This window comes from Mustela lutreola, chromosome 1 (genome assembly GCF_030435805.1).
Source record: "Mustela lutreola isolate mMusLut2 chromosome 1, mMusLut2.pri, whole genome shotgun sequence".
Classification (NCBI taxonomy): Eukaryota; Metazoa; Chordata; class Mammalia; order Carnivora; family Mustelidae; genus Mustela; species Mustela lutreola.
In genome coordinates, this window is record NC_081290.1 from 78,970,668 (window position 1) to 79,547,383 (window position 576,716).

Consider the following 576,716-nt stretch of genomic DNA (forward strand, 5'->3'; position numbering starts at 1 on the left):
CTATATAAAACAAAATATGCATGTTTCCCATGTAGCTTAGAGAAATGATTAAATCCATATCAAGGACTGCCCTCTGTAATATAAAAATATTTAGTTAGAAACAAAGTAATCTTGTTTAATTGTATTATGAATTGTCTCAGGAGAGAAAAGAATGTACACATCTCATAAAAGAGAAAAGATTAAAAATCTTGAATGTTTCTTTTTCTTTCTCATCTCAAATTACAGAATGATCCCAATTTTAAGAATTTTGCTAAACTCCCATGTCACAATAGGCAATCTCTCCCAAAACTATTGGTAAAATTTTCAGGGATTGTAGGTTCTGGGCTAATGGACTATTTGTTACTATGTTCTGAGCAGGCAGTGTGACCAAAATTACTATTAAGGGAGTGGGAAATATTTTCTTCTGAGAGATATTTGAAAGATATAACACAAACAATATAACTTGGGCTCAATTAAACTAAAGTGATAATTTATTATAGAACTGGCAGTGTTAATGCATACATTACAAAAAAAAATGTTTGGGATAATATGCTAGTCCACAGCAATTTAGGTTATCCTACTTTACTAACTTAAAGAAATATCTTTAAAATTATGTGTACAATTAAGGATTCAGAAGCATGTGGAAGTGAAACTATGTTCAAAATATTTCTAATTTTTCTAGAATTCTTTTGTGTTTATGCTGTTTTATAGATTTTCTCAAGTAAAGCTTGATTATAATACAAATTTAAAGCTATTAAATCAAAATTATACAATTACACCAAACTCATGTTTGCCAATATTAAAGCATCTATAATGTGGCCATATTGGAGAAGGTCCCCAGCTGATTATTTTTCATGGTTTAAAAAAAAATCCATTGAAAATGAGAGCATGTTAATAGATTTTGATCAATTGTTAATATAAAGGACGCCTGGGTTGCTCAGTGGGTTAAGCCACTGCCTTTGGCTCAGGTCATGATCTCCTGGGATCAAGTCCTGCATTGGACTCCTTGCCTGGGGGGGAGCCTGCTTCTCTCTCTGCCTCTGCCTGTTTGTGCACTTGTGCTCACTCTCTCTCTATCTCTCTTTCTGACAAATAAATAAATGTTTTAAAAATTTAAAAAACAAAAACAAAAAAAAAACTTTAAAAAATTTGTTAATATAAATCTAAATTATAGAACATTGCTTACAGCAGTAGGGGAGAGAGTTCTGAATAATTGTCCACATCATAAAAATTTGTCTTAAGATAAATTTGTCTTGAAATTTTGAGATCTACAACTTTCCCAATGGCATTACCTATCTCATCCCCAAGTACATATGAGCTTATGATTCTATATTATTTTGTGACATTGTGTTTCATTTGTTTTTCCAGATTTCCAAATTGGTAACAATTATTTCAAAACATTATTTAGAAAAAAATAGTAATAGTTCAGTAAATATATAGCTAGAAAATATCAGACCAATATTTATCAGTTATTCCAACTATAATTTCCTGTAGTAGGAAAGCAGAATATCTTAATGTATTTTAACAATATATAGATCACTAATATATTGGTTATATATCCTTAGTAATATATAGCAATAATATAATAAATTCATATAGATAGTACTATATCATTAATCCACACACAATTTATTTTTTGGATACCCCAGTTCTCTACTTAATATTAAAGGAATAACCCAAAACAAGTCATATATTATTACTAAAAATAAATTATATATTAATGTTACAAAAATAACACAAGGTATAAACTGAAGTGAAAATTGTAGTCTATGCTTACATAACTGATCATCGAGAAGGAAGTTATTTTCAATTCACTTTGTCTTTTTCTTATTATGCAAAATTATTTTTGGCAATATTTGTCTTTGAAATGTTATAGAATTCAATAATTACAAATTTTTGCAGAATTTATAGATTTAATTCATCATTTAAAGAAAATTTTAAAATGTTAACATTCTCTATTTAAATGTTAACATATAAACCTGTAATGGTGTTGGACTGATTGATGTAACCCAAGTGTGATGCTAATTGTGCTGTTTATAAAAGTAAATAAAAAATCCATGACAAGTGACATACTAAAATATGTTGAGATGCTACCACTATCTGGTAGAATTATAGTTGCCTCCATATCCTTGTTCCAATTAATTTAAAAAGAGTTGAAAACAAAAAAAAGGTGCTACTACATTTAGTGGCAGTATTTTAACAAGTTATTTTCTTTTCTGCACTTCTCCCACGTGGCTCATTTAAAAGGAATGAAGGATGATACTCTGATTAAATATATGGGGTATGAAATAACGGTTTAATCTTAAATCAAATAAATGCATAACAATAGTAGAGTCCTTGTGATAAAGATAAATTTAAATCGTATTTATCAACCTACAGTTAAATAGCTTAAATTGTTATATGGTTCATATGACAAATATTTAGAAATTCTATCTAAATTACTATAAAACCATTATAATATTAAAAATCAACATTAAAATATAGAAATAAATGAGGTTTACATCTGAGTCACACATGCATATTGCCACATGTATGAAGTCTAAGTTAATATCTCAAATCTGTAACTTGTTCAATTATATGAAAAACTATGAACTCACATACAAATTATGTCTTCCTTCATTTGTAGCATCTACTTTCACTGATACTGATGTTAACTGTATCACGACTTTCCACAATTGCTAAGGCTGTATTTTTTTTTTTTAAATTTAAACTTTATTTCTATAGATTTTGGATACTAGCCTTTTATCAGATATGTCATTTGCAAATATTTTTTCCCATTCCTTGAGCTGCTTTTTAGTTTTGTTAATTGTTTCCTTTGCTGTGCAGAAGGGTTTTGTTTTGACAAAGCCCCAATAGTTCATTTTTGCTTTTGTTTCCCTTGCCTCAGGAGACGTATATAGAAAAAAGTTGCTATGACTGATGTATTTTTAACTCTATATTTCTGATCAATGGCACAGAAACTTTCATATTTTTGTATTATGTAGCTTCTTGAAAAAACTCAAGTTAATTCATGATGTATCATATGACATGCTCCCCCAACTTGAATCCATTCTAATTATCTCAGCATATCCCTTAACCTAAACTTTATACTCCATGCAAACTAAGTTGATTACTATTACTTCAAAACATTTCATACATTTTTTATTTATAAAAATATTTTTCCTTGTTCAAAAATACCTTGCCCTTTGTATGTTTGCCTGTAATAGATACCACTGGTATTTAAGAAATATGTCAAATTCCTCAACTTGTATGAGATCTTTCTTTTTTTTTTTTTAAGATTTTATTTATTTGTCAGAGAGAGAGAGAGAGAGAGAGCACAGGCAGACAGAATGGCAGGCAGAGGCAGAGGGAGAAGCAGGCTCCCTGCTGAGCAAGGAGCCAGATGTGGGACTTGATCCCAGGACGCTGGGATCATGACCTGAGCCGAAGGCAGCTGCTTAACCAACTGAGCCACCCAGGCGTCCCATATGAGATCTTTCTTAATGTTTACCCTATTCTTGCTAGTATTAAAACTTCTCTCTGTCCACAATATTTCCTATTTTGAAATGTTTATAATCATGCCTTTTAAATTACTCATTTTTTCCACATTCATCATTAATCATAATAAATTATATTTTGGGTGTTCTCTTCTATACCCTAAGCTTTTCAGGTCAGGGATTGCAAATTATTTATAAAATAATATGATAATATCATATTATATTATTCACAATATCTTGAATAACATAGATAAGAACTGGAATGAGCTAAGGAGTTTGTTTAAAAGATGATATTTACTTGATTTTTCCTGTTCTCCACACAAATAATCATAATGATTTCACCGTATTCAGTTATCTATCCATAAAAATGCCAACTCCCTTATCTTTGAATGGAAGTGGAAGACTGAACATATATTTTGGTAGGAAAGCTGTATATATTCTTGCTGTCTTGTGAATATAGACTTATTCACATTCTGCACACTGGACCTCTGCTCTATATTTTCCATGTCGCACTTTGCTAAAACTATTGATTATCAATGAATCCCATTTAAGATGTAGTCATCCCAGATTCTAACTAAATCAATTACTTGCTTAAAATACATAATTATTCATTTTGACAAAAGAACTAAAATTAGAAATCCTCTGAATTGTGCATTTACCAAATACAATTCATAATACCACATATCCACGTATTTGCCTTATTTCCAGGTAGAGAAATAATAGCAAAGGCTTCTGCTGTCCTCAGGGCCTTTTTTCTTTTTTTTAAAGATTTGATTTTTATTTATGAGAGAGAAAGAGAGACAGAGATCATGAGTGAGAGCATGAGTTGTTGAGAAGGGGCAGAGGAAGAGGGAGAAGCAAATTCTCTGCTGAGCAGGGAGCCTGACACTGGTCTCAATCCCAGGGCACCAAGATAATGACCTGAGCCAAAGAAGACACTTAACTGACTAAGCCATCCAGGTGCCCTTGTCCTCAGGGCCTTGATGATAGGCCACTTTACTGTTCTGATTACATTTATATGAGGAATCCTGAGTGGTCTTCCTATTTTCCAAAAGAGACTACCAAGCTGTGTACCAGTGAGGTCCATAATGAGGTTGGAGCTGGGGGAGTTCTGGTTACATGTTTCTGGGTGACAAATCTGGGGAAGTCACGGTCCCTCAGGACATACTTTGAATGATGGGAGAGTAAGAAAAAAAAAAAAAAAAGAGTGTTGAATGAAGAGTTCTTGTATATTGCCTGTGTGAAGTATGTGGAGAGACCTCTTTCTGATGTGGAAAGTAGTATTTTATCATTGCGATTATTTAGAACTGATGGAGGATGATGGTACTAAAAAGAAGCCCATTCTTACTGCTTGAACATGGGGCAGAGGGATGCCCTTTCCATCAGTGAGTGCCACTATTAGGAGACCACCCTAACATTTCTGCTTGTTAATCTGTAATCAGCCAAATGATTCACTCCTATTTGCTCACCAGCTTCCCATAACTTTTGTGCCTTTTATTCTTACTTCTGGGATTGCACTCCCTAGTAAGGAGTCATATACAATATCTTGGTTCACCATCTTTTGTCTGGAAAGCTGAGGTTAAACTGTCAACAATGTCATTTACCCAATTCTGCATTTGTTTATAGCTTCACCTGCTACCCTTCTTCATATGTACAGAGTCTCTCCACCCTGAAAAACTCTTTTCTAATAAGGCATCATTCCTATTTTAATATTTTATATCTTTCTTGAATTATCTGTTTTGTCTGATCTACCCAAGAGCTATCTACTCTGTGCAAATAACTTGGCTAATGTGCTCTTATTGAGAGTAGTGGGGATGGAGGAGTAAGAATGAACAACAACCTATGGGCATAGGATATAAAAAGAGTATCATGATTTACTTTGGCTGTTATAAAGAATAGGGATAAAATATGATTACTCAAGAAGAGTAGCTAAGGGTAGAAATGTGATGTCTCCCAACACCAAAGGCATCATGTCCAAAGGTAAGAAAAATAAGCTGGAATAATGTCAGGTCCTATCTTGCTTTCACAAACTGAAGAACATTTTGGGTGTGGTTTTGAAAATGAGTTTTGAATAAACATGCTTATGTGGGATTTTTTCATCTGCATATCCACCATGAGTGTTTCTAGGGATTAATGATTTCATCTCTGATGCCTTAATTGACCTTCTCTTCCAACAGACACAGTAGCGACCAAATATGGACCACATTCTGCTGTATTTACTCTTGGTAATAATAACTTTTTATTTCTGTTATTATCTCTTATAACAAATGAGCTACTTGAGGATTGACCTATAGGAAACACCAAAATAAGCAAATATTGAGTGGAAATACCATTCTTCATTACCTTTATTTTTTGCATTTATTCTTATTCACTTACAAATATATAATCTGTTCAAATTCATTGGGTATTAGTAAAAAAAATGGACCTAAAGGATCTTAATACTTATCACCCACTACTTCCCACAATTTATCACAAGGAAAGATTTTTCAAAAACCTCAACTCAATCTCTGAATCTGGAATGTTCCTTTGCAATTTTCCTCATCAACACAATTAGTTTCAATCTGTCAAAATATTCAAAATGAATACTTTCAAATTATTTTTACCATGTATTCTTTAATATTAGAAACATTTAAAAATTAAGTTCCAGGTACTTTTCTAAGTACTTTGCCTCTATTACCTCAATTAGCTCTCACAAATATATGAGGAATCCTGTGTGGTTTTCCTGAGAAAAGATATTATTATCCCCTCACTTAACAGTTGAGCAAGTTGGAGTGAAGTTAAGAAATTTGTGGGCTACACATGTGCTAAATTTTTAATTCAAACTCAGACAACAAAACACCAGAACTTCTGTACAATACTACTCTCGGATAACATCTCATTAACTACTGTGGAGCTCTGTGCCACAAAGAGTTAATATTCGATTACCAATATTTCAGCAACAGGGAGGAAGTTTAGAAACATGATTCTTCATGGGAAATTTTAATTTAGAAAATGTAAGTCAAGGAAAATATAATTAGCAATTTAACCTACAAGCTTTCTTTTTCTTTTTTTTTTTTTTAAAGATTTTATTTGTTTATTTGACAGACAGAGATCACAAGTAGGCAGAGAGGCAGGCAGAGAGAGAGAGAGGAAAGCAGGCTCCCTGCTGAGCAGAAAGCTTGATGTGGGACTCTATCACAGAACCCTGGGATCCTGACCTGAGCCGAAGGCAACAGCTTAACCCACTGAGCCACCCCGGCGCCCCAACTTACATGCTTTCTAAATGATTTTCTCATATTTTATTTATAGTATGTCAGCCTAAGTAAAATTTCCTATAGTTTAAGTAAAACCACATTTTTCATCTTTGCTGTGAAATTTTCATCAATCATGTACCCTTAATTGACTTTCTTCCTTAAAAATAATTAAGGATTTTGAATGGTAGTGAAGAAAATCATGAAGAAGTATAAGAATTATGATTCAAAAAAAACCTGTCTTGATTTGTTCTTAGATCATTAGGAGATGAAATCCAAAGAGCTTGGTGAAAGACTTCAAACTAGAGATTGCTGCTGCCCCTCAGAACAATTTGTTACTTAAACTGTAACCCCTGGAGGATTTTACTAGTTACCAAGCACATTTAGATATGGCCTTAAGACATACATATACTGGCAACAGGTCTTTGGGGAGAAGGATGATGTATGACCGTGAAGCTGGGCAGCTGGGGATGCGCGGCTCGCTCAGGGCGGAACGCCGCCTGCTTCAGGGAAGCCGCGCACCCGGGAACGCCTGGTCAGCTCAGGATGGAAGGAAAACCTAAAACCGCCTGCTTCCCTTATCCTTTATCGCTCCGTTCTCTTCCCAGAAGCAGCCATTGTTAGTTAGATGAGTCCTTTGAATGTGCTTGGTTAACTATGAATTTTATCCTCCTTCTTGCTTGTCTGCAAGGCGGGATTAACGTTTGACCTTCATGGATCCTTCTATTGGCTATTGTTTTCTATCCAATAAAAGTGAGACTGTGGAGTTGCTCGTGGCAGCAGTCCTTTTCGACTGTTGTCCCCTGCTCCCAGTCTCTTGCAGCTGACTTGTTTGTGCCTAATTCTTCTCTCGTCACCGAGTGGAAGTGGTAAGAGATGAAAAAGAACTTTCCAGAATTATCTCCAACGTTCTGCTCCATTATGGATGCAGAAAGCTACAGAGATCACTCCAATTTTAACAGAAATAAACTAAATAATTTATAAATTTGTAACTTGACTTGTGTCCATCAAAGGCCAGAGAACAAACAAGTAACCCGAATTTCTGAAACCAAAAAAAAGACAAGAAAACCAAATAACTGAATTCTGACGAGAGAATAACCCCATCAAGAAGAAACAGAACATGCAAACTGTCGCCCTTATTAAAGAGTTTAGGAGTAAGAGGAACCAATCACCTGTCACACTGGTAAGTCTTATTTAAACTAAAGACTAAGTGTGGATATTGTATCAATCTGTAATTGTGAGTTGCCCTAGACTCAAGGCTTTTTTCGGTGGTCCCCACCATTGCTCACAAGAAAGACTGGGAAGGAGCAAGCCTGAGAAAGCCTTGCTCAGTGCCACAAAATGCAGCTGATTGTTGGTATTTGGGATAAGCAGAAAATAAATATCACCAACTTTCCTACTCTCCTGCAAATCAAATCCTTAAGCTCCTGGGAGAAGACAGAAAACATTCTAAACATTAGGTAAAAACTTAATGTGGAGGAAGGGTAGAAGGAGAAACTCCTTTTCACTGGGAGATAACCAGGAAACCACTACACTGGCCTTGGATCCTATATTGATACCAAGCTCAGATGAGCTACTGATGAGAGATGGGCAGAAATTCCCCCCCCCAAGTACATCTCAGATATAAGGCAATATTTAGAGAGCTGAGAAATCCCACCCTCCTAAGCTCAAGGGCAGAGCACTACCTAACATTTAAGCAGGAACTGCCCAACTGAGATTACACCACACATGCTTAACATAAAGTAATGAATGAAGTCATAAAAAAGAGAAGTTGGCCACCCGGAGGGAAGATAAACAGCATGAAGACTGACCCATCTCAAGTGCAGCTATTTAAACTTGTTTGGAAACTGAGAGTGTGGAAAAATCACTGAGGAAAGCAACTTTTGGAACTTCGCTCAGATCCTCACTACCCCACCTCTACAGAAATGTGAAGTCTGAGGTACACTTATGATAAGAATATCAACAACAAAACCCAAATCCAAGTGAACTCATGGGTAGATTGATTACTTTTTTCACATTAATGGCCAAATGGAGGAAGCATTTCCAGGATTAAATATCAGTTGTCTCAATTACTATTGCCTTACTTTTTTTTTTTTTTTTTTTAATATTTTTTTATTTTTTATAAACATATATTTTTATCCCCAGGGGTACAGGTCTGTGAATCACCAGGTTTACACACTTCACAGCACTCACCAAATCACATACCCTCCCCAATGTCCATAATCCCACCCCCTTCTCCCAAACCCCCTCCCCCCGGCAACCCTCAGTTTGTTTCGTGAGATTAAGAGTCACTTATGGTTTGTCTCCCTCCCAATCCCATCTTGTTTCATTTATTCTTCTTCTACCCACTTAAGCCTCCATGTTGTATGATGCGGAGAAAGGGGAACCCTCCTACACTATTGCCTTACTTAATGGTGTTTATCATTTAATGAAAAGTATCAAATACACCAAAAAAGAAAAGAAAGAAAAACAAACTTTTCCAAAGATAAAGCAATTATGAAAATAAGACATGACAATGATGTATATGTTGGAATTATCAGAAAAGGTCTTTAAAATAGTTTCAATTAATATGGGAGGTAGTGAAGGTAGGGGGTGGCATGCAGAAAGGGGTATATAATTTTAACAGAGAGATGGAAGATATATGAAGGGATCCCATGTATGAAGATGGCCAGTATAAAGTGTTCCAGTTTTTAAAATGAAAAAAAAAAAAATTAAAATAAACCACATCTAAAAGTCGTGGTAAAACAATGATGGATTTCAGATCTAAAAGAAGAAAGAATAATACAGACAAAATACTTGAAGACAAAATAAAATATTCCAATTATTTAAAAATTATTTAAAAAAATCAAATCATATATTAGCTCAGAGAATGCTAACCAGCATAAATTCTAAATTTGAGTCATATAAAATATTCATGAACTTTCTAAAGAAACGATATCTTAATTTGTTATTTTCCCAAAATTCACCTAGATATAGACCATTATAAGAATAAAATCACATTATACTCCTTTTTATTTTTTGTTTGAAGAAATCAACAAAATGATTCTTAAAGTTTGTGAAAGAGCATAAGACCTTGAGTAGCCAAGGCATTTTTGAAAAACGAGGATGTATTTGGTGAATTTGCACTACCTGGTCCAAGATTGGGAAACAAAGCTACATTCCAGCTAAAGACTGCAGTAAGAACTAGTGTGTGTTAGCCTAAGGACAGACATATAGATTTATGAGGCATAATAGAAAGCTCATAGGGTGGAGGAGGGTGTGGGGACACTGGGACCTCAATTTGTTTTTCCAAATAAAGTTGGAAAAACAGGAAAAAACAAAGAATAGAGAGTTCAAATATAGATGTGCACATATATGATCTTTTTTTTTTTTTTAAAGGAAGATGCTTAGACCATCCAGTGTTGAAAGGATACTCTGCAATAAATGGTGTGGGTGGAAAAAATTGGATAGCCATATGCAAAGCAAAAACCTTCAACCCAGATTTCTCACCATATCCAAAAATTAACTCCAAGTAAATTATAGACCAAAATGTAAAACCTGAAACTGTACAATTTCTGTGAGAAAGTATAGAAGACAAATTTTGTGATATAGTTTTATGCAAAGGTTTCTTAGATAGGATATCAAATGTACAATCCATTAGGTAAAACAGTTCATACACTGAACTTCATTGAAATTAAAAATGTGTGGTATTTGAAAGCTAGTCTATTAAAACAAGAAAAGACAAACAATAGGATGGGAGAAAATTTTTGCAAAATACATAAATGATAAATGTCCACTATCTAGACACCATAAAGAACTCTCAAAATGGACACATAAGGGCACATACAACAGAAAATTTGAACAGGCAATTTACCCTAAAAGATATCAAGATGGCATAAACATAAGAAAAGATTCTTGACATAATTACTCACTTGGGAAATTAAAATTTAAATCACAAAGGGATACCACTACAAACATAATAGAATGGCAAAACTTCAAACAAACAGACAAAAACACTGAAAGTAGCAAGTTCTGGCCTGGAAAGAATTTATATCCTCTAGAACTCTCATACACATTGAAGATTTTTTAAATGCTAGGCAGTTTTTTGGTAAAATTGAACCCAACTCTCCCACCCCTAGGTGTTTTACCCAAGAGAGATGATTATTACATATATTTGCATAACAATCAGTACATGTGTATAAAGAGCTTTATTTATAATTGCAAAATTAGGAATGATCCAAAAGTCCACATCTGGAGTATGGATAAAGAAATGTGACACATCTGTACAATATAGCATTCAGTAATAAAAAGAACATGTTTACTCATACCTGCAGTGATAGAAATGATTTTAAAATGCTATACATATATTTGGGTTTTTTGTTTGTTTGTTTGTTTGTTTTGTTTGTTTGTTTGTTTGTTTTGGAAAAGGCAAAACTATAGGGACAAATAGCAGATTGTAGGTTATCAGGATCTGGAGTGAAGGGGAATATGATAATAAAGGGTAAAGGGAAGTTCTGAGGTGAATAAATATTTTCAGTTGACCCAAATTACCACTAAATCCTTATAGATTTAGTTACTTCCTAACTTGAATTTAAAAAATATATATATTTTTGGTTGTGATTTTTTTGTTTGTTTTTTATATATTTCACATTATGTTCTTAACATCAATGTTGCTTCAAATGTTTCTTCTAGAATAGTGAATACTCCTTCCTTTCTAAAATCTGTTAGCTACTTCAGATGTATACTCCTATAGTATTTTTCTATCCTTGTTTTATAGTCTATTTCATTTGCTAATGTAATTATCCATTTCTTTCTCTATATTTAATATTCTTGAAGGCATGTACTGTGAATGCCTTGTTCATTACTGATGTTCCTTATTCAGCTTAGAAATCTTCACTTAGATGATTATTGTGTTAGCTGGATATGTTTCAAGTGATAACAAGAAATTCAGATTTTTACGTATAAAAAAAGTCTAGCAAGTTAAAAATTGATTATTTTGTGTCCGAATTTATATATCCATTTATTTAATAAAGGTAACTTGAAAAAGGTGTCAGTGATTAAATAACTGAGTCTCTCCAAGATCCAAAAGTCCTACAAGATATGTAATTTTTACTGAAGACTAACCTTTAGGAGATATTGGTTAATAAAATGCACCTGTACCACACTCCATAGTCCACGCAAAACTGATTTAAAATTATGAAGTGAGCTGAAAGTATGTGGTAAAATGGAGTCCCCTAAAGGAATATTGTTGAGAATATTTAAATAAAAAAAGATATTAAATCTGAAGTTTTTTCTAGTTTTACTAATAAATTATTTTTATGATTCTAAATGACTTCTGAACCTCTGTATGTGTGCTTCTGTGCATACGTGTGTACACTCATGCACACACACACACACACAAATTCTATATGCATTAATATCCATTATATTGATTTTTTGACAAAAATTCATAAAAGCATCATAGCTTTGTCATTAAAGACATAGACAATGGAGATAAATGGACTGGAATTGAGCCATGACTGTAACATTTGTTAATAAGGTAGTCTTGAAATCCAAACCTTGATTTCATCATCTGTACAATAAGAATGGCATTAACTGACTAGCCTTATAAAATTATTTTTAAAATTATTTAGCATATTTAATTTTAAGTGAATGCTTACTATGTTAGCTAAAACTTTAAAACCTAAGTGTAAGCATTGATTTTTTATCATCTCTAATTTTGTATTTGTTTACTATATTATACACATTTTGATATATTTCTCAATATATTACAAAAAATATATTATAAAATTTAAAAATGGCAGGCTTATAGGATACAAAATAAACATGTGTTTGCCTTTGTTAAATCTAAAGAGCTAATATTTAAAGAAAATATGGTATTATAATCAACAAATGAGGAAATTTTTCTAATAATTACTTTTCTTAAGAATAAGACTGTCTTTGAAATATATACTACTTCTTTGAGTTTGAATTAAAGGATTTTGGGAAAATATTGCAGCATAAATGTAAAGTTATCTATATAATGAGTCACAATGAGGATAAGGCTATAAAACAAACCAACTTATAAACAAGTAAAATGTACATTTCTAACATGAAGATATTTCTCCGTCTCAAAAGACTAAAAAAAAAATTAAATGATAATTGCCTTTATGCACAAGACCCAAAGAAAAATGAGTAAGTGGAAAGGGAAATCAATATTATTTGAATATTTATAATGCTCTATTTGAATACAAGTGTTTCCATATGTAATACTTATGATTGTTCCCTTATTTCTTTCGATGTTACTTACAGCTTATTTTTCTTTGTACCCCATTATTAACATTTTGTTGGATAATCCACATTCTGAGTAATATTAAGAAGTATGAAGTATCAACATCAATCTTTCCTGGGTTACGTTAGTATGTGTACATAAGTCCTATGTCATCAGGCCTATATCTTCACTGTGTGTCAAGCTATATGTATTACGCAAATTTGTACTCTTGAAACTGTACTAAATAATGGAAGTTCTTAGAGTTGGAAAAACCTTTACTTAAAGCAAGTATGATGAAATGTAATTATTTCATATCTGACTGGGGAGATAATCTGGTGTTTTGTTTGCTATTTATATATTTCACATTATATTCTTAACATCATTGTTGCTTCAAATGTTTCTTCTAAAATAGTGAATACATACTCCTTCCTTTCTAAAATCTGTTAGCTACTTCAGATGTATACTTCTGATGTGTAATATGATAACTCCTCTAACATCTTTTTAGCAAGTTTTCTCTGTATCACTTATCTTTATTTCCACTATGTAAATAGCATTTATGAGTACTGCTATACAATTGTAAATGTTTTAAATGCTGATTTAAAAGGCAGAATCCATGGCCTTAAATGATTTTTAAAGATTGTTAATTTATGTGATAGGGAGAGGGAGAAATAGAGCAGAGCCAGAGAGAACATGAGTGGGTGAGGAGGTAGAAGGGAAGGGAGAAGCAGACTCCACGCTGAACAGAGAGGGAGAGGGAGCCTAATGCAGGGCTTCATCCTAGAACCTGAGATCATAACCTGAGCCAAAGACAAGCCGTTAACTGACTGAGCCACACAAGGGCTCTGGATTTAAAAGATTTACATTCATTTTGGTTTTATCTCAGGAATATATAGAATTGGAAAGAGCATCACTCCACCCTTATGCAAAGAAAAAAAATCCAGACAAAATGCAGATTGGGGACTACTTAAAATCATCAGCTGATATTTCAGAGCAACCAAATAATCTTAAATTTAAGAAGACATAGACTCCTGTAGGGAGGTATAGGGCAAAACACTACATTAGAAAACCAAAGGATGTAGGATGCTGGGTAAGAAGAATAGCTAGAAGAGTTGGTGAATTGACAGTGATCAATAAAGGACTCTCAGAAGTTTATGAAGCCCCTAGTGGCCACAGATTTAGGAGGGATAGCACCTTCTTGTGGGCCTTTTTACCATGAACCCCCACAAAATCTCACAGAAAAGGGAAGTGCATGCTGAGAAAATTTGCCTCCTAAAAATGGCTTGAAGTAGGGGAATAATAGCTGTTGTGGGAGGGGGGAAAAAGCTGCATAAGAATCCTTCTTCAGGATCAACTATGGAGGAAAAATGCTTTAATCCATAGGAAGAATAACAAAAACTGTTACCTTTAAGGTACTGGGAAGAACCATTATAAATGGGAAGGGTGATTTCTACCTCTGAGGGAGGAGAAGATATACCTCCTGGGACCAGAACTACAGCTGGTGGAGGAAGGGTAGGATTTTGATGGACACTCCCAGATACTTAGGGAAACAGTGGTAGGCTGAGTGTTAATCAGAGCATCAGAGAATACCCCTGTCCTGTCCCCCAATCCTAGCCTACTGAATATGGAATAAAAGTGACAGTGGAATACTGCTATGAGATTTGGTAGAGACACACTACATTTGTCAGGATTCTCCAGAGAAACAGAAAAAAATAATATATATAGAGAGAGATATGAGGATATTTATGATAGGAATTGGCTCACACAGTTATCAAGGCTGAAAATTCTCATGATCTACATCTGAAAGTTGGAGAATCAAGAATGCCAATTATATAATTCTGTTGGAGTCCAAAGAAATGTTAAAGAAAAATCTTCAGACTAAAAGAATATAACAGACAAAATTATGAATTTATAGAAAGGAATTAAGAGCACTGGGAATGGAATAAGTAATAAATGCGGGTAAGAAAATAAAATCAGTTTTCTCTTTTTTAGTTATTTAATTATCTAAAGCAAAATCATTACAATGGATTATTTGTTCATAGGACATAAAATATATTATAACAGTATTATAAAAAGAAGAATTGAGAATATATTGTTGTATATTCCTTATAGTATACAAGAAGCTCTATAATATTATTTGACTATGGTTAGTTAAAGATGAATATTGAAACCTTGGGGCAATCACTAAAAATGTAATTTAATATTGAAGATGAAATGGTATGATTAAAATGACCAATTTGCTCCAGAGAATCCAGAAAATGAAGAGAAAAAAACAGAAAGAATAGGTGGAACAAACAGAAAATAGCCTACAAAATGATAGTTTAATTCAGATATATAAATAACCAAAGTAAATGTGAATGACTTAAATGCAGCAACAAAAGAAAGGCAGAGACTGTTACATTGGGTAAAAAGCAAGAATTATCAATAAGCTTTCTATAAGAAAAACACTTTAAATAGAAAGACATGGACAGGTGAACAATGAAAGGATAGAAATGAAGGAACACATGACCCAAAAGTAAGCAGGAGAGTCAAAACACCTCAGAACAATGGTTATTATTAGAGATGAAAAGAGATGTTACATAATGAAAAAATGTCAATTTCCCTAATGTCATAATAATCCAAAGTATGCATGTTCTAGAAACACACACACAAAAAAAAACAAAAACTAATAAAACTGAGAAGAAATGGAACACAATTATAGCTGAAAACGTCAATGCTACTCCTAACTGATAAAATGAGAAACCAGAAAATCAGTAAGAAATTGAAGGCCAAAGAAGATAGTATCCCTACAATCTCTCAGCTTCTGTAGCAGGATAACAGCCTAATATATATATTTTTTTTCTGTTGGAGTCTAACATTGTTAATGCATGATGACTTTAGATAGTAGTTTGATTATTTTCAGTTCAGTTACTTCCATACCAATCCCCTTTACAAAAATATGAAACCCATGAAAAAGGATGGATAGATGTAGAGAGGTATAATATTTGTTTGATCCCTAATGCCTGGCACACTGAAGTAACTTAAGTTTTCTAAGACGGAATGTAGGAAATCTACATGCATTTCATGTGATACATATGAAAAGAAAAGAAAAGAAAATATGTCTTATTTTAATGTGTAAATTTTCAGTGGTCAAAAGACAGATGTTGCCTTTAAGCTTAATATCCATTTATCATTTTCAAAGTGATTCTTATAATGTTTGTACCTAGAAATGTCACGTAAGTATACTTTATTGTATTGAGTTTGGTTATTTTCTTTGTTATAAATTAGAATAAATTACTGTTCACTTAATGTAATGAATTATCATCTCTTGTTTTCCTCTAAACATTCAATTTAATGAATTAAATGCAAAATTTCAAATGCATTATAATTAAAAGTAAGTGTAAATATAAAGATAAAAGAGGATGAAAGTTAACTTCCACCAATATTTCATACCAAAATACATTATTTGCTTAAAATAGAGATTAAATTGTATATATATGATAATTGCTGATGGACAATAACATCATGTATCATGCTACCCTGAGGCTTAACAATAAATGTAGGGCTAGTAGTCATATTTTTTTGTCAATTTTTTATACATGTTACTTCTGAGGAGAGACCCAATTTCTCTAAGTAGAGTGAAATAAAGAACCTACTGTTGTTTCCCGATTTAGCACTAAAAAGTTATAATTCAATCACCTTGTTTTTTAATCCATCTTTATATTCAAAATAGACTGTCATTTTATGAATTATCCACTTTCAGAATCACTCATTTTTATCTCTAAGTATCCAATTATTTGACTCAGTAAAGAAATATTCACTAATATTAATATAAGAACTTTATTATAGTTATTGGAAAACATGACTTTTTATGAAAGAATACTTTGATATTTTAATTATAAATATAATTATTACAAAAGATTCAGCATATACTTATTGATTTTATGACATTTCAATCTATTAAAAGATATGAAGTAAAGTAGAAAAAAATTTGATCATTGTAGCTAGCCAATAGAACTGACTGGCTCAAATATCTTATCAAGGATATATGTATGTATGCATGAATCTATCTATCTATCTGTCATCTATCTATATATACATAAAGAGAGAGATAGAGAGAGAAAGAAATAGAGAGATGGAGAGAGGTCAGTTGCAATAAACAAAACACTTAAAACAGAAATTGTACCATTTCTTAATCCACTGAAAAAGTCTAACAAGCGTCATTCAACTAAAGTGTAAAAATTTCGATGTAAAAGAGAAAAAAAAAGAAATAACTTAGGAGTCAAACATCTTAATAAACTAACCTGTTATCTCAATTGGTGTATAGAATGAACAAAGCCTGCCTAAACAACATTCGTTTAGATATTTGGTTTGATAAGATTTTTCTAGGCACTGTAATCTTAATTTTTTGATTTAACCAAAAATTAAGATATATTCATTGTAGGGGCACCTAGGTGGCTCAGTGGGTTAAAGCCTCTGCCTTCCGCTCAGGTCATGATCCCAGGGTCCTGATTTCGAGCCCCGCTGAGCAGGGAGCCTGCTTTCTCCTCTCTCTCTGCCTGCCTCTCTGCTTACTTGTGATCTATGTCTGTCAAATAAATAAATAAGATCTTAAAAAAAAAAAAAAGATATATTCATTGTAGATAATCTGAAAAATATCAACTGATTTCCCCCAGAATACTGTATTATGTGTCCCAGAACCCTATCAATGTGATATTTTTGTTTATAAAGTTCCAATAGTTTTTAAAAATCATTGCTACCATAATACAGAACATAAATATAGATGATAGATGATAGATGATAAATAGATAGATAGAATCTTCAGGATCCTGAAATAAACTTCCAGTTCCTCTTCACTTAAAGTAAGATGCAAGACTTACTGTGTTATGGTTAAATATATCATCTCAAAGAAAGTTTGTCTGGTTCAACAAGAACTATTTTTGCTTAACATGGTCACATCCGCAGCATTCTGTGTTAATCAAGCCGTGGTCACCCTATGCCAATGCATACTGACCTTTCAACAACTTAGATCAGTACCTTTGTCATAGGTTAAGGTAAAACTTAATTTAGCTTATACACTTATTAAAAGCTACCTTTAGATCCAATGCCATCTTTGACTCTTGTATTAATATCAAAAGAGTCTTTACTTCCCAATGTACACTATAAAATACTGCCTTCTTGTTTATTAAATTACAAATATTTCTTTCTCTCTTTTCACAAGGTACTCCTGCTGCTCATCCCATCTTTTTACTAAGATCTTCTCTCAGTCAGTGTCCTTTCTTATATCTTCAATTAGGTTAATTTATGTTTATGTTTGTAGAAGAGATTTAGTTAATGGAAGTATAGATGTTATGTCATTTTCCTGCAGCACCATTAAATACCAAACCTTTCCACAGACAGATTAGACGTGATCCTTTTTAACTTACAGTAGACAGCTCCTTTTTTTTTTAATTGAGGAATAGTTGACATAGATATTATATCAGTTTTAAATGTACAACATAGTGATTTGACAGTTCTATACATTACTCAATGCTCACCACAATAAATGTAGTCATAGCAAACATTTTAAAATTAATGTTTTTATTTCCATACATTTCCCCTTACTTATTCTAAGCATACCTGTCAATTCTTTCAACAAGTTCTACCAATATGACACATTAAATTAGAAAGACAAATATCATATGATTTCATTTATATGTGGGATCTAGAAAACAAAACAAATGAATAAACGAAAGTAAAATAACACATAAATACAAAGAATAGGGGCAAATGGGTGGCTCAGTGGGTTAAGCCTCTGCCTTCGGCTCAGGGTCCTGGGATGGAGTCCCACATTTGGCTCTCGGCTCAGCAGGGGGCCTGCTTCCCTCTCTCGATCTCTCTTTCTGCCTGCCTCTCTACCTACTTGTGATCTCTGTCAAATAAATAAAAATAAATAGATAGATAGATAGATAAATACAGAGAATAAACTGTTGTCAGAGGGGAGGGACTGGAGGGATGGGCAAAATGGGGAAAGTGGAGTGGGAGACACAGGCTTCTAATTATGGAATGAATAAATAATGCAAATAAAAGGTGCAGCACTGGGAACATACTCAATGGTATTGCAATGGTGTTGCATCGTGACAAATGTTAGCTACACTTGGGTTGAGCATAACATAATGTATAGACTTTTCTAATCACTATATTGTACAAATGAAACTAATGTAACTTTGTATGTCAACTATATTCAAATTTAAAAAGTAAATTTCTTTTTCCCTAAATTTATAATAGTAGTGAGGGAATAAAAACGTTCTCAAATCAATTCACTGTGGAAGTTGAACACACAATCACTTTTCATGTAGAAAATAGACAAAAGGGAGAAAAATGGCCTATGTTCTCATTATCTCCTCTTGAATTTTACAGAGACATCAAATGGCCATCTCTAGATTCGCATGCCTCATTTCCTGATAAACATCTCTGATAAAACACCTATTGTCTAAGGCATGGTTTTAGGAAAGAAAAATTGTGTAAACAAGTTCATATGGAAGAGTTCATTTACTTCTCTAATTTGTAGGTTTGGAAACCTGATATGGGAGAAGAATTGAGTCAAAGCAGTCTAAGATTGCATACTCCTCAAGGCTCTCATTTTCTCAAAACTTGTAGGCGCTTAATTAAATTCCCTTCCCATCATTTCATCAGTTGGTATAACAACATATTTTTTTCATAATAACAAAGTTGATAAAACTGTGCTAATAGCTCAAAATATTATGGATACTAATTTCTTAAATTTATCTACTTATTTTATTCATTAGCAGTGGACATGAAGTAATTATAATTTAATCTCTTATTGTATGAGTACAGATGCAGTATTATACACTAAAGTAGATATAGTTTTGATTATGTAATTATGATTCAGGATCAAGCCATTCTCACTGATTCATAGAGGAATTCTTCAAGAGGAATAGAAAGTGATATTTTAGAATTAGTGTTTTTATAATTTTATTTTTTCATGGAATGCAGGCATGTCTTGTCTAGATTCTTAGTATGAAATTCGACATTTGTTGGGTGTGAAATGCATGATACAGTTCATTATTGATTTATTATCACTATCAAGTAATTTCCTCACCAGGGAATAGTAAAATGCTTCCTCTCCTATCAATTACATTCAGCTGTGCCGAAAATAAGAATTTCACAGCAACTTCTTACCAATACTAAATTTACTAAGGACAAGTAAATATTCTAAATGTCATGGTCACTGTATATATACTTTAATCATGTCTTTAAATATTCTTTTAGTTTTCTTTTCAGTCTATTTTATTTTCCCTGAAAAAAATGATGTGCTTAGAATTAGTCAATGCAATAAATTGAACTGGCCCCTCTTGGTTCATAAAATATTTACCCTGTCCTGAAATGTCAAAATATTTTAGCCTCGTGTTTTCAAAAGCTATGATTTATCATGCTGTCAGAGGTGAAGAATTAGGTTTCCTTCTTGAAACAGATAATAAAAACAAACTGATATTTTGAAATTTGGTATCTTAAAAGCCATGAAACCAAATTTCATTTCATGTTTTTGGCCGTATTATGTAATTTCTTTTGTATTAATAAAAACTATTCCTGACATACATTTTAGTCCTGAAAAATAAACGAAAACATGGTTGAAATGCTAAGCTTCGCTAAAGAGAAGTCATTCTAATTTGTGGAGGTTCTACATTTCCTTACATTTAATAGCAATTCCCTTCACACTCAGAAGGCCATGTGCAGTGATTATAGACCACAGTGCGGAATAAACTTTTCCTTACACTCCACTAGCATTTCATATATATTTTTTCTTTAACCCACTTATATATAATAGACTTAAAGGAAGAATGGCTTTTCAGATATCAAAAGGCAGTGAAGCAGCTAACATAGAATTTCATAAGGTTTTTGCTGGGTGGCGGAGCAGTGATAGTTGCATAAGTGGAAGCATTGCTGGGTGCACTTGGCGTTTATCACTAATTCTAGTGCAGGGTTCTCTTTGGTGCATGGCCAGTTTTCTCATCAGGAGACAACAGTAAACTGCTTAATGAAGATTTTAATGATTATTTTAGAAGAGTGAAGTACTTGTGGTTATTTTAATATTTAATGTTGAAGTATAAATGATCATGCATACTTCTAGAAATATATTTGAAATTCTGGTTTCAGATCTAATAACTAAATTAAGAAATATTTTGTGCAAAATATGCAAACAATGAATCTTCGGACACTACATCAAAAAACAGTGATGTACTGTATGGTGACTAACATAGCATAATAAAGAAAAAAAAAGAAATATTTTGTTGTTTCAGAACAAACAAGAGGCATACTTTTCCAGAGACATCTTCAAAATGAAGGAGATAAATCATGTTAATATTACAAAGAAATTTAATCAAATATATGTAAATAATCTTAAATGAATTTCTAAATATTATATTCACTGTCCATCATGTGTTTTTTTGGCTAAATAAAAATCCCAAGTTCTTACAAAACATTGGTATGTTATCTTTAAAATACAATTAAATACAGTAATATACTTATATATTAACATATCTATAATTTTCAATTATGGTCTTAAGAAAATACTTTATTTCAAGGAAAGTGTCATCATAATAAATTTTGGAAAGATTTATTTCAGCAATAAAAATAGTAAATTTGGATTATACATTGAAAGTGATCATATAATCTGCAAACATATGTTGAGGAAGAATATGCTATTTCTTGAAATACCTTTCTATTTAAAAATTACATTGTAATCTTTTTAAAAACCTGTTTCTATGAGTAAGTTTGTAAAGTTATTTTAGCTGAGTCAGTATATATTTGACAATTACTTCATCTATCCATATACGATTGAAATTCCATCACCTGATTCTCATTGTTCTCACTTGTGGTTAGGCTTATGGGTATTACTTACAGACCCAGAAAAAATTAGCCCTATGAGTTATGATCATGAGTAAGATATGTAATCTGAGTCTCAGTTTTCTTATCTCTATATCAAACATGTTGGAATATATGAAATACATAGACACTACATACTCACCTAGTTCTGCATGCCTATAATTCTTAATTATTTACATCTGTGAATTTCATGTTGTATTAGAAATGAGAAATATGATGAGACTAAAAGTATACTTATATTGTCAAGTTTGTCATTTTTTAAAAGATTTTATTTATTTATTTGACAGAGATCACAAGTAGGCAGAGAGGCAGGCAGAGAGAGAGAAGGAAGCAGGCTCCCTGCTGAGCAGAGAGCCCAATGCGGGGCTTGATCCCAGGACCCTGAGATCATGACCAGAGCCAAAGGCATAGGCTTAACCCACTGAGCCACCCAGGCACCCCAAGTTTGCCATTTTATTTTGAAACTTCACATTACTATTTAAACACTCAAAAAAAAAAAATACTGTGTCTAAAACAGATATGAGGAAACTAGTTAACAATACTAACTTACTTTTAAAAATACAAGTATGAAATTATATTATTTAAAAGAGGTTTTTCTTTTCCTCTAACTATATGCACATGTGCAAACATGCCACATGCATGTAAACGTGTTCTCACATGATGTGGACACTTAATCCTGTCTCCCACTGTAAATTTTACTTTGTGACTAGAGCAAGAACTCCAAAGTGTAAAAGCTAAAAGGTATCTTCTTTTTATTTATTTTGCTTCATTTTTTTTTCTTTAATGATTCTTTAAGACTTAAAAATGTTGAAAGTGACCATGCTGTAGGTGCTGGGGAAAAGGGAGCACTTTTGTTTTATTAACGTCAGGCAAATTAAGAATCTATGTTTCTCCACATATTTAAATAGTATAAACAATATCTAAAGCTCTAAATGCCAGTTTTTGTGTCATAAACTCTTACAATGCAATATATTTCCAAATGTACATGTTTTTACCATGACTTTATGTCTTTGCTCATTCTTCTTCAAATTTTCCCTCATGTTTCTTAATGCTGTTTCTTAATGTTTCCTGGTTTAATTTAAAAAATATAACCATAGTACTCCATGCAACATGATTCTTAATATCAAATATTGTAGAACAGTTTTATTATGGAAGTCAAGAGTTCCCTCCACCATTCATCCTCTCCTAACCTCACCTCTCTAGAAACTTCTTTAATTATTTCTGCATTTAAGTCTTTGCTGACTTTCTCCTGGGAAGACTTTAATTGTCTTCCATTCCCTATTTTTCCCTATTCCATTTAGTCAGAGGACTCTGTGCAAAGTCAGAAACTTCCTTTTCTAGTCTCTCTGACTGCTATATATGGCCATGTGACTAAATTCAAACCAAAGAAATAGAAGTAGCTTCTGATAATACATTTTAAAAATTACTATGACTGTCCTCTATTTCTCTTCTTTCTTTATTCCCAAGAAAAACAAATATGGTGCTGGTGAGCCAGCAGGTAAGGGAGTTACCCTGTAGATGATCAAAGCAATAAAATAACCTGGATATCCTCAGTGAAAATAACCACTTATGTGACCTGGCTGTCTGCCTGCACTAGACTGTTATAAGAAAGAGAAATGCATTTCTAGCATATATAAATGTCATTTAAGTATATGATTTAACACATTTAACACATTTCCTAATTAATGCAGAAACTGGTATTTCATTTCTTTTTAATTTTAAGGGATTTTATTCCATAGCACAAAGAAGAGATCTGAGATAATATAAATGATAATATTATAAAACAAAACTAACACATTGTTTTACTAAGTGGCATAACAAGTGGGATATTGCCATAACAAATACTTTGAATTTAAAAAAGAGAGAGAAAGAAAGAAAGGAATGGAAAGGAAGGAAGGAAGGAAGGACCTGAATTGATTAAATAACTAGAGAGTGGACTGCACCAACATATTTGGTGGAAATGTGCCTAGGGGGTACCTGGGTAGCTCAGTCTGTATCTGCCTTCAGCTCAGTCATGATACTAGGATCCTGGAATCCAGCCCTGCATCAGGCTTCCTGTTCAGCAAGGAGTCTGCTTGTCCCTCTTCCTTTGTCCCTCTCCCTGCTTGTGCTTTCTCTCTCTCTTCTCTCCTTCTCCCTCTCTCTCAAAAAGAAAAAAAAAAATCTTAAAAGAAAAGAAAATGTTACCTGTGATGACTTAAACCAGAGAACTTGATCTTTGAAATAAAAGCAGCCTTCTAAATTTCTCTTGCTGAAAGGGTGGGAGTGGTGTGTTCATAGGAAGAAGAAGGTGTTTAGACACTGAGCAGTAGGAGAGTGGATTGTAGAGGACACCACTGACTATTCCTAATGTCCTCCCCCCCCCCTTTTAAAGTAATAGAGTCACTTGTGTTTTAGAAGATATAAGCCATCCCAGGTAGAAACTATATTGCCCAGCCTCTTATACCCATATATGTCCATGAAATTGAATTTTGTCCACTGGAGCCTGAGTTAAATTTTCACGGCATGTTGTCTAAAAAGGAAGTTAGTTGCCTTCTGCATCTTTTCTTTCCCCACCCATATGTTAGTACACTACTAGGTCAGCCCTAATTAAACAGATTAGCAGGATAGCATCCCATGGTGACTGGAAATAGAGATATTAGGAACTTGGGTTCTTGGAAGATTTTGCTGAGTAAAAAGACTTACCTAATTTCAAATATCTTCCTATTTTTTCAAGTGAAAGTGAGACAGAATAAATCTCTATTTCCTCTGAGCAAATATACATTTTTATCATAATTTGACATATATTCTTACTAATACATAAATGCTTCTCTAAGTATTAAAAAGATTTTTTAAAAATTATCATCTGGAGACTTAATCTCTTTCCTTCCTCCATTGATAGATAATGATATAATTGACATACCTTTTTCACTCCTCCCACCACTTCAGTAGCTAACTCTATATTTCAAAGAGCACGTTTTATTTTCTATTTTGTATTCCACTGCCCACAACAGTATTTCTGCTTCACTTTTCTAAGCTAAAGAGATTAGTCCTCCCTGCCTGCTATTCACCTTCCCTCCCAAATACCAATTCTCAATCCTACAAATTGTGTCTTTTATATCTTCCATGATGATAATGGTTTCATTCTCTTTGTAACTTTAATTTAATCTTTTATTTCAATTTGGCTTTCAATTTTGTGACTTTAATTGATTGAAGGAGTTGAGACTAATTATTTAAATTTAGAATTCTATGACTATGAAAGTGCATTCACTTTTAAGGAAAATACTACACTAGCATTGGATTTCTCTAGTGCATCGGTCTAATGTCACAACCCCTGTACCACTAAAAGAATGTTTCTAGCAATAATTTGGGATTTCTTTTTCTTAGAGATTTCTTTGCTGGTGAATAGATTTACAACATAAATTATTTTTTTTAAAGATTTTATTTATTTATTTGACAGAGAGAGATCACAAGCAGGCAGAGAGGCAGGCAGAGAGGAGGAAGCAGGCTCCCTGCTGAGCAGAGAGCCCGATGTGGGACTCGATCCCAGGACCCTGAGATCATGACCTGAGCCGAAGGCAGCGGCTTAACCCACTGAGCCACCCAGGTGCCCCTACAACATAAATTATTTGATAGAACTTCCTTTATCACTGTCTTGAGGTGAGCCTACTCTGTCCTTTGATCTTTGTTCTTATTCCCTAGTTGCACTGGGAACAAAAAAAAATCCTGAAGTTATCATCAAAAAAGTTAAGTGGGAATAAAGTTATGCATTCAAATTATTTTCTCTTAAACTTTGAAGAAATTTCTCCACTATCTTTTAATAATAGCTACTTGAATAAATTTCTTAACAGTTTGGTTCTTGTTCCATTATACTTATTATGTGTTTTAATTTGTTTTGTTTTCGAAGCTGGAATATTTAGTTTTGTATCTTTTTATTAGTGTATCAATGTATATTTTGATAAATCTAAAAGTTTTTTTTAAAGATGAATATCTTTTCTTTGATTTTCTTAAACACTTTTCTATTTTAAGTATTGTGCCATTCATGCCTGGGATTTTTTTTTTTTACAATTTTATTCTTGATATTTTTTTCTCCATATTTTCTTTCAATGCCTTTGAAATTTCTAACATTTAATTCAGATCCTATTTATTACTTGAAGTCATTCCAGACAAGTACAGCCTACCTTTGCTTCTTTTAACCTCTAAACATCAACGGGATGAAATTGGATGTGTCTCTATGTGGAGAGATGTGGGTGTACATCTCAAATTCTAACTGTAGTTTTACTTCTATAACTGAATTACAAGATCCTTGAGACATTCATAATATCTTACTCCTGTACTTATTTTATAATTTCCTCTGCTAAATCCATTATGATATACAGTGACTGACAAACATAGGTAATAAAAAATACCTACTTCACAGTTGATGTTAAATGGTTTATGATTCTTCTTATTACATTAGAGATGCACTATTATACCAAATTTTGCTTGGCATATTGCTGACCTAGGAAGTGTTAAATACAGATCTTGTCAATACTACATTGAACAATGTTTCTCTTGTACACCCAACAGTCTTTTCCTCAGTAATATCTACTAATCTCCTGTGCATCCTTCAAGATAGTTAGATGTTATTTGCTCTCTCAAAGTGCAAATATAGATTTTCTTGATGATATAATATTTGAATAATATACCACTCAGTTTAGTAGTAATGATGTTTTACTTAAATCCATCCTTTTCATATATATTCAGGGTGGTTCCTTGGTTTACTGTTTTGTTCTTCATTCATTAATACTACTAGTACCATTAGGTCCTTAGCAGAAATTGAAGACACACATTTGGAATGAAAACAATTTAATAAAAGGAAAACAATTTAGCAAAGAGTAAGCAGGAGATAGTTTATTAATCATGGAAAATGTCATATTTTAAATGATCCAGGTTTTCTCCACATAAAATATACTGATGATACTAAGCTTGTTTTTCAGGTCACAGGCACCTGTTTTCTATGCTCTGTCTTCTGTAGTCAGCATTATACTACCCACAGTACAGACTAAGTTCATTCAGGCAGTGTGAGGAAGTTCTACCCTTGCTCCTGTGCATTAGTTTCCTAGGATTGGCCTCACAAATTAACACAAACTTGGTGCATTAAAACACGGAATTATATTCTTTCTTAGATCTGGAAACCAGAAGTTTAAACTCACGGTATTGTCAGGGGTGTATTTTCTCCATATTGTCTAGGAGGTATCTGTTTTCTTTCTTTCCTTCTTCCTTCCTTCCTTCCTTCCTTCCTTTTGATTTTATTTATTTATTTGACAGAGAGAGAGAGAGAGAGAGAGAGAGATTGAGAGAACACAAGGAAGCAGAGCGTCAGGCAGAGGGGGAGAGAGAAGCAGGCTCTCTGCTGACTAGGGAGCCCGATGTGGGACTTCATTCCAGGATTCTGGAATCCTGACCTGAGCTGAAAGCAGCCACTTAACCAACTGAGCCCCTGTTTTTTAACCCAGTCACCCCTGGTTTTTGTTTCTTATATCTTCTGGTGGTTGTCAGCTTTCCTTCACCAGCAGTTACTGCACTCCAGTCTTTGCCTCCCTGAGCACAATGCTCATTGCTTTTCTTTCTCTGTGTCCTTTATAAGGAAACTTGACATTGAATTTACATCTAGTCTGAATAGTCTAGATGATCTCTTTATTTCAAGACCCTTACCTATATTTACAAATACCCCTTTTCCAAATAAAGTAGCATTCACATATTGCAGGGATTAGGGTGTGGGTATATCTTTCTGAGGACCACCACTCAACCTCCTATACTCTAATATCACTTACTAAACATTCTCTACTTTGACAAATACATAGAGAGGTGTTTATCCCCTTTAGCAATATTGGAATGGAAATGAACCTACAACACATTTTTAAAAGGGACAGAAAGGGGGTATTTCAATTTCTTTCTACAGAAATTACTGCACTACCAGGGATTTAGAGGTATCATTTCTAGCTTTTTGTCTAATCTTCTCAATTTATAGGACAGGAAAATGTTAAAGAATTTTGCATTACCCTTTGCTCCAAGCTTTCACCAATATGATATTTCTCAGTGTGAAATTCTGTCCCTGACAAAATAAGATCCATTTCAGTTTTTTTTTTCCTTCTTAACTCCTTTTTTTTTTTCTGTCACATTTAAAACCACTGTTTTTTCAATTTAACTTAGATAATTCTTATAGTTACAATATTAGTCATCATGTCTAACAATTTTAATAATACACAGTCTAATTGGATTACTATTTACTTATACTATTTTGGTCCTATTTATCTATTTATTTATTTATTTATCTATTTGGGTCTCTCTCTTTTTTCTTTCTTTTTTTTCCCCCATCTTTTGTGGAATATCATCTTAGAATGGCTACCAAAAATCAAGAGATGATAAGTCTTGGTGAGAACATGGAGAAGAGGGAACCCTTGTACAATGTTGCTGAGACTGTAAGTTGGTGCAGCCACTGTGAAAAACATAATGGAGGTTGCTCAAAAAATTAAAAATAGAGCCACCTTATGATCCAGCAATTCTACTTCCAGATATATATCCAAAGGAAACAAAATCACTATTTCAAAAAGATACCTTTACCTCCATGTTCATAGCAGCATTATTTACAATAGCTAAGACACAGAATAAAACCAAAGTGTCCGGGGCGCCTGGGTGGCTCAGTGGGTTAAGCCGCTGCCTTCGGCTCAGGTCATGATCTCAGGGTCCTGGGATCGAGTCCCGCATCGGGCTCTCTGCTCAGCAGGGAGCCTGCTTCCTCCTCTCTCTCTCTCTGCCTGCCTCTCTGCCTACTTGTAATCTCTGTCAAATAAATAAATAAATCTTTAAAAAAAAAAAAAAAAAAAAAACAAAGTGTCCATCAGTGGATGAATGGATAAAGAAGTTGTGATATATATTGGGAATTTGTTTAGCCATAAAAAAAGAAGGAAATCCTGCCATTTACAATGACATGGGTGGAACATGAAGGCATCATACCAAGTAGGATAAGTCACACAGAAAAAGACAAATACCATATGATCTCACTTATATGTGAAATGTTAAAAAAAACAAAACAAAACAAAAAACAAAAAACAAAACCTAAACTCATGGAAACAGAGAAGATTGGTGGTTGCCAGAGAAGGGGCAATGGGGATAGGGAAAATGAGTAAAGAAGGTTAAAAGTCACAAAATTCCAGTTTTTTATATGTCAATTATATCTCAGTAGAATTAGAAAAAAAATTACCTGCATAACAATATAAAGTTTATTTCTCACAACACAGTGAATTAATCAGTAGTTTGATGCCTAGTGCTGTGAGACAATTCAACCTAGTGCTTCTATGTGTCTTGTGACAGGCTTTTTTCCTGCATTAACATCATATATATATATATATATATATATATATATATATATATGTTGAAATGCAATTGACAAAAAACATTATATTAATTTCAGGCATACAGCATACTGATTCAGTATATGTATATATTGCAAAAGGATTATCATGACAAGTCTGGTCTAATTAATATCCATCACATGTGTTGTTTTCTGTAACGTACAAAATTACACTTTTTTTCTTTTTTTGGTGATGAGAGCTTTTAATATCTATTCCTTCAGAAACTTTAAAATATGCAATTCAGTACTAACTATACTTGTCATGCTGCATATGATGTATTCTGGATCAGAGACATTTATATGGCAAAAACTTTAGAAGCTAGTAATTGTCTCCTTCAGGGTCAGAGGGAAAATAGGGAACTTAACCATGGTAGTCAAGATAATGTCTCTTTTTAGAGGGAAGGTTGGGCTGGTTTGCCAGCAACAGCTTTCTAAGATTGTTTAGTTTCATTTTGTTTTGTTTTATCTGCAGTGTTTCTCATCTGTGATACAGACACACTGTATACAGCATTGTCCTAGGTACACCTCTATATTGACCCTCTGAGACTTGAGGGACAAGGGATCTGATGAGAACATGAAGTTCGTGCTTTTTTTTTTTTTTAACCATAAGTAATATATTGCCTAAATTGATCTTGGTTCATATCTCCTTAATGGCCAAATTTTTAGAAGGATAGCAAGCCAACTTAGCTTCTGCCAGCACACAGTTGCTTGAGATTTGCTTAACACCTAAGAAATGGCTCTTCTTTATGCAATTATTCAGATACTCAGATTCTTTCCATATAGTTGTTCTACCATATTCTGACCCTAACAGCCTTTTGCTTGATTGTTTTGTCTAAATGGCAGATTAAAGAAAGTAAAAGAATGGGAGGGAGAGATCTAGATAAAAAGCTTTAAAATAAGTTCATCACTTCCATCAATGTTTTACTAAACAGAATATGGTCACATAGCTTTATTTTCATGTATGGGAAGTGGGATATAATACCTAGTAATAAATATGACAGAGGGAGGAAGACAGATATTTGTAAGTGCTAGCAGTCTATCATAGTCACTATTAGATATTATCAGAAATAGCCTATTCCAAGATATTACATTGCAAAATTTGCCAATCTGTGGTAAAATCCCAATGAATTATCAATATTCATATTTTTTATGAAACTTCAATTTGAAGAATCCATGTGTGCTAAATCTTGCTTTAAATTTTTTGATCTTTTTAAAAAATTTGTTGGTTTATAATTACCATGTTATATTAGTTTTAAATGTATAGCATAATTCAATATTTGTATGTATTGCAAAATGGTCATCACAGTAAGTCTAGTTAATATTTGTTGCCATACATTGTTACAAATTTTTTCCTGTGATTAGGAAAATCTTTTGATCTTTAAGTCTTATCTTTCATTTTTTTGGGCACTCAAACAGTCCTATACTATGATAATCCTTAAAATTCAAAGGCACCTTAAATCCATTGATTCTATGACCTTTTCACCTTCTTTAGTTACCCCACAATCTATTTCAGCTCCTGGAAGATTTCTCCTCATTTGAGTGAAACTATTAAAAAAAAAATTTTTTTTTTAAGCTCACTGCACATACTAACTTTTCTTTTATGACACCTTTTAATCCATGCCAATGTAGGACAGTTTCACCCCTAAGCTCACTCAACCACACAAGATTTTGTTAAGATTATGAATAATCTCCATATTTGAAAATCCATGGGCATTTCTCATTTCTAATCTTTCTCAAACTTTTATCAACATTTGACATTTTCTTCACTTCACCCTTGAAACACTGTCTTTTCTTAGCTTCTAAGATAGTTATTCTCAGCACTCTTCTTTCTTAACTAGCCATTCCTTTCTAGCCTACATTTAGACTTTTTCTTAATATCATTAACCTCTAAATATTGGAAAACCTGATATTCAGTTTTTGATCCTCTTCTCTGTTCTCATTACATTCATTTACTGGTTATTTTACCTAATCTCATGGCTTTGAACATGCAATTTCCACACTGATGATTTGCAAATTTATATTTCAACTCTGGATCATTCTCATAAATCAAAAACTCATATATACAACATCTGCAATTGATCTCTACCCTTGAATGTGTAATGGACGCTGTTCTCTTGCATTTTTTCTTTTTTTTTTTAAGATTTTATTTATTTACATGACAAAGATCACAAGTAGGCAGAGAGGCTGGGGGGGCGGGGACAGGCTTGCTGCTTAGCAAAGAGCTCGATGTGGGGCTCAATCCCAGGACCCTGAGATCAGGGCCTGAGCCGAAGGCAGAGGCTTAACCCACTGAGCCACCCAGGCGCCTGTCTCTTGCATTTTCTAATCCATGTAAGTAGCAACTTCACTTTTCTAGTTTTTCAAGCCCCGAGTCATGAAAAGTTATCTTTGACAGTTCTCCTTCTTTCACATTACACATACAATTTAAAAGCAAATTTTCTTGGGGCACCTGGGTGGCCCAGTTTGTAAAGCAACTGACTCTTGGTTTTGGCTCAGGATATGATCTTAAGATGGTGGGACTGAGCCCTGAATTGAGGTTGAATTGTGCTGAGCTTGGAGCTTGCTTAAGATTTTCTCTCCCTCTCCCTTTTTACCCTCCAAAATAAATAAATAAATCTTTAAAAAGGAAAAAAAAAAAAAAAGAAAATTTTGTTTAGTGTTTTCAAAAAATTTCCAGAATTAAACTACTTTTTTTTTTTGCTCCTACTATTCTTGTCCTTAATGTTGGGACTACACCAGTCTGGATCTTACTGGATAACTGAAATTATTGCTTACTGATGTCTCTCTCACTCTTCGTCTTTATTCATCTAGAGTTAATTCTTTTTTAATTTTTATTTTTTTAAAGATTTTATTTATTTATTTGATAGAGATCACAAGTAGGCAGAGAGGCAGGCAGAGAGAAAGAGAGGGAAGCAGATTCCCCACTAAGCAGAGAGCCTGATGAGCAGAGAGCCCAATGCGGGGCTCGATCCCAGGACCCTGAGATCATGACCTGAGCCTAAGGCAGAGGCCTAACCCACTGAGCCACCCAGGCACCCCTAGAGCTAATTCTTAAAACACAACTGATCATTTTTTATAAGCATAATACATATTTTCCACTTTTTTTGTTCAGAATCCTCCACTGGATTTCCATTTTATTTATTAAAAACCATAATGCTAAAAATGGCCTACAAATCTCTTCACAATCACACAATTATCTGACACCATTTCCTTTTTTTCTGTGAACCCTATTTTTCTCAAGGTATACTGTTCTAAGCCATGCCTTATTGTTTTTTGACCATGCCAGACATTCTACTGTCTGAGAGACTTGGTTCTTCCCTCTTGTTAGAAAAATATTCTTTCAGTTAGCTTCATCACTCAGATCTTGTACCTTATTCTTTGCTCGAATATCACCTCAAAGATTATCTCCGTGATATCTTGTTTAAATTATAGCTTACTCCTACACTTTTGTTTTCCTTTTCACTGCTCTGTTTTTATCCATAGCACTAATCACTATCTGTATTACATATTATACATTTGCTTGATTATTTTTATCTTGTACTAAAATATAACCTCTGAGATCAGAAATATGATTTGTTCACTTTTATACTTGACATATACAGAGTGAGCACTAAAATATATTGAATGGAAGAATACTTTAAATACTCAGAATGCATTTATTTGAAAATAATTTCTCATATTTTTTCTCTCTTGAATAAAAATTAATCAATCTATGTAGAAAGTAAGAAATGACTGGTTAACAACAACAAAAAAAATAGGAAAATAACCTTTATGTTAGCACATTTTTAATTAGAATAGAGAAACAAATGTAAGACCTCTAAGTGAACTTATACATTTTTAAAGATGATAACTTTTTTTATAGGTCAAGAATCTTGTTTTTAATTGTCATAGATTTCATAATTATAAACATGTGAGATCCATCATGAACAATTTACTTTATTATTTTCATGGCTATATATTTTTTGTTGCAAAATATATATGTTTTCATTTCTATAATCTTAAAAAAAAAAGAAAGAAAAAAAAGCTCTTTTGCCTAAAGGCGAACTCTAGAGAAAACAGGTTTAAAAAATTTCAATATGGGGGCACCTGGGTGGCTCAGTGGGTTAAGCCGCTGCCTTCAGCTCTGGTCATGATCTCAGGGTCCTGGGATCGAGTCCCACATCAGGCTCTCTGCTCAGCAGGGGGCCTGCTTCCCTTTCTCTCTGCCTGCTTCTCTGCCTACTTGTGATCTCTGTCAAATAAATAAACAAAAAATCTTTAAAAAAAATTTCAATATGAATAATGTGTAATTTTTATTATTGCAGTATGGATTTTAAAAGTGAAATTAACTGACAAGGGAAAGAAAGGAATTAATGCATGGAAAATTCAGATTAAAAAAATGGAGATAAGTCTGGCAAGTTTCAAAGTTTCATCATCCACTGTAAAAAATATACCTACAAATAAAATGTTTATTTGATTTTGCTCATAAAATATAAAAATAAAATTTTATTTTAAACATAAAATAATTCAAATATTTGTGACCTCTAGCTTTATGAACAAAATACAATGAAGTATAAAGTTGAAATTATGTCCAATTATCTTTATGTAAACAGGGAATGAGCTAGTTTGATATGGAATGTTGAGGCTTAGTCCTTCTTACAGAGTTATATATTTATTGTTGATGAGATTTTTTGCTTATATAATCCACATAATTGTTTCCAAAACTCCAATTGTTACTCATAGCTATTATCACTCACTCCAAATTTTCTTATATCTTGAAATATCTTCCTTACCAAAATGTTTTTGCTTATTAAAATATTTTTTGTGGAATTTTAGTGTACATAAATATACTTTTGATGTAAGAATTTTCTCTCTTCTAAGATAATTTGCCCCACCTATGGTTCTTCTAAGAAAATCTGGTTCATCCGACCCCCCCATAGATTTTAGGATAAACCTAAGCTGGCATATTATATAAAGCTGACATTTTTTTTTTTTTTAACTCTTTGCACACATTTAGAGCCAAGAGTAGAGTAGAAACATAGCTAGAGTTTCATTTCTGGAATTTGTAATTGGGTCACTGAATTAATGAATCAATGATATTTGGACTGACTTGCAATGGTAACTTTTAAGGTCAAAATGACTTAAGAAGTTTGAAAACCAAAGCTGTTTTAATGGTTTAGTTTTTTGTTTTTTTTTTAATGGTTTAGTTTTGTGGAAATAGAGTATTGATCTTCATAACAGTTAGAATCAGTTGTATGCAGAAATAATAAAATATAGAGCCACTAAGAAAGAATATTTAATTATCTGATTTCCATTTTCTCTTTGGTCTTGCTAAACTTCCTGAATCCAAATTTATGAGATTACTTTGTGTGTTATAATACACATTCCTCTTTAATAGGGCACATTTGAGTGAATTTTTGTCTCTTGATTAAGAATCTGTCAATGAAGGGGTGCCTGGATGGCTCAGTGGGTTAAAGCCTCTGCCTTCGGCTCAGGTCATGATCCCAGGGTCCTGGGATCAAGCCCTGCATCGGGCTCTCTGCTCAGTAGGGAGCCTGCTTCCTCCTCTCTCTGACTCTCTCTGCCTACTTGTAATTTCTGTCTGTCAAATAAATAAATAAAAATTAAAAAAAAATCTGTCAATGAAAACTTGTGATTGATGTTAGGTTATAACTTACCTTAAACATTTCTTTATCCCCACTGCATAACATAGTGCCAAATAATTAGTAGATGCTAATAAACATTATGTAACTAGTGAATGAAAGAACGGACTAATTGTATAGCAAACACTGTTGGTTACACATTTGTGCTAAAAACAATTTATTGTTTCACAAGTTGCACTAGCATTGGTCTTCTGTTTGATGATATTGAGGATCCTTCATAAAGAAGTTGAAACTCACCACATCCTAGTTAGCTCAGAGGGAGAGATTCTAGTCTTTATTGGAGAGATTTTCTTTTAGGTTTGTTGCCATCTTATGGTAAGGACGGCATCAGTTTAAAAGGTTTACCTGCTCAGCTCTCATGAACTTTTGACCTAGTTTTTCCTTATCCTTCATGCCTCTTGAGAACAAGCTTTGAAAGTACAATGTGAAAAGCCTTGTATGCCTAGCTTCTTGCTTTGACAGTACAATGTGACAAGCCTTGTATGCCTAGCTTCTTTTTTTTTAAAGATTTTATTTATTATTGGACAGAGAGAGAGATCACAAGGAGGCAGAGAGGCAGGCAGAGAGAGAGGAGGAAGCAGGCTCCCCGCTGAGCAGAGCGCCAATGTGGGGCTCGATCCCAGCACCTTGGGATCCTGACCTGAGCCGAAGGCAGAGGCTTAACCCACTGAGCCACCCAGGCGCCCCGTATGCCTAGCTTCTTGCTTTCTACCCTGGGGTTGCCTTGTTGGTGCCGAAGAGAGAAATGTAGTGGTAGACTGTCAGCATACATTCATTCATTTGATTTGCCTGAACATACTGCTGGCCTCGGCTGAGTGGACCTCCATGGTTGTATTCAGCTGTTGTTTGGAGGCAGTGGAGACAGTAACCCTTAAAAGTGCACAAGGATTGAGGACTCAGTGGGTGATCTTTGAGCAATGGTGAATTGGAGGCATGGATATATTCTCCTTGTCTCCACAGTCTAATATTATTTCAAGAAATAACGATAATGCTCCCTCTCTGCACACCTCCAGTGAAACCAAACACTCTTGTTAAAAAGCTATGCATTATGTTTACCCTTTCCCAACCATACTTTTTTTCATCCTCCCTTCCTGTTTTCCTGTACTTATACCACTCAATAAAGTGCTAGCATATATGATTTCTGGTTCAGGTTTTGTTTTCTAAGGAAACTGGAAAAAAATATATATGTGTATGTATATATTTATATATGTGTGTGTGTATGTGTATATATATATACATATATGTGTGTGTGTATATACACACACATATATAAGTATTTTATTTATTTATTTGACAGAGATCACAAATAGGCTGAGAGGCAGGCAGAGGGACAAAAAGAGAAAGAAGTGGACTCCCCACCAAGCTGAGAGCCCAATGCGGGGCTCGATCCCAGGAGTCTGGGATCATGACCCGAGCTGAAGGCAGTGGCTTTAACCCACTGAGCCACCCAGGTGCACCTAAGGAACTGAAAAAATATATATATCAAGCAAAATTCATATCACATGAGTGAATCTTAATGTAAACTATGGACTTTGAGTGATAATGAGATATCATTTTAGGCTCATCAATTATAACAAATGTACAGCACTGATGGAGAATGTTGATAGTGGAAAGACTTTGTGAATGGGGTTAGGTGATATATGGTAAATCTCTGTACCTTCAACACAGTTTTGCTCTAAACCAAACACCATTAAAAAATTCCATTTAAAAAATTCACATTGCTAAGGTGATAAATTGAGTAGCATTTCACTATCCATTATTTGCTGCCACTCCATGAACATAAGATATCTTCTTTACCTTGTTGAATTCAGGAATGTCCATATGATTTGCTTTCACAACTTAAATATGAGTACAAGTGAAATACACAATTTCTGGAAGAAGCTATGAAAGCAAGATCATACTTTAGCATGTTCTCCTTCATCTCTGAATGAAAGCAGGCAATATTTCAGAAAGACATTATTTTGCCAGTTTGGAAGCAAAACCAAATACATTATAGGTCAGAACCAGGACCAAATTGTAATGAATCACTAATATGAGAAGGAAATAAATTTATGTTTTATTACCCTCTGAGAACTTTTGAGACTGTATAACACCAAAAGTCTGTTTTGCCTTAACATAAAACTAAGGCATGTGGAATTGGTTTTGAAACAGGATAGGAGATAATCAGGAAAGAGTTATGGAAGGTAGAAGGAGAATAATTTATGATATACCATGGCTATGTGTGTGAAAAAACAAACAAACAAAAAACACGAAAAAAAACTGATGTCCTATATAACTTGGAAGGTAAACAGTATATCTAATGGTGCTTAATTTAAAGTGAAGAATAAGAAACAAATAGGAAAGCAATCAAGGATATGACCGTTATAATGTCATAAAAAATTAGGATGATACCTCTTAGTACTGACAGTTAAATGCTTTAAGAAAACTTGCCTATGACCAAAGCAAGGGAAAATAGCTCTTTCACCACCAAGGAGAGCCAAGTGTCCAGTGCTTTCTTTAAATGTAGCCAAAATAGAAAATGAGAAAAGAAAACAGTTTACAGAGGATGAAAATAAAAATCAAAAAAAGGAAATAAGTGGAGGAACACTTCTAACTGGTGAAATCAGGGTCAAATCAAGGAACATTTCCTACTCCCAGGGTTAAGTTACTTTTTTATATCTGACAAATGGAATTTCAGAATTTCTCCAAGTAGAAGATTACTGTAGGTCTTTCATTCTTCTAAAGTCTGAATGAATTGTTTATTGTGATTATCTTATCCCTGCCTTACTTCTGTTTATTGAACATATAAGATGGGATAAATGACTTCTTAATTCATAGAATTATGGATCAAATGAGGACTCTCTACTCTCAAACCTGAAGAAATTATTGTGATCTATCCAATATTTTTGCTTTTTGGCCAAAGATTTTAGTGACTCAGTATAACCCCTGATTGCAGGGATGGGTAAGTGGAGGTGATATTCTGCCTGTGGGAAAAGGAAGTAACAAAATATATGGTGACCAAAAATATGCACTTTTATAAACTTCATATTCTTCAAAAATATCTGATCTTCCTTCCTATTGGAAGATCAGATATCTATACCATATTAAACAGATTACTCATAGAAGTGACACACGTCACTTCCAATCAGAAGCTTTAAGCTCTAACACATAGCTTTCTATATTCTCTCTCTCTCTCTTCTGCCTCTGTAATTGTGGAAACACTTAATGGAATATAGCCTTCTTAGCCCCCATCCATAAATGTTCCAGAAGAAGAGAGGCCCATATCTTGACATGTAACATAAGTGAGAAATATACTTTATTGGCTGAAATCTTTGAGATTTTTAGGTTGTTTATTCTTTTATGACATAATTTAGCCAATCCTAACTGCTATTCCATCCCTCCCCTACCCCTATGTGCCTTATTAAAATAATAAAAGCTAATTTAATTGAATAAACATTCCTCAGAGGATGTCATTAAACTCTGGTCAGGGGTAAATCTAATTATTGTAAGCCAAACATAGCAATCTTACTACTCTCATCAACGTTTGCTTTTTTTCTTGGGCATTTGACAATATTCTGGGTAATGAGTTGTTAAGGAATTTGGCTCATCTTTCTGAGAAAATATCTTTTTAAAAATGAGATACATCTAATCTAGGTATATGTCGGACATTTTGCTAGGTACATTTTTTTACTAAGCAGGATGTTTAAAACTTCAGCAGGCACCTTGCAAACATTAGCAGAACTAGTGAAAATTCAAAGCCCATACTGATCAATAAAGTAGAACAAAAGATGGAAGGATACTGGGTCCTTTGTAATATCATTGACTCATTGTATATATTCACCAACTCAAAAACTGTTCTACCATAATCCCTTTTGTCATGTAAATTAATAGTTGTATGTTGATTAAACTGGGTAAATTGAGATTTAGTTTATCTTGCCAGACATAAGTTAGATGAGATAAAGAGAGCATTTCCATTGAATTATATATATTTTGATTTTAGTATATGTGCTGTCGAAGCAAGCACGAATTATATATATTTTGAAAAAGTATTTAGCTTATAGTCTTGTCAAGTGTAAATGCATGATTCTTACTGATCTATTGAAAAATACCATACACATCCATTTTTTATTATATTATTAAAAGTAAATTGGTACTTAAATCTAGGAACCACCAAATTAAGGTTAAGTAGTAACCATATATTTTTTTTTTAGTAACTACATGTTTTGAAGCTATTATGTTCTTACAGATTTCTCCTTATAATCTATGAATTTAGAGACTACTTAGTTAAAAATCAGTCAGATATTTTTTAAAAACTTCTGGGAAAACTTTTTGATATTTTAACAGTTAAAACAACCTGGCTGGGCTCTACTGTGTTAATTTTTTTTTTTTTTATGATTTTATTTATTTATTTGACAGAGATCACAAGTAGTCAGAGAGCCAGGCAGAGAGAGAGGGGGGAAAGCAGGCTCCCTGATAAGCAGAAAGCCTGATGGGCTCGATATCTTGATACCAGGACCCTGAGATCATGACCTGAGCTGAAGGCAGAAGCTTTAACTCACTGAACCACCCAGGATCCCCTACTATGTTAATTTAAATTAATGTCTCTCAGTAGCTCTTTGACTATGTAACTATTAAAAATTAGTAAGTACTAAGAATCTTTAGTAGTGGCCCCATTCATCCATCTGCAAAACCAGAAAGTCACTCAGGTCCTTCCCATGTTACATCTTTTCACTCAGTCTTCAATCTTTCATTTCTCCATTCTAAGAATTCATGTGATTAGACTGGGTCCATTTAAAAAATACAACATCACTTCCTTATGTTAAGGTTTTAAACTCAGCTGATTATCAACCCTAACTCCATATGCAACATTTATTCCCTTTGATGAATATGTAGGTAAGATATATAAGGTATACATACATATTCATATATGTATATATACATATTCACAGATCTTGGGATTTGAACATAGACATCTCTGGAAAGTTATTTGCCTAATACAAAATACAAAAAAAAAAAAAAAAAAAACGTAATTCAGGAAACTGGAGAACACAGCATTTGTTTGTGTATTTCTACTTAGTGTAATATATTCCAAAAACAAATACTGATAAATAGACCTTAATTTTCATTCTTTTTCCTATTATTTTTTCCTATTACACCTATCATGGTGTTGTTACCATTATATTCGAACTATTTCACGTATATTTTTTACTTGCATATATTTTATACATACTTATAAACAAAGAAGCAATTATATGTATGTTGTTGACTACAATGATTTTGCAGAAGAGATAACTATAAATATCAAGAAGTCTGAGTGAGGCCAAGAAGCCAGTGAGTCTCATGCTCTGTCCTCATAGCCTCCTACCATTATGGAGTACCTCAGGTTCTGTTTGAAACAGGACCAAGGACCAGGTTTTCTTTTGCCTTTCTTTCTTTCTTTCTTTCTTTCTTTCTTTCTTTCTTTCTTTCTTCCTTCCTTCCTTCCTTCCTTCCTTCCTTCTTTCCTTCCTTTCTTTCTTTCTTCCTTCCTTCCTTCTTCCTTCCTTTCTTTCTTTCTTTCTTTTTTTTTCTTTCTTTTATTTTTTCTTTCATTCTTTCTTTTTTCTTTTGTATTTATTTATTTATTTTTAATTTTTAAGTTTTTAGTTTTTCTTTGAAATCAGGATTGTAGTTTTTTTTTTTTTTTTAATTTGTTGGTTTGCTTGTTTTTATTCCTTTTCCTTTGGAATCAGGTTTATCATTTTTTTTTTTTTTTTTGGTTTGTCTATTTATTTCCTTTAAAAAATATTTTATTTATTCATTTGAGAGAGAGTGTGTGAGAGAGGAGAGGATCAGAGAGAGAAGCAGATTCCCTGTTGAGCAGGGATCCCAATGCAGGACTCAATCCCAGGACTTCGAGGAATTTGAGCTGAGGGCAGTCACTTAACCAACTGAGCCATGCAGGCACCCAGTTTATTTCTTTTTTTGTTCCCTTTCCTTTTCTCTTTTCTTGGATCAGATTTTTTTTTTTTAATCATGCTTATCTTTACAAACAAAGCACACCTAGTTAAAGATCCAAACATTCCCCACTGCAAGTAAGGAGGAACTCTGCAGATGACTGACCTGTGGGAAAGAACAGCTAAACCAAAACAGCAGAGTGCACATAGCATACACCAGAGATATTTCCTGAAGCCCCAGGCCCTAGATAATGTATAAACCCTTCTAAATATAACATTATTCTTAGGGTCAAGAAACACATGTGTTTCATAACATGCAAAAGACAGGAAACTAGACATAATGACAAGACAGAGGAATTCTCCCCAAAAGAAATGTCAAGAAAAAGTCACAGCCAAGGACTTGCTTAAAACAGATATAAGCAATATATCTGAATAAGAATTTAGAGCAGTCATAACAATATTAGCTGGGTTTCAAAGAAGCATAGAAGACACCAGAGAAATCCTTGCTGCAGAAATTTTAAAAAATGGAGTGGATTTAATCACAATGAGGATGGAAGGAGCATAGGATCAAACAGTGACATAGAAGATAAAATTATGGAAAATAATGAAGTTGAAAAGGAGAGGGAAGGACACTATGAGATCACTTAGGGAACTCATGGACTTCATGAAGCACAATAACATCTGTATCATAGGAAGTGCCGAAGAAGGGTAGGAAAGGGGGAAGAAGGTTTATTTGAACAAATGATAGCTGAGAACTTCCCTAATCTGAGGAAGGAGATAGGCATTCAAGTCCAAGGGACACAAAGAACTCCCCTTAAACTCAACAAAAGCAGGTCAACACCAAGACATATAATAGTGAAAGTTGCAAAATATAAGGGTAAAGAGTGAATTCTGCAAGCATCGAGGAACAAAGTCCTTAACCTACAAGGGTAGACACATACGATTAACAGATTAACAGATTAACAGACACATAAAATTAATTTGACACAAAAGATTAAATGGGAAAAATATGTACCCACGAACACTGTATCCAGCAAGGTTGTCATTTAGAATAGGAGAGATAAAATGTTTTCAAGGCAACCAAAAACTAAGAGTTCACAAACACTAATCCACTTTTTCAAGAAATATTAGTGGGGACCCATTGAGTGGGAAAGAGAGACCAAAAGTGTCAAAGATTAGAAAAGAGCAGAGACATTCTACAGGAACAGTGACTTTACAAATAACACAATGGCACTAAATTCATATCTATCAATATTCACTCTGGATGTAAATGGATTAAATGTTCCAATGGGACGGGAACACACAGAATATCAGAATGGATTGAAAAAAAATAGGACTCGACAATATGCTGCTTACAAATGACTCATTTTAGACATAAGGGCACCTTCAGATTCAAAGTGAGGAAATTGATACTGATCTATCATGCTAATGGACATCAAAAGAAACCTGCAGTGGCCATATTTATATCAGACAAAATAGATTTTAAGCTAAAGACTGTATTAAGAAATGAAGAAAAACACTATATCACACTTAAGGGGGATCTATCCAACAAGAAGATCTAACAATTGTGAATGTTTATGCCCTCAATTTGGGAACACCTAAATATATAAATAAATTAATATCAAATGTAAAGAAAATCATTGATAATAATATAATAATAATAGGGAACTTTAATACCCCACTCCAGCACTGGAATGCTCATCTAAGCAGAAGATCCACAAGGAAATAAGGGCTTTGAATGACACACTGGGATTGATGGACTAAAAAAAAAAGCAAATAAAGCCTAAAACCAGAAGAAGAAGGGAAATAATTAAGATTAGAGAAGAAATAAATTATATAGAAATCAAGCAAACCATAGAATAGATAAATAAAGCTAGGACCTGCTTCACAGAAATAATTAATAAAATTGATAAACCCCTGACCAGACTTATCAATAAGAGCAGAGAAAGTACCCAAATAAATAAAATGAATGAAAAAAGAGCGATCACAACAAAACACCAAAGAAAAACAATTATAAGAGGATATTATGAGAAATTATATGGCAATAAATCAGGCAATCTGGAAGAAATGGATAAATTCCTAGAAACATATAACCTACCACAACTGAAACAGGAAGAAATAGAAAACTTGGACAGACTGACAGCCAGCAAAGAAGTTGGAGCAGTAATCAAAAAGCTTCCAACAATGTTTATAGCAGCACTATCAACAATAGCCAAATTATGGAAAGAGCCCAAATGTCCATTAACTATTGAATGGATGAAGAAGATATGGTATATATAGAATGACATATTATTCAGCCATCAAAAACGAAATTTTGCCATTTGCAATAACATAGATAGAACTGGAGTGTATTAGGAGTGTATTATGAAGTAAATCAGTCAGAGAAAGACAAATATCATATTATTCATTCATAATGGAATTTAAGAAACAAAACAGATGAACATAGGGGAAGGGAAAGAAAAATAAAATAAGATTAAAAACAGAGAGGGAGGGGCACCTGGGTGGCGCAGTGGGTTAAGCCACTGCCTTCGGCTCGGGTCATGATCTCGGGGTCCTGGGATCCAGTCCCACATCAGGCTCTCTGCTCAACAGGGGTCTGCTTCCTCCTCTCTCTCTGCCTTCCTTTCTGCCTACTTGTGATCTCTCTCTGTCAAATAAATAAATAAAAATTCTAAAAAAAAAAAAAAAACAGAGAGGGAAGCAAACCATAAGACCCTTAACTATAGAGAACAAACACTAATAGTTGCTGAAGGGAGGGGCTAAATGGGTGATTGACATTAAGAAGGGCACCTGTTCAGATGAGCAGTGGGTTATATATGTAAGTGATGAATCACTAAATTTTACTCCTCAAACCAATACTACCTATATATTAACTAACTTGAATTTAAATAAAAAAATCAAAATTTACATTATAAACACTGTGATGTTAGAATTGATTGGAATAAATCATTATTTTATAATGTTAATAATAAAAATTCATGAATACTCACATACATCTTAACTGCTGTTCGTCCATTAAAAACCAAGAAATACAAAACCCCAAATAACAATGATTACCCTAATGCTTTGTAATTACTAAATATCATTGTCCATTAAAAAGCAAAAAATAAATAAATGAATGAATAAATAAATAAAAACAGGAATTGTTAATTCCATGTCAGGTTATACCATGTCAGATATATGTCAGGAAGCATATAATAGGACCCTAAGATATTTTCTTGTGCCAGGAAAAAAAAAACATTAAAAATAATTTGGCTTTATCAGGAAGACACTGGAAATAATATGAGGAGAATACCATTGAATCTCAAAAAGAAAAAAATGTCTCTTTGACTGAACTGACTAAACTTCATTTAATATATTTATAAAAATGAGTTCTTAATGCTATAGTAGACAGAGAAACAGAGATAATAAAAAAGGACAACTTTTGATGTAATTAGTCTTCTTTGATAAAATTGGAAGGGGAGGTGAACCATGAGAGACTATGGACTCTTAAAAACAATCTGAGGGTTTTGAAGGGGCGCGGGGTGGGAGATTGGGGGAACCAGGTGGTGGGTATTACGGAAGGCATGGATTGCATGGAGCACTGGGTGTGGTGCAAAAATAATGAATACTGTTATGCTGAAAAGAAATGAAAAAATAAAAAAAAAGAAATTTACCCTATTTTTTTGTATATAGTATATTTCAAAGTAAATATAAAGTCATGGAGTTCATGAGAGAGAAAAAAATCTTCATTACAGAATAATTTTAATTAATAATTTTGCAAGTAAATATTGTATTAGAAAAATCATCATTTTTAATCCTCTAAATAATTTATTGATTCAAGACAAGATTAAACCACTAAATGTAATTTAGTTGAAACTAAATGTAATTGTTGAAACAATGCAGACATGAGGCTGACATTCCCTGAACCACTCATTTAGTCACAATAAATATTCTATGTGTTCCTGGATGTGACATGATATGAAAATCACAAAACCATGTATGAATATTCTAGGAAAATAATGAAACACAATTAAATCTCATTAAGCTTCTGGAGTTAATATCTTCTTTACTGCGAATACAAAAGCAGGAGAACCAGCTAAGTGACAGAACGAGTGACGAAAAAGATGGATCCAGAATGTGAGACATTCAACAGGAAAAATGATCCAGTTTCTTCAGTAAGCTGGTGGCATAATAAAAAAATACAAATAGAGGTTGATGGGTTTAGGAGAGACTTAAAAAAACATAAAAAGTAAAAAAAAAACATGCATATGAATTAGATAAAAGATATTAAGAATTATTAATTTTATTATTATTAATTATTGTTTATTAATAATTATTAATTTAGGTATGTCAATGGCATTGTGCTTAGGAGTAACAAATGTCCAGGTTGTTCAGAGATGCATAATGTCTGGGACTTGGTTTGAAATATTGGGCAAAGAGATGATGTTAGTTTATAAGTGAATATATCAAAATATAGAAGCATGATATGTATATATTATTCTAAAATATTGAAAATATATGCAATAATTTCTTAGCAAAATATAACCTTTCAAATAAGATACACAAATAAATGCAAAACGCTTATGACCTACAACCATCAATGTTATTTCCCACAGAGAAAACAACTGGCTTAGTCAGTTTTCCGGGATACTTCTATAAAACATTCAATGAACATAAAGCATCACTTTTATACAAAATCTTCTACAGAAAAAAATGAGATAGAACACTCTCTACTTTTTTTTTTTTTAATATGCTAGCAAAACTTTGAAAGCAAACAAGGCAAGATAAATGTAGGAAGTGAAACTTATGGGCATTCTCACTTAAAAATATATATTCAGGGCACCTGGGTGGTTCAGTTGGTTGAGCGACTGTCTTTGGCTCAGGTCATGATCCCAGACTTCCAGGATCGAGTCCCGCATCAGGCTCCCAGCTCCTTGGGGAGTCTGCTTCTCCCTCTGACCTTCTCCTCTCTCATGCTCTCTCTCACTCATTCTCTCTCAAGTAAATAAATAAAATTAAAAAAAATTTAAAAATATATATATATTCAAGGGCACCTGGGTGGTTCAGTGGGTTAAAGCCTCTGCCTTTGGCTCAGGTCATGATTTGGGGGTGCTGAGATCGAGTCCTGCATCGGGCTCTCTGCTCAGCAGGGAGCCTGCTTCTCTCTCTGCCTGCCTCTCTGCCTGCCTCTGATCTCTATCTGTCAAATAAATAAGTAAAATCTTTAAAATATATATATATATATATATATATATATATATTCAAAATTATAAATACGTGCAAATATTTATAAACAAAATCTGGCAATGCAAGAATCTTAAAACCATTAGCATGTAAACTTCTCAGGTCTCCATTTAATTAATTAATTAATTAATTATTATTATTTTTTAATTTATTTGACAGAGAGAGACATAGTGACAGAGGGAACACAAGGAGGGGGCATGGGAGAGGGAGAAGCAGGCTTCCCACTGAGCAGGGAGCCCCAGTGCAGATCTTGATCCCAGAGCCCTGGGATCTTGACCTGAGCTGAAGGCAGATGCTTAAAAACTGAGCCACCCAGGCCCCCAGGCTTTCCATTTTAAAATGTGTGTGCTGGGGCGCCTGGGTGGTCAGCAGGTTATGCCTCTGCCTTCAGCTCTGGTCATGGTCTCAGGTCCTAGGATTGAGCCCTGCATTGGGCTCTCTGCTTTCCCCCCTCTCTCTCTCTGCCTGCTTGTGATCTCTCTCTCTCAAATAAATGAATAAATAAAATCTTAAAAAAAATAAATAAAATGTGTATGCTAAGTTGCTGCCCCAGGATACATGAAATCGACTACACTGAATTAGACTTTACTGTGAATAGAAAGTATAAACATAAAGGAAATAAGATACTATCATTATAATGTAACTTTGTAGTAGTTTGTGGTAATTATAGGACTTATTAATATAATATCACATACTAACTTAGCATAGAAAGTACTTCTTTAACAAGATAGAAGGGCAGAAAATATAAGGGAAAATATTAATGTATATATTTACATTGAAATTGCAACTTTCCAGTCATCAAAAGATCCCAGATATATGACAAAACTCACCTATAGAGTTAGAGAAGATAACTTAAACACATAACAGTAATAAGTTATTGGTTCCTAGAATCTACAAAGAAAGCTTAAACCAAAAAAGGAAAAGATAATCAGTAAATGGGCAAAATACCTGAAGAGACAATTCATGTATATAAATATTAAAAAATTTGCTAGATTACATGAATATGAGGGAAATGTAAATTAAATCACCATTTGCTATTCATCAAGTTACTAGAAATTAAAAATTTTGACAATATCAAAAGAGCATATGCAACAACGAAAATGCTTATACAAAATTGACAGGCATGTTCATTTTAACAGCTGCTTTCAGAAACACCTAAAATGATCTACAGTAGCAATGCAGATCCTAAAAATTTTACTCCAGAGGGGATATCTGTAGAAACTTTCCTAAATGAAACAAGGAGATATGTAAAAGAAGAATGGTCAGAGTTGCATTATTTTTAATTCTGAAAACCTGGAAACAACATATCTTTCCACAAGAAAATGAATTAAATAAATTTTGGTATATTTATATTGTTGGTTAGTTCATGGCAGTAAAAATTAGGTATTAACTGATGAGCTTCCTAAGACAGTGATCAAAATGGTAAGATTTAAATTAATGAAATCTGTGAATAATTGAGAGGCAGGGAGAAGTTGATAGTAATTTGAAAGATTAAAATACATCAGGTAAGTTATTTTTATTTAGTTTAACTTTTATTCATATATTTACTTATTTAAATATATTATTGAACATATAACTTGAAGGAGATACAGTGAAAGAGTTTTTAGAAAGTGTCTTAGATATGAGACAATTTCATAAGATTAAAGGACTATATATGGGGTGCCTGGGTGGTTCAGTGGGTTAAAGCCTCTGCCTGCGGCTCAGGTCAGAATCCCAGGATCCTGGGATTGAGCCCCGCATTGGGCTCTCTGCTTAGTGGAGAGTCTGCTTCCTCCAATCTTTCTCACTCTCTGCCTGCCTCTCTGCTTACTTGTGATCTCTGTCTATCAAATAAATAAATAAAATCTTGAAAAAAAAAGGCTGTTGTATTTCTCAGAATGTTTTTGTCTCAAGAACTTGACTGCTCTTTGAGTATTTTTTTTTTTAAAGATTTTATTTATTTATTTATTTATTTGACAGACAGAGATCACAAGTAGGCAGAGAGTCAGGCAGAGAGAGAGAGAGAGGAGGAAGCAGGCTCCCTGCTAAGCAGAGAGCCCGATGGGGGGCTCGATCCCAGAACTCCGGGATCTTGACCTGAGCCGAAGGCAGAGGCTTTAACCCACTGAGCCACCCAGTCGCCCAGAGTATTTATTTCTTAAGTGTTCAGTTGTTTTCATGTTCAAATACTTTAATAAAGATTAACAACATGAAATAATTTTAATGGTAGTATCTTTTGTATTTATGCAAGTTTTCTCTTTCTGTGAAACATAATCAAACATTTTAAAGTATATTTCTTATTGCACCGCAGGGCATTGTATTGGTATGGTCTAGCAGCCAGTTCTAAATGGCTTACCTCATACATACTTGGCAATTCCAATGCTTGTACTGTAGGAGAGTATCAGATTGCTGGGGTTTGGATTAGAAAGGGAGTTGGACATTGAGCAGTGATCTGCTTACTGTAGCATTAATTCTAATATCCTTAGCAAAATTCTATCCCTGGTGTATCTCTCTCTGGGAGGCAAGCAGCTGGAAGCTGTGTTCTTTTTCACTGTCTCCCCCTTTTAAAGATTTTATTTATATTTGAGAGAGAGAGAGAGACAGACAGAGAATGATCAGGCAGAGAGAGAGAAGCAGACTCCTCATTGAGCAGTGAACCAGATGTGGGACTTGATCCCAGGACCCTGGAATCATAACCTGAGCTGAAGGCAGATGCTTAACCAACTGAGCCACCCAGGTTCCCCTCACTGCCTTTTTAATAGAAAAACGGGATGACTTTTTCAAAATTTTTTTCCAAAGATTGTAAGTAAAGTTGATTTCTTTGATTTTAACAACACAGAAATTTTAATTGTGTAAGTCAGGTTTCAACCAGAAACGCAGAACCGGGTTGAAGGATAGTTAAGAGATTTGTTGTAAGGAATTGGCTTTCCTGATTGGGATGATGGCTAGACAATCTGAGATTCACAGAGTGGGTGGTGAAGAGAAGTCATAAACAATAGTAAATGAATGAATATGTCTATGTTCTGATACAATTTACTTATGGACGCTGAAAATAAAATTTCATATAATTTTAACATATTATGATATATTCTCCTTTTGATTTTTTTGTTTTGTTTTGTTTTTAAGATTTTGTTTTTATTTATTTGAAAGAGGATGAGAGAGAGCATGAGAAGGGAGAAGGTCAGAGGGAGAAGCAGAGTCCCGGTGGAGCTAGAAGCCCAATGCTAGACTCAATCTTGGAACTCTGGGATCACAACTGAGACAAAGACAGGTGCTTAGCCAACTGAGCCACCCAGGCGCCCTTGATCTTTTTTTCCCTATTTAAAAACATAAAATATAAATAAATAAACAAACAAATAAATAAATAAATAATAAAAATAAGAATAAAAACATAAAACCACTAAGTGCATGGGTCATAAAAAAAAACAGGTAATGTGTCAGAAATGGCCTTTGGGTTAGTTTGCTGTCCTGTTGTCTATACCAAGAGTTCTTAAACTTGATGATCTCAGTATTCACTTAAATGTTTAAAATTGTTAGAGAACTTTATGTGGTTTATATCTACTGATGCTTACTATATTAATACTAAAACAGAATACTTTAATTCTACTTGCAATAATAAATCCATTACATTTCAATATATTTTTAAAATTAAACACTAAGTCTATTTTCTAAAACAACAAAAAACAATGGGAGTGGTATTGTTCAGTATTTTTGCAGATTTCTCGGATACTGGTTTTATAGCAGACGGCTGATTATCTTATCTACTTCTGTGTTTTGTCCATTGCACTATCACACTCTGTGGAGCCTCCATACAGCTGAACTGTACACTCATGGGAGAACAAGAGTCAAAAAGGTGAATAACTTCTTAACATTATTGTGAAAATAGCTTTGACCTTGTTCCTCTGCAAGCATGTAGTTTTTGTTAGACTGCTTTGCTAAAACAAAGCAGCCAATGTTATTATTGAAAAATGATCTTGCCATGTTAACATTTGCCTTTCATTCTTCCTTCATTTTATATTATTCAGAACCCATATTTTCCAAGAAAAGAACACTTTCACACTGCCAGTCTGGTTATTCATCCTCCCATTTCTGTCCACATTCACCACCACAATTATTCAGATAATACTTTGTACTCTACCCTTTAAATCTTCTCCTTTATTGAGAAATAGAATCATGTAATAGAAAATTTATATTTATCTTTCCTTTGTGTTCCAACATCATCCAATTTTTTGTGATTAACCATTTTCATTTCTTCCCCCTCATTTTGAGAAATATGAAGAGCTTTCTTCATTTCCAAGGCCAATTCTTTTAGGCTTTGATGAAATTCATATTCTGTCATCTATTTCCTTTTCTCTTCAGATTTATCTTTCTTTTTCCTCCCTCGCTGTTTTTTTTTCACCATCTGTAAGCTAACTTCCTCATATTTTTTCACTACCAGATCTAAAAACAAAACAAAATAAATAGCATGCATTTATTTATTATCACATTTTCCATAGTAGCTTGTTTTCCTTTCTTTTTTTTCTTAAGACTTTAGTTTTAAGTAATCTGTACACCCAACATAGGGCTCAAACACATAATCTGAAGATGAATAGTCACAAGCTCTACTGACTGAGCCAGCCAGGCATGCCTTGTTTTCTAATATAGATTAATATCTCCCACCAATATATCAAAAGTTACCAAAGATCCCCTATTGTATTCACTCATCTACTAAGGCAGTAAATAGTTAGAGATTGTCAATTATGTACTAGGAAGTTTCTAGTTGGTAGAGATAAAGTATCAAAAAAGCTGTAATTCTCTTCTTCATACATTTGGGACTTAGTTGAGACAAAATAAATAATATTAATTAATTTAAGGAAGTTCACTAATAGAGATACTGAAGGTATGTATTTGACCCATGGAGTCAAATTCTAACATCTAACTCCTTCCCCTTTGACTTCCAGAATGAAGCATCCAGATTTGTCTTGTGGTGTTTTCTCTCTGTTTTTTGTTGACTCATATCTTCTGTAGCTTCCAGAGTCATGCCTTCAGGCTCCCCTGAAATTTTTTTTCTCTCCTTTTTTTGACTTCTGCTGCAAATTGACCTAAATGGATTTGGGATTTAAAAAAATAAAATAGTTTTATTTATCTATTTGAGAGAGGGTTAGAGTGAGAGGGATCACAGTGGGAGAGGGAGAAACATACTTCCTGCTGAGCAGGGTGCCAGATCTGGGATTGATCCCTGGACCCGAGATCATAACCTGAGCTGAAGGCAGATGTTTAACTGACTGAACCACACAGGTACCCCTTGATTTGAAGTTTTAACAATAGCCAGTTCTTTGGGTAAATAACAGTAGATTCCAATAATCAGAATTAGGTGGAAGTGGAAAAGGCTTTCCTTTACAACTTTGCTTACAAGTAGTGAGGATGGTATAACAGGAGTAAACTTTAGATTAAAATTTGCCAAATGTATAAAATGCAAACACTTCTTAGAAGAAATAAAGGTCAGGAGGAGGAAAAATGCAAGTACATATCTTTTCTCCTAATTAAGAAAGGTACCCACTCTCAGGCATACAAACATACTATGTAAATTCTTAGATAAACCTGGGCTAGGTCAACCCTCTGGTTGTGTCAAAAAATGAGTCCTTGTTGAGTGGAGGATATATGAAAGCATAACTCCAGATTCAAGAGAATAGCACTAAATTAAAGATAGTAGAAGAATAAATGAAACAAGATGGGATTGGGAGGGAGACAAACCATAAGTGACTCTTAATCTCACAAAACAAACTGAGGGTTGCCGGGGGGAGGGGGTTGGGGAGAAGGGGGTGGGATTATGGACATTGGGGAGGGTATGTGATTTGGTGAGTGCTGTGAAGTGTGTAAACCTGGTGATTCACAGACCTGGGGATAAAAATATATGTATATAAAAAATAAAATAAAATAAAATAAAAAAAAAAAAAAAAAAAAAAAAAAAGATAGTAGGATGCCGGGCAGGCCAAAATCTTTATAATACAGTCATACTTACATGCATTAATTGCCACTCATTTCATCAGCTGTAAATAGGTCTACAAACTTTTATTCTAATTAATGACTCTTTTGTAGAGTCTTTGTAATATGATTTAAATCATTTATGTAACTATCTCTGAAGTATGGATTGCTATCTAGATTATTTAATATAGTAAGTAGGTATGCAGAGTATGGGTTGCTGATTGGGCTATTTCAAATATTAACTATTTTGAATGGACTTTATGTTGTTACATATATGTATTTATTTGTATTGCATTATTTATGATACCATGTTTTATAGTAAAGTTATATATCTTACAGCAGCATACTTCTGTAAATGTATTTTTTATGTCAAGATCTCAAAGTCTATTAAATCTGATTTTACCCCTCATGTAAAGTTATCATTTAGTGCTTTACTATGAGATAGTAGCTAAGAGTACAGGTTTTAGATTCCAACATACTGAGTCAACTCCAAACTCACTTAGATTTTTGTGTTACAAATAACTTAAAGCTCATTAAAAAAATTAAAGATTTTATTTATTTATTTGACAGAGAGATAGTACAAGTAAGCAGAGTGGCAAGCAGAGGAGAGAGAGAGAAGCAGATTCTCTGCTGAGTGGGGCTCCATCCCAGGACTCTGGAATCATGACCTGAGCTGAAGGCAGTCGATTGACCAACTGAACCATCCAGCCACCCCTTAAAGCTCATTCTTAATAAAATTGGTAATATAGCCATTTATGTGATTATAGAATATATCCACAAAATGGTACCTCTTAAGAGCTAGATTTTGTAGCTGGACGAATATAAACATTAAAATTCTATATTAATATTATGACAATGTTTTAAATTAATACAGATATTAATAATAAGTAATACTATACTGACATCACTTCTGTACAAACAAAAAATGTTTTATTTTTGACTAATGAAATCTACTTTTTAATTTGTTTTTACTTTGAAAGTAATAAAGCCTGAGCCACATTTTAATAAAGCATAAGTACTTTTTACATTGTGTTTGTGCATTTTTTGTGTGTGAAAACAATGTATTTATAGTTAACCAATTGCAAGCTTAAGACAATTTTAGGAGGTGATTATCTTTTATGTATCTATATAGAACAGTCTCTATTTAGAAAAAAGATACAATTTGATGAAAGGGATTTTGCCCTGGTATTTATAGACCTACCTGACTTTCTATCTTGTTTATAACCTTATGTTAACTTTCATAAGGTAATTAATCTTTAATCTGTGAAGAAAATATATCATGCTATAAACAGAAATATTGTGGTGATCCAAAATAGCAACTGACCTACAAAAGCTATATTTCCTTTTCATATGAAAATCCAAGGTTTATGGGAACAATTAGAATGCAATATGTTTTGCTCTCCCAAATGTACTGTATGCTATTCATTTTGATGTGAATGACAAACCTTTTCATAGTTTCAAACAATGCCTTTTGGGATATATTTTATGATGCTTATGTAAAATATCTTGCAGATGCCTTATTCCTTTAACATTTGCAAAATTTGTGTTTCATCCTCATGAGTCTTCTGTTTTGTTTAAGGCCGGATAGGGTAAATGTTGGTGCAAACTCATTAGCATCAAAAAATACCAAGTTAATCAGATAGTAATTCAAAAGCAAATACACATGGTCGTGTTATAGAGTTACTTAGATTTACTTTAATACTCAATAGATGATAAACATCTTCTACAATATGTGTTCAAATAGTTTTTCTTAACTCTGTTTGGAAATATATAATTCATTTATTTTTTAATAATTATCATATTTAATTAACTTATTTGACATATTTCCAATAACTTTTACTTAATTTGAAAGTGATCTCTGGTTTCTGATTTTTAGGGAAAGAATGTTTTTATTGATGTGCTTTAAATACAAGGAACTAGTAACACGGAAGTATTTTCATTATGTCAATTTCATTAATATCAGCTTAATAAAATGACAAGAATAAAACAACATATTCATGTAAATATCAATATTAGAAAATGATCTCCATGATCTTTTGCTTCCTTTGAGTATGTTCTTTTTGGCACTAAAAACAAACATAGATTTCTAATTCCACGTATCACCAAGAAGCATTATCATTAAAAACCAAGCTAAAATTGTGCATGTATTAAGCGTCTTTAAAACCAGTTCTTTTCATTTTGTCTGCAGATATATCTTGAACTGTTGTAAGGAATAGTAAGGAAACATGAACTCCTGAGGTCTGAATTTGAAGACCGGTCCTATCCATTGCAAGTTGCAAGAAGTTCGGCTATCATCTACTATCCTTAAATCACAGTGATCTTATCCAACAAAAGCAGGTCACAGCTACCTTGATGGATTGTTTTCATGTTTAACTATCAAAATTTAGGTAATATATCTAATATATTACTAGTAAGTACTCAATATTGTTACATGGTATTCCATACTTTTTTTTTTTTTTAAGATTTTATTTATTTATTTGAGAGAGAGAACGCATGAGAGAAAGAAAGGGCGCAAGCAGGGGAGAGAGGTAGGGGGAGAAATAAACTTCTCCCTGAGCAGAGAGCCAGATACAGGACTTGATCCTAGGACCCAGGGATCAAGACCTGAGTCAAAGGCAGACAATTAACAGACTGAGCCATCCAAGTGCCTGCATACTTTACTTGTTTACACTCGTTAGCTTTTATAGAAAAATCAGCAAATAATACCCAGAAAGTTTGACAGAAATTAAAACATAACTTATTATTTATTCTGGTAGCACTGGTAACATGTACTTCTATTTTTTCCTCTTCGGATTCTAGGTTGTAAATATAGTATATATATACACCATATACTAAATTTTATACATAGTTTTATATATATATTATATATAATATATATATAATCTGTATAGCATTTTAAAATTTAAATATTATAAAAATGGTATATTATATATATGTATATATACATATATAATATATCAAAAATATATATATATATACAACTCTTGTCCAAGAATGGATAAATGCTTATTATATTAATCAAAATTTGAACCACTCTCTCTCTCTATATATATAATATACCAAATTATTATATATATAATTATATATAATAAATTATTATAATATATGTAATATATTATAATATATATACATATTTTATAATATATGTAATATATTATAATAATTTATTATATACATAATTATATATTTATAATATAATATATATAATATATATTATATATTATATAATATATAATATACCAAATTATATATATATTATATATAATATACCAAATTATATATATATATATATAATAAGCATTTATCCATTCTTGGACAAGAGTTGTATTTTTGATAGTTCTATAGTATCTTCAGGTGGGGAAATCAAAATTCAAGTTGTATGATTTGAAAAGCGTGGTTTGTATACCACTCTTATATGATATGATATATGATATCACTCGTCTTGAAAACACACACACATACACATAAATAAAAGTGAGCAAAGAGAAATTAAAAACAGGACTGGGGATATCCGACAGAAGAAACCTGAATATAATCTTCCACAATCTAAAAAATTCTTGTTAGACATACTGAAGATATGGAGAAGAATGTTATGATATATTAAGAAAAACAGGTATACAATGAAAAATCTGAAACTCTCTAATTCAGAGGGGCAAGAGTTAATGAATCTAGAACATTGGAGAGGCAGAACAACTTCACTTAGAAGTCCTTTTAATGTGATAGAATCATAGATTTCAAAATGGACCCTGTAATTTGGTGCTGAAGCCCACGTAGAGATACAGTGGGATGAAAAACCCTGTCAATGGCAGAAAGTCACATTGACCTAAATTGTCCCTAAATTTCTGGACTTCCCTTGAGTTGATAAAGCACTTTGCTGACTTGGAAGCAGTTTCCAATGACCTGGCAGGATCTTGACATATTGTTGCATACCTCTGTAAAGTTAAAGAAACACCACAGCTTGAGTCTAGACATACATTATGGACATGCCCCAAAAGAGCATTGATTTAGAAAGAGAGTCCTTAACACAATAGATTCAACGAATACAGAAAAGTAGTCTAGCTGAAAATATCTTTAATATTTTTTAAAGATTTATTTGCTGATTTGAGAGAGAGAGAGAGAGAGAATGAGCAGGGGCAGAGGAAGACAAAGGGGAAAAGAGAGAGAGAAGCAGACTCCCCACTAACTGCAGAGCCCGACATACAGCTCAATCCCACGACTCAATCATGACCCAAGACAAAATCAAGAGTTGGATGCTTCACTGACTGAGCCACCCAGGCGCCCCAGAAGGAAAGAAAGTTTCATTAAATCACCTCCCATATCAATTAATATGCTGAATCATATAAATTTTAATATTTAGATCCTTCAACATTTCAGCTGAAAATGTTTGTTTTATAGATTAATAATAATTAATCTCATTATATAATTAATAATGGGAGGAAGTAATGAGACACATGCATAATTAATGTAAAAAATATCTAACCAAGAAAGATTTCCATTAGTAATGGGAGGAAGTAATGAGACACATGCATAATTAATGTAAAAAATATCTAACCAAGAAAAATTTCTCCATTCAATGACAAATATAAGGATGCATCATGGGCCCTATGAAAATGTAAAATAGATTAAGTCGGCTTTACTTTGAAATAAGACCTTTTTACATAGACACAAAGAATATCATTGCCTCTCTCTTCAATTAGAGAATTTGTGACTATTAAATTTTATAATTTTCAAATAAATTTTATAATTTTTGACATATCTTAATAATTTAGAAGGTTTCAACTAAATATATATGTGTGAATACACATATATTTGTCACATATTTATATTTGATTCAGGTTCCCAGAAAGCCTTATGAAGCCAAGAGTGACCTCAGCTGACTTTTCATATACATTATATGTTAAATCCACTCTTAAACAATGTTTCATTTCATAAACACTTTTTGTGCCGTTAATGTATAGTTCAAGAAGGCTCCTGAGTTTTCAGAAATATAAATACAGAAATGAGAAAGATAAATTTTCCTCAAAGAAAAGAACTTTACATGAATACATATGGAGGTAGTCTTGCAAAGGTGGTGTATTCCACACCCTCCATAATCCATGCACATGAAACATTCAAAATTAGCCTCTGTAGTAAGTGTATTAGTTTCCTAAGACTGTCATAACAAAGTTCCACTAAGTGGATGGCTTAAAAGACAAAAGAAATGTATTCTTTCATTTCAGAGATTAGAAGTCCAAAATCAAGGGGTCAGCATGGTTGTTTTGTTCTGAGGGCTCTGTGGGAAAAAAGATAGTGCCATATTTAAATGTACATAAGGAATATGGGTTAATTCAAATATCATTAAAGTGATTTCAATCTGGGCATTGTATAACAAAAGCTTAAAGTATAAAAATACGTACCTGTGCTTCTATTAGAATGGAGAAAATTGTTGATTTGTTATCATTGAAGAATTACCAAGATATAACACTATCAGTTTGCAGATTCTATGAATTTCTGACTTAAAACCCTATAGTAGGGACACAATTTTCATTATAATAATTTAGACCAAATTTGACACAATGCACCTTTGTTTTAGGAAGTTCAGAAAGATTTATTTCATGGCATTTCTAGAATTTTCTGTATATAGGAAAACAGTCTCACAAGAAATTGTTTTAAACTGCACTATAAATTCTTTCTATAAATGTTCTCAAGAGCATATTTTATGGAAATTCTTGTTTATTTTAGCATAATTGTTAATATTGATTGAAATTCAAATATTTAAGTATTTTTAACTAGAACAGAGATACTTCAAATGAAACATTATAAAAATGTGTATTTTATAAAGAAAAGGCATACCAAATACCTACTTGAATTTATTGATTATATATATTGTCAAGTGTACATGATAACTTTATTGACAAAATTCAAAACATTAATGGGGATAAAAAAGTAATGATTGAGCAACTAAAAACACTTAGAATAATTTGGTCTAAAAAGCATTATATTGGAGTTTATAACTAAATGAGGTATAAAATTATTGAGAACGCTTGTCAGTTGTCGAAATGGAGGAATCATATATGTGGTAGAAAATGAGTATGGCCTTGAAATACATGGCATCTTATGGACAACAACCACCACAAAGTGAAGGAAACAAATTAAACAGTAATTCCACTCAAGATTTAGCATTTTCCATTAACTTAAATTCGTAATCACATTGGCTGTCAGGGCCAGCTAGCTTACTGATTACATAAGATACATTTCTCTTTTCACCACAACGAATACAAAGGATCACATTTTAAAGTCACTACGAGTAGTCTTTAAAAAAGATAGTGTCATAAATTCATCATTTTTAAGATATTAATTTATGTTGAAAGTATTTTAGTTTCTTTTATGGTTATTGGACAGTCTTAGTTTTCTTCCTCTTTCTGAAACAATTATGATAAAATGGGCATTGTTTAAAAATCAACCATTTGAATTATATGCAAATATTTTATTACCATGGAGTTGTGCAAAGCTTTGGTTAATTACTATCATTCTCCTCTGTGTTATCAATTTCTTTATCATTTCTAATTTTTGTGTATTATTCTTATATTCAATTTACTTTTTATAATTAAGGTGGAATATTATTTACCCCTTTTTCTGAAAAAGCAGATCCTAGATTTATGTCTTTATTATTTTCAAATTCATTTACTTCTGCTTTTCTCTTTATTGCTTTTTCCTTCTGCTTACCTTTGCTTTGTATTATTATAATTTTTCATATTTCATGAATTAAGTGGTGATTCATATTTTTTCTTGATTAATAGTGAAAGTATTTAGACACCTCTTTTGCCACAGCCAATTTCAAGGAGACATATATAATTCATACCACTTGGGACAATATTGTAATTTAGAAAACAACTTAAATGGTTAAAGTTGCATGGAGCAGTGGGTGTGGTAAAAAAATAATGAATACTGTTATGCTGAAAATAAATAAATTAATAAAAAAGTTGTATTATATAACAGCTAAAGTTAAATAACAGTATTGATTGCTTACACTGGCTTAAGTATATAAGTGCCTTGTATATACAATGATAATATTTAGGGTAGCCCCATGAAGCAGTTACTGTTCTAAACTTACGTTGGTGATGTAACTGAGGCATAGACACATCAATACCTTGCCCAGGATCACCAGTTATAAAACAGCAAAACCACCATTTGTACCCAGCTTGATGATTCGTCTTATGTGTCAGCATTGCTAGGCTATGGTTCCTAGTTGTTTGGTCCAGCACTAATCAGGATGCCACTGTGAAGGTACTTTGTAGATGTTATTAATGCTTGCAATCAGTTCACATGATTAAAGGAGATTGCCCTCAATAAAGTGGATGGGTGTCATTTAGTCAGTTGAAGGCCATAAGAACAGAAACAGATTTCACAAAGAAGAAGCAATTCTTCTTGAGACTGTAACAGAAATCCTGGCCGGAGTTTTTGGCTTGCTGGCTGCCCTATGTATTTATGAGCTTCTACAGTTGCATAAGCCAATTGGCTAAAATAAATCTTCCTCATTCTCTCTCCCACCTTCACTCTCTCTTCCTTGGTCTCCCTCCTGCTCTTTCCTTCTCTTTCTCTATTTTATTATCTCTCTTGCTTTCTCTCTCTCATCATCTATCTATCTATCATGGATCATCTATCATCTATGTATCATCTGTTATTTTACTCTGGAAAACACTTGCTGATAAACGCAGCTAACATTTTTCTTCAGGTTCTTTGACTGCCTTGTTGGAAAGCTATGCTATTTGTATTACTTCTGTTAACTAACAAGATCACAAATGCCTCGCTACAGGTAGCAAGGTCTTGCACATTGTACTCTGCCATCACTCCCAAGTGTTCATACTACTTATCTATTCACCCAATATTAAGACACAGATCAATCTAGAATTCCATTTAAAAACTGCTCTTTCCTGTGCCTCATCAGATTATTTTAAAAGAGAGGTTTTGCTTCTTTTTATACTTGCTGCTTATTGATTAGTCAGGTTAAAAAAAAAAAAAGGATCTCACTCAAGTTCTGTATATATCCTTCAGTCATATATTGACTAAGATAAAAATCTTGTTATGGCACCCTCACATGGAACATTTGTCCTGGACTTAGCAGTGGCTTACTTCCAAGTCATCGTTTCCAATCTATGCTCATTCTTTCCATGAACTGTGATAAGAGGCAACAGATAACTCACCCACCCTTCCTCAGTCTATAAACTGATACCCCTATAAATTCTACTTGAGGGGAAAATATGACAGATGTCACACTGTCTCTTCATTGAGCTATCTTAGGAATTTGATATATCTGACCATTTTTTCTATATTGAAATTTTCTTCCTTTGCTATCCATGATCCAGTCAAGCCACACTGTATTAGTTCTTTTAAGACCTTCTTCTGTTCACCTGTAAAATAATCATGTACTTTCTTCTCTATCAGGACAATTTTATGTATTAACATGGCTTCAGATATTACTTATATCTTAATATCTCCAAGCAAAACTGAAACTGAAATACTTGTCTCAACGTATATTTCTTGTTGGTTTGTTCATGTCCAGCTCTATAATCTGTACCAACTGTATGGCTCAGTCATGAATATATACCTCTTACTAGCCATTTTCAAATGATAAGTCACTTTAAGCTATGTAAAAAAACAAATTCATCATCTTCCCTCCATCTCTAGTCCATTTCCATCTTGTTCTCTCATTTTTTCATATCTCAGAAAGTATTATGTACCCAATTTGATAAGCCAGAAATCTACAAAGGAGAAAAATTGAAGAAGACAAATAGTCTTCGTTCTCCTGTTTTCCTCACAGCAACTGAATCACAAAATCTTAGCTAATTCACATCCTAATAACTTGAATTTTTTGATTCCTCTATGTACACTGTTCTCAATATAGACTAAATATTTATCATATTCTGATTGAGACCTTGCAAATCTTTTGTCAATTTCATGTTTTCCAATCATACCTACTATGCCTTCTCTTCCGCTGCCTCAAGGTTTATTCTGACATGATTATACTAACTCCCAGGTTAAAATTATTTAATGTTAAAAGATAACATTTAAACTCAAGATATAATCTAAATTTAAGAAGTTACAAGACACCATTTAAACTTTATTATGATCTGATTCCTCACTCCTATCCTTGGTCTTTAGACCCAAGTAATACTATAAATCATGGTTTATATTAATTTCTTATTGCTGTCATTTTTATTAAATTTGTTTTAAGAAATGGACTCTTCGTGGTCTCTTAAAACCAAAAAAAGATAGAATTTTATTTATTTTATTTTGTTTCATGATGAATGAAAGTAAACCAGAAACCTATGTGAATTAATTGTAATAAAAAATAAGGATTCTGGGATCATTTATTTCATTTGCTCATATATGGCAGCTTGATTTACATAGAATTCTTGACATTCTTGTCTTTTTTAATGTTCTAGGAAACTATTACTATTTAGGCTCTTCTCCTATAATGTAACACTTTTTAATGTAAGACCAATTTAGCTGCCAGAGGAAATAAGTGGACAAGAAATTAGTTGATAGATCTAGGAAAGAAGCTCCACTAATCTAGAGACTAAAAGGATAAGTAATTGTAATTTTGGAAGCTCCTCTCTTAGTTATGATGAAAATTGGCAAGTGAATGGGATTTCTGATCACTTTATTATAGTAATATAGAAGTCTAAAACCCAGGATAGTTTAGTAGTTTAATTCATCAACTTAAAGGGAAAAAAACAAAAAAACAAAAAACCTTGAGAGTAAACAAAATTATATTTGGATATGAACAGGTTTAATATAGTGGTCTTGGGTTTTAAGAGAATAACAATATTGGGGAGATGTCTACTACCCCTATCAAGGTCCAGAATATACACATTTTGTGTTTTTTTAAATATTTATAAAAATGTTTGGGTAAACATTACTGAAGGCTAATGTGCCATCAAGGCCAAAATTATCTGATGATCAATATGAGATAATAGCTGTCACCATGATGGACTGTGATTGCTAAAGACCTTCAGGGACCCAAAGTCATTCAGGATGCAATTAAAAAAAAAATAGCTTAGGAAGAGAACACACTATAATGGTAATGATGGGGGTGGGAAACAAAAATGTTTTCTTCCCTTTATGTTTTTTTTCCCCCTAATTCATTGTATGACTTATAAACATTAAGGAACAAAATATGCAATACTATAAGTAACTTTTATATTAAACAACATTTTATCTTAAAAATAAGTAATTTTAAAACTATTATGAAATAGGAGGAAGATGATATGCTGCAGAGCTTTACAATATATCAAATGCTTTTTCATATTTTTCATATATGAAAAATGATACTCATGTGTGCCCAGATATTTAACATTTTTAATTCACTAAAACATGAATTTAAAATACCAATTGCATTGAACAAAAAATGTGTCATTATTTTGACATAGAATTATGTTTTCCAAATACATTGAAGATATGCATTTTAAAAATGTAAGCTTTTATTAAGAGCAAATTAACTGAGGAAGGAACTTGACTCTGCAGGAAAATTAAACTGTGTCCTTAGGATTTAGTTGCAAATTTTAAAATTGTAACTATATATACACACACACATATATATATGTATGTATATATATATATATATATATATATATGTATATATATATATGTGTGTGTGTGTATATATAGTTACAATTTATATTATATATATATATAGTTACAATTTATGTTATGTTATATGTCTATATATATATATATATAGACAGAGAGAGAGACAGACAATAAAATTTTACATATACTTTTTTATTCAATCAACAAAACTTAGAGCTTAGATGTTAGTGGTTATTTTAAATTCTTGCAATAAAGTTAGAAAGAGAATTAGTTTTCTTTTTAAAGATTTTTTTTTTTTAATTTATTTGACAGACAGAGGTCACAAGCAGGCAGAGAGGCAGGCAGAGAGAGAGAGGAAGGGAAGCAGGCTTCGCTGCGGAGCAGAGAGCCGGATGCGGGGCTCGATCCTAGGACCCTGGGATCATGACCTGAGCTGAAGGCAGAGGCTTTAACCCACTGAGCCACCCAGGCGCCCCGAGAATTCAGTTTTCTATATGAAAAATTCTAGGGGCGCCTGGGTGGCTCCGTGGGTTAGAGCCTCTGCCTTCAGCTCAGGTCATGATCCCAGGGTCCTGGAATCGAGCCCCGCATCAGGCTCTCTGCTCGGCAGGGAGCCTGCCTCCTCTCTCTCTCTCTCTCTCTCTCTCTCTCTCTCTCTTTCTCTCTCTCTGCCTGTTTAAAAAAAAAAAAAAAATTCTAAAGAAGTTCACTTCTTCAGTAGAGAAGTCCCGTAAGTGAGCATGGCACAACTGAGTTATATATTCGTCTTAACAGCTTTGAAAAATTTCTTGTTTAATAGTTTAGAATTTGTGACATCACCATACCAGGTGAGGATTTCCTTTTTTTCCTTTTTAATCTCTTTTTAAAAATTTCATCTAAATATACCTGGATCCTTGAAAATTTTTAGCGAAATATGTAACTCTTCTTATATATTTGGTAGCTACCATCTCATGAATGCTGTTAAATTATGGTCTATAAGAATGTGTCCCTTCTCCATTTCTTAAACTATAATCTCTTAAAAATATTATTCAAAATACTATTTGTTTAATAAGTGATTAATCACCCCCAAGATTATTCTTCTTTCTCTATATTTTATGTTTTGTATACTATTCACACTTTACTGTGTTTATATGTCCCAAGCATGCTTGTCCTGCACTTAGATATTCAGTAATTATCTAACCAAATGAAATTTCAGGGTTCCCAAAATAGATACTTCTGCTTAAAACTGGAGGTAGGGGTTAGCACATAATTCTTGTTCTTACAATAAATTTTATTTATAAACTATTTCTATGAACTATTTATCTACACATTGCTCTTATATTTGCTCTTAAGTTGATTGGTGAATTAGGTTCTTTGATCATAAATTGAGTTCATTATATGCTATAAATTAAGAATTACATATTTCAGTGATGATATAAATTATATCCCAAGTGCATAGCTTTTAATAATGTAAGTGCTAAATGAATAAAGTAATTAAAATCATTTCTACTATCTAATATAAATTATGGTATAATTTAGCTTCGGATTTTCTTCTTGTGTTTCCTAAAACTTTTACTCTAAAGTCTTGAGCCTGCCTATCTTTTCAAAGAAATTTACTTGTGGCCGGAACTTTAAAAATCCCCAATATCTCTTTGTACTCATTTTGAGTTTTTGATGGTAAGACTTTCTCACTCCGGTGGAATGATTTTACTAATGAATTACTTAATACTATGAAAAAACTAAGAGCACAATATGTTATAAAATTATATATATATATATATATTGGGAAAGGAAAAACTAAATATAGAGCAGATAGAAAACAACTGTATTGAAACAGAACATAAACTGAATGGCAAGTGGGGTTTCTGGGTGGCTCATTTGGTTGTGTTGGCCTTGGGAGGTCTTGGATCGTGATTTCAGTGTTCTGGGATAGAGCCAGGCATTCAACTCCCTGTCAGTGGGGGGTCTGCTTCTTCCTCTCCCTCTTGCCCCCCACCCTGCCAAAAAAATAACAACAACTGAATGGCAAGTAAAATAACATTAGCCTTGAATTTCAAACACAGTGATCAAACTTTTTCAATTCTATTAACAGCTCTAAATATGTATTTTTATTAACCCTGCCTTTGTTCAGCTTTATAATCTAGAAGTAAAATGTCACAATCAAATAGATGTGTTTTACAATGAGATTTTTAAAATTACAACTTCATCATTTATCTGTTCAAAAATTCTCCCCAAATTATGGTTTGTTTCATCAAATTACATTTATTAATGACATGAATCTTAAACAAATGATGGCTGAAACTATTAAATCAGTTTTAGCTTCAAAATTCTGGTTGATGAATTAATACAATTTTGTAGAATATACAAATTTGTATAACTGATACTGGTATCCCTGCCACTGTCCTGTTATGTTAGATTTTTATTATTTTGAAAAAATGGTAAATAACAAATGCTTTCTGAAAGTTTCTTTCTCTTTTAGGTAGAGTCTTAAGTTCAGTAACTATTTTCTTTCTTGGGATTAGAAATAGAAAAAATATGATAAATCTTAGAGGTGTATTTTTCTCTCAATCTTTATAAAATGTCCATTCAACTTCAATATAATGTCCTTCAATTGATAAAATTAACTAATTTGTCTCTTCTCAATAATGAATTATTTCATCAAGTTGATATTGAAATATAAATGTAGGCATAAATTTCTGATATTTGTTGGTTCTTTTGTAATATTAGTCTGTCTTGATTTATCATTTATGATTTTAATTTGAGATTTGAACCTAGATATATGCTAATGAAATGACTTTTTCCCCCAGATGATATTGTATGTTGTGATGTAGTTCTAACATCAAAATGATCTAATTTTCTATGAATACAGCAACATTATTTTGACATTTCTTATACTGTTACTTATTTTTTAATTTTTATTTGCTTTTGTTGCTCTGTTTCTTAGAGAAGAATTTTAAGGATTTATTTTATGTTCATACCTTGTATTTTTAAAAACAAAAAAATACATATTTGTTTTCCCTTTGGCTTATATGATTAAATTCTTCTTCTACCTTTCTAAATTAATGATGATCTGTTAACTGAGTTTTGCTTATATATCTGCATTCTAATATGACCTTTTGATTTATCTTAATAATATATTACTGTATTTTTCATAAAAAGATAGTGGCATTTGCCACAAATAACTTAAAAAATGTATTCACAAATCACTTGTAAATATATTCATAGGTCAGAATGTTAATGTAAGTAATTTTATCATCTTAAAAATAGTGAATAGGAAATTTTAATCCTTTGAAAATGAATCTTTTATTTGTCCCATTATCTACTTTAAAGACAATTTTGAGGGTCCATCCTGAAAGTTTACTTTTTAGAACATTTCTGGGTTAAACCCTAAAGGAATGCTTTTCTCTGCTATTACCCTTGTTTATCATCCCTTTGATTTTATTTAACACATTATCTGACAACAAGAAAAGATCCATGACCTTAATCTTACTGAACCTCCTTTATCCATTAGGCAAATGCCTAATTTAACAAATGAGTCTTCTGCTTGCCCTAAAACCAGAAAACTCATTTTTCGTAAAACTAATCAATGAAACAAGTTTAGAGGCTCAGATCCTCCCCCCTAAACCCCCAGGGAAAGAAACATTAAAAAAAAAGAAAGAAAAAAGGAAAAGGATTACATAAGGGCCATGTTTAAACATGGAAAACACATTTTAAAACTATGAATCTAGAGCATATAAAAATTCTGAATATTTGTATTCAGATGAGTATTGGTACATGAGCACCTGCCATTAGAATTCCTATGCTTATTGCTTGAATTTTATTTTTATTATTTGAAGATTAACAAACCAGTAGATAATATATATGTACCTACAATTGTGCCTGAGATATTTTACATTTTTCATCGAGACACATTAAATTAACATTACATACAGTCGCCCTGATATGTGTATGATGTAAAACATTTTTTTGCTGTTGTTGTTGACAAAAACTTTCTTGCTCATACTCTTTCAATTTTAAAAATTGGAAGAAAGATTCTGGTTCTATCCTGAATAAGATGCACATATCAGTTTGTTTTTATATTTCCTAAGTAATCACTGACTTCATTGGCTTACAAAAACAAACAGAAAATAAAACCAATTTTACAGAGATTTAAATTTAAACAACAGCAATAAATCATTGAAACATTATATAAAAGATTTTACCTTGGATGTCATTAACACAGGAAGGTGTTCAAGTCATGATCCCACTTCTCATGAAATTTATAGCTTTGTTAGAAATTATAAGCATATATACAAATTACCATTTAATAATAAAAATAAGAGTTTCTGTTAAGGATTAAAAACAAATTGTCTAGGACCGCTAGAAATCCATAGACTAAAATAGCACTTTCTAGTGATTTTTGTACTCTTTTAATTACCATTTCTAGTTCTCATTCTTTCCAATAAAGCCTTTCTTATGTTCATTAAGTATTTTTCGTTGCTCTACAAATAAAGGTTGAGAGGGGCATTTATTTTACTGATAAATATTGAAAAATGAAAAATAAGAATTTATCTCATAAGACTAAACTTCACTAAGTACTAAAAAAAAAAAAGACCTACTGGGAAATGGAGACTCTGGGATGCACTGATTCCTACAAAGACTTGAACTGGAAACTTATTCATGATCTAAAGTATCTCCATGGAGTAGTTTATTACTTTAACTATATGCCTTCCTGTTAAATGAAATAACATTAAGAATAATAGTTATGATAAACTTTAATAACATCAACAATTAGTAATTCATAGATTACTACTAAAGAAACTCATCTTTACAAAGAGTTCTCTCTGAATTTCCACCCTGCCCTGCAAATCAAAGCAGAACAAGTACAACAACAAAAAGCTGCTCACTTTCCCTTGCATCTTCTCTTGACACTCTGTTAGAAACTTGAATTATCTCTTTCTTCCCTCTGAAGTCTTCATGTCCTCACTGGGCAAGGATCTTGAGACATAGCACTAAGTCATTTACCAACCTGGGGACTGACTGGTCAAGTCACTTATGATAATCCACGCTGAGTATGATGAACGGGTTTTGTGGTGGAGAAAGTCTTAGGGCTATGGGCAGAACAAATCTACAAGAGGATTCAAATCAATGTCTGCCTCCCACCAGTGCCAAGGCTTTTTAAATATCATGCTACACTGTCTCTGTGAGTGGTAATGTCATTCACATTCAAGATTACATCCAATAATTGGAAGAAATGATTTTTACAATTAGCACCTTGATCTCCTTCAAGTGGTGCTCTTTATATATTTAAAAAGACTGGTTTAGATGTTTCCATAATACATTATTTATAAGTGTTTTGGAAATATTTTTCTAATCATTTCCTCACACACAGTCTTCCAACACACTGCTCCTTGAAGGGAATTAATTTTGTAGTACGTGTATACCTATATGTATATTTTGTATATTTATATCTCTAATACTTGGACCAGGTCTGTAGTTGCTATTTAAGTGTTTGGTAAATGACTTAAAATTTAATTTATTTAAGGGGGAAATGTTTTTTAAAAACTTGCTCAAAATAAGTATTTTATAGACTGTATTCCTACATAAATAGAACTTCCCCAGTACTTGAAGCATAGGGTCTATTCCATGTGCACCTTTAAGCCAATACGCTGAGAATGAACATCTGAAGGTACAAAGGGAATTTATGCCTATCACATAACTTGGAAATGGCATGGTAAACATGACTTAAATATTTTCTTTTATAGCTTCCTATATTGAAGGGTCTGTGCATTGACACTGTGTCAGTTAACACAGCAGATATTCCTCCTAGATTAAGTGTCACAAATACTGAATTTCCACAAGGAATAAAATTATATTTTATTCACATGCATTATTCCTAAAATTTGTGCAAATATTTATAAAATTTATTGTCTCTTAATTAGTATGAAAACTATTAAAGATTTATGTACATGTTGTTTGTTCATTTGTTGTACTGTAATTACACTCTAACAAATTTAAAAAATAAATCTCTTGATGAGAATTAATCTTGATAAATAGGGCCTTACTTTTATGACTAAATAGTATAACCTTGAACTTGACATTTAATATCTTTTCCTTTGAAAAACAATGATTTTCTATGATAAACAATGTTATTTTTATTTTCTCATCAAGGTATTTAAATCTTAGTGGTTTTGTGTTTCTGTGTAGCTTTACTAAACAGATCACAAGTTCTTTGAACTCGGAGCCTATATTTATTATAATTTTCTTTCATGCCAACTCATCTGTATTCTGTATTCAACACAGAATAAGCATACAATAAATGATTGTTATTTACATAACTTTACATCAGGATGCTATTAAGATGGGGGAAATATATGTTTACAGGATTTTCAGGCAAAATGCCTGGTTGAAACCTCAAAAAATTGGTGATGCACTATCTGTTTTATATCTCTTGAAAAAAAGTCAACAAAAGTAACATTTTTTATAAAGATTTAATTTATTTATTTGAAAGAGAGGCAGTGAGAGAGAGCATGAGCGAGGAGAAGGTCAGAGGGAGAAGCAGACTCCCCATGGAGCTGGGAGCCTGATGCAGGACTCAATTCCGGGACTCTGGGACCATGACCAGAGCCGAAAGCAGTCGTCAAACCAACTGAGCCACCCAGGCGTCCCATCAAAAGTAGTATTTTAAGAAATGTTTTTAGATCATGTAGTTTTATAAGCTAAATATTTTTACAAGTATATGTATTAAAGATTAATCATTAGGGGAATTTATAGTTAAAACACTTGAGATGGGGAGGACAAGGTGGCGGGGAAGTAGGAGGAGGCACCTTTTCAATCTGTACCCTAAAGTGAGCTGATTACCTACCAAAGAACTCCGATCACCCATGAAATCAGCCTGAAATCAGAATTATACACGTCTGGATCTCTACAGGGGCAGAAGATGCCAGTAGGCAGGTAAAGCGGAGTGAGAATGGTGGACAGATATCGGAAGATAAACAAAAGGGGGAGGGAGCCACCAGAGGTGACTGGGTGGAAAGTAATACCCCAATCCGAGAGTGCCCTGTGTCTGGGTCCAGCATTAACTTGGAAACTGGTTGAAAGCACTCCAAAAGAGCAAAGGATCATGAGGGGGGATTGTGGGAATCAGGGTGGCTAGGGAAAGAGGCTTAAGTCCCCAGTACCAGGACAGCCTCCCCTGGCATTGGGCCAGAGAGAATGCGGCGGCGAAACCAGGCCTTGGTCCCTGAGCTGCCAGCGGGCCCGAGATTGCGTGGGGCCTGGTTTCTGTGAGCGGATGGGAGCCACGCCAGATGACAGAACACGCGAGCCCTGCTACAGAGCCTGAGAGCCTGAGATACACGTGCCCTTCATCCTCCCTTGAGAGAGGTACAAAGGCCCAGCCGGTGCTCTTTGACCTGCACCATTGTTTCAGAGCCTAAGACGGGTGCCCGAAACTCTCCCCTAAGAGAGGTGGGGGAAGGCCCAGCCTGGTGCTTTCAGACTTGTGCCCCGTTCTCAGAGCCTGAGACATGCGTGTGACCCATAGCCTCCCCTGAAAGGTGCATGCAAGCCAGGCACTCTTAGACCCAGAAAGACCACGCCCTCCCAGACTGGGCCAGCGGGGAAATCTGTCACTGCTTGGAACCTCTCTTGTGGTCTGGAGCTGCCCAGACAGCCGCCAATGCTGTGGTTTTGGGTACAAGCAGAAGATCCTGCGTCCCCAGGGACCACGACTAGGAACCTGCTCTACTAGCAGTCAAGGGGGAATTTATGTGGGCTCTGCAACACCCACAGAAGAATAGACTGAGGCTTCTCTCTGAGAGGGAGGTCAGGGTGCAGTTTGCTTTCCTCTAAACCTATAAAAACCATCAAAAGCGGTCAAGGCGAGAGGAAAAAAAAAAAAGTGAACAAACATAAAAACCTCCAATACTACTCCAATAGGTAAACCAATTTTTAATCCCCCTTTATCTTAGGAAAGTTGAGTCCTTTAACAAAGATATCAAGATACATCCAGAGAATCAAAACAACCTTCCTCGCCCACACTGAGAATTTATAACCACTCTCCCATCTTTTTCTTCCACCACTGTTTCTGTGTTTTTGTGTTTGTCCTGATAATATAAATCTTAAATTGGGGTTCTTTTTGACGAGGTTATTCCTTTATTTGCATATATATTTTTTTTTCTCTTGTTATATACTTTTATCAGTCTTTTTGTTTGTTTTTGTTTGTATACCTCATAAATCTTACCTTGGGGCCCATCTGGGCTGAACCTTCTCTTTCATCTTCCCTTTCTTTCCTGTCTCTTTCTCTCTCTATTTTTTTTTCTTTTTCTTTTCTTTTTTCTCTCATTTGGGTGGGGAATCCTGATTGCTCAGAAGTGTTCCAGGGTGTACCCTGACTGCACACCGGTCAATACATCCAGCTACATCTGTGCAGTCATCTCTCACCAAAATGACTAGGAGGAGGAATGCCCAAAGAAATAAAATACAGAGGATGGACCTTCTGCAACAGAGCTAATGGCTATCAACATAGACAATATGTCGGAAAGAGAATTCAGGCTAACAATTATCCAGGCAATAGCTAGGTTGGAGAAAGCCATAGATGACCAAACAGAATTGATTAGGGCCAAGCTGAAAGCAACCAGACAGGATGTTCAAAATGTTAGGGCAGAGCTAAAAGTTACCAGGATTGAGGTTCACAATACTCTCAATGAGTTCCAATCTAATCTAAATTCTCTCAAAGCGAGGGTAACCGAGACAGAAGATAGAATTAGTGATCTGGAGGACAAACAGATAGAGAGAAAGGATCAAAAGGAAGCCTGGAACAAACAGCTTAAAAACCACATTTCATGGTATCATTTATTTCCTTGATTCTGTTTTTGTGGTTTTTAAGCTGTGCTGATTTTCTGCTTTGGTGATCTATTTCTGAGAGAGGCATGTTAAGTTCTCCTACTATTAATGTATTCATATCAATATGACTCTTTATCTTGATTAACAGTTTCCTTATGTAATTGGCTGCTCTCATATTAGGGACATAGATAATTACAATTGTTAGATCATCTTGGTGGATAGTCACTTTAAGAATTATGGAGTGTCCTTCTGTATTTCTGACTACAGTCTTTAGTTTAAAATCTAATTTATCTGATTTATCCCAGCCTTCTTTTGAGGCCCATTGGCATGAAAAATGCTTCTCCATCCCTTCACTTTCAGTCTGCGTGTATCTTTAGGTTCAAAATGGGTCTTTTGTAGACAACATATGGATGGGTCCTGTCGTTTTATCCAATCTGCAACTCTGTGCCATTTTATGGGTGCATTTAAGCCATTCACATTGAGAGTGATTATTGATAGATACGTTTTTATTGACATCGTGTTACCTTTGAAGTCTTTCTTTCTGTAGATTGTCTCTATATTTCTGTTCAATGCTATTCTTAGGATTTTTCCTCTTTTATAGAACCCCCCTTAATATTTCCTGCAGTGTTGGCTTGGTGGTTGCATAGTCTCTTAAGCCTTGCCAGTCTTGGAAACTCTTTATCTCTCCATCCATTTTGAATGTCAGTCTTGCTGGATTAAGTATTCTTGGCTGCATGTTCTTCTCTTTTAGTGCCCTGAATATATCTTGCTAGCCCTTTCTGGCTTGCCAGGTCTCTGTGGACAAGTCTGACGTTTTTCTGATGGGTTTTCCTCTGTAAGTAAGGAACCTCTTTGTCCTAGCAGCTTTCAAGAGATTATACCTACAATTATGATTCCTCAATTTGACTATCAGGTGCCTTGATGTTTTTCTGGAATCTATACTCTTGAGAGAAAATTGTTAATCAAGATAAAGAGTCATATTGCTATGAATACATTAATAGTAGGAGATCTTAACATGCCTCTCTCAGAAATAGATCATCGAAGCAGAAAATCAATAAAGAAACAAGAGCATTGAATGACAAATTGGACCAGATTGACCTCATAGACATATACAGAACATTCCACCCTAAAACAACAGAATACTCATTCTTCTCAAGTGCACATGGAACCTTCTCAAGAATAAACCACATACTGGGTCACAAATCAGGACTCAACTGATACCAAAAGAATGAGATTATTCCCTGCATATTCTCAGATCACAATGCTTTGAAACTGGAGTTCAATCACAAGGAAAAGTTCAGAATGAACTCAAACACCTGGAAGCTAAAGACCACCTTACTTAAGAATGCTTGGATCAATCAGGAGATCAGGGAAGAACTGAAAAAATTCATGGAAACCAATGAGAATGAAGACACTTCAGTCCAAAACCCATGGGATACAGCAAAGGCAGTCCTAAGGGGGAAATACATATCCACTCAAGCCTCCCTCAAAAATATTGAAAAATCCAGAACACAGCATCTGTCTCTACACCTGAAAGAGCTGGAGAGTCAACAACAAATCAAACCAACTCCACACATAAGAAGGGAAATAATCAAGATTAGAGCTGAGATCAATGAGGTAGAAACCAGAGATACAGTAGAAGGTATCAACGAAACTAGAAGCTGGTCTTTTGAAAGAATCAATAAGATCAATAAACCCCTGGCCACACTAATCCAAGATAAAAGAGAGAAAGCCAAAATTAATAAAATTATGAATGAAAAGGGAGAGATCACAACTAACACTAAGGAAGTAGAAACATCATCAGAAGTTATTATCAACAGTTATATGCCAATAGACTAAGCAACCTAGATGAAATGGATACATTCCTGGAAAACTATAAACACCCAAAATTGAACCAGGAAAAAATTAACAATTTGAATAGACCAATATCTAGTAACAAATTGAAGCAGTGATCAAAAACCTCTCAAAAAAAAAGAGAGCCCAGGACCTGACGAATTCCCTGGGGAATTCTACCAAACTTTCAAAGAAGAAATAACACCTATTCTCCTGAAGATGTTTCAAAAAATTGAAGCAAAAGGAAAACTTCCAGATTATTTCTATGAAGCCAGTATTACCCTGATCCCCAAACTGGGAAAAGACCCTATCATAAAGGAGAATTTCAGACCAATATCCCTGATGAATATGGATGCTAAGATTCTCAACAAGATCCTAGCAAACAGGATCCAACAGCACATTAAAAAGATTGTCCACCATGACCAGGTGGGATTCATTCCTGGGCTACAGGGATGGTTCAACATTCGCAAATCAATAAATGTGATAGAAAAAATTAATAAGAGAAGAGAGAAGAACCACATGGTCCTCTCAGTTGATGCAGAAAAAGCATTTGACAAAATCTAGCATCTGTTCCTGATTAAAACGCTTCAAAATATAGGGATAGAGGGAACATTCCTGAACTTCATCAAATCTATCTATGAAAGACACACAGCAAATATCATCCTCAATGGGAAAAAGCCTGCAGCCTTCCTGTTGAGATCAGGAACATGACAAGGATACACACTCGTACCATTCTTGTTCAATATAGTATTAGAAGTCCTAGCAACAGCAATCAGACAACAAAGAGAAATAAAAGGTATCCAAATTGGCAATGAAGAAGTCAAACTCTTTCTCTTCGCAGATGACATGATTCTTTATATGGAAAACCCAAAAGACTCTACCCCCAAACTACTAGAACTCATAGAGCAATTCAGTAATGTGGCAGGATACAAAGTCAATGTACAGAAATCAGTGGCTTTCTTATACACTATCAATGAAAATACAGAAAGGGAATTTAGAGAATTGATTCCATATACTAGAGCACCAAGAACCATAAGATACCTGGGAATAAACCTAACCAAAGAGGTAAAGGATCTGTACTCAAGGAACTACAGAACACTCATGAAAGAAATTGAAGAAGACAAAAAAGATGGAAGTCCATTCCATGCTCTTGCATTGGAAGAATAAACATTGTTAAAATGTCTTTACTGCCTAGAGCAATCTATATTTTTAATGCCATACCAATAAAAATTCCACCAGTATTCTTCAAAGAACTGGAACAAATAATCCAAAAATTTGTATAGAATCAGAAGAGATCCTGAATTGCTAACAAAATGTTGAAAAACAAAAACAAAACGGGGGGGGGAGCATCACGTTACCTGATTTCAAACTTTACTACAAAGCTGTAATCACCAAGACAGCATGGTACTGGCATAAAACAGACACATAGACCAGTGGAACAGAGTAGAGCCCAGATATGGACCCTCAACTCTATGGCCAAATAATGTTCGACAAAACAGGAAAAAATATACAGTGGAAAAAAGACAGTCTCTTCAATAAATGGTGCTGGGAAAATTGGACAGTTATATTTAGAAGAATTAAACTCGACCATTCTCTTACACCATACACAAAGAGACTCAAAATGGATAAAAGACCTCAATGTGAGACACGAATCCATCAGAATCCTAGAAGAGAACATAGGCAATAATCTCTTCCATATCAGCCACAGCAACTTCTTCCAAGATATGTCTCCAAAGGCAAAGGAAACAAAAGCGAAAATAAACTTTTGGGACTTCATCAAAATCAAAAGCTTCTGCACAGCAAAGGAAACAGTCAACAAAACAAAGAGGCAACCCACAGTACGGGAGAAGATATTTGCCAATGACAGTACAGACAAAAGGTTGATATGCAGGATCTATAATGAACTCTTCAAACTCAACACACACAAAACAGACAACCATATCAAAAAATGGGCAGAAGATATGGACAGACAATTCTCCAATGAAGACATACAAATGGCTATCAGACACATGAAAAAATGTTCATCATCACTAGCCCTCAGGGAGATTCAAATTAAAACCACATTGAGATATCACCTTTTACCAGTTAGAATGGCCAAAATTAGCAAGACAGGAAACAACATGTGTTGGAAGGGATGTGGAGAAAGAGGAATCCTCTTACACTGTTGGTGGGAATGCAAGTTGGTGCAGCCTCTTTGGAGAACTGTGTGGAGATTCCTCAAGAAATTAACAATAGACCTTCCCTATGACCCTGCAATTGCATTCCTGGGTATTTACCCCAAAGATACAGATGTCGTGAAAAGAAGGGCCATCTGTACCCCAATGTTTATGGCAGCAATGGCCACAGTAACCAAACTGTGGAAAGAACCAAGATGCCTTTCAACGGATGAATGGATAAGGAAGATGTGGTCCATATATACTATGGAGTACTATGCCTCCATCAGAAAGAATGAATACCCAACTTTTGTAGCAACATGGATGGAACTGGAAGAGATTATGCTGAGTGAAGTAAGTCAAGCAGAGAGAGTCAATTATCATATGGTTTCACTTATTTGTGGAGCATAACAAATAGCATAGAGGACATGGGGAGTTAGATAGAAGAAGGGAGTTGGGGTAAATTGGAAGGGGAGGTGAACAATGAGAGACTATGGACTCTGAAAAACAATCTGAGGGGTTTTGAAGTGGCAGGGGTTCTGGGAGGTTGGGGGAACCAGGTGCTGGATATTAGAGAGGGCACGGATTGTATGGAGCACTGAGTGTGGTGCAAAAATAATGAATAATGTTATGCTGAAAATAAATAAAAAATAAATTAAAAAAAAAAAGAAAAACAACACTTGAGACGATGGCATCAAATAAATAAATCACTTTGAACAGAGCCAGAGAAAATTGATCAAGAGACACTTAAAGTAAGCGCTTTTATTTTCCCATGTATTTCCACCAACTAAGGGAAGGGAACTAAGATTGGTTTAGGTGCATGTTGATGGGTATATTGCTGGACAGTTGCTACTATGAAAGTATAACATTACTTATGTATTAACAAGAATACAAGATTTTAAATTTTTAACAAATACCTCTTTTCCTTTGCTTCTTTATTGCCAATTCTCTGTTTTCTTACTTTATTGCTCATTTTCTTGATATTATTCTCTTGCTTTATTTAAAACAAACAAAAATATCACACTAGGGTGTCTGGATGGTGCAGTAAGTTAAACATCTGCTTTCAGTTCAGGTCAGAATCCCTAAGCCCTGAGATGGAGCTCAAATGGGGCTCCCTGCTCAACAGAGAATCTGCTTCTTCCTCTCCCTCTGCTGCTCACCCTGCTTGTGAATTCATGTGCTTGCTCTCTGTGGCAAATAAATAAATAAATAAATAAAATCGTAAAAAAAAAAAAAAGGCTATCACACTTACTTTACATCATGTCCTACATAAAACTGCATGTGGTAGACCCTAGAAATATGTGATTGAATCTGGAGGCACTGTGCTTGTGAATGTAGCATAAAAAGGTAAAATTCAGAGCCCCAGTGACTAGCATGAAGACCACAGTGGAACAGGTTGCCACACACCCCACTCTATATGTAATGGTAACAAACACCTTAAACTGACAAAGTAAGTCCTGCAGCATCAAAAGTACTATAAAAAACGTAGGAGGAGCTCTGTTGTCATAAGGATTATTTCCCCCTTTAAAAAAAAGTATTCAGGAAGTTGAACACCAAACTATAACCTAAGAAAGTATTGATTAATCAGTGAATGGTCTAATAAAATCCTTAAAAACATAGGCACCTAAGAATATTGATTGCACATATTCATGCTCAGAAGTTTGTGCATATTTGATATAGACTATAGAAATGATGAGACCCTAGTGGGCTTGAAAACGACTCCTAATTGAAAGTGATCAGTGTGGTCCCCCTCCAGCCCAATGCTTAGTGAGAATATTCTCTTACTGAAATTTAGCCAGTGGTCACTGAGCCTCTGTGGAAACTATTTCATGATGATGAATTCTATTCCACTGCTTGACAGTTCTGTGTCTTAGAATTCTGTCTTTCTCTGCAAATTAGGATTCATGATTATAGTTTTGCTTTCAAAAATGAGTCTAATTAATTTACTCATTCTTTGTAACAGTTTGTCCCAAATTTAAAAACCTCTAACTATAATTTTGATGTTTTGTAAAATCAAGAAAAAAAGAAAATATTTTAAATTTACATCTTATAATGTAGCCAAAACCTGACAAGAGGTATTTTGATAAATGATCAACTAAAAACAGACCACTATAATACTAATTACATATTGATACTGATCTTATAACTTTGTAAGAATTCAGCATAAATGTGGGTATGCAATCTTCTTGGAGTAAAGAATCCCTGATGGAGTGTCACATAGTTTATATTTCTTCTATCAAAACACATACAACTTTAGTAAAATTTACTATTTGCTATAACTGTACCATAATTAATGTTGAAAAAAATGTTCTGTATGTCCTAGATTGGAAGATAGAAATTGTGTCTATTATCTTACAATGTCAATGGGAAGGACACTGGTTGGCACCATAGCTAATGGAATATTGAATGGGTACACCATTGCTAAGAAAAAAGACAGAAAAATACACTGTTAATTGAACTATCCCTTCTTTATCAGAAATGAAGTGGTGTGGAAAACAGGAGCCAAGAGCCAGTGAATATAGCAGCAATTGTTTATGAATTTGTTAACTAAATTTTTTGTTAAATGAATTTTTTGTGATATAATGCTAGGTTATATTCTTGAAACAATTAACAACATGTAATAGTATATATTTGCATCAGATTTAGAACAACTTTATTATAATTTTAGCATTATATACCAATAAACTACTTTACTATTTATTCTTGAATAAATGCATCTCTGAAGTATCATAATATCAATCACTATGCTAAAACCAATTGGCAAAACGTATAATTGTTCAATAAAGTTCTGACCCCAAGGAAAGCAATCTAAAAGTTCGTGAATTCATTCACCCTAAAATATTTTACCTGCCTTTCAGTCTGAGAAATTAAAAGTTCTCTAAGAAAACACTTCAGGATTATAACCTCAATTCACTTGTACTGGATGATTTGAAAAGTAAAGCACTAAACAAAATCTTTCCAGGAATAGATGTATTTAAGAAAACTGTTTTAAAATAGACTGTGTATAAGCCTCTGAATTTCTGCAGGGTCTCTGCAATCTTAGAGGTGCATGTACATTTTATTTTTTAATATTTAAATATCCTCATTAATTAAATAATTTTTTATCATCCATCGCAAAATGTTTATTCACAAAATATATGTGTTTACCTTACACTGTATTTAAATTAAACTAGGGAAAAAAATGTTCTGAAGATGTGTCAGAAGTTCAACATGATGACCTAGTTCAAGGTTTCATTATCTGTACTCTTTTCTAATATTTTAGGGATTATCACTATGCCTCATGCAAAGCAAGACAAATCCTATGTTGGGCTATACTTGATGGAAGCCTAGAGGCATAGCTCACTCTTCAGGTGAGAAAATACTAATGGTAAAACTAGAGAACTAACATCATTACATAGAACAAGAAAGAATTAATTCAGGACAATATTATATTTATTTGTCTTAACAGTTCAATTACTATAAGATTATTCATTAATTTAAAAAGATTATTCATTATATCATTAACAGTAAGCATTCAAGGGGTATTCCTTGAATGTGGGTACTAAAATGAAGCTTCTTTTTATTTATGTTGAGATCTCAACAAACTCTGGAGAGTAGCTCCTGACTGACAAACTAAGGGAAAGGACTCTGTTAGCTCAGAGCTCAGCTCAGGACCTTGACTTGTATTCTTACTTATGCATTTCTATATTGAAACTCTTAAGCTAAAAATTTGAAATACATTATTCTGAACTGGTGCATGCATGCTGTTTATGCATATGTATATATTTCTATCCACTTTTTATTTGTGCATAGTGTAAAAACTAAAATATATCAGTTATTTACCTATTTTTCACTCAGCAAATTACTGGAGAAAAATTCTGACAAGTTTCCTCCTCTTCTCCACTTAAGAATGAAAAAACATAAAACTATTTACTTCTGTTGTCAATAAGAAGAACATTTAATGTATTTACCAAGGAAGGACTATTTTTTTCTCCCTCGAATTAAGAGTGAAGAGGCCAGGCCAGGGAGGAGGTGTGGACAAACAATAATAGAGACAACTTGATGTATTACTGGGCTCCAAAACCTACTTCTTTGAAAACAGAAAGTCATAAGCCTTTAATTTTCACCAACTCTAAGCTTTATGATTCTATGAAGAATATTTTTGAGAAAAATAAAAGTACTTTGGCATGTATCTTGTCAAAACCTCATTATTTTTCAATAATCCTTCCCCCCCTTTTTTTAAAGCTCTTTAACATTTCCAATACATTAAAACTACCAGTCAGCAATAAATTGGCAAGGATATGTTTATTTTTTAATTCTGCAATAGATAGCCAAAGACTTTTCTCCACTTATGAAGAGTGTAGTAGTTGTTAGGCCTAAACTGCCATTAGCTGTTATCATGAGCTGCTACTCATGTGGTGAGAAGTAATTGCTTTGCCTATGATTTAACATAATGATTCAGGAAACTCACTTATTTCATTTTTTAGAATCCCCAAATACCACTTCTCTTACATCATGATAGTATTATTTTCACATGAGAAGAGAAGGCTACTGAAAAAGAAAATTTTAAAATTAAAGCTTTTATCCTTAGAAGACACATTTGAAAAAGTTTAACCTTAAGGAAATTTAAAGAAAAATAAGCCATTGATTCTGAAGAACAAAGTATGAGTATTTTAAAATTTGAAGTATATTATCAATAGAAACAGATGGGACTAACTACTGAATTGAGTATATTTCAAATGAACTCATCTAGTCATTACCAATTTAATCACAAGGGCAAACCATACACATACAATATGACAATCTCAAGTGTACATATTAAAATTCATCTTCCAACTTTTGCATTCTTTAAAGGCAAACATTTTTTTTGGTTATAGCTCCACAATAGCTGGTACACAGAATATCACTGCTAAATATTTGTTAAATATATGAGCTAACCTATTAATTTCGCTCTGAGACTTATCTTTATCTTTCCTACAAAGATTGTAAATACGCATGTTGGGAGAGAAAGAATAAACTAGATTTCAAATTTATCATTTCATTAATTTATAAAATATTTATGAAATATATTTATTGGAGAGCCTGGGTGGCTCAGTGAGTTAAAGCCTCTGCCTTCGACTCAAGTCATGGTCCCAGCATCCTGGGATGGAGCCCCGCATCAGGCTCTCTGTTCGGCAGGGAGCCTGCTTTCTCTCTCTGCTTGCCCCTCTACCTACTTGTGATCTCTATCTGATAAATAAAATCTTTAAAAAAAGAAATATATTTATTTACTTTCTTTGTATATTAATAAGGATTAAGTAATCATAAAATAATATGTGTATATATACATACAAATAAATGTGTATATATAATCATATATGCTAAAACTGTGATAGTATAAAAGAAAATTTAATATGTTCACATAAGCCATTTACTTCTTTGTATTACTAAAGGTCTTAATATACTTTTTTATGTATTGATTTGATAGAGAGTGTGCAATAAAAAGCACACAGGGAGAGGGAGAGGGAGCAGGAAGTTTGCTAGCTCCCTGCTGGGCAGGGAGCCTGATGCAAGGTTCATACCCAGGACACCGGGATCATGACTGGCTTAGGGTCCTGTGTTTGAGTCCAAGGTAGACTGCTTAACCAAATGAGCCACACAGGTGCCTCAATCGAAGTCCTAATAAATTGTTATAGATTCATGCCCATAATTCCTTGACAGCTCAAATATTTTATTCTCTACAACTTCAAGCCACTTTAAAAAAATTACTGAAATTGCAGAGCAATATTAATTTGAGTTTCTAGTTTTCATAATTGAGCAACAGAAAAAATTAAAACAAATTTAAATACAGAATATTTTTGATTACTTTGAATTATATCCCTAAATTCTTTGTAGAATTATTTTGAGAGTGTATTTCCATACTATTGTTTTGGAATATTTTGAGAGTGTATTTTGAGAATGTATTTCCATACTGTTGTTACCACACTGTCATTTTCTCACATTCAATGTAAATTAAAACAGTATAAAAATGATGAAGCTAAAAAAAAAAATGATGAAGCTACATAAAACACTAACACTCGCATAGCTAATTTTTGATACTCATTTTCTCAAAATAAATTATTATACTTGTTAATTAGTATTGTCCATACAGACCCTGCAGCAGTCACTTTCTCCCAAATAGGGCTCTTAAAGGAAGTGTTTTCCAAATCAAAAACTAATGATTTACTATGTGTTGACTAATTGAATTTAAATTAAAAAGAAATAAAAAAAAAAATAAAGTCAGTGACTATAATCTAATGCCACCAGAGTCTTAAGTTATATCTCTCACTTAATTAAAAATTCATTTTGATACATTTAAAAACAGGAAGCTGTTTAGATTATATGATTAGATGTCATACAGAAAACTGTGTTTAAATTAAATACTAACATAAGAAATTTTAAATGTTTAAATATGCCAGCCTGACTATAAGTCATAAACATAATAAACTTTAAATTTAAAAATGATTCATGTAAGGAAAAGTAAATGGAAAACACATGTTTTTTTTTTTTAATTTTTTAAAAAATTTACTTGACAGACAGAGATCACAAGTAGGCAGAGAGGCAGGCAGAGAGAGGGGAAGGAAAGCAGACTCCCTGCTGAGCAGAGAGCCCTATGCAGGGCTCGATCCCAGAACCCTGGGATCATGACTTGAGCCGAAAGCAGAGGCTTAACCTACTGAGCCACCCAGGCAGCCCGGAAAATATGTTTTGTAAGTCGCATTGATTATAGTTTTTCATGCTTGTATTACAAACTATTCATTTTAGTGATTCCTTTAGCTGATGAGGTCATCAATTAATTTTTGAAAAACTTGTAATTAGAAATTTGCCATAGGATTTTACATGTGTATCAACAACTTATTGTAAGGAATTTTGTCAATAATTCAAGTCAGAACAGTTAGATAGGGCCAAGTACTTGATATCCTATTATGCAAGTTAGGATATCTATGTAGGATGTGCTACAAAATTATAAAAGAAATTCTGTCTGATTTAGTAAACACTAATCATTAGCTTTTCAAATGACCTTAGTTGAAAAACAGGAGAGAGAATTCCTTTGGAAACAGTTCTAAGGTATCTTTCACAATATTCTGGAGAAAGCCAGGGAAAGGCTTCTTCCATACCGAGGTCAAAGGGCAGGATGTCTCCAGGATTACCTGAGTGGCATAAGCAATAATGTGGGAGCTGAAGCCAACTCAGCCTGAGGTGGAAGACTAGCACAAGACAGAGGGTTGAGCTGGGGGAAAGCTTCAAATCCAGACAAAAGTTGGGGCTGAGGAGGGAGGAGCAGGGAAGTTTGTTTTCTGTAGACCAGATAAAAGCAATGCTGGAGAGAGCCTTCCTGGAGCTGCCTTGATAGACCACCATTCCAGACTTCCTTGGACGGGGTAAGTGGCTGAATGGGAATTTGGGAGAAGGTCAGGTGCAACGTAGCCACTGAGAGTGGCAGGTGCAGAAGGAAACAAGTCCACTGCCTGGGAAATGCATTCCTACAATTCATGCATTTTGACAGAAACACCTCGTAATCATTATGTGATACTGAAAAAAGAAAAGGAGAAAGCCACACTGCACAGTAAGCAATAAATATTATACTTCAATGTCTAGATAAAGCAATGTTATATTTTCTCATTTGTAAAATTGTGTATAAAATTCAAAAGTAAAATACACAAATCTGAAAGTTTACTTAAGTATGAGTATTTTATACACATTTTATTAATGGGTATTTAAAAAAAAGAAAAGATTTTCGGGGCGCCTGGGTGGTTCAGTGGGTTAAGCCGCTGCCTTCGGCTCAGGTCATGATCTCAGGATCCTGGGATCCAGTCCTGCATCGGGCTCTCTGCTCAGCAGGGAGCCTGCTTCTTCCTCTCTCTCTCTGCCTGCCTCTGCCTACTTGTGATCTCTCTCTGTCAAATAAATAAATAAAATCTTTTAAAAAAAAAGATTTTCAACAAAACATGTAGTCACATATTTTTTCTTTGTCCAATTTTATATGTGCTGAGGACTCACAGCCACAGATACACAATGAAGCACACATGTATGAATGTTTGCCTCATGAATTTAACTAAGCCAGCTTTTAGTTTCTCCTTCTAAAAATAAAATCCAAGTAACTAATAAAACAAGGGGGCATATAGATATTCTTGTGTATTTAACTCATTCACCCTTGAGTGAACCAAGCAATTGAAGAGCCTAGAGATATTTGACATTCAACAATTCTAAAAAAACTTTGTAACTGCTAATGATTTTATTGTCACTAAATTAAATCTACCTAAGGCAATGCCCTTTTGATTGTCACAGCCTTTACATTTTCTTTCTTCAAGCTGAATAAGTTTTTGCTAATATTGTGTAAACTCCTTAGTTTTTTGCTTGTGTGTGTGTGTGTGTGTGTGTGTGTTTTTTTACAAAGGATGTTTTTTATACATTGGGGATTTATAATTAGAGTATTTCTAAATTATTTTAGTTTCCAAAGTTCGTTTCTAAATTTCATCTGTGATAGAGAAAACTGCAATGAAGCATTTATGGATAATTTTCTTTGAACAATATATTAGGGCTGAAAGAATAGTATTCATGTTCATGAACTGAACATTCTATCAGAAGTTTTACAAAGACAAATTAGGTTAACTATAACCAATAACTTATTTATGTTTATTATATCATGACAATATACATCAAATATATTTTCTTCAAACTGAGATTTCTTCAGAATATAAGAGTAATTTAAGGGGAAAATATCACCACTGAGATAATAAATACAATTTTATAATTTAGAGTTGAAATATAGTCTAAAATATAATCAATTTTGCCTTCAAAATCTTGATTAAATCTTTCTTATAAAGTAAACTGTCACTTTACATATCCAGACTTCTTGCACTTTTTCCAAAATTTAGCTCACTTTCATGGAGAAAACAAAACAAAACAAAAGTGCTTCGAAAAACATGTTAGAGTGAGGCTAATTTAATTATAACAAAAATGGTATTAATTTGGTGAAAATTATTTAATACTTCCTCTTTATTTTGTATCAGAAACAGGAAAATTTGTATTTTTATTGCATTTGTTATTGCATTGTTTTATCTTCATTTCCACATTGTTTAACTTAGCAGTTACAAGGAAATCTTTACCCGTATAAAATACTACTCCATTAGTTTCAAAAAACATCATACAGGGGTGTCTGGGTGGCTCAGTGGGTTAAAGCCTCTGCCTTTGGCTCAGGTCATGATCCCAGGGTCATGGGATGGAGCCCCGCATCGGGCTCTCTGACCAGCAGGGAGCCTGCTTCCTCCTCTCTCTCTGCCTGCCTCTCTGCCTACTTGTCAAGTAAATAAATAAAATCTTAAAAAAAATCATAATACATTACACATGGTAGTAATATGTAATGTGTAACTACTATGTGTAAGGCAGTCACTTCGGCTTAGGTATATGGCCTTAATGTTGATTCCTTGTTTTTTTTTAAATTTTGGTTCTTACAGTTAAAACTAGTATAAATATTTATCCAAATCCATGGAATATACAACACCAAAAGTGAATCTCCATAGGTGATAATGATGTATTCATATGGATCATTAATTGAAGCAGATGTACCACACTGGTGAGGGGTGTTACTAGTTGAGGAGGCCTGGTATGAGTGAGGACAGGGGCTGTCTAGGGAAGTCTCCATAACTTTTGCTGTATTTTGCTATGAGTCTAAAACTGCTCCAAAAAAGAAATTCTTTCTTTAAAAAACATAAATACAGTTTAATATAGTGTAAGTAAGAAATGAAGTTAAATCATACGAAAATAGTTCTTTTTAAGTTTTACATAAAAAGTATAATACTATATATATATATATATATATATATATATATATATATATATCAGATATCAGAAATATGTATCAGGAAATTGGCTCCTTCAGATTTTAGTAGATTCATTTTTTAATAGAAACTGTATATTTACTTTCCTTTCAGTATTTGTCTATAACGTAAAAGTATAAGCAAACTGAGGTATGCATTTGGCCTTAAAAACTAAATCCTCCTAATGCTTTCAACATAGTGTTTTCCAAAAGAACGTAGCCACATATGCTCAAGCCGTCATTATATATTCAATTGCAGTCGAGGTTATTCAGTCAGCAGAACAACATCTTGTTGGCAACCTTGCTGATCTGTATAAAAGCCAATAAATACTGAATGTAGTGGTATTATCTGAGAAGAGCAATCTTGCCCAGGACACAGAGGGATCATTCCTATCTTCCTTCAAGTGTTTTCATGAAATATTTATGGTGCCGATACACCAGAAGTGGATTTCAGTTTAATATCTACTCTCAACTGTAACTGTGTTGAAGCAGGCATTAGTCTTTCCGTGTAGGTTTTGAAAATATGATTTCAACTTGCAATGATAAATCAAGTCATACAACTATTAATTATTTGTAATGAATGGAAAAAAACAAACACTGGCATAAGAAATTCTAATTAAATAATTGATAATATATGTCAAATTAATTTTTACATTATTTGACATTACTTAAAAAGAAAACTCCCCCATCTCCAGACCATAATGGACTCAGTAACAGAATGATCACAGACCTTGGTTAAGTAATGCAGCCCAAATGCAGACACAGATTGAAAAATAGATATAACCTTCATGAAATGTGAAGTTTATCTCGAAAAATTAAAAGTATATAAAAGATAAACTGAACCAGACAACTCCAAAACATCTTATATAAGATGCATATAAAAATGCATTCATGTATTGCACACTTTAATAAGCCAATCAGTTCTAAACTAAAACAAACAAAAATACCTTACAATTTAGTGTTCCATGCATGCTGATACAGCCTAATACCCCTTTTAATCTCCCATAGAAACTCTTGAGATGTGTTCCAACAATAAATCCAGGGAAAATCAAAGTTTATATTTACAGATAGGTAATTTTCTATTACATCAATGATTATATTTCAATATTTCACCACCTTCTAAGGCATTTTGTTCTACTTTGAGGATAAGTAACAGGTATTATTCTATCTTTCTATACTGGTTCTTCTTTTCTGTACATTTTTTCTGCTACCATCTGTGTTTGTGTATGTGTGTGTGTGTGTGTGTGTGTGTGTGTGTGTGGTGTGGGAGCAGATTACGAAACACAAAATGCTCTTAAGTCTTAGGACAATACAGCAAGCAAAGCAACATATACACATATACTTTGGAACTATATACCTTTACCTGCCTTTTAATCTAATGAATATCTGAATTCTAAAATATGTTGATTGTTTTATCATCCTCCCACATTGTTTCATTCAATTTGATATCTATGTATTATGACCTCTTTCAGAAAGATGACATTAAAAAGCCATACAGGAAAATGAGCAGTGGCTTGAGAGTTGAAATAACAGCATTTTTGTCTGAAATGAACAACTGACTGACAATGTGACTTGGGGCAAGACAAGTTACTGTGGCTAGGCTTTAACATCTACTAAAAGAAACAGAGTGGAACTAGATAATAACTCAGATATTCTAGTAATTGGTATCTGTGAAATATATATTTTCCATTCTTATTCTATCAAGGACATATTAAAAACTCCTCCATCAGTTATTTCTTCACAAACAGACACACACTCATAGACACCCTCATCACGACTTTTAAAGTACTTACACTGCAGCCTTTGGATCAGTAGTCTGCTATTGATATGCTTCATTTTTGACTTATTAAAACTCTGGTGTAATATAAAGATAGTTTGTGATATTGTTATGGTTATAAAGAGTAAAAATCAATTTATATGCCATTATTTTAAAAACAAACAAACATAAAAACCTTACCTGGTATACTTCTTCCAGTAATGTTCTCCCAAATCCATAAAATTTAAGTTTATTTATGAATAGCTTCCTACACACACTAGGCACAGTGATACAAATGCATTGAGTAGATAAAGATTCCCTGTTATTCTTCTACTAGTAAATACTCTTAAGTATGTTTACCAGGATATCATTTGTCCTGATAAAGATAAGGAATAGGTTAAAGAGCTGCCGAACCATTTTCTTTCAGTCACCAATTTATCAGGGAACAAGACTGATTATGAGAGAAAAGTATAAGGATGGACTCTACAAGTGGGCTCAGAATCTGAGACAGTTTGTGTCCCATCTCATGTTCACTGAGGACAACTACTGGTAAGGATCTTCACCATCAAATAAACAATATGACCTATTTTGTTGATACCAATAAGTCATTCAAATGCTTGTTGAAAGTCTCTGAAACAGTGTGGCCATCATAGCAATGATGAAATTTATAAAAAAAAATCAAAATATGCATGTCCTTTTATTAACAGACATAAGTGAACTGATACAGAAAATTGCCCAATCTGTCAGCAGTGGAAACCAGCACTTCCAATGTGATGCCCTAGTATAGAAGAATCAGTCATCAAAGAGAAAGGAGGATTTTACTGAACCTCGCTCATCCCAGCAAGAGACAGCAATCTGCTTTAATTGGGTTGACAGTGATTCTCAATGTTGGTTTCCTTTTCCTAGATAATGTATTTGGAGACCAGAAAAAAAAAAAAGTTCCTACCAAATGTTACATCAACATCAATATTATGCCACTTAATTTTGCTTTCTACATTTTAAAACAAAAAGATAAAAACAGAAAAACAAAACAAAACAAAATGTGGCACTGGGATATAATTCATGGGCTTCAGCTACATTGACACATGTACCCGCCACAAAATAAATGATACATCTTCCAGCTATCTTCAAAACAGCTAGCCTAGTAGAATAATGTGGATATCTTATTGAAGACATTTCCTGTGTCGACTGGGACCACTATTGGAATATTGGAATTAGGGGCTTTATCATGTACATTCTTTTTTTTTTTTTTAAGATTTTATTTATTTATTTGTCAGAGAGAGAGAGCGAGCACAGGCAGACAGAGTGGCAGGCAGAGTCAGAGAGAGAAGCAGGCTCCCTGCCGAGCAAGGAGCCCGATATGGGACTCGATCCCACAAAGCTGGGATCATGACCTGAACCGAAGGCAGCTGCTTAACCAACTGAGCCTTCCAGGCGTCCTTTATCATGTACATTCTAATTGAGCTGCATTTAGAAGATACTATTTCTTTCATAGTCCGAATATAAGGATCCAAAGACAATGTGTAAAAGGTGTTTTCTTGCAAAATAGCTTGATTCCATCCCTCTGACTTTGAGATCCGCTTCCTGAAAAGTATTATAATTCACATAGAGGAATGTTTTCAAAAGGCGGCACAGTGGGCTGCCCGTTTAGACCTGTTCATTTTGGACATGTCACTGAGCCAGTGGGCAAAAAAGAATTAAAGTGTTACCTAGTGTGATCTATTCCCAGATGACCAAGTGAAACAAAAATAAATGATTAAGAATATGAACTCCTGAACCAAACTGCATGGATTCAAGTCCCAGGTAAATAACTGTTGGCAAAGGTATTTAAGATATCTGTCACAATTTTCTTCTTTATAAAGTGAGGTCATCGATAGGTGAATTTGCAAATCACTTTGAAAAGTGCCTGGCACATAATAAATTATACATACATATTTACTTATGACATTAGCACAAATATTAAAGTAAAATAATATTGCCTCATTTGGGGAAATAAGGGGCATTTATGAAATCAAAGTAGTCTCCTTTGGTGCACCAAATAATGGTAAAATTATTGCAATCTTATCCAGATAAGACCACCAAAATTCAGACTATTCAAGAAAAAAATGGATTAGTTTCACAGGGAGGCAATACATAACATCTGAGATTTAGAAGAAATGTCAATGGGTAGAGTGAGAATGGAGAAAGAAAAATGTAAATTTTCATTATGAACACATGATCAATTTTGGATAAAAATCTCTACCAACCTTAATACTTTATTCTTTGCTTCTCTCTGTCTCTCTCACTCTCTCTGTCCTTTGCTCTCTTTCTGGCCCATGCATATCCTGTATCCAGTACACTCTTACTCTTTTTGTTTCTCTTTCATAATATCATCATTAACAACAACAAAATCATCATCCCTTCTTTTTCATCACCTCTACAAATTTATTTTCCTCTTTTATTTTCCCTTGTAATTTTATAGAGAGTATGTTATTTATGGATTAATTTACAATGTAATACACTTGCTAAATCATATCAAGAGAGGTATCTAATTGAAACAGAGGAAGAATGGTAGTGCTGCTCTTGTTAAAGACATTTAAGTTTGAGAAGAAGAATGTGGATGGAACACAGCACTCTAGATGAATTTTGAACAGTGAAATGTGGAAAAAGAAATGATGTCCATTTCAATGTAATAATGTTGAGGCGGAAAGTAACTAACTTTATGAGCATCTTCTTTGTCAGGACATCCAAAGTATTATCTCTTTTAACTCTCAGTAACATTCCTACCAGGAATAGAAAAATATATTTCTTTTGTTATCAATATCAATATTTATTTGTTATCAAGTCAAATAATGAGTCAAGTGTTTATTTTATCTTCACTTAGGGAAAGCTTATGACAAATCTTCATAATGTGTTTTCATCCTCATTTATAATGGATGAAAAAACATAGTTCCTATAGTGTGTAACATAATTTGACCAACGTCATATGGTTGCAGACTGGAAAGGTTTATTTTGCAAACAAAATCAGCTGGCATTCAAGGTCTGCCTTGTTGGGCACAGCAAAGATGGCGCTGGCCTAACTTCTCTTCCGGCTAGAAAAGGCGCCACTGTGGCAGTATTGGCGGTTTCGGTTCCGCATATCTCTGATATTTCCTCCTCTTGCCCAACACACCCTACCCAGTTACTGACTACGTAACCAAACCCCATAGGCTCTCTCCCCGCTGACCTCATTTCCCATCCCCTACCCAATATAAGCTGCAACCCCGCTCAATAAAGTGAGATCCTGCTTCGACAGATCCCCCGAGCCTGGTGTTGTCCATTAGTGCGTCCGGGTTCGCGACACTCGCCATCCCGCTCAGCCCCGGGAGGGGGCCTCCGGCTGGTCCGGTCGCCTCCACCCCTCCGAGGGAACCCCAACACTGCCTGTCATTTTTCTACTATTCCATGCCTCCTTGAATGATGTGAAATTAGTGTTAAGCACCATATTACAGGAATAGCAAAATTATTTTGTAATTTTCTTGTAGAAAACTAGGAAAAAAAAAACATCATAAGACAGAAAAAATATTATGGAGAAAAGCAAACAATTTTGAAACTCACCCAATAGTCAAGGAGAAGTAAAACCTTATTTACAGTTAGAGTTTAAAAACATGAAAGGGAGATGGATCTGAAGATAGGGTTTGTCGATTGTCAAGGGGCAGTGGGCTTAGAGTTAATGAATTTATTCTGGTTTGGTATCCTTGCTGGGACTGAGGAATCAGCAGAGTTTTTAAGCTTAACCCTGACTGTGTAAACATAGTCTTTAATCACACTGTAGGAAAGAACGTAAATAAGAATACAATTTCATAGTTAGAAATCTAGATTGCATATGAAGGAAAAGCAGATGGCATGTCCTAAATCACAAGGGAAAGGCAAGAACATTTTATTTTCAAACTGGAGATGTAATAAAAATGTTTAAAAAATAGTTCATTAGTGCATCACATTACTTCCCACTCGTTAAATCAGTTCATCGAAGAAAGCAACAGGCTCACATCTCTTGATTTTAATCAAATGGGAGCAATCTCTTCTAAATACGTTACTGAATATTTACCATCTATTATTAAACAGGAAGACTACCTTGGGCAGATGTCAAAGAGTTATAAATATAAAAGAGATTTATACTGTTACATGTATTTGACTTAATTTTATTTATTTTAAATATCATCAACGCTTTTTCTTCTTTTCATTGTATCAGTAGAAAAAAATGAGGGAGGATAATTTCTTTAATTTTAATTTCAAATGTAGGAGCATTTGTGCATTTAAGCTCTTTTTTCTTTTTTGATCTTTTAAATAATATACATGTGAATAACCCTAAGAATTTTAACAAGAAAAAGGCAAATTAAAGGATAAATCTTGGCCTGGTTTTTCAGTTTAACCTGTAAAAGAACTTAAAAAAAAAGTGTCTTTTGATGAGGGAGCTGACCTCTTTAGTTAAGTTTGTACCGTTTGGATAATGTGGGATTTCCCTAAAAGGTAGATAGGGTGCAGTTGGAGCCTTCAGGGGGCAGTATAAAGCTTCCTGTTTGTGGGAGGAGTAAATGCAGGTCCTGAAGGAGGGGCGGTGAGAGGATGGAGTGGGCTGGGCCTCAGGGGAAGCTTGGAGAATGACAGAATCAAGCTCAAGATGTTGCTGCCACTATCACTCTTCCCAGAGGAAGCCGGATATCACAAGATCTCTGGATTTCAAAGGGTGAAACAGAGGTGTCTTGGGACGAAAATGACCTGGATGCCCAGGTACCAGAAGCCCCTCATCACAGCCTCATCCCTAAGGAGTCTGGCTCAGGCTACCTATAAGGCAAACTCCAACCTTCCTCAATGTCTAACCTTTCTCAACTCACCCAAATCATTGTGGGGGCACCTAACCCTGGGTAGACGCAGGAGTATTAAGAGTCTGAGGCCAGAAAGGGAATGTGTACAGTGCATGCACAGGTTCTAAATCTATAATCTTCTAAAAGGCTTTAGTCCAGTGAGATTCATAGCTGGACTACTGACACACAGAGCCATGGATAATAAACTATTTTTTTTAAAGATACTAAATGTGTAGTAATTTGTTATAACAGCAATAGGAAGCCATATTAACAGTCCAAACTATTAAGTTTAGGCAACAAAGAGACTTTGAGGTTTTTAGGAAAATAAAACAATATAATCTAAGCTCTTTTTAGGAGATATGAGACATTTTTATTTCCCTAACCAGAATGCATTCCACTCTTGTCTTCCCAAACAAACCTAATTTTTGTTCATATATCCTTTTCCTTCTTTCCAGTCCAAAAACCTTTACTTCAGGGTCATCTAAATAACATAAGAGTAATCTTACTACCTCCTATTACTGAATATGTGAATGAGCAGAAAATGCAATTCTTTTAGTGGGATAGAAGAGATAGGTGGTAGGTATCTAAAGAGATTGATCTTAGTCCTTGGGATGAGAAACCTTTTCTATATTGAAAGTGAAAGGGGCAGGAACAACTATATTTCATGTTCTTTATACCTTTGAATTTTTTTTCTTGTTTGAATTAATAAACTATTTTATTTGTAATTGAGTTTTGCTTTTATTTAGATTTCTGTTTTCCAGTTTTAAGTACCTAAAGGAAGAAATATTCATAAAAACTATACTGGGAAAACTAAGCAATGACTTAAATTAGATGTATATACCAGTTTGTCTCAGTGAGGCACATTACAATGGTTCTAATCACATATTTAAAATATTGTCTGCTATGAATATTTGTAAATGTTTACATACACATATTATTTCCACAAGTTTCTCCTTTATAATAAGTATAGTAGTGTTAGTTTAAGCAGTTGTATCTGTTGTTATGTATTTCTGTTGTTATAGAATTCTGCTATTATCTTCCTGTGTCAAACAGAATTAATGCTCTTCTAAAAACATTTTTTGATAGCTTCTACAATTTTTTCTGACAAGGAAAAGATAATTATTATTTTTGGTATCCCCAAAATATTATTTCAAATTTTGCTAAACATGGTAATTTTAAGAAATATACATGTTTAAAACAGTTATGCAATTTGTCTAGTTGTCCTCTAACTCAGTATTGGGAACTTTAAGTCTTGTATTTGTTCTTGAACTATAAGTGTATCAGCTTTATTACATCAATTAATTCTAGTAGAGCCTGGAAACTCACCAGTCCTCAGTCTAATATCCATATATAACTGTACTAAAATATAATTGTGAGCAAATACATATTTAAGTGTTCCCATATGGAATACTAACATAGGTGTTGCATTTTTTTCTTTAACATATTTATTCCTTAAAACATTTATTATGTGGTATAAAACAGTATTGATTTCTTTTTAATTTAATGTATTTTTATTTTTATAAGATAACTCTCAAATTATATTTCAGTTTGTTTAGAATCCAGGGAATGTAACAGGTAAGAAAAATATATACAGAAGATATCTTAAGAGAATCATAAGGAAGAGAACATTCTGAGAAGTTTTGAAATTCAATTGATGCTAAACTCTAAAAGTCCATACTTTTTTTCAAAGTTACTTTACACCCATAAACCAATTTGAGTAAGAAAATGAAGAAATTTTATAGAGCTATAGAATATGAGAGAAATTAAATAGGAAGAGAGAGAGAAAGAGGAAGGAAAGAAAAAAAAAGAAAGAAAGAAGAGAAAGAAAACTGTGCTACTTTATCTGATTTCTTGGCTGAAGATTTTAAGTAAAAGAACACTTTTATTTTTTCCTATTCACCCTTAGTTAGAACTACCTCTCATACAATTAAAATTATGTATTTATCTTTATTGCAGCCTATATTGTCTAGCCTGATATTGGCGAGTTTAACTTCCAAATTTGCAAAAACATTTTCATTTGTTCTGGTCTCATTGTACTTCTGTGCTCACAAAGTCAACAAATTCTTCAGCAGAGGTACTACTAAAAAATAATAGCAATATAATTTTTTAGAAGCACCTAAATATCTGTGATGTTTGTTTATCTCTTTGGAAATTAATGAGGGATTCATTTCCTCCCCAAATGATGGTCATGTAACTCAAAGCTTGAGAAAATTATCAATATCTTATCTAAATTAAATTTTTTCTCTATGATCCAACTTCTTCTTACTGAGTATTCAGTTATTGTAGTAAATTTACTGCTGTTCTGAAGACTGAGGAAACATTTAAAAATTGAAAATATCATTTAAAACAAACTTATTTGACATCCTATTAAAGAAAATAAATTGTAAGGAATGGCATGAGAACAGAGCAAAGATGAGAATGAGAATTAGAAACTCATGTAGGTTGCACAACAGAGGAGACCATCAATGTAATGAAAAGGTAACCAACAGAATGGGAAAATATTTAAAAATCATAAATCTGACAAGGGCTTAATATCACAAAACATATAGAGAAATCATACAATTCAATGGAAATTAAAATTTAAAAGAATCTGATTTACAAAATGGAGTAGACTTTTTTGTCAAAAAAGACATACAAATAGCTAAGAGATACATGAAAATAGTGTTCAGTGTCATTAATCATCAGGGAAATGCAAACCAAAACCACAATGAAGCTATTACCTCACTCCTGTTAGAGTGACTACTATCAAAAAGACAACAGATAACAAGTATTAACAAGGATATAGAAAAAAAAAAAGAAATGAAATGAAGAGAAAGGAAAAGAAAAAGAAAAGAAAAAAAGAGAAAGGAAAAGAGGAAAAGAAAAGAAAAGGAAAGAAAAGCCTTATACACTGTTTATGGGGATGTAAATTGATGCAGCCAGTATGAAAAATGTATGGAGGTTCCTCAACAAATTAATGTTAGAAATAGTATATGATCCAGAAGTCCTATTTCTGAGTATATAGCCAAGGGAAATGAAAACAGTTTTGAAAATATATCTGCATGCCTTTGCTCATTGCAGCATTATTCACGATAGCCAAGATACGGAAACAAACTATCTGTTCATCAATGGATGAATGGATAAATAATAAATTGCATGTATATACACATATACACAATAGAGTATTATTCTGTCATGAGAAATAAGGGCATTCTTCCCATGGAATGACATGAATGGAACTTAAAATCATTATGCTAAATCAGTCAGAAACACAAACACTGTATGGTGTCACTTATATTTGGAAGTTTAAAAAGCCAAGCTCATAGGAACAGAGACTAGAATGGTGGTTACCAGGGGTTGAGGGGAAAAGGATAAGGGGATAATTGGTCAAAAAGTACAAACTTGCATTACAAAATAAATAGGTCCTGGAGATATAATGTAGAGTTTGGTGACTCTAACTATACTGTGTTATATATTTAAAAGTTGTTAAGTGAGTAATCTTAAAAGTTCTCATCACAAGAAAGATTTGTAATATGTGAGGTGATGGATGTTAACTAACCTTATTGTAGTGGTCATTCCACGGTGTATACACATGTCAACTCATTATGTTGTACACCTTAAATTAATATAATGCCATTTGTCAATTATATCTCAATTAAAATAAGTCATGATAAAAAAGGCATGATAATTCATGAAGCTTTGAACTTCAATAGATGTTAAACTTTAAAAGTATGTACATTTTTTTTTTCAAAATGACCTTCATCCATAACACAGTTTGAGTAAGAGAAGGAACTTTATAGAGCTATAGAAAGAAAGTGAGAAAAATATGTGTTTTCTGGTGAGTAAAGTTATCATTTAAATCTTCTCAGAATTGTGAATTGAAGCAATCCAGCATTGTTTGATACCAGATTACTTATTTAATGCATAGTTCTAAATGCTCTCCTCTAATCATGTGACCCCTAACTGTAACATGAACAAGTATATTTTCTTTAAAACAAACAAACATAAAAAGAAGTGAAGTTTAGCTTCTATACTTTCTTTCTTTCTTTCTTTTTCTTTTCTTTTTTTTTAATTAATTTTTTATTTTTTATAAACATATATTTTTATCCCCAGGGGTACAGGTCTGTGAATCACCAGGTTTACACACTTCACAGCACTCACCAAAGCACATACCCTCCCCAATGTCCATAATCCCACCCCCTTCTCCCAAACCCCCTCCCCACATTAGGGAATCATTTACCACCTTTTGAAAATCAGTTTTAAATATTTGAGTAGTGTCAGACACTTTATTTCTTCCAAATTTTTCCTTAAGACTAGAAGTTTGCCCCTATATAGTTCATCTTTATATACAGCCAACTGTATACATGTCTACATGAGAATGTGCACTGTCAGTAATACACTATGATAATGCAATTAGAAATTATGCTAAGATTATAAGTGGACTTTTTCAATTCAACTAGTTACTTAATTAACAAGTTTAATACTTTCTACTGCCCCAGAGTAAGACTCGATATTAGATATATTTGTGGGTATAGATAGATATGAAAGTTACCTATCTTCCATCCACTCCTTTACAAATTACTGTGAGAGAGAAATAAGTCTCCAGGTTATTAAAACAAAACAAATAAAAACTTAAATATATCTTTTTATCATTATCCTTTTGACAAAAATGAGATCATAAAAATAACAATTTCTTAAGTAAATATAACATTTTACATAATATGAAATGACAAGGAAAAGAGACACACTTTAGTGTTATAAAGTTTTTTCATATCCATTATCAAGTGATGTATATTTTCATAACTCCACACATTAAAATCCTATGGTTACATAATATTCTTAATTGTTATTCAACACAGAATATTCCTTTTATTCAAAATCATAGTGAAAATTATACAAACACTTAACAATAAATGTAAGTTGGGGGCACCTGGGTAGCTCAGTGGGTTAAAGCCTCTGCTTTTGGCTCAGGTCATGATCCCAGGGTCCTGGGATCAAGCTCCACATCAGGCTCTCTGCTCAGCAGGGAACCTCCTATCCCCCTCTCTCTCTGCCTGCTTCTCTGTCTACTTGTGAGCTCTCTCTGTCAAATAAATACATAAAATCTTGAAAAAAAAAACAATAAATGTAAGTTTACTTCAACTATTCATACAGAAAAAAATATCAGAACAAACATAACATTTCAAATTTTAGAATCTTTTTGTAGACATTCTGTGTTTGGAGATTACATTTTATGATGCAGCTAGTTTGAAATGGATAGCTACATTTACAACAGCTGTATTGGTATGGAGAATAGCTGGTAATAAAAAGACTTCTTGGCAAGCCACTTCTCCTATTAAATAGAGAATGCAATGCGTTTGGCATCTATACTTTAAGTAATTTGTAAGAAAACATATTACTTAGCCAGCTGTAGATTCTACTATTTCAAGAACAAGATTATAAGTCATTAATCAATTTATAGACATAAATACACTATTGTTCAAAAATCAGTATTTAAACACTAGAATCAATAAATATAATTAAAACAATAGTTTACTACATTCATTTATTTGTCTTCCAGCTGTTTGGTGAAATTACTGAAGCATGGAGCCAAACAGCTAATACCATACTTAGTTTTGTTTATTGAAATAATGAAAGTGTGTTAATGACAAAGTGCAAAAATACATAATAGAAATTAATGTACTGTGAAATAAAATTTTGTTTGAAAATCAAGTGTACAGTAAAAGCTTGTCTTTAAATGATTTTTGCACAATGTAAATTTAACAATTATTAAATCAATTTTATTGATGTGTATCTGCAAATTATACCCCATGAAAAATGATAGCAATATGCTCAAGACAGACACAGTCTATTGTATGGAACTAAATTAATTTTAAACAGTATTCAAAAGTTATTTCATATAATCATAGAAAACAGGAGTTTAAAAAATCTTCATATACTATATTCTTTGTAGTGTTTATATCCATGTATCATTTAATCTCATTCTAGTATAGTTACTTATGCATAATAATTCCCTCATAGAAGTTTTATTTTGATTCAAATTAAAATAAATCCTGACTATCTCATATATAGTATGCACATCATAAACATATATAGTACAAACACATATAGATAAACTTGGAGATATATAATATTATTAGATTTTATATATAGTATTATTGATAAAGAATATCAGATTACTAATTTTAACATTTTTGAAATATTATCTAAGGTATAAACAACTTTATAAGTCTTCAAAAATACAGTTATATATATACAGGCTACAATCTAAAAATATGTTAACAAATCACTAGAAGAATCTTAAATAAATAAAGTATATATCTTCATCAGTATTGATTAAAATATTACTTAATAAGGTTTTGTATGAAGTACTCTATAATCTTAAACATCAAAAATATACTTCTAATCTCACCATTATTTTTTCCCCCTAGGGATGTGAAGACTTAATAAATGTCAACATTATGAAAGGTTCATTGGTATCAAATTATGGAATATATCCACTTCACTTCAATTAAATGTCCAAATAGAACAAATAGAAATAAATGTTCATTATCCTAAAATTTGTATGGAACCTCAAAAGATCCTGAATAGCCAAAATGACCTTGAAATAGAAAAACAAAGCTGGGGAGATTACAATTCTATACTTTAAGTTATATTATGAAGCTGTAGTGATGAAAACAGGATGATACACAGAAACAGACACATAGATTAGTGGAACAGAATAGAAAAGCTAGAGATAAGCCCATAACTATATAGTCGGTCTTGGACAAAGTAGAAAGGATTATTCAATGGGAAAAAAACAGTCTCTTCAACAAATGGAGTTGGGAAAACTGGACAGCAACATGCAAAATAATGAAATTGGACTACTTTCTTATCCCATACAAAAAACTAAATTCAAAATGAATGGAAAACCTAAATGTGAGATAGGAAGCCATCAATATCCTAGAAGAGAACACACACCTCTTTGACATTAACTTTAGCACCTTGTTTCTAGATATGTCGCCTGAGGCAAGGGTAAAAAAGCAAAAATAAGCTATTGGAATTTTATCAAAATAAAAAGCTCTGTAGAGTGAAGGAAACAATCAACAAAATTAAAAGTCAATTTATCCCCAGGTCTGTGTATATAAAAAATATATGTTTATAAAAAATAAAAAATTTAAAAGTCAATTTATGGAGTGTGAGAAAATATTTACAAATAACATATCTGATAGAGTTAGTTTCCAAAATCTATAAAGAGGTTAACAATCTCAACACCCCAAAAAACAAATAATCTGGTTAAAAAATGAGTAGACGTGAATAGATATTTTTCCAAAGAAAAATACAGATGGCAAACAACCACATGAGAAGACACCCAACATCACTCATAATCAAGTAATACAAATCAAAACTACAAAGAGATATAACTTCACACCTGTCAGGATGTTTAAAATCAGCAACACAAGAACCAACAGGTGTTGGCAAGGTGTTAGAGAAATAAGAACCCTCCTACATTGTTGGTTGAGAATGCAAACTGTTGCAACCACTCTGAAAAACAGTATGGAGGTTGCCCAGAAAGTTAAAAATAAAACTATCCTACACTCCCAGCAATTGCACTACTAGGTAGTAACCTAATGAATACAAAAATACTAATTTGAAGGAATACATGCACCCTAATGCTTATAGCAGCATTATCAACAGTAGGCAAACTAGAAATGGAAACATGCCAAGTGTTCACTGACTGGTGAATGGATAAAGATGTACATACACACACACACACACACACACACACTCACATGAATATTACTCAGCCACAAAAAAGAATGAAATTTTGCCACTTACAACATGGATGAAGCTAGAAAATACTGTGCTAAGTGAAATAAAATAAATCAGTCAGAGAAAGATGAACACCATATGACTTCAATTAAATGTGGAATTAAAAAAAAAAAACAAAAAAAACAGAAAAAAAGAGAGGGAGGCAAACCAGGAAATAGACTCTTAACCATAGAGTTAGTTTCCAGAAGGGATGGTTTCCAGAAGGGAGATGGATAGGGATGTGTTAAATAGGTGGTGGGGATTAAGGAATTCACTCACTGGGATGAGCATGCATGTTGCTTGGACGTGTTGAATCACTATATTGTACACATAAAACTAATATTACATTGTATTTAACTAACTAAAATTTGAATTTTCTTAAAGCAAAAGCAAAAATAAACAGTGGGACTACATCAAATTAAAAAGCCTCTGCACAAGGAAATCATCCAAAAAATCAAAAGACAACCCACTGAATGTGAGAAGATATTTGTAAATTGCATGTCTGATAAAGTGGTAATATTCAAAATATATAAAGAAATTATGTGACTTGGCCTTGGGAGGAGGGGCAAGATGGCAGAAAAGTAGGAGGCCAAGTTTGAATTGGTCCTGTAAAGTGAGCTAATTATCTATCAGAACACTTTGAACACCCATGAAACCAGCCTAAGATGTAGGATTATATACTTCTGAGTCTCTATGGTGGCAGAAGACTCCAGCAGAGAGGTTAAACAGAGTGGGAATTGGACTGATACTGCAGGATGAACAGAAGGAGGAGGGAGACGCCAGAAGTGACCCAATGGAAAGCAATGCCCCAATATGAGAGTACCCTATGGTTAAGGACCAGCATTAACTTGGAGTCTGGTTAAAAATACTCAAAAGGAGCAAAAGATCTTGAGGGACAACTGGTGGAATTGGGGAATCACAGGCCTAGCCCACAGAACCAGGAAAACAGTCAATGGTGACTATCCACCCCAGAGAGAGTGAGGTGAAGCCCCCAGACTGTGGTCCCTGAGCCACTGGTTTTCCAGATTTCTGCTGCTTGCACCAACGCTGGGCTAGGCACACTCCCTCTGGCACCTGTGAGGAAGTCTGATGTGTATGCCAGTCAGTGGTCTCTAGTACCACAGCCGTTTGCACTCTATACACTCACTGTGTGACGGGGTTCTGAACTGCATTCCCCACCACAGGGTCCCCATAAAACTGTAAAACCTCAATATCAGGGGAAAACAATAAATTAAGTTCCCAGTATCACCCTGAAACCTGTATATTTCATAGATACAACTTTTATTTTTATTTTTATTTTTTAAATATTTTATTTATTTATTTGATAGACAGAGATCACAAGTAGGCAGAGAGGCCCACAGAGAAAGAGGAAGGGAAGTAGGCTCCCTGCCGAGCAGAGAGCCTATTGTGGGGCTCAATCACAGGACCCTGGGATCATGATCTGAGCCAAAGGCAGAGGCTTTAACCCACTGAGCCACCCAAGTGCCCCACAACTTTTATTTTTAATTCATTTTCACTATCCTTGTTCTTTTTAATTTTTTTACCTATTTACCATTACAATGAGAGGTTCAATATAACACATTTTCCATAGTAATCTTTTTTTTTTAAGATTTTATTTATTTATTTGACAAAGAGAGATCACAAGTAGGCAGAGAGGCAGGCAGAGAGAGAGAGAGGAGGAAGCAGGCTCCCTGCTGAGCAGAGAGCCCGATGCAAGACTCGATCCCAGGACCCTGAGATCATGAACCCGAGCCGAAGGCAGCGGCTTAACCCACTGAGCCACCCAGGCACCCCCATAGTAATCTTTTAACTTGAACTTTTTTTCATACATATACCTGTGTTTTTTCTTTTGCTTTTCTATTTTTCTTAGTGTACATATAGATATAAGCTTCAAGGTAATGTTCTTTCCCTAATCAATACTACCCCTATATATAAGCCAGTTTTAATACCCCTTTATCTCTGGAAAGTTTAGTCCTGTAACAAAGATATCAAGGTACACCCAGGACGAATCAAAATAACCTTCCACCCCCACATAAACGATTTATAACAACCCTCCAATATTTTTCTTCTTTCAGTGTTTCTGTGTATTTGTTTTTGTTCTGGTATTATATAAATCTTATACTTGGGGTTTATTTTGACAGGTTATTTTTTGTTGTTGTTGGTTTATTTATTTTTTTTCCTTGTCACTTACTTTTGTCAGTCTTTTTGTTTGTAAGCCTTGTAAATCTTACCTTTGGGGCCCATTCTGGCTGGGTCTTCTGTCTCTCTCTCTCTCTCTTTTTCCTGTCTCTTTCTCTCTCTCTTATTTTCTTTCTTTTTTATTTTTGGTGGTGACTTCAGATTGCTCAATATTGTTCCTTGGTGCACCTTAGCTGGATCATGGTTGATATATTCAGCTACACATCCCCTCAACCACCTCTCACCAAAATGACTAGGAGGAGGAACACCCAACAGAGGAAAAATGCAGAGATGGTGCCCTCTCCACCACAAGTATTGGATATGGACATAAACAGTATTTCGTTAAGGGAATTATCAGGGTAACAATCATCCAGGAAATGGCTAGGTTGGAGAAAACCATTAATGACAACATGGAATCAATTAGGGTAGAAGTGAAAGCCACCCAGGAAGAAGTTTAAAATGCTATCAATGAGACCCAATCTAATATAAATTCTCTACAAGATAGCATAACTGAGGCAGAGGCTATAATTAGTGATCTAGAGGACAAACTGATAGAGAAAAAGGATCAGGAGGAGGGTTGGAACAAATAGCTAAGAAGTCATGAAAACATAATTAGGGGAATAAATAATGGCATGAAACATTCCAACATCAGAATAACTGGAATCCCTGAAGGGGAGGAGAAAGAAAGATTAGAAGATATAGTTGAACAAACTGTCCATGAAAATTTTCCCAATCTGGGGAATAGAACCTGCCTTCCTGTCCTAGAGGCAGAAAGACTGCCCCCAAGATCAATGAATCTAGAAAGACCTTGAGACACTTGATTGTGAAACTGATGAATCACAATTTTAGACAAGAGTCTTTCAGAGCACCTGGGAGAGGAAGATCCTTCAGAATAATGTCAGACCTGTCCTCAGAAACCCGACAAGCCAGAAAGGGCTGGCAAGACATATTCAGGGCACTAAATGAGAAGAACATTCAGCCAAGAATACTTTATCCAGCAAGGCTGACGTTCAAAATGATGGAGAGATAAAGAGCTCCCAAGACTGGCAAGGTTTAAAAGAGTATGTGACCACCAAACTGGCACTACAAGAAATATTCAGGGGTTTTCTAAAAAAGAAGAAAGAACCCAAGAATGTCATAGAACAGAAAATTACAGAGACAGTCTATGGTAACAAGGCCTTCACAGGCAACATGATGTCAATAAAAAAAATATCTCTCAATAATCACTTTCAACATGAAGGGCCTAAATGCTCCCCTCATAAAATGGCAAAGGGTTGCAGATTGGATAAAATGACAAGACACATCCATATGTTGTCTATGAGAGACCCATTTTGAACCTAAGGATACATCCAGACTGAAAGTGAAGGGATGGAGAAACATCTTTCATGTCAATGCGCCTCAAAAAAAAAAAAAATGCTGGGGTAGAGATTCTTATATCAGATAAATTAGATTTTAAACTAAAGACCATAGTCAGAGATAAAGAAGGACACTACATCTTTCTTAAAGGGTTTAATCAAGGTAAAAAGTCATATTGATATGAATGCATTAATTCAGGGATCTTAACATGCCACTCTCAGTAACAGATCATCCAAACAGAAAATCAATAAAGAAATAAAGAAACAAGAGTGTTGAATGACACATTGTATCAGATGGACCTCACAGATATATACAGAACATTCCACCCTAAAACAAAGAATACTCATTCTTCTTGAGTGCACATGGAGCTTTCTCAGGAATAGACCACGTACTGGGTCACAAATCAGGGCTCAACCAGTACCGAAAGTTTGAAATTATTCCTGCATATTCTCAGACCACAGTGCTTTGAAACTGGAACTCAATCACAAGAAAGTTTGGAAGGAATTTAAACACTTAGAAGCTGAAGACCACTCCGCTTATGAATGTTTGGATCAACAAGGAAATCAAAGAACTTAAACAATAATGGAAAACAATGAGAATGAAGACACTTTGGTCCAAAACCTATTAGATACAGCGAAGGTGGTTCTAAGGGGAAATACATAGCCATCCAAGCCTCCCTCAAAACAAACAAACAAACAAACAAACAAGAAACTGAAAAAAAAAAAAAAAAAAAACAGAACGCACCAGCTCTCTTTATGCCTTGAAGAATTGGAGAATTGGAGAATCAACAATAAATTAAGACACCCCCCCACACAAGAAGGGAAATAATCAAGATTAGAGCAGAGATCAATGAAATAGAAATAGAGATACAGTAGAACACATCAGCGAAACTAGAAGCTGGTTTTTTGAAAGAATCAATAAGATCAATAAACCATTGGCCAAACTAACCCAAAAGAAAGGAGAGAGGACCCAAATAAATAAAATTATGTATGAAAAGGGAGAGATCACCACTAACATGAAGGAAATAGAAAATATCATCAGAAATTATTATCAACAGCTACATATCAATAAGTTAAGCAACCTAGATGAAATGGATGCATTCCTGGAAATGTATAAACTTCCAAAACTGAATCAGGAAAAAATTGACAACCTGAACAGACCAATATCTAGTAATGAAATTGAAGCAGTGATAAAAACCTCCTAAAAAACAGGAGCCCAGGAGCTAATGGATTTGTGAATGTTGAACCACCCTTGCATCCCCTGGATACATCTCACATGGTCATGATGGATGATATTTTTTAATGTACAGTTGGATCCTATTAACTAGGATCTTACTGAGAATCTTGGCATCCATATTCATCAGGGATATTGGTCTGAAATTCTCCTTTTTGGTGGGTTCTTGCTATTTTTGACAATATGGATGGACCTCAAAGGCATTATGCTAAATAAGTCAGAGAAAGACCATAGGGTCTGTCTTATAATATGAAATCTAAATGCACAAACACATGCACACAATCACACACAAGCATATAGATACAGAGAATAGACTGGTGGTTGCCAGAGGCAAGTGGTAGAGAATAGGAGAAATGGGTGAAAGGCATACGAAAAAAGGAAACACAATACCATTTAAACATATTATTCAAAAAATGATCAGAGACCTTTCCCTTTGAGGAAAATATTTTTGACTGTATCAATGTGAATATCCTGGTTGTTTTATTGCACTAAATTTTGCATGATTTTACCATTGGAGAAACCAAATAAATGTTTTAATATTATCTTTCAATATTATTTCTTACAATTATACATGATTCTGCAATTACCTCAATAAATTGTTTTTAAAGATTTATTTATTTATTTTAGAAAGAAAGAGAGCATGTGGTTGGGAGGAGCAGAAGGAGAGGGAGAACGAAATTCAAGCAAACTCTGCACTGAGCATGGAGCCCTACATGGGGCTTGATCTCACAAACATGAGATCACAACCTGAGCTGAAACCAAGAGTCGTGACTCCCAACTGACTATACAACCCAGGTGCCCCATCTCAATAAAAATTTTAAGTAAAGAATGACACTAATAAGAAAACAAGTAAGTAATCCACAGACTATGACAAACTATTTATAGAATGTGTATCTGGGAAAGGACTCATAAAAAAAAATATTAAAAAAAATATCAGAATCTTAACATATGTTTTGTACCTTTAAACATTTATTATTATTATTATTATTATTATTATCATATTATTATTATTAGATATAAAGCACTAGCATGGAGTGTGCGGGGTGTGGGCAGAGGAAAAGCGAGAATCTTAAGCAGGCTCCATGTCCAATGCAGACTTAATCTCAAGACCTGGAGATCATGACCTGAGCCAAAATCAAGAGTCAGATGCTTAACTAATTGAGCCTCCCAGTGTTCCCTGGATCATACTTGGAAGTGGAAAACTAATCACTAATCTTCATTACCAACTTTAAAATAAGTAATGAACTCACATTGTACATTCAAAGAATGACTGTAACCAAAACCTTGAATCTTTGAGTAAATATCACAGACAATATTCTTTTTTGAAAAATGTATTTTAAAATAATATCTTTAAAATAAGAATTAGCCAACCTCTACCACTCCCTAAGTCTATACTTGAACTTTCAACACATGTTCACATTAATCCAGTTGAACATATTTTCTGAGTCTTGAAGGTGTTAAGAATTAACAGATTAGCAGCTTAGTTGAAAAAGGGTATTAGGAGAATGAAATTATTTTATTTATTTATTTTTTTAGTGACTGTAAAATAAATACTGTTTTACAGGACCCGTTAAATGACATGTAAAAATTAAGAGAATGAAAATAATAGAAAAAGCTGTTATTTAAATTAAAGTTTATGAATGAACAGGAACTGTATTTTTTGTTTTGTAAAATCCATCTACATTGACAATATAAACTCTGTTCCCTTAATATTATAACTATTAACTTATATTTTCAATGTTTAATTGCTTTCTAACATTCCAAACTGATTTTTATCATTTTGCAATAGAATGCTATGAAAATACTTTTCAATGTGCTTGATAAAAATGAGTATTATTAAAATAGTAATGCCATATGAACATTTCAGAATATGAAGACAAATTAAAATTAGAGATGAATGGGGCATCTGGGTGGCTCAGTGGGTTAAAGCCTCTGCCTTTGGCTCAGGTCATGATCCCAGGGTCCTGGGATCAAGCCCCGCATCAGGCTCTCTGCTCAGCGGGGAGCCTGCTTCCTCCTCTCTCTCTACCTGCCTCTCTGCCTACTTGTGATCTCTGTCTGTCAAATAAATAAATAAAATCTTAAAAAAATTAGAGATGAAATATTTTATATGCATTAGTCAATCATCCTTACATCTCTACTGTAATTGTTGCCATCATGTAAAAGGCTTATCTTAATTTTTCTTATAATATTCTAAAATAAATGATTGGTGAGGGAGATTTTATTATATTGACACCTCTGAGGGTGAGTGTAGGCATCAGTTACCAGAAATGACTAAAGCCAGGATGCTCCCTAATTGAATTTTTCCCTGTTATCAGGAATTTGTCTGTTCTCCTTCTCCCAAACATGGGTCCAATTACTGGAACTGGGGTTGGGATGGAGGATTGCTTTGTAAAGATTCAAATTAGAGGATAGAATATACCATTACTTGGTCTTTAGAGCTGCAGAATAAACAGCAAAGACATAGATGGAACACCTTTCTCTTACTTGCATTTTGAGACCTTTTTCAGGGACACTGGAAACTTAAAAGCTTGAGAGAGACAAAGGGGAAAGGGAGGCAAGAAGGTACTCCTTCTTCGACATACATGGATACCCCTTGATTGGTAAATATATACAGATTTACATTGCCCAAGTTTCCAGTTTGCACACCCCTTCTTAGGTTAATTTGGATTTGCATTCTTCCCAGCAGTTTCTTCTTATGCTGGCCTAAATGTGGCAGCCCAGCAGCTGCCTTTCTGCAATGTATTCATGGTCTTATTATTAGACCTACAACCCTGATTTCATTTACTTATTTATCCCCAAGTAGGCTTTCACTCAAAGACATCTCATTTGAGTACCCAGGGACTAGAACAGGATGGAAATTACTGTAAGAACTCAATAAATATCTATTATTGATGAATTGATGAACCAGTGAATTTCTTTTGATCTCAAAGAATAGATAAAGGAGCCTTAAGAGAAGCTCATTGGTCCAAAGGAAAACATTGAACACAAAAATCGAATTGATTTATTATGCAGATTCATGCAGGCTAGAATCATTAAAAGTTTAAAACACTGTTAAAAATTAATTCTTTCTTAGTGTAGTATTATATTCTATAATATAATAGTATTATATTCTATACCACTATGTTAGTAGTTTTCAACACCATCTCAAACAGGTTAGTTTAATTAAATCTTACAATTTTTCAATGTTTCAAATTTGATCATGATAAAAACATATCTGCAATACCAGTTTTAAGTTCAATTGACTGGAGGAGGGGATGCATGAGTGGCTCAGTTGTTAAGCTACTGCCTTTGGCTCAGGTCATGATCCCAGGGTCCTGGGATTGAGCCCCACATTGGGCTCCCTACTCAGCGTGGAGCCTGCTTCTCCCTCTCCCTCTGCCACTCCCCCGTCTGTGCTCTCCTGCTCTCTCTCTGTACAATAAATAAAATCCTAAAATGAACAAACAAAAAGGTCAGTTGACTAGGATTTTATAGTCCATAATCACAAAGAAAAGAAAAAGACAGTTTGTGCAAAGCTACTCTAATTTTTTGAAAAGGGTATTTTCCCAATTTTTTTTTTTTATTATGTTTGGTTAGTCACCATGTAGAGCATCATTAGTTTTTGATGTAGTGTTCAATGATTCATTATTTGCATATAACACAATTAAGATGAACCAGCAATTTTGATACATAAGCTTCAATAAGGTTGACCAAGCTGGTATTTTATTTCTATGATACCCATTTTCAGTAAGTAAAAATTACAATAAGAAGATAATGCATATTTGCAGGTGGATGAGCTTACTGCAAGGATGTGTGACATCTTCTGAAGACACAGAAAATCTTAGCAGTCAAGGTGAATATGTCCTTGACTCAACATTTAGTTACAGCAAGGAGGAGAGAAAAGGGAAAAGAAAAAAGTCTTATTAGGACAATAAGAAAGAAGAAAGATTTATCATTCATCAGTAAAACAAGTGCATTTAGAGGAGGCCAGTGACACCTATATTCAGTTAGACTGAAAGAAACAAGACTATCTTCACAATAAGAACACATTAAATCCAGATAAAAGATGAGGCTTTAAAAACCAAGCTGACATTATTCCATAAAATAAATTCATATTGAACATACATTTTTTTCTTATAAGGGAAAATACAGCTTTAAATATGACTTAAAAGATATAAAATTATATAACAAAACTATACATAGACAAAATTTATAAATTTGGTAGACATTTTGAAATGTAACAATGTAAAAAGATTATATAGATTATAAACATAAAAATGTTAAAGAATAGATATGGAAGCAAGTATCAAAAATGTTTTGTCTTTTTCTTTATTCTATCACTTAACTTGTCCTTTCCTGGCTTCTTCCCAGATTTATACATGTTTATTATCCCTCAATTAAATAAGAAGAAGCAGAAGCAGAAACTTCAACCTTTCAACCCTTTGTCCTCTTCATATACACCCTGATGTTTCTTTTTCCTTTAAACATATTGAAAAATGTACTTACAATCAATTCAAATAAACAATTTTTCAACTCTTACTTTGCTTTAATAACTGCATATATAAAGACCTTGATGCTTATCATTTAAAAACACAGACAAAAATATATAGTTTCCATCTAGAGGGAAAACCAAAGAGAGTAAATACAGTAAAGATTCACTTAATATGTGTTGGAGAGGATGTGGAGAAAGGGGAACCCTCTTCCACTGTTGGTGGGAATGCAAGTTGGTGCAGCCTCTTTGGAGAACAGTGTGGAGATTCCTCAAGCAATTAAAAATAGAACTTCCCTATAACCCTGCAATTGCACTCCTGGGTATTTACCCCAAAGATACAGATGTAGTGAAAAGAAGGGCCATCTGTACCCCAATGTTTATAGCAGCAATGGCCACGGTCGCCAAACTGTGGAAAGAACCAAGATGCCCTTCTATGGACGAATGGATAAGGAAGATGTGGTCCATATACACTATGGAGTATTATGGCTCCATCAGAAAGGATGAATACCCAACTTTTGTAGCAACATGGATGGGACTGGAAGAGATTATGCTGAGTGAAATAAGTCAAGCAGAGAGAGTCAATTATCATATGGTTTCACTTATTTGTGGAGCATAACAAAAAGCATGGAGGACAAGGGGTATTAGAGAGGAGAAGGGAGTTGGGGTAAATTGGAAGGGGAGGTGAATCATGAGAGACTATGGACTCTGAAAAACAATCTGAGGGGTTTGAAGTGGCGGGGGTTGGGAGGTCGGGGTACCAGATGGTGGGTATTATAGAGGGCACGGATTGCATGGAGCATTGGGTGTGGTGAAAAAATAATGAATACTGTTTTTCTGAAAATAAATAAATCAATTTAATAACAAAAATAAAGTTATGTTTAAAAGAAAAGATTTACGTAGTATATTTGTTTTTTTTTTGTTGTTTTTTTTTTTTTTTTTATAAACATATATTTTTATCCTGGCAGTAATTGCATTGGAAGATAAGGGTTTGGGTGTTTTTTAGGCAGCTTGAAATTTGCAATAAGGAGTCACAATAGGCTTTGTAAAGATGCAATATTTGGATAAATATTTTAAGGAGATGAGATGTTTAGTTGTGTGGATCATTTTGGGAAGAACATTCTAGGCAGAGAGAATCCCTTGCACAAAGGTTGAAAACATGATTTTGGTTAAGGACTTAAGCATAACAAGGAGTCCAGAGTGCTTAGGATGGAATAAATCAGGAGAGAAGAAAAAACAAAAAAATAAGCAAGGAAAATGTAGAATATGATAATGTAGGCCTTTTTGAGCCTGGCAAAGTCCTTACCTTTCACTTTGAATGAATTAGGAGCTCTTGAAATGTTTTTTTTTTTTTTTTTTTTTTTTTTTTTGAGCAAAGAAGTTACGTGATCTAATTGCATCTGTGACCAACGAAACTGAGCATGTAATTGTGTGGAAGAGTAAACGAAGCCGGGAAGAAGTCTTTAGGCAATCACATTTACAGACATGTGTGCCAGAAACATGGCAGTAGCTGTGAGGAGATGGGAAGTGGTCAGATTTTGGAATTATTTTGAAGGTCAAACAAATAGATTTTTGGAAAGAAAGGGTGTTAAAAATGTGAAAGGAAAAAGGAGAATCAGGAATGTATCCAAAATTTTTTCTCTAAACAATGATTAGGAAAAAAGTTTCTATCAGCCAAGTGGAGGGAAATTGTGATAAAACAGATTTGGGGTAAAAAATGATTAGTTCACCATTGGATATGTTAATTTGGAGATGTAAAACAGGAAGTTGGCATTACATGTGTAAAATTCTGCAGTAGTGTTGGAGTTAGAGATTGCAAGACACCTGCTAATAGGATTATAAATATTATTTAACAATTAGATTCCCATAATATTAATTATTTCTAATTTATTCCCTCCAAGTAGTTCTCAGCCTATTAAGATCACTCCGTCCTCATCAAACTCATATTTCATTTAAGTCATTAATATTTTTTTATGAAAATCTTAATTTTTCCATATGAGAACATTTGGTAAAGCTTGTTTATATTTTAATTATTTTTCTCTCTAAATTCTTGAAGGCTAGACCTTGCTTATTGTACTTATCATTATACCCCTGTAAGTATACTACAGTGGATATTAAATATTTATTAGATAAAGATATAGTTTGGAAATATTACCTTACCCTGTGAAATTTTGTAGTCTTATTTTCAAATTAGATGTATTTATGTTTTTAATTATATAACTAACTCATCAGTTTATGAGCATTTTCTTTTTCAAGAATAACCATCATGTTATAATGTGGTGACCCAATTAGCTTGCCTATTTGAAACATAGAATGCATTAATATACTGATAAGCATTCTGTTCTACTAGACATGTTCACTTTTAAAATATACTAAACTGGAGTATGCTTGTTCATTTGTTTGTTTTGTGAGGTTTATTTATTTATTCATTTGACAGAGATCACAAGTAGGCAGAGAGGTAGGCAGAGAGGCAGGCAGAGAGAGAGGAAGGAAAGCCAGCTCCCTGCTGAGCTGAGAGCCTGGTGAGGGGCTTGATCCCAGGACCCTGGGATCATGACCTGAGCTGAAGGCAGAGGTTTAACCCACTGAGCAATCCAGGTGCCCCTGTTTTGTAAGGTTTAGGAAAAGTCAGCTCATTGCACAATTTTCTCAATAATAATAAAAATAAAATAATAAAAATAAAAATACTAATAATAGTAATAATAGCAACAACAAATTCCTGCTGAATTCTGTGTACCAAGAAATATTCAAGTCACTTTAGATAAATTAAATAATGTATTACTCACATACGTTTATGAAATAAAAATTAAATGATTCCCGTTTGACAGCTGAAAAAACTAAGGTGCAAGGGAGATAATTTTGTGACTCACCACAGTCACATAGGCAGTAGGTGTCAGGATTGATATTTGAATAGAAACAGTCTGGTTCCTTCATGGTCATGACCCACTGCAGGTTATCGAACAAGAAGGTAATAGAGAAAACTGAGATGAAATGCAAAGGATTAGCTTTTTTTTTTTTTTTAAGATTTTATTTATTTATTTGACAGAGAGAGATCACAAGTAGGCAGAGAGGCAGGCAGAGAGAGAGGAGGAAGCAGGCTCCCCACTGAGCAGAGAGCCTGATGCAGGACTCGATCCCAGGACCCTAAGATCATGATCTAAGCCGAAGGCAGCGGCTTAACCCACTGAGCCACCCAGGCACCCAAGAATCAGCTTTTTTAAAAACTGAATCAGAATTGCATCTGTGCCTGAGGCAAGAGAGGTGACCTACTATAGAATTGGGACTGACTCACCATTAAGACCCAAAATGAGCATCAGGATGGTCATAGATCTCTGTAGGCTCTCTCACTTTCCCATGATCTTTGTGGAAAAGTACAAACTATCCTACTGGGCCAGAGGGAAAAATAAAAGAATTATTAACTGTCTTAAGTTAAAGTAAAACACTCCAGTGATGATTTATATTGTCCAATTCACTGTCAGATGTCTGGACTAGGTTGGCCAATGATTAAAATTAGTGCAACATTTCGAACTTCCAATAAGTTAATTCCACTTTGGTATAGCATTCTTGTCTCTTGTGAAAGTGACAAAGTGATAAACACTTTGTTTTTCAAGTTTTTATTTTAATTTTAGTTAGTTAACATGCAGAGCAATACTAGTTTCAGGTTTTAGTATTTAGTAATTCCTCACTTACATTCAACACCCAGTGCTCATCACTACAAGTGCCTTCTATAACCTATTTAGCCCAATTCCCCAGCCACCTCTCGTGCCTCCTGAGGGTGCACAGACAAGTCAACTGCAAGAGAATGGGAGCATGAGGTGACAGCAGAAAAGACTGTCACTCTGAACAACTCCTCAGTCTCATATTTATTAGAAAGTGAGTAACAATCAACAAAGCTGGATTAGATTACATATTGACCATGAGTCTTGTAAATACTAAGGAAGAAAGGCAAAATATGTCTGGTGACATAGTACATGACCGATAGTGAGCAAGCCCAAATGAAAGGATTGTCTGACTAACAGCTGATGCTCTCTGGGGTATGGGAGATAACAAAAATGAAGCAGGGGCTCTCCATTCTGAGCGAGCCAAATGTTCCCAGCTGCTCAGCTTCAAGGATGTACATCGTCCTCTCCCCCAGAGACAAGTACATATTTTTCTTAAGACTATATCTAAGCATGCTTGGCAACTACTATAATTTTTCATAGGTTATATTTTAAACAGTACATTGTTCTGAGGGATGGTTACACACTTCCCTTCCAGTTTGTTCTCTATAGTTAAGAATCTGTTTCCTGGCTTGCTTCTCGTTTTTCCCCATATGTTAATCTGTTTGTTTTCTTTAAATCTGTTTTGTTTCTTAAATTCCACATATGAGTGAAATCATATGGTATTGGTGTTGTTCTGACTGATGTATTTAACTTATCATAATACTCTCTAGCTCCATCTACACCTTTGCAAATGACAAGATTTCATTCTTTCTTATAGCTGAATAATATTCCATTATATGCACACATCTTCTTTATCCATTCATCAGTGGATGGACATTGGGGATCTTTCCATGATACGGCTATTGTTGATAATGCTGTTATAAACTTTGGAGTGCACATAATCCTTCAAATTAGTATTTTTGTGTCCTTTGAGTAAATACCCAGTAGTGTAATTGCTGGATCATAGGAGAGTCCTATTTTTAACTTTTGGAAGAAACTCCAAACTGTTTTCCAGAGTGGCTGCACCCATTTGCATTCCCAACAGTGTAAGAGGACCCCCCCCTTTTTTTTACTGCATCCTCACAAATACCTGTTGTTTCCTGAGTTGTTAATTTTAACCATTTTGACAAGTGTGAGGTATTATCTCATTGTAGTTTTGACTGCTCTTTCCCTCATAATGATTCATGTTGAGCATCTTTTTGTGTGTCTATTGGACATCTGCATTTCTTTTCTGGAAAAATTTCTATTAATGTCTTCTGCTTTTTTAAAAAACAAATTGTTTTTGTGGGTGTGTGTTAAGTTTTATGAGTTCTTTATATATTTTGGATAATAACCCTTTATGAGATATATAACTTGCAATATTTTTTACCATTCCATATGCTACCTTTTTGTTTTGTTGATTGTTTCTTTCACTATGCAGAAGCTTTTTATGTTGATGAAGTCAACAGGTTTTTTTTTTGTTTGTTTGTTTTTTTTTTTTTTTTGCTTTTGTTTCCCTTGCCTCAGGAGACCTATCCAGTAAGAAGTTACTATAGCGATATCAAAAAGGTTATTGCCTGTGTTCTCCTCTAAGATTTTTATGGTTTCAAGTCTCACATTTAGGTCTTTCATCCACTTTGAATTTATTATTTTTGTGTCTGGTTTAAGAAAGTGGTCTAGTTTCATTCTTCTGTATGTTGTCCAATTTTCCCAACACTATTTTTTAATGATACTGTCTTTTTACCATTAGGTATTCTTTTCTGCTTTTTCAAAAATTATTTGACCATATAGTTGTGGGTTAATTTCTGAATTTCCTATTATGTTCCATAGTAATGAACCCTTTATATTCCATGGAATTGCAAATGAACATTGCTACTTCTTGCCAAGTTGCTGTTTGTAGGATATTAAAAACTACACACTAGTGCTTTTGTGTTCTAACTGTGTAGTGGAATCATGATGAAGATTAAAAAAAGAAATGCAAATGCACAAATACCTCCACAGGGCTCCTGGTTCAGAACCTCCTGTTAGATTTCTGTCTGCACCTGATCCCCAGGCATAGCCAGATTGAAGATGACTGTCTTAAATAGCTAAGCCTGCTGGTGTGGACCGATAAATAATCTTAGAACACAGATGATAATTGGTAAAAGTGTTTCTTGTTATGAAAAGATGTAACAGATTAAATAAAAACAACAACAACAAACCAGAAAGCAGTTTTAATTATTTGGGTGGGAGAAGATTTGGCACCTGTGTGAAAAATGACCCTGGTTAAACTCAAAGTGGATTAAGAAAAAAGAATGAGTCAGAGAAGTTAGCATAATTATATGGTTTACCTAAATAGAAATCAAAATCCCAAATGTTTTGATTAAGTCAGACTGGAGAGGCTGAAAGTTCAAATTCAACAATAAGCTCTCGTGCAAAAATGTAATTTTGATGTATATGTTTGGATCCAAAATATGAAGGACAGGCATATTTTTTAGTAGATCTTTGCTTTCCTTTCCTCACAGAATGTCTATTATGAGCTGTTGTGGCCCCTTGCAATCCTGAATAAACTAACATAATAGTTTTTTCTCAAATATAAAATGAAGATGAATTAGAAATATAATTATAAATATATAAATCTTGTTTTTATCTACTTTCTTTTAATAATCTAAGTTTTTATTTAAGATAAATTTAGATTTTTCAAACTCTTGGAGGAAAATCCCCTCATTCAATTAAAAAGGCATTCTCACCATTTTCTTCCTTTGTATTACATTTCTTTGGCCTGAAACCAATGCAAATTTCCTGTTATATACTAAGTTTTTATGTCTGGTATTAAGACTTTTAAATCATATTCATATTATTTCTGACTTGAAAGTAGGGTTTTAATCTTTATTACCTTTATGTGTTTTCCTTACCTTTTGTTTCTGTTAATATATGTACTTTCCACTTCTGATGGAACAACTTTACCTAAAATTACAAATCTAATAAATGTAACAATAAAATACAAATTTCTTTTTTTAAAAAAATATTTTATTTATTTATTTGACAGAGAGAGATCACAAGTAGGCAGAGAGGCAGGCAGAGAGAGAGAGAGGAGGAAACAGGCTCCCTGCTGAGCAGAGAGCCCTACGCGGGACTCGATCCCAGGACCCGGAGATCATGACCTGAGCCGAAGGCAGCGGCTTAACCCACTGAGCCACCCAGGTGCCCATAAAATACAAATTTCAATGATGAAGTGATATAGAATGAGGATAATACAATACATTATTTATTCTCATGTCATTAATCTTGGATTGGTTCATATTAAAGTGTTCAGTGCTTCTTGTGTGGATATATAACAGTCAATAAGAGATGCAAGACACACATGGCATTATTAACAAATAAAAATAAAAATAAACCACAACACAAACCAAAACTTTCTTTTTTTCTTTCCAGTTCAAAGGATCAGCGAGATTCTGCCACTTTTTCACACCGTGAAATCAGAGAAGAATGAAGATAACTCCATCTTGGCTTATGTCACTAAGTATCAGTTATTTGTAAATGGATGAGTTGAAGATATAGTCTTTCTTCATCAAAAATTATTTTTGGGATATTGAAAGAAGATAAAATACACAATGTATCTTTCTTATTTTAAAATTGCTTGAAACATTTGTATCATTACAAATATTTCAAAAAATGAGCCCTCTATCCCTACACTTTGAAGAGTTTTGATCAGGAAGGGATGCTGTACTTTATCAAATGCTTTTTCAGCATCTATTGAGAGTATCACTGCTGTGTTAGTTGATCTTGTAAAATACCAGAATAAGTCTGACCCAATCTTCCATATCATTTGGCTAATAGGAAATTAAGCTGTTATTTGCCTACACCACTGGTTAGTATAAAGGTCTTGATAGAGTAAGGGGGAAAGCCCCTGTGGTCTTCCATTCATAATACCTACTGAAGTTCTACTGTTTCTATGCTAAGAATAATCACAGACTGCCAGGCATCCTTTTGAAATGGTAGTCTTAAATATATAATGATCAAACTCCCAAAACATACCATAAAATCATTTCTTACCTCTCCTGAATGATTCGGGGAGGCAAACACAGGTATACATCACACACAAAATCAACTGTCTCCTTCCTCACTTGAGGGAATTTTTAGATTTTTTTTTCTTCATAATATAACTATATTAAAATGTCAGCCTCCACCTTCCTATCCCATGCCCCACAAACATCACACTTTTCACAACTCTTAGGACAATATTCTAAAATATTTATACTTCCTGAAACAAGACAGGAAGATACGTGCTTAGAATATTAAAAAAAAAAAAAAAACTCAATATATAAAAGCTTTTTAAAATCTTTGTTACTGTTATTCTCATTGTTATAGCAAATCTCCAGTATGAGTTCTAGTATGTAAATTGTGTAAGAAAACTAATTTCTTGATGGTATTAATGTGGTGTTAGGTTCAGTTTTCATATGACCTTATCTTTCCTGTGAAAGTGGTATCTTTTATTTTACAAAAAAAATTTTAACTCAAGATTATGAACAAACCACTTAACCAATTCTGAAGAGGTGAAGAGAATGCAAACACAATTAATTTAGCTTAGAGTAGTGTAAGCAAAAAGATTTAGAAGATTGTGAGTAAAATGTAGTTCCCTTATGCTTAATCTTAATTTTTATCCTCTTAAATACCTGCCTACTTAATACAAGTATTGTGACTAGTCACAGAAGAAAATGCTTTTGGCTTTTTATAAAATGTAAAAGATGATTTAGCATGTATTTATAAATAGCTTTTCGCTTCATAGAACGTTGTTCAAATTTATGCTCACCATACTGTATAACTGAACTTCTCAAATGACCATATTTGTGTGATGAACCAAGTGAATGCTTGCAGACATATGAAGAGAAGATCAGAGTACTGGAACACTATAATTCAAATCTTATGGCCCTGCTGATCTTGTTTTAAAAATATGTCTACAGTGAAAGAAAAACTAGAAGCTGCCTAGTTTATGGTCCCAGTAATATCACATTTGTTTTTTTTAATTTTTGGATTGAATTGTTCATTATGAGAATTTATGAATGTAACAAGATTTTTTTTTTAGTATTTGTAATTGTTTAAGTCTTTTTGCCTGTTGATGTGGGCAACAACAGAAAACTAGTAATGACTAGGACAATGTTAGTAAAGACAGGGATTAAAAGTTAATAGATTAAATACCTTTTTAAACTACTTATAAATTTATAGAGACATAATCTACGTACATGACTGAGTGAACACACACACGCAGACCCACAAGCAAAATAGTGCATTATATATATGCAAAATAGTGCATATATATAACATATTTATTGATAAGCATGTATCAAAGGTATTCATTTCTGCCTCATATAATTTTAGCAATCCCATTTCATGTAACCATGTTATTGATCTTAATTTTTTCCATAATTTTCACTTGCTTATTACTTGCGAATTTTCAAGCATACTTAAATATTTTATTAAACATACATTTTAGATAGGTGCAACCTGTTTCAAACACAGATTTAATGTTTCTCAGGATGGAAATTTTAACAAAAAGTCCATGTAAAATTATCTTCTTCAGGCACAGAGAAGCAGTGTTCAAATGTTTATAAGCATCCACAGAGCTCACCACATGCACAGTGATGTGATCATTTAGAAGTTCAGTTATGGAGAGGAAGCAGAACAGCACGTTCAATAGGTCCAATCGTAAGCGGAACTGACACAGCCTGATATCCATCAGCAAGCTCTGTGTCTAACTCTCTGTTACAGCAGTCCTTCTGTTACTCTACATTTAAAGAGAATATCAAATAAAGTTCAAATGCATATTTAAATATTTAGGAAGCTATTTTACTGGTAAAATTCCCCTTATGGTATTACAAATACTTAGATTTTAGAAGAATCTAAAAAAAATGATATTCTAAAAGAAAATACTGCTTTATCTTTGAAGCAATAAAAAATTGTGAAACTTTTGATGTTGGATTGCTTCAACAAACTATTATGTAGTACCTAGGGCCAGAGTGGTTGATTTTAAGATGCCATCATATTTACACAGTTTCAACTGTATAAGAAAACATACATTTTTTACAAAGTAAGCATATGACAGCAGCCAAAAATATACCAAAGGAACAGAAGATACAAAGCAAATAGAGCTTTATCACAGTAGTATATACATACTTATAAATTTACATACGAATTTAAAATTTAGTCTTTAATGTATATAAAATATCATGGGATTCCACATTTCAAGAATATAACATGATTGGCTGTAGGCATATAAATTATTTGGATAAACATAAGGATAGAACAAGTAGCTATCAGTAGAAATCAAAGGGAGATTCAAGTTAGCAACTCAAAATGCTACATTGTAGAATCATTATATACATATAATAATGCTAATATGGCTACCCTATTTTGGATTGAATTTTTATATATTCAACCATGGACTTTCATAAACAATGTCATATTTTACAGGACTTATATCACACCAGTTTTTATTTCTTATTCTGTGAAATATCCTAACTACCAAAAATAGAATACTTAGATTCCACAAAATATTCCATTTGATTTCCTTTTTGACACAGCAGCTAGTTATGCTACGTGATGTGGGAAACAAAAGTAGAAGAAAAATTATTAAACTTCCTACTACTTACCAGCCTATTGACAATTCCTTGAAACAGGTTGAGTGACATTTCTCTAGGGACTCAACCTCCTTGATATTAACTTTGCTAAGGGCAAAAGACAATCTTAGCATCACCCTCCATGATCCTGTAAGTCTACTTTAATATATAAAAATTCCTGGGGCGCCTGGGTGGCTCAGTAGATTAAGCCGCTGCCTTCGGCTCAGGTCATGATCTCAGAGTCCTGGGATCGAGTCCCACATCGGGCTCTCTGCTCAGCAGGGAGCCTGCTTCCTCCTCTCTCTATGCCTGCCTCTCTGCCTACTTGTGATCTCTCTCTGTCAAATAAATAAGTAAAATCTTTAAAAAAAAAAAAATTCCTTTGGAAATTTCCTTTATCTCTAACCCCCAAACAAGCATGTGACCAATGATATATATCTGAAGGGTCTCATGACTAATGTTTTATTGAACAGTAAAAGTGACCTCTTCCCAATAATAACTAACCCCTTCAGGGTCCTGGAAACCTTGTTTTCAAAATTCCTTTGAGATTTACACTATCCCTAATCCTTTCCCAACTTGAAAGTATATAATGGGCCACTCCTCATGACTGAAATATGGTTCTTTCTGTCCACAGGTCTTGTCCCTGTTCTTTAGTAAAACCACCTTTTTGAACAAAAGATATCTCAAGAATTTTCTCTTGGTAATTAGAAACCCAACATCTTCCCTACATCATTATGTATTTTAAAAATCCTTTATATTCTAGTCTTCTCAGTGTACTAATAGGTTGATTAATAGCTTTCATAAGCTCTAAGAATGTAAGGTGTGACAAATGTAAAGAAATCCGTTACCACAAATATTCCAAAATACTCTCTTAACAAAGGGGTTCCCACTGTAAGTCGAATACAAATTGTTCACAGTTTTAGGGAAAATACACTTAGCCTGTATGCAACAATTTCACTGCTAGAAATTATCCACCACTATATTTGAAAAAGCACACCAATGTATATGTAAGAGGTCATTCATTTTATTATTTGTACTGGAGTGGAGGTAATACTAAACAAACAAATGTTCATTAATAGAGAGTTGGTTATCAAATTTTGCTACATTCATTCAACAAATTACTCTGGAAATGTTAAAAATAATGAGGTGGAACAAATTTAGAGTAGGAATGGAAACCATCTTATAAACACAATGGAGTAGATAAAAATATTTTTTTATGGAGAAATAGGCAAAAATGTTTTCAATAACATGAAGAAGAAGTACAGGCATCATTAAAAAGCTGTTGGGTGACATTCATTTTCATGTCATACTTAGTGGATTGGCTGACCACACCTACCATCCTATGTGTTCAATTCAAAACTATTTATTTTTAATTTCCAGAGTGACTATCAGGATAATGAGACATTTTAATATTTTCTTTCATATTGTTATTTTAAATAAATATTATGTTTAAAAATTAACAAATAAGATGCTAATCTAGAGCATAGATTTATATTATATAAAAGAATAAAATCACTATAAAACTAGAAAACTAAAACTAAAATAAATATTTTTTATTTATTTTTATTTTATTTATTTTTATTTTATAAAAATAAAAAATATTTTTATCTTTTTTATGTTCTTTTTATTAAAAAAAAATCTATAAATCCACCACCTCGTACCCCAACTTCCACCTCTCCTCCACTTCAAACCCCTCAGATTGGTTTTCAGAGTCCATAGTCTCTCATGATTCACCTCCCCTTCCAATTAATCCCAACTCCCTTCTCCTCTCTAACTCCCCATGTCCTCAATGCTTTTTGTTATGCTCCACAAATAAGTGAAACCATATGATAATTGACTCTCTCTGCTTGACTTATTTCACTCAGCATAATCTCTTCCAGTCCCATCCATGTTGCTACAAAAGTTGGGTATTCATCTTTTGTGATGGAGGCATAATACCCCATAGTGTATATAGACCACATCTTCCTTATCCATTCATCTGTTGAAGGGCATCTTGGTTCTTTCCACAGTTTGGTGACTGTGGCCATTGCTGCTATAACCATTGGGGTACAGATAGCCCTTCTTTTCACGACATCTGTATCTTTGGGGTAAATACCCAGGAGTGCAATTGCAGGGTTATAGGGAAGTTCTATTTTTAATTGCTTGAGGAATCTCCACACTGTTCTCCAAAGAGGCTGCACCAACTTGCATTCCCACCAACAGTGTAAGAGAGTTCCCCTTTCTCCACATCCCTTCCAACACATGTTGTTTCCTGTCTTGCTAATTTTGGCCATTCTAACTGGTGTAAGGTGGTATCTAAATGTAGTTTTAATTTTAATCTCCCTGATAGCTAGTGATGATCATTTTTCATGTGTCTGATAGCCATTTGTATGTCTTCATTGGAGAAGTGTCTGTCCATATCTTCTGCCCGTTTTTTGATATGATTGTCTGTTTTGTGTGTGTTGAGTTTGAGGAGTTCATTATAGATCCTGGATATTAACCTTTTGTCTGTACTGTCATTTGCAAATATCTTCTCCCATTCCGTGGGTTGCCGCTTTGTTTTGTTGATAGTTTCCTTTGCTGTGCAGAAGCTTTTGATCTTGATGAAGTCCCAAAAGTCAATCTTCGCTTTTGTTTCCTTTGCCTTTGGAGACATATCTTGAAAGAAGTTGCTGTGACTGATATTGAAGAGATTACTGCCTATGTTCTCCTCTAGGATTCTGATGGATTCCTGTCTCACATTGAGGTCTTTTATCCATTTTGAGTTTATCTTTGTGTATGGTGTAAGAGAATAGTCGAGTTTCATTCTTCTACATATAGCTACCCAGTTTTCCCAGCACCATTTATTGAAGAGACTGTCTTTTCTCCACTGTATATTTTTTCCTGTTTTGTCGAAGATTATTTGACCATAAAGTTGAGGATCCATATCTGGGCTCTCTACTCTGTTCCAGTGGTCTATGTGTCTGTTTTTATGCCAGTACCATGGTGTCTTGGTGATCACAGCTTTTTAATAATGCTTGAAATCAGGTAACGTGATGCCCCCCATTTTATTTTTGTTTTTCAACATTTCCTTAGCAATTCGGGTTCTCTTCTGATTCCATACAAATTTTTGGATTATTTGCTCCAGCTCTTTGAAGAATATCGGTGGAATTTTGATCAGAATAGCATTAAAAGTATAGATTGCTCAAGGCAGTATAGACATTTTAACAATGTTTATTTTTCTGATCCAAGAGCATGAAATGGTCTTCCATCTTTTTGTGTCTTCTTCAATTTCTTTCATGAGTGTTCTGTAGTTCCTCGAGTACAGATCCTTTACCTCTTTGGTTAGATTTATTCCCAGGTATCTTATGGTTCTTGGTGCTATAGTAAATGGAATCGATTCTCTAATTTCCATTTCTGTATTTTCATTGTTAGTGTATAACACCTATTCTCCTGAAGCTGTTTCAAAAAATTGAAGCAGAAGGAAAACTTTCTGACTCTTTCTATGAACCCAGCATTACTCTGATCCCCAAACCAGGCAAAGACCCTATGAAAAAGGAGAATTTCAGACCAATATCACTGATGAATATGGATGCTAAGATTCTCAACAAGATCCTAGCCAACAGGATCCAACAGCACATTAAAAAGCTTGTCCACCATGACCAGGTGGGATTCATCCCTGGGCTATAAGGATGGTTCAACATTCGCAAATCAATCAATGTGATAGAACAAATTAATAAGAGAAGAGAGAAGAACCACATGGTCCTCTCAATTGATGCAGAAAAAGCATTTGACAAAATCCAGCATCCGTTCCTGATTAAAACACTTCAAAGTATAGAGATAGAGGGAACATTCCTGAACTTCATCAAATCTATCTATGAAAGACCCACAGGAAATATCATCCTCAATGGGAAAAAGCTTGTAGCCTTCCCTTTGAGATCAGGAACACGACAAGGATGCCCCTCTCACCACTCTTGTTCAACATAGTATTAGAAGTCCTAGCAACAGCAATCAGACAACAACGAGAAATAAAATGTATCCAAATTGGTAAATGAGAAGTCAAACTCTCTCTCTTTGCAGATGACATGATTCTTTATATGGAAAACCCAAAACACTCCACTTCCAAACTACTAGAACTCATACAACAATTAAGCAATGTGGCAGAATACAAATCAATGTACAGAAATCAGTGGCTTTCTTATACACTAACAATGACGATAGTTTGTTTCTTATGGGATTTTTAATTCAGTTCTAGAAGTTTAAAAACTTGAGTCTCCTATTTCTTCATATATTAATATTTAAAAACCTTACATAATAAGAAAAATTATTTGCTTAACATTTCTATTGTCTAGGGAAAATGACTATGAATATTGAAAAAAGTCACTACCTTGTAGAACTACAATAATTTTACAGATTAGAACAATAAAAATAATAATTTTCATAGTGTTGATTATCATTTCAATTCATGAATTTCATCATTTGCATACACTTTACAGACTTCTGAATTCAGACTTTTGCTTTACTAATTAAGTACTTTTTAACATTTAAGAAAGAAATTGAGGCTATTTTGCAATTGGTGACACATATTAACATCATTATGCAAAACTGAACTTTTTGTACAACTATATTTTTATGACTTTCAGTAATTTCTAAAGGTTTCTATAACATTCTGTTAAAGTTATTCTGTTCCAATTCTGAATTGGTAACAACTAATACAAACTATTTCTTGATTTCAATAAATATATTTCTTGAATAAATAAATATTAATGAAATTACATATGTACTTAAGTAAAACTGAATTAGCTATGAACATTTATCCAAACTGCCCTAATCTAACTCTCAATTATTTTTAATAAATATCCATTATTCAGAACACTGAAAGATCTCGGATTTTCCCATAATTATAAGCTAAAAATATAGTTGGTTAGTTTTCAGAGATGCTTTCATAAGGCACAACACAGCTGGATCAGAAACAAGTACCTCCACTGTTCACAGCAAAATTTGTAGCAATAGATTCTTGTGGGTAATGTTTCCAATCCCAAGGGACAGCACAGGTGAACTGAGATAAACAACTGTGCATCCAGAGGGTTGCATTATAGGAATGAAACACTATGAGCTGAGGTCATCTACTACTTTTATTGTAAACCCACTCTTCATCTGGAAGGGAGGCATTACATCAAGATTGCATACTGCAAGCACTTTTTCTGAGAAATGGCCCATGTAGAGTACCCAAGGCTTTGCATTCTCTTTTTCTATTTCTTTTTATGAATGCTTATGGCAACTTTATTCATAATAACAAAACCTAGACACAATCCAGACATTCTTTAACATATGAATAAACTTCTCTGGTACATCCAAATCATGGAACACCATTCACCAGGAAATACAAAAGTGATTTAAGAGAACTATGCTGAGTAAAATATAAATCCTGGGGTGTGTGGGTGGCTCAGTCAGCTAAGCATCTGCCCTCCATTCAGGTCATAATGTTGGGGAGCTGGGATTGAGCCCTATGTGGGGCTCTCTGCTCAGCGGTGAGTCTGTTTCTCCCTCTTCCTCTCTCCTCATTTGTGCTCTATTTCTTTCTCAAATAAATAAATAAAATCTTTTAAAAAAATAACAAAATGTTACATACAGTATGATTCCATTTATAAAATATTCTTAAAATGACAAAGTTATAGAAATGGTTAGTGGTTGCTAGAAGTTAATGTGAAGGTAGATAAGAAGGAAGAGGTATGGCTATAAAAGGGCAACATGAAGAATCCAGCTGCTGATATAAATGGTCTGTATCTTGACTATATCTATGTCAAAATCCTACTTGTGATAGTGTCCTACAGTTTTGTAAATGTCACCTTAGGGGAAATTGAGTAAAAAGTACATGGAATTTTTTTGGTGTCATCCTTTAAAATGGCATGTGAATCTATAATTATCTTAAAGTAAAGAGTTTGAGTTAAAAAACAATGTGTGCCATCTTTTACAATTTTGGGTAATCCTCCAAAAATAGAAGTCATTATTTTTATTCCCTTATATATCTTTCACTAAAGAAATGGTGAAAGGCGAGAAAAAAAGGGACATGTAAGAATTTGCATTAAATTCTCAGCAAAATAGTTATAACTCACAGGATCTTGGAAAAATCGTCTCACTATAATTATTAACATTTTTTATTCAAATTAAGAGAGTTTTATTATATGACTCACACAATATTTATGTTGTGTCTCTGCCATAAAACATGATCAACATATGATGAATTCAGTTATTTTGGGTCTTCTGGAAGCTGTTTTAATGTATGACTATAAAAAATGTATAGAGTATAGAAAAATGTCAGTGATATGAAACTCAATTCTTTTAAAAATTAATTAGGAACAGGTTAAAAAAAAACAGAAGGGAATCATAAACCAGTAAGTATTAGAAGCACCATGAATAACCTAGCAAAGAGCAACTGAAAGTAGCAGCAACTTTTTTTAAAAACTAAAGACAGCCAGGATCAAGGGAGGAAATGTTATCCCTAGTGACGTTAGAGGATTCACACATATCAGTTACACTTAGAGTTTGGATTAAATGTGTGTCTAAAATGAAAACTACATGCTTCAAATAAAAATCACCCTAGGTTCAACACAAGAAAATTAATGACCCCAAATCAGAAGAAAAAAAATAAAAAAAGGATCTTTATTAGTGGGTTTGGTGGTTGGTTGTCCACAAATGTGTTGAGGTTGGGAAAAAAAAAATGTGGAAAGAGATAAAAATGAAGGTGTGAAAGGATATAAACAGATTACAGGAAACGAATACCAGTTAAAGACTCAGTGATCTGTTTTCTCTGATCGGGAACATGTGGTTTTTATTTCTTTATGAGGAGAAGAGAATGTAAAAAAAATGTCATTCAAGATGTTACTTGCCTAGCAGCTGTCATTGCAACTCTTAATCCTTTATTAAAATTCTTATTAAATATTAAAAAATATAATGTATCTTAACACTGAAAAATAAGACTAACAGGAAGCATAATGCCAAAGTCCATGTGATATTGCCATTGAGCAAAATGCAGAAATACTTGATTAATATAAATTTACTGAAGGCTTACTTATTGAAACAGACCCATATGAGAGTAGAAAGATCCTTTAAACATTCCTCCTATTTGCTAAATGATACACAAATGCCCTGCTTATACTAACCTTCAACAGTTTAATCACCTCACTTTATAAAGACTTTATTTACTTGGCAGAAAGAGAGCACAAGCAGGGGGCACAGCAGGCAGAAGGAGAGGGAGAAACAGGCTCCCCGCCAAGCAGGAAACCCATGTGGGGCTCAATTCCAGGACCCTGAGATCATGACCTGAGCTGAAGGCAGATGCTTAACCAACTGAGCCAGGCAGAAACCCTGTACCTCTCTTTATTTCTAAGTGCAGTGTTCATGAGTCACTCCATGGCTATTTCAATTCCATATTTCTATTTTCAGATAAAAACATTGGACTTCAGTGCAATTTAAGCAGATGCAAAAAACACAAATGTTTAGGACAGGTGCCAGGTCTGCATCTAATAAAGCCAAAAACAAACACACAAACAAACAAACAAACAAAGAAAAAACAAATAAAAATGTAAGAATAGTTATCTGCCAAATGGAACATCCTGTATTGGGGAACAGGGAAAAAATTTCCATAGTATTTCTACACAGCCTGTGGCCTTTTTTATTCTAGACTCTCATTTCAAAGATATCACAGACAGTCTTGGAAGATAAAGGAGTGTCTCCTTTGGGAGAAGCAGCAGCTATCTTTCCTGACCAAGATAATAATAGGTCTTTCTGAGGCAAGTACCAGGCCTATTTGCTAGCAGCTTTCTTATAAGATCTGGCATTTGTTAATCTTGGGGTTCCTCGGGTGTAACACAAACACATTCTCCTGGATTTGCCCTGCATGACCTTCATGCAGGGCAATGGAAACCTATGTGGACCTCAAGCAAAGGCTACCTGCACTGCTGCAAGAAATAAATTGTTTTGCCTTTGACCCAGAAGTTTCCTGTGTTTCCTAAGCATTTATAAAACTGTGGCAAGCTAATTTGTTAACTTGAAAGTAGGTGAATGTCATGCCCATTAGAGTTCTAAACACCCAGAAATCCATGAGGCCCATCTCTTCTCACCTCCTCTGCTTTGTCCATCTTGCCAGGCTCCAAAGCCTTTTCATGTGTCTGAACAGATGATCAAAAGGCAAGCGTGTCGTCTGTATCTTGGCACCTGTTTCTCTATAAACAGGAGATGTAAGAACATCTTATTGTCTAATTTGAATCCTTTTCAGTGCAAAAGAAAGAAAATGCAATGCTCTGTGATGCCTGCCCTGTCTCTAACACTTGGACCCATCTTTGGGAGCTGGAAGAAGAGAATGCAAATATCCCTTGTGATGGAAGGAATTTACATAGAAAGCCATCATAGCGCTCTGCTGGATGTCATCTCTGCTGCCTGGAGGGATGTATACCCTCCCACCTTCCACACTACTCCATAGTCAGGGGTCCGAGGCATTCCTGGACAGGCTTAGCATTGGAATCCCTTTCTCAGCTTGAACTCAGTATCGTGGTTTTGGGACCATAGGATAAGATAATATATGTCTGGAGTAAGCATTGCCCTTCCATCAGGGATCTTCTTTTGGAAACTAAGAAAAGAAACAGTGCAATTGAGAGTGGGGCCTGACACTCCTTTTACACTATGAAAATAGGGAGAGAAGAAATGTGTCAAATCTCCAAGAGTGGATCTTAGTCCCTGTGACTGCAGGAGGAGGAGAGAAATTGGTTTCTCCCAAAGGCACCATGCACACAGGTTCTACCTTTCCTCCTTTGAATCTATGTTACCAATGAGTTCAGGATGGACACTTCACAGTGGACAAGAAGTGAGGCATAGCTCAAGCTTTGGAGTGAAGCTGGAAGAGGATAGAGAGAAGTGGATACATTGTCGCCACTTTCCCAGTCTCCTTGAGGTCCTCCTGAGTCCAGAAGAAATAGCTCTTAAGTCCCTAAACAGTTTTGGGCAAAAGAATAGACTGTAGGACTCACCTTCAATTTCCCAGAAGTATCCTAGAAAATTTTTTAATATCAGAAATAATGATTTTTAAAAATGTTCAATGATAATCACCTACCAGTGTTTAAGATACACAAAATGATTTGGTAATACATTTTTTTAAAGATTTATTTATTTATTCTAAAAATAGAGAACACATGTGAGAAGAAGGGGAGGGAGACAGGGAGAGAGAAGTGGATTCTGTGCTGAGCGGGAAGAACCACACAGGGCTCAATCTCAGGAGCCTGAGATCACGACCTGAGCAGTAATCAAGAGTTGGACACTCAACTGACTGAGATGCCCAGCACACTGTTGATTCACTTATAAGTAAAACTTTCCTGAACAGGGGTGCCTGGATGTCTCAGTTGGTTAGGCTTCTGACTCTTGATTTCTGCTCAGGTCATGATCTCAAGGTCATGAGATTGAGCCCCATGTTGAGCTCCGCACAGGGCGTGGATTCTGCTTAAAATTCTCTTCCTCTCCCTCTTTCCTCTTGCTTTCTTTTTCTCTCTCTCTGTCTTAAAACAAACAAAAACAAAAAAACAAAAAAACAAAAAAAAAAAAAAAAAAAAAAAGACAGCCCACCCAAAAACAAACAAACAAAAAACTTTCCTGAGCAGTCTCTTAGAAATTTCTTGATCTATGTTAACAAAGGTAGCATGACTCTATCAATTAAACTGATCTATATAGCACCTGTCAATGAAAACTAAAGGACTATTTCATTGAAAAACATAGATGCAAAACTACCAACTGAAAACTGGCAATCCAAAAATAAAAAAAAGAAAGAAAAGAAAACTGGCAATCCTCTTGCTATAAGTCCAGAAGATCTTAAAAGAAAATTCGTCATGACCAATTTTAACTCAGATATAATTTACAATAGGAACGGTATTGTGATTGCATTTTGTATAAATACATAAAAGGGAAACAGAAATGAAAGATTTACAATTAACTCAATAAATAAAGCACTGGGAAATTCTACATCCCTTCCTTATCATTACAGGAATTGAAATAAATAAATATAAATAAACAAGTAAATAAATAAATATCAGGAAAAATGCCTCTAACCAAATTCTAAGATCACTGTTCCTATTTTATTAAAAAAAAAAAGTGTTCATTCACTTTGGCATACAAATATTCTGTAATATCTTTCATTTTAAAATAAACAAAGGTCATTCTTAACTCTACTTCTCTTGACAACTGTAATTCACCCTCTTCTCTCCTTTCTAGCAATGATGCTACAAAATTTGTATATCACTGCCCATTCTCTTTTGATGTCTCTAATTAGCCTTTGGTACTGTTCTTTGGTACTTTTCTATACTATACTTTGGTACTATTCATTCTACTGCTTTGTACAAAGCCACAAATGACTAAGTAGCATGGTCAATCTTCATTGTTTTTCTTCCTTAGTTTATGTAATTTTTTTTAATCTTTCTTATTTCACTTGTTATATTTGAGTTCAGATATCAAACTTCCCGATGTTTCTCTCACTTCAGTGACAACTATCCTTTGCTGATTAATCTTTCTACTTATGTATCCTGAATTCTGGAGTGCTCCAGGATCTAATTTCTAAATCTTGTTTCGTGTATACACAGGCTTTGATTGGCATGATTTGATTTTGAGTCTTTAACAACTATGTGTTAATAATACTCAGTTTTACATATCCAGACCCAGACTCTCTTCCAGACTAGATTCCTACCCACCTGCCTACAAGGTATATTCACTTGAGGTCTAATATGTCTCTTAATCTAGTCTGACCAAAATAAATCTTGGTTTTCCACCCACAACCTCCACCAGCTTTTATATCCTGTTACCTGTTTGTGATACTCAGTTGCTGAAGAAAATTGCTTGAAGTTGGTGGTGACTCCTTTCCCTCACATCTTAAGTCAAATCTAGTATCAAATCCTATTTTATTTAGCTTCTACATGTCTCAAAGTATTCTCACCACCTCACTCAGTATCTATCACTCTTCTAAACCACTGTCATCATACGATAATTTCTTAACCATTGTTGCCTTTCCACACTAAATTTTACACATTATAGCCAGAAGAATCCTCAAAAAATGATGCTCATAACATGCCATCTCTTGTTTAGAACACTTCATTGGCTTCCCAATGCTCTTGGAAGAAAAATCCAAATCTTTTACCTTGGTGTAAGGAGACCCTTCATGATCTGTCCTGGATCAATGTTCTTAACTCCTCTCTTACTCTCCTTGTCACTCTCCAGCTATCATCTTAGGAGTCCTCAAATACAACAGGCACTTTGCATTGGCTGTGACTTTCAGTGCTCCCTCCACCTGTTCTGTCCTGTCTAAATATACAACTTTGCTCCAGATATTTCTGCAGTTCTGGTTACAGCTTTATGGTTAGCTCACCATCTGAACTTATAGCACATACAATTTTACTTAGTACCTTATTCATTCATTCATTCGTTCATTCATTCATTCATTTAAATATGTCCATACCACTGAAATGTAAGCAGTGTGACACAGGATATGTGTCAGTTTTCTTCACTATTCTATTCTTATTATTCAGATAGTGATGAACATGATATTAATCATTCCCAAAAATGTCAAAAAATAAATGAAGTAGGGAGTTTAGACAATGGTCATATCATGCGGGACCCTGATATGGAGCTTGGATTTGATTCTCAGTGTGATGAAAATTTTGAAGTGGTTTCAGACATGGTTTGATTTATGATTTTTGAAACTCATTCTCACATCTTTTCAGAGCAATCTGGAAGAAAGTGAATGGAAACAGGGAGCCTATTTAGAATGTTCATTTAGTGATTTGGAATATTTATTTTCTTACTTGAAAAAAATAAATGTTTATGATATTCTTATACCACAATAATTTCAAAATGGATTAAGTATTAAAAATAAAACCATAAAATGTGAGAAAAAAGTATAGAAATATTTTTATAAAGTCAGAGTAAGAAGTGGCTTTCTAGGTACGTCATCAAAGATTGGAAAAGTTAGAGAGTTTTTTAAAATAGAATTACAAAATTTTAAAATTACTGTATCATTAAATTATCATAAGGTAACATAAAAAGTAAATAGCAATCTATCTGAAAACACCTGGAATGCATTGTAAATAAAAGAAGTTAATGATATAAATATTTTAAAGATTCTTATTATTTCTAATCACTTATATACCAAAGAAAAATGATCACAACAAACAATAAAGGAGATTCAAAAGTTTTTAAATTTTTAATGAACATGTACAAATAACGTTAAACTTACTGCTAATTAAGATACATATTAATATAGCAAATTAATTCTATTTCTAATTTAATCAACTTTAATTAAACAAAAATTTACTCAAATTATATCATTTGTTGACAAGGTAAGAGTGAAATTAAAAATGACTTATTTATAATATAAATATGAATTGGGGCAAACTTTCTGGAAAAACCATTAGTATTAAGGAAATTAATAATCAAAATTAATATAAATTTTTAAATTGAAGACAGTCTTGAACATCCAGACAATATGCTTCATCTATTTATAGGAAACTTTTCTAAGGGAAAAACCCAGAAGACTGAAAAATATGTGTGTAAGAGGACACTGATCACAACAGTTTAATGGATAAATGGAAAATTAATGTATGGTTAAATTATATTAAAATTAAAGTACATATTTTATAAAAAGTGCATGATAAATTATAGAAGGGGATTATATTCAACAATAATGCTTTAAAGATGAAGATGAGTATCTATGTATATGAGGATAATATTCTATTCCAACCTCTATTCATTTATAAATAACATATTTGGTATCTTAAAGAGAATACCTTATCAGTTTATGATCTATACTTTTTTTTTTAATTCAAGCATGATTAACTTATAAAGTATTATATTAGCTTTAGGTGTACAATCTACTATTTTTTGATGTTCTGCTGTTCAATTTATTCTACTATTCTGTACATAGAAAGTCTTTTTTTTTAATAGACTTTATTTTTTAGAACAATTTTCATTTTGCAGCAAAATTGAGAGGAAGGTACAGAGATTTCTGATCTGCCTACTTCACCTACACATGCACAGCCTTGCCATTATTAATATTTCCCATCAGAGTGGTATGTTTCTCCCTGCACAGGTTTTTGTGTGGAAATGAGTTTTCAAATCTTGTGGGAAAGTACCAAGAGGCACAACTGTAATGATATCTCATTATTGTTATAATTTGCTTTTCCCTAATGACATATGATGTGGGGCATCTTTTCATATGCTTATTTGCCATCTGTATGTCTTCTCTGGTGAGGTGTCTTTTAATATCTTTGGCCCATTTTTAAATCAGGTTGTTTGATTTATTATTGTTGAGTTTAAGAATTCTTCTTATGTTTTGAATAACAGTCTTTATCGGATATTTCTTCCACAAATTTTCTTGCAGTCTGTGGCTGTTTTTATATTAATGTATAAGCAATTACTAGCACATGTTGAAAATAAGGTGGAATATGTCATGATTAGTACACTAAAGACAACAAACATGATAGTTACAAAATGCTGTAAGAGAAATAAAAAGTATTTACATTTAATTTTGAATAATGGGCTGAACTTCATTTTGATTAGTGAAAGGCATTCTATAGGTGGATAGGGTTTGAGATAAGGTAGAAGTAAATATTCTGGGAAACTGGTGTATATACACGTTTTTGTGTCTAAATCATCTTAGTGCTAATAAAATGGTCCCACTATAACATTCAGGTTTTTATTCTGAATATATTTATAAATTGATATAAAATATAGAGTAGACAGAGACCTGTAAAGAAAGGTGAAATCTTATGGAATCCTTAAATTTAAGAATGCATTTTGTTTTATTTTTGAAACTTTGGTTAGCATATTGAAAAAAAAATCAGTATTAGTTATTTACCTTGTAAGTGTCATAGTGGTTAAGAAATTCTGTTAACTTTCTTGTTTAAGATAATTGTCTTAATGCTCTAGTTAAGAGTAGGATGTCATTTCTAGTGATATTTTGGTGATAGCAGTATTCTATAGGCAGAAAGAAAAATTTTGATAAATGCTGTTGAGGAGTTTAAGAACTACTATTTTAACCTCTCTGATTTCAATAAGAATGCATTTGGACTCACAACACAAAATGATAGACAATGCATATTAATCTTTCTTTGGAAATAATATAGCAAATAGAGCAAATGCATACTCCATTAAAGTAAATTTTTCTTCCCCTCCAAATGTTACTTCATTCTTTCCCCACCTGACTTACCCTTCTTAATCATCCTGAATAGCTCCTTAATCAATAGTTCTGTTTATTCTATCTCCTCCATATCTCATATATCACTTTTTTTCTTCCCAATATCACTGAATTTCTAGTCGTGCCCATGTTTCCTCAAAAAAAGAAAGGGGGAGAGGTATGCCAAGGTAGCTCAGTGGGTTAAACCCTCTGCTTTCAGCTCAGGTCATGATCTCAGGGTCCTGGGATAGAGCTCCACATTGGGCTCTCTATTCAGCAGGGAGCTTGCTTCCCCCTCTCTCTATCTGCCTGCCTCTCTGCCTACCTGTGGTTTCTCTCTCTGCCAAATAAATAAATAAAATCTTTTTAAAAAAGAGGGGGGATAACCTCCTCTAATCTAGCCTACTCTTGAAACTATATGAGGTGACTTTTCTTTTCTTAGGATAATACAACATAAACTCCCCACTGAAGTAAAAAACGCTTTTAAGTAGAAAGCATTAGACTTTTATGGACAACAATGATTTGTGCTTTTCAAAAATGGTATTTGAAATTTAAATTTAACATGGAAACATCGTAGAGTAAGTTATATTACTCTAATTGGGTCAATTTCCAAATATGGTACCTGTATTTCTATAAAATAGTATTTTGGAGAATTCTTTAACAGGTGATTTACTCAATTACATCATAAATAAACTACAAACAATGCTATGAGGTCATTATCTCCAACAAATATCCAATTCTGAGAACTTTCTTTAAGGTTAACAAAATTTGTTCATGTGCAAACACTTTACCAAATATATTTATGCAATCACTTAGGTACATAAAACCCCTTAGCATTCTCCCACACATTTTGGATTTTATAAAATAAAAATTTAGTTATTATGTATGTAGTGGAAATTTGATGCGGATGGAGAGAAATAATGCTTGAAAAGCATTCCTTCACAATTTGGTAAAATAAGGATATTACTGAAATGGAGAAGCTGGTGAGATAATACTAATTCCCTAAAAGTAACCAAAGCTCTAAAGACTGGTAAGCTGGGGAAAGACAAGCTGTTTTATTTTTTAATCAAATAATTTACATTATTAAAAAATGTTAACATTATTTAAATTCACTCTACTTGAATGTATGAAATATAAAAGATACACTGTTCATTTATGTCTTAAGAACACTCAGTTCAATGCAGTAAATTAATTTAAAGCAGCTTTTTATGAATATAGAATAGAGATACTAGCTTGAGCATTAATTTGTTCTTCTTACCTATAATGGTTTTAGGTAAATTGAAAAGATGTATTTAAAATGTATACTATTGTTTTTCCTACTTTTCCTTTTATTTTTAAAACAAAAGTTGCATTGCAGCAATTTCCCCCATATAATGTTCCAAATCTCAGGTTGTGGAGTTCACTTTTCTCATTTAAAGGTGTGAATATTACTGCTATAACTGGTTTAGCCATCTGTAGATCATAACACAGCTGTCTGAATTCTACCTGTGGTGGTAAGTAGCTGTCTTTCTGAATTAGCTCTTATTACTGACTGTGGTGACCTCAACTTTATATTGATTTGGCCGCCATTAAATGAAGAAGACTTCTATTATCTGCTGTCTTGCCCATTACTATGAGTTTTCAAAATATTTTCTACAATATTGGTAGCAAATAATTTCATTCTCTGAAGAATCATTTAACTTGACAGAAAGAATTTCAGAATGCAATAAGTCAAGAGATGAATTCTTAGTTATCAAATACCTTTTAGAAGGAAAAGCATTTGTTCAGGTTGACTGCCTCCTCTAGCAGAATAATTCGTGTATTAACTATATTAAAATGTGTTTTATGAAAGATATTTAACAAAAAAGATAAGTGTAATTATTGAAATATTTTCCATTGATATTACTTTAATTGCATTCCCATGTATTAGAAAATATCAATGTTATAATTTTAATTTATATAGTATAAAATGACTTTTTAATATGCAGTTGTTTGTATTTTTATACATGCATAGAGTCTAGTAACCACAACTACAGGCAAAAAGAACAGAACAATTCCAACAACCCAAAGAATTCTCTCATTCTGTCCCCACACTTTTCTCTTTTCTAGAATGTCAATTATATAGAATTATAGAATATGTCACCTTTTGAGTGTGGATTCTTTGACTTAGCATAATGCTGTCAAGAATTGTTTATGTCACACTGGGTGTGGTGCAAAAACAATGAATACTGTTACGCTGAAAAGAAATTTAAAAATGTTTAATGTAAAAAAAATTGTTTATGTCTCGGTTATATAATAATCCACTGAGTGATGTAACACAGTTTGCTGATCATTTATCCATTAATGCATATTTAAGTTGTTTCCAGGTTTTGGCGATTATCAATAATGTCACTCTAAAACATTTGTGTTTAGGTTTGCACATGAACATAAGGTCATTTCTTTGAAATAAATACCTAGAAGAAATGAGAATCCCTGGTGATTCATTAGTATTTTTAAATTTAAAAACAAAAACAAAAACTCTCACACCACATTTCAGAGAAACTGTCATTTTTTCACCCTTACTGTTTTCTTTTCTTTTTCTCTTTTCTGACTCTAAGCATGGGGCCTGGCAGATTTCAGGTGCTAAATAAATGATTGTTGAATGTAAATATAATAAACATTTACAAAAGTTTAGTTTTCCTATCATGGTGTATTTTGCTTAATAACAAAACAGCAATGGAAAGACTTGCTTTAAGAAATTTTGTTTAGGGGCGCCTGGGTGGCTCAGTGGGTTAAGCCGCTGCCTTCGGCTCAGGTCATGATCTCAGAGTCCTGGGATTGAGTCCCGCATCAGGCTCTCTCCTCAGCAGAGAGCCTGCTTCCCTCTCTCTCTCTCTGCCTGCCTCTCCATCTACTTGTGATTTCTCTCTGTCAAATAAATAAATAAAATCTTAAAAAAAAAAAAAGAAATTTTGTTTAAATAGAAAAGAAATGTGTGTGCCTGGGTAGTTCAGTCACTAAGTGGCTGCCTTCAGCTCAGGTCATAATCCCAGGACGCTCATCAGGCTCCCTGCTCAGCAGGAAGCCTGCTTCTCTCTCTCCCATTCTCCCTGCTTGTGTTCTCTCTCTCTCTCTCTCTCTCTCTCTCTGTCAAACAAATAAATAAAATCTTAAGAGAAAATAAACAGGAACTAAACGATTTAAGAGTCACCACTGTGGCCAGACCATGAAGAAGAGGCTGCTAAAAATCACACAACTTGTTAAATATTGAGAACTTCAACAAAGCATTTTACATTCTCAGTCTGAGTGGCTTATCTTGGATTTTTACTACACTCTCTAACATCTGCCAATTTGTCATTTTGAGGAAGGACTCTAGCTCTAAAAACTAGTATTTTTCTCCTCCAATTGCAACTAATTATATAGATGACTTTGGCCTCAGTTTTTTTTTTGTTTTTTTTTTTTAATCCAGAAAAAAGGTGATTTCAACTTAATCATTTTTGTGGTTCTTTGGTATTCTAAGTACATATAAGGTTTGATGCTTTTATTTACTTGGCAAATAAGTTCCAGTCAATGAATAAAATATCATGATCTTCAAATATAACTTAATATTGTTGAATGACTGCTGAACAATGAGGTATTGTTATTGAGGAAAGTAAAAATGATAGCTTTGGTAGAAAGAAAGAAATCTTTGGAATTAAATATGAAATTTAATAACCCCCATTTGCTTCTTTTTGGCCACAAGAGCTTGGATAAGTTCATTAAGATTTTGAAGATTTAGATATTCTATATCTAAAATTGAGACAATTTGACATAAATCGTGTTGGCTGCCACTAAAATTAAACATTGGTTTTCTTACATTATGTGTGCCTGCTAAGTAGCATAATGTATTGTTATGTGCATAATAATAGACACCAACAACTATTTTAATGAGATGTAAGTTCATGCCTTCCAGATATATGGCTCCCAATGGTAGCTTCTAAGGGTGCTCAGTGTCTCTTAAGATTTATCTATAGGTTCTTGGCCCCTTATGGGCCAGGTGATTTACTTTCACCCTCACCACCAGGAATCCTGGCCTGTTTTAGGTCGTCCTTTCTAGCTCTGTAGGTACAGCTATGCGCAGACCTTTAGCAAAATAGTTTCAGTTCTCCAAAGAAAAATCTAGAAACATATATTTGGTACACCCGGTTTTGTCACCTGTTGCTTTTCCATGGTTTATTTCTGCTTACCCTGAGGTGAAATATAGTGCTGATACTCCCTGTGATCTGGTTTAAGCCTCAAACGCTCAGATTTTTTCCTTTCTTGTCTGTCATCTGCTATAAAATATGTCCCCATGGACAATTTCAGACCTCAGGTATGCAAAGGACTTGAAAATATCCCCAGAGGCCTTGCAGTTTCCCATATAAAACTCAAAGCCATGAGGAAAAGCAGATTCCAGCCAGATGAGATCTGGGCATTCCATAGGTCTTTCATGCAAATATTCAGACTAATCTCTAAAATTGCATGTATATTTAAGGTTATTGCACAGATTACATTTAATATACCTGTGCTCTCCATCTGCTATATACCTCTTGGGGGAATTGACACTAAACAGTTGGGAATTCTTTTTTATCAGCCATAGTGTTTTATAGCTCATAAAGTATGAATGAAATAAACCTTTTTAATTTTAATTACATATGAGAAATTTATACTATACAAGTTCCGGGAAAGTTATATGTCCCTTGTTTAGGAGTGATAAATTACAAAGGCAAAAACTATACACAGGTATGCATACCCCCAAATCTACCACCTTTCAGTAAATTATTCTATTCTGCTGACTTTGTTAAAGAACAAAAATTATTTTAAAAAATATGTAGCATCAATTCAGGCAGAAGAAAGATAGGAATTCTATCTTCCCACACAGATGTCAAAAACATTTAAACAGCTGTCAGATCAGTTCAAACTGTCATCAGAAGTGACCTTAAACCAAGTTTAGTTTTTAAATGTTAAAAAAAAAGAACTGAAAAAACAACACAGTGCCGTTATGCAGCTGTCTGAAATATTAAATGAAAGAATGAACATCTGTTCAGTTGCTCTTCAAACTTTAATGGTTTGGAGAGATATTCTGTTGTCTCAGATCTTTAAGAACATCTGAGGCCCATACAGCTTCAACACCTGTGAAAGATCTCTGAAATCATACATTCCCACTTCAAAGTCTTTGACTACTATTCTTTGCCAAACATATGCCAACAAACAACAGAACAAATTATTAATAATATTTATGATATCTAAGATCTTCTTGCAGTGTATAGTTTAGAGAATAAAATTCTTTGGACTTTTAGTCACAAAAAACATGTTTTCTTATTAATGTAAAATACTACTAAAACAGCAATCTTGTAGCAAGTGATTATCAGTTTCATTTTCTGAACACTAGCAATTTAAAATTACTTATTTCAAAAAAATTAAAAATCTAAATAAAATTACTTGTTTTCAGAATTAGTTATACATATGGTGCAATAGTTTTAAAATGCAGTCCTCTTCAATATTATTATTGTAAGAAAATTATTTAGAATTGAAAAAAAAATCTGTGCAAAGAAGTATTAGGTTTATGTTAAAGAATTATGGGAAAAAGTTTACCTTGATAATATAAATAAAAAGCTTCCAGAACTACATTTGCCTAGAAAAATGAACATGTATTTCCTGTTAATGTGTTTTTGAAACATATGAAACATATGCATTTATTTGAGTGAGTATATTTACATGTATGTGTAGGTTATAGATTTTTCTATATTATAGCTAGCTATACAATATTCTAAATTTAAAATGCAAAATCTACAATAATCCTTGGTCCAAGAGATTCCATTAGATCTACTTGTTATTTAATGGAGAAATTTCCATTTCCAGGTGCTTCTTCTAACCTAAAAGTACCTTCATTTTTCCCATTGAACTTTTGCATCTTTGATGAGAAATCATTCAAGGAACTATTTAAAGCCAGAATTGCTTTAGGCTAAATTGGAAGTTAGGCATTTGTATGCCAATACACATGACAGTTCTGAAAAGGAAAATATAAATATTCCTCTTGAAGTATATAAATAAGATTTTAAATGTCTACCCAATTGAAAAATGCTAGTGGAAAGACGGAATGTTTTAGAGGGAAATTGTACCTTTACTCCAATGTCTGGACACATAAAGAACATTTCTTTGCATCAATGTGAGACAGCAAAATTAGATTTCTCCATGCTCCTGAAGATGCAAGTCTGTGGCTCTTAACTCTGGCTTTACATTAAAAATGATAGCAGGAAACATTTCTAAAACCCAAGTATCCATGTTATGCCTCTGACCAATTAAACTAGAATCTTTGCCTGAAAGTAGCTTCAGGCATTCCTGAAGCTTCAGATGTAGCTATAATACACATCCAAGTTTGGAAATAATCTGTAAAAAATGTAAAACAATAATCATGTATCAAGTGTAACCAGATAGGCATGTTTTGTATAAATTTATGTCTATTTGTAGAACCTACAAAAAATATGTTTTTAATTCATAAATATCTACATAGTTTTATTTTCTTGAGATCTATTTATTCTTGGTTGATGGTTTATTTTATAATTATTCTTATATAATATTTAATAGTTTAGAATAACATTTCCATCTAACTGGTAGTAAAGTTGCCTTATAAAAATGTTTATAAAAAAATCACTAGTGATTTCTAAAATTAAATATAAGAATTAGACAGCTGAAAATAACTGAAAACCAACCTAGTCACCATCAATACTGAGTTTTTAAATTCACATTTGTATTAAACTCATATTTGTATGGTATACGCACAAGTATGTTTATAATGGCACAAGTCATTCTTTTTTTGTTGTTTTATTTTATTTATTCTTATTTTTTGGAGAGAGAGAGAGCACACACATCTGTGCAGAGGAGGTGGGGGCGGGACAGAAGGAGAGAGAGGAAATCTTAAACAGGCTCTATGCCCTTGCACAGAGCCTCAATGGAGCTCTTAACTCAGGACCCTGAGATCAGGACCGAAGCCGAAGCCAAGGTGATCACTTAACCGACAAGTAACTCTTAAATACATTGTTCTGTAATGCATTTATGTGATATAATCATTGAATAGTGTTACTAAATAACTTATACACTATAAATTCATTTTAGTAAAAAAAAATAGTAGAAGATTTAGATATGTACATGAGAAATATACAGAAGCATTTTAAGTATATAATTATATAAAATATGAATAATCAGTATGCATGAGAGGTTGGATTTTTGGATAGTTTTTCTTCTTCATTTTATAATTTTCTAATATCATAAGTATTTGTTTTGCTTTAAGGTGATATTTTAAAATAATTTTTACATTTCACAAAATTCAAATATTGAGTACTTCAAATCCTCAAAGTGAATTGCCAATTATAGCAGTTTTAAATCCTCACTAATTCAGCTAATTTTCTCTGTTTTATTTTTTTTTAGATTTATTTATTTATTTATTTGACAGACAGCGATTACAAGTAGGCAGAGAGACAGGCACAGAGAGAGAAAGGGAAGTAGGCTCCCTGCTGAGCAAAGAGCCCCATGTGGGGCTCCATCTCAGGACCCTCAGATCATGACCTGAGCTGAAGGTAGAGGCTTAACCCACCCAGTCACCCCAATTTTTCCTGTTTTAACCTAATTTTTGTCAGTAAATGCAGACTGTACACAAGCAAATTGGCTTAAAAACAATAATAACAGATGACGATTGTTTCATGACAGCCCTTTCAAATTACTCCATTTGACTAAACCTCTGGAAGTCAGAAGAAATTTGCTGTTATTTATTATATTCTTCACATTTTCTTGCATGGACACAGGTACATTGTCAAAGATACTGAGATTCAAATTGCTTAAAAGAATATATATATTTCCTTGAATAAACTGTGTGGTATTTTTGCTATAGTACTTTCTCTTAGGTTGTTGGAAAAGATTATGATTGTACATTTATGATCTTGTTATCTGAGACACTGCATCTCATATCAAATTATTGTAATGTTCTGCTGTTTTTTCCATCCTAAAAGATGTATCTCTATGAAATTCCCTGATTATTTTCCTAGTCATATTTTCAACCATGTTAAAAAGTTGATATACAAAACTTCATTTTATTCTTAGATTAAGAGGGAGAAAGATATTTTCTTCATGAAGATACAGATATTTAGAAGATTTTGGTAATACTACAGTGTATGTCAAACACTAAAGCATATAATAGCCTGGGTGGCTCAGATGGTTAAGCATCTGCTTTCAACTCAGGCCCCAGGGTCTTGGGATCCAGCCCCATGTTGGGCTTCCAGTTCAGTGGGAAGTCTGCTTCTCCCTTTCCCTCTGCCTCTCCCCCTGCTTGTGCTCTCTCTATGTGTCTCTCTCTCAAACGAATAAATAAAATTAAAAAAATAAGATATGTAGTAATTTTAATATATTTCTTAGTTAATTGAGCAATTTATTAAGAAGCCAATTTTCTAATTAATTAAAAGCATTTTATTAATGTTAAGTGTGGTGCTCATATCTATTCTATATATAGCCTGTCAGTAACACTATCCTACCATCTCAGAGACAACCAACCAAGAAATAAAACAAAAATGAAATAAAGCATACTCACCTAAAGGTGACACATTTCTGTTAAAAAAAAAAAAATCCTGCTTGTTTTTAAATTATTTACTATAATAGAGTAGATACGGTCTCTTGAATATACATTTTCAATTAAAATGCTAAATGATTCTATATAGAACAACTAAATATTTAGCAATGCTAGGTAATATTTTCATAGGTGGTGATATTTTCAAGTTCTATTATGTTTTCTATATGAGTGAGTCACAAATTATTGAATAATAATTATTCTCCTCACATGGTTTTATTAAGCCTTACAAATTAAAGATTTTCTAAATTAAAGAGTCTGTGACAATTAATAACATTTAAAAGTGGTTTGCATTTTTGTCTTTCATAATCAAAATTTGCATACTAAAATAAAGCAGAAGCAAATTGTACAATCTTTTATAAAGAGACACAAAGCTAGAACTACTATCAGAGAACATAGTGAACTCTGTTTTGAATTTGAACTCCCCCCAAATTCAAGGTACTTGGATTAATATTTTTTCATGTTTCTCAGAAAAGGGAAATAATCCCATCAACTAGCAATCTAAAGAGCTGCTTAATTTTACATAGCACTTGCAAATATGTTTTTATGATTGCTTAATTGTGTTTCTTTAGGTTTATATTTGCAGTATTTAAATTCACTCTGTCTTACAAGGAGACAAAAACATTGAAAATTAATTTCATATACCTATAAACCATGCTTCCAATTTCTAAAAGCTCCTTGAATATTTGTTCTATAATTTTTAAACTATTCTTTTTTACTCTTCCTTAAATTTGGTTCAGTTACAGTGTAAAGACTAAAGGTTAATAATATCAAAGAATAAGATGCTGAATCTTCAACATCAAATATACTGTGTTTTACTCTAATTTAATCACAGTGGTCTTAATAAATAGGGAAAATCAGCTAGATACTGGGCAAAACATCGAAGGATTTCACAGTTCATTGTTTTTTAATCTGATAACTTTAAAGATATTATCTTGTGTTTGAAGTAATAGAGGTATTCTCTTCCCCTTTGTCAATAAAATTTGAAATACCAAACTGGATTGTTTGCTTTATTCTCTTATATTGGAATATAGATTAAGGACCTATATGTTTAATAATCACTTGTATGAAAATTTCAGAATATCAGGGCACCTGGGTGACTCAGCCCTTAAATGTCTGTCTTTGGCTCAGGTCATGATCCCAGGCTCCTGGGATATCATGGGGCTCCTGCTTAGCTGAAAGCCTGCTTCTCCCTTTGCCTATGCCGTTCCGCCTGCTTGTGATCTCTCTCTCTTTCTCTGTCAAACAAATAAGTAAAATCTTAAAAAAAAAGAGAAAATCAACAGCACCTGGGTGGCTCAGTGGGTTAAAGCCTCTGCCTTTGGCTCACGTCATGATCTCAGGCCATGATCTCAGGGTCCTGGAATCGAGCCCTGCATCTAGTTCTCTGCTCAGCGGGGAGCTTGCATCCCTTACTCTCTCTCTGCCTGCCTCTCTGCCTACTTGTGATCTCTGTCTGCCAAATAAATAAATAAAATCTTAAAAAAAAAAAGAGAGAAAATCTCAAAATATCCAAATACTAAGACAACACATATAGAAACACACACACTAACATGTATACATGTATGTATATAAGTATGTCTAACATCACATATAAATAAATATAAATCTACCATCTATCCCTTTTATGGTTATAAATCTATGTGCATGTATGTATGCATAAACACACACACACTCACATACATAGGTATATATATATATTTTTTGTCTTGCACAGTTTTTTGCCTTCCAAACATTTTTGAATAAAGTTTTATGATTATAGTAATAAATTTAAAACCAAATACATAGAAAAAATAAGTTTTCCTTTTCCTTAGCTAGACAACACAAGTATATGATAAAGTGAATTCTAAAGAAAACTCTCCCTTAGTTATGACACATATAGTTTACCTTAACCTTGTATTAAACAAGTTATTCCTTTTTTTTTTTTGAGATTTTATTTATTTATTTGAGAGAGAGAGAGCGTGTATAAGATAAGAGAGAATGAGAATGAGAGTGATGAGTGGTGCAGAGGGAGAAGAGAATCAGGCTCCCTGCTAAGCGGGAACCCAACATGGGTCCTACTACCAGAACCCTGAGATCATGAACTGGGCCAAAGGCAGATACTTAATCATCTGAGACACCGGATGCCCCAGACTAGTTTTCCTTTTGTATTTTTTCCAAATAAGTTACTATTTGCTATAATATCTATGTAGTAAAAAATTTGACAGCTCGTTAGCAGATGATCTAATGTCTGCACATAGAGCACAGTATGGATTCAATCTTGGCACCTGTGATTAAATGCCGTTTGGAACACATTTCCTCAAGGACACCTTGGAAGAAATTGTTTTATGTAAATTGGATATATGTACTATTTAAGGAAAATTGTGGATTGAGATCACAGAATGGCAGTACCAAAATATTTGGTAATTGCTTACTATGTATTTGCAAGTACTGCTTTATTGAAACCAGTAGTATTTGGCTCTATGCGTTGTTGTCACTTATTCCTGGCACTTCATATTTGTTGGCAGAGCTTAAGGTTTGAATGGAAAAACAATTTAGAAAACTGTCACATCAAATTGGAGAGAATTATCTAAACATAATCTAGTTAGAGCAAGAAGTTGCAACAATTAAAAAAATATATGTGGCAGCATAGCTCTCATGGAAGAAGAAAATGGTTTGTCTTCAGTGGAGTTTTACCATAAGGCAAACCTTGCCTCACTAACTACGGTGTTTTACATACAGAAGCAGCATTTTATCCCAGTAATAAGAATGAAAATGGAGAGTTAGGAAAGTAAGATGTAGAAAATAAAAAATATACTAAACATGCAGATATTAGGCACAATTTGAGACGTTAAATTGATGATAAATTATTAAAGGAAATGTATCTAATCCAAGAAACTTGAAACTCAATGGCTGTGCTGTACTTCTTATTATAATACACTGTTTTTTCAAGATTTAATCATAAGACTTTGTATGATATTAAAAAGTGAATTAAAATGATGACTATGTAAAAAAATACAATGCTCAGGGGCGCCTGGGTGGCTCAGTGGGTTAAAGCCTCTGCCTTCGGCTCAGGTCATGATCCCAGGGTCCTGGGATCGAGACCCGCGTCGGGCTGTCTGCTCCGCCGGCAGCCTGCTTCCTCCTCTCTCTCTCTGCCTACTTGTGATCTCTGTCTGTCAAATAAATAAATAAAATCTTTAAAAAAAAATACAATGCTCGAATTTGTGGTTTTAATTGAAAATACCAAAATCCCCTTCAGTTTAATTTCCATGAAATCTGACTATTTAAAAGCAGTCAAAAGTGTGATTGAGAGCTGTTGTTGCTACTTAAAAACTGTACAGATTATAGGATTTCCACAGGTGATATCCAAATTATCCAATTATCTTCTGAACGCTGACTGTTAGGCAACATTCCAAGGTGTATTGAAGGCAGCATCCTTTCCTCACATTCACGACTCCTATTTTTTAAAATATTTTATATATTTATTTAACCGAAAGAGATCACAAGCAGGCAGAGATGCAGGCACAGGGAAAGGGAGAAGCAGGCTCCCCACCCAACAGAGATCCCAACATGGGGCTTGATCCCAGAACCCTGAGATCATGCCCTGAGCTGAAGGCAGAGGGTTAACCCACTGAGCCACCCAGGAGCCCCCTATATGGTGTTTTTTTATATATACAGATTTAAACAGTGATACTATGGAGGAAGTATGACATACAAAAGCCCTGAAGTTGGATAACATAGTCAAGGGGGAAATAAAATTAGCAAATAAGACATTAGGAGAATAATGCCTAACATCTCCAGGAAAGAAAACATCTACAGGAAAGAAAATAAAAAAAAAAAGAGAGAGAGAGAAAGAGAGAATTCTCATAACACATTTTTAAGACTCTATCAATAATATAAATTTGTTTCAAGAATTAAATTTTTTGACTATAAGTTTTTTTCTTCCGTATAAATAAGAATTGGGTGATTATTTCCCTTTCTTGGCTTCTTTTGAGGACTGAACCACTGACTTTGCTGTTGTTTTTGTTAATACTTCCTATCCTATTTTGAGAGTACACACATAACATGAGTCATATACAAGGGCCTAAGTGCATTTTGATGAAACAAAACTAGAAAGATATTTGGTTGAGAGAATGCAACTTCTAGACAGGGAATTTTCACATTGTTTATTTAAAGTAAAAGTCATCGGGCACCTGGGTGGCTCAGTGGTTAAGCCGCTGCCTTCGGCTCAGGTCATGATCTCAGGGTCCTGGGATCGAGTCCCGCATCGGGCTCTCTGCTCAGCAGGGAGCCTGCTTCCTCCTCTCTCTCTCTCTGCCTGCCTCTCTACCTACTTGTGATTTCTCTCTGTCAAATAAATAAATAAAGTCTTTAAAAAAAAAAAAAAAAAAAAAATAAAGTAAAAGTCATCAAATATATATTAGGAAGAAAAACCATTATGTAAGCTGTGTTGAATGGAAATTTTTTTCATCTGGGTATTAAGTTCACTGAAAGAGTTTGAAGACTGGGAAAACAATGAAATGACACAACAGTAGCTTGGGCATTAATGTTATATTTACTAGAAATTATAAGAATCAAGAAGGAAAGTGTTGAATAATATCAGGGAGGCAGATTACAGATAGGAGAACAAAAACTTTGAATTATGTCAAAAATTTCAAACTTGGATGATTAGGACAATATCAGTGTCATTTAAAAATAAATATATGGGGGTGCCTGGTGGCTCACAGGGTTAAAAGCCTCTCCCTTCGGCTCAGGTAATGATCCCAGGGTCCTGGGATCAAGCCCCACGTTGGGCTCTCTGCTCCACAGGGAGCCTGCTTCCTCCTCTCAATCTGTCTGCCTCTCTGCCTACTACTTGTGATCTCTGTCAAATAAATAAATAAAATCTTAAAAAAAACATATATGCATGGAAAAAAATTTCAGAAAAGATGATAGGTTCAATTTTGGATGTGAATTTGAGACCTTTAGATAAAGACTTCTATCAGACTGTAAAATGATCATTTTGAGAGTAAGTCATAGTTGTAATTATAAACATGGGATTCATGCACACATTAGTAGATTTAAAGCCCTGAAGTTGGATAACATAGTCAAGGGGGAAATAAAATTAGCAAATAAGACATTAGGAGAATAATGCCTTAAAGAAAATCAAATTTAAAATATAGGAAAAAATACAGAGAGGTGTTTTGAATTCATAAATCCATATATTTTCCTGAGAATTCTACACATTCATGAAGCTTCAGAACATATATATTTCATGTTTGTTTTTAATTGCTACTATCAAAGATGGTATATTTTCATAAAAATCAGTTTACAAGAACAGCATCATCTTTTTATTAAGTTTATTATTAAAGAAATTATAGAAAACTAATAAATTGGACTTAGCAGAATTTTTCCCAAACAACAGAAAAAGAATTTCATTACAAGTTTTTAGGCTATGACATAAATATTATAAGATATAGTTATGTGTTATTAAAAATGGATTAATAATGCATAACAAATGCTCATATTTCTCTAATTAATTGACATACAAAAGTAAAAGCATGGTTAAGAATTTACTCAGAGGTTTAACTGTAAATTAAAAACAAAATGATAAATCATAATATAGTTTTTAGTCACTAGAATCATAATCATATTACCAAAAAATTAATATAAAATTCTCCCTACCATTAGGGATTATAACTTTAAGAAATTATTGAGTTTCTATTTTAGTAATAAAAAAGGAACTAGGAATAGATTGAAGTCCAAAGATTTGTATTTTGAAAATTCTAAGACATTAAAAAAAGAAATTGAAGATTATGGAAATAAATGGAACTATATACCATGCTCATGGATATGAAACAAGATGGGATTGGGAGGGAGCCAATGGCACTTTTTAATTGAACTAGAAAAAAGAATCCTAAAATTTGTATGGAATCACAAAAGAACCCAGTAGCTCAATCCATCTTGAGAAAGAAAAGCGAAGCTTTTCTATCTATCTATCTATCATCTATCTATCTATCTATCTATCTATCTACCTATCACTCTGCTTGATTTCAAACTATCTTGCAAGGCTATATTAAACAAAAAAGTATAGTACTGGCACTATAATGACACAGATACAAGAATAAATGGAATAAAATAGAGAGTTCAGAGATAAACCTGCATATATACCATGAATTAATCTATGACAAAGGAGGCAAGAATATACAATGTGGAAAAGACAGTCTTTTCAATAAATTGTGTTGAAAAAACTGTTCACAACCAAAGAATGAAACTGAACCATGATCTTACACCATATACAAAAATAAGTTCAAAACAGATTAAAGGCTTGAATGTAAGATGTACAACCAGAAATCCCCTAAAATAAAAATAGGCAGTAATCTCTTTTACATCAGTCTTAGCAATATTTCTTTGGATCTGTCTCCTCAGACAAGGGGAACAACAGTTAAATAGGATCATATCAAACTAAAAACTTTTAAAAACAGTGAGAAAAAAACAGAACAAAGCAAAACATGAGCAAACCTAAAAGGCAACCTACTGAATGGGAGAAAACATTTGCATATCATACATCTGATAAGGGGTTAGTAGCCAACATATATAAAGAATTTACACAGCTTAATACAAACAACCCAATTTAAAAAAAAAAAATGGCAAAAAACTTGATTTTTTTTTTTTTTCCAAAGAAGACATGCAGATGGCCACATGGACAAATGCTCACAAAATCAATAATCATCAGGGAAACATAAATGAAAACTGCAATGAAATACAGTTTATATCTGTCAGAATGACTATTACAAAAAAGACAAAAAGTAATTAATGATGGTGAGAATGAGGAAAAGGAACTCTCATACAGTGTTAGTGGAAATGTGAATTAATGCAGCTACTATGAAAAATAGTATGGAGTTTCCACAAAAAATTTAAAATAGAACTAGCACAATATGTTCTAGGAATTCCACTTCAGGGTATTTTTCCAAAGAAAATGAAAGCACTAATTTGAAAAGGTATGTTTATCCTTTTGTTTATTGAAGAATTATTTATAATAACCAAGACATGGAAGCAATCCATCAAGCGATGAATTATGCATTAATAAATGAGTGGACATAGAAGATGGCATATATACATACATACATACATACATACATACATACAATGGAATAATACTCAGACAATAAAAAATGGGTGAGATCTTGCCATTTATGACAACATGGATGGACCTAGAGGGTATTATGGTAAGTGAAATAGGTCAGAAAATGACAAAACCATATGATTTTACCTATGTGTGGAGCCTAAAATATGAAAAAAATGAACAAACAAAACAAAAAGAAACAAACTCCCAGATACAGGAAATTGTTGGTTTTTAGAGGGGGATATGTTGGGGGTTGGGCAAATAGGTGAGGGGGAGTAAGAGCAATTAACTTTCAGTTATAAAATAAATAAATAATGGGGGAATGTAGTCAATAATATTGTAATAAATTTGTATGGTGATTGATGGGAACTAGAGTCACTGTGGGGACTATTTAATAATGTACAAAACTTTCAAATCACTATGATGTATACCTATAACTAATAAATTATGTTTCAATTATGTTTCAATATAAATATAAAAATAGTAGTCATCTTCAAGAATTTGGAAAAAAATACTGGAACTAGTTGGTATCTGGTTTTCTTTTAAACTATAAGGCTTACAAAGCCTTGATTGAGTTCTGTAGCTGAAAATGTCATTTCACATTTAATAGCCATGATGGAAGTCCTATACGACATTTATCCACCATGGATACCCTCGAGACATATTTATCCCGCTGTCAAAAAATATTTACTTTTATCATAAGCTTGTCACTCTACTGTATTAAATGCATGAAAAAGATTTAGAAATTATGAAATCTTTTGTAAATATAGTGGTCCTTGATATTTTGTAACTACTTTGTTGTAAAATATTTTTAAGCCAAATATTAATTCTAAAATATTGTAAAACAAGAAAAGTGAAAGAAGGGAAATCTAAATTTGAAGGTAGTAGGGTTTTTGCTTTTGTTTTTGTTTTGCTTATTGATAAGACAATTCATCTTGACACTAGTCAGTTTTACAACCTAGGGTTGCATAGTTGTTGTATCTATCTCTTTGACAGTGTTATAATTACCTCAAGTACATAGAATATTTCTTTTATAGACTGTAAATACCAGAAGAAAAACTCTCTTTAATGGAAATAACTACTTGAGAAAATGACCCTGAGAATATAGAAGGGTAACAGCCTTAACTGTGTGCTCTTGATCTAGGTGTAGTCTGCTTTTCAATAAATAAATAATTAGGGGAAAACATAAAACAATGAGAAAAGGGAGAGCAGCTTAACCAACAACAAGGGCCAAATGAGCCTGTTAATGAAAACATTTGATTAATATTGCCTGTATACCCATTTATCCTAGCTTGCCTCAGAACAAATCATATACCTGACGTTTTGAACTTTGGTATTTTTTTCCAGTTTTATTGAGAAATAATTGGCATGTATCACTGAATAAGCTTTAGGCATAGAGCATGATGATTTGATTTACATATATTGTGAAATGATTACTGAAGTAGGTTTAGCAACATCCATCACCTCATACAGATAAAATAAGAAGGCGGGAAAGAAGAAAAGAAAAAAAAAGAAACAAAACATCCACGTTATGAGAACTCTTAGGGTTTATTCTTTTAAGTTTTCTTAACTTATCATATAGCAATGTTCTGTGAAGTGTGTAAACCTGGCGATTCACAGATCTGTACCCCTGGGGCTAATAATACATTATATATTAATAAAAAATTTAAAATATGAAACATCATATAGCAATGTTAATGATAGTCATCATGTAGTACATTACATCTTCAGTATTGATTATCTTATAACTGGAAACTTTTACATTTTGACCACCTTCCTCCAGTTGCCCCATACCACTCTCTGCTGTCTTATAATTTCATGTCTGATCTCTTTCTCTGAATTTATCTTTTCTTTTCTTTTCTTTTTTTAGATTCTACATATAAGTGAAATCATACAATATATGTCTTACTCTGTCTGACTTGTTTTATTTAGCAAGATTCCTCCATGTTGCCCCAGATGGTAGGATTCCTTATTTTTTTATGGCTGGAAAATTGTCGTGTGTGTGTGTGTGTGTGTGTGTGTGTGTGTGTGTGTGCACGTGCTATATATCACAACTTCTTTATCAATTCATCTATCAGTGGACATTCATATTGTTTTCATGGCTTATCTATTGTAAATAATGCTGTTATGAACATAGGAATGCAGCAATCTTTTTGCCATAGTGCTTTCATTTCCTTTGGATATATTCCCAGAATTCAATTGCTAGATCATTTCTATATTTAATATTTAGAGAATCCTTCATACTGTTTTTCACAGTACCTATTCCAATTTTCAATCTAACTGTGCACAAGGGTTTCATATTCTTCATATTCATGCCAAAATTTGTTATCTCTTGTTTTTTCGATGATGGATGTTCTTACTAACAGACCTGATGTAGTATCTCGTTTTGGTTTTAATTTGAATAACTAATGACTAGTGATGTTGAGCATCTTCTCATGTACTTTTTGGTCTTTCATATACCTCTTTTGGTGAAATTTCTATTCAGGTCCTTTTTCCATTTTGTGATTGGGTGTTTTATATGCTATTGAATTATATGAGTTCTTTATGTATTTTCTATGAATTCTTTATACATTTTGGACATGAATCCTTTATCAGATATGTAGTTTGCAATTATTGTGCATTCCACTGATTGTCTTTTTACTTTATTGATGCTTGATATTGCTGTGTAGTATTTTTTTTAATTTGATGAAGTCTCATGTGTTTATTTATTTATTTATTTTTAAATTTTGTTGCTTGTGCTTTAGGTGTCATATCCAAAAAATCATTATCAAGGCCCATGTCTGCTGCCTCCTGATGGCACACAGGAGAAAAATGAGGCACAAGCCAGTCAACTGCAAGAGAATGGGAGGAAGGGACAACAGTTTAAAAAAAAAAAAAAAAGTCACCCTGAACAACTCCTCAGTCTCATATTTATTAGAGAATGAATAGCAATCAATAAAGCTGGAGTAGATTACACATTGACCATGAATCTTTCACATAAGTGAGAAGAAAGGCAAAACATGTCTGGTCACATAGTAAGTGACTTACAGTGAGCAAGCTCAAATGAAAAGATTGTCTGACTAACTGCTGATGATCTCCAGGGAAGGGGAGATAACAGAAAAATGAAGCAGAAGCATGTGGCGTTCCACTCTGAGTGAGCCGGGTATCCCCAGCTATTGGGCTTCAAGGACATCTATCGTCCTCCCCCCAGAGGCCTGTTGCCAGTATATGTTTTTCTCAAAACTATATCTAAGCATGCTTGGTAACTAGTATAATTTCTCATAAGTTATATTTTAAGCTATACATTGTTCTGAGGGATGGTTACACTTGTCAAAGAGCCTTATCCTTAAGTGTTCTTCTAGCATATTGATAGTTTCAGGTCTTACATTAATGTCTTTAATCCATTAAGTTAATTTTTGTAAGTTATATAAGATATAATTTTGTTTCATTTTTTTAAAGGAAGTGGACTTTTTTTTTAAGATTTTTAGTTATTTATTTGACAGACAGAGATCACAAGTAGGCAGAGAAGCAGGCAGAGAGAGAGGAGGAAGCATGCTCCCCACCCAGCAGAAAGCCCAATGCGGGGCTCGATCCCAGGACCCTGAGATCATGACCCAAGCTGAAGGCAGAGGCTTAACCCACTGAGCTACCCAGGTTCCCTAAGATTCTTTACTTCCTTATTTAAACCTATTCCTAAGTATTTTTTTTTCTTTTTTCTTTTCATTTTTTAAAAAATGATTTTATTTATTTTTTTGACAGAGATCACAAGTAGGCAGAGACAGGCAGAGAGAGAGAGGAGGAAGCAGGCTCCCTCTGAGCAGAGAGGCCGATGTGGGGCTTGATCCTAGGACCTGGGATCATTTCCTGAGCCGAAGGTAGAAGCTTTAACCCACTGAGCTACCCAGATGCCACAGTATTTTATTGTTTTTGATGTCAACATAAAAGGGGATTAATTAATTCTTAATGTGCAGAAATGCTACTGAATTTTGTATGGTAATTTTGCCTGCTGTGCTTTACTGAATTCATTGATTAGATCTAAAAATCATTTTGTTGTGTCTTTAGGAAGCTGTTTCAAAAAATAGAAACAGAAGGACAACTTCCAGACTCTTTTTGTTAAGCCAGCATTACCCTGATCACCAAAGTAGGCAAAGGCCAATCCAAAAAGGAGAATTTCAGACCAATATCTCTGATGAATATGGATGCTAAGATTCTCAACAAGATCCTAGCTAATAGGATCCAACAGTACATTAAAAAGATCATCCACCATCACCAGGTCGGATTTATCGATAGGATACAAGTGTGGTTCAACATTCAAAAATCAAAGGGATAGAATAAATCAATAAGAGAAGAGAGAAGAATGACATGGTTCTCTCAATTGATGCAGAAAAAGCATTTGACAAGATACAGCATCCATTCCTGGTTAAAATGCTTCAATGTATAGGGATAGAGTGAACATTCCTCAACTTCATAAAATCTATCTGAAAAGCCCACAGTGAATATCATCCTCAATGGGGGAAAGCTGACAGCCTTCCCTTTGAGATCAGGAACAGGGCAAGGATGTCCATTCTCGCCACTATTGTTCAACACTGTACTAGAAGTCTTAACAACAACAATCAGACAATAAAAATAAATAAAATGTATCCAACTTGGCAAAGAAGTCAAACTCTCTCTTTTTGCAGATGACATGATACTTTATATGGAAAACCCAAAAGACCCCAAACTACTAGATCTCATACAGCAATTCAATAATGTGGCAGGATGCAAAATCAAGGTATATAAATCAGTTGCTTTCTTGTACACTAACAATGAAAATATAGAAAGGGAAATGAGAATCAATACCATTTAGCACCAAGAACCATAAGATACCTGGGAATAAATTTAACCAAAGAAGTAAAGGATATGTACTCAAGGAATTACAGAACACTTATAAAAGAAATTGAAAAAAACACAAAAATTCAAAGAGAATGTACAAATTATGTTGATTAAAATACCTTTGAACAGTTCCTTTGCATATGTTCATTTAGAAAAGAATAAAATAAAAGTATTAAAATCTTGCACTGATACTGATACACTTCAAAAACATTGGCACATAATATATATATTTTTTCAATTTATTTGAAATTTTTTTGCAGCAACAAATTTGAAGAGCTATACAAATCCAGATCTTTTAATCTACTGAGTTTTTGTCATTCTCATTAATATATAAACATAGGGGGTACTTGGGTGGCTCAGTGAGTTAAGCCTCTGCCTTCAGCTCAGATCATGATCTCAAGGTCCTGGGATTGAGTCCCGCATGGGGCTCTCTGCTTGGCAGGGATCCTGCCTCCTCCTCCTCTCTCTCTCTGCTTGCCTTTCTGCCTACTTGTGATCTCATTCTGTCAAATAAATAAAATCTTTAAAAATATATATATAAACTTAGGATGTGTTCAAGATAGGGAAGAATATATATCCAAAGAGGTGTTCACTTACCATTCTTTATAAACGTGAAACAATAAAAGATAATCTATAAATAAAATTAAATTTTCATGAATAAGAGACTAGTGTATTTTTTTTTCTGGCTGTTTTTTACAAATGGGAGATATAAGTATTTTCCCATTGATGAAGCACAGCAAAAGGAAGGAGGAGGAGAAGAAGAAGAAGAAGAAGAAGAAGAAGAAGAAGAAGAAGAAGAAGAAGACAGCAGAGGAGAAGGAGGAGGAGGATGGGGAGGAGGAGGAGGATGGGGAGGATGGAGAGGAGGGGGTGGAGGGGCAGGAGGAGAAGAAGAAGAAGGGCAAGGGGAGGGGAAGGAGAAAAATATGAAGAATGAGGAGGAAGAGGAGAAGAAAGGAGGAGGAGAAGAAGAAGGAGGAGAAGGAGAAGAAGAAAGAAAACAAGTTTTCTTAGGAGTGGTAAATTCAAGATGGCTTGAATTCAAGGTTAGTTAGACTAATTAGATTTATTCTATATTCTAAAACAGAATGCATAAAATTACATATTTTTTCTAATATTCTTTTCTATAGGAAAAATAGTTTCCCCTCCATCTGAGTTGTTTCCAATTGCAAAACATTGGAAAATATATATTCCATAACAGAATATTGATAAAATATATACTTTATTGATAAAATATATATTTTATTACATATATGGAATGAAATAACAAATAAATATCTATATGTAGTATAAGAATATCTAGTGGCATTGGAATATGTAACCATATTTTCTTAACTATAAATTAAATGTATATCACATTTAATTATGATCACATTTTTGTTGATAAGAAATTTAAAAAATATGGCTATTTGGATGTGGTTGTCCATTTTACTACACAACATTGTTAAGAATAAATCATCTCTGACAAGTACTCTGAGTTGGAGGACTCTGCTATCCACAGGACCAGATGTAGGATTTGCAGGCTTAGAGCAAAATGAAATCACAGACTTCCTTTTTCAAAAATTATTGAGGATTTCAATACAGCAGAACATAAAACCAAGCATTGGTCCCTCAGGCAAGGTCTGTATAATACAATATTAATATTAATACTCAGTTGTATTTTTGAAACTTGAAAAACATGATAGTCCACACAAATTGAAGTAGAACCAGCAAAACTGCAATGGCTAACCATGCTGGTATAGATAAATTTTAGAAAAATAGGAATTTGAGAATGGGTATATTATGCAAGACAAAAAAACCCCACCTTGTTTCTATGGTCCATGGGAGGGACTCGGAGATTGCTTCCTTTACCATAGGAATAAGGAATGTTCCATTAAAAAAGGCTACAGGCTGGGGCTCATAATGAGAAATCCTGTTAAGGAATTGTGCTTCCTGTTATTAATGCAGATGATAAGATTTCAAAATAAAAGAGGCCAGGTATTGGCCTTTAACTGTCAGGTAAATATGGATAAATGTATTTTATTTTATTTTAATATTTTATTTATTTATTTGACAGAGAGAGATCACAAGCAGGCAGAGAGGCAGGCAGAGGGAGAGAGGAGGAAGCAGGCTCCCCGCTGAGCAGAGAGCCCGATGCGGGATTCGATCCCAGGACTCTGAGATCATGACCTGAGCTGAAGGCAGCAGCTTAACCCACTGAGCCACCCAGGCACCCCGTTTATTTTATTTTTTTTAAGGTGTATTTATTTATTTTAGAGGGGGAGAGGTGCAGAGGGAGGGGAATAATATCAAGCAAACTTCCCACTGAGCATGGAGCCCATTGGGGCCTCGATCTTACAACTATGAGATCATGACCTGAGCTGAAATCAAAATTCAGACTCTTAACCAACTGAGCCACCCTGCTGCCTGTGGATAAAATGTATTTTAATAAATGACAAGTTTGAATTAGTGGTTTGTTGTTTCTGGCCTTCAAGGACTTAAGAAGTTACTTAAGGAGTATAGTGCTCTTAGGGGCAAGAAAAATGGCTTATTTGATGAATCCAAAGAAATAGGGAAATAGACACCTAGCCCAATAAAATATCTCTATAAATTTATCATGGGAGACACACAATGGATGTACATTCTGTCTCCTTTACACTTCTGCTATGCTTATATTTAATTTCTGGAACTGATTTTCAAAAAAGTTTTCCTTCTTCTACAGGAGCTGAGATGTTCTTAAAATGTTCCCTCAGAAGCCTGGCTATTACAGCATCTGTGCAGTAATAAAATAGAATAGAAGCTATTCTATTAGATTCAAATAGAATAGAAACTCAGATCAACCCATTTTATTTTTATTCAAAAGCTTCTGAAGTTATTAAAAAACTTAGATAAGTCTAAAATTTTTAAATTACATTTGAACTATAATTTCCAGTGCTGGAACTCTTGAAAAACACAGTAATTCAGTTTTCATCTAGAATTAGTTGCACCATAGATTGGAGTCTTTCTACTTTAGATGCACAGTCCCTCAGTGCTTAACACTTCCTTAACTTACACCAGTAATGAAGTTCTTTTCTCCATCTGACTAGTGAGTGTTCTATTTCCAGAATCTCATCAGAATCATCTTGGAAGTCTACTTTCTATATTTTTTATATAAAGCATCAAAATGTTTCTTCCTAAAGCAGGGATTAGAAAAATAATTGGCTGTAGTTAATTTGTCAGATGATCCCCAAAAGCAGGATTTAAGGAACAGGCGAATTGAGGAAGGAAAATGCATTGCTGTAGGCATTGTAACCATCACCATTGCTGGTTTGTTATTACCCCTAAGGTATCTATAAAATGCAACAGGAATTGGTGACCTAAAGCAGAAAACTATGAAGCATCTATGACACCCATCCCATTACTGAAAGTTTCTCTCTTGGGTAATCCCTATATTTTCTGCCTGCCCTTAACCATGAATTAGACTCATGCTGATCTAGAGTTTGCTGTGAATCAGAAAGCAGAAGTCATGGTGCACACTTGAGATGTTAGTACCACGAAGTGAATCTGATCTCTCAAAAGACTGACCACCACAGCTGAAACTGAAATTAGATTGGACTGGAAGGCTGTAACCCCTATGATAACCAATGATATCTGTTCTACCTCACTTTCAGTATTCTAAGGTTGTTTTTGTCTGTTTTTTATAGCTCACTAAATTATTTTTAGCTCCTCTCCCATTCTTGTTTTTTCTGGGTTAATGCCATTTGATTCCTTTACTTTTGTATTACTTGGTGTTTTGGAATGAAGAGAGGTGATTGAAATAGTAGAGATAATGAAGAACTATGTATCTCACTGTATGTTTTGGGAAAGGTCCTAGAGCAAAACCTTCAGATTTTTTTTTTTTTAAGATTTTATTTATTTATTTGACACAGAGAGAACACAAGTAGGCAGAGAGGCAGGCAGAGAGAGAGAGGAGGAAGCAGGCTCCCTGCTGAGCAGAGAGCCCGATGCGGGACTCGATCCCAGGACCCTGAGATCATGACCTGAGCCGAAGGCAGCGGCTTAACCACTGAGCCACCCAGGTGCCCAAAACCTTCAGATTTTTAAACCATTTCTTCAGAAGCCTTTTATAGGTGAGCTGTAAAATATTATGTGCAAATACAGTTAATTATCAAATACTAATATTTACAATCTAGATTCTGCTGTCTAAAAAAAAAATTCAAATAGTTCATTCAATTTACTCCCAAATACAACCAGAACATACATTATCTCTCACCATAAAAAATAAACAGAAAATAATTTAGATCTTACACTGATAGATTTATTTTTCAGAAAACAAAGTGCCATTTTACAAAGGTAAATTTAAATTCAAAATAAAACCCAAGCAAATATATAAAAGTTTTTAAATGACCATTCTAATTTTGTCTTATATAAAAATATATTTTGTAACTGCTCCATAATGCAAAATTATTCAAGATGAGAAATGCTATTTTTGCTCAAAATCACTATGACCTAGTTCATTGTACGATGAGAGGAACATTCTTCAGAAAAATAAAATATATTTCTATGAAGTTATAAAGTTAAATTTATGGAAATGATTTATAATTTGCTGAAATACATTTGACACTGTGCATTTGTTAAATATCCAGTGGAAATATTTTTCTTTACATTGTTTTAGAACAGATAAAATGCCTCAGGGGAATTGCCAAGCTTTCTCTCTTCAACTGACAAATAATTTTATGGCAATAGCTATTAAATTTCTTAAAAACATCAATTTTATATCAAGTCCTATCAAGTAGATGATTTTAATAAAATGTTTATTGTTATTTTTGTTTCTAAAGGTCATAAAACTCAAATATGAAGTAAAACAAAGGAATTGTGTTGCTAACAAAACAATGAATAATTTCACTGAACTCTCTTGTTAAATATCTTGGGCTTGACACATTGTTGGTTATAATGACAAGTTACATAGAATTACAATACATGCTCACTTGGCTGATATTACAAATGATCAGAATGTTTCAAGCAAGAGAATGCTAAAAATTCATGCCAAACTAAATACTGTATGGAAAGAAATTTATTAAGATTTGCACTATGATTTTTAATATGTGGAAATGCTATTAATTATGGAAATACACATTGTATAATCTTACCTTGATAAGGATTTCAAAAATACTAAACAAATACATCAGAAATAAAAGTGTTTGAGTGGCACCTGGGTGGCATGACAGTTAGGCCTCTGACTCCTGATTTCGACTCAGGTCCTGATCTCAACATCATGTAATGAGCTCTATGTGGGCTCTACCTTAATGTGGTCTGCTTGAGATTCACTCTCCCTCTCCCTCTACCCTTCCCACACATGATCTATGTCGGTGCCCGAGCAGCTTGTAGCGCATGCCCGGTGATGCTTCTGGGCTCCGCCATGCCCGCTTGTTGCCTCCGCCGCCGCTGCCTCAAGCCGTTGTCGCCGCCGCCGCCAGGTGGCGACAGTGCAGAACTGCTCCGGCTGGGCCCGCGGGGGGCCCCGAGCGCCACATGACTTTTTCGGTGCCCGAAAGTAAACACGCCATTAAGATGGCGGCTGGATGCGAGCCAGTAGGCGGAACTTAGGATTATGTATCTATGTGGCTGCGAGTGATTGTTTGTGCAACCTTGGTATGTATAGACATGCATGGGCTGGGGGAGAGGAGGATCCCAACAGCTACGCAGAAATAAAGCTTGCTTTGCTGAGGTCTCCTGGTTGTTCTTGCTGGCGAGAGCAACAAGTGGTGCCGAAACCCGGGAAACCCGAAACCTACACCAAGGAGTTCTCAGTGAATGCAGCGATCTGGTAAGTGTGCACAAAATTTCAGATAAGAAAGTTCCTAAGTATAGGACGAGAAGTGAGAAAGTTCCTAAGTATAGGACGAGAAGTGAGAAAGTTCCTAAGTATAGGACGAGAAGTGAGAAAGTTCCTAAGTATAGGACGAGAAGTGAGAAAGTTCCTAAGTATAGGACGAGAAGTGAGAAAGTTCCTAAGTATAGGACGAGAAGTGAGAAAGTTCCTAAGTATAGGACGAGAAGTAAAAGGGTTCCTAGGCATAGGACAAGAAGTAATGGGATCAAAGTTTACTAAGATGGGAGGATTGCTGACGGAGGTGCTTAAGGCTAACGGCACTCCGCTAGACTCTAACCATAAAACGGTTAAAAATGTTATCAAAGAGCACGTCAGAGAAGCCTCTAAGGCAGGATCTAGCAGAGGGGGAGAAAATTCAGAGGAGAGCTCCTCTGAAGATGAGCTTGGAGAAGCCATGACACACTTAAAATTAAAAGAAGAAGTCCCTAACGAACCTTTAAAGGGAAAGACATACAAAGAAGCCGGGAAAAAATATGACTCCCTATCGCCCTCTGTCAGAAGGTCAAGAATTCCTACCCCTGAATGTAGGTCTATAGCGCCACCTGCAGAATGGCTGCCACCATATAACACTTCATGCTCCCGAGGGGCATGCGATTGTCCAGAATGTAGAAATGCAGGATGGAGGGACATTACGGACTTTACTAAACCCTCCCCTCTTGCATACCCAGTGTTAGAAGATCAAAATCAACAGAGGTCTCATCAACCACTAGACTTCACACTTATTAAACAGTTTAAGGAAGCAGTCACTACTTATGGGCCACAGGCTGCTTATACACTTTCACTTTTGGAAGCAGTTGGTAGCATGAACCTTACCCCAGACGATTGGACTAACATGGCAAAAGCAACTCTGTCTGGTGGACAATACTTGATATGGAAAACTGCTTCAATAGCTATGATGCAAAAAATGGGATACATACCAGGAAAAGGGTTAGGGAAACAAGAGCAAGGTAAAATAGACACCATCCCTTTCACCTCAGAATATAAGGGGCAAGGCCTGGGTTTTCGGGAAGGGCCACTGAGGCAATGAAAATAACGTGGAAGACAGATACACCCTGCTGGGTGCCTCAGTGGCCCCTTACTAACGAAAAACTATCAGCTACTAAAGCCCTGGTACAGGAACAGTTAGAGGCGGGTCATATGAAACCTTCTACCTCACCTTGGAATATACCTATCTTTGTTATTAAAAAGAAATCTGGTAAATGGAGACTTTTACATGATCTTAGAGAAATTAATAGGCAAATGCAGAACATGGGATTACCCATGATAACCGCCTTACCGAGAAACTGGCCATCAGTAGTGGTTGACATAAAAGATTGCTTTTTCTCTATCCCTCTGCATCCTGAGGATACAATTAAATTGGCCTTTACCCTACCTTCTATTAATCATGCAGAGCCTAACCAAATATATGAGTGGACTGTCCTCCCTCAGGGCATGGCTAATAGCCCCACTATGTGTCAATTATATGTTTCTAAAGCCATACAGCCTATTAGAGAGACTTACCATGATTTAATGTGTTACCATTACATGGATGACATATTGTTGTGTGGATCTGACTCTACTACAGTTTCGGAAGCCTTAGTAATGTTACAAAAGGAGCTAAATTCATGGGGGTTAATTATAGCCCCGGAAAAGATACAGGCTTCCAACATCAAAGACTATTTAGGCATGAAACTATACAATACCATGGTAAAACCTTCAAAAGCCTCCATTAGAACTGACAAATTACAAACACTCAATGATTTCCAAAAGTTATTGGGGGACATAAATTGGATCCGACCCTACCTGAAAATAACTACAGGAGAATTACAACCATTGTTTGATATTCTGAAGGGTGATGCCCGTCTAGACTCTCCTAGAAGCCTTACTCTGGAGGCGAAACAGGCTTTGAAAATTGTGGAGGACAGGCTTGCCTTGACTTCAGCAGATAGATGTGATCCTAACCAGATAGTCCAAGCCATAGTGATTCCATTCCCTTCTTCACCTATTGGAGTGCTATGGCAAGGTGTGCCCTTACAATGGCTGTACCTCCCAAACACTCTTCCTCGGATAATCACAACATATCCAGTTGCAGTAGCCATGCTAGCTAACAAATTGATCACTGCTTGTATTTCTACTCTTGGAATCATACCTGACAATTGCATCATGCTGTATACTAAGGAACAGATTCGCCTACTATGTGCTACCCTAGATGATTGGGTGATACTGACCACCTCTTACTCAATAGAATTTGATAATCATTATCCTTCACACCCACTTATAGAATTCACAAAGGGTATTGAATTCATACTACCAAAAATTAGTAGATCGACACCACTAAAAGAAGCCTCTACTGTCTTTACAGATGGAAGTAAAGAGAGCACAGGAGCTTATATCATAAATGGAATCGTGAACCCAGTCATAGTTCCTGCCAGGTCGGCTCAACAAGTAGAGCTACTAGTAGTGCTCCTAGTGCTCCAAAGATTTTCAGACACTCCCCTAAATATTATTTCTGATAGTCAATACGTGGTAAATGCAACAAAAAATATTGAAACAGCCATCCTCTCCTTAAGTGATTCACCTATTCCATAGATCTTAAGGCAACTACAAGAGGTTGTGCAACTGCACACTGCACCATTTTTTATAGATCACATCAGAGCCCATATGAGCCTACCAGGACCATTATCCGAGGGCAATGCTCTAGCAGACCACAATAGTCGTTTCCAACTTATTTGCCCTACCTTAGAACAGGCAAAGCTGTTCCATAGCAAATGGCATGTGAATTCTAATACCTTAAGATATAGATCCCATATCACCAAAGAACAGGCAAGAGATATAGTAAGGACCTGTGGGAATTGTGCCACATTACTCCCTCAGCCTTCCTTAGGGGTGAATCCCAAAGGCCTTCAAGCTAATCACCTATGGCAAATGGATGTCACACATGTACCTGAATTCGGGCAAAAAAGTACGTACGTATATCAGTGGACACTTATTTGGGTATCATAATGGCTACTCCCCTCATGGGGGAGAATTCAAAACAAGTCATCATACCCTGCCTACGATGCTTCACAGATTGGGGTATCCCAAAACAAATAAAGACAGATAATGGACCTGCATATACATCAAAATCTATCCATCAATTCCTAAGTCAATTTGGTATAGTCCATACTACAGGTATACCTTACAATCCACAAGGTCAAGGAATAATTGAACGCACCAATGGCACCTTCAAACGATGCTTACAAAAAATAAGAAAAGGGGGAATAGGGGATGACTACAAGTCATTTTAAATTTTTTGTCCTTGGACCATAATGGTACATCTGCAGCAGACAGGCATGCGGTGGTTACGGAACGCACTCTAGCCCAGGCAAAGTGGAAGGATATACTCACGGGCCAATGGAGAGGCCCTGACCTGGTCCTAAGATGGCACCGAGGTTCTGTTTGTCTTTTTCCACAGGATGCCCAAGTGCCTATCTGGGTCCCGGAGCGACTGATTAGAAGAATCGATCAACATGGCCGGCCCCGTCCTGATGCTCGGCCTGATAGTGATCCTGGCGACACCAGCATCCCTTCAACAGATGCACCAATGGGCAATAGTGAAAGCCTGGCCGTTCCCCATGCCACTGACGAATGAGTCCGCCATCCTCCCTCCTGTATACCTACTTTCATTCCCATGCCCATTTCTGTAAATCCTAACAATTCGCCTGTATTGCTCTCAAGACATAAAAGAGACTTTGGGATCACTGCAGCCATTATTGCGGCTGTAGCAGCCTCCGCAGCTGCAGCAACTGTAGCGGCTGTAGCTCTCACCACATCTGTAACAAGTGGACATTCTCCAGAAACTATTGACGACTGGATGCATCCAATCACTTTCTGGACTTTGCATAACCTCCGTGGCCTATAATGACCTTTCTATTGCTGCTAATCTGTCAAAAGAGTTAAGCAGATGAGATTGACATAGCTCCATTACGGGATTGGGTATCTGTTGTAAATCCTTATGTTCCGCCGTTTTGCATCATTACATAAACAACAATGTAGGCAACAATTGGCGCTAGTACAAGCTTGCATGGCACTGGAAGCTGGTACATTTCCCCAAATCTGGCTGGCAGCACTAGATCGGTAGTCGATGATGGGTAAGATTGGCTGCATGCACATAGCAACCTAAGCCAGGAGTTCTCCAACCAGGGGGAATTATCCAATGACGGGTAAGCATGTTCATGGCAGCTCACAACCTAAGACAGGTACGATCTCCTGCCTTGCATGCCTAATATAAAAGAAAAGGGGGAGATGTCGGTGCCCAATCGGCTTGTAGCGCATGCCCGGTGATGCTTCTGGGCTCCGCCATGCCCGCTTGTTGCCTCCGCCGCCGCTGCCTCAAGCCGTCGTCGCCACCGCCAGGTGGCGACAGTGCGGAGCTGCTCCGGCTGGGCCCGCGGGGGGGCCCCTGGGCGCCACACGACTTTTTCGGTGCGGGAAAGTAAACACGCCATTAAGATGGCGGCTGGATGCGAGCCAGTAGGTGGAACTTAGGATTTTGTATCTATGTGGCTGCGAGTGATTGGTTGTGCAACCTTGGTATATATAGACATGCATGGGCTGGGGGAGAGGAGGATCCCAACAGCTACGCAGAAATAAAGCTTGCTTTGCTGAGGTCTCCTGGTCGTTCTTGCTGGCGAGAGCGACAGATCTATCTTTCTCTCTTTCTGTCTTTCTCTCTCTACCAAATAAATAAATAAATCTTTAAAAAAAAAAAAAAGTGTTGAGGTTCCTGGGTGGCTCAGTTGAGTAAGTATCTGCCTTTGGCTGGGGTCATGATCTCCGGGTTCTGTGATGGAGCCCCACATTGGGCTCTCTGCTCAAAGGGAAGTCTGCTTTTCCCTCTCAGTCTCTCTCTCTTTTCTCTCTCTCTCTCTCTCAAATGAATAAATAAATCTTACAATATAAAAAGAAAGTGTCTGAATTCATGACTTATCATTATGTATTGTGGAAGGTTGGATTCTCCAGGTAGCAGACTCAGAGGCAGAAAATGACACATGGAAGTTTATTCAAGAATATTCTTAAGGTAAAAATCTCTGGAGGTGAATGAAAAGAAGCAAGATTGGGCAATAGGGGAAGTTAGGTTGCATTACAGTCTTTACAAAAGCCTCTGTCAGTTTCAGGGATATTGCTGAAACTGGAATGGCTCATTCAGAGTAATTCTGAACAGGGGTGAGAGGGCTAGCCCTTTGTACACTCATTTAAAGTTGCCATTGGTACTCATCTAAAGACAACATAACCTTAAACAAAGCTATTTTCCTTAAGTGAGACAAATTGGAGTGCTCCAAAGATCATTAAGTGTGAGGAAGATGCCATTTAGTTCCCATAAAGGAATCTGATAATGCATCACACAATCCTTTTTGCGACACTGGAGTAGAACGTATAGGAGTTCCAGAAATGTAGTGTGCTATTTTCCTAAGACAGAAAGTTTAGTGGGAACAATCATGTCCCCTGTTACTGTAGTTGGGTTCTGGGATTAACTGGCATGCATCCTTTCCTACTATCTCCCTCCCCATTATCTATTCTAGGTTCCTGTCAGACTCAAGTAACAATTCTGCCAGTATCAGTGGTTAACTGGGGACTTGATCCAGAATCTCATTCATCAGTGGAAGAATATAATATTTGTAGCATGTCCAGCTCATTCTGGTCTTTTTGGATGATGTTAAGACAGAAGGTAGAAGAATCAACATAGCTCCAGGCAATATTATAAATGAATACTGAGGTCTGTTCCAAGTAAATACAAACTGTCTCAGATCCTTTTTTTCTGATAGAAATGGAAAAGAACCAATTTGCCAGATCAATGGCTACATACCATGTACCAGAGGCCATGTTAATTTTCTCTAGCAAATATATCACATCTGGCACAGCAGCTGCAATTGAGTTATTACCTGGTTGAGTTTGCAGTTATCCACTGTCATCTTGCATCTGCTTTTTGTTTGTTTTGTTTTGTAGTTTTGTTTTGTTTTGTTGTGTTGTGTTGTTTCTGGAGCCAGATGGTAAATTAAATAAAGAAATGATGAATTCTAGGATCCTTTAGGTCTTTAAGAATTGTACTAATTTCTTTTATTTCCCCAGGATTCAATATTGTTATTTATTTCATTGGTTGGGGAATAGTATGTTTTTAATAACTCTATTTATTTATCTGGTCCTGAAAACAAACATGAATTTTCTGAATTAGATATCAGACATTATTACAGCACTAACAACACTGATTTCCTGTACTTCTATCCTTTACCATTTTAATATCTATTAACAAGCAACTTAGGTGATGTTGTCAAAATGATAATCAGATTATGTCACTCCTCTATTCAAAGCCCTGCAACAGAATTCCATTTTACTCAGCATGTATTTTCTGCACTGACCTTTACATTTCTTTGTGATTTGGATTTCTGAATCCCTTCCTGTTACTCAACCCCTAATGCCACCCACTCTAGTAACTTTGGACTCATTGATTTTCCTGTAGATCATCAGGCTTGGTGCCAACTGATTGGGACCATTGGTCCCAGTAATTAAGACAGCTGGTACTTTTTTTTTTTCCCTTAAACAATGTCTTTTCAGTGAGGACTACCGAGAGCATTTAAGTTAATATCACAACCTGTTCTTATGTTGTTTAATGATAAATACAAGAAATTATTTTTCTTTGGATTTGCCATTAATTCTTAATATTGTTCTAATGTTACAAGTCACTGATCACAGATTACATCAGAAATCACTGATCTCATAAATATTTTATATTTTTCCTCAATTATATCTTTATTATATATCATCTCTCTAAAGGAACAACTTTTATTAGAGAATGTAATTAACTAAACTAAGAGGCAGTCTGAATGTATTGTTATTTCATTTATTTTGGAGTCTGAATTAGTTTCTCACTAGTTTCTCTCCACAGCAAAATAACACAAACTGGGTGGCTTAGAATAAAAGTTATTGTCTTCCAGTTCCAGAGGCTAAAAGCCCCAGATCACAGTTTTGGCAAAGTCATGATCCTTCTGAAACCAGTAGATGAATCTTTTCTTTCTTCTTCCTAGCTTTTGGTAGTTCACTGGAATCTTTGGGGTTCCTTGGATTGAAGATGCCTTACTCCAAACCTCTCTCCTCATATGGCTTTCTGCCTGTGTCACATCATCTTTTCTTGTGCATTTCTCTATGTTCACATTTCTTATCTTTATAAAAACATGGGTCATATTGAATTAAAGCCCATGCTAATGACTTCATCTTAATTTGAGTGTCTCATAAGGACCTTATCTCCAGAACAGTCAGAATCTAAGGATTGAGGATTTCAACATATATTTTTCAAAAGATTTTATTAAAAGATTTTATTTATTTATTTGACAAAGAGAGGGAGATCACAAGCAGGCAGAGAGGGGGGAAGCAGACTCCCTGCTGAGCAGAGAGCCCGATGTGAGGCTCAATCCTAGGACCCTGAGATTGTGACCTGAGCCAAAGGAAGAGGCTTAACACACTGAGCCATCCAGGTGACCCTCAACATACATTTTTCAGGAAATATAATGTAACCCTTAAGAAGGTCTATACTGACAATGGCTGACCTAAGGAGTAAATATCAAATTCATCTTTAAAAAAGATGAAACAAGGAAGACCCATTCTATATTAGCAGATACAATAACTTCTAGACTGCATTAACTAAATCCTTCTTCAGAATATCTTCCCCTACCTGCTGAGTGTTGTCTGCAGTCAGCCCGTGGCTCTCAGCTTTCTTGCAAAAATGCTTCATCTAAAAAGAGTTGTCTCACCCAAGATCATGCCCTCTTGAAATAAAAACTCAGAATAGTGAAAGGTTGATAACAAGGGTATGGATGCCAAGTCCTTTTGCCTACAACTCAGAATAATTCTTATCTGCAGAGCTTCCCTTGATGCCACCTGAAATCTTCATTGAAATGGTGTCACAGTCCTAGTTCTCTATTTGCAAGAGATAAACTAGTGTGATATTCTGTTAGGGAACTTACTAGCAGATATAAAATGAGAAGATTTTGAGACAATATTAGAGAAGAATACAGAATTAGTAACAATGAGCACTTGAAATTGGGTTGCTGTTGCTCAGCAGAATTGATGCTTTGAAAAAAAGAGAAGAAATAAATAAGAGTGATTAAGTCCTTAACATGAAAGCCAGAAGGACTTCTTGTTAGTATATAAAAAAGACTCTCAATTTCTGTAACCAGGAGGAAGGAAAACCTGAGAACTTAATAATTGAAGTAGCAGAGCTCCATAGAGACTTCCTCTTCCAAATTATATATATCGGAAATGACAAGATCAGGACCTTGTTAAGGAAGAATGAGGTCCTGACACATGGGAATGGAAACTTTGCATTGGTTTGCTTCCAAATTTTGCATCTCCAGATTTTCCTAAACTCTGAATTTATAGCAAAGTTCTAATCCTTTCTAGTAAGAGCTAGTGCCTCTCAACTACTGTCAATGTTTAATCAACAGAAGTCAAATAAAGAAAATTTTCATAAGAGGCAATGTGGGAGACTGCTCCATTAGTGTCATGAAATTGTTTAATAAAACATGGCTTCCTTATGGGAAAAAAAAAAAAAGTGGGCAGTCACCAGGGATAATACTCAGTTTATATAATGAAAAACAGTCAGATTACTAAGGGCAATTACTTAATAAAGTGCCATGACTTCTTGCCTAATTTTCAACTTTGAGCTAATATTCATACATAGGATACAGTGATTGAGGAATATCTGGGTCTTCAGGAGGAAAAATTACACCATGACCCCTGTGCATGGTAATTATCCCACCATTCCTTTCTCAAAATGACCGATGGCTATTTGCTCAGATTTCAAGTTTACCATTAATAATATGTTGTTGCACACCAGAGTGTTATGCTAAGCCCAGTTAAAATGGAGAAATATGAGTCATACAGATATATAAGCATATGGTGTGGATGAGGCCAATGGTGGGTGAATCCACTGGGTCTGCAAAACCATCACATGGCTATCTCTACATAGAAGTTAAAGTGGCCCTTGATGCCCTACACAAACAGAGTGAAATGGATGCTGCTTAGGTTCCACCTTTCAAAATGACACTCACATACAACTTGTGCCCATCCCTAGCTTGTAATCATGTAAAAAGGAAATTTTAATAAGGTTTGTTCTACATTGCTAAATTGACACAGTACAAAACCCACCAACATTTATCCTTTTTCAACTTGGTATCCCCATACAATTCTTTTAAGAAAGTTTAACTCTTAAAAGTCAAGAGTCTTAAAAGTCAACCCTACTTTCAATTGTATGATGCAAGCAACTCTCATACAACTTGAAACTTACTAATTATCTCTATATATCATACATATATCTCCTTCTCACCAATCACTCTATCCATCTTAGGGTGATGGTCATTATTCTTCTAGCTGAATAATAATCACCTTTAGATATCCTACAATTTAAATACTGATGGATATGTTTAAGCACTATTGACTTACATTAGAGAGTATGTGAGTGATAGAGGGAAAAACAAAAATTAGTTGACATATGAACATTATATATTCATATCAAAATAAAAAGGAAATATTTTATTATGGTCTTTCTTTCTGCCATAGGTCACATGGTCATAGCTGGTATTTATAACATCTTCCACAACCCCTTCTTTAGAGTATCCTTCCCCCCATTAAATTAGTATAGCATTTCATTGAGTTGTATCAAAAAACATGGCCAAACTGAGGGACTGTCTAGGGGATATCATGCATTTTTCTGTCTTAATGAAATGTCTTTGATGACAGATTGGGAACTTCTATTGACCTCCAGAACAACAGGACCTGACTTTAAGATGATTGGAAGGAAAAAGTTTACTAAGAAATTAGAAATAGTAATAGCAACAGAAAAAATTTTCCTAATGTACCTATGGCTCCCTACTTTGATACCCAAACTCATCAATTCTTGATATAGGAGAAATATCACTGGGTATTGGTGTATGATTAGAACATACATATACCATGTTCTGGAGGGTACTACTTCAGCACCACAAGAAGCTGCTAGCTGATGTCTTAAATGACTCTCTAAAAGATCTTTCTTTCTTTCTTTCTTTCTTTCTTTCTTTCTTTCTTTTTTTTTTAAAATCAGAGTAGGTGCTTCAGTGTGAAGGGAATGAATTAAGACCAGAGAACTTCCTAAGCATGAAGCCATTTCCACACTTTATTTTCTATAAAACGAACTGTTTTACAGGAAGCTATGCTATGTAAAATACCATGATGGTGAATAAAACATTCTGTAAGTCCAAAGGTAGTGGTTTTGTCAAAAGCTCTCTGAACAGGAAAGGGAACCTCATATTCAAAATAAGCTCCTATTCACATGAGTAAAAGTGTTGTTCCTTTCTATGACAGAAGTGATACAGTTTGTTTTTGGTTGTTCCATCTAGAAAACAGTGTCAAATCTGGGACTCACGTTCGATACCAGACATTGAAAAATTAGCTACTCTGTAGTGCTTACAGCCAAGTATGTCCTGGTCAGAAGTCTATGTATAATATAAATTTGATAGGCAAAGCTCAATGTTGCTATTACTATACTGTATCCATAATACAAAAGATTGTAGCTTCCAAGAAAGTTTTGGACTTTAAAACTGTAGGGGTGGGGCACCTGCGTGGCTCAGTTGGTTAAGCATCTGCCTTCTGCTCAGGTCATGATCCCAGAGTCCTGGGATCCAGCCCTGCATGGGGCTCTCTGCTCAGTGGAGAGCCTGCTTCTCCCTCTCCTTCTACCTGCTACTCTACCTGCTTATGCTTTTTCTCTCTGTGTCAAACAAATAAATAAAATTTATTTAAAAATAAAATAAACCGGGCGCCTAGGTGGCTCAGTGGGTTAAGCTGCTGCCTTTGGCTCAGGTCATGATCACAGGGTCCTGGGATCGAGTCCCGCATCGGGCTCTCTGCTCAGCAGGGAGTCTGCTTCCTCCTCTCTCTCTCTGCCTGCCTCTCTGCCTACTTGTGATCTCTCTCTGTCAAATAAATAAATAAAATCTTTAAAAAAATAAAGTAAATAAAATAAAATAAAATAAACCTGTAGGGGTTTTTAAGGTTTACTAAGACTTATTTTTAGTTACTTTTATATTTTCATTCATATTTTCTCTTTATTAACAATTGTAAAACATTACACTTAATCCTCTTACCAGTATTTGCCCTGACCTCGTGCCCATCACAGAGATATGCACACACAGAAATAAGCCCACAATCCACATATCCTTACATCCACTCCTCCTACACCTAGATCCAATCTAACTATATATTCATTTTTATGACATCACTAATCACTATGTTTATCATAGTGTATAAGTAGCTGAATATTATTTATAACTAATTCACTTGATGTTGTTTGTTCATAATCTTTCTTATTTTTCTTCTTGAAATATTGATTGCACTTTTTTATATTTTGCTAATTTAAAAAATGTGTTTTACTTTTAATGTAACATTTTGTTTTAGAGATGTTGTTAAAATGCTACATTATTGGTGTGCTTTGGTGACCCAGTCATTAAGTGTCTGCATTTGGCTCAGGTCATGATCACAAGGTCCTGGGATGGAGCCCCACATTGGGCTCCCTGCTCAGCTGGAAGCCTGCTTTTCTCTCTCCCACTCTCCCTGCTTATGTTTCTTCTTTCACTGTGTCTCTTTCAGTCAAATAAATAAAATCCTTAAAAAAAACTACATTATTAAACAATATAATCCATTTGTCAGAGTTAGTCTTTGCTAACACTTTAGTGTGTACACTTATAAAATTGTTCCCATGCACACATGCATATATGTGAATTATATATTTCTTGTGTTCCAAACTATGATAATGATAAACATACAAACAGAAGTAGCACAGCATGATTATGATTACAATTCTGAAGCCAAACTACTTAGTTTTAAATCATATTTGTCCCTTTTTCTTTATATGTAAAATAAGATAAATAATAAGTGCATATAGTTTAAAAAATATATGTAATTTTATATAATTGTATAGTGTACATTTAATATATGTAATATACACATATGCACGTATATATATATTTATACATGTACATATGTACTAAGCACTAGATCAGTGCTTAATACATAATAACTATAAATTGTTGTGAATCTATTATTCTGTACACTTGGTTTCTTAGTATCATGGACAACTTTCTGTCAAAATGTATAAATGTATCTAAAAATAAATAATCTTAATTATCACATCCTGAAAAGCACCCCAAATTAGATAATGTTCATATAAAATTACCAGGAAATTATATAAAATCAAGGGCAATGTACCCTTGAGATTCTCTGGTTTTCTTTGTGAAACTCTATCTGATCTACTGTTAAAAGAGGACTCTTTTCTGATAATCAGTCAACAAAAATAGTGATGGGTTCTGCTAGATGGATTACAAACAGAATTTGTGAGGCAGAATATTAAAAATTTTAAGCTTCAACACTAGCTATTCATATTATAAATAAACACATGGGGAATATATCACAGTATAAGTAAATCTCTTCTAAAATATAAACAATAGAGATTTGGAGAACTAGGGTAGATTTGTCTCCAGCTGAATGCCTGCCATGGGCCATTTCTGTGTCTCTCCAAGGCTTGGGTGCTGGACCTGCATTCCTTACCACCTGGCCACAGTCTTGAAGCTTGGGGATAGATAAATAGATACTAAATTAATATATAATCTATATATCATCTACATCTATAGTTATATCTATCATCTATCATATAATCTATTATCTATCTATATTATAGTTCTATCACCTATTATCTATCTATCTAGTAAAAGAGATTTATAAAGAATTGGCTCATATAATTATGGAGGGGAAGTTCCACCATCTACTGTCTGCAAGCCACAGACCCAGGAAAACCAGTGGTATCAGGGATGTAGTGGCAAGTTCAAGTCTGCAACCTTGAGAACAAAACCACTGATGGTTTAAGTCACAGTCCGAGAACAGGAGAAGCAGTCAGGGGAAATGTGTTTTCCCTTCTTCTGCCTTTTTTATCTATTCTGTCTCTGTGGATTAGAGGATACCCACCAACAATCTGCTTTGCCTAGTCTACTAACTCAAATGTAATTTCATTCAGAAACAACCTCACAGACATACACCAAAGTAAATGTTTTACCAAATATCAGGGTTTCTCATAGCCTAGCCAAGTTGGCATATCAAAATGTTCATCACAGTAGCCTTCTGCCAGAGCACATGCTATCTCTACAATCCAAAGAGGTAATCATAACTTCTGCCTCATTCATAGTGATAGAAGATACAATGTTTGGTCACTAGCCCTTTACTTTAATAGAATTTCTTGGCATGTCCCAAACCTCCAAACTCTTAAAATTTCAATGAGAGGACAAAACATTTGTAGGATTTACCTTTCACTTCCTTGCATGTGTATTTCTCATTAGGGCATCTAGAGTACTTGTTATCCTGTTTTTTAGATATAATCAGCAAGATGTCATGCATCAATACAGTGGACCACTGTGGGTTATACGAAATGTTAAGATGATAAAAGCCTGTTTGAATTATTTTATGACAGTGTGGATCAGTTAACAAAACTCTGGTGCAAAACAGATTATGTAAAGTGCTGGATTTATTTTTATCTTTTTTGTTCATCATGCATTATCCAGATCATTAATAACCTCATAAAAATGTCCAAAGTCTGTATTTTACTTTCAGTGCAAATACCACAAAAGCTGTGATGGAGGCTATTGTTTGTTTGAGTCATAACTGAGGTTACTAATTGACTAAGTCTTCTGGCTTCTTTTGCTACTTTGGATGGTGATGGAAATCTGAAGTAAATGTGGACACAATGAGCACCAATATTCACACACCTTTAAGTTTTTAAAGGTGAAGAGGATGGGAGCATATATTTTAGAGGACTCCAATTAACTTCCTTTCAAATCATTCTTAATTGAAAGGTCAGTGGGCCAAAGTGAGAGCTCTGTCAATTACTAATGTATGTCTCCTAATCAGCTACATGGCCATCAAAGATGAAAAAAGTGAGAACTTGTGGGCATTTTATTTATAGAAATAGACAGTAGATAGACTAGGACTCCATTTATCATCTAGTTTCCGTATGCTAACTATCTTCAAACAAGTCTATTATTTATCCTCAGATGCCAGTGTCATCTCAGAGTTTCTGCTCTACTACCTTCAGAAGGTCTGCATGTTTCTCCTCCAAACTCATAATATAAATTACTCAGATAGATAATCACAAATCTGTTTGGAAGGATTAGAGAAATCCTAGACTTATTTGTAGCTGGGTTTCAGGGTCATTCTTATAGAAACCATGCCTCCATTCCACTCTACAAATATTGGGCTCAGGAGCTACTCATATCCAGTGACTGGTTGAGAAATCATGATTCTTAATTTTGACAATTGACATGAGACTTCTATTTACCAATTTTGATTTTATTCTCCTGTTCTAAAAATCAATGATCATGTCACCTTCTAATTTTTTCACTCCTTGAAAAACTGTTGTCTGCTAGCTATTACTACATATCCCTATGGACACAGGGACTTTGGCTGCCACTTGATCTTTGTTGTCTCCTACAGTAGCTATTTCTGCCTTGCATTGCATGTTTGCATGTTTCAATTTCTGGTCTTCACTAATCAAGAACTTTCTCATTCCCATTAGCAAAAATGCTCAAGTATATGGATGTCAATATTATTTCTGGCTTTCTGAGAACATCAACCACTTAGCTACTCAGAGAGGTTGGTGTACCCGCACTAGTGCTCTCCTTTTGCAATAATAAGGTGAATGTCTTCTTAGCCCTTCTGAGGAATATTATCAGTTTGTGCATTCCCCGATTATATGTAATAAATTCATTTTAACCACACCATATCCCTGTATATTCTAATGTCTTCTTCATACTCTCCAGGATAGTTTTGGTATCTCCACTTCATTACTTTAGGCCACTGACATGCAAAGCTTCAAAGAGCCATCCCACAAGAATATTACAATATATAATATTCTTGCCAGGATTTAAATTCCATGTCATACTGCCACTTTAATAACCTCTTCTCTATCCAGCCTCTTATTATACTCCCTGGTTCAATGGCCTCAAGAATCACTCCTGTATGTGTTATCAATCAGCAGTAACTATTAATGTTTTGAGTAAGTTCTGTTTCTTCCAGAGCAATGAATGTCTGGCCCAACTCAAACTATTCTGTGCCCTCGACATTGTTAGAGGTATAGAAGCAATTCAAGGAAGAAAGGGGAGGTGTTGAAGAGGATAATTCTTATCAAATTATGAAGTATCCACATAAGATGAGTTTGTTTGTTTGTTTTGTGTGATATTCAGACAAAAAAGGAAGATTTTTCTGTCCAATAGAGACAGGTTGCATATGCTGGTCCAAAGGTTGTAAGACTGTTAAGGTTTCTCACATGCATACATACTAATGACTTCATCATCGGTCTCAGAAACTCAGCCACATTTCTAGTCAGGGATTGATTTGACATGGATTTTCTATGTGTATCTATCAATGCCATCTGTTATATTAGGCTCATATTTAGGGCTGATATTTCTTTCTTTCTTTCTTTCTTTCTTTCTTTCTTTCTTTCTTTCTTTCTAAAAGATTATTTATTTATTTATTTATTTGACAGACAGAGATTACAAGTAGGCAGAGAAGCAGGCACAGAGAGAGAGAGGGAAGCAGGCTCCCCGCTGAGCAGAGAGCCTGATGTGGGGCTCGATCCCAGGACCCTGGGATCATGACCTGAGCCAAAGGCAGAGGCTTAACCCACTGAACCACCCAGGCAGCCCCGAGAGCTGATATTTCTTTATTGGTTACCAGTTGGATAATCAACCCAAATGATGTGAGTGGGGTATTAAAATCCCCTACTATTATTGTATTGCTATCTATTACATTTAAGTGTTCCTATGTTGGGTGTATGAATATTTAAAAACCCTGTATCCTATTGGATTGGTTTCTTATCATTATGTAACAATTTCTTTGTGCATTTCTCCTCAGTCTACCTCATTGCAACATAAATTTCTCAAGAACAGAATCTTTGTTTCTTCTCTTCACTGCTATATCCCTAGTTCCTAGGAGAGAAGTGGCATATATTCAGCATTCAGTAAACACTGAGCCTAACCCCCACAACCTAACTGAATCCTATATAAGAAAATAATTAGGGAGACCTGGGTGGCTCGGTGGGTTAAGCAACTGCCTTCAATTCGGGTCATGATCTCAGGGTCCTCAGATCTAGCCCTACATCAGGCTCCCTGAGCCTGCTTCTATCTCTTCCTCTGCTGCTCCCCCTGCTTGGGCTTTTTCTCTCAAATGAACAAACAAAAACTGTAAAAAACAATAACAGATAATTAAAGGAGATGCAGTTAAGCAAAGCAGGATACATAATACCTGAGCATCAATGTCAAATTATATAGAAAAATATGTATTCATTTACACATAGGATTATTTTACAATTCCAAATTGTTGCCAATATTTCTATTATAGTCAGGGATTTAAGGTAACTTTAATTTATTTTGTGTATATATCTTATCTTTTCTACATTTAGAATATATTATTAATTTAAAATATATAATATATTTTTAAATTAATTCCAAGTCTGATTTTTATAATTAATTTGAAAGATAATGTTGGGTCTGTTATCAAAGCAATGAGACTGAGACAAAGTTACGCAAAGCCTTATTCTATGCCAAGCATTAGAAGTCAGACTGACCAGCCAAGGCCGCCTCTGAAGAGAGCGACGCCCCTTGGTCTTACAGGCTAGTTTTTATAGGGCACAATCGCAGACATCTGCATATGTAGCTTTGGCTGATTGGATGTCTCCTATCTGTGTGTTTTAGTAATGGTTACCTGGAACCAATACTAATAACTGTTGAGGCGTTTATTAAACAACAAAATGATCTTGTTTTAGGTATGTGTTTTAGTAATAGTTACCTGGAACTGATATAAACAAAATGGCCTTGTTTTAGGTGTGTGTTTTAGTAACAGTTACCTGGAACTGATATCAATAACTGTTGAGGCATTTATTAAACAACAAAATGTCTACCTAGGAAACATGGAGTCACTAAGGCTAAGTAGGCCCAGGCAGGCCCTAGGGGGTTAACATGTTTTAATGTGGAATCGACCCCAACAATAAATTGTTAACCTACATTTGACATATTGTTTAAAGAAGAGCACAAATATGAAACAGACATTCTTATGTATGATTGATTATTTTGGTGGTCAAGAAAATATTTATAAACAAACCATAATCAAATCCAATAAAATCAACTAACATATTCCAGACATTAATAAGATTTATTCCTGTAATGGAATATTAGTTAAAGTATTAAGATTTTCATGTTATTTTTGAGAAATGAGTATCCTTCACTTCTATAAAAATGCTAGATTAAAGTTCTTTATAAATTGTTTCTTTTTATCTTGTAGTGTTGGTTATTATACTTTAAGGAGGACAACAGACTAATGACATTTTATCCTCAGTTTTGAGTGAGATTTTAATAATCAAATCAAGTTTATTATTATTACTATAAATCTAACTCTTAATGGAAAGTATTGTATTTTTAAAAAGTATTTTATTTATATGAGAGAGAGAAAGAGAACAGAGGGAGAGTGAAGGGGGAAACTGACTCCTCACTGAGCAGAGAACCGGATTTGAGACTGTCCCACCCTGAGATCATAACCTGAGCCAAAGGCAGATGTTCAATGAACTAAGTCACCCAGGTGCCCTGAAAGTATTGTATTTTTTTATTGTATATATATATTACTTGTCTGGATACAAAATGTTTTTCATTTGTTTAGTAAGGACACAACTTCCATACATTAAATAAAAAATAAAATTATTATGAAGGGAGTAATTATTCATATAATCACCACAGCTCACTGTCTTTATGATAATAATTTAAATGTTGATTTTGTTGTTCTATATCTTCCTTTAGTAAGATGAATAGAAAGAAACATCTCATTCATACAATTTTCAATTTTTGTAAAAATGGGATATATTTAAGAATCTTTAAATAGTGGCATATAAAGATTAAAACTTTTCCTTCATATCTCCAGTATCTGTTAAATTATTTTTGATAAATTAAATGTAGGCATTTTGATGAATTCCTCCTTTCCTGGAAACATATATCATATTGCATTCAGGATTAAGTTGGACTTTTAGAATTTAATTAACTCATTTTAAATGCATATGACTACTAGTAGCACATAATGGAATGTATATACATATATAAGAAAGAATAGATCCCTCTGGCCTTTGGAATTTGAATAACTCAGTTGAGTAAGCCCTACTTATTATTCCTAGTACAAACACCTATATCTCTCCCACTTGGAAAATCAAATATAATTGCCATGCTAAATATAGTAGGTACTATATCTATTAAATCTAACATGTTAGTATGGATATCCAAAATGTTAGATTATTAATTATAAATGTTCAGCTTTAAGTGATTTTTTGAAATATTAATAATGTTAATTTAAATATGTCTGAATTGTTAGTGTTCTGGTGGGTGGCATGTTTCTTCTAATAAAAAGTTTAGTAAAATTATACATGATTATGAGTGACTTCATATACAAATATAAAACTCATATTTTAAATTAATTCAGAAAAAGGAGAGAAATTTTAATAATATTTTGGATATGAGATAATTGACTCTATTTTTTGAAATTCTACTCTTTACAGTTGGAAAATGATATGATCATCATAGGAAAACTGAATTTATTAAGCCTATAACATTTCATTTTCTAAAATAGTATATTATGACAGCAGACACAGTATGTATGTACTGTGTGTGTGTGTGTGTGTGTGTGTGTGTGTGTGTATGCCCTAGAAGAGAAAACAAGGATAAAAAACATCATTAAAGGGATTTTAGGGGACTTAAAGAATGTATTAGAAGTAATGTTCAACCTACTATTAAAAGACATTTATTCATTCCAGAATTATTCATTAAGGACTTATTCTGGATCAGGCAATGAAGACCCAACAGCAAAAAATAAAATAAAATAATAAAATAAAATAAAATAAAATAAAATAAAATGTGAAATAAAATAGAATAAAATATTGGTATGATATTCCCTATTCATTCTCTGTTATAAGATCCAGTGTGGACATCAAATGAGAGGAAAAGTACAATAATTTCAACAATGCTAATGCCTGTAATTTTTAAGAACAAGGAGCTGTGGTTATAATTTATGTTAGGAGAGGAAAGGAGAAACCTCTATTATCCAGGGACTTCATCAGGATTAAATGTATTCAATTATTTAGATCCTGAAAATACCACAAGTTGAAGACAGGGAAAAGGAAAAGAAAGTTATTAGAGTTAGAACTGTTAGTTCAATTAACACTATATTGTCAATGTATTTCAGTATCTTTATCTTTCCTTTTTTAAATTTTATTTTATTTTTTCAGTGTTCCAAGATTCAATGGATCTTGCACCACACCCAGTATCTTTATCTTATCCCCATTCATGAAATTTCAGTTATTTGAGAACAAGTTCTGTATTTCCTGTATAGCCATAAGTTTGTACAATATCCACACTAAGAATGCCCTAAATACATATATGCTGGAGGGGGTAAAATAATGAACAAATATTTTTATTGTTTTTATATAAGAAATACCTCATTATTTTTGTACATAAGGAATTTTGTGTATTTAAGAGGTCCTGATTCTAATTACAACATAATTCTCCAGATACTGTGTACTTTGACAATAAATATTATTTATTCTAGGATTTATCCAATTTATTATGTGTTATAGATTATATTATGTATGCCCAGTGTGTATGTAAACATTTTATTTACTCAAAAAATGTATAAAAGTGCTAATTACTAAGTAACCAGGAAAGTGTATTTCTCAGTACATATCATGTAAAGTAATGCCTTAAACTGATACTGCTAATTATTGTTATACCTGTTGCAATTGGGTGACCTCAAAAAAAAAATCTAGTTTTTAGAGTCATTGTTGTGAGGACATGGAAGGGTGCTGTTATAAACTGAATGTGTCCTTTCAAAATTCGTGTATTAAAATTGTACTACCCAATGTGATGGTATTAGAAGGCAGGGTCTTTGGTAGATAATTAGGAGTACTAAGGCCACAAAGATGGAGTCCTAATGGATGAAATTAGTGCACTTATAAGAGTCACAAGAGATCTCACTTCCCTTCTCCTTGCTCTCTGTCTTGTGAGAATAGAACAAGGAGGTGGTCATCTATAAATTCAGAAGAGAGCTCTCATTAGATTCTGACCATGCTGGCACCCTGATCTCAGACTTCCAGCCTTCAAAACTTGTGAGAAATAAATTTCTGGTGTTTGTAAGCCATCCAGGTTTTGGTACTTTGTCATAGCAAACTGAAGTGACTAAGATAGATGCTTTATACACAGAAATATGTGGTCTTTTGATTCTCATTAACGACACCTGGAAGAGCAAAACTAACATAAAATAAAATTCCATTTTTTTATATTGTGAAATCACAACACTACTATAAATATGAATTTTATGACTCAAAGGCAAAATTACCCATGGCAATTATATATCCATTTTTATTCTTATTTATGGCCTTGTACTATTAGATTGAATTGTAAACACCTTTCAACCAAAATATACCTTTATATCACTATAACACATTGCTCGAATACCCAATTAACACTATACCTTATACAATTCTTGATATTATTAGTTAATTAAGATTTCATACTAATTTCTTATTTACTGTTGTCCTACTCCGTTTCTGTCAGAATTTTCCCATAGTCAAAACTTTCTGCAAGTTGAATTTGTACCATTTTTTAAAAAAATTTGAAACCTGCACAAACACATTTTTTTTAAATTTTTTATTTTTTATAAACATATATTTTTATCCCCAGGGGTACAGGTCTGTGAATCACCAGGTTTACACACTTCACAGCACATTTTTAACTACATATTTCTGCTCACATTTTTTTTTGCATTTTCTCCCTTCTTAGCACCCTGATATGCCTAATGTAATGAAAGGAAATGTTCCCAAAGATGATATTAAGAAAATGTTTTCATATTAACACTCTAATTTAATGGAATTTATTATCTATATTTAAAAATCCATGGACCACTTACATTTGTCATTAGTGTGGAGAATTTTAGGTTTTCTAGGTTTCTAGGACTTTCATAGTTCTACCCTTTCCATGAAACTATACTAGGTATCCAACTATCCCAGTTGTTTTATAGGTGACCTGAAAGTGTCCCAAATAAAGAAACACTTATATTTAAATAAATACATAGTACAATGTCCTAAATGCTTTGATGATAATTTCTACCAATGTGGTTTCTCAGTCTTTGGATAGAAAGCCCTTCTGCAACTTCTCACATGCAGAGAGCTCTGTGCAATACAATTTTTTACAATCAAGCTCCAGCCATCATCTGTGCTCCTTCCTCCCCCTTTGCTATCTCACACATTTTCAAGGCTTTGGGAGAAGAGTTTCTTTCTTTCTTTCTTTCTTTCTTTCTTTCTTTCTTTCTTTCTTTCTTTTTCTTTCCCCTTACCTTTTGCACTAGAGTGATTGTTTCCACATTGGTAAAGGATAGATGGAAATGAGATGGTTAAGGAAAAATGGAAATAAATGGATCATGAACCTGTTAATACTTGGACCAATATGACAGAGAAATAGGTAAGAATTGCTGGGGGACCATAGCGTTTAACAATCTATTAAACTCACTAAACCTTTAAAAATATTTGCTTTTTATTCTTGATGACACCAGTGTTGGGCTTGTCTTCTTATTTGTTCAGGCTGCACTGAATACACTCTTCTAGCTGTCTATCTACATCAGGGAACATTTGTCTTCACCTGACATGAACATTTAGCTTTCCCTTAAATGAATTTATAACTCACAGACTCCTTAAAAAAAGCTTTTTGCATAAGAATCACTGAGTTTCTATTTCCCCTGACCAAACTGCTCAGCCCTTTTGTGGTCTTTGCTGATTCCATTTGCTCTGATAACTGTCTCTCTCTCTCTCTCTCTTTTTTACTTTTCAGAATTCCATAGATTACAGAATAATTTCTACACACTACTATATTTTTAAATATATTATTTCTATACATTATGAATTTTTCTTTGCTCCTCAGAAAACTATTCTTGGTCTATTTATCTGTTTGGAGTGTAGCTATAAAGATGAAGATGATACCTATATTTAATTGGATGGGCTCTACTGATGCAGAATTAAAAAGACAGAAGATCTCAAAACTGCTCTTCCAATGTACTTTTAATTGATTTCACTCTTCTCCTCGTGGATATTGTCTTTTTACTATAAAATAGTGCTCTCACACACCTCACATGTTTTTGAAATGATGCTTCTTTGTGAAGCCCTACAGTCCCTGATGTTTAGAATGCTTCCTTACCTATTATTTTTATAACTTGAATATAGTTAATTTGTTTTATTTCAAACTAAGTTTCTCTATATTTTCCCTAAAGTATTTATATAATCTTGACCTTTACCTTATGGATGGGAAATGAAATATATAACTCTGTTTTCAGATGTTATCTACCTTATAAAGCAACAATCAAGAAGAAAGATCAACTCTAATCTTCAAGAAACTTATGTGTTAGACTGATTTTTTTAATTACCTTGGTAACCCTTAATATGTTGGGAGAAATGTGAAGTTTTCTGATACTAGGAAATCACCATTTTTCTTGTTCTCAGCTTTCCATGGATCTTTCTCAACAGTCACCAACATAACCACAGGGAAAAAAAAAGAAAAAAGATTACTAATATTTCTGAGTCATAAAATACATAAATTGATATCTACCACTATACACCAACTTTCTTTTTTAAAAAGATACAACTGAGTCATAGAGATTTTCATATTTACATATATACAGCCATATAAATATGCTCTCTGGGATTCTCTCCTTATACACAGTTCATAATTAACTATAGCCAGGACTATTACTAATATGACAATTACTCATTCTTGTATATTTTCATTCCTAGATCACATCTGTTTTGACATTTCTTTTATGTTTATTATTAAAAATATAAACTTCAATATGTTGACCTCCATTGATCTTCCAGTTTTTCTCTCAGATAATTTAAAAATTATATAATCATTACATGTAATAAGGAAAAGTAACTATATTACCAAATCAATATAAAATATGTCTATTATTATAATATTAAAATATTATTGGGTTTTTGAGAGCTGGAGTTTTAAAAAATAATGCATTTATTGAGTATTCCTTTCGATTTTCAAAATAAGTATACAAAATTACAAACACATACATATACACATACATGTGCACATTTACATAAATACATGTGAGTATATATTTTCATATAGATGTAATAACATGGATATGATATATATATTATCTTACTCCATTATATCTGATGAATAATAACATGTACAATAAAAGTTCAGGTCACTGTTTCCTAAATTATTTTCTTAAAAGTCACAGTAAAATGGATATTCTATTGCCTGCAAAAAGCAAAAAAACAAAAAAGAAAAACATTTTAAAACCTCAAACTAATTAAACACAGAAAGGTTTTATTGAACAAGAAATTCCCATACAGCACATAATATTAAATCTAACCTGTGCATTAGTTATTTAATATTAATATTTTTTTCTATTTCTTTTCTTCAGGTTTTGAAATAACATTCAATATCAAAATATAGCCAACCTTATATATCTACACTGATGACATGCTAAAAAGGTAAATCATAGCTTACGTTTACGTTTCTAAGTGCTCATATCTAAGACATGTTGACTTGCTATTTAGAGAGATTTTTATTAGTGACATAGATGAGATACTATACTTTGAGGAAAATAGTCAACAAAACGTTTGCTTTTCTCACATGAGAAAAATTTGAGTTTGTATTGTAAATCCTACCTCATATGCCCTTCTCTGTTTTTTTTTTAATTAAACAGATCTTTTGCTATAAATTGTGATCGAAATACGGTTTTAACTTTGTTTTTCCCTGTTTCAGATTTTCACTCTAGTGTTCAAAAAATAACATTACAAAAATTCTAGAACATTGAAAATATTTCTTGGCACAAATATATGTATATAATATATTTGTCAATATGTTACATGTGTCATTCTACCCTGGAATAGGAAGGAATGATATAGTTCCTCTAACTTTCAATCACCCCACCATACTCTATTATCTTTGTAGAATATTCTTTCTTTAAAAAAGGTTTGTTTGTTTATTTATTTATTTGTTTATTTATTTATGAGAGAGTGTGTGTGCACAAGTAGGGGAGGGACAGAGAGAATGGGGAGGGAGAGATTCTCAAGCAGATTTGCCGCTGAGCATAGAGCCCAATAGAGGCCTCAACCCCAGGACTCTGAGATCAAGAGCTGGGTGCTTAACTGACTGAGGCACCTTGGTATACCCATTGTAGAATATTCTTGTTTTATCAAACTATTACTTCTCAAGAATGTGCTAAATTATAAGGGATTTAATTAAAATACATGTGTGTGTGTGTGTGTGTGTGTGTGTGTGTGTGTGTGTACTTAGTGCTTTCTCTGGGTCCATTCTTAATTATAGATCCTCTGGTTTGTAAATAGCCATGTTCTCATACGATGTTGAATCACATTGGATTGTTGAAAACATTTCCTTTTATCTCATCAGCAGCTCTTAGCTCTATCCTCAAATAATTGGATTTTGAACTCATTTAGGGCAGGAATGTTCTTTATTAATGTTCTGTGCTCCATGCAGTAGGGTAGGCTGTAGTTTAACAGAACATGCACATTGTGTATGAGCTATGTTTGGTTTTTATAGCTAACTATGAGCTATCATACACTCTATAGGGTGCATGCAAGTAGCTAAGGATTTTCTTCCCATCTCCCTAACTTCTCAATGTTCTACATTTCCCTTAGCGCAGGAGCCATCAATTGCCATTCACTCTACAGAACAGTAGAAGGAGTTGCAGCACAAAAATGCGTGGCAAATTTGGTCAAAGTTCTAGTCAGCATTATTATCCAATTATTATCTAGGATCTCTACAGAAACTTTTCTCCAACACACTAGTGACTCAGTGGAGTCAAGTAACTCTTTTTTCAAGGAACTAAAACCCACTCATTTTCTCATTTCAAATTTTAAAACTATGCCTGCATCAAATATTCACGATAATAGGAAAATTACAAAGGATAAAAGAAAAATTACATTTGATATAATTACTACAAAATATAATGAAGCACTAGACTGCCAAATTCAAAGCACAACCTGAAGGAGGGTGATTTTTAAATTTTACTTAAAAAATAGTAAAGCCTAGTGTAAATGTTATTTTCACTTGATGCAAATGCATACTTAATTCTACAATGAAACATTCATATGGTGATCATAAAAAGGTATTAATCATAGTCTGAGAGGACAGTATGATAATAATTCTTGTGCAATATACCATTTTCGTTAACTACAAAAAATTTCCCCACAGCTATGTCCAGATATAATACTTCTGTAGAAAAGATGCTTTAAAATTTCAATAAATTCAGATCATATTTGCTTTTCTATTAGAGAAGTGGAATTCAATTTCTATCTTGAAGCAGTAGTTATTACCTTAAAAAACTATGCTGATTTCTTCATACGTAATTACCTTCTGTTCTTGACATTCATACCAACTTATAGTGTTTAATCGAACTTAAGTATAGAAATTATACTCCCTAAATCATAGAGAATTCAGGTTTTTTGTTTCTACTGTCATATTAAATCTAATATTCCAGGGGCACTTGGGTGGCTCAGTGGGTTAAAGCATCTGCCTTCAGCTCGGGTCATGATCCCAGGGTCCTGGCATTGAGCCCCACATTGGGCTCTCTGCTCAGCAGGGATTCTGCTTCCCTCTGTCTCTCTGCCTGCCTCTCTGTCTACTTGTAATCTCTGTCTGTCAAATAAATAAATAAAATCTTTAAAAAGAAAAAAAAAAGCTAATATAGCTTTAATTTCCTGTACTCGCACTCACTCCGTGTATATATTAACCTTGGCTAAAGTTGATCATGCTTTATTTGTATTAAAATTATAAATAATCTTTGAATTAAATGAATGATTTTTTTAAATGTGTTTGCCATGGTTTTGGGATTAAGAAAATAAAGGAAATGTGACATATCTAGGGGGTGCTCTAGTGCTCTAATACTGAGGATTTTCAAAGATCAAGTGGGAAAAGAGAAAATGACATACCAGATATACTTCATTAAATCTGTAGTTATTCACAGGAAAACTTTTTTTATTTGTAGATAAGTTTAGAATCACCAGATATATAGATAGATAGTCTCTCTCTCTCTCTCTCTCTCTCTCTATATATATATATATATATATATATATATATTTATTTATTTATTTATTACTGGCACAAGTTGAGTTTATTCAGGAATAAACAATGGGGTGCCTGGTTGGCTCAGTCCAGTAAACATCTGCCTTTGGCTCAGGTCATGATCTCAGGGTCCTGGGATGGAGTCCCATATTGGGCTTTCTGTCAATAGGGAGTCTGCTTCTCCCTTTCACTCTCCCTCTCTCAAATAAATAAATGAAATCTTTAAAAAAAAGAAATAAAAGAGAATTACAATCTGGGAAAACAAGTTGTGACAAAACCATACACAAGTGTGGGGGGGGGGGGGAAGAAAGGTACCCTTTTTTAAGGAAAAAAGGGCTAAGTGGGGAAAGCTGGTATAAATTAAAGGTCCACTGGAGTAAGTTGGGAATTTAAGTATGGTGGCTTTTCATTGGCTGAATCAACAGACACTTCTAAAATTGTAGTTGCAAATTCCATTTTGCTGTACATTAATCTAGTAAGATGTATTGGTTTAGATATAAAAGGTAATTGTTCCAGTTAATATATTTTTTACAAATTCAGTTATATCATATTTTCCATTAAAATTGAAAAAGTTTTAGTTATTACTCATTTCAGTTTCTACAACTTCAGCATCCCATAAAAATATTACAGGTTAAATATATATCCTTTTAGGGGTCAAAATGAGTCCATAGGAATCAACTGTTCTAATCAACATTTTTTACATGCCTTCATAATTTAAAAAAATAATAATTAAAAAATTAATTCTGGTGTAGTTGATATAGAGTGCTGTATTAGTTTTAAGTGCACAGTATAGTGATTTAAAATTCATATATTACTTAGTGCTCATCAAAGTAAGTGTACTCTTAATCCCCTTCACCTACTTCACCCATCTCCCCAACCCACCTCCCCTCTGGTAACCACTAGTTTATTCTGTATAGTTAAGAGTATGTTTTTTGATTTGTCTCTTTTTGTTCTTTGTTTTTCCCTTGCTTTTTTTCTTAATTTCCATATGAGTGAAATCATATGGTATTTGTCTTTCTCTGACTGGCTTATTTCGCTTAGCATTATACTCTCTAGATCCATTCATGTTGTTGAAAATGACAAGATTTCATTTTTCTTATGTCTGATATATACAATGGACTATAATGGACAAAGAAGATGTGCCATATCTATCAATAGATAGATAGATAGATACGGCACATCTTCTTTATCCACTCTTCTATTGATAAACACTTGAGTTGCTTCCATAATTTGGTTATTGTAAATAATGCTGCAATAAGCATAGGGGTACATATATCACTTCAAACTAATATTTTCATTTTGAGTAAGTACCTAACAGTGAAATTCCTGGATCCTATGGTAGTTCTATTAATTTTCTGAGGAACCTTTATACAGTCTTTCGTAGTGGCTACATCAGTTAGCTTTACCAGCAACAGTGTCTGAGTGTTCCGTTTTGTCCTTGCCAACACTTGTTTTTTTTTTTTTTTAGCTATTCCAACAGGTATGAGGTGACATCTAATTGTGGTTTTGATTTGTATTTCCCTAATGATGAGTGATGTTGAGCATCTTCTCATGTTTTTGTTGTGTATGTTCTCAGACTTTTAATTATTTTCATAATGATTCTTTTTTTCCAATTTCAAAAAATTTATGACAGCCTCTTATTTGACTATCTTTAAGTCAGCATCATATTCTGTGGTCAATTTTCCACAGAGTGCAAAAGGATAAAATAAATTTGTGATAAAAGAATGCATAAATACGTGTAACAGGATGTTAAATTGGAATTTTGTATCAGTTTGTGCTCCAGTCTAAAAATAGGAGGTGTCAACCACTCCCACATTTGAAACTTAGGTTCTAAATCACTTCTTTGGGATTTGCAAAGGAGCTATCCAAAAGTCAAATCAGAGAAAACTAGGTGACAAAAAACTTCCAGTCTATTGAATGAGAGTTAGAATATCTGAGAGGGAATCACATGATTAAGAGGATTTTATTGGCACTAGTTAATCAGTATATGCTGTGAGTCCACCTTTCCTAGAGCATAGAAGCTTAGCATGGATTTTCCCTTACTTCAAGGAAACCCCTAAGAAATTTGATATGAATTTTCTATGGTTTGGGACTATTAAGTAAGTAATGCTGAAGCAGTCTCAAAGTCAAAAGACCGAGTGAAGTGACCTTTGGGTTGTAGGCTGAAAATAACTACAAACCCATTTATAGCAGGACAAAGTTCTGTAATATCATCATACTGGATGAGAGAATTACTCTGGCATTTTTTTTTTTTTTATGATGACAGCTACCTGAAAAGGTAAGGAGAATTCAGCAGAAATAAATTGGGCTTATTCATTTACACCCCAAGAGAAGAAACAGCTACCCAAAGAGGCATGATAAAGGGGATTCTCAAAGGCCTTAAAGGAATCCCAGAAGACAATAGTTTTTCAATCTCTGACAAGCTCAAACTGATCATAGAACCAATAAGGTAAGACATACCTTGATTCTTTAATCTTTCTTCCTTATCCTGCTTTGATGTAAGGGTTTATGATAAATGTTTAGCATAGGAAAGAGATAGAAATACAAAGCAGAAAAATGAAAAAGGCAACTAGACTCCTTATTTTCATTAAAGGTTTCTAGAGTTAGTTCTGACTACAGAAAAAGATGTAAAAAAAGAAATGAAAAAAAAAAAAGAAACAGACATATTATTTTTAAATAAAGTGAAGAATTTTGACTGTTTAATGGGACTGCATGTTTAATGACAATTATAATTTTTTTGACTTGAAGTGAATAGAGGATTGTCGTTTTCTGAGTAAAGTTATAAGTCATGGAGTCTGTCTTGGATCTCATCCAAGTCCTGAGTAATGAGACATCTAGCTTCACAGAGCATGTTGAAACAAGTATAAAGGTGAAAAAAAAATAAGGTTGCTTCTGTTATTTCTTGGGTTCATTTATTCAAAGTGAAATTCCTCAAACTTGAAAATTGAAGCTATTAAGATGGATACTAAGGACTTGGTTATTAATTTAAACATTTATTACTTTAGGCAACTTTATAATTAGAAGCAAAGAGTTGATTAGTGTCAACAATTTACAACAAATAATTTATCGGGCGCCTGGGTGGCTCAGTGGGTTAAGCCGCTGCTTTCAGCTCAGGTCATGATCTCAGGGTCCTGGGATCGAGTCCCGCATCGGGCTCTCTGCTCAGCAGGGAGCCTGCTTCTCTCTCTCTCTGCCTGCCTCTCCATCTACTTGTGATTTCTCTCTGTCAAATAAATAAATAAAATTTAAAACAACAACAACAACAAAAAAAAAAACAAATAATTTATCATAGATTTGATTATCTACTACTAGCATTGTAATTTCATGGAATTGCATCTTTTCTAAATTTTTATGTCTCTTAAAATATTTTCTTACCCAGGTATCTTATGGTTCTGGGTAAGAAAATATTTTAAGAGACATAAAAATTTAGAAAAGATGCAGAAGACCATTCCATGCTCTTGGATCGGAAAAATAAATAAAAAATAAAATAAATAAAATAAAAAATAAATAAAAATAAAAAATAAAATGAAAAATTAAAATGTCTATACTGCCTAGATAAATCTATACTTTTAATGCCATTCTGATCAAAATTCAACTGGTATTCTTCAAAGAGCTGGAGCAAATAATCCTAAAATTTGTATGAAATCAGAAGAGAATGAATTGCTAACAAAATGTTGAAAAACAAAAATAAAACTGGTGGCATCATGTTACCTGATTTCAAGCTTTACTACAAAGCTGTGATCACCAAGACAGCATTGTACTGGCATAAAAACAGACACATAGAACAGTGGAACAGAGTAGAAAACCCTGATATGGACCTTCAACTCTATGGTCAAATAATCTTAGACAAAGCAGGAAAAAAATATACAGCGGAAAAAAGACAGTCTCTTCAATAAATTGTGCTGGGAAAATTGGAAAGCTATATGTAGAAGAATGAAACTCGACCATTCTCTTCCACCATACACAAAGATAAACTCAAAATGGTTAAAAGACCTCAATGTGAGACAGGAATCCAACAGAATCCTAGAGGAGAACATAGGCAGTAGCCTCTTCAATATCAACCACAGCATCTTCTTTCAAGATATGTCTCCAAAAGCAAAGGAAACAAAAGCAAAAATAAACTTTTGGGACTTTATCAAGATCAAAAGCCTCTGCACAGCAAAAGAAACAGTCAACAAAACAAGGAGGCAACCCACAGAATGGGAGAAGATATTCACAGATGACAGTACAGACAAAAGGTTGATATCCAGGATCTACAAAGAACTTCTTAAACTCAACACACACAAAACAGATAATCATGTCAAAAAGTGGGCAGAAGACATGAACAGACACTTCTCCAATGAAGACATACAAATGGCTATCAGACACATGAAAAAATGTTCATCATCACTAGCCATCAGGGAGATTCAAATTAAAACCACATTGAGATACCACCTTACACCAGTTAGAATGGCCAAAATTAGCAAGACAGGAGACAACATGTGTTGGAGAGGATTGGACAACTTGGATTCGCACTGTTGGTGGGAATGCAAGTTGGTGCAGCCACCTTTGAAAACAGTGTGGAGATTCCTTAAGAAATTAAAAATAGAGCTTCCCTATGACCCTGCAATTGCACTACTGGGTATTTAACCAAAGATACAGATGTATTGAAAAGAGGGCCATCTGTACCCCAATGTTTATAGCAACAATGGCCACAGTCACCAAACTGTGGAAAGAGCCAAGATGCCCTTCAATGGATGAATGGATAAGGAAGATGTGGTCCATATACACTATGAATTATTATGCCTCTATCAGAAAGGATGAATACCCAACTTTTGTAGCAACATGGATGGGACTGGAAGAGATTATGCTGAGTGAAATAAGTCAAGCAGAGAGAGACAATTATCATATGGTTTCACTTATTTGTGGAGCATAACAAATAACATGGAGTACATGGGGAGGTGGAGAGGAGAAGAGAGTTGAGGGAAATTGGAAGGGGAGATGAACCATGAGAGATATGGACTCTGAAAAACAATCTGAGGGTTTTGAAGGGGCAGGGGGGTGGGAGGTTGGGGGAGTCAGGTGGTGGGTATTAAGGAGGGCAGGTATTGCATGGGGCACTGGATGTGGTGCATAAACAATGAATTCTGTTACACTGAAAAGAAAAAAAAATTCTTACCATTCTAATATTTCAAACAATTGACTCTCCATTCTAATCTTTATATTTGGCTATTAGAAATTTTTCCAAAATTAATCTTATTAATTTTAACAAATGCTATGATTTCTTTTATCCTTATAGCTATTTAATTTATTATACCTATTTTTATGCTCATGCAGTTTTTCTACATAACATGCTGTAGTTAGTGAATTTACTTCATCAGTAGATTATGATGATTAAATATCTACATTTTTAAAAATTTGATTTATCTACTATTGTGTACATTATATTACATGCTTGGTAATCAAATTAGTATTTACAAAGCATACAACTGGCAATGCCAGTATTGCTTAAGTTGTCTCAAACTTAACAGGGCCGTTTGTCTGTTTGTTTGTTTGCTTGTTTTTTATTTTTGTTTTTAGGGAGAGAGAGAATAGAGAGGGATGGACAGAAGGAGAGGGAGAGAGATAATCCTAAGTACGCTCTATATTCAGCCCAACATGGGACTTGGTCTCACAACCCTGGAATCATGACCTGAGCCAAAATCAAGAGTCAGTTGCTTAACCTGAGGAGCAACGTAGACACCCCTACAGTGAATATGCTTATTTGAATAAAGCCTTGTTTTAATGTGTTTTATTATTCTTATATAAGCTTTATGATTGTCTTTTAATTATCACTTCTTTGATTAGTTAACTTTTTCATAATTAAGGTCAAATTATTGACATTTTGATGAGTTATTATAATTTTATTAGTTTTGCAACTAACAACTTAGTCAACCAACAAATATCTCAACTACTTATAAATTTAAGAACTGAGAAGATATCTAGAGGAAGAAGAAGAATGAAGTTGTAGATTAACTTTTTATAATGCCAGTATCTGAAATGTATTTTAAAATAATTTTCTCATAGCTTTGTAGAAGGCCAGTGAAATTTGCAAGCAAAAATTGACAAGGTCAATACTCAGTTTTATTCTGATTAATCTACAGGCAGGGTATATATTTAGAATATATATATATATATATATTAGAAATATATATATATAATAGAAATATATAATAGAAAATTATTTAGAAAATATTCTAAATATATATATGGAAATACTAGAATAAGAACACTTGCAAGGCCATTGGGTAGTATTAGAAGCTAATATTATCCAGGATTAGGTTGATAGCTACTTAAATTTTAAAACGAGAAATTATTATGAATAAAGAATTTGAAAAACTTATTTCTAATTTTATTTTTTATTTTTTTAAAGATTTTATTTATTTATTTATTTGACAGACAGAGATCACAAGTAGGCAGAGAGGCAGGCAGAGAGAGAAGAGGAAGCAGGCTCCCTGCTGAGCAGAGAGCACGTTGTGGGGCTTGATTCCAAGACCTTGAAATCATGACCTGAGCTGAAGGCAGAGGCTTTCACCCACTGAGCCAACCAGATGCCCCTGATTTCTAATTTTAAGAGATTAATAAATACATTTCATTTATTTTGCTGGAACACTAAATGTTAGATACGAATATGTTTATGTAATTATGCTAGTAAAGAGAAATTAAATACTAATAGGAACCTTCTAGAAATCATCTAAGGAGTTCCTACTGTGGGAGCAAGCCTCATTCAATTGAATTAGGTCATTCTCTGAATCACTTTTTGAAGGATTGGTCATTCTGTGCAATTGTGGGAGGATAAATTTTTTATCTTGTTTTGTAGTCTGTCTATACCTACCTGAAAGTTCTGTCCTGTCTATACTTTGCCTAGTCTTATTCCATGCCACTAATTGCTGACTCTGCAACATAACCTTGTGTTAAACGAAATATTCAAAAACCATTTAAGTCTTATTCTTTGTGTGTCTTTTGATAAGTTAAAAAATTACAAAGCAATTGAAGCCTTATAAATAATAGGAGAAGGGAAGAAGGAGGAGGAGGAAGTGGAAAAGAGGAAGGACTGTGAAGAGAAGTAGTCCAGGGAATCTAACTCTAACACCCACACATTATGAAAACAAAAACAAAATCTAACAAACAAAAAAAATAGATGCTTAGAAATCAATACAAAACAATAGAAGTTTGGTTTTCCAGGTGCATTAAAAACAGCACAATTGGCTTTATTTATTTTTTCTCTTTCACTGCAAGAGGAGATTGGCCTCGGTTGCATCACTGAAAAAAATCTTCCATTTTTAAAGAAATCCTAAACTTCACACAGATCATCATACGAGAATGTAACATCTAAATTTAGGGATATAATAGGGGAAATGGGCTTTTGGAGATCTTTATTCCAAGCTGAACTCGGGTTTAAAAAGCAGCAGAGTGTAAGACTTCAGGTACTCTCACAGCTGGGATTTATGCTTGGGTGGACATCATTTTTCTACCCCTAATGAGAATGTCATTGTTTGCATCTTAAAGGGACTGTTGCTCTAATGACAACATTTAGCAATATTTCATTATCCATTCCTATTTTTATGATATGCAAGATTTTTAAATATTTTGTCACAGAAGAGAGACAGAAAGAAAATCCCTTTAGTTATACTTCACTTACTCCTTAAATGACATAGAATTGACATTCATGCTTTGGCTTCCTTTTGCTATATATAATAATTTATAGTTCTCTATAATTATATTTTGCTACAAATAGTCTTTCATTTTCATAGCTTGGGATATCAAATGTTGGACTATTCTCTTTTTGAGTTTTTAAATGAAATAACCAACTTTTTTTTAATACAAAGGTGAGCTTTACTTACATTTTCTCTTAGAGTAAACTTATGAAACTGGCTGATATGTACAAGACCTATATCTTAAATAGAATTGCCTCATTTAAAATTTATCTTTTCTTTATAATTTTTCATTTGTTATTATTTTATTATTATTTTGTTTTTTATTTGCATTTAATTGATTACTATCTGTTATTTATATTATTTGCCCTTGTCAATTTTCTGAGGTTAATAAGTATTAACATTATTGACTTGACTTATTCTACTTAACATGATAAATATCAGAAAACAATTAGCTCTTTTCTGTAGTTGTCTTCTCTACTATTACTCCAACAACACCACCAATTCTGGACTCTTGGAAATATATTTAATATTTTATTTTGACATATATTTGCTTAGCATCAAGGAAACTGTACAAGTTACCTGTTCACATGTAAGCTCACCATTAGTAAGCTCACACAAAACATTAAAATATTATTTTCAGTTTTATAGATTGCATTTTTATTACAAGTTGTTGTTCAAATCTACCATACATTTTATAGGTGGGAAATAAATAAACATGGACAGCTGAAGCCTTTTAGGAAGGATTTTACATTCGACATTTTGAAGTAAATTTATTTCCATTCATCATTTTGATGATGGACACATATGAAGAAAGAGAAGAAATTTCTTTTCATGTTAAAAAACATAATTTAATTCTATGAATTAATCTTTGTTCAAGATAACAATTATAATTTTTTATGAAGATTTTATTTATTCATTTGGCAGAGAAAGAGAACACAAGCAGGGGGAGCCTCAGGGAGCGAGCAAGGAAGAAGCGGGCTTCCCATTGTGGGAAGTCCAATGCTCGTCTCCTCCCAGGACCCTGAAACTTAACTGACTGAGCCACCCTGGCACCCCATCATTTACAACATTTTTAGATAGCTATAAAATTTGAATTATGTAACATATATATAAATAAATAATTTTAAATTTTAATTATATTATTAGTTTTAATAAATTATTAAAAAAAAACTTGACACAATGAACTGAAAGGCAACCTAGGTTTGTCTTGTTGTGTCTTATTTCTTCCTATTTTCCCAGAGGTAGGTCTCTAATCTTACAATTCTAGAATATCTTGTACCCAAAAGTTGTCTGGTGTCATTATATAATGAACATGTTTTTCTATATATTTTATAACTTTGAGTGAACACAAAAAATACAAAAAGCATTATTTGTTAAGTTATAATATTTCATAGCTATTAAATCTTTTTAACCCATAGTGTAAAATAAATATTTGTTTTTGTTGCTATTATTTTTGATAATCCTACTGTTCTTTAAATTATAGTCAAGATTATCAACATTAATAGGGCTCTATTTATTTAAAGCTTAAAAAAACTTTTCAAAATCACTTACTAGAATTTGCACAAACACAGCACAGTGTGATAATAGAATATCTCAAGTAGTCATGCTAATCAGAGGGTATTTCTGTGACAGGTTGAAATGATAAGCCACTTACTCAACTCTTACTGGAATATCTTCACCATAGCATTGTTGTTTACTTACTAAGGGTGGTACCCATCCTCCCTTAGAAGCATTTAATATCTAGCTAATATACTATTATTTGAGTAAGAATTAGAAACATTTTCACTGTTTACTTCGAGAATCACTAGTCACACAGTGCGAAAAACCATATTTAATGGCAGATATTCACTATTTATCCATTTCAAAAAATGTTGTATGCTAATATCCAGAGACACATACAGCCAACTTCTTTTAGAGACCTGATTTTTATTTAAGAATATAATCCTTTATCATTAATGACAGAAAATTGATGGAACAATCTTATTACTGAGGAAAAGATGACATCTTTCTTTCCACTTCACCCTCACCAAAAATTGAGAGATACAAATATATGGTTTTATGTGTACTCTATAGAAGTGTCCCATTTTACAAACACCATATATTCAACTGCAGGAGAAGTATTCTGCCTTCAGAGATGTGTTAAGTGCTACACTGTCTTTGTGTCAATAATGATAAGAACAAGTACTATGAAGGCAAAAAAGTGCATACTTTAAACAGCATTCTTAGTGCTTGCTTCAGCAGTACATATACTAAACAGCATCCTTAGGTTAAGATTTCACGGACTAAATTTAGTCATCTCTTGGGTGGATTAATCGATCTGTGTTGGTTGTTAAGATGTCTTTTCTTTTATTTATTGACAATATGTACAGATATAAATAGTCCTGAGGTTTCTATAAATGAAGAGGATCTGATGATATTGCTGTAGGATTTGAACACAATGTATGTATTTATACTTCATACATCCTTTTTTAATAATTAATATTCAATAATGTGGATCCTGGTTCATAGGATACCATATAAACATAATAAAAGAGGCATAATAAAATTAACTCATGTAATGGTTTTCATCAAGAAATACCATATATGAATTTAAAACATGACATAATGCACCATATGAATAGTACGGTTATAGATATTAAAGTAGGTAAGATATTTTAAAAATATTTAATGAGAATGATCAGTAAAAGTAATCATTTTTATAGTGCATTTTAGAACCTGTAAAGAATTATGAAATGTCAGAAGTCAGCAAACTTCTGTCTCCGAGTCAAATCTTTTGTATCATTTATTTTTAGAAATCAATTTTATTAGAAAACAGTCATACCACTTTTTTTTTATATATTATCTATGACTGCTTATAGTATGTCGGCAGAGTTGAGTAGTGCAACAGAGACCATATAGCTTGCAGAGCCTACAATATTTACTATCTAGCCCTTTACAGAAAAATTTTGCTAGGCTTTGTTTTTTATGTCATTAGAATAATAATATGTATTTAATTATTTTACAGAAGAAAAACATAGAAGAAGCTTCATAGTTTTGACAAAGTAGTAGCATGAGTTGACACTCATTTTTACAATTAATGATAAATCCTGGATAAAATATTTCAAAATATATAATCAAAGCTGCTTTTTTTAAAATAATCAAAGCTCTTAAAAGAAAAATCCACAGATTCTAGAAAGAGTAAAGGAACTGCAAATCAAATTAAAAATATGAAAACTGATATTGCACAAGCTCTGGAGAAGAGGGTACCAGTACCAGGTGTGAACATATGTTATCATACAAATGTTAGGTTTTTATAGGAATTTTGGCACAGGTGATGAAATCTGCCTTTGTGTTTATTACAGGCAAAGAGTTAGTCTGTGACCAGTTTTGTAAAACCATTGACTTTCACTGGGAAATCAGTTGTAATTTAAAGTTACAGTAAAGTTATATAATATATAAATAAATGTATAAATAAATGTATTTATATTCACAGACTTCTCATCATTTTCTCACATGATAGAAGAGTGTAGGGATCCCTCTGGAGATTCTTTTATGAGGCACTGTCCTATTCATGAGGGTTCTACTCCTATGCCTCAAGCATCTACCAAAGGTCTCACCTACCTCTACTATTGTCTTTGGGAATTAGAATTTCAACATATAAATTTTGAAGAGGGGGGAAAACATTCAGATCATTTATATTTATATATATATTTAATAATTTATATATGCATAGATAATATAGAAGTTATATAATAATTTACAGTATTTAAATTGTATTTTAAATATAATTATATACAACTGTATATAAATCCATATATATGGATGTATTTATATATATGTATGTATGTATATATATATGTGTGTGTGTGTGTATATATCTATATCTATATCTATATATATAGATATATTTCAGTCAGGAGAAAATTGAACCCAGAAAAAAGTACTGGATAAAAGATGCAATAATGAGCATGAATATTGGTAAAAACACATACATAAATATAAAGAAGTATTGCTTATGAGAATGTGGGAGGTTTAAAAAAAATAAAGGAGAACATGTGTAACCACATTTAAGTAATACAATAGGACTAAATCTAAACACAACATAATCACAATAAAGATACATGAATTAAATGACACCAAAACCAATCTAGATTTTAAAAATCACATGCAACCCAATGCTTACAAAAAATATTGTGAAACATAATTATTCAAGAAGAATAAAATTAAAAGAATAGATAAAGACATGTCAGACAAGTAATCAAAGAAATCTGGTATGGCTACACTGATTTCAGTTAAATAGAATATAAGGCAATCAGAGTAAAAGTTTTTGTTTTTTTGTTTGTTTGTTTTTCTCTCACCCACACAAATGCAAGTGAAATCCATGGGTGTTTAGGCATGAGATCAACTATTATGGAAGAAGGAATAAAAAGTTAATATGCTCTTTAAGAACTCCTCCCAGAGGGGAGATAAGATGGTAGGGAAGTAGGAGGAGGCGCCTTTTCAACCTGTCCCCTAAAGTGAGCTGATTACCTACCAAAGAACTCCGATCACCCATGAAATCAGCCTGAGATCAGAATTTTACACGTCTGGATCATTACAGGGGCAGAAGACGCCAGTAGGCAGGTAAAGCAGAGTAGGAACGTCGGACTGATATCGGAAGATAAACTAAAGGGGGAGGGAGCCACCAGAGGCGACCTCTTAGAAAGTAATACCCCTAATACGAGAGTGCCCTGCATCTGGGGACCATCATTAACTTGGAGACTGGTTGAAAAAACTCAGAAAGAGCAAAGGACCCTGGGGGTAAATTGTGGGAATCAGGAAGGTTAGGGATAGAGGCTTAAGTCCCCAGACCAAGGACAGCCACCCCTGAGCCAGAGAGAGTGTGGCGGAGAAACCAGGTCTTGGTCCCTGAGCCGCCAGCATGCCTGAGAGTGTGTGGGGTCCGGCTCCCAGGAGGGGCTAAGAGCCTTGCCAGCCAGCAGAAGCACAGCCTTTTTGCACTCTTCACGCAACCGCCATGCCGTGCTATCAGAGCCTGAGTTGAGCTGCGTACCCTCCCATGAGAGAGGTGTGCGCAGGCGCCAGCCCAGTGCTCTTGGACCCAGAGAGACCAGGCACTCCCATCCCAGGCCAGTGGGAAAATCTCAGTGTGCAATCAGTGCTTGGAACCTCTCTGGCTGTCTGGAGCTGCCCAGAGAGCTGTATAGTCTTGGGTACATACTTGTACCCAAGACTACATGTGTCTTGTAGTCTTGTGTCCTGTGTCCCCAGGGACCACAACTCGGAATGTGCTCTGCCAGCAGCTGAGGGGGAACTTAATGTGCTCTGAAGCACCCAGAGGGGAACAGACTGAGGCTTCTCTCTGAGAGGGAGGTTGAGGTGCAGTTTGCTTTCCTCTAAACCTCCAGAAACCATCAAAAGCTGTCTAGGAGAGAGGAAAAAAAACAAAACAACAACAAAAAGAACAAACATAAAAACCTCCAGAAAACAAAAGCCTGAAAAACCGGTTTCCTCAGAGCCCACCTGCCTTGAGAGGGGCAGGAGAGCTTAACTCAGGGAACATTGCCTGAAAACCCATGTGGCAGGTCCATCCCCCCCACCCCCCCACCCCCGAAAAGCAACAATGAAAAAAAAAAATGACAAGAGAACAGCCACCACTGCTTCATAGATACAAATTTTATTTTTAATTTGTTCCCACTATTCTGGTTCTTTATTTTTTTTTAATATATAGATAATATTTTAACCTATTTATCATCACAGTGAGATGTCCAGTACATGAAATTCCATAATAACCTTTTAACCTGAACCTTTTGATACATATAACCATGTTTTTCTTTTTCTTTTCTATTTTTTAATTTAAAAAAAAACCCTTAGTTTAGTTTATTATTTTTTTATTTTTATTTTTAAATATTCATATAGAGTTAAACTTCAAGATAATCCCCTTTCCCCAATCAATGATACCCCTATAGGTAAACCAATTTTAAACCCCTTTATCTTAGGAAAGTTGAGTCCTTTAACAAAGATATCAAGATACATCCAGGAAGAATCTAAATAACCTTCCTCACCCACACTGAGAATTTATCACCACTCTCCCATCTTTTCCTTCCACCAGTGTTTCTGTGTCTTTGTGTTTGTCCTGATAGTATATAAATTTTATTCTTGGTGTTCTTTTTGATGAAGTTATTTTTTATATATATATATATATATATATATATATATATATATATATATAATTTTTTCTCTTGTCATATACTTGTATATACAGTATATACGTATACTCATATACCAGTCTTTTTGTCTGTTTTTGTTTGTATACTTCATAAATCTTACATTGGGGCTCATTTGGGCTGAGTCTTCTCTTCTATCTTCCCTTTTTTTCTCGTCTCCCTCTCTCTCTTTTTTTTTCTTTTTCTTTTCCTTTTTCTCTCATTTGGGTGGGGACTCCTGATTGCTCAGAAGTGTTCCAGGGTGCACCTTGACTGCACCACAGTCAGCACATCCATCTACATCCATTCAGCCATCTCTCACCAAAATGACTAGGAGGAGGAATGCCCAACAGAAGAAAAATTCAGAGGATGAAATTTTAATTTACAACAGAGCTAATGGCTATCAACATAGACAATATGTCGGAAAGGGAATTCAGGCTAACAATTATCCAGGCAATAGCTAGGTTGGAGAAAGGCATGGATGACCAAATGGAATTGATTAGGGCAGAGCTGAAAGCCACCAGGGATGAGGTTCACAATGTTAGGGCAGACCTTTCATGCCACAATGTTAGGTTCACAATGTTCTCAATGAGTTCCAATTTAATCTAAATTATCTAAAAGCTAGTGTAACTGAGACAGAAGATAGAATTAGTGATCTGGAGGACAAACAGAGAGTAAGGTTCAGGAGGAAGAATGGAACAAACAGCTTAGGAGCCATGAAAACAGAGTCAGGGAAATAAATGATGCCATGAAACGTTCCAACGTCAGAATTAGTGGAATCCCTGAAGGGGGAGGAGAACAAAAGAACTCTAGAAGATATAGTGGAACAAGTTCTCCATGAAAATGTTCCCAATCCCGCGAATGGAACCAGCATTCATGTACTAGAGGCAGAAAGGCCTCCCACCAAGATTATAGATTCTCAAAAGTCCTCGAGACACCTAATAGTAAGAATCAAGAATTATAATTGTAGGCAGGTCCTCTTGAAGGCAGGTAGGACAAAGAAGCTCCTTACATACAGAGGAAAGCCCATAAGAATAACGTCAGACCTGTCCACAGAAACCTGGCAAGCCAGAAAGGACTAGCAAGATATATTCAGAAAACTAAATGAGAAGAACATGCAGCCAAGAATACTTTATCCAGCATGTCTGACATTCAAAATGAATGGAGAGATAAAGCGTTTCCAAGACCGGCAAGGCCTAAAAGAGTATGTGACTACCAAGCTGACACTGCAGGAAAATTTTAAGGGGGGAGGTTCTATAAAATAGGAAAAGTCCTAAGAATAGCATTGAAAAGAAATATAGAGACAATCTACAGAAAGAAAGAATTCAAAGATAACAAAATGTCAATAAAAACATATCTATCAATAATCACTCTCAATGTGAATGGCCTAAATGTACCTATAAAATGACACAGGATTGCAGATTAGATGAAATGACAGGACCCATCCATATGTTGTCTACAAGAGACCCATTTTAAACCTAAGGATACACCCAGTCTGAAGGCGAAGGGATGGAGAAGCATCTTTCATGCCAATGGGCCTCAAAAGAAGGCTGGGGTAGCAATTCTTATATCAGATAAAATAGATTTTAAACTAAAGACTGTAGTCAGAGATACAGAAGGACACTCCAAAATTCTTAAAGGGCCTATCCACCAAGATGATCTAACAATTGTAAATATCTATGCCCCCAGTAAGGGAGCAGACAATTACATAAGAAAACTGTTAATCAAGATAAAGAATCATATTGATATGAATACATTAATAGTAGGAGATCTTAACACGCCTCTCTCAGTAATAGACAGATAATCAAAGCAGAAAATCAATAAAGAAACAAGAGTATTAAATGACACATTGGACCAGATGGACCTCATAGATATATACAGAACATTCCACACTAAAACATCAGAATACTCATTCTTCTTGAGTTCACAGAATAGACCACATACTGGGTCACAAATCAGGACTCAACTGATACCAAAAGACTGAGATTATTCCCTGCATATTCTCAGATCACAGTGCTTTGAAACTGGAGCTCAATCACAAGGAAAAGTTTGGAAAGATTTCAAACACCTGGCAGCTAAAGACCACCTTGCTTAAGAATGCTTGGATCAACTAGGAGATCAAAGAGGAACTTAAACAATTCATGGAAACCAATGAGAATGAGGACACTTCAGTTCAAAACCTATAGGATAAAGCAAAGGCAGTCCACAGGGAGAAATACATAGCCATCCAAGACTCCCTCAAAAAATTTGAAAAATCCAGAACACAGCAGCTGTCTCTACACCTTAAAGAACTGGAGAATCCATATGACATCTGACTCTCTCTGCTTGACTTATTTCACTCAGCATAATCTCTTCCAGTCCCGTCCATGTTGCTACAAAAGTTGGGTATCCATCCTTCCTGATATTCCATAGTGCATATGGACCACATTTTCCTTATCCATTCGTCCATTGAAGAGCATCTTGGTACTTTCCATAGTTGGGCGACTGTGGCCATTGCTGCTATAAACATTGGGGTACAGATGGCCCTTCTTTTCACAGCATCTGTATCTTTGGGGTAAATACCCAGGAGTGTAATTGCAGGGTCATAGGAAAGTTCTATTTTTAGTTTCTTGAGGAATCTCCACACTGTTCTCCAAAGAGGCTGCACCAACTTGCATTCCCACCAACAGTGGAAAAAGGTTCCCCTTTTTCCACATCCCCTCCAACACATGTTGTTTACTGTCTTGTTAATTTTTGCCATTCTAACTGGTGTAAGGAGATATCTCAATGTGGTTTTAATTTGAATCTCCCTGAGGGCTAGTGATGATGAACATTTTTTCATGTGTCTGATAGCCATTTGTATGTCTTCATTGGAGAAGTGTCTGTTCATATATTCTGCACATTTTTGATATGATTGCCTGTTTTGTGTGTGTTGAGTATGAGGAGTTCATTATAGATCCTGGATATCAACCTTTTGTCTGTACTGTCATTTGCAAATATCTTCTCCTATTCCGTGGGTTGCCTCTTTGTTTTGTTGACTGTTTCCTTTGCTGTGCAGAAGCTTTTGATTTTGATGAAGTCCCAAAAGTTTATTTTCGCTTTTGTTTCCTTTGCCTTTGGAGATATATGTTGAAAGAAGTTGCTGTGGCTGATATTGAAGAGGTTACTGCCTATTTTCTCCTCTAGGATTCTGATGGATTACTGTCTCACGTTGAGATTTTTTATCCATTTCGAGTATATCTTTGTGTACGGTGTAAGAGAATGGTCGAGTTTCATTCTTCTACATATAGCTGTCCAGTTTTCCCAGCACCATTTATTGAAGAGACTATTTTTTTCCACTGTATATCTTTTCCTATTTTGTCAAAATTAATTGACCATAGAGTTGAGGGTCCATATCTAGGCTCTCTACTCTGTTCCACTGGTCTATGTGTCTGTTTTTTTGCCAGTACCATGCTGTCTTGGCGATCACAGCTTTGTAATAAAGCGTGAAATCAGGTAACGTGATGCCCCCAGGTTTATTTCTGTTTTTCAACATTTCCTTAGTGATTCAGGGTCTCTTCTGATTCCATACAAATTTTTGGATTATTTGCTCCAGCTCTTTGAAGAATACCGGTGGAATTTTGATCGGAATGGCATTAAAAGTATAGAGTGCTCTAGGCAGTATAGACATTTTAACAATGTTTATTCTTCTGATCCAAGAGCATGGAATGATCTTCCTTATTTGTGGAGCATAAAAAATAGCATGGAGGACATGGGGAGTTATAGAGGAGAAAGGAGTTGGGGTAAATTGGAAGGGGAGGTGAATCATGAGAGACTATGGACTCTGAAAAACAGTCTGAGGGGTTTGAAGTGGTGGTGGGGTGGGAGGTTGGGGTACCGGGTGGTGGGTATTATAGAGGGCACGGATTGCATGGAGCACTGGTTGTGGTGAAAAAATAATGAATACTGTTATGCTGAAAATAAATTAATTAATTAAAAAAATAACTGGAGAATCAACAACAAATCAAAACAACTCCACACTTAAGAAGGGAAATAATCATGCTTAGAGCAGAGATCAATGAGGTAGAAACTAGAGATAAGTAGAACGTATCAATGAAACTAGAAGCTGGTTTTTTGAAAGAATCAATAAGATCGATAAACCATTGGCAACATTAATCCATAATAAAAGAGAGAAAGCTCAAATTAATAAAATTATAAATGAAAGGGAGAGATCACAACACCAAGGAAGTAGAAACAATCCTCAGAAGCTATTATCTACAGTTATATGTCAATAAGTTAAGCAACCTAGATGAAATGGCTGCATTCCTGGAAACATATAAACTTCCAAAACTGAACCAGGAAGAAATTGACAATCTGAATAGACAGATATCTAGCAACGAGATTGAAGTAGTGATCAAAAACCTCCCAAAAAATAAGAGCCCAGAACCTGAAGGATTCCCTGGGGAATTCTACCAAACTTTCAAAGAAGAAATAACACCTATTCTCCTGAAGCTGTTTCAAAAAGTTGAAGCAGAAGGAAATCTTCCAGACCCTTTTTAAGAAGCCAGCATTACCCTGATCCCCAAACCAGGTAAAGACCACACCAACAAGGAGAATTTCAGACCAATATCTCTGATGAATATGCATGCTAAGATTCTCAACAAGATCCTAGCAAACAGGATCCAACAGCACATTAAAAAGATTATCCACCATGACAAGGTGGGATTCATCCCTGTGTTACAACGATGGCTCAACATTAGCAAATCAATCAATGTGATAGAACAAATTAATAAGAGAAGAGAGAAGAACCACATGCTCCTCTCAATTGATGCAGGAAAAGCATTTGGCAAAATCCAGCATCCGTTCCTGATTAAAACGCTTCAAAGTATAGGGGTATAGGGTGTGGTAAAAGTATAGGGATAGAGGGAACATTCCTGAACTTAATTAAATCTATCTATATAAGACCCACAGCAAATATCCACCTCAATGAGAAAAAAGCTCACAGCCTTCCTGTTGAGATCAAGAACACGACAAGGATGACATTTTCATCACTGTTGTTCAACATAGTACTATAACTCCTAGCAACAGCAATCAGACAACAAAGAGAAATAAAAGATATCCAAATTGGAAGTGAAGAAGTCAAACTCTCTCTCTTCGCAGATGAAGTGATTCTTTATATGGAAAACCCAAAAGATTCCAACTCAAAACTACTAGAACCCATACAGCACCTCAGTAACATGGCAGGATACAAAGTCAATGTACAGAAATCAGTGGCTTTCTTATACACCAACAATGAAAATGCAGAAAGGGAAATTAGAGAATGAATTCCATTTACTATAGCACCAAGAATCATAAGATACCTGGGAATACACCTAACCAACGAGGTAAAGGATCTGTACTCGTGGAACTACAGAACACTCATGAAAGAAATTGAAGAAGACACAAAAAGATGAAAGACCATTCTATGCTCTTGGATAAGAAGAATAAACATTGTTAAAATGTCTATACTGCCTAGAGCAATCTATACTCTAAATGCCATTCTGATAAAAATTCCACCAGTATTTTTCAAGGAGCTAGAGCAAATAATACTAAAATTTGTATAGAATCAGAAGAGAGCTCGAATTGCTAACAAAATGTTGAAAAACAAAAATAAAACTGGCAGCATCTCGTTACCTGATTTCAAGCTTTATTACAAAGCTGTGATCACCAGGACAGCACGGTACTGGCATAAAAACAGACACATAGACCAGTGGAACAGAGTAGAGAGCCCAGATATGAACCCTCAACTCTATGGTTCAATAATCTTTGACAAAGGAGGAAAAAATATACAGTGGAGAAAAGACAGTCTCTTCAATAAATGGTGCTGGGAAAATTGAAGAGCTATAGGCAGAAGAAAGAAACTTGACCATTCTCTTACACTGTACACAAAGATAAACCTGAAATGGATAAAAGACCTCAACGTGAGACAGGAATCCATCAGAATCCTAGAGGAGAACATAGGCAGTAACCTCTTCAATATCAGCCACAGCAACTTCTTTCAACATATATCTCCAAAGGCAAAGGAAACGAAAGCGAAAATGAACTTTTTGGACTTCATCAAGATCAAAAGCTTCTGCACAGCAAAGTAAATAGTCAACAAAACAAAGAGGCAACCCACGGAATGGGAGAAGATATTTGCAAATGACAGTACAGACAAAAGGTTGATATCCAGGATCTATAAAGAACTCCTCAAACTCAACACACACAAAACAGAGAATCATATCAAAAAACTGGCAGAATATATGAACAGACACTTCTCCAATGAAGACATACAAATGGCTATCAGACACATGAAAAAATGTTCATCATCACTAGCCCTGAGGGAGATTCAAATTAAAACCACATTGAGGGGGCACCTGGGTGGATCAGTCAGTTAAAGCTTCTACCTTCGGCTAGGGTCATGATCCCAGGGTCCTGGGATCGAGCCCCACATTGGCCTCTCTGCTCAGCAGGTAGCATGCTTTCTCCTCTCTCTCTGCCTGCTTCACTGTCTACTTGTGATCTCCATCTGTCAAATAAATAAAATCTTAAAAAAAAAAAAAACACACATTGAGATACCACCTTACACCAGTTAGAATGGTCAAAATTAGCAAGACAGGAGACAACTTGTGTTGGAGATGATGTGGAGAAAGGGGAACCCTCTTACACTGTTGGTGGGAATGCAAGTTGGTGCAGCCACTCTGGAACACAGTGTGGAGATTCCTCAAGAAATTAAAAATAGAGCTTCCCTATGACCCTGCAATTACACTCCTGGGTATTTACCCCAAAGACACAGATGTAGTGAAAAGAAGGGCCATCTGTACCCCAATGTTTATAGCAGCAATGGCCATGGTCGCCAAACTGTGGAAAGAACCAAGATGCCCTTCAATGGATGAATGGATAAGGAAGATGTGGTCCATATACACTATGGAGTATTATGCCTCCATTAGAAAGGACGAATACCCAACTTTTGTAGCAACATGGATGGAAGAGATTATGCTGAGTGAAATAAGTCAAGCAGAGAGAGTCTATCATATGGTTTCACTTATTTGTGGAACATAACAAATAATATGGAGGACATGGGGAGATGGAGAGGAGAAGGGAGTTGAGAGAAATTGGAAGGGGGGATGAACCATGAGAGACTATGGACTCTGAAAATTAACCGTAGGGTTTTGAAGGGGGCGGAGGAGTGGGAGGTTGGGGGAGTCAGGTGGTGGGTATTAAGGAGAGCAGGTATTGCATGGAGCATTGTGTGTGGTGCAAAAACAATGAATACTGTTGCGCTGAAAAGAAAAGAAAAAAGAAAAAAAAAAAAAAAAAAACTCCTCCCAAAGTTGCACACAGTGCTGTCTTTTTTGTATCCCTTAACCAGATATTAGTGGTATAGACGCATATACAAAAGGGAAAGGTTGGGAAATGTACTCATATTCTGGAAAGCCAGTATCCAGTTGGATGTCATTCAAGGTTTTCTCTTACCATGGAGTATTAGGTAAACAGATACTTTAAGAAAACAAGGAGGCTGTCATAGTCACAATAACATATTAAGACAGAAACAATAACATATTAAAACAATTAAACTGCCAGAAATCAAAGCCTTTGAAACTAATTTCATCAGTAGCAGAATGTATATTTAATCTTGATTCTTCAATCCATTTGCCCTAATGAAAACTGCATTGTTTTCATAGGTTGGCAGATATATCTCTTTGGGTGCCAAATACACTCTTTTTTCCCAAACATACTAGTTTTTAATTTTTTGTTATTCTAGTATATTATATTAACAGCTAATAAAATTATAAGACATACATACAAAAAGTTGACACAGTTGCCAAAATCAGTGTTAAAAACAGATTGATGTTTCTAGAAACATTATCTAAGTATTTTAAATAAAGAGATGTTGGTTCCTGGTCCCCCTTTCCTCCTTACCTAACTTCAGGAAAGGGAGAAAAAAAAAAAACAAAGCCAAGTGTTAATTGCTTTTTTCTTTTTTTAAAGATTTTATTTATTTATTTGACAGAAAGAGAGAGCACAAGCAGGGGGAGTGGCAGGCAGAGGGAGAGGGAGAAACAAGCTCCCTGGATGAATAGGAAGCCCAATGGGGACTCCATTCCAGGACCCTGTGATCATGAACTGAGCTGAATGCAGACACTTAACCAACTGAGTCACTCAGGCACCAACATCCCCCTTCATTTTTTTTTTTTAAAGATTTTATTTATTTACTTGACAGAGAGAGATCACAAGTAGGCATAGAGGCAGGCAGAGAGAGAGAGGAGGAAGCAGATTCCCTGCTGAGCAGAGTGCCCGATGTGGGACTTGATCCCAGGACCCTGAGATCATGACCTAAGCCGATGGCAGCGGCTTAACCCACTGAGCCACCCAGGCGCCCCCCCCCCAACTTTTTTAAGAGTTCATTGCTTTTAAACTTACCTTAAGTATGTTTATTGTTAGAGACTACACATAAATGAGGCCATAGAATGTTTAAGATTATTTCTACTTTTTTATTTGTAACTTCCTATTATAAGGAATCACATATTGAAAAATATTTGAATCTGTACAAATATGAATTAGTACATAAAGTGAAGGTAATAATAGATGGAAATGTCCTAGCAAATATGAAGGTATGCTCATATGTGAATGAATGTGTGTCTGTAAGTGTATATATAATATTATTGTTTGGAAAACATACACATCTTAGTCATGGGTTCCAGAACAATGTGATTAGAATGCCGCTAATGTGTTCACAACTTCATTTGAAACTATAATATGTCTTGCAAATAATAAAGCCATTCAATTTAAAAATAGCATTTTGTCATTTCAATAACTCCTAAAATACTTTTTTTATTTTCTGTTTTAATAAAAGAGGTATCTCAAAATATTAAAAAATTTAGCTGGAGGGACAAAATGTACTGTGAATATATGTGACAAATTTTATTTTTTCTGAGATATGTATAGGCTAGCTGCTGTCATTATTAGAATCTCCAAGTATAATATTTTCAGTTATTACTTTTACTGACACATATTATGAAAACTGAGTACACATACACTGCAGGACTTGGTAAAAAGAGATATACTTCAAAGAAATCATATCAAACTTTAAAAAGTCACTTATAAGGTTAAAATATAAATACACTATTAACAAAGAGATATTATCTTACTATGCAAAGCCTCTTCAAATTTAATTTATGGCTAGTTTACTTTATGCCACTGAATGAATTTTATTTTGTATATTTTCATGGTTTCATTATTCACCAATTTAAATAAAGCAGCAGCATTATCTATACTGTTGTGTTAAAGCATATAACTAAAACACAGCCAAAGTCTTTCTCATTAAGAACAAGTTCTTAACCCCTTCTCCATAAGCAAGATGGTGTAGTCTTTAAGGCTCTAGGTGGTGAATTAAATTTTCTGGCTCTTCTGACTCTGTAATATTAAAGTTATTGTAAGGCTCTGAGCAAATATTTACACATATGTAAAATGGGGAAAAGAAAATTCTCTTCATAGGGATAAATAGTTAAATGAGATGGTACATCCAAATCTCCTATTCAGGATCTTATAAGTAGAAGAGACTCAATAGATACTAAACTAATATTAATATCCAAAATATTAATCTAATTAACTGATCACTTTCTCTCTTGTGGTGTTTCCATCAATATTGAAATATACTTGGTTATGGTATCATATATGCTGTTTAGGAGAACACAACCAAAAATAAAGTTAATGCTACTGAATGAACTTTTTAATAAATAGTAATGTGTACTCTATTCTATAGTAGATAATATTTAATATTGCATTTATTACATAATAAATTTAAGATTAGAATTATTGTAAGATGCTGGAAAATTATTATTGGTTTTATATGAAAAGTATGTATTTAAAATGAAACAAAAATTAAAGGTAAATATTTAATTAGCTTTGCTGCAGATGGGTATTTATGCATTAAACATGAAATACAGAAAACACAGAAAATCTAAAGTTTTCTATATGCAGAAAAATATAGACATTGTATAGTGTATATATACAAAATATAGATTCTATATACAGAAAAATATAGATACATTCATTACAACTCAAAGAGGTTAAGATAAATAAACACAAAAATGAATTAAATTAAAATTTCAAATTATGAATAATATTTGCATCATACCTGATATAAACACCCAAGGTTGAGAAACACTCTTATTAGCTAACACAGAAAATGGATAATTGAAAGGATAGAAAGTTCAGTGTATGTTTAGAAAATTCACAAAAATTTTCAAAAAAATAAGCAAAAATAGGAGAAATTTATTTCATTCTACTGGTATTCATAGAAATGTAATATAAAATAATGTTAGATAATAATGTTAAATATAGAAAATAATGTTAAATAGTGTTTGAAAGTTTATTTTCTATATGATAAGGCATATTAATATTGACAAGAACCAGGTTCGATGTACTGTTCTTTAGAATTTGTGATAGCAATCACATTTCAGAAGTACAACCTTTCGGGGCACCTGGGTGGATCAGTGTGTTAAAGCCTTTGCCTTTGGCTCAGGTCATGATCTCAGGGTCCTAGGATCGAGCCCTGCATCGGGATCTCTGTTCAGCAGGGAGCCTGCTTCCTCCTCTCTCTCTCTCTGCCTGCCTCTCTGACTACTTGTGATCTCTGTCTGTCAAATAAAATCTTAAAAACAAACAAAAAAAGAAGTGCAACTTTTCAATTCAGTACTATGCAGGACTAGTTTTACAAAATGTCCATATCCTTTGATATTGTGTTGTGGTCAGCATAAAATATTGATATGCTGGTCTCATTGTGTAAGTAATTATAGACACTATACACTGCCTATATAGATACACATGTTCAAATATAAATTATAAAAATATGCACACCAACACAAAATGGTAATTATTTTATTTAGATGTTAGTAATTTTAGTCTTTTTATGCATTTTGCAATGGCAGAAAATTATTTTGCACAACAACCATATATTCTTAATCTTGTAATTATAATTAAACTGTAAATATATTTTCATTTGGATAAAAATAAAGTTAAGGAGTCATATATAAGAAATATTTAAGTTTATTAAAAATTCCTGCTTTAGAAATACAAGATTAATGGTATATAAAAAATTTTGTGATTGTTGGTAAGATTGAGACAAATGCATGCATATTTATCTTTTAATAGATTTTAAGTTTGATTTAATGAAGTTTAATATTGTGCTTCATAATACACCAGTATTTCCTATATAGTATGAAGGATAATAATTGGAATATATGGTCCAATTCACATTCAATTAGTGATCTACTATTTTATACTAAAACTTGTGCTGTTGCTAAATCTTTTAATTTGTGGAGACTGTATTCTAATTAGATTTTATAATGATAATTCAAAGAAATTATCTAGTAAAATCTCTTAGTTATTTTTATTTCCCTTTAGAAAAGGGTTATTAATTACTGAATCTATCAAATTCCAATCTGTACAAAAAGGCTAGCTACTTTGGTGACTTAATAATTAAAAGAAATGACCTGAAACTCTTACTATAATTTAAAAACTTAAAGATGCATTTGATGTATAAATATAGCATAATATGATTAGCATTATTGTTGGAAACTTTTTTTTCAAATACTAATTCTTAAAAGACACCAATAATACAGATAGTTGCAAAAAGAGGAACAAAGTTTTAGATTCAAAGTGTCTAATTAATATTATGTGAATAGAAATTTTTAAAAAATTAACTTTTCAAATAATGTCAAATTTTGAAATATTAGTAAATTGATAACAAAATGATTGCAAGGATGTTGCAAAACAGGAAACTGCATCACTTGTAGAAAACACAACAGTATTCTAGATCATTTCAGAGTACATATGAGAAAGTATAAAGTTCTGTATTTTTACTTATAGAAATTTATTCCATAAAATTATAAGTGATTATATATTAATTTAACCTGATGCCTATTTGTCATCACTCTGGTTATTAAAATGAAAATATGGACATATCCAAAGGTGAGAAAACTGGTTTATAAAAAATTAATTTAATCTTTAGGATGGTCTGTCATATTGTTAATCTAATCATTAAACATTATGCACCCCAGGGGTGACTGGTTGGCTCAGTTGGTTGAGTGTTTAATTCTTGGTTTTGGCTCAGGGCATGGTCACAGGGTCATGAGATTGAGCCCTGAGGCAGGCTCCATGCTTGATGTGGAGCCTACTTAAGATTTTCTCTCTTCCTCTGTCTCTCCCCCTCTTCTCTTGCACTCTTTCTCCCTCTCTGTCTTAAAAAAAATAAAATAAAATAAAAATTTTAAAAAAAAGTGCACCCTATGCACGTTTAGGTTCATTGAAGCATCATTTACAATAACCAAGATATAGAAGCAACCTACATGTTCATTGATGGATGAATGAATAAAGAAAATGTTTATACATATATTATATATAATACACACACACACACACACACACACACACACATATATAACTGATTCATATATTCAAAGTATTTATTGATTCATAAAAAGGATATAATCTTGCCATTTGTAATGACATGTATAGACCTAGAAGGTAATATGCCAACTGGAGTAAGTCAGCAGAGAAAAACAGATACCATATGATTTGACTAATAATGAAATCTAAAATAAAACAAAACAAACAACAATAACCAAAAGCATAAATACAGAGAAAAAAATAGTAGTTGCCAGAGGGGAGGGCAATGAGGGAAATAGGAAAAATAGATGGCAGAAATTAAGACATACAAACTTTCAGTCATAAAATAAATAAATCACAGAGAAAAAAGTAAAGGAAATATAATTAACATACCATAGTAATATATGGTGACTAATGGTAAATACACATATCATGGTGAGCACTGTGTAATGTATAGAATTGTTGAATCACTATGTTGTACAACTGAACCTAATCTAGCATTCTGTATTGTCTATATTTAAATATTTTTTGAATGCTTACAAATGAAATCTCAATGGAATGTTTAAAAAGTGAAAAAAATAAAATTGTAACAATTGGAAATTTTTGTTCAATATGTGTTTTATTTTTGTCTATCAATAATGAAAATTTATACAATTATAAACTTATTTAATAATATATAAAGATGCTTCCTACACCTTAAATATGTGAACTCCTAGCTTACAAAATAACATACACTTTTTTTTAAACCACATTTATTTTTTTAAAAAGATTTTATTTATTTATTTGAGAGAGAGAAATCACAAGTAGATGGAGAGGCAGGCAGAGAGAGAGAGAGAGAGGGAAGCAGGCTCCCTGCTGAGCAGAGAGCCCGATGTGGGACTCGATCCCAGGACCCTGAGATTATGACCTGAGCCGAAGGCAGCGGCTTAACCCACTGAGCCACCCAGGCGCCCAAAATAACATACACTTTTTTTACAATGTCTATGTTTACAGGTATATTTAACTTAAAAAAGAAAAGATATCTTCTTGCCTGTGCATGGCATAAACAAAAAGCATAAACATAAGAAATGAAAATGAAACATAATTGTTTTGTTAAAGTTGTAAGTGACTTTTTTCATTTTATTCTCTGGGTCAAATATGCATTTATATTTGAATTCTCTTTAATAATTTGTTATTCATATGCAAAATTTACTTATTTAGGGTAAACATTCACTCATAATTACAGAATGGTATTAAAATAATAAATTGCTTTCATTTAAATCTTAGTTAATAGGAAACAATAGCTTAAGTAAAATTAAGTTTCATGTGCCATTAAGTTCAGTTTTGACATGGTGGGTCTCGGCAGAGTTCTAATATATCTAAGTATTACTAGAATGATCTAGAGGCTAGAAGTAGTTACTTTTGCCAGGATGGCTATGATAATACACCTGTGGGTGATGGATAAAACATTTTTTCAAAGTTGAGGAATTGCCACAGAATTACATTTTCTCTTAGACAATATACCTTTCCATAAACAAGACTACTGGCAGTAGGAGAAAATCCAAGAAAATGCAGCACAGAAACTGTAATCATAATGTTATATGTCTGGGACGCCTGGGTGGCTCAGTTGGTTAGGCAGCTGCCTTCGGCTCGGGTCATGGTCCCAGCGTCCTGGGATCGAGTCCTTGCTCAGCAGGGAGCCTGCTTCTCCCTCTGCCTCTGCCTGCCATTCTGTCTGCCTGTGCTCGCTCTCTCCCCCCCTCTCTCTCTCTCTGATAAATAAATAAAATCTTTAAAAAAAAATAATGTTATATGTCTTCTCTCTATCCTATTACTCTTTGTCTTCATTTTTCATTTTCCATAGACATTGCATTATCTTCATATTAACTCTTGTACAAAGTGAAAGGTTTGTGTGTTTGTGTTTGTGTGTGCATGTTTGTATTCATGATTGTAGTTTTAGACTCTTGGGTAAAGAAATCCTGATCTGTAAAATATAAATGACCCAGATTACTGCAGGGCGTCTTGCATGGTATTAACACTTACCTCCATAAAGCAAACCTGAGTAAAGAAAGATTGTCACAGCAGCTGTGACCAACATCTGTGGGAGCAGAAAAGAATTATAAATAGATACCAGATGAAATGAAGACAGAAACTGGATCAGGAAGCCAAAAAACTAAATATCAAGTACTTCATTTTAAAAAAAAATCAAGTTTTAGCTTCACCTTTTAAATTTAGTTAATTCCTGAATATGGACAGTAATCATTCACCTGCACAGTAATAAGGTTCATACAAAAGCAATTTTGGATATTGTAAACATAAAGTCACAGAAGGATTGATCTAGAGTGAAATAGTATTAAGAAAATATTTAGAGCATATTCTGTATGCATTTACATAGTTGTATATATCTCTTCATTTCTCAACTAGCGTAAGAAGGAAATCTTTCTAAGACTACTACAGTCCAAAATTTCAAGGTAGATTTAACTCCTTGATTATTCTCTGAAATCATAAGTGCTGCTTTTACATTTTTGTGAATTAAATCTCTTCAACATATAGAATTAACTCATTATTTAAAATGATATTAAATAATACACATTTTTATTTGATTAATGTCATAAAGAAGAATAAAACCTTTCATAATTATAGAATTTTTTCTTAGTGTCTGAGACTCTGAAAAAGGAAGTTAACCTTTCTGCAAAGGCCACTGAACTAATTTTTAAGTGATCAGTCATCCAAGAAATCTGAAAGTTCTGGCTTTATTTGTTCAATGAAAGGAGATAGAGCTTCCCATATTTATTTCATATTCTTAACACATGACAAGGAATTCTTTATACATGATGTGACTAAAATTGCTTACTTTCAACTTCATAAACCAATGATGCTAGTTTCCCCCTATAATATCTGTTAAATATTTCAATACTTTTACTCAGAATAATGGTGAATGAAACCAGTGGAATCAGTCCAATCATAGAAGTGTTTTCTATAGTAACTTTTTTTTTATGATAGTCCACAATTTTAATGATCTTTATATCCACTTGTTAAGAAGAACAGAAAAATTGTATATAATCATATTATAGTTGGGTTTATGAATCTTCAAATATATTTTAGAATGCCCTCAATTTACAGTTGTGAAAAAACTTGAAGGTCTTAGAATGACTACTATGTTAAGACTAGTGCCAAAGACTGACTTTCAATCATTCAATAAGTATCAATTATTATTTCAGGATCTACCTTAAAAAACAAAAACAGAATTTTATAACTTGTTATTACATTGACAACTTTGTGCAACTATCGTTGCTATTTGTCTATAATAATTTTTACCACACTAAACAGAAACTGAGTATCTATTAAGCAATAATTCACCATTCTTTCCAAGTCCCTGCTAAATCCTTAATCTATACTACTTCTATGAATTGATTTATTTTAAATATCCCATATAAGTGGAATCATACCATATTTGTCCTTTTATGTCTTGTTCATTTGACTTCATGCAATATTTTCAGATCCTTCCATATTGTAACATGCATCCGAAAGATGCATTCATTTCTTTTACAGCTGAATGATATTTCTGTGTGTGTATGTTTTGTTTATGTGTTTATCAGTTGATGGACACATTTCTACCTTTTTGTTAGTGTGAATAATTTTGCAATAGATCTTTTTTATAAATCCCTATTTTCAATTTTTTGTGTATATACCTGAAAGTCAAATTGCTGGATCATGTGATAATTCCATGCTTTACTTTTGAGGAACTATCAAATTGTTTTACTCAGAAGCTACACAATCTCACATTAGCACCACATCCTTGCCAATACGTCTTATTTTCCATCTTTCTTAGTCATCAATATTACAGGCATCCTAGTAGATGTGAAGAGGTATGTCATTGATTTCAATTCTCATAATGACTAATTATGTTGAGCACCTTTTCATGTGCTATTAGTCAGTCGTATGCATTCTTTGGAGAAATATCTATTCAAGTCTTTTGTCCATTTTTTAACGGGCTTCTCTTTTTGACATTGAATTGTTCTTTATGTATTTTGGATATCAAATCCTTACCAAATATATGTGATTTATAAATATTGTCTCTAATGCTATAAGTTGTATGTTTTGATTACAGTTTAAATGTGTTTTTTATAAAGTAATTCATGTGAGATTTTTAAATTTAAAATTGACATTGTAAAAATATAAAACTACCAAAGTAAGAGTAAAATTGATTAAATATACAAGCTAATATAATTTTTAGAATTGTTAATGAGAGTACAAGCTGTATTTGAAGAAATTCTTCTTGGATCTCCTTCTGTTAGAAAGAGACTATTCTTATTTTCCTGAGATATATTCATATTCAGTCATTCTAGTAAAATGTTATGAGTCATATTGATCAACCATTTTTTATGGAAATTCTGCTTAAAGAAAGAGATGCTCAGGAAGTATACAAAGAATGAAAAATTCTGGCATTAGCAAAATATAATTCTGTTACAAGCATTTAGAAAAATATAAATAAAAATTGCCTTTACATGATGACTAATATAGTAGAAAATTATCACAAAGATATTATGTTAAACAAATAACATTATGTTAAACTTTAGAAGTACTACTGTTAAATACAGAAGAAAATAATGTGGCTATTAATCACTCGATGTTCAACATTTAGCAGAACATACAAGCAAAACTCTAAAAATAAAATATATATTACAGTATATAATATAAATTACTACATAAATAATATTATGCATAAGGACTACCAAATGAAAACATTGCAGAGAAAAGTCTCTATTTTCATATGTTCAGATGCTCATTTCACCATTTCAGCCATCTCTGTGACAAAAAAAAAACCAACTAATTAAATAAAATAAAACATCACAATACATATGCTGACATTTCTCAAGTCTGGGTTAGGTAGTTTTTCATTATTTAAGTGATTAAAGCAGAAGTTCTTAAGGTCAGAAAATATTCTTGTTCTAGTTTTAAAGGGTTCATAGATTTACTCTGTCCCAAAATAAAATATAATTAATTATTTGCAAAATAAGGATAAGGATTATTTTCACAGCATTCTGAGGAAATACTTTAAATACTTTTGCATTGATGTAAATGCTCCTTTGTAATTACATAAAGTAAATATATTCTATCCAAAGGTGCACCCTGTGCCATGAATATATTTGATAATCTAGAAAAACAGAAAATATTTTCAGTAGAAATTATATTCTACAATAGGTTGGTTTCCTGGGAATTTGGGGAACAAAAATAATTTTAAAATAATATTCATAGGGTGCCTGGATGGCTCAGTCATTTAAGAATCTGTCTTTGGCTCAGGTCATGATAAAGTGTCCCCCATTGGGCTCCCTGCTCCCTGTTTGTAGCCTGCTTTTCCTTATCTCTCTACTGTTCCCCTGCTGTGCTCTCTCTCTCTCTCAAACTCTCTGTCAAAAAAAAAAAAAAAATCTTAAAAAAAACGCCCACAATATTTATAAAATGGACCCAATCATACAGTGAAGAAATTACTATCATTTCTGTTGTTCAGGTGACTAAGCTGTGATTTGGAGACTTTAAGTAATTTGTTTAGAAATAAAGAAATGGTGTACAGTCAAAAAGAATTCAAATGAAAACAAGCCTAATTCTCCTCACAGTCAGTGCTTCTATAGATTTCATTGTTATGCAACAATTAAGGACATAAAACATGTTTTGAGAGATAAAAAGATCTCACTGAAGATTTCTTATGCCAGAATAAAAACAGACAGAGAAGGGCACCAGGGTGGCTCAGTGGGTTAAGCCTCTGCCTCAGGTTGGGGTCAAGTTCTCAGGGTCCTGGAATACAGCCCTGTGTTGGACTCTCTGTTCAGCAGGGAGCCTGCTTCCCCCTCTTTCTCTGCCTGCCTCTCTGCCTACTTGTGATCTCTGTCAAACGAATAAATTTTAAAAATATATATATTCTTGAAAGGCATGGTTATATTTCAGTCAAGAGAATGACAGACTAACCTGAAAACAAGGGAATAGACCGCACTTTTGCACTTCCTTGGTTAGACACTTCAAGTAAAACCTCTTCTAAATTGTACCTTGGCCTTCATGGGAATAAAGTGGTGGTGAAAATACATTTAAAAAATTATTTAAAAAATGTTTTGATAAATAACATCCATCTATAGTGAATATCATATGTAATGATGAGAAATTAAATGCCTTGTCCCTACCATTGGGAAACAAATCAAGGTTGTCTCTGTCATCACTTCAATTTAATACCAGACTGATGGGAAAATTTAAGAAAAGAAAAAATACACATGCTGGGAAGGAATAAATAAAACTGTCTGTATTCAGGATGATACAGTAATGTGGTGTCTGTGTAGAAATCTGCAAGAATCAACACAAAAACTCCTGACACTACTGAATATTGGATGGTTGCAGCACACAAGGTTAACTGAGAAGTTAATTGGTTTCTTTTGAATTAGCAATAAAAAATGAATTTGAAATTCAAAACACAACATTATTTACATTATCACAAAATATAAATTACTTAAATAAAAAACTTCAAAAATATGTACAGTGTCTATTTGAGGAAAACTTCAAAATTCTGATTACAGAAATCAAAGATCTCACTAAATAGAGGAGTATTGTGATCATGGATACAAAAACTTAGTATTGTTAAGATGTTAGTTTTCCCCAACTAGATCTGTAGATTCTACACAATCCTATACAAAATGCTAGCAAGTTATTTTGTAGATACCAACAAACTGATTCTAAGATTTATATGAAAAGACCCAATGATATTTAACACAATACTGAAAAAGAAGAAAAATAGTCAGAGGATTGACATTACCAAGCTTCAAAACTACCATAACCAGCACAATGTGGTATTGAGAAAGAATAGACAAATAGATCAATGAAATAAAATAAAAAGCACAAAAATAGACCCACACAAATACAGTCAACTGATCTTTGATAAAAGAGCAAAGACAAATCAATGGAGAGGTCTTTTCAGCATATGGTGCTGGAGCAGCTGGATATCCACATGCCAAAAAATAATAATAATCTATACAGACATTACATATTGCATAAAAATTACCTTAAAATGAATCAGAGGCCTAAAATGTAAAATGAAAAGCTATAAAACTTCTAGGAGATGATAAAAGAAAACCTAACTGACTTTGGATGTGGAAATAACTTTTAAAATACAACATTAAAAGCATTATCCATGAATAGAACAGTCGGCAAGTTAGACTTCATTAAAAAAAAACTAGTTTGTAAAAGACTCTGTAAAGAGAATTAATTAAGAGATAACAGACTAATTAAGAAAAACATTTGCAAAACACATATCTGATAAAGAACGGTTATCCAAAATATACAATGAACTTAAAACTCAACAATAAGGAAACAAAAACAAAAACAAAAATCCAATTAAAACTGGGCAAAAGATCTGAACAAAAGCCTCAGCCAAAAATATGTACAGATAACAATAAGCATAGGGAAGGAAGCTCATGTATCATATATCATTAGGGAATTGCAAACTAGGAGGACTATACCAATACACACTTAGAACAGCTAAAATCCAAAAACAAACAAACAAGAATGTGAAGCAGCAGGAAATCTCATTCATTGCTGAAGGAGTGTAAACAGTAGAGTGACTTTGGAAGATGGTTTAGTAGTTTCTTAGAAAGCCAAACAGACTTATTGGATGACTTCGTAATCATGTGCCAATTTGGTTGAAAATCCATAGCACATTACTAAATGAAAGGAAACGGTCTGAAAAGGCTACATACTGTATGATGCAAAGTATATGCCATTCTGGAATAGTAAGACTATTGAAATAAAAGACAAATAGTTGCCAGCAACTCAGGGTTCAGGGAGAAGATGATCTATATGGTAATGGATTTAACTTGATCTAATTGTAGATTACATCACAATGGAATATAAAGAATTATTTACAGATATGTGCATATATACAAAGCTACGTCTATATACACTTTATTCTGTCAGCTAAGAGGTCTTGAAGGAAAATGACACCCTGGTAGCAATAAACATGCCTAATACCCAGATCTTGATTTTTAATATCATTAGGTAATAAAAAGAATGAAGGCACTGTAGAGAAACACTGAATTTAGGACTGGTATATGACATATTTAAGATAACCCTTGAGCATGTTGTAGTGCCAGAAAGTAAGGAAGTGCTCCAAACACACATACACACACACACACACACTCAAACACACACACATACATACACACACACAAACACACATGGGGTATGTCAAAGAGGCACAGGATACAACTGAAATAGCACCTAATGGCCAAAGTGAGAACAATTTGTGAAACAAAATAAATATAGCATTGTTGGATTTTAATCCAAAGTAGAAAATAAAATATCCACATGCTCATACTTCTATAAACAATTTATTAAGTTAGTTACTAAGGGAGAAGAGAAAATATCCTATGCAGAATTCCAAAAATAGTTATGTAGACCTTCACTCTAAATGAAAGAAAGCATATTCCCTATCCCTTAGGTGTGGACTGCACATAATGACTTTCCTCCAAAGAATATAGTGTAAAACTACAGTGGAGAGATCTGGAAAACACTACTTTATTCAGGTGATAAAGGAACAGGTTGATAATGTGTGCAATGGATTTGATGTGTTGAAAATTGTATATATCTGTTTCCTCCCAACAACCCATAATCACAGTCTACTAATGAGAAAAACACCAGGAAAATTCCAATAGAAAACCATGCTAGAATACACTTAATACATCTCAAAACTGGTAAAGTCAATCAATGCATTTCTGAGAAGTTTTCATAGCCATGAAAGCCTCAGAAGACATGAGAACTAATGATATGTGTCATCCTGGATAGGATAATGGAACAATAAAAAATACATGCTGGGGGGAGGGGGATTGAGAAAAGGGGGGTGGGGTTATGGACATTGGGGAGGGTATGTGTAATGGTGAGTGCTGTGAAGTATGTAAACCTGGTGATTCACAGACCTGTACCCCTGGGGATAAAAATATATTATGTGTTTATAAAAAATAAAAAATTTAAAAAAATACATAAGCTAAAAATCTAAGGAGATATGGATAAACTATGAACATTAGTTAATTATGACATACCAATATTTGTTAACTAATTATAGCAAATTTACCATATAAATATAAGATGCCGATAACAGGGAAATTTTTGTGTGTGTGTAAGGGGGGGCATATGTGGGAACTCTCTGTACTGCTTTCTTAAATTTTCTGTAGAGTACTGATCTAAAAATAAATGTACTAATGAAAAAAAAACTACCCTTATTCCACCACCTTCATGCAAATACAGTTTATTTTTCTTTCCCAACAATAATCTATTATATAGTTCATAAAGATACAATGGGAACAAAAATTGTAAAACACACATAACTTCATTTTTTAATGAATCTCCAAATATTAGCTTCATTACAAGGAGACAAATCTGCATTGGTAAGATGAAATAGAAAGTTTACATTTTAACAGATCAATTGGCAAATGCACAAATCAACATGGCAAAAGAACACTGAATGTTTTTTCTGGGGGACACACCATTATTTGAGGGCTTTTGGGAAATTTGGAAATATCCATACATACATAAATCAAATCATATTACATTATACAAATATAAATTGCACTTATATTCAAGATACATATATAGTTAGTGAATATTATAATGAAATATTATAAATGAAATGTATATATTATAAATGAAATGTATGTTTTATTTTATTATTAATCCTATCTAGAAAACAATTAGAATTGTCAAAGATATGGTTATATTTCCTCAATTATTTCATATTGCAAAGATCAATCATCCATTACAATAAACTCCAGTTTATATACCTCTTTACACATAATATATAAATTTTCTTAATCTGTATGTAGATCAATGATATATTTTCAGTCTTTTGTTATAATTTGAATTTAATAGCAATAACAGTTTAATTTTTACTTGCTTACAAATAGTGAGTTAAAAAAACACTCTCTTCACTCTCTTAAGAGTGTTTTTCTCAGTTATCAGTCTGTCAAAAACTCTATGTAGAACCTCTCTAAAAATTGTCTCATTAAAAAAATCATTTCAATGTAGCACACTAAGTCAGTAATCTAACTTAGCTGCGTTATCTTAATTTTTTCTAATGAATATAAGTTTTCCTTTATTACCAGAGCACTGTGTATTCATATATTAGGAGGTAGACTTAACAAATCCTCTCTTCCTAAAAACCTTGTCAGCCCAACCATTAAGAAATTATGGTGCTTTTTTCTCCCAGTTAAACACAACATTTTGTGTATATAACATGATACTTCAGCATATATGATGATAAATTTCATATGGAGAATGCAAGTCTTGGGAGAAAGATGATAAAAGTTGAATGAGGAGTTTTTAATATAAATTTGCAGTAATTTATGCATAATAGTAAGGGTCTCTACATTGATTAAAAATAAAAATATATAATATTCATATATTAATAGATATATTTTGAGTTTACTATGTAGTTATGTACTTTAGTGTAATTGTTCTTAATGATTAGAGACCATGGTTTTATACTTGAAACAAAATTTTTATCTATAATATGTATGTTTTATATATTCATCAATCACTTAAATGTGTTATATAATAAATGTACTATTGATGTAAATATGTAATATGTAGTATAAATAGTATTATGGTTGGGTACTTTTAAATTGCATGATAGATATTTTAAAAGCAAAATTATACTAGCTACATATTCTATACCTCTGGATATTCAAGACATATTGTATTTATCAAAAACTGAAAGTCACTGGGGAAATTATCTATTTTATATACTCTTCAGAAACTTTTGATTCAATATTTATAAACATACATGAACACTAACACATATATATTTACACATATGTATTCCAATCAATCATTTTGTTGATTTATTTCTGAAAATATGAATTTACTCTCACTGACAGAAACTGTGGCTGACCTATGTTGACAAAATAATTTATTACTTTGAGTTCTTAGCAGTGAGTGAGACAATGCCTTCACTTACCAAACATTTTAGTGAGATTTCAGCTCTGAGGACTGTGAAGGAAGCATTGGTGATGATTCCATTATGTTGAGGATTAGGAGATTGGCAAAGAGAAGCTCCCGGCTCTCAGAGGCAGTAGAGGCAGGAGCCATAGCTCAGGACAGTTTCTTCCATGTCTGTCCGTTGCAAGTTTCAGTGCCTGTGTCTTAAGATAGCAGTGAAAGGGCTTTCCCGAGCATTGTGGCAACATGAAACAGGTACTCTTATTTATGTAGGCTCCAAGCTGGATACTATAGCTCAGCTAGAGGTTCTTTGGACTATGTAATACCCTTAAATAAATTCATTTCTTTCATGGGGGGAAAAAAAGAGATGAGTGAGATGGGGAACTGGAGAAAATACTGTATAATTGAAAATTACACATATTTTCTTTTCTAATAGTATTCTCCTTGTCCAATGCTTTGCAACAAGGGAAGTAGGGCTCCCTTGGGGGTTGTGGGACAATAGCAGCAGACATTTTTGGTTGTCTTAATTTGAGGGGGGTTGCAACTGACAACTAGAGTTTAGAGGGCAGATATGAAACGTGTTGCAATGCACAAGTGAGAGTTCTGTAACAGGAAAATTATCTGTCTCAAAGTTCAACAGCATAACGTTGGGGAAGTCTATTGTATAGGAAAAAGCAAAAACAAAAACAAAACAAAAGAAACAAAAAAAAGGAGGATAAAAAAAAATAGAGCATTGCTCCTATAAACATTCGGGTGCACGTGCCCCTTTGGATCACCACGTTTGTATCTTTAGGGTAAATACCCAGTAGTGCAAATAAGTCAAGCAGAGAAAGACAACTATCATATGATCTCCTTGATATGAGGAAGTGGTGATGCAACATGCGGGCTTAAGTGGGTAGAAGAAGAATCAATGAAACAAGATGGAATTGGGAGGGACACAAACCATAAGTGACTCTTAATCTCACAGAACAAACTGAGGGTTGCTGGGGGGAGGGGGTTTGGGAGAAGGGGGTGGGATTATGGACATTGGGGAGGGTATGTGCTTTGGTGAGTGCTGTGAAGTGTGTAAACCTGGTGATTCACAGACCTGTACCCCTGGGGATAAAAATATATGTTTATTAAAAAAAAAAAAAGTCTTTGAAAAAAAATAAAAATAAACCACAAAAAAAAAAAATAGAGCAGATGGAATGTGTCAAATGGCACTTAGACATTTTTGGAAACAATACATCCAATATTAAATTTGTAAGTTTTATGCAATAAGCCGTCTGTTGGCTCCACAAAGCTTAGGTAAAATCTACTATAGATGTGATTAATAGGTGACAGCTTATTTGACATAGAACCAAACAGCAGAAGGACAATGGAGTCTTTAAACTCATAGGTAGATGTGTTCATGAGATTGTAAAAACCCAGGAATGGCAAGACTTGGGGCAGCGCTACGGTTTCTAACATCTATGGAATGGACATTTAATTCCTTTATAAATATAAAGGTCAGTGTGATCTCTACAGGCTGATATTGATGTGCCTGGAAAATGAGAGGAATCAAAGCAATAAGCCAGGAATCATGTGAAGTAAGAGTACTTCCATTCACTGCATTAAAATAGTCAATTGTCAGCTTTTAGCTTTTCATATATGTAAACAAATTAAAATTATAGAATATTAAAATATGATAGTAATAAATTAAATACATCTTTGAATAAGCTCAATTTGGCAATACAGAGACATTTGTTTTTAAAATGACCAAAATGTCAATTACACTTCTCAGTTACACTATGTAGCTAACATCTATTGGTTTAAAAGTGTATCAAAGAATAAATATCAGTTGTTTATATGATTTAGATAACATTCAATGCTTTATAGTTATCATGCAAATGTAGACCTGAAAAATTAGCTTATTCTTTTCATTAATCGTTGTTTATAAACAAGGTGAACTATCATAGAGTTTTAAATCCTACACTCTTGGGCGCCTGGGTGGCTCAGTGGGTTAAGCCGCTGCCTTCGGCTCAGGTCATGATCCCAGGGTCCTGGGATCGAGTCCTGCATCGGGCTCTCTGCTCAGCAGGGAGCCTGCTTCCCTCTCTTTCTCTCTGCCTGCCTCTCTGCCTACTTGTGATCTCCTTCTGTCAAATAAATAAATAAAATCTTTAAAAAAAAAAATAAAAAAAAAATAAATCCTACACTCTTATTTTTAAAATGTCCTATTCTTGCAGTGCCAAAAAAAAAAAAAAAAGAGTAATGAGATGGGAAAAGGATAATACAGTGTAATATACATCCATATTAATAATGCAATGTACTCAAAAAGGTAGTAAAAAAATCAATTAATTTTTATGGCTGTTTTAAGATTTCAATCTTAAATGGTTATTTTCAGAGTTATGTGTAAATGTTAAAATAACAGTGTTAAAGGCAGATGGTCTCTTTTAAAGCATATAAACTGCATACAGATTCAATAATACTTTAAAAATATTCACTTAACAAAACCCTTTGTAACTATCAGAAATCTGAACATAGTTTAGCTAGAGATGGACAAAACACCTATACTTAAAACAATTAATTTGAAAATTACATTTCTTATCTATCTCTAATTGTCTCAGCCAACACATACCACAGATACACAGTTCAATGATCACATCCAGATTTTTAAACAGAATGCAGGTTAGATTATTTTCATTTTTCTCTTTAAAAATTGTAATAATATGCAGGCATCCATCAGTATAGGGCTTAAAAGAATTTAAAAAATCCAAAACATGTGGTATCCATCCAAATACTAAAGAAGGTATTTGATTTTTGTGAGTACAGGAACTTAAGTTTTAGATTCCTTTAGTCCATATTGAAGAAAAAATAAAGTGAAAGTATCATATAGCGTATCTACATTGTAACATTTGAATACATTGCGCATTTATCTGAGAGGGCTCTCAGATATTATTTCAATCATTTTTTGTTATTTGAATTGATAATTTTGACTACCAAGAGACTGCAAGACAACTCATCAAGATCAGGTGGATTTTTTATTAATCTTTTGAGGCAATTTTCTCCTCAGTCATAAGATTTCATCTATCTTTCTGATCTTGAGTCTTTGAGATGTAAGCCAATCTTCTCACTTTAATATGCACACACATCACTTGAGGACTTTGTTTAAGTGCAGATTCTGATTTAGTAGGTTGGGAGTCGGGACTGAAATTGTGTATTTCAGCACACTCCTGACTTATGATGACTATGCTTCTCCTTCACGCTGACATTGCATTTTTGTTAGACAAATTGCAAAATGAAATGCATGTAAACTACTTAGCACCATGTCTGATACAGGAGACAAAATAATATGTATAAGCTACTAGCTAGCTCTCATGCTTTCAAAAGAATGTATAAATAATGGATGCTAATTTACTCATTATTAAAAATAATTACTGTACCTGTTATCATTTTGCATATGCATCTTCTCCTTTTCTCTGATCTTATTTGTTTTTCTTCATAGTTATTATTTTAAGACTTAAATGAATAATTTTCTTTTTCATATGTATTACTTATTAAGAAAGTCAAATTAATTTGTGGGAAATTTGATTTTTCTCTTTTCTTAGGACAAGTATTATTGAACTGTCATTATTTTATTTCTGAATCATGATATGAAAATATGGATTGCTCCTTTAATACTATCTTTCATATCTCCTTCATTCCTAAAGATACTTCTTGGATTCCTTTTTTTTTTTTTTTTCCTTTTGGTTCCAGTGATTGTCACCATGAAAATTGGAAGGAGTGAATTGATTAGTAGATTCAATAAACTTTGACATTCTCTCCCTCAATTTAGATGCCCTGGATTTTTTAAATAATAAACTTTATTTTTAGAGAAGTTCTAGGTTCTCAGCAAAATTGAGTGGAAAATACAGACAGATCCCATGTACCTTTCAACCCCACTCATGCCTAACAACCTCAGCTATCCACATTTCTCACCAAAATGGTGCATTTGTTACAACCCACCCACCTATATTGACACATCATTATCACCCAAAGTTCATCATTCACATTAGTATCACTCCTGGCATTGTACGTTCTATGGTTTGGACAAATGTATAATGACATATTACAACCACTTTAGTATCATACAGAATAATTTTCCTGCCTTAAAAATCTCTGTGTTCTGCCTATTCATCGCTCCCTCCCAGTAAGCCCTGACAACAGCTGATCTTTTGCTGTTTCCATAGTTTTGTCTTTTCTGGAATGTCATGTAGTTGAATGGCTCTATTGTGTAGAGCCTTTATGATTGGATTTTTTACTTAGTGATACGCATTTATGTTTTCTCTGTGCCTTTCCATGGCTTGCTAGCTCTTTTCCTTTTAGCACTGAATAACATTCCAGTGTCTAGATATATACTATACACTGATATAAATGTATTTATATATACTATACATTGATATAAATGTATTTATTCCTTCACTTCCCGAAGGACTTCTTGGTTGCTTCCAAGTTTTAGCAATTACAAATAAAACTACTATGAATATCATGAGCAGATATTTATTTGGATATGTTTTTAATGCCTTTGGGTAAATACCAAGGGGCATGTTTGCTGGATCATATGGTATGAATATGTTTAGTTCTGTAAGAAATCACCAAATTATTGGGGCCCCTGGTCCCAATCATGTTACACTGATCTTTTTAACTATTACTTTTCCAATATCGTACTGTCTTGATTATTTTAGCTAGTTTTATTAAAAGTTTTATACTTGGGATATAGATTTTTTGTAAAACTAACTCCTTTACATTTCATATAATTGTATAAGTTTGTATTTGTTTTCTATAGTAATGTAATGTTATAAAAAATTAGCATCTTAAAACAATATACATTTATTATCCTCAGTTTTATATGTCAGTAGTATAGGCAGGTGCAGATATATGAATCCCTTGCTTTAGGGTCTCACAGGCTGATGATAAGGTATTGGCAAAGCTGGGTTCATTTTTGGGAGCTCATAAAGAGAATCAGCTTCTTAGCCCATTCAAGTTGGTAGAATCTAACTCCTTGTGGTTGTACAGCTCTGAGTCCTCTTCACTGCCAACTGGGGATTGGTCTTAGCTCCTAGTAGCTGCCCACATTTCCTCTTGTGAGGCCCCTCTGTTTCACAGCCAGCAATGGAATCTTTCTCTCATTTCAAATCTTTCTCATGTTTTGAATCTTTATGACTTTCCTTCTAGAGAAAGTTTCTGATTTTGAAATGTTCACCTGATTGGGTCAGAACCACCAAGATAACCCTTACTTGATAGCTGATTTACAAAATGCCAGCTTATCAGTAGGTTAAAAACAATGGCATAGGATCTTAGGAAGGCTTTTTTTTTTTTTTTAAGATTTTATTTATGTATTTGACAGACAAAGATCACAAGTAGGCAGAGAGGCAGGCAGAGAGAGAGAGAGGAAGATGCAGGCTCCCTGCTGAGCAGAGAACCTGATGCTGGGCTGAGCTGAAGGCAGAGGTTCTAACCCACTGAACCACCCAGGTACCTCCTTTTTTTTTTTTTTTTTTAAATAAATCTGCCTACTATAAACTTTATTGACAATTATAAAATACATACATATCTATGTTTTGCTTTTTATCCCCTTCCCCCAGACACACCCAGGGCAGGGGTGGAATTGTTTATATCCCTATGGTATTTTTATATTCTTTCAGCTCCATAATTTCTCTTGGAAAAAGAGCTAATTAGAATTTATTTCATTTTCATTTCATATAGCCAATGTCATTATTTTCTTTTTTCTTTTTCCTTTGGGTATTAACTTTACTCTTTATCTTTGTAACACACAAGATTTCCCTCTGCCTTCTCATTAGTGTTTAGAAGAATGCAGAAATCTTATTCTCATTTTGAAAATCAACATTGGTAGCAGGGAAAGGGCTTAAGCAATATAGAAAACTTTCAAAGAGGCACAATTTCTTCTCAATGTTGTGTCATCCTTACACCAGTAACCTCAGACTAAGTTTAAGTTCCTTAAGCCTACTAAGAATTTGCAGAATGAAATACCATACACATGATATATATATATATATATATATATATATATATATATATATATATATATATCAAGAGTATTAGTTAAAACACTGTTAACACTATTGATTAAAACCAAGGCTCTCAAATTTTAATAATTTTCAGAATCATTTGAAAATCTCATTAACAATGTAGATTCTTGGGGCACCTGGGTGGTTCTGTCAGTAAAGCCTCTGCCGTCTACTCAGGTCATGATCTCAGGGTACTGGGATTAAGCCCCACATCAGGCTCCCAGCTCAGCAGGGAGTCTGCTTCTCCCTCTCCCTCTGCTGCTCCGCCTGCATATGTTCTTTCTCCCTGTCTGTCAAATAAATAACATCTTAAAAAATAAAAAAAGAAATGTAGATTCTTTGGCTCCATTTCACAAAAATTTCTACTGTGAGAACAATGAACTGATATTAATGCAAGTGATAAACACACAGAAACAATGCCCTGGCCTCCATGTGCGCACACACACCCATGTACTCACACACACCCATTTATACAACACCAGAACAGTGCTCGCTTCGGCAGCACATATACAACACCAGAACACATGTATGCAGTCATATCAAGTGACAACCTTATTTCTCAAGTGAAATTATAGTTTTATTCTACATATTTTATGTTTCAAATTTTCCGTGGAGCTTTTGTTCTGATCCCTGGAAGCAGGACTGTAGACCACACAATTATTATTAACTTCTGTCCAGCCTCCAGTATTCCTCCAGTATTCCTGAACACTATTAGTGTTCAGGGAGTATGGTGTTCAAAAGATAGATGACACTGGGAATTGAAGATAAAGCCAAATGTACATTCATGAAAGGCTTGTGTGCTTCACAAAGGACTTTAAACTTCAATCCACAAAGAGAAAGATGCTTCAGTTGGTTGAGCAAAAGCCACTCCCTATAGGCCTGTTATGCAGGATTTAATATATAATGAATGGCTTGCGTGTCTCTAGGAAAAGCTGGTGGGCCGGAGGTTAGAGAAGCTGCCAACAAAGGCCAGGCTAACAGTAAAAATCTTCCTCTGATGTGGTAGCAGGTGGCTCTCAGAACTTGCCACACTCCTGCAATTCTCATGAATAGCGATAAAGCTCCAGGACTTCTCTGCTGCAGCTAAGCAAGTTTTTTGTAGGAACTCACCAGTAAAGCACGGGAATTTCATGTCTGGCCACCTTTCTGGTTACTGATGGGGCCTGTGGACTTTGGGCTCCTAGTCTTCCTTCTCAACCTTTCTCTCAGGATTTCTGGAGTATGCATACATTGTTGGTTTCTTTAAATACTCCCCTCACTATTTTAATTGGATTTTCTATTACATTTTTTTCTTTAAATGACCAATGTTAATTGTCAATCTCCCCTTGCCACCCACCCCAAGGCCCTAACTGATGGCCTTACACTTTTATTTATGCCTTGCATTATAATTAAAAATCAGAAATGATCTATTACAATGACTGGGATAATTAAATCATTTATTAGTATATTAATTGAAAAACTCCAGTTAACCCAGTAGACACCAAAATACAACAATCTTAAGGAAACTATTTCATATGGTCTTTATATATTAGAAATATAGTTCTAAAACTTTAACAGTTTTTTTTTTTAAACAAATTGTCAAAAAACCCTTTGCACGTTCCTGATAAATAATGAAGATATATGAATCTAATTTTTAAAAATGATCATGAATATTAATAATAAATAATTTAAAAAATTAAAATGATCATGAATAAAAATGTTGAAATAACTAAATATATCGTTCATTTTTCACTGATTTTATAAGAAAATGTTCCTGATAAAGTAGAAAAATGTGTGAAAACAGTTATAGAAAATGTATATATTAGTGTATTTTTCACTTTTAACATACAAAATATTCTCTAACAAATTTATTTCTTATGTTATTGTTTAAAAAAATGTAATAGATTTTTTTAGATTTTTATATTTGCTTTGTCTATGTGGATGAAAGGATGAAAAACAGTGAACAGACACTCAGAAAAAATAAATCACCTTTTCTTTTCTGAATATATGTATAGCGTTAGGAGAATCAAAGTTAGAATCTAAAGAGACAAAACTTCATCCATGTTCATTGTACTAGTAGCTATATTAAAAAGTTTTTGGTCATTGGGGCACCTGGGTGGCTAAGTGGGTTAAAACCTCTGCCTTTGGCTCAGGTCATGATCCCAGGGTCCTGGGATCAAGTCCCACATTGGGCTCTCTGCTCCACAGGGAGCCTGCTTCCTTTCCTCCCTCTCTGCCTAGTTGTAATATCTGTCTGTCAAATAAACAAATAAAATCTTTAAAAAAAAAAGTTTTTGATCATAATCTGGTACAAATTTACACAAATCATGAAAAGTCTCTAATTTCATTATCAGTTAGGAAGGACATACTAATAAGGCCTAAGAAAATAACAAAAAATAATCATACTTAACTACATAATGACAGCTTTGAAAAATAGTCAAATTTTATTAGTTTTCTATGGTTGCTGTAACAAACCACCAGCAATTTGATAGCAGAAACAACAGAAATTTGTTTTTATTTTACATTTTGGAGGGCAGAAGTTTGAAATCAGTATCACTGGGCTGAAATCTTTTTTTTTTTTTTTTTTTTATACTTTTTTAATTTTTTATAAACATATATTTTTATCCCCAGGGGTACAGGTCTGTGAATCACCAGGTTTACACACTTCACAGCACTCACCAAATCACATGCCCTCCCCAATGTCCATAATCCCAACCCCTTCTCCCAAAGCCCCTCCCCTCAGCAACCCTCAGTTTGTTTTGTGAGATTAAGAGTCACTTATGGTTTGTCTCCCTCCCAATCCCATCTTGTTTCATTTATTCTTCTTCTACCCACTTAAGCCTCCATGTTGCATCACCACTTCCTCATATCAGGGCTGAAATCTTAAGTGTTGACTAGGACTCGCTCCCTCTCAGGCTCTCAGGTAGCCTTAGCAGACAATCCATTCTTTTACTCCCCAGATTTTGATAGCTGCAAGCAGTCCTAAACTGAGCCTTGCCAAGATACATGTGGTTACATTTAGGCCCACCCAGGAAATCCTAGATAACCTTCCTGTCTCAAGATCCTTACAAGTAAATCACAGCTGCAAAATCTTTTTATTGTTTGTTATCACATATAGTAGCTTTCACACATTCCAGCGATTAAGATGTGTGCAAATTTTGGGAAGTCATTGTATAGTTTACCTTCACATTCTTTTGTCTTTGAATTCTTAATGACTATCAGACAACAGGACAAGAGTTACATAGTAGTTTAATTTTAACAAGTATTTTCACAAAAATGAATAAATAGAGAGACTAAATAACAAAACATTAAGAATTTCAGGCATTTATATAAAACACTTTGACATTAGCTTTATGAGACTCTTTTTTTTAACATTTATATCAAGTCTATGGGTCAAAAGTAAATCATAAAATTCAATACAGAAATTCACTCTTCTTAAATAGTTACAAAGTTGTATTTTAAAATATCCTATCTTATTACAGATATTATATTGTATTAATTTTTCCATGATGCTTTGTATTGGGTAAACATATTATTTGTTTCTATGTTTTCTTTGGGGCTAGTTTTTCTTTTTAAATTTATATGTGTGGAATTCAATGCAATCAAAGAGATCAAATTACATGGATGTTCTAAGCTTACCTACTCTGAGTTACCTATATCACTTATGTTAAAGTTTTCCTCTTATAAAAATTTGTAAGGTCTCTTTCTGCCACCTAGTTTCAAATCTTTGATAACAATTTTAATAAAGTGTGAATTTGAATAATTACCATCTTGTATTACTTTTTAATTTTTAAAAATACCTATTACTTTGCCAAGCTATATTTGAAAGCTCTATTTTTAATTTATATATTCCTTATATAACTTTACATTTTAAAACACAAAAAGCAAAATTTTTCTCTAAATGCACACATCAATGCAAAATTATATGAAAAGTCTCTGGTATAGTGACAAGTTTAAGGAATATATGTTTTCTTTTCTGCTTCCTTTGTAAGCTACTTAAAGTGTATAAGAACCATATTCTAAATTTGCTATTATTAATATATTAGAATAAAATATCCTACAGGAAAGTTTAAATGTTACTGAAATATTTCAATATAATTCTCCTTCTGAAATATTTAACAATCAGAGAAATTTTAATAAAAATACACTGTGTTTTTAGCATATGAACTCTTTTTCTTTCATTGCAGAAGTAGATATTTATATGTATAGGGAGGGCTATTGAAGAAACAGTTTTTGTCTCTCTACCCCTTCACCAATTCCTTGGACTGAGCTGAGGCCCCACAGTGTCCCTGACTTTCTGTGTCATCCACTATTAGCACTGAGAAAGACTCTTGACATTCATGATCACATTATTGTGGCATCCTCTCCATGTCCTGAGGCAGGTTCAGAAGATGTAATACCAGACCCACCTTGAACTACTTATATTTTTTAAATTACCTGTTTATGCATAAATATGGACAAATATTAGAAAGTAAAAATAAATTAAACTCTAAAGTAATCTTTAAAAAGGCATACATACATTGTATAAAAAGTGTTCATCTACTCAGGTCCTTCACAATATATCTAAGATATGATATATTGTAAGTAAAATTTGCTAAGATCTATTATAGGACAGATAATGAAAAATGGCCATGTGGCTCATTTATTATACCTTTTTGAACATCATTTGTTGGGAGAAATTTAAAGGAACAACTTCCTATTGTCCTATCACATGTGGCACAGAACCCAGAAAACTCTCAGACTGGATGTCAGAATACATGAGTGGGTCATAACCTCTGCTCAGTGGGATTTCAGGTTGCTCAACTGAGGAATCATTAACCTTTTGTCTTATATAATTAGAGACTTACAAAAAGTAGTAATAAAATATGCTCTAACACTTGCCTTTGTTAGCTTATTGTCCATGGTTGGTTAAACAGAGGCTGAAGGACAGATTTTGAAATGACCAGTATTGTTTCTCTGAAGCACTGAAACTTAGCTGGATTCAACAGAATTTTTGCAGGAGGCTAACTCTTTGGGAAACTGACATACAATACTCAGTCTTAAATGAAATAAACATTACCTTACATCAATATTTCAGAAACATAGAATACTAATAGCACTGAAATATATATATATATATATTCAAATAACCATAACTAAACATTAATAAAGCTATAAAATAAAATAAATAAGAAAAGGAGAGAAAGAAAAGAAAGGAAAAAATAAAGGTGTGCTTGCCAAATTGCGATTTCTTATTCTTGTGGTTTTTTTTTTTAAAGATTTATTTATTTATTTGACAGACAGAAATCACAAGGAGGCAGAGAGGCAGGCAGAGAGAGAGGAAGAAGCAGGCTCCCTGCTGAGCAGAGCCTGATTATTCTTGGTTTTATAGATAACAGGAAAACCAAATATATCAAATGTAAAAAGGAAAAAAAATAAGTATATGTAACAGAATATTTTCAATAATTTGACTGATAATATTTCCTTGTTCGAAATGGTATTTTGGTATCATTCATTATTTTTTTTTCACTTCTCTACACTTCACATGCATCCACTTTGCTCTAACTTACCTGCAGCAGTTGCTAATATAATCCAAGTACATTCATCTTTTGAACATAATCAGCCTTGTAGAGCTGGGTTACAACTAACATGACATCAATGCTGATAGGCTGACTGCATTTCACTACCTCACTGATGTAGATCATGTCTTGCCTTATGATGTAAAGTCTGGCTCATAGATTACCGCTGAGGCTAGTCAAGAAACTGGATGGATGTCTGTGGCAAGTTCAACTTTCAGAGTCATAAAGAGTAGGGACTACACCATTACTCTGAAGATCTGGAAGTTGAAGACACATCAATGAAAATTATTGGTTCATGTATTTTTCTAAAGTAGGAGACCTATTTTATTTCAAAGATGATATCTACCAAATTGTACTAATACAATAATTATACCTGTTCACTTGTACATATATCTAAGTCCCATGGTACATAGAGCAGATATTTGTTTTAGGTATGATACTACTATTTTGAAGATCAGTTTATAAGAAAGTTTCTTTTAACTTGTACATTTGCAAGACATAGCTGAGCTGAATTCTTTATCACTGTGCATTCTAATAGAATTCCACTATTGCCTATTTCCCACTGAGTTTGAAAAGAATAGTCTTTTGTTATGATAAAATGCTCTTGATTTTGTGTAGAAAAGGATGGTACAATTTTGTGGCAATGCAATTTATGTTAACAACATAGATGAGCCTGTAACTGCTCTCCCATTAACATTGTTGTTTTTCTCTGTTCACCATTTTCTAAAAAGTCCACCTTTAAGGTTGGAATATTTCATACTTGTCTCCAAACAAAATGTGTCTTTCTTTTTTTATAAAAATTCACTTATGTCAGTTGAGCTGTTATTCTGGGTAAGGAGATGGGGAGAAAAAAGTCATTTCTATTTTCTCCTAAAGGCATTTTATTCATGAGCAAAGTTAAATGGCAAAATCTTATTTTTTCTACAAGTTTGTTCATAAGGATAAATGTTACTCCACTTGTAAGAAATAGCATATGATAGTGAAAGTGCTGACTAATTTAGTCCAAAATAAAAAAGTCCATTGAAGTAAAGTAGCATTTTCTTTTTTCTTAAGGTGAGTAATTAAAAAAAGTCACCTATTTAAAACTGATTAACTATAAAACTATAATCCAATTTTACCGTGCCTGTGATTTTCATTTTGTAACCTTAAAAATAAAATAGATTTTAAGATATTTTAATAAATTTATAAAAATAAGACATATACTGTAAAATCATTGTATATAGACTATATATGCATTGATTTTATTGTAGTCTATATATAAGATACGTGTGTGTGTACACACATACTGTCAGTGAGATTAGAAAGAAGATGGCTTGAATAGGTTTTAAAGTGATAGAATTAAATTAACATATAATGTAATTATAGGAGAAATTTGAGAAAGAAGGGAATCAGGTGAATGGGATATAGTTAGTGAATAAGATGCCCTTAATATGCCTTTCAATTTGGCTAACATTAGATAAGTTTCTTCCTGACTATAGTCTTTTGACCTATCTTTTCTTGGAACATTTACCTTAGATGACTTGTCATTGTAAATTTTTTCTCTGACCCCCTTTAAAATATATATAAATCTCTTCTTGCTAGATTTAGGACCCAAGGAATGTCTTTCTTAAGGACCCAAGGCCTTCCTTTGAAATATAATTATCAAGAAAGATAGAGCCCATCTCCTAGTCTTTGTGAGAGGCACAAGCCTAACTTCCTTGGGTGCCAGATAGCAAACAGAAATAGCATAATCATAGAAAGCAGCATTTGCAAACTCAGAAATAACTGAAAGTGTTCAGTGCATTCCACTGATCAATCTCCACCTCTGCAGTATGTCCTCCAGTACTTTCCTACTACCTTAGCCTCTATGCTTAGAACACTCCTGACTTCATGTCCGTGGGTGTCGGTGGAGTTGAATTAAATCTCTCTCTCTTATTCCAACAGCCTTAAATAGTCTCCCTTGCTTATTTAATTTTGTCTGATGAAAATTTTCTCTGACATTAGTTATACAGGAGATTCAGACAAAAGCAACACTTTTTTTTCTCTTTTTCTTTTCTATGATAATGAGTGGATAGGAGGCTTATTTCCTATAACAAATGCCATCTATTCAGTTAGTATTAGGGATTATGGTGAATTAATTGCAAAACTTCCCACAATTATTTATCCCTGTATCAGTGTCTTATTCAATGTGTATTTGCAACTTCCTCTCTTAAAAAGAAAAGCCTAATTCCATACTCTCTAAGTTGGAGCTTGCTTTGTGATTGCTTTTGCCAGTGCAATGTGGTGGAAGTGATCTTTTGCAAGTTCTGAGGCTAGGCTCCAAGAGACATCCATATTATTTTAGGATGATGACACTGCCATGGAAACTAGCCTGAACTAGCCTGTTGAAAGATAAGACACCATTTGGAAGAAAGCTCATTTTCCCCACTCTTGGCTCCCTGAACAGTCCTGAGCAGCCATTCTTAAACAAGTGAGAAAAGCCCACCAAGATAAACAGAGAAACCTAAGTGACCCACAGCTGAACAAGGATGCCTGGCTGAACCCAGATGAGACCAGATAACCATTTAAAAAAATCAGCATCTAAATATGATTTTTAGACTTGATATATTTATCTTGAGCTTTATAAAATTAAGTATAAAATAAATGTGATTTGATATATGCATGATTTTATTTTTAGAAACTGGTTCAATGGGGTGCCTGGGTGGCTCAGTGGGTAAAAGCCTCTGCTTTCAGCTCAGGTCATGATCTCAGTGTCCTGGGATCAAGCCCCATATCAGGCTCTTTGCTCAGCAGGGAGCCTGCTTTCCTCCCTTTCTCTCTGCCTGCCTCTCTGCCTACTTGTGATCTCTGTCTGTCAAATAAATAAATAAAATCTTAAAAAAAAAAAAAAGAAACTGGTTTAATTAACTATTGTTTTCTATCTGAATATCTTTGTGAGTTTAGATAGAAGTATGAAGAGAATACTTGCATCACCTTTGTCAGCTTATCATCTAAAATTTTCATGTTTTCTCTTGGCTAGGCAATCTTTATATTTTCTTAAGAAATTAGAGAGAAAATTAAATGTGTGTGTGTGTGTGTTTGTGTGTGTGTGTGTCTGCACAGGTCCATGCATTTGTAAAGTAAGTTGTTGGTCAACTGTGACAAAGATTTGAAATTATGTTTGCATAATTGTGTCTTTCTTACATGTATCCAGCCTCCTAAAAATACTTATCTCTCACCCACTGACTCCAGAAATAATTTTTTTGTGCCTAATATATGTCATGTTCAGTATTATTTACTGAGGATACATTTGAAGAAGATATACATAGGCATTGCCAATTTTATGGATGAGATTTACAATAAATAAGCATGCATGACCATTTTAACTCCGATAATTTAATTGTGAAAAATGTTATGTGAAATACAGCATGCAATAAGATTATATAACCTTGGATGCCTTCGGTGGCTCAATTGGTTAAGCAACTACCTTCAGAGTCTTGAGATCAAGCCCCACATCAGGCTTCTTGCTAAATGGGAAGCCTGCTTCTCTCTCTCCCTGTTACTCTGCCTGCTTGTGCTCTCTCTGTCAAATAAATAAACAAAATTTTTTAAAAATTATATAACCTTGCAGGTCAAGTGGTGTAAGAAAAGCTGTATCTATGTTTTTATATTATTTTATGTTAATTATGTTATATTTATGTTTATATACTATACTAAAACACCTGAACAAACAAAGATTTATGATTATGAGCATGTCAACTGAGTATTTTTGGAAAAGACAATGGAAGGCTTAAGAATTCTAAATGGGAAGAGACATTTAAGGAGCATAAGGGAAGAACGTAACAGGGTAGAGAAAGGAGAAACATATCAATGATTTATACTGGAGAGGTAGGCAGGTAACAGATCACACTGGACTATATATATGACTTAAAAGACCAACAGCTTAACACTTGAGCCACCTGTTCTTCATGCTGAGAAATGATATGAGTTTAAGATTTGCCAATCTTGTGATATAAAGAATTTAAGGCTTAACTCTTACCTTTAAAGACCTAATAGTCTCATAGGGGAGATGAACATATTTCTATTTTACTTATCATCAGCTGAAAGATGAATATATTTAGGCACACACATATACATATCTTTTCTAAAGGGAGATGCAAACAACAAGTTCACTTTAAAAATATTTAGCAAATTTAGCTTTAATAGTCCTCTTTTCTGTATCAGTTTGGATTTGGGATCAGATTATCGCTTGCCTAAAAATAAAGATAAGTTGGTTATAACTAGAAGCAAATGCTGTTGTAGGAGTAGCACTCATGTTGGCATTTTACATAGAGGCTGGTATTGAATTTACAATTATACTATATTACCAAGTGTATAATAACTACTCTATCAAATAATTCAGCAAGCAACTAGGCAGAGTTAGGCAAATCTATTTGTGAGTTTGCCAATGAATCTGGCAAAATGCTATGAATTCACCAGACACATTTTATTATCTTCATGGGCATGGAGATAAACTATGTTTTTCAGCTTTACTAACATAAAAAGTCATGAAACTGAACTTTGACCAAAGGATACATGTGATGAATGTCCCAGGCTACATGCCTAAGACCTGTTGTGAGGTCCTGTGCTCTTGGTTTTTGGCTGGCTGAATACAATAAATATAGTGGAGAACTGCGAAACCTAATGGATGAGGGATCCACTTAATATGCTTTGGATTGTAATATGAGAGAGAAATAAACCATTTTATTGTGGCATAACCCTTGACGTACTGGGATTATCTGCTACCACAGCATAGTGTACTCTAACCTAACTTTTGTAGGGTGGGTTAGTAGAAGGATTTGATTAAAATGTTATTATTACTATTATTATTATTGCCTAAGGAACCCATATTTTACATAGCTGATGGTCATCTGTATCTATGTGTTATTTCTCAGAATTCTCATGAGAAATTTACATTCAGAAACTCACAGATTCAAAATTTGGGGAGAATTGGGAGGAATGGATAAATTAATGAGAACTTAGTGGATTTGTAAAAAAATGAGTTCTTAAATGTGAATGATATATGATTACATTTTGGTTTAAATTACATGCTATTATTTTACACAACTACAGTTAAAATTATGATATATTGTATATTGTCTGCAGTAAGTATAAATGTGAAATTTAAGATTTTTCCAAGTGCTTTACCAGCTTACAAAATTGTCTTTTGTAGCAACTTTTCCTCAAGAGAATTTGAAAGATTTATTAGTTAATTAAACATTCTGGATGGTTAAGTAACATAATGTTTCCATTGATTTTTCAGGTTTAATTAACTTCAGATTTGGAAAAAAAGTTTTTTTATTTTATATAAAATTCATAATTATTCTACCTATAAGTTAATGTTGAAATAGAATAGTAAGCTGGTGTTCCAATAGAATAAAAAAGAATAGTAAAAATATAATTGAGTTGGAAATATTTTATGTGTAGTATTCAGTGAATTAAAAAAGGATTTATTGCAATTTTTAATTAAAATGAGAAAAGTGTATTGTTTTTGCACCTGGCACATAGACTGTGTAACAATTGTCCTTTAATGCCATTGTATTACAGACGGTGTTATCCTAAGTTTAAATGTAAAGCATTTATTTCGAATTTAATTGCTATTTTAAATGTAATAACTGCATTTAATATGACGTAATTAACTATTACTATTAAGAACATGTCTCATTTATTATTTATTATACGCTTATCTTAAAGAAAATATGTGAATGTGTGTATGTATATGTAATTAAGAACATATATTTAAAACATGGTGAAATCATTGGGAGAATTGAGAAGTATTAAAACTTTTCTTTCTCAATCCACACATTCTTGATGTGGTACAGCTTTCAAAGGGTGTTGTACATCTTTGGATAAAGGAGAATTTGATAAGCTTTTGCTATGTAGAAAAAATGACAATAATATTATAAAATAACATTGACAAAAAGGTAATAATTAAAGCTGATTTTGTTTCTACAATGACTACAGATCCACAAGAAATGCAAATACCTGATTTATAATATAAATAATTGTAATCAGGGACATTTCAATGTCAAATTAACATAGAATGGTATACAATTGTTATGCCCAAATTCTGAGACCCCCCAAAGACGACCACCAGAGTCCAGAGTCAAAGCCAAACAGCAAGGGTCATTTATTACGAGTTCAAACCCGGACCTCCACACACTCGTTGCCGGTGATGCGAAGAGGTCCTGAGCTCGGGATCACAACACCTTTTATACATAATTTTTGGGGAGGCAGGGACTTAGCACACATCATAGTATCTTGTAGCAAATCGCCACATACTGCGGGAAAATCAAAAAGGAACTATATAATATGACTGGCCCGCTACAGAGTGGGAAAAGCTGGGGAACAGATTATTGGTTAGGTCAAAGGGCTGTCGTTCTTCAAACTGCTTGGTTGGCACCACTAGGGTATGTGTCACCTCAGGATTGGCCAGGATCTCCCTGTCAAGCCGGGGGGCATCAGATGGTTATTATCTCTTGGCCCAGAGCTGGGTGGGGGGTCCAGGAGCAGTCATTCTGTCACGCCCAATTCTGGGTGGGGGATTCTCTGGCACCTGATGGCTGTTATCTCTCAGCCCAGAGCTGGGTGGGGGTTCGGGAGCAACCACTCTGCCAGGTTCAATTCTGGGCGGGGGATGTGTGGTTACAGAGTGTCTATAGAAAGTCTGCTGGTATTTTTCCATCTCCTCATGGGTTAGCAAGCAAAGGTACAGAAGCAGAACTAACAGTTAGGTGTATAATGGTCATAATTTTATTCCCTAAGCATCTCACAACATGTACTATGAAATATTTAGAAAAATTATCAAAGAGTCACATTAATCTCCCCTATTTTTCTATTTTTTTTTGAAAGATATATTTATTTGTTTTAGAGAGAGAGAGAGAGCATGCAGAAACATTAGGGCCAGGGGGAGAAGGAGAGAGAATTTCAAACAGACTTCTGAGCTGAGTGCAGAGCCTGATGTGGGGCTTGATCAAATAATCCTGAGATCATGACTTGAGCTGAAACCAGGAGTCAGAAGCTAAACCGACTTTACCACCCAGGCTCCACTATTATTTTTTTTTTTTAATTTGTTAGCCAGTAATATTATTTAACTATTATTTCTTAGATGAAGATTTTGCCTTCTCATGAAGCTACTACACCTCAGCACCATTAGTGTGAGTTACTACATTCCTTTTAACACCACTATATTTGTCCAGGACTTACAGAAATATACAAAGATTCAGCCTTCAGAATGGGTTTAACAGATCAGGGAATTTGGGTAGCCCAATTCCTTAAATATCTCCCTTTGGCTCAGGCTGCAATTCCAAAGTCTTGGGATGAGCCCTGCATCAGACTCCTTGCTTTGTGAGAAGCCTACTTCTTCCTCTCCCTCTGCCACTCCCCATGCTTGTGTGCTCTCTCTTTCTCTCTCTCTCTCCCTCTTTCTGTGTCAAATAAATAAAATCTTAAAAAGTAAAAAAAAAAAGATTGGTTTAACAAATCAGAATATTTGGGATAGAGTTGTATTAACTGAGATTTATTTCTATTTCACTCTTAAAGACAACTGAAAATATCAACATTTATCTGAAGTTAGTTTCCACAACTATCTAAGACAGACCAACCACTATAATTAATTTCGATGTTCTTTAGGGATATATAATGAAGCATAATGTTACACATAATATTATATCTTCGGGTAGCTAGGTGGCTTAGTCGTTAAGCATCTGCCTTCCATTCAGGTCATGCTTCTCGCTCTCCCCCTCTCCCTGCTTGTGTTCCCTCTCTCACTATCCCTTTCTCTGTCAAATAAATAAATAAAATATTTAAAAAAAATAAGACAAAAGTTGTTTCATTAAAAAATAACAATATCATATCTTCATCATAGACAGCAAAAATTGTTATGTTACACCTTTTTAAAATAATGTGCAATATTGTCTCTTGATTTCCTATGACTTCACTAGAAGTGTTAGGACTTCATAAGTTATAAGAACTAACCTAAACTGCAAAACAAACAGAAACTATTGGTTTTTAAAAGAGTGCCCCCATCCCTTTATTTAAATTTAGGCAACTTTTACAACATCACTCTTACAATCCATGTAGTTGATTTCTTTTCAATTTATGTTTCTAAAGTTGGGAAGGAAAGTAGAAAGTCACTTGTGCTGTTTTTGTTTTGTTTTGTTTTTTCCTTGCTTTTTTAATGAATCTGTTTTTGTTTTTGTTTATTTGTTTGTTTTTTTGTTTTTTAAGGGAAGATAACAAAATCTCCAGAGTGTTAAATTCCATTTAACAGTGTTTCCTTTCATTTTCCTCATCAATTGGAAAAAACCACAATATACTGTAGATTGCAATCATTTTTCCTAAAAAAGGGATACAACACAGTGACTTATTTAAATTTTAGATTGGTGAAACAGCTAAACCGAAAGTCTGGTAATTCGAAACTCCTCATTTAGAATGTAATGGTTTGCCAAGTGCCAGGCAATCGATATGTCAATCGTTGAGTACAACTGAAGACAGCTTAAGGGAAAGATAAATATCACCTTCTAATAATTCTTGTTTTCTAAGGATACTCCATAGGACACTTTTTGTACCTTAGAACACATGTATTTCATAGCATGTAGAAGAATTAACACTTTAAATTATGATTATGTTAGTGTTAATTATATCATTTTTAGTTGTAGATTTATTTATCCATTCATTCATTCATTCATTCATTCATTTATTCATTTGACAGAGATCACAAGTAGGCAAAGAGGCAGGCAGAAAGAGAAGGAGAAGAGGCTCCCCACCGAGCAGAGAGCCCGATGTGGGGCTCGATCCCAGGACCCCGGGAACACAACCCAAGCAGAACGCAGAGGCTTTAACTCACTGAGCCACCCAGGTACACTTAGTTGTAGATTTTTTAAATGATAGATCTTTTATTTATTTATTTTTTCAAGATTTTATTTATTTGAGAGAGAGAGAGAGCAAGAGAGCACAAGCAGGGTGCCACAGAGGGAGAGGGAGAAGTAGGCTCCCTGTTGAGCAAGGAGCCTATGCAGGACTCAGTCCCAGGACTCTGGGAAATTGACCTGAGCTGAAGGCAGATTCTTAACCTACTGAACCACCCACGTGCTTCAGGATAGATCTTTTAAAGGGTAGATCTTTTTTATAGACCCACAGGTCTATGGGGACTTGTGTTTGTTTGTTCATTTACCTGTATTTTGATGTTGAGCCTATCCATTGATTTATTTTTAATTTTTTAATTTTTGTTCTGGGATGTGTGTATGTGTGTGTGTTTCACCTAGAGTATGTTTCACTTTTAAGTTTTCCATTTGGTTCTTCATTATTGTATCTTTTATTTTTCTATTGCAACTTCTGATTTATTTGCCAAAATTTTTAAATTTATCTTATTTGTATTTGTAATTGTGCATAAAACCATTTTCATGAAAGCTGACTTACCATTTCTGTCAACTAATTCTTCTTAGTCATTCCATCTACTGATTTTCTTCTTTTCATTTATTTTGAGGTCTTTGTGGTTCTTGCTATACCAGTTAGTTAAAATTTAATCCTGGACGTTTTGGCTATTATTTTATGAGTATTTGGATCTTATTTATGCCTTCTGTTTTAGCTGACTTCCCCTGACACAGCTCAGGCAGGAGGAGTGTTGTAATCTCATTTCTGCCTTTCTGTTTCTGCCAGATGTCCATGTGCCCCTCTTAGCCTACTTTTTATCTTTTAATTATTATTAATTTTTAAGATAAATGTAATCTCCAGGGTTTTTAGTTGTACTTGATGAGAAGAATAGCGAAGAAGATATCTACTGAATCTTACCAAAGTTGAAAGTCTCTACTGTTGCCTTTTCACAACAGAGGTAACAGAAAAATTTGCACAACCAGAGCTCAGACACCAAGGCAAATATCTACCATATGAGATATAAGATAATATGGGTAATCAATCATTTGAAAAAAAAAAAAGGCACAAATCGCCCAAAATATTTTATTCTATAGAAATGAAATAAACCATCAAGAAGATAAAAGATATGTCACTTTATATGTCTATGAACATGGTTTCAAAATTAAAAAAGCATATATCTTTATAAAATGTTCTATTATCAAATTCAAAGTCATCATAAGAGGTATATATTCATATCTTTAAAATATTTTCAAGTACAGAAAATCTATTAATTTGTAGGACTTCAATAACCATTAACATTTAATTTTAAAAGAAATACACAATGCTTTACCTAACAAAGAATAAATATGTTATTTGTATCTTTAGTTCTATAATATTTATGAAACAGGACACATTCTGGGCAAAAAGCAGTAAATTATTATTAAAATTTTTGCATTCAGAATGTTTTTAAAGGAGATATCACCTGAGTTAAGCCTTGAGATGATTATAACCTTAGCTTCCAGCTGAACCTGAAACACTCAGCTAAGCCACACCTAACTTCCTGACTCACAGAAATTGTGAGGTAAAATGTGTTTTGTCTCAGCTTTTGAATTTTAGGATCATTATTATGCCACAATAGTCAACTAATTTAATTGCTTATAACCTAATTAAAAGAAGTGTTAACATGAGAGATTATGGACTCCTTGAAACAAACTGAGGATTTGGTGAGGGTGTGGTGAGGGGATATGTTAGCCCACTGATGGGTATTAAGGAGGGCTGTATTACATGGAGCACTGGGTGTTATATGCAAACAATGAATCTTGGAACACTACATCAAAAATGGTGACTAATGTAATAACAATAATAATAATAATAATAAAGAAAATCTCAAAAAAAAAAAAGAAAAGAAGTGTTAAATATTGGTTGAGGATAATAAAAATAGATTTTTTTTTTCTAATCCAAGTTTACAGATCTCTGAATAACATGAACACATCCTTTTGGCTCCCAATTAAGAATTCCTATTTTAGGTCTACTCACTTAGAATGAAATAATTTCACCTGTTTAAACTATTTAAATGTGCCTAAAATAACTATATTTAAGTATTTTAACTTCTAGAAAATAAATTAAGAAATTCACACAATGTCAGAGGTAACTAAGATGGATTTGATGATGTTGCATCTTAATTTGCCATTTTCTTCATTAGGTGAATATCTTTTTAACAGAACTTTTTTTTAATGAAAAATAATTTCTCTTATTATAGCAAATGTCACTTGAGTAGGTTACCAACCATGATCAGAATTTTTCAGAAGATGCATATATAAGTTAAGGGTATAATCATGACAAAAGTTTCTTTGAAGACCTGGGTGTTGTGATTGGTTATAGAGAGAACTGATAGTTACCAGCTTAAAGATAAAACTCAGGCAAAGACAAATAATTGAGGTAACAGATATATTTAAGGAAAAATAAATGTGATTAAAAATTTGATCAGTTTTGGGGTACCTGGGTGGCTCAATCATTAAGCATCTGACTTCAGCACAGGTCATGATCCTAGGGCCCTAAGATCAAGCCCTGAATCTGGCTCCCTGCTCAGCAGAAAGCCTACTTTTCCCTCTCCACGCCTCTCTCACTGTATCTCTCTCTGTCAAATAAATAAATATCATACTCATACTCATACTCATACTCAAAGGGTCTGTCCACAAGAAGATCTAACAATTTTAAATATCTATGGCCCTAACATGTGAGTAGCCAACTATATAAACCAATTAATAACAAAATCAAAGAAACACATCAACAATAATACAATAATACAATTAACACTCCCCTCACTGAATTGGAGAGATCATCCAAGCAAAATATCAACAAGGAAATAAAGGTCTTAAATGACACACTGGACCAGATGGACATCACAGATATATTCAGAACATTCCATCCCAAAGCAATAGATTACACATTCTTCTCTAGTGCACATGGAACATTCTCCAGAATAGATCCCATCCTGGGTCACAAATCAGGTCTCAACCAGTATCAAAAGACTGGGATCATTCCCTGCATATTTTCAGATAACAATGCTCTGAAATTAGAACTTAATCACAAGAGGAAATTTGGAAACAAACCAAATACATGGAGACTAAACAGCATCCCTCTAAAGAATAAATGGGACAACCAGAAAATTAAAGAAGAATTGAAAAAAATTCATGGAAAGAAATGATAATGGAATTACAATGGTTCAAAATCTGTGGGACACAGCACAGGCAGTTCTGAGAGGAAAATAGATAGTGATACAAGCCTTTCTCAAGAAACAAGAAAGGTCTCAAATAGAAACCAAAAAAAAAAAAAAAAAAAAAGCCCCACGGGGGGCGGGGAACAATAGAACAAAGCAATGAAACTAGGAACTGGTTCTGGTTCTTTGAAACAATTAATAAGATTGATAACCCCTGGCCAGACTTATCCAAAAGAAAATAGAAAGGACCCAAATAAAATCATGAATGAAAGAGGAGAGATCACAATCAACACCAAAGAAATAAAAACAATTATAAGAACACATTATGAGTAAATCCATGCCAACAAATTTGATAATCTGTAAGAAATGGATGCATTCCTAGAGACATAAAAACTACCACAACTGAACCAGGAAGAAATAGAAAACCTGAACAGACACATAACCAGTAAAGAGATTGAAAGAGTCATTAAAATCTCCAAACAAACAAGAACGCAGGGCCAGACTGCTTCCCAGGGGAATTCTACCAAACATTTAAAGAAGAATTAATACCTATTTTCCTGAAACTGTTCCAAAAAATAGAAATGGAAGGAAAATTTCAAACTCATTTTTGAGTTGGAAAGGAAAATTTTCAATTCATTATGAGACCAGCATCATCTCGATCCCAAAACCAGACAAGGATCCCATCAAAAAAGAGTACTACAGACCAATATCCTTGATGAACACAGGTGCAAAAATTCTCACCAAAATACTAGCCAATAGGATTCAACAGTACATGAAAAGGATTATTCACCATGACCTAGTGGGATTTGTTCCAGGGCTGCGAGTTTGGTTCAACATCCACAAATCAATCAATAAAAGAAAGATTAAGAACCATATGATACTCTCAATAGATGCTGAAAAAGCATTTGACAAAGTATAGCATCGCTTCCTGATCAGAACTCTTCGAAGTGTAGCGATAAAGGGCACATACCTCAATATTATCAAAGCCATCTATGGAAAACCCACTAAAAATATCATTCTCAATGGAGAAAAACAGAGCTTTTCCACTAAGGTCAGGAACATGGCAGAGTTGTCCATTATCACCACTGCTATTCAACATAGTACTAGAAGTCCTAGCCTCAGCAATGAGACAACAGAAAGAAATTAAAGGCATCCAAATTGGCAAAGAAGAAGTCAGACTCTCCTTCTTTGCAAATGATATACTTTAAGTGGAAAACCCAAAAGACTCCACTCAAAATCTGCAAGAACTTATACAGAAATTCAGTAAAGTGTCAACATATAAAATCAATGCCCAGAAATCATTGCATTTCTATATAGCAACAACAAGACAGAAGAAATAAACATTAAGGAGTCAATCCCATTTACAATTGCTCCCAAAACCATAAGATACCTAGGAATAAACCTAACCAAAGAGACACAGAATCTCTACTCAGAAAACTATAAAGTACTCATGAAAGAAATTGAGGAAGATGCAAAGAAATGGGAAAACATTCCATGCTCATGGATTGGAAGGACAAATATTGTGAAAATGTCTGTGTTACCTAAAGCAATCTACATATTTAATGCAATACCTATCAAAATCGCATCCATTTTTTTCAAAGAAATGGAACAAATAATCTTAAAATTTATATGGAACCAGAAAAGACCTCAAATAGCCAAAGGAATGTTGAAAAAGAAAGCCAAAGTTCGTGGCATCAGAATTCCAGACTTCAAGCTCTATTACAAAGATGTCATCATCAAGACAGTATGGTACTGGCACAAAAACAGACACATAGATCAATGGAACAGAATGGAGAGCCCAGAAATAGACACTCAACTCTATGGTCAACTAATCTTTGACAAACCAGGAAAGAATGTCCATTGGAAAAAAGACAGGCTCTTCAACAAATGGTGTTGCGAAAATTCTGCCACATGCCAAAAAATGAAACTGGACCATTTCCTTATACCACACATGTAAATAGACTCAAAATGGATGAAGGAAATCAGTGTGAGAAAGGAATCCATCAAAATCCTTGAGGAGAGCACAGGCAGCAACCTCGTCAATCTCAGCCACAGCAACTTCTTCTTAAAACCATTGCCAAAGACAAGGGAGCAAGGACAAAAATGAACTATAGGGATTTCATCAAAATCAAAAGCTTTTGCACAGCAAAGGAAACAGTAAGTAAAACCAAAGGACAACTTACAGAATGGGAGAATATATTTGCAAACGACATATCGGATAAAGGGCTAGTGTCCCAAATCTATAAAGAACTTAGCAAACTCAACACCCAAAGAACAAATAATCCAATCAAGAAATGGGCAGAGGACATGAACAGACATTTCTGCAAAGAAGACATCCAGATGGCCAAGAGACACATGAGAAAATGCTCCACATCACTCGGCATCAGGGAAATACAAATCAAAACCACAATGAGATACCACCTCACACCTGTCAGAATGGCTAAAATAAACAAGTCAAGAAATGACTGATGCTGGTGAGGATGCGGAGAGAGGGGAACCCTCCAGCACTGTTGGTGGGAATGCAAGCTTGTGCAACCACTCTGGAAAACAGTGTGGAGGTTCCTCAAAAAACTGAAAATAGAGCTACCTTACGACCCATTGATTCCATTACTGGGTATATATTCTAAAGATACAAATGTGGTGCTCTGAAGGGGCACATGCACCCGAATGTTTATAGCAGCAATGTCTACAATAGCCAAACTATGGAAAAAACCTAGATGTCCATCAACGTTTGGATAAAGAAGAAGTGGTATATATACACAATTGTATACTATGCAGCCATCAAAAGAAATGAAATCTTGCCATTTGTGATGATTTGGATGGAACTAGAGGGTATTATGCTTAGCAAAATAAGCCAATTGGAGAAAGACAATTATCATATGATCTCTCTGATATGAGAAAGTGGAGATGCAACATGGGAGGTTTGGGGTTTAGGAAAGAATAAATGAACAAGATGCGATTGGGAGGGAGACAAACCATAAGAGACTCTTAATGTCACAAAACAAACTGAGGGTGGCTGGGGGGGGGGGTTGGGAGAGGGTGATGGGGTTATGGACAATGGGGAAGGTATGTGGTATGGTGAATACTGTGAGGTGTGTAAACGTGGTGATTCACAGATCTGTATACCTGGGACTATTAATATATTATATATTTATAAAAAATTTAAAAAATTAAAAAAAGGAGATTCCTATAACTATGATAAATATGATATACACTAAACCAGGAGAGATAAAACCAATATTTACTCTTATTGAATAATTGCATGAACACAGAGGGGAAAATTTTGTTTTATTTATTTATTTATTTATTTATTTATTTATTTAAGTGACTTCCATGCCCAGCATGGGTACTGATCCCACAACCTCTAAATCAAGACCTGGAATTAACAAACTGATCCATCCTGGCACCCCCTTACTCTTCTTTCAAAACATATTGTAGAAAATCATCCTTATAAGAAATCTATTTTTGTTTGTGGCCTATACCATCTTTTCTGTATTGATAGTCCATTTAAGATTCAGTAATATAATCTGTTAGGCACAAAAGTTAAAATATGTTTAGAGGTAGTTCATTGCCATTATCAAAGTAAATTCTTGCGTCATACATAATGTAATAGTAAAAACTGAACTATTATGAAATATAAGATTTTTAGATATAAAGATTTTTTCCAAAATATTTCTATTTCTAATCTAAAATTTGATCATTTTAAAAAATATTATTGAATGACTGGAACTTTTCTAAATAAAGATAGAGGGGAGACTGGGTGGCTCAGTATAAATAAATAAATAAATAAATAAAGATAGATGTTAACCTTATAGATATGTTTAGGAAGAAAATAAGGAATACAGCAGTAAGAGTCACAAAATATTTCTGTTTCAATATTGCCACTGTTATATATAGGCCATTTTTCTTAAAGGTTTTATTTATTTATTTTATAGAGTGAGAGATCACAAGTAGACAGAGAGGCAGGCAGAGAGAGAAGGGGAAGCAGGCTCCTCGCTGAGCAGAGAGCCTGATGTGGGGCTCAATTCCAGGACCCTGAGATCATGACCTGAGCTGAAGGCAGAGGCGTAACCCACTGAGCCACCCAGGCTCCCCTATATAGGCCATTTTAAATAAATTTTTGTTGTTGTTAATAATAGGCAAAAACAAAGAAGCAAAAGCCTCATGTTCTGTTTATTCTTACCATTTTCCTGACATCATGCTAAATTTGAACTGTCATTATGTAATGTATATAAAATCTTCATTGTCTCTAAATTATATGAATTTATACAAATATATGGACTATAGACTATACATAGGCTGTTTCTGTTATACAGTTGCTTTATTTCAGAATTGAAAGAGTTACATTGAATGTACAGTGTTTTGTGTAAAATGTCGACCTAGTAGCAATTATGATTTTTCTTACTTTGACATTAGAAACTATTCAATTACAATAGAAAAATAAATGCAGTAATCTTATAATTCAAAGTATGTAACACATTTGACAATTTCAACTATTTTAAAAATAAGTACACATATACTCAGAAATATGTTTACATTATCATTATCTTTCATTTCAAAGTATTTACATTTACTCACACATGACACATACACAAGGTCCAACATACACACACACACAAACACACACACACACACACACACATATATTAAAAGATTTTATGTATTTATTTGACAGACAGAGATCACAAGTAGGCAGAGAGGCAGACAGAGAGAGAGGGAGGAAGCAGGCTCCCCTCTGAGCAGGGACCCTGAGGTGGGGCTTGATCAGAGGACCCTGAGATCATGACCAGAGCTGAAGGCAGAGGCTTTAACCCACTGAGCCATCCAGGTGCCCTGGTCCAACATATATTTAAATTAATGATACCCTAAACATTGTTAAAACATTCACATAGTCTTTCTTGGAAAAGAATATTTGGGATATTTCAAAGAAACCTGCTGTCAATTGAGAAGAGTAAAAAATAATAAAATATAGAAATAATTAGCAAGTAATTAGATTACTGCACAAAAAATCAAACATGTTATTATGCAATAAACACTTGATAATTTAGAACTGTGATTTTTTTTTTTAAGATTTTATTTTTTTAAGTAATCTCTACACCCAACCTGGGGCTTGAACTGACAACCCCAAGATGAGATCAAGAACTGCATACTCTATCAATTGAGCCAACCAGGCAACTCTAGAACTCTGATTTTTGGTATCATCTTCTGAGAAAAATCTTATGTGTTAAGCAGTGACAACAATTCTTTTTTTTTTTTTTTTTTAATTTTTTATTTTTTATAAACATATATTTTTTATATACATATATTTTTATCCCCAGGTCTGTGAATCACCAGGTTTACACACTTCACAGCACTCACCAAAGCACATACCCTCCCCAATGTCCATAATACCACCCCCTTCTCCCAAACCCCCTCCCCCAGCAACCCTCAGTTTGTTCTGTGAGATTAAGAGTCACTTATAGTTTGTCTCCCTCCCAATCCCATCTTGTTTCATTTATCTTCTCCTACCCACTTAAGCCCCCATGTTGCATCACCACTTCCTCATATCAGAGAGATCATATGATAGTTGTCTTTCTCTGCTTGACTTATTTCGCTAAGCAAGATACACTCTAGTTCCATCCATGTTGTCGCAAATGGCAAGATTTCATTTCTTTTGATGGCTGCATAGTATTCCATTGTGTATATATACCACATCTTCTTGATCCATTCATCTGTTGATGGACATCTAGGTTCTTTCCATAGTTTGGCTATTGTGGACATTGCTGCTATAAACATTCAGGTGCACGTGCCCCTTTGAATTACTACGTTTGTATCTTTAGGGTAAATACACAATAGTGCAATTGCTGGGTCATAGGGCAGTTCTATTTTCAACATTTTGAGGAACCTCCATGCTGTTTCCCAGAGTGGCTGCACTAGCTGGCATTCCCACCAACAGTGTAGGAGGGTTCCTCTTTCTCCGCATCCTCGCCAGCATCTGTCATTTCCTGACTTGTTTATTTTAGCCATTCTGACTAGAGTGAGGTGATATCTCATTGTGGTTTTGATTTGTATTTCCCTGATGCCGAGTGATATGGAGCACCTTTTCATGTGTCTGTTGGCCATCTGGATGTCTTCTTTGCAGAAATGTCTGTTCATGTCCTCTGCCCATTTCTTGATTGGATTATTTGTTCTTTGGGTGTTGAGTTTGCTAAGTTCTTTATAGATTCTGGACACTAGTCCTTTATCTGATATGTCGTTTGCAAATATCTTCTCCCATTCTGTCAGTTGTCTTTTGATTTTGTTAACTGTTTCCTTTGCTGTGCAAAAGCTTTTGATCTTGATGAAATCCCAATAGTTCATTTTTGCCCTTGCTTCCCTTGCCTTTTGCGTTGTTCCTAGGAAGATGTTGCTGCGGCTGAGGTCGAAGAAGTTGCTGCCTGTGTTCTCCTCAAGGATTTTGATGGATTCCTTTCGCACATTGAGATCCTTCATCCATTTTGAGTCTATTTTTGTGTGTGGTGTAAAGAAATGGTCCAATTTCATTTTTCTGCATGTGGCTGTCCATTTTTCCGAGCATCATTTATTGAAGAGGCTGACTTTTTTCCATTGGACATTCTTTCCTGCTTTGTCGAAGATTAGTTGACTGTAGAGTTGAGGGTCTATTTCTGGGCTCTCTATTCTGTTCCATTGATCTATGTGTCAGTAACATGCTGTCTTGATGACGACAGCTTTGTAATATGCTTGAAGTCCGGAATTGTGATGCCACCAACTTTGGCTTTCTTTTTCAATATCCCTTTGGCTATTCGAGGTCTTTTCTAGTTCCATATAAATTTTAGAATTATTTGTTCCATTTCTTTGAAAAAGATGGATGGTACTTTGATAGGAATTGCATTAAATGTGTAGATTGCTTTAGGTAGCATAGACATTTTCACAATATTTATTCTTCCAACCCAGGAGCATGGAACATTTTTCCATTTCTTTGTGTCTTCCTCAATTTCTTTCATGGGTACTTTATAGTTTCCTGAGTATATATTCTGTGTCTCTTTGGTTAGGTTTATTCCTAGGTATCTTATGGTTTTGGGTGCAATTGTAAATGGGATTGACTCCTTAATTTCTCTTTCTTCTGTCTTGCTGTTGGTGTAGACAAATGCAACTGATTTCGTGCATTGATTTTATATCCTGACACTTTACTGAATTCCTGTATAAGTTCTAGCAGTTTTGGAGTGGATTCTTTTGGGTTTTCCACATAAAGTATCATATCATCTGCAAAGAGTGCTAATTTGACTCCTTCTTTGCCAATTTGGATGCCTTTAATTTCCTTTTGCTGTCTGAGTGCTGAGGCTAGGACCTCTAGTACTATGTTGAATAGCAGTGGTGATAATGGACATCCCTGCCGTGTTCCTGACCTTAGCGGAAAAGCTTTCAGTTTTTCTCCATTGAGAATGATATTTGCGGTGGGTTTTTCATAGATGGCTTTGATGATATTGAGTTAAGTGCCCTCTATCCCTACACTTTGAAGAGTTTTGATCAGGAAGGGATGCTGTACTTTGTCAAATGCTTTTTCAGCATCTATTGAGAGTATCCTATGGTTCTTGTTCTTTCTTTTATTGATGTGTTGTATCACATTGACTGATTTGCGGATGTTGAACCAACCTTGCAGCCCTGGAATAAATCCCACTTGGTCGTGGAGAGTAATCCTTTTAATGTACTGTTGAATCGTATTGGCTAGTATTTTGTTGAGTATTTTCGCATCTGTGTTCATCATGGATATTGGTCTATAGCTCTCTTTTTTGGTGGGATCCTTGTCTGGTTTTGGGATCAGGGTGATGCTGGCCTCATAAAATGAGTTTGGAAGTTTTCCTTCCATTTCTATTTTTTGGAACAGTTTCAGGAGAATAGGAATTAGTTCTTCTTTAAATGTTTGGTAGAATTCACCCGTGAAGTCGTCTGGCCCTGGGCTTTTGTTTGTTTGGAGATTTTTAATGACTGTTTCAATCTCCTTACTGGTTATGGGTCTGTTCACGCTTTCTACTTCTTCCTGGTTCAGTTGTGGTAGTTTATATGTTTCTAGGAATGCATCCATTTCTTCCAGATTGTCAAATGTATTGGCGTAGAGTTGCTCATAGTATGTTTTATAATAGTTTGTATTTCTTTGGTGCTAGTTGTGATCTCTCCTCTTTCATTCATGATTTTATTTATTTGGGTCCTTTCTCTTTTCTTTTTGATAAGTCGGGCCAGGGGGTTATCAATTTTATTAATTCTTTCAAAGAACCAGCTCCTACTTTCATTGATTTGTTCTATTGTTTTTTTGGTTTCTATTTCATTGATTTCTGCTCTGATCTTTATGAGTTCTCTTCTCCTGCTGGGCTTAGGGTTTCTTTCTTGTTCTTTCTCCAGCTCCTTTAGGTGTAGGGTTAGGTTGTGTACCTGAGACCTTTCTTGTTTCTTGAGAAAGGCTTGTACCGCTATATATTTTCCTCTCAGGACTGCCTTTGTTGTGTCCCACAGATTTTGAACCGTTGTATTTTCATTATAATTTGTTTCCATGATTTTTTTCAATTCTTCTTTAATTTCCTGGTTGACCCATTCATTCTTTAGAAGGATGCTGTTTAGTCTCCATGTATTTGGGTTCTTTTCAAACTTCCTTTTGTGGTTTAGTTCTAGCTTTAGAGCATTGTGGTCTGAAAATATTCAGGGAATGATCCCAATCTTTTGATACCGGTTGAGTCCTGATTTAGGACCGAGGGTGTGATCTATTCTGGAGAATGTTCCATGTTCAGTAGAGAAGAATGTGTATTCTGTTGCTTTGGGATGAAATGTTCTGAATATATCTGTGATGTCCATCTGGTCCAGTGTGTTGTTTAAGGCCTTTATTTCCTTGCTGATCTTTTGCTTGGATGACCTGTCCATTTCAGTGAGGGGAGTGTTAAAGTCCCCTACTATTATTGTATTATTGTTGATGTGTTTCTTTGATTTTGTTATTAATTGGTTTATATAGTTGGCTGCTCCCACGTTGGGGGCATAGATATTTAAAATTGTTAAATCTTCTTGTTGGACAGACCCTTTGAGTATGATATAGTGTCCTTCCTCATCTCTTATTATAGTCTTTGGCTTAAAATCTAATTGATCTGATATAAGGATTGCCACTCCTGCTTTCTTCTGATGTCCATTAGCATGGTAAATTCTTTTCCACCCCCTCACTTTAAATCTGGAGGTATCTTCGGGCTTAAAATGAGTTTCTTGGAGGCAACATATAGATGGGTTTTGTTTTTTTATCCATTCTGATACCCTGTGTCTTTTGACAGGGGCATTTAGCCCATTAACATTCAGGGTAACTATTGAGAGATATGAATTTAGTGCCATTGTATTGCCCGTAAGGTGACTGTTACTGTATATGGTCTCTGTTCCTTTCTGATCTACCACTTGTAGGCTCTCTCTTTGCTTAGAGGACCCCTTTCAAGATTTCCTGTAGAGCTGGTTTGTTGTTTGCAAATTCTTTCAGTTTTTGTTTGTCCTGGAAGCTTTTAATCTCTCCTTCTATTTTCAATGATAGCCTAGCTGGATATAGTATTCTGGGCTGCATGTTTTTCTCATTTAGTGCTCTGAAAATATCATGCCAGCTCTTTCTGGCCTGCCAGGTCTCTGTGGATGAGTCAGCTGCCTATCTAATATTTTACCATTGTATGTTACAGACTTCTTTTCCGGGGCTGCTTTCAGGATTTTCTCTTTGTCACTAAGACTTGTAAATTTTACTATTAGGTGACGGGGTGTGGGCCTATTCTTACTGATTTTGAGGGGCATTCTCTGAACCTCCTGGATTTTGATGCTCGTTCCCTTTGCCATATTGGAGAAATTCTCCCCAATAATTCTCTCCAGTATACCTTCTGCTCCCCTCTCTCTTTCTTCTTCTTCTGGAATTCCAATTATTCTAATGTTGTTTCGTCTTATGGCGTCACTTATCTCTCGAATTCTCCCCTCGTGGTCCAGTAGCTGTTTGTCCCTCTTTTGCTCAGCTTCTTTATTCTCTGTCATTTGGTCTTCTATATCACTAATTCTTTCTTCTGCCTCATTTATCCTAGCAGTGAGAGCCTCCATTTTTGATTGCACCTCATTAATAGCTTTTTTGATTTCAACTTGGTTAGATTTTAGTTCTTTTATTTCTCTAGAAAGGGCTTTTATATCTCTCGAGAGGGTTTCTCTAATATCTTCCATGCCTTTTTCGAGCTTGGCTAGAACCTTGAGAATTGTCATTCTGAACTCTAGATCTTACATATTACTAATGTCTGTATTGATTAGGTCCCTAGCCTTTGGTACTGCCTCTTGTTCTTTTTTTTGCATTGAATTCTTCGGTCTTGTCATTTTGTCCAGATAAGAGTATATGAAGGAGTAAATAAAATACTAAAAGGGTGGCAACAACCCCAGGAAAATATGCTTTAACCAAATTAGAAGAGATCCCAAATCGTGAGAGGGGAGAAAGGGGATAAAAAGAGGGTCAAAAAGGAAGAAAGAAACAAAAAAGAAAAAGAAAAAAAAAAAGAAAAAAGAATTAAGAAAAAGAAAACAAATAAGAAAAATATAAAAAAGAAAAAAATATATATTATATAAACTAGTTAAAAAACGTTAAAAAAGAAAAAGGTAAAAGTAAAAAAAAAAAAAAATTTAACCAGAAGGCGAGAAAAAAAACCAATAATGAAAAAGAAAAAAATTAAATTAACTGCAAGACTAAAAAAAATCACAGGGAAAAAGCCATGCGTTTCGTGCTTTGCTTTCTCCTCCTCTGGAATTCTCCTGCTCTCCTTGGTATTGAAACCGCACTCCTTGGTAGGTGAACTTGTTCTCAGCTGGATTTCTTGTTGATCTTCTGGGGGAGGGGCCTATTGTAGTGATTCTCAAGTGTCTTTGCCCCAGGCGGAATTGCACCACCCTTATCAGGGGCCGGGGTGAGTAATCCGCTCGGGTTTGCTTTCAGGAGCTTTTGTTCCCTGAGTGCTTTCCGTAGATTCCTGGAGGACGGGAAATACAAATGGCGGCCTCCTGGTCTCCGGCCCGGAGGAGCCAAGAGCCCAGGGCCGCACTCCTCACTGTGCCCTCAGAGAACAGCGCCTGGTTACTCGCATCTGTTTGACCTCCGGACGCGCTCCTAGCTCACCGAGCCTGCGACCAGTTCAAGGTAACACTGATCTGTGAGCTTACTGTCAGCTCTGTCTCTGTAGCCGGCTTTCCCGTTCCAATACCCGCAAGCTCTGCGACACTCAGACACCCCCGACCCTTCTGTGACCCTGCGGGACCTCAGGCCACGCTCACCCCACGTGGGCTCCGCCCCAGTTTAGGTTCTGGAGTGATGTCCCTCAGCGGAACAGACTTTTAAATGTCCTGATTTTGTGCTCCGTTGCTCCACCGCTTGCCGGGAGCCGGCCCCTCCCCCCGGGGTCTATCTTCCCGTTGCTTTGGATTCACTTCTCCGCCGGTCCTACCTTTCAGAAAGTGGTTGTTTTTCTGTTTCCAGAATTGCTGTTCTTCTTCTCTTCGATCTGCTGATGGATTTTCAGGTGTTTGCAATCTTTAGATAAGCTATCTAGCTGATCTCCGGCTAGCTGAAGTAGTCTCGCCCTGCTACTTCTCCGCCATCTTGACTCCTCCTGGTTTTCATTTTTGATGGAGATGGAAGACAACACATTTTCCAGTTGAAAGGACACATGATATAATGAGTTAATATTAATTTTTAAAAATATTTTATTTATTTATTTGACAGAGAGAGAGAGACAGTGAGAGAGGGAACACAAGCAGGGGGCAGTGAGAGAGGGGGAAGCAAGCTTCTTACCGAGCAGGGAGCCGGATGTGGGGATCGATCCCAGGACCCTGGGATCATGACCTGAGCTGAAGGCAGATGCTTACCAACTGAGCCACTCAGGCTTCCCAAGTTAGTATTAATCTTAATCTAACAAAGATAGCACATTTGGCAACAATTACAAATATAACTACTACTTCATTGAATTTCTAGTAGTCTATTATCTTTTTAAATTTTTTTTTTAATGTCATCCTTTAAAATCAATTTTCTTTCTTTCCTCCCTTTTTAAAGGAGCAGAATGATAAAATAAATGTGAATAGGATGAGGTCTCTTTTTTGAATTCTTTAAGGTTTAAGAATGTTAGTGAACTCTACCACCGTTTTCAGAATATGATATTTTAGATACCCTCTTGGCCACAGTGGGACAATTTCAGGGTCTTTTCTTTGGCTTTCAATTATAATAGGGTTTAATACCACAATCTAAGGTTAAATGTAGCTTCTGCCAACTACTCATTATGTTGTATTATATATTTTGGTAATGATAATATGATGTTGGATGCAGTGGAAAAATCTGTCAGCCATATTTGAATTAGTAATCCATTTCTTCACATAGTCTGTATAGACTCCTAAAAGCAGAGTCATCAGGATGCTTTTGACTTCAGGTATTATTGTGAATTCAGACTCTGTATATAGAGGTCTTCAACATGTTGAGGGATTTTATTTTGTCATTTTATTTTATTTATTTATTTTTTTAAGATTTTATTTACTCATTTGTCATAGAGAAGTGAGAGCAAGCACAGGCAGACAGAGTGGCAGGCAGAGGCAGAGGGAGAAGCAGGCTCCCTGCCAAGCAAGGAGCCGGATGTGGGACTCGATCCCAGGACACTGGGATCATGACCTGAGCCGAAGGCAGCCATTTAACCAACTGAGCCACCCAGGCATCCCTATTTTGTCATTTTAAATGAGTAACAATGTTGATACCTAAAAGAAAGAGTGCGGTGAGTCGTTATTGTAAATAATTGCCTTAGAAGTCCAGGATTTTTACGTATGGAGACCCATCTTCTCTTTGAGATGATGGAATCCACATCTGAAAACTGTCTCAGGTACTGTAATGAATTAAGAACTTTTTTTTTTTTAGATTTTTTTTATTTATTTGACAGATAGAGATCACAAGTAGGCAGAGAGAGGAGGAAGTGGGCTCCCAGCTGAGCAGAGAGCCCAATGTGGGGCTCGATCCCAGGACCCTGGGAACATGACCTGAGCTGAAGGCAGAGGCTTTAACCCACTGAGCCATCCAGGCGCCCCGAATTAAGAACTTCTTTGATGGGCATATCAATAGACTAGATACAGTTGAGGAAGGAATCTCTGAGCTTGAGGACACCCTAACAGAATCTGCCAAAACATAAAGAAAACAAAGGCAAGAAAAATAATAAAATACTTAAGGACTGAATGATAACTACAAAAGGTATAACATACACATGGAATATTATTTAGTTAACACCTGAAAAATTAAACAGGGACAGCCATAACAAAATATGTATGCAATCTATAAGAAAGAAACTATAAAAACTCTGATGAGTAGAAACAAAGAACTGAATAAATGTGGAGATACTCAATATTCAAATATAGGAAGACTCAATATTTTTAAGACATCACTTCTTCACAGTTTGATCTATACATTCAACATAATCCTAATCAAAATTCCAACAAGTTATTTTTTGGGTATCAGGAAACTGATTCTAAAGTCTAAATACAGAGGCAAAAAATTGAGAAGAACCAATAATATATTGAAGGAGAAGAACAAAGTTGGAGAATTAACACTGTCTGATTTTAAAATTTATTATAAATCTACAGTAATTGAGACAATGTGGTATTGATGAAGGAATAGACATGCACGTTAATGGACCAGAATGGAGAGCCTAGAAATAACCTCATGCATACATGATCAATTTATTTATGACAAAAGAACCAAGAATATACAATGGGGGAAATGAGAGTCTCTTCAATAAATGATGTTGGGGAAACTGGGTTGTCATAATACAAGAGATACAATTATATCACTATCTTATTCATTCTCAAAAATCAACTCAAAAGGAATTAAAGACTTGAACATAAAACCTGAAATGATAAAATTCCTAGAAGAAAAGAAAAGGAGTAACTTCATTGATATTAGTCTTGGCAATGATTTTTTGGATTTAGCTCCAAAAACAAAGACCTAAAAAGCACCTAAAAATAAATAAGCAGATTACATCAAACAAAACAAACAAACAAACAAAAACCATGAAAACACACACACACAATCATCTGATCAGTAAAGGAAACCATTAACAAAATGTAAATGTCACCTATGAAATGGCAGAAAATATTTGCAAACCACATATCTGCTAAGTGGTTAATATCCAAAATATATAAAAGAAACTCATATAACTCAATAACAATAAAATACCCTGATTAAAAAACAAAACAAAACATAGGATTTGAATATACATTTTTTTTTTCCAGAGAGGACTTTAAAAGGCCAAAATGGGGGCGCCTGGGTGGCTCAGTGGGTTAAGCCGCTGCCTTCGGCTCAGGTCATGATCTCGGGGTCCTGGGATCGAGTCCCGCATCGGGCTCTCTGCTCAGCAGGGAGCCTGCTTCCTCCTCTCTCTCTGCCTGCCTCTCTGCCTACTTGTGATCTCTCTCTGTCAAATAAATAAAAATAAAAAAAAATCTTAAAAAAAAAAAATAAAAGGCCAAAATGTATGTGAAATAGATTATCTTCTTACAAAGTAAGGATCACAAAGGTAAAATACTTGGAAATCACTTGTAATGAGAAAATTCCAAGCTATCAGCACTTTTTGATCATTTTCTTTGTACGAGACAGTGCAATTCTGAAGAGTAGAAATGTGCTACAAGTAGTAGAGTCAATCATATATAAATTCAGTAATTGCAGAATTAATTATTGATTCTCATTTTTTGTGATTTATTCAGAGAGAATATCAGAGAGGATAAGTAAAGTTTCAGATCTCTGAAATAGTAAAGATGGCCAGGTAAAATAATTTTAATGGTCTTGAATCAGAAGACCATATTTCACATACCATAAAAGAAGAAATAAGGGAGCAGGAGATAAGAAAATTCCAGAGACTGGGAAATTTGAATGAGTTAAAGGAAAAATAAAGACAACATGAGATGTTAAGAATTCAGAATTTGTGGTTTGAAAGTTGTCTACTATTTTTACACTAAAATTTTATAAATACTATGTTTAATTGTCAGACATATATTTTATTATGTTCTTTTTATAAATGAGAGTGAGTGCCTTTTGGTTCTTTGGCTAATTAGCTACCTGGCTAATTTACCAGGTGAAGTTGCTAAGGATCTGGTTTTTCTGATTCTAATCTCTATTGCATATTATTGCTGTAGTTTTGTTTACTTTGTTTCTCCCTACTCAATATTTTAAGGCTTGATTTGCATTCTGAAATATTTAAAATACTACATTCTTTTAGGTAATTTTATTATAGATATTAATATTTACTCACCCTCTCCACCATTTTATTTCTGTTCTTATTGGTAATTAACAAAGGTATTCTTAATGTTAACTAGCTGCATGTATAGCCATATTTCTAAAGTTGCAAGACATACTTGGAAATATGGAAACCTTTTTATACCATCACATTTATTCTGATTTTATCACTTTGGGTGTTATAAAAATGGTTTGTTATAATGCATTGTTTTATTTCTCCATTACAATTGTTTCCAGATGTGTACTGTAATTAATATTTCACTTACGGATATCTCAAATTACTGTTTGCTTTTGAATATTTACAGCTTAAAAGATTTTTTTTTGCAGACAGAGAGGGGAGTATAAATCACAAATACTTAAAGAAGACTTCACTTTAAGAAAACATTACAAGAAAAATTGAGAAAACAAAGCATTTCACGCTGAGAGATTTCGAGTAGTTGTGTATGGGAGAAGAGGAAGATATTTGACAACTTAGCAACTTCTAATTATGCTCTTGTTCTTGTTGTTATATTGTATTAAATGATTTCCAGATCTCCAACACTTCCACTTTCTAATATCAATTCAAACATTATGTATGGGTGAAAACAAATTGATTTGCTGTTATTCATATCTATTTCCTGCATGAGTACAAATAACTGAGAGCTGAATTCCTTGCTATGGAAATAGCATTGCAAGTCATATTTTATAACGCTGTGGAGTTTTCAGAGGAAATGATATGTTGACTCAGTCAATTTACCCTATAAATTGGGGATATAGACTTAGATATACATAGGAATTAAAAAACAAGAAATAATTCTTGTTACTTAATTTTAATAAGAATTAGAATCTGAGACAAAACACACTCTAAGACATTTACATAGAAAGCCACAGAAATTTTCCAACAAGAAATAAATTTTGTAACTTTATCTTTAGTAGAAAGTCTGGCTCTTTGTGACTACCCCAATGCGATTTTATTTAAAGTGAACCTAAAATATACTTATATATTTTAATATATATTTTAGTCATGGGAATAATTGTGTTAGAATATATCAATGTGTTTATGTGTATGTGCATGTGCATATATTTAAGTGTAGAGATATAGCTACAATTCAGTTGTATGTACATGTTTATGTTTTACATATGTATATATATTATGGTCCATTTATGATGTATCAAACTATTCATTTCTCCATATGTGTACATATTGACAATACAAAAACATATGTAATTTTATTATATAAGTTATAGTAAAATACAATCTTGTGATATGACACAATCCTTAGTATTGCCTGGCATATATGTTTTAAATGATTTTAAAGTGCATTTAAAAGATGTAAAGTGTAGCAATTATAATTTATCTTTTACAAGTTAAAAGAAACACCAAATTGAAAGATTCAGTCTACTCAGTTATTAAGGATACCAGGATGAAAACAATAGTGGTCCTTAGATATTATATATTTTTAAGGAAAATGTCAAGGATTATGAAATATTTATATAAATAACCATTTAGAGAAAACATTGGCTAGTTTTTTGTTTTCACTTTCAAGTATTTTTTTTCTTCCTTACATGGCTTGCTTTTAAAAAAATGAACAGCATATATCATTAACAAAGAAAGTAAAGATGAAATATTATAGTCCATATACAGGAAAAACTCACTATAGTCAATGGTGATTTTCCATTTAAAGATTATAGGATTGCGTTTAGAGACAGAACAATTTAATGTAATATATTCCATGAATACATAATTTTCACCAGGTCAGCCCCTTCTTTTTTTATTCTCTCTACAATACCCAAATGAGCTCTTTGCTTTCTATTTCGCATCAAAGACAAATTACTTCCTTGCTGTACTCAGAAATAGAAGAATATAATGAAACTCAATGTCATTTAGCAAGGCATCAGATTACAAAGATGGGTCTCTTCAACTAGCTTTAAAAAAGTTTCTGAGCAGATAAAGAGCACCTGTTTTGTTCCTTTCTTGGCTGGAAGTGGTATGAGAGGTGATGAAATTACAAGAAATTGCCAACCAGATAATTTTTGTAAACATCCAGGAAAATAATTCTCAAATGTTTTTGGTATCGCTGCTCAATTATACAGGACAAAAATCTACTAATTTTTTAAGTGATAGAAATATTGATTTTCATAAGTTAGTATATTAAAATATAAACTGGAAGTCACTGAGATTTTTAAGTTTAGAAATTAAGTCAAGTTTCTCTCTGTCATATAATATTGCAGGACTCCCATGTAGTGCATTTATTCTAAAAATAGATGGGAGTCCCAAAGATTTTCTGGGAGAATAAATCCATTTTTGAGCTTAACTTTTGCTCTCCAGGTTTTTCAGTTGTTTATATTATTTTTTTTCTTAAATAAATAACTACTGACTTAGATTTATTGTTACTATTTTTTTTTTTTTTACTAGATTTTCAGCAAGTAGGTGAGTCAATGTCTTAGAATTATTTTGGCCTCTGGTCTCTTAGAGATTAATACATGAAAGTATGGTCTTCTGGCATAAACATGACATATTTTTGTGTTCAATAGTTATAACATGTATTCCAGCCAATCTTTTTATTATGTTAATTTAATTAGTTATCTGCTGCTCATTATTTTGGGCCACAATTCTTTAAATATGTTTCCTATTAATTCAAAAGAAGCTTTTCTTTTTGTAGTCTAGTGTAATTCCTGTTCCTTGTAACTATTCCTACTACATTTAAGGTTATATTACCAGTTGGACTACCATGATTTTGAGCAACTTCCACTCTGATAGTTTTCTGACCTGTGCTTTGATAAATAGAAGTAGATATTCATTTTCCAGTTGTAGAGTGATTCTTTTCTAAGTAAACTCTGAACTACAAACAATTTCAATTATTCAAAATATTTCATCTATTTAGTTCCTTTTTCATATTCAAAATAATGATTTTGTATATGATCCTTAGTCATTTCATTCATTTGGCTTTTTGTGGAGACTGTTGGATACAGATGAAATTAATTGTTCTTTTCATATCTCTTACCATCCTTAGCAACAAACTATTTTTTTTACACATTTTCCCCTCTGAAAACTTATCTGTACATTTTCTTTTTGAAGATGTGATTATGGGGCCTTTGCCTTCGGTTCAGGTCATGATCTCAGGGTCCTGGGATCAAGTCCGGCACTGGACTCTCTGCTCAGTGGGGAGCCTGTTTTTCCTTCTCTCTCTGCCTGCCTCTCTGCCTACTAGTGATTTCTGTCTGTCAAATAAATAAATAAAATCCTTAAAAAAATGTGATTAGGGGGGAGGAGTCAAGATGGCGGAGAAGTAGCAAGCTGAGACTGCTTCAGCTAGCCGGAGATCAGCTAGATAGCTTATCTAAAGATTGCAAACACCTGAAAATCCATCGGCAGATCGAAGAGAAGAAGAACAGCAATTCTGGAAACAGAAAAACAACCACTTTCTGAAAGGTAGCACCAGCGGAGAAGTGAATCCAAAGCGACGGGAAGATAGACCCCGGGGGGAGGGGCCGGCTCCCGGCAAGAAGCGGAGCAAACGCGCACAAAATCAGGACTTTTAAAAAAGTCTGTTCTGCTGAGGGACATCGCTCCAGAGGCTAAACCGGGGCGAAGCCCACGCAGGGTCAGCGTGGCCTCAGGTCCTGCAGGGTCACAGAAAGATCGGGGGTGTCTGAGTGTCGCAGAGCTTGCGGGTATTGGAACGGGAAAGCCGGCTACAGAGACAGAGCTGACAGTAAGCTCACAGCTCCGTGTTACCTTGAACCGGTCGCAGGCTTGGTGAGCTCGGAGCGCGGCCGGAGGTCAGGCAGACGGGAGTAACTGGGCGCTGTTCTCTGAGGGCGCACTGAGGAGTGGGGCCCTGGGCTCTCGGCTCCTCCGGGCCGGAGACCAGGAGGCCGCCATTTGTATTCCCGTCCTCCGGAAATCTACGGAAAGCGCTCAGGGAACAAAAGCTCCTGAAAGCAAACCCGAGCAGATTACTCACCCCGGCCCCGGGTAAGGGTGGTGTAATTCCGCCTGGGGCAAAGACACTTCAGAATCACTACAACAGGCCCCTCCCCCAGAACATCAACAAGAAATCCAGCTGAGACCAAGTTCACCTACCAAGGAGTGCGGTTTCAATACCAAGGAGAGCAGCAGAATTCCAGAGGAGGAGAAAGCCAAGCACGGAACTCATGGCTTTTTCCCTGTGATTTTTTTTAGTCTTGCAGTTAATTTAATTTTTTCTTTTTCATTTTTTTTTTTTCTCGCCTTCGGGTAAAATTTTTTTTTTAACTGTTACCTTTTTCTTTTTTAACGATTTTTTACTAGTTTATCTAATATATATATATTTTCTTTTTTACATTTTTCTTAGGTGTTTTCTCTTTTTAAAAATTCTTTTCTTTTCTTTTCTTTTTTTTTCTTTTCTTTTTGTTTTTTTTTTTTTCTTTCTTCCTTTTTGAACCTCTTTTTATCCCCTTTCTCTCCACTCACGATTTTGGATCTCTTCTAATTTGGTTAAAGCATATTTTCCTGGGGTTGTTGCCACCCTTTTAGTATTTTACTTGCCCCTTCATTTACTCTTATCTGGACAAAATGACAAGACGTAAAAATTCAACATGCAAAAAAAGAACAAGAGGCAGTACCGAAGGCTAGGGATCTAATCAATACAGACATCGGTAATATGTCAGATCTAGAGTTCAGAATGACAATTCTCAAGGTTCTAGCCAAGCTCGAAAAAGGCATGGAAGATATTAGAGAAACCCTCTCGAGAGATATAAAAGCCCTTTCTAGAGAAATAAAAGAACTAAAATCTAACCAAGTTGAAATCAAAAAAGCTATTAATGAGGTGCAATCAAAAATGGAGGCTCTCACTGCTAGGATAAATGAGGCAGAAGAAAGAATTAGTGATATAGAAGACCAAATGACAGAGAATAAAGAAGCTGAGCAAAAGAGGGACAAACAGCTACTGGACCACGAGGGGAGAATTCGAGAGATAAGTGACACCATAAGACGAAACAACATTAGAATAATTGGGATTCCAGAAGAAGAAGAATGTGAGAGGGGAGCAGAAGGTATACTGGAGAGAATTATTGGGGAGAATTTCCCCAATATGGCAAAGGGAACGAGCATCAAAATTCAGGAGGTTCAGAGAATGCCCCTCAAAATCAATAAGAATAGGCCCACACCTCGTCACCTAATAGTAAAATTTACAAGTCTCAGTGACAAAGAGAAAATCCTGAAAGCAGCCCCGGAAAAGAAGTCTGTAACATACAATGGTAAAAATATTAGATTGGCAGCTGACTTATCCACAGAGACCTGGCAGGCCAGAAAGAGCTGGCATGATATTTTCAGAGCACTAAACGAGAAAAACATGCAGCCCAGAATACTATATCCAGCTAGGCTATCATTGAAAATAGAAGGAGAGATTAAAAGCTTCCAGGACAAACAAAAACTGAAAGAATTTGCAAATACCAAACCAGCTCTACAGGAAATCTTGAAAGGGGTCCTCTAAGCAAAGAGAGAGCCTACAAGTGGTAGATCAGAAAGGAACAGAGACCATATACAGTAACAGTCACCTTACAGGCAATACAATGGCACTAAATTCATATCTCTCAATAGTTACCCTGAATGTGAATGGGCTAAATGCCCCTGTCAAAAGACACAGGGTATCAGAATGGATAAAAAAACAAAACCCATCTATATGTTGCCTCCAAGAAACACATTTTAAGCCCGAAGACACCTCCAGATTTAAAGTGAGGGGGTGGAAAAGAATTTACCATGCTAATGGACAGCAGAAGAAAGCAGGAGTGGCAATCCTTATATCAGATCAATTAGATTTTAAGCCAAAGACTATAATAAGAGATGAGGAAGGACACTATATCATACTCAAAGGGTCTGTCCAACAAGAAGATTTAACAATTTTAAATATCTATGCCCCCAATGTGGGAGCAGCCAACTATATAAACCAATTAATAACAAAATCAAAGAAACACATCAACAATAATACAATAATAGTAGGGGACTTTAACACTCCCCTCACTGAAATGGACAGGTCATCCAAGCAAAAGATCAGCAAGGAAATAAAGGCCTTAAACGACACACTGGACCAGATGGACATCACAGATATATTCAGAACATTTCATCCCAAAGCAACAGAATACACATTCTTCTCTACTGAACATGGAACATTCTCCAGAATAGATCACACCCTCGGTCCTAAATCAGGACACAACCGGTATCAAAAGTTTGGGATCATTCCCTGCATATTTTCAGACCACAATGCTCTAAAGCTAAAACTCAACCACAAAAGGAAGTTTGGAAAGAACCCAAATACATGGAGACTACACAGTATCCTTCTAAAGAATGAATGGGTCAACCGGGAAATTAAAGAAGAATTGAAAAAAATCATGGAAACAAATGATAATGAAAATACAACGGTTCAAAATCTGTGGGACACAACAAAGGCAGTCCTGAGAGGAAAATATATAGCGGTACAAGCCTTTCTCAAGAAACAAGAAAGGTCTCAGGTACACAACCTAACCCTACACCTAAAGGAGCTGGAGAAAGAACAAGAAAGAAACCCTAAGCCCAGCAGGAGAAGAGAAATCATAAAGATCAGAGCAGAAATCAATGAAATAGAAACCAAAAAAACAATAGAACAATTCAACGAAAGTAGGAGCTGGTTCTTTGAAAGAATTAATAAAATTGATAAACCCCTGGCCCGACTTATCAAAAAGAAAAGAGAAAGGACCCAAATAAATAAAATCATGAATGAAAGAGGAGAGATCACAACTATCACCAAAGAAATACAAACTATTATAAAACATACTATGAGCAACTCTACGGCAATACATTTGACAATCTGGAAGAAATGGATGCATTCCTAGAAACATATAAACTACCACAACTGAACCAGGAAGAACAGACCCATAACCAGTAAGGAGATTGAAACAGTCATTAAAAATCTCCAAACAGACAAAAGCCCAGGGCCAGACGGCTTCCCGGGAGAATTCTACCAAACATTTAAAGAAGAACTAATTCCTATTCTCCTGAAACTGTTCCAAAAAATAGAAATGGAAGGAAAACTTCCAAACTCATTGTATGAGGCCAGCATCACCCTGATCCCAAAACCAGACAAGGATCCCACCAAAAAAGAGAGCTATAGACCGATATCCTTGATGAACACAGATGCGAAAATACTCAACAAAATACTAGCCAATAGGATTCAACAGTACATTAAAAAGATTATTCACCACGACCAAGTGGGATTTATTCCAGGGCTGCAAGGTTGTTCAACATCCACAAATCAGTCAATGTGATACAACACATCAATAAAAGAAAGAACAAGAACCATATGATACTCTCAATAGATGCTGAAAAAGCATTTGACAAAGTACAACATCCCTTCCTGATCAAAACTCTTCAAAGTGTAGGGATAGAGGGCACATACTTCAATATCATCAAAGCCATCTCTGAAAAACCCACCGCAAATATCATTCTCAATGGAGAAAAACTGAAAGCTTTTCCGCTAAGGTCAGGAACACGGCAGGGATGTCCATTATCACCACTGCTATTCAACATCGTACTAGAGGTCCTAGCCTCAGCAATCAGACAACAAAAGGAAATTAAAGGCATCCAAATCGGCAAAGAAGAAGTCAAATTATCACTCTTCGCAGATGATATGATACTATATGTGGAAAACCCAAAAGACTCCACTCCAAAACTGCTAGAACTTATACAGGAATTCAGTAAAGTGTCAGGATATAAAATCAATGCACAGAAATCAGTTGCATTTCTCTACACCTACAGCAAGACAGAAGAAAGAGATATTAAGGAGTCAATCCCATTTACAATTGCATCCAAAACCATAAGATACCTAGGAATAAACCTAACCAAAGAGACACAGAATCTATACTCAGAAAACTATAAAGTACTCTTGAAAGAAATTGAGGAAGACACAAAGAAATGGAAAAATGTTCCATGCTCCTTTTTGGATGAATAAATATTGTGAAAATGTCTATGCTACCTAAAGCAATCTACACATTTAATGCAATTCCTATCAAAGTACCATCCATCTTTTTCAAAGAAATGGAACAAATAATTCTAAAATTTATATGGAACCAGAAAAGACCTCGAATAGCCAAAGGGATATTGAAAAAGAAAGCCAACGTTGGTGGCATCACAATTCCGGACTTCAAGCTCTATTACAAAGCTGTCATCATCAAGACAGCATGGTACTGGCACAAAAACAGACACATAGATCAATGGAACAGAATAGAGAGCCCAGAAATAGACCCTCAACTCTATGGTCAACTAATCTTCGACAAAGCAGGAAAGAATGTCCAATGGAAAAAAGACAGCCTCTTCAATAAATGGTGCTGGGAAAATTGGACAGCCACATGCAGAAAAATGAAATTGGACCATTTCCTTACACCACACACAAAAATAGACTCAAAATGGATGAAGGACCTCGTGTACGAAAGGAATCCATCAAAATCCTTGAGGAGAACACGGGCAGCCACCTCTTCGACCTCTGCCGCAGCAACATCTTCCTAGGAACAACGCAAAAGGCAAGGGAAGCAAGGGAAAAAATGAACTACTGGGATTTCATCAAGATCAAAAGCTTTTGCACAGCAAAGGAAACAGTTAACAAAATCAAAAGACAACTGACAGAATGGGAGAAGATATTTGCAAATGACATATCAGATAAAGGACTAGTGTCCAGAATCTACAAAGAACTTAGCAAACTCAACACCCAAAGAACAAATAATCCAATCAAGAAATGGGCAGAGGACATGAACAGATATTTCTACAAAGAAGACATCCAGATGGCGAACAGACACATGAAAAAGTGCTCCATATCACTCGGCATCAAGGAAATACAAATCAAAACCACAATGAGATATCACCTCACACTAGTCAGAATGGCTAAAATAAACAAGTCAGGAAATGACAGATGCTGGCGAGGATGCGGAGAAAGGGGAACCCTCCTACACTGTTGGTGGGAATGCCAGCTAGTGCAGCCACTCTGGAAAACAGCATGGAGGTTCCTCAAAATGTTGAAAATAGAACTGCCCTATGACCCAGCAATTGCACTATTGGGTATTTACCCTAAAGGTACAAATGTAGTGATCCAAAGGGGCACGTGCACCCGAACGTTTATAGCAGCAATGTCCACAATAGCCAAACTATGGAAAGAACCTAGATGTCCATCAACAGATGAATGGATCAAGAAGATGTGTTATATATACACAATGGCATACTATGCAGCCATCAAAAGAAATGAAATCATGCCATTTGCAACAACATGGATGGAACTAGAGCCTATCATGCTTAGCGAAATAAGTCAAGCAGAGAAAGACAACTATCATATGATCTCCCTGATATGAGGAAGTGGTGATGCAACATGGAGGCTTAAGTGGGTAGAAGAAGAATAAATGAAACAAGATGGGATTGGGAGGGAGACAAACCATAAGTGACTCTTAATCTCACAAAACAAACTGAAGGTTGCTGAGGGGAGGGGGTTTGGTAGAAGGGGGTGGGATTATGGACATTGGGAGGGTATGTGATTTGGTGAGTGCTGTGAAGTGTGTAAACCTGGTGATTCACAGACCTGTACCCCTGGGGATAAAAATATATGTGTATAAAAAATAAAAAATTAAAAAAAATTTTTTTAAAAAGAACCAAATGGAAATGCTCAAGGTGAAGAATACAATGACTGAAATGAAAACTGAAAAGGTTAGCAGACATGACCAAGTGGAGGAATCTGTGAGTGCTGTTATAGGGGAAAGGGGTAGGGGGAGAGGATAACAGGGTGATGGGCATTAAGGCGGGCACATGATGTAATGAGCACTGAGTGTTATACACAATTGATGAATCACTGTAACTCTACCTCTGAAACTATTAACACACTACATGTTTTTTTAATTGAATTTTTAAAAAATAAAATAAAATAAAATTTAAAAAAAATGTGATTATACACATACATATGTTCATTTGTGCACATTTCATGGCTTAGGGTTTCATGCAGTGCATAGATTAATTTTCAGTAAATAATATCAAGGTTTTTTTATAATAATACCAAGATTAATATATATACAAGATTAATAATATATAAAATGTATTGAATGGGTCTATGAGTGATTCTTGTTTTGTGACTCAAGCACAGTGATATCTTTATTATATATATCCCCCTAACTAAATCTTTAAAATAGAGAAAAAAAATCAATGTTGTTAATTTAAAAATGACAGCCTGGAAAGAAATGTTTTTTATTGAAGCACATGGTCAAGTTTATTTTACTTATTTAGTGTTTATATAGAATCTTTCATGTATCAGACACTATTTGCTTTACAAATATTAACTCATTTATTCCACATGACAATTTTAAGAGGTAAGCTATTATTGTTACTGTCCATTTTTTATAGATAAGGAAAGTGAAGCACTGAGAAGTCAAATAAATTATACAAGATCTCATAACTACTATGTGGTAAAGCATGGATCCAAACCTGGACAGGCTTGCTACTGAATATACATTCTCACTCATAATGGTATGCAGCCTCTCTTGGCTTAGTCCTGATAGAGCATATACTTACACAAATAGCACTGGCTTTTATGTTTTAAAACAAATAATGGCACCAGAGATCTTGGAAGCATTTGGAGCCCCTAGTTATACAAAGATCTAAAAGACTAAGAAGTCAAAGGCATATTTACATTTTCTTCTACAAATAACTGTGATTTCCCAAAAGAGAGAAGCTGGTGTTAGATGGTGCAAATACAATTACTGTGCAACCAGGGGCCCCTGGGTGGCACAGTCGATTAAGCAGCAGACTCCCTGTTTCTCCTCAAGCCATGATCTCAGGGTCCTGAAATGGAGCCCCAGGTCAGGCTCACTGCTCAGAAGGGAGTTTGCATCAGATACTCTCTCCCTCTCTCTCTGCCCCTCCTGCTCATGCTCTCTCTCTAATACTAAAATAAAATAAAATAAAATAAAAACTGTGACCTCCCTGAATGGCATGATAAAACCTAAGCAAGAGTCCAAACAAACACATGGTATGGGAAAAAAAGAAATTGAATTTGCTCTGGAATTAGCTGGTCTTCTCATGCGGCTCTAAACTAGAGAGAACTTGATCTGATAAATCTATGGACACAACTATTAAGAGGGAAAGAAAAACAACAGCAGAGGGAGTTTCCACAGAAAATAATAAAAGATAGGTGGCTCAAACTCAAGTCCCACAGCTTGGCTGGGAAATGTCATTCCCATGGAACTTTCTTCTCAGGGAACACACTAAAAGAACCTCTGTCTACTGGAAAGTTTTTTCCTATTAGACATTTATTTCTGCACTTCTTACCTGGACTGCCTTACTCTTTCAATATGAAACTTTTGTTGGACATTGCCTTATAACTTTCTAATTGTTTTTGTTTTCTCTTCACCCCTCCTTACTTATACTTCAAGACCCCCCCTTTTTTTTTAAGATTTTATTTATTTATTTGACACAGAGAGAGAGAGAGATCACAAGTAGGCAGGAAGGCAGGCAGAGAGGAAGAGGGAAGCAGGCTCCCTGCTTAGCAGAGAGCCCTATGTGGGGCTCCATCCCAGGACCCTGGGATTATGACCCAAGCTGAAGGCAGAAGCTTTAACCTACTGAGCCACCCAGGCGTCCCTCAAGACCCATTTTAAATTCCTTCTGAAATCCTTTCATATTACTTGATTTAATTTATAGATACTCTCCTGTCTGAATTTTTAACAGAAATAATACATTTATAATTTAACTGCTTAAATACTGAAAAAGTTCAGAATAACTGCTTAAATATCTTAATTTTAACAGGTCCACTTTTAAGCTACCTGTATCCTTGGATAAATGTGAAGTGTATTACTCACAATAGTTTTTGAGAAAAAAATAATTTTTTATCTGATAGTGCGACTACACATGCTATAGATACTCTAAAAGGTATGGTACAGTCTACTTCTAAGTCTTGGACAACATACTTTATCCTAGCAAAACAGTAATTTTATTTATCATTTATCAAAATGTAGGTACTATTTTGGTAGGCAGATTAATAGACTCCATATATGACCAATTTCTAATCTTCAGAACTTGTCAATATAGCTTACATGTCTATGATTCTGACACCAATTCTAATACGTGGGTTTTTCTCCCATATCAAGTATATCTCTGATACCAGATAGGGATATCCTGCTATTCAATTCAATTCTGACACCATCTACCTGAAGATAGATCCCCCATGTTAAGGGCTCAGTACTACAAGACTGTTCTACTCTAGTTTTCAGATGCTAATTTCAAATTCAGGTTATGCCTGTGCTTCCTATCTATGGGCTGTAGCCCAAAAGTTCCAATGACCCCATCCCTGGGTTGAATGAATTTACTGTGGCAGCTTATAAGAACTAAGAGAAACATTTTATTTATTATATTATCAGCTTATTATAAAAATCTATAATTCAGGAATAGCCAGATGGAAGAGATAAATAGTGCAAGGTATGTAGGAAGGGGTACAGAGGTCTCAGAAGCCTGTCTTTGTGCTTTATGAAACTTTCATTGTAGAGGAATGATTGATTAAATCATTAGCCCCTGGCAATTCCCAGTGCCTTTCCTCTCCCTGCAGGTCCTGGGATGAACTGAAAGTTACAACCCTCTGATCAGATTGTTGGGTCACTGGCAACCCACCCACCTTATTAATATAACAAAATATACTTTTCTTCCCAGCCCCTTCACTAAGGAGATTCAAAGAGCTTTAAGAGTTTTTGCCTGGGACAGGGGAAAAAATGCATATTACTTATTATAAATCATAGTATCTCAATATAAAAAAAAAAGACTTTGCAGGAACAATTAAATAAAAGCTCTTGAGATGCAGACTTAATCCTGGATTATTTGGGCAGGTCTAATCTAATCAGACATTGTAAAAGCTGAGAAACTTAGCTATAGTCAAAAGAAAACAATTCTCTGAAAGATGCCTTGTTGCTGGCTTTGAAGAAGGAAGAAGACAGTGTAGCCAAGGAGTATGGAAGGGCACTAGAATTTTTCTGAAAAAGGCCAGGGGACAAATTCTTCCTGTGTTCTCCAAAAGAAACAGAATTCAGTCTATACTGACTTTAACCCATTGGGAACCTTATGAGACTTCTGACCTTCAAGAACTGTGAAATAGTAATATGTGTTGGTTTAAGTCACTAAATTTATTGTAATTTGTTAGGGCAGCAATACAAATTTAATACAACAATAATGATGATAAAAAATGATTGCCACACCAAACTATGTAAATACTGTGTTGTTCCTTTTGTATAGGTTGTTAGTTTTTTTTTCTTTTTTTTAATATCCTATCATTACTTCAATCCTGTTTTGGTACTTACCTAATGCAGTATCATAAAATTTTATCATCTATACTTGAAGCAAGGTAAGCTGGAAGTGGGGTGTGAGATTTGAAAAACATTACTTCCAGATTTCACTTAATGGGCAGTACATTGCATGACAAGTAATTCCATGAATTTTCCTGGGCATGTTCATGAAGTGTATCTTTATTTCTGCCTATCTATCTATCTATCTATCTATCTATCATCTACCCCTTTATCTATTATCTATCTATACATATATTTCTATTGACAGGCTTGATGATGGTATCTTGACACCTGTACAATATTGAGGATTTGAATCTCTTATGCCTTAATTGAAAAAAGTTTTGTCTAAACAGTGAACCTTTCTAGTTTGACACTCTTGTTACCATTTGTATACCTTTTCTTATATAAGTAACCAAATCTTTCTCTCTTTCATTTACTTAATATCCTCTCTCTTTTCAGACATGGCATTTTTCTGAAATAGGTCACCACAATGCAATTTCTTATATTCTCTGTCAGAATTGCAGTTAAATGTGACTAAACTCTAGCACATACAAATATGACTACATTCTTGCTAATAATCATGTCATCTCGTGTTATCTATCACAAAGGCTGACTCTGACCAAGCAAAAGTGACTAGCTCCTTTTTATCCATGCTGTTTCTGATTTTAAACTCTGTAAATCATTCTTCTCTTTTGAGAGGATAGGACCCCTTGTTCTATCTGTCTATCTATCTATCATCTACCTATTCATCAATCATCTATCTATTAAGAATTAATCTATGGAGGGCATCTTTGTTCTTTCCACAGTTTGGAGACCGTGGCCATTGCTGCTATAAACATTGGGGCACAGATGGCCCTTCCTTTCACTACATCTGAATCTTTGGGGTAAATACCCAAGGAGTGCAATTGCAGGGTCAGAGGGAAGTTCTATTTTTAATTTCTTGAGGAATCTCCACACTGTTCTCCAAAGAGGCTGCACCAACTTGCATTCCCACCAACAGTGGAAGAGGGTTCCCCTTTTCCACATCCCCTCCAACACATGTTGTTTCCTGTCTTGCTAATTTTGGCCACTCTAACTGGTGTAAGGTGATATCTCAATGTAGTTTTAATTTGAATCTCCCTGATGGCTAGTGATGATGAACATTTTTTCATGTGTCTGATAGCCATTTGTATGTCTTCATTGGAGAAGTGTCTGTTCATATCTTCTGCCCATTTTTTTGATATGAACCAAGATGCCCTTCAACGGACGAATGGATAAGGAAGATGTGGTCCATATAATACTATGGAGTATTATGCCTTCATCAGAGAAGACGAATACCCAACTTTTGTAGCAACATGGATGGGACTGGAAGAGATTGCTGAGTGAAATAAGTCAAACAAAAAGAGTCAATTATCATATGGTTTCACTTATTTGTGGAGCATAACAAATAACATGGAGGACATGGGGAGATAGAGAGGAGAAGGGAGTTGGGGGAAATTGGAAGGGGAGGTGAACCATGAGAGACTATGGACTCTGAAAAACAATCTGAGGGTTTTGAAGGGGCAGGGGGTGGGAGGTCAGGGTACCAGGTGGTGGGTATTATAGAGGGCACGTATTGCATGGAGCACTGGATGTGGTACAAAAACAATGAATACTGTTATGCTGAAAATTAAAAAAAAATTAAAAAAACTGAAAAAAAAAGAATTAATCTAGGGAGAAAGTCATGAAAATAAAATAAATTATTTTTAAGCTAAAGAAATTTTGGAACTTTTCTATTCACTTTTACATATACAAGCAAAAAACAAACTTGACATCATTTATTTGTACTATTTTATGTAACATATTACTATTTAAGTGTATTCATAGTCACAAAAGAAAAAATGGCAAAAATATACTAAAAGATATATTCAAGAGTACTCTTTAAAATTTATAAATAATGAAATTTTAATGTGTGGTTTTATTTTATGTATAAAATGCAAACACAAATGTTCATCACTAAATTTATTCCTTAAAAAATGTTTAATTAGAGAGTGTCCAATAGTGATTAGAAACAAAGGCATTAGTGTCACATTATTAGTTTAAAATCTTGGTCCTGATCTTGACTTGCTCTGTGGTTTAGTATAAGCTTCTATGTATTCGCTCCATAACCTAGTGCCTTGTTGAGTTACTAGAAGATTTGAGTGAATTAATGCACATTAAGTCTTCAGTATAAATGTGAACTATTATGAACTATTCTATAATAAAGAAAAAACTAAAATAATATGAAATATCAGTTGAAACAGATATTAGATGTACATAGTAATACACTGATAAATTAATGGGTAAGAATTTAAAAATCATGTTTTTTGCACTAGAGTAGCATGTGAAACAAATATGATGTGGCATAATACATTAATCTGCCTTAGTATCAAAATAAGTATTACTTTGCCATTTACTATCAATAAAGAACCACCACAAATTCCCTAGAAAGAGTGAAAATTCAAAACCCATCCAGATAAAAATTGCTTTTATATTGATGCCATCTCTAGGGATATGTTTGGAATTGAATTTTCTTGTTTTTGATCACCCTGACATTATTGTTCATTGGAATGAACATGAGAAATTGCTCATCAATGACATATAAAATTTTTTAAAAGATTGGAATTTAAAACCCATCCCTGGAGCTTGCCTTAATATTGAAGCAATTTCATAGCCAGGGTTTGAATTTAAGTCCTCATGGATTTTAAGTGAGAATTGTCTTCACATTGCTTACACAATAAAATGGGACCAAATATATTTATATAGTGATACAGAGACTCTGTGAAATTCAGATTTTTCAAAGGAAATAAAAAATAATATATTATGTATGTTCTTTCATATTTTCCTGATAAACTTTATTTTTATTTTAATGTTCAAGCTTATAATAAGAATTAGTAATAGAATTAAAGATAAGCATATGCTTTATGAAATCTTAGATTTAAAAAAAGTTATATATCTAGTTTCTCATATATTCCATTCTTCAATCTTATTTTTGCTGTAATTTGCCCAATTTTAAGAAACTATATAAAAATCTGAGGGAGATAATTAAATCTAAGATGATATTTCATATCAACATTGCATAATTTATATATAAATTATATTTAAAATGAGCACAACAATAGTGAAAAAATGAAACTCTAATCTTTCGGCAGACATAAAAATGATGCTAAGGCAATAGTTATGTGTTCCTTTAAAAATTTTTTAAGTGATCTATTTCATAGTGCATAATGTATTTATTTAGTAGCATAATATATCCATATTTAATGCATAACAACATATCATTACTGATATATTAAATTGATATATTTTCTCAGTTCACTGTCCTTAACACTAAATTAGTAAAACTGAATTTTTAAAAAATCTCAAAAATACAGACTAGAAATGCTATGAAAATGTTTCTTTTATTATATATCTACAGGTTTTATAGTAGGCAACATGTGTTCAATGTGTATCTCTAAGAAACAAGCTTGAGACACTAATGCCTCAAGCCATTGAAAGGGACTCAAGGTTAATAATCATTAACTCAATATTTTTTTACCACATCTTAGACACACTTATTGTCACAGCTATTATAACAGCTATTATAAATGAAACTAACACTCAAACAGATAACATAACACTATTTCCTAAAACATTTTATAGTAAATATAAATAGAATAGAAAGAGATATAAGTACTATTCAAAGAAGTACTTTTCAGGAAGAGATAGGGGCCACACACTAGCTAAAAAAGGAATAATAAAAAAAGTCAAACCAATGAGGTCTGTTTACACTGAAACACAGCATGAGAGAAAAAGGGGGTTCAGAAAGGATAATGTGGACAAGTTGTCGTTACACAGAAAGGCTTATTACATTTACACTCAAAGTTCATGGTACTTTTGCACTGAAGTTACATGAAGAAGACATGAGGAGAAGGTTTTAAGCAAGTAAATTACTTGGCTTAGCTTATATTTTAGGAAAAGTTTTGTAACTAATCTGTGTGTGTAGTCTGTTAGGAGTTTATGGACTGAGGGAGGTCAGTTAAAAGACTACTGTAGTGTCTAGAGGAGAAAGTAAAATCATGAAAAATAATTTTTTCTATTAAATTAGAACCCAATGGATAACCTTTTTGAGAAAATATAAACTTGGTAAGAGTAGAGCTAAGAATTGTGACACTAATATCCAATACTCAACCCCAAAAGACATTTTTTCCTCTTATGTGATAAATTCTGGTCTCTTGTTTTGTTTCTGATTCTGATTTCCTTCTGAATGACCAAAATAGTTAAATACATGGGCTTCTAAAAGAAACAGTTTCAAAATTATGGAAGAGTTTTTAGGAAGATAGATCAATAATGAATTGCAAGTATAATTTATCAGAATTCTCCCATGAAAGTGAAGTAAAATGGTCATCATGTTAATGTTTGTGAAGTCATTTCATATTTATAAAATATCCAATTCTGACAATATACAGTGGTTATGATTTACTTATAGTTCTAGAATAAATCAAATAATGTTCGGGGTAATACAGCACAATGAATAGAAAGGCACAATTCTTCAATTAAAATATTGTCCTTACCATTGGGCAATTGCATTAAATGGGGGGAGTCCTTGGGGCAATTAGCATCTCTTAGCTTCCATTTCCTTACCTATAAAATTGAGATAATAAGTGTTCTTTTTTTCAGCAGGTTATGGTGAGGATTCATCACAGAGTATCACACGCAGGAATGACAATAAGTACCAGCCATGTTATTATTTACAGGTTTTATATCACCAATATTCTGTTTTGTCATGAAAGTTAATGCATTTACAGCTTCTGGGAATTAAGATGTGGACAGTCATTGGGGAGTCATTATAGTAAATTACTCATATCAATATAGAGTGTTTTCATGATTCTGACAATGATAATCTCTCTTATGAGAGTTATGTCATTTAAAAACAATTTCAGTTCTACTCTTCTTTTTGTTTCTTGAAAGACTAACAAATATCCTCAAGAAAAAAAGTATGTCATAAACATATGCACAGCACAGATAACACGAAGGGTTCATGGAAAAACTTAAAGTTTAACTTAAACCCAGTTCTTTCTGATACATGTTCATGATGTTACAATTAATGGGATTTGTTTTTCTTATTTACGGTAAATATAAATTATCTATTAATTTTCTCTTTTATTGGTAAGATGTGATAATTTTTTGAACAAAAATAACTAAAATAAAAGTGAAGAAAGACAAGTTTGCTTCTAGGGAACACATGAGAAATCTGCTTTGATTGCAGTTCAAATGCTTATCTAAAATTTCCTACTCAGTACTTTCCCTAATTACTTTATCATTTTAGCACATTTAAAACAGAAATGTTGACCCCATTTTTTATACATATTGGCTTATGTTCATAACTGTCCATGTTTTGGACTTCTCAAACATGTGAATACAGACCCTAGTTAGTAGTCAGTGGTTTGATGACTGAAGAAAAAGGCAAAAGAAAGTAATTTTCTTCCAATGTTAATTTTAGATAAAAGTTTCGCAAAATCTCACTTTAATGTCAAAATTGAAAAGATATTTCATGAAATATGATGCAATATTTATTGTTTTTCATTATAAAGGGTGTCTTCTGATAAACACATGCTTGTAGTATGGCCAATAATGTTGTAATTTTGAGAACTATACATGGGTGGACATATGTTTTCACTACTAATAGGGTATCTTTAACAAGAAAAACTCCAAAACCAAATCCCTAACAAATTAGAAAAAGAGAAAATGCAAAATACAGAAATAAATTATTTATAGGTATCATAAATGGCTAACTCAAAAAAAGGATGAAAAGGGCCAGGATTCTGGAGATAGAACATTAGAAGGATGAGCTAATTATCTGCAGTGTCATAGTACCTGTTGTTTTTTCAAATCCGTATGTTCATAAGAGGATTTTGAAATAGCAGAGCCTACTCCTTTAGGAACAGAAGGAAAAAAAAAGGCATTTTTGATGTCTTTCAGAGAGAAAATGCTTCCTTTTCACAACACTTTTTAACCTCTTTGCTGTACAAAGAGGTCTAAAAGCTAAGCTGAGTAGAATTTTGGCAGCCATGCCAAAATTCATAGCAGTCATGCCATGGCACTGCAGAGACAGAAACTAGAATTTCAGTCTCCCTGGGGGAAAAGGTCAAAGCGAATGTGCTGAGATCTCAGGAGGAAACCAATCAACCCAAACTTCATTTACTTTGGACAATTATTAGCTTAAGGTAATAAGCTTTCAAATCATTTTACTTAGTAAAGGAAATAAAGAAACATCTCTAGAGAAAGATCACTTCATTTAGGACCTAAACATTTATAAAAAGATACTGACACAAAATTAAAAAAAAAAAATTACTCAGCATTCGAATGGTTTAGGGCCATATGGCCAGAAGTTGAGGACTATAAGAAAATAAACAAACAAACAAACAAAAAAACAAAAAAACAAATAAAAAAATTAAAAATAGACTCACACACGGTCCAGTTATGTAAGATAGCACTCATGATTTAAAATATAGTTAGTATGTCAAAGGAAATAGAGAACCCATCATTTTCAAAACTAGTTAAAAGTATGGAGAAAATTAAATATAGAAATGTTTGAAACATATCAAATAAAAATTTTGGATTTGAAAATCTGTATTTGAAAATCAGAATTCATGGAAGATGGTTAGGACATGAGAAAATAAAAATGGGATTTTTGAAACTGAAAATAGACAAATAGAAAATATCTACATTGAAAGAGACAAAGAAAAGAATGCTGATTTAAATAACAAACATAGGAGGAGGAGTCAAGATGGCGGAGAAGTAACAGGCTGAGACTACTTCAGCTAGCCGGAGATCAGCTAGATAGCTTATCTAAAGATTGCAAACACCTGAAAATCCATCGGCAGATCGAAGAGAAGAAGAACAGCAATTCTGGAAACAGAAAAACAACCACTTTCTGAAAGGTGTTTTCTTTTTTTATAAATTCTTTTCTTTTTTTGTTCTTTTTTCTTATTATTTTTCTTTCTTCCTTTTTGAACCTCTTTTTATCCCCTTTCTCCCCCCTCACGATTTGGGATCTCTTCTAATTTGGTTAAAGCATATTTTCCTGGGGTTGTTGCCACCCTTTTAGTATTTTACTTGCCCCTTCATATACTCTAATCTGGACAAAATGACAAGACGGAAAAATTCAACACAAAAAAAAGAACAAGAGGCAGTACCGAAGGCTAGGGATCTAATCAATACAGACATTGGTAATATGTCAGATCTAGAGTTCAGAATGACAATTCTCAACGTTCTAGCCAGGCTCGAAAAACGCATGGAAGATATTAGAGAAACCCTCTCGAGAGATATAAAAGCCCTTTCTGGAGAAATAAGAGAACTAAAATCTAACTAAGTTGAAATAAAAAAAGCTATTAATGAGGTACAATTAAAAATGGAGGCTCTCACTGCTACGATAAATGAGGCAGAAGAAAGAATTAGTGATATAGAAGACCAAATGACAGAGAATAAAGAAGCTGAGCAAAAGAGGGACAAACAGCTACTGGACCACGAGGGGAGAATTCGAGAGATAAGTGACACCATAAGACGAAACAACATTAGAATAATTGGGATTCCAGAAGAAGAAGAAAGTGAGAGGGGAGCAGAAGGTATACTGGAGAGAATTATTGGGGAGAATTTCCCCAATATGGCAAAGGGAACGAGCATCAAAATTCAGGAGGTTCAGAGAACGCCCCTCAAAATCAATAAGAATAGGCCCACACCCCGTCACGTAATAGTAAAATTTACAACTCTCAGTGACAAAGAGAAAATCCTGAAAGCAGCCCCGGAAAAGAAGTCTGTAACATACAATGGTAAAATATTAGATAGGCAGCTGACTTATCCACAGAGACCTGGCAGGCCAGAAAGAGCTGGCATGATATTTTCAGAGCACTAAATGAGAAAAACATGCAGCCCAGAATACTATATCCAGCTAGGCTATCATTGAAAATAGAAGGAGAGATTAAAAGCTTCCAGGACAAACAAAAACTGAAAGAATTTGCAAACACCAAACCAGCTCTACAGGAAATCTTGAAAGGGGTCCTCTAAGCAAAGAGAGAGCCTACAAGTGGTAGATCAGAAAGGAACAGAGACCATATACAGTAACAGTCACCTTACGGGCAATACAATGGCACTAAATTCATATCTCTCAATAGTTACCCTGAATGTGAATGGGCTAAATGCCCCTGTCAAAAGACACAGGGTATCAGAATGGATAAAAAAACAAAACCCATCTATATGTTGCCTCCAAGAAACTCATTTTAAGCCTGAAGATACCTCCAGATTTAAAGTGAGGGGGTGGAAAAGAATTTACCATGCTAATGGACATCAGAAGAAAGCAGGAGTGGCAATCCTTATATCAGATCAATTAGATTTTAAGCCAAAGACTATAATAAGAGATGAGGAAGGACACCATATCATACTCAAAGGGTCTGTCCAACAAGAAGATTTAACAATTTTAAATATCTATGCCCCCAATGTGGGAGCAGCCAACTATATAAACCAATTAATAACAAAATCAAAGAAACACATCAACAATAATACAATAATAGTAGGGGACTTTAACACTCCCCTCACTGAAATGGACAGGTCATCCAAGCAAAAGATCAGCAAGGAAATAAAGGCCTTAAACGACACACTGGACCAGACGGACATCACAGATATATTCAGAATATTTCATCCCAAAGCAACAGAATACACATTCTTCTCTAGTGCACATGGAACATTCTCCAGAATAGATCACATCCTCGGTCCTAAATCAGGACTCAACCGGTATCAAAAGTTTGGGATCATTCCCTGCATATTTTCAGACCACAATGCTCTAAAGCTAGAACTCAACCACAAAAGGAAGTTTGGAAAGAACCCAAATACATGGAGACTACACAGTATCCTTCTAAAGAATGAATGGGTCAACCGGGAAATTAAAGAAGAATTGAAAAAAATCATGGAAACAAATGATAATGAAAATACAACGGTTCAAAATCTGTGGGACACAACAAAGGCAGTCCTGAGAGGAAAATATATAGCGGTACAAGCCTTTCTCAAGAAACAAGAAAGGTCTCAGGTACACAACCTAACCCTACACCTAAAGGAGCTGGAGAAAGAACAAGAAAGAAACCCTAAGCCCAGCAGGAGAAGAGAAATCATAAAGATCAGAGCAGAAATCAATGAAAAAGAAACCAAAAAAACAATAGAACAAATCAACGAAAGTAGGAGCTGGTTCTTTGAAAGAATTAATAAAATTGATAAACACCTGGCCCGACTTATCAAAAAGAAAAGAGAAAGGACCCAAATAAATAAAATCATGAATGAAAGAGGAGAGATCACAACTAACACCAAAGAAATACAAACTATTATAAAACATACTATGAGCAACTCTACGGCAATACATTTGACAATCTGGAAGAAATGGATGCATTCCTAGAAACATATAAACTACTACAACTGAACCAGGAAGAAAAAGAAAGCCTCAACAGACCCATAACCAGTAAGGAGATTGAAACAGTCATTAAAAATCTCCAAAGAAACAAAAGCCCAGGGCCAGACGGCTTCCCGGGGGAATTCTACCAAACATTTAAAGAAGAACTAATTCCTATTCTCCTGAAACTGTTCCAAAAAATAGAAATGGAAGGAAAACTTCCAAACTCATTTTATGAGGCCAGCATCACCCTGATCCCAAAACCAGACAAGGATCCCACCAAAAAAGAGAGCTATAGACAAATATCCTTGATGAACACAGATGCGAAAATACTCAACAAAATACTAGCCAATAGGATTCAACAGTACATTAAAAAGATTATTCACCACGACCAAGTGGGATTTATTCCAGGGCTGCAAGGTTGGTTCAACATCCGCAAATCAATCAATGTGATACAACACATCAATAAAAGAAAGAACAAGAACCATAGGATACTCTCAATAGATGCTGAAAAAGCATTTGACAAAGTACAACATCCCTTCCTGATCAAAACTCTTCAAAGTGTAGGGATAGAGGGCACATACCTCAATATCATCAAAGCCATCTCTGAAAAACCCACCGCAAATATCATTCTCAATGGAGAAAAACTGAAAGCTTTTCCGCTAAGGTCAGGAACACGGCAGGGATGTCCATTATCACCACTGCTATTCAACATCGTACTAGAGGTCCTAGCCTCAGCTATCAGACAACAAAAGGAAATTAAAGGCATCCAAATTGGCAAAGAAGAAGTCAAATTATCACTCTTTGCAGATGATATGATACTATATGTGGAAAACCCAAAAGATTCCACTCCAAAACTGCTAGAACTTATACAGGAATTCAGTAAAGTGTCATGATATAAAATCAATGTACAGAAATCAGTTGCATTTCTCTACACCAACAGCAAGACAGAAGAAAGGGAAATTAAGGAGTCAATCCCATTTACAATTGCACCCAAAACCATAAGATACCTAGGAATAAACCTAACCAAAGAGACACAGAATCTATACTCAGAAAACTATAAAGTACTCTTGAAAGAAATTGAGGAAGACACAAAGAAATGGAAAATGTTCTATGCTCCTGGATTGGAAGAATAAATATTGTGAAAATGTCTATGCTACCTAAAGCAATCTACACATTTAATGCAATTCCAATCAAAGTACCATCCATCTTTTTCAAAGAAATGGAACAAATAATTTTAAAATTTATATGGAACCAGAAAAGACCTCGAATAGCCAAAGGGATATTGAAAAAGAAAGCCAATGTTGGTGGCATCACAATTCCAGACTTCAAGCTCTATTACAAAGCTGTCATCATCAAGACAGCATGGTACTGGCACAAAAACAGACCCATAGATCAATGGAACAGAATAGAGAGCCCAGAAATAGACTCTCAACTCTATGGTCAACTAATCTTCGACAAAGCAGGAAAGAATGTCCAATGGAAAAAAGACAGCCTCTTCAATAAATGGTGCTGGGATAATTGGACAGCCACATGCAGAAAAATGAAATTGGACCATTTCCTTACACCACACACGAAAATAGACTCAAAATGGATGAAGGACCTCAATGTGTGAAAGGAATCCATCAAAATCCTTGAGGAGAACACAGGCAGCAACCTCTTCGACCTCAGCCGCAGCAACATCTTCCTAGGAACAATGCAAAAGGCAAGGGAAGCAAGGGCAGAAATGAACAATTGGGATTTCATCAAGATCAAAAGCTTTTGCACAGCAAAGGAAACAGTTAACAAAATCAAAAGACAACTGACAGAATGGGAGAAGATATTTGCAAACGACATATCAGATAAAGGACTAGTGTCCAGAATCTATAAAGAACTTAGCAAACTCAACACCCAAAGAACAAATAATCCAATCAAGAAATGGGCAGAGGACATGAACAGACATTTCTGCAAAGAAGACATCCAGATGGCCAACAGACACATGAAAAAGTGCTCCATATCACTCGGCATCAGGGAAATACAAATCAAAACCACAATGCGATATCACCTCACACCAGTCAGAATGGCTAAAATCAACAAGTCAGGAAATGACAGATGCTGGCGAGGATGCGGAGAAAGGGGAACCCTCCTACACTGTTGGTGGGAATGCAAGCTGGTGCAACCTCTCTGGAAAACAGCATGGAGGTTCCTCAAAATGTTGAAAATAGAACTGCCCTATGACCCAGCAATTGCACTATTGGGTATTTACCCTAAAGATACAAACGTAGTGATCCAAAGGGGCACGTGCACCCGAATGTTTATAGCAGCAATGTCCACAATAGCCAAACTATGGAAAGAACCTAGATGTCCATCAACAGATGAATGGATCAAGAAGATGTGGTATATATATACAATGGAATACTATGCAGCCATCAAAAGAAATGAAATCTTGCCATTTGCGACAACATGGATGGAACTAGAGTGTATCATGCTTAGCGAAATAAGTCAGGCAGAGAAAGTCATCTATCATATGATCTCCCTGATATGAGGAAGTGGTGTTGCAACATGGGGGCTTAAGTAGGTATGATAAGAATAAATGAAAGAAGATGGGATTGGGAGGGAGACAAACCATAAGTGACTCTTAATCTCACAAAACAAACTGAGGGTTGCTGGGGGGAGGGGATTTGGGAGAAGGGGGTGGGATTATGGACATTGGGGAGGGTATGTGATTTGGTGAGTGCTGTTAAGTGTGTAAACCTGGTGATTCACAGACCTGTACCCCTGGGGATAAAAATATATGTTTATAAAAAATAAAAAATTATATTAAAAAAAATAAAAAAAAATAAATAACAAACATATGTAGGAAATAGCAAAAATAAAGTGCAGAGGGAGTGTTCTCAATGTATCAGGATAAATGGTAATCCTTTAAGAAGTATGTATTGGAAATTATCTTCATTACTTTGGGTATATGCAAATGTTTATTATGATAAAGGAAAGGTAAACAATTTTAATATGTAATGTTACACCATTCTTAACATTGTTTTCAATAGTCAAAAATTATATGAATTGAAAATTATGAATTAAGTTAAAATCTCACTTGTATTGACAAAATTTAAAGAGGTCCTACATTTCATATGCCAAATATCATAATAATTTCATTCTGAATCTATTAGAAGGATTCACAAGAATTCTGGGACATATTTGTTAAATAATGTAAAAGATGCAGACTGATACACCTGTATTTTATTTGAGATTCCAACTGACTATAAGTAGCATTCTTGTTCGATGGCATGATTTTTTCCAAAATAGTGAGATATTCTTGGTAAACATATTTTTAAAAACAATTTTCATGTTAGGTTTAATTCTGAAAATGCCAATGAATATTAAAACTATTCAAATTATGTTATTTGGATCCAGGAACAAAGTTAAATTTTAGGTTCGGATAATTTGCTCAAGGGACAGGACAATTCTCTTTTATGTTGAATTGTCCCAAACCCAGGACATCTAGTATTTCAAGGATAAACAGCCACCAGAATAAATATCAGTTGGGCCCCTTCAATCACTAGGACAACAAAATATCAACTTACAAATTTCCAAATGCTCCACAGGACATGGAAACTCCCTATCTTCCCAGACCCATGCTAAGAATTACTCTCTTTGGGGGTATTTTAGGTCAATTTTCAAGGGGCTGAAGTACCTTAATTTCTCAATCATCATCTTTTAATCTTCTCTCAAGCTCATTCAGTGATTTGGAAAAAAAAAAAAAAATAGGTGTATATTGAAAACATGGCCTCATTCCAAGTAATTGTTAATCATCACCACCAGAATTCAGATCTTTCCACTTAGGCTACCAAAGTAACTACTGAATCCTTTTTTCTGCTTTTCCCTAACTCCCCATTGGATCCCCAAATAAATTCTCTATGAAACAAGAGGAAACTTCCTTTTTTTAATCTTTAATTACATTATGTCCCTTCTTTAATCTTCTCTCTTCAAAGTCTTTCCTTCCACTTGTATAAAATTATAAATTCTTCATTTGTCTTTCAAGTGCCACAATAACTTGCTTCTTTATACTTCTGTCAAACCTATGTTCTATTGTTCTTCCACTGATTACCCACAGACACATTGACCTTCATATTCTCCATGCAAACATGAGGTTCAGGAATCCTGGGGTGCTCCCTTTCTTCCCAGATTCCTAAAATGTGCCTTCCTAAGTTATACACTTGGGTAGGTGCCTTGTTTGAATCAAGTCAGGTCAAATAGCATCTCTTCTGTCTAAACCAGAACTCAATCCACTTAGCAAGAATAATTTTCCTTCACAGAACCTATTATTAACTGGCATTATATAATGTATTTATTTATTCATCTGTTATATTCTGTATTCTCCTCTAGATGCAATCTTCAAAAGGCAGAAAAATGATCTGATTGTAATCTGTTATATCCCTGATACCGAAAATACTACCAATAAATGATATGCATTTAAAAAATGTTAAGTCCTGGTATAAATAAGTTACTAGTCTCTTTTCTCTAAACTTCAGGAAAAATAGTCTAATTCAATGAATATTAAAAGTATAAGATATTTTCCTTGAAATGATTTCCAATCTTTCTATTAAGAGAAAAGTTCTTTCTCTTTCTTTTCCCACTTGACTACACAATATATCATTTTATGAGATCATAAAGTAATATATATTTTTAGTCCCAAGAAGAATTTATCCATTCTGAAACCTTTAGTCTGATAGCTATTGTTTTAATATTTGCTAAAGCAAATCTTCTAAGCCTCTTCTATTGGAAAGGTTTTTTTTTTAATGCTTTATTTGTATTCCTCTTTAAATGAGTAAAGGGAATAATCTGTCCACAAAAGACTTAGAGTAACTCTGATTCCAATGGAAAATTGAATATTTTTAATAAAATATTGCAGTATGTTATTTTACATTTCATGTTATGTGATCTGTAATATAAAAATTCCTGTCTGGGTATTAAGAAACAAGAACACCCTGAAAATATCCTTCAGATCACACAAAGGTAATGCAAAGTCAATAAAATTGCTTCATAATAATTTTGAGACTTCCCAAAGGTTTTGGCAGAGAGTTAAGTTTTTCATAAGATGAGAGAATATGTCCTATGCAGAGAAATTGAATCTATGAGTCAGAAATGCATAGTTTCAGAAGCTTGTAGTATTCTAATCATGACTTCATCATTTCACTTATTGGAACTGTCACAGATCTATAATAATTTAATCTTCCAATCATTGAGCTATCTTACCTCTAAATAATACAATTCTACTTTTCCACAGAGATATAAATTAAAGAACAAGATCTTTTAAAATAGATAACAAAGAGAGAAAGAAATAGTGTAGATGATAACAGTCTGTCAATCCATAAACTTTGAGTGGAGATGTCCATAATTCAATACTCATTCACCAATGAGGACATTTATTTTTTTATTATTATTATTACTAAGGACAGGAAAAGATAGGTTTGCATGTGTACTTACATTAAAATAACTAACTTGAAAAAGAAATTCTCTAAGTAATTTTAACATGTACTGCAGTGTAAGTTTTATTTTCTTTTCTGATTTTTACATTACTTCCCCGAAGATACTGACTTCCTTTATGAAAACTGAATAACTTCATTTACTTAAACCACCACAGGGAACAACATAAGAATGGCAATTTCAGATTATCATAGTTTTTTATTGTTGGTTTAATGCTTACAATTAGCATGTCTGTGCTCTGTGCCAAAAGTTGTTCATTCGTTTGCTTGTATTTTTGTCAGTGAGTAACTGAAAATTTCAGAAATACATACATAACATTTATTGTAATTCTGTTAAAAGTATGAGTCCAAATATTATAAATTAAACTATTATTTTCTCAAGAAATAAATACCAACAGTGAGTGCTCATATTTTATTCATGATATGTGTGTGTTTGCAGCATTACGAACTTTGAGTCATTTTCTTTTTAAATTTTATGTCAAATAAAGTTTAGATTATGTAGTAAGTTATATTTTAATGTGCAATTTTAATGCATAATAAGAAAACTATTCCTTTTAAGATAAACTCACCAACTATAATTTAATAGTAAATCAAGCATAGCATTTGTGAATATGCATGTATAATTAATTTACATAAGTTAATATGTTCTTATTATTTATATATTAATTATTATATATCACTTATTTGTTAAAACTGCTCAGAGACTAAGACAAGTATGAATTTATTTTAATTGGATTATTTAATATAATTTAATAAATGTTTATGCTCTAATAAATGTTGCTTTAGTTTATAAATAAATTTTATTTTTAAATATTTTTAAAATTTTTATTTATTTATTTGAGACAGAGAAAGCACAAGCAAGGAGGAGGGTCAGAGGGAGAGGGGGAAGACGACTCCCTGCTGAGCACGAAGCCTGATAGTGGGTTTGATCCCAGGACCCTGAGATCATGACCTGAACTGAAGGTTGCCGCTTAAAGGACTGGAGCCACCCAGGTGCCCCTATAAGTTCATTTAAAAACTTAATGTCTATAAAACCTTAGAAAGAGTTATCAGTGGGAAAAATCCATAATTTTTGTTAAGTATGTTAGCTATATATATTTTTGACTTCCTAGAAATTGACTCAATATCACAAATCCAAAGGTTTAAGATATATCTACAAATATATTAACGTATACAGGAAAGTAATATTTAGTCAGTTGTTCATACACCAAAAAAAGTATGTCTTAATTATTTTTATTTTAGCTCATTTGCATTTGGAAATATTTATAATCTAAGTATTAAATAATTGGTATGTATTTAAATTATTACTGTGTGCAATCTGCAATGATGAATTATTATTAAGTCTGGATACTGCCCTTCCAAAGATTACTATTTAGTTAGTAAGACAGAATACACCCTTAAAACATTTAATACATTAAAATTTTATGAAAAACATATTTAATTAGAAAATAGCATCTAAAAATGTTAACTCACTTTTAAGGGACTTTTAAAAACTTTCTTTGACAATGCAAGTTTCTGGGTAGCAAGGATATTTGATAACTGCTTTATAATATTTCTCCTATAATGATGCTCAGCTTACAAGCACTTTTTCAATGATGAAGGCTTTGGTCAGCATCCCTGCCTCCCACTACACATTCTTTCACACAAAAAGAGAAAACTGCAAGCTTATATCTCAACATATCTCAAATCTATTTCCACTGCTAAGATGATAAACTTCTAATTTTATTTCCCATTCAGGTTTAAAGCTTTATTTAGTTTCTAAGTAGCAAGAAGTCTACATTTTATTGCCTGAATTATGCAATGAAGTGGTAAAATATCTAAACTCCCCCCTTACATACAAGTGTAAGAAACAAAAAATTGGGTAAGAGATGGAAAAATCTCAGCACAGGCGGGAATATAACACAAATGTGGGTGAAGGGCTCACCCTAAGAAAGGATCGTACTCTGTTCTGCCCTAGTCCTCTTTGTCACTGCTAATTCAGTTTTGAACTTCTGCAGCTCTCTTATAAGAAATTATACTTAAATATTGTTTGTACTCTTTATGGAATTTTAAAGTTTTCAACAAGTGAAAATATAAATACATTTGCACCATATAATAAATATGAGATTATCCAATGATAATACATTATTATAAGAAGAATTTTTCTCAAATTATTTAATTATTTTATATCTGCATAAAGATATTTTGCCTATACAATCCATCTATGTATAAGAGATTTTCTCAAATTATTATTTATTTGATGTAATTTTTACATGGACAGTTAAATTCTCAAACTGCCAAGCAAAATATTGTTTGGCAAGGTGACACCGTTGAGAAAGAAATGTTTTTAGTATTTGAAGAAGAAATTATATAATCCTTTGCAAAATTTGTTAAATATTCTAGCTCAAAAATAAGCTTTGAATTTCCCTTCAATTTTGAAAAATTGAGAAGTGATTTTCTTGAAATATAATTATAAATAACAAAATATGTAAGTAGAGTATAATTGAGAAGCTTGAAGACCCTTAATTATAGTGGTGCAAATGTGGCATTATAAAACTTGAATTGCAGCCTAATTATTACTTCTTTTTTTCATCTTAAGAAATTGCTGACAAATGGTTTATAGTTTTAACTTAAGAAACTAGAATAAAATTTAGAATTAAAGATACAGTGGCTCAAAAAGCATGTTGACGTATGCTATTTAGCTCTGAAACATATTATGAAATTTTAAAAAACACAGCATAAATTTGTACTTGAAGTGTATATGTGAATCATAGTAAGGAAGAACACATTTTTATTAATTAAATAGAACACTTGTAAATTCTGATTTTGCTTTCTATGGCTTCTCTTTCTTATGAGTAATTGTATATGGTGTGTGTGCATAAATGTCAATTATGTTTATGCTATTTCTTTTTTAAAAAAATTTTATTTATTTATTTGACAAATAGAGATCATAAGTAGACAGAGGCAGGCAGAGAGACAGAGGAAGGGAAGCAGGTTCCCCGCTGAGCAGAGAGACCTATGCAGGGCACAATCCCAGGACCCTGAGAGGCAGAGGCACAGCCCACTGAGCCACCCAGGCGCCCCTGTTTATGCAATTTCTAATTAATATATGTTAAATACCTCTATATATTATCTGTATATTTATTAACTACATATTATGAATGGTATTATATCAGATATACTTAGCACTATATAACAAAGTGGTTTATGCGGATAGAAATTCTAACACAATGTAATTTTTCACATACTATTTATTGAAATATGTATGCATGTACACACACACACACACAGCACAAATATGGTCAGTTTTGTAAAGTATTTAACAATTTTCTCAATCAAATATACAATCTTCTTATCACTCTGGAAAGTTTTCAACAAAAACGTTGCAGCTCTATGTTGTATGAATTAGGTATCTGTCTTTGTGATTCTATATCAATTTTTCTGCATTGCAATAGTAGACTTTTGCATTTGTATAGATAGACAGGTACTTTACTATCTACTCACATTTGGTTGTCCTTTGCCGTCAATTTTCAGTAAAAGACTGATCAAACTTTTTCTGTAGACACTGAAAATTCTAGATATTTACTTTCCCAGTCTGCCCTGTATTTAGTGCATGAGGACTTGTGATCTAGGCCTAGATCATTAACAGCTTCAGTGCCAGACTTTGAATTAAGAACTACTCTGGCAAAAAAGGTACGGTAAAGAACCCATGCTGACAACTGTAGTGAAAGGACAAATCCATTTTCTAGAGACAGCAGTCCAGCCACCATGACTTAAGTGCTGGTGGTACTGGTGGGCAGTCAGGATGACTTTTACTCAGAAGTTTTCTATCCTATGACTTTGCTTTAAGTTGGGCTTTGTGGCCTCCCTTCATTCCTATTTCCCAACATATTTCCTCTATTCTTCCAGATGATTCTCTAAGCTTACCAAAGTCTATGAAATACTTTTGATTCAAATCAGCCAGTAATTTTTTTGTTGTTTGTGTCTAAGGACACTGAATAGTATAAATAAACATTTCTTCGTGGTAGCAGAAAAAGAGGTGGAGGGGAGTCAACACATGTTTCAGGAAATAAGGAGAAAATATGTGGTCTGTAAATGACAAACTACCCCAGAAGAAAAAGATTTTTCCTTCATATGCAAGTGATAAGGAGGCATAGGAAAAAGTGAAGGAGAGAAAGATAAGAACAATAATTGATCATACAACACAACTGAAGAGACAAAATAGATTACTTTCCCTGGGAAGAAATAATGAGGGCCAACATACTAGCTTCAAGACCAGTTGGAATCATGTGTGCCAGAAAGAGCCAACTAAAGAGATAAAACGCATTTCTTCAGTCTGACTTTGGGGCGGAGGGGAGTGCTCCTGGCTAGTCACATATTTTGGGCAGATGTGAGGCATCTGTTGCTTACACCTGAGAAAGCTAATTAGCTAATTAAATTCTTAGGAGGAGCAGGGAAACACGCCTGAGGTACAAGATTCGCCCCAGCTGAGTTGTATGCTGTAGTACCAGAATTAATGCGAATTTAAAGCTCTCTGACTAGGAGGAAGGAAAACAAGTGAGGATTTTATTTCAAGCTGTAATTACAGAACTTAAGTAAATTAAAAAAAAAAAAAGGCTACTCTATTAGCAACAAGGAAAACAGTGCACAATTCCAGTTTTCTATTAATCGGCTTTATTATTTTAAATAAACATCTATTCATGGCAATGTTACTTTTTAATATTAGGCAAATGTTATTATGTATTAGATTTCATTTATTAAATTTAAATCACTATATATTGGACAACTTGATTATATAAAAATCTAAATGCATGCTCTTCAAGTATACCCATATGTAAAAAATAAATTTGGCCTTGATTCCCTTACACTTATTAGAGCACAATGTCAGCTGTTAATTCAGGCCACCGAGGTTAGCATCTTTATGTTGCCATGACTGGGTTTTGTCTATTGGCTCCATAGAAGGCACACTGACATGAAATACATATTTCTCTCATAATTCACATAATTGGAGTGAACTCAGAATGCTAAAATTGCCCAAGTTACAAAATATAATTCTACTTTACACTAAAGTTCTTGACTGAATCCCTTATTAATGGGATTTTCTCTTTGTACATTAAATGTAAAAACATGCCATTATAAACACTATGGAGACAACACTTAGCACTATGCAGAATGCACTGGTTAGAGAAGACTGAACTGTAATTTGAATTATTCAAGTTTTGAAGTACAAACATGTGAAGATTAGTTCAGTGTGTCAACTTGTCTAGGCAACAGGTTACCCAGATATCTACTTAAAAATTATTTCTAAAGGTGTCTATGAGGGGGTTTCAGGAAGAAATTGATGTTTGAATGTTTAGGACTGAATAAAGCAGAGGGTCCTCCTCCAGGTGGGTAAGCATCATCCAATCCATTGAGGGCCTGAATAAAACCAGAAGGTAGACAAAGGGAGAATTCACCCTCCATGCCTGATTTCTGAAGTGGGAATGGGTCTTCTGCCTTTGAACAGGACTTAGGCTATCAGCTCTCAAGGTTCTCAGGCTTTCAAACTCACACTGGAATACACCACCTGCTTTCCTGGGTCTCTGGGGTGTAGGTAGCAGATCATGGAACTTCTGAGCCTCCATAATAATATGAGCCAATTCCTCATAATCCATTGGTAAATAAATAAATGTGTATACACATATATACATATATGTATACACATGTGCAGGTATATATAAATATATATGTAATGATATATATATCATTAAATTTATCATTATATATAAATATACATGTATATACATATACATATGTACATATATGTATCCATCTATCATCTATCATCTATTATCTATCTTCCTGTCTTCTATCCATAGTTTAATATAAGGCTCTGTTTTTTTGGAGAAATTTGAATGATACAGAACATGTGTAATTTTGTTTAAAAAATATAATCTAACATTTAGAAGTGTTGTAAAGTGCTAGCTCAACAAGTGAAGCTTTAATAAGGCACATGTTAATACTTCAGTGTTTTGATCGCAATAGAAATGTTAGAACTGAAGCAAGGCACCTGTAACCAAAATGAAATTTAAAAATTGTATTTTATATTAGGTTATATTGACTCACTACAATTTGTGAGAGAGTGAGATAATCTCATTTGTAAGCTAAAAAAAAATACATTAAAAACACCTACACCTTAGGGGAAATAAATGTTTAATTACCTTATAAATAAAACTATGAAGTTTTTTGTTGTTTTTCCTTTATTAACATATTTTTAAATTTTCACTTAAGTTTCTTGAAAGGGAAAATATCTATTCAATTTTTTGTTTATAATAAACTGTCCTTTCATTCTAATTCTGATCATGAAATTTCCAGGAATCTTCATATAATAAAGGGAAAAGAATACTACTGACGATGACTGCTTTTGTCATTAAAATAATATATTCTTTTTTTTTTTTTTTTTAAAGATTTTTTTTTTTTAATTTATTTGTCAGAGAGAGAGCGAGCGAGAGCAAGCATAGGCAGACAGAGTGGAAGGCAGAGTCAGAGGGAGAAGCAGGCTCCCTGCGGAGCAAGGAGCCCGATGTGGGACTCGATCCCAGGACGCTGGGATCATGACCTGAGCTGAAGGCAGTTGCTTAACCAACTGAGCCACCCAGGCGTCCCTAAAATAATATATTCTTGTAAAATGTATTGTAAAATGACCCACTGTGCCCTTTAAAATGCTTAGGCCTAATGCAATATAGCAGTGCATTTCATTCGCAAGGTCAAAAAAAAAAAAAAAAAAACAGTTTAGAAAGAAAGTGTGTAAACCTGGTAATTCACAGACCTGTACCCCTGGGGATAAAAATATATGTTTATAAAAAATAAAAAATTAGAAAGATATTTTTTTTTAGTAACCTCTTATATATCACACAAGCATTACATTGAAACACAACATTAAATAGCTATAAATTTATGCAATTTATAATTTTTCATAAAACACACATATTTAAAGACATATCTTTTAAAGTGGGCCAGAAATTATTGTTACTGTGTCTCCTTAATGGCTAGTAATTAAACAGTAATGTAAATATTCTTCAAACTTCAAATATGTTACGACAAGGAATACTCGAAAAAAAGTTTACATTTAATAATGTGAAAATAAAAAGTGCTATATTTATTTTTTATTTTTAAGCTAATCTTAAAATCTGGATAAAATTTAAGTTTTAAAATGTAAATACTACAAATTGTATTAACAGAGCAACCAAAATTGCAACGTAATTTACAAGATACACAATTTGCCTAAATATTGAAATGATCTTGCTCTGGCATGTGCCAGATAGATTACTTTTCTATGAAATTGGCAAGTGGAAACTTGTTTGTCAGTAATATGGTTAATAGCTACCTTTTTTAGAGTTTGTATAAGCTGTGAAATAGATCAATTAGAATATGTCTGAGAGTTATAAGAAGAGGAGATTCTCATTTTTTTCCAATGAGTTCATGGTACAAATGGAAATGAGAAATTATAGGATATTTTCTACATATTAAAAATCTTGCCAAGCTGGCTCATTGTTGCACATAAATCTACATAATATTCGTTATCACTGATTGCCTAGATGCCACAAAACGGCTTATCTTTCTGTTGATTTTTTAAAATTGCAACCATTTGCAAATATCCAAATATATTATTATATTGAATTATTTTTTAAAATCTTTATTCTACACTTGGGATATGGATTCAGCTGTGTTTTCAAGTTAAAATGACCTTGGCAAGCCATTAACTTTCCAGGGTTCAATTTTCCTATTTCCAAGATGTGATAACAATATACCTGACTCTGTTTACTTTGAAGAGAGTGAAAATAACATAGATAAGGTAGATTCTCCCAGGGCCTAAAATAGCTGCGGATAGTAAATGAAATACTTTATAGAAGAGGAATTAACTTTTCCCAGCCACTAAGTAAACTTTGACTAAGTTACTCTTTCAAAATTGTTATAGAAACGCAAAGAGCAAAAATACAAATACAAGCACAACATAAAAATTAAATTAACCATTAAATTGCTTTCAAACTGAAGACCAAATCCTGTGCTATAAACATAAACCCAAGAAGAAAAAGGCAGGAAGGCAAGAAATGGTGCTAATGAAAATTTAGTATTAAGTAATATACTAAAAGAGTGGTTTATAGTGTACACTGTCACATATTTAATTTAATTGGATTTTCCTAATAATCACCTGAAGAAGTGTCCTGTCACGTTTGTAGCAGATATTTCATGTACCACCCGATGCTCCTACAAGAAATCTGAGTCTTCCATTGCCTACATTGTAGCTAGCTTGGAACCTCCAGCTCCTTGTCAGAATTGTCTCAACTTTTTTTTTTCCCCAGCAATGCCATTTATTTTCTTGTTTATTTTGAAATAATTTTAAATTCACATAAAATTTGCAATAGTACGAAAATCTCCCATATAAACTCTACTAAGCTTTTGCATTGTTAAAATTTTACCTTATTTGCCTTAGCATTTCTTTCAGTTCTATTTCCCTTTTCTATATCACTTGAGAGTAAGCTACAGACATAATGTCCTATTAACCTTTAATACTTTATATTTACAAAAGAATTATCCTTCTTTTTTTTTTTTTAAAGATTTTATTTATTCATTTGACAGAGAGAGATCACAAGTAGGCAGAGAGGCAGGCAGAGAGAGAGAGAGGAGGAAGCAGGCTCCCTGCCGAGCAGAGAGCCTGATGCGGGACTCAATCCCAGGACCCTGAGACCATGACCTGAGCCGAAGGCAGCGGCTTAACCCACTGAGCCACCCAGGCACCCCAAGAATTATCCTTCTAATGAAAATACAACTATCAAAATTAGCAAATTAACCAATATTACCATCTTGTCAACCAACTGCATTCAAATTTTACCTATTGTCTCTGTATTATTTATAACTTCAAGAAATGTGTGTCAGCATGTCCTTTAACTCCTCAATCTGAAATAGTGTCTGAATCTTTCCTTGTCTTTCATGATTTTGATATTTTTGAAGAATATTATATATATATATAATATTTTATTCTATATTATATATGTATATTTGATATTTTGATATAGTTCATATTTTGAAGAATATATAGATATATGGATTCATAGACATACAGACATACAGATATAGATAGATCTTCATTTTGATGAGAAGAAACCATTCAGGTTCTTTAGCATACTCCCATCATTCTCTAAATTTTTTCTTACTTTCTGGTAAAAGTTATTCTGAGCTTATATATTATTTTTTATGACTTGTAAATGGAGTCAACCATTTCTCCAAGGACCTTTAGTATTTGTTGTTTGTTTGTTTTGTTTTTTAAATTTCTAAGTAGAGAATACTGTTTAGAAATCAAATACACAAATATGCATATTTCTATATTTATCATTAAGTCTATCCATCTGTCTGTATGTCTATCTGTCCATCTATCTTCTAACTATCTTAAAGCCATAAATTCACCCCACTTCCTCTAACTGCAATTTCATACCACAGGATTTTCCCTCATACCAACTTTTCTGTATTTCTAGGGTGATAAATCTGGCTCTAATCATCAAAGAAGTATTATTGTTTGCTCAGTCTCTCCTATATTTGATCAATCTTTTGCCACATCACCAGAAAATTCAGCCCTGATCATGCTTCATAAACTCTACCCTGGCACATCTTCCGAAACCATGATCCAGACAAGCCATGGACATACTATTCTCCAGGTGACCCTCAGCCAATGCATAATGTGATGGTGATTACTGAGAACACTCTCTTCTACGTATGGCTCCCAGACAATGACTAAGCAGAAAAATGCATAATGGCATACTTATTTCCATCCTATTTGTATACTTCTAATGTGCAGGTTTTGCTTCAGGTCTCCCCACTAGGCTTGTGGTCATATATCACAGTCATTTGCCTAACCCTGGGAGTCCTCCTTCCTCCCTTTTCTTTTTGTAGGTGTTACTCCCAATAATATCTGTATGCCTGAATTCATGCCCTTCTCTTCTTTCTAGAGAACTGAAATTATGACAAGGGAGTGGGCAAATCTATCATGACTTTCATGGAATGTAAATAAATTAAGAATTATTGTGAAAAATCTTATAAGCCAAGAATTTGCAGGAAGTGAATGCCTCCCTAGTTTCTAATCATTTTATAGAAAAGTTTGTATGCAGGCAAGGTAGAGTTTGAATTGTCATGCTATGGAAAGATTTTAGTATTGAGAAGTCTTCAAAGCCCCATAAACCTCTAGAGAAAGAGCAAATACAGAACAAACACTGATAAGAAGTGGGATGTATTTAGCTATAGAAAGAGGAAGAAATAAGTGTACACACTCTTCAGAGTACTACCACACAGGTGCAAAATCTAGATAGGTTTCCATCAAGGATAGAATAACTATGGAATAACTAGTAACATTAGCCTACCCCCAATAAACTATAAAGCCAGGTAAAATATATGAGGTAACTGCTTTAAGGTAGTAACAAAAAAGAACACAAGACTGCTATATCTGAGAAAAGAGAAGCAGACAAGTCAAGTCCCCTAATAATGTCAGATCTATGCCTGCAAAATATTTCTCACCAGCAATTCAGAGAACTGGATTACAAATATAAAAATTATATATATAAATTGAGGAGGCACAGATCAGAGTTTGGGAAAGTAGATTGGTTTTCATCTGCAGCAGCATCCCAAAGTAGAAAGCTGCATAGAAAGGTTGCCCAAGACGTCCATTGGGATCCCCTGTGAGATAGTGAGAGAGAGCTACCATTTGTGTGTATGGAGTGAGACAACTAAATGCTTCCCAAGAACAGCTGCTGCAGAGCTAATGGAACACAGGTGTGTAAATTTGTCATGAGTTTGTATTGTAGGAGCCTACTTAGCCAGAGCTACTCCTTCTCGGTTAACAGCCATTTTGTTGTTTATGCAGTAAAACTTAAACTGACCCTGCCCTCCCTACCCAGGGGAACTTACTTAAAAGCAAATCTGGAAAAACAGTAAAATATGGTCGACCAGTCCCTGATAATAGAGCCCAAATACAAGGATGGGTCAGGTCAGGTGGAGATAACAGAGCTCAGAATGCAAGGATGAGTCAGGCCAAGTGGAGACAATCTCATTGGCCAGGCTCAACCACGTGGCCTTTGCTCTGTAAAAGCTCGTCTGTGAGGCTGGGGGTGGTAGCTCTCTCTGTAAGAGATGGCCCTAGCTGGTTGGTTTGATTCTCGGTGCTGGCCTGAAATAAAGCTTTGCTTGACCTTTCACTTTGTATCAGTCTTGCTCCTTTGATCATGGACCCCATCAGTACTGCCACAAGTTAAGGATGTTTATGTTGAAAATACGAGAGTTTTAATGTGTGTGAATTATTCCTCAATAAAATTAAGTAAAATTAACTTTATTGTTGCTGATTTAAAAGTGAGACATGCTAAATTAAAGAAATGATTTTTTTTTTAATCATAATACCTGGAAGTAAAGTGACCATTTGAAAATTAAATTTAGGGCCCCTGGGTGGCTTCGTCCATTAAGTGTCTGCCTTCAGCTCAGCTCATGATCCTAGGGTCCTGGGATAGAGTCCTGCATCAGGCTCCTTGCTCAGTGGGGAGACTGCTTCTCCCTCTGCTGCCACTACCCCCTGCTTGTGGTTGTTCTCTCTTGCTCTTTTTCTCTCTCTTTCTCTCTCTGAAAAATAAATAAAATCTTAAAAAAAAAGAAAATTTCTTTTTCTTTTATTTTTTGAGAAAATTTCTTTTTCTTTCTTTTTTTTTTTTTTTTTTGATGCAAAGAGAGAGGAAGACATGCACAAGCAGGGGGAACAGTAGGCAGAGAGAAAGGGAGAAGCAGACATCCTGCCAAGCAAGGAGCCCAACACGGGACTGATCCCACCTGAGCCAAAGGCAGATGCTTAACTGCCTGAGCCACTCAGACACCTAGAAAATTAAATTTAGTAACCCTTAATTCAAAGCTAAATGGGTATCTCCCCCAACCTCTTGCCCTACCAATCTGTCAATAATATATTATTATATTATCATATATTAATTATAATAAAGTATTACTTTCTGTGTGATATTATATATATCTCAATAGATACTCAGACACACAGACACAGTCAATTCTTGTTATCTGTGGTAATTATGTTCTCTGAAGTCACCAGGAACACTGAATAAGAGTACACTGAGACTTTCTTAAGTGAAATATAGAGTTAGGTCCTTGAGAGCCTCTAGTCTCCACATTTTCATCAACTGATCAATATATAATCTTGTTTTATGTGTATTTCTCCTTAAAGACATTTTATTTAATCCTTAATGCTGATTCATTAATATTGAATGCATAGCCAACTGCACTATAATTCATGTGCAAATAAAGTCAATCTAACATATGTATTTTCTTTGTGCTTAGGAAAACTAGATAGTACTTTAGCACTACACTTGGGGAACATTTTAAACAAATCCCTGACAAAAGGTATAACAATCTAAATAAAGAAGACATTAAATAGACCACAGAAAGAACACATTTATGGTGTGAAACCTGAAACAAGAAGTATAGATGCAGATGGAAATGTGCATGTGATTCAAATTTTTCATCTCTTTGCATAGTTCTGTAAGTGATCAAAAAATGCCAATGGAATATTAATTTGGGAGATAAAAATAAACTTTAGTAAGTTAAGAAAATTTACAAATATGGAATCCATGAATGATGATTGACTGTATAATATTTACATGTGTCAATGTGTACTTTAAAAAAATTATGTATTGATTTGACAGAGAGAGAGAGATCACAAGTAGGCAGAGAGGCTGGCAGATAGAGAGGGGAAAGCAGGCTCCCTGCTGAGCAGAGAGCCCAATGCAGGCCTCAATCCCAGGACCCTGAGATCATGACCTGAGCTGAAGGCAGAGGCTTTAACCCACTGAGCCACCCAGGTGCCCATTGTGTACTTTTTTTATTGAAGAGTTGCAATTCCTTTACCAACTTCTCTTTATGGGAGCAAGTGTCTTATATATGAAAATCAGTTACTGACAGGCCTCTTATCTTTTCCTGAGAACCTGTTGGCCACCTTTCCTTCAGTGTTTGACAGAATATATACCTTAAATGGTTCTTATATTACCTTTAATAAGGTTCTGGGGCATACCAACTCCCTTCTTTTCATTTTACTCAACCTAGATCTGGAGATATCATGGAATTGGATGTATTCCTGTCTCCATAAAGCTTTTGAATGACTCTAAACACTAAATTTTATAATTTGACAGTGTGAACTTCCTGTTTTGGCTTCATCACTTAAAGAAAAAAAAATAAACTTCAACATTCTATTTGTATAAAATCATACATTATGAGCTGCTGGGTTATTGTGTTGGTTAATTTTATGTATCACTTGGCATGCCATAGAACTCAAGTATTTATTCAAACACCAGACCAAATGTTGCTGTGAATGGATATTTAAAAGATTGTCATTCATCCAAGTAGACTTTTAGTGAACCAGATTACCCTCCATAATGTGAATGGATATCATCCAACCAGTTGAAGACTCAGATCCCCTAAGGAGGAGAAAAAGACTCAGATCCCCTAAGGAGGAGAAAATTCTGTCTCTAAATTGTCTTTGGTCTTGAACCACATCAACTCTTTCCCTGGGTCTAGAGCCTGCCCTACAGATTTCAGACATGTCAACTCCCACAGTTACTGAACAAATTCCTTAAAATAAATTTCTCTATAAATACATATATCCTATTGGATATTTTTTCCTCTGGACAACTCTGACAAATACAGTCATTAAATTCTTAATGTGATACAGGCATTAAAACAATTTTGTGTAAATGGGATTTCGTAAACATTAATAATGTTTACACATAGGCTTTTAGATAGCACACATGTGTGAGCATGCACACACACACACAGACACACCCACACTTTTCACTCTGGATTGCAGAAGAAAAAAAGGAGAGTTCTTATGTATACTGTCTTCGGTCATTAACTTCATATATTTCTCTGAATATCCATATTATTTTAATTAGAAAATGTTATGGGAGAGCCATTATAACTTATAAAGTAAGAAACTCAATCTTTTCAGTAACCAACTTTTCATATTTGTTTGGTACTTCTACTCTTTTATTTCTTTTATGGCTGCAATTTTTCATCTACCTATTCAATCTGGAATAAACAAATTGGTCATCTTTTAACTATTACTTTTTTTTCAATTGGGTATGTGTCAATCAAAATTTATTTAAAATATGAATTTGAATTTGGCTTGACCAAAAAATGTATTTTTTAAAAAGATTTTATTCAGACCTGTACCCCTGGGGATAAAAATACATGTTTATAAAAAATAAAAAATCAAAAAAAAAGATTTTATTTATTTATTTATTTGAAAGAGAGAGAGAGTAGGAGGAGGAGAAGGTGAAGGACAAACAGACTTCACACAGAGCATGAGCCAGTTTGGGGGGGGGGGGTGATCTCATAACCCTGAAGTCATGGCCTGAGCTGAAATTAAGAGTAGGACACTCAACTGACTGAGCCACCCAGGTGCCCCAAAATGTATTTTTTAATACTATGAAGAGTTCCATAAAACCAACTCATCTAGTCAGTATTTTTTCAATGTCTATTCTGATGGTAAACACTTACTGAATAGCATTCCAGTGAAACCCAGAGTGAAATGATACTATGTATTTATATATAGTCATGTTTTTAAGCACCCGTTAAAATGATTAAAGAACATTATTTTCTCTATCTTATTATTTTTAAATTAATTTATTTATTTTAGAGAGAGAGAGAGAGAATATTAGGGGGAGCAGGAGGAAAGAAAATCTCAAGCAGACTCTCTGCTGAAAAAAGAGCTCACTGAGGGACTCAATCTCAGGGCATTGAGATCCTGACCTGAGCCTAAATCAAGAGTCAGACACTTAACCAACTGATTCACACAGACACACCTGTTTGGCTCTAATTTAAACAATTTTAATGTTAATGTAAAGATTTGTAGAGTTCTTGTAAACATCATTTGACATAAAACATGTAAGTCATCTATCTCACTCCCTTGCAGATAATAAATATTTTAATGTTTTAGTGTTGTTTCTGGCATGGGTTGTTTTGAACTGAGACTCCTAGTAAAAAGAAAAATCAACTCTGAAATATCAAAAGAGTATCAAAAAGTGTCTGTTTGATGGCATTAGAAAACTATGAAGCAATGAAGATTTGCAGGACCAAAATGAAAGGAATAGAAGAAGGCATGAAATGTCAGCCTGATATTTGGCACTGCTAGCTCCTTGAGGTATTATTTGATTCAAAATGTGTAGCTAGAAGCCTGATGAACTGGTCAAACACCTGTTAGTAAGAAGAGGCTTTAAAGCCATATGGAGCTTTCAACAGTCTCACTAAGCAGGGTACAGCTTAGTATCTTCTAAAAAGTTTAGTGTCTTCTAAAGTTTAGTATCTTCTTTTTTTTTTAATTTATTTTTTATTTTTATAAACATATATTTTTATCCCCTAACAAGAAGAGACTATAAAAAATAAAGACTTAGAATGGAAAATAGGGAATAAATCACCATAGGCAGAAGTTTATTAGACTGATAACAATACTTCATGGAGACTTAACCCAAGATTCAAAACTAGTTCAATGCCTGAATAGATCAAGGTAATTTATTCCTACCATCTTCTATATAACATTATCCCAAACCTCAAGTATTTTTACATCTTAATATGAAATATTTGATAATCCAAAAATTAAGTTACATAAATATATATGAATTGACACTAAACCAAGAGAGAAAATTAAATCAACCCAAAGGAGGTCCCAATGTAAATTTATCAGATATATAATTTAAAATAATTTTATTAGTATGTTTCAGATAATAAATTACAAGGTAAATTTTTTCATCAGAGAAAGAGAAATTGTAGAGCAATAGTTAAACATAAATTCCAAAACTGAAGATAGAATAACTGAAATTCAAATTGTATGGGTAGGTTTTACCACAGATTTTTGAAAGCCAAAGAATTGACTGGAAGATATATCAGAAGAAAAAACACAATCTGAAGTTCAGAGAGACAATTATAAGATTAATTTATTATTTTCTTTATGTATTTTAGAGAGTGTGTATGTGTGTGCGAGCAGGGAGAGAAGTAGAGAAAGAGGGACAAGCCAACTCCACACTGAGCACACAGCCCAACTGGGGCTCCATCCTTGCACCCTGGATCACAAACTGAGCCAGAAATTAAGAGTTGGGTGGTTAACCTATTCTGCCACTTAGGTGCCCCTATAGAATTAATTTAAAAACCAACATACGTGATACATAAGATACAGTGAATTAAGCATATGTGGTATTGGAGTCCCAGAGGAAATGAAAGAGATGAGAAGTGATGAGAGATGAGAATCATTCAAGAAATGATGATGGATAATATGCAGTACACATGATAAATTATATAAAGAATATTAATCTGGTCACAAGGGTTTATATTTGCATGGTTTCCATTACAAGAATTTCCAAAGTGACCAAAATTAATCTATGACTCTATATGTTAGAATTTAATTTACTTCTCAGGGGGAGGATTAAGGTAATAAATTGTGGGGAGTAAAAAAAAATCTGATTTGATGGTAATGTCTTATTTTGTTAGTCTGTTGACTTTATTATGATTCGTTTAGCTGTACACTTATGGTTTTATATGCTTCATTATGTGTATGTTATAACTGTGTTCAACTGTGATTGAAATCATTAGTATCTTGTCAAAACCTTATCTCTGGAGAACCCCAGAAATATAAATGGTGAAAAACTATTTCCCATTTATTTATTGTCCATAACTTGTTAGCCCTCTTTCTAGGTAACAGTTTAATATTAATTCAGCAGAAGCTACTTTTAATTTATTCTCACCAAGTGCTCTTACGCTTGAGAGTACATAAGGAGAAAGCTTCTAAAACTAAATGAAATTTCAGAGAATCTCATATAGGTTGAGAATTAAATCCTTTCCAAACTTCTTACCTTCTATTTCCACCAACCACTATTTTTCCTTTCATCTTCATTCATTTCATCCTGAAGTGGCAAGAAAATTTACATGGATAATCTTGCATCTCTCTGAAATACAATAATGCATACTGAAAAATACGTTCACTGGTATCAAGAAGTTAAATTTTAGTGAACATAACACAATTTCTTAAGATTTCATGTCATAATCAAGTTTATAAATTTGACAAGTTTACTGGATAATCTCAACCATAAACTTAATCTTCACTGAAGCTTTGAAATCAAATCTTGACCTGAGCATTCAAAACAAAATCAGAGGTTGAGCCAATTAAAATGTATCAGTTGTATGTTATAAAACAAATCAGAATAAAGACAAAATTCACGATAACTTTGTATATTAGCTTGCTTTATATCATTTTCTAACTGTAATCTTCCATGCATTTTTACATATTAATGTAATAAGTAGTGACTAAATGTAAAAGGAACAAAAGGTATTTTTTTCTTGTTATTCTTTGTCCTCAGGAAGATGGGATGTTTACGTGACAACTCAGTTTTCCAGGTGCGGTCAGTTTGGATATCCAAAGAATCTCTTTTGATTCATGCAGAGTCATGTATGAACTACTTGAGATTTGGATAAAAATGGATTTAAGATTCCTCATTTCTCATTTAGAGATAATTGCTTTAATAACTTACTCTCCAGCTTCTCTTCAGAAAATCATCTTTCTAAATTAGTTGGCTATTGAAGGTCCTCAGGTGCACACATGTCAAATTTAGTATTAACTGAAGTGTATTCTCTATTAGAAGAAGAAATTCCATCTGTGCTTATATTCAATGTCTGGCTACTGAAATATATTTAGTCTCAGTATCTGAATTACTCTCACAGTGAACCAAACTTACAGGATGACAAGTTAAAAATTGTTTCCTTTTTGCCATCAAAAGAAGGTATAAACCTCCAATAAATACTTGGCCAATATTTAGAGCATTCAAAATTATGACTTTATAATGAAATATGTAAATAACAGGTATATGAACATATTCAAAAAAACAGGATCTTTATGCATTTCTTTAGTTATTTCCCAGGGAATAAGACCTAGGCCAGTACTATGCAATCTACTTCATAAAATACTTGATTTTATTTAAAATATGCTGCAACATGAAACCTGTAATTGTTGTAGTGGATATTTCTCCTCAAGACTCCAACTCATGACTGCTGCCCCAATATAGTCAGAATTTAATAGGTGAATAAAGTTGGCTGCTTTAGAGTTGATAGCTCCTAAATGCATTTATAGAATCTCACTCTTCTCATCTGCATTGAATGTTGATGCTTTTGGTTTCAAAGCTATACATCCAGAAAAGACAGACTGACCCAGTGCCCATCTTTCTAGGCATTGCATTCTTGGTTTTTCTATCTCTCACTTGTAAGCCTCTCTTCCTTCTAATTTTTATTTTAATAGCAGATAATAATTTATTCTGCTTTCATAATGTTTAACAGTTTACTATAATTCTTATTGAAAGTTGAAAATATATTAATATAAAATAGGTATCATTCTTCAAATAAGTGGATAATAGCTTCTCAGATATGAGGTGCATAGCTTGTCTTCATTTATTGCCATATTTTTATAATCCTTTCAACTAAAAGCATAAAAAAAGCACCTGTTATGATGGGCGAACATATTGATTTATCTAAGTATATGGCTTATGGAAACGGACAATTCATGTAATCTTATACACAATTTGACTACCAAAGCACATTAGGCATATAATAAAATATTTATATTTACACATTTTAGATTTTTCCTCTATAAAATTGCCAAGATATTAATCTGAAAAAGTGACACTGTCATTTCGGTGATCCAAAATGGTTTTAAATATAAAATAAACTATCAAAATCACATTTGTAGAAACCCAAACGATACAAATTCTTTCATTTATGGCTCTTTCACTAAAGAAAAAGAAATGATTTTACTTCTCTTAAGATTATGATGCTATCTGTCTTGCATATAAATAGTTCTCAATTTATTTTGCTTTTAGCATTAGGACTTAAATAGTGTTTGGCTAAATAAAAATAGGAGTTACTGGGACGCCTGGGTGGCTCAGTTGGTTAAGCAGTTGCCTTCGGCTCAGGTCATGATCCCAGCGTCCTGGAATCGAGTCCCACATCGGGCTCCTTGCTTGGCGGGGAGCCTGCTTCGCCCTCTGCCTCTGCCTGCCATTCTGTCTGCCTGTGCTCGCTCTCTCCCCCTCTCTCTGATAAATAAATAAAATCTTTAAAAAAAAATAGGAGTTATTGAATTCTAAAACTTTTGTATACTAAAAAGAAATATTAAAACTTTTTTTATGTTTCAAGGTTTTATAAATTATGGTTGGTTAACATATAGTGTAATATTAGTTTTAAGAGTAGAATTTAGTGACTCATCATTTACATAAAACACCCAGTGTTCATCGCAACACATGCCCTCCTTAATGCCCATCACCCATTTAGCCCATTCCCTGCCCACATCCCTTCCAGCAATCCTCAGTTTGTTCTTTATAGTAAAGCGTCTTTTATGGTTTGCTTCCTTTTCTTTCTTTCTCTTTCTTTCTTTCTTTCTTTCTTTCTTTCTTTCTTTCTTTCTTTCTTTCTTTCTTCTTTTCCCCTATGTCCAACTGTTTTTCTTTTCTTTTTTCTTAAATCACATATAAGTGAAATCATATGGCATTTGTCTTTCTCTGACTGACTTATTTTGCTTAGCATAATGCTCTAACTCCATCCATGTCATTGCAACAGACAGTATTTTATTCTTTCTTATGGCTGAGTATTATTACATATCTTCTTTACCCATTCATCAGTCAATGGACATGTGTGATTTTCCCATAATTTGGTTATTGTTGATAATGTTGTTATAAATATCAGGGTGCCTATGCCCCTCTGAATCACTAATTTTTTTTTTTTTTTTTTTTTTTTATCCTTTGGGTAAATACCTAGTAGTGCAATTGCTAGGTCATAAGGTCTATTTTTAGTTTTTTAAGCAACCTCCATACTGTTTTCCCAGGGGCTGAACCAGCTTACATTCCTACCTACAGTGTATGAGGGCTCCCCTTTTTCTGCATCCTTGCCAACATTTGTTGTTTCCTGGGTTGTTAATTTTAGTCATTTTGACAGGTGTGGAGTGGTGTCTCATCTGTCCAGTATTCCCAACACTATTTGTTAAAGACACTGTCTTTTTTCTATTCAGTATTTTTTCCCACTCTGTCAAATATTAGTTAACGATATAGTTGTGAGTCCATTTCTGGGATTTCTATTCTGTTCCATTGATTTATGTGTTTGTTTTTATGCCAATACCATACTGTTTGATGATTAAAGCTTTGTAATATGGCTTAAAATCTGGAATTGTGGTGCACCAAACTTTGCTTTTCTTTTTCAGTATTGCTTTGTTTAGTTGGGATCTTTGGTGGTTCTGTGCAAATTTTAGAATTGTTTAGTCTAGCTCTGTGAAAAATGCTCATGGCATTTTCATAGACATTGCATTAAATGTTTAGATCGCTTTCAGTAATATAAACATTTTAACAATATTTGTTCTTCCAACCCATGTGCATAGAATTTTTTCCATTTCTTTGTGTCTTGTTCAATTTCTTTTGTAAGTGTTCTATAGTTTTCAGAGTGAAGATCTTTTACCTCTTTGTTTAGTTTTATTCCTGGGTATCTTATGGGGTTTAGTGCAATAGCGAATGGGATTTGTTCCTTGATTTTTCTTTCTGCTTCCTCATTGTTGGTGTATAGAAATGCAACATATTTCTGTATGTTGAATCTGTATCCTATGACTTTGCTGAATTTGTGTATCAGCATTAGCAATTTTTTGGTGGAGTCTTTTGGGTGTCTACATAGACTATTATGTTGCCTGTGAATAGTGAAAGTTTGACTTCCTTTCCCATTTGGATGACTTATTTCTTTTGTTGTTTAATTACTGAAGCTAGGATTTCTAGTACTATGTGAAATAACAATGGTGAGAGTGGACATCTTATTTTATTCCTGACTGTAGAGGAAAATCATTCAATTCTTCCCCATAGAGGATATTAGCTGTGGGTCTTTTATATATGTCCTTTATGATGTTGAGGTATGTTCCCTTCACCTCTACTTTTTTGAGGGTTTTTAATCATGAGTGGATGTTATATTTTGTCAAATGCTTTTTTTGCATCTATTGCATATCTATTGAGAGGATCATATGGTTCTTATCCTTTCTTTTATTAATTTGGTATATTAAATTAATTGATTTATGAGTATTGAACCATCTTTGTAGCCCAGGAATAAATCTCATTGATCCTCATGAAAGAGTCTTTTAATGTACCATTGGATTCAAGATGATAATATTTTGCTAAGAATTTTTGCACCCATGCTCATCAAGGATATTGAGTTGTAATTTACCTTTTGTGGGGTCTTTGTCTAGGTTTGGAATCAAGATAATGTTCTCCTTGTAGAGTGAATTTGAGAATTTTCCTTCCATTTGTCTCTTTTGAAACAGTTTGAGAATAGGTACTATTTCTTCTTTAATGTTTGGTAAAATTTCCCTGGGAAGATATCCAACCCTGGACTTTTGTTTGTTGGGAGATTTTTTATTACTGATTAAATTTCTTTACTGGTTCTGGGTCTACTCAAATTTCCCATTTATTCTTGACTAAGTTTTGGTGGTTTGTACATTTCTCAGAATTTGTACTTTTCTTCTAGATTTACCAGTTTGTTGGTATATATTTTTTCCTAATATTCTCATCGTTGTTTATATTTCTGTAGTGTTGGTTGTGACTTTTCCTCTCTCAGTGATTTTATTTATTTTTGTGATTTCTCCTTTATGTTTGATAAGTCTAGCTAGGGGTTTATTAATTGTATTAATTATATCAAAGAACCAACTCCCACTTCTATAATCTGTTTTACTACATTTTTTATTTCTGTACCATTTATTTCTACTCTATTCTTTATTACTTCCCATAGTCTGCCAGATTAAGACTTCATTTGCTATTCTTTTATGGGGGGGGCATTTCCTGAGTACACAGAGCTTACTGACTTCTGCTTTAATTCTCTTCCTGAGGCATAAAAATTAGTAAAATAAAAAATAGACTTACTAGCCATTAAGCTGTGGTGGCAGAACTAAGAATTGAAGAAGAAATCATAGCTTACCTAATACTGCTACTATTTGCAAAGTGTACAATCTATATCATAAGGGATTACCTAAACTCACAATAGTGCATTTATATCCATGCATATATAGATCACTGATATACCTAACAATAACTTCACAGAATTATGTTTCTGAAAATAAAGGAACTAATTCTCCCAACAATTTGACTGGTTAACAAATTCTGTTCATTATAACTCATATAAGTGAGGTCCAGCCTTCCATATAAGTACCTTTCCTTGACTCCCCCATGGGATGCTTCATGGCTCTCTTTCTTTCCTTTCTCTATTGCTTCTAGAAACCAAATATCCAACTTTGGTTAACCACAAGTATTACTAGTGGTTTTGTGGTCAGTGTGCTTTAACATTTAGAGATCCTATAGAAATTTGTCTGAGACTCTCACTGCCTAGACTGGGGCACTTGATTGACTTAGTAACAGTGTGCAAATATAACTTTTAGTCTTCACCTGCTTGAGGCACCAGAGTAAATAAATGTATTGTAATATATTCATAAAACAGCATGTTAAACATAATGGCAATAGAAAACTACAACAATAAACAACAACAAATTAATCTCACAAATAAAATAGAGCAATGTCAGACACAAAAGAATATATGCTGAATTATTGTATTTATATAAAGTCTTCAAATAAGCAAACATAATCAATACTGTTAGAAGTCAAAATGGTGATTATCTTTGGAGGGGAAAAGTAGCTAGAAGAATATTTTGGCAGGCTTCTGAATTCTTGTCAAATTCTATTTATGGGTCTGAGTTCTGGTTACACAGCTGAGTAGATTATCTTTAAAATTATGTTTAATGAATTGTGTACTTTTATGAATATGTGTTATATCTCAATAAATGTTTAGTAATAAAAAATAAAAAAACCAAAAGCCCAAAATAGTAATATATTTTATCACCAAGATCTGCTCTACAAATAAAGGCTGTATTCTTTTTAAAAATGTTTATTTGATTTGTATCAAACATTATTCAAATTTGAAGAACCAAGCGTAATAATTTAATAAAATTTTAGTTCACCAAATAAAAAAAGAAGTTAGATTCAACAAATTAGTATAGGTTGTCTCAAGATACCACACAGTCATAAATCTTATTTCAGAAATTTAAAAATTAAGTATAACACATTTCCATACAAATATAAATCTACCATATAGACATTTGTTATTTTCTGATGACATGTGCATGTTTTGACTGAATTTTAAAAACAATCATTTTGCTTAGCTGAAGACACAATTCTCTTTTTCTTCTTAAGCCATTCCTTATCATTAAAAGCACCGATAGGAATGAATATCTTGTCAAAGTCCTTCTATATACCCATATATCGAATACACAATTACTATTTGTGTGGAATTCAGATTCTGAATAATGTATTTTCTGTCAATAAAAACCAGCTATTGCCTATGTCATATAAGGCCTTGTAAACTTCAAAACCTTTTCAAATTATCATAACAACAAACATTAGTTATTATAAACTAAATATGCTTATTTTACCAAATAGTTCATTTATAAATGTCTTACTTATTTTGACTGTTATATTTTTTAAATCTTCAAAGTGATGAGGAGCTAATCTCCCCAAAATAATTGTGTTTAAGAGGTCTGCTCTTTAATACACAATCAAATTTATACCTGATTGAACCCAGTTCTGACATATTACCAAAGATCTCAAAATATAGTTACTACATGGTCTTTAAAATTAGCATTTTTTTTTACTTTTTTGGTAACTGGTCATATTATGGTTACACAGCTGAGTCAGTTTATGGGTACTTGACTGCAATGATCATTCGGGCATAGTATATAGGTTTTATCTACCATTCTGGTTAATTTTAAGATATTTGGAAGTAAATACTAGAAATCATAGCAATAGGGCAAAGTAAACTGAAGAGTTTATCTTGTACACTTTCCATTGCCATAAATCAAAATGATGTGTTGCTTAAGTAACCAGCTAGGTGTGGTTAGAAAATGACTGCTACTGCCCACTTGGTTTATCACAGCTTAGCATGCTTCCTTGATTATGTCAAATATGAATGGAGATGAAATCATTTAAGGACAATGGGAATGAAATCTTTAAAAAGTAGATTTTGGTGAACTTTACAATGAGGCAAATTAATCTGGCAAGATATGTTGATCGGAATCATTTTTTAAAAGATTTTATTTATTTATTTGAGAGAAAGGATGAGCACAAGCAGGGTTTGCTGCATAGAAAGGGAAAGAAGCAGGTTCCCCATTAATCAGCCTGATATAGGGCTCAATCCCAGGACCCTGGGATCATGACCTGAGCCAAAAGCAGATGCTTAACAGACTGAGCCACTCAGGTACCTCATGTTTATGGGAATATTTAAGACACATCCCAAAAGAATTTTATTAAATTTTGAACAAACCCAATTGTAGCTGCATAACACATGGTACTCTGGGTACATATAATTTTTCCTAAGGGAAACATTTCATTATTCTGTAAAGACAACAACATATATGGTAGCTTGATTATCTCTGGCATAGTCATAGAAAACATCCTGCAGATATCTTCAATAATGATTCAGGCAGATAAAAATATTTCCTATAGGCTTTGAGTCTTTACATCTGGACTCTGAGCTTTGGTGCAAAGTTGGTTGGATCCACTGTTTGCTTATTTCTTCTTGGCTTACCTTTTGAATTTGGAAAGCACAACTTGAAGCAACCTCCCTTAGAAAGGAGTGTAAAAGAGATAAGGAATTGGGTCACAATGACGTTAAATATCCTGAATGTGAAGCAATCAGCAGGTGCTGAGAACCAGTGTTGAATCAAGTTGTGTGGCACCAGATATCTCTTATAGAAGCATTCCAAGGTGCACCTTTCCTGGATCATGGTTAATACATTCAGCTACATATATCCTCAGCCATCTCTCACCAAAATGACTAGGAGGAGGAATGCCCATCAGAGGAAAAATTCAGAAACTGTACCCTCTCCATCAGAGCTATTGGATATGGACATAAACAGTATGTTGGAAAGGGAATTCATGCTAACAATTAGCCAGGTGATGGCTAGGTTGGAGAAAACCAATAATGATAAAATAGAATTGACTAGGGCAGAAGTGAAAGCCACCAGAGACGATGTTGCTATCAATGAGTTCTAATCTAATCTGAATTCTCTAGCAGCTAAGGAAACCTTCCAACATCAGAATTACTGGAATCCATGAGTGGGTGGGGGGGAGATCCTGGGGAAAGGGAGAGAAAGAAAGAAAACTAGAGGATACAGTTGAACAAATTCTCCATGAAAATTTTCCCAATCTGGGGAATGGAACCAGCATTCATGTCCTAGAGGCAGACAGGTTTCCCCCCAAAGATCGTAGGATCTAGAAAGACCTCAAGACATCTGATTGTGAAAATAATGAGTCATAATTTTAGACAGGAGCTCTTGAAAGCAGCTAGGGGAGGAGATTCCTTATGTACAGAGGAAGGCCTATCAAAATAATGTCAGACCTGTCCACAGAAACCTGGCATGCCATAAAGGGCAGGCAGGATGTATTCAGGGCAATAATGAGAAGAACATGCAGCCAAGAATACTTTATCCAACAAGGCTGACATTCAAAATGGATGGAGAAATAAAGAGCTTCCAAGACCAGCAAGGTTTAAAAGAGTATGTGACCACCAAACCAGTGCTTCAAGAAATATTTAGGGGAGTTCTATGAAAGAAGAAAAAACCCAAGAGTGTCACAGAAGAGAAATTTACAGAGACAATTTATAGAAACAAGGACTTCAGAAGCAATATGATGTCAATAAAAACTTATCTTTCAATAATCACTCTCAACATGAACGGCAAGGTTTAAAAGAATATGTGACCATCAAGCTGACACTACAAAAAATATTAAGGGAGGGGGTATATAAAAGGAGAAAGAACCCCAGAATGTCATTGAACAGAAATTTATGGAGACAATCTATAGAAATAAGGACTTCACAAGTAACATGATGTTAATAAAAATGTATCTCTCAATAATCACTCTCAACGTGAATGGCCTAAACACTCACATAAAATGGCATAGTGTTGCAGATTGAATAAAATGACATGACCCATCCATATGTTGTCTATAAGAGACCCATTTGGAACCTAAGGATACATCCAGACTGAAAGAGAAGGAACCATCTTTCATGCCAATTGGCCTCAAAAGAAGGCTGGGGTAGTGATTCTCATATCAGATAAATTCAATTTTAAACTAAATACTGTAGTTGGAGATACAGAAGGACACTACATCATTCTTAAAGGATCTATTCACCAAGAAGATCTAACAATTATAAATATGTATGCCCCCAATATGGGAGCAGCCAACTACATAAGACAACTGTTAAACAAGATAAAGAGTCATATTGATATGAATACATTAATAGTAGGTGATCTTAACACACCACTCTCAGTAATAGGCAGATCATCCAAGCAGAAAATCAATAAAGAAACAAAAGCATTGAGTGACACATTGAACCAGATGGACCTCATAGATATATACAGAACATTCCACCCTAAAACAAGAGAATACTCATTCTTCTCGAGTGCACAGAATAGACCACATACTGAGTCACAAATCAGGACTCAACTGATACCAAAAGATTGAGATTATTCCCTGCATATTCTCAGACAACAGTGCTTTGAAACTGGACCTCAACGACATGAAAAAGTTTGGAAGGAATTCAAACACTTGAAAGCTAAAGACCACCATGCTTATGAATGTTTGGATCAACCAGGACATCAAAGAAGAACTTAAACAATTCACGGAAACCAATGAGAATGAAGACACTGCTCCAAAACCTATGGCAGACAGCACAAGTTGTCCTAAGGGGGAAATACATAGCCATCCAAACCTCCCTCAAAAAAAAAAAAAAATCCAGAATATACCAGCTCTCTATACACCTTAAAGACCTGGAGAATCAACAACAAATTAAGCCAACCCCACACAAAAGAAGGGAAATAATTAAGATTAGAGAAGAGATCAATGAGATAGAAACTAGAGATTCTGTAAAGCACATCAACGAAACTAGAAGTTTGTTCTTTGAAAGAATCAATAAGATCAATAAGCCATTGGCCAAAATAATCCAGAAGAAAAGAGAGAGGATCCAAATTAATAAAATTATGAATGAAAAGGGAGGAATAATGACTAACACCAAGGAAATAGAAACAATCATCAGAAATTATTATCAACAGTTATATACCTATAAGTTAAGCAACCTAGAAGAAAAGGATGCATTCCTGGAAACCTATAAAATTCCGAAACTGAATCAGGAAAAACTGACAACCTGAATAAACCAATATCTAGTAATGAAATTGAAGCAGTGATCAAAAATGTCCCAAGAAACAAGAGCCCAGGACCTGAAAGATTCCCTGGGGAGTTCTACAAAACTTTCAAAGAAGAAATAATACCTACTCTCCTGAATCTGTTTCAAAAAATTGAAGCAGAAGGGCAACTTCTAGACTATTTTTATGAAGTTAGCATTACCCTGATCCCCAAACCAGACAAAGACCCCACCAAAAAGGAGACTTTCAGACCAATATCCCTGATGAATATGACTGTCAAGATTCTCAACAAGATCCTAGCAAACAGGAACCAACAGCACATTAAAAAGATAATCCACCATGACCAGGTGGGATTCATCCCTGTGTTTCAAGGGTGGTTCAACATTTGCAAATCAATCAATGTGATAGAATAAATCAGTAAGAGAAGAGAGAAGAACCACATGGTCCTCTCAATTGATCCAGAAAAGCATTTGACAAGATACAGCATCAGTTCCTGATTAAAATGCTTCAAAGCATAGGGATAGATGGAACATTCCTGAACTTCATAAAATCTACCTCTGAAAAACCCAGAGCAAATATCCTTAATGGAAAAAAGCTGACAGCCTTCTCTTTGAGATCAAGCACATGACAAGGATGACCATTTTTCCACTGTTGTTCAACATAGTACTATAACTCCTAGCAACAGCAGTCAGACAAGAAAAAGAAATAAATGGTATTCAGATTGACAATAAAGACGTCAAACTCGTTCTCTTTGCAGATGACATGATACTTTATACAGAAAACCCAAAAGACTCCATGCCCAAACTACTAGAACCCATACAGCGATTCAGTCATGTGGCAGGATACAAAATCATTGTACATAAATCAGTTGCTTTCTTATATACTAACAATGAAAATATAGAAAGGGAAATGAGAGAATCAATTCCATTTACTATAGAACCAAGAACCATTTATACTTGAGAATAAGCATAACCAAAGAGTTAAGGGATCTGTACTCAAGGAACCACAGAACACTCTGTAAGAAATTTAAGAAGACACAAAAAAGATTGAAGACAATTCCATGATCATGGATCAGAAAAACATTGTTAAAATGTCTATACTGCCCAAAGCAATCTCTACTTTTGATGCCATCCCAAAATTCCACTGGCATTTTTCAAAGAGCTGAGACAAATGATCCTAAACTTTGTATGGAACCAGAAGAGACCCTGGATTGCTAAGGAAATGTTGAAAAAGAAAAACAAAACTGGGGGCATCACATTGCCTGATTTCAAGCTTTACTATAAAGCTGTGATCACCAAGACAGCAAGGTACTGGCAAAAAAAAAAAAAAAAAAAAAAAAAAAAAAAAAGACACATAGACCAGTGGAACAAAGTAGAGAGCCCAGATATGGACCCTTAACTTTATGGTCAACTAATCTTCAACAAAGCAGGAAAAATTATACAGTGGAAAAAAGACAATCTCTTCAATAATGGGACTGGGAAAATTGGACAGCTATGTATAGAAGAATGAAACTCAACCATTCTCTTACACCATACACAAAGATAAACTCAAAATGTATAAAAGATTTCAAGATGAGACAGGAATCCATCAGAATCCTGGAGGAGAACATAGGCAGTGACCTCTTCAACACTGGCCACAGCAACTTCTTTCAAGATATGTCTCCAAAGGCAAAGGAAACAAAAGCAAAAATGAACTTTTGGAACTTCACCAAGATCAAAAGCTTCTGCACAGCATGGGAAAAAGTCAACAAAACAAAGAGGCAACCCACAGAATGGGAGATAATATTCACAAATGACACTACAGACAAAGGGATGATATCTAAGATCTATAAAGACCTCCTCAAACTCAACACACACAAAAAAGATAACCATGTCAAAAAATGGGCAGAAGACATGAACAGACACTTCTCCAATGAAGACATACAAATAGCTTACAGACACTTGAAAAAATATTCATCATCACTAGCTATCAGGGAGATTTAAATCAAAATCACATTGAGATACCACCTTACACCAGTTAGAATGACCAAAATTAACAAGACAGTAAACAAGTGTTGGAGAGGATGTGGGGAAAGGGGAACGCTTTTACACTGTTGGTGGGAATGCAAGTTGGTGCAGCCACTTTGGAGAACAGTGTGGAGATTCCTCAAGAAATTAAAAATAGAGGGCGCCTGGGTGGCTCAGTGGGTTAAGCTGCTGCCTTTGGCTCAGGTCATGATCTCAGGGTCCTGGGATCGAGTCCCACATCAGGCTCTCTGCTCAGCGGGGGGCCTGCATCCCTTCCTCTCTCTCTGCCTGCCTCTTTGCCTACTTGTGATCTCTCTCTGTCAAATAAATAAATAAAATCTTTAAAAAAAAAAGAAATTAAAAATAGAGCTTCCCTATGACCATGCAATTGCACTCCTGGGTATTTACCCCAAAGATACAGATGTAGTGAAAAGAAGGGCCATCGGTACCCCAATGTTTATAGCAGCAATGGCCACAGTTGCCAAACTGTTGAAAGAACCAAGATGCCCTTCAACAGACAAATAGATAAAGAAGATATGGTCCATATATACTATGGAGTATTATGCCTCCATCAGAAAGGATGGATACCCAACTTTTGTATTAACATGGATGGGACTGGAAGAGATTATGCTGAGTGAAATAAGTCAAACAGAAGAGTCAATTTTCGTATGGTTTCACTTATTTGTGGAGCATAAGGAATAATAAGGAGGACATGGAGAGATGGAGAGAAGTGAGTTGGGGGAGTGAGTTGGGAGGTGAACCATGAGAGACTGTGGACTCTGAAGAATAAACTGAGGGTTTTGGTGAGGAGAGGGGTGGGAAGTTGGGTGATCCTGCTGGTGGGTATTAAGAAGGATACATACTGCATGGAGCACTGGATGTGGTGCATAAACAATGAATTCTGGAACACTGAAAAGAAGTTTTTAAAAAATAAATAAAAATTTAAAAAAAAGAAAATATTTACTCTAGTCTCATGATTTTGATTAGGAAAAAACAAAAAACAACAACAACAAAAAACTTGTTAACCAAAATAACATCACTAATAGGAACTATCTTCCAGGGGAGATAGAAGACAGTATGCAGATACCAGAAAGCTTTAAGTAAATGGAATAACCAAGTAAAAATTCAAAGGAACCTCTTACCTATCAAAAGTGTTAGAAGCTGGGTTATAGCCTTAGCCAGTAATGCAAGTTGATATTCAAATCAGAATAGAATTTGCTATCTTTAAATTTCAGTGCTTAATTTGCTACAAAATCAAGTCAATTACAATGTAATCAAGTCAATGACCTAAACATAATGGGTAAGAGTGTAATTTATCTTCTCTGATGTTCAGCTGTGAAATTAAGCGCATAAAGATCCAATACTGTATCACCATTGTGGGATGGTATATGGGCTAGTATCTGTAAAATTTATACTATAAGATCTGTGATACGGCTATACATATATGTACTATGTAGATTCCAGAATTTATTGAACAATGGTTTCTGGTAACCACCACAGTCACTGTAACTATAAGGTACATGAAAGGAGGTCTTAAGGGGTTGGGGAGAGGAATGGAGAATAACGTGATAATTTTAAATATTGTGTCAAACATTTTTTTTCTTTATTCTGTAGATTTGCAGTATAACAAAGAGTATGAAACTTCACTGATAAAATTAAGTCTGTGAAATATGAAAACAATGATTCTCAGTATAAGAAAATATTTTAGTGACTTGAGTTCAGGCCTCCAATTAATGTATTATTGTGGAAACTGAAGATTGGTTAGAAAATAAATTAAATTTAACCTTAGAAATATGACATACATACTAACTATTTTATTAATCTATATTTTAAATATTTTTAACAGTGGTTAGTGGAAATAAAAGACTGCTTAAACTGGAATAAAAAAAAATAGGGCTCTGAAGGGATATGGTCAAAATTAATGTGCTTCATAGAATGAATTCCTACTCTCCACTGGGTGGTTAAAATCCTCTTTTTTATGTTAATAGGCTCCTTTGTATGAGAAAATATTGCAGAAAGACAAATAATAATAAGATGCTTAAGGAAAACGTGTGTCAAGGGAATCCCAGGTAAGAGGGTACACTTGGAAAACAGAGGAAGTGAAGAATAAAATAGCTAACCTGAAATCTATTTCTGTCCTGTCCTGACTACCAAGGAGTGAGAACATAGGTGACCAATCTAATCTCCTATTAGTATGTTGTAAATAGACTAAAAATATTTGGCTTGTCCTTGTAAATACATCTTGATACTATAACTTTATGCACATGTAGTCACCCAGAATATATTGCATAAGCAATACAGACATCCAGGATAAGCAATGAAAATATTTCGTAATTTAGCAACTCCTTGTGAAGGAAGTAATAACCTCTGTATCACATTAGAGGCTACTTGGCTAGAAAGTGCATATTCACTATGAAGAGATTCTTGGGAGGCCCTGAGTATATTCTAGTCTCTTCCTTCTTCCCATATGCTACTAAATTGCTTATATTCTTGAAATAGTAGAAAATCTTGATCCAAGGTAGTATCTCCAATTCATGTAAATTTACTTTTAACATATTAACTCAGAGCTCAAAGATAAATGGAAAATTTGGAGAACATTTTTGTTGGTAATGGCTCAGATAAAGAGCTAATAACTTAGATGTTTAAAGAAATTTTTAAAGTGAAGAAGAAGGACACCTGCCTAGCTTAATTGGAATAACATGTGATTCTTGCCTGGCATTGTAAATTCAATCTCCGCATTGGGTATAAAGATTACTTAAAAATAAAATCATGGTGGGAGGCAAGGGGGGAGGGAGAGGGTGGTTGGGTTATGAACATTGGGGAGGGTATGTGCTATGGTGAATGCCATGAAGTTAGTAAACCTGGTGATTCACAGACCTGTACCTCTGGGGCTAATAATACATTATATGTTAATTTTAAAAAGTCATAAAATAAGGTAAAAAAAATTTAAAAAACTTGAAAAACAAAAAGACCAAACATCAGGGAAAGAGTGAAGAAAGGGACAACATATATGAATAGCCTATACATTTATAAATATATGCTAAAGGATGTTGAATCATAAGAGATTTAAATTAAAAATGTATTATTTGGGGGGCACCTGGGTGGTTCAGTGGATTAAAGCCTCTGCCTTCCGCTCAGGTCATGATCCCAGGGTCCTGGGATCAAGCCCCACATTAGGCTCTCTGCTCAGCAGGGAGTCTGCTTCCTCCTCTCTCTGCCTGACTCTTTGCCTACTTGTGACCTCTCTCTCTCTCTCTCTCTCTTTCCAATAAATAGAAAATATCTTTAAAAAATTTAAAAAAATAAAAACATTATTTTTGACATAAAGTGGTAAAAATTTAAAAAACAAAAACAAAAACAAAACCTTGGAAAACACTCTATTTGTGAGGCTATGGAAAAATAGCCAGGCTAGTACATTGTCAAATGTACATTCACCACATTGCCAGTGGTGAAAAATGCTGTAACTGTTCTAAAGAGGATTGGGTAACATTCATCACATTTACAGATGCATTAATCATTTCACCAACCAAATTTACTTCTAAGAGTTTATTATGAATATATGCCTTTAACAATAGTAAACATTATATCAAGTATTTCTATAAGACACCTATTGCTGCAGAATATATTGGAACAAAGTTAGTAGCTAAAATCCAGCATGCACTACTATCTCACAGCTTCTGTGTTAGGAATCCAGTGGTGACTTAACGGTTCCCTCTGTTTTAGGATTTATCACCAGGTTTCCATTATGAGTGGGACAGTACTGAGATCTCAAGGAAGACTAGACTGAGGAAGGATCACTCCCCCTTCCAAGCACACATGATTGTTAGCAGGATTCACATGCTTATAGCTAATGAGTTGAGAGATTCAGCTCCCCACCAATTCTTGATAGGAAGCCTTGAGTTTTTTGTCCTGTGAGTCTCTCCATTACATGCTTTCACTTCCTCAAGGTGTAAAAGCTAAGGAGGTAAGAGACAGAATCAATTAGCAAGATGGAAATTCAAATCTTATGTAATGTAATAATGGAAGTAAACACCCTATTCCTTTGTCACATTCTGCTGGTTAAAAGCAGTGATGATTTACTGTTTCAGCTCTGCATGTAAAGAACTTGGAAGTGAACACTCAGTCATTACAAACAGAAAAAACTGAGTAAACTGAAAATCAACTTTGTTTTTTGTATACACTAAAAAACTAAGGTTGAGAGATGAAAATGGAGTGAATATAGGGATGGGAGTAAGACTTCACTGAATATGGATTTCTAGATTGTGCTGCACTTTGCACTAAGTAAGTATTTTTATAATAAAAATAATTATGAAGAATGGATAAATACATGCTAGGGTTAAAAGCAGAAAATGAAACCTGTAATAATACAAAGTTGGTGACTTTTTCCCACAAAGAAATAATGTCACCAACTCTGGGACAAAGTACACTGACAGTGACTATATACCTTAGTGGAATTTGGAAAGGAAAAGGGAACACTAAAATTTACCTAATATATTATTTTTGATCCATGTTCAAATACTTTCCACAACTCTTCGAAGAAAGTCTTTCTTACCTCACTTGGGTCTGAACACTCTGCTCTGGAACACATTCTTGGTATATATCTCCCTCATACTGTCTGTGTGCTGGCATCTCAGATTTCCTCTGGATGAGAGCACCCTCTTCACCATGCTGAAAGTCCAAACAGCCATGTAGGTTTATCTTTTTATGCATGTGGCCACATTTCTTTTGTGGCACATGAATTTCTTCACTTTTTCTTTCTAAACTCATCTAGCTTAGTGGTAATGAGAACTATTCCTAGATAACAAATAGTCAGAGTTGTAGATGCCCCAGGCTAAAACAACTAGATATTTAAATACAGTTATTATTTAAAAGATGGAAGAAAAGCCTTAATATTATAGTACAATTATCATATGATTTTCATGCATAAGGAAAGAACAAAGAAGAAATATCTTTGTGTAATCTCTCATTTTGATATGTAAGATTTCCTAATCCTCCCGTACCTTTTTTGATTGTTCTTAAGTGAATAATATTTTTTTTCTCAGAATGAGTAACAGGTGAATTTGTATTCACCTGAAAAAAATATATATCTATACACACACACGTGTATAAAATCATATTGAATATACATATGCATATTATATATGTATACATATATACACATATATGCATATTATATATACAATATATGTGTATATTTATATATCTTCAAAAGATAGAAATATATAAGATATATATTATGATATATATGTAACCATTGTTAAACAGAATTTGTTGAATCAGAACTCTTCAAATCAGAAATAAACATGCTTAAACTAAGTAATGTCTTATACTATGATTTTCTTTCTAAGAAATTTGAGATTTGTTTGTTTCTGTCATAAATTTTGTTAAGAATTCTATAAATGGCCTCAAAATATGAGTTTGGAAGTTTTCCTTCCATTACTATTTTTTGGAACAGTTTCAGGAGAATAGGAATTAGTTCTTTAAATGTTTGGTAGAATTCCCCCGGGAAGCCGTCTGGCCCTGGGCTTTTGTTTCTTTGGAGATTTTTAATGACTGTTTCAATCTCCTTACTGGTTATGGGTCTGTTCAGGCTTTCTATTTCTTCCTGGTTCAGTTGTGGTAGTTTATATGTTTCTAGGAATGCATCCATTTCTTCCAGATTGTCAAATTTATTGGCGTAGAGTTGCTCATAGTATGTTCTTATAATAGTTTGTATTTCTTTGGTGTTAGTTGTGATCTCTCCTCTTTCATTCATGATTTTATTTATTTGGGTCCTTTCTCTTTTCTTTTTGATAAGTCGGGCCAGGTGTTTATCAATTTTATTAATTCTTTCAAAGAACCAGCTCCTACTTTCGTTGATTTGTTCTATTGTTTTTTTGGTTTCTATTTCATTGATTTCTGCTCTGATCTTTATGATTTCTCTTCTCCTGCTAGGCTTAGGGTTTCTTTCTTGTTCTTTCTCCAGCTCCTTTAGGTGTAGGGTTAGATTGTGTACCTGAGACCTTTCTTGTTTCTTGAGAAAGGCTTGTACCGCTATATATTTCACCTTGATCCCAAAACCAGACAAGGGTCCCACCAAAAAAGAGAGCTATAGACCAATATCCGTGATGAACACAGATGCGAAAATACTCAACAAAATACTAGCCAATAGGATGCAACAGTACATTAAAAAGATTATTCACCACGACCAAGTGGGATTTATTCCAGGGCTGCAAGGTTGGTTCAACATCCGCAAATCAGTCAATGTGATACAACACATCAATAAAAGAAAGAACAAGAACCATATGATACTCTCAATAGATGCTGAAAAAGCATTTGACAAAGTACAGCATCTCTTCCTGATCAAAACTCTTCAAAGTGTAGGGATAGAGGGCACATACCTCAATATCATCAAAGCCATCTCTGAAAAACCCACCGCAAATATCATTCTCAATGGAGAAAAACTGAAAGCTTTTCCGCTAAGGTCAGGAACACGGCAGGGATGTCCATTATCACCACTGCTATTTAACATAGTACTAGAGGTCCTAGCCTCAGCAATCAGACAACAAAAGGAAATTAACGGCATCCAAATCGGCAAAGAAGAAGTCAAATTATCACTCTTTGCAGATGATATGATACTATATGTGGAAAACCCAAAAGACTCCACTCCAAAACTGCTAGAACTTATACAGGAATTCAGTAAAGTGTCAGGATATAAAATCAATGCACAGAAATCAGTTGCATTTCTCTACACCAACAGCAACACAGAAGAAAAGGAAATTAAGGAGTCAATCCCATTTACAATTGCACCCAAAACCATAAGATACCTAGGAATAAACCTAACCAAAGAAACAGAATCTATACTCAGAAAACTATAAAGTACTCATGAAAGAAATTGAGGAAGACACAAAGAAATGGAAAAATGTTCCATGTTCCTGGATTTGAAGAATAAATATTGTGAAAATTTCTATGCTACCTAAAGCAAGCTACACATTTAATGCAATTCCTATCAAAGTACCATCCATCTTTTTCAAAGAAATGGAACAAATAATTCTAAAATTTATATGGAACCAGAAAAGACCTCGAATAGCTAAAGGGATATTGAAAAAGAAAGCCAACGTTGGTGGCATCACAATCCTGGACTTCAAGCTCTATTACAAAGCTTTCATCATCAAGACAGCATGGTACTGGCACAAAAACAGACACATAGATCAATGGAACAGAATAGAGAGCCCAGAAATAGACTCTCAACTCTATGGTCAACTAATCTTCGACAAAGCAGGAAAGAATGTCCAATGGAAAAAAAGACAGCCTCTTCAATAAATGGTGCTGGGAAAATTGGACAGCCACATGCAGAAAAATGAAATTGGACCATTTCCTTACACCACACACGAAAATAGACTCAAAATGGATGAAGGACCTCAATGTGTGAAAGGAATCCATCAAAATCCTTGAGGAGAACACAGGCAGCAACCTCTTCGACCTCAGCCGCAGCAACATCTTCCTAGGAACAACGCCAAAGGCAAGGGAAGCAAGGGCAAAAATGAACAATTGGGATTTCATCAAGATCAAAAGCTTTTGCACAGCAAAGGAAACAGTTAACAAAATCAAAAGACAACTGACAGAATGGGAGAAGATATTTACAATCGACATATCAGATAAAGGACTAGTGTCCAGAATCTATAAAGAACTTAGCAAACTCAACACCCAAAGAACAAATAATCCAATCAAGAAATGGGCAGAGGACATGAACAGACATTTCTGCAAAGAAGACATCCAGATGGCCAACAGACACATGAAAAAATGCTCCATATCACTTGGCATCAGGGAAATACAAATCAAAACCACAATGCGATATCACCTCACACCAGTCAGAATGGCTAAAATCAACAAGTCAGGAAATGACAGATGCTGGCGAGGATGGGGAGAAAGGGGAACCCTCCTACACTGTTGGTGGGAATGCAAGCTGGTGCAACCTCTTTGGAAAACAGCATGGAGGTTCCTCAAAATGTTGAAAATAGAACTGCCCTATGACCCAGCAATTGCACTATTGGGTATTTACCCTAAAGATACAAACGTAGTGATCCAAAGGGGCACGTGTACTCGAATGTTTATAGCAGCAATGTCCACAATAGCCAAACTATGGAAAGAATCGAGATGTCCATCAACAGATGAATAGATCAAGAAGATGTGGTATATATACACAATGGAATACTATGCAGCCATCAAAAGAAATGAAATCTTGCCATTTGCGACAACATGGCTGGAACTAGAGCGTATCATGCTTAGCGAAATAAGTCAAGCGGAGAAAGACAACTATCATATGATCTCCCTGATATGAGGAAGTGGTGATGCAACATGGGGGCTTAAGTGGGTACGAGAAGATAAATGAAACAAGATGGGATTGGGAGGGAGACAAACCATAAGTGACTCTTAATCTCACAAAACAAACTGAGGGTTGCTGGGGGGAGGGGGTTTGGGAGAAGGGGGTGGTATTATGGACATTGGGGAGGGTATGTGTTTTGGTGAGTGCTGTGAAGTGTGTAAACCTGGTGATTCACAGACCTGTACCCCGGGGGATAAAAATATATGTTTATAAAAAATTAAAAAAATCATAAAAAATAAATAAATAAATAAATAAATAAATAAAAGCTAAAAAAAAGAATTCTATAAATGGAATAATAAATTCAATGTTTCTTGAGATTAACATGAGTTATTTAAGTATAGAGTTAGAAGATAAGGTATGATAATTTCAATTTGTATATGTGTGTGTATGTGTGTATATATGTATATATATATAAAGTCCTCATTTGTTATAAATGTTTTTGAATTGCAGTTAAGAAAATGGGTTGCATATAAATACTAATTTGAATTATCCCTATTTATTAATCGACACAGCTGGTAATTTATTGAGATCTATGTGTCAGGAACAGTTTCAGAGTTACAGTTGGATTGTCTAATTTGATCCTCACTACCACTCCAGTGCATGATTACTTTTTCATTTTTATGTATGAGAAAACTTCGAAAATTACTTGCCCAAGGTCTCACAACTACAAAAATAAATACTAAGAGGAGACAGTTATATTTGCTCAGAAATTTTTAGCAACCACATTATAATCTCACAACATCATTTCTTCAGTCCCATATGTGTTTATAAATTATTTCAGAATCAATCTAATAGTTATTAGTACTTATTCAAATTATTTATACCAAATTGTAATAAAATAATAATTTATATTTTTACCAAAATATATGACTGTTTAAATTTTTGAGAGCATTACATTTATATATCTGTGTCTCATGTAAGAAAATAAAACTATGGGGTGCCTGGGTGGCTCAGTGGGGTAAAGCCTCTGCCTTCAGCTCAGGTCATGACTCAGGGTCCTAGGATCAAGCCCTGCATTAAGCTCTCTGCTCAGCAGGGAGCCTGCTTCCTCCTTTCTCTCTCTGGCTGCTTCTCTGCCTACTTGTGATCTCTGTTTGTCAAATAAATAAATAAAATCTTTAATAAAAAAAATAATAAAAGTATGCATCTCTTACTCTCTATGTATGATTTTAGAGGTCTCAATAGACCACAATTTTCTTTCCTACAAAATAAATAATATCAAATTGATTCTGTAATTAATTCACATCATGATTTGCTTATGTAACTTACAAAATGAGTACCTATGAAAAGGAACTATAAAGAAAACTAGAGGTAGAGATTAGAAGTTGACACACTGGTTTATTAAAGAGAAGTTAGGTGAGTATTTTGTCTCTTAGTTGATGATAATGATAGACGGATGACAGATAGAAAGATCGTAGATAATAAATGATAGATAGGTGATAGATGATAGATAGATAGATAGATAGATAGATAGAAGAGTATAGATATAGATAAAATTACTCTCATTCAGAAGTGCTTAAGTATGCCAACCATGTTTTCCATTACAGGGATACAACCAATTTCAGTTATTTGATTAGCATCAGAAATCAAATGAAAGAGCTAAGACAGAAATAAATTTCTTCACTGATAGACCAGCCACTCTGTTTGAAGTTGTCTGAATTTGAATAGTGAAACTTACCATGCTGTTTAATAATTACCATAATAAACAATGCAAATCAAAAAACATTCTGCCTACAAAAGATAACATACAAAAAATATAGGCAATAATTGTAAATCAGATACTCTAAGTAAAACGAAGGCATGCAAAAATATTTTTTAGAAAGGAGACATCAGGCTTAAGCAAAGGTAACAAATCAAGTCCCTTCACACAGCATGAAGGTACAAAACAACATTCAATTCTGCCTTTCTACATCAGGCTTTATTTATTTATTTATTTTTCTTCCCAAGGTCTGAACCTTAATAAGAAATGGGGGCAAAAATCCTAGGGATGCATATTTTACTGAACTAATATTAATTGAACAAATAGAAAAAATAATCTGAATTATTTTCCCCTTTACAACACTTTCTCTAGATTAAGTGCCACCTTTCAAAAGTTAGTAGATAATGAGCTTTGATGTGCTCATTTTAAATTTGTCAGTTGGGAATTAATTGCACATAATATTTTATGTAGCATTAAATGCAAATGATTTTATACTTCCAATTATCTCACCAACTAGATGTAAATTAGAAAAAGCTCTTCTAACTTAAGTAAATTTTTGTTTTAAAAAAAGTTACATTGTTTGGTATTTTGCACCTAAAACCTTAATATAAGACTAACTCAAATACTATAAATCAGGAGAAGATAATTTTATAATGTTAGAATTTCCAGATGTAGATTATCCTCAAAAAAAAAAAAAAAACAAAACTTTTTTTTCTCACAGTAAATCCAGTATTTTTTTTTAACAAAAATGACTGTAATGAGAGGCCACATGAATTAAAATTATGAACAGAACATCAATAACCAAATCAGCTACAGTAAATATACATTTGTGATTGTAGTAATTATCCTTACCCAGCATAAAATAAAAAGTTAGGCAGTTACAGAGTTTCTTAGTCAAAAATAAAAAAAGAAAGAAAGAAAGAAAGAAAGAAAGAAAGAAAGAAAGAAAGAAATACAAGACTTTGAGAGTATTCTTTTTAATACTTCCATTAAGGATAATTTCATTAAAAACAGTATTTCTACACTTATTTAGTATTTCTATACTTTTAAAACTTCTTAGCTCAGATAATTAATCAAAGATGGGATTTGTGCACACCAAATTTTTCTGCATTTTGAATTTTAAAAAGCACTCTATCAACCTTATTTTTTTAAAAACATTTACCTTTATACTATTGTCAGAAGTCACCATAAAACTTTCATTTAGCATATTTCATAAAAATAAACACAAGAATAAAAGCTTTTCAAGTAGATTTGTAAAGCACAATTTAAATACTATTACAATTTTACATACTGCATTGACTTGAATTCACAATTACATATTCAGATAATATTTGTGACAATTTTATTAGAGATCACTTGATTTGTATTACTGTAGAAAAACACAATTGCGCCTGCTGTATTTCAACAATAATCCTTCAACCTTCACAAAGAAATACAAAGAGCATACTTGAAAATGAAGTAGCAGAATATTCTTTTTTCATGTGTCTATGTCAGGTTTTCTAGGGGAAAAAATAAAAACTGTATAATCATGCACACACAAACCACCCATCAGAAGTTAGTTTTGTGACTATTTCTATATGTTATGTTTCATCAAAGTTACTTACTAATATATAAATTTTGTAACTATTGACCACCTTATGTGGTTTAAAAATCACTAAGCCCTCATTTGTTTGTTTTATTTTGTTCATAAATATAGAAAGGGTAAGAAAACAGATTTAGAAAAGTCATATTTTTATTTTGTTTTGTTTTGATCAAACAATATCAAGCAATAATAAATATAACATTGATTTTAAGGCTTAGACATGGGATTTGTGTCAATGATGGCAGAGGAGTAGCAGGCTGAGATGACATCAGGTAGCAGGAGATCAGCTAAATAGTTTATCAAACCATTTCAAACACCTACAAATTCAACAGGGGATCAAAGAGAAGAAGAGCAGCAATTCTAGAAACAGAAAATCAACCACTTTCTGATAGGTAAAATCTGTGAAGAAGTGAATCCAAAGGGACAGGAAGATAGACCCTGGAGGGAGAGGAGGGTTCCCAGAAAGTAGCGGAGCAATGGAGCACAAAATCAGAACTTTTTTTTTTAAAGGTTTTATTTATCCATTTGCTAGACAGAGATCACAAGTAGGCAGAGAGGCAGGCAGAGAGAGAGGAAGGGAAGGAGGCTCCCTGCCAAGCAGAGAGCCTGACGCGGGGCTCAATCCCAGGACCCCGGGATCACGACCCGAGCCGAAGGCAGAGGCCTTAACCCACTGAGCCACCCAGGTGCCCCCAAATCAGAACTTTTAAAAGTCTGCTCCACTAAGGGATACTGCTCCAGAGGCTAAGCATGGGTGGAGCTCTCATAGGGAAAGCATGGTCATGGGTCCCCATGGGTTCAATGAAGGATCAGGGGTATCTGAGTATCACAGAGCTCGCAGATATTAGAGCAGGGAAGCCAGCTACAGAGACAGACCTGAGGAGTGAGTTCTCAGCTCAGGGTTACCTTAAACCATGACCCATGGCACAGTCAGACCACTGATCTTTGAGCAGGGACCCCTGCTCAAAGGGGTCAGATCCGGGGAGACCTCCCTGGAAAAGTAGCAGTGGTCTGCTGGGTTTGGAGACTCCAGGTGGGGCTGTGTACACAAACACTGTACTCTAGTTGGTAAATTCATATCTTAGAAGTATATAGGTTAGGAATTTTGAAACTACTTAAATGTATACTAAGATTGAACAAATACATAAATATAGATAAAGAGGGGCAGGTTTCTCACTATTAGAAAGGCTACAATGAATTCTGTGGTGCTAAATTAGAGTTAGAACTATAGTTTGAACTCTTGTTTACTTTAATATATATATGAATAGATACAGAAATAAACATAGATATGTGTATATGTAGGTTAGCAGACATATATTTCTTAGCTCTGTCCACTAGAGGGTTGGGAAGAATTGAAACCCTAGAAACAATGAACACACTTAGCATCCAGGTCTGGCTCTCTAAATCTCATTGTCAGTAGAAGGAACCAGAGCTCCTTGAAGAAATGGCCTGTACTAGCGATGGGGTAAGGAAAACACAGGGACTGGGGGCTTGACCATCTTGTAGATTCAAAAAAAAAAAAAAATCCTGCATCAAAAGACACACAGTCGAAGGACAAGTGAGTTCAATAAACAGCCAGAGGCCAGGTAGACGGGAGTGATTGCGCACTTTTCTCTGAGGTGCACTGAGGAGTGGGGCCCTGAGCTCTCCACACCTCCAGGCCAGATATCAGGAGGCTGCCATTTTTATTCACATCTTCCATAATTCTACAGAAAGCATTCAGGGAAATGAAGCTCCCGAGAACAAACCAGAGCAGATTACTTAGCCTGGCCCCTGGAAAGGGCAATATGAATCCGCCTCAGGCAAAGACACTTGAGGATCTCTACAACAGACCCCTCCCCGCAGAAGATTAGCAAGAAATCCAGACAAGACCAAGCTCACTTATCAAAGAGAACCGGGGAATTCCAGAGGAGGAGAAAGCAAAGCATGGAATTCATGGCTTTCTTCCCATGAGTCTCTAGTCTGGCAAAGTTAATTAATTTTTTTAATTTTATTTTTTCTTATTCTATTTTTTAACTTTTACTCTTTCCACGTTTTTTAACTAGTTTATCTTAAAAATAGCTTTCATAAAAAATCTTTTTGAATGTTTATTATTATAGTCATATTTTATCCTTCATTGTATCTAACTTTATTTTTTATATACACATAGGGTTTTTTGTCTAAAAATTTTTTTGATACAACCTCTTTTAATAGATCAAAATATACCATAATCTAGTACAGGGCATAGTTCTGTAGACAGAAGAAAGAGAAATTAAGGAGTCAATCTCATTTATAGTTCTACCCAAAACCATAAGATAACTAGGAATAAACCTAACCAAAGAGGCAAATAATCTGTCCTCATAAAACTATAAAGTACTCATGAAAGAAGTTGAGGAAGACACAAAGAAATGGAAAAATGTTCCATGCTCATGGATTGGAAGAACAAATATTGTGAAAATGTCTATGCTACCTAAAGGAATCTACACATTTAATGTTATCCCTATCAAAATTCCATCTATTTTTTTAAAGAAATGAAACAATCCTAAAATTTCTATGAAACCAGCAAAGACCCCAAATAGCCAGAGAAATTTTGAAAAAGAAAGCCAAATTTGGTAGCATCACAATTCAGACTTCAAGCTCTATTACAAAGCTGTCATCATCATGGCAGTATGGTACTGGCACAAAAACAGAAACATAGATCAATGGAATAGAATAGAAAGCCCAGAAATAGACCCTCAACTCTATGGTCAACTAATCTTAGACAAACCAGGAAAGAATGTCCAATGGAAAAAAAGACAATCTCTTCAACAATTGGTGTTGGAAAATTGGACAGCCACATTCAGAAAAAGGAAACTGGACCATTTCCTTACACCACACAAAAAAATATACTAAAAATGGATGAAAGACCTCAATGTAAGAAAGGAATCTATCCAAACCCTTTAAAAGAACACAAGCAGCAACCTCTTCAATCTTAGCTGCAGCACCATCTTCCTAGGAACATCACTAAAGGCAAGAGAAGCAAGGGCAATAATGAACTACTGGGACTTCAACAATATCAAAAGCTTTTGTATAGCAAAGGAAACAGTTAACAAAACCAAAAGACAATGGGCATAATGGGAGAAGATATTTGCAAAAGACATATCAGATAAAGGGCTAGTATCCAAAATCTATAAAGAACTTATCAAACTCAATACCCAAGGAACAAATAATCCAATGAAGAAATGGGTAGAGGACATGAACAGACATTTGTGCAAAGAAGACATCCAGATAACTAACAGACACATGAAAAAGTGCTCCACATCACTCGGCATCAGGAAATACAAATCAAAACCACAATGAGATATCACCTCACACCAGTCAGAATGGCTAAAATTAACAAGCCAAGGAATGGTAGATGCTGGCCAGGTTTTGGAGAAAGGGCAACCCTCCTACATTGTCAGTGGGAATGCAAGCTGGTGCAGCCACTCTGGAAAACAGCATGGAACTTCCTCAAAAAGTTGAGAATAGAGCTACCCTATGACCCAGCAGTTGCACTACTATTTACCCTAAAGATACAAACAGAGTGATCCAAAGGGGCACATGCATCTGAATGTTTATAACAGCAATGTCCACAGTAGCCATACTATGGAAAGAACCTAGATGTCCATCAACAGATGAATGGATAAAGAGGAGGTGGCATATATATATATATACAATGGAATACTATGTGACCATCAAAAGAAATGAAATCATGCCATTTGGAACAATGTGGATGGAACTAGAGGGTATTATGCTAGCGAAATAAGTCTATCAGAGAAAGACAATTATCAAATGATCTTCCTGATATGAGGAAGTTGAGAGGCAATGTGGGGGATTTCGGGGGGTAGGAAAGGAATAAATGAAACAAGATAGGATAAGGAGTGAGAGAAACCATAAGACACTCTTTTTAAAAAATTTTTTAAAATTTATTTTCAGCGTAACAGTATTCATTGTTTTTGTACCACACCCAGTGCTCCATGCAATACGTGCCCTCTCCAAAACCCACCACCTGGTTCCCCCAACCTCCCACCCCTCACCCCTTCAGACACCTCAGATTGTTTTTCAGAGTCCATAGTCTCTCATGGTTCACCTCCCCTTCCAATTTCCCTCAACTCCCTTCTCCTAACTCCCCTTATCCTCCATGCTATTTGTTATGTTCCACAAATAAGTGAAACCATATGATAATTGACTCTCTGCTTGACTTATTTCATTCAGCATAACCTCTTCCAGTCCCATCCATGTTGCTACAAAAGTTGGGTATTCATCCTTTCTGATGGAGGCATAATACTCCATAGTGTATATGGACCACATCTTCCTTATCCATTAATCCATTGAAGAGCATCTTGGTTCTTTCCACAGTTTGGCGACCATGGCCATTGCCGCTCTAAACATTAGGATACAGATGGCTCTTCTTTTCACTACATCCGTATCTTTGGGTAAATACAAAGGAGTGCAATTGCACGGTCATAGGGGAGTTCTATTTTTAATTTCTTGAGGAATATCCACACTGTTCTCTAAAGTGGCTCCACCAACTTGTATTCCCAGCAACAGTGTAAGAGGGTTCCCCTTTCTCCACATCCCCTCCAACACATGTTGTTTCCTGTCTTGTTAATTTTGGCCATTCTAACTGGTGTAAGGTGGTATCTCAATGTGGTTTTCATTTGAATCTCCCTGATGGATAGTGATGATGAACATTTTTTCATGTGTCTGATAGCCACCTGTATGTCTTCACTGGAGAAGTATCTGTTTATTTCTTCTGCCTATATTTTTATATGATTGTCTATTTTGTGTGTGTTGAGTTTGAGGAGTTCTTTATAGATCCTGGATATCAACCTTTTGTCTGTACTATCATTTGCAAATATCTTCTCCTATTCCGTGGGTTGCCTCTTTGTTTTGTTGACTGTTTCCTTTGCTGTGCAGAAGCTTTTGATTTTGATGAAGTCCCAAAAGTTTATTTTTGCTTTTGTTTCCTTTGCCTTTGGAGACATATCTTGAAAGAAGTTGCTGTGGCTGATATCGAAGAGGTTACTGATTATATTCTCCTCTAGGATTCTGATGGATTCCTGTCTCACGTTGAGGTCTTTTATCCATTTCGAGTTTATCTTTGTGTCCGGTGTAAGAGAATGGTCAAGTTTCATTCTTCTACATATAGCTGCCCAGTTTTCCCAGCACCATTTATTGAAGAGACTGTCTTTTTTCCACTGTATATTTTTTCCTATTTTGTCGAAGATTAATTGACCATAGAGTTGATGGTCCATATCTGGGCTCTCTACTCTGTTCCACTGGCCTATGTGTCTGTTTTTATGCCAGTACCATGCTGTCTTGGTGATCACAGCTTTGTGGTAAAGCTTGAAATCAGGTAATGTGATGCCCCTAGTTTTATTTTTTGTTTTTCAACATTTTCTTGGTGATTTAGGGTCTCTTCTGATTTCATACAAATTTTTGGATTATTTACTCCAGCTCTTTGAAAAATACGGGTAGAATTTTGATCGGAATGGCATTAAAAGTATAGATTGCTCTAGGCAGTATAGACATTTTAACAATGTTTATTCTTCCAATCCAAGAACATGGAATGGTCTTCCATCTTTTTGTGTCTTCTTCAATTTCTTTCGTGAGTGTTCTGTAGTTCCTCGAGTAAAGATCCTTTACCTCTTTGGTTAGGTTTATTCCCAGGTATCTTATGGTTCTTGGTGCTATAGTAAATGGAATAAATTCTCTAATTTCCCTTTCTGTATTTTCATTGTTAGTGTATAAGAAAGCCACTGATTTCTGTACATTGACTGTGTATCCTGACATTTTGCTGAATTGTTGTATGAGTTCTAGAAGTTTGGGGGTGGAGTCTTTGGGTTTTCCATATAAAGAATCACTTCATCTGCGAAGAGAGAGAGTTTGACTCCTTCATTGCCAATTTGGATACCTTTTATTTCTCTTTGTTGTCTGATTCCTGTTGCTAAAACTTCTAATACTATGTTGAACAAGAGTGGTGAGAGTGGGCATCCTTGTCGTGTTCCTGATCTCAACAGGAAGGATGCAAGCTTTTTCCCATTGAGGATGATATTTGCTGTGTGTCTTTCATAGATAGATTTGATGAAGTTCAGGAATGTTCCCTCTATCCCTATACTTTGAAGCGTTTTAATCAGGAAGGGATGCTGGATTTTGTCAAATGCTCTTTCTGCATCAATTGAGAAGACCATGTGGTTCTTCACTCTTCTCTTATTGATTTGTTCTATCACATTGATTGATTTGCGAATGTTGAACCATTCTTGTAGCCCAGGGATGAATCCCACCTGGTCATGGTGGATAATCTTTTTAATGTGCTGTTGGTTGCTGTTTGCTAGGATCTTGTTGAGAATCTTAGTATTCATATTCATCAGTGATATTGGTCTGAAATTCTCCTTTTTGGTAAGTATAAGGTCTTTGCTCGGCTTGGGGATCAGCATAATTCTGGCTTCATTGAAAGAGTGTGGAAGTTTTTCTTCTGCTTCAATTTTTTGAAACAGCTTCAGGAGAATAGCTGTTATTTCTTCTTTGAAAGTTTGGTAGAATTCCCCAGGGAATCCATCAGATCCTTGGCTCTAGTTTTTTGGGAGGTTTTTGACCACTGCTTCAATCTCGTTACTAGGTATTGGTCCATTCATGTTGTCAGTTTCTTCCTGGTTCAATTTTGGGAGTCTATAGTTTTCCAAGAATGCATCCATTTCATCTAGGTTGTTTAGCTTATTGTTGATAGTAACTTCTGATGATATGTTTCTACTTCCTTGGTGTTAGTTGTGATCTTTCCCTTTTCATTCATAATTTTATTAATTTGGGCTTTCTCTGTTTTCTTTTGGATTAGTGTGACCAATGGTTTATCAATCTTATTGATTCTTTAAAAACGTCAGCTTCTAATTTTAGAGCTATGTTATACTGTATCTCTGGTTTCTACCTCATTGATCTCAGCTCTAATCTTGATGATTTCCCTTTTATGTGTGGAGTTGGTTTGATTTGTTGTTAATCCTCCAGTTCTTTAAGGTGTAGAGATAACTGGTGTGTCCTGGATTTTTCAATTTTTTTGAGGGAGGCTTGGATGACTATGTATTTCCCCCTTAGGACCACCTTTGCTGTATCCCATAGGTTTTGGACTGAAGTGTCTTCATTTTCATTGGTTTCCATGAATTGTTTCAGTTCTTCTTTGATCTCCTGGTTGATCCAAGCATTCTTTTTTTTTTTAAAGATTTTATTTGTTTATTTGACAGACAGAGATCACAAATAGGCAGAGAGGCAGGCAGAGAGAGAGAGAGGGAAGCAGGCTCCCCGCTGAGCAGGGAGCCTGATGCGGGGCTCGATCCCAGGACCCTGAGATCATGACCCGAGCCGAAGGCAGCGGCTTAACCCACTGAGCCACCCAGGCTCCCCTGATCCAATCATTCTTAAGCAAGGTGGTCTTTAGCTTCCAGGTGTTTGAGTTCCTTCGGAACTTTTCCTTGTAATTGAGCTCCAGTTTCAAAGCATTGTGATCTGAGAATATGCAGGGAATAATCTCATTCTTTTGGTATAGGTTGAGTCATGATTTGTGACCTAGCATGTGGTCTATTCTTGAGAAGGTTTCATGTGCATTTGAAAAGAATGAGTATTCTGTTGTTTTAGGGTGGAATATTCTGTATATATCTCTGAGGTCCATCTGGTCCAATGTGTCATTCAATGCTCTTGCTTCTTTATTGATTTTCTGCTTCGATGATCTGTCTATTTCCGAGAGAGATGTGTTAAGATCTCCTACTATTAATGTATTCATATCAATATGGCTCTTTATCTTGATTAACAGTTTTCTTATGTAATTAGCTGCTCCCATATTGGCAACATAGATATTTACAATTGTTAGATCATCTTGGTGGATAGTCCCTTTAAGAATTATGTAGTGTCCTCCTGTATCTCTGATTACAGTCTTTAGTTTAAAATTTATTTGTCTGATATGTGAATTCCTACCTGGCCTTCTTTGAGGTCCATTGGCATGAAAGATGCTTCTCCGTCCCTTCACTTTCAATCTGAGTGTATCTTTAGGTTCAAAATGGATCTCTTGTAGACAATATATGGATGGGTCCTGTCATTTTATCCAATCTGCAACCCTGTGCTGTTTTATGGGCGCATTTAGGCCATTCACATTGAGAATGATTATTGATAGATACATTTTTATTGACATTGTGTTATCTTTGAAGTCTTTCATTCTGTAGATTGTCTGTATATTTCTGTTCAATTCTATTCTTAGTATTTTTCCTCTTTTATAGAACCCCCCTTAATTTTTCCTGCAGTGTCAGCTTGGTGGTTGCATAGTCTTTTAAGCCTTGCCGGTATTGGAAACGCTTTATCTCTCCATCCATTTTGAATGTCAGTCTTGCTGGATAAAGTATTCTTGGCTGCATTTAGTGCCCTGAATATATCTTGCCAGCCCTTTCTGGCTTGCCAGGTCTCTGTGGACAGGTCTGACATTATTTTGATGGGCTTTCCTCTGTAAGTAAGGAGCTCTTTTTCCTAGTGGTTCTCAAGAGATTATATCTACAATTATGATTCCTCAATTTGACTATCAGGTGCCTTGATGATTTTTTGGAATCTATAATCTTGGGTGGAGACCGTTCAGCCTCTAGTCCATGAACGCTGGTTCCATTCACAAGATTGGAAAAATTTTCACGAAGAACTTGTTTCACTATATCTTCTAGAGTTCCTTATTTCTCCTCCCCTTTAGGGATTCCAATAATTCTGTTATTGGAATGTTTCATGGCATCATTTATTTCCCTGATTCTGTTTTCGTGGCTTCTAAGCTGTGTGTTCCAGGCTTCCTCCTGATCCTTTCTCTCTATCTGTTTGTCCTCCAGATCACTAAGTCTATCTTCTGTCTCAGTTACCCTAGCTTTGAGAGAATTTAGATTAGATTGGAACTCATTGAGAACATTGTGAACCTCATCTCGGGTAGCTTTCAGCTCTGCCCCAACATTGTGAACATCATCTCTGGTCGCTTTCATTTCAACCCAAACAATCCTGTTTGGTCATCCATGGCTTTTTCCAACCTAGCTATTGCTTGGATAATTGTTAGCCTGAATTCTCTTTCCGATATATTGTCTATGTTGATAGCCATTAGTGCTTTTGCAGAAGGCCCATCCTCTGCATTTCTTCTGTTGGGCATTCATCCTCCTAGTCATTTTGGTGAGAGATGACTGAATGGATGTGGCTGGATGTATCGACTGTGGTGCAGTCAAGGTGCACCCTGGAATGCTTCTGAGCAATCAGGATTCCCCACCCAAATGAGAGAAAAAAAGAAAAGAAAAAGAAAAAAAGAGAGAGAGAGAGAAAGAGAGATAGGAAAAAAAGGGAAGATAAAAGAGAAGGTTCAGCCCAAATGGACTCCAAGGTAAGATTTCTGAAGTACACAAACAGAAATAGAGAAACAAAAAGACTGATAAAAATATATGACAAGAGAAAAAAATGTATATATATAAGCAAATAAAGGAAGAACCTCGTCAAAAGAACCCCTATTATAAGATTTATATACTATCAGGACAAACACAAGAACACAGAAACACTGGTGGAAGAAAAAGATGAGAGAGTGGTAATAAATTCTCAGTGTGGGCAAGGTAGGTTGTTTTGATTCTTCCTGGATGTATCTTGATATCTTTGTTAAAGGAATCAACTTTCCTAAGATATAGGGGGATTAAAATTTGGTTTACTTATAGGGGTAGCATTGATTGGGGAAAGGGGATTTTGTTGAAGTTTAACTCTATATGAATATTAGAAATAAACTAGGAATAAACTAGACTAAACTGAACTAAAATTTAAAAAAATTAAAAAATATAAATGCAAAAGAAAAACAGAAATGTATGTATCAACAAGTTCAGGTTAGAAGATTATTATGGAATTTGATGTACTGGAAATCTCACTGTGATGGCAAATAGGTTAAAAAATTATTTATATATAAAAAAATAAGTGAACCAGAATAGTGGCAACAAGTTAAAATAAAAGTCGTCCTATGAAGTACTGGTGGTTGTTCTCTTGTAGTCTTTTTTTTTTTTTTTTTAGTTTCCTGGTTGGTTTTCTGGGGGAGGGGCCTTCCACGTGGGTTTTCAGTCAATGATGTTCCCTGAGTTAAGTCCTCCCGCCCCTCTCAAGGGGGTGGGCTCTGAGGAAACTGTTTTTTTTCAGGCTTTTATTCTCTGGCGGTTTTTATGTTTGTTCACTTTTTTTTTTTTCTCTCACCTTGACCGCTTTTGATGGTTTTTGTAGGTTTAGAGGAAAGCAAACTGCACCCTGACCTCCCTCTCAGAGAGAAGCCTCAGTCTGGCTACAGAGCCCAAATAAATTCCCCCTTGGCCGCTCGCAGAACAGGTTACGAGTCGCGGTCCCTGGGGACTCAGGATCTTTTTTTTGCTTGTACCCAAAACCACAGCAGCAGCAGCTGTCTGGGCAGCCCTAGACTGCCAGAGAGGTTCCAAGCAGTGATCGCACACTGAGATTTTCCCACTGGCCTGGGCTGGGAGTGCCTGGTCTTTCCAGGTCTAAGAGCTCAGGGCTTGTACACACCTCTCTCAGGTGAGTCTCAGGCTCTGTTAGCATGGCTCAGCATTCTGCCATCTGGCGAGGCTCCCAGCCCCTCACAGGAGCTGGACCTCACGTGTTCTTGGGTGCGCTGGTGGCTCAGGAACCAAGGTCTGGTTTCTCTGCCGCACTCTCTTTGGCTCAGTGCCAGGGGAGGCTGTTGTGGGTCCCGGGACTTAAGCCTTTGTCCCTAGCCACCCCAATTCCCATAAATTCCACCCCCCATGATCCTTTGCTCTCTTTGAGTGTTTTCAACCAATCTCCAAGTTAATGCTGGTCCCCAGATACAGGGCACTCTCATACTGGGGTATCACTTTCCAATCAATCACCTCTGGTGGCTCCCTCCCCCTTTTGTTTATCTTCCAATATCAGTTTAATGTTCCCACTCCATTTTACCTGCTCACTGGTGTCTTCTGCCCCGTAGAGATCCAGATGTGTATAATTCTGATCTCAGGCTTATTTCGTGGGTGATCGGAGTTCTTTGGTAGGTAATCAGCTCACTTTAGGGTACAGGTTGAAATGGCGCCTCCTCCTACTTCCCCATCTTGTCCCCCAATCTCACCATAAGAGACTCTTAATCTCATGAAACAAACTGAGGGTTGCAGAGGGGAGGGGGTAGGGAGAGGGTGGTTAGGTTATGGACATTGAGGAGAGTATGTGCTATGGCTTGTGTTTTGAAGTGTGTAAACCTGGCAATTCACAGACCTGAACCCCTGGGCTAATAATACATTATATGTTAATGAAAAAATTTAAAAGAATTCAAAAAATAAAGGCTTAAACATTATTTACTCTAAACAAATACATAATGCTTTTGATTGCATTAAAGCAAGCCTGGTTTTAGTTTTATATGTACCCCCCAAAATATGCATTAAAAACAACTTCTAAACATTTTATTCAGGTATTTTCATCTAAATCTTAAATTCCCATTGTCTATACCTTCTAAGTGCACACTCATAGAAATTATAAGACCTAAGCACCTGGGTGGCTCAGTCATTAAGTGTCTGCCTTAGGCTCATGTCATGATATCAGGGTCCTGGGATTGAGCCCTGCCTGGGGTTCCTTGTTCTGCAGGAAGCCTGCTTCTCCCTCTGGTTGCCACTTCCCTTGCTTGTTCTCTCTCTCTCTCTTTATCTCTGATAAATAAATAAATAAATAGAATTTCTAAATAAATAAATTACAGACACAAAACTCATTCAGAATACAAACATCTGACTTTATAGCATATGAACTTTCCATTCCTATGTATCGCAGAATGCTCTTGAAAGAAGTTGTGCTAAATTATACTCCCTTGGATGAACCTGATGTTGGGTATAATGGAGGGCACATATTCCATGGAGTACTAGGTGTGGGGCATAAACAATTAATTCTGGGACACTGAAAAGAAATTAAAAAAAATTAAACTCCCATTATTTTCCATATTTCTCATTTGTATTAACTATAATATTTGTAATGAAAATTTTTGCTTGAAGTATCAGCTTTTAAAAGATATGTTGAATTTCCCCTTGGTTGTCTCTATTTTGTCAAATTTTATCCAACAAACTGGAACACTTTTGTTATTTACACTCTGTGTTTTTATATATACTTATTTTTTTTCAAATGTCTCTATTGGTAGCTTTTACGCTTTCCAACAGTCATTCTATTTTTTTTTCAGAAGCCTGAAATTTACACTGATATATCTTATGACTCTAATTTTGCTTGATATCTTTTAGTTTTTTGAGTATTTTACTTCCTTTTTAAATTTTTTAAAAATTTCGTTGTAAGTAATTTTAAGATAACAATATCCCCTTATAATTTTTCAAAGTTTAGATGCCAACTTTGGACTGTAACTCTTTGAATTAGGTATTAAAATTTAATTAATTAATTAATTAATCAGAAAGTTTTTTTAGAATATACTGAATTCTGTAGATCCACTTCTGAGAGGGAATTTCATAAGCTTTCAGACACACATAACTTAAAATACTTGTTTAGAATTCTTATATACCCTTAAACCTCTGGTTCATTATTAAATTCTAAAAGAACATGCTACTAATAATCTCCAAATAGATAATACAATTCAACAACATCACACTTAGTAAAAAAGAAAACAAAACTTACAATTCATAATAATCTGCTCACATAAATGAATATTACAATGACTTTTTTTCATAATCTAAATTCAGTGAGATCACTATCACAAAATTTTATATGTATTGCAACAAAAAAATGTTCAAATTTGTAACTACAGCTGTCACAAATTTTATCTATATATAGAAATAATCTTGTCTATGTTATTAGTTGTCTTGGGGGAGTCAAAAATTATACATGGATTTTACACATATATAGATTTTTCAGCTGAGTAGGGTGTCAACATTCCTAAACCCCACATTGTTCATGGGTCAACAGTAATGTTGTATACCAATTATACCTAAAAAGAAAAACAAGCAAGCAAACTCCTTTACCTGCCTTCCATCTGGTAGTTTTCTATACAACCAATGTCATTGGTTTACTAGTGTTCAGATTTAATACATCACATTGGAACACTTAAAAGCACATGTTAAACCATTGCTCCTGGAAGATGTTCATTCTCTAGTAATGATAGAGTCTTGTGTACCTAATTTGATTTCTGGGGCCCAATTTCCTAAAATGCATAATAAAAGGGCCTTGGAAATCTTTAAAAACAAACAAACAAAAAAAAAAAAAAGAAAGAAAGAAAAACAAAAACTAGTGTTGTCTAGAAACTTCATTGAATACTCACCTATCCTTACTCTCTCTCCCAATATTTTATTTTTATAATTATTTCCAAATTTTAATCTATTATATTATTATTTCTCCATTTAGAATCTTTCTTTATTGTATTCAGTTAGCCTGCATGTAATACATCTTTAACTTTTGATGTAGTATTTAATGATTCATTAGCTGCATATAACACCTTCCTAGATGTATTAGAAATGGAAAAACATTCCATACTTATGGATTGGAAGAACAAATATTATTAAAATGTCTATGTTATCTAGAGCAATCTACACATTCAATGCAACCCCTATTAAAATACAATCAATATTTTTAGCAGAGTTGGAACAAATCATCCTAAAATTTGTATGGAACCAGAAAAAGACCCTGAATAGCCAAGGAAATATTGTAAAGAAAATAAAAGCTGATGGCATCACAATTCCAGACTTCAAGCTCTATTACAAAGCTGTAATCATCAAGATAGTATGATACTTGCACAAAAACAGACATAGATCAATGGAACACAACACAGAATCAAGAAATGGACCCTCAACTCCACTGTCAATTGATCTTTGACAAAGCAGGAAAGAATACCCAATGGAAAAAAGACAGTCTCTTTAACAAATGGTGTTGGGAAAATTGGACAGCCACAAGTAGAAACTGAACCATTTTCTTATACCATAAACAAAGATAAACTCAAAATTGATTGAAGACCTAAATGTCAGACAGGAATCCATCAAAATCTTAGAGTAGAAAACAGGCAGTAAGTTCTTTGACCTCAGCCACAGCAACTTCTTGCTAGACCTGTCTCCAGAGGCAAGGGAAATAAAGGCAAAAATGAACTATGGAGCATTCATGAAGCTAGAAAGCTTTTACACAGCAAAGGAAATAGTAGACAAAACCAAAAGACAACCTACAGAATGGGAGAAGATATTTGCAAATGTCTTTTCAGATAAAAGGCTAGTATCTAAAATCTATAAAAAAAACATATCAAAATCAACACCCAAAAAACACATAATCCAGTCAAGAAATGGGCAGAAGACATGAACAGTCATTTCTGCAAAGAAGATATCTAAATCGCCAACAGACACATGAAAAGGTGCTCAACATCATTTGGCATCAGGGAAATACAAATCAAAGGCACAATGAGATATCAACTCACACCAGTCAAAATAGCTAAAATTAACAAATCAGGAAATGACAGGTGTTGGCAAGGATGCAAAAAATGGGGAACCCTTTTACACTGCTGGTGAGAAGGCAAGTTGGTGCAGCCACTCTGGCAATTATGGAGGTTCCTCAAAAAATTGAAAACAGAGCTATCTGATGACCCAGAAATTTCACTACTATGTATTTATCACAAAGATACAAATGTAGTGATATACAGGGGCACATGCACCCAATGTTTATACCAGCAATGTCTAACTATAGCCAAACTATAGAAAGAGCCCAGATGTCCATCAACGGATGAATGGATAAAGAACATATGGTGTATAAATACAATGGATTACTACTTTGCCATCAAAAAATGAAATATTACCATTTGCAACAATATGGATGGAACTGGAGGGTATTATGTTAAGTGAAATAAATCAATCAGATAAATAATTATATGATTTCACTCATATGTGGAATTTAAGAAACAAAACAGGATCACAGGGGAAGGGAGGTAAAAATAAAATTAGATGAAATCTGAGAGGGAGACAAACCAAAGAGACTCTTAATCATAGGAAGCAAACTGAGGATTGCTGAAGGGGAGTTAAGAGGGTAAATGGGCAATGGGCACATGATGTGATGAGCACTGGCTGTTATATGCAACTGATGAATCACTGAACTCTACCTCTAAAACTAATAATGCACTATATGTTAATTAATTTAGTTAAAAAAAGCTATTATCTTTACCCTTTTTTACTCAAGCACATTTGTTAATATAAACAATTATAATGACTTTATTTTGTCCTTATTGAATAATCTTATATTTCCATTCTAAAATAGGAAAAAATATGGAATACCTGCATAACTTGATTATTATCTCAAATTAGCATTCTCCCAAGGGAATGGAAATTCCATGTCTTTTAGTTTACCATTCTCCTTTTCATGTCATTTTTCTCAGCTTACAAAACTTTGAACCTTGTAAGTAAAAATTACATAATTCTGAACCTATATTTTCTGAAGAACTCCATAAACCATCTGGTATTCTTGAGAGGAACAAGAAGAATCTCCTCATGGAAGAGGTAAACAACAATGGTGTTTGTAAATCAGGAGTCACAAATGTTATTTGTATCAAAGGTGAAGGAGCATTTCATAATATCAGACAGGGAGGTATTAGTGGAAAATACAATGATGACTGGAAGCAGAAGAGAAATTAACCAAGATACATTAATTTTAAAAAAGAACAGAAGTTTGTTTAAATCTGATGAATAGAAGAGAGTAAATCATTTTAACAATATAGGATTTATTGGGGTGACTGGATGGCTCAGTTATTAAGTGGCTACTTTAGACTCAGGTCATGATCACAGGTTCCTGGATTGAACCCCACCCTGGGCTCTCTGCTCAGTGGGGAGTCTGTTTCTCCTTCACCCTCTGCCTCTCCTCCTGGCTCGTGAACTCTTCCTCTCTTTCTCTGTTACAAAAATAAAATGTTGAAAAACAACAACAATAACAACAAAAAATATAGGATGTATATTACTGACCTGATACAGTGGATTCATCCTTCCTTATAAACATAGTTCAAACAGCCAGTGACTAAGAGTGAAGTCAATACAGAAATAGATACTGAGAAGTCTGGTTTCTACCCAGTTCCCTGAAAATAACATTAATTTAGTCGTTGATATGTCATATAAACATTTAGGTTAAACCTAACCTCTTAGTTGTGTGTGTATATGTATGTTTATACACACATTTTCATTAAAGTGTTGCTTCTATTAAACTATTTTCAGAGGACAAGAATCATGAATATTTCATTTCCTTTATTCAGCTTCCTTGAGAGTGCTATGAGATAAGCACTTATTAAATGCTGTTGTTATTATCTTGCTTAATAATGATGATGAAAAGGGAATATAAACACCAGACACTTGCTAGAGGTAAACAGGCTTCCTGTACATTGGAATATTCTGCTTAGTTCAATATTCTGCTAATTAAAATGAGAGGCATTCTCTTTGATAGTAGTCTTTCTTGAAAACTTTTATGGAAGTGTATTTTGAAACTTAAATTATTGAACATAACTAAAGTTCACTTTAATAAAAACCAAAACACAGTCAGAATACCTCACTTAACAATGCTGATATATTTTTACAATTATGAAAGACATTACCTTTTACATGTTTAATTAAAAAAATTAAGAATAGAATTCGACATGATAAATTGAAATGATTAGTAGAAATTTATTCTATTACCAAAATAGAAAGGGAGATTGAAATCTTAAACAAAGGTAATCCATCTTTGAGATTCCTTTGGCAAATAATCTTATCTCTACCTTAATCACCTTTTTTGTAATTTTGCAGAACTCTTCTCATTTGAATTATTGCTTCTTCTACATTTGTTAGCCTAACTATTTTTTAAAAATATTTTATTTTTATTTATTTGTTTGAGAGAGAAAAACAGCAAGAGAGAGCATGAGCAAGAAGGTCAGAGGGAGAAGCAGACTCCCTGTGGAACTGGGAGCCCAATATGGGACTTGATCCCAGGACTCCAGGATCATGACCTGAGCTGAAGGCAGTCGCTTAACCAACTGAGCCACCCAGGAAACTCAGCCTAACTATTTTTATTATATTATGGCATGTAAATATATAAGAATGTGTTAAACTTAAGAGCTATAAATCCTTTTAATATATAGAACAAATAAATCGATTTAAACTTAAATACTTAGAATGTGCTTAATCATATTTATATGGCACAATTTATACTATCATAAAATCTACAATATTAAACTATTTCAGAAATAATTTCCACTACTTCTCACATTTTAAAACATTTTTGGAAGCGCCATGACAGGTTTTTTTTTTTTTTTTAATTTTATAAGCAAAAACACTGAAGCACATTTATTTTAACTTTGTAAACTCTTAGAAGTTTCATGTGTTTTTGTGGAAAGAAAGAATCCTTTGTCAATCACATAAATACTATTTCTGGCTTTCAAACATTTTCTATAAACAATGATACTCCTTTTATTTTACAACCTATTAGCATGAGAAAATCATGCAAATGTCCTTGTGACTAAAATGTAAAGCTCAGCATACAGAGAAACTAAAATTTATTCTATTTATGGAAAAGCTTATTTTCTCCTTCAAAATTCACATAATAGGTTTTCAAAATAGATATGCTTAATCTTGTTTTTCTGTCATTCGGAACAGTAATACATATGGTTCTTAAAAATAAAGTGTTAACGTTGACATTTTAGAAAACAAACACATCTCATTCATGCATTTAAGAATTCTTTACAGAAATTCAAACTCTACATATACCTGCAGTAGTGTCTTATTTCAAAGGCTTATTGTGGTACCTTTAAATGTAATTGTGCTTAATGCTATAAAAAAATAGTATCAGTGAGATCATTCCCATCTTTTTTTATACTGTGAAAACTGAGTCTTTAAATGTATACTGAGTCTTAAAATTATTCATTGTAATGCTAACTCAGCTTTATTATCCTCTAACACCTTTCAAAGTGGAGATGAGCAAGGGAATGTCCCTTTGAAAAGAGTCAGCTGGCAATGAATTAGAAAAGGATATACTTGAGAGATCAGTCAAAATAAATGAAATCAATCCAGTACTTTTTTTTTTAGACATTGCTAAAGCAACAAAAACTCTTTAGTACAAAAAAATGCCATCTGAATCAAAGTGACTTATAAAGTCAAAACCAAAACCAAACAAACAGAAACAACAAAATAAACCTATAATTGTTCACTGCTCATTTAAAACGATTAGTGTAAAAGCAACTATACAGGGAGCCTGGGTGGCTCAATTGGTTAAGCAACTGCCCTCAGCTCAGGTCCTGATCCTGGAGTCCTGGGATCCAGTCCTGGGATGGAGTCTGGCATCTGGTTCTCCCTCTGACCCTGCCCCTTCTCATGTTCTCTCTCTCAAATAAATAAAATCTTAAAAAATATATATATTAAACAAAAGCAGCTACACAATTTCTGATTAAGTTCAGTTTTAACAGTTATTGGATAATTATAACAATGTTTATGTATACTCAGTACCAAACACAAATGGCTAAGCACCATTTGGTACATAATTAAACCTTCTCAACATCCATATAAAATAAAAAAATATTAGGTATATTATTTTACAGATGTGTAAAATGAGGCTGAGACACATTAAGTAATTGGCAAAGAGCTTAAATCTTAATCTGTCTCACAAGATTTATAGCTATTATTTTATATACTGAGCAGTTATCATAGATGATATTCAGCTTAATTTAAAAAAATTTCAGGTGGCAATTCCAAATTAAAATTGACAGCTGATGTTTAATCTGATTCACATAGCTATGATTTAACTATGCACATTCACAGTATACTTAACCAATGATAAATTTTGACACAAAGATTTATCTGAACTATTAAAAATAGTTATTTGAAAAGTAGTGGCAACTTTCAAAATATCTCACCTTCTTTCAATTCCAGACGAAAGTTGGTCATGACACTTTCTTTTCCTGATACTACATAACATTTTAGAGTGTTTAGTTGTATGAACAAAATTTTAAGTTATTCAAGGGCTTTTCGCTATATACTTTCTCTTCTGCATTCTGTATGATGTCAGGAACTCTGTGGGTGTCTAAGAAGGATTAATTGGTGTCAATGGCAATAATAACTTCTATTATCTCCTTAAGTATTGATACCATTAAGAAGGTGATACTTAAAAGGATCTAACTTTATAATTTCTAACAATGACCAGTGATTTAATATGAAACAGAATTTTCAAGTGAATAAAAATAGAAAATTAGCATAGGATAAAGATTACCAACTGTATCATAGTCTTTTTTTTTTTTTAAGATTTTATTTATTTATTTGACAGAGATCACAGGTAGGCAGAGAGGCAGGCAGAGAGAGGAGGAAGCAGGCCCCCTGCTGAGCAGAGAGTCCGGTGCGGGGCTCCATCCCAGGACCATGGGATCATGACCTGAGCCAAAGGCAGAGGCTTTAACCCACTGACCCACCCAGGCGCCCCCTGTATCATAGTCTTAATAAATTGAAGTTACAATTACTCAGACCTATGCTTGGCGAAGGATATTTGGTAGGCATTTACAGATACCCATTAAGCAAATCTATTTATGAAAGGTGTAATCACATAGAAGAAAATCAATATGGTAAAAAGAACACTGGATTTGGAAACAAACTGACTGTGAGTAACAGTTGCATTATTTGTAAGTGAAACATCTTGATCATATTATTTAGGCTTTAGCCATATTTATTTACTTATCAGACAAGATCGGGCGCATTCAGGGTGGTATGGCCGTAGACTATTTACTTATCAATAATGGAAATAATCACACCTTACCTCACAAGCTTATCTTTATGTCTCAATAAATTAAATAACAGATTACCAAATTAATAAAAATATCCAGCTACATTAAAAGGTCCAGTTATATTTTAATATAATATATATACTATATTAAATACATATTTAATATAATATATAATCCAGTTATATTTTGTATATAATATATATGTTTCCTGTGTGTGTGTATATGGAGGTTTTATTAGGATTCTAAAGAAAAGCCAAAAGGTGTCTGAGGGTGAAGAGGGTAAGGGCTTGGAATTGGCAGGTAAGGTAAAGAATCTTTGAGAAAAAAATTTACAAATATTCTAAGAATTGAAGGGTAAATAAAATCAGTCAATCATAAAAAAAAAAAAAAAAAAAAAAACCCTTCATGTGCAGCTTTCCAAGCAACATAAACACAATGGACAAAGGGAGGAAGGGCTTTACTTAATTCAGCAACAGAGTATGAAGAGTACTAGGGTAAAAAAGATGTAGGACAGGGAAATCCAAGAAGGACTTTTCAAAGAAAATAAAGCACACAAGATTGAGACGGTGTGAATGATAAGCTAGGGGGAAAAAAAAAAAACTTAAAAATTACACCAAGAGATTAAATGAGACAAGACAAACATTTCTTTGAAGATGTTGCTATAAAGATCAATAGTGACATTAATAAAAACAGCTCAGGAGAAGTATTGCAGAGAGATGGCACATTTCAGTTATTTAAATACTGAATGTGGTCTATTTCTTCTGAAATATGCAGAAAAGACTCAATATACAATAAATAGAGGTTGCAATTAAAACAAAACAAAATTCTACTAAATGCATAACTGATGGGAAATGTATCATTGCAAGAAAGTAAGGAATATCTCAGAACTACTAACTGGAAATTGGTGTTTGAGCCAGTTAGGGATAGACTTGGAGATTGAATTTGGCTTTTTTTGGTAGTCAAGAGGCCTGGAAGTTTGCAGCGCTTTTGTCAAACAGATGAAGTGAATCAAGGCAGGAAGTGGGAACTAAGGTGACAAAATAAAAACTCAATTTTCCAACGTCTCACTGATTCCTGACCAGAGACAGGAAAAGAGCAGAGATTTTGTTATCTATCTTTGAGGACTTCAGAACATATAAAAATCGTTAACATCTGTACATGAGCTCTATTCTAATACTGCAGAGGGATGGGAAGAGAGCAGATGCAGATCAAGAGAGAGAAAGCAGAACAGATCTTATCATTTTGTTCCCCAGACTACTCCAGGGAAAAGACAGAACACAAGACAGGACCAGTTAGGGGGAAGTCCTGGAACCAATCACAAAGCAGAGTGAGAAAGAATCCTGAGCACAAGTCTTTACTGGGGTTTCCATAAGAAAGGAGGGGCGAGACAGGGTAAGTCCATTCAACATTGGCTACTTTGAATTATTTTGGGGCACACTGGGGCTTAGAAGCTCCCTTCTTGTCTGTTACTTGAGCCTAGGGCAATGGGGGCAGGAGTATAGTGGCTAAAGTGTGAGAATCCAGTAAGGGAGTTGGTTAGGAGTGTGGATTTAATTAGCGGCTCAGTTTAGAGATTGTACTGGCCTCTAGCTAGGGCCTCAAAACTGAGTCAAGGCAGTATCAAAAACAAAAACAAAAACAAAAACAAACTATATTATAAGTACATAGTACAAATAAGAATAAAATTTCATTATGATAATAAGAAATTGCAGAACACCAAGGACAAAAACAAAATCGCATACATACCCAGAGAAGAAACAAGAAGAAATTGCAAGAATAATATTTATATCAATAATCCTTTTTCTGGATTCAGTGTGCAATTAAACTAAATTACAAAACAAATAAATATATGAGTTTATAAGAAATGGTACTTATATGTCAGACATTTTGTTTTAAAATATGACATACAGGACACCTGGGTGGCTCAATGGGTTAAAGCCTCTGCCTTCGGCTCAGGTCATGACCCCAGGGTCCTGGCATCGAGCCCCGTATCAGAATTTCTGCTTGGCAGGGAGCCTGCTTCTCTTCCTCTCTCTGCCTGCCTCTCTGCCTACTTGTGATCTGTCAAATAAATAAATAAAATCTTAAAAAAAAATTAATTCTGGGAAATAGAAAGAGACAAAATTCTCCCCAATGTTTTTTCCTGATGCTGTAAAACTTTGAAACCAAAACCAGATAAGAAAGTGTGAAATAGAAAAGTTAAGCTAATCTCTTGGATGATTATCTATTTCTATGTTTATACACATTGCAAAGCAATTCCCAAAAAGGTATCCCATCTATTTATGAAAGACTTCTAGCAAACTAGAAGAAAATTCCATAATTTGATGAATCTTTCTCCATTTGTCCAAGCAACAAAGGACTGTTACATAAAACATGTTTTAAAAATTCCTGTGAGGGGGGTAAAATTCTTGTTGGGTCAAAAATCAGTGGAAGAGGAAATCCAGGTGGTCAGTACATATAACAATCAGGTAAATACAAATTTCAATTATGATGAAATATAATTTATGCACACCCAGTTGAACAAAAAAGTTGAAAATCTGACAAATAATTTTCACTCCAAGGGATGTATTCACATTCTCACAAGAAAAAATATTATATGCACATTTATTAAAACTTTCTCTTTTTTAGAGCAAATAAGAAAATAATCAAGTAAAAATAGATATATAGTTCTATAAATAGAAACAGAGCTACATCTATCAAGGAAGATATACAGATCTGTATGCCATTGGAACATGAATTTCACTTTTTATAAAATAAATTATAGTAATTAATAAAAAGCAATCTCTGATATTGTTTATTTAACAAAAAAATAATGTCTGATAAATCAAATATTAAGACAAAATAATTTCATTCTGAAATACTTAATAATTATACTCCCTTCAACACAAGTAATTTTTTTTTCCCAAGAAAAGGATATAATGGTAGAATTCATCTTTCAAATTGGAAATATGACATAATTTTTCTTTAGTTTCTCTAGGTAAAAAATGTATTTGTATTCATCTCTAAGTTGGTCACTGAAGTAAACAAATATCTTCATTATTAAAATTTTCTACTTAGGAAAGAAACAAGCTATAAGGTCAATGAAATATTATGAGGAAACTTCTATGCATATTTATACATGAAAGACACCAAACCAAAAAGCTATATACTATATTATATAATATATAGAGCATTTTGGAAAAGGGAAAACCATAGAAAGAGTTAAAAAAAAATCTCTTGACAGGAGTTCCTGGGCAGTTGGGGCAAGATGAATAGGATCGACAGGGGTTTTTAGGGCAGTGAGACTATTCTATATGGATAGAATTATGGATTCTACATAATGGATACATTATGTATTGGTAGAACCCATAGAACTTACAATACAAAGAGAGAATCCTAATGTAAACTATGGACTTGAGTTAATAATGTATCAATTTTGTTCATCAGTTGTAATAAGTGTATCACATTAATAAAAGAGATTAGGGAAAAGGGAAACCATACTTGAGGATATACATGGGAATTTTGCACTTCTTGCTCTATTTTCTATAAAGCTAAAGCCATTCTGAAGAAGTCTATTATTTAAAAACATAACACACATATTCTAAAAGTAGATAAATAAACTATCATTATATAATACAATCATGTGGAAGAGATAAAAATACACTCACTAGGAAAAATAACTTTTATTTTTATCATGTCATTAAGAAATATGAGTAAATAATATGTATTGTGATGAATATTATGGGTATCCTTTGAACAATTTTTTCAGTTGGAATGTGTTTGAAGATAATGTGAAATAAAATCTTCAATTTCAACGTTTGATAAGCCTAAGCTTTATGTGAAGAATGAATCTACACACATTATATATGCACACCTGAAAGTAAAAAAAAAAAAAAAGGAGGCAGATACTGTAGATATTTTTAGGCATGTGCAGATGGCACTCACATTCATTTTAAGTTCATTTAATTCAGTGTGATTACTTTATATTTTGCACTGCTGAGAGTTGTTAGACCTCCTTTGTTTGTCCTAAGCATCTCTGTCCATTTCTGCACAACAGAGCTCTTCCTTTATCAACTTTTCAGGTGAACTAATTGTGTGTGTGTGTATGTGTGTGTGTATAAAATATATGTGTGTGTATATATGGATATATGGATATATACACTATGTATATATTTATGCATGTGTATATATTTACATATATATAAATTTATATTTATGCTTAATATATTTATATATTTATACACTTGTGCATATATGTATATTTTGTCTGGAGGACTACTTTCTTTTTTTTTTTTTTTTTTTTTTTTAAACTATTTTTTTTTTCTTTTTTTTTTTTTTTTTTTTAATTTTATTTATTTATTTATTTGACAGAGATCACAAGTAGGCAGAGAGGCAGGCAGAGAGAGAGAGGAGGAAGCAGGCTCCCCGCTGAGCAGAGAGCCCGATGCGGGACTCGATCCCAGGACCCTGAGATCATGACCTGAGCCGAAGGCAGCGGCTTAACCCACTGAGCCACCCAGGCGCCCTGGAGGACTACTTTCTGAACCCTTTCTTCATTCATTCTAAAACTTTGGGTTTTCATACTTTTTAAAAACACATCAGTGCTGAGAATTTTCAAAGGCTCTGACATTATCCTCTTCCATGCTATATTGTCATCAATTTTTTTTTATGTTTTATGAACCTTTGTATTTCTTTCCACCTAACTGCAGTATATTTCTAGTTGTTCTCAGAACATGTTTTAAAAATCACTTTCTGTAATTACTTACTCAATATGTTGATCAGTTGTGTTCCATATGTATTCTTTATTTGCTTCTCACCAGTCATCTCAAAGTCATTTTCAGCCTCTCATTGTAGACTGCTTTTAAATTTGAATAGAAGGAACATAAATTTTATTTTCTTGCCTTTTAATGGCACAAGTTTTGATTTAACTAATAGTATGAAATTGGTAAACATTTTCTTTCCTTGATCGTCATTACTTCAGCTTTCCCTGAAAAAAATATTTCCTAAACTACTTTTTACACTGAGCAAATAATTAAGTGACTCCATTTTTTACCCAATTATTGTACTTGGATGCGAGGGGGCAGTGATATAGTGGTTCAGAATGACAGCAATAAAGCCAACGTGTTGAAATGAAAGTGTATCTCTGTTGTTCTTTAGTGATTTCTCAGGAAAATTACTTGCCTTCCTGTGCCTCAGTTTCATATGAAAGGGAATAATATCAGCATTTACCTTTTAAGGTAGAAAAGAAAAATAAAATTTGGGTTTATATGATTGATATGTTTGGCATATTATCTAGTGTCTAAAATTGTTCAATGGTTGTGGTCTACTTATAAGGCCATAGCCATGATTATTTTAAATGTATATTTTATGTAATCTGGAATACTGTTTTCTATAATATATAATATTCTCGTACAGTCCAGGAGTTTAGATTTCTGTGTCCCTCTTTAAACCATCTGTACTTTGAAGATCACTAGTGGATACATGCTGAGAATTAACTACTCAAGAATTTTGACTTGTAGGCAAGTCTTCATTATGGAATGTGAAACAACTGGTAATGAGACTGGAAGTCATATTTTTGGGGCATCTGCAAAGTTCTAAAGATTGTAAAGCTTATCTATTAATCTTCATAAGCAATGTATGAATTTTGTGTCATTACCTCTTCATTACCAGAAAGAAAATGGATCTTTTGGTGAAGAAGTCAGATTGGAGTTTTGGAGCTTTGATTTTTCAATCCCATGTGCTATCTGCCTCACTACTGTAAAAATAGTCACACAAAGTTCTAAACCCCTGCAATATAATCATCTAGAAAGAGCCACTTAGTCTATATTTTATTTTACTTTATAAAATGTTTATATTTTATTGATCTTAACCATTAAACATTTCAATTTGGGTTTTCACTAAGAAACAAAGTAATAACATTTCTCCACTCCTGGTCTAATTTAGAAGTGCATCACCAATCTCTACTGAACAACAGGTTAGTGATTATCTACAAGGCCAGCCTTTCTAGGTATTCTGCTCCGTAGTAGGTCTATGTATCCAAGTGATGTGAATTTTAGTGTTTTCAAAAATGTATTATCTGTGTTATCATACTTTCTTTTCATGTTATTCTATTAAATTTTATTCATAATATTGATCCATATTTTTTTTCTCTCTGCATTTTTTCTTTTATTTATAGAGGCTGCTGCTGGATAATTGACACATTACAAAATCATAAATGTTGAGTGTTTGGAAGTGCATGAAAGCCATCTGGACACCATTCTTGTTATTATCTCAAAACAGAAGAAAGAAAACCATGAAAATAATATTGCTATGAACCGAAAGCAATCATTGTTTTTTAAATGTAATTAAAATTTTTGCAGACAGTTTTCCATTCTTGAAAATTCTATTTGCCTGCCTGGTATTCAAATAAAAACAAATGAAAGTCACGAGACACCACACAGATTTCACATGCTGCCATGGCCGGTCTATTTTAACACAGGTGCACGGTTGTAGGTGCTGTGTCATATCTGCCATGATAATGGTTTTCTCAGGGCTTAGTGAAGGCCAAGGGAATGTGCTTGCTTTACTGAGAAATCCGTGAGAAAAAAAACATTTTTTTTTATACATTTTCTGCTTTTTTTTTTTTTGATCCATATTAATAGTTGAAATTGTTTTTTTGTTTTGTTTTGTTTTTGGATTTTTTTTGGATACAGTACTTTATTTTTATTTATTTTTATTAACATATAATGTGTTATTTTTTTCAGAGGGACAGGTCTGTGAATCATCAGTCCTACACAATTCACAGGACTCCCCTATAGCGCACACCCTCCCCAAGGTCCATCGCCCAGCCATCCCATCTCTCCCACGCATCTCCCCTCCAGCAATCTTCAGTTTGTTTCCTAAGATTAAGAGTCTCTTATGGTTTATCTCTCTCCCTGGTCTCATCTTCTTTCATTTTTCTATACAAATAGTTGAAATTTTAAAGTCACTTGTTTCTGTCACAAGTCTGTACTTCCATTGCTTTTCGTTTCTCCTTTTGTGGTTTCTGTTTCTTTAATGACAGCACTATTATTTAATTAGTCCAGTAAGAATTGTTTTTAAATTATTTATTTATTTATTTTAGAGACAGAGCATGAGCAGGGTAAGGGGTAGAGGGAGAAACAGATTCCCTATGGAGCAGAGAGTACTCTTTGAGGCTCAGTCCAAGGACTCTGGGATCATAACCTGAGCCGAAAGCAGATGCTTAACCAACTAAGCCACTCAGGTGCCCTAGAAAATTTTGAATTACCTTCTACTTCTCTTAAATTAACTGAAAAACTAACTAAGGTACCAAAAAACCCCTGTGTCTGCCATTTCCACTGGGCTGTGTCTCTGAAACAAGTTCCCCACCTTTATGCTCTTCCAATAGGACTTTTGGTTCCCATCTACTCGCTTGCACATCCTTCTTCCTTGTCACCAACAGAATGCCACTGTGAAAACACACTGGTGGCTGATGTCCTAAAAGAATTGTTTCATTGGTTTGGAAGAACTCTCATATTTTTATCATTTCACCCATTTTTGTTTTATGTGCTTACCTTCAACTACTTTTTCAACAATATTTTTGCTGACATTACTAGATTAATAAAATCTCCATTCAGTGTTATTAGCCAAAGTCATTTACATGTCCAATCCCAAAGTCAAATCAGTGATAAAGAGTATCTCACCCATACTAAGAAAAGTGTCAAGGATGTGGTTATATAATGTATGTATAATGATATTAGAGAAAAATAAGAATTTGGCCAATAATTCTATCTGTACCTATACGATGCTATGGACTGACTTGTGGTACCTCAAGGTTCATATGTTGAAGCTTCAACTCCAAATGTAATGGTATTGTGAGATGGGGCCTTTAGGAGATAATTTAGTTTAGAGAGTTCGTGAGAGTGGTGCCCTTAATGGGATTACTGTCCTTATAACTAAAGTTATCAGAAAGCTTAAGGTCCCTCCCCACCTCTGCCCTGTGAAGACATAATCAGAATGAGGCTCTCTATGGAGCAAAAATAGAAATCTCATCAGAACCGGATCCTGACACTCTGGTCTTGGGTTTCTAGCCTCCAGAACTGTAAGAAATTACATGTCTATTGTTTAAGCCAGAAGATTATTATTATTATTATTATTATTTTTACATTCTGAGTTGACAAAAACAATGATGAAGAAGCCCAACATCATTAAGGGGCAAAAGCAGCCTGAGAAACTGGATAATTGGTTTTACATTTTTTCTATAAAATGAAAAAAAATAAAGCAAAAATGTATATGGGTTCCTACTACCTTCATAGTTCTACTGATGACATAATACTAAAAATAATTAACCTTAATTTAGTAATTACTCTATGCTAGTTCCTGCACTAATCAATTATATGTATCAATTTTCTTATTTTTCACAACCTTCTGAGATATGGCCCTCTGTTTAACTTTACCTTACAAATGAGAGAACTGGACACAGAGGTTAAGTACCTTAAGGAGGTCAAACAACTAGTAAATAGTAGAGTCAGGATTCAAACCCAGGTGTTACACCAGTACTGCACATCTTATTTCTTATGAGTTAAAGCCTCAAATTCATACATTGCACAGAAGAATTCCAGTGTCCTCATAATATTTCAGTGATCTTTTTAAAACCTAGACTGCAAAAAAAAAAAAAACCAAAAAACCCAAAACAAAACAAACAAACAAACAAACAAAAAAACAAACTACATCACTTCATGCTACCTTAAATCATCCCAGTCTCATGATTCTCCTGAGCCTAACTTCACCCTCTTCCTTCTCTACTGTTCTCCTTACTGCTGCACAAACACAAAGATTGTTCTTGCCTCAGTATCTCTGAATTTGCTGTTTCTTTCTTCTTGGAATGCTTTCTTCAAACATTTATATACAGTTTCTCTTAATTGATATGATATACATTTAAAGGCTTATTCTTTTGAAATTGATATTTCTTAATGTCCTATAACCTTGATTTTTCTTTATGCAATTGACCTAGAAACTTTGTCATTATCTATCCTACTAATCAAACTTTATGGTTCCTCACAACATTTATTACTATCTGTAATATTGTTCATTTTTTATATATCTCTTAGTACACTAAGGAACGGGAATTGTATTTATATGGTATTGCTTAGTGAGAGTAGCAATTGGCAAAGAGTAGTAATTTAGTAAATATTTTTTGCATAAATGGATATAAGACAAATGCAATTTATTTTTTTCTCTAGTTTAGTTTTTTCTAATCTTCTCCTATTAAAATATAAGCACCATAGTATAAGGAACTTGCACAGCTTCTTCAATACCAGAGACCTATTCTTTAAAAAAAGTATGTGTGTACATAGTGTATGTTGAATCAATATTTAATGAATAATGGATATACAAATATTATTTCTTCACTTTTTGAGACAAGAAAATTGACAAAATAATTACTACTATAAAGCAGAATCAAGACAATCTCAGATCTGATTCAAATTGTTTTTGTTGCATGATTCTGGGTAAGGGAAAGTTTACTTTCCTGGAAACACAGAGCTTTCTTTCTTTCAAGAAGAAAAATAATGATATGTCTCAGGGACTATCCCAGAATCAAGATTTTTAAAGGCTAGATCCTTAATGAGGATGATTTTGGAACAGCGCATGACCAACAGTAGCCATGGGAAGGTGTTCTATAAAAGCGTAATAGAGTCTGAAGAAAATAGTTTGGGCGAAGAATTGAAATTATGGTGTTTTAGAAATTTAGTTGTTCTGGTGAAATTCTCATACCAGTTTAGAAATATGACTTAACAGTTTCTTGTTTGTAACTCCAGAATTTGTGTTTTTACTATTCCATTTACTACATATTTAATATATTTTCTGTATAAAATAATACTCTAAATATGAAACTTTTGAGTTTGTCAAAAAGAATTTTCCCCCCCAAATTTGTGTCAGTGTAGAAGAGAACAGTGGGTCCTGTCATGTTTTTTAACATCCTCAAACGGTAACACCTGATAGAATAAGTTCTTCACACTGTAAAGTGACCCCTCTGAAGTAAAACTTCTATTCTAAATGATAAAGAAGGCTACTGTTCCAGACGATTTCTCCCAGCTTTTAAGGCAGTCCTTACACTTATTTTATTCTCTCCGAGTTTCTTAAAACATACAGAGATATCTGCACTTCTTGGGAACACTCTGTCAAGGTTCTAATGGGTTTGAGACACAGTAAAAGACAGCTTTGAGTGGGACCAAAACAAGAGTGATAATTTTTTTGCAGACCTATCTTCTGCTAGGCCAAATATGAGGTATGGCATTAAGTTAGTAAGAAAAACAACTAGGGCTGCTGGGTGGCTCAGTCAGTTAAGTGTCCAATTCTTGATTTCAGCTCAGGTCATGATGGGCTCCGTGCTCAGTGACGAGTCTATTTGAGATTTCTCTCCTTCTCCCTCTCCCTCTGCTCCTCCCTTTGCTCTCTTTCTCTCTAAAATGAATAAAATATATCTCTAGAAAAGGAAAAATAACTATAAATCATAATCCTGATACCAACACAGTTTACAAATTGTATATATAGATGAATCATATCTATCCTTCTGTTGCGGATAGTATATTCCAAAGTAGGAAGAAGGATAAGTGCTAAAAGGTAATAGAAAGCGGGAGATAATTTCAGAAGGGCTGGTCAAAGAAAGCCTCATGAAAGATCACATGTCAGCTATGATTTAAAGGATTTCAGAATTCAAACAGATGTGCAAAATATAATCTACTAAATTTAAAAAGTTCCACAGTATTCACTAAATTATACTAAGATGACTCCAAAGCATTAACACACTTTGATCCTTGGTTATCTAGATTTGAAACAAAAGAAGCTTAAGTTCAAGAATTATCGTGTTCTGGAAAAATTGTGATGAGAAACCAAAGGCAGTACACTCTCCCAAGGAATAAGAATATTTCATGCTTATTATTTCATACTGCCTATGTCCTATAGAGAAGACGTTGGTATATAGACTTAAACATGTCTTTAACACAGATATTTTAAAGTCTATCGACAAAGTACAGTTGGGGGTTTTTAATTACATAGTATTGCTGCACTTGTGAAAACAAGGTAAAATAATTAAGGTGGAATAGTTGGTTGGGTTCTGCCATAAGCTTAAGATTAATAGGAAAAGTATTAAATCTCCTCTTTTGTAAACACAGACTTTTTTTTTTTCCCTGAAAGCTCTTCTCACACTGTTTATGTTGAATCTTTTAAAAATAAAGGAATACCTGGGCAATAATTTAAACAATCCTTAGTAAAGTGTTTTCTTATGATACTAAAAAGAAATTCAGAGTTAGGGAGGTAAATCATGATAATAATTTTCTATGTAGCTTCATGAACACAAATAATGGCCATAGTCAAGAAATATTTACTCAGAAATAATTTTTTATAAACAGTAATCATTTGAATTCACCAAAAGATTGATATGTAGAAATTAACATAAGTAATCTATTTTGAAATTCCAATGGAAAACCAACCTTATATTTATTTATAATTTATGTATCTTATAGTGTTTCAAATGAGAAAAAATATTTTATTATAAAAATAATTTACATTTCTTATAAAAATGATAAATTATTTGAGTGTAACTTCAGTGGAACAGGATAAATATCTGTGACGTAGCAAATAAATCACATGCTACTAAACATATCCAAACTGACCTCAATTGCTTACAATTAACTGCAGACGACGTTGAGTGTTTGGCTTGCCAATTACTTGACAGAAGGAAAATTGTAGGCTGGCAGTGAGCATACACTGGCATCCAACTTTCTGGGACTCCCTTCTTTAGAATGCATTAATTGTTACTACCAGATTGTATTTACTAACAAGATTTCAGAGTCTATCACACATAAGATCTACATTTGTATCTGTGCCATTTTTCTTGTTATACTCATACATATTTCAATATCATCTGTATGGTCACACAAGAAAGGAATGATTCAGTTGCTAACAAGCCAAAATGTCATCACGGAAGTGTCATGTTCATATCAATACTTTAAAAAAAATTTTTCCCCAAATAATCATCTATTTTAAAATTATTTTCCTTTATTTTGATAAATTCATTTCCATTTCATGTTACATCCAGTTAATTTATCACAAGAAATACGTTGCAAAATTTGGAAATATCGTTTTGGCATGTCCATGAGATTGTTTTATTGTAATTCATATCAGTTCCTTGAGTAAAAGAAATTAAGTAGAATTAAAATATTAACTTCATATTTGATCATTTATTTCTCAAAATGAAAATGTTGAACAGAATACATAGCAACTAATGATAGAAACAGTATTAAAAAGAGACAAAGAAAAAATACACTTTATTTGAGGGAATAATTCATACTATTACAGATTTTGGGTTTTTTAAATTTCTGTTTAATAAATGTGTTAAAAATTAAATGTCCTCTAATTTTTAACAGATTTTATATGCTGAAATAATCTTAGATAACCTAACTATCCCCTTATAAAGCTTAGAGTGTATAAATATTCTCCAGAATGTATATCTAACAGAGTTGTTAAGAATTGAGATAGCTAGTTAATTTCCTTTTTATGTGATTTCATCTACAGCTTATTTAGTCCCCAGTTGCAGCCCTTATGTTGCTTGGTAAAATTAGTTCCGTCATTTAATAAATTCATCCTTAATGCTACTCATCTTGGGAAACAATACACAAAGTTGCCCATCGATACTTATATTGAAATCTACCATTTGCTTCCTCTGTCAATGTGTCATAGAGGGTCTGATAATGTGATTATTGGTCTTTTTATTTTTGCACAGTATTTTTTTCTTTGGCAAAGTTGACGTTCATATTGATCAACTCTGCAATTCATTTTGGATTGAGTATATATTGTTCATAAAAAGTATCCCTTCATTTTTCTTCAAGGAATGACTGAACATGAATTGAAAATTTTAGTTTGACAAAGCCAAATGACAGCACTACAGAAATACTAAGCTACATTTATGTGAATTATGAGAAAAGTAATAAGAAAAGAATACAAGTTGACATACTATTTACTTTTTAATAAAAATAACTAGAACCATTCAGTTATTGTAGATAACACAGATCTAATTATGTATTATTGAATATACCATAATAAATTATAATTTTAATTAATCAGTCAAATTCATTAGCAAATTATTTGTTTTGAATCATAAATTCATTCATTTATATCATACATTCACGAAAATTATATATACATATACATATGTATATATAATTTATTTATTGACAGACAGAGAGACAGCAAGAGAGGGAACCCAAGCTGGGGGAGTCAGAGAGGGAGAAACAGGCTTCCTGCCCAGCAGGGAGCCCAATAAAGGGCTCAATCTCAGCACTCTGGGATCATGATCTTAGGCAAAGGCAGACATTTAACAACTGAGCCACCCAGGCACCCCGAAAATTCTATTTTTGAATGTTTGTTCTATTTCTCATTTTTTCATCAAAATGATTGCTATTTTTACATTAAGTGAGATTATAAAGATTATGGAGATTAAGCAATGTTAATTTAAATGTTACTTTGAGGCTTTAAACTTCTTATACATTGATGCTCCATCAATAGCATGCCACTTATATTCACTAATATCAACTTTAAAAATGTTATGTGGTTGTTGAAGTTAACATATATTATTACAAGTTTTAAAATTACAAGTCATGGGGCGCATGGGTGGCTCAGTGGGTTAAAGCCTCTGCCTTCGGCTCAGGTCATGATCCCAGGGTCCTGGGATTGAGCCCCACATGGAGCTCTCTGCTCGGCAGGGAGCCTGTTTCCTCCTCTCTCTCTCTCTCTCTCTCTCTTTCTTCCTGCTTGTGATCTCTGTCTGTCAAATAAACAAATAAAATCTTTAAAAAAAAAATTACAAGTCATTTAGAACAATTTTTTTTTATTTTTGTGAACCTATCTTTAAAGATGATTTTGATCCATATAATAATACAAAAATAATGTTGAAATATCATTTTATAGAATAGATGGGCTGATAATAGGTGAAAATGAATAGAGATGACCACACTTTTCTGTTGTTGTCATTATTATTCTCAAGGCAATAGGATTTATATCTCTCCCACCTAAGACAGTTTATCTCTTATTGTATATTGATGGTGGGTGGGTCTTTGGTTGTTTAACTAAGAGAACACAAAAAGAGTAGCACTTTCCTTGAGCCAGTTATGGGCCTGGCTCTTATTAGACCTTGATGGCCTGCTTTTTTTTTTTCTTGAAGTACTTGCAAGAGGCAACTTCTTTCACAATCATGTTGCCAAGATGTGAGAAGCACAAGACACCCATGTAAATGATTTTGTTGACAGCCCCAGTTAGACCCAGTTCCCTATCATTAACCATCAGCCCTGTGATTAAATCATTTTGGAAGTGAATTCCCGAGTTCTAACTGGCACCATGTCTGCTCAAGTCCTGTCCAAGTGATTAAACTGTAAAAATATTTAAAAAAATTGTTTGTTTCAAACCACAGGTTTCGTTTTTGTTATAATGGACTCTTTAGTACTTTAAAACAATTTTTCTGGTTTTTTTTTTCATCAAGTATAGTTGACACAAAACTAAAAATTAACTGTAAAAACTGATGTAAATCTTCGTTCCAAAAACTTTTCCTTTATACTCCATTCACCTACCTATTTTCTGCTTGAAGTATGTATTCAATGATACAAATATTATCTTTTTCTTTTCCTTTCTAATGTCTGTTTGCTTCCTTTTTTATTGTTCTGACAACTTTATTTTAATTTTTTCTAACTTATGAAGAAAAATAATAGATCCCCTTAATATTCAAGTTCACATTTTATAACATTAAAATAGTATTATTAAACCATGTACTAAATTTTAATAGCAGGTAAGTTTTGTAGTGTCAAAATTTTCATACCAACAATTACATAGTTGTTTTGATCAGTAGTTCACTACATAGTAATCTCTAATTAGGTTTTTGTAATACATATTTTTGCCTTTTAATGGAGAAGGAATATTACTTTGTGATTTATATCATAGTAAAAGTCATTATACATTTAAACTAAGAATTTAGTCATATTATGCTGAGACTTTAAACAAAGTAGATGACAAGAAATGCCTTATAAATATCTAATTTAAATAGGAAGCTTATAAAAAGGATTTTAAAATGTTTTCAAATATTTCCTTGTCAATGTATTAGTTGAAAAAGCAGGTTTTTATTTAGCATATTTTTAGATCAATTAGTTTTCTTGATTTTTATCTAAATTCCCAGTTTGTAGATCAAAGCTGTAGAATATATATTGACCAAATTAGGATAATATGCTTGATTTTCATCTGAGAGAAAATTATTGTAAAATAATGATTTTGGATATAATGACATTATCTAACATCTGCTTGAAATGCATTATAAGGTCTATGTAGATCATCCATATTTAAAGTTACTTAAAATATATAAGAAAAATAATTTCAAATAATTAAGATATTTATTGTTTTTAATATATAAAAAACCTGAGCAGGATCACCTTTGTATAGTTTACTATCTATATAACAATGCACAATACTGGGGAGAGGTATAGGCTAAAAAGTCAAATTTTCAGAGCCAAGTCAAGACGTAGAGTGTTTTTATTCTAAACATTGACAAATAAGCAACAAAAGGAGAAGACATTTGAATTGAGTTTAACTGAGGCAAACATTACTTCATTACTTCATAAAGGAATCATAACTATAATGAATTCATCAAATGGAGAAAACAGGGCAAAGTTTTGATGTGAAAAGAGGATTCTGATTGTCTAATGATAGATGTAGAAAATAATATAATAAAATATAGAGACTCAGACTCATGAGGTGATGATTCTTAGTTATCAATTAAAATAGATGACTTACACTTACTTTAAAAGATTGTACTTACAAGTAGTAATCATTTACCTTAGTTTTGGGGGGAAAAAAAACTGCAGAATCAGAGACTTAAGTAATAATCAAATAGATGTGATATAAAATCCAGTCACATGTGACATGTTTTTAATATGAAGCACATACAATAATTAGTTTGTTAAAGTTAGATGTTGTATGCTACACATGAATTATTTCCAAACACTAGTTTAAAACTTTTAGTCAAATATCCTTTCTGTGCCTTTCACATTATCTTGTACAACAGAATTCATGATTTCAAGGCACTGTCAAGTATTAAAAACAACATTAAAAGCATTAAACTTTAAAATTTAATCTTTTTTTTTAAAGATTTTATTTATTTATTTGACAGACAGAGATCACAAGTAGGCAGAGAGGCAGGCAGAGAGAAAGCAGGCTCCCCACCAACCAGAGAGCCCGATGTGGGGCTGGACCCCAGGATCCTGGGATCATGATCTGAGCTGAAGGCAGAGGCTTTAACCTACTGAGCTACCCAGGCACTCCTAATCTCATTTCTGATTAAAGTCTCTCCCTCTTTTATTTATTATCAGTATTGTCAGAAATTATGAAGGGAGATGAAATGCAATTGTCTCTCTTTCCTCTAGTAGGCTTTCTTCTCTAGAGTGTTGGAAGCCAAAGGAGAGAAGACAAATATCCTTTAGTAAGCAGATATACTCCTTGGGGTGCCTGGGTGGCTCGGTGGTTGAGCATCTGCCTTCAGCTCTGGTCATGATCCCAGGGTCCTGGAATTGAGTCCCACTTTATGCTCTTTGCTTGGTGAGGAGCCTGCTTCTTCCTCTCCCACTTCCCCTACTTGCATTCCCTCTCTAACTGTCTCTGTCTCTGTGTCAATAAATAAATGAAATCTTAAGAAAACAAAACAATCATGCAAAAACAAAAACAAAATCACAAACAAAACAAAAAACAGATATACTCCTTATGGCAGTACCTGGTTATCAAGGTAATGTTGACTGGTCTCTGTTATGTCCTTGATATATAGGAGATGTCCAACAGCCACATGACTCTAAATGCCAGTAGTGTAAAATTTCCAGAGGAATGTGGAGAAGGCCTTCCTAATACAAAGTTTTAAAGAGGGCTATCTGCTTAGACCTAAAGTCTTTTGTCCTTCCTCTCTTCTCTTAGTTACACTTACAGAAAAACTTGCAGAAAAACTTACTAAGTTACACTTAGTTACACTTGCAGAAAAACCTCACAGTTTTTCTTGGTAGGGTTTTTTTTTGTTTTGTTTTGTTTTGTTTTGTTTTTTTTTTTTTTTTTGTTTTGTTTTGTTTTTTTAGTGATATGGGGGAATATCTAATTCAACTGAAACACAATTGAATTCCATGGCATCTCTAGGAAATTTCCTCATCCTTGCCAAACCAAATAGTGAGAACACACTTTTCCTAAAATATTTACCTCCCCAAACGTCTCTCCTCAGCTCACTCTCTCACTCTCTTTGATCAAATAAGCATTGGCATCAGTTTAGCTTACCCTTTATGTAAGCAGTTCTCAAAACTGGGGATTCTATATCAGGCCTCCTTTGTTCAGGCACCCTGGTATCTAATGAATAATTTTGTTTCAGTTCTTCACTTTTCCTCAAATTCTTCTCTACTTTTTTTTTTTTTTTTCCTGTTTTCTATGTTTTGGTTGGGTGTGAATAAATACGGGAGTTGAACTGAAGGTTGGAGAATTTGCTTACCAATTGTTTAAAAGTTCCTTCAGAAAATGTGCCCATTGGTTTCAGTTTAATTTTAGTTTGGAGTCCTAGTAGCAACTATTGGAGACTCTAGAAGGGTGTCAAAATGCATCTCATTTTAGACTTTTAAAAAGATTTTATTTATTTGACAGAGAGCATGCTTGAGTACATGAGTACATGCTTGAGTACATTGTACAATCATGTAGGGGCAGAGGGAAAGGGAAAAGAAAAAGAGAAAGAATCCCAAGCAGATTCCATGCTGAGCACAGAGCCCAATGCAGGGCTGAATTTCATGACCCTGAAGTCATGACTTGAGCTGAAACTAAAGAGTTCAATGCTTAACCAACTGAGTCACCCAGGTGCCCTTCAGTTTATATTCTAATTATATAGTCAAGAATACTTAATTTTCAGAACATGGATTCCTTGCTTTAAGTCCACATTTACTGATTAGCTTGTATAGTTCAAGAGTGATACAATTCCTTCCTTCATGAAGCCTAGGTTCCAGAAGTAGAAAAATACCATTAACATCATAATAAAACACAAATAGAAATTGATTTTTAATTTGATTATACATCATGAAGATAATAAAATCGATGTGATAAGAGAAGAGTGACTGTGATAGAACATTAGGTAGGGCTATCGGGAAAGGCCTTTTGAAGGAAATATCTGGGTTGAGATCCAAAAGATATACAGAAACTGGTCATACAAATATAAGAAGATAAAACCTTAGTGCACATGTTTATCATAGAAGTAATGTTGATATGTTTCAGGAAAGAAAAGAAGAACCAGAAGGATCATGAGGCTAGAACTTATGGCTTAAGAATGCATTGAGAAAAGATCAGATAGATGGCTGATTTAGAATCAGTTGACCCTGATAAAGAGTTTAGGTTTTCCTCTAAGTGCAAAGAAAAGTTACTAAACATATTTTAGGTAGAGGTTTTGAGTTATGTTTTGAACAACAGAATGAATTTTAAAGGATAAAGACAAAGGTAAGGAAGACTTTGGAAGAGAGAGATGATGACAATGGAACTAAGAGAGTAAAATAGAGAAAGAAGTGGATTAGAAATACACTTGCTAGAAGTTCCTGGGTGGCTCAGTGGGCTAAGTGTCTAACTCTTGATTTCGGCTCAGGCTATGATCTCAGCTTCCTAAGATCGAGCAGCATGTCCAGTTCTGTGCTTACTGTGGAGTCTCTCTAAGATTGTCTCTCCCTCTTCTTCTCACTCTCCTGCCCTGCACTTTCTCTTTCTTTCTGTTTCTAAAATAAATGAATAAAAAACAAATAAATAAATCTTAAAAAAAAGAAATATACTTGCTAATGTATTAGAACACAAGAAGAATGCACACATCTTTCTGTGCATATGAATATAAGATTACGGGAAAGAGAAGGAGTAAAAATAAGTAAAATATTTGAACCTCTGTGTCTGGGGCATTCCATTTACATAGATAATGATGAACAGTTGAAGAAAAGATTCATGGATATACAAAGGAAATAAAATGGTTTCATTGTGCATATATTACATTTGCACTGTCCATGAAATATTCAAATGGAGAAACAGGACATGAACAACTGAAAAGACACTGCCAAAGAAATGCCATAAATACCAGTAAGAAGATGAAGTTAGAATTTTAAATGAATTACTAATGGCTGATGAATTACTAATGGGTGGCAGGGGAGTGTGATGTTACTAGAGACTTCAGGCATTGAGTACTCTCACACTCTTACAGGCTCTTCCTCCAAAAACCTCATTAGACATTTTATAGGATGATTAGGGGAAAATGCTGAGAAGTCACCAGCCTGAACTGGCTGAGAATGAAGAGCAGCCACCACAAGAACTCCACTTACACACATTTTACCTATTGCCCACGTGGGACAGAAGCCTATATATACAGGGGAAATATAAGAAATTGGCTCTTGCAATTATAAAGGCTGAGAAGTCCTAAGGTTTGCAGGTTTGCAGGTTTGCAAACCAGCAAACTAGAAATCCAAGAGAGAGGATAATACTCTTCCAGACTAAGTTGAAGGCCCGAGAACAAGAAGAGCTTATGGTTTCAGTTCCAGGCCAGCTGGCAGGCTCAATCAAGCCTAAGAAGATTCAGTTTTTTTAGTTCATATTCAAAGGTCAGAAAAGATTCATGTCCCAGCTCAAGCTATCAGGCAGGAAGAATTTTCTCTTATTTGTGGAAAGATCAGGTTTTTTGTTCTATTCAGGCCTTTAACTGGTTTGGTCCGTGCCACCCACATTAGGGAGAGCAATCTATTTTACTCATTCTACCAGTTCAAAAGTTTTCTCATTTCAAAAACCACCTCATAGGTGGTATACCTATGTATACCTCATATACCCAGAATAAAGTTTAACCAAATATCTATCTAAGCACTCCATGACCCAGTCAAATTGACACCCAAAATTAATCATCATGGGAAAAACAAAAACATTCTTGCATTAGAAATCTAAGAATTAGGGGCGCCTGGGTGGCTCAGTGGGTTAAAGCCTCTGCCTTCGGCTCTGGTCGTGATCCCAGGGTCCTGGGATCGAGCCCCGCATCAGGCTCTCTGCTCAGCAGGGGTCCTGCTTCCTCCTCTCTCTCTCTCTCTCTCTGCCTGCCTCTCTGACTACTTGTGATCTCTCTGTCAAATAAATAAAATAAAATAAAATAAAGAAATCTAAGAATTAGAAGACTAGAATGCCTGAGAAAATCAATGGACAATCTCTGCAGTTGGGAGAAGGAAACAAGGGAGAATAGCAGCAAAATAGCTATCCCTGATGGAGGACTAGAAATACATGTTAAACCAACCAGTTTATTCGACTGAATTGTGAAACACCTGTGAAGGACATACCTCCCAGTTACAGCTGACAGCGTCTGCCTAAGACAGAGACATAATCGTAACCTCAGAAAACACAAACGCACACATACAAGCACACGAACCACCAGCAGCACCATAGCACTCATAATAATTTAGTAAAAACAGGAATGCAGCTGTGACAGCTGCAAGATACAGATTCTCTTTAGGGAAGCTATGTTGTGAAAAGAGGCAAAAATAAAATACCAGTATGTCTTTTTCTCTCCTTTCCTAGGTCACCCAGTATAAGGCAATACTTTAGACATATAGCAACTTCGCACTTTCTGTGAAGCTAACATATTTCTTTTATTTATTATCTCTCTATATATAATATTAAAAGATATTTTTAATATGAAAATGACTTTTAGCAAGTAAATCATTGCTACAAATATTAAATATAAAATCTGTTCATCTATAGATGTAAAATATATTCGATTAAAGAATGTTTCATCCTGCTGTGCTTTCTAGAACACTAAAAGTATATGCTTCTGATAGATAACCTATAATTTATGTTATGGATGTTATTTGTGCATTTCTCCATGCTTACTTCTAAATTTTATTATGACACTGAGAAATACTACCCTTTGGAAAAACCTGAAAAATTAAAAAAAGATAAACAAGTCAATGCAGCCACAAGGGGGAAAAAATGAGAATTCTATGCCACTTCCAATTAATTTAAGATTATATAAATTTTTATAGGATTTATGTATGTCTACATTTAACTTCCTCAGTGTTCAAAATAGCTTACCTTCAAAACTTCAACTAGTGACAAGAAATATTATGAAAGATTAATAAGTATATTTAATATAGCCAAGAAATGGGCTTCTTTATCAAACTTTGTAATTATATAAATGTGTAATACTTTCTTTAAAACATGGCCTTATATAATACATTTATCAATTGACATATAGATAGTTGTCAGTATAACAGTATAATTTAAAGTCATTTTATGCAATATATTAATAATTAAATAATTCAGTAGCAGTGATTTGATAAATTTTTAACAACATATTTGCTTGAAATTTATTAAAGGCAAATATTTTCTACTTTTTAATATTTTACATGGTTATTTAAATATGATTTATTTTATTTTTTACTATGAGGACTGAAATACACCATAGATGCATTTTTTCCTTGATTTTTTCATATTCTGAATTGGTGAAAGTCATATTTAGTTTGAAGTTATGGCAGAGATGTGACCTGAATAAAGGAAATCTATAGAGAAATACAAATCTACGGTGGTTGTTTTTACAAATTTGATTAATTATAGAGCTACTTATTGAGGCACAAAAAGGGAATGAGGCAAATGTCATAATTTGATTTCCACTTTTGGTATTATAACGTAAGTTTATCTAAGAGAAAAAGGCACTGAGTAATTATAGTTGAAAAATATAACTGTCTACTCTTAGCAGATGTAACTGTGAATCACAAACTAGTGTGCAAACACTGTTTTTCTTCCTCTGAAACTCAAAGTCAGTTCCCAATTTAAAATTCTCAGGCACATGGTAAGTTTTCTTAACATAATATTACATTTTTATAAATCACATAATAATCAAATTTTTATCAACTACTGCCAGTTTTAAAAATGTAAGTTAAGGAAAATCACTTAATAGTAGAAAAGCTTTATCAGTACAAAATCTTTGGAACCTGGTTATACTTAGTTTAACGTAGACATTAAAACATTTATTTATTTATTTATTTATTTTAATGACATATTATTTTATTTTTGGTGAAGGTCCAGACCAGCACTGTCTAGTAGAAGTTTTTGCCATTATGGTAGATCTGAACATTTAATCATGACTACAACTATTAAAATACTGAATTTCAGTTTATTTTTAATCACTTCATATTGAAATATAAATAGACACATGTGGCTAGTAAATACTGTATTGGACAGCGCCAATCCATGGTATAATTTGCATAGCTGGAGTGCTATTGAGTCTAGACCACAGTATATATCATGTTGTTTCTTTCCTTTTTTTTTTTTTTTTAAGATTTTATGTATTAGAGAGAGAGAGAGTTCATAAGTAGGCAGAGAGGCAGACAGAGAGAGAGGGGGAAACAGGCTCCCTGCTGAGCAGAGAGTCCAATGCGGGGCTCCATCCCAGGACCCTTAGACCATGACCTGAGCCGAAAGCAGAGGCTTTAACCCACTGAGCCACCCAGGTGCCCCTCATGTTGTTTCTATTATATAACATAGTCCTGTCAATCTTGGTAAATTCCTTAGATATCCTAATACAACATCTATTGAAAATTAATTAACAGAATGCAAACTGACATAGATAATCCATCTAATAATGGGAAGACAATGTATTCTATTCCTCCATTCATCTTCAATCTACCTCTGCATAGAGTAAAGACATAAAGAAGGGAAAATCAGTTAAGGGTCTGCCTTCAGTTCAGGTCATGATCTCAGGGTCATGGAATCATGCCCCATGTGAGGTTGCCTACTCAGTGGGATATCTGTTTCTCCTATTCCCTCTGCCCCTACTCATGTGCTCTCTCTCTCTCTCAAATAAATAAACAAAAATTTTTAAAAAAGGAAAGTCACTATTGTACTTAGAGTCCTTGAGAAATATAAGATATGCTTAGATGTATAAATAATGTAATAATATTTTGTATTTTTTTCTAAAAATATTTTGTACTTGTTTGTATTTTTTTCTAAAAATACAAAATAATATTTTGCATTTCTTCTATGTTTTTTCTTTTTTTAATTTTTTTAATTTATTTTTTAAATTTATTTGACACACAGAGAGAGCACAAGTAGGCAGAGGCAGGCAGAGAGGCAGGCAGAGAGAGAGGGGGAAGCAGGCTCCCTGCTGATCAGAGAGCCTGATGCGGGACTCGATCCCAGGACCCTGAAATCATGACCTGAGCCGAAGGCAGCGTCTTTACCCACTGAGCCACCCAGGTAGCCCTTCTTCTATGTTTTTTCTGTAAGTTATCCTATATTGTCCTTAAGTGTTTAGTCTATTAAAATGTATATCCTAATTTTGGCACTTCTTAACCTGGGGATAAAACGTTGATTTTTGTAGTTTTTTTTTTTTTTTTTAATGTTTTAGGTTTAGTAAACTCATATGTCATATTTTGAGAGCATATATTTAAAATGCAATGTATTAATTAAATAAAACATATAATTAATTCATCTACATAAAAAAGATGATATTTCAAACCATTTCCATTTAGCTAACCATATGACAAAAATGAAGAGCTATAGGACTGTCAGTAAGTGGTGAGCTGAAATAGAACCATAAGAGTGTATGTTATAAAAATATGCCATTGATTCCCTAAAAAGAACTTTTATAAATAATACTGAACTGTTCTTGTATAAACCTTCCATATATAGATTTTAGATAAAGTTGACAACCAAAAACAGGGAATGATAGCCAACTTTCCCTATTAGATAGCAATATTATTTTTTTAATGAAATGCCATGCAGACAAATATCCAGTACAATGAACATTACTTATTTTTTTTCCTTGTTACTATCTGAGCTGCAACTGTTCATGAAATAAAGTTTTATCTCTCAATTTTTTATTGTTCTGTAAATACTTAATATCTTAATATTCTAGTCAAATTAACTTTTAACATTATACCATTGCCATCTTGTGAATAATATGAATTCTGAAATTATCTAATATTTTCTTCTTAATTTTTCATATATTATAAAAATAATAAAAAATGTACTTCTTTAGATCTAGTTAAGAAATTTGGAATTATTTCCCTCATATCTAATAAAGATAAAAGAGCCGCTTGAACACTTAACCCAAGTTATTATTATCAGGAAATTCCTTGAAGAGTTCATGTGAAAAAGAATCAATAGGCCTTCAATGTACTAATTTACTGTCTTCTCTGCTTTAGAGAAGCAGAAAAAAGTACAAGAGAATCACTACACAACAATGATTATGTCTCAGACCTGTCTCCTTAAGAAGTAGAAGAGGCAAACTTTTTTACCCTGTTCTGTACAGAGTACATAAACATAACATGTATGTAAAAAGTATATTAAACTGTATTTATAAAAATAAATGTTCAAACAAGAAGGAAATAAATCAATTATCAAACACTTGGCATCACCAAAACATTTATTTATTTATTTATTTATTTATTCATTCATTCATTCATTCATTTATTTTTAAGATTTTGCTTATTTATTTATTTATTTATTTGTCAGAGAGAGTGAGAGCGAGAGCGAGCACAGGCAGACTGAGTGGCAGGCAGAGTCAGAGGGAGAAGCAGGCTCCCCACGGAGCAAGGAGCCCGATGCGGGACTCCATCCCAGGACGCTGGGATCATGACCTGAGCCGAAGGCAGCTGCTTAACCAACTGAGCCACCCAGGCTGAATGAATAAATAAATAAATAAATGTTTTGGGGATGCCAAGTGTTTGATAATTGATTGATTGATTGATTTATTTCCTTCTTGTTTGAACATTTATTTTGCTTACTTATTTTTTTAATTTATTTTTTATTTTTTATTTTTTTATAAAAATGTATTTTTATCCCCAGGAGTACACGTCTGTGAATCGCCAGGTTTACACACTTCACAGCACTCACCAAAGAACATACCCTCCCCAATGTCCATAAACCCATCCCCCTTCTCCCAACCCCCCTCCCCCCAGCAACCCTCAGTTTGTTTTGTAACTTTTACTTACTTATTTGAGAGAGAGAGAGAACACAAGCAGGGGATGCAAGCAGAGGGAGAGGGAGAAATGGGTTCCTTGTTGAGCAGGGAACCTGATGCAGGGCTCCACCCCAGGACCCTAGGATCATGACCTGAGACAAAGAGAGACATCTAACGGACTAACCAGATGCCCCTCCAAAACCATTTACAGAATACACAGATCTATTAAGATAACAGACCAAAAAAAAAAAAAAAAACAAAAATAAAAAAAAAAAAACAAAAAAAATAAACAAACTTTTCTTCAGTTTAACTATGGAATGCTAAAGAACTCCTTACAATCTTTTATTTCTAATCACTATTTTTATTTTTGGCAAGTCATATGTTTCTAAGCTTTTATCCATGTGCTCACAATTCTCTTCAGACTAAAAACAAATAAAAGATGAGAATCTAGTTTTAAGGATGTGGCTAAAAACGTAATTGAAATAATAAGCAGATAGTATATTTTACACACCACATAGTAGGATTTACTTGTAAGCAATTGGTAGTAAAAGCTTAATACAGTTTTGAAACTGAGTGATTTTTCCAAGGCATGATTTCTACTTTTAAGAGGCAAAGTGTAAACCTGGTGATTCACAGACCTGTACCCCTGGGGATAAAAATATATGTTTATAAAAAAAAAATTTAAAAAAAAAAAGAGGCAAAGGAAAAAGAAATGAATTTGATATGGAAAAAAGTTTCAAGTTCTAATTACTTTGAAGTATTTTTTAAAATATAAATTAATACAAGTATATATTATACAAATTTATAAATAAAACAACTGATTAAAATTAACATATAAAAGCTACAATTTATATACATGCTAGTCTATGTCATTGGTTCAGGGCTAGTTAATTTGACACTGACATACTCATTTAAAAGAGATTGTTTCTCCAGCCTAAGCAATTAAATCAAGCACGGGCATGTGAGAATTGGTTCTGTAAAGTAGGAAAAAAGCAAAAGCAAAACAGAGATGATTGAGGTAGGCTTAGATGACTAATTCAAATGTCTCCAAATTCCTGTATCCTAACTAGTATGTAGTTTCATTTAAAGACTTAAATTAATCCTGTAGACTAAAATAGACTTTATTAGGATCAATAAATTAAAAACAAATTGCTATTTCATTAGGATACAATTACCATAAGTATTAACATATAGTAAGTTCAAAAGTAATACCAGATTAAAGAACTCCATCAAATTAACATCAGATAACTTCTGAAAAGTTAAAAACCAGAGAAGACTTCAAACACTCGTTCACTAATATTGAAGGATTTCTGAACAATGTTCATGTCTGTATCACTTGAGATTAAGAAGCACAACATAGCTAATGCTCAATAAATAGTTGTGAATTGACCAAATGACTAATTAGAGTTCTAATTTTGGAATAAATTGTTCATTTAAGAAGTGCTTTGGGGAGTGTTATATCTTCTAATTATTCTGGGGTGATGTGTGCCACCCATGGTAAATATCTTTTGGATTTATATTTCATAAGAATGAAATATTATTAATAATAATTACTTTCATAATAAAAGTTAACCTACATTTTGATTAAACATTATCTTTTTTTTAAAGATGTATTGAAATTTTATTAGGGTTTATCTATATAATCTGTTTTTATTATTTATTTTTTATCTTTAGTTTTAAAGTAAAATTAAACAGTGAATAAAGAACAATTTCAACATTGACATACTTATTTTTAGCTTATTCTTATTTATTTCTTTTAGTGAAGTGCATGATGTAAGGAAAGATCAACAGAGTACTTTGCACCTATGTGTGTGCATGTGCATTTGTGTGTGTGTGTGTATGTGTTTATTTTTTAAAGAAATCTGAGATCATAATGTGGAGGAAAAAGAACCCTCATACATCATTAGTAGGAATACAAAATTATGCAGCCACTTTTGTAGATAGGTTGACAGTTTTCTACAAAGCTAAATATATTCTTACCCTACAATCCAGCACTCTTTGATATTTACACAGATGAGCTAGAAATTCATGGGACACCTGAGTGCCTCAGTCAGTTAAGTATCTGCCTTCAGCAGATCATGATCTCAAGGTCCTGGGATCCAGATGTATAAATATAAATTTATTTAAGTAAATAAAATCTTTGAAAATAAATTGCTACAAATTCACTATTATTTTATTTTTAAGCCTTTATTTATTTATTTATTTTAAGATTTTATTTATTTTTTTGTCAGTCAGAGGTTACAAGTAGGCAGAGAGGCAGGCAGAGAGAGATTGGAGGAAGCAGGTTCCCCACGGAGCAGAGAGCCCCATGTGAGGCTCGATACCAGGACCCTGGGATGATGACCTGAGCTGAAGGCAGAGGCTTAACCCACTAAGCCACCCAGGTGCCTCTATTTTTAAGCTTTTAAAATGTACTAATTTTCTCCCAAATTATAAAATTTGTTAAGGTATGTCTGAGGTGTTCTGCTGTTGTTTGTTTGTTTGTTTTGTTTTTAAGTTTTTATTTATTTAAGAGAGAGAGTGATAGAACATAGCTGGGAACAGGGAGGGGCAGAGGAAGAGGGAGTGGAAGAAGCACACTCTATGTTGAGCAGGGAGCCCTTCATGCAGCTGGATCCCAGCACCCCGCTATCATGATCTGAGACAAAGGCAGACTCTTAACCAGCTGAACGACCCAGGTGCTATGTTTTATTTTTAAAGTCATGATGTTTACATAATGGAAGCTGATAAATTAAAAAGAGAACATCAGTTTTATAGTTCAACAAACCTTGATTTTAATACCATATTAGTAGACATATTATTGGTCATAATTATAATCTTTCTAACCATAACTGGAATAAATATGAAATAAAGAAAGCTTTGTGGTTATTTTGTTGTTTTCCATATAGTATGCCCTCTTTTAGGGACTATTTTAGCATGTGAAAAAATAAAACAAAACACATTTTTGAAAAATTAAGACAAAATATAAACAAATTAATTTTGCTATGAATTTTAACTTAAAAATTACTCCCAGAGTGGTGCCTGGATGGCTTGGTCAGTGAAGTCTCTGCCTTGGCCCAGGTCATGATCTCAGGGTCTCCTGATCTCAGGTCTATGCATTAGCCCTGCATAGACTTCTGCACTCAGTAGGAAGCCTGCTTTTCTCTCTCTCTTTGTTCCTCCCCCTGCTCATCCTCTCATTTCTCAATGTCGCTTTCACTCTCCTAATTAGATAAAAATAAAAAATATTTGAAAAAAAAATAAGAGGAATCTCCATACTGCTCTCCAAAGAGGCTGCACCAACTTGCATTCCCACCAACAGTGGAAGAGGGTTCCCCTTTCTCCACATCCCCTCCAACACATGTTGTTTCCTGTCTTGCTAATTTTGGCCATTCTAACTGGTGTAAGGTGATATCTCAGTGTGGTTTTAATTTGAATCTCCCTGATGGCTAGTGATGAAGAACATTTTTTCATGTGTCTGATAGCCATTTGTATGTCTTCATTGGAGAAGTGTCTGTTCATATCTTCTGCCCATTTTTTGATATGATTGTCTGTTTTGTGTGTGTTGAGTTTGAGGAGTTCTTTATAGATCCTGGATATCAACCTTTTGTCTGTACTGTCATTTGCAAATATCTTCTCCCATTCCGCGGGTTTCCTCTTTGTTTTCTTGACTGTTTCCTTTGCTGTGCAGAAGCTTTTGATTTTGGTGAAGTCCAAAAAGTTCATTTTCGCTTTTGTTTCCTTTGCCTTTGGAGACATATCTTGAAAGAAGTTGCTGTGGCTGATACCGAAGAGATTACTACCTATGTTCTCCTCTAGGATTCTGATGGATTCCTGTCTCAAATTGAGGTCTTTTATCCATTTTGATTTTATCTTTGTGCAGGGTGTAAGAGAATGGTCGAGTTTCATTCTTCTACATATAGCTGTCCAGTTTTCCCAGCACCATTTATTGAAGAGACTGTCTTTTTTCTACTGTGTATTTTTTCCTGTTTTGTTGAAGATTAATTGACCATAGAGTTGATGGTCCATATCTGGGCTCTCTACTCTGTTCCACTGGTCTATGTGTCTGTTTTTATGCCAGTATCATGCTCTCTTGGTGATCACAACTTTGTAGTAAACTTTGAAATCAGGTAACATGATGCCCCCAGTTTTATTTTTGTTTTTGAACATTTCCTTAGTGATTCGGGGTCTCTTCTGATTCCATACAAATTTTTGGATTATTTGCTCCAGCTCTTTGAAGAATACTGGTGGAATTTTGATCGGAATAGCATTAAAAGTATAGATTGCTCTAGGCAGTAAAGACATTTTAACAATGTTTATTCTTCCATTCCAAGAGCATGGAATGGTCTTCCATCTTTTTGTGTCTTCTTCAATTTCTTTCATGAGTGTTCTGTAGTTCCTTGAATATAGATCATTTACCTCTTTGGTTAGTTTTATTCCCAGGTATCTTATGGTTCTTGGTGCTATAGTAAACGGAATCGATTCTCTAATTTCCCTTTCTGTATTTTCATTGTTAGTGTATAAGAAAGCCACTGATTTCTGCACATTTACTTTGTATCCTGCCACGTTGCTGAATTTCTGTATGCGTTCTAGTAGTTTGGCGGTGGAGTCTTTTGGGTTTTCCATATAAAGAATCATGTCATCTGTGAATAGAGAGAGTTTGACTTCTTCATTGCCAATTTGGATACCTTTTATTTTTCTTTGTTGTCTGATTGCTGTTGCTAGGACTTCTAATACTATGTTTAACAAGAGTGGTGAAAGTGGGCATCCTTGTCTTGTTCCTGATCTCAACGGGAAGGCTGCAAGCTTTTTCCCATTGAGGATGATATTTGCTGTGGGTCTTTCCCCCAATATTTATAGCAGCAATGGCCATGGTCGTCAAACTATGGAAAGAACCAAGATGTCCTTCAATGGATGAATGGATAAGGAAGATGTGGTCCATATACACTATGGAGTATTATGCCTCCATCAGAAAGGATGAATACTGAACTTTTGTAGCAACATGGATGGGACTGGAAGAGATTATGCCGAGTGAAATAAGTCAAGCAGAGAGAGTCAGTTATCATATGGTTTCACTTATTTGTGGAGCATAACAAATATCATGGAAGACAAGGGGAGTTAGAGAGGAGAAGAAAGTTGGGGTAAATTGGAAGGGGAGGTGAATCATGAGAGACTATTGACTCTGAAAAACAACCTGAGGGGTTTGAAGTGGCGGGAGGGTGGGAGGTTGGGGTACCAGGTGGTGGGTATTATAGAGGGCATGGATTGCATGGAGCACTGGGTATGGTGAAAAAATAATGAATACTATTATGTTGAAAATAAATAAATTAAAAAAATAATAAGAAAAATATTCTTGGAAATGCACCTGCGTGATTCAATTAGTTAAGCATCCAACTTTAGATTTTGGCTCAGGTCATGATCCCAGGGTCATGAAATAGAGCCCTGAGTCAGGCTCTGAGCTTAGTATGGAATCTGCTTGAGTGTCTTGCTCTCTGCCCTACTCCTATGCCCTCTCTCTCTCTAAAATAAATAAATACATCTTAAAAAAAAGTATTCTTGGAAAAATTTACATATCCTTTTGGTATATTGATGAATGACTTACTGTTGGGAGAGAATTCTCCATGGGTCTTTATCATTTCTGCCTGACTTCAGAGTAAAAGGCATTGACCCCTTAAATCTAGAAAATCTTTCCAATGCCGTTGGTATTTTTTTAGCATTTGATTTCTTATTCCAAGATTCAACAGAAATTCCTTTGCATCTTTAGGCATTTAACTATTTAATGTCCCTCTAAATAATATCTTCATTTTATCATCTTAATACAACTATAATGTGTGAAACATTGTTATGCATTTCCACAGGAATTACACAAATAACCATTATGGTGGTTTTAAATATGCAGTTGCTTGGGGTACCTGGGTGGCTCAGTGGGTTAAGCCTCTGCCTTCAGCTCAGGTCATGATCTCAGGGTCTAGAGATAGAGCCCCGCATAGGGCTCTCTGCTCAGCAGAGAGCCTGCTTCCCCCTCTCTCTCTGCCTGCCTCTCTGCCTACTTGTGATCTCTGTCAAATAAATAAATAAAATATTTAAAAATATATGCAGTTGCTCAAATCATTTATATACATACAAAATATTTTTTAAAGTATTTATAATCTCAAAAATTTATTTTTGTTTTATAACTAACTTAATATTGTAGATTTGAGTGAAAGAAGAGTTAACAGTATTATTTGAAACTTCCATGAAAATAACAGATAAAACATAATTACAATCTTCTGCATGATTAATAGGCTAGAATTTCATTTTTAATTTCATCATACAGTATGTTAACTGTGATCTTTTGGTTAAATAAATTTAATTTCCTAGGAGATCAAGCTACTACAACATGTATGCATTATCTGAATACCTATTATTATTTTAAATTTTATATCTACTGAATTTGATTAATGGTTTACTTTGATTGGCTTTATTTTCAAAGGACCTAACTGAAAATTTTTTTATTTTATTAAACATCACTGCTTGACCAGATCAAGGTAGTGATGAGATTCTGTTAATGGTGTTTTGATATATATACTACAAAAGTGAAAATACAACTTGATGACTTTCATATTATTGTCCATAGTTTTAAGAATTTTTTTTTAATTATGGTAATATAGAATAGATTCTAAATAAAAAGAAAAAAAGAAGATTTGAAGAAATGTTTACAGAAACATTTCAACCAAGGATGTAGAGTGCAATTCTTAGGAAAATTTGGACACAAGCTATAGTTCTTAAAATCTTAAAGCTAATTAAATCTATTTCAATCCATCTTTAGTAAAATCTGGGCAGAGTGGATCTGTACTTTTTCAGTTTTATGTATTTTTAGAAAAGCTACTATTAGACTAGTTGAATTTCTGAGTGATAGTCAATTTCTCCACAAATCTCTGTTTATGTCAACACATTTCAGAATCGAATGGAAATTAAGAAACATTAATATAAATAGCGTCGAAATTACATATTTGCATATTATGTTTATATATATAATATATATAATACATACATATACACATACATATACATTCATATGTTTGTTGAATGAAGGTATTCATTAGTTTATCCTCACTGCTATATCAGAAAGCAAAAAGACAAAAACCCTTTCATTAAGCTTATATTTTATCATATAGATAAGCAAGTAAGTATTCCCAGAACCAGAGGAATGATAAAAAATGTAACTATGATTAGCCCCAATTAACAGCTATAAATCAAATAATTAAAATGCCTTTGTTCTTGCTTTGGCAGCACATATACCAAAACTGAAATGATACACATAAAAATAAGCATTGCCCAGTACATAGCAAATTCATGTTTTTCCATATTAAGAAAAAAAGAAAATGTTAACTATATGAGGTGATGGATGCTTTCATTAGCTATATTGGGGCAGCCATTTCACAATGCATATCAAATGTATATACATAAAAATGTATATCAAAACATCATGTACACCTTAAATATATACTCAAATTTGTCAATTATACCTCAATAGGGATGAGGAAAAAAATTACTTTTGCTGCTGCTAGTACTCACTCTGGTATAACAAAGATGGCACACCAACATTTATATTTTTCCATTTACTATACTCTTTTACCTATGTTATCTTGCTTCATATTTACAATAAGCTGATTAGATATGTATCATTTTATTGAAAAGAAAAACCAAAGCACAGGGGGTGGGGAGATGGGATAACTGGGTGATAGGCATTAAGGAGGGCACTTGATAGAATGACTAGTGGGTATTATATGCAAATGATGAATTACTGAATTCCTTGTCTAAAACTAATAATACACTATATGTTAACTAATTGGGCTTAAATAAAATAAGTAAAAAAACAAAGGAAACAAACAAGCAAAAAACTTTCCAGGATAGGAAAGGAAAACGAAACTAAAGTCAATCTAATGTATCAAAAATAAAGAAGAAAAACTTGAAGATTATCAATCAGAAATCAACAATGTATTAAAAAATATGACATCATGGACAGAAGGTTTATTCCAAGAAACCCTGGAAAGTGGTGATGGCTTCATACTAAAATACCAATTAATGTGATGCACTGAAACAAAAGACTTAACAAATATCAAAATATAATTTAATGCCGTGGTCTTAAAAAAATAAGTCTTACATTTTGCCATCTAGAAATAAAAGAGAATGTGTTTAACTTGATTTCTTTTGGAAAGCATCATGCTTAACAAGGAAATGCTAAAGTATATCCTATGAGATTGGAAATAAGGGAAATATCAATGTTATAAATAATACAGATTAGAGATCTTAGACATGGCAGTTATTTTTTCATAATAAAAATGATTGGATAAAAGAAAACAAACAATTGTATCATAGAGGTTATTATTATCCACACAGAAAATTCAAGATGGTCACTTTGGTGGCTCAGTCCATTAAGCATTCATTATGTAAAAATGAATTGCATTTCTGTATATGAGCTACAAACACAAAGTAAAACACCACAGATATGACTTATAATGGAATTTTAAAATCAAGTTATTAAAAATAAGTAAAAAAAAAAAAAACTATGGTGAGTGCTGTGAAGTGTGTAAACCTGGCATTTCAAAGACCTGTACCCCTGGGGCTAGTAATACATTATATGTTAATTAAAAAAAAAAAAAAAGTTAAAAAGTAAGTCTAACTGAAGCATGCCAGATCTTGTGGAAAATAACAAAAAACCTTATAGATAATTATTTAAGATGACCCAAATACACTGAGAGTTCTGCCATCATTAGACTGACAAAGAAAAAGAACTTAAAGAAGTAATTTCTCCTTTAAAAATATATCTGTAATATCAATGCATCCCAAGTAAAAGCTCTGTTAAGATTGCAACTTAAACAATATCAAGCTAATTCTATACTGTATGTTAAATATAAAAAGGCTCAAAGTTAATGTAAGTTTCTTAAAGAAAACAATACATTAGGGAATGTGTTATAAAATATAATAATATATAATATTATTATATGTGTGTTAATATATGTGTGAATATATAAGTGTTGTATTAGAAAAGCAAAAGACATATAGATCAATGGAATGGAATAGATCATAAGAAAAATGTTAGTATGAACACATGACATTTGGGAGAGCTGATATTCTAGATCAATGATGGAAGATGGATTTGTCAATAAGTGTTGCTGGTAAAACTGATTATGCAAATGGGAAACAATTAAAATGGCCTTTAATTCACACAATATATAACAAGTTCTTCCTTGGGGAATAAATATTTAAGTGTAAAACCTAGGCAAAATTTTCTCTTGGCTTCAGGTTGTTACTGCTATTGTTCAATATCTTCTTGTTCTTTATGATTTGTGGGGTGTTGTTTTTATTGTTTCTCATCAAGGGTGCTGAGTTATTGGCTTCTTTGCATAAAATTGATGTTGGGTTTACATGTCCAGCTTAAGCATCTGTTTTCTAGATAGAACTTCAATTAGAATTTGTGTTTTTAGTCTCACTTTTCACTCTATTTTTTTTTTTTGCTTTTATCTACTTTTTCTTTTTTTCTTTTTTTTTTTTTTTTGCTTTGTTTAACCCTTTAAATCCAGTCTCCCAGGTGGTTTGGTTCCCCCCACTGTACACTCATAAATTTTAGTTCTTTGTGTCTGTTTTCTCTATTCCTTTATATTTTTTAATAATCTTCATTCTTCTTTCCTCCTCCCAGAAATTTGCTGAAACCTTTTGAATGCTTAAGATTTTTCTCATTCCCTATGTTGTTCTATTTAATTTCCTTTTGTACTTTATTTATAGCCTTTTATAGCTGTATGGGAGATGTAGTCATATTTTTTCAAACTGATTGTAAAAATATGTTTTTTTTAAATGCAAGTAGTGATTAAATTTCTGATAATTGAACAATAGTTGAGTATGATGAATTTAATTTTCATTGACATTTCCTTCTTAACAAGAAGAACTGGTGTTCTCTTTCCCTACGACTGTACTAAGAGGCAATACTGTGATGTTATCACCATTAAATTGTTCAGATATAGAATATACTTTGCCAAGAAATTAGAGATCATTTGTTCTCAGGATCCTTCTATTAAAAACTCACAATAAACAGCTGTATAAATAGGAGTTATCACCTTTATTTTGCATCTTGAAAAATATATTTCAAATAGCTATCCTAATCTGTGTATAATTAATTAAATATACTTTTTATGATGAAATGTTTAGAAAGTAGATGAGATTGAATTATCATATCCATAGAATATGGATTCCATGAAATGAAGGAAGTTTGATGGTCTTCAATGATTATTTATTCTGATAAAGGTGTGATCACATGTCTCTACAGACCTCTTTTTTTTTTAGTAAAAAAACAAAAACAAAAATGAAGTAAAACTAGTTGGTAGCTTTATTTAGTTTTATAGAGAAGTTTAGGTAAGACTTTGGGCAAGAGATAGAGTTGTGCAAATGGAACCCGAGTGTATTCCAATCCCTTCTTACTGAAACTAATTCCTAAGTCCCTGAGTGTTAAACAACAGTTTCCCTTCATCTTTGCTGCAAAAAATTCTAGACTCTGCTAAAATGTCAGCCACCAGAATGATGTGTGTGTTTTACCTTTTATTTTTTAAAAGTTAACTATACAGTTGACTCTTGGACAACATGGATTTGAACTACATGGGACCACCTATATATAGATTTTGGTTGTTGTTTATTGTAAGAATATAGTACATAATTCATATATTATACAAACTACGTGTGAATCTGCTGCTTATATTATTGGTAAGGTTTCCAGTAAACAGTAAGCTATCAGTAGTTTAAGTTTTGGGGAAGTTTAAAGTTATATATGGATTTTCAGTTGTGTGGAGGCATCAATCCCCCTCATTCCTACACTGTTCAAAGGTTACCAGTATTTTCATATTTGGCGAATATCTTAGTTTTGTATTCAATTTTCTAAGTAGTATGTATCTAGTCACTATCTTACTCAAAAGTTTTTAGAGATAAAAGAGCAAAATATGTGGCTTTTTAAATTTTTACCATTTTGCCTGGTAAAAATCAATGTAAATTTTTTTTTTTTAATCTAACTTTTTCGGGTTATAGTCTCTTCTCTAGTTTCTTATATAATATATTGCTGCTTCAAAACTGATTTAGATAGAGACAACAATAATATTAGCTATTTCTTATAGCATCTGAATACATGTAGCATCTGAATCCCACTTCTTCTGGGAAATTTATTACCCTTTAAAATAATATTTATATTTCTATAATACACCAAAACATTTTGCATACTAAAATAATAAAACATTCTTAGTAGCTTTAAAAAGTCATATGATCAGAAAGAAGAGACACAGGCTGAATTTCTATGTGAACAGTAAAGCTATAAATACTTATAAAACAATTCTTTTTTTTTTTTAAAGATTTTATTTATTTATTTGACAGACAGAGATCATAAGTAGGCAGAGAGGCAGGCAGAGAGAGAGAGAGAGAGAGAGAGGGAAGCAGGCTTCCTGCGGAGCAGGGAGCTCGATGCGGGGCTCGGTCCCAGGACCCTGAGATCATGACCCCAACAGAAGGCAGCAGCCCAAACCACTGAGCCACCCAGGCGCCCCCTTATAAAACAATTCTTAATGAGACCCAAACAATGTGACATAGAGTCATTCTATCAATGAAGGAAGATCAATCCTAAGATAAGATGAACATGAATTTCTACTCCAAGAGCTTTTTTTTTTTCCCCCTTAAATGATATTAGAGGGGTGCCTGGGTGGCTCAGCCTCTGCCTTCAGCTCAGATCATGATCTCAAGGTCCTGGGATCGAGTCCCACAACAGGCTCTCTGCTCAGTGGGGACCCTGTTTCCCCCTCTCTTTCTGCCTGCCTCTCCGCCTACTTGTGATCTCTGTCAAATAAATAAATAAAATATATATTTTTTAAATGACATACAGAAAATGCTAATTCTTGGATTTAGACTACAGTCTTGCTACATATGCTACCTAAGTGTTATGGACTGGATGTTTGTACCTCCCTGAATTCAAATATTGAAGTCCCAATCCCCAATATGATTGTATTTGGAGATGGGCATTTGAAAGGTAATTAGGACCCTTATGATGAAACCCCCATGAATAGAATAACTGCCCTTATTCAGAAAAAAGCAGAAGAGAGATGATCACTCTCCACTATGTTAATACCTAGCTATCTGCAAGCTATTATCAATAATTAAATCTGTTGGCTCCCTTAATCTTGGACTTTCCAGTTTCCAGAACTGTGAGGGATAAATTTCTATTGTTTAAGCTACCCACTCTATATTTTTATAGCAGCATGAACTAAGACAATCTTTCAGAATATTTATTCTTTTTTTAATTAAAAAAAAATTTGTGAGCATAATACTCGACTGCAAGAAAGCTGTCGTCCATTTTCTGAATTGATCAAATATGCATATTTTACATTTAAAGCCATGTCTTCTTAAGTCCAACATTTATGTTATTGCTTTTATAAATATTTATTCTATATTTGATAAATAAAATGAATAATATAAAAGTTATGGGCTAAAGTATAACATTTCAAAAATGTCAGAAAAAAAGGTTAAAATTCCCAGTCTTTTTTTTCTATTTTTTTTTTTTTTTTGGTCTTTTTTTTCTAGTCCTCCAAATTGGATAACTTTTATTTTATTTATTTATTTTTTTTGGTTACACCATTTCACTTAAAAGGACAAAGCATAAATCAGACAAATATTATACACAAGTTTTCTGTCTCCTGTTTTATTCCAGTTTCCACAAAATGTATTATGTAAAATAGATTTGAAAATATATATTTTACCATAATCATTTATTTGATTGTAAAAAATAGAAACATCAGTATAAAATATAAATAGATAATAAGCTTTACATGTGAGTTTCTCTATCTTTTCAAGTGGATCAGGTAGATGGATGGCACTTTAAATAATGTGTTAAATTTAGAGAGAATACATTAAATAGGAAAGAAAGTCATGGAAAATAGGAAAGCCTTTCCATTAAGGGTTTCAGAGATGAAATGTTCTATTCAGAAACAAACTAAGCCTAAAATGAGAGGTTTAAAAAAAAAAACACATACACTAAAAGAGATAGAGAGTAATTAAAGGTAATTGGCATGTTATTATTCTTAAAAGGTTCCCTTTTCTGTTCTAAGAATACCAGGGAACAATTGAATAGATAAAAAGCGAACTATAAATTGCCAAATAGATCTTTTGTATAATAATACATCTCTCTAGACAAAAGATATTTCAAAACCATAAAAAAGAGGGAGGTGTATTTGCCTGACTGGCCCCTCATCTTGCCTGACCACAGCGAAGTTGCTTCAGATTTTTAAACTCACAGTGTTAGAAGCCATCTTAATAGGTTAAGAGGGAATCAGAAGTGAATGTGATAAACTTGAAGGAGCCCAGGTGGTTGCCAGAACTTAACATTAGGTGAATAGAAAATCACTTGATAAATGAAATTGAAAGCTGAATTAATAATTTTATTTAGGAATACCTATGGCAGATTGAGGCTGTTAACATTATTGATCCAATCTGAGAAGCCCTCCCTCTTGCCCTTTCTCTCTCCAAATCCCGCATTTTTTTTTTTTTCAGAACTGGATCAATACAAATTCTCATTATGAAGCCATTTATTTACTACTCTATCCTTCAATGAACTCTTTTGCAAAGACATCTATCCCACCCATAGTCAATACAGTGGCACATTAGTCCTGTTTTATCTTCAGTTTCTCAGACCAAATAAGACTCCTTCAGATGTTTATTCTAATTAATCTTATTTAATCCAATTAAAATATAATCCTTATTCATGCCTTCTCTCTAAAACAATGATCCTTCTGATCCATGAATTTTCCATGTTTATTTAAAGATTGTTTTTATGTACCTTCACTATTCTATTTTGAAGGTAAAAATTGTTTTTTTCCACATTTTGTGTATTTGTATCCATTTTTCTTTATGATTTAGTCCCTGAAATCTCCCAATATATTTTGTCTGGGGACATCAAAACTTGTTAAATAAAAGGAGCCATATTGAAGAATTTGAGTAAATAGTTTTTCTTCATGCTATACATAATAGGGACGTTTATTAAAATTAAAGTGTTCTTGGGGCGCCTGGGTGGCTCAGTGGGTTAAGCCGCTGCCTTCGGCTCAGGTCATGATCTCAGAGTCCTGGGATCGAGTCCCGCATCGGGCTCTCTGCTCAGCGGAGAGCCTGCTTCCCTCTCTCTCTCTGCCTGCCTCTCCATCTACTTGTGATTTCTCTCTGTCAAATAAATAAATAAAATCTTTAAAAAAAAATTAAAGTGTTCTTCATAGAAACTGCCTTATCATACCACTTTTATACCACTTAGTTATGACACTTTTTTACTGTTTTATTGCATGCACTTCTAATCATTTTTACAGATTTAAGAGGTATAACATCTATACAAAAATGGCACATATTTAATAAAATTTGACAAGTTTGGACACATGTTGATACTTGTGATACAATCACCCCACTAAGAGTAATAAATAAACATATCCATAACCTCCAAAAGTTTCTTTGGATTTTTTTTTTTTTTTGTCATAAGAGCACTCAAAATCTACCCTCTTAATACACTTTTTAGTGCACTACATCATAATATTAACTACAGATTCTACATTGTACAGCAGACAACTAGAATTTATTCAATCTTGTATAACTGTAATTTTATACTCATTGAACAACGTAAACTGAAATGGCTCTTAAAATAACTCACACACAGGATCCAAAGTTATTTAGGTATGAATGAAAAACTGATTGATATGTGGCTATTTTGCATTTAATCTTAAACTTAATGATGATAAAGTTCATATATTTATTGTCGATGACATTACAATAACCATAAGGTGCATTTCTTTCAATGTTCTAGGATTGTGTTGAAGCTTAGTGTAGGAACATAAAGACAACCATAATCTACTATCTTATATATTGTTGAGCCCAAACACTCGATCTGGATTTCAGATGTAAGAGTTCAGAATATATCAACCCAAAAGGTGCTACTTTGGCATATTGATTATTTTGAATGAAAGGTACTTGAGAAACAGCTGGTGCAGGGAGACTCTGGCCCTCTTTTGTCCCCCTAAAAACAGGAGACATATTTTGAATGTAGAATGCATCCTCCCTGTACCAGAAAGTTAGAAGGCCTCCTTATCACCAAGTGACAGGGAATTTAGGGCCAAGCAGTTTGCATAAGTAACTTGTTATTTTGAAGAACTAACAAGTTTTACTTTACAAAGTTTTCCCCGAATCTAAGCCCAATTCACTTTATCTTGTTAATTCCTCACAAATTTATTGCTCCTTTGTCTAAAAAGTATAAAACCTTCCTGCTTTGGTCAATTCTAAGAGCCTTCTATTTTGGGAGGGATTCTATATTTCCATATGTATTAAAGTAATTTTATTTTTTTTCCCGTTAATATATTTTAGGTCAATTTAAATTAGTACATCAAAGAACCTAGAAGGGAGGAAGAGAGACTTTTTCTGCACCGATGATTTAGTGCCCATGTGAGGCTCTCCACTTGCTAGACACCCTTTGCTCTCAGGCTGCTGTGGCTTAAAGATCTGGGGACCTCTAGAAAGAGGTAAACTTTCTTACCACATTAGCTTTCCAGATCTGTGCCTGCAGAATCCAGTGGAAGTGAAAATGGTAAGAGGTTTGTTATTGCTGTTATTGTTGTTTTGTCTTGTTTTTTTGTTGTTGTTGTTTTGTTTTGTTTTTGTTTTTGTTTGTTTTTTGCTTTTTTTTTTTTTTTTTAATTGTAGATTAACAGGAGAAAATATTTGTATGAACTGGGTTCCTGGGTATGGTGACCCTGAGAAAGATTGTATTACGAGTATTCTTGTTTTCTACTGATCTCTTTCATCCCAGAGATGGCCATTGTTTTCTTTTGTCACTGTTTTTTGTATCTTTTGTCAGAATGAGGGAAATCATAAGGTAGAATGCAGGCATAGTTCTGACAAGCCTGCAAGCTGGCCTCACAGAATGGTGAATTCACGGTTCGTATCAGACAAGTGTTTGTTTTGATATATTTTGTGTCTGTTTAGATAGAGTCATTATATAAAAATGAGATGAACTTTTCCTTTCTTCTGGTTCCGTGTCCTGAAAACTTGGCTTTGTGACCACTGAGAATACTCTTTCTGGCCTCCACCAGCCAGAAGGTACACATGTCACTTTGCATCTGGCAGCCAGCCAAATAAGCTGGAATCTGGGATACAAAGTGACAAACAGCATTCTCTTTGACCATGCCAACTATCAGGGGGGTTGTTTCAAGGGGTCTTAGTTTATAAAGGACCTTTATCATCTCAACCTTCGTTGTCTCATTAGTGCTGGAAAAATCCTATTCAAGGAGAGGCCACCCAGTTTCACAAATTAGCAGGTCTGTAGCTAGAGGCATCTCTTATTCTCCTGGAAAACTGGAAACACCATTTTGCTGACATTCAAACTGCTAGTGATAATGTAGGTTTTTGCTTTCTTAGGTTAACTCTGGAAGTGAATTTTCTAGATCTTGTGAGAGCTGCCTATTTTGTACCATCTTTAGGGACACCCCTTGTATCCATAGCTGAGACATAAAAGCCTTTTTGGTTTGAGTCACCATTAAGATTAATGTACCTCTGAAGGACACCTGGGGGCTCAGTCAGTTAGTTGTCCAGCTCTTGGTTTCATCTCAGATCCTGATCTCTTGTCATGAGATAGAGCTCTGCATCAGGCCCTGCACACAATGGGGAGTCTGTTTAGGAATTCTCTCTCTCTGCCCCACCCACAATGCTCACTTTCTTTCTCTTTCTCTCTCTCACTCTCTCTCTCTCTATCAAATAAATAAATCTTTTTAAAAGATTAATGTATCATTGAAGAACTTATGCATCAATAGCCCAGCGATGTACACTTTAGGTTGAAAGAATTTCTATATCTGAAAAAAAAAAATAGGCAGCTATTATCCTTAATAATTATCTTATTGGTATCTATGGAAAAATCAAATTAAAAAGAGGACACAAAAAGTGTAATGTCTAGCTTAGGGATTTCCTTAACAAAATGGAAAAAAAAAAACCCCAGAAATTAGAATAAAAAAATTAAATTTGTATCCTATGTAAGTTCCCCTTCTCAAAATCCAGCCCTGTCTCTTAACCAAATTCCCTTAGCTCCCCAAACTCCTCCAGTTTCATAGAAATTTCTTTTAATACCCAGCTGGATTTTTAAATTTCCTATTCCCTAGAAGATTTATGGAGAACATTCCAGTCTGATCTCCATGTCCACTGAACAGATTATTCATGTAAATGCTGAGAGGCACATAGTAAACTTAGCAGAAGCACCCGGGATATCAAAGAGATTACTGCCTATGTTCTTCTCTAGGATTCTGATGGATTCCTGTCTCACGTTGAGTTCTTTTATCCATTTTGAGTTTATCTTTGTGTACGGTGTAAGAGAATGGTAAAATTTCATTCTTCTACATATAGCTGTCCAGTTTTCCCAGCACCATTTATTGAAGAGACTGTCTTTTTTCCACTGTATATTTTTTCCTATTTTGTCGAAGATTAATTGACCATAGAGTTGAGAGTCCATATCTGGGACCTCTACTCTGTTCCACTGGTCTATGTGTCTGTTTTTATGCCAGTACCATGCCGTCTTGGTGACCACAGCTTTGAAATAAAGCTTGAAATCAGGTAACGTGATGCCCCCGGTTTTATTTTTGTTTTTCAAAATTTCCTTAGCGATTCAGGGTCTCTTCCGATTCCACACAAATTTCTGGATTATTTGCTTCAGCTCTTTGAAGAATACTGATGGAATTTTGATCAGAATGGCATTAAAAGTATAGATTGCTCTAGGCAGCATAGATATTTTAATAATGTTTATTCTTCCAATCCAAGAGCATGGAATGGTCTTCTATCTTTCTGTGTCTTCTTCAATTTCCTTCATGAGTGTTCTGTAGTTCCTCAAGTACAGATCTTTTACCTCTTTGGTTAGGTTTATTCCCAGGTATCTTATGGTTCTTGGTGCTATAGTAAATGGAATCGATTTTCTAATTTCCCATTCTGTATTTTCATTGTTAGTATAGTAGAAAGCCACTGATTTCTGCACATTGACTTTGTATCCTGCCACATTGCTGAATTTCTGTATGCGTTCTAATAGTTTGGGGGTGGAGTCTTTTGGGTTTTCCATATAAAGAATCATGTCATCTGCGAAGAGAGAGATTTTGACTTCTTCATTGCCAATTTGGATACCTTTTATTTCTCTTTGTTGTCTGATTGCTGTTGCTAGGACTTCTAATACTATGTTTAACAAGAGTGGTGAAAGTGGGCATCCTTGTCTTGTTCCTGATCTCAACGGGAAGGCTGCAAGCTTTTTCCCATTGAGGATGATATTTGCTGTGTGTCTTTCATAGATAGATTTGATGAAGTTCAGGAATGTTCCCTCTATCCCTATACTTTGAAATGTTTTAATCAGGAATGGATGCTGGATTTTGTCAAATGCTCTTTCTGCATCAATTGAGAGGACCATGTGGTTTTTCTCTCTTCTCTTATTGATTTGTTCTATCACATTGATTGATTTGCGAATGTTGAACCATCCTTCTAGCCCAGGGATGAATCCTACCTGGTCATGGTGGATAATCTTTTTAATGTGCTGTTGGTTCCTGTTTGCTAGGATCTTGTTGAGAATCTTAGCATCCATATTCATCAGTGATATTGGTCTGAAATTCTCCTTTTTGATAGGGTCTTTGCCTGGCTTGGGGATCAGCATAATGCTGGCTTCATTGAAAGAGTGTGGAAGTTTTCCTTCTGCTTCAATTTTTTGAAACAGCTTCAGGAGAATAGGTGTTATTTCTTCTTTGAAAGTTTGGTAGAATTCCCCAGGGAATCCGTCAGGTCCTGGGCTCTTGTTTTTTGGAAGGTTTTTTTTTTTGTTTGTTTGTTTTTTTTTTTTTAGATTTTATTTATTCTTCAGAGAGAGAGGGAGAGAGAGCGAGCACAGGCAGACAGAATGGTAAGCAGAGGCTGAGGGGGAAGCAGGCTCCCTGCTGAGCAAGGAGCCTGATGTGGGACTCGATCCCAGGACTCTGGGATCATGACCTGAGCCGAAGGCAGCTGTTTAACCAACTGAGCCACCCAGGTGTCCCTTTTTGGGAGGTTTTTGATTACTGCTTCAATCTCATTACTAGATATTGGTCTATTCAAGTTATCGATTTCTTCCTGGTTCAATTTTGGGAGTTTATAGTTTTCCAGGAATGCATCTATTTCATCAAGGTTGCTAAGCTTATTGGCATATAACTGTTGATAATAACTTCTGATGATTGTTTCTACTTCCTTGATGTTAGTCGTGATCTCTCCCTTTTCATTCATAATTTTATTAATTTGGTCTTTCTCTCTTCTCTTTTGGATTAGTGTGGCCAGTGGCTTATCGATCTTATTGATTCTTTCAAAAAACCAACTTCTAGTTTCATTGATTCATACTATAGTATCTTTGGTTTCTACCTCATTGATCTCAGCTCTAATCTTGATGATTTCCCTTCTTATGTGTTGAGTTGGTTTGATTTGTTGTTGATTCTCCAGTTCTTCAAGGTGTAGAGAAAGCTGCTGTGTTCTGGATTTTTCAATTTTTTTGAGGGAGGCTTGGATGGCTATGTGTTTCCCCCTTAGGACCTCCTTTGCTGTATCCCATAGGTTTTGGATAGAAATGTCTTCATTGTCATTGGTTTCCATGAATTGTTTCAGTTCTTCTTTGATCTCCTGGTTGATCCAAGCATTCTTAAGCAAGGTGGTCTTAACTTCCAGGTGTTTGAGTTCCTTCTGATCTTTTCCTTGTGATTGAGCGCCAGTTTCAAAGCATTGTGATCTGAGAATATGCAGGGAATAATCTCAGTCTTTAAGTATCTGAGTCCTGGTTTGTGAACCAGTATGTGGTCTATTCTTGAGAAGGTTTCATGTGCATTTGAAAAGAATGAGTATTCTGTTGTTTTAGGGTGGAATGTTCTGTATATACCTCTGAGGTCCATCTGGTCCAATGTGTCATTCAATGCTCTTGCTTCTTTATTGATTTTCTGCTTCGATGATCTGTCTATTTCTGAGAGAGGCATGTTAAGATCTCCTACGATTAGTGTATTCATATCAATATGACTCTTTATCTTGATTAACACTTTTATTATGTAATTGGCTGCTCCCATATTGGGAGCATAGATATTTACAATTGTTAGATCATCTTTGTGGATAGGCCCTTTAAGGATTATGGAGTGTCCTTCTGTATCTCTGACTACAGTCTTTAGTTTAAAATCTAATTTATCTGATATGAGAATCACTACCCCAGTCTTCTTTTGAGGCCCATTGGCATGAAAAATGCTTCTCCATCCCTTCACTTTCAGTCTGAGTATATCTTTAGGTTCAAAATGGGTCTCTTTCAAGACACATATTCAAAGGCAAAGGAAACAAAAGCGAAAATAAACTTTTGGGGCTTCATCAAAATCAAAAGCTTCTGCACAGCAAAGGAAACAGCCAAAAAAATAAAGAGACAACCCACGGAATGGGAAAAGATATTTGCAAATGACAGTACAGACAAAAGGTTGATATCCAGGATCTATAATGAACTCCTCAAACTCAACACACACAAAACAGGCAATCATATCAAAAAATAGGCAGAAGATATGAACTGACACTTCTCCAATCAAGACATATAAATGGCTATCAGACACATGAAAAAATGTTCATCATCACTAGCCCTCAGGGAGATTCAAATTAAAACCACATTGAGATATCACCTTACAGCAGTTAGAATGGCCAAAATTAGCAAGACAGGAAACAACATGTGTTGGAGGGGATGTGGAGAAAGGGGAACCCTCTTACACTGTTGGTGGGAATGCAGGTTGGTGCAGCCTCTTTGGAGAACAGTGTGGAGATTCCTCAAGAAATTAAAAATAGAACTTCCCTATGACCCTGCAATTGCACTCCTGGGTATTTACCCCAAAGATTCAGATGTAGTGAAAAGAAGGGCCATCTGTACCCCAATGTTTATAGCAACAGTGGCCACGGTTGCCAAACTATGGAAACAACCAAGATGCCCTTCAACGGATGAATGGATAAGGAAAATGTGGTCCATATACTCTATGGAGTATTATACCTCCATCAGAAAGGATGAATACCCAACATTTGTAGCAACATAGACGGGACTGGAAGAGATTATGCTGAGTGAAATCAGTCAAGCAGAGAGAGTCAATTATCATATGGTTTCACTTATTTGTGGAGCATAAGAAATAGCATGGAGGACACGGGGAGATAGAGAGGAGAAGGGAGTTGGGGTAAATTGGAAGGGGAGGTGAATCATGAGAGACTATGGACTTTGAAAAACAATCTGAAGGGTTGAAGTAGTGGGGGGGTGGAGGGTTGGGATACCAGGTGGTGGGTATTATAGAGGGCACGGATTGCATGGAGCACTGGGTGTGGTGAAAAAATAATGAATACTATTATGCTGAAAATAAATAAATTTAATTAAAAAAAAAAAAAAAAAGAAGAAGCACCCGGGATAGATTGTAGAGCTCACTTCACTATCCCATGCAGCTCCTCCTACTTTCCAGGGCTCTGTAATCTGGCCCTTCCAACTTCTGGCCCTCCTATGCAATAAGCTTTGTGGATGTAAATGGGATCCCCCACTGTTAAGAATTCAAGTCTCCTAGACAGCAGCAGATATATTAAATTATAAAGTCTTTTTACCTCTACTTTCAGAGTATCCCACAAAATTTAGAGAAGAATTAGAAAAACTAGTGATGGGATGCCTGGGTGGCTCAGTCAGATGAGCATCTGCCTCAACTCAGGTCATGACCCAGGACCCTGAGATCAAGTCCCTCATTGGGCTCCCTGCTCCTCTTGGAGCCTCCTCCCTTTGCCTTTCTCTCTCTCTGTGTCTCTCATAAATAAATAAATAAAATCTTAAAGAAAAAAATAATGACCATTCCCAAACCTACTCACAGACATTTTGGCTGCTAGAGGATGTTCTTCTCACCTATGATTATTCTGTAATTAACAGAGTAAGCCAGCTTCTCCTCTAGGGAAAATGTTCCTCAAAAAGGAAAGAAATGACAGAAATTTCTCCCTGGCCTTCCTACAAATGATCAGGAAGTAGATCATCAGGAGGCTTATGCTCAGAGGCTGCAGAAAGTAATGATAAAGATTTGTTTTTTCCCAAAAATGAATTGGCTCAATGTTGAATCTAAATTCAAGAAAAAAAAAAAAAGAGCAAAGGTCTTTTTTGAATGCTTTATACAGAATTTTTGAAGGTATAATGCATTAAGTCCTAAAACTCCAGAACATAGAAATCTTTTGATTCCCACCTTACTAAGAAATCTCCCTGATTTAAAAAAACAAAAACAAAAACAGAAACAAAAACAAAAAGCAAACAAACAAACAAAAAAACATGATTTAATGTAATTGGGTGGGTGGGTCAGCTCCTTGGTATTATTTTAGGCCCTTACCCAATTCTTTGACGAAGTAAAAGCAACTGACCTTGTCTTAGAAATCAATCTTCACAAAACCAGAAATGCAGCTCTAGAAACAATTCAAAGTTCACCCATCTTTATCAACCCCCAAACCTTCCCTATTATCTCAGAATGCTTGCTGAGCATTATTATGAAAGATCAGGACATTGAAACAGAATTATTCTAAAAAAGAAGGAAAAAATATACAGTAATTACCTTGGACTTCTGATAAAAGACAAATGTAACACCTAACACCTTTAGGAGAAAACATACATTCTTTCTCTGTCTATTGAAGACATAAATTTTACCACATCTTTGAGTTGTAAATATCCAGGAAATGGTTGAAACACCTCCCACAATCTCCTAAGACTGAGAAAGTAAGAAAGTAAGAAAGAAAGAAAGAGGTCTTTTAAAATACAAACAATTATAAAATCTTCTTTGCTCAAATCTTTTTCAACATTTCCTTAGCAATTTAGGGTCTCTTCTTGTTCCATATAAATTTTAGGATTGTTTGTTTCAGCTCCAAAAAATGCCAGTGGAATTTTGATTGGGATGGCATTGAAAGTATAGATTGCTCTAGGCATTATGGACATTTTAACAATATTTATTCTTCTGATCCATGAGCATGGATTGCTCTTCCATCTTTTTTTGTGTCTTCTTCAATTTCTTTCATGGCTGTTCTGCAGTTCTTTGAGTACAGATCCTTTACCTCTTTGGTTAGGTTTATTCCCATGTTTCTTGGTGCTATAATAAATTGAATCAATTCTCTCATTTTTCTTTTTATATTTTCATTGTTAGTGTATAAGAAAACACTGATTTCTGTACATTGATTTTGTATCCCGCCACATTACTGAATTGCTGTATGAGTTCTAGTAGTTTGGGGGTGGAGTCTTTTGGGTTTTCCATATAAAGTTTCATGTCATCTGTGAAGAGAGAATGATTTATTCTTTACCAATTTGGATACCTTTCATTTCTCTTTGTTGTCTGATTACTGTTGCTAGCATTTCTAATATTATGTTGAACAAGAGTGGTAAGTGTGGACACCCTTGTTGTGTTCCTGATCTCAATGGGAAGACTGTCATTTTTTTCTCATTGAGGATGATATTCGCTGTGTGTTTTCATAGATAAATGTTATGAAGTTGAGGAATGTTCCCTCTATCCCTATACTTTGAAGTGTTTTAATCAGGAACAGATGCTGGATTTTGTCACATGCTTTTCCCAGATCAATTGAGAGGAGCATGTGGTTCTTCTCTCTTCTCTTATTGATTTATTCTATCACATTGATTGATTTGTGAATGTTAAACCATCCTTGTAGCCCAGGGATGAATCCTACCTGGTTATGGTGGATGACCTTTTTAATGTACTGTTGGATCCTCTTAACTAGGATCTTGTTGAGAATCTTGGCATCCATATTCATCAGGGATATTGGTCTGAAATTCTCCTTTTAGGTGAGGTCTTTGCCTGGTTTGGGGATCAGGGTAATGCTGGCTTCATAAAAATTGTCTGGAAGTTTTCCTTCTGTTTCTATTTTTTGAAACAGCTTCAAGAGAATATATTCTTTGTGTTTTTTTTTTTTTAAAGATTTTATTTATTTATTTGACAGACAGAAATCACAAGTAGACGGAGAGGCAGGCAGAGAGAGAGGAGGAAGCAGGCTCCCCGCTGAGCAGAGAGCCCGATGTGGGACTCGATCCCAGGACGCTGGTATCATGACCTGAGCCGAAGGCAGCGGCTTAACCCACTGAGCCACCCAGGCGCCCCAAGAGAATATATTCTTTGAATGTTTGATAGCATTCTCCAGGGAATCTGTCAGGTCCTGGGCTCTTGTGTTTTGGGAGGTTTTTGATCACTGTTTCAATCTCATTACTAGATATTGGTCTATTCAGGTTGTTTGTCTCTTCCTGATTCAGTTTTGGAAGTTTATAGGTTTCCAAGAATGCATCCATTTCATCTAGGTTGCTTAACTTATTACCATATAACTGTTCATAATAATTTTTGATAATTGCTTATATTTCCTTGGTGTTAGTAGTGATCTCTCTCTTTTCATTCATAATCTAGTCCATAGCCTCCGTAATAACGCTTGTTGAGGGCAAATAGAAATCTTAAGTCTTCTCTACAATTTTAATGAAATCAAATGAACCTTATTCCAAATGATAGAAACACAACTTAGATTCAACTATTATTTATGAACTAGTGAGTTTTTTTTTTTTCTTGTTCCTGATTCATGGCTAAAATTTTAAAAACAAAAGCCATAAGGTCTGTTTTCTTCATTCTTCTAAATGTCTGTGTATGTCCACAAATGTATGTTATGTATATATTTTTCTACCTCTAGATGGCATTGACAAATTAATTTATTAAAAAAAAAACCTGTAGTTAATTAACTTAAAGAAAAGTAAGCCCTTATCAAATTAAATATTTATAGATTTTCAAAAATCTATTGGAAACTAACCCAAATGTTTTTCAAGTTCCCATGATCTGGGATACTCTTTGGTAAATAAATCTAGTTAAGTTTGTTGGTTTTATTAAAGTAGGCATGTCTGCAGTGTTATCAGTTTTAAATATAGTGCAGACATATAACTTTTATTCTATCTGGGTTAGCTAGTTAAATACATTTATGTTATCTCTGTTAAAAAATGCTCTCTTATTAATTTTATTTTTTTAAATGTTTTCAATCTTGCCTTGCATCTCTCTAAAGAGACACTCCTAAAAAGTTATTTTCTGTATCAATTCTGATTCTTTGGATATTAATTTCTCTGTTTGCTATTTTTTTCACTTTTTCTTTCTTTTCTTATAAGTGTGATAACTTTTGGGCGCCTGGGTGGCTCAGTTGGTTGGGCAACTGCCTTTGGCTCAGGTCCTGATCCCGGACTTCCAGGATCGAGTCCTGCATCAGGCTCCCAGCTCCTTGGGGAGTCTGCTTCTCCCTCTGACCTTCTCCTCTCTGATCTCTCTCTCACTCATTCTCCCTCAAGTAAATAAATAAAATCTTAAAAAAAAAAAAAAGTGTGATAACTTTTGATTTTTCACACGTCTTTCTGTTAACCAGAGCTTACCTCCAGAGGTGAAGAACTGTGAACCTCCTGTGAATTTGGTTCATAAGTATCGCCGTCCAGCAGCGATAATAACGACCCTCCGTCTGGTTGGGTTTCAAAAAAGCCCTTTATATCATATGGCCATCGCTTATATAGGGGAGCTAAGCCAATCAGCATAGACAGCGATATGTATCCACCAATCTTAAGTTTGTTACCAAGTACCCACAGCATAGCAATAGTTCAACAGCCAATAGGTAGTACTTCCTGTTTACAATCAGTCACTCTAGACACACCTGGCAAATCGCCAGGCGCCATTTTGCAAAGTTCTGCGGTTGACGGATCTCCGGGCCCCTGGAGCATCCACCCTCGACACACAAGGAATAACCATCCTTGTTTTCCAGCACTGATGCTCTCTGTTCTTCCTAGGTTTGCCAGTTATTGAGGTTCTGCCCTGTTCATCTTACTGATATTTGAAGACTCCTCTTGCCAACTCTCAGTTTTATTATGCTAAAGTAATGTCTTATTTTATTTTTTTAAAGATTTTACTTATTTATTTATTTTAGAAAGAGAGATTGAGGGAAGAGGTAGGGAGAGGGGGAGAGAGAGAATTTCAGGCAGACTCTGCTCTGAGTTCAAAGCCCGATAAGGGGCTCAATCTAATGGTCCTGAGAGCATGACTTGAGCTGAAACCAGAAGTAGGTCACTTAACTTACTGAACCACCCCTCTTCATTTTTTTGATAAATGGCATTTCCTTTTTTCATATTTAGGTTTCTTTCTTCACCAACTCTTTTTGTTTCTGAGATTTTCCCATTCTCAATTTAACATGATAAACAGCAACAAATACTGGCATCAAAAATCTTCACCAATCAATTATATCAACTATTTAAGAAGGAATAATATAAATAACAAGTAAACTCAAGCAAAATAAATGAGGAAAACTTCCCCATTTATTTTGAACACAGAATAACCATGATGATCATGAAACCTGAAATTGACAAGGAAGGAAAATTATAAATCAATTCATTCACATACTTAAATTTCAAACACTGAATAAAAGTATTAGAAAAAGAAAACTAACAATATACAGAAGTGGTTAGTATATAATCAACAATTGTAGGGTTTTTAATAATGTTCTTTACTAATTTTTCTCACTGAGCATAAAAGATGTTTTGAAACAGGGTCAGATTTCAGGGCACCTGGGTGGCTCAGTGGGTTAAAGCCTCTGCCTTCTGCTTGGGTTATAGTCCCAGGGTCCTGGGATTGAGCCCCACATTGGGTTCTCTGCTTAGCGAGGAGCCTCTTCCTTCTCTCTCTCTCTCTCTCTCTGCCTGCTTGTGATCTCTGTCTGCCAAATAAATAAATAAAATCTTAAAAATTAAAAAAAAAGAAAAAAATAAAGAAAAAGAAAAAAACAGGGCCAGATTTCTTAGTAAGTATATAGATCTCCTCTTTAGTCTTTTACCCTGGGAAAGTGTCACAAGATCCTGATGAGTTAAGCTAAGTACTAATGAGGCACCCATACATGAGGGACAAAGAAAATGGGTTTTTCCTCTGCCACTGAGAGAAAGGAAGTTGCTGTCCCTTTTCCCGTTTGAAAAGTCTCTTTCTTACTGTAACCATGAAGTATGTAAACAAAATCTATCCAAAAGCCAAGTGATAGAGATTTCTAGGTACCATGTTTTATCTCTTCTTGATTTTTAATACATTTTAAGAGAAATTAATTATTTATTTGAGAGAGAGAGAAAGTACAAGTGGGAGAAGGGACAGAGGGAGAAGGAAAGGGACAAGTAGACACCCCACTGGGCAGGAACCTGATGCAAGGCTCAATCCCAGAACCCTGAGATCATTACCTGAGCTGAAGTTAGACACTCAACTGACTGAGCCTCCCAGGGGCCCTAAATATAAACACCTTATAACAATAAGTAGTAATATAAATATTTTTGGATAAAATGTTTGGATATAAACATTTTAAAAACAGTCCCATTTCCCTATTCCCAGAACAGTGATATTTCAATTTTTCCTATATAATAAATAGGAAAAGGCCCAAAGTCAACGACATATTTTGGAGGAAAGGAATTACTAATATTTATGTAACTTGAATTATTCTAGTTTTTGTCTTTTATATTCCAGAAAAAAAAATATGACCTGATTTTGTTTTTCTAGAACAAATCACTTCCCTTTTTTTATTGAATAGATTAGTTGACTACTAAGATATCACTTTTATTAATTTAGTTTGGAGTAGGATGTGATTCTATTTTATTTAATTTTCAGAAAACGTTTCCAAAACCAAACTTTTGATTTCTGTTGGTATATATGTCACTGTGTTACATCTAGATTTTTCTTTACTCTAATGTAGCAACCCAAATAATATTTGACTACGAATGACTTGTGAAGCAAATTGAAAAGTATTTATGTTATGGGACGCCTGGGTGGCTCAGTTGGTTAAGCAGCTGCTTTTGGCTCAGGTCATGATCCCAGGGTCCTGAGATCAAGTCCCACATCGGGCTCCTTGCTCGGCAGGGAGCCTGCTTCTCCCTCTGCCTCTGCCTGCCTCTTTGTCTGCCTGTGCTCGCTTGCTCTCTCTCCCTCTGTCTCTTACAAATAAATAAAATAAAATCTTTAAAAAAAAAAGAAAAGTATTTATGTTATATTATACAACTTGATGAAAATGCACTAAACTCATGAGCTTCTAAAGATTTGTTAATGCCTGGAAACCCTGTATGGAGACATCCAGGAAAAAGTCTTACAGTATAAACTATGCAATAGTGAAAAATCAATAAAGCATACCAATATTTTCATAGGATGACACAATCTGGCCCTATTAATCTTTACTAAGTAAATAATCTCAAGTGAAACATGATTTCCCAAAACAATATTTTTATATCAAATTCAGTTAAGTTCAATGAAAATTTATTGAATTCTCTAAGTTCTAGATATCATGATTCATCCTGTCCTGTTAATGCTAAGAATCTCTTCCTTCTTTACCTTGAATTCACAGTGTAAAGGGAGAGAGGCTTAGATAGGTACTCAATGAAATATGATAAATAACATGATCATAGTACTTTTTCTTAGTTTTCAGATATTAATTTTTATTTAAAAACAGTTCTTTAGAGAGTGATCAGTTTTTTCTCCTTAGATATCAATAAGAATCTACTTGCTTTGTTTGGTAAAAATGAATTAATTAGAGTTTGTTCAGACATATTCTGTTGAATTACAAGGTTATGTTAGATAATACCATTATGATAAGACATCCAGAATTTATGACTTTCTTCTCTCTGAATATATGTTACAAATATGCATATGTTATATATACATATCAGGCATATGTCATATAATATATATTTATTAATTTTGAAGAACACAGTATTTTTTTAAATAAAATTTCTTGAGGGCGCCTGGGTGGCTGAGTGGGTTAAGCCGCTGCCTTCGGCTCAGTCATGATCTCAGGGTCCTGGGATCGAGTCCTGCATCGGGCTCTCTGCTCTGCAGGGAGCCTGCTTCCTCCTCTCCCTCTCTCTGCCTGACTGTCTGCCTGCTTGTGATCTCTGTCTGTCAAATAAATAAATAAAATCTTAAAAAAAAAATTAAAAAAAAAATAAAATTTCTTGATTAGCCATTAAATGCCAGAATGTGCTAACTCAAAGTCCACCACAGTTGCATACACTGGTATAAGAGGCATGTGACACACACACTAAGAGATTAGACTAATTTCTCAAATCCAAACCATTACCAATATTGAGTTAAACAGGAAAAGGTGACTTCCCTATTTAGAAAACTTGAGACAAAAATCAATTCTTTGCCCACATTATTGTTGAACCATTTATTTTCTTGTAAAATATAATACACTTTAATTACAAAATATTGCCAATTTCTGTGCTCAAGTGTCAGCAATATTTCTAGCTCTGGTAGTCATTACTTACAGTTGTAAAGACCTTCTTGCCAACACAGTGGGGTCTGGTAAACGGCTTCATATGACTAATTGCTGGTAATGCATAAGTTATTTGAAATTATACTGAAATAACTAGTCATAAGTGAGACTTTTTCCAATTCTTTCAGACTTGTAGTGAGAGACTTAAAAGCTCAAAATAACAAATAAATGCTATATTATCAAAGGATATACCAAGAGATTGTGATAATGTCATTGTGCCCTTCTGTTTTTCACTTATTTCCAGAGGTTATATTTTCAAAGAGATTCTTTTGGATAGGATTCCTATCCTATGTATGCTCTTGCCTCACTTTAGTAACAAGTGAAGAGGGCTGTAAGGAAACATTCAACAAACGTGACATGTTTCTGGGGAGATGCAAGGACTGATATCTGTCTCATGCCTATGAAAGCTTAAACATGAGAGTTTGTAAGCAGACTGAGTCAAACTGAGTTTGTGTGTATATTCAAGGATTGATTGGGTCAGATGACGGTATCTGAGATGGTAGCTGGAATTGGTTTGCCTTGAAATAATCACATCTAAGAGAAGTGTTTGGGATAACCTGGTAATCCTAACAAAGGAAAAATTCCAGTACTGACTGCCTAAACATCGGGAGATGAGAGCAAACTGTAAGGGGCAACTCAAAGGGACATTTTTTTTAAAGATTTTGTTTATTTGACAGAGAGATAAGAGCACAACGAGGCTGAGAGGCAGACAGAGAGAGAGGGAAGCAGGCTCCCCACTGATCAGTAAGCCTAATGTGGGGCTGGATCCCAGTATCCTGAGATCATGACCTGAGCCTAAGCCAGAGGCTTAACCCCCTAAACCACCCAGGCATCCCAAAGAGGCATTTTTTTTTTTTTTTTAAGAACAAGGAATGTATTGGTGCTGTGGTTTCTTTTTTTTTTTTTTTTTTTTCCCTTCAGTGTTCCAAGATTCATTGTTTATGCACCACACCCAGTGCTCCATGCAATATGTGCATCTCCTTAATATCCACCACCAGGTTCACCCAACCCCCCACCCTTCTCCCTTCCCAAACCCTCAGTTTGTTTCTCAGAGTCCACAGTCTCTCATGGTTTCTTAACAACTGTCACATATTTGTGGTCCACTTTAAAGAAGAGCTAAAAAGTAGACATTGCACCATCACAAGGACACTCCTGCACAATGAAAACTACATGGGTTAAGCAAGATTTTTTATGTCCCTTTCTCCCTATTACTACCCTGTAAGAGCCAGAAAGAACATAGAAATTGGAGAAGATTTAACAGTAAACTGTACGAAGGTAAAAATCCCTTTGCTATTTGCCTAGTCTGAGGTATGACTGAGTTCGGAATGCAGCATAGTTTGGAATTAGATAAAAGAAATATTATTGATATTCAAATTGACCATAAACTATAAAATTAGAACCAATACTATTTCTTAAAACCTAAGAGTGACTAAAAACATTTTCCAAATATCAGTGTGTGAGGAGAAGAAGAGAGATTGTTTTAGCATGAATAAAGGAGAATCCCATGAAAAAAAAATCTACTTTTTTCAAGGATTCAAACCAAAATAGCTTTTTCAAAAACAAATTGTATACCCAAATTAAAATATATATATATATATATATATATATATATATATATAAAATTCCATTTAATGTTTCTTTTAATATAAATAAATATGCCCTAATTATTTGATAGGAAGTCTTGGGTCTTAATTTTGTACATGGATTTATTGAGCTTTGTTTCTTTTATTTTTGGTAATAATATTTTTAAGTTCTACTTTTTTGGCAAATTTTAATTATATATGTCATATATAATATATAAATATTATATAGTTATTATTTTAAAAATATATATACATATATAATATGTATACTTGACATCTTTATCCAATCTTCTATTGATAGATACTTTGGTTGTTTCCACAGCATGGTTATTATAAAAATTGCTTTAGTGTATATGGGAGTGCAAATATGTCTTCAATATCCTGTTTTCATTTTCTTTGGATATATATTGAAGTGAAATTGCTGGATCATATAATAGGTAGTTTAGTTTTCACTTTTTATGTCAATTCCCCTAATAGTTGTGTCAGTGGCTCCAGCAGGGTATAATGGTTGCCTTTTCTCCACATCCTCGCCAACACTTGGTTAACTCTTGTATTTTTGATGATAGCCATTTTAACTCATGTGAAGTGGTATATCACTGTGGTTTTGAATTTCATTTCTCTAATGACCAGTGATGTTGACCTTTTCATGTGTCTGTTAGCTATTTATATGTCGTCTTTGGAAAAATGTATATTCAGTTCTGCCCATTTAAAATCAGATTTTTGTTGTTGTTGTCCTTGAGTTATGAACATTCTTTATTTGAATTTTGGATATTACCCCTTATCAGACACATGATTTTGCAATTATTTCCTTTCCATTTTGATCATTTTATTTGCTGTGCAAACTGCAGATTGAGAATTATTGTTATGCAAAGATATTGACTGTTGTCAAGTGTTTTTTCTACATCTATTGAGATGATTAAATGATTTTTATCTGTCATTTTGTTAATGTGATTTATCACATTGTGATCTGTGGATGTTGAACCATTCTTGCACCTGGAATGAATCCCACTTGATCATGTGTATGAGCCTTTCAATGTATTGCTGAATTCGGTTTGTTAGCAATGTTTCTTTTTGCAATAGATATGGTCCATGTTTTTTAGTGCTGCTTTCTTGAAGCAGACCAATTAGTTGGAAATCCATAAAAAGTAATATATATGCAGAATTTACCCACCTTCCATTTAAAAAAAATATAAAAAAGCAAAAAAGGAAACATAAGCATCTGACTCATAAATCCAATTTTTCAGCATTTTTAGTAGCTTATGTTTAACAATTTATGTATACTTTCAAACTCATTTATCTCTATTTTACATAATAGCTACTTAAATTATCTGGTTGCAGTAATCATTATATCTGATATAAATATATTTGGGAACAAAACAACCAACTTTTGGCATACAAACAAGCAGTAGAAGAAGAAATGTGTGAGCATATAAGATAGGGCTAGCCCAAAAAATGTGCTCTGCCAGAGGCCAGGCAATCCAGTGCATTATTGAACAAGTACTGGCAAGACATTCAAATGTACTTTATGTCTTGGATGCAAATATGAAGGAAATAGATAGTAATATTATAAATAAAAGTGAATATTTTACCAGATGTCAAGAAAAAAAGCAAAAAGAAGCAAAATGACATGGGAAATGTAGAGACTTTGGGGTAGGATCTGCTTTGTGTTTTGTTTGTTTTTTGTTTTTTAAGATTTTATTTATTTATTAGTCAGAGAGGGAGAGAGAGCACACAACCAGGGGAAGTGGAAGATAGAGGGTGAAAGAGGCTCCCCGCTGAACATGGAGCTCAGTGCAGAGCTTAAGGGAGAGCTTAACCGACTGAGCCACCCAGGCATCCCATGGGACTCTTTCAGGATGTGGAAAATCTGACTTAGTTGTTTAGAAAAGTAACTCCTTCTCTCTCTCTCTCTCTCATCTTTTTAATGACTTACTTATTTATTTTAGAGAGGGAGAGAGAGAGCAAGGGGAGGGGCAAAGGGAAAGAGAATCCTAAAATAGTCTCCCCACTGAGCATGCAGCTCTACACAGGGCTTGATTCTAGACCCCTGAAATCATAACCTGCACTGAAATCAAGTCTGCTGCTCAACTGACTGAGCCACACAGGTGCCCCAGATAAGTAATTCTCTTGATAAATTTGTCACTAGAGAGTATATACAAATAAAACCAAGCAGCACATGAATTTGTCTTTCTTTTTTAAAAAGCCACATGTGATCACTGAGACAAGTATTAGAAATGAACATTCATTCATTTGTTAATTACTTTATGTGGGTGATCTTTGATTTTTTAATTCTTCAGTAATCAATCATCTTTACTTTAATAGATCCAGTTAACTGAGGGAAAAATAACACTTAAATATCAATAACAACACGATATTTTTATGTGAAACTTTCAAGAAAAGAAGTGAAAGAATATATTAAAAAGGCTGTTATCTGTCATTTTCAACTGGTATTTCAATTAAATATTTCTTCATGTCCTCTGCCCATTTCTTTCTCTTTTTTTAAAGATTTTATTTATTTATTTGACAAAGAGAGATTATAAGTAGGCAGAGAGTCAGGCAAGGAGAGAGAGGAGGAAGCAGGCTCCCCACTAAGGAGAGAGCCCAACACAGGGCTCGATCCCAAGACCCTGGGACCATGACCTGAGCCGAAGGCAGAGGCCTTAACCCTCTGGACCACCCAGGTGCCCCCTCTGCCCATTTCTTGATTGGATTATATGTTCTTTGGATATTGAGTTTGATAAGTTCTTTATAGATTTTGGATACTAGCCCTTTATCTGATATGTCCTTTGCAAATATCTTCTCCCATTCTGTCAGTTGTCTTTTGGTTTTGTTAACTGTTTCCTTTGCTATACAAAAGCTTTTGATCTTGATGAAGTCCCATTATTTCATTTTTGCCCTTGTTTCCCTTGCCTTTGGTGATGTTCCTAGAAAGAAGTTGCTGTGGTTGAGGTCGAAGAGGTTGCTGCCTGTGTTCTCCTCAAGAATTTTGATGGATTCCTTTCTCACATTGAAGTCCTGCATCCACTTTGAGTCTATTCTCATGTGTGGTGTAAGGAAATGGCCCAGTTTCATTTTTCTTCATGTGGCTGTCCAATTTTCCCAACACCATTTGTTGAAGAGACTGTCTTTTTTCCATTGGATATTCTTTCCTGCTTTGTTGAAGATTAGTTGACCATAGAGTTGAGGGTCTATTTCTGGGCATTCTATTCTGTTCCATTGATCTTTGTCTGTTTTTGTGCCAGTACCATACTGTTTTGATGATGACAGCTTTGTAATAGAACTTGAAGTCTGGAATTATGATGCCATCACCTTTGGCTTTCTTTTTCAAAATTCCTCTGGTTATTTGAGGGCTTTTCTGGTTCCATATACATTTTAGTACCATTTGTTCCATTTCTTTGAAAAAAAATGGATGGGATTTTGATAGGTATTGCATTGAATGTATAGATTGCTTTAGGTAGCATAGACATTTTCACAGTATTTGTTCTTCCAATCCATAAGCAGAGGACATGAACAGACATTTCTGCAAAGAAGACATTCAGATGGTCTACAGACACATGAAAATGTGCTCTACATCACTCAGCATCAGGGAAATACAAATCAAAACCACAATGAGATACCACTTCACACCTGTCAGAATGGCTAAAATTAACACATCGGGGAATGACAGATGTTGGCCAGGATGCGAAGAAAGGGGAAACCTCCTGCACTGTTGATGGGAATGCAAGCTAGTGCAACCACTCTGGAAAACAGCATGGAAGTTCCTCAGAAAGTTGAAATAGAGCTACCCTATGACCCGCAGTTGCACTACTGGGTATTTACCCTAAAGATACAAATGTAGTGATCTGAAGGGGCACGTGCACCCGAATGGTTATAGCAGCAGTGTCCACAATAGCCAAACTATGGAAAGAACATAGATGTCCATCAACAGATGGATGGATAAAGAAGAAGTGGTATACACACACACACACACACACACACACACACTATGCAGCCATCAAAAAATGAAATCTTGCCATTTGTGACAATGTGGATGGAACTAGAGGGATTATGCTTAGTGAAATAAATCTATCAGAGAAAGACAGTTGTCATATGATCCCCCTGATATGAGGAAGTTGAGAGGCAATGTCGGGAGTTTGGCGGGTAGGAAAAGAATAAATGAAACAAGATGGATCGGGAGGGAGACAAACCATAAGAGACTCTTAATCTCACAAAACAAAACAAACTGAGGGTTACCTGGGGGAGGGTGGTAGGGAGAGGGTGGTAGGATTATGGACACTGGGGAAAATATGGGCTATGAAGTGTGTAAACCTGGCGATTCACAGACCTGTGCCCCTGGGGCTAATAATACATTGTGTGTGTGTGTGTGTGTGTGTGTGTGTGTTTGGTTTTTTTTTTCAGGCCTAATAAAAAATCCTACCAATTAAAACAAGTGCAATTTTGTTTTCATTGGCTTGAAATTGAAATTTGCCATTATTTCAAATCATACTTAATTTAGTTTTTCAAGATTGGAAACAATAAAGAAATGTATGAAAAGAGAGAAATTAAATAGAAAATAAGATGACCATTGAAGTAATTGGCACGAATTTGTTGGATAGAGCCTGTATATTTGGTCTTTTTTTTTTTTTTTTTGGTTCTACACATTTCTCTCTCCTAAACTTCATTTGTGAGGAACTCAGCTATAAAATCGGTCAGATTGTCAGTGATAATTGTAGCTATGTATGGCAGTGCCTGTTGCTTTATGGGAGTTATAGCCGGGATTGTCTTCATACATATATACATATATCTAACATTTATTTAACAACTCTATCATATATACCACACACACTTATTTTTCTACATTATTACATATTTTACTATAATATAGAAACTATTTTTAGAAGTATTAGTAAGTCTAAATATTAAACAGCAGAGGAATTAAGTATCTCATATGGTGATCATGTCACATGATATTAATGAACAAAGAAATAAGTGATTCATCATAGGATAAATTTGAGACAAGACCGAAAAAAAAAACAAAAACCCTACAGTTTTGGAGGTGAAGTGGTCATTTAATTGTGAAGCATTTCAAGTAAATTATCATTCAATAAAACATTTGTCACATATAACAAATAAAAATTCAGGGAAATATGTTTTGGTTGACGAACCATAATTGGCTTTAGAGACTATCTTTGTCTTTATTATTTTATACAAGTATCTATTCTTAAATCAAGGAGAAAGAAATAAAAGGAAGTAAGTTTTTTAATAATGCAAAGAGCTACTTTTTAAAGTAAAATTTTAAGTATTTTTATATAATCATAGTTAGAAAACGAAGTGGAAATCAGTATGTGATTTCAGACGGTTGAATATTTTTATAAACTATTAGAAAGAAAATATGTCCAAGCTTCCTGTTTTAAGTTGCTGAGAGTTTTAGACTCAAAGGTAGCTATTGGTATGGTAAATGCCTTTTAAAATGGAACTAGAAAGTACATAGGCAGACATAGTTTTTAAAATATGAATTTAAAATGGTCTGTAGTTAAACAATAAAAAACCTGACTTACCTATAAACTAAAAGAAATCTAAAAAATATTTTAGATTTAAAAAACTGTAAAACTTAACTGCAATATCAAATCCTTTATAATACTAATAAAGGTAATTTGAGACATAGTACACTTTAAGAAATATCTTTGTAAATAATGTTTACTAAAAATGCAAATGTAAACCTATGTAATATGGCATGTAGCAAATATAGATCATTTAGAACATCATGTTGATTACTTATGTTTTTTAAATTATTGTTCATGGAACAGTTATACACGTAAGCAAGAAATTTTAACAAGGACAAACTGGAGACTTCAAATATTACTTTGAAAGTGTTAATAGTCAATTGAAAAATGATTCAGTACAGCTGCTGACAAGTAAAATATATCCTTATAATTAGTATTTTATGTGATTAATGTACCTAATACTTACATAAATATCTGTTATATTTCTGAAAGGAGCAAGTGAGATTTCTACTTACATTTATTCTTCTACTTATATTGGCATATTTATGGGCCAGATTTATGTGATAGTTTCTCTATTTCATCTTTTATCTTTTAAAATTGTATGCAGACCTTAATTGTGAAAAGAGTTCATTGCCCTGGAGACTGGAAAATAGAAAGTATGTCCATCCACCCACTACTAGGTAAGGCAGAGCAAAGAGATCCAAGCTACTGACTTATTTTACACTGCACCAACTTAAAAAGTCAGAGAAAATGAATGGAAACAGCTTTCATGGTTAGCAGATTTTGGATTAAATCTATCACAGTTATTAATAAATGTGCTTCATTAGACATATTACATAGCCTATCCCAGTTTCAGCGAATCCTTCATTTAACCCTTCATTCAATTTAATATAGTCCTTATTTACTTCCTGCCTATGCACCTGCCTGTTTTCATTAATGAGTAGCTACTCTATTCAGGCATTTCTGTCAGTTGTGAGGGACAAAATATTACACAATTTTAACAAAATCCTTGTCCTCATGAAACCACATTTACTCAGCAACTAATTAAATGTTAGTGCCAGTTTATGAAAAAGGGGAAGAAATTGATTAGAGTCAAAAATTATAATGAGATGTTCTTTAGACATTCAATCTCTAATATCAATAGACTTTTTAAAATGAGAATGTGGACATTATGAGAGAGGACATACATTTAAGAGTCCTTGGTTAATCTGGAATATTAAAGATTAATGACTCTCAAATTCACCTAAGCTACCTAAATTGAATGCATGAAGGGAAGAGAAGATAACTAAGAATTTATTTGTTGGATACTTCTGTGTAGAAGAGAGTTCATGGAGAGAATAAAGGTGAGACTGAGAAGGAGTAGACATTGACATAAAAGAATATGAGAATAGTGTGGGGTCTGGGCAGTCCAGTAAAGCAATAATTGTAAAGAGAGAGTAGTATATTCTGCCAAATATTGTAGAAGTACTGAAAATAATGAAAAGTAAAAATTGACTAGTAAGTTTGGTAAAATGGAGAGTGTTGTTACTCTTATCAATGTTAGTTTTAGTGAATTGGCAGAATTTAAAAGCTGGCTAGAATGTGTTAGGAAAAATTAGAAAAGTAGAAATAGTAAATATAGAAAACCCAGAAGAAGAAAGACTAGGACAAAGAATGGGGTTAATGCTGGAAGTTACCAGGATAACCTGGTATGAACGGAGAGTAAACTTTATAATTCAGAATATAAAGAGAGAATGATTTATGGATGGAGGACTTGAACAGAGCAAGAGAGGATATTATCCAATGTATATGTAGGAGAGAAGGCCTTGGAATAGGGCAAGGAGAACTAATTTATCATAACAAGAACAAAGGCAATGTTTGTGGGTGGGTGGGAGTACGACTCAAAGAGGGTGGTAGATGCACGAACCGGAATATTAGGGAGTGTCTTCTAAATGCTTTCATTTTGTCAGCCAGTCATTGGAAGTGTCTACTAGCAGAGAGTTTTGAGCTAAAATCAGACATTAGGAAAGGTTTTCACTTCCTCAGTCTATGGGGGAGGAAATTACCAGAGCAATAGATGCGGATAATCACACAGTTTTTAGTATTCACTCAGCATTATTTGATGAGCAAAAATATCTTTGAGAGAATAAAATAGGATTTTCCAGTCATTTAACAAATACATGGCATGTTCTCCCCTGAGAGAGTCTCTATCATGAGTACAATTAACTCATGCTCTAGACTGTGCTGGTTAAAAAAGGGCTCTTCCAGTGGAGAAGTTTGGGTTAATATTGCTCAATTTGAAATAACCAGAAACTTCGATTTATAATATAAATGTGCATAATTTATGATCTAAATGTTCTGTTACAAACCAGTAACCCTTAGCTAATTCAGACTAATTGACAAAGAAACCAGTCAGCGTAAGTGGAAAAAAAAATATATATATATATCGTGAATTTTATTTGAACAAACCTGTTTTTTTCTAAGTGTCTTTTGAAACTAGTGTCAGTCTAGGAATGATACTTAGTAACAGTCATTTGTTTATACATGAATATTGCCAAAGACTTCATACAGACTGTTTATAAACTACTCAGAGATTTTAAAAGAGAGTCAATATTATTACTACTCTGTAAGAATGGAATCCAAAATTCAAACTGAGTAATATAATCAAGTTTGTATAGCTGGCAAGTTACAGAGCCAGAATTAAATATAATTCTGTCTGAAACTAAAAACTATGTTCTTTTCACTACATGCATTATGCTACCAAGCACATGAGTTACTTATTAAAATAATAAATTAATTGTGAATGTATATTAATAAATTAAAATATGACACAATTGTAGTGTGTTTTTATTTATAATGATCACACAAGTCATATGGCATCTAATACTTGCATCCTTGAAAATAGCTTATTCTCTGAAGATATTTTTTATTTCTCCTCCAACATGTTTGTTTTAAATTTAATGCTAATATGATATGCTTTAACCTGAGCAACTTAAATACTTTATCAGTGGAATCTCAATTGATAAAATTTTGTTATTCAATTGATTCTATATTGAGATTCCTGTTTTGTCCTGCAATCCAAACTGTAATAGGTTATTACAGAAAATTGCCATTCTGAATCAAATTTTTTCAAGTTTCGTCAGTGAAGTAGCTGTAACAAAAGTTATATTTAAACCTAACACTGCGAAGTTAAGTGTCAGAGGCAAGGAGAAACTATTGTATTTGCTTTGAGCATTTCCACATTGTAATAAAGGATATTGGATGCAATTCAAATATAACTTTATTTGAGGATAACCCCAGGCATTCTGTGTCTGTATTTCTTGTAATTTGGACTGGCTATTGGAAACTCATTCAGTTTTGCCTCAGAGCACTCACTAACATCAGACCAAAAAGCACAAAAACTATTATGTGATGATTAGCCTCTTTAGACCAGTTACAACAGGTATGGGCAATTGCACAGTGCTGATGACTCACAAAAAGAAAAAAAAAAATCGGAAGGACTGACATGTGAAAATAATTACTTAAACTAAAAAGAAACTTGCATAGTTTAGCAAATAGATTTGAAGGCAATCAAAAAGGCTTATGAATCATATAGCCTTTTAATATATTTTTTCTGTATAATAGGACTTCTTTTCACCTTTTTGACTGCAAATATTTTGGTTAGTCATTCAGTTACACTTGTTTTTGTATCCCTAATAGAACCTATCCTGATGGTTTGTACATTAATAATCACCGTTAAATATGGTTGAGTTGAATTACATTTAGTAGCAGTTCAAAGGTATTTTTGGAATTTAGTAGCAGTTCAAAGGTAGTTTTGGATGGATAAATGAAAATGTTATAACCAGGTAAATTACTACTGTAGCACTTCTTGATAATAATATCATGAGGCACCTTTAGGAAAGATAAGAAACAAAATGGAGGAGTAAACAAAGAAGTAAGTTCAAATTTGGAATTTGATAGACAATGGAGATTGCTTTTTAGGTCTAAATATTGAAGGATTGATCTTTATGGAATTTCAAGGTCCCAAGTCATTTGTGGAAAATTTATCAAATATTTTAATCAAGAGATTAAAATGTTTGACAATTAGAAAACTATACAAGTAAGATATTTGTTGAACTGTCCTGAAAACATAGAAATAGCCATATGTCTTAGCCTAATGCATGAAATCATATGGCTAATATCAGGAATTTCTATTTCCATCAAGAAATTTTGGTTGTCATTGAAAAGATATAGTCAACTTCTGCTACTTACTTATTACTGTTCAGTATATAACTTAATGAACTAAACGCATTTATTTTTGTAATTGATAGAAATATGTCTTGTCCCAGGTAAAATTGCAATTTGGGTCAATTTTTTTCTTGGGGCACCTGGGTGGCTCAGTTCATTAAGTGTCTGCTTTCCACTCTGGTCATGTTCTCAGGCTCCTGGGTTAGGCTCCCTGCTCAGCGGTGAGTCTGTTTCTCCCACTCCCTCTTCCTCTGCCCCTCTCTTCTGCTTGTGCTCCCTCTCCCTCTCTCTCAAATAAAGGAATATAATCTGTTTAAAAAATTCTCTTGATTGTCTTTTTGTTAATATTTCTTTATGTTGCCCAAATAAAATCTTATTTCCACAAATCACTCCTTTATTTAAGAATCTTTTTAGTGAGGCCAAAATTTCAGTGATATGATACAATAGAAATGTTCTATTCTCCTCTTAAGGGCTGTGTCTAGAAGTATCCCTCAGATTGAAATTTTCTTTTTATTTTTCAGATTTCTTTGGCATGATACAATATTTGTGACTGTTAAGTATTAAAATAAGTAGGCAAATCTTCTAATAACTGAATAGAATTTTTCTCTGAACCATTTCTTAGGTGTTACTGTTGTGGTTTCTTATTATTTAATGTTACCTATTAAATACTATAAAAAGTCAAACAATAAGCTTACATAAACTAATATTTAACATAATACTAATAAATTTAAGAATATATAAAGCAAAAAAATGAGAATAAATAACATTGAAGTTTCCCTATATTACTTGATAAAATTTAGGATACAGTCTCAAGAAAACATTTTTTTTTTCCTTCTTCTGCATCAGCTCATCTACGAACCAATTTATTTCTGAAATAGGCCCCCAGGGCAGATTGGTTGGTGACTGTAATGGGGACATCTGACTGGCCACTCAAGGAAATTGCTATGGACTTTTAATCTTATTTTGATTAAGTTCTGTGTAGATTGTGTCTGCCAGGCTAGCACTAACATTACTGTTTCTGAGCTCCTTGGGCTGCTGCTGGACTGAGACTCATTTCTTTCTTTCTTTTTTTTTTTCCCCTTTTCAAGGTTATGTTGAAACAGTATTACCCATTTCTTATAAATAATATATTCTTATGTTTTAAATTGTGCTAGAAAATGTAATGTTAATAAAGACAATATTTAACAAGTCACAAGTTTATGAAAGTCACTTTTTTGAGGAAAAACAGTTTCATGTTAAAAAAAGAAAGAGAGAGAAGAAAGGAAAATTACCTTAGGAGAAAACCACAATATCTTCATGTGTTTGAAGTTGCAAAATGATTACTCTTCTAAGGCAAATAAATACATTTTAAAAGTAACTAATCAAAGAGATATTAAGTAACCAGAAGTGTGGATATAGGAGATTTAATTTTTTATCTGCTTTCAGCAAATCAAAATACATACAGAATCAAAATAAAGAAAACTTGATGTGTTCTATTTCAGAGCTATCACAATATAAACAATTAACTGTTGCCTTCCATCTTATAGCAGGTAAACACTAGTTAGTTGCCTACTCAAGTCATTCCTCTTTTTTACTTCTAAGTAGAATCCTGGTATTATGCCAGCATAATATGATGCCATTTAGCATTGATGACTCAGGGGAATCTCACCCCATCCCAAAGGACAGAGATGGATAAGCCCTTTCCCATTGTTAGCTCAAAGATGCCATAGGAAACCAGACTTGCATCATAAAGTTCATGGCATTTCTCCTGGATTAATAACGATTCATGGGTGGGCAGGTGACCTAATTTGGCCTGATCAGGTCAAGAGATGGACTTTTGTTTCATTATTGGAGCATAAATTTCCTGCCTCTTTTCCACATGTGAATAACAAAACATGCTGCATCCATTAATATTATCAGAAAAAAAAAATACTTGGTATGAAATACTTCCTTCTTTAGTACATGATATCAAAATTCATTTATTGTTAAAACAAGGTTAGAGTCAATGTTTGTCACCTCTCTTGAAAGCATTTTGATATTTCTAACCTCACATATTACTTGTCAGATTAATCTGTGGTTTAGAGCAAAACTTCTCAGTTCTTACAGTAGTACCCTGATGTGAAAGGTGTGTTAGAGGAGAGGCAACATCTGATCTCAGTAACAGTTAGTTAATCAGGGGACTCCTGATGGCCATAATCTTTAGGTGACTTGTTTCCAGTCCTGAACTATACTCTACGACTATTATTAACTTATTTGAAAGCAGTACATTTTGAAATGATAATGAAGTATTGGTCTAGAGCTTCTGATTTATAATTCAGAGCAATTCAGTGGGTCATAGTTGAGTGGGTAGGGAGTGTTCTAGTTATCTCTTCATGTATAGTAGTTTCATATATTGTCCACACTAGAAAAACCTAATACATTTCCAGTTTACTCATTCAGAGTTTGGTGAGGTCCAAAAATAGTTTACAGCTCTATAAGAAGTAATAGTATACAGTGTGAATTATTCTATAAATATTTAATAGTCAATATTTGTTTGCAGTTTTATGTATCAACTAGCTTTATAGGGAATTAATTAAATTTTATAGTCGATTTAAAAGTTAATAATATATCAAAACTGTTGTCCCGCAAATTAAAGTAACAGCAATCGTAAGTTTTCTTCTGGTTTATTCTCTAAGGATTAGTTTTAAATCACTGCTAAACTACATATTTTCTTTTTCAACAACAACAAAAAAACTCTTCCCAAGTTAGTTTTAAGGTCCATTATTCCTAAGGAGATGCATTCATTAATATGAGATTAATCTGTTACTAGGTACTGACATTTTCATCAAAACTGTATGCAAAAGGGCACCTGGGTGGCTCAGTTGTTAAGAGTCTTCTTTCAGCTCAGGTCATGATCCCAGGGTTCTGGGATCCAGCCCTGTGCTGGGCTTCCTGCTCAGCCGGAAACCTGCTTCTCTCTCTCCTACTCTCTCTGCTTGTGTTCCCTCTCTCTCACTGTGTCTCTCTCTGTGTCAAATAAATAAATAAAATCTTAAAGATTTTATTTATTTATTTGACAGAGAGAGAGAGAAAGATCACAAACAGGCAGGCAGAGAGAGGAGGGGGGGGGGAAGCAGGCTCCCTGCTGAGCAGAGAGCCAGATGTGGGGCTCCATTCCAGGACCCTGAGATCATGACCTGAGCGAAAGACAGAGGCTTAACCCTCTGAGTCCCCAGGCACCCTAATAAATAAAATATTAAAAAAACACCTGTATGCAAGGCTATCTGAAGGTATAAAGATTAAGTTCCATTTTCAAATCAGTGGGTAGTTGTAGAACTCAAAGTTCTTTTTTTTTTTTTTCCTGCAGAGCTATATTTTAATCTTCGAAAACATTGTCCAAACTTATTTGCATATAAGTTAACAGAATTGATGACATAATATGTAGCCTAAGATACTACTAATTTAAATGCATCGAGAATGTTGAAATTTCAAAAAACAAAATAAGCCCCAAAGCCTCCATTGTGGAGTATGGAAAGAAAATTTCTACATTAAGAAGTAGGAAAAATAGTCATTTGTATTACTTTTAATCAGCTCAACTGACATGATTCCTCGTCTTGGGGTTGTCTCATTTTCTCACTTCATACTAGGTCCAAGAAAGCAGTTACAAATCTCTCATTTCTCCTTTTTTTAATTTTAAAATATAATTTATGTTTTTAATTGGTTTTAAAATTTCAACTTAATATATCAGAAGTGACACTCTCTCTACACACACACACATACACACATCATCATCATCATCATCATCATCATCATCATTCTGTATATCTTTAAACTCCATCTCTTTGTACAGAAGTGATTGCTTGAGAAATCTCAGATTCACAAGGCTGCCCCTGACTGTGAAGACCCTGGTATCTAGATTCACCCTGTAAACACTGCCAAGTCAGCAGAGCCACATGTTAGTCCTTCTGGAAATTCTTTAATGTAAACATGAGTAAAATCTTTCCTTTAGCTTCCATCAGCTTACCTGGGATAGACTGTAACTTTCAAGGAATTTTGTAGAGACCTAGAGGTCAAGAGAGAACAAAAAGAGAAATAAACTTAAGAAATAATTTATCTATAAGTGTGTGCATGAACACGTGTGTGTTTTCGTGTGTGCTTTTGGGCTCCACATACAGGACTTTAAAGATGCGTTCATTGTATAGTTATAGTTTCTGTGTTCCTATATTATGCCTTCTGATACATATATTATGAGAACAATTAATTTAACATTTCAGGGCAGTTTGTACTTGTTCTTGTAGACACCCAGTTAATGGTGTCTTCACAAACACCAAGATGGAAATTCTCTCCCTACTTCCCACATATAGTTTCTCGAAGGGTAGTGGAAGAGCAATGGATTATAATTTCTATAAATTTTAGTAGGTATTATTCAAATGTTAAAACTTAATGGAAAAAGGGGATCCCTGAAAAAATTCTGATATTTCAGAAATAAAAGTGTACTTTCATCACCAAAATGATCAAAAGAATTGTCTGTCAAAGCAAACATGAAATGGTTAGTGGAACGCAAGGAGTTTTAACATCTGTTGCAAGTTGTCAACCGTGGAGGAAACAGGAAATAAAGCAACAACTTTTATCTCTTCCTTTGTAGAGATATTTGCAATTTCTCTTTCTTTTTCCTTTTCTATTTCTTTCACTCATACCCATATAATACAGAATGCATTTGAAGTATTTACAATTTAAGCCAGAGTTTATAGAAAAAAGAAAGCCAAACATGAAAGAAGTTGAAAAGCAATCTATATTTTCTAGTGGTCCTGGACCTGAAGATGAATATGGACCTGATGTGATTTGGCATTTTCTCCTTCAGGAAACGGTTGAGTGTGATTTTGGTTATATAAGGAATAGTTTATGTTAGTAACTGCAATTCCTTCCTTCCTTCCTTCCTTCCTTTCTTGCTTTCTTTCTTTCTTTTTTTTTTTTTTTTCCTGTTTGAAAGAGAATATGTTTTCTTCTAGGATATGTGGGCATTTGTCAAGCTTCCAACACATTCTTTTTCTTTACTTTTCTTTTTTTTTTTCTTTTTCACATTTATTGAGCTGAAACTGACATGTAACTAGCCTGAGAAAGAAGTAAACCTTGCCATTTACCACAACACAGATGGACCTTTAGTTTATTATGCCAATCCTTTCTTTCATTTAGGAGTTCCACCACAGAGTCTTCCAATTTCAAAGCTCTTAGTGAATAGATTTTCCTCTTTCCACGTCCTGGAAGTTAAACCCTAGAACAGACTTAAATATGATGGGTTAGTGCCTCACTTCTAAGATTTTTGCCCAGGGAAAAATTAGGTGCAGAGTCTGAAATTATTCATGGTGACCAGACAGATATGTACAACCCAAAGTTAAAACAAATGACCAGAGCCCAGCAGCCTTAGTACAAGTGCATGTGCAAGATATACCAACAATGGTCAGTGGCAAGGGGCCAAAGGCTATATCACAAGCAGATATCATCTTATTCTCTTCCAGATATCTCTCCTTTTCCTGACATCTGATTTGAGTTTTTCTCTGGTTGCTGTCTGACCCTGATTCTACTGCTTTTTTTTGTTCAATTCTAAGAGGTTTTTGTTTGTTTGTTTGTTTGTTTGTTTTTGCCTTTCCAGTACATCTACTTTGCTTGCTTGACATTACAAATAATTTCTATTGTTTTCAATCAATAACACTAAAAATAAAAGGTATTGCTAGCACACTGGATTGAAAACTTTTAAATTCTTTTCTCTGTTTTAAGAATTCTTCTAGTCTTTTGTATATCAGTGCACATCTTTGACTCTCCAGTTGAGGCAGTATGCAATAAAACAGTGTAAAAAAGAGCATTTACCAAGGTGCCTTGGTGGCTCAATGGGTTAAGCAACCAGCATTTGCTTTGGCTCAGCTCATGATCTCATGGGCCATGGGATGGAGCCCCGCAAAGAGCTCCATGCTCAGCAGGGAATCGGCTTGAGATTCTCCCTTTCTCTCCTCCTGCCCTTCCCCCAGATCTCTTGCTCACACACTATTTCTGGAATAAATAAATAAACCTTAAAAAAAAAAAAGAAAAAGAAAAAAAGAAAACAAAAGCAAGAAATATAATTTACCTGCTGGACTCTTCAACATTAAAAAAAAAATGATCTAATTATCAATGTATAACTTGGGATTATTAAAGCCAAGAACAAAATTAAGCTCTTATATAAAATAAGGGCATTTGAGCACTTTATTACCCTATTTCCCTATCTCACATGATCCTACTTTCTTATGGATATCTTTATTTCCAAATATCATTTAATATTTTAAAATTTCCCTGCCAAGAAATTTTCATATTGAGAACAGTTTACAACCTTATTTGTATGTATTATTTTGTATTTGCATTACTTTTGGAAATCAAAATGTGCTATCTATAACTAAAAAAAGGTATTTTACAAATTTTGTTTAATTGTGTTATCTGAGGGATCTCTGTTACTTTTTGGTCCACGTTCAAGATGGGCTTGATGGGTAAATATTCTAAACTTTTAATTATCTGTGAATAACTTTATGCTATTTCCACATAGACATTAATGGTGAGGTTAAGAATAAAATTCTAAGCATTTCCATAAAAGTGACTAATTTCTTCTCAAATATCTCTAAATGATTTTATAATGTCTCCAAACATTTGGTGTTCTACAAATAAAAGTCTGGATTCAATTTAATATTTTTTTCTATTAAAACTGCCATTTTTAAATATCTTATTTGTTTGAATTTTTGTTTAGAAATTTAGATTCTGCAAGATACCAGTAGGTGTCATAATTAAAATAAAACAAAACAAACTTCGCTAGGAGTAATTTGTGAGATTTTAATTGCTAGACTTGTTGATTTTAAAAAATTCCCAGGGGTATCTGAGTGGTAAAGTCATAATCTCACAAAACAAACTGAGGGTTGCTGGGGGGAGGGGGTTTGGGAGAAGGGGGTGGGATTATGGACATTGGGGAGGGTATGTGCTTTGGTGAGTGCTGTGAAGTGTGTAAACCTAGTGATTCACAGACCTGTACCCCTGGGGATAAAAATATATGTTTATAAAAAATAAAAAATTATTAAAAGAACCCCCCCCCCCAAAAAAAAGAATTTAACCCTTGGTTTTGCTTCAGATCATGATCCCACGATCCTGAGATTGAGACCCACATGGACCTCTGTGCTCAGCAAGAGTCACTTAATATTCTCTTCCCTCCCCTTCTCTCCCCACCCCCACTATCTCTCAAAATAAATAAATAAATTTTATTTATTTTTTAAAATAAATAAATAAATAAATTTTTAAAGGATTTAATAAATGAATGAATGAATAAATAAATATCCTGTATATTTTTTCAATATTATGTTTGATAAGTTTACCTGTTCCAATTGTCTTCATTGCTGCCTCAATAATGCCAAAAATTCTTGGATTATATTCAAGTTTTAGACTGCTATCAACTTAATTTTTTTAAGATTTTATTTATTTATTTGACAGACAAAGATCACAAGTAGACAGAGAGGCAGGTGGAGAGACAGAGGAGGAAGCAGGTTCCCTGCTGAGCAGAAAGCCTGATGCAGGGCTCAATCCCAGGACCCTGGTATGGAGACCTGAGCCAAAGGCAGAGGCTTTAACCCACTGAGCCACCCAGGCGCCCCTATCAACTTATTTTTTTTTTTTAATTTTTTATTTCTTTTCAGTGTAACAGTATTCATTGTTTTTTGCACCACACCCAGTGCTCCATGCAATCCGTGCCCTCTCCAATACCCACCACCTGGTTCCTCCAATCTCCCAACCTCCCAACCCCCACCCCTTCAAAACCCTCAACTTATTTTTTAATCTTTTAATTGGCAGGTATTTTTTATACACAGTGTTAAAGGGCTTCATACATTTGTAAAACCAAGTTAATATTTATGTTATTATTTCAACATTCCATAATAGTAATTCTGACATTTACCACCCCAAACCAATGTCAGTTTAGTATGTTTTGACTGTTTAAAATTCTGTATTATCTTACCTATGTGTAGTTTCTTTAACTTTGAAATTTCCTATTTTCCTATTTCCATCACTATTATTTCTTCATATGGCATTTTTTCTTTCTTCCTGTTTCATACAATTCACTTCCTCTTGCAAGCTATTGCAATGAATTTCTAATTCTTCTAACAAAATCTGGAATTTTCAATAGATTATTTTCAGAATCATAATTAAAATGATTTTTTTCTTTTTGCACTCTTTTTGTATTCTATCAGGCAAATGTTTTCTTTATATTTACTGATAAAATGATCTATTATTGGTATTTCCTATTAAGAATAATTATGGAATCTATGTTCTTCATCTTCCTGTTATTAAGGTTCTTCATTTACAAACAATAGAAACCAACTCTGACCAACTTCAGCAAAAAGAACTAATTGGAAACATACTGGTAGGTTTATAGAATTGAGTGACAAGATGAAAAACCAAGTCATGGGAAGGATAAGGGCAGGGAAGAATTAGGCCTTCAGCAGCAGAATTGGTTAATTTATTTCTTTGGCACTGGAATCATATCATGGAGCTCTCATTCTCTTCCAGTCTGTAAGGATCTGCTAACAATGTAAATTTTCAGGCATTCCATTGGCCTTCTGTAGTGACTCATCCTTGTTATCAGAGAAAGGGATCTATGTTTGGAAACCCATTAGAAGAACAAGGGGGAAGATGTGCTGGTATCAAAAGAAGGAGATATCAAAAGTGATGTTAGAGCAAATTTCATCCTATGCATTTCCCTCTTTTCGGATTTGACTCCCTTTCAGTTCCTATCAACTTCTTTTGTTTTTAATTTTTGTTTTATTTTTTTGATGTAGTGTTCCATGATTCATTGTTATCATCTTCTGATAGATCATTATGGCTTTGAAGTGTTATTTATTATATTTTGTCCTAAGTCCTTGTTTGTTATCTGTGGGAGGATATAATCCTTACATACTATGTCACTGTTATTAGAAACAGAATGCCCATGTGAATTTTATTTATTTATTTTAAAGATTTTATTTATTTATTTGACAGAGAGAGAGATCACAAGTAGGCAGAGAGGCAGGCACAGAGAGAGGGGGAAGCAGGCTCCCCGCTGAGCAGAGAGCCGGATGTGAGCCTCACTCCCATGACCCAAGAGCATGACCTGGGCTGAAGGCAGAAGCTTAATCCACTAATCCACCCAGGTACCCCTGTTTTTTATTTTTTAAGGTGAATTCTAAAGTACTTATGTGCAGGGTTTTATATGGGTCCATTATATTAAGTTCTTTTATTAGGTAGTTCAACTGTCTATATTCCTACTAACATTTTTTTTTTCTTCTGGTTATATAAATTACTGCAAAATTGGGTTAAAAATTCTACTGTGACTGTGATTTCATTGTAATAATGACAATTTTTACATTATTTATTTTGAGACCATATTGTTATATTCTTCACAAAATGTCCTCATTATCTCTATTAATTATTTTCCCTCAAAGACATTTTTGTCTTATATGAATGTGGCTATGACAGCTCTCCTTTGGCTAGCACCCTCATGTTCCACCTTCTCCCCAAAGCTTTAATTTTGAACTTCTGTTTTCCCGTACTTCAAATCTATTACATACAGAAAGACTGCAGTGAGGTTATATTCCTCTAGACTTCTGTCTGTTGTGGTTAGTTGACTCATGGAAGCTTTTAATCTGTTTGTATAAATTAAATTACATGTGTATGTGTGTTAAACCTCTGATCCTAAGTTATGATAATTGTCTGTCCAGCTTGATAAAATTAGTTCTTTCTTTACATCTCTTCTTCTTTATTTCTATTAATTTTTCTAGTTTAGATATTGCAATTCTGTTTCTGTCTTTATTGGCTGCTCTAGAAATTAAATGCATTTTAATTTTTAATTCTAACCTTAGTATATTACCTCTTCCCCTTCAATTATATAAAAACTTTAAATCATAATTTTTATACCAACCACCTTTTACAAAATTGTACACCTTAGTTTTCTTTTTATACTATTTAAAGAACTCAGAGGTGAGTTTTTGCCTAAAAAGTCAAAGACTATTTTCCTTCAATTTGAGTTGTATTTTTTAGATTTCATTCAGTGAAGTTTTACTGATGCCAAATTTCCAGTGTTGGTTTGTATATCTTAAATAGCTATTTCACTTTCATCATTGGAATATATTTTGATGAATATAAAATTTGGCATTTTTAAAAATATTGCAGTTACCATTCTACCTTATTGGAATTTCATTTTTTTCTGCTGAGAAATTAACTTCACTCTAATTATTGTTTCTTTAATCTGTCTTTTATTTTCAGGCTGCTTTTAAGATTTTTCTTCTGTCTTGTTTTCTGCAGTTTGCTTTTCAACGTTCTCACCTTGTTAGGAATCTCTCAATCTGCTTTACTCTCTTTATTTTGCCTTTCATCAGTAGTTAAAGAATATTAACCATGATCTCTTTAATTATTGCTTTTGTTTTTTTAACTCTGTCTTCTGGGAAGAGTTAGAAGTATATTAGAGATTTTAACTCTATTCTCTGTATCTTTTAACTTTTCTTCACTATTTTCTTTCCTTTTATTTCTCATTATTGCACTTCAGTTATTTCCTCGTAGTTTTCTGTTATTTTTTGTAGGTATTCTTTTTTAAAAATCTGCCATGTTTGATTTTATATTTCCCTACATTCATCTTCAAGGTTGTATTTTGTTCCTTCAAATATTGTAAGCATAATTATTCTTTAAATTCTATCTGTTAATTCTAGGATTTGAAGTTATATTCTGTTTCTCATGCCATTTGATTTGTTTCCAGGTATTCTGTTATCTTTGAACATATGCTAATTCTTTGCTCTCCTTCATTCTCTTTCTCTCTCTCATGCACAAACACACATACACACAAACACAAATATTATAATTCACATACTTGTGTCAGACAAAATTCTAAATGATTTATAAAATTAATCAATTTATTTTAATTATCAATGTTGACCTACAAGTTAGTTACTCTTATATTCACTTTACAGTTGAGGAAAACACAAATAATAAATGACTTGGCTAAGTTCACACAGTTAATTCATGTAAATAATTTCTAAGTATACCTTGAGGTCTATGTGAATGTAATTTCCTCCAGAAGCTTTGCTTTTGCAGGCATTACCCATCCCAGGCCACCTTAAACTGAGGTCAAAATTTGAGTCCCTGGACAACCTAGTTTTGATCCCAGTCTACAAGTACGTTCAAAGACTGTTCTTTATTATGCCCTTCATTGAACTCTGTTAGTTTTTAATATTCTAGCTCAGTGTAAGTAGGTCTCTGGCCAGACTCTCCATTTTATATTTTTCATAGGCTTTAGCTTTCAGCTGAGGATTCCATTAAAACAAAAATTCATGTGGACTGGCTGGGAACATGAACTAATTTTGTGCTAAATGTCCTTCCTCAGATTCTATCTTTTCTCACTGTTACTGTGTGTTTCTTATAACTTTTTTTCTTCTTTTGGCTTTCATTGGATTGATTGAATAATTCCTTTTTTCCCTACATATACTCTTGACTTAAAGTAAATCACTATCCCTAATTTATTCCTTGTGACACAAATATCTCATAATATGTAAATCCTGATTTTTTATTTCCCTTTACAGGCATTATCCGGATCTTCATTAATGAGTGACAAAGAATGAATTTGTAAGTTTCTGTGTCCTCCTCTTCTGCCACCCAGAAAAGTTAAAGCAATTGGCTGTGTTGGTATTAAATCTTTTTGGTATTTCTAGCAGAGGTTCTTTTCTTTGATTTCCTACAATTTTAGGTATATGTATATATAGAAATAACTAATAATTTTAATATTAGCATTTGTTACAGAGATTTTTCAGGTAAATTAGCCTTCTATATAGACTAAATATAATTCTAAAGTCTAAGTTGTATTCCTTTAGATATAAAACTTGAACTTCTTAATAAGCATTAGAAAAATATTTGAAAGAAGAGTGTTTAGTATGTATGATGATATGTTATTCACTGACGTAAATAACAATTGTATAGTCAATTTGAGTTTCATTTGAAGGTAGACCATGAGATTAAATACAAATAATGCTTATTTAAAAAATAATAATACATTGTACAAGTTATCTGCTGCAAGAATAAGTACTCCTCTGTAAGTGCAATGTCATAATCATTAGAACAATATTTTTTATATATATATATATATATATATATATATATATACACATATATATATATGGGGACTTAATCTGATTGGTTTTTGAAATAGTAATTCTCCAACACAGTCTCTCAGCATGTTATATTTACACAAGAGAAAATGCTTTAATCATAAGAGTTTTAATTTATCCTGGTAATTTCATAAGAAAAATGATTAATTACTTTGGAGCAATCAATTTACAGATAATCATAGTTTCTTTATTTAAGCCACGAAAAAAGAGAAATAAATATAAGAAAGCCAAGAATAAGGTTATGCATAAGACATATAGAACAATCCAGTTTTTTAGTTAAACTGAAATCAATTGTGAAATAATTCCTTAGACACTGCTAAAACCTACCTATTTTTGCTGGGTTAACTAATAATTATCTTTTTAAATTGAATTGACTCAACAAAGCAATGGAATTTGAATCAAACATATGATTTTGGAAAATAAGTGATACATTTAGAGTGTTGACATTTAGAAAATGCAAGTTTTGTGAAATTCGTAATGTGTTTTAGAATCATAAATGTTAAATAAATAAGACGTTGTATTTAATGAAATAAAAACAAGAATATTTTAAGCACTTAAAGGCTCAGGCAAAGTTCTATTATAAGTACTCCTTTTTCAGTCAAGATCACAAACACTTCAAATTGCTTCAACTAATAATATGTACTTACCTTAGAGATCTAGCTTGTGCCTCTGAACCCTGGCTTGACCGTAGGAACACATGGTGAGCTTTATAGTACTCACTTCTAGCCTGATCACTCTAGCCTAATCAAAACAGATCTTAAGTTTGTTTGGGTTTTTATTTTTTTTTAAGATTATATTTATTTATTTGAGAGAGAGGTAGAAAGAACAGGAGTGAGGTAAGGGGTAAGAGGAGAAGCAGACTCCCTACTGAGCAAGGAATAAGACGCAGGGCTCTATTCCAATCCCCAGACTCTGGGATCATGACCAAAGCCAAAACCAAATGTTTAACTGACTGAGCCACCCAGGAGCCCTGAAACTAAAGTTTTTAAAAAGTTTAAAATGGATAGTTTAAAATGTTTCATATTATTCTAATAAATGTGTGAGTTTGAGAAACAATGAACATAGCTAGGCTATATGTAATGAGCACCATACAATAGTTACTTAACCTGCCTGAAATATAAAGAAAGAAAATACTCATGACATTGACATAAACACAGGAATTCAGACCTGGCAGAATTTGTTTCTCATTTATTTACAAATAAGTTCAAAATCTGAATTATACTTATAGAAATTTGTAACAGAAAATGCCATACAGTTATTTTTTGCATAAAATAGGTATGCTAATTTACACCTTTGAATTTGACTTTCAAACTATCTCTACAGTGCTTAAAGAAAATTGATGATAATGTGTTTTCAAGTCACTACTTATATGATAAAATGAGAATTTTCTTTAGGTAAAATAAGTTAAAAAAACTGATTGGATGTATCAATTAAAGATACAGGGGTTTTTTGCACAAAATACAGCAAAGTTGTAATTTTACTTATTACTATGGCAGATATCTACTTTGGCTTCATTTGCAAAGGGTCCCTGGATAGCCTCCATGTTTTACCAGTAATTTCTTACCATGCTTGAAAAGATTTGGCTTTTCATCTTCCTTATTTTATTATTTACCTTCTTACTTAAAATAGTTTGCTCTCTCTTTTGCTTCCAGTTTTTAACATTTTCATCTAAAGGGAAACAAGTAATATTTTTTTTTTGTTTTTAAGAGAGGCTTTCATAATCCTCCTAAAGTAAAAATAAGCAGTAATATGGTTTCAAAATATCAAAGTACCTTTCTAGTAATTCTACTGAAAATAGCATTATGGATAAGCAACATAAACAGTGGCAGCTCCTAAAAATAATAAAGGATGACATCAGCAGACCAGAAAATTTATAAATTTTGAAATACATGAAGCATATCATATCCAATTGCTGGATAAACTAATCATTTTCTGTTACTGAATTTAGGTCACAAAGCCTAATGCCTGCTAATTGGCAAGTGGACATGTGTCTTTAAGAGCTGCCCAGAAATTTTACGATATCAGAGGATAGATCATTGGCAGCAAGAGCATTTTTTTGTTACTTGGAAAAGAAAGAAGTAAATAATGTTAATCTAGAAATTCAAAATTATTCTATTTAATAGACAATGACCATGTTGGTTGAAATTCAGGTTAAACGTGCTAGAAATTACCTAATATTGAGAAATATGCTGCTACAGCCTCCAAGGAGACAGCAAAAAATGGAGGAGGTAGTAATTAAATGGAAGGAGTATTTTAAAGGAAAAAGCAAAGAAAACATACAGTTTTCTGAATGTTTCAGAAGAGAAATTCCTTTAAAAGTTCAACCTATTCTAGGGTTTTTAACTATAACTTTTTAAATACTATAACTTTATACACTAATTTTTTATATATATATATATTTTAAGATTTTTATTTATTTATTTGACAGAAATCACAAGTAGGCAGCGAGGCAGGCTGGAGGTGGGCGAAGCAGGCTCCCTGTTGAGCAAAGAGCCCGATGTGGAACTAGATCCCAGGACCCTGAGATCATGACCTGAGCCAAAGGCAGAGGCTTAACCCACCAAGACACCCAGCACCCTAATTTCATAATTATAACTAATTCATTATTCTGTCAGTGCAGCGATAAAAAAAAAAAAAAATAGAGACTGGATGATCTGAACAACAGAAATTTCTCTTCTCACACCTCTGCAGGCTGGGAGTCCAACATCAAAGTGCGAGCAGTGTCAGTGTCTTTTTTGGCTTGCAGATGGCTTTCTTCTGCTGTGGACTCACATGGCCTTTCCTCTCCTCTTCCCAGAAGAGAGACAACTCTGGTGTCTCTGGTGTTAAGAAAACACCAGTCTAACCAGATCTAGGCCCCAATTCTTAGACTTCATTTAACCTTAATTACTCTCCTAAAGGCCCTTTCTTGAAATATTGTTACACTGAGGTTAGAGCTTCAATATATGATTTTTGAGGGGCCAAAAAAAAAAAAAAAAAAAGGAAGAAGTGCACATAGAGAAGAAGAAAATGAGTGTTAATTTTGTTTAGTTAAATTCAGTCCTATAGGACTCATATCATGTGACTTCTGACCCCCTGAATTTCTCTCCTTCACTCTATAAATTAATCCTGTGTATTTTTTATATATCATGATAGATGTTTAAGCTAAATTAAAGTGATATTCTTTCATTGTTTCCAATAGTAGTGTTTTATAACTTAAGGGTTGTTTCTGCATGTGATAACAATATTTTACAAATTAAGATTTTTTTTAAGGATTAAAGTGATATCTAATCAAAGCAATGGAATAATGTGATATCTACTCTTGTGGCTGGCTTGTTTTATTCAATAGTGTGTTTATGAGTTTCACAAAGCTCTTGCATATATATCATTTTTTTTATTGCATTACATTATGTGCATGTACAATAATGTATTCATCCATTTCATTCTTTTTTTTAATTTTTAAATTTTTATATACATATATTTTTATCCCCAGGGGTACAGGTCTATGAATCACCAGGTTTACACACTTCACAGCACTCACCAAAGCACATACCCTCCCCAATGTCCATAATCCCACCGCCTTCTCCCAAACCCCCTCCCCCCCAGCAACCCTCAGTTTCTTTTGTGAGATTAAGAGTCACTTATGGTTTGTCTCCCTCCCAATCCCATCTTGTTTCATTTATTCTTCTTGTACCCACTTACGCCCCCATGTTGCATCGCCACTTCCTCATATCAGGGAGATCATATGATAGTTGTCTTTCTCTGCTTGACTTATTTCACTAAGCATGATACGCTCTAGTTCCATCCATGTTGTCGCAAATGGCAAGACTTCATTTCTTTTGATGGCTGCATAGTATTCCATTGTATATATATACCACTTCTTCTTGATCCATTCATCTGTTGATGGACATCTAGGTTCTTTCCATAGTTTGGCTATTGTGGACATTGCTGCTATAAACATTCGGGTGCACGTGCCCCTTTGGATCACTACGTTTGTATCTTTAGGGTAAATACCCAATAGTGCAATTGCTGGGTCATAGGGCAGTTCTATTTTCAACATTTTGAGGAACCTCCATGCTGTTTTCCAGAGTGGCTGCACCAGCTTGTATTCCCAGCAACAGTGTAGGAGGGTTCCCCTTTCTCCGCATCCTCGCCAGCATCTGTCATTTCCTGACTTGTTGATTTTAGCCATTCTGACTGGTGTGAGGTGATACCTCATTGTGGTTTTGATTTGTATTTCCCTGATGCCGAGTGATATGGGGCACTTTTTCATGTGTCTGTTGGCCATCTGGATGTCTTCTTTGCAGAAATGTCTGTTCATGTCCTCTGCCCATTACTTGATTGGATTATTTGTTCTTTGGGTGTTGAGTTCACTAAGTTCTTTATAGATTCTGGACACTAGTCCTTTATCTGATATGTCGATTGTAAATATCTTCTCCCATTCTGTCAGTTGTCTTTTGATTCTGTTAACTGTTTCCTTTGCTGTGCAAAAGCTTTTGATCTTGATGAAATCCCAATAGTTCATTTTTGCCCTTGCTTCCCTTGCCTTTGGCATTGTTCCTAGGAAGATGTTGCTGCGGCTGAGGTCGAAGAGGTTGCTGCCTGTGTTCTCCTCAAGGATTTTGATGGATTCCTTTCTCACATTGAGGTCCTTCATCCATTTTGAGTCTATTTTTGTGTGTGGTGTAAGGAAATGGTCCAATTTCATTTTTCTGCATGTAGCTGTCCAATTTTCCCAGCACCATTTATTGAAGAGGCTGTCTTTTTTCCATTAGACATTCTTTCCTGCTTTGTCGAAGATTAGTTGACCATAGAGTTGAGGTTCTATTTCTGGGCTCTCTATTCTGTTCCATTGATCTATGTGTCTGTTTTAGTGCCAGTACCATGCTGTCTTGATGATGACAGCTTTGTAATAGAGCTTGAAGTCCGGCATTGTGATGCCACCAACGTTGGCTTTCTTTTTCAATATCCCTTTGGCTATTCGAGGTCTTTTCTGGTTCAATATAAATTTTAAAATTATTTGTTCCATTTCTTTGAAAAAGATGGATGGTACTTTGATAGGAATTGCATTAAATGTGTCGATTGCTTTAGGTAGCATAGACATTTTCACAATATTTATTCTTCCAATCCAGGATCATGGAACATTTTTCCATTTCTTTGTGTCTTCCTCAATTTCTTTCATGAGTACTTTATAGTTTTCTGAGTATAGATTCTGTGTCTCTTTGGTTAGGTTTATTCCTAGGTATCTTATGGTTTTGGGTGCAATTGTAAATGGAATTGACTCCTTAATTTCTCTTTCTTCTGTCTTGCTCTTGGTGTAGAGAAATGCAACTGATTTCTGTGCATTGATTTTATATCCTGACACTTTACTGAATTCCTGTATAAGTTCTAGCAGTTTTGGAGTGGAGTCTTTTGGGTTTTCCACATATAGTATCATATCATCTGCGAAGAGTGATACTTTGACTTCTTCTTTGGCAATTTGGATGCCTTTAACTTCCTTTTGTTGTCTGATTGCTGAGGCTAGGACCTCTAGTACTATGTTGAATAGCAGTGGTGATAATGGACATCCCTGCCGTGTTCCTGACCTTAGCGGAAAAGCTTTCAGTTTTTTCCATTGAGAATGATATTTGCGGTGGGTTTTTCATAGATGGCTTTGATGATATTGAGGTATGTGCCCTCTATCCCTACACTTTGAAGAGTTTTTGATCAGGAAGGGATGCTGTACTTTGTCAAATGCTTTTTCAGCATCTATGGAGAGTATCATATGGTTCTTGTTCTTACTTTTATTGATGTGTTGTATCACATTGACTGATTTGCGGATGTTGAGCCAACCTTGCAGCCCTGGAATAAATCCCACTTGGTCGTGGTGAATAATCTTTTTAATGTACTCTTGAATCCTATTGGCTAGTATTTTGTTGAGTATTTTCGCATCTCTGTTCATCAAGGATATTGGTCTATAGCTCTCTTTTTTGGTGGGATCCTTGTCTGGTTTTGGGATCAAGGTGATGCTGGCCTCATAAAATGAGTTTGGAAGTTTTCCTTCTATTTCTATTTTTTGGAACAGTTTCAGAAGAATAGGAATTAGTTCTTCTTTAAATGTTTGGTAGAATTCCCCCGGGAAGCCGTCTGGCCCTGGGCTTTTGTTTGTTTGGAGATTTTTAATGACTGTTTCAATCTCCTTACTGGTTATGGGTCTGTTCAGGCTTTCTATTTCTTCCTGGGTCAGTTGTGGTAGTTTATATGTTTCTAGGAATGCATCCATTTCTTCCAGATTGTCAAATGTATTGGCGTAGAGTTGCTCATAGTATGTTCTTATAATAGTTTGTATTTCTTTGGTGTTAGTTGTGATCTCTCCTCTTTCATTCATGATTTTATTTATTTGGGTCCTTTCTCTTTTCTTTTTGATAAGTCTGGCCAGGGGTTTATCAATTTTTTTAATTCTTTAAAAGAACCAGCTCCTAGTTTTGTTGATTTGTTCTATTGTTTTTTTGGTTTCTATTTCATTGATTTCTGCTCTGATCTTTATGATTTCTCTTCTGCCGGGCTTAGGGTTTCTTTCTTGTTCTTTCTCCAGCTCCTTTAGGTGTAGGGTTATGTTGTGCACCTGAGACCTTTCTGTTTCTTGAGAAAGGCTTGTAGCACTATATATTTTCCTCTCAGGACTGCCTTTGTTGTGTCCCACTGATTTTGAACCGTTGTATTTTCATTATCATTGGTTTCCATGATTTTTTTCAATTCTTCTTTAATTTCCCGGTTGACCCATTCATTCTTTAGAAGGATGCTGTTTAGTCTCCATGTATTTGGGTTCTTTTCAAACTTTCTTTTGTGGTTGAGTTCTAGCTTTAGAGCATTGTGGTCTGAAAATATGCAGGGAATGATCCCAATCGTTTGATACTGGTTGAGTCCTGATTTAGGATCGAGGATGTGATCTATTCTGGAGAATGTTCCATGTGCACTAGAGAAGAATGTGTATTCTGTTGCTTTGGGATGAAATGTTCTGAATATATCTGCATTGTCCATCTGGTACAGTGTGTCCTTTAAGGCCTTTATTTCCTTGCTGATCTTTTGCTTGGATGATCTGTCCATTTCAGTGAGGGGAGTGTTAAAGTCCCCTACTATTATTGTATTATTGTTGATGTGTTTCTTTGATTTTGTTATTAATTGTTTTATATAGTTGGCTGCTCCCTCGTTGGGGGCATAGATATTTAAAATTATTAAATCTTCTTGTTGGACAGACCCTTTGAGTATGATATAGTGTCCTTCCTCATCTCTTATTATAGTCTTTGGCTTAAAATCTAACTGATATGATATACGGATTGCTACTCCTGCTTTCTTCTGATGTCCATTAGCATGGTAAATTCTTTTCCACCCCCTCACGTTAAATCTGGAGGTGTCTTCGGGCTGAAAATGAGTTTCTTGGAGGCAACATATAGATGGGTTTTGTTTTTTTATCCATTCTGATACCCTGTGTCTTTTGACAGGGGCATTTAGCCCATTAACATTCAGGGTAACTATTGAGAGATATGAATTTAGTGCCATTGTATTGCCCGTAAGGTGACTGTTACTGTATATGGTCTCTGTTCCTTTCTGATCTACCACTTGTAGGCTCTCTCTTTGCTTAGAGGACCCCTTTCAAGATTTCCTGTAGAGCTGGTTTGGTGTTTGCAAATTCTTTCAGTTTTTGTTTGTCCTGGAAGCTTTTAATCTCTCCTTCTATTTTCAATGATAGCCTAGCGGGATATAGTATTCTGGGCTGCATGTTTTTTCTCGTTTAGTGCTCTGAAAATATCATGCCAGCTCTTTCTGGCCTGCCAGGTCTCTGTGGATAAGTCAGCTGCCAATCTAATATTTTTACCATTTTATGTTACAGACTTCTTTTCCCGGGCTGCTTTCAGGATTTTCTCTTTGTCACTGAGACTTGTAAATTTTACTATTAGGTGACGGGGTGTGGGCCTATTCTTATTGATTTTGAGGGGCATTCTCTGAACCTCCTGAATTTTGATGCTCTTTCCCTTTGCCATATTGGGGAAATTCTCCCCAATAATTCTTTCCAGTATACCTTCTGCTCCCCTCTCTCTTTCTTCTTCTTTTGGAATCCCAATTATTCTAATGTTGTTTCATCTTATGGTGTCACTTATCTCTCAAATTCTCCCCTTGTGGTCCAGTAGCTGTTTGTCCCTCTTTTGCTCAGCTTCTTTATTCTCTGTCATTTGGTCTTCTATATCACTAATTCTTTCTTCTGCCTCATTTATCCTAGCAGTGAGAGCCTCCATTTTTTATTGCACCTCATTAATAGCTTTTTTGATTTCAACTTGGTTAGATTTTTGTTCTTTTATTTCTCCAGAAAGGGCTTTTATATCATCGAGAGGGTTTCTCTAATATCTTCCATGCCTTTTTTGAGCCCGGCTAGAACCTTGAGATTTGTCATTCTGAACTCTAGATCTTACATATTACTAATGTCTGTATTGATTAGGTCCCTAGCCTCGGTACTGCCTCTTGTTCTTTTTTTTTTGTTGAATTTTTCCGTCTTGTCATTTTGTCCAGATAAGAGTATTTGAAGGGGCAAGTAAAATACTAAAAGGGTGGCAACAACCCCAGGTAAATATGCTTTAACCAAATTAGAAGAGATCCAATATCGTGAGGGGGGACAAAGGGGATAAAAAGAGGTTCAAAAAGGAAGAAAGATAAAAAAAGAAAAAAGAAAAAAAAAAGAAAAGAATTTTAAAAAAAGAAAACACCTAAGAAAAATATAAAAAAAGAAAAAATATATATATTAGATAAACTAGTAAAAAATCATTAAAAAAGAAAAAGGTAACAGTTAAAAAAAAAATTTTACCCGAAGGCGAGAAAAAAAACAAAAAATGAAAAAGAAAAAAATTAAATTAACTGCAAGACTAAAAAAAATCACAGGGAAAAAGCCATGAGTTCCGCGCTTGGCTTTCTCCTCCTCTGGAATTCTGCTGCTCTCCTTGGTATTGAAACCGCACTCCTTGGTAGGTGAACTTGGTCTCGGCTGGTTTTCTTGTTGATCTTCTGGGGGAGGGGCCTGTTGTAGTGATTGTCAAGTGTCTGCCCCAGGCGGAATTACACCGCCCTTACCCGGGGCCGGTGTGAGTAATCTGCTCAGGTTTGCTTTCAGGAGCTTTTGTTCCCTGAGCGCTCTCCGTAGAGTTCCGGAGGACGGGAATGCAAATGGCGGCCTCCTGGTCTCCGGCCTGGAGGAGCCGAGAGCCCAGGTCCGCACTCCTCAGTGCGCCTTCAGAGAACAGCGCCCAGTTACTCCCGTCTGCCTGACCTCCAGCTGCACTCTGAGCTCACTGAACCTGCGACCGGTTCAAGGTCACCCCGAGCTGTGAGCTTACTGTCGGTTCTGTCTCTGTAGCCGGCTTTCCTGTTCCAATACCCGCAAGCTCGTGACACTCAGACACCCCCGATCTTTCTGTGACCCTGCGGGACCTGAGGCCACGCTGACCCCATGTGGGCTTTGCCCCGGGTAGCCTCTGGAGCGATGTCCCTCAGCAGAATAGACTTTTAAAAGTCCTGATTTTGTGCGCGGGTGCTCCGCCGCTTGCCGGGAGCCGGCCCCTCCCCCTGGGGTCTATCTTCCCGTCGCTTTGGATTCACTTCTCTGCCGGTCCTACCTTTCAGAAAGTTGTTGTTTTTCTGTTTCCAGAATTGCTGTTCTTTTTCTCTTCGATCTGCCGATGGATTTTCAGGTGTTTACAATCTTTAGATAAGCTATCTAGCTGATCTCCGGCTAGCTGAAGTAGTCTCAGCCTGCTACTTCTCTGCCATCTTGACTCCTCCTCCATCCATTTCATTCTTAATGTCATTGGGAAACTTCTAATTTTGGACCATTATCAATAAGTATTTTATAAGCAATCTTGGACATTTTGTGGAAAGTTTATACATTTCTGTCAGGTTATTGCAGTGAAATTACTGGATCATAGGGTATACATTTGCTATGGTTGGAATGATGATGTTCCCTCAAAATCTAGAATTGAGAATACTGCTATAAGAAATACCTTAATATGTGGGAGCAGCCATGCACTGGAGAATAACAGAGACTCGGAGAGTTTGGAGGAAGTATGATAGAGGAAACCTACATTGCAGTTAATGTACTGTTAAAGGGGACTGTCCTAAGGACTCAGAAGGAGAGGAGAGCTATAGAGAAAACCTCAGCCTACTTGGAGAATATCTAAGTAGTTGTAAACAAAATGTTCATAAAAACAGGCAGTAAAGGCCATATTTTAATGAAGACTTCCAGGGAGATGAGGAACATGTTATTAGTAATGAAAGGAAGAAACATTCTTGTTATGAAGGGGCAGGAATTTGGCCTGATTCTGGCGTGGTGTTCCTCCACTGACCCAAGTGCAGCTTCTGTGGGTTCCATGTGTCCAGTGCTAAGTCCAACAAAGGACAGAGGTTGTGGCCACCTCCTCCTTCATTGCAAAGAATGAGGCTTCAGGCAGTGAGCTAGTCAAGAGAAAACAGAAGAGTGAGGTCACTACAGAGAGCCCCTATTGAGGAAAAGCCACTGGCTACCCTAGACTACAGACTGTAGACCCACCTGCAAGCAATTTTTGCTCAGGAGAGTGTGGAGTAGCCTGCGCCCAGCAGAGCAAAGGGAATGGTGGTGCCCAGAGCCTTGGGGCCTAAGTCTGCCTCAGTGGTCTTAGTTTTGAACTTATTCAGGAATCATTTCCCCTTTGCTCTTTCCTATTTCTCCCTTTTGGAATGGAGATATTCATCCAGTGATTGTTCCATCATAGCAGTTGGAAGAACATTACATGTTTATTTCACAGGTTCAGAGCTGTAGAGTAATTTGCCTAAGGATGAGTCATCTCATCCATACCTGATTTAGATGTGCTTTAGAGGAGATATTGGAGTTCAACTAGTTAAGACTAGTTTGGGGCTATTGGAATAGAACTAATATATTTCACATGTGATAAGGACATGCATTTAGGGGGACCAGAAGCAGACTGTTACAGTCTGAATATTTGTGAACCCCCTCACACAATTCATATATTGAAACTCTAATACACAACATGAATTATTGGGATGAAGGGTCATAAGGTGGAGGTCATACGTCATAGGGTGGAGCTCAGGTTATAGGGTGGAGCCCTCATGAATGGGATCAGTGTACTTATAAAATAGATAACAATGGCTCTCCACCCTCCTTCTTCCATGTGGGACCACAGAAAGATATTACAATCTATGAAACAGGAAGTGGGTTCTGAACAACCTACCATGTAGAATCTGCTGGTACCGTGATCTGGGCCTTCCCAGCCTCTAGAACCATGTGAAATAAATTTCTCTTTAATAACTACCCACTTAGTACTATTTTGTTATAGCAGCCTGAATGGACAAACACAGCATACATGTAGCTGTAATAGAATCATATACTTTCCAAAGTAGTTTCAGCAGTTTATAAGTCTATCAGCACCATTTGAGAGCTCCAGTTGTAAGGTTATTTTGGAATAGTCTTCCTTTCTTTTGGTGATTTATATGAATATTTTTAGATTGTGGATACAATATTTTTGTTTATGTACATGCAGGATTTTTAAAGCAAATTTTACCAACTTTGGAACTGGAATAAAATAACAAACCCTGAAGTTAATTCTGAGAGATAAGATTATTAGAGACTGTCCTCTGAGATTTACCTCCCCAGGGGTGGGTGTTTACATTTCAAGAGAGAATGAGACCCTTTGGAGACCCTCCAGGATTTGTACAGCTGGAAACTCTAGTCTTCATTTCTCCCTGGAGAGATTTATTTGCATTCCAAAGAACTAGAGTAAGAAATCAAAATTCTTTCCATTATGTTACCATGGAAACTCTCTCAGAATGTGTCAGAGCAGCTGGTCACTCTTTTACATGAATGCCCTGACTCTTTTTGCCAGGGTTCCTTGCCTCTAGTAGATCCCATTATCAGTGCTATGACATCTCATTTGCATTGCATCACCAGAGGGGCAAAGAGGAGCTAGGCAAAAGGCAGCCATTTCTCTCTGCTCTCTATGCCCTTCTGGTGCTGAACACCATGGTCTCTGAGCATATCTTGGAACAATCTGTGACTCTGCCCCTTATGTTTTGGCACCAACTGAATCTTTGGAGTGAGTAGTAGAAAGACCCTTGACTGCTAGAAACAACTTAATTTTACATGGAAAACACTAAATCAAGCACATTGAACTCAATAAAGCCAATTAAATGTATTCCATTATATAACTGTACTAAATTCATTTCAAAAATTATTTTTAGCAATATATGATAATATAGTTTCTAATGTTTTCTTTAAAAAAAAGATTATTATTTTAGAGAAAGAATACACACGTGAGTGGAAGAGTGGGGAGCAGAGGGAGAGGGCAAGGGAAAGAAACTCCAAGGACTCACTGTTGAGTGCAGAGCCCACCTCAGGGCTCGATCCCATGACCCCAAGATCAAGATCCGAGAGGAAATCCAGAGTAAAATGCTTAACTGACTGAGCTACCCAGGTGCCCTTCTAATATTATTTTCTATGACAAGCAATGTTACACTTGAAATTCTTATTACTGTCTATGTATACATATTATATGTGCAACACTAATTTTATTTATTTATAACCCACAGTAGTCACACATAATTACATGTCATATGTTATACTGAAATATAAAATAAAGACACAGTAAATTATTCAAGATATTGACAAATAACAATATTTAAACGTTTTTTTTTCTTTACAATTCTTGTCAACATTTGCTAAATGACCCAAAATCCTGTGCTCCCTGGCATTTAAACTTAACTACTTTTTTTGATACCTGTTTATTTTTATCTGTCTATATAGATTCCTGTTTCTCCTAAATGGCTTTTGAAAAATAATGGCATACAAGAGATATACTTGGTTTCCTTCATATTTAAATTATAGTAAACTGTTTCACTGAATAAAGAGTAACAAAATAGAAACAAAAGTAGTTAGTGTTTTGCTTAGTGATTACAGATATTGATTACATGGACAAAGTAAAAAGATTGAAAGAAATGAATTAAAGCCATTTTATACTGTCAAAAAGATAGAGGTTGAATATGTAAATAAGCTAATTATCACAATTTCAATATAGAAAAATGTTATTTTAATATTCATAAAAAGAAAATGCTACATGAAAATAGTATTTGAAGGAAATTGAATTTGGAAGTGATAGTCTTGCAAGTCCCTGAAAATCTTTGGTAAAATGTTCAGATTATGAAGATTTGTTTTTAATAAATTAAAAAAGAAATGGGTAAGAATATACATATATATGTATATATATTTTAAAGATTTTATTTATTTGACAAAGATCACAAGTAAGCAGAGAGGCAGGCAGAGAGAGAGGAGGAAGCAGGCTCCCCGCTGAGCAGAGATCCTGATGGGGGGCTTGATCCCAGAGCCCTGGGATCAAGACCCAAGCCTAAGTCAGAGGCTTTAACCCACTGAGCCACCCAGGTGCCCCAGAATATATAAAATTTTAGTGATATAAAGATTATTTTCAGTGGCTCTAGATTCAATATACTCAGTTTTAAATAATCATTCTGAGAATTTAAAATTAATTTTTATCAAGAGATTTAACCCATTTCCAGATAAAGAACTTTTTACGAATGAGCTGTTAAAAAAAAAAAAAAAATCAGTATGGCTTTATTAACGTGTATCACAAAACAAGCAGTTCTTTTATGATTATTTCAAGAAATTTCATTTTAAATATGTACAACTGAGGCAGAGTATCTGACAATTTTTACCTAGTTCTCAAATAAATGAATCAGTAACTCAGTTTTTCAGGAAGTGCAAAGTGCCTTAATTTCCTAATCTGTGAAAGGGTCACAGAGTAAATGATTGAATGAGAATATAAATGCAGTTTGATCCCAGGGTTTTTCATTTTAAGAGTATGGATTATTGAAAAAGATTTAGTGAAGTGTTCCTCATGTATAATGACTTTACTTAAGGTTATCTAGGGTTATAATCATAATAAAATATTTTGAAAACTCTTTTGAAAGCTCTAAATATTTTAATATATCCTATCATGAACACTGAGTTATGATGGTATTTTTCCCCCTTTGGTCTTTAAGTCAAAAGTAATTAGGTTCTGAAATCAAGATTGATATGAGAATATCATGCCTATTTGATGTTGTGTTGGAGTCTAGAAATCAAATGTCATCAAAAAAGGGAATTTTTTCCCTTTCTCACTTTCCAAGGAAATCCCTTTACATACTTTTCTCCTTTTGTTGTTATGTAGCATTATTCATTTCTGTTCTTGGCTTGTCTCTGCTCTTTGCTGCTTTCTCCACCAGAGCCCAAGTAAAAATCTTAAAAGCCTAATGTATATATTTTGATATTTTTATCCATACTCATGACCTAATATTCATATCTGTATATAAGGATATAATTTTTAAAATATTTGATATTTTAAAAATTTGATATCTTTATATATACATACATTTCATCACTCTCTCATTTTCATCTTTGGTTGCAGACTATAAACATTGAGAAAAATTTATTAAGTGAACCTTATTAGATAATGTTACACATCAGAATTTGTGAAGTGTCAAAATACTCTTCCTCTTATCCTATAATTTGTTCATATAGAATGACCTCAGACTGCATTCAAATCCATTCTATAAGCTGAGCTGGTAGTATATTAAAATAAAAAAGGCTTTGGGAAAAAGTAAAGTCCAAATACAAGTGGTCACCCATGTGCATGTGCATAGGCACACACAACACAAGAAGGCAATAGACACATACACCTATACATAATGATCACAAGTAGGATTACAGATTTATAGCCAAAAGATATCACAAAGTCAGTGGGTATTTCAACATTTATTAAAATAAGTGAGATCTGCTATAAATACTTTTAACAAAACAAACAAGTGATTACTAAATGCATAGCCATCTCTTTACCTGTTTCTCTTTGCAAAAATGCCCATGAATTCAATTTGAGAGCAGGACTACCTCAGGCTTGTATGAAAAGGCAAAGAAAATAACACTTGATTCCAAAATGACAACAGTGGTGACCATATATAAACCTGACCTTTAAAAGATCATTCATCCAACAATATATTTAATCAAACTTGTTTTTAAAAATAGAGCCTTGAGGAAATAAATCAATAACATTTCTAGTAAACAGAAATGCTATTACATCTTTTTGAAGACTTTTGAACTGTTTCATGATTGTGTCAAACATTTGTTTTTGTGCGTATTCTTTTGCAGGACTTTGTTTCATGATTAAATAATTTGATGTTTTCTGATATATCAAATTAGATATTCTGTGATATTGTAAAAATGTGTCAATGATTCTTAGCATTCTTTTTCATTTTTTTAATTCTTCACATTCTTGACAATTTAATTTACAAATCAGTAGTAGGAACACCTTTACCAATATATGCCAAAAAGAAAAAAAAATAGAAAAGCAAGCTATTCTTGATAATATATTTTCAAAAAAAAACAACAACAACAACAACAACAAAACAAATTTCTATACTTAAAAGAGTTTGCACTCTGTATTTTTCTAAAAAATGATACAGTTGTTAAATAAAGTAAGGGGAATCCATAAAAACTAGAAGTGACAAAATATACAAATCTAAACAGTCAAACCAACAATGAAGATGGCCTTTGCCAAGTACCTGCTTGAACTTGAATGCTACAAAGTCTAGAGAATGAGTAATGGGGTATCAGAACAGAAACTCCCACATAATGTTGACATGCTAGTCAGGTATACTTAAAACACAAACATACAGACCTGCACACATGCACTCTGCATGTAGGTAGATGTTGGTATAATCTGTCACAGCTTCATCTCTAGTCAAGGACAAAGAAAGAAAGAAGGAGGTAATGAAGAATTGAAAGGGGAAGTTAAAAAAAATAAAAATGAAAACAGGAGATAGAGTAATGGCAAGGTGGATGAGGGAGGCATAATTATAAATGAAGCAGTTATAGAAGAGAGAATAGGTGAGTTGATATATTTTTTCCAAGGATATTTTTGAAAAATCTGGTGAAATAAGTTCCCAGAAAAAAATGAACAAAACTAACCCATTATGGGTTGGCAATCAGGGGGCAGAATGTTCTTAAAACCATTAAAACAGTGGAGGAAGTAGATTATGAATTTCTGTAAAGAAAACCACATGTGAGTGGAAAGAAATATTTGAGGAAAACTAATTCAAGCTCATACAGTGAAAGACTAAGAGATTAGAATCATCTTAATATCTAGCCCAAACAATGACAACATTAGAAAAGAAATTGTCATTGATTACATCAATGAATAGAAATGTAAAAATGATTAAGTAATCAATGCCACAATGTATACAAAATTGCCATATATCCTCAAGATCCAAATTAGATTTTGACTACAATATCGCTTGATTTGATTTGATTATAATATTGTTCTATTATTATTATTATCTAAATTACTAGATAAAAGAAAATATAAAATAAATAGATAACAGAAAAAAGAATCTTAAAATTATTTTAATTAAATGCCCTCTACTTCACTACCTAGTAATACTGAATCTTTTAGTAAAATAAGAACAGACAAAAGTTTATTTTTTATTTTTTTTTTATAGGTTTATTTCTGGACTTTCTTTTTTTTTCTTTTTTTTAATATAATTTTTTATTTTTTATAAACATATATTTTTATCCCCAGGGGTACAGGTCTGTGAATCACCAGGTTTACACACTTCACAGCACTCACCAAAACACATAAGCAGCCATCAAAAGAAATGAAATCTTGCCATTTGCGACAACATGGATGGAACTAGAGCGTATCATGCTTAGCGAAATAAGTCAAGCAGAGAAAGACAACTATCATATGATCTCCCTGATATGAAAAGTTTATATTTTGATAGATAATAGTTGTGAAACATTTAAGTGTTGCTTTAAAAATAAGGAACGGTGTAAAATACTTCCAGCAATTCCCTTACGTAATGTGTTAGTTTTGTAGCCAGTATATTATGGCCAGATAAATGAATAGCATTTATAAGGACTGGAAAACAGGAAACCACTTAAATGTCATCGAATAAACTAAAAAAAATTATCAAAGAATATCTCATAACCTCAATACACTATACTGTACATATTATCAAGAACTTTGTGTGTTTTATACTCAAGAAGTTTCTCCATACTTATTTATTAATATTTTCATGTGAAATAAATGCATCATGGAGTTATTTAATCTTCTTGGATCCTTTAGTAACTTTTTAAAAACTATGCTAATAGTTATAATAGTTACTTCTTATTTCAGGTTCTCTACTTCTCATTACTAATAACTCCTAGCTGCTGCCTAACTTTGCTTGATTCTTTACTATCTGACCTACCAACTGGTAGACCTGACCTTGGTGGTGTTAGGATAATTAATTGAAATGATCTAATTAAATAACAAGCAGAGAGTATAGCATATGGAAAATTACCAAAATAAAAACAGAATATTGTTATTGCTTATTTATTCTCTATCCTATTCCTTAAAACAAACTATGTATAGGTCTTTATTACTCTCCTTCATATACTGATTACCTATTTATAATTTGCTACATTTCTAGGTATTGTGCAAGAATATATATTTTTAAATCTTTATTATTAACATATATTTCCTTTGCATAGCATGATTATTCAACATACTCTATACAATTATCAGTGCTCACTTTAGTAAGTGTAGTCACCATACAATGTTACTATAGTAAGATTGATTATAGTCCTTATGCTGTACTTTTCCTCTCTGTGACTTACTTATTTCATAATAAGACAATTGTACTACTTAATCCCCTTCATTCATAGCCCCTCTCCTGTGGCAACCATCACTTTTTTTCTCTGTATTTATGAGTCTTTTTCTGTGTCTGTTTTGTTTTTTAGTTTCCATATGGAAGTGAAATCAGATGGTGTTCATCTTTCTTTGATTTATTTCACTTAGCATAATGTGGGTGTCTTCATCTTGACTTATCTAGATGGGTGTTCTTTTTGTGTTTTATATATTCTGATGATAGGAAGAGAGAGAAACTTTTGTGTCTGGGGAGGGTGAAGATCTCATGTATTACTATTTTTCCACTACCATAGAGTGCCCTACACTACATGTTTAAAGAATCTTTGTAGCTTTGTGTCCAAATACATTATTATAGTAGCACTTAACCCATTACATTAAATTTTGTCTTTCATCAATCTGTTTGTATAAAAGCAGAGTTCTTTTCATTGTTATGAACAGTTAGGATAGTATCTGACCCCAAATTTAAGGTTTCACATTAGTTTTAAGATGAATAATCACATATCAATAAATTTAAATTTTGAAGATAGCGTTTATCCTTTGATTTTACTTTGGGTCTATGATAGGGAGTGATTTCAAATTTATAAATGACCTATAATTCAGGGGGCTTCTAAATTGCTGACTCTTAACAAGCTTCATACTTAGGGGTTGCCTCCTCATTCTATTTCCAAGGACTACAGTGATTCAGAGAAATTTTCTGCCTTTTGCTTTTGTTCCCATTTGCACATTCTTTTCTTTTCAGGACTGTGCTTTTGGCTGTAGATAGTATCTTTTCCAGAGTTTTCTTTGATCTGTGTTTTCTGTGATTTTTCTCTGTTAGTCCTTTATTTTCTCTCTTTCTTCTCCCCAGTGTTCCTACAACTGAGTTTTTTCCTAATTGTTCTCCATCAAATTTTCAGCCATTCTGGATATATCATAATTCTCAGGGGCTTGATTTTCTTGTTCATAATTCTCAGGGGCTTGATTTTGATTGTTCAATGCACAGTTTTTCAAACTTAATTGAAACTCACAACATGGGGTAATTTTTCTTTCAACTCGTGATTTTATTTTTCAGATCTATCTATACAGGCTTCTACATAAAGTTCTCTTCTTTCAGAGGTATGATTTTCTTTCTTTTATTTTTGACATTTAAAAAATTTCTAAATCTTGTAGGCAAATTAATAGTTATGTTTTATTTTTTGCTCTACCCGATATACAACATTTCATCTTGTGTAAGACCATTATTACTGGGTTTTGCTCAATTCAACTGAATTATGAAGTTTGTGCAGATCCCCTGCTATCCCAGTTTTTTTTCCTTTAAATCACACCACTAGTTTTCTGCTTTTGAATTTTTATTTGGCATTTCTGTCTGCTATGTTATTCAAAGGATTTGTGGAGATTAAAATCTTCACATATAAAATGACTACATATGAAATCATCTATTTCCCCATCTCCTGAAATATAACATTTGAATGTCTATTGATTCCATGTTAAGTAAAAATTAATAAACATATAAATAAAATAAAAATAATGTATTAACACTTTCTTCCATATGTCCCTTATTTTTTCAATACTACCTGTGTATTTTAAAAGTTTATCTCTTTTGATGGCTGCATAGTATTCCATTGTATATATATACCACATCTTGATCCATTCATCTGTTGATGGACATCTAGGTTCTTTCCATAGTTTGGCTATTGTGGACATTGCTGCTATAAACATTCGGGTGCATGTGCCCCTTTGGATCACTACGTTTGTATCTTTAGGGTAAATAAACCATAAGTGACTCTTAATCTCACAAAACAAACTGAGGGTTGCTGGGGGGAGGGGGTTTGGGAGAAGGGGGTGGGATTATGGACATTGGTGCTTTGGTGAGTGCTGTGAAGAGTGTAAACCTGGTGATTCACAGACCTGTACCTCTGGGGATAAAAATATATGTTTATAAAAAATTAAAAATTAAAAAAAAAAGTGTATCATGCCCATGTTTTGTAACTCTAACCATTCATGGTTAATCTTCTCTGTTTTTATGTAATGTATCTAAACCTCACTGTTATTCATTTGATTACTGCATCTCTATATTGATCTCTAGGATAGTTGCAGCTCATCATTTTTTTTTTTCCTAAAGAAAAAATTTTGTGTGAAAATTTTATGTGAAATTATCTATAGTTCTTTATTTTTAATATTTTGATAACAAATCATTTGGTTATAATTTTTGGTCATATATTGCCTCCCTTATCATTATTCAAACATTATAACTTTGTTTCTGTAAGTAAATGCCAATGGTTACATTCTGTAATTACTTGCAGATCTTTATTTCTTTCAAGACATTTAAGATTTCAAATTTTACATTTTCATAGAAGGATGCTTTGGAATTATTCTTAACCATTGCAGCTTAATAATTTAACCCTTATGAATCTCATTTTGTATTCTTGATTTAATTTTCCTGGAATGTGATATATCATTATATTTGAAGATAAGTCATTTCCTTTATTATAGTAAAATTTTCTTCAGTACTATGAAATATGTCCTTATATCTTCAGTTGTTAACACTATGTGTGAAACATTAATTATCTTTATAGCTTATTGTCACAATGAAGGAAGTTTGTCTATTTACTCATTATCTATATTAAGCTTTTGGGTCCCAACTGAGTTTAAAAAAATCAGAATATTTTTCACAAAATAGAACTTTTAAAATTGCCTATATTGTAGGTATTTCATAAATACAGCTATTTTATTATGCTCAAATAATAATGTTTTCACATTTGGTCTTACATTGATAAAGGCTTCTGGATATTGAAAATCTATATTAGAATAAGAAACCCTTAAACTATATGGTACTATTTAGGAGAATGTTCATTTTGGCTAAGCAGCACTTAAAAATCATTGTTTAATTTGTAACTTAATGAAGTTTATTTTCCCTGTAAATATGTTATAGAATGTAGTGTTATCTTTGTTATCATATCCCATAATGCTCAAAAATTCTAAGTTTATGCCATTATTAATTTGTAAAATTATGATGTAAACAGAACTTGAGAGTTCAAATACACATTGTCTCATCTACTGAGTTTCTTTAAAAGTGTCTTAGGACCAACAGCAAGGCAGAAAACTCATTGCTGTTCATACCCTTCATTTTAGTCCTTGTCTTTAAAATATCTCCATCACTGTGGGTATTAAAAAATATTACAGTTCTCTATAAAAATTCCTTTACACTATATTTTTATGTCAAAAAAAATTTAAAAAGCAAAGTGATGCATATGAATGCTGCCTAATCCCTCTGCTTTTTTTTTTTTGATGCTAGCCCTTTATCTGATAAGACAGAGCAAACATTTGTTTTATTTATTTATTTTTATTTTTATTTTATTTTTTCAGTGTTCCAAGATTCATTGTTTATGTACCACACCCAGTGCTCCATGTAGTACATCCCCTCCTCCAGGGTCAGCAACCCCTCCAGCCCCCTCCCCTCTAAATCCCTCAATTGTTTCTCAGAGTCCACAGTCTATCATGGTTCATCTTCCCATCTGATTTACCCCAATTCATTTTTCCTTTACTTCTCCTAATGTCCTCCATGTTATTCCTTATGTTCCTCAAGTAATTGAAATCATATGATAATTGACTTTCTCTGCTTGATTTATTTCACTCAGTATAATATCCTTCAGTACCATCCATGTTGACACAAAAGTTGGGTATTCATCCCTTCTGATGATACAATATTCATTATATATATGGACCATATCTTCTTTATCCATTCATCTGTTGAAGGGCATCTCAGCTCTTTCCACAGTTTGATTATTGTGGACATTATTTTAATAAACATTGGGGTACAGATGGGCCCTTCTTTTCACTACATCTATATCTTTGGGCTAAATACCCAGTAGCACAATTGCCAGGTTATAGGGTGGCTCTATTTTTAATTTTCTGAGGAATCCCAACACTGTCTTCCAAAATGACTGCATCAACTTGCATTCTCCCAAACAGTGTATGAGGGCTTCCCTTTCTCCACATCCTCTCCAATATTTGCTGTTTCCTGTCTTGTTAATCTTTGCCATTCTAATTGGTGTAAGGTAATATCTCCCTGATGGCTAATGATGATGAACATTTTTCCATGTGTCTGCTAGCCATTTGTGTGTCGTCTTTGGAGAAGTGTCTGTTCATGTCTTCTGCCCATTTTTTGACATGATTATCTGTTTTTTGAGTTTGAATTTGAGGAGTTCTTTATAAATCTTGGAATCAGCCCTTTGTAGTGTCATTTGCATTCTGTGGGTTGCCTCTATGTTTTGTTGACTGTTTCTTTTGAGGTACAGAAGCTTTTGATCTTAATGAAGTCCCCAAATTTCATTTTCCTTTTGTTTCCTTTGCCTTTGCAGATGTGTCTTGAAAGAAGTTGTTGTGGCCAATGTCTAAGAGGTTACTGCCTATGTTCTCCTCTAGGATTTTGATGTTTTTTGATGGATTCCTGTCTCACATTGAGGTCTTTCATCCATTTTGAGTTTATCTTTCTGTATGGTATATGGTCAAGTTTCATTCTTCTAAAAATAGCTGTCCAATTTTCCCATAATCATTTATTGAAGAGACTTTTTTCTGCTGGATATTTTTTCCTGCTTTGCCGAAGATTATTTGGCCATAGAGTTAAGGTTTATATCTGGGATCTCTACTCTGTTCCATTCATCTATGTGCCTGTTTTTGTGCCAGCAACATGCTGTCTTGGTGATCACAACTTTGTAATAAAGCTTGAAATCAGGTGATGTGATGCCCACAGTTTTGCTTTTATTTTTCAACATTTCTTTAGTGAATCCCTCTGTGTTTTTAGTAGTTTTTTTTTTAGAACTTTGTAGTTTATAAAATACATTCAAATATATCAATTCAACTAACTATTACCCAAGATATTTGAGGTAATCATGGCTTTATAATATTAATGTACAAACATATTTGTGTATGAATTACACCAGACTTGGTTTGGGTGAGTGGAAGTCAGAGAAGTATTGGGGCATCTGTTGGAGTAAAGGTTCTCATAAGAGGGACACTACAAGACTGACCTCTCTCCCAAGCTTGTGCATGATAAATTCAGGTTAACAGCACTGTAATTAAAGGATTATGCTAACTCTAACTTTGTAATTTTTCCCCACAACAGATTTGAATATCTTATTTTTAAGGAAAGACAAATATGTAATCACATAATTGTTTGCATCCTGAAATAGATTTATTTTCATTTGTTGTTAACGTCTTCCATATTTTATGTGAGTACCACAAACCATTTTAGATTTTTAAGAGTGAACATATAGGCACTATTGCTTGCTTGCTTTTATTTATTTATTTATTTATTTATTTATTTATTTATTTTTTTATTTTTAATAATTTTTTATTTTTTATAAACATATATTTTTATCCCCAGGGGTACAGGTCTGTGAATCACCAGGTTTACACACTTCACAGCACTCACCAAAGCACACACCCTCCCCAGTGTCCATAATCCCACCCCCTTCTCCCAAACCCCTTCCCCCCAGCAACCCTCAGTTTGTTTTGTGAGATTAAGAGTCACTTATGGTTTGTCTCCCTCCCAATCCCATCTTCTTTCATTTATTCTTCTCGTACCCACTTAAGCCCCCATGTTGGCACTATTGCTTTTAAAAATGAGTTTTATTCTGAAGCAAGACTTTGAAGAGATATAATGTAATTAGACGACAAATTTTCTCTAATACACATAATCTAACACTTATATTTTTCACACATTCATAAGACAATATAAAATTGGTTGTACTAAGTCACCAAATTAAATATTAAAATTGTATTACATCTCTAGAAATAGCCCATAAATAAAAGGAATTTAATATTGGAATAGCTAAAACTCATGAGCTAATTCATTAAATTGTGTTTAAGTGTTGTCTCTGAATTATATCAGTTAGAGAATAAAAAGGTGTACTTAAAAGGAGCTAAATTAAAAGTATACATAAAGTACACATTGCGCATTTTTTTAAAATTCTAATGTTATCTTTGTATCAGGCAATACAGTTGAAATATGTAAGAAGCATAAGTTATAAAGAATAATGTAATTATTTATTTTTATAGAAATTTTGATGATTATAAAATTAATTCCATTATTAAAAAGCTTTATAAAAAGGCAGTATACCAATAGGATCAATAGGATCACAACTATATCTACTGCCTAACTACAACAGCTATTTTGGTCTTGATGTATTTTCATATAATTTTGTTAGTATCTGAGGTGAAAACAGAGATATATCCTACAAATATTTTTATGATTTACATTTTACTTAAAACATATCATACATATAAATGTCCAATTCACATTAACTAGATAAAACTATTGGTTCTTCCTACTCTCTATCTTCAAATTTCCTCCTCCCAACTTCATAACTGTGTTAACAATTCCAACTTACTCCAATTGTTCAGACCAAAACCTTGGAAGAATAATTCACTTTTTTCTCTTATATATAGAGTTCAAATATATCTAGTTTGCAATTTTTTCCTCATATAATTACAAATAGCATGCTATTTTAGACAGTAAGTTCTACCACTACCTTATACATAATGTACATACAACCCACCAGAAAGGCCTTCAAAAATACCTTCAAAGATATAGTCTGAATCAGATCACTTCTCCCCCCCACATTTACTACCTGGTCCAAGCCTCAATCAGCTCACATTAGGAGTAGTTTACATACTACTTTCCTCACTGATACCCCTGTTTTCTCTTTTGCTAACCTATAGTCTATTTTTACATAGCAGTCATAGATGATACAGTTAAATCTTTAAAGAGGTCATTACTTTCTGTTGATGCTCTTTATTGATTATCAATCAAGTGAAAAAGCAAAATCTTTCTCATTTCGTAGACATCCCCATGTGCCCTTGACTTACAGCATCTCAGATGTCATCTTGTCTGCTCTATCACCATGCCATCCTTTCAGGAACACCACAGGTACATTCTGACTCCAAGGGTTTATTTGATTCTTCTTCTCTCTGAAAAAACCTCCCCTCAATTATGCTCCTGGCTCACTGTCTCATAACTATTCATTGTACTCAAATGGTTCCACTTAATGACTTCCTTTCCTCAGAATGCTCTATTCCCCTTTCCTCCTTTATTGTTTGTGGTAGAATTTAGCACAATTTGGCATAAAACACATATACTATGTGATACTATCTACTGTCTTTCTCACAATACTAGAATATGAACTCCATGAAGGCCATACAATTTGAATGTTTTATTCATTGCTTTTACCTGCACTTATACATGTACTTAACACATAGTAGATGTTCAAGAAATCTTTACAGAATGAATGAAGATGCTTCTATATTTTATAATAAACATGCATATATTTTATGAAAGAAACATAATTTATTTTAACATTTGCTTAAATTTGCATATTTTTGCAAGTAAGAAAATCATTGTCATTAAAACAATATATATACGTGTGGGAGGGAGTGTTTTCCTAGGAATAGTATACATTATAAACTTAGAAACTATTATCTATTTATAAATGCATTTGTTTTGTATTATGTATATGTATGATTTTATAGCTAATATTCTGGATGGCCATAAAGCTATAATAAAAATGAACTAATATTATTAAATAACTGATTTGTTAAAATAGCAACAAAATACATTTTCTTTATGTGTATCTCAGAGCATTTTGAAGACTTTTCAAATTTATGACATAGTGGCTATACTCCTCAATTTATTTCTATATTGTTTTAGAAATGATTTTCAACCTTTAAAATGTAAAGTTCATGCACACATGTTGAATCATTGCATAGTTCATATGTGAGACAGGATTATCAATATGTTCAAATGATCTGTCTATGTTATAGGTGATATACATGAACAAAAATATATTATTGGTTTTATTATCCATTAATAAGGTAAGACTAGAATTGCGGTTACTGGTCTCTTTCACTGTAATAAATCCTAATCTCTAAATAACGTGATAATTGAGTCTGGTGAGTATTTTTGATGAAACATCAAAATTAGAGGGGGTCCCTGGAACCATCAAAACAGTTTATATCAGAAGTGAGGTGTTAGCTTTGATGCATTTTATTGTAAAAATAGTAGAACTAGGAGTGCCTGGGTGGCTCAGTCATTAAGTGTCTGCCTTTCGCTCAGGTCGTGGTCCTGGGGTCCTGGGATGGAAACCTGCATCGGGCTCCCTGCTCAGCAGGAAGTCTGCTTCTCCCTCTCCTACACTTCCTGCGTATATTTCCTCTCTCGCTGTCTCTCTGTCAAATAAATAAATAAAATCTTTTAAAAAAATAGTAGAACTATATGCAATGATTTGTTCACCCTTTGTCTTACTAAATAAATTTTAATATTTATTGTCAATAATTCAGGCACTTAAAAATAATTGCTTATAAATCAAGGACTTTTGTTCAGTCCTATTGTGGGGTGGTATCAGAATTCCCTTTGGCAAGAAGATATTTTACAACACATGTGCATTTCAAGAATTTGATATAACTCTAAGGATCTATGATTTTCCCTGTAGAGAACCTCTGTTACTTTTAAAAGTATTACTATTATAATATTTGAATGACAAACTAAAATTTGAAATATTTAGAAACATTGTTCTGAGCTCATTAAAACTTACCAGAATCATTAGAAAAAAATAATTTTAAGACTTAAAACTTCTTTACACATACTCACAAATAAATTAATACCAGTTCAGTTTTACACTTTTCATTTGCTTTTTATCATAAAGACTTTCTATGTGTTTTTTGAATTTGTGTGACCTTAGTAAGATTGCTAAACCCATTTCCACATGCACAAATGAGAGAATAGGATTAGATACTCTCTAAGGATCCATTTTGCTCTAAGATTATATGATTCTAATTAACTGTACTTCATATCTTGAGGAGGGAATTAAACTGCAACTATGGCTAAAGTTTCTTTCCCACTGAATTAATACTTAGGGACTTGGGAAAGTGAAACCCAGAAAGGCAAAACTGTTTTCTTACAAGAGATCATGATAATTTTGCTAGTATTATTGAAAGGTCATTGTCAAGAGTTTGTATTATTACTTTGTTTTGGGTCCTTTTTTCTCTTACTAACAGGTACATACAAATTTATGCATTGCTACTTAGACAAGAGTTAAGTTAAATAATGTCTCTATTTTCTCTACCTGGAATTTCAAAGCTTAAACACTTTTAAGTTTGTAGGGTAATGTAATATAATTTTCCAGCCTGGAATAAAAAAGAATTATTATTTTTTTAATTTCAACAAAATATAAAAACTTTGTTTCTTTTTGTTAAGTTCCAATTATTTTATCTTTACAAATAATTTAATGACATATAAATAAATCCACATAACTGACAGCAATCAAATTTGAGTTTTCTCTAGTCAGTTTAATTTCTATGAAGGTCAATATAAAACAATAATGAGATTTCAAAAATAAATGCTTTTCATTTCTTTTATGAAACATCTCATTATTTTTGTTATTCATACCATCATTATTATTGAATGCTTGTACAGATCTTTCTAAGTTGAAGGTAAAACAAACAAAAAAAATAGAACATCAAATAAACCTTTTTGACATTACTAATTGGAAATGACTTGGTAATTTCTTTGTAGTAGAGACTATTAATTGTTGTTAGTATGTATTCTTCTATGATCTATTTAGTGATAGAACCCAAAGTACATATGACCACAAGCAGATTACATTTCATAGTCTCCTATTCAATGTTATGTTTATCAAGTGCAATATAAATATCATCAGTGTATATTTCAACTTATCTCTATGAAGACAAAATTTGTTTTAATTATACAAAATTTCTTTTTTTCAACTTTTAATTTTAATTCCAGTTAGTTAACATATAGAGTAATAATGGTTTCAGGAGTAGAATTAAGTGATTCATCACTTACATATAACTTCTCATGCTCTTCCCAAGTGCCCTCCTTAATACCCATCACCCATTTAGTCCCTCCCCCTCCCACCTCCCCTCCAGCAACCTTTGGTTTATTCTCTACAGTAAAGAGTCTGTTGGGGCGCCTGGGTGGCTCAGTGGGTTAAAGCCTCTGCCTTTAGCTCAGATCATGATCCCAGGGTCCTGGGATTGAACCCTGCATCGGGCTCTCTGCTCAGCGGGGAGCCTGCTTCCCCTTCTGTCTTGCCTGCCTCTCTGCCTACTTGTGATCTCTGTCTATCGAATAAGTAAATAAATAAAATCTAAATCTATCTATCTATATATATATGTACATATATAAATATATTTTTAAAAAAAGAGTCTGTTTTATGGTTTACCCCTTTCCTTTTTCCTCCTCTGTTCATCTGTTTAATCTCTTAAATTCTACCTAAGAGTGAAATCATATGGTATTTATATTAGATTTCTTCTTACATTTTTCCCCCTGGTTAGAATGCAGGAATGTTGCTGAACTACCTTTAACTGTAAGGATGCAACTAAGTTAAGATTACAGAGAATAACAAGATAGAAGTAAACTATGACCCACAATGAAGTCATGGAAAAGATTATCTCTACCCACCCTTTTGACTGTTAGAGAGACACACAACACAGAATTAATGGCCACTTTTTAAAATAACCATTCTTGATTAAGAAATATTGACAAGTATATCAGACTATACTTTTCTCTTTTCCCTACAAGTTATTACTGATGGACAGACTTATTCAACAAAAAGAACAGAAAACAAAACAAAACAAAACAAAAAAAACAAACAAACTGGATTATCTGATTTCCAGCCTGAGAGGCCTATTGCAGCATTTTCAAAGACATATTCCTCCATTTTCTTAACTTACTGCAACATTTGTAGTTTACCTCATGTACTCACCTTTAGAAATAGGGTATACTGTCTTTATTATGTCAGAAAATAGACAAATCTTGTTCTCTGGTCTATCAATAAACACTATCTTGGTCTTTCAAGGTTGTCCACTATGCAGACATCTCTGAAAAGATAGTTTGCAACAAAAGTGCAGCTTGTGCTTCTATTCACAAGAGTCAAATGAATACAAGAAGTCAATTGAGTATCATCTCTCAAGAAATGTATTTCCAGGTTGTGGTTTGCTTTCTCCTAAAAACTGGAAGGCCTGAGAAGGTACTTGTAACTCAAGATTCCTGTTCCTTCTCCTTTCTAACTTGCTTTTTCTCAGTCCCATCTTTCCACACCATCAAATGAAGCACTCTTCCACCTATCCAAATGCACTATGTTATTAAAATCTCTAGGGTACTAAAAAGAGGTTCTCATAAGAGAAACATATTTACAAGTTGTTGACACAATGTAATTGGATATAATAAATCTTGTGCTCATTTTTTTTTTTTTGCCTGTCATTAGCAGATGTTTCTGTGCTGACTTATTAATTTCTATCGTGTATTACTGAATAGCCACATTTATTCAGAACACACAACAGCTCCTGTTCTGAGCATTTATATGTACAGGTCATTTAATCCTCACAAGAAGACCAAGAGGTAATTACTACTATTGTTTCCTTCTTAAGATAAGAAAGCTAAGAGACAGAAATTCAGTTCTTTTTTCCAAGACTTCAGAGCTAGTTTGTGGTGAAGCACAAATTGGAACTAAATTAGTTGCCCTCCAGTTCCCGTAACTTAAACACATCATTATGTCACCCCTTAGTATATATAAATAATGATGTGCATATCATATAATTATGTTATTTAGATGACATCTGGACACAGATAAAATAATTTAGTGTTTTTATTTTAAAATGATAGAATCAGATATATTCTGTGGAACATCTCCCTAGTAATATCTTTTCTACTCTAATTCCTTTTTTAGAAAAAATACAGAATCTTGGAATTTACATATATACTAATACAAAATGTGGCAATACTGATATGAGACAAGTCTTTATGTTATTCCAGAGGGTAAGAAAAGAGATTCAGGACACATAAGGTAAGAGAGTCTCTCCCAGAGAGAAATGAGGTCCTAATGAATTTTTGTCACTCTCAGGTCACGTGCTTACAAAGTCTTCTTAAAAGGATTTGAAATAGTCAAGAACAAATGACTGGGATGATTTAAACATCTTTATGACTCTTTGTTCCTGTTCCATCATTGCATTTTTGTATATATGATAAATATTCTGACTTTGGATTTACCGAAAAATGAGGATTTTCTTTGGACTTGATTGCCAGGCCTGTGATAGAGGTTCTAAATTCTGAGTTAGACCTTGGGCCTTGGGAGAGTTCTCTGTTGTTTCTTTTGATGAGAGAAGTCAGTGTGTATTAAGATGAGAGGAAGAATAAAACAGATATTGTGCCAGCAGGGATAACTTTGGCAAAGACTGAAGGGATGATGACCATATTATTTTCCTCTTCTGAACAATATAGACATACTATATTTTCTGATTTAATTGCAAGTAGATTGCAACCACTTAACAGGTCAAGAAGATGTAGATGGAAGTTATGTTTTATACTTTAATCTGGGCTCTGAAATGTCTTATGCAATCCTTTCTATACTACTTCCCTCTTCTTACTGAATTCAAAGGATATAGCAGAAGCCCCTAAGAACTTTCAAAGAATGCAATCTTCCACTGAACCATGATATGAAGAGAAAGAAGGAAAAAGTGTGTTAGGCCACTGAGATTTATACTTTTTCTGATCAGGAACTAGCATTAATTACCTTGATTAATATAGTAAGAACTTAATGAATTTTGCAATAACTATTTTTACAGAGAAGGTAGCCACAACAGCAAAGAATAAGATGATAAACTTTACAGTTGCTTACAACTTTTCTTACCTGCCCCTATACATGATAGCATATGCCTCACTGCCCTGTTGAGTTCAAGTATAGCACATGATTTACTTTGGCCACTGAAATGTGAATAGAACTAAAATCTTTATTCCCCTCTAGAAATGAAGATCCAGGGTATGCCATACATTAACTATCTTTTTCCTTGACTGCAGCAACTTTCCATGTTCTAGAATAGCTGTTTTTTCTGTCTGGATCCCGGTGTAAGGATGACAATGACCCATGAGTAGAGTAATACCTGATGGATTTATGAAATGAGTGATATAAAAATCTGAGTTAATCCAAGCCACTGATACTTAAAGGTTGCTTATTATCTCCTTGCCTACTTTTTCTGTTATAATTCCACTGCTGTAAGGAAATATTCTTTGCTCTGATATGTTGCATTATTATTACTGGCTAGTGGTAGGAAAAGATGAAAGTTTTAGGCATGGCAGTATCTGGACAGTTGGGTAAGATTTAACCAAGAAATTGGTGTAAATTAAGATCCTACCACTTATTACTCAAAACTGAGTATATTTTTTGAGTGCTGCTTTCTATTTTGGCCATTAGATAAAGGCCTCTGTTTTTCTTTATTAGTGTTTCTCCAAAAGATCTGAACATTTTACTGCAACCTATTGTTTTCTTTTGGAAACAAAGAATAATCACAAGGTAAAATAAGACAAATATGCTTTCAAGTCCATGGACAGGTTATTCTGTATGTTCCTGTAGTTATTTGTCATCTGTGGGCCAAATCACTTCTACTTTATCATGTGACACTTCACTGTACCCAAAATAGTGTGAACAAGCAAGTTTAGAATGTAAGCAAAACTCCTCTTATCAGTTGTTAAGTTATAATAACAAAACTGGATTTGCAAGTCTAAATACGTTAAAATAATACTTGGGGCCCTACATTTTAGGGTCTTTATGATCCAGAGTTTCTCACCTGTATTTACCAAGCAAACGCAAGTTAGAATTTTTGCTAATAAAATTGATAAAATTTTCAGGCTAAATTTTATTTATTTATATTAAAAAAAAGAGATTTATTTATTTTACACGCATGCATATGGGCAAGCCAGAGGGGGTGGAAGGGTGGACAGACAACAGCAGAGGGAGAGGGAGAAGCAGTCTCCCTGCTGAGGGAGCCCTACTTGGGGTTTGATCCCATGACCTGGAGATCATGACTTGAGCTGAAGGCAGATACCTAACTGACTTAGTCTCCCAGGTGCCCCCCACCCAGGTTAAATTTTTGAGAATTAATGCTTAAAATGCATCAGCCTGGCACAAACTATGGTGTCATCTATTTCATTCAGATGTGTTAAGAACCATTATATCATAGATTTATATGTATGTTGACAGGGAAAATCACTTTTATTTGTTTAAATAACATAACTTAGTAAGTGAATATATGGATTTGTCTTCATCATCTTCTCAGGTATATTTCCATGATTCTGCCTTAAACACTTTGATGAGCCTATCCAACTATTATTGTCAAAATAAACTATCAACAACATAAATAATATGCTACATGAGAGCTACATTACATGAGCTAGATGATGTGAGGAATAGCTAATAATAAACAGACTCTATACTTAAATTATATAAAGCCATAAGCATTTAAATCATAACTATGCTACAGAGCAGTAGCCTCTCTGCCTATTAATTATATCTCATAAAAACAATATACCTCCACTAATTAATTATACTTGAAGTAACAACTACTGCTTAATTAAGTGTACCATTTCTAATAATGAAATTTTGAAATAATTGGAATCTTCTGTCTAGAGGCAGTTAACAATTATTGTCATTAGCAAGAAAATCAAACATGGCTTCACTAAGCAAACACTTATTCACAAATGATACTGAACCTGAGATTAACTAGAGAGTAGTTTGTAAAGCTCTTTATGAAGGGCCAACTACCAAATATTTTAGACTCTGTGCACATGTTCTGTGTACAATTACTCAACTCTGTTATTTTTAGATCATAAATAGCTGTAGACAATACGTGAAAATAATGATGTTATATTCTAATAAAATTTTATTTAACATGGGACACTGAGTGGCTCAGTTGGTTAAGGGAATGCCTTGAGCTCAGGAGTCCTGGGATCAAGTAGCACATCAGGCTCCTCCTTCTCCCTCTAATCCTCCCACGTCTCATGCTCTCTCTCTCTATCTCTCATTCTTTTAATAAATAATAAAATAAATTAAAATAAATAAAATCTTTTAAAATAAATAAAATAAAAAAATAAAATAAAAAAATCTTTTAAAAAGTTTAACAAAAAGGGTCATGTGTCTGATTAGTTCTATGATCTGTACTTTGAAGGATTAAACTACAGAACTCATCTTTTCTGTATTTTAGATTTTCTATGTTCCTGTCCTTCTCAACCAACCCTTAGCTTTAATGCTTAAGTTCTAAATACTCTTATCATATACAATAGTATAATAAATTACATTAAAATGTATGTAGCACAGGTTTTCCTTTCCTTTTTTTTTTAAGATTTTTTTATTTGTTTATTTGATGGAAAGTGAGGACAAGCAGGGGCAGAGGCAGAGGGAGAAGGTGGATCTCTGCAGAGAGACCCTGGGATCTCTCCCAGGACCCTGGGATCATGACCTAAGCTGAAGGCACACACTTAGCTGACTGAACCACCCAGATGTCCCCCTTTCTGCTTATTATTTTGCATTTTCACTATAGTATAGTTTAGGTTACAAGAAAGAAGTAGATATTACCCAAAAGTATGACTTTTCTGTATATACTAGTAAAAGAAAGTAGTGACCACATTAAAACTGTGTACTCTGACCCACCGAAAAACAAGGAAGAGATTAGATACATAAGCAATAGAGTATACAAGTTATTTCCTTAAGGTGAGTCCTTTTATCATTTTATTAACACATTATTCCTTTAGGATACAAATTTGGGAAGTAGATAATACATACATATTCCAAACTCTTGTCTGATATATAGGTGTCTTATTAAAATATTTTATTTATTTATTTGACAGAGGTCACAAGTATGCAGAGAGGCAGGCAGAGAGATAGGGGGGGGGAAGCAGGTGCCCCTCTGAGCATCCCTGATGCAGGGCTCAATCCTAGAACCCAGAGATTATGACCTGAGACAAAGGCAGAGGTTTAACCCACTGAGCCACTCAGGCGCCCCCTATAGGTGTCTTTTTACCAAACATTGTGTGCTTGTCCTTACTCATTGTGTACTGACTATAATATTCCACTTATATCATGGAAAATTCCTTGTTTTCTGTCTTCTTTTCCATTTTCTCTCATTGTAGTCAATAATTTTTACCCAGAATTAATATCTATTGACAGTAAAGTAATTAAGATCAAACCAGGAATCATCATAAAAAATTATGCAAAACCTATCTATTAAAAGCTAATCCTGCAGTTTTTATGTTGTATCTCATCTAAAGTTTTCTCCTGCAAGATTTACATGGTTAGGGGCACCTGGGTGGCTCAGTGAGTTAAAGATTTACATGGTTGCTATAGTTAATTCTCTTTTCAATCTTTCTCTCTGCTGCATCATCTCCAATTTTCTTCTACACCATTTCTATCTTCCTATATGTGTGTATTTATATACCGCCTGGGTGGCTCAGTGGGTTAAGCCGCTGCCTTTGGCTCAGGTCATGATCTCAGGGTCCTGGGATAGAGTCCCGCATCGGGCTCTCTGCTCAGCAGGGAGCCTGCTTCCCTCTCTCTCTCTCTCTCTGGCTGCCTCTCTGTCTACTTGTGATTTCTCTCTGTCAAATTAATAAATGAAAAAAAATCTTAAAAAAAAATAAAGTTTCCCCTCACCTCACATGCCCCACAAATATTGTGCAACTTCTTTGTTTCAGACGAAGTCTTCTTTTTAAAAAGTCATTCAGAAAGTATGGTGCCTAATAAAGCAAAAATAAAGGGTATTTGTGTTAGGTGGAATGATGGCCTCCAAAGATATGCAGGTCCCAGTCCCTGGAATCTCTAAATGCTATATTAGGGTTGTCAATGTGATTAAAGTAAGCATTTTGAGAGGGGAGACTATCATGGGTTATCTTGGTGAGCCTTAAATGCAATTACGGTTCTCATAAGGGTGAAGGGGAAGGAATATTTAACACAAAGGTGAAGGTTATGTGATGATGAAAGTGGAGAGAAATTTGAAGATGCTGCACTGCTAGCTTTGAAGATGAAGGAAGGAGCATGAGCCAAGAAACATTTCTCTTAAAGTTGAAAAGGCAGAGAAAACATTCTCTCTGGAGTTTCTGGAGGGAGCATGCTCTTATTAACATCTGAATTTTGAGTGCAATGAAACTAATTTTGGATTTCTGACTTCCAGACTGTGAAAGAGTAAGTTTGAGTTTGCATTGCTTTGAAATGTCGTATTTGTAGTAATTTGTTACTGTAGCCATGGGAAAGTAATGTAACATTTTTACTTGTTCTTGAATTTAAAGGGAGGTCTTTTAATACATTATATCATATGACATTTATTATAGTATTTCAAAGGCTATGTTTTATCAGGTTAATTAAGTGTTTTTAAAATTCTTATTTAATAAGAATGTGTATATCAACCAAATTATGGAAAGAGCCCAAATATTCTTTGATTGATGAATAGATAAAGAAGGCATGGCAGATATACACAATGGAATATTACCCACCCATCAAAAAGAATTAAATCCTGCCATTTGCAATGATGTGGATAGAACTAGAGAATACTGTGCTAAGTGAAATAAGTCAGTCAGAGAAAGACAAATACCATATGATTTCATTCATATGTGGAATTTAAGAAACAAAACAGAAGAACAAAGTGGTGTTGGGGGTGAGGTAAAACAGGAAACACCCTCTTTACTATAGAGAACAAATTGATGGTTACAGGGGAGGAGATGGGTGGTCTGGGAGAATGAGTGGGGGGGTAGGTTGGTGGCAGTGTGGGTAAGGTAAGTAAGTGGGTATTAAGGAGGGCACTTGTGATGAGCAGTGGGTGTTGTATGTAAGTGATAAATCACTAAATTCTACACCTGAAACTAATATTACACTGTGTCAACTGAATTTAATCAACTGGAACTTAAATAAAAACTTGGAGGAAAAAAAGGTGTTTATAAATATGTCATGGGTTCATAATGAATTCTATCAAATGTTTCTTCTATATGTATATCTGTTAAAATACCTATCTTATGTATCTGTGTTGAGGTGATGTGATTTTTCTTATTTAATCTGTAAATGTGGTGAATAATATACTTTTTAATGATTCTCAATTACAGAAAATTTCATTAATCATTACCTTTGATTTATGTATGACATGCATTCTTGCTATGCCCATTCAAGGTCAGCTTTAGCACATAGTTAATTAAATAATTACTTTACCAGTGTGAGCAGAACCCAGAATGTGCTACTTCACATAAAAGCTCCACGCAAAAGAATAACACATCTAAGCACGCAGTTTCCCATTCCCATGAGCCCCTATGTGTCAATGTTCAAACCACAGCAGAAGCCAAAGTCAAAGCTCAGCTTTTCCATCTCCCATCTATTGGGTTTTTGTTTGTTTGTTTGCTTATTTGTGGCTACTTAAAGCATTGTCTTGAGCATGCACATCTTTGAGGTTGGCCACTCCTGAGGGGACTTGTGTGTAGCTATTTGGCCTTCTTCTCTGTCTTTACTTATTTATGAGGCATTTTTCCCATGACTCTCACACACCCTGGGTGCGTCTGACTCTGACCCCTGTCTCAACATGGGAACACTCACTTCTGTTCATGCTCTTTTTTTTTTTTTATATCATTATTTGGGAAGTACTGTCAAGAAAAAAAAAATCTGGAATGTAATTTATTTTGTGAGTTTGTATTGTCTCAGTTCTGTCAAATACAATTGTATTGTGGGTTGGATGTTCTCCAAAGACTTCAAACAATTGTTTTATGTATTACACCCAGCTTTTATAGCCATCTTAGTTGTGTGGGGTTATTCACTGTGAGCTACTCTATCATGGCCTGAACCTGAAATTCCCTATGATGTATTTAAAATGGATAGTTGTTATAGTTTATGTTGCATTTCTTGTGTTTTTAATGAGAGTTTTTAGGTTTCCTATTTTGCCATAATTCTGGAATTAAGGACCCATTTATCTCATTCTAATCTAGTTTTGTACCCATAATTGTAATGAAAGTGTTATTTTAATGACCACCTCTAAGTTCTGCATGGGCACTATCCACATTTCTGAAAGCCTCAGCAACATTTCAAATAACTGACAACTTTCTCCTCTTCAAAACATTCTCCTTTGTACATTTTCTTAATTAACTGCCTTGAATTTCTTCTTACCTCTCTCAACTGTTTATTCTCGGCTCAATTTTGACAGGTTTACTTTCTTGGCTCGTTTTGTATTAATTTCTATGGTCTTTCTAAACCCCTGATGTGTGATTTAACAATATATATATTGTAAATGTTGCATATATATTGATAATTCCTACAATTTAATTCCTACCTCTGAGTGTTCTCTAAGATTCAGACTTATTTAGTATTTAATCACTATCTTTCATTTATTTCATGAAAATGTTGAGAGTCATGTGATTTCTTCCTCCAAAGTATGTCCCAGATATATTCACTTCTTCATCTCCATTGCCACTATTACTATCAAAAGCATCATCATCATCTTCTTGTCCATTCTAGATTAGGACAATAGACTCTTCCATCTATTTTGTTTCCCTAAAATCAATTCTTTAGAGTAAGGTCAGACAGAACCAGAGCCAGACAGTTGTTAAAATGATAAAGATAAAAAAAATGAGAAAGATAGATTTTATTCAGAAGTTAGATTTTATTCAGAAACTATTGCAATAGATATAAGAGATTTCAGTATAGAAATGAGTTCAACTCTAAATAGAGCAAAGAAATGTGGGAATTTGTAGACAAAGAGCAGAGTGTGTGGGGGGGGTGTCAGTGGATAGAAAATTAAGAGGAGATATCAGTGGTAGGGGGATTCTTGCTAAACCAGATTAACAGAATTTTTGCTGATGGTAGGCCAGAGGAATCAGCCATCAAAGGTGATCTGATATCAATGGAAGGACATTCTCTAGAAACTGAATTACTTATTTCTAAAATGGATTATTGCCAAAACTGGTCTACTATCCAGGCCTGTCAAGGACGGTGTCAAAATCAAGACCTAATTCAGAGAGGATTGAGAAGTTTGGTCAAGGAGAAAGTCTCCATCAGTAACTATAGCAAATTTTAATTGAAAGTGAGTCGTGTTTACATTCTCCAATGATTGTTCACTGAATAAGCTCCATGAAAAACCCATTTTAATGTATATCTGTGTTTCCTTTCATCTCCTATTATTTCTGCTTCCTTAAAGTGTAATTTGTTACATTTTATTAGAATTTATTATTTATGTAGAGTGAGGTATAACTAATTTCCTCTCCTTACCTTGATGCATGTATTTTTTTTTTTTTAATTCTACCATGTCTCGAACTGTGGCACATGCTTCACAATCTTGTTATCAGACAAGAGCACTATTTGATCTTCTTTTTATTTTAAACTTCTCTTAATTACTTTGTTTAGGTATGTGTCTTGCACACAAAATGGATTAGGTTCTGTTTCATTAGCCAATAAGAAAATGCTTCACTTAATGGTGAGTTAAGTTTACTTCTATCCTTGATGTACTTTGATATATCCATCTCTTTGTTGTGCTGATTTTCAGTTCTGTCCTATTTTTCACTATATGAGATATACCTACATAGAAATATAATCCTACACTGTATTTACATTTTTCTTGGTAGAACTTGATATTTATGAATGTTTTTATGTCTGATCTTTCCATTATCTTATGTAACCTCATAATAAATATTCACTACCCTTTTAATGGCAGTTAGATACCACTGAGACATTCTTACACTACTTAGATAATCTTATTTCATTTTTTTCCCTTTTCATTTCTTGCGAGTTGTATTATTTCTACCTTTTTTAACCATATTTAATAGTAGCATAATTTTTGTTACCTTGATCCCCACTATTTAGTCTTAATTCTGAATTTAACTTATTTAATTATTATCTGCAAACTTTGTTATGTTTGTCTGAACTTACATTTGTTGTCAGTAATTAAGTTTTCTAAGAAAGTGACCATATTTCCAAAGTTTCCAGATGTCCATGAGGCTCTGTATTCCTTAGACATAATGCACAATTTGAATAAATAAAATATCATTTGGCTACCATGTTCTTCCTTTCTTAAAAATTAAAACAATTCTTAATTACTTTCCTGTATTAAATGTTGCTCCCAAGAAAGTTTGTTGCCAATATGAATTTCCAATCCTCTTTTACCCATGAGCTCAAATTATTTATATTATCTCTGTATTTCAATTTTCTTCTTTAGAAAGAAGAACATATAAATGTTGTTATCCTTTGCCTAAATTCTATATTTAGATTGGTCTTCTCAAATATTTTGATCTACTTCTGGCTTACATTTTCACTCTTGCTTTTCTCCTCTATATCTCTTATTATATTTGTATTATTTCTATTTGATTATATGTGCCTTTTGTCTTTAATTCTGAAAATAATTTTCTAAAAATTATTTTTTTTGTCTCACCTCCTTACCTTCCACCAGATTTTTCTGATTTTATCTCTCTCTTTCTCTGATTCTCTGATTAATTTTGATTTTGTTCTTAGTATTTTTTCCTTAGAATATATGTCTTTTTCTTTAGTGTGAATAATTGTTGGTAATATCTACATTTAGTCTATTGATTGTAGGATCTTTTAACATTTCCTTTTATCTCTATGTTATCTTTGCCATTCACCCTGCCCTTCCAAATACTAAGAATTTACCTAATTACTCCTATATTCTGAATTTTATGCTGATTATTTGTTGTCTGTTTTGTTGGTGTTAACCAGAGTTTTTTCACCTCTCCTAACAACTCTTCATCATTCTGGTGTTTTTAGGAGAACCAGGTATATGTTAAAGTAAAGGATATATATGTAAATAGTGGTACTGTGGACTACTGTTGAAAGTTGCTTCAGTTTATCTTATTTGATTTTCTTATTAACAAAAAGCACTGTAAAAATAAAACAATTTCATTTTAAGACAGTATTCAGCAAAATACAGTGTAACTATTATCTGAATATACTTGATATCGTATTTTATAAGAAAATAAATACCAGTAAACACTTTCAGTTAGTCTGTACCTTAGGCTGCTGCTATTTTTTAGATACTGTAATAAAAATTAAATAAAAGGTGGCCTTTCTCAGAGGAGATATTTATTTCTAATGTGGTACCAAAATAAATATCTATAGATTGAATGAATTTATCTCCCTCTAGGTTTAAATAAGAAAGGGGTTTTATTTCGCATTGGCTTGTTTATATCCTTGGTCATATAATTAACCACTTTTATAGGCTCATTTTTTTTATCTTATTCTGTTAGCCTAAAAAGAAAAAAAGAATATATATGTATTATATGTGTGTGTGTATATATATATATTACTTCTTATTCTCCATAATAAAGAACAAAAAACAGAACTAAAAATCTCTGGTAATCAGCTCTATGATATGATTAACTGACACTAATATGAGGCTTGTGTTCTTCTTCTATAAAATGGGAATAGTAAGAACAACAAACTTCCAATTGCTGCCATATGAAACCATTATGAGTTTTATGAGGGCTCCTTGGAGTACCTGGTACAGAAAACGTATCTGTGCATTTTTCCCCCACATCCTTCAGTAGTTTAAAACAGTTTACACATTAAAATAGTTTATATATATTAGTATTACATAATCCTGAGTTTCTGTCTACTAATACATTTATATGAAATATATTTTCATAACTTAATACTGACTTGTAGATAAAGAGAACAAGGGAAATTTTCTTTCTTCAGAGATTTTTTTTAAGATTTTAATTTATTTATTTGACACAGAGATAAAGAGAGACAGCACAAGGAGGCAGAGCAGCAGGCAGAGGGAGAGGGAGAAGCAGGCTCTCCACTGAGCAGGGAGCCAGATGCAGGACTCAATCCCAGGACCCTGGGATCATAACCTGAGCTGCTTAACCAACTGAGCCACCCATGCACCCCCTCTTCAGAGATTTTAAGTATCTATTTCTACATCCATGGATGCTACAAAGCAAGATTATAACAACCTATCTCATGGAAAGTAATTTTTTCAAAACATTTCCTTTAATGTTGAGGAAACAAAAATCCTTTCATATTCTCCCCATATGCTTAATTTAACTCTTTTTTCAGTAATATACTCGATAGCCAGTGTAAGTTATCAAAGACAATAAAACACATTCTTTCATAACCCATATGTTATAATGACAAATGAAGGTAGCATTTGAAAATGGAAGTTTTACAATATTTGAAATTAATATCTCAGCTATTCACTAGCACCTAATTTGGATAAAGATGTTTATTTTTTCACAGGCCATTTCCTTACCTTTGAAAATGATATTATTTTTCCTACATACTTTGGTGACAAAATTTAAACAAGATATTATATCTTCTATATAAATGTTATCAAATTACAGGCAAAATATTTTTGTTACTATTACTATATGCAAAAAAGGAATTCACTTCTTTAATAATTATGTGCTTATTTTGATGTTTATAAATGTAATAATTTTAAAGTTAAGATGACTATTATCTTGATTATGGAGAAATCTTTGAATACATAAAAATAAAAATGTTTATTGCCTTTTATTTAGGTCCTGGGAGGAGAATTAGTAAAAGACAGCACATCAAAAAGTTAAGAGACAGAAATAGCTTTTCTTGTTGCTGGTAAATTTAATGAAATCTTATGTTATTCGACTGGCAAGTCTCATTTCTTTGAGTGTCTCAGTGAAGACTGTCAAAAATCATCAAAATTCAACACAACAGAGTAAAAGCTAATAGTCTTTTTGTTATACCAAAACTAAAAGGATTGCTAAGTCTCAAAATGAAAAGCTATTACTGAAAATCTTCTTTTATCTAATGCTTTGTGCAGTGAGTGAAAATTGAACAAATACATACTCTTTTCATGGTGTTAAAATGAATTCTGACACCATTAAACAAATATTATTTGGTCCTAAAACCTCCTCAATACTTTTTCACAAATAGTATTATTAGAATATTTTATGTGATTCTATCCCATAATATTCTTATTACCATAATAAAATTATTTTGTATGGAATGAAAGTGAACCCCTCTTAAAAAACACTGTGATGAAGAAAGAATTCTTTGGGTGGTTACCATCTTAAAGAAATTTATGCTGTAATCATCTTTTGGTAATCTCTCATGTAATTAATGCCTCTCTTCTCCCCTTCTCCTAGAAGTTCTTACCAAAATAACACAAAAGCAATAAAGGTGAAATTCATGTCAGGCAAAGATCTCAAATCCATTTATATTTCTGAAGGAATGAAAGAAGTTAAAAAGCTATGATATGATCCATATTTTTTGTTCATTGAAAACTAAAGAAAAATTCCAAACAACAATGATTTAATTATGGATTTTGGAGAAATAGTCCAAGAACAGGCAAAGGCGCACTATCACATAAAGGAGTCCTCCTTTGGAATTATGTTATATGTGAAGCATATTTCATAATATGCATTTATTTTTACATTTGTTTATTTATTTAACACATACTCTTCAGGTACTATATATATGTGTGTGTGTGTGTGTGTGTGTGTGTGTGTATATATCAGTCATTATTATAGATTCTTAGTCAGCTGCCAGAAAGTGGAAAGTGCCTTAAAAAATTACACAAGTATGTCAGTATACTGACCATATTGAGTATAACAAAAACTAAAGCTAAGTGTGTCTTAGAAAGACAAGGTATAGTGAGAATGACGGTAGACTAACAATAACCTTATGGGATTACATTGGAATCAGAGATATCAATTTGTACTCATGTTTATTTTTTCTCAGATATACAGAAAGGTAGAAATGGATTAATATAAAATAGACACACACACACACACACACACACACACACACACTCCTACAAAAAACAATACTCAAACAGCAAAAAGTATACTTAGAACCCAAATATGGATACACATTATTCCTCTATTAAAAGAACAGAGTTTCCTTGAAGCAATGCCTGATTACAGGTATGGAACAGAGAAAGAAAAAGATGAGTTTAGAACAACCTGATGGAAGAAAGTTTCAATTAATGATGAAGACATGTGGAAGAACACTGGACCTAACTTGTAATGGTTCTCAGTAGTCAAAATTAAGATAATTTGAGAAACAGTGATGGTAGTGGATTACTAAGATTAAGTAAATCAAATACATGTGAATACATATTGATATAAATTAATAATTGAATAAATAAACAAAGGGGGGAGAAAGGAAAGATCTACCATATAGTAAAATTCTAATTAGTAAATGTAGAGGAAATCATGGAAATAGACACTCAGTACTCAGTATCATATAATTATTTCAAGCCAGAATGCTAAAATTGTGGATAAGATTATGAGAAACAGGATATTTACATAGTAGCTCAAGTAGATCTCAACAAAATACTTATTTTAAAGAGAGTAATTTTAAAATAAAGAAATCTAGTGGGCAGTACCCCAACCAAATGATCAGAGTTAACAAAATTAGAAATGGGACATGGGGACATCATGTGCAACCTGATATGATGCACCAAGGAAAGCAAGCTCAGTATTGTGGTATTGTCAATATATTATTTGAATTAAGCCATCAGGAAATACCAGAAAAACTCAGATCTCAGAAGTTTACTAAATAACTTGCTAATACTCTTCAAAAAATATCATGGTCATGAAAGCCAAAGAAAAATTGGGAAACTGTCCTAGAATTAAAAAAAAAATTAAAAATGTAGCAAGTGAATGTAATATGTGACCTTGTTTTGAACCTAGTCAAAGATCATTAGTGGAAACAAAAAATATGAATAAGGTCTGTAGGCTAAGGACAAATACTATACCCATTTCAATAATTACATTACTTCGTATGATGTTAATATTTGGGGGAAGTAAATAAAGAATATATAGTAATCCTTTACAATAGTTTTGCAAAATTTTGCTAGTCTGAAATTCTTTTGAAATCAAAATTTTAAAATTATGTAGAAGAAAACAGTATTTTTTTAATATTATTAAGACTTGTGTTAAATTAGGAAACTCACCATCCATTCCTTAGGGCTTTTATATTGCAGTGTCTAAATGCAAAATAAGTATAAACAAATAAATAAAAGAGTGATAGGATGTAATGGAAGTTAGGAAATAATAGCATATAACTAGTGATATGTATATGATGGCATGTAATGGGAGATCATGGAGTGAGGCAAGGTCTCCATGAGAAAATGAAATAAAAAATGGTAACTCTAGATAGAAAAAAAAATGATTGAAGAACCAAAGAATAAATCTTTCAAGACAAGGTGTTAACTTGTGCAAAATCCCTTGAGGGTGGAGGGAGAGTTTTATTAATAAAAAGAGGCCTACCCCACAAAGAGCCCAGGCACCGAGGGGTGCCTGTGAGTAAAGAACAGGGCTGGCTTCAAGTCTTGGAAGGCTTTTGCATCTTGGAAAAGGATTTTTAATTGTATTTGCAGATAATTAAAGGATTTGAGATGAAGAGTGAAAATATATTAGTTATGTTTTAAAAAAGGAATAATGAGTTTTCTAAATCAAGGATAATTTATATGAGAACAAGAATAAAAACAATAAAACCAGTCAGGAAGCTATTTAAGTAAAAGCAGGAGAAGATGGAGTCTTTGTTAAATATAATGAGAGTTGAATTTAAGACATGTCTAAGTCTGGAAAACAAGATCTATTGACAGATTTGGGGAATGATTGATAAGACAGATCAGAGATAGTACCAGCTGAGGTAGGAAAACAGACAAACAAAAAGAAAAACAATGAGGCCGAAGACCCAAATTCTATTTGAAACAACACGAATTGAGGTTTTGTAAGAAACATTCTAGATAAGACCTGAAACATGATTATATCAGGATGTAGCAAACTTTATCAGGGTTTCAAATATTCTGAGACATCACCATATAAACCACCACATACAAGAGGCTTTTAAACCTCTGGGAATGTGTGAGTAGACTCAGGGAGGAAAGGTATAGAAAGAAGGAAAACTTTCAGCAGAGAAGGAAGAAAGAAGTCCATTAGGTGATTAATGAGAGCATCTACTGAAGGAGACTTTCTAAGTAATTTTTGTTGTGTATTTTTTCTTCTTCTTCATCTTTGAAGGGAAGATTAGAAAATGAGGTGGTAACTGGAGAGAAATAAGAGGTCAATATAAACTTTTAATAGGGAAGGAGATTCTCATTAATGAAGAGAATGGTCTACTGGGGTAAGAGATAAAGTTGAGGAACTGTATTTTGTTTGCTAGGAGAAATGATTATTCTATGGAAAAAGAAAAGAAGAAGACAGGAGCACAGGTAAACAAGTTGTAAAATTTTTTATGGAAAGATGAGGTTGTTCCTGATGAATTCTATTTATGTAATAGTGGGGAAGGCCACCAACATAGCAACTTTGTACAAAACTGTCATTATGAATAGTGTGAGAATGAATACATAGACTGCTTGGCACCATTGAGCTTCCTTTTAAGATTTGTAATTTTGAATCTAATGTAAAATAATCAAGTTTAATTATGTCATTCCCACCCCACCTCCCCACCCCAAGAATTCTTGAGCTTTGGATGTTAGTACACAGAAAGCAAGGTTTTGGAGTCAATTGTGTCATCCCAGTAATTTGTCTAGAGAGGAGGAGTAAAGACCTGATATATCTTTCCTTTTTTTTTTTTTTTTTTTAAGATTTTATTTATTCATTTTGACAGAGACAGCGGGGGAGAGCACAAGGAGAGTGGCAGGCAAAGGTAGAGGGAGAAGCGGGCTCCATGTGGAGCAGGGAGCAGGGAGCAGGATGTGGGCCTCCCTCTTAAGACTCTGGGATCATGATCAGACCTGAAGGCAGACACTTAACTCACGGAGCCATCCAAGTGCCCTGACATATCCTTATATTAAAGACTTGGCCTGTGAATACAATAGTAAGGTACAAGAAATTCTAGACCTCATGAGGATAAAATTAATCAAAAAGAGGAAAAAGAAGAGACAAAAATATGTTATAGTGAATTTAATCAACTAAACATAATTTAAGAAGGAGAGTGAAACAGATATATATTTTATCACCCAGGGTTAGAAAATCAAGATGAATATGTTAAAATTTTTGTATGCTGAACTCTATACTAAGTAAAAAGAAGAAGTATTTAAAATACAGTATTTTAAGTATATGCTTAATATATATACTTAAAATATTTAATAGGAACATTTCTAGTAAGTACATAGAAATATATAAATAGGGACAGATTCATCCTATTTACATTGAATGATTACTACATGTTATCTCATTTATCCTTACACTATTTCTATAGGACAAATGTTACTAACTAGATAGCTTAGATACAGAAAGGAAAGTGTAACTGAAAGGTATTAGACAGCATAACTAAAATTTGACAGTCATTTAGTGACAAATCTATAACTTGAACTTAATTTCTTTCATAATATCAAACTACCTTCTAAGAAACAAAGGAAAAGATTTGGTTGTTTATTTATATATACTTTATCTTAATTCCCAAAGTATATTAACAGAGGGAGTGTATGAGAACTTTATTGTTGCTTAATAGTTTAATTAGGAATTTGAAACTGAGAGACACCTGGGTGGCTTAGTTGGTTAGGTGTCTGACTTTGGTTCAGGTCATGACCTCAGGGTCCTGGGATGGAACCCCATCTTGGCCTCTGTGCTCAGGTAGGAGTCTGCTTCTTCCTCTCCTTCTGTCTATCCCCCTATTCGTGCTCTCTCTCTTTCTCTCTCAAATAATAAATAAGAAAAAAAATCTTTAAAAAATGATTTGAAATACTTTATTATTATACACTGTCTAATGCATGTTTAAATCTGTGGTCATTCGGGGAAAGTGCTATTTTCCCCCAACTCCCTCTCCACTCTATTTATTAATTTTTATGCTTTTTAAAAATCTCTAAAGACTGAACCTAGCCCTTAGTTATTACACATGATTTTTCAGGTATAAATGTTATTTTAACAAAACCAAAATACATGTGATAATGTTTGCGATAACAAATCACATTTTAAAAGAAGAAAACATCTTTCAAAGACTTTGATGATAATACAAAAAAGAAAAAATATATATATCCTTGATATTTTTTTTCATTCTTCTATCAAAAATTCTCCTAATCCCGGGCGCCTGGGTGGCTCAGTGGGTTAAGCCGCTGCCTTCGGCTCAGGTCATGATCTCAGGGTCCTGGGATCGAGTCCCACATCGGGCTCTCTGCTCAGCGGGGAGCCTGTTACCTCCTCTCTCTCTGCCTGCCTCTCTGCCTACTTGTGATCTCTCTCTGTCAAATAAATAAAAATAAAATCTTTAAAAAAAAATTATCCTAATCCCTAAAAAGAGATTATTATAGTGCTACTGAAATCTCAGGAGAAAAACTATTACAATTGATAGCTCTATTTTCAACATAACACATATAGACAACAACTCAGATTTCTAATACATTGGAATTGTAACCTCTCTGTTATTTCAAAGAGGTGCTATACAGGTGAAGGACTTTGTGTTAACCTTTTTTAGTATGTCAGCTATTTTGTCTTGAATCATTTTAGAAAAAGTAAAAAAAAAAAAAAATCCTCAGAGAGTAAAATCAAAGTTATAAAAATAATCAGTTAAAAACATTTAACTTCCCACTTTCTTTTTTTAGAAAAACTTTAAACTTGAAAGAGTTTAAGAAGTGTGCAAACTTTTGCACTAAAAAGCCATGGAAACATAAAGTACATACCTGATAAAATTCCTGTTTTATCAAATATGTATAGAATGGAAATAAATGGAGAGCTTACTGCACAGCTCTCCTGGGTTTAAGTTAAAAAAAAAAAAAAAAAGTTTTTTCCTTAGGAAAAGAAGTAAAATATATTTGTTACAAGGAAGCATTGAGATTTCATTCATCTATAGCATTCCAACACAGAAATTTTAGCTTGAAAAGTCATCAAAACTATATTTAGAAAAAAAGAGAAAGAGGGAGAGAAAGAGACGCCAAAAGCATTTGTGTTTGGTAAAGATACAAGAGAAAAACTCAAAAGTTATGATTTGTAAAGTAATATTTGAATGGACAAATTATAAAAAGAGAGTAACAGTCTCTATCCATTGAAATTGTTTGCTGTTCAGTTTTTAGCTCATTGTTTCAAGCTGCTCTGTAGAATTTATTGACTGTATGCCAATTAAATTAATATTACTCTTCACACTGATTTTCCTCTACCTTTTTTCTTTTCAGAAATGTCCTCAGTGACATTCTATATTTTAGACAACATGTACTCAAAGAATGTATGGGGTGTGTGTAGAGCTGAACTAACCGTTAGAATTTACATATTATTAAAAAATATATGCCCTTGGAGACATATATTGAAAGAAGTTGCTGTGGCTACTATCAAAGAGATTACTGCCTATGTTCCCCTCTAAGATTCTGATGGATTCCTGTCTCACGTTGAGGTCTTTTATCCATTTTGAGTTTATCTTTGTGTAAGAGAATGATCGAGTTTCATTCTTCTTCATATAGCTGTCCAGTTTTCCCAGCACCATTTATTGAAGAGACTGTTTTTTTTCCACTGTATATTTTTTCCTGCTTTGTCGAAGATTATTTGACCATAGCGTTGAGGGTCCATATCTGGGCTCTCTACTCTGTTCCACTTGTCTATGTGTCTGTTTTTATGCCAGTACCATGCTGTCTTGGTGATCACAGCTTTGTAGTAAAGCTTGAAATCAGGTAACGTGATGCCCCCCGTTTTATTTTTGTTTTTCAACATTTCCTTAGTGATTCAGGGTCTCTTCTGATTCCATACAAATTTTTGGATTATTTGTTCCAGCTCTTTGAAAAATACCAGTAGAACTTTGATCGGAATGGCATTAAAAGTATAGATTGCTCTAGGCAGTATAGACGTTTTAACAATGTTTATTCTTCCGATCCATGAGCATGGAATGCTCTGCCATCTTTTTGTGTCTTCTTCAATTTCTTTTATGAGTGTTCTGTAGTTCCTTGAGTACAGATCCTTTACCTCTTTGGTTAGGTTTATTCCCAGGTATCTTATGGTTCTTGGTGCGATAGTAAATGGAATCGATTCTCTAATTTCCCTTTCTGTATTTTCATTGTTAGTGTATAAGAAAGCCACTGACTTCTGTACATTTACTTTGTATCCTGCCACGTTACTGAGTTGCTGTATGAGTTCTAGTAGTTTGGGGGTGGAGTCTTTTGGTATTTCCATATAAAGAATCACATAATCTGGGAAGAGAGACAGTTTGACTTATTCACTGCCAGTTTGGATACCTTTTATTTCTCTTTGTTGTCTGATTGCTGTTGCTAGGACTTCTAATACTATGTTGAACAAGAGTGGTGAGAGTGGGCATTCTTGTCGTGTTCCTGATCTCAACGGGAAGGCTGCAAGCTTTTTCCCATTGAGGATGATATTTGCTGTGGGTCTTCCATAGATAGATTTTATGAAGTTCAGGAATGTTCCCTCTATCTCTATATTTTGAAGCGTTTTATCAGGAACGGATGCTGGATTTTGTCAAATGCCTTTTCTGCATCAATTGAGAGATTATGGACTCTGAAAAACAATCTGAGGGTTTGAATCGGCAAGGGGTGGGAGTTTGGGGGAACCAGGTGGTGGGTATTAGAGAAGGCACAGATTGCATGGAGCACTGGGTGTGCTGCAAAAACAATGAATACTGTTATGCTGAAAATAAATAAGTAAAAAAAAAAAATATATATATATATATATATGTATATATATATATATATACATATATATATATGCCCTGTCTTCTTTAAGTTTAAAATCTAATTATGTTGATATTTATGCCCTGCATTCTCCTGTATTCTCACTCTTATTTTTATTATTTTGAGAAGTTTTAATATATAAAATTTAATCATGTTGGTATTGGCCCTCTACCTCAATTTATCATATGGATAATGACATTCAACAATGTTCTCAATCCTAAAAAAATAAACTAAGAGTCTGATATTTCTTACCTTCTAATAAATTAAATTTTAGTCTAAATGATAAAGAGAGTTTATACAGCTGAATTAATCATAAGTTAAAAAGGATGATTGGAATGAAAATGTTGGAAAATCCATGATACATGAATATAAAACAAAACAGAATGAAAATCCAGGTGGATGTTGCAGAATAATATGGGGCCCCCTTTTTACTTGAATGAATTTTGGAACTTCTCCAAACCTTGACCTTATTCACAGCATTGTATTTTTATCTTTATTTTATTCCACCATGTATTTTGTGTTAGTGAGATATTGCTTTGTAAGATTTCATGACTGCATCAACACAAAAAGTTAATATATAATATATGCAACACTATTTTTTCTAGGAATTTATCGGTAACAAAATTATCCACAACTACAATTTAGAAAAGATGTCAAATCACATGAAAAATTTCAAGAATGATAAAATGAACACCCATATACTTATAACTCAGTCTAGGTATGTGTGTGTGTGTGTGTGTGTGTGTGTGAATTTTATTGACCTGATTCAAAAATTACTTGCAACCATAATGATTTACCAAGAGTCAACAAATTATTTATTATTTCCAAAAGGGCAAAATAGTACATATTTCAGACTTTGTGAGCCTTGTTGGAGTGTTTGTCACAACTACTAATCTCTTCTGATGTAACACAAAAGTAACTACAGACAATATGTAAATAAATAGGTTTTGCTATAACATAATAAAACTAGTTTCATATTATTGTTATGTGTCATAAAATATTATTATTTTTCTGTTGCTTTTTTCAATCACTTAAAACTGTAAAAAGCATGGGGTGCCTGGGTGGCTCAATGGGTTAACGCCTCTGCCTTCAGTTCAGGTCATATCCCAGGGTCCTGGGATCAAGCCTTGCATCCAGGCTCTCTGCTCAGCAGGGAGCCTGCTTCATCCTCTCTCTCTGCCTGCTTCTCTGCCTACTTGTGATCTCTGTCAAATAAATAAATAAAATCTTCAAAAAATAAAGAGGGAGCCTGCCTCTCCCTCTCTTTCTCTCTGCTGCTTCCCCTGCTTGTGCTCTCTCTCTCTGTCAAATAAAGAGATAAAATCTTTAAAAAAAGAACATAAAAATTGCCATTATATTAATGATGAAATACTATAGAGCAGTAAAAATAAATAAACTACAGCTATTATAACAACAGGGATGTCTCCCATAAATATATGTTGAACAAACAGTGCATCACAGAAAATACAAAGAAAATAATTTCATATGAATTGTCAAAGCTGGTATATAACAATAAACTTTGGTATATTGTTCAGAGATGTATGCATGTACTTTTTTGAAGCACAGCAATAAAATTATACTAAAAGATAAGGTAATGAGTGCCAATCGTACAAAAATAAGCAATAGGGCAGTTCAATGGATGGGTCTCAGGAAGAAACACAAGAAGATTCTGGAATGCTCACTATATTCTAATTCATGGCCTAGTTTTCTTCTCACAGATTGGTTTTATAATTATTTAAGCTTCACAAATGTGTCTGATTTATCCTTTTGCATATCAAAAATAGAATGTTCTATCTCATTATTTTAATTTGCTTTAGCTAATTATTGATGAATTTAAAGGTTTCCCAATATACTGCTTTGTTCTTCCAGTAAATGCTTATTTATACTGTTTTATCATTCTTCTATTAGACATTTTTATTTTTGTAAATGATTTGTAGGAGTCCTCTCATAATCCTTTGTCATATATACTTTAAATATTTTCTCCTAGTCTGTCAGCAATCTTTGAAATCTCCTTATGATCTCTTTATTAGTGGGGAAGACTTTAAAATTTACATGGTCAGATTAATCAAATTTTTCTCATGGCTTTTGGTTTTGAGTCTTGTTTAAGAAACCAAGAGGGAGTCCTATCTTTTGTCCGTGCAGCGAGTATGGGAACTGGGGGTCGGGGGGCGAAAGAAAGGACAGTGATCAGCTGACAAAATGTGGATACACACTGCCTAGTGGGTATGTTTTCCATTCTTGGAAAAAAAAAAAGTTCGGGACTGCAAACAGAGTAAGGTTACAGGTAAAGGGGAAACTCAGTCCTCCACCAGCAGGCAGCAGGCTGCTCAGTTAAAAAAAAAAAAAAAAAGCAGCAGAGACTCACCTTTCAAAAGGTGAATACATACAACTTTAGGGGAAAAAAAAGGAGAGAGAGAAAAAAGATCAACAGTCATTTAGGGAAATAAGAAATGGCAACATTACAAGTACAGAGGACAAAAGTTAATAAAATAAAGTAAAATAGAATAGAATAAAATAAACAAGTGGAGGATCTATACAATAGCAAAGGAAAAACAACATATAACATAAGAAAAAGATTCCCAAATGAGTATAATTAATACCCTCAGAGGGATGCAAGATGTTGTTTTCTGTAGGACAATAAAAGAGGAAAGGTAAAAATGAGATCACTGAAGTAAATATATACATACTCATTTCTCTATAAATAATGACTAATTAAAGATATGTAGAAGAAAAAAGTCTGAAATATTCTTAAACATAAGCTGACACATTATAATAAATGAGGTCAGATGAATGACACAAATATCCTTCCCTTTGTACATCTGTTTGCTCTTCTGGTTTAGTTTCTTGCTTCTTTCCTGTACTTTCTGACCTGGAAGCTGCTTGATACGGACTTGATCAACAAGGTAGTCCCTTTTCCTTCAGCTTCTGGGTGAAGTCAGTGGGGTAGAGTCAATGATAACAGATTTGAAGGAAGGCGGAAGCAAGATCTGAGTAATTTTAAACTTTAGCCTCTGACCAATGACTGGGTTTGTCCCTAACATAGATTATTGTTCTTTCAAGATAGCTCTACTCTCATCTTCCGTAGTTCTGCCAGCTTCCTTGTCTGTGGCCCTTAAAGCCAGTCTCCACCCTCACTAACCAGAGTTTACTGCCTCTCCCTTGTGTTTTGTCTCACTCCCTCAACAACTTTGTAAAACGTCTCCAAACCTTCCCTGCATTATACTTCAAACCTTCCCTGCATTAAACTTATTTAATAGTATCATCAGTTTCATTTTATGACCCCAATACATGAATTTCCTAGTTACAGAAATTGATAGACTTAGAGGCTTTTTCTTTTTCCTTTCTTTTTTTTTTTTTTTTTTTCATGTCCAAAGCTAGAAGGTAAATATTTTCTATTAAGAATTTGAAGCAACTAAAGTGACAGTTTGGTTTAGAGCTGCATTATAGAAGTACAGCTATTAGAAAATATAGCTTCATTTTTCTGACAGTTTGTTCGCTGCTGTCGAGGGGATTTACATTTTCTTTTCCTATGGAGAAGGTCAGAGTATGATGGATTAAACATTAAGAATAACTTTAAAAAATTGTTTAAAGCAAAGCATGCCCCAAATGATAATATTTCTGAAGGTTTCTACTTTGAAATTCCTTATTTAAGGTCAGTGATTTGGAAATCCAGTCAAAATTTGTTACCAAATGAATGCACTTATTGATACTAATAAAATATTAAGTATTCTAAATGATCATCCAAACCAGATTTTGACAGAATGCCTAGGGTCTTGTCAACCAAGAAATGATGAGGTGCTGAAATGTAAGCAAAGCATTTATTATGGGGTCTTCGAATTGCAATTCGGGGAACATAGATGGAGGTAGAAATCCAAAAAGTGTCCTGTTGAGGAAAAATAGTGAGGGCTTTATTTTAAAGATTCAGAAATAGCAATGAATTACATAAGTGGCTTTTCAATTATTCTAATCAGAAGATAAATTTGAATTTATAATTCATTAGCTTACTTAGGTCATCCCATCAGGTTTTAGGAAAAAAACATATTTTTCACAGTCCCCAGAAAGCCCTTTCTCAGCAGTTTCCCCATTTTGTTTCCTTCTGGCATCAGCAAAAGCTCAGCAGTTCAACAAAATGGTGTAGTGAAGACAAGATGGCATCACTTAAGTTGCCTTGTCAGCAAGGCCCTTCACAGTTTTGAGTAACCAGTTTTTGGTAATTCTTGGATTTCCTTTTTTTATTTTTGAATTTGAAAACATAAAAAGAAGAACAAATAAATATCTTGCTCATGAAACAGCTACAAACAATGTGGAAAATTGTCAAAACAGGATAGTAACAGAGAAAAAGTGTTAACAGTTGATTAAAAAATGAAGTTCTTAGACTTTTGTATACATAGAAGAAAATCTGAAATTGTGATGGGAAAGATACCTAACTAAAATCCAGGTTAGTCTTTACAAGAGCATGATTTAGAATGAGAAAAAAACAAGGAGTGATCAAATGGCCTTTTCTCTTTTACTAGGCACCCTACATGGCAAAGGCTCTCATCTTTCTAGACATCATGGTAAAATACCACCCAAACCTCTGGACACAATTGAAGCATTCCCAAGTACTGAATATCTGAATCCTTAGACTTCCCTGAATTTGTTGGTCTTTTGCAGGCAAAATTATGACCAAACAGGGGGGAGGGGAAAATCATATATGGGAATGGAACTCTGATCCACAATCTCTGCAGCAACCAGCCCAGGAAATCAAACCATGACCTGTATATTGAGTGACACAGAAGAGTCATGATCTTTTCATTAACTACCAGCTTCTATAATTTTGCCCTTGCTGCCAACTCAGGATCACCAGATAGAGTTAAATATCTGCCCTAAACCAATTGTATCATCTACTTCACTTCTACTTAATACACCTCCATCTTCCCTCTACCTAAATTTTCGGAAGCTTTCCCCTTTTTTTCAGCTATAAAGACTTCTCACTCTTCTGACTGACTTTGAGTCTCTACAAAACTAAGGTGATGGTAGTTGACTCTTGTTATACCTAAATATGAATAGATAGCTTCAGTTTGCTCTCATTTGGGTGTTCTTTATTTCTACAATATACAAATACATCTACTTCTGTAATAATATTTAATGGTACAATATTGGATAATTTCCCCCCAAGCAGGGAACAAAGCAAGAATGTTCATATTACCAGTTATCTTCAACATATAACCATAGGCCCAAACCATTATAAAAAAGACAAGAAAAATAAAGAGCGTAATCACAAAATAGGAAAAACAGCATTGTCTTTATTTGCAAATAACATGATTGCTTATGCAAATGAAACTAAAGAGGCTACTTAGAAAGCTGCTAGATCTGATACACAAATGTTTCAATTTTGTAATAAATAAGGTTAACATATAAGAGTATAATATACTTTTTTATTTTTTATTTTTTATAAACATATATTTTTATCCCCAGGGGTACAGGTCTGTGAATCACCAGGTTTACACACTTCACAGCACTCACCAAAGCACATATCCTCACCAATGTCCATAATCCCATCCCCTTCTCCCAAACCCCCTCCCCCCAGCAACCCTCAGTTTGTTTTGTGAGATTAAGAGTCACTTATGGTTTGTCTCCCTCCCAATCCCATCTTGTTTCATTGATTCTTCTCCTACCCACTTACGCCCCCATGTTGCATCGCCACTTCCTCATATCAGGGAGATCATATGATTGTTGTCTTTCTCTGCTTGACTTATTTCGCTCAGCATGATACGCTCTAGTTCCATCCATGTTGTCGCAAATGGCAAGACTTCATTTCTTTTGATGGCTGCAGAGTATAATATATTTTACATATTAGTAATAAACAAAGAAAATGCTTTAAAATTCAATTCACAGTTAAATAATCAAAAGGATATATTACCTAGGAGTAAATCTAACTAAATACATGCAAGGCTTTTATAATAAAAATTCTAAAATTACTGAGAAAATTTAAGAAAAATAAATAAGTGGAGAGCAATGCAGGTTCATATTAAAGTGTTATTCATTAGAAAAGTGCAACTATAAATTATGACATACCATTGCACATACACTAGAATTCCTTTTATTTATTTATTGTTTTCCTTTTAAAACTTGCTAAAAGTCTGTTTTGGATATGCTATGAATATGCAGCAACTGAAAGTCTTTTGTGTTTTTCTGAGTATAATATAGGACAGTTTGGAAAACAGTTTGTTAATTTCTTATAAAGTTTAAAATACTTTTCCCCCTGACCTTGGAAGTCCTAAAGTGGTTATATATTCAGGAGAAATAACAGCTTATGACCACATACTGACTTGTTCAAAACTGATTAGAACAATCTCATTCTTAATATCCTAGAATTTAAAGCAACCCAGACACTTCTCAACAGAGGACTGGATAAGCAGTGTGTATAGTTTTATAATGGAATACTCCTGGAAATTAACAACAACAGGAACTATAAATCATCTAGCGAATATGTGTGACAAAACTTTGGGGTCTCTCTAAAATACTATGTTGAACGAAAGAGGTCAGGGACAAAAAGTCACATACTATATAGTTCTAGTTATATGACATTCTAAAACAGATGAAATGATGCCATGGCTATGAAATAAGAATGGAGTATGTATATGATTTGAGGGTAAGATTTAAATGGGAGAAGCTCAAGGGGACTTTCTGAGGTGACATAAATGTTCCATAGCTTGAATGGATATTGATTATATAGATTTTTTTTTTGCTCAAGATTATTGGATTGTAAATTTCAAAACTGCGCATTTCAAAGATTTGACAATTTTACCCCAATTAAAATAATGTACTGCTTTTCCAGTTCTTAATCTTCCCAACCCATGCAGCGGATATTGGGTATATTCAAAGGAGATTGGGATAAGGGTCAACTCAATACATGCACCCTCTCCCATGTCCAAGTTTTGATTCAATGAAATGAATACAAAAAATATGGCATATTAGTAAAAAAAACAAATGCATTTATTCTGATTAAGATAATGTGATGAATTTATCTACATTGATAGTAATTAAGTACTTTCTAGTACTGAATTTCAGAATTAAGCAGAAAACTTTTATTGCAGAAGCAGAGAAGAACGTGTACTTCCTTTGAGAGGTTTCTAACTAAAAGGAAGACAAAGTCACATTTTTAACATATATTTTAATCTTAGAAGGATTCATAAAAATATTTTTATAACCTTTTCTCTGTCAACAAAAACTTTATTAGGTACAGCATGTCCATACCTTAAATGTTTATTAAAATTACACTGTTATTCTAAGCTCAACATGAGCTATACAGATATAATTCAATCATTTTTATCAGCTCCTGAAGAATCAATTTTTAATATTTTATATTTCATTAGCAAAACTGTATCTTTTAATAGTCTGTTAAAAAAAATCTCAGGGGTCCTCTAATCCCCTAACTTCTTGAATGTTTGAAGATGGCTGTCTCTTGTGACAAGAGCATTTGACTTTGTGTAAAACTCTTGAGTTATGCCTTTCTACAGAGGAGCTAGATAGTTTTCCACTATGAAAAAAATGAACAAAAGAAATGAAATCTTTCCATTTGCGACAACATGGATGGAACTAGAGCGTATCATGCTGAGCGAAATAAGTCAAGCAGAGAAAGACAACAATCATATGATCTCCCTGATATGAGGAAGTGGTGATGCAGCATGGGGGCTTAAGTGGGTAGGAGAAGAATCAATGAAACAAGATGGGATTGGGAGGGAGACAAACCATAAGTGACTCTTAATCTCACAAAACAAACTGAGGGTTGCTGGGGGGAGGGGGTTTGGGAGAAGGGGATGGGATTATGGACATTGGTGAGGATATGTGCTTTGGTGAGTGCTGTGAAGTGTGTAAACCTGGTGATTCACAGACCTGTACCCCTGGGGATAAAAATATATGTTTATAAAAAATAAAAAATAAAAAAGTATATTATACTCTTATATGTTAACCTTATTTATTACAAAATTGAAACATTTGTGTATCAGATCTAGCAGCTTTCTAAGTAGCCTCTTTAGTTTCATTTGCATAAGCAATCATGTTATTTGCAAATAAAGACAATGCTGTTTTTCCTATTTTGTGATTACGCTCTTTATTTTTCTTGTCTTTTTTATAATGGTTTGGGCCTATGGTTATATGTTGAAGATAACTGGTAATATGAACATTCTTGCTTTGTTCCCTGCTTGGGGGGAAATTATCCAATATTGTACCATTAAATATTATTACAGAAGTAGATGTATTTGTATATTGTAGAAATAAAGAACACCCAAATGAGAGCAAACTGAAGCTATCTATTCATATTTAGGTATAACAAGAGTCAACTACCATCACCTTAGTTTTGTAGAGACTCAAAGTCAGTCAGAAGAGTGAGAAGTCTTTATAGCTGAAAAAAAGGGGAAAGCTTCCGAAAATTTAGGTAGAGGGAAGATGGAGGTGTATTAAGTAGAAGTGAAGTAGATGATACAATTGGTTTAGGGCAGATATTTAACTCTATCTGGTGATCCTGAGTTGGCAGCAAGGGCAAAATTATAGAAGCTGGTAGTTAATGAAAAGATCATGACTCTTCTGTGTCACTCAATATACAGGTCATGGTTTGATTTCCTGGGCTGGTTGCTGCAGAGATTGTGGATCAGAGTTCCATTCCCATATATGATTTTCCCCTCCCCCCTGTTTGGTCATAATTTTGCCTGCAAAAGACCAACAAATTCAGGGAAGTCTAAGGATTCAGATATTCAGTACTTGGGAATGCTTCAATTGTGTCCATTTTGAAAAATCATATCATGAAATCTTCTTGAGCTTTTTATAGCTTCATTGTAATATCAATCTTCTGATGAGAAAGTGGCTATAAAAAGACAGTTAAGACTTTGATTAGAATGCAATGGACTAGCATCGTGACCATTATGACAAAAACAAGAACAATCAATAGTTCCCATAAAATACTTCAGAAACAGGAATCCCAGTTGCTCAACTCACTCCAAGAGAATAAATACTCCAAGCTATTCAGATAGGCCTTAGAAACTTACATAGCTTATTCCTTAAGGCAGTGATAACTTGGTCTACCTTGCTGTACTAATCATTTTCTTAAACTTATATTTTGCAATGCTTTAACATTCTGGGACCTTGTGGACTATTCCTGATAGGGTTAGCTAATTCCTAGAGTTAGTAAACAACTTAATTATGCCTTTTATATGTAAACCAACCAATCTGGAATACTGGACAACTAGGGATCACTCCTATACCTCAGAGCACCCAAATCATTCAAAGTATCCAATCCTAAGCCTACACAGCTGCCAACTCTGCCTCATGCATCCCTTCTCCACAAAACAAAACAAAACAAAACACAATAAAGGCCCATGTTTTCCTCTGGTTCCTTCTTCCTCCTCCTTCCTTCACCACCCATCTGACAAGTGCTTCCCCATATTCCTCTGCACGGCTGCATGGTGCACCATGCTTCATTTTTCCGGAGATCTATGCATATAAAAACGTCTTCCTTTAAGATAGTCATTTCCTTCTCTCCATGTGCCACTATATCTTCATGAAAACAAAATCCTGGGTACATTTTAAAGCACTTGCCTGGTACATCAATCCAAATATAGCAAGAAATATTAGCAATATAATAGATACCACCATGATTAGGTAACAAGAAATCTAGAACAATGAAATAATTCATCACTACTCACACTAGTTCTGTCTAGGGAAGAAAAAAATCTTTAAAAACTTCTGCCAGAGTTAGTGAGAATTGTCTTACAGGTTTTGGTCTATTTTGATGACACCCATCCTACTACTGTGAACTTTGCGGAGATTATTCACACAAATTTTGAGTTAGTAATTCTCCCAGGTAGAATGCTCAATAATCAAGGAAAACATCATTCTAGAGCTTGCATCTGAGTTGAATTTTTAGCCATAATGATTTATAACATTAGGGTCATTCTGTACAGACAAACCTTGGAATATCATTCCTAAAGATATGAGGTGTTAGTCTGAGACAAAGAGGACAGGCATTCTGGCCACAGAGCAAGTGGTATAAGGGAAAGCCATATGAAAATCCCAGAATTTAAAAAAAAAAAAAAAAAAAAAAAAAAAAAAGAGTTGTTTAAGGAATGAGGTGGAGGGGTGCCTGGGTGGCTCAGTGGGTTAAGCCTCTGCCTTCGGCTCAGGTCATGATCTCAGGATCCTGGGATCGAGCCCCGCATCCGGCTCTCTGCTCGGCGGGGAGCCTGCTTCCCCCTCTCTCTGCCTGCCTCTCTGCCTACTTGTAATCTTTCTCTCTGTCAAATAAATAAATAAAATCTTAAAAAAAAAAAAAAAAAGAAAGAAAGAAATGAGGTGAAGACCAGTGTCTTACATTCACTGTGTTACATATTTGGATCCCTTTTAAGCAGTTCCCATTGGCAAGTATTTAATCCATTGCCCAGTGAAGTTTGCTGAACTTAAGTTGAGAGTCACCTGGACTCTAATTAATAGATCACAAGACTGCGGGAGGGAGGGGGAATCAAGAGATGGAAAGAGAGAGATAGACAGACAGACACAGAGACAGAGAGTGTGTGAGAGCAAGCTCTCCAGGGTGTCTTACAACTCTTTTCTTCATAATAAGCACTTATCCTATCATGAAAGCCTCACTTTTCTAACTGCACCTAAACCTAATTACCTCCCAAAGCCCCATCTTTGCCTTTGATTTACTATCTAAAAAATCTGAAGAAATAGTCACATACAGTTAAAAGTAATTGTTTTCAATTGCCTTTTGAGGTTAAAACATTTACCAATTTTCAACTGAAGAAGAATTCAATAATCAATAGCTTCATGCCATGAAATACATATAAAAAATGTCATCCTGTGGAATGCATAATACATGTGGCAATGCATTGTGGAGAATGTCTAGATTTATTAGAATTATGAAAAGAGATGAATAAAGTTGATGATTATAAGATAACACATATCAAAATGAATTGAATTTCCATAATCCAAAAACATTTAGAAAATATAATTTTCATATATATTCATAAATATATATTAGTAGCTGCTAAAGTAAAATGATTTATAATAAAAAAGCCAAGGTATCCTTACCTCACCTTATACATGCAGTTAAGCACATGGATATGTAAGACAAAACTTTTAAACTCTTAAAATAATTTACCATTGATTTCAAAGTATGAGATCAAATGGTCAAATTAATATTAAGAGCATCTTCCCTTCTTGAATGAGCAATAGTAAAGTGAAAATAACCATAAACTGGATGAAGGTATTTATTTAAATAATAGCAAACAACTGAAATTCATAACATAATAAGCTGCTATTTATTATTTAGAGAAGGACAAAAACATTAAAGTAGAGAAATATGTAAGAATTTTAAACAATAAAATTATTAATAAAATGAAAATATAAGAAAAAGTACCCAGTCTTCTCAATTCAAAATAAAACTAGCATGAGATACTGATTTCACTATACATCAGGTTACCAACAGATAGATTTTGTTTATCTATGTGTGAGTTATGAGGTGATGGGAATTTCTGTATACTGCTTGTTGAGGTCAAATTGGTGTGATCACATTGTATAACAAATTTAAGTGCTAACATTTAACTAGCTAAGCATACACAAACCTTGTAACCCATGAATTCCATTCCTTTTTCATGTGCTTTGGGGGACAAGTACACAAATAATCACAATAGTGTTGTTATAAAAAATAAAAAATTAAAAAAAAAATTAAAAAAAATTTAAAAAAAAAAAAAACCACCAGAAAAAAAGATGGAAAGTAATGTTTATCTGTAGTAGAAAAGTTAAGCATGTTCTACACATTCATTTGAATATCAACACATAAATGAAACTGGACTATTCCAAGAACATTAATTAGGGAGAAATGAATAACAAAATAAATCTTGAAAAGAAACAATCAGGTGGAAGGATTTGTTCTTTTGGATATTAGAATATTATAAGATATAAGAATTCTGCAGGACTGTGTTTATGCAAGTATATACAAATAAATCAAGATTGATTATAGGGTCCATAGATAGACCCATTCATACATAGATACTTATCTTTTGTCAAAATTCCATGGACCAATTTATTTCAACTGATAAATGATAGAAATGACTGCTTATTCAATAATTGTTACACTACTGATTGTATGCTTACCTTGAAAGAAAGAAAGAAAGAAAGAAAGAAAAGAAAGAAACAAAAATCTTGGCTCCTAAAACACAGACTTATCAAATCAAATCCATGTTAATTGTGTATCTAAAAAATCAAGAAAATATCTTACTGAATAGAACATAAGAGATTGTGTTCATGGCCTTAAAGGCAAACCAGTTTTCTTTAAAAAAGTCCAATAGAAAAGTTTGTTAGAGACTCAAAACCACATACAAAATATACAATATACAAAATGCTAATAAACATATGAAAATTTGTCCAATGGCTTTAGTAATTGCAGGACTACAAAGTCTAGTCACAATATGTCCACCCAACAAACTAATGATTCTTGAAAACTCCTAAGTACTGAAAAAGATGTTAAGTGGGAATATTCACGTACTGTGTAGGGACAGCCTCTGTTTTTAATACCCCTCACCGCTCTGAACTCCTGGGAGTTCACGTTTCAAGTACAAACCAGTGGATCCCAAATCATCTCCTTATCAGAGTCTCACATCCTGGCCTAATGTATCCCTGCTCTGATCACTCCAGGGACAGGCACCAGATAACCAAGGACAGACTAACCAGTTCTAAGCCTGTTTACTCTCCTTGCTTGTTCCTTCCCACAGAAACAACAGTAAAGACTGTTCCTCAAAATTCCTCCCTCTCTCCTGGCCCTGTGACTGATCCTGGTACTCCCCTATGTGGCATTCCTTGTTGTAACAGGCTCCCTCTTCTTAGGAACTATGAGTAATAAGCTATAAACAATGGCCCTTGTTTCCTGATCTGTTGGTCTTGCATACCTCAGATTTTCTATTAACACATTATATTAAAATATATTTTTATTGGGGTGCCTGGGTGGCTCAGTGGGTTAAAGCCTCTGCCTTCGGCTCAGGTCATGATATCAGGGTCCTGGGATTGAGCCCCACATTGGGCTCTCTGCTCAGCAGGGAGAAGCAGGCTCCCTCTCTGTCTGCCTCTCTGCCTGCTTGTGATCTCTGTCTGTCAAATAAATAAATAAAATCTTTAAAAATATATAAATATATATTTTATTAGAGGTGAAAGTTTGGGAAAACATATTCTAAAAAATGACAAAGCACAGTCACACACAGTTACCTGAAAAGGGAGACACTCAGAGGATTACAAGTGCAGTGACATGACTAGTGTGTGACATGACTAGCGAGAAAAAGAAAAAGGGAATGATACTGGGTTCCAATGTTGAGATTAAAAAATTAGGGTAATCTTGAAAGAAAAGATGAAAGTTCTAATCACTTGCTAAAGCAAAATCAAATATGAAGAATCCATGACGAATGACACTCAGCTCTGTTTTTATCTTTATGTTTTATCAATTAAACTCAGAACAGGGATATTTTGGATATTGTTGTTGTTATAGTTTTGGTTATTTGGTGACTTCTTGGTTTTTATATTAGAATGTTTTTATTTTTAATTTGTTTTTCTTTTTGTCATACTCTAAAGAAAACCTCTTGCATACATGTTAATATGTGATTGTACTACTTCTTTTTTAATATATTGTTAATGTATCTTAGTCATTAACAAAGGTACCCAGGGCTAAGTACTATATTTTTGTCTTCAAATAAATAATTAAAATTTTTCTGTGCAATGACTAGCCTTGAAAATTCAAAAGCATGCACACAGGACACAATGTTCATTCTGAATCTAATTATTTAACTGGTGATTAATTCATTTATTAAATCATTTTTTGAGAGAAATATATTGAATAATCAGGTAAAAATTCATCAGCAGTAAACATATTTATTTGGTGATTTTGTATGCAAGATAACATATAATAGTCTTGAAGAAATATATATCTATATCAGGATAACCACTAACTGGGTATCATTTCAATAAAATTTAAATTTCAATAAAATTTAAATTACATTTTCTGATAAAAGGGGGTTTTGAATTTGTGCACACGTTTCTCATCTAATTAAAACATAAATAAACGCTTTCTGTTTTAAAAGGCAACCTATCTGATGAGATCTGAGAAATGTTTGTAAATCATATATTAAAATCCTCTCTGCTTTAACAGATTGAAAAATTAACTCTCAAAACTATCTCTATACATTAATATATGCTTACTTAAAATATTTTATAACACTATTACACGGGTCTACTTATATGTATATCTAGACAATTTCTTTGTGAACAAATGAGTGGGAGCTTGATCCTGTTGCAAGCAGTTTCAGTTACTAAAACAAATTCCCTTGTGTAGTAGTTTCATACCTGACTTTCTTCCCACTAGATATTTATGATTATTTTCAGAAAAGTTCTACAATTGTCCCAAAGTTCTATCAATTTGAACAAAGTATATCACAAAGTAATATAATAAATATTTCATAAACTGAAATCTTTATTTTGCTTCCCCTAATTAATAGAACCTCTTATATATGAAGCTATATAAAATAAATTACTATTTAAATATATTCCAAATAGATATCACAATAGCTTGTATTCAATAACCTGAGAGAAGTGAACTAAACCTGAGTAACGTGGTTTATACTTAGGTATGGAAAAACAAAGAACACATTTCCATCATCTAGATTTAAATACTCATTTTATGTATTATAATTAAATGCTGTTAGATTCTTGTGTCTCTAAATTGTATAGTATTACTTGAGAGAAAATAGGTATTTTCCCAGAAGTTATCACATAAACACAATATTAAGTAAAGTTCAAAATTAAGAGCAAAAAAAAAAAAAAGTAAAAATCAAGTAATCATTTAATTTGGAGCAAACACTGACACAAATGTATTATTATAAATGCAAAGTGAACAGAATAGTTTAGTGTACTGGTTGGATCATGAATTATTTATCAACACATAAATGTGCATAATCAGAACAGGATATGCTCTAGGTTTTCAAAGATAAAAAATTATATATCAAAGATCATTGAGAAATAAGAAAAAGGGATGATCTATTAAAATATTTTCCTGAAAAAAAAAATTTTTCCTGAATAGGTGTCACCTAAACATCATGCCAAATATGTGTGCACACTGGAATTTTATTGAAAGGGCTTATACAAAAAAATATGAGAATTCCTTAAAATTTCCTAAAACTTTGTATGTGAATTATATCTCAGTAAAGTTCAATTTAAAATGCTGTCAACAGTTTCCAGGTTTTATGGTGCTGGCTGGCTCAGTTGGTAAAGCATATGGCTCTTGACCTTGGCTTGCCCACTTTGGGCATAGAGTTTGCTTTAAAAAAAATAAAAGACTATTAATTTTCTTTTGACTATTTAGAGGTCAATTTTCTAGCTGTAATTTATTCAAATTTTGTTTTATGTATTCAGTATGATGTATTTCTTTGAGGATGTGTATAGTACAAAAAGTTAAATAAATTAATGACATATCAATCATGATTGTGCTTAATTTTTCTATATAAGTTTATAAAAAATATATAATATTTAAGGAATAGATAATATTTAAAGAATATATAATTTATAAATTTATTGATTAACTGGCAAGTTTTAACATAGTTAGTTGCTCATAATGTTATAGCCAAAATTGGGCTAGAAACTGAACTGTATATAGTTTGACTGACAGAGAAAAAAAAATCTAAGATGACAAAAAAGAACACAATAAATATTTAATTCAATTGTGAAATAACTCATATATCTGATTTTAAAATAAAATCCAGTTTAGAAATAAAATATATTCTGGTATAAATAAATTTGATAAGAAATAAAGCAATTTTCAGCAGTATGAACCTTTTAAAATTGACAAAATGGATACCATAATCTTAAACCATTTACTTAGATCTTTGGGTCATCTTTTCCTTATGCCTTATTTGTAGTAAATTCTTCTTCATCTCCCATTTGAGATATATACACCAACTTCATGGTTTTAATACCTATAGAGATTCTTTATTTCATGGGGATTTTTATTTGTTTTGAATAATAAACAGGGGGAATAGGTTCATGTCTATTAGTGTTTCTTTTTGTTACAAGAGGTCAATATCCAGATCAGTCCATTATTTTTGAAGGCCTTCTTGCTACAGGTAGGTATGAACAGTGCCCATCTGTGGGCAATTATAGACTAATATTTATAATGACTCATCATTATTCTCTATGTTACAATATGCCTTTATACTACTACTTGACTTGACAGTCGAAATATCATAGTCTTCCCCCAGCTATTCGGCTTTGTTACGGATCTTACTATGAAAGGTTTACTTAACATAACAAGGTTGAAATAACTAGGTAGTAAGAACACTTTTCCTCAGAGCTCTTGAACTCATTTTGCAGTTTTACTTTTTCTACTCTCTATCTTCTAGTAACAGTAAAAGGCTTTGGCAAAAATCGCACCACACAAATTTTATTTTTACACCCTAATTCCAGGAAGGTTGCTGCCTCCTACCTTCCCTAGATTCACTAAAAAAGAAAAGAAAACAAAACAAAACAAAAAACAAAAAAAAAACACAACCCACCTGGGGAAGACATAAAACACAAAATACAAAAGTAAAATAGAAAAAAAACATTTATACCTGTTAACATTTTCTATTACAAACATAAAATTATAATTTTTTGGAAATATTTTAGAGCTGATTTAGGATATTATTTAATGAGAAAGACTTTATATTTTATTTTGTATGGTGAGATGATAGAAGTAAATATTTTTATCTGGGCAACTCAGTATGTTTTTATAATAATAAACCATTTGAATTTGGTAAGAATCATATTAGCCTATTATGGCTCCTAACACAACATCAAAAAAATAAGTCCATGATAATTATGGATGAAAAAAGCAAAACAATAGCTTATAGACTAAAACATAAGAAGTCATTTATGGCCTTGGAGTAAAGAAAAGTCAGTTACAAATAAGTCCAACAAAAATATATGTAAGAGAAGGGTGCCTGGGTGGCTCAGTGGGTTAAAACCTCTGCCTTCAGCTCAGGTCATGATCCCAGGGTCCTGGGATCATCCCCACATCGGGCTCTCTGCTCAGCAGGGAGCCTGCTTCCTCCTCTCTTTCTCTACCTGCCTCTCTGCCTACTTGTAATCTCTGTCTGTCAAATAAATAAATAAAATCCTTAAAAAATATATATATATATATGTATGTGTGTGTGTGTAAGAGACTCGAAAAGACACATAAAGAATTCTAGATTTAGGAATCAGATACCGTGTTTAAACTTCAAGTTTCTTTCCTCAAATATTGTCATTTTGTCATGAACCTTTAAAAATTATCTTGAAAATCTCCAATGCATATTGATAATCACTTATGTTCAGAACACAAGAACTGAATGTCATCTTGCAGGATCCTTTACAACTGAGAGTAGATAAAATTTCAGTTGCCATATTCAAGCCACTTATAAAATTGACAAGCAAGTCTGACTCAGACAAATCTTTGTTTCTATCACCAATATGCCTTGAGAACGGCCTTGAATATATGCTCAAACAGATGTTATAATAATAATTTTATTTGTTCCAATTTATTGAATTGAAATGATCTCATATGAATTTTAGTCCTTTCCAAACTAAAATAAAAATATTTAATGGTTAAATCAGTCTTTTAGAGATTTTTGGAATGGTATCAACATTAAAACAGGGAAATTTTCTTTGAGTTAGTGATAAGTAGAATCCAGATAATTCTTTTCAATTTCAAATTTGAAATTGAGGGGGAAACTATAGCTTTATCTATCTGAATTTATTGCAATGGTGTCCTAAATCATGGAAATAGTTTCATCCTTCCTAAAGATTTTGAATATGTTTTTTGATTATATTGTAAAATGTACTTAAAATATTAAATACTTTTCTACTGGGGCACCTGGGTGGCTCAGTGGGTTAAAGCCGCTGCCTTCAGCTCAGGTTATGATCCCAGGGTCCTGGGATCAAGCCCCACATCGGGCTCTCTGCTTGGCAGGGAGCCTGCTTCCTCCTCTCTCTCTGCCTGCCTTTCTGCCTACTTGTGATCTCTATCTGTCAAATAAATAAATAAATAAAATCTTAATAACTAACTAACTAAATAAATAAATACTTTTCTACTAAAGAAAAGGAAGCATTCGACTCAAAAGTCACATACGTTTAGCAGTGTCTAGATATTGTTGGAAGAGCATGATGTAGCAGATGTGTTTTCCCACAGATGTAACACATCAAGAATAAATACTACAGAATGGCAAAAGCTATGAACTAAAAATGTGAAAAAGTTTCAGTACAATATGGACAGATAATAATAGGATTAGATTGAGCTGAACTAAGCAAGCACATGTTTTTGCTTCGTATGAAAGAAAACTACACGTATATGAAAGAAATACCATGAAAGTGACTAAAACATACTATCAGATTTAGTAACGTTTTTCTTACCAGACAACCACATCTTACAAAATATACTTAAAAAAAAAAAAAACTATCATTTGGGTAATGTGATGATAAAACACACAATTTTTCCTGAACAAAGAGGGAAAAGCAGTAGTGAAAAGGCTAAGAGCGACAAATACTGGAATCCATAGAATGTTCAGTCTTCAAGAGGTTAAAAGGCTGTACCAGTGTAGGTCTTGAAAAGTGTTGATGAATGACATGGATGGTAGAGACAATATAAAGGTGAGATGTTTTAAATTATTTTTCAAATATCAAAATATTTTTTTAAGTATCAAGAAATAACTGTTCCCTAAAACAAGAAAGGAGAAAAGTTGGTATAGATGTGGTGGTCAAGAATCTGAGAGTAAGGTTTTGGGGAATTTTCAATTTGTGGTCAAGGTCATGGTGAATGACCTTTGAAAACCAAAAGCAAAAATTGTCATAATGGAAAGAGAGCAAATGGTTTGAAAGAGCAATCAGAAGCGGGAGGCTTGGTATAGGTAAGTGAATATCATAAGCAATAAAAGGGCAGTTTATTTGCAATGTTAATTTGTTTGCAGAAAGAAAACACTAAAAGCCTGGCCACTACAAATGAATGCCAAATGGATATATAGCCGATCTCTTGATCATAGGTGTGTGAAGCTGGGGTAGGTAAAAGGTAGCACCTCACTGAAAGAATTATTGAAGCTGTATTTTTCATGCACACTGGGTCCTGTTTTCATTGAAAATATGGAAGATTTGATTAATCAGAGCACATGCATCTATGATGAAGACCCATCAAGATGTGGGATGGAGGGCAGGAGATTGATTCTAGTGGAGATGCAGGCCATTTACTGATTAAAATATGCTAATAAGTGACTTAAAAGTGAGAGATAAACCAGAATTCAAGACATAGAGTTTCACTCCTGACAGTCTCTTTGGTGTGGGAGAAAAATCGTGACTTTTAAAATACTTCACCTACTATTTTTATTGGCTTCAGGAATTGTTCCTGTGACTTGAGGAATTGTCACTTTCTGGAACATTATTCAAGGTAAAAATGCTAGGAGGACTTTACTTAACAAAAAGTCTCATAATGCTAGAAAACAGAAAACTGTCAAATATTATAGAAATTCAAATTGGTATACTTGCAAGTTATAGTTACAGGTATTTTTCCTTTCTTTTTGCTACATTTATAATTTTTCTTATTTACTAATAAAGTTAAATTTTATTAAATGAAAAGAATTAATAGTAATTAGTTGATTAGTAAAGAAAAGGAATGTATATTGTGTTTAATATATTTGTTTCACAATATTATAGAATTTGTCTACTGCAAGGAAAATTATAGGAATCCTGCATATGTTCAGCTTAATGTAATCATTTCTTGCATTCTCTGGAGCCAATCCAGATACAACAAAATTAGCTCTAATTTTGTGTCTTTTATTTGTTTCTTCTCTGGGTTAAATATGGTTTGGAAAATAATGTGTTAGAAAATTTGAAAATTGTGAAAACCATTGGCTTATTGGAAAGAGTGTTCTATTCAAAGATGAAGTCAGTCCTATCTCTAGTTTGCATTAAACATTTGTTTAATTCCAATCTGTGTCCTGATTTCCTGTCTCTAAAATATGTCCACGAAACATTTTATTTCCCTTATAGAAATTAAAGTTTTTTTTTTTTAAGTTTGGAAATTAATTATTAGAGATCTCTTTATTTATTTTTTTTTCTGACTTCGAATTACTTTTCTGTCGACATCTTATCATTGCTATGATTTCAACTGAGTAATGATATTAATGGATTCATTTATTTACCTGGAATTGTTATCTTTCTGAATGGGTGACATATAAATAATAAGCAATAGTAAAGCAATCAGCCACTAAGAAATCTCTTTTAGAAATTGCTCTAATTATTTATGGTATTTATTTTTAATACAATAGTGCCACCTCTATAAGCATGCTTTACTTTCTTCATTTTCAAATATTTGGCCATTATAACATAGCTTTAAACATTTTTTTTCCCTGAATTGCACAGGTCACTGATAAGCTGAGGTTGTTTTGCTGTGGTGCTTTGGTGGTTTCCAGGTCTGGTAAGTTGTTTAGGTCAATGTCAAAATGCTGAAGAGTTTATAGCAACTTTGATATTTTTACAAATCAAAGAAAAATATTTCTTCCAGACAACTCTGAGAGAACTAAGAAGTTTTACTACACATGAACTTATTAAATGTCTCCTTTGAAATGTACTATTGCCAACGTTTCAACATGCAATGGTAAAGTAAATGGACAATGCTTCTCTATGCAAACATTATTTAAGTGAACTACTGCATTTTGCAAGTCAACAGTATTAAATGCCTTCAAGAATTGTTGTATTATCTTTTTTTAAAATTTTTATATTACCTCTGCAAAGGAAAATGTTCTTTAAAATTCTCCTTTTGAGTTTTCAAACATTAGTTTTTCTTGTCTTCAGTAGATTAAAATGTCTAGTTATAAGAAAATACTGGATTGACTCTATACTTTTGGGGGCCCCAGTGCAAAATGAAAATGAGTGCTGTGCCGTGTTCTAAAGCTATTATGAATTTCAAGCTGGTGATGGCAGAGCATTAAACCCAGCATGAAGTCATAGCACACACATGGAGTTCTGTCTGATTGCACAGGTAACACAAATATGAAGCCTGCGCTAAGCTCATACCCAAATGAATAAATCTTACAGATTCTTAAAACTAAATAAATGAGAAAACGTATTTCATATGTACACTCAGTAATTTGACTGATTGTGAATTAAATTGGCCATGATATTAGAATTTGTGCTCAGGATCTCAATGTACATTTGAATAAATAGTTCTTTAAGAATTATTTTTCAAAATTAAAAAGATTTATCTAAGAAGAGGATTCCTGAAATAAAGAAATTAAAATAATTTATAATTTAATTCTGTATTTAAGGCCATATGATTTAATTATAGAAATAAATATTCCAGGGGCTCCTGGGTGGCTCAGCTGGTTAAGCATGGAGCCTGCCTGCTTCTCCCTCTCCTATTCCCCCTGCTTGTGTTCTCTCTCTATGTGTTAAATAAATAAACAAAATCTTAATAAAAAAAGAACTAATGAAAGTATTGACTTAAAATGCATATATATATATATATATATATTTATATTCAATTACTGATTTAAGTTGAAAGATCAAAATAAAATGTATAATCAAAATTATTCAATTTATTTTTAAATTGTATTATGTCACACTGAACAAATAATATTTGAAAGCAGTAGTTAATGAACATTTTTAAACATGCAAAATGTGTTTTCTTGTTGTATTTTGGAGCCTATTAACAAGGCTGGAGCTCACCACTGATTCACCTCTTGCTTGAACAACCCTGTAATGTGATTTGCAAGCCAGTTGTAATTTCACCCAAAACACATTATGATATACAATGTATTTACTTTCACAGGGTTTGCCCTTCATAATAATTTGTAAGAGAGAAAAGCATTGTTCTTCTTGAACTTTATGGCTGTTCCTTTTGAAGTCACATACATATTTACCTGACCAATCCTTCTTACTCTCTATTTCAAATTATCTGGTGAAATTAATTTGGAATATAATTGATGGGAGGTCTGATCTGAATAAATGTGTATGTTACAAATGCAAATGCACTAATGTATTTTACAGCTATGCTGTTTCAAGAACTGACTTATTTCTATCTGCTTTTTATTCACTTTTAAAATTAGGCTACTGATGCATATTAGAATTTAATTACACCAATTAGTACTGCCACATCAGACATATGATGTGCCTTCAATTAAGAAGTACCTAATGGGTATTAGTACAATTTAGCTTCATAATTAAAGTTCTAAGAACAGCACAAATTAAACATTATGATTACAAAACATTAAAAATCTACTGGTGAAATTAAAGCTGAATATTTTAGCTTCTCCGTTTAAACTGATTTTTAAGAAGAGAATCAGGATTATGTAAAAAAACAATGTTAATATCATTGAAGCATTCTTAATTAAAGTGAAAAAATATGCATGCATATATATGTACCCATAGATAATGATTAAATATTTAAGAAAGTATTGAACATAACATTCCTGTCATCTCTAATAGATATTAAAGGTTATTATTTTGGGGTTTTGTTTTTATTCTTTTTCTCTTTCTTTCTTTCTTTCTTTCTTTCTTTATTTCTTTCTTTCTTTTTCTTTTCCCATAAAATGTTGATATCTGTGGTAGTAGTGAGAACTCCTGCTTTGGGGGTACCTGGGTGCGTCAGTTGGTTAAGTTTCTACCTTTGGCTAAGGTAATAGTTTTAAGGTCCTGGGTTCTAACCCCACAGTGGACTCCCTGCTCAGTAGGAAGTCTGCTTCTCCCTCTCCTTCTGCCTCTCCCCCTGCTTGTGCTCTCTCTCCCTTTCTGTGTTGAATAAATAAATAAATAAATAAGTATTTAAAAAGAAAAGAAGAAAAAAAAAAGAAGGAGGAGGAGGAGAAGGAGGTGGAAGAAAAGGAGAAGGAAGAGAAGGAGAAGGAGGAGGAGGAGGAGGAGATGAAGAGGAATAAGAAGAAGGGGAGGGGGAGGGAGAGAAGGAGAAAAAGAACTCTTGCTTCAGGGACCAGAGATGGCAGACCCAGGCAACCCCAGTTGCCACCACTCTGGTTGTGTGACTATGTTTGTACAGGAACTGCATTTCCTCAAGATGTCCTGGCCAATAACTGAGCATACTGGGGTTACTGGTGGAGGACCTTCTGTGAGAAATAGTGGGACTTTTCTTGTAGAAGACTTTGACTTGAGGACTCCGCACTGGTCTGGCCAAAATTTACTACTATTCCGATGAAGGTTGAGAATCTTCTGTTTCAATTCTTCCTTTTTCCCTTCCACATCGATCAGAATATCATGGCTCTTTAAATCCTCCCTGACCTTATACCTGCTTCCTCTCCTTAAGGCTTAACAGGAACTTCTCCCTAGATGTTTTGCATAACTAAAAAACTTTGTTTTAACTTCTTGGAAAACTTAATAAGTGTCTTATGTGGAATACATACATATATGCATTTAATAACTTTTGGCATTATTTGAACACTGATTTTTTAAAAAAGATTATCTGGACCAAGATACTGAAAAAAAAAAAAAAAACTTGAAGAATATCTTTCTATCTGGATTACTTTGAATTTTCTTCAAAAGAAATAGAATATCATGAAAAGTTCCAAATTGTCTACAAATAGATAATAATTCAGAAAAACCCTAGTACTATATTCAAAATAAGGATTATGGCATTTGTAACTCTCTACTTGCTAGGAAATTCATTTAAGATAAAAATACATTTTTCTTGGGGTGCCTGGGTGACTCAGTTGGTTAAGCAGCTGCCTTTGGCTCAGGTCATGATCCCAGGGTCCTGGATTGAGTCAGACTCCCTGTTGGGCAGAGAGCCTCCTTCACCCTTTCCCACTCCCCCTGCTTGTGTTCCCTTTCCTGCTGTGTCTATCTCTGTCAAATAAATACATAAAATACTTAAAAAAATGTATTTTCCCACAATTTAAATATTAAAAATGAACTAAGACATTCAAAACTCATTCTGATTACTTTCACTGTTTCATGTGAAAAATAGTATCAAAAATTATATCAGCTGATACATTTTATCCATTATTTTAAATACCTTATTAATTATCTTAACCATATACAAATCCTATAAGATTATTATTCCTTTTTATAGATAAGAGAATAAGTCAAGGGGCACCTGGGTGGCTCAGTGGGTTAAAGCCTCTGCCTTCAGCTCAGGTCATGATCCCAGACTCCTGGGATCGAGTCCCACATCAGGCTCTCTGCTCAGTGGGGAGCCTGCTTCCTCTTCTCTCTGTCTCTGCCTGCCTCTCTGCAGGTGATCTCTGTCTGTCAAATAAATAAATAAAATATTTAAAAAGAAAAGAAAGTAAGTCAAAGAGAGGATTAAGTGAATGCCAAGAATTACACTGAAACAGTGTTTTCTTGAGTCCATGAGCACATGTATACTTACCTGAGACACACATATGCATAATATATATATATATATATATATATATATATATATATATATATATATATATAATGGAAATCGTCTATAGAATATTGATGTCTTGGGTATCAAGAAAGGTATGCAAAGTCTTTTTCATATATTCAGCTTCCATTCAGAGCTGGCATATGAGAAAGAAAGTGACTATAGAAATGCATTCATTTTGGGTAGCTAGGTGGCTCAGCAGGTTAAGCAACTGCCTTCTGCTGGGGTCATGATCCTAGGTTTCTGATATGGAGCCCTGCATGGAACTCTGTGCATGGGATGGAGCTCTGCATTGGGCTCCTTGATCAGCAGGGGGCCTGCTTCTCACTCTCCCTTTGCCCCCTCCACACACTCTCATTCTCTCTCTCTCTCAAATAAATAAAATCTTTAAAAATTAAAAAAAAAAAAAGCAGATGCACCCATTTGTCTATTTATTCATTAATTTGCTAAGCCAAATATATGAATCACAAACTTTAGGTGTGTTCAATGTTCTGATAAATAAAACAGATTCTGTGGCTTACAGATTGAGTTAATTCAACTGTACTAATATTCATTTAAAAGGCAGTAGATGGGGGGCACCTGGGTGGCTCAGTTGGTTGGACGACTGCCTTCGGCTCAGGTCATGATCCTGGAGTCCTGGGATCGAGTCCCACATCAGGCTCCCAGCTCCGCGGGGAGTCTGCTTCTCCCTCTGACCTTCTCCTCGCTCATGTTCTCTCTCACTGTCTCTTTCTCTCAAACAAATAAATAAAATCTTAAAAAAAAAAAAAAAAAAGGCAGTAGGTGGGGTGCCTGGGTGGCTCAGTGGGTTAAGGCCTCTGCCTTCGGCTCAGGTCATGATCTCAGGGTCCTGGGATCGAGCCCCACATCCGGCTCTCTGCTCAGCAGGGAGCCTGCTTCCTCCTCTCTCTCTCTCTGCCTGCCTCTCTGCCTACTTGTGATCGCTCTCTGTCAAATAAATAAATAAAATCTTTAAAAAAAATAAAAATAAAAATAAAAGGCAGTAGATGGCAGATCATGCTAGGAAAGCAGTTTATGGGAATTTATGAGGAAGATCTAGAGTAGACTAGAAATTTTCCCAAGACCAAATAAAATAGAATGATTTGCAATACAAATTTGTTTACAGTTATCTTTTCAGTATCTCTTGATGAAAAAAAAAAGTATTTAAAGATCTTAAAGATAATCTAAATCTATAATCATAAAATTTATAAGATGGAATCTACTTTTTTGTTAAAGGCAATCCTGTTAAACTTTGCATCTAATTTTGACTCTTTTAGTTTACTGCACAGTGGTCAACATATGAACTTTTCCTATTTACTTGAAATTTCATCAGGATGTGTTAAGGAAACCATAGTAGCATTCAATGAAAGCTGTTACTTGGTTGCTTATAAATTTATTTAATGTAGGCGATTTTTTCTTTTTTTTTTTAAATTTATTTAGCATTTCCACCCCTATTCTACCTAATTTCTTTCTGTTTCCAGAGCTCGTGTTAAATGAATGTTGAACTTCCCAGATTTATCTTCCAATTAGTCTAAAATGGCATGATTATGTTAGCCTGGAAAGACTAGCCTGGCTGCTTTTCAAAAGTGAGAAGAATTACATGGAAAAAAGTGTAGAAGTAGACAAACTTTTTGAAAATATTGCATGGGTGAAGTGGGAAGAAATGGTAACCTGTTTTAGAATATTGTTAATGTGATAAACAATAAGATCAATAAATCTCATAAAAATCAGTTTGTTGGCTAGATAGCTAAAAAGGATGAAAATGATAACCAAATCTATCTTTCTTAAGTTTTACCCAGAAGGCATTATGCCTTCTCTGGCTTCCTTCAAGTTCATCACCAACAGTATTTGCTAAAAATATTTCCTATGGGAACTCTTAACACTAAGTAGTTTTTTCCTTGTTTTGCAGGTAGGGCCTCTGACATGCTTATGAATAAGACAGGATCGTCTTCATTTGTGCTTTTATTTTTCCAATTTTTTAAAAATTTTTAACATTTCTATTGAGTGAAAAAACCATTAAGATCTTAAAGTGAGTGAATGAGGAAAACCATAAAACACTCAATGGTTAAGCAAATAAACTGAGGGGTGCTGGAGGGGAGGTGGGTGGAGTGATGGGCTGAATGGCCGCTGGGTATTAAAGAGGGTATTTGTTGGAATGAGCACTGGTGTTATATGCAAGTGATGAATTACTAATTTTACTTGTGAAACCAATACTGTATTATATGTTAACTAACTTGATTTTAAACAATATAATTATATATATATTTAAATATATATTAAATATTGAATATATAAAATATTTATATTTTTATTTCTATTTATATCTATATAAATTTTATTTTTATAATACACTATATGTTAACTAACTTGCTTTTAAATAATATATATGTGTTTATAGTTAAATGTCAAATATTAAATACAGTAAATATATATTTATATATAATTATATACTTATGTATAATTTTATATTAATAAGCATGTATTAGATATTAAATATATTGAAATATTAAATATTGTGTATGTATATATTTAAATAATATAGGCATATATTTGTGTATATCTGTATATAATAAAACTATATGTGTATATATTTAAAAAAAAAAAGATCTTACTTATCAGCCTTTCAGTCTTCATATTTGAAGACTCCATTTACAAGTAACCAAAGCTCATTATCAGGTCAGGTCCCATCTTTAAAGATATAGCCTATTAAATGAGTAGACATGTATGAGACGTTCTTTATTTCCCATAGTCCATGGTGTTTTACACATATCCCTTTATCTGAGACTGATACTCTTTCCCTAAGATTATTGGTAGGGTGAAGTAGATCATCTGGGATCTTTATTTGCAGTCAAATGCTCTACCACTGAGCTATATGGGATCTTTATTTGGATAACAAAATATAAAATGACCGTCCTACTCAGTTATTTTCCTGCCAAATGTTCTTAACCAAAAAAAAAAAACACAAAAAAACAAAAAAAAACCTTCTCATTTTGCTGAAAGAAACCATAAGTGACTCTTAATTTCACAAAACAAACTGAGGGTTGCTGGGGGGAGGGGGTTTGGGAGAAGGGGGTGGGATTATGGACATTGGGGAGGGTATGTGCTTTGGTGAGTGCTGTGAAGTGTGTAAACCTGGTGATTCACAGACCTGTACCCCTGGGGATAAAAATATATGTTTATAAAAAATAAAAAATTAATAAAAAAATAATAAATTAATTAAAAAAATTAGTGGGACGAATTTGTAATTTAAAACTGTTGCCTTCCTTGGTAAATTTAGGATACATTTGCCCATTTAGGACCCCAAGATATTTCAAAGAGCATATTAACAGTCACAGATTAACATGATGAAAGTGTCATTGTTGATAATTTATTGGTTACATTTCAGAAAGAGATATGAATATTTCATTTTTTGTAATTTCAGGTTTTGGATTTCAGTCAGAAAGGGAAAATTAAATAAAGTTTAGCTTTTTCATTTCTGTTTCCAAAACACTAGATTTCCTTGTTTTGCTTTTTCTCACTCTTTCTAAAATTACATTCCATAAAGGAAACCATGGATAAAGCTTAGGAATATAATAAAATAGGGACTGGTAAATGACAGCAACAAGATAAATACAGACTATTTGGATCCAAAAATAGACCTTTAACAGCATGCTATCTTTTAAGAAAATAGACAAATCCCAAACACAAAAATCAAGAGTATAGTTGCCTCACATGGCAGATAATGAATGAAAAATAGCTGTATTGACACAATTCACATTCTTAAACTGGAGTGTGTGCTCACATGTGTTCATTCCATCTCACAGGTGAAATATTTAATCAAATACTAATGGTAGAAATAGAATAAAATGAGATAAAATATCTAGCAGCATACTGAAACAAAAAACAAAATTGGAACTGAATATAGGCAGTGTCTTTATAAGGCTTAACATTTCACTATGTAAATAGCTATCTCTTAGTCTAAGAAATTACAAAACCCACACTTTTTTAGGCATAAAAGATTCAATGAAATAAATTAAGCAGTGGTCTACCAAGGACAATTTATAATATCACATAAAAAATAAAATTAAAAATCATAATCTAGAAAAATGAAAATACCTATATAGGATTTATTTAACTTCAAAAGTATAGTCATTAAGCATTTATAATTTTATAAAGCATTTAAAATTTTATAAAATTTATAATTTATAAAGTTTAGAACCTCCTGTGTGATTCTTATTATTTATTATTAGTATGTTTATATTAACTTCACTTTAAAATATTATTTTTTAAAATATTTTTATTTATTTATTTGACAGACAGAGATCACACATAGGCAGAGAGGCAGGCAAAGAGGAGTAAGCAGGCTCTCTGCTGAGCAAAGAGCCTGATTTGGGACGCAATCTCAGGACCCTGACATCATGACCTGAGCTGAAGGCAGAGGCTTAATTCACTGAGCCACCCAAGGGCCCTTAAAATATTATTTTTAAACTTTCATTTGTTTAATCACAATTGCTGCAATTGAGAGAAATGTAAAAGAAAAATATATTTTCAGGTGAATATCAATCTATAAGCCAACAATATACGTTGATCGTCTATTGTAAAATAATGCTATTATAAATGTATGCCCAATTCAGATTATAGATCCTGAGTTATGGTGCAAATCATATTTGCATAAGTTTAATATCATATATTAAAGATAAAAGAAGGATACTAAACAATTAAAATATAAATAAGTATATTACTCAAGTTAATTATTCATTAGATATACCTATGTACTATGGTCTTTGCTGTCTTGAATTAACTCCCCAAAGATTTTAGACTTGAACTTATTTCATCAAATACCACAAAGTCTGGCTCTAATCAAATATAGTACTATAAACACTGTATACAGACACTTTAATATCTTCTAAAATTTCAAGTTTTATATATTTTCATTTTTTGTATTTTATTTTTATCATATTTTCATACCCACACTAAATAATTCAATAAATCTACATGTATCCATCACCCAAATTCAACAATTATCATGGTTTCGCCATACTTGCTTCATGTATTCCTTTGCATTTATCCCAAATTATTTAGAAATTTATATTGTAGAATGTCATTTCTTACCTGCATTATTAAGGCTGTATTTCTAAAAAATACAGATATTTAGTTATACATTTTTTAAAAGGAAAACTAATTTTACTTTATTTGAGACTTTAAATATTGGGGTTTATTTGTTTGTTTAGAGAGGGAGAGACAGAGAGAGAAAGAGAGAGAAAATCGTCAGCATCCTCCACACCCAACACAGAGCTCCACATGGAACTTGATCTCACAACTTTGAGATCATGACCTGAGCTGAAATCAAGACTTGGCCACTCAACCAAATGAGCCACCCAGGCATCCCTTGTTCATTTTTAATGAGACACACTTCCTATATATCCTTTCATTATATATATGAAAATATGATCAGGAAAAATGTCTGACAAAAACCGTATTCAATGAATGATTTTATTTACTCACTAATCTACTAAAAGGAAAGATGACACCAATATTTGTTTTCTTTCTCTAAGTTATTTCATTACGTTTTTAGAGTTTGAAATACTTTAAAGTAGTGCTCATTATTGGTTTCAAGTACATATTTCCTGTTTTCAATCTCTTATATAATCAAGTGTAATAGAAAGGATAAAATAGACTCTGTGATCGACTGCAGAAATAGAATATTTAGTATAATAATAGTAAATGATGCTGAAATCATATTTAAATTGTAAAATATACATTATATAATAATGTAATAAAAATTTAAAATCTCATATAGATTTTGTAGAAAAAACATAAAAACCTTGAATTGATAATCAATGAATTGGAAGTAAAATTATTCATTTGAGGTTTTATTTTTTGCATATTCTTCTTTCCCTAGGCTTTCTGTATTGATATAACAGTGAACAAATTATATACTTTAAAAACCACAGGGTTTGAAGTGAATATAGATGAAAAATAATATAAGCAAATAAAATGTGGCAATTACTTCTAAATTAAGAATAGAAGGAACATTGAGAGAACATATTAGTGAAATGTCAATTTTCCCAGTAGGAGATGAATATAAACTGAGTTAAGGGGCTACAGTAGGTGAGGATAAGGTCATAGAGAAGATAGGAGGCTAGTTCACATAAAATGTTCTAGTTAAAGGAATTTGAACTTCTGGCTTGGGCAATAGACACTATTGATAGTTTAAAGCAGAAGATTGATATTGGCAATTTCCAAGAAATAATTTGGGCAACATTAAAGCAAAGGATCAAAGAAGTTTGACCCTGAGGTAGGGAAATAAGATAGAAGTCTTTAGCAATAATCTAAGTGAAAATTGGATGAAAGTCAAAGCTATTTACCCAGATAGGCTGAGTCAAAATTGATGACTAAGAAGGTGTTTTATTAAGAGTGAAAAGTCCAAAACTGTGGCTTGGATGTCTGACTTGGGTAATGTAGAATGATATATATGTCATTATGTCCAGATGCAGTGAGCAAGTTCTGGCTAATGAAATGTGGGTAGAAGTCATGCAAATAATTTTCAGACTTTCCTCTTAAATTTTCTAGGTCATATGTGGATGTTTTAATAGTTAGTTGTTATCATAATCCATCTTTACAAATACCAAGTTGTTGGAAGTATTGAGGGCTATTGTAACATAAAACTGAAATATGTGGCATTGTCTTGAAGTCAGAAAGTAGGTGGTGAGGAAACTTAAAGATCACAAAAGATCATGGAAAGTGTGAAGATCATTCTTCCCTTACAGAAGTAAGTGGCAGGTAACAAAAACTGTTGTATAGGTGTTTTTCCCAGATCATTCTTCCCTTACAGAAGTAAGTGGTAAGTAACAAAAACTGTTGTATAGGTGTTTTTCCCAGAAAACAAAAGCACAGTTTAACCAAAGAACTTACCAGTCTGTAATACACAGATCATTCAACTCTCTGTCCAAGAGCCTTTCATAATCATCAAAAGCCCAGTGCTTCTATGCAGTTCTTATTCTTGCCTTTCTAAATGAGATTTTAGAATTTTCTTGCCCTTGTTCTCATATAGGATATGGAAGGTAATATCCTGAAACAAATGGGGACTCTTCAGAACCTGATATATGTTATCTTATGACACCCAGAAGCCCAAGGTTTTGTGCTGGATATAGAATGGATGAAAATCTGTGCTCCTTGGGGAGAAGATGGTTGTGTTCCATGTGAGAAGTAAAGAATCAAGTGTCTAAATGCCATCCAGTTAAATTGGACAGAAGAGTTATAACGCACTTTAAGTCCAGCCCTCTAAAAGATCTCATATAATCCTCTATATTTCTCTTCCTTTGTTTTATTGACTTTGAGGGCCACACACTTCAGATGGAGGAGTTTGCCTGGTCCATACATACTTTTGGCCATTGAGTAATAGAAACTTAATGTGAGATTTGGAAGAATATTTATTACTAAAGACAACTTAGTCTATTGTAACTAATATAAGGGATACAAGTTGAGATCATTGGAGGAGCAACAAGTTGGAAATGGTTAAGGATGGGAAGGATAATAACCTAAACTTGGAACATGTGCAGATTGAGAAGACTGAGACATCCATATCAAGTTGCTCTTCTAGGAAAATTGAACATAAATCTAGGGAGATGATGAAATAAACTTTCACTGATCATAGAAAATAAGGAATTATCAGTAAGTGGAAACTATGTGAAGATGTTGAACTAGTTGAGATTGTAAAGTAGCTCTGGTTAGAGTGTGAAGGGGAAGAATCTCATAGCAGAATGCTGCAAATGTTTAATAATGAAGTTCTTGTGGGGCACCTGGGTGGATCAGTGGGTTAAAGCCTCTGCCTTCGGCTCAGGTCATGATCCCAGGGTCCTGGGATCGAGCCCCGTATCGGGCTCTCTGCTCTGTGGAGAACCTGCTTCCTCCTGTCTCTCTGCCTGCCTCTCTGCCTACTTGTCATCTCTATCAAATAAATAAATAAATAAAATCTTAAAAAAAAAAAAAGAATGAAGTTCTTGTTATTAATTACAAAATAAAATATTGAGTATGTGCCTTTAGACTATAACTGGTCTCATTCTAAATACAAAACAGAAACAACCTAAGATCATATTACTTTTAGAAAGTAACACCACTCACTGATTCATATTAAGCAGTTCCGAATATAAACTTGAAAGTATTCACACTTTTTGTTTAGAAAAGCATGAAGATAATTCAACATTTATTTATTTATTTATTTTTTTTTTTGTTATGTTTTTTTTTTTTTTTTATTTTTTATAAACATATATTTTTTATATACATATATTTTTATCCCCAGGTCTGTGAATCACCAGGTTTTATTTATTATTTACTGTCCTGTAGATTGTTGTTACTATGAGGGCAGAGACATATCTATCATGTTCATCTCTCCATATTTAGTTTCTAATATTGGTCCAGGGAGCAGGTTGCAATGTTAAATAGAAAGACCATATTAAAATCATCGAAAAGGTGGCATTTCAGCAGAAACTTAAGAGTAATGAGGGATGCAGCATACAGAAACCTGAGGGAAGAGACCACAGGCAGAGGGAACAGCCAGTGCTAAGGCCTAAGAGAGCCATGTGCCTGGATTGTTTGAAGAAGTGCAAGAAATCTGGTGAGGCTTGAGATGTGGAGTAATAATGATCTGAGAAGCATAATAAGAATCATAATGTTAAAATTTTAAACATCACACTGCCTTTGACAACTCCTGTGAATGAGATGGAGAACCGCTGTAGTTTCCAAGGAGAGAAATGACATAATCTGACCCTCATGTGAAAAGGGTCACAATGGATATTGTGTTCATAACTGATTACAAGGGGGCCATTTTCAAAGAGAAACCCCAATTAGTAATGAGTTTATTCAGGAGGTGGACAGTAGTGATTCCAATTCCAGTGGAGATGGTCAAATTCTAGATTTGTCAAGCTTTTGGGTCTAAGCACCTAGAAGGATGGAGTTACCCATCAAATGGGATGAGAAACATAAGTAGATGTGAAAGGGAGAGGGATCTGGAGATAAGCAATTTATTTTGAGGTGTATTTATTATGAGATGTCTATTGGGTATCTGAAGCAGTGAAAGCCCAAGCAAGAGAATAGAAATCACTGAGAATTAAAAAAAAAAAAAAAAAAAAAAAAAAAGAAAAGAAAAAAAGAAAGAAAGAAAGAAAAAAGGAAAAAAGAGCGAGCGAGAGAGAATTAGTGTAGAAAATGATGGTAGAAATACATTTTTTAAAAGGCTATCAGGAGACAGGAAATCCAGAATTATACAGCAACAAGAAGAAATGCTACCTTCTTTGGATGGACAGGCAAGGTTAGGAGTCCTCATTATTGGAGCTGAAAAGAGGGGTTGCTGCTTGAAACCTATGTAAAAAGTGGACCTGTGTAAAAGGAGTCAGAGTCATGGGAAAAATATAGCTGTTACCAGGGATGACACTATGATAGAAAGGGATTGAGAAAATAGTTAGGTTTTTCCTTTTCCTGTATTTCATCTAACATCTCCATTGTTGAATCCCACCTGAAGGCCAGACTTCAGAAAATTCTGAGATACACAATCTCCACCTGTTAGGGCCTCTGTGTTATAAACTGAGCAAGGAAGAGTGAAAAATGGATTTGAGGAAAAATAGACCATTATAATCATAACATTGAAGTAGAAATGTAAAAGATGCAACTGGATTTATGAGTGTGGAATTCAGGATAGAGATAAGGCATGGAAATATAAATTTTGGAGCCATTAGCATTTAGATTGCATATAAAGCCATTGAGATTGAGTGAAATCACTGAGAAAGCAAGTGCAAATAAATATGAAGGGGAAAAAAAAATGAAGTACTGAGAACTGGGGCATTCCAACATTAAGAGCCATGGGAACAAAGGAGAAACCAGTGAAAGAGACTGAGAGAGAGGGAAAAAAGGGCTACAGACATAATAAGAAACCCAGGAGGTAGATGAAGGAGAAGGTACTGATAAACGGTATCAAATGTTGCTAATAGATCAAGTAAGGTGGAAAAAGAGAGTAAGAAGAAGTACGAGTGGGGCAGAAGCTTACTTAGAATGTGTGAGGAGATTTAAGACAGGGTGAAATGAACAAATATGGGGACAGGGAATATAAATGATTCTTTTGAGAGGTTTTGATAAGGAAGGGATTAAGTTCTCTGGTGGTAGCTGGTAAGAAAAATGTGACAGGCAAAGGTTTTTAGTTGTTTATTTATTTATTTTTTTAAGATGGAAGGACTAAGAGCATATTTGCAGATTTTGAAATAATCCAGTAAAGAGGAAAAATTTGATTACATAAATGATAGGAAAACATTCCTTGAAAGAGGTCTTTTTGTAATCACAGAGAGGTGATGGGTAAGCAAAGAGATTGGCCTCAGATAGGAGCATGGGTATTTCCTTTCCGGCAATATTCTCAACAGAGAGCAATTTTGTTTCCCAATGGAGCATTTGGGAATGTTTGGAGGGAGTTTTAACTGTCCCAACTTGTGAATGAGGTATTACTGGATTCAAAAAGGAGAGACCAGGAATGGTAGTATATTTCCTATAAGGAACAAGACAACTCTCACCTCCCATCCCCCAAAATGATTATTTGGCTCTTTATGTCAGTAGAAATTATGATAAAAAAATAAAACACTGTCTTATGGTAATATGCTAGACAAGTAGTATGTAAGTTATGATACTGGTATTAAATGTATGTGGCAGTAGGAGCTTGTGTGCAATTCTTCCTGATTGCTTTAATTTTCAGTGACGTAAGAAGCAAGATCATCATTGAGCAGTGAGATTGTAGAAGATGTGAGAGGTTTGAAATTAAAAAACAATTTACAAATAAATCTTATTAAAGAAAAAGTGGTGGATTATGGAAGAATCTTTGGCAACTTGGTTTTCAAGGTCATAGTTTTAGAGAAATAGCAGTCAACATGACTTAGTTTTATGATTTTCTCCAATTGCATTCAGTTAAATGAAAATAGTTTCAGAATTAGTAGAGACATGCATGAAACCAAGGCTATAGTTTTGCCAAGTGAGTCATGGTTAGTAAATAAAAATTTATTTGATAACCAAGGTTGAAATATTTGAAGGGCTTCATGCATGAAAGAATGAAGCATATTCATAGAAAAGCAAATAATTTTTTTTGTGGAGATGATCATTTAACATGTATTAGAAAAGAAATAAGAACTGTGAATTAAATTTAAATTTATGAAATGGGCAGAGAGTAAATGATGTTGAACCTGGGCTCAATGATCAGATAATTATTTTAGAATACTCAGAATTGCACTACAGGGTAGAAAATATTGAAGAAGTTAAATCTAGAAGAAGAAGCAGCAGCAGCAGCAGCAATAGCAGCTAGTTTTAAAATTAATGCATTAGCCCAGATGTGAATTTATGAAAGCATTATCTACAATAATAACAACAGGAATATAGATGAGGACAAGGACTAAAGAGAAACATTGGGTGGGGGAAATCGGAGGGGGAGACAAACCATGAAAAACTGTGGACTCTGAGAAACAAACAGGGTTTTGGAGGGGAGGAGTTTGGGGGTTGTGTGAGTCTGGTGGTGGGTATTATGGAGGACACTGTTACATGGAGCACTGGGTTTGGTGCATAAAGAGTGAATTTTGGAACACTAAAAAGAAATAAAATAAAATGGAAAAAAACCCAAAAAAACAAAAAACAAATCATTGGGTGGAATCAACTGGATTTCATTGCATCTCGTGTTTAACAAGGTGTGTGTGATTTCTGGTCAATATATATTTATGAAATTTTTAACATGTAAAATATTGAGTAGGGGGCACCTAGGTGGCTCAGTGGGTTAAAACCTTTGCCTTCATCTCGGGTCATGATTTCAGGGTCCTGGGATTGAGCCCCCACATCAGGCTTTCTGCTCAGCAGGGAGCCTCCCACCCACCTGCCTCTCTGCCTACTTGTGATCTCTCTCTTTCTCTGTGTCAAATAAATAAATAAAATCTTTTTTAAAAAATTGAGTACAAGTAAAGTTAGCCAAACTTAAACATATTGTTAGGCCAGGTAGGAAAATTCTGTGCAGAAGATGAAGATTCAAGAGTAGCAAGAGAAACGTGGTACCTTTTGACTAATTCTCTCCCCTGACTGGGGCAGGTGCAGGAATGAAACTCCTGGGAAACAAAGACAGGTGATTGGTCTAATGTGTAAATACACTATTGTGGGACTCCTAGAAAATAAACTAAATAGTTTTTGGTAGCAGGAGAGTCTTTATAAAGTGATTTTAGCAGACTATGCAGAGTCATCTAGGATTGCTTATGATAACCAAACTGGGAACCAAAAATCTTAAAGCCATAATTCTCACGAAAGTGTCATGTAAGGTAGGCCACTGTATAAGCATAAAAAGAAATATTCTGTGATTAACAAAACACTCTGTGTAAATAAGGCAATTGAACATTTTATTTATATATGATATCTAGAAACTTGGGACAGAGCTCATTAAATGACCAAAAAAAGAACCTGGGTTCTATACCTGGGGACTGGACCTTTCCCTCCTTCACTAAGATCTCCTTGTATTCTTGAAATTATTGGTAAAGCTCTTACTGAGCAAGATCTCTGATTTGAGAGTCTTCTTCAATGACCCAGTACTTGGTGTGAACTCAGATTAGCACTGTGGGCAGGGCTGTTTCTCAGATCCTCAAATCATTTCCCCAAAGACCTCTTTTTCTTTGTTATAAGAGGCAATGGAAAAATGGAATAAGGCTTGAATTCCAGAATGCTTGGCTACCAATGTAGTGTACAGTGGCCAAAAGTTCGAGACTATTAAGGTGGATAAGTCTTAGCATTAAATAGTGGAGGAAACAGACTGCAATCTGGTAGCAAGGAATAGAGTATGAGGACAAAAGAAACAGAAAATTCTTGTCTAACATTTAATAGTGGAGTAAACAATCTGTAATATTGGATTTTGCTTTACTGGAAGGCTTTATTTTTCTGCAGCTTCTTAGAGAAATCTCATGTCTCCTTGGAAATGATCTAAGCCATAGATTACTCGAAAAACAATTCATGTAACTGAAGCCCATGATTAGGCAATGACTGAATATTGAGGGCATTTTATTAAAGAACTGCACAGTCATCAGCAAAAGATTGGTGGATTGTTGGCATGGATTCTTAAAAACAGAATTCTATATCACATGGGAGGGATTGCTCAAGTTAATCAGTAATCATTAAGTAGACAAAAACTTTTGAAAAGTTGTTTTCAGATACTATGACATCCTGTCTGCTGCTATGGTTAAGGAAGGATTTGGCAGAACTATCCTGAAAAAGATTATAAACCTTCTGCTTTAAGTCCCTTATGGGACACCCCTTTTCACATGAGAGGAATGTTACAAGTCAAATAACCTTACATGGGCTTTCCATTTTCTCTCATCTTAGTGCTGTTGACATAGATGCTGAAAGGTACAGTGAGTGGGGTCAGGTGACACTTTCTTATCTAGATGACGGTCCTATGTATCCTTAGAAGCATTGGTACCCCAAAGAAAGAAAGAAAGGAAAAGAAAAAGAAAGGGAGAAGAAAAAATAGATACAACAGGCAGTGACAGACATTCAGGCTTAGCTACTACACATGGGATTATGTGGAGGAAAAATTGTTGTAAGCACAGTGGAAAGGAATTAAAAATAATAAGAAGAAGTAAAAGCCAGCTCACCAAAAAGAATCTACTTTAAAGCCGAGGGGAAAACAAAAATAAGTTTTCAAAAAAAGCAGTGGCTTTAATAGATTTCCCAATAAGGAATTTGTAGTGTATAATCAGCTTTCTTTCTTTCTTTTTCTTTCTTTTTTTTTTTTTTTTAAGATTTTGTTAATGTATTTATGAGAGACAGAGGGAAAGAGAAAGAGGCTGAGGTAGAGGGAGAAGCAGGCTCCCCAAGGAGCAGAAAGCTGGATGCAGGACTCTATCCCAGGATCCTAGGATCACAAACTGAGCTGAAGGCAGATGCTTAACCAACTGAGCCACCCAGGTGCCCTATTGTCAACTTTCAAATGGGGTTGGTGGGGGGGATTACTAGAGGACCACACTTATCCCCTAGGATATTCTTGAACAGGGCCTGGATTTACTCCCTTAGTTAAAACCAGTAGGAACTTGAAAAAGACTAAATGAGGAGCTAAAATCTGTTCATTCAACCCCCAGTCAGGAATCTAAGACCACATGGTTAATAATTTGAGTGAAGTTACCCTAGATAGTATGCAAACTGTTTGAGAATTGTTAGAATAGAGAATTGGAAGCACAGTAACCCTTGTGGGAAATAAGGATGGTAATCACACATTTTCTAAGGTGAAACCTGGATTGTATGGAAATAACATGAGGGAGGAAAAACAGATTAGTTACAAATTGAAAAGTGTGATTGGAGAGACTATTATGTAGGAACACTGCTTTTACATGACCACAAAATTAGAATTGATATTATATACAAACCGAGTACAGTCATATTTTCCCTTTTCACAGAGCAGAGCGATTAAGGCTAGTTGAGTTTTAATTAACAGTGATAAATGGGATTCTTTGGAAGTGCCCAAACTCTCCTCAGTGGTAAACATTGAGCAGCACAACATTCCAGGAGGCAGTAAGAGGTTACTGTTCTAATTAAGCATATGGTTGAGAAGGAAGCTTTTCTTCTATTTACTCCCTTTTAATAGTTCTGACTGGTCAATAGTAAGGTAGATGGTTCCTGGATTTTAACAGGAGGCTATTAAGGTGGTCATTTGAATACTTCAGTTACACCTGATATGATGAAAACTGTACAGGAAATAAAGTAAGCTGAGAAGCATTGATATGTCCTGAGGAGTGGCTTCATAATTCATGAGAAGAGGGTGAAATGAAAACACAAGGCCCCTTACTCAGAAATTGTTCAGAATTTCAAGACAGCTATGTCTGAACGCTAAACCGATCTTGGCACCCTCCTAAGCATGGACCCCTCCCTCTATGACTCTGCAGGTAACATAACCATGAACCTGGCTGTGTACACCATTACTGACCTGGCTGGGAACCTGGCTGGCTGACCTGGTTGATGTCTTCTTTCCTATTCCGATTCTGTATTCTAGTTAGTCACCATTGAAATCTTGTGGAATGAAAACAAATGTATATTTACTGTCTTCTCATGGATTTTATTTAATTCTATATATATATATATATGTATACATATATTATATACACACACATATATATAATATATGTATACATATATATATATATATATACACACATATATATAAATCTGGTAAAGAGAGATTAATAGCCAATTATAAAAAAAGTTCATACACTACACTCATGCTGTCATAATCATTTCTCTCAGAGGAAGAAGTAGGAGAGGAGTGAAGGGTGATAGCCAACCATATTATAAATATGGCTAATAAAGCCAGCCAAAATTCAAGGCACAACCCAATGTGTAAAATTCCTGATAATTATAATGGAGCAACCAGTAATATTCTTTAAACTCTAAGAATTAATTTTTGTCTTGTAGAACCTGCTATTAAGCAGTAAACTCTGATATTAGCAAGATTGATTATTCATCATTGTGTTTACCTCTATTTACAGTCAGTAGAAATAATTCTGAATGATAATATGACTGTAAAAGTTTCCTAAGGCTGCTGTAACAAATGACCACAAATCAGGTCAATTAAAACAATAAAAATTTGCTCTTTTACAGTTTTGGAGGCTAGAAATCAGAAATAAAGATGTTGGCAGGGCCATATCCCTCTGAAAGCTTTAGAAAAAATACTTCCTTGCACCTTCCTAGAGGCCGCTATTCCCAGTAATCCTTGGTGTTCCTTAGCTTACAGATCCATCACTCTAATCTCTGCTACTATTTTCACACCAAACTCTTTTGTGTATTCTCTCTTCTTTTCATAAGGACTTTGGGGTCATCAGAGGTAGCACCTTCACTAATCTAACTTCATATTAACTAACTACATCAGCAAAAATTCTATTTCCAAATGAGGTGACACTCCTAGGTTCTGAGCAGACATAAATTTGATTGGAACACCATTTAACCCACTATTGTTACTGAACAGAAACAAGCGTTAAAAGTATGATACCATATGTGGAAAACCCAAAAGACTCCACTCCAAAACTGCTAGAACTTGTACAGGAATTCGGTAAAGTGTCAGGATATAAAATCAATGCACAGAAATCAGTTGCATTTCTTTACACCAACAGCAAGACAGAAGAAAGAGAAATTAAGGAGTCAATCCCATTTCCAATTGCACTCAAAACTGTAGGATACCTAGGAATAAACCTAACCAAAGAAGCAAAGAATCTGTATTCAGAAAACTATAAGATAATCATGAAAAAAATTCAGAAAGACACAAAGAAATGGAAAAATGTTCCATGCTCTTGGATTGGAAAAACAAATATTGTGAAAATGTCTATGCTATCTATATATTTAATGCAATTCCTATCAAAATGCAAATCCCTATCAAAATCCCATCCATTTTTTTTTTCAAAGAAATGAAACAAATAATTCTAAAATTTATATGGAACCAGAAAAGACCTCAAATAGCCAAAGGAATATTGAAAAAAATAAAGAAGAAGAAGAAGCCCAAGTTGGTGACATCACAATTCCAGACTTCAACCTCTATTACAAAGCTGTCTTCATCAAAACAGTATGGTACTAGCACAAAAACTGACACATAGATCAATGGAATAGAATAGAAAGCCCAGAAATAGACCCTCAACTCTATGGTCAACTAATCTTTGACAAACCAGGAAAGAATGTCCAATGGTAAAAAGACAGTCTCTTCAACAAATGGTGTTGGGAAAATTGGACAGCCACATGCAGAAAAATGTAGTTGGACCATTTCCTTATACCACACAATAAAATAGACTCAAAATGGATGAAGTATCTCAATGTGAGAAAGGAATCCATCATAATTCTTGAGGAGAACACAAGCAGCAACCTCTTGGACCTCAGCTGCAGCAACTTCTTCCTAAGAACATCACCAAAGGCAAGGGAAGCAAGGGCAAAAATGAACTATTGGGATTTCGTCAAGATCAAAAGCTTTTGCACGGCAAAGGAAACAGTTAACAAAACCAAAAGACAGGTGACAGAATGGGAGAAGATATTTGCAAACGACATATCAGATAAAGGACTAGTGTCCAGAATCTATAAAGAACTGAGCAAACTCAACACCCAAAGAACAAATAATCCAATCAAGAAATGGGCAGAGGACATGAATAGACATTTCTGGAAAGAACACATCCAGATGGCCAACAGACACATGAAAAAGTGCTCCACATCACTCGGCATCAGGGAAATACAAGTCAAAACCACAATGAGATACCACCTTACACCATTCAGAATGGCTAAAATGAACAAGTCAGAAAATGACAGATGCTGGCGAGGATGCAGAGAAAGGGGAACCCTCCTACACTGCTGGTGGGAATGCAAGCTGTTTTCCACTCTGGAAAACAGGATGGAGGTTCCTCAAAAATTTGAAAATAGAGCTACCCTACAACCCAGCAATCACACTACTGGGTATTTACCATAAAAGTGTAAATGTAGTGCTCCGAAGGAACACGTACACCTGAATGGTTATAGCAGCAATGTCCACAATAGCCAAACTATGGAAAGAACCTATATGTCCACCGACAGATGAATGGATAAAGAAGAGTGGTTATATATATATATATATACACAATGGAATACTATGCAATCATCAAAATAAATGAAATCTTGTCATTTGCCATGATGTGGATGGAACTAGAGGGTATTATGCTTAGCGAAATAAGTCAATTGGAGAAAGACAGCTATCATATGATCTCCCTGATATGAGGAAGTGGAGATGCAATGTGGGGGGTTTGGGGGATAGGAAAAGAATAAATGCAACAAGATGGAATCAGAATGGAGACAACCATAAGAGACCCTCAATCTCGCAGAACAAACTGAAGGTTGCTGGGGGGAGGGGGCTCAGGAGAGGGTGGTGGGGTTATGGACATTGGAGGAGTGTGTGCTGTGGTTGAGTGCTGTGAAGTGTGTAAATCTGGCGATTCACAGATCTGTACCCCTGGGGCTAAAAATACATTATATGTTTATAAAAAATTTAAAAATAAATTTTAAAAAAGTGTAAGATTAGGTGATAGCACAGACAGTAACATTAGGTCCTTATGATCAAGGCAATCTATCAGACATCAGAAAATACTCCAACTAGAGCCCTTTTGAAATGAATTTAGTGGGGCCAGTAGGTCAAAATTCTCGGGAATCTGGCTCAAATTGCACCTCTTGCACCTATTGATTATGATCCATTTGAAAGATTTATATCAGTGCGTGGGATGAAGCAGTCAATGTCAATAGGCAAGACAAACTACATAATTTGTGTGGCCCAGTGAAAAATGTAAATGAAGGGTTTGTTGCTCAAAAATTATTAAGAGTTCATTTTGTTAAATCATTGTTTTCGGAGACTAATGAGAAGTAGGTCACTAAATCCACGGGATCATGGGCTAGTAATGAGGGAATGAGGGAGAATTCATTAACATATCTTTCCCATCTCTAAAACTTGTATTTTGTTTCACTTTTAGTGGTGGTCCTAAAGCCAAATTAAAATCTATGTATATCGCAGGAAAGCTGTATCAGTGACCAAGGCATGATATCTATGACATTGACTTTGACAGTCCATGTTGCATAGAGACATTTATGGTGGGTCTTTACTTCCTCCCATGAAGCCAGATTAGGGCTTCAGGTGAATGCAGCTTCAAAACTAAACAGGGGAGAAATCCCCTGAGGGTTGTCAAACCCTAAGACATTTGTTTGTATGTGCTAACAAGGCTCTTGTTATTGGCTCTGTGTATAAACATTATGTGTCAAAATTGTAAAACCTTATATTGGGAGAAAGTGTGTGAAAATAGAATGGAATTATAGTAGTTGGGAAAGATGTTTACAAGTAGATTACATTGCCATGGAGGGAAGCACACAGTATTTCTACACAAGCAGCTCAGAGAGAGGGTATAATATTTAACTCTCTTTTGTCATTCTCCTTCAAATGGCCCATGTTGATGGAACATGGCCTGTTTACTACAAGAAGAAGGAAACCTTACTGATTTGAATGTGTTACCTATAAAATTTGGATAAAATAAATGACAAAGTGCCTTCTTTTGGGGAGGTGAGCACACTTACCATTCAATTTGCAGGCTTTGTTTACACACACACACACACACACACATATATATGCACATTTTTTTTCCAGAAAATACTACCAATCCAATGAACTGTATAGAACAGAAGAAGCTATACAGCAGAATTTAGGTACCACATGTGACCGTAAATCAAGATAATGCATTGCTAAAATAGCTCCCTGAGTATATGGAAAGCAGATAGTGGCAGCCTACTTGGTGTATCACAGCTTGATCTCATCTGTTCCTTTAAATATATCAGTATGAGATTAAGAGTCGGGGGGAGGGGGTTGGGGAGAAGGGGGTGGGATTATGGACATTGGGGAGGGTATGTGATTTGGTGAGTGCTGTGAAGTGTGTAAACCTGGTGATTCACAGACCTGGGGATAAAAATATATGTATATAAAAAATATATGATTATAAAAAATAAAAAATCAAAAAATAAATAAATAAATAAATATATCAGTATGAATGTGGATGAAATTAATTTAAAGAATGCAAAAATGGGACCCAAAAATCCTCAGGGATTGGGCATTTGGGTGTGATTTATTGTACTGAAATTACAAATACCTCTGCTCCTGGGGCGCCTGGGTGGCTCAGTGGGTTAAGCCGCTGCCTTCGTCTCAGGTCATGATCCCAGGGTCCTGGGATCAAGTCCCGCATCGGGCTCTCTGCTCAGCAGGGAGCCTGCTTCCTCCTCTCTCTCTCTCTCTGACTGCCTCTTTGCCTACTTGTGATCTCTCTCTGTCAAATAAATAAATAAAATCTTTAAAACAAAACAAAAAACCAAATACCTCTGCTTCAGAGGTACACAGGGAACATTTATGGGGAGCCTTATGACACAACTATATTGTATTTGGTGATAGACTATACTTGATTGGGAGTCTCATGACTCACATTATTTTGGGGAGCAGACAAATCTATACATACTTAATTAACATGTAATCTCAACAATGTGTGGCATATTAATCAGCACTGACTAGTCTCCCTGTGCCAAATATTTTGCAAGAATTACAAGAGTTGGTTATGGGATATGGAATCTCCTTGAAGTATTTTTCCATGAGCCCCATAATTATGATATTTAAAACCAAAACCAAAACCAAACCAAAACAAAACAAAACAAAAACTTGGCAGTTCAAATAAAGACACTAGAGAGAGTTTGTTTATAGAGGACTAGCTCTAGAAGGAAATCAGCCTGGGTAGAAGACAAAATTCTAATTGAATGCACTGAATGAATAATGACTCTTCCATACTCATTAACAAGGCTGGGATTAAGTTTATACCTTCACTCAGAAAGAACTATTGGATATTCTAATCACTAAGAAATATAATGTCTTTAAATTTCAGTGGCAGGAATGCATAAAGAGCTAAGGCTTAAAGAACTAAGAAGCTCAAATCTTAGGAGAAGTAGTAAAATCAGGAAAACTTTAACATATGTTATGGCTGGTTATCATAGAGCACTGTGAATTTTAGCGTTACTCTCTGACAGCCCATGTCATATGAATAAAAAAGGAGTTTTTTTCTGTGTTATGGAATTAGTGGAATCAGATACGTAAAGAATAATTCTTTGATATCTGTGGGATGTGGATGAGGGATTGATGGTCTCTATTTTATAATGGCCCATGAAAACCAGTAAACCAGTGCCTGTAAAAACCCGAGATACTTCCAGGATATGATATGTCTATGAACCATATAAAATACAAATTTAATGAATATGGACTTTTACTTACCATTTCAATCACTGGGAATATATGATATGTAGCAAAAAGTTACTTTTTCTGGAAGGAATACCATTTTCACTTAGGTAAGGTGTGTCAGGTATTACCACAATATGTTTGTCACAACAAAATTGTGGCTCATAATTTCATTGACAGAATTAAATTCATATTTACATAAAGGATGATTCCCAAATGAAAAAAAAAAAAAAGTTGTAGGAGCTGGTATGAAGATCCCAACTTAAAGTGAAATCAACAGAAACTATTTTTTTCTTTTTTTTTAATTTCTTTTCAGTGTAACAGTATTTATTGTTTTTGCACCACACCCAGTGCTCCATGCAATATGTGCCCTCCCTAATACCCACCACCTTGTTCCCCCAACCTCCCACCCCCTGCCCCTTCAAGACCCTCAGGTTGTTTTTCAGAGTCCATAGTCTCTCATGGTTCACCTCCCCTTCCAATTTCCCTCAACTTCTTTCTCCTCTCCATCTCCCCATGTCCTCCATGTTATTTGTTATGCTCCACAAATAAGTGGAACCATATGATAATTGACTCTCTCTGCTTGACTTATTTCACTCAGCATAATCTCTTCCAGTTCTGTCCATGTTTCTACAAAATTTGGGTATTCGTCCTTTCTGATAGAGGCATAATACTCCAAAGTGTATACAGACCACATCTTCCTTATCCATTCATCCATTGAAGGGCATCTTGGTTCTTTCCACAGTTTGGTAACCGTGGCCATTGCTGCTATAAACATTGGGTACAGATGGCCCTTCTTTTCACTACATCTGTAGTGAATTGTAGTGCAATTGCAGGGTCATAGGGAAGCTCTATTTTTAATTTCTTGAATCTCCACACTGCTTTCCAAAGTGGCTGCACCAACTTGCATTCCCACCAACAGTGGAAGAGGGTTTCCCTTTCCCCACATCTTTTCTAACACATGTTGTTTACTGTCTTGCTAATTTTGGCCATTCTAACTGGTGTAAGATGGTATCTCAATGTGGTTTTAATTTGAATCTCCTTGATGGCTAGTGAGGGTGAATATTTTTTCATGTGTCTGACAGCCATTTTTATGTCTTCATTGGAGAAGTGTCTGTTCATACTTTCTGCCCATTTTTTGATATAATTATCTGTTTTGTGTGTGTTGAGTTTGAGGAATTCTTTATAGATCCTGGATATCAAACTTTTGTCTGTACTGTCATTTGCAAATATCTTCTCCCATTCCGTGGGTTGCCTCTTTGTTTTGTTGACTGTTTCCTTTGCTGAGCAGAAGCTTTTGATTTTGATGAAGTCCCAAAAGTTCATTTTTGCTTTTGTTTCCTTTGCTTTTGGAGACATATCTTGAAAGAAGTTGCTGTGGCTGATATCGAAGAGGTTACTGCCTATGTTCTCCTCTAGGATTCTGATATTTTTTTCAAATAAAAACTATTTTAAGAAAACTATATATTTAATTAAGTGCTCCCACAGATACACAAGAAACAATTAAGATAACTGAGGTTCATGGGCGAAAAAAAGTAATTGAGTTGTAAATGGACTTCAAAAGACCTCTAAAAAGAGATGTTAACAAGTAACATTCTTTGTAGAAGGAATTCCTACTCTATTGGATGATTCAAATAAAAAACAGAGTGTTAATCTGGTTAAACAAAATATTGTGGAAAATATTATAAGACAAATAATGAACATATATGGGAAATATTTGGTCCTGAGATGTTGACCAATGTCTGAAGGTAGATTAAAGAGTAGAAGATTTAAGTGCTAATCTGTGATTCTCACCTACTACTGAAGAGAGACTCTCTTAGGACATAAGGAAAACATGTGACACAGAGTGATTGTGTAAACATGCTACTGATACAGATCCTGGAAATCAATCTGGATATTTTTCTGCCAGCAGAAGAGTGATTATCTATGAAATACTTTTAGCAGAAAGTGACCTGTTGTTTACAATTGCTTATGGTTAGCAAAGCTGTGATTCATGTATTTATGGGACGTGACTCCCTGCAAAATAAATGTTACATATACTACACAATTCTCTGGTAAAATACAAATATTTGATGTCTGAGAAGGTCTCTCCATATAAGTGAAGTGTCCACTTACCTCCCTAAAAATCTCTTTACTCTGTCTGGGCAAGGGAATATCTGTTGGAAACTCTAAAAGTTTGAAAAATCAGAGTAAGATATCTGAACCAATCCTTGTTTGGCCAGTGTCTAATGATTACCTGAATTCCTGAAATTACTAATAAACCTTTATTTTCTGTATGATATAAGATTAATGAACATCTAGCTTCACCATTAAATCATTTTGTATTACCCCAAGACATCACATCAATGTAAAGGAATGAGTCCAGAAACCTCAAAAGATTTCAGGGACTCAGAGTAGACAAGTGAGAGAACCTATAGGACTTATAAATGTAGGAGGAAAACTAGGAAGTAAAACTGTAGAATTAAAAGGACAGAATTTTATGAAGTGGACTATAGCAAGTCAGGTAAAATAAATAAATAAATAAATAAATAAATAAATAAATAACAGTCTCTCTAAGTAGTCATGGTAGAGTATAAGGGCTAGAAGAGAGTTCTCAGTGGCTAGAGGAATAAATACTACTTCATATGAGAGAGTAAATATTTAAGATTCTTTTGAGAAGCCTAGCTGTTCAAGAAAAGAGTATGACAGTAAAGAATAAGAGCTAAGGAGAATTATATGGAAGGAACTTAGGTGGATCCATATTTGGTGGGTCTAAGCCATATTCAACTTTGAGAATGGGGTGAGGTTCTTCAGGAAAGTCAAACCAGAAGCTCAAAGTGAAAAAGGAATAATGCAAATGAGGTATCTTGAAACTTAAATTTCTGGAGTTTGGACAAGGGAAAAAAGGTTCATAAACACACTCTGTGAAGGGCAAGATAGGAGACATTTTAGGTTTGTGGTACATGCAGTCTGTGTCCTAATACTCAATTCTGCCTTTGTAGTGTTAGGCTCTAGAGGCAATATGTAAACAGGTGAGCGTGGCTGTGTTCCAATAAAAGTTTATTTATGGGACCAGTGGCAACTAGGATTTGACCCATTGACCCGTTGACTGGAAAATATTAATAATGCAATGAGATCCTAGTAGCAGTGTAAAGGGATTATTTATGAACAGAGGAGAAAAATATTTCCCTGTATTATCTCATTAATGAGATAGGAAGGAGAAAGTTAGGGACTGATACAAATTTAAATAGACAAATGTAAAATATGGACATTAATATTACTATTGGAAATAGAAGACAAAGTCCATCTGCTCAGAATCAAGTGTGAACTGGATAATTTGAAAATTTGATGAATGTTGGAATATTAATAGTACAAAAAATGAGAAAAACAGTTATTCAAAAAGTCAAGTAATTTCAAGTGATAATATGGAAAAGTAATCCGGACACAGACTTTGTATCATTCACTGAAGTATCTAATCCAAGAAAGTAAACTGTATCTCATGAGAGAGAACATTGCTCAGACTCTTTTATTTTTAAGACGTTCTCTGAAGTTTCTGAGTGCTCTTTTCTAAGTAGTTTCATAAGTGTATGTAAATGCAATATGAAATAAGGTGACAAAACAGAATATATTAGCAGAGACTTGGATTTTTAATGCTGTAATAAATACTATCAAAACAAATAATTTATTTTAATTCAGATTAGTAATGCAACATACATTAATTTTAACCTTTGACTGAATCCACAATCATGTGAAAAGTAAATATTTCTTTTAAGTTTTTTAAAAGACTAAGCAGATGTAGAATATTTAGCTCCAAAATAATTGGGAGAACTTCATAATGTCTTATAATTAAGTTGCCTTTAAATGTGCCTGAACCTTCAGGCAAACATCTGTGGTATTTGTCTCCACATGTTCCAGCATGATGAGGTGATTTGAATTCAGTAACAATTTTAATAGCTTAAGTTGAAACAAGATTAACCTAAGGGAATCTAGTGGAAATGCATTCAGGAATGTAAGTATTATCTCTATGTCTTTCATGAATATTGGCTATGCTGATGTACTAAGTAATTGTTCCAGCCAAACACTTTATGAAGACAAATGATTGATATAATGGATGACCTAAAGATGCCCAAGAGCACAGGAAAACAGAAATACTGCTATCTGAAGAGGCATGTATTCTTATGTCCGTAATTTGAATATAAAATTTGAATGTAAAAATTGTGGCTGAAAATACTCTAAAGATCGCAAGGAATTGCATTCAAACTAGTGCTATAGCATCCATTCAAAGCATCTGAAGCCATTTGTCTTCCTGTATTGCACCCAATGTAAAGCTTTTTCACACAGAACTAAACAGAAGTGAACATCAGTAACACTTCCAACATGCATACATTTTGTTCTAAAGGAACAGCTGTTACTTGATGAAAAGTTGATGAAAGATGCCCAGCATTTTTTTTTTAAGTTATCACCCAAATAAGAATTGTGGGAAACCAGATGTTAAAATTGAGAGTAGTCTTTTTATTTCAGTTGAGAGTGTTATAAAAATGTTAATAAGGTGTTTTTATGTCTATTACATGGTGATGTTTGACATTTCTGTAGACTGGTGTTACTGGCATTAGATCGCTGAAGAGTAAATAAAGAGAGCGGAATGCTCTCTTGTAATCGGAGTAATGAGCTAGAGTGGAGATAGGTGACATGCTTTTGCAGATAACTTATAATGAAAGCTTCGAAACACTAATATATTTTCTGTGCTGAGAAATAACTACTCATTATTTAACTTAATAATTATCATCTCAACCAAAGAAACTGTACCGCTTAAAACTGCCTACATATCTGAAGGAGACCATGATTTCTCATTACCTGAACACATTACTAACCATGTGCATCCCATCCCCATTAGTTTTAACAGGTTTCTATCAGCCACTTACTGATTTATTGTGTAAATTCTTTTAAGTGCATAAATAATACATTCTCCTTATAGACAATTAAAACATTTCAAAAACAAAGCCTCATTGAATAGTATTGAAACCAATTTCTTCTTCAGAGATGATCATTGTTTCCAGTTTAATGTGTGTTTTTTCCTAATAAAACCAGAGCATTTATAAATGCGTGTACATTTGTCTGTCGAAAATATGCACAATTAGCTTTCTTGTGTGTGCTCTCCTTAATGAAGTGCTCAATATTGGTCAATTTAATATGTCCTTTTATTATGTTCTGCAATATACTTTAGAAATCTTACCATGAAAGTAACACTGAGATTAAAGTTAATAACATTAAAAATGTGAGACACAGGTGTCTGAGTCTTACTGTGGACTGGTCATTAAGTATAGTATATGGATTATCTCAATCATCAAGACAAATCAATGAAACTGGTAATGTTGTTATTCCATTTTACAAAAGGGCGGGGGAGAAGTGAGTTATTTTCTCAAGGTTAACACACAAGGAACAAATGATTTAAATAGATAGTTCTCACTACAGAGACCAAGTCGTTAATTGTTACACAAAATGATAGCATTGTAGTCTGCATAATGAATAAACCATTTTTGTTTAGTCATTCTTATCCTGATGGATACTTAAAGTTCTTCTAATCACAGTACAATACTGCAGTCAACTTTTTACATGGTTATCTAGTGGAAAGGCTGAGCCTTATATTTATTATTTATAGACCTAAGAATACATAAGAATTTCTAAGACAACTCCCAGTTATACATTTAGAAGAGCATAGTTTGAGCCTTCTCATATCCTACATCCTCAAAAACCTTGTTAAAACTTCATATTGCCAATCTCATTGAGGGAAAAATAGTATTTAGTTTTAATTTGTTTAACTGATTAGTGACGTTAGGCTTATTTCATATGTTCATCATTTGTATTTCCTCTAATTCAGAAAGGCTGTTCATATCTTTTGCTTGCCTTTCCATTATGCTGAGTCTCTCCAAGAACTAGTTTAAGAGTCAGTTCTTCCAATGAAACTTTCCTGATTCCCCCAATTCAAAACAACCTTTTCCTCCTTTATTTTATATGATATTTTTACTACGAATTGTCCTATGGCATCGCATTCTACTTTTTTCCATAATTGTTATTTCCATATTATCTAATCTCCCCTTTCATCTCCTTTAGGTAATAATTTGTCTTAATTAAGCTCTATGACTCATATAAAAATTAAGGAAAAATAAAGTAATGAAAAGTTTAGTTAATTTAGTTTTTTTTTCGTATACCACCTACTAACATATAATTTCAAGCATATCTTATTTTGAAATAGTAAAAGCAAACTGGAAAAATTAATTATCCTTTTATGATTATTTAGACTCAGAAAACTGAACTGTTGTAAATAATGAGATAAATGAGATTTACTCTATCCATATTCTTAGAACAATTCATCATATATTTAGAAACTTCACTAATTTCTGTCATTCAAGAGAATTTTTAAAAATTCCTATCTATTGGGGTATCTGAGTAGCTTATTTGGTTAAGTGTCTGACTCTTGATCTTGGTTCAGGTCATGATCTTGGGGTTCTGAGATCAAGCCCCAAACTGGACTCCACACTCAGTAGAGAGTCTGCTTCTCCCTCTCCCTCTGCCCGCTTCCTCTGATCATGTTCTCTCTCCCTCTCTCTCAAATAAATAAAAATCTTTTTAAAAAAAGTCCTGATTTTCATTAAATTATAAAGAGTAATTAATTTAAAAATTCTTGAAAAGCTCATAAAAAAGCTTTAAAAATGTCTTCCATTATTAAAAATTATTATGGGGTTCTCATATAATTATTATTTGGCTTATTCATTTAAGTTTTTTCTGCATAATATTATGACAAATATAATTTAAGACAATAATAAGGCGAAATAAAAACAATTCAGATCTTTAAATCGTTTTCAGGATAAAAATAAGGATCGTCTGAAAATTTCCACCAAATAACAATAGATTCTGTCCTGTGGTGGACTCTTCAGACTCTCAGGTTTTAAACATTTCCCCAAGTGATTTAGAACTAGTGATTACAATTTACTTTGGACTTTTGAACTTTGAGGGTAACAAGGGGTCATGAGCACTGCTTTGGAAGCTCCAGAAGTAATGGTATGTCTTCTTTGAGTTAGTGTCTTATTTATTAGAACCCACAAATAATAGGAGGAAATTCAAGGATATGAGCACTGGAATACTACATCTTCTATGGTGCTCATTGGTAAATACAGAGAAGCAGTTTAAATTTGTGATCATTGTCCCTAGCTCAAGTTCTCCAAGTGTTTACTTTTTGCTCCTCGGAGGAATTCTGCTCATTTATGTTTAGAAACACCAGTGTTGGGGCATCTGTGTGGTTCAGTCAGTTAAGCGTCTGTCTTAGCTCATGTCATGATCCCAGAGTCCAGGGATCAAGCCCTGCATTGGGCTCCCTGCTCATTGGAGAGTCTGGTTTCCTCTTTGCCCCTCCTCTGCTCATGTTTTCACCCTCTCTCCCTCTCTCTCTCTCCTCAAAATAAAGAAATAAAATCTTAAAAAAAAAAAAAAAGAAGAAGAAGAAGAAGAAAAAGAAGAAGTGCTAGTGTTTTAAAAGTCTGTAAAGTATTATTAACCAGGAATAGCTTCTGAAAAATCAGGGACATGTTGTTAATGATCTCAAAAGACAATTCTCTCATACAGTGTTTCTTGGGGACATTAGTTTCTTGAGAGAGAATGAAAGAAAAAATGATATTCACATTTCAAAAAACTGGGCGGAATTATATAATTTAGCTTCCTCTTGAAAATTCAAAAAGAACATATTAACAGTTTTAAGGCAAAGCAATCTCTGTTTAAGCTAGTTTTAAAAAACAAAAACAAAAAATCATACTTAACAGTGGAAATCTTTCCCCCACACAGGATTGTACTTTTAGAATATAAAGACTTGTCCATATGATTTCTTAGGTATGGCAAATATGGTGAAGATATTTTTCATGAAATGGGTTATAACTATATGTGATTTCTTAGAGGAGCTGAAAAAATAGCTTGCCTGGTAAATATTCATTCTTCACATGATCAGTGCTGTTCCCTTTGGAAAATAGGTTGGTATCTTGCCCATTTATTTTGGTGTTCTTTTCCCATTATACTCAGCCATATTTGTGCACCTCTTCCCTTTGGTTAAGGTTGACATTTTACATAAAGGGCTTTGGCATTCCATAACTCTGGAACCAAATTCCAACTGTGCTGCTGATTAGCTGTGCAAAAAAAAAAAAAGCGAGTTTTTGAAACTCTCATTTGGTTTCCTCATTTGTAAAGTAGGGATATTAATATAGATTCTAAAGGAGTAGATTAAATGACATTTTAAACAGAAATAAGTTTATATAATAATTGTTACATTGAAAAACTCAGTAAACCAAGGCTATTATTAATACTATTATTATTAACATTTCCTAGACATGAAGGCTGATTTAGCTTTTACAGTCAAGTCAGAAGAATGCTTAATTTTACACACACACACACACACACACACACACATTCTTTTTTTACTAAAAATGTAAAAAATGAATTAATTAGCCACCTTGTATGCTCTTTTTCTGATACACAAAAAAATGGCACTATCTTGCTAGGCACTGTTAGACAGGCTGTGTAATGGGCTAAACAAAAGCTATTCATAAAGTTTTATCTATTTTTTTCATTCAGTAGGCTATATTATCCATGCATTGGTGGAGGTGGCCATGTAAACAGGGGACATATAAGTGGATGTCACAGAGGGAAGTCCAGAAAAACCTCAAAACAGCAGCAACTTGTATGTCTTTGGTCCTTTGTCCTTTGCTGCTTCAGGTTTTTCTCATTTTCTTGTCTAGAATGTGGACATCACACATCAAGGTGCTACAGATATGCAATGTTATATGACCCTCACTCTAAGGATGTGCTAATAATGTCATTGCATGGCTATAACTCGAATCTTCAATGTCACATTGACACTGCTCCCTCCCACTCGAAACTACTTTCTCCTGCTTCCTTTGTAGAAGAAAATAAAGCCTTTGTGTTTTAAGGCCACTTTTATTTTAATTTTAGGTTACTTATAGCTGAACTTTGTTTTAACTGAAACTTATATTAATACTTATGTCACGGATTCAGTCTGAAGATGTATTAGATTAAGCACAGAGTTCTGTTCATTCAAAAATGTTTTTAAATGACTGGTAGGACAATGTCATATTTAAGCCACTTTGGTAAACTGAATGTGGTAAACTGAATGACCTGGAACTCTTCAATTACATGAAAGTAAGTGGAGACAGCTGAAAGCTGGTAAATAAATAGATAATTGCAGATTTTGGCCACTTCTCTAAGTATAATAAATATGACAGAAAGGACTAAGTGTGGGAGTAGAGGAAGAGGAAACGATTATGAAAAGGTGATCAGGAAATGTAAGCTAGTGGGTGATATTTGGGGGGAAAAAAAGGATTAGAAGGGTCCAGGTTTGTAAATCTCTAGAGAATATTATTATTTTATTTTTATAATTTTTATTTTTTATATGTTCATTTATTTATTCATTTGACAGAGAAAGAGAGAGAGAGAGAGAGAGCAAGCATGAGCGTGCATGAGCCAGGGGAAGGGCAGAAAAGCAGACTCCCCACTGAGCAGGAGGCCTAAAGTAGAACTTAATCCCAGGACTCGGATATCATGACCTGAGCCAAAGGAAGACGCCTAACTGACTAAGCCATCCAGGCATTCCAACATTCTTCTTTTTTTTTTTTTCCTTTTAATTAATAGTGCAGTTTATTTAATATGTAAAAATGCACAGGTCTTTTGGTGGATCAGAAAACAAAACTCGATTAGTTCCAGTGTAAGGAGTGAGGAGATTGGAAGAAATATTAAAGAGGTAAGCAAATGCCGGATTACATAAAGATTTGTAGAAATAACCAAAAGTTTTTTCCAGTAATTGTATTACTATAATATTATATAATATCACTGTTCCAGTAATATTGCTGACTATTAAATTCACCTGAAACTGATTGGAATGAACCAGTAGATTTTTATTATAGCCATAAATTCCATAGGTCAGGAAATCAGAAAAAGCACAATGGGGATGGATCTTGTCTGTCTCAATGATAGGGTCTCATCAAGGTAGTTACACACACAGCTGGAGGTGACTCACATAGATGTAAGCTGGAATAGCAGAAACTGAAAGATCCACTTCCAAGATTGCTTCTTTTTTTTTTTTTTTTTTTTAAAGATTTATTTATTTATTTGACAGAGAGAGAGATCACAAGTAGGCAGAGAGGCAGGCAGAGAGAGGAAGGGAAGCAGGCTCCCTGCTGAGCAGAGAGCCCGATGTGGGACTCGATCCCAGGACCCTGAGATCATGACCTGAGCCGAAGGCAGCGGCTTAACCCACTGAGCCACCCAGGCGCCCCCCAAGATTGCTTCTTTACTCATGTATCTAATACTTCATCTGGACCATTTGAAGCCAGACAAGATCTAAGTCTATCAGCCAGATTCATAAGCAAGGTCTCTCCGGGTAAATTGGGTGTTTGTCAGCATCAGACCTCTGAATGAGTATTCTGAAAGGACGGAACAGAAGTCACATGGCCAATTCTGAATGGATCTTTAAGGTTATAGAACATTGCTTCTTTGGTATTGTAGTAGTTTAGGGAGTCATAGGTCCTCCCAGATTCAAGGTCAGGGAATTTATACCCCACCTTTCTGTGAAATTAATATTGAAGAACTCTGAAGCTATATTTTATAATGATAGCACTATACCAAATGGGGGAAAATGCAGTATATGTATGTATGTATGTATATGTGTATGTATATATATATATATATATATATATATATATATATATTTTTTTTTTTTTACTGTTCTCCATTCTGCCCAGAAGTATTGGATTTTTACTCTCCTCCAGACCTTGCTAGTATAATCCTTCTTTTTTCTCCATTAAGTCCTATCTCTCAGAAATAATCCTAATCAGTTATGATACCTTAAATTATAAATATATTATAAATTATAAATTAATATCCCCCCACCTGCCTCTCTGCCTACTTGTGCTCTCTCTGTCAAATAATTAAATTAATTTATCTGAATTCTTTTAATTATAACATTTTATCTTCAAATAAAAAAAAATTCTCATCTGTAAGTCTTTATTTATCCAGGGCTTCTAGCTCAGAAACTTTCCTTAAATTAAAATAAGATACTAGTCATAAAACTGACACAGAATTGGAGATAGTTTTTGTTCTTGTTTGTTTTAGAGAGGGAGAAGGCACAGAGGGAGAGGGAAAAATAGAATCCTAAGCAGGCTCTAAGTTCAGTACAAAGCCCAAAGTGGAGCTCAATCTCACAACCCAGAGAACATCACTGGAGCCAAAATTAAAGGTCAGGTGCTTACCTGACTGCCACTCAGGTGCCCTGATAGTTGTTGTTTTCAAGGAAATAATCATTACCACTATCTGTGAAAATGTAGTAGTTGCTTTGTATAATGATTTTTATATTAACATATAATTTTTTCTTCAAATTCTTTCAGTAAGATAAACATTTCTAAATACATTTTTATTTTAAAATGACCTAACTTTAAAACATTGAATCTTTTATCTAACTATAGAACTTAATTAGTGTGCTATATCCACTAAATCAAGTAATTATTCTATATTTGCAGTATTTCATAGTGTTTTGTTTCTATTTATAGTTCCTTCTTTTCCCTATGTGTGAGGAAAAAATATTTTTTCACATCTTAATTGAAGATATTAGAGCTTCTAAGGAGGAATGGATACTTGGACAGAATAATCCTAATTTCAATTATACTTCATGATTGTTGTTATATGGACGGCTTTTAAGTCTCCCAACCCCCCGCCCCCCAAAAAATTAGGCCATATAAAAAGAAGTTGAGTGTCAGGGTATCAAACAGAACCACTGGAACCAGTCATGAAAGATAAAGAGGAAGCATAGTAATATAATTCCTGAAAAATTATAGTATGATACACGAACAGAATTTGTTCCTTTTTTTTTTTTTTTTTTTTTTTTTTTTTTTTTTTTTTATTTTTTATAAACATATATTTTTTATATACATATATTTTTATCCCCAGGTCTGTGAATCAACATGGAGGCTTAAGTGGGTAGAAGAATAAATGAAACAAGATGGGAATTTGTTCCTTTTGAGTTTCAGAAATAATCTTGGAGTTTAAGTACAGAGAATACTATCAGGAAAGAGGCATTTTGTATGATCTAAAAGTTCTTTCTAGCTACATTCATTTTCATACTTCAACTCTCATTTTTATGTTGACAATTCCTTAATAACTATATTTATCTTTTTTTCTCTGTATAGGTTTTTTTTTTTTTCTCTGTATAGGTTCCATTTGAAAATGGAAATTCCCTTTTAATATATATCGAAGCAGAACTTGTTGAATTTGTATTCAACAAGTTCTGCAGCTCTTTCCTCCCCATGTCAGACATTGCTATTACTATTGTTTCCATCTATTGGATACATTGAGTCAATTAATGAATCATTTATGTCTCTTTTACATATTTTTTCATGAGGTTTCCCTATTTTCCAGTACCATTGTGTGTCACCTCAAATATAAAAATTGCAGTTATTTTGCTTTCCTTCCCTCCAAATATACCTATTCCATTTAATCTTACACAATTATCTCAATGAAAATTATTATTGTGTTCACAAACTTTCAAAGACTTTCCACTGAATTTTAACAGAATATAATAGATAGTTACTTTGGTAGCGTGTTAATGCATAACAAAATATGTCAATCATCTGTTCTTCCTTTTTTAAGTTAATATATCATTAAAATTTTCCACTTCCAATTATGAAATATTTCAAACTTGCCAAAAAAATAGACCCCCCCAAAAAAAGAACTTTCATCAGTTATATAACCATAAGCAAGATTTTACTATAATAAATACTACTGAAGATAACTAGTGGCTAAGATTTGAAGTTTATGTGTATATTTTTGTACATTTAACAGTATAGTATTTATAAAGATAGAGATATACAGAATATTTATATATAATATAGTGTTGTTTATATCTTCAAAATTAAAATAAATATACTATTTTCTATGTATTACTTGAAATGAACTTTCTAATCTCACTATTATATTTTGAGATCCAGTCATGATGATAGTTGAGTATCCTCTTCTGTTAAATTTCTATATCTGATTTCATCAAATAAATAATAAGTATCATTTTCATCTTAAGAAATGTTAAAGAACTATTTTAAACATTAAAAACTGTGCTGCAATGATTATTCATGGTCTCCTTGCTTGTACATATCAGGGTTTCTGTAAGATAGGCATAGAGCAGGCAGCTAAACTTTGTGTATATGAGTCTTCAGTCTTTCTAGGTATTGCCAAGTAGTTTACCCGAATAGTTGTATAAATTTATCTTGCCATATAAATGTTTGTGTTCTTGTTTTCCCACAGCCCATCAACAATGAGATAATTTCTCAGGTGCTAAGTTTAAAAAGTAAGAATGATAAATGTGAGTACTTTAAAAATCCAATTTGATTAAATAAAATATATATTTTTTTATTTTTTTAAAGATTTTTGTATTTATTTGACCGAGAAATACACACAAAGAGAGGGAACACAACCAAGGGGGAGTGGGAGAGGGAGGAGCAGACTTCCTGCCCAGCAGGGAGCCTGATGTGGGGTTTGATCCCAGAATCCTAGGATCATGACCTGAGCCAAAGGCAGCCACTTAATGACTGAGCCACCCAGGCACCCCTAAAATATATTTTATATTTTCTTTAAAACTGACACAATGTGTTTTTCACATTAGAAGTTAGTAAAATATTTGGATACAATTTATAACTTTTTAAATATATTAACCAACTGTGCCATTGCTGTTTATTGAATAGATACTAATTTTCCTACTAGATATGAAATATGTACATAAAGTACCAAAAGTCTTGTATCTATTTTTTATTTCCCTGTTATGCCCCTATAGTCAAATTCTTCATCTCTGAGTCAAAGTCACACTGTATAATTACTACAAATTTATAATCAATGTTTATTGACTAGATATTCAGTGTCAGCATATGAGTTTGCGAAGGCGGCTGACAAATTACTACAAATTTGGGCGCTTAAAGAAACAGAAACAAATTTTCTCATAGTTCTGGAGATATGAAGTCTGAAATCAAGGTGTAGTTGGTAACTATCTTTCCAAAAGCTGTAGAGGTGAATCTCTTGATTCTTCTAGTTTGAGATAATCCCAAGGAATTCATTGGCTTGAGACTGCTTAATCACCAGTTCTGCCTCTATCCTCACAAGGCCTTCTCCTCCTGTCTACTATGATAATGTGATGCTTTCATATACATATAAACTGTGAAATTATTACAATCGAGGTAATTAGCATATCTATTACTTCATGGTTTACCTTTTTTTATTTTTTTTGCAGTGAGAACATTTGAGATCTACCATCATAGAGAATTTTAAATATACATCTTATTATTAACTTATCTTAAATATGCAATACCTAATTATTATTATGAGTGATACTTTCCTAGTTATGTACACTATAACATATTTTATCTTTATGAGTTGTTGCTGTAATTATTAGTGTTATATTTTTCTAATAGCCAATGATCATTTAGATTTGCCCTGATATTCAACAGTCCTTATATATACCATTATGGCTTGCTTTCCTTTTTAACATTTTTTCATTCTTCCAGTATTATTTTTTGTAATTGTTCATAACAAGTTTCAGAGTTGTAATTTCTTAAATCTTTTGATAATATAAAATATATTTTTGTTTCTTTTTTCACTTTCACTACTGTGTTTAGTATTTTCTCTTCAGTTATGATATTTTGTACTTGGAAATTTTTATTCCATTGCATTGAGCTTGTTTATTTTGTTTGTTTTAATTAAATTAATTAATTTATTTTTAAAGCTTTTATTTATTTGTGAGAGAGAGAGTGAGCATAAGCAGGGAATGTAGGGCAGAGAGATAGGGAGAAGCAGTCTCCCTGAAGATTGGGGAGCCAGACATGGGGCTGGATCCCAGGACCCTGAGATCATGACCTGAGCAGAAGGCAGAAGCTTAATGGGGTGAGCTACCCAGGTGCCCCTATTTTTTTTTTAATAATGAATTATGTTTTATTGTCTTTGTTTTTTGTTTTTTTCTGTAAGATTCACAAAATGAATGTGATGTCTGGTTTGGATTTAAGTTATTTATTGTTCTAAACTTCTCAAATTTTGGGGGGATGTTTGGGTGGCTCAGTGGTAAAGCTTCTGCCTTCAGCTCAGGTCATGATCTCAGAGTACTGGGATGAAGCCCCACATCCTGGTCTCTGCTCAGCAGGGAGCTGCTTCCTCTCTCTCTCTCTGCCTAGCTCTCTGCCTATCTCTGATCTCTCTCTGTCAAATAAGTAAATAAATTTTATTTACTTCTCTGTATTCCATCTTTGTTATTTTTCTTTTTTCATCTGTATTTAGCAGTTTTTTTTAATTCAATGACTGTTTTACTTTTAGATGTCTTATTTGACAAATTTTATTATTTTTTGTTAATATATTTACCCATTATATATTTATTGCATATTATACCTTTTTCATAATTTCTTTTGATTATTTATCATCATGAATCCTTATAATTCTATTATATTTTTCTTTTAATTTTAACTGTTCGTAAATTATTTTTTTTTAAAGATTTTATTTATTTATCAGAGAGAGAGGGGGAGAGAGTGAGCACAGGCAGACAGAATGGCAGGCAGAGGCAGAGGGAGAAGCAGGCTCCCTGCTGAGCAAGGAGCCTGATGTGGGACTCGATCCCAGGACGCTGGGATCATGACCTGAGCCGAAGGCAGCTGCTTAATCAACTGAGCCACCCAGGCGTCCCTCGTAAATTATTTTTAATTTTATATTTCTCAATCTTTGCAAATTTATATTTAATAGAGTTTTATTTTTTATTTTATTATTTTAAAGATTTTATCTGACAGAGATCACAAAGTGCACAGAGAGGCAAGATTTTATTTGACAGAGATCACAAGTGCACAGAGAGGCAAGCAGATGGGGGGGAGACCAGGCTCCCTGCTGAGCAGAGAGCCCAATGCGGGGTTCGATTCCAGGATCCTAGGATCATGCCTGAGCCGAAGGCAGGGGTTTTAACCCACTGAGCCACTCAGGTACCCCTAAGAGAGTTTTAAATGTAATTTTTTTCCCTTGTGGTAATTCCTTGTGTTTTGGGACAATGGATCATTTCTCCTGAAAATAAAAATTAAAGAAATTTAAATATTCTAAAGAATGTATATATATCTAGATACCTATATCTAATTATGTATCTATGAATATTTATAGATATACAAATTTTAATATATAATATAATGTATATTTTATATAATATGTATTTATAAATAATCATTTATTATATTATATTTATATAATATATGATATATAAAATATACATATATAAAATAAATATGTATCTATAGATAGTATATCTATACAAATATATAGATATATTTCTGATGCTAGGAAACTCATAGGAAATACTGACTTTGGACTAATTTTCATTTCAATTTCTCATGTTTAAGTTTCCTAGGCCACATGAATTTTCTAATTTCCTACTTCAGTCTTGAGGAAGGCATTAGATACTAATGGTAAATTCTCAGCTTTCTTAAGAATTGAAAACATTAGAAAGTATTTCATGCCCTTTGATATCGGGCAGAAATATTTGCCTGGATAACTGACTTCAAGGTCTTAAGTATGTGGACTCTCCAGGAGTTCAAACATACCTAATCCCTGATTTCTAGTAGTATAATTTTAGAAAGTCAAAATCAAAACTCTCCAACAAATAGAAAACAAATATACTTTAAGGGGGTTATTTAACTAATTAATTAAGGAAACAACTAGTATGATGTTTTTAAATGGTACAAAGTATATCTGAGAAGTTAGCATATTTAGAAGTGATTTAACAAAGAATATTAGGATATAATGGCTGAGTTAGATATGAAACTGATAGATATGCAACAGGGTCATAAATCTTTGAGGTTATTTGTTTCCACTAGAAATAAATATTTCTATCTCTACAGAGGAAATAAAAATGGGTTAACAAGTCTCTTTACGAAGTTTGTGATAGTTAACCACTAGGAAGCAATGAAATGAATTAAGTGCATTCTCCTACAAAAACCTTAGACAGAATATATATCCAAAGAACATTAACATATATGCTGCTCAACTGTATTTTTTTTTCCCTTTATAACTTATTTCCACGCTTGAGATAGTATTCCTGACACATTCCCCCATCACCTACCACAAACCTTCTGAGGGCATGTATACCTCAAAATCCAATCCCTTCTGTTTGCTTTCCCCTATCCCATGCCTGCTCAAAAGATTAAAACCTTATTTCTCTTTAGGTATTCCCCTTTTTTTTTATACCATGTTATTTATTTATACCATGTAATTCAACCCAATTACTCATTTTAAATAATCATTATTATATTTTACACAATATTCCTAGGCATGTGTACTGCAAAGGATTTTAAGTTATCTTTCTTAATGTGTTGGTTGGAACTAAAGTATCCCTCTCAAACTGCAATTTCTTGTAAACTTTATTCAACTCTCAATAAATTATCTTTTCTGGGGTACCCAGGTGGCTCAGTCAGTTTAGCAACCACTTCTTCATTTTGGCTGAGATCATGATCTCAGGGTTGTGAAACGGAGCCCCTGTCAGGCTCCAGGCTTGACTGGGAGTCTTCTTCTTCTTCTTCTTCTTTTTTTTTTTAAAGATTTTATTTATTTATTTGACAGAGAGAAATCACAAGCAGATGGAGAGGCAGGCAGAGAGAGAGAGAGAGGGAAGCAGGCTCCCTGCTGAGCAGAGAGCCCGATGTGGGCTTCAATCCCAGGACCCTGAGATCATGACCTGAGTGGAAGGCAGCGGCTTAACCCACTGAGCCACCCAGGTGCCCTTGACTGGGAGTCTTCTTGAGATTCTTTCTGTCTTTCCCTTTTACACTCCCCCTGATGGATGTGTGCTCACTCTCTCTCTCTCTCTCTCAAATAAATAAACTAAATCTTTACAAAATTTATCTTTTCCCTTCTCTAAATTTAAATAATGGTTACTTTCTGTCTCTTTCATACCTATTTATCTAATTTTATTATTTTTTACACACACACATGCACTCACACACACACACACACAGAGTCACATCATCTAAGGTAGAAACTAAATCTTGAGTATAGTGAATATATTCCTAAGAAAGTTCAAAACTGTCTTCCAAATAAACTGTCTTTTGTACATAATTTTACTACTTCCAGTAATTATCAATTAGTCATAGTTTTTTTTTTTAATTAGACTTTAATTTTTTATTTTTTATAAACATATATTTTTATCCCCAGGGGTACAGGTCTGTGAATCACCAGGTTTACACACTTCACAGCACTCACCAAATCACATACCCTCCCCAATGTCCATAATCCCACCCCCTTCTCCCAAACCCCCTCCCCCCGGCAACCCTCAGTTTGTTTTGTGAGATTAAGAGTCACTTATGGTTTGTCTCCCTCCCAATCCCATCTTGTTTCATTTATTCTTCTTCTACCCACTTAAGCCTCCATGTTGTATCACCACTTCCTCATATCAGGGAGATCATATGATAGTTGTCTTTCTCTGCTTGACTTATTTCGCTAAGCATGATACGCTCTAGTTCCATCCATGTTGTTGCAAATGGCAAGATTTCATTTCTTTTGATGGCTGCATAGTATTCCATTGTGTATATATACCACATCTTCTTGATCCATTCATCTGTTGATGGACATCTAGGTTCTTTCCATAGTTTGGCTATTGTGGACATTGCTGCTATAAACATTCGGGTGCATGTGCCCCTTTGGATCACTACATTTGTATCTTTAGGGTAAATACCCAATAGTGCAATTGCTGGGTCATAGGGCAGTTCTATTTTCAACATTTTGAGGAACCTCCATGCTGTTTTCCAGAGTGGCTGCACCAGCTTGCATTCCCACCAACAGTGTAGGAGGGTTCCCCTTTCTCCGCATCCTCGCCAGCATCTGTCATTTCCTGACTTGTTGATTAGTCATAGTTTTGTTTTATTTTTTCTCTGTCACCTCCCTCCCTACCCATGACATTCAATTAGTTTTTTTGTTTGTATTTCTCAGACAAGCACATTATTATTAAATGTAATGAGAGGCTGAGTAAACCATCACTTTTAAATACTGCTCTTTTTGTTATTTTATTCCTCTCTTCTTTCCTTTCTTCCATTTTGCCTCCTTCATTTCTTTCCTCTCTTCCTTCCCTGTTCCTTTTCTTGGTAAGTTTATGTAGTTTAATTTGTATAATTGCTATATAAAGAAACCTCATTATATTTGTATTTACTGTTCAATTAGATCATGAATGTCTTTTTTTTTATATATAATTTTTTATTTTTTATAAACATATATTTTTATCCCCAGGGGTACAGGTCTGTGAATCACCAGGTTTACACACTTCACAGCACTCACCAAAGCACATACCCTCCCCAATGTCCATAATCCCACCCCCTTCTCCCAAACCCCCTCCCCCCAGCAACCCTCAGTTTGTTTTGTGAGATTAAGAGTCACTTATGGTTTGTCTCCCTCCCAATCCCATTTTCTTTCATTTATTCTTCTCGTACCCACTTAAGCCCCCATGTTGCATCACCACTTCCTCATATCATGAATGTCTTAACGGCATGAGTATACACAGCTTTTTTTGCATTCTAAACAATATTATTTAGATATGAATAAAGGGTTGATAAAATGTCTTGTAAATTGAAATAATCAAAATTGGATATCTCTTGTTTCTAGCTATCTTCTCATAGGTACCTCCTTAGAAACACTAAGTAATCCCTTACCACAATTCTTCTGATTTAAAACCTCAGAAACACTCAGAATGATTTTGTTGCCTTTTGCCTTTCTGTTTAACTCGAATACTACAGAAAACTTGGGACTGTAATTAATGGAAAATATCCATAAGAACATTTCTAGGCCAGAGACTCCACAAGACTTTAGAAAGTAGATCTAATAAAAATGATTGATGATAGAAGAAGCATGTATTTGTCCGCTTGATATTGTTTTAGATAGTAAAACAACATTTGAAAAGAGGTCTCAGTAATATTGCCTAACGTTTCATTCCTATAGGATAACTTAGTAAATTAGACAGTTTAGGGGTTTTGATTTTCTGTTATTTTTCACTCAATTTTTTATTTTATTTTTAAAAGATTTTTATTTATTTATTTGACAGAGAGAGAAACAGCCAGAGAGGGGATACAAGCAGAGGGAGTGGGAAAGGGAGAAATAGGCTCCCCGCTGAGCAAGCAGACCTGTGGGTGCTGGATCCCAGGACCCAGAGCCTAGGCTAAGGCAATTGCTTAAGGACTGAACCACCCAGGTGCCCCACTCCAATTCTTTTATATGAGTGTAGTGGTCTTTAAATGAGAAGTTGTTTTTTTTTTTTTTTTCTTTTCCTTTATGGCAATAAGTACAGAAATTTCTAATGAAAACTGCCTTTTAAATCTGTTCCTGAACTCTGTGGAAGGGCTTATTGTATTTTATTTTAGCTATTTAGCTATTAGTCTGTCAATCACTAAGGAAGTGAAATCAATTAACAAGGTATCAGCCACTGTGCTAGCACTTGCTCACATTTTCTCTTCCACCTAACAGAATTTTCACGGTGTCAGAACAAATGCTAATTTACAGGCATTTGATTAATTGAATAGCAAATATCTTTTCATCTGATTTCATGTTTTTAACATATGCAAGCTCTAGGTGGTTTCTGACAGTGAAGTTTAGTAAGGATAACATTCATAAAATTCAATCATTAGCTTGCACAGTTTCAAATTATTATTGTGTTGGGTATTTTGTATATTTTTCCAAAGAACAGAAAGTGGATTTTGGGGTTCAACATGAATTTTTGCAAATAATGTGTTTCAGAAATGTAACCTATTTACAAAACAAGAAACAAATCAGGAAGTAAAAATAATCTTGATATAAAGAACTTTATAAAGATGAAATATTCATTGTCAGAGGTGAATGCCACATTTTAGGTGTTTAAGAGTATATCAAACCATCCCTCAATATCAAACTCATAATTTACAATTTTGCTTATAAACATCAACAGACATTCTTGCCAATATATAAATGAGAGACTTTAAATGTTGATGTTTTTAAAAATAGCTTTAGAAAAATAACAAAATGATGCTTTTGTCCTGAAGTGAAGACCCTTGAGGCATTTTTCACATAGCCTGTCAAAATATATACCCAAACCATAAGTGGATGTCTTAGTAGTAATTTATCTACCTTTATATGATGCGTCAGGTTTTATTTTTCAAAACAAGAATTAGTTGACTTCAGCAATGTCTTTAGTTGAATTTTTTTTCTATTATTTACCCAATGTATATATAGAGTGCTTTGGCAGTATATAAAAACTTTATTAAATAATTATTAGTTAAACCACTTACAAGATTCTAGATAATCAAATAATGATACACACATAAAAATAGAATCATGAGTTCATAAAAATTCCCAAATGTACAAATTAAATCAAGCTACTGAGATAAAGGTTTGTGGAAAATAGGATATTAGTGCTGGAGTGCAGGTCATAATGAAAACTCAACAGTGGCCATTCTATTTTGAAAAAAAAAAAATGTTACTGAAGACATCCAGGATAAATATTTTGCTACTTTTAAAAGGTCTTGTGAAACCATAGATTTAACAGAACTTAAAGATATTTAAAACATATTACCATCTTACCATTCTGTCTGGTATAATGACAACAATTTGGAGATATAAAACTTTCCTATGTCTCAGTACATTTTGGGACCCTTTACAAACCTAGAGAATTAGGTCTATAGCTATTTGTTTAGTTAATTGTTCTGGTCTGAAGGCAGTAAAACTCTTATCTCTTTCCCAAGAGAATCAAATTGTCTCAATCCTGAGATCACTAAATCTCTAGTTACTATGTCCCAAGTTTGAGTGACAAGGTATAAGAAAAACTAGAATTTTATCTTTCTGTATATTTACATGTCAAAAACAAAAACAAAAACAAAAACAAACACAAACAAACAAACAAACAAAAAAAACCCTCCAGAAATTGGAGATAAGTAAAGGTCATCAGACCCTTCAAAGGAAGGGCCCTTGAGTTCCTGGAGATTTGACTTACATTCCAAAAGCTTAGTATAAAGAGGAGACCCTTTTAGGAGACCCGGAGGATAGCTGCCTTTCCCCCTTTATTATAAGCAAAACAAACAAAAAAAAAATTTTTCTTCATTTTTGTCTGTGGAAAATCTGGCTACTCATTAGGACAATCAACCAGAATCTACATGTTTTCCCAGGAATAAAATCTGGGGAAAGGGGCAGCCAACACACATTAAAGAGATCTGTCAGATTGAGAATACTTGTATATACACTCAACATCAAAAGAATAAATATGAGTAGAAAAGCCCAACAAATTGGTCCTCAAATTTTGTTGAGTGGATGAATGAATGAATATGAAATAGGAATGATGATATGGGTTCCGGTTCCATTAAAAAAAAATCAGAGAATCAAATTCTGAATAATTAGATTTGTATGATGTTTGTGTGATTGTAACAGTAAATAGAGAATTGATTTTTTTCCTTCAGAGAAAACTAAATCAAAGGAATTTAAACTTAAGCTATTGCCATAGAGAGGAAGATTGATATCCACCTAAGGATGTTTAAAAATGAGGAGATCTTCAAGAAAAAAGTCTAAGACAAACTGGACATTGAGAGCAATGTGAAATATTGTTTGATGGCACAAATTGTTACATCATGAAGACTGTTTGTAGGACTTAAGTAAAATTAAACTTCTGGAACCTCTTTTTCATAAAGAAATAAATTGTTCATTAAGTCACTGCTATTTTGGGAAGATAATTCTCATTCTACCTCAATCTCTAATATTGACAAGAAAAGTAATATTTTGATAACCCTCTTAAAGTTGACTTAAACAGGAGCATGACAGTCCTGTTAAGGCCCTTTCAAATGTGAAATCGTGGTAAGATGGAAGACAAGGACAACACTACCCTCTTCTAATAGGTAGCCCTAAAGAAGTCTGCATCATGCTGCAGGCCTATACTGAGGAGATGACACTTGAAACAGATTTACAGAATCAGTGATTCTATTTATATATGTGGTAAGAAAATTTCTCCATACACTTTCCTGAAAGATCTTGAAAAATATAATTTCAGTTGCAAATATTTGAAATAAATGTACATACACAAAGCAAATTATGTAGCTCTTAATTTAAAAAAAAACGCTCTGATTAATTTTTAATTAATAAATATCATAATAATATCATGATGTTATGTAATATCATGATATTATGTATCATGGCTATGATCAATCATTGATTACACAGTCATATTTCATAGTCACTTTTCAAAGTGTTAATCCTCTAGATCAAAGTACACAGAGAACTAATTAATGGATTTTTTTCACGAGGCTCAATTCTGTCTTTATTTTGGGTTCCTATTTTTGGTGCCCAATTTTAATTTTAGCACCTTTAATTAATATTAATTGATTGATAATGTATTACTTTTGAGCTAGAATGCCATTGAAATACTTGTTGTAAATGAATCCACTTGTAGACTTAGACTCCACAGGTAGCAACTTCATTGTCCTCTTCTTAACCTCAACTTTTAAATATTTGTTCTGCTAGTCTCCTTAACACTATTACAATGGTTCAAAATTGTTTCAAGGATTTTTTTAATATTTGTTTTGTAATTCTGTCAATGATCCATGATGCTACTTAAAAGTTCTGATGATGTTTCCAAATAATTTTGAATCTATCTGAATTTTATAACTAAAAATATATGAATCTTGTATTTAATCTAGATTTACATTCACCAACTTAATAAATGTTCTGAACCACTGACATTTGGTTGACTCCATAGAACTCCATAAAACAAGAAGTACTTTTTGATTCTGTAATATATGGCATGTTCTGCCTGTGGAACCAAGTCTTATGGAAAAGGTTGCATAATGATGGCCATGGGGTTTCTACTAGTCTGTTCATATGTAGGGCTTTAAGGAAGCAATAGATTTTTGGCTTTAGACACAAAATACCTGCTATTTATTAGAATATTAGTAAATATTCAGTAAATATTTAGGACTTGAGAATGGACAGTGGAGATATTATTTATTCTTGTAGAATATTCACTTCTAATTCAAGTGAAAAAATCAAAGAAAGTGAGGAAATCTGGGCATTTTGAGATGCTAAAAGTAAAAATTCCATATGCATAGCAGTTGGAAATTATTTTGCTATTTACTTTTCATAGAATATAATAAAGTTAAGAAGTGAACAAGGCAATTTCCAGATGAATTATATAATGATTTGCAGTATATTCAAAGTTATTGATCTCTTTTCTTTATAAGTAATTCATAGGACAATATTAAACAATAGATACAATATCAAGTAAATAAGATTAAGAGCATCACTCACAGCATAATTAAAAACTATCTTACTTTTTTATTTTAACAGCCTCAAATGCTATTCAGCACAACTGTGCATGACAAATCTATTGTCAAATAACTTGGAAACAAAAGGCTGGAAAGGATTTTTACATTAACTTTATAAAACTTTCGCTTTTGAAATGATAAATATCTTATGTTATTGATTTAACTTTTTTTTTTAAAGATTTTATTTATTTATTTGACAGACAGAGATCACAAGTAGGCAGAGAGGCAGGCAGAGAGAGAGAGAGGATGGGAAGCAGACTCCCTGCCGACCAGAGAGCCCGATGTGGGGCTCGATCCCAGGACGCCGGGATCATGACCGAGCCGAAGGCAGAGGCTTTAACCCACTGAGCCACCCAGGCACCCCTGATTTAACTTTTTTTTTCTTAACAGAAAACAGGATTTATTTATTTTTAAGAAGTTTTTTTTTTTTTAAACTAACATATAATGTATTATTAGCCCCAGGGGTACAGGTCTGGGAATCACCAGGTTTACACACTTCACAGCACAAACCATAGCACGTACCTTCCCCAATGTCCATAATGCAACCACCCTCTCCCTACCCCCCCCAGCAACCCTCAGTTTATTTTGTAAGATTAAGAGTCACTTATGGTTTGTCTCCCTCCCAATCGCATCTTGTTTCACTTATTCCTTTCCTACCCCCAAAACTCCCCATGTAGCCACTCAACTTCTGCATATCAAGGATATCATAGAAATAATATTGACATTTTGTTCAGCATAATACTCTCTAGTTCCATCCACACCATTGCAAATGGCAAGATTTCATTTCTTTGGATGGCTGCATAGTATTCCATTGTATATATATAACCACTCTTCTTTATCCATTCATCTGCTTGTGGACATCTAGATTCTTTCCATAGTTTGGCTATTGTGGACATTGCTGCTATAACCACTCAGGTGCACGTGCCCCTTCTGATCACTACATTTACACCTTTACGGTAAATACCCAGTAGTGTGATTGCTAGGTTGTAGGGTAGCTCTATTTTCAAATTTTTGAGGAACCTCCATTCTGTTTTCCAGAGTGGTTTCACCAGCTTGCATTCCTACCAACAGTGTAGGAGGGTTTCCCTTTCTCTGCATTCTCGCCAGCATTTGTCCTTTCCTGACTTGTTAATTTTAGCCATTCTGACTGGTGTGAGGTGGTATCTCATTATGATTTTTATTTGTATTTCCCTGATGCCGAGTGATGTGGAGCACTTTTTCATGTGTCTGTTGGACATGTGGCTGTCTTCTTTCCAGAAATGTCTGCCCCTGTCCTCTGCCCATTTCTTGATTGGATTATCTGTCCTTTGGGTGTTGAGTTTGATAAATTCTTTATAGATTTTAGGTACTAGCCCTTTATCTGATAAGTAGTTTGCAAATATCTTCCCCCCTTCTGTCAGTTTTCTTTTTTTTTTTTTAATATTTTATTAATTTGACACAGAGAAATCACAAGTAGGCAGAGAGACAGGAATTGAAGGGGAAGCAGGCTCCCCACTGAGCAGAGAGCCCAACTTGGGGCTCAATCCCAGGACCCTAAGTTCATGACCTGAGCCAAAGGCAAAGGCTCAACCCCCCGAGCCACCCAGACGCCCAAGTTGTCTTTTGGTTTTGTTGACTTTTTCCTTTTCTGTGCAAAAGCTTTTGATCTTGATGAAGTCCCAATAGTTATTTTTGCTCTTGCTTCCTTTGCCTTTGGCGAAGTTCCTAGAAAGAAATTGCTGCACCTGAGGTCAAAGAGGATACTGCCTGTGTTCTTCTCAAGGATTTTGATGGATTCCTTTCTCATATTGAGGTCCTTTATCCATTTTGAGTCTATTTTTGTGTGTGGTGTAAGGAAATGGTCCAATTTCATTTTTCTGCATATGGCTGTCCAATTTTCCCAACACCATTTGTTGAAGAGACTAACTTTTTTCCATTGGACATTCTTTCCTGCTTTGTTGAAGATTAGTTTACCATAGAGTTGAGGGTCTATTTCTGGGCTCTCTATTCTGTTCCATTGACCTATGTGTCTGTTTTTGTTCCAGTACCATACTGTCTTGTTGACAACAACTTTGTAATAGGGCTTAAAGTCTGAAATTGTGATGCCACCAACTTTGGCTTTCTTTTTCAACATTCCTCTGGCTATTTGAGGTCTTTTCTGGTTCCATATAAATTTTAGGATTATTTGTTTAATTTCTTTGAACGAAAATGGTGGTGTTTTGATTGGGATAGCCTTAAACATGTAGATTGCTTTAGGTAGCATAGACATTTTCACATTATTTGTTCTTCCAACCCATGAGCATGGAGCATTTTTCCATTTCTTTGTGTCTGCCTCAATTTCTTTCATGAGTATTTTATAGTTTTCTGAGTACAGATTCTTTGCCTTTTTGGCTAGGTTTATTCCTATGTATCTTATGGTTTTGGGTGCAATTGGAAATGGGATTGACTCCTTAATGTCTCTTTCTTCTATCTTGTTAGTGTATAGAAATGCAACTGATTTCTTTGCATTGATTTTATATCCTGACACTTTATTGAATTCCTCTACAAGTTCTAGCAGATTTGGAGTGGAGTCTCTTGGGTTTTCCGTATGAAGTATCATACCATCTGCAAAGAGTAATAGTTTGAATTCTTCTTTGCCGATTTGGATGCCTTTAATTTCTTTTTGTTGTCTGATTGCTGAGGCTAGGACTTCTAGTACTATGTTGAATAGCAGTGGTGATAATGGACATCCCTGCCGTGTTCCTGACCTTAGGGGAGAAGCTTTCAGTTTTTCTCCATTGAGAATGATATTTGCGGTGGATTTTTCATAGGTGAGTTTGATAATATTGAGGTATGTGCCCTCTATCCCTACACTTTGAAGAGTTTTGATCAGGAAGGTATGGTGTACTTTGTCAAATGCTTTTTCAGCATCTATTGAGAGTATCATATGGTTCTTGTTCTTTCTTTTATTAATGTGTTGTATCACATTGATTGATTTGCAGATGTGGAACCAACCTTGCAGCCCTGGAATAAATCCCACTTGGTCGTGGTGAATAATCCTTTTAATGTACTGTTGAATCCCATTGGCTATTATTTTGGTGAGAATTTTCGCATCTGTGTTCATCAAGGATATTGGTCTGTAGTTCTCTCTCTCTCTCTCTCTTTTTTTTTAAGATTTTATTTTTTTATTTGACAGACAGAGATCACAAGTAGGCAGAGAGGCAGGCAGAGAGAGAGGAAGGGAAGCAGGCTCCCTGCTGAGCAGAGAGCCCGATATGGGGCTCGATGCCAGGACCCTGAGATCATGACCTGAGCTGAAGGCAGAGGCTTTAACCCACTGAGCCAGCCAGGCGCCCCATGTAGTTCTCTTTTTTGATGGGATGCTTGTCTGGTTTTGGGATCAAGGTGATGCTGGCCTCATAAAATGAGTTTGAAAGTTTTCCTTCCATTTCTATTTTTTGGAACAGTTTCAGGAGAATAGGAATTAATTCTTCTTTAAATGCTTGGTAGAATTCCCCTGGGAAGCCACAGGGCCCTGGGCTCTTGTTTGTTGGGTGATTGTTGATGACTGCTTCAATCTCCTTACTTGTTATGGTTCTGTTCAGGTTTTCTATTTCATCCTGGTTCAGTTTGGGTAGTTTATTTATCTCTGGGAATGCATCCATTTCTTCCAGATTGCTAAATTTGCTGATGCATAGTTGCTCGTAATATGTTCTTATAATGGTGTGTATTTCTTTGGTGTTGGTTGTGATCTCTCCTCTTTCATTCATGATTTTATTTGTTTGGGTTCTTTCTCTTTTCCTTTGGATAAGTATAGCCACAGGTTTATCAATCATATTAATTCTTTCAAATAACCAGCTCTTAGTTTTGTTGATTTGTTCTACTGTTTTTTTGGTTTCTATTTCATTGATTTCTGCTTTGATCTTTATGATTTCTCTTCTCCTGCTGAGTGTAGGCTTTCTTTGTTCTTTCTCCAGCTCCTTTAGGTGTAGGCTTAGGTTGTGTATTTGAGACCTTTCTTATTTCTTGATAAAGGCTTGTATCACTATATATTTTCCTCTTAGAACTGCCTTTGCTGTGTCCCACAAATTTTGATCCATTGTGTTTTCATTTCCATTTGTTTCCATTTGTTTTTTTTTTCATTTCCATTTTTTTTTTGCACTAGTTGTCATTTATTTTTGATCTACTAAAAAACAGTGAAATGTTTGACATGTCCACCAGAAACAACACATTCAAATAACATGGAAGAAAATGTCTGTGAATGTCTTTTTTCTATTTAATCGTCTTACATACTTATCTAACTGGTAATTTTGTAAACATATACTTTAATGTCAAGATTCAGGTTGAAACATCATTTTCTTACAAAGATTGTGAATTGAAATGTCGTCATTGTTATTTCCTGGTTGACCCATTCATTCTTTAGAAGGATACTCTTAAGCCTCCATGTATTTGGTTCTTTCCAAATTTCCTCCTATTTTGAATTCTAGCTTCAGAGCATTGTGGTCTGAAAATTTGCAGGGAATGAGCCCAATCTTTTGGAACCATTTGAGATCTTATTTGTGACCCATAATGTGATCTATTCTGGAGAATGTTCCAGGTGCCCTCGAGAAGAATGTGTATTCTGTTGCTTTGGGATGGAATATTCTGAATATATCTATAATGTCCATCTGGTTCAGTGTGTCATTTAAGACCTTTATTTCCTTGTTGACTTTTGTTTGAATGATCTGTCCATTTCAGTAAGAGGGGTGTTAAAATCCCCTACTATTGTTGTATTTTTGTCATATAGTTGGCTGCTCCCATGTCAGGGGCATAGATATTTAAGATTGTTAGATCTTCTTGTTGGACAGACCATTTGAGTATGATATAGTGTCCTTCCTCATCTCTTATTATAGTCTTTGGCTTAAAATCTAATTGATCTGATATAAGGATTGCCACTCCTGCTTTCTTCTGATGTCCATTAGCATGGTAAATTATTGTCTACCCCATCACTTTAAATCTTGAGGTGTCTTTGGGACTAAAATGAGTTTCTTCTAGAAAGAATATTGATGGGTTTTGTCTTTATTATCCAGTCTGATACCCTGAATCTTTTGGTTGGGGCACTTAGCCCATTTACATTCACAGTAACTATTGAGAAATAGTATTGTATTGCCTGTAAGGTGAATGCTATTGTATAGTGTCTCTGTTCCTTTCTGGTGTGCTGTTTACTCTCTCTTTGCTTAGAGGATCCCTTTAAATATTTCCTGTAGAGCTCATTTGATTTTTACAAATTCTTTCAGTTTTTGTTTGCCCTGGAAGCTTTTTATCTCTCCTTCTATTTTCAATGATAGCCTAGCTGGATATAGTACTCTTGGCTGTATGTTTTTCTCATTTAGTACTCTGAATATATATGCCAGTTCTTTCTGGCCTGCCAAGTCTCTGTAGATAAATCTGCTGCCAATCTAGTAATTTTACCATTGTATGTTACAGACTTCTTGTCCTGGGCTGCTTTCAGGATTTTCTCTTTGTCACTAAGATTTGTTAGTTTTACTATTAGATGACTGGGAGTCATCATTCTTATTGATTTTGATGGGGGTTTTCTGTGCCTCCTGGATTTTGATGCTTGTTCTTTTTGCCATATTAGGGAAATTCTGTACAATAATTCACTCCAATATGCCTTCTGTTCCCCTCTTTCTTTCTTCTTCTTCTGGAACCCCAATTATTCTAATGTTTCATCTTATGGTATCTCTCATCTCTTAAGTTCTCCCCTCATGGTTTAGTTGTTTGTTTCTCTTTTGCTCAGCTTCTTTGTTTGGTCTTCTATATCACTAATTCTCTCTTCTGCCTCATTTATCCTAGCAGTAAGAGCCTCCATTTTTTATTGCACTTCATTAATAGCCTTATGATTTGGTCTTGGTTAGATTTTAGTTCTTTTATTTCTCTAGAAAGGGGTTTTATTTCTCCAGACAGGGTATTTCTCATATCTTCCATACCTTTTATGTGTCCAGCTAGTGCCTTGAAAATTGTCATTCTGAACTCTAGATCTGACATTTTACCAATGTCCATATTGATTAGTTCCTTAGCCTTTGGTACTGCTGCCTTTTTTTTTTTTTTTTTTTTTTTTTTTTTTTTTTTTGTGGTGAGTTTTTCTGCCTTGTCATTTTATGCAGATAAGAATATACGAAGTAGAGAATAAAATACTATAAGGGTGGCAAACACCCCAGAAAAATGTGCATTAACCAAATCAGAAGAGAGCCTAAATCATGGGGAAAAGAAAGGGGGTAAAGTGAAGTTCAAAAAAAGAAAGAAAGAAAGAGAGAAAGCAAAAAAGTAAATATATATATTAGACTAGTGAATAGAGCAGAGCCACCCACTTAATTTTGGGAGTCTTTTGGTCTCTTAAATGGTATTACCTCCCAAAATTTTAAAGAAAGAAAAAATTTGTGTGTGTGTGTGTGTGTGTGTGTGTGTATAGACATGATGAAGGGATGGAATATGACTATAAAGATGAAAACTTAAAAAATAATTTTATAAAAAGAGTTGATAAGATAAGTTGGTTTGGAAAAGAAAGAAAAAGATATTGGAGAGAATTTGCTCAGGCTTGAGACTAGAATAAAGCCTTATGCTATATTTAGGGTATATTTTGATCTTTTAGAAGTTGTATCCCAAAAATTTTTAGAAGAAAAAACTCTATGTGTATACATAAAATAAAGTTAGATACAATGAAGGATAAAATTTGACTATAATAATGAAGGTTCAAAAAGATTTTTTTTTATTCTTAAGAAAAGGTATTGTTAAGATAAACTAGTTAAAAGACATTGAAAGAGGAAAGAGGAAAAGTTAAAAAAATTCTAATAAGAATAAAAATTAAAAAAAATAATTAACTTCACAAGATTAAATAATCATGGGGAGAAAGCCATAAATTCTATGCTTTGCTTTCCACTCCTCTGTAATTCCATTGTTCTCCTTGATAAGTGAGCTTGTTCTTGGCTGAATTTCTTGCTGATCTTCTGGGAGAGGGACCTGTTGTAGTGATTATCAAGTGTCTTTACCAGAGGTAGAATTGCTCTGCCCTTGCCAGGGGCCAGTCTAATTAATCTGCTCTGGTTCACTCTCAGGAGTTTTTGTTCCCTGAACACTTTATTTAGAGCTCTGGAGGATGGGAATGAAAATGAGATCCTCCAAATCTCTGGCACAGAGGAGCCAAGAGCTCGGGGTAAAATGCTCAATCACTCCTGTTTCCCTGGCCTCTGGCTGTGCTCCAAGCTCACCCGGCCTGCAACTGAGCATCTTTGTCTCTGGCAAACAGCCCTGCATGGAATCTTTAAACCCTGCATGTCCCTGCCTCTTCCAGAGGTTTCTCCCCAGATCTGCCACTTGTAGGGTCCCTGCTCAAAGAGAAGTGGTCTGGCTGTGCCACAAATCACAGTTTAAGGTAACCCTTAGTTGAGAGCTCACTCCTCAGTTCCATCTCTGTAGCTGTCTTCCCAGCTCTAATACCTGTGAGCTATGTGATACTGAGACACCCTTAATCCTCTTTGACTCCATGGGACCTGAGACCACTCTGTCCCTGCAAGGGCTCTACAACTGCTTATTCTCTAGAGCAATGTCCTTCAGTGAAGCAGACTTTTAAAAGTTCTAATTTTGTGCTCCATTGCTCCGCTACTTGCCAGGATCTGAACCCTCCCCCTGGGGTCTCTCTTCCCATCATTTTGGATTCACTTTTCCGCAGGTCCTACCTTTCAGAAAGTGGTCGATTTTCTGTTTCTAGAATTGTTGCTCTTCTTCTCTTCAATCTTCTTTTGGATTTGTAGGTCTTTGGAATGGTTTAATAAACTATCTAGCTGATCATCTGCCACCTGATGTCATCTCAGCCTGCTATTCCTCTGTTATCTTGACTCCTCCATCTAATTTAACTTTCTTTAACAGATTATAATTTGAACTGAAATATTGGGGGAAAGTACAAATTTTAAATTATCTATAAATATAAAAATAAAGGCTCTTAGCCAGGATGCCAATTGCACCAAGAAATGTTAAAAATATATAACAAAACTCTAAAGAAAATAAATAACATTGTCTAGGCACATTCCATACCTTCTTCTACTAGATCTCCCTATTATTGACTTTTGTTGACTTTAGACATTTTTTTAAATCTGTATATTATCCATCTTAAGTAATCTTTATTGGTTGTACTTCTGTATCTTATCAACTTCTTGTTGAGATTTAGAATACTAGGTACTGTTGCTTTTCCACTTTTGTTTTTATTTAATTAGTTTTAAGAGATTTTATTTATTTATTTAAGAGAAAGAGAGAGCACAGAGGGAGAAGCAGACCCCATTTAGCAGAGAGCCTGACATGGGGTTTAATCCCAGGACCCTGAGATTATGACCTGAACTGAAGGCAGACCCTAAACTAACTGAGCTACCCAGGTACCCCTCCATTTTTGTTTTTTGTTAAATGTAAGCAGTAATCATTTTCCCCCTAATACAATGACATGGGATGATCACTTGATGTATTGTCCAAATTGATGCAATGTTGTGAAGTTTCAGGCAAATCAAGATATATAAGTGTCCTACTGGTATGCAAATCATTTTATCTTTATTTTATTAAAAAAAGAGTTTTCTAGAAATTATATAAACACATTGAATTCTTAATTTTGCCTTGTATTCACTCACTTATACAATTGAAATTGAACATTTTTCTATGATTAACACTTGAATTATACATATAAAAATGTTTTCATAAAAAAAATTAAAATAACTGACAGCTAAATTCTATTTAAAGGAAGTGAGTTTTAACATGTTATTTGCAAATTTTTCCACATATTCCAATAATACATAAATTTGTATACTAATTAAAAATATTTGTGTGTTAAATAAAAATAATTTGATTAGATATTTTGCTTTCATGAGGAAACTTTGAGAAAATTCTAAGTATGTCATGAATATGAGAAGAACAATTAAAAAAAATATATATATATATATATTGTTGGGACAGAGCATGTATCTAAGTCTATTCTATAAATTGAGTTAGATTATAGGAGGAAGTGACTCTTTGATGTATGTCTTGAAAAAGATTACTATTTGACTATTAATGCTTTTACTAAAAATTAAAAAGAAGATTAAAAAAGAGAGAAAAGAGCTGACATAGAAGGTAAGCAATGTGCTCTAGAAGAACAGGGCTCTTAGATTACAAAGATAGAAATAGTGATGACAGTGTGAGAAGGGAGTAGGAAATTACCCTTAACACTGCTGCTGCATGTTGAGATGAAACTATGTGGTTATTCACTGATCAGAGCTTTAACTCTGACCAGTGATACATCAGCAGATTCAGAAAACATGGGATTCTTCTTAACCATCATTTTCTCCATTTTTTATATTTTATGTGTGTTTATGTATGAATGTATAATGTATATTAGAGTATGTATAGTATATGAAGAATATATTTTATATATAATAATATGTAATATGCACACACACACATAAATAACTAGGTGTTACATATAAAAACTTAAAATAAGTATAGAGCAATTTGTTAAAATAATATAGCATATCTAAATATAAAAGACATTAAATTCAGGCAGAAATTTGAAAAAGAAATTTTACATAAACTTATAGGAAATATGAAATTACTTAATGTGTTTGTGTACACAAACCATTATTGCTGAATTGTAAACTCCTGCTTGATTCATCTAAAAAAAATGCTTACCAGTGTACCACAATTCAATTGGAAACACTTTAAAATATTTTTTAGTGGTGCATAAATAAATAGTTAATGACATCTTAGATTCTATGAAATAGAGGAAGGGTGGCTTGAGAGAATTTATCTCTCTTTTTTGTAAAAATGAAAAATCCTGTAGTTTTATAATAGCTCCATTTTGTTGGTTTATCTTGTTTGTATTTCCCTACCCTGTCTCTTCCTTTTCATGTGTGAAATAACTCAAAATAGCCTATGAATTATTTACAGTAATATAAGGGATAAAGGACACACATATTTCCTTTAAGGACACTATGCTGGACTTCTGCTCACCTGCCATTGTCCAGAAACTACTTACCTGGCTTTTAGGTGCATTTGTCAATGTGAAAGGAGTCTGGTAAATGTCAATTTTGGTTTGCCAAGTTTCCTGCAAAATATAGGGATACATATTAAGATGACAGAGGAAAGTGAAAATTAGAAGTGTCTGTCACATTAACTCTGAAGTATCCATGTACACTCCCAAAGAAAGAACACCCCTAATTCTGATCTGACTACCTCTTTCAGCTCCCTTCCCATGATCTATGCTTAAGGGCAGTGCTTTTTTTTGTTTGTTTTGTTTTAAATAAATATTTTTATTTATTTATTTGACAAAGAGAGATCACCAGTAGGCAAAGAGGCAGTCAGAGAGAGAAGAAGGGAAGCCGACTCCCTGCTGAGCAGAGAGCCCGATGTAGGGCTGGATCCCAGGACCCCAGGATCATGACCTGAGCCAAAGGCAGAGGCTTAACCCACTGAGCCACCCAGGCGCCCAAGGGCCATGCTTCTGGCAGGGACTATTTATAGTCTCATACTCCATGGACTAAACTGTTTAGAAAAATTCAGGATAACCACTTTATGTGATAATTTTTCTCTCTTAATGTACCCATGCTGATTTTTTTTTCCCACTGGTTCACTGCTATAGCACATTCTAAAATGGAAATATTATTTTGTCTATATTCTTTCACTTCCATTCAAATGGGTATAATCCATGGTTACTAATTGCTAGAGGTGGGTTTTGAAAATGATTTATCAGTTACTTGAACAATAACATATTTCTGTTTTATATACCTTAAACATAGTCTTAAACCTAAGTAATTACATTGAAATATAAATGATTTATTTTGAAGTAAGCCAAAAAAATAGTATCATCAAATACCAAATGTAATATTTTTAAATCTTGAGAAAGCAAGGAATATATCAGAATAAGAAGAGTGAGCATAAATGATAGGTGGAGAAGAGTAGTAAGTTGGAACTGTAAGCAGGAATTGCTTATTGGTCAGATCAGTAAAGATTTTGTTATATTAAAATTAACCACCACTAAGGCCTCTCAATCAATTCTTTTTGATAGATGGATTATCCATGGCTATCTATATTCTCTAACATACCCTGTTTTTAAGTATTGCATTTTAAAGCTTCCGAGAAACATAAATATCATTTTAATTGATCCATTATAGTTAGTATTTTTTTTTCAAATCTTGTAGAAAATCATTGTTTTGTATTACATTAACAAGATAGATTGTGATAATGTAGGATTTAGGGGGGGATGAGTTGATAATGAATTTTTCTGCTGAAAAGAAGCTGTTCATAACTTTAAATTGTTAGGTTTTAGGAGCAATAAAAATTGTGGGATTTCCTTAATGGCTTCCTTGACTTCACTTCTCAAATATTTTATCAGTCTCAAATTTATTACACTTTATGTTGAACAATAATTATTGATACTGTCTGATGGAAAAGACTTATCAACTGATTATGGATCATCACTTCAGAGTTGGAGTCATAAAAATATAAGTATCAATATTTATATTACAACATACTAATGTCTTTCAATTTTGAATTCAATTAAATATGCTTTATTGATTTCCTGTTATGTGCCTAAAATTGTGTCTGGTAACAGTATGCAAAGTTCCGTGGAAATGTAATAAGTTTACATATGCCAAAACAAATCTAAAGTTGCATAAATTCAATAAGACTTTATTTTTGAAAAGTATAAAAATTATATACATTTAAGATATACAACATTATGTGACATACATACACAAATGAAAATATTACTATGGTTGAGCTATTTATTTTGTGTGTGTGTGTGTGCTAAGAGCACCTGAAATTTGCATCTTAACACATTTCCAGGACTCAATACAGTATTATTAACTATAGTCATCATGCTGTACATTAGATGTGTAGACTTATTTATCTTGCATAACTGCAGCTTTGTGCCATTTGACCAATATCTCCTAATTTGCTCCACTTTCCCACTCCTGGTAATGACCATTCTACTCTGATATTTGACATTTTTAGATTCCACTGTAAGTGAGATCATGCAATATTTTCCTTCTGTGTCTGGTTTATTTTACTTAGGAGAATAATATCCTCCATTATAATTTATGTTGGAGCAATAGCAGTGTATACTTTTTTAAGGCTGAATAATTTTCCATTATCTATATACCATAATTTCTTTTTTTAAAATATGACATCATTTCTTAATCCTTTTATCCATTAACGGACACTTACATTGTCTTTATTGCTTGGCTATTATGAATAAATCTCTAATCGGCTTTGGAGTACCAGTTTGTCTTTGAAGTATTAATTTTATTTTATTTTATCATATACCCAAAAAAGAGATTCCTGGAACATATGGTGGCTCTATTTTTAATTTTTAAAGAAAACTTGATACCATTTTACATAAGCTATAACATTTTACATTCCCATTTACTAGGATTTACTTTTCTTCACATTCTTGCCAACACTTGCTATCTCTTGTCTTTTGATCATACATAACCAATGTAACATAACATGATATCATTTTGTGATTGGAATTTGCATTTCCCTGATGTTTAGTGATAATTGAGTACCTTCGCATATACCTGCTGGCTACTGGTATTGGAAAAACACATTTTGAGTCCTTTGCCCATTTTTTTTGAATTTTATTGCTGTAGAGTTGTACAAGTTATATGCTTTATATCCTTATATGCTTTGGAGGTAACTACTTTATCAGATAATCACTTTGCAAACATTTTCTCCCATTCTATAGGCTTGGTTTTTCATTTTGTTGTTTTCTTTGATATGCAAGAAGTTTTTAGTTTGATATTAGTCCTATTTTCTTACTTTTGTCTTGCTGCCTGTGCATTTGGTGTCATATCCAAAAAGTCATTGTAAAAGCCAATGTCAAGGTGTTGCTATGTTTTCTTTTAGAAGTTTTATGGTTTCAGGTTTTATGTGTAAATGTTTAATTCACTGTGAGTTGATTTTTATACATGGCATCTGACAATGGTCCAATTTTACTCTTTTGCATATAGATATCCAGTTTTCTCAGCACCATTTCTTGAAATGACTATATGTTCCCCATTGTGTATTATTACTGTCTTCATCAAAAAAAATAAATACATAAATAAATAATTGACTATACATACTTGGATTTACTTCTAAGTTCTTAATTCAGTTTCCTTAGTAAATATGTCTGTTTTTAATGCCAGTATCATACTGTTTGATTACTATAGCTTCATATGATAGCTTGAAATCAGAAATTGTGTTGTTCCCAATTCTGTTCTTTTTCAAGCTTGCTCTGGCTACTTGGGATGTTTTGTGGTTCCATATCAATTTCAGGACCTTTTTTTTAAATTTCTTTGAAAACTATCATTGATATGTGGAGAGGCACTGCATTGAATTGTATATTGTATGGGTGGTATAGACACTTTAACACAATAATTCTTTCAATCCATGAACATGGGATATAGTTCTATTTACTTTCATCTTTTTCAATTTCTTTTATCAATGGTTTTTAGTTTTCAGTGCTTAAATTTTCATCTGTTTCTCTTCTTTATTAAATTTATCCCTAAGTATTTTATTCTATTTGCTACAATGTAAATAAGATTTTTTTTCTGATTTCCTTTTCAGATTATTGGTAAGAGAAATGCAACTGATTTTTGTATGTTTATTTTGTATCCTGAAACTTTACTGAATTTGTTTTTTAGTTCTAATACTTTCTGGGGCTTCTTCAGAGTTTTGTACATATAATACCATGACATCTACAAATTGAAACAATTTTAGTTTTTCCTAACTGACTTCTCAATTTGCCTAGAATTTCTAGTACTATGTTGAATAAAATTGGTGAGAGTCAATACCTTGTCATGTAGAATCAAAGATAAAAACCTCATGGTTGTCTTAATAGATGCAGAAATAACATTTGATAGAAGGCATACTCATTTATAATTAAAACTCTCAACAAAATAAGCACAATAGAAAATTTCCTCAACACAATAAAGGTCTTTTTGGTAAAGCCTACAATGAATATCATAATTGAAGATGAAAATATTTCCTTTAATATCTGGAACAAAAAATGTATTAAATGTACAATATTCAAAGCATAGTTTAGATCTATGGATAGTATAAATAAGGGCAAGATATAATTATTTATGATAAATGTGGAAAATACTCATTTTTCATATGGAAATAGAATTTTGGGGATGCGATATTGGGGAAAATAAAATAATTCATTATTGTCAATAAATCCATTCCTTCTAAATATTTTACTGCATTTTCATTACCTATAATAATTAAGGTAACAACAGTGCTAAAGTAACAAATGCTCCAAATCTTAGAGCAAATTAATTAATTAAGTAAGTAAGTAAGCTATTTCTTGATTATATAATTTAACTGCTAGTTGTGGTTCCCTTCAGGGACTTAAAGACCCATTCTCCATCCCAGTATGGCTTTGCTATCCTCATAGCACTGGTGGCTACTCTAGGGATTGTTTTGATTCCAGCCAAGTAGGGAGTGGGGAAAGAAATGAAAAATTATGAGTTGGAAATTATGACTCAGGTCTAGGAATAGGCTAAAGTATTTCTACACATATTCCATAGTGTATAACCTAAATTTCTAGACAAAAAATCTAAAAATACTGTTTTTAATAAAATATCTAACATTGATCTTAAGTTGCTCAACAGTAGCATATGTTATTCATTAGCTGTCATCATCTATTTCCTGTTTGATATAGAACACACTCAATATATACAAGTCTTTTTTTCTTTAAGATTTATTTATTTTGAGAAAGATGGGGAGTGGAAACCACAAGCAGGAGAGAGGCAGAGGGAGAAGGAGAGAGAATTTCAAGCAAACTCTTTGCTGAGTACAGAGCCTGATGCAGGGCTCCATGTCAAGACCTGGAGATCATGACCTGAGATGAAAGCAAGAGTCAAGTGCTTAATTGACTGCACCACTCAGGAGCCTCTATAGCCAAGCCTTCTAATGCATCATTACCCCTCAAGGCTAACTGTCCCATCCCCACACTTAGGTTTGATGAGATAAACCTAAATACAGCCTTACTTTTTCTCTTTGCCAGTGATTAAAACAAAAATAGGAATATTATTCTATTTAGTATAAAGAAAATGAGAAGAAATCTTACAGCCTCCTAAGAAAGATGTAAGAAAATTTGATCTGTTTTAGTCTTCTTGATATTATTTCATCTGGAAATGATACCCCCCAATCTTCTGCAGTTGTTTTTGCTGCATATTGAAGATGAAGTTGAAACAGACAACAGCAGAGAACAGAGTTAGAAAGAATCAGAAAATGAGGATATCATTTATTAGATGAACACACAAAGTCTGAAGTTTGTTTTACCTCTAGACTTCTGGTTATGTTATTCTAACATGAATATTCTTTATTCTTTTTTTTTAAGATTTTATTTATTTGACACAGAGAGACAACAGAGAGGGAACACAAATAGGGACAGTAGGAATGGGAGAAGCAGACCTCCCACTGAGCAGGAAGCCCATGTGGGGTCCGATCCCTAGACCCTGGGATCATGACCTGAGCTGAAGGTAGAACCCAGTGACTGAGCCACCCAGGAGCCCCCTTTATTCTTGACAATTTGAAATAGTATTTGGCAGGAGAGAAGTTGCTTCTGTCCAATTTTCAATCAAGATAAGCTTTAGTGAAGTGGATAATTAGTGGACTACCCAAACTGCCCCACCTCAGAGCCACCACATTGTTAATGCAGATGCCATGTTATCTCCAGACTGTACCCTGTCAGTGGCTGAGCAAGGAAAGCTTACTAGGGCTTGTCCAACTTGAGATTTTCTAAATGATAATACTTGTCTGTGGCTTTTTTAGTCCAGCTGAAATTTATCAATTGACACTGCTGTCGGAGGTTTCTCCTTGCCAATCATCCTTACTGGTCTCTCCCATTTTATAGATGCCAGAATGGCATCATCATCTAGAAAATACTCTAGCTGCCCATTTCTTGCTTCATCTTTTCTTTTTCCTTCAAAAATATTTCCTCCAAGTAACCTCTCACTTGACATCTAATTCTCAAAAGACCCAAAATGGTAATTTTTCTTACTCTCAGTAAAAAGCCTCCTAATAGAAACATCAGCTATTAATTCAATAAATATATATTAAACATGAAGCACCATGCTATGAACTGGAGAAACAATGATGCCGAAGAACCTATAGTAATACAATCTCATATGTGCTATAATAAGAATGCGGAAAAAGTACTATTCATACAAATGAGTTTTAAGAGGATAGAGAAATTGAGAATGAAAACTGAATAACAATATAAATTATAATAGGATTAATATAAGATGGGGAGTTTATAAAAAACAGTTTAATAATTAAAATGATATACCCAGGGATAGCTAGGTGGCTCAGTTGAATGAGTGGCTGCCTTTGGCTCAAGTCATGATCCCAGAGCCTTGGGTTGGGAGTCCTACATCAGGTTGTCTGCTCAGCAGAAAGCCTGCTTCTCCCTCTGCCTGCCACTCTGCCTATTTGTGCTCTTTCTCTATCTCTATGTCAAATAAAAAAATAAAATATTTAAATAAATTAATTAATAAAATTATACACCCAAATATTTTACCATAATGGCTTAAATAATTATCTAATAAATTTTTTATACTCCATTTGCTTTTGTTTTTGAAGGTTCTATTTCTATTATTCTGTGCTGTTTTGACAGTCAGCTCTGTATAAAAACTCAGAGCCAAGAGGGTAAAGATCTGCATAAAGTTTCATAAGGATTCCATAGTGAGGTATGGATCATGAAAGTGGTAATACTTGAAGACAAAGAGGTAAACATACACAAATATCCATGTTCTTGCATATCAAATTCTAAAGAATATGCTATTTGCCATTGATGATTATGTATGCTTCATGGCAACAAGAGCCTTATGTATTATTTTATCACTGCATCTTCCCAAACCCAACACAATGTTAAATAGGTAGTACTTAATAAATTATTTTAATTAGGAACCAAATACCTATTTATATATATTGTTAATTCATACAATTGTTTAGAAGAGAAAACAAAACTGAAGAGAAAACTCTGTACAGAAAAGCTATTGTGGAAAATTATACAAATTAATTCCAACAATGAAGGAAATGGTATTAGAATTGGTAATTAGTGTTAAATCTCAAATTTAGACTAAAGTGTGAATGATTTCCTATATAATAAAAGAGAAAATAATAGAGAAAACTATAAATAAAAGCTTATTGTACATTTTTTTATTTGGATTGCCTATAGGATATCAAAGGGGAAATATGTAATAAAGATATACAGATATACAAATCTGTATATACATACAGATATACAAATAAAAAACACCACCTGCCTATAGTTCTTGATAACTGAATTGCCAGTCAAGTTAAAAAAGATGTTTTAGGGATGCCTGAGTAGTTCAGTCAGTTAAGTGGCTGCTTTCGGTTCAGGTCATGATCCTAGGGTCCTGGCATTAAGTCCTGTATCTGGCTCCTAGCTCAGCAGGGAGCCTCTTTCTGCCTCTGCTTGCTCCTCCTTCTGCTTGTGCTCTCTCTCTAAAAAATAAATAAAATCTTAAAAAAAAAAAAAAAAGGTTCTGAGACCCCTAAGAATACAGAGGTTTCCATGTTTTATCAAGGAAAGAAGGAAAACAAAGTCCTACTTAAACTCTTACAACTAGAATGTTTCTTATAGACATAAACTTCATGAATATTCTCAGATGTAAAATAATAAAGAACTATAATAAATCTTGACATTGGGGTGCCTGGGTGGCTCAGTGGGTTAAAGCCTTTGCTTTCAGCTCAGGTCGTGATCCCAGGGTCCTGGGATTGAGCCCTGCATCGGGCTCTCTGCTTAGTAGGGAGCCTGCTTTCCTTCCTCTCTCTCTGCCTGCCTCTCTGCCTACCTGTGATCTCTGTCTGTCAAATAAATTTAAAAAAAATCTTGACATATATTTGGGAAATATGTTTTAATTGTATATATAAAATTGATCAAAAATGGGTACTTAGAGCATATCATACATTTTTCGTTAGCTTATTTAAAGGAATCATAACTGAAATATAAAAACACCTGATGAAGCTCAACTGAATTAATCCAACTATGTAAAACAAAATGACTAGTGGTCATGTCTTTAGTCTTATTGAAACAATAAGGAAAGAAACTTAATTTTATGGAAATTTCTGTATATTTGTTAATTTGTTTATATTATGATCATTGTACTTTATATTAAACTGCTCCATTAAGAAATGATGTAAAATTATGTATTTAGAGATGCTTTCCAGAGGGTTAATTTAAAATTGCTTACAAAAGCATCACAAGCCAAAATTGAAACTGCAACACTCAATAGCAGATCCAATGATTTGCAGTTTTACCACAAGGCTTTGCTTATTCTTGAGAACTTAAAGAGTAGCCAATTTTGGAAAGAAAAAAACACATTAAGTAAGTTGTGTTGAATCAAGTGTATTTTATTTTAAGAAAATATTTTGGAATTCTCTTTTTAAGAAGGTGTTTATTCTGAAATGTAAGACAAAGCCAAACAGAAATGTATGATATTTGATATAAAACTAATTTTTTAGTTGGTCATGGAATAATCATCCATAACTTACTCCAATTTACTAAAAAAGAAGAGAGAAAGAGAGAAAGAAAGAGAGAGATAGAGAATAAAAGTTAGAAAATCAAAATAAAAACAACAAAACAGTACTGGAAAATGACTAAGTACCAGTTTTAGAATCAATAATTCCAACAAATTGTGACATGGATGGAACTGATCGATTAAATATTAAAATATATTTTAAAAGGTGGTATTAAAACCGCTTCCCTGGCGATCCCAGGAAGAGAAATAAGTTGACACCATGTCTGTTGTATATTGCATTTTTTTCTTTTCATGTTTATATGAAACCATCCCAACTAAAAGAAAAGTTGCTAAAAGCAATACAAAGAACTGTCATGTAACTTTCACTCAAAATTCTTTTAAGTTTACAAACTGCCCCAATACCATTATAGGAAAACAGTCCCCTCCAGAATAATGTATCGCTCCTGGTTCCATGTGTCCTTAGTCCTTTCAATCAAGATGAGTTTTATAGTCCTTCCTTAACTTTCAAAACAACCCAAATATTTTTGAAGATTACAAGCTGGGTTAAAGTTTCCTTCAGAATTTTCCTCAATTGCTCTGTCTGGTGTTTTCTCATGATTAGTTTTTAGGATCTGCACTTTTGGCAATAAATCTTCAACATGATGCTGTTAAATTCTTAGCACATCACATCAGCTGACATAAATAATCCATTTGTCTCACCAGTGGTGTTTTTAAGTATCAGTTGAAAGGTGACATTTTCTAGGTTTTTCTGTTGTAAAGTTACTCTTCTTTTCCTTTATATTTATTTAAGTGATATAAAACATGACATAAAATGTAATATAATTATTTAATGGGGAGATAATTTAAGACAATGGAAATACCTAATTCCTTATCCAACATTTACCCATTAGTTTTAGCATCCATTGGTTTCTTGATTCAACTAAATACTACATTGAAAGTTACCAAATAATGATTTTTTAAAACTATATCATAACCTCTGCTCCATTTATTGCCATTTATTATTGATGTTCAATGGGAAAAATAGCTTTCTTCTCCTATTAATTTATTTAAATATTTATTTCCTTAAATAAATAATAATTTAGTATTAACTAAATAATTATTCATTTACTACAAGAAAAAGCTAATTATATGATATAGAATTATATAATTTATATACATGACAATTTAAATGCATAATTATCCCAAAACAGTCATTGAAAATACAGAAGACAAAAAAATATTTATTTAAAACCAGAAATAGTTATATCTAAAAATACAGTATGAGATTTCAGCATTTCTTTCTTAGTAACCAGAAACAATATTCAGAAAATTAGTAAAGAACACTTAAAAAAAAAAGTGTTGAAAAATGATACCAAACAATTTGACCAATTTGGCATTTATAGAATGATTGAAGAAATAATAGCAGAATGTGCATTTTTTCCAAGTTTACAGAAAACATGACCATGATGGGTTATATTATGGTTTATAAAATACATCACAATATATTGGTAAGGATTTGTGTCATGCAAAGTATATTCTCTATCCACAAAAATTAAAATATCAATTAAAAATAGAACACTAGCTGAGAAATATTCAAACTTTTGGAAATTACACTGTACTCTTCAAAATAAGTTTTAAGAAAGAATCACAAGTAAATAAGAAATTATTTGGAAATGAATGAAAATGAACTTACAATGTATTAAAATTCATGGATACAACTAAAACAGTGCTTTGAAATAAATTTTGTAGCAATATTTGCTTTAAAAAAATAAGTATAATTGCTGGGTTTTATGGTAAAAAAATCTCAGTTTTACTAACATACCACCAAACTATTTCCCAAAGTGTCTGTATCATTTTGCATTCCCACCAGCAATGATAGTGAGTTCTTTTTGCCCTCAATCCTTGTCAACATTTGTTGTTGTCATTGTTCTGGATTTTGACCATTTCAAGAGATGCATAGTGGTTATTTCATTGTCTTAATTTGCATTTCTCTGATGATAAATGAAGTGGAGTATTTTTGGTATGCTTATTTGCTGTCTTCCGTTTCTTCTTTGGTGAAGTTACAGATTTTTCCAGATTTTTCAGGCCTTAATTTTATCACTGTAATAAATAAAAACAGCTTATCATTAGAATTAAATATTAAAATATACTTAAGATATCTTAAAGAGTACTTGACATATCTTTTATAACATATATTATTTTATATATGTTGGTTTCTTTCCCCTCATTTTGTGATTTATTTTAGTCCTTATGCATTTATAGTTTTCTGGCATTTGTATTTTTCTTGTTCATTGGTTTTGTTTTAAATACCCCAAATGCATAAACTCCTTGGAATCAGGAAACTTGTTTTGTTCATTTTAATGTCCCATTCATCTCATGAGAGCAATTTCTAATGCACAAATGTTCCCTAAATGTTTATTAAATAAATTAATGTTAAATAGATGCATACTTTAGTCATTAAACTTTCAAAAGATTGATCTGTTTTAAGGTTGAAGCTTCTTTGTTAAACCATAGTATTTTAATTTTTTGGTAATATTTTAGTAATAATAGAACTTCAGGAATTAATTAAAATAAATATTTATACCCATAAAATTGTATGGATTATAGAAGCATTATAGGATAACCACATATATTTTGAAATAAAGAATAATACTAATTCTTAAAGTTTTTAAAATATTATCGTCCTATTTTATCTTAAATTTTATTTTTAAGTAAAACTCTTAGAATCTTTATAATAAGGATATAAAAGGTTTATGTGCATGAAAATGTTTAAATCAACTTAATCTATGGAAGTGTTATTAACTAAGTTCAAGTAAAATTACATAAAGAGCAATAATGCATTTTATTTTCTTTCTCACATTTTCCTAATGAGACTTAGAAGTTTATATAATTATTTTAATTAGGGTTATAAACTTCTACCTGGGCAGGTGAGAGGCTAATTACCTAATTTATATGCAAACTGAGCAATTTTCTCTAGGCTCTTTAGCACTTCATCTTTCCATTTAATTTTCTCTGTTTCAATCAATTAATACTTATTTTGTTTTTGTCCCATTTAAATGAACGATTAAAAATCACCCTTAGTGTAAACTGTGTTGATGGTTCACATGAAAAGTATTTTATCCTCAATGTGTTTTAGGTGAAAGTACCCTTAATATTTTGTATTTGCTTACATTTGTACAAAGGCATATCATCTGTTTGGAAAAATCACAGTATCAATTTGCATAACATGCATGTTACCCTTAAACTTTAAACCATATAAAACAATAATAAAAACATAATGATCTTTATACTTCTTAAATATGAAATGGAAAGACTGATGGTTAATTCTTGTGTTTTCCTTCAGTGATGAGAGCAAACGTGTGTAACAAGAAAACAAAAGACATATCTATTCTATCATTGTAACAGGTGCTAGACCATATCACAAAATGAATCTACTTTTATTTATTCCAAGATTAGATCCACACCTAGAACATAATTGCTCTCTATTTTTTTGAATAAATAAATGAAAAAAAAAGCCTACATTTAGATCTGAAAAGATATGTATTTGCAGGTGTCATCTTAGTCATTTTCAGTGTCATTACCATTACTTGTGGAAAAAAATCAGAACAATGAGTGGGTTCTAAATTAAATTGACATATCGGTCATCAGATTTAAAGTGTTAATTCTGTTTCAACCATCTGGAAATGCAACATGGATAATACTTTGGCTGGAATAATTCAGATCTTTTTTCTTCCAAATAATTAAAATTTCTACTTCTTTTAATTCAGTTGGGAAAAAAATTACACATACACACACACAGAATCAAGTCATAGAAACTCTATTGCTTCTATCTTCGGTAAGATATTCTCATTAGTATTTTGGGTAGAATTTAGAAGTTTTTTTTAAACTTATTCCTCCTTTCTTCTTCTTCTTTATTTTTTTTTCCTAAATTTAAACTAAGGATGATGATCTAAAGAAGTAACTTAATAGAAAACTGCTGTATTCCTTGATAGGAGACAAAATGTAAATCATGTCAAACGTCTAAAACAATAAGTTGTAGCACAAAGAGATTAGATAATTATACTTGGGGAAAAAGTCATACAAGCACTGTGTAAGCACTGTCCTTTTCATCTGTTGGAGGGCGTTTATTCATAAACATCATATGTGCTTTCTTCCCTAGGGGTGAGATTGACCTAGAACCCTATGGACAGCTCTTCACTGTGAAGCTTGCCAACTATTTGTCAAGAATGATTAGTGAGAAATAAAGAAAGAAAATTTCCCCTGTTGATAATAAGGGACAAATAGAAGGTACTTTGAAATTATGATAGGGAATCACATTTGTTCAGTAAGAATACTTTGCATTTAATAATATGTAATATCACTGACCAACTTTTATTTTTACATATTTTAGTGATGAGCCATGTTGAATTTGACAGGTTTTCAGTAATAACAAAACATTCTGTGCCAACTCAAAAATGGGTGTGTACACTGTAATTACTTTTACTGTAAACAATAATTTCATTTGTGTTATTCAGGTGAGATGAAAGAATAATTAACTGTGGTTTACTCTTAATCATACTTTTAGAAACCTACTTTAAGTGTCTGGACTTATAATAATCAAAAAACATTTTATGTAAAAGAATTAAATGAGAGAATTTACTACAACTTTATTTTGTTATATATTCTGAATATATTACAATATAAAAGCTAAAGAAAACTGTAAATTTTCCTTAACAGTTTCATAAAGTCCTCACATTCTTTATTATGAAATCAATATTAATGTTGGAGTAATATTTTGATCTACTATATTCATAAGATTAATGGAAATTCCTTAGCTATTATTTTGACTCATAATGGGATAACAAAGATAATAAAGGTTTGCAATACTGAAAAATGTAGCAGAAGAATTTTTGCAATGAATTTTTAGAAAATACACTTTATTTTGGATGGATATCAACTTATACTAGGTCCGTATGTTGTGTAAGACAAAATATCCTAAATAATTGAGATTGATATTGGATTATTAGATTCAATAATGTTCATTTTAAACACTGAACAAAACTGCCACATTCCTTTAAAACCCAGATAGAAATTAACTCAACTCCCAGGAGAAATTTAAATTTCATGTTTCATTATGCTAATTACCTCAACGTTAAAATGCTAACTTTTAATCTCCATTTTATTTAGAAGGTATCAAAAATGTGTAATGCAATAAGATGGACTCTTATTTTTGAAAGTTCTCTTTTCCATTTTCTTTTTTTTTCTGCAGGAGTGCAGACTACAAACTCTAACCAGTACTACACCTAAAATAATTTTAAAACTTGGATAAAACATAAAAATATATTGTTTTAATACTACAATGAATGTAGAAGAATACAAAAATTATTCAGAAATCAGGGTTTTCTCTTGAAAGCCTGCACTGGCCCTGATAAAATTGAGATGAGATTCTTTGGGATCCTAAAGAACAAAGAACCAGAAACAAAGTACAAGCTTGGAAGTGTAGTAGGGAAACCTAGTCAAACAAGGACTGCATGGAGCTATAGGCTTTGTGTGAGAATTAGCTAGAATTAGGCATTTCCATTTCCTAAAAAATGGTAAACAAACTTGCCTATGTTAAAATTGAATTCTCTAGAATTTTCTACTTTATGTCTTTTCAGATAATTTATTCCTCCATATAAATATCACCCCCTTTTTTCCCCCAGTTTGCACAAATATAACCTGTGTATCCTGAAAAACCCAAAGACAAATGTAGTTTAACCTGGGCCCAGTCTGATTATAACCCTATGTATCTGGCAAAAGCAAGGTTATATTACCTTTTGGGAATTTAATTTCCACTTTGTTTTAAAATAATTTACACAGATATGCTTTCATGAGATATAAGTTGACAGTAAATCAAAATATAACAAAATACACATAGAAACAAGATATGTGAGAAGAAACTAATAGGGGAAAAAGAGGCAACAGAATCAGATACAGAAAGACTCCAGATACTGGAATTACTGGACTATAAATCAACCAGATTTAATCTAAATAGAAACCAAATTGAGTGGTTGAAGTCTTAATTCAAACAACAATAAACAAAAACTGGGTAATTCATAATATGTTAGAGACAGGTAAAATTAGAATAAATGTACTGGATTTAAAACTTAATGGAATTAACTCTAATGGTTAAAAGACAGGTATAAAATTGAACAATAAGGAGGAATGATTAAATGACATGGAAAACAGAGTAAAAATAATGATCATATATTAGAGTCTCATATATTTATTAGAAAAAAATTGGCAAGAACAGATAAATTAGACTTAATGAAGATAATTCTCCTATCAGGAGAAATCACAGATGGGATACATAAAATGAATTTTTACCATAACCTGCACCTTCAAGCATCTCCATTCTTCTTGACTTGATCTGTTTTTTCTTTTTCTTTTTTTTTTTTAGTAATTATTTAAAGATCTTTTTTATTTTAGATAAAATAAATAAGTAAAAATAAATAAAGATTGGACATCTTTTTAAAAAATTTTTTCAATTTATTTATTTTCAGAAAAACAGTATTCATTATTTTTTCACCACACCCAGTGCTCCATGCAATCTGTGCCCTCTATAATACCCACCACCTAAACATCTTATTTATTTTTGGTCTCTGCAAATTTTTGGTCTCTGCATATTAGAATAAGCTCAAAATACATTTTTGTTCAGTTTGTTCACAGATGCATTGTATTTTTATTTTTCTATATGCATTTTGTTTTTATTTTTCTCCAGCTGCCTTTAACATTTTTCTGTTGAATGTACACATCTATGTGTGTGTTATTGATTTGTCTTTATTTATGTTTTCAGAAAATCTTGAACCTGTGGTTTGATTTCTGTTATAATTTGAGGCAAGTACTTGACTGTTATCTCCTCTGCCTCTTTCTTTTTTCTCTAGAATCTCAATGACATGTACTGATTTCATTGGCTGTGTTCCCACACCTGCCTCTCTGCTCCATTGAGAGTGATTTTATTTTTCTAATATTCCACTCTGTCCTCAGTTTTGTTTGCTTGTTTATTTGGTTTGTTTTATGATAGTATGCAGGTCCATAAGGAAAGTTGGTCAGTGGGAATGAGTCTCCCTGTGTCTGAGGCTCTCAGGGAGCCTGTCTGCTCATAGCAGCTTTCACTAGTCCTTTAGAAATTTGTCAAACATCTCTGCAGAATTTGTGTACATTTGAACAGAAAACTGGTCTTCCTTTCCTACCCGGTGCTCATGTTTCCTCTCTTCTTGATGATGCCTTCCTGGAGAAATCTATTATTTCCTTAGGTTTCAGCCTAGGTAATTGAGATTTTTTATGAACTCAATAATAGTTATACTTTTGTAGATTGTCTTTTTATTGTTATCAGAGTAGGAATGGAACCCTTTCCAAATTTCTAAATTGTTAAGTAGAAAACTTGTGTCTATGCATTTTAAATATTAAATTTTAATTCCCTCTATTTTTGCTTTATATGAATTGAATTTATGTTATTAGGCGTATACAAACTTAGAACTACTGTATAATTTCTAGTAAGTGAGATGCCCGATTATAATGTATTGCCCATTTTTTTCTATATCCAGTGTGTTTTGGCTTAAACAATTTTTATCTAGTTGCTAGTTTCATATTTTTTCTATCTATAATATAATTTAGTATTTCTCTATTTTCAGTTATTCTTCTGTTGTTTAATCAACTCTGAAAATATGTCTTTTAAATAAGTGTCTAGGGGCACCTGGGTGACTCAGTCAGTCAAGCATCTGCCTTAGGCTTAGGTCATGATCCCAGGGTTCTGGGTGGAGTCCCATCTCTCTTCCTCTGCCCTGCCCCTTTCCCCTGCTCATGCTCTCTCTCTCTCACTCTTTCAAATAAATAAAAAAAATCTAAAAAAATAAATGGGGCAGTGTTTACTGGAATTTATCTTGGTTTGATACTCATATAGTTTATCTTAACTCTTTTATTTCATAGTATATATTTTCCCAATATGCTTGAGATCAATCATTTTCCTCATTCATACTAGTTTTAAAAATATCCATTCCAGTGAGTGTTGAATCACTGTATCATACATCTGAAACTAATATCATATGGTTTGTTAACTAACTAGAATTAAAACAAAAACTTAAAAAATATATTCATTCTATTTCTATCCTTCCAGGGTTTGTCTTGACTGTTTATTACCATAGTTAATTATTGTTATTTACAGTAGTTATATTCCATAATGCCACTCCAGCAATGAATTAGCAAATACTGAACTCTTGTCTCTAAGGAAAATACAGGATTGGGTTTTTGTGGACCTCTGGTCACAACTTTATCAACTGGATTTCTTTGCATCTTATACATTCATTCTGTTCTTGTAAAATTAAAGCTATTCCCATCAGCATTGAAAACCTGCTCTTCCACATAACCCTTTTCCTTAGCAGATATTTGTAAAATTCTTCAATAGCCTTCTGACCTGCAGAACCTGCTTCACCTGTAAGTTTAATATTTCTCACAGTGTATTGTCTTTTGAAGCAGCCAGTACTAGCCAAGAAAGGTTTCACATTTTCCTGATGCTGAGTAAGGTGTCTGTAAATTTCTATGGCTTTTATCTTTGCAACAATGCTGTCTATTCTGTCTTTTGTATTTTTTTTTTAAATTGGTCATCATCTCAAAAATCCATAAATTTGCCATCTTTTCCACAGATTCATTATACACTATTGATGTTAATTTAGCACTTTTAAAGTAACCTTATATACAGTTCAGCAAATTTACTTTTCCTTTCTCTGCATGTCCATATTATTGATTCATTAACATTGAACTCATGGCCAATAGTACTATAACTCATGCCTGAACAAAGCTTATCTAACACAGGTATTTTCTCTGTAAGGTGCATCATGTCTTTTTTCTATGTAGGAACACTAGACAGTATTTTTAGCACCATCTTTGGGAGCTATTTTAAAGCAAAATCACCAAAAAAATTGCAAAAATGTGGATAGAAAAAGTTGCACATAACAGCCTGTAATAAAGACCCTTGTTTACATAATGAGAGTTGAAATAAGAAAACAAAGTACTATTACTTTGTTCAATCCAGCTAGGAATGTCCACACTAGGTGTCTCAAGGTGTAGCTGTTTGACCAGGTCTATGAATGACTGCAAAAGTACTGCAAGTACTGATTCTGGGGTTATAAATGAATTATAGTGGTTATGTGAAATCCCAAATAATGAAGATCAACTGTATATTCTTTTTCACCTCTTCAAATTTTCTCCAAAATATTTTCTTGCTTTTGGCCAGTTTCATTTCTTTCTTTCTCTTTCTCTTTTTCTCTCCTTCCTTCCTTCCTTCTTTCTCTTTCTTTCTTTCTTTCTTTCTTTCTTTCTTTCTTTCTTTCTTTCTTTCTTTCTTTCTTTCAACTTTATTTATTTATTTGAAAGAGAGAGAGAGCACAAGAGAGCATGAGCAGTGGGGAAGGGCACAGGGAGAGGGAGACAAGCAGACTCTGCCCTGAGCAGGGACCCACACATGGAGCTGGTCCTGACATGGCCCTGAGATCATGACCTGAGCCCAAGTCAGACACTTAACTGACTGAGCCACCTGGGCATTCCTAATTTTGGCCAGTTTCATGATTCCAGTATGCATATACACTGGAATATTTCTTCTTGAGTTATAAGCATTTAGTAATAAAAATGTTAAAAAAATGAAATTTATTTGCCAATCCAATGCAGCTTAGTCTTTATTTAGTTGTGTATGTGTATATAAAAAATAAATTATATATAAAAATATATATTTTTCTTTATATATATATAAAGAAAAAATTATATTTATCTCTAAGTTTGAACTTTAACAATATGTATGAATATAAACTGGCATAACTATTATAATGTTTTAGTCACATTTTTCCTTTGGTGCCATATATTCTATTCATAAGATGGTGAATCTCATTTCATTGTGGCAAAACAAAATAAGGTAGAAAAAAAAGCAATCAGTCTGGAAACACCTCAAATCCATGGACTTTCATAAATTTTCTTCATGTAAATTAAATTCTAAATAAAATATTACATATGTAACATACACACACATATATGTATATATTAAATAATTTCAGAAATGTCTGCTTAACTTTTGAAACTCAAAGTTTAAAACAATTTATTGTCATCTTTATTTAATCAAACCTGGACCTAAAAGACAGACACACAATATGGAAATAAAGAAAACGTTTACAGAAAAATGTCCATATGGACACATTTTAGACAGATGATCTGATTAGCATAACAGCCACCAAACTGTTGAATACTCTTTTTTATTTATTTAATATGCCTCTATTCTAAATTCTAGCTATAATGTTATTCAGTAGAATCATTTACTTCAATCAATAAATCTATTGTTAATAACCTGCTACTATGGGACGCCTGGGTGGCTCAGTTGGTTAAGCAGCTGCCTTCGGCTCAGGTCATGATCCCAGCATCCTGGGATCGAGTCCCACATTGGGCTCCTTGCTCCGCAGGGAGCCTGCTTCTCCCTCTGCCTCTGCCTGCCATTCTGTCTGCCTGTGCTCGCTCTCTCTCCCTCTCTCTCTGATAAATAAATAAAATCTTTAAAAAAAAAAAAAATAACCTGCTACTAAACCATGGAAATTATTTCTGTTTTCTGAAAGTGATTATTTTTCAAGCTATTTTTTTAGAATGAACTGATGAAGGTTAATGAAGATTGACTAATTCTGTAATAAAATCCAATGTAGGGATGCTGACATATGATTGCTATAGTTCAAAAATATTCATGTCTTATTCTCAGATTTTTAATAGTAGTCCTTAGCACTCTTTCAATAGATATAACATTAGGCAGTTTATTAACTATTTTAAAAATATTTAGTTAGGGGCACCTGGGTGGCTCAGTGCATTAAGCCTTTGCCTTCGGCTGAGGTCATGATCTCAGGGTACTGGGATCCAGTGCCACATCTGCCTCTCTGCTCAGTAGGGAGCCTGCTTCCCCCTCTCCCTCTGCCTGCCTCTCTGTCTATGGATGATCTCTCTTTCTCTGTCAAATAAGTAAATAAAATCTTAAAAAAATTAGTTAGTATACTGTGGATTATACACCAGCTGTAAAACAGATGAAAATTCCTTAAATAATGGTAAAATGATATTTTAAATAAGTATTGTGGAGTGATATTCGATAACTATAAATTTCAATGAGTTTTGATTTCTATTGGATGTAATATCTCTAGCATACAGAAAATATTGACTTCCCTG